Source organism: Equus asinus, chromosome 24 (genome assembly GCF_041296235.1).
Source record: "Equus asinus isolate D_3611 breed Donkey chromosome 24, EquAss-T2T_v2, whole genome shotgun sequence".
NCBI classification, from domain to species: Eukaryota; Metazoa; Chordata; class Mammalia; order Perissodactyla; family Equidae; genus Equus; species Equus asinus.
In genome coordinates, this window is record NC_091813.1 from 30,066,849 (window position 1) to 30,643,564 (window position 576,716).

The 576,716-nt window shown below is 35.8% G+C and overlaps 1 long non-coding RNA gene across 1 annotated transcript; it reads right to left on the minus strand.

Moving 5' to 3' along the window:
• Positions 1-22,861: 22,861 nt before the first annotated feature.
• On the minus strand, positions 22,862-25,093 carry LOC139041856 (uncharacterized). The gene is made up of 3 exons (XR_011497878.1): positions 25,017-25,093; positions 24,425-24,616; positions 22,862-23,958 (listed from the first exon to the last, which is right to left on the minus strand). It is a non-coding gene; the product is annotated as an uncharacterized lncRNA (long non-coding RNA).
• Positions 25,094-576,716: the final 551,623 nt, after the last annotated feature.

Genomic DNA, 576,716 nt, shown 5'->3' on the forward strand with positions numbered 1-576,716 from the left:
TTTGATCACCAGGGTTGACAACCAGGTGATCACTGAGATTAGGATATCAAGAAAGAAACTATAATGGCACTAAAAGAAACTAGAGAGAGAAGACACTGCTTTCTGATTTAAACTTACCTAGTTGGAAGAGTCTGTAGAATAATGAAGAATAAATCATCAGTAGTAGTCAAATATGATGTCTCTGTAGGGGAGAAGACTAATTCGGGACAGAGAAGGCAATTTTGAAGAATTCAGATCATAAATGGTAAAGCACTTGAAGTGAATAATATCACCCAGGGAAAACTTGTAGTGATACAAGAAATGACACAATAATAGAACCCTAGCTTTTTAAGTACAAATGGAGAAAAAGAGTCTATAAAAGAGGCTAAGATGCAACAGAAACGAATACTAGTGAAAGAACAGCAGAATATGGTATTGAGGAAGGAGAAGAGAGGGTTCAGAAAGCAAGAGTGATCAAGAGAGTCAAATGTTAAGAGAATACAAGAAGTACAAGACGTGAAAAGCATTCAGTGGTTTTAGAATCACTGCGATTCTCCTTGACAACAGCAGTTTTAGTGAAAATGTGGGAATAGAGAAGAGGTTTTGCGTTGAGTCACAAATGAGAGTTGGGAATACAGAACCTGCTCATAGAGGACTCTTTTCACATTTTTGATTATAAGGAAAAGAGTGAAAAAATGACTCATCTCATTTGTCTCAACCTGGGTATCTTCCTCTTCTATAGTATTACTGGGTGGTGGGGCCAGAAGAGGGTGCTTGTGACCCGAGTGGATTCACAGACTACTGATCTCCGACCCAAAAGTTGGGAAAACCACAGTTCCTCTCCAATCCTTAGTTCTAATAGTATCTATCTCAAAGTGTAGGGATAAAAAATACATCTATACACTAAATGCTACTCTTTAACCTTATTATAGTCATCACTATTTCATGCCTGTAAACACTGGCATGATTACAGAGAGATTAGGTACAGAGTTGATGGACTTCATTCTTGCCTTCCTAAGGGAATATAAGAGACTTTAATAATTCATTCAATAAATCTTTATGCAGCTTCTCGCATGTTCCAAGGTTGGTTGTGGGTGATTCTTGCACCATGTTATTGATGAGGTTTAGAAAGCTTGATTTCTTGCTAGAATCACGCAGATAGTAGACGACAGACCTAGGGATTAAAGATGGGGCTTTCTGATAGCAAGGCGCACTATGTGTCGCTTCTAAAAGAGGAGACAACTACTATTCTATTCCCAGTATTATATGAATAATTCAGTTTGCAACATGATAGATTATTATTGATATACTGTATTAGTTGGGCGGGGGCTCTGACATCAGGGAAGGCTGCATAGCCTTGAGTCCAAACCACTCTTGGCTTCAGTTTCTCATATTTAAAGGGGGGATAATAGCTGTAACTATTAAATGAGTTTAGTATAAAGATTAAAAGCTAATCTATGTAAAATTCTTTACAAGGCCTGTCCCAAGGTAAAAGTAGACTAGTCAGTGATAGAGTTTACAGTAACAGTAATACTGGTAATACTTATATCTCCTCATGTTCTTAATTTACCAAAGAAATAACTACCAATGCAAGGAAACTATAGCTACTCTTTTGCCAAATTTGGTTAATAAAGTCAGTACACCCATAAATTCAGCCACAGATAGAATTTGACATGTAACATTCTTTGTTAATTGAGTTAAATTACTTGAGAAAGTTGACATTTTTCTAGCAAATATTCAGAACATCATTCACCTAAACTAATTTCTTTCCTTTATCTGCAACATGTTTTTCCTCAAATCACATTTTAAAATTACTGTTTATATCTGAAGTTGAACTGGAAGGAATATATAAAATACCACTCTCTCTTTTTTTCTTTTTTTAATGTATTGACTGTATTTGTGCTCTTGAGTGACAAAGCTAGTAATTTTTTTTGTGTTTAATATTCATTTCATTTCTCATGTGTTTAATCCTCTTCAGTCAGTTCTATTAAATAGGGATTAAACTTCACTAAACACAACAACAAATATTTTAAAACTTGTTTTCATTTTCATTAAAAGTATAAGCTTCCTAGAATAACTTAGAGTTTAAGAAACAAAATGTGAATGGAATAATAAAAAATTATCTAAATTATGACATTGAAATCGTATTTATAATGATTGCTAACCACGGTCACATATACAAGTCACATGGGGAGGAAAGAAAGCTCAGATGGTTTATTAAAAGGAGGAAGTGGGGAATATATTTACACATTTCCCATATAACTGCTTTAGGTAGGGTTATTTTTCAATGTTTGCTGCAAGTTGAAGAGAAAAGACATACGATACAAAAATAAACACATTATCACTTTCTTCCATCTGGGGGCTAACCTAACACCAGTGTCACTGTTCCTTATCTGTTTACCAAGCAAACTAAAATCCCTGGCTACGTGACTGAGAAATATTTATCTAACTTTGCTGGGTTGGTTTCTTCATCTTTAAAGTTGGCATACTATCTGTCTCAAGCAGCTGCATTGATCAACTACATTAAGGTATTTGACAGTGCCTGGTACAGTGCCTGCTCCATAAAGTGAAGCCTCATCCCCACCACAATTTAATCTTTTGAAATTATTCGTCTAAAAGATTCTGAAAAAAAATTGTAATGACATTGAATCCTCTGAGATGCTGATGTCTACATGGAGATGCTATCAGTCATCCTCGTTTCTTTAAGTGACACCAATTAAACTTGAAGCTGAAGCAAAGTGACCAATTATGATCAAGGTTTGAATCTAGACCATTCAAGGTGATGTTTGCAACTTCTCATTTGATTGCTTTAAGCTCTACATTGAAAGACTGCAAATATATACTATATTTGTCACAAACCAAATCTCCTTTTGGTGTCCATTTCATAGTTGGTCACTCTTCCCAGCCACAGAGGCAAGGAGTGGATTTTCTACAAACAGTAAGCTCAGACAGTCACATGGAGACCAAGAATCCCACCCAACACGTTTGGTTTCTAAAAATAGGAAAATAAAACATTTTCAGTTTTATATTTTTATGTTCCTTATTGGTCAGAGATACTTAAAATTGAACATCAGTGAAAAATCAGCTGTGGCCTTTTCCCTCGTGAGTCCCCATGTCAGCTACTCCCTGGCTGAAAATTTTGGCCATCACTCCTCAGGGCCGATTGCCTTTTCTGGGTCTATTTTCACAGCTTTATAGATTTCATAGTGTTTCACAGAAAATTCCCCTGATGCTTCTTTTGAAGCCTGCCTAAAATTGAGATGTTTTTTTCTTTCAAATACTCTTTTTATTTTCATTGGCTATTATGCTTATTTATTTAGAAATAATGTGTCCTAAGCATATTTACTATTGGATAAAAAGACACCTCCATGCACTGCTAAAATAAACACTCCTCTATTGGTTAATTACAGAGAAACACCTGGAAGTCCTGCTGCTTCTAATTGTCACTGTCTCATGGTAGCTGATAGTCATATACAACATTAGGAAGCAGCCATCACTTTGGCTTGGACTAACCATGGAGTCCTTAAGTAAAAGCATTCGTTAGCCATCTGTCCAAGAAGAGCGATGGCCAACTCCTTCCTGGTATGAATAAAGTTCATAGTGGTACCTTCATTTATCATTCTTCAAAATTCACTGTTACAAAAGATATGGAAATATGAGCTGAGTGGATTTCATTTCAGAAATGTCTAATTTTATCAAAAAAAATTTTTTTATCAATCTGCAAGTGCAAGAGAAATAAAATTTAAATAGTGAATGAAATAAAGAACACAAACATTTTGGATATGGTTTTTTTTTTTTTTCTATTTTCCCATTGAAAAGATGCCTGTGACATTAATGACTTAAAAATATGCTTGTTAAAAATCTAAACTAGGAAATAAAATTGCTGGTCAAATATATTGGTTAAAGAATTTCAAACTGCTGTTAAAGAATAATGTACTTACCACACACAAAAAGAGGCAAATTAGACCTCCTGAGAACTTTTTGTGTTATAAGGCGATCGTATAAAAGTATAATTTAGAAATTTAAAACAAATATTTTTAACATTTTTAAAAAAATTAGTATTTTTTAAAATTTAAAATATTTTTTAAAAAATCCTACACCAAATAGTGAGCCACTTGAACTACAGCTTTATATGACCTTCAGGGTCTGAGAAAGTGTCCAATCTACTGTGTGCTATGATAAAATATTTGCTGAATTACCTAAATGGCTACTTCCTGTATGGGGAAGTATTTTTCTAAATTTCATTAAAAAATGAAAATCATAATTGACACAGTAATTACGAAGAGAATTTTTTTAAACAGATATTTATTATGAAGGTCATAGATTTTAAAAAGCTCATGTGAGTTTAAAACTAAGTAATTTATGTTTCAAAAATGAATTCTACGAAATTGAATATCCCTAAACTGTTAAATATGAGGAGCAAGATTTTGTTCTATATAAGCTAGAAACTGTCACTTTTCATTTAATCTGAGACGCCATTGAAAGTAAGATGTACTGCTATCTACCTCTTACAAATTTTCAGTTATGCTTCCAACTAAACTTGATACAACATTTTCATATCACTTACAATTTTTCTTTTATATTTATTGAAGATGTTTTGTACATTTAATAGACTTTTAAAATCACATTTTTATGAATATATAAAAATAATATAAATGTTAAATATATTGGCCTTCATGATAGTAATAAAAATATATCTGTATAAAGAAAAAATTCAGATCTTTTTCTTTTCGTGTAGGGACAAATCCAGTTCTTCCTTTCTGTGTTTCTTCCCTGTGAGTCTCCTTTACTACTCACACAAAATACTTCTCTCTGGTCACCAAATGTGTGGCGACTTTTCCCCACAGCGTCAGTTCTCTGCACCAGCTGGTGTCCTACAATGTAAGTCAATTTTGACGCTATCTACCTGGAGACAGAGTCAGTCCCACAGGTTAAGGGCTCAGTCCCCTAACACTGCCCCCTACCACACTTCAGATGACGATCACCAGCAGTAGGTCCCTATGCTACCTACAGCTTCTGTCCAATTTGGCTACAAATGGGAGGTTCCCAGGACCCCCTCCTTGAGTCTGATTAATTTGCTAGAGCAGCTTACACTTACGTTTACCAGTTTATTAAAAGATAAAGCATACATATGAGCAGCCAAATGAAGAGAGACATAGGGTGAGCCTGAGAGAGTCTCAAGCACCAGAACATCTGTCTCTATGGAGCTGGGAAGCATCGCCCTCTGGGTGTGGATGTCTTCACCAGTCTGGAAGATCTCTGAACCCCACACTATCGGGATTTTATGGAGGCTTCTTCACATAGGAATGATCAATTATTAACTCCATTTCAAGCCCCTCTCCTCTCCCTGGAGGATGGGGAGTGAGGCTGAAACTGCCAAGCTTCTTATCATGGCTTAGTACTTCTGGTGACCAGCCCCAATCCAGGAGCCCACCCGGAGTCACCTCATTAGAACAAAAGATGCTCCTAATGGTCACATCACTTAGGAATTTACAAGGGTTTTAGGAGCTCTGGGCCTGGCGCTGGGAGCAGAGAACAGTATATCTATTTTCTATTATCTCACAATATCAATTTCAGAGATTTTAAAATATGGAAAAGAAACACTTCTTAGAACAATGAAAGAGTATATGACATCTTATTTATTATTAGACCTAAAGTAGTTCAGAGTAGAGGACAAATAACTACATAGAAAAATAAATACATGAAATGACTTTTTATTTAAAGAAAATATTTCATATATAAAACCTTATCAACCCAAATAATCTGCAATTAACAAGAAGGAGGACTTGTTCTCAGTCATGTAGGTGTATGTTATCTACATGTCTAAGTGGAAGAACCCACAACTAAAATATACACCTATGAACAGGGGGGATTTGGGGAGTAAAAGCAATAAAATTTTTTTTTTAAAGAATATTTGCTAGTAACGACTGGAAAATTCATATTAGTGTACAGGCTATCTCTATGAATCTGGATGAAAAATAGTTAATAGAGAAGTTAAAAACTGTATTAATTTACTTCTCTTTACTTAATAATTTGCCTTCTATCTCTAAAGGCAGAAAAAAATATATATACATACATAAATATATATGTTTATATCTATGTGTACACAAATATATATATATATATATAAAGGAAACTGTGGCAATTAGGTTGCTTGGCAACAGACACCATGCTTTCAGGTGGACTTGAGCCTTTTGCTTCTACAAACTGTTAAAATTTAATGTTTCTTGAGAGTGAGGTTTTATGTTGGTTCTCTTTTTCCTTTTTGGCTTAACTTATTCACGTGAAACAAACTCCCTCCTTAGTTCCAAATCTTAGTTCTCTGAGAGTTAATTATCATTCACTCACTTGGAAGAAAAAGGCATGTCTAACGTTTGAGCCTCTGCGAAATCTCCACACAGTATGCCCTCATAAATTATAGCACATCATCATGAGAGACAGGGATCCTGGGTACAGAGTGTGTGTAGCACAGAAATAGATGTATTGGTTTAAAAACTCTTTGAAACTGTCAAAATTTTATCATCAAATGGAAGCCTGCAGAGTGGAGGGAGAAAATGGGGTGTCTGCGATTGGAAACTCCCATGTCGACATGTGAGATAAGGTGAATGAAACAGTCTTATGAAATAAAGATTCTAATGGAAAAGAGAAACTGGGAAGTGAAATGGATAAAAATGAAAACAGTGAGGAGGGCAAGACCTCCACAAAGGATCAGAGAAGCAGAGAAAATACATAAACATGATCTGGGAAACCCTGAAAGGAAACAGACTCTACCAGAAAAGGAGGCAGGTTTTCTTTCTTCCACCTCTTTCATGTGAGGGGTGACAGCTAATGTTATTTCTCAAGGACAGTGATAAAAAAAAAAGCAATTGCAGAGGGGAACGGCATCCTGCAGAGAGCAGGAGAGTTTTACTAACAGCCCTCCGTGTGTGAGCATTACATAAACAGAAAAAAACCAGCATCACCAGTCCTCGTGGCTTTAGACAAAGTGCAAAACTTGAAAGCCACACACAGAAAACACTGCTAAATGCGACGCCTTCTCATATGCGTAGATTTTCTACAGGCATTGTAGATCTAGATGCCTAGTTAGCCTTTTAGATACTTTCCCTTGTTTTTCAGGAAAGATATTGATAAGTCTTTGCCAGACCTCAAAAAGGAGACAATCAGGTGTTAGTAGCCAGGAGTTCAACAACATAAAGGAACTCCAGCAAATTCTTATATATATTTCTAGAGGAAGCATTTAGCTCTCTTCTGGAATGGAAGATAAAGACAATGGTGCGTCCAATATCTTTCCTGATGCCCTGATTCAAGTTGACTCATGGAAGCATGTATCGCTTAGCCTCAGAGCAGCCCAGGCTCAGCAGACAGAACTGGAAAGGAGTGGACGTGTGACAGTGACTACAAGAGGGATGAATGGATATTTGATGTCATCATGAGATTGGCTTTTCAGTGCAAAAATATATAAATGATGTGAGGCAGGATTGTTTCTCTTTTTCCCCATGTTTTGTCTTTTCCTCTCTCTATCTCTAGTTTCTTTTTTTCTTTCCCATCTTCTTTGTCTTTACTCATCATCATAGTTCCCCAGAAGATAATCATTGATAATCATTGATAATCAATAATCAAAATTTTCTTTCTAATTCTGTAATGGCTTTTAGAGTGTTCCTTTTCTTAAAATGAATTTATAAAATGGACATCTGCTGTTGGGATTTTTAGTCACTTCAGAGATTTTTTTAGGTCTCTAGTAAATCTCTTGATAGAAGTAGATTGCATTAAAGACACAGCATGTGTGTGTGTGTGTGTGTGTGATGTTACTTATAAACATTTTAAACTACAAAAGAATTTCTATGAGAAATGATTGGGTTCAAAGTATGGGCATCAGATGAAGTTCATATTAACAACACTGTGTTGAAGCATTATAGTGGTTGAGCATGTAAATAATGATGATCATTTACATGTCTGAATCAACTGTGCCTCAATTTCTAGAGAAAATTTCATCTGAGCTGATGGAATGATCAGCCACACTTTTATGTGTGTGCCTAGGGGTGGATGTTGATTCCTAGAAAACCCTCCATGAGTACAGATTTTTGAGATACAAGCTTAGTGGGGCACAATAAATATTTGTTACTACTATTGTCAAATTATTTGTTAGTCTTTCCAAGTCTTTTGAAGATGCTTCACATTATTAGAAAGCCACAGGCTGTTGACTAAACAAACTCTGCAGGCAGGAAGCTAGAAAAAGGAAGGTAGATTACCTATCCTAATCCAAAACTTAGGTGTGAAGTCTTAAGTTCAACAACTTTCTTTCCAAAAGGTTCTAGACCATTTTTCAAAATTTGATTAATTTGGTGGGAATTTTGGCTGTGCCATAAAAAGCAAACACCTCTACAGAAAACACAGATCAGAGGAAATGTTTCGATCTAGATGAAAAGAGAGTTTAACAATGCTCAATGACCCCACAAATACCTGTGTATCCTCTCCTTACAGAAAGTAGCTGGTACAGTTAAGATTTTCCAAATTTTTTGCAATGCTGTGAAAACCACAATTAGTGTTCGTTAGGATCAGAAAAGTTCCTAGAATATCATATGAAAGTTCAACATACACATACGCTCTCTGCTTTAATTTAATTACAATTGTTAGCATGCTATTAACCCTGCTAATTACAATGAACTCATAGGAACAGGGTTTGAAAGAAACTAAAATTGTGGGAAAGGAATAAAGGTAGAAATTACAATTCAAAAGATTACATTTCTCTGAATATATCATTGCTGTAATTCTAGGAAGTTTGGAAAAACCAAGTGAAATTTCAGGTTGATAAAAAATTTAGAGATTTTTTTTTGGTTGTGTTTTAGATGGGTTAATATAGATTTTCTAAAGATCTCATTCTTCCCAGAACCTCCAAGAGAAAGGTCAACGTAATTATCTCAATTTCCATCTTCAGACACTGGGTTGAAGCTGTCTATATACTTTACTTTTTCTCTGGTTAGTCCATATATTGCTCTTCTGTGCTATTCAAGAAATTAATACAGGCTGTCAATACACCTGGACCAAAACAGTAAAGGGCTGTCAAAAAGACCCCCATGTGGTCAAATTTGCTAGAAAACTCTGGGGCATGGGGTGCAAAAGGACAAGCATTTAATTTATTGACATATTAAAACCTTACTGTCAGTAACTTTGTGGCTAGCTGACAGTCTCTGGGCAGTGATTGTGGTTCCCAACGGACTGCTCATCTGACCTGTTCTTTTCGTTTCCATGGAACGCATGTGCTCTGTTACTCAGGGAATGCCCATTATGTTTTCTTGTATTCCTATTTGGCTTTCATCTACCACTCTTATCTGTGTGTAGCATGTCTACTGTTCATACATATATGCGTTCAAAAGATACCATTGGTTTTCTTTGAACTAGCGTGAATGGGAAAATTGAAAATTTAGTTAGCATTAAGCATTTGAAACTCACTCTTCTTTCAGAGCATTTTAATTCTCTGAGATCAGTTTACATTCTGTTTGTATCAAGTACAAATCATTGTAGTACCTGGTGTGATTTTATAAATATAATGGGAACTCAAGGAAAGGTTGGATTTGTTCTTTGGCTCTTATAATAGCGCTCTCAGTACACAATATCTCAATGGAGGAAAGAGGGAAGAAGAGAGGCAAATATTACTACAACGGACATAATGTTTACACTGACAGGTTAAGACTTTCTGGCTTAGTATCCCAGGAAGATGGTAGAGCCAAGACTGAAACTCATGTGTTTAAGCTCAATGCTGTTTATATGGCGTTATCCAATTTAATAGTTTCCTAGGGCTGTACTGGGTTCCTAGGTCTGCCATAACAAAGTAACACAAACTAGATGTCTTCAAACAGCAGAAATTTATTCTCTCACAATTCTGGAAGCTGGAAGTCTGAAATTACAGTATCAGCAGGGCCAGGTTCCCTCTGAAGCCTCCAGTGAACATCCTTCCTTGTCTCTTCAAGATCCTGGTAATTCTAGGAAATCCTTGGCTTGTGGCAGCATGACTCCATTCTCTGCCTCCATCTTCACCTGGAATTTTTTCTTTATGTCTTCGTATCATCTTCTTAGAAGGACATCAAATATGTTGGATTAGGGGCCCACCCTACTTCAATATGACCTTATCCTAACTAATTCCATCTTCAATAATTCTATTTCTAAAGAATAGAAATTCAACTCATTACACGTTATAAAAGATTAAAACCTACAATTATATTGCTAACATTAAGCAAATATGTATGAAAGACAGTGTAAAATTAGTGGCCCAGAGAAGCATATGTATATATTGTAACAAAGAAGTTGTCTTCTGATAAGGTTGGTTGCAATGTATGTGGCATCTACCGGACTGAATTCTTTGTTGCCTATGAACAAATGACTCAAGACATATAGGTAATGGGATTTCTGGTAGAACTTTAGGCAGAATATCATTACTCACAGGCCTAGCTTGATTCGTGTTTTTTGCTAATATATTCCCCTAACATAAATGTAAGCATCATATTTCAAAATTAGCAGGGAGACAAGATTAAATACTCGTTTGTTATGCTGTCTAGGGATACGCTTTATTTGTCCTGTCTTGGAATTCTATTGTGGACCAAGGCTTCTGTCTGGTTCCAGTCATTTTCTTGGTAGTTTCTTTCCTAAGACTTGATTCCAGTCATGTACATACTTAAATATTTGGAAATACACTGGGTAATGTTCTGTTTATGTAGCACATAGTTTATAAATTTCTACTTGCCATAAAAACTTTATCACTACAATGTTTAATGTCTGTGTTGTCAAAGAATTCAATTGCACCCACATGTTTTTTCTTTTTCATACAATACAATAAAAATCCAAACTATTAATTAAAAAATAGGGAGACTGGAGTTTTACTCTAAGAATAGCATATTCACATATGGACATATGAACATATGAATTCTGACAGAGCTGTTCAAAATTACTTAAAATGATCCATTCACTCATCAAACAGATATTTAATAAAATTTACTATGTGCCAGACACTATTCTGGATGTTTTTGATAGATCGGTGAACACAACAGAGAAGAATTCTCACCCTGGGGATTTATATTCTAGTGAAGAAAGGATGAAAGTTTATACTAATCTGTAAATATATATTTATATGTATGTGTGTATATAAGTAATTAGAGCAAAATTAATTTAAACTAAAAGAAAAATATTTCATGTTGACCATCAATATTTAAAAACTCCAAGTATAACTTGTATTTTTTTTGTTCTCAATGAAATATTAAATCAATATTTCATAAATATTTAACAATAAATAAAATTACTGCTATCAATCCAATGATTTACATTTATCTGTACCTTATCGGATATATCTATATATCTATATTTCTATATCTATCTCTGTCTCTCTATATATCTTTTTCATAGTTCCAATGACAGTGGCTATAAAATTGTGATTTTTAATTATCTTACATAAATTATTTCATAAACTGTTGCCTCATGTTTTTTTCGTAGTCACAATACTTGTCATGTTCATGGTTGCTTAAACTATCACATAACTATGACTTAATGTGTCCATTTTTTTATATTAAGTTTTTTAAAAACCACTTCTGTCATAAAACACAGTGTTAAAAGAGCCTTTTACCTAAATTATTTTAATTTCTTATTTTGAATTTTTCCCTTATGACAAGATGAGAGATTTCTCAGAATAAGCGTTGGAATAAGTTATGATTCTTACAATCATTGATAAACTGCCATTCAAAAGAGTTACTTCATAATCTCCAACATTATTATTTTCTTCTATCACAGTACCTGTCAATTAATCAGCACGTATTTCTCTCTATGTGACACTTCTGGTGACCACTTTCTTCATTAGAGGAATTGATGCATTAACATTGTCACTGGTTGAATTGAGCTTGGCCAGATGATAGTTTGTGTTTTCTGTTTCCTCTCATTACTCATGATGTTATAGTTTTATCCTTCAAAAAATATTTGTTATGATAACAGTGTTGAATAATAATGAGTATTTTCTAACTGGAACGAATTCCTTCATAGGTAGCCAAAATTAAGACATGGTTTTGCTCATTTCTATTGTGGCAAATATAAACAGAGGTCATAAAAATTAGGGGGCAGAGCTCATGATTATGGCTACAATGGGCAAAATTTAAGGTGTGGAATTAGCTGGGAACTGATGTGTATTTCTTCCCATTTCTTTCCCAATTTGATTTTAGTATCGTTTAGGATTGTTCATTAACCAATCATCAAGAGTCACTCTTGAGTGTGTAGCATCAAGGGAAGCAGAGGATTGGGAAGGAAAGACAGAATAAAAGACTTTTATCCTTCACACATTGAAAAATAGAGCATGTTTCATGAAATCATAAAATATCAGTGCCTCTTGAAAGACAAATCTGGCAATAGCTATGTAGACGTTATATTTTAGTATTCTATAAGTATAAAAAACAAATTAACCAGAGTACAAAAATCTTTTGATATTAAAAAAAAATTGATTTGGGCTGACCCAGTGGCATAGTGGTTAAATTTGTGTGCTCTGCTTCGGGGGCCCAGGGTTTGCAGGTTTGGATCCCCGGTGCAGACCTACTCACCGCTCATCAAGCCATGCTGTGGCAGCGTCCCACGTGCAAAGTGGAGGAAGATTGGCACAGATGTTGGCTCAGGGCCAATCTTTGTCACACACACACAAAATAAATATATAAAATTGATTTAAAAAAGTTAAAATTCCATGAAAGCTAGAATTCCATCCAGTTGGAAAGGCTAAATTTTTATTTGGAATGATATTCTGTGATGTACTTGATTCACATGACAAGTACAATTAAATCTAGTGCATTTGCAAGTGGAAGACACATGGAAACAAGGTGAATTTCTCGTTTTATTGTTAAACCATGAATTTCTAAGAAAATGCAAAACATTTGCTAGTAGACATTACTAAATGCTAACATGAAACAAGATTGAGTCATTTCTTGAACCATGTATTAACTAGAAATCCTAAAATAGAGATACCCATTTTATGAGTACAAAAAAAAATTACCTTTTAAATCATTATCTTTTGCTATTCTTTTTCTCCTTTATCAATGCTATTATTTACAACTGCAAAGCCTTGAAGTCTCTGAGTTTCTATTTTTCCTCCCATGCCAATGATTTGTGGTATTAGTACAGATCATTGATTCTGTACTGCTGAGCTACCCAGCTTATGGCAGACAAGGGGGCTGGGGGTGTGTCTTTAAAATGCCCTTTCCTTTCAAAATTCACGTTGTAGAAATGACACCTCTGGTTTTATAACTGTGCAACTTGCACTGTGTTGCATGAAATGTTCTCCCAAGTGGACAAGGTCACTTGCTTTTGAGACTAATTCTCATTCTTTGTGTTCAACTTGGGTTGAAAATATTATTGTGTGTATCTTTGCTGTCTGGGTCTTGCAACTATATTAGGTAATAGAATATTTTATATTTTGAAGTGAAAACTTATATATTTTCTGATGAAGTAAATATGCCGGGCATTTAGCAGTGCATGCTTCATCACTTAAGCATTGTGATGTTAATGATAATATCAGAAGTACCAAACTTGCCACAGGATAATTTATGCTGCTGTATAATTTACAATATTTTCAAGCAAGAGTTATGTAATTTAAAAACTCTGCAGACTTAAACTTTATATCTGGAAGAAGTAGGAAGTGAAAGACAGGGTCATAAATCTATTACTTTGGTCAATATAGAGATCACCATCCTATATATACAGTACTGACAAAGATAACCCCATATTATTAAATATAAATTCATAGAATCATAGGATTTTGCAAATGCAGTTTTCTCTTCATGGAAGGTTCTTTCCCCTTCCCCACTTTTCCTGGAAAGCTCCTATCCATTTTTTCAGGCCTCCTTGTTCCTTTTTTCTTTTTTTTAAAGATTAAGTTAGTTCCCCTACTGTGAGTGCCTACATCAAACACATCTTCATTGCAGGTACTTGTTCAATACAATTCCTTCCCCCTTCGCTCTGTTAGGGTACAGGTCACGTCTGTCTTGCTCATCAAGATGTCTTCCGCATCTGCTGCTGTGGTTTGAATTGGTTCTGAATATATGCTTTAGATTTAGAATGTCTGGGTTTAAATTCTAGCTCAGCCATTTAGCAACCGTGTGACCTTGGCCAAGTGACTTAGCCAGTCTGTGCCTTAGTTTCCTCATCTTTTAACTGAAGTTAAAAATAGTACCTATTCCATAGAGTAGTTGTAAAGATTAAGTTATTTAATATTTGTACGGTGCTTAGAATAGTACCTCTCTGGCACATTATAAAACTATAACAAATAGTAGCTATTAGATTACTATTATTATATGGGGCTGGCCCCATGGCCGAGTGGTTAAGTTGGCACGCTCTGCTTCTGCGGCCTAGGGTTTGGATCCTGGGCGCGGACACGGCACTGTTAGGCGATGTTGAGGCAGCGTCCCACATGCCACAGCTAGAAGGACCCACAACTAAGGTATACAACTATGTACTTGGGGGATTTTGGGAGAAAAAAAAAGCAGGAAAAAAAAGATTACTATTATCAATCTACAAATATTCATTAATCGAATGTTGAATTAATATGTAGTAAGCATTTTATATGCAAAGGACGTGATTTTATTGATATAAATAAAATATTTTAATAAACAATTGGACAAAAACTAAAGTCATCTCTTTGATAATTTCCCTTACAGTTGAAATTATTTGGCAAGCTAACTCATTAATTAGGGTGTTGGGCTCAAAATTCTGTTTTCTTCAAGGCTTCAACACTAAATTATAGCATCCAAAGTTTGATATATTTATTAACATTTCATTGTGATTATAAGGAAGCTTTGCAATGCTCACTTAAATTTTTTCCATGAAAATATACTGTTCATGCTTACTGGTATAGAACTTTGGAAACTCAAACACTCATTTCCTTCTGTGTTGGAGAAAACTCTATATTTTGGGGGGGAAATATTGATCATGCCCATGAATGTTTCTCTTATCTTCTTTTTATAGAGGTCTATAATCCAGGTTATTCTTCTAACGTACACAACGTAACTTTGCATCTACTTTCCACTTGGTCTTCAAATTGCTTGGAATTTTTCTGGAATTTGTGAGGGAGTGTAATCTCAAACTCTCTAATGTCTAATAGTTCTCAAAAGTGCAAGTGTAAGAACTAGCAATCATGGAACATACTAGAAAGATGCACAGGTAAAAATCAACTTTTGTAGATAGCCTAATTTTATTCTTGGATTAAACTGCTTCACAGGGAATTTTCATACCCGGGTGAAATAATTTTTTCTGCCTGAAACTTTAGCATTATATGATTAGTATACATGGAAAAATGCATGACAACTTTGTGAAACACAATATTGGGTCTGTTACAGAAATGTTTCAGCAGATTGTATCATATCACATAGAGATATCAGAACATAGGGAAGAAATATGTCTGTGGTTTCATTACCAAGATTACCAATGACTCTCTGAATAATTGATTTTTGCCTTATGGACATTGTGAATCATGTAAATAATTCACATATCCTTTTTAGGTTGGTTGCTATGAAGCTCAAAGGCAAATTCATAGCCCACATCTCACTGTTTCACAAGACTTTATGGCATGCATTTTGTGTACATTCCTTATTCTATTTTATCAAAATTTTTCTGTTCCTATTGTCCCTTCCAAAGATGCTCTCACTTTCCAATTATAAATATTTTTGTTTTGAGTTCAATTGTTTCTATTATCTCAGATAAACCTGGAATAAAGTGAGGTAGAAACAAACACAATTTTATATTATGGCTAAAATATGGTCAAGGACGGATTTAGAGCATTCCAGCTGATAGTGGACTAAATCACTGGACTGAATCAAATTTCCTTTTCAGTGTTGCAAGGTCATTTGTTAAACACCTCAAATATGATCACAATGTTATATAATTATCATCAAATGCATAGTTTGGTTCTGGAAAGTATTTACTGATAAAAATTCGAATTCATTTACCAAATATACAATCTCTAAATGCTCAAATGAGCGGCTATTTATACTCTATTTCTGTTACCGTATTTCACTAAATCAGGAAGAATTTGGCATATGTCTTCTTCTGCTCTCCAGGACTGAGGTCAATCATTCTCCTTGATGTAGATCCACTGATTTAATATAAGCTATTAATCACTTCCTAGAAGGGCTTATTAACCTGTTCAAATTTTTCCTAAAATAAGCTGAGTTATTACTTGCCTGGCCTGTTTCCTAACTAAAATTATTTCAAGCCCTTGGCATTTTAATTCTATTTTTAGAATGACATTTCAAGGAGTGTGTGTAATAAAACAAAAACAAACAAACAAACAAACAAAACTACTTTTAAACACTATCACTGTTTTCACCAGAAGCAGAGACCTCTAAGGGATACCCACACTTTCTGCTACTTTCTACGAAGTCTCCCTTGCTCTGCCTAGGTGAAAGTTAGCTTTCTTTGCAAGATTTCTTAGCACTTCCTTTTAGTATCTTCAGTTTTTAGCCCAAATGCTAAGTTTTAGGACATGATATGGACAATGGCTCTATTTCATTTTGTATTTTTTGTATGTACTTGGACAATGAATGAATGAATATGTCAAGGAATGAATGAATAGTGTGCCTTCCTTTCTAAAGGCCATACTAATTGGTTAGCAATATTCTATCCTTTTAAAAGTATTTCAATTTGAGGTTTGCTATAATTCTATAGGTACATATGTTAAGATCTTTTTGTATATTAAGGACTGTATTTCCTGCTTCTTAACACATAATATGAAATTTCTTGGGTAATTCATTTTGCTTCTTATTTCATATTTCCTTTCTTGTAAGTTTTAATCTTTAGTCACAATAAAAAGTAAATAATAGAAAACAAGTGAGATAATCTTAGTTTGAAACATTTTTCCAGGGTCAGCCCCAGTGGCCTAGTGGTTAAGTTCAGTGCGCTCTGCTTTGGCGGCCAAGGTTCAGTTCCCAGGCATGGACCTACACCACTCTGTTAGCAGCCATGCTGTGCTGGTGGCCCACATACTAAAAAGTAGAGGAAGATTGGTATGGATGTTAGCTCAGAGAGAATCTTCCTCAGCAAAAACATAAAGCAAATTTTCCATTTATATTTATAAAACTTCCTATATTATCACTAATATGTACACCTGTAATATATAATGATCATTCATTTAAAAATGTTTGTGAGCACTGATTGCACTATATACAGTCAGAATACAAAAGTAAATATATATGAATCCTGACCTTTTAGAGTACATAATCTACTAGGGAAAACAGTAGAATTGCCGTTAAGTAAATAATACTAATTTAATATGATAGGTAAACAGAATTATGTACAAATTGTTATGTAAGCATAAATGAGTTAGACAAATTATTTTTGTCTTCTACCAGGAAAGATAAAATACGTAATATCTGGAGAATCCTAAAAATGTTTTTGACCCAACTGAGAGACAGAAATGTGTACTGCAAGCATAAATAATATTTCAATTCACCATTAAGAATGGCCTATGGAGATACTCCATGCCATATTTCATCAGGGAAATGCAAATTAAACAACAAAGAGATACATTACATACCGATTAGAGTGGCCAAAATCCAGAACATTGATGACACCAAATGCTGGTGAGGATGTGGAGGAATAGGAACTCTCATTCACTGCTGATGGGAAAGCATAATGGTACAGCCACTTTGGAAGACATTTTGGAGGTTTCTTACAAAACCAAATTTACTCTGACCACGCAATCCAGCAATTGCCCTCCATGATATTTACCCAAAGGAGTTTAAGACCTATGTCCACACAAAGATCTATACACAGATGTTTATGGCAGCTTTATTCATAATTGTCAAAACTTAGAAGGAACCAAGATGTCCTTCAGTAGGTGAATGGATAAATAAACTGGTATATCCAGACAATGGGATATGATTCAGCACTAAAAAGAAGTGAGCTATCAAGCCATGAAAAGACATGGAGAAACCTTAAATGCATACAATCATCACTTGGTATCTACTGGTATTGGTTTCAGGACACCCGCAAATACAAAATCTGCAGGTGCTCAAGTCCCTTGCATAAAATGGCTTAGTGTTTGCCTATAACCTATGCACATCCTTCTGTACACTTTAAATCATCTGTAGATTACTTATAATACCTAATACAATGAAAATGCTACATAAGTAGTTGTTAGACTGTATTGTTTAGGGAATAATGATGAGAAAAAAAAGTCTGCGAAAGTTTAGTGCAGATGCAACCATCATAGGCCTTTTGATCCACAATTGGTTGAATTCACAGAAGCGGAACGCGTGGATACAGAGGGCTGACTGTATCACTCAGTGAAAAAAGTCAAGCTGAAAATGGAACATACTGTATGATTCCAACTGTATGACGTTCTGGAAAAGACACAACTATGGACACAGTAAAAATATCAGTGGTTGCAGGGGTTAGGGAGCAGGGAGGGGTGAGTAGGAGGATCACAGAGGATTTTTAGGGCAGTGACCCTACTCTTTATGAAACTATAATTGTTGATACATGTCATTACACATTTGTCCAAAGCCATAGAATGTGCAACACCAAGAAGGAACTCTAATGTAAACTATGGACTTTGGGTAATAATGATATACTAACGTAGGTTCATCAACAGTAAGAAAAGTGCCACTCTGGTGGGGGATTTTAATAATGGGGGAGACCACACATGTGTAGGGGCAGCAGGGGTATATGGGAACTCTTTGTCCTGGGAACTCTTTCTGCTCAATTTTTCTGTGAATCTAAAACTTCCCTAAGAAATAAAGTCTATCAAAAAAAGAGAGTGAGAATGGCCTACAGTTATTTGGCATATCAAAGAGGAAATTTATTATTATTATGTTAAACAGGGGAAAGGATGTCCATTAAATTTCTTGGCAGATGTAGACAACTAAAGGAGGGGACAATAACCCCCAAAACCCATCGCCCCATTCTCATTAATATGAGACCCCCAGCAGTGGGGAATTTTCAGACCAAGTCTTTCCTCTAACCTTTAGAATTGAGAATCACAAAAGATTACTGGCAAAATTTCTACCTTTGTGTTATGGACAAAACATATTTTACTGTATAACTTAGGCAAATGTCTTTAATCAAACAACATGTCTTTAATCAAGCATCACGCGTGAAAAGGAGTATCAGGCTGTCAGTCAGCACTAATGACACTCTATTGTTTAACTCACTTCATAAATCTCCACTATGGAGCCTTGGCGTTTGCAATGTAATTCTATATTGGAAGTCATGACAAAATTCCCTGTGCCAAACTTTGATCTGCCTCTTCATCTCCTTGCATTTCTGAGGTCAAACTTCTGAACAGGTAAGAGAGTTGAATTAAACAGTTTGATTAGACCTAAATAATTAATCTTAATTTTTCTGTTGTCATGCGGTGTTAGCTATCAAGGCAGATAAGTGAGTTTAGTTTTCAGTTGAATTCTGTGGAAATCACACATTCTGTGGAAATACATACCTGTGGATGAGATCCCTCATCCATAGACCCAACTAGGAGCTAAAGGTTTATATGAACTTGCTCTCATCTTTTCAGCCACACTAATTCCAAACTATGGAATACTGAGTAGAGACACCGAGTGTGTGCAGATAAATCTATTTTAGAATTGAATGCCATATGGGGAAGAGGAGAAGGAGGAAATTCTTCGAAGGGTGATGTAGCATTCAGTGGCATGGCTCACAGTGGTGTGAAAGGAGCACCATATGCCATATGCCGACTGTTATCCATTTCATTAATTAATGTGTAACAAGAAAGAAAAGTCCCCTCTCTTACTTAATAATATGGGGATAAAATTTGTGCAGTGCTATGTTTGCTGAGTGACCAATTTACATTTCATGAATGGAAAGAAGGATTGATCATTATGATAAACCTAAATCTTTAAATTATCATAGTCTTCCTGGTGTATCTGACTTTTCAGGTTTATTTTCAGAAATAAAAACATGAAAGCTCAAGTTTTCACCCAAACTGCCCTCTATGAACCCAATTACCAATGGCTGGAACTTGATACATTTTTACTTCTTTGTCGAGCTGTCTCAGGTTGGTGGCTTTTTTATTTTCAATGAGCTGACTTTGGACCTAAAGTCTGGCTGTAAACTGTCTGAAATTCTCATCAACTGGGCCATCTGCTCCAGCAGGCTCCACACACGTTTGCATCTCAGAGACCTCATTGTGTGCTTTGTTTCTGCTTCCATGTATCAGATACACTTACGTTCTTCGTTTGTGTTTATTGCTAACTTTCCTTGTGAGACACATTGTAAAATGCCATAGAAATATCATTAGACAATATATAAAAATCATACTGTAATAAAGTTTATTGGACTTCTTTGGAATCTAGCTAATGGATAGCATTAATTTCTTTCCTTTAGTTTTAAATTCAATTTTACTTTAGCTTCTTTAATAATACATATAATTTTATAGGCAAGTAAACTTTCAGGTAAAACCTAGTCAATCTAAAATGTCTGTTCCAATCTTAGCATTGTAAAATTGGCCCACTGACTCATATTATTCCATTAGTATAGCACATTTTGGGGTTTTAAATTTTGTTAAAACTGAGAATCATGATAGAATTTCTTTTACTGTTTTCTTTTAAAGAAGTAATTTTCTGGCGTGCTGAAGAATTTTAGAGCAAGAGAATGCTTTCTCTGTTCTGTAGTGGAAAGACTTGAACTCATGCTGGTTAATCACTTTTATTCTGTCCCCGCTTGCTGTCTTTTGCACAGATGATCTTAAATCTTTTCTTTGGACCTCTTCAAGGTTGTTCACGTGGCCTCTCGTCTGAAATCTTCCTTTCTGTTTGCCAAGTTGGGATGTTACTTTTTTTTCTGTTGAAGTTAAAATTACAGTTTTATTGACTATGAGTTGAGGAAGTTTATATTTTCCTCTCTTTTTGTCTTCTTGAGCACAACAATTGATCAGAGAAGCACAGAATGATGTTCCAGCTCTGTTTGTCCTGATTGTCCAAATGGGCAATTTCGGTAATCTTGGACTTTCGGCTCTCTGTACTATTGATTGTTTCAAAATCACTGTTGGATAGACTTGCAACATAGTTCAGTGCAGAACTATTTCTTAACCTGAATTTAACAATCTTGTTTTGAGTTTGGCAGGGGAATTGAAAGACATCACTGGCTTCCCTGAGACGGTATGGCTTACAAATGGTTAGTTTGTTCTAGAAAAGGGAGATAGCGTTTTTATGAACTTGTAATATAGCAAAGTTAAATGGGTTGAATTGGAAATGATTCTAGCACTACTACACTATATAACGCTAAGCTGCGTTACTGAAAAGAAACCAGCAGACCAAAATTGCTTATCGTTTTTTCTATTTATAAATTCTTTTGTGCAACTGATTTACTGTGGCTTTTGCTATTTATGCTCATTCAGTTTCTAAGTGTCTGGAACTTGGAACGGGGCTGACGAGTCACATTAAGCACCCTCATACTCTGGGACAGCAAAGATGGAACAGCACACTTAATTGCACTCGTTTAACCATTAAGCCTCGTTTCCAAGGGCTCTGCCAGTTGTCAGGTGCACTATATTACAGTCCCACATGGCATGTGACATCTTTGCTACTTGCTGCATCTGGTTAGAGCGCTCTAGTAAATGCTGGTATCTAAGCTAGTGAAAGAGTCCAGGTGTAGGACAATGATGCTCAAGTTAATGATGGTGAAGCATTCGAAAAATAACCCTGGAGAATGTTTGACATGTGATGAGACAGGACAACACTTTTTCATGTTCAGATGAACAATCATATTCCATGGTTGCATTAATTAATTTATTTTCAGAAATGTAGGTATTGGTCACTTTTCAAAAGATTATTTTTAATGTAATTACAAAACATAAAAGATTCTTAATTGCACACATTTTCAATGTAAACGTTTCTGGTCAGACTTAGTGAGAACTTAAGCAATTAGTGGGCTTAAATCAAGGCATTTTATTAGAAGATAAAGATTTTTCAATTCACACTTCTTCCTTCCTCTCACCAATGAGAAGATGCTTAAGTATACACACATGATCAATAAAACCTTACAGGGGTTGCTTTCAACCTTTTCTCAAATTAAAACTATAGCTACAATTTTTATGAATAAAATTAAACAAAAGTAATGTAGAGTACAGAAAATACGTCTACTTCTTCTCTCTGTATATAGTTTTATTCAGAGGAATCTCTGTCATCCCACACAGTCTAAATTATTAAAATCTGTGAAAGAAATTCATGTACGTGGTAGACTGATTAAAAGCCTGTATAATTTCTAGTGCTTTCTTTTACTACACTTTCAGGTGACTTGGGAAAACAATCAGATCAGGTGGAGAATGGGAAAAAATGAGCTTTGTATTGTTTTGAGGAAGGGGGGGTTGGTAAAGGTAGTCGGCAGCCAGCTGCTTTCCATCTTCATCAAGGAGAGAACAAGAAAAAAGGCTTAAGTTGCAATGAAAAGAATTAAAGCTAAAAATAACACAACTGCAAAAGTAGTAAAATGCAAGAACCAGCAAATGGAGGAAATCTTGTAATTTTTTTTTTCCTGAAAAGAAATTCCTCTCTCTCCCTCTCTCTTTCTCTCTCCTTTGCTTTAAAGTTCAATGTCAATAGACTCTATCAGACACCAGGCATGTTAATATAACTTGTAACCATCTTTATGATGGAATTGATGGAAACTGGGTAATTTGTAAATGATATAGAATAAGAACAATACCCTTTAGAGTGACTACTTTAGTTTGATATGCCACCTGTATCATGCGTACAGGAAATGAGTTTTAGTGAAAATTGTTTTCAACTCCCATTAAAGGGCAATGATATTTTCAAGAAGCTTTAGACCCTATAAACAAAAATATTTATTCCATGTTAATTTTTATTAAAATCTATATTTAAATTTAATCCATTTCCAAAGTGTTAGAATAGTTAAAATCAAAATGCCCTAAAATTTAAATAAGCGTTGCTCTAGTACACCCTAAACTGCAAGTGGATCTGGTTTCAGGGGCCATGTTATACATACGTGCTTTGCAATATGGAGATGGGTTTCTCACAAACACACTACTGTAAGTTTTATGGTGACCATACACTTTTTAATGTTATTGTCTTCCTAGGTTGGGTTTACTGAAGCTATAGAAGGATCTATAACCACAATATATAACAATGCTTGTTCTCTCCCTTTTGTCTCTTTATCCTCACTTCTTCCATCCTTCCCTTCCTTCCTCCTTTCAAATTGAAAAAACATTGATGATACATTTAGTCTGAGTTGTTCACTGTACTAAATGGTGAGAATACAGAGATGATAAAAGTCACTTTAACCTCCAAAAAGTCATAGACCAGTGGAGGAAACAGACAAGTAAAAAATTAGAATGCAGTAAGATATGTGCTATGAAATGCACAAGTCTAGAATGTCCTGGATTATGCAGAATGTGTTTGGAGCACAGAGTAGAGATATCGGTGAAGTAGAGAAAGTAATTTTCTGACTTGAGACTCTAGTTAGAAACTATATTACAAGAGGATTTAGAGGCAAGAAAACATCCTCTGTGGCTAGGTTAGAAGCTGCCCTAGCTGGAATCCGCAGGCTCCAGGTCCCTGGAGAAGAAAAGGGGACAGAGTAGAAGGAGGCTAGAAAGGAGGAGAAGTCTGGGAAGTGAGGTTTGTAGGTCTATTAGGGAAGATGCTCTTGGGAACTCCCCCTTTTCACTCTATAAACCTCCAGTACCGGTAATTTTTATTGCGGCGTAAAAATGGAAATATTTTCTCTTCAACCTCCTTTTTTATTTTTATATAAGCAGTTCATGTTCACTGTAAAAACAACATTTTAACAGTCAGATTAAGTCAAAAGGGGAAATAAAAGCCCAAGTTTCCACGACTCTGTAGCACATCTTAATTTAAACACAAGAAACCGTTCCATTTTTGACTTCTTGAGTCCCTGTAGATTCATCTTGATGGTTTTGACCAGAGTTTCACTTGTCCTTGGGCCACTGCTAGACAGAAAGTTGTTTCATAGCCTCCCTCTGTCCTCTTGTACCTGAGGAAAGCACACAACCCTCATGAGGCTTTCTAAGAAATTTTGCTGCTGGCAACAATGGACAAGAGAAACATTAAATGCAAAGGGAAAGTTTAAAACTGTCAAAAAATCTGACTCTGTAAAAGTGGTCTCTGCTCTTCTAACTTGCTGCAGGATTTTGGTATAGTATTCATCTAATCATGTATTTAAAATCAAAAAACAAAAAGATTTGACCAGATAATGTAAAACAGTACTTCTAAGTCCATAATTCTATTCATTGGAATATGAATAAATTAAGTAACAAATTTTACTTACTGAAAAGACAAACATCTTTTATTGAAATCTTAACCTGGCTCCTCTGAGAAGCTTTTATTACCAGGATTTAGTGCTCTTGTACTTTTCTCTAGGATGTGGCAAAACTTTGTGATATTTGTCATTCCATTTGTTGACAAGTTTATGTAGTTTCTCTAGCTGGTTGGATGAATACCTGTGTTGGTTTTTCTTGTGTCCACACTGGAGATGTACTCTGAGGAAAGTGTTCTTTGCAGAAAGAGGAAACTCATTTCTTGGTTAATCATGTAGGAACATCTTCACTCCCCAAGGCCACCAAATATGCTCTGTGATCCAGGAAAATTGGCTCCTCCCTAGCCTCTGACACCTTCCTTCTTTCACTTGGAACCTTTTTGGGGAAAAAGAAAACAAAATGAGACAATGTCCTGCGGAAGTGCTAATCATGTGTCATTAAATATGAAAAAGACCAAAGTCTGAGAGAAAAAGGAAGAGGCTTAACTTATGGCGTGGAGAAAAAGGGGAGTGTCTACGGTCACGGCAAATCAATTACAAATAACACAGAGAATGTGAGTTAAGAACTGCTGTAATCTGTAATCATACGCCATTTAGAAGTCTCATTTTCAAGAACTGTACAATGAAAATAAAATTAAACGGATACGGATAATATTTCATAGGTTTCATAAACTTCTTATTCTACTTTGAAATCATAGAAAGATAAAACTTATTTTACAGTTCGGGAATCTGAGCCTGACTCTCAGACTTGATCTCCCCATTGAGGGTAGCCTTACCTGAAAACTAGATAATGCAGGTCCACTGCTCCCAATTGGCAGAAGCTTATACTCTATTAGCAGAATCAATCATTTCTGTGAATAGAGGTCACCAAATGATTTCTCAAACAAAACATTTTTACCAATATCTGTGATATTTTACCAAATATCACTGAAAAATGACTATTTTGTCATAATTATTTCATTATAAGTAGAAGTAGGCAACAGGATTTATTAAAATGATCAGAGACTCAAATTCTGGTTTCACCATCTACTGTCTCTGAGATTACAGAAAAGTTACTCTACTTGTCCGAACTTTGGTTTCTTCTCAGTAAAATAGAAATAATAAAACATCTATGTTAAAAGGTTATTTTGAAGGTTATATTTAATGTAAATAAAATCCTTAATACAACGTCTGGCATCTAGCAATAAATATTGTATAGTATGATTTACGTATAATCCAGTATGTTGCATTATTATTTTAGATCTCCATGTTAAAATGCTAAAGTTAACTGAAGTAGGGGGTCAGCCCTGTGGCCAAGTGGTTAAACTTCTGTGTGCTCCACTTTGGTGGCCCAAGTTCGTGGGTTCAGATCTCAGGCACAGACATACTCTGCTCATCAGCCATGCTGTGGAAGCACATCACATACAAAATAGTGGAAGATTGGTACAGATGTTAGCTCAGGGCTAATCTTCAAGCAATGAAAAAAGAGAGAGAGAGAAAATGAAGATTGGCAATGGCTATTAGCTCAGGGCAAATCTTCCTCACCAAAAAAAATTAATAATAATAATAGATATTAGCCATTTCCTTCTTATCCTGAATATGGCTATGAAATTACTTATTTAAAAGTCCTTATCAAAACTGAAGGCCTGCAAAATTATAGGATTCCTCAATTTTAACCTTTGCTGTAGAGAATGATGCGAGAAGTATTGAGGGAAAGCATGTGGCATGAAATTCAGATCTCATGATATTCACAAGAGGAGAGATACGGAGGGGCTGATTCAAGGATGTTGAGTTTAGAGGGAAAAATACTAGAGATGAGATGAAATAGAGATAAAGACTTACTGATATTCTATTTGACCTAAACCTCACGATGGATGGGTGATCTCAGAGTTTCCTTAATAACTATGACAGTGGATATAAAAACACCTTCCATGAGAATAAAGAGCTAATGTAACAATTTTCATCCTCATGGAAGAGAAAAAAGTAGTGAGGTCAAAACTGATGGGAGAACAAAAGTGAACTGGAATGAGCCTTTAAAATACCATAAACACACTACTGGTTATGAAGTAAAAATTCAGTAAAATGAATCTTCTTGTATCTTATAATTATATCATGAATGTTGCTAAAAACAAAATCTCTTAGCCTTGTGAGGGCTGTGTACTTTCCTCAGGTCCAAGAGGATGGAGAGAGGCTATGAAATAACATTCTGTCTAGCAGCGGCCCAAGGACAAGTGAAACTCTGGTCAAAACCATGAAGACAAATCTATAGGGACTCAGGAAAACAAAAATGGAATGCTGCATATTCACATGGCCTCATATTCCTCTGTGTGTGAGCCAGGGGAGAGAGAGAGAGTTCTCTGCTGTCTGTTCCTCTTCTTATAAAGAAATTGTTCTATTGGATTGAGGCCCCACCCACATGACTTCATTTAACCTTATTTACTTCCTCAGAGATTCTTTCTCCAAATATAGCCACACTGGGAGTTAGGGCTTCAATGTGAACTTGGGGTAGATACAAACATTTGGTCCATAACATTAGCTTATGCGTAACTACGTTTGTTTGGTTTCCCCTGAAAGCAGAATCTGAGACAAGAGCTTAGGAGATTTCCTGGGACTGAGACAATGATTTGTGAGATGAGCTCACGAAGAAAGAGTGAGAGAGTAGGGAGGATGAAGAAGGAAAAGTCAATGGAAGAGTGCACTGGGATGCTACCTTAGGCAAGGAGCTTCTTTCTACCAAGATATCTAAGAACCTTATAGAATATTCCAGGTCTTTCACCTGAATGATGGGCAACTAGAACATTTATCCAGTCTCACCAGCTTATTGGTTGAAGGATCAACCTAGGGCAGTTAAGAATGTACTTGTGTACTGGCCAAGTAAGGTCCGTAGAAGTAGAGAAGACCTGCTCAAAGAATGAGGAAAGACGTGCACTCTGAGCTTAGGATGAGATGCTGACAGCCAGCACAAGGTAAGACGGAACGGCCACCTGTGCTGCAGCTAAAGTCAGAAGTGGGCCAAGAAATTGCGACTTAAGCACCAGAGGCATTTGTATAATATTAGTCCGTGGTTAAATACAAATAAGCAAAAAAATAAATTGGTTTGTAAAAAGCTACATATTAACTCCATTTAAGGAGTACAGTTACTAATCATATTGCCTTTCAAAACTGAAGGCACTGTTTCCCATGTGAGGTGGCAGTAGTATAGAAAAGAAAAGAATGGATGTGGGTTTCAGCTATCTATTACTGCATGCTGGCTTAAAACAACAGCTATTTTATTACCTCTCATGATTGTACAGTGAAGGACTCAGCTGGATGGTCTTCTGCCCTTCCTGGCATTCGCTAGGGCTGCAGTCTTCTGAGGCTTGATTGAGCTGTAGTCATCCAAGATGGCTCTCTCACTTGGCAGGCATTGATGTTGGCTGTTAGCTGGAAGCTCCTTTGGAGCTCTTGACCAGAGCACACATGAACATCCCCTCCCTGTAGCTTGGGCTTCTTATTGTATGACATCTGGATTTCAAGAAATATCCTAAAAGACAATATGCTGAAGCCGCCAGACTCTCACAATGCTTGCTTACACTCAGAAGTCTTTGAAGGTCACTTCCTTTGCATTGCATTGTTCAAAACAGTCACAGGACCAGCCTGGATTCAAAGAGAAAGACATAGTGCTCCTTCTCTTGGTGGGAGGAGCAGTGTGCATGTGCAAGGATGGATGCAATTATTTGCAGCCATGTTTGTGCCCTAGCTACCACAATAAGATAAGAGGGCTTTTGGCCATTTCATGACAATTAATTATTTAACAATTCTTTCTCAAAGTTCTACTGTTTGGTTAATGCTGTGCTTAGTCATCTATTCATTGTAGAACTTTTAGAGCAGGACCAAAATCCTCTCCTACACTGATTAATGACAGTGGGGGAGGATCCCAGAAGGATTTTTCAAATGTGGTATTAAAACTTACATTAGAGTCCCCTGGCATGCCTTTTAAATAATACGGACTCTTGGGCACAATACACCTAATGAGTCACGGCCTATAGGATCGTCCAGGAAACTGGCAATTTAAATAATGCACACTAGGTAACTATGATAAAAACCACTTCTAGAAAGATACATTCCTATGTCTTTGGTCTAGAACAAGAGGAGACCACTGGGGGATGACAGCTGTTGTGCACATTAAAATCTTGGATAGACATTTTAGTAGCATGCGTTGAGAAGCATGTATGAAGTTCTAGAAACTAGGCAGACAACAGTGCTTTCTTGGAAGCAAGTCCATCAGTCTAGAGGGCACTTAGGAGAAAAGAGACTATAGCAAGACCAGGTTAATCCACCTAAAGGCCACAAGGGGACAAAATGTGAAAGATTTGAATATCATACTAAGTAGTAAGCTTCATCTTGAAGGTAAAGGGTGTTTATTGCAAGTTTTTAACAGGAAGTGTCACATTCAGATGCATGATTTAGAAAAGTTGTTGTGTCTACAGTTTAGGCAATGGATCAGAGATAGGGAGATCTGGTAAGAGGGAACAGCAGTAAAGAAGGTGAGGACTGATAATGGCCTAAACTAGAGCAGTGACTCATGGGGGGAAAAGGAATTCAGCCATCAGAGTTGTTTACATGGGACTAGATCACCTTCCTTATGGCCCGATTTGCACTCCCACTAATGGTTCTACAGGGGCATCCATCTGATCTTGAAACACAGGTGAATATATGTAATACCAAACTCATCTACAATCTATAAAAACAGATTCTATGTGTTTCCAGATTTTATGGACACCTGTGTGATTAGGTACCCAGGCATCAGATCCTTTTCTTTGAGAATACTTACCTCTATTTCTTTCTACTGCATATCCAAAGGAACGTCAGCTGTCAATGTCCAGGGAAGGATGCAGAGTCCATCTTTTCAGCTGGCTTTACGGATGGGCAAAGCCACACCCCATTTGTCTCACTTTGTTTTTCCTATTCCCTTTATGGAATTTTATGAGGTATGACCGTAAAGTAATGGTTTTCTTATGTGGCTCATAAACTAACTTTGAAGGCAGTTCCAGAAGACATTCAACACAGTTTGGAGCTATGGCAGAACTGTTAAAATGGAGGAGAGCCTCATCAGATGATCACTTCGAAGAGGGCAACATTCATTAGAAGGTGTTTCTGTGGTATGTTGGTTTTAAAAACATCCTTTTCCTTCATATACGTATGGATTTCCTAAGCATTCCATGAGGATTTATTAACTAATTTATGGTCATGCATTATTTTAAAGGAAAAGTTAGAGTTACATTAAGGAGTCTGTTTCTTCCCTTTCAGCAAAAGTCAAATAGGTTTCTGTCTGGAGGGCATTTGACAACCTCTATATCCCTCATGGACACGTAGCAGGCCTGTGGCTCATTTGCACACCCAGGAGAAAAGAATGCAGAGGAAGCAACCATACTGGGCCTAGAAATGCTAAGGGCAAAAAGCAAGATTTGAGCAAATCTTGGAACAGTCTCAGAAACAGGAAATATATGCTGACTCCAAATACATATTTCCATTCTTTAAAAATGAGGCAGCCCTGATCCCTTGAAGAAGCAAGTTCTGGAAATCCGACAACTTTTATTGAATTGAGGAGGGGCTATCCACAAAGGTAGTAAATCTGTGCATAGCTCTATGCTCTTGCTTCCCCTTACCATACAAACAGACACATAACAATGGACATGCTCATTCCTCCTTCTGGTCTAAGAACCCTGAGTCGCTCTTGAAACTTTGATTCTCCCGCACAACCAAGAAAGGTTGCAAGCATTATCAACATCATTATTCTGTCACCTCCAGATGCCTTGGTTCCACTTTCATCAAGAATGTCCTTTCTCCCAGTGAATGTAGTGCCTCCCCAACCAAACTACAATAGCACAGGCAACTTTGGTACTAGAAAATGATGACAGCCAGATTCTTCTCTCCAAAAGTATTGGGCACAAAAGTAGTCAAGTTCCCACCCTTGTTATTACAAGCTCTAATATAAGCTTCTGATTTTTACCATGTGATTCTGGTCCTAACGTGCTTCCTGCTTGAGTAGGTGGGAGCACAGTGTCTGTGCATTGGAAAGGTATGCTGTTTCCTCTGGGGTCTGTGGGTAGCCACTAGAAGTAATGTGTACACCCCCTTAGGACAGTTTTATGTGCCTAAAAGCATGCAGCCATCCATATCTCTTCTCTATGCTCCTGGGAGAATTGAGCTTGGCACTAGAAGGTTATTGATAGTAATTATGATGAATTATGTATAGACAGAGATGAGTGCTGTCAAGAATCAGAATTTTTAAAAGTGAAGGCAGGTATATACTTCAATGCACATGTGTTGGGTGGGAGTAAGAAAGCACAGAAGTGTAAATTAATGAAGGATGGTCTAAGACTTGCTGTCCATGAGACTTTGGTTCAAAACATTCCTTTACTTTTTTATGATAAAATGAGACTTTTATATGATAAAATGAGATATTCTATGCTGGGGAGATGACAGGAGGTGGACATAAGCAGCTCTAATAGTCTGTTTGTAATGGAGTAATTGAAATGTTATACCACAAATAAACATTCTCATTTTTATGAGTCTGTATTTCCTAGCATACAAACTGCTTTCTTATCTACTTTGTAAGTTTAAGCTTAGATTCACAAAGAGCATAAATTATAAACATAACAGACACATATACCAATATATACTTCCTATTGCCCAATTTCCCTGACAGCCAACCCAGAGCAGAGTGACAATCAGGCACACTTTGAAATGCAAACACTACAGCAGCACAAGGCAGAAGTTGTTTTCCTCCAAGGGCTGGAAGAAGTCACATTCAAACTCAGGAAGCTTGAGAGAAGGAAGGCAGATGGTTCCAAGGCATATTCATGGGACAAAGCACACCAGTTTGAATGTTTTCAAAATGGTAATGTCACTGCTAAAAAGGGGCGTTTGGATGACACACTTTGTTAAGCAAAACTTCATTACTTGAGAAGCCAGCATAGAAATGTATTTTATGATTGGACTGCTCCTTTTCCACCTTACTTGGGGATAAGCTAAAGCTACGTAGAGAGTCCAATTTCTTGCAATGTTGCTCTCCCAGAAAACAGAGAAGCTCTGTGGCAGGTGTTTGAGAGTTTGGACTCTCATGTCAGACTGCTCGGGTTTGAGTTTGACTCTGGCACTTCTTAATCCTAAGAGAAAGGGAAGTTGTTTAACCTCTCTGTGCCTCAGTTTCCTCAATAAATTCTTCAATAGATTCCAGGGTAGTAACGGAATCTCCCTTGTAAGGTTGTTATAAGGAATAAATGACAACATATGTGAAATACTTAAAACCATGAGTAACACTTAGGAAAGTATTTACACACCTATGCACACAGACTTACACACAAACATATACATACAGATACGCACATAAACACACATACATGTGTCTGCGAGCTAGTGTGATGCTACTAGTGGAGAAGCTTCTGTATCTACAGATAGGTTTTACATATCTGACACTTGAAACATGGCCTAACAAAGGACTAGGTGTTCTTGAGGATATCTGGAAAATATAGAATACATCTGGGTTAGTACCATTCCCCTTGTTTACCCTTAGTTACTGTTATGCTGGCCCAGTGCTAAGGAGAGCCAAATTTTATCACTATCCCAGGTTGAAATTGTTCAAAGCAGCTTTGTTCCCTAGAACTTTCTAACCTTGGTATCACTCTACCTCAATAATTGGAAAGGTATAGGCTACATTTCAGATGATGGACCAAAGGATGGAACTTTGCTTCTCTGTCACTGTTATAATCTTTAAGGCATTCAGAGATAGAAATGACATTTTATCAGGCAAATATGGATCATTTTCTTGTACTTACAGATCTTTACGAAAACCAATCTCACTACTTTCTATCACACTTTATTTTAATGTTCAACAAATATTTATTTAGGACCAATTAATGTTCAATTACTGATAGATAAAGAAAGTACACAGATCAAAAACTTGCTGTCTACTCTCTCTGAAGTGTAAATATAGTAATAATATAGTGGGATGATGCCTGAAGTGTGTTACTATGTTCCTTAGAATACCAATCCCATGATGGATGAAAAATAAAAGTCTCATCTCTATATTAGTTAACATACTAGAATGTATCCAAGTTGAATATTGATTAATTGTGTACTTTTTGAACTAGAGCGATTCATAGTAATTGACTCTATAGGCTATATGATATCAATCAAAGTCTTGATGGCAAAATAAGTTGTCAGATTTCTGTTTAGAAGATGTTTTTAGTTATTCATACAAGTTAACAATTATCAATTAATTTATATTTTCATCAGTCTTCTAAAATTTGCTTTATGTGATGAATAGCAATGTATTTTTTATACTTACAGCTTTGGTTTTTCAAAAGACCACGATTACAAACATATCGTCACTCCCTTGCCATACAAAGTTCCGGATAGGAAGAAAATATTTGATCCTGAGATGTTTCTGATTTATTTAGCTTGTATATTATGCAATCTCTCATTTTGCAATTTTTAGAATATCAATTTCCTATAGGAAACCTTATTTACTTTTTGAAAAGCTACTATTTGCACTTGGTACAAAATTGAAAATATACACAAGGATAACACTAAGGTTCCTTACCTTCCTTGTCTTCCCAACTCAGTGACTCTGCAGAAGGGATCACTATTACCGGTTTCCTATTCGTCCTTTTAGAAATCATCTATGAAATTAAACACATATACACACTTCGTTATTAAGCATAGTTTGTAATATATTACATACATGGTTCTGCACCTTGCTTTTTCACTGAATGTATGTGGAAATCTGTCTACAAGTTAGAGTAAGTTAAAAGTGCCTCATTGATTTCAAAGTTTGCACAGTGTGGAGGACACACCTTAAGGTGACCTCTGATAAATTATGTCCTCCTGTGATCCACTCTGCATGAGTGTGGGCTGAACTTGCTTCTAATCAATAGAATATGCAAAAGTGATAGGATGTCACTGCCTTGATTAGGTTACATTATATGGCCAAGGTGAAGGGATGTCACTTCCATGATTACTTTCCTTATTAGATTCTGTCTTGGCAGACTAGAGAGAAAGAGCCTCCTTTCCGGCTTTGAAGAAGTAAGCTGTGATGTTGTGAGAGGCATACGGAGGGGACAAACGAGGGCAGCCCCAGGAACTGAAAGGAGTCCCCGCCAACAGATAGCAAGAAAAAAAGGGCCTCACCCATGCAGCTGCAGGACAGTCACTTCTGCCTACACCCCTAATGAGTTTGGAAGTGGATTCTTCCCCATCAAGTCTCCAGATAAGAACACAGCTTGGCTGACACTTTGATTGCAGCCTTGTGAGACCCTGAGCACAGAATCCAGCAAAGCCATGCCTGGACTCTTGACCCACGGAAACTGTGAGATAATATAAGTGTGTGGTTTTAAACCACTAGTTGTTTTAAGTTTTTTACCCAGCAATGGCTTTAATACATTTGGTGCGCTATTGTATGGATATTCCATTATTGATTGATTGATGTCTTTTTGAACCTTGAGGGTAGGCAGAAAGTGGAATTAACAAAAGTCCCTATTTTGGGGAATGCCATAATCAGTAGTTCAAGGTGTTTTCCCTTTTATACTTATTTGGTTACTTTCTTTTAGCTGTGATCTTCACCCACATTCTCCTTCCGCTAATATGCAACCAATTAAATGAATTTGATGTGCATCTATTTTTGTTAGATTGCATGCCTGCCATTTATGTACATGAATTTGAAATTTGCCTAGATGTTATTGAGATCTAACTGTTTTCTCCTAGCCAGCATTATATTTTTGTGATTGATCCATATTACTGTATTGGCATCTATTTGGTTGTTTCTAATATCTGATAGAATTCCATGGTGTGCTTATACCACATTCTGCAGTGGTGGACATCTAGAGTGCTTACCGGTTCTCATGACCACAGACCGTCTTAGAGGTGAACGTTTATACTTCTCTGTAAAAATTTCTCTAGGGTTATACCCAGGAGTAGACATGCAGGGCCACAGGATCTTTAATACTTGATTTATCTAATCTGTACAGACTGATCTTCAGACTGGGAACGGCTGCTATGCTATCCTGTATGCTCCGATCAGCAGTGCAAAGGGATTCCTGTTTTCCTAAAGCTCTGTCATAACCCAATTTGCAAATTTGTAACAATCTAGGGGGTATAAAATGGGATTCGCTGTTGTTTGCCTTTCCATTTCCTTGATTTCCAGTGAGTTTCAGCACAACTCCACATCTTTGCTAACACTTGCATTTATCCGTTTTTGAATTGCTTATCCCTAACATTTACTCAATTTCTGTTGTTTTTCTCTTAATGCACATAAATTCTATATGTATGTTGTGGCTACTGGTGCAGAAAACCAGTGATGAGTTTCTAAACTTACTGTAGTCCAGACAGAAAACTGAAGAAGAGTTGTTATAAAGTTATGAGACCGGCAATTGGTGGTGAACAACTGATATTGCTCTGTCGGTTGATTTTCTGTCAGTATACCTGTACCAAGTTGTCTTGCTTCCTATAGTTTTACAGTAAGAAGTGGTATCTTTGTCTTCTCTAAGTTTGTCTTAGCTATTGAAAGTCCTCTAATTTCCACTAGATTCAACTTAATTTTCACACACACACCCACAAAAACTCTATCAGAACTTTTTTTGGATTATGTTGAGTTTGTAGATTAACCAAGGGGAAATTGACACTGTACAAATATATGAACAAAGTGTATGTGTCTATTTATTTACAGTCACTTTAATTTCCACCAGTGATATTTTGTAGTTTTAATGAAGAAGTCTTACACAGTTTTGTTAGGTTTATTCCTAAGTATTTAATATTATTTGATATTATTTTAAATCATATTATTTCTTAAGTTTATTTTTGAGTTTTTTTGTGAATACATAGAAATACAGTATATTCTGTATTGATATAACATTCAATAACCCTGCTAAATTCACTTATTATTTCCAGTGGTTTATAGATTCTAATGGATTTTCTAAATACATAATTATGGCATCTCCAAAATTAAAATTTTCTTTCTTTTTCAATTTTTATGCGCTTTAATTTTTTATTGTTGCCTTATTGTACTGCCTAGGATTGCCAGTGCAGTCCTAAATTGTGAGTAAAAATTCTTGTAGACAATCTTGCCTATTCCTGGCTTAGAGGGGAAACATTCAATATTTCATCATTTAATATGATGTTAGCTATTGTTTTTTAATAGATATCCTATAACAGATTAAGAAAAGAAAGTTCCCTTCCACTCCAAATTTGTTGTTTTTTAAAATTAAAAAATGGGTGTTAAAGTTTATCAACTATATATTCTGCATCTTTTGAGATGAGTGTTCTTCTCTTTTTTTCTGTTGATAGTATAAATTGTATTGATTAATTTTGAATGTTAAACTAAATTTTAAATTAGTACTTTTGTGTCTGTGTTCATGTGGGATATTAGTCTATCAAATTTCTTTGTTGTTATCAGGCTTCGGTTTCAAGGTTATGATAGTTTCATAAAATTTTTTATGAATTAGTCTATTTTCTGGAAGAAGTCATTTAAGATTGGTCTAACTCATTTTCCTTCTTTAAATATTTTTAAAAATTTATCAGTGATACCACATATGTCTGAAGTTTTCTTTGTGTAAAGATTTTTAACTACAGATTTCATTTCTTTCCCAGATATAGGAGAATTCAGCATTTCCATTTCTTGTATCAAAATTGGAAATTTGTGTTTTCAAGGAATTTGGTTTTTGTGTGTGGGTTATGAAGTTTATCAGAATAAAGGTGTCTAAGACATCCTCTTATTAACTTCCTAATATCTTTCAGGATCTGTGGTCATATCCCTTGTCATACATGATGCTGCTTACTCAATACCAGATATGTGAAAATTCAAGCATTTGCTTAACAATATTTATTGAACACTTAACACGTACCCAGTGCTATTTTAGACGCTAAGAAGTCAGCACTCAGAAAATCGGACAAAAATGCTGCCCATATGGTATTTATATTCTAAAGGGCTTACATTGAAATCTAAATGTTAAATTTGCTTTATTTACATAAATCTGAGGGCTTTTGTTGCCATTTGACAATTTCTTCTTCCTCCTCAAGTATAAAATATGAATCAGATTGAGACTGAAATCCAATGTTTTTCCCTACCCCATGATTTCCAGTTTAAAACTGGATCTCTCTTCGGGGAATACTCAGATTCAGGATGTATTCATTGTGATCAGTCGCAGTCCCGCTAAAAGCCTTTTATCAGCATTTAGGTCGAGCTCTCTTGCAATCAAAGAGAATCACTTAGTCTGGAGAAGGATTTGGTCAGCCTTCTCTCTCCTTGAAGTTTATTTGGCTGGGGCAGTCCAAAGTGGTGAAAAAGGATGTGTGATAATCAGTTGACAGAACTGCCTAAATGCTGTGAAATCAGGAATAAAGGCTGCTCCTTAGTCACCAGAGCATGCTTCCTGCCTGACCCTGGCAATATCTCACGTCTTCATGATTTGCGTGTTCATGACTGAGGCAAACGCGGGCTTCTGCTGCCATGGTGCTCTTGGTGTAGGTCATTCCTCTCCCAGCTTCCTTCCCTCTGCTCCAGTCCCAAAGAAGGGCTGTCACATTTACCCTTGACTTCCACCAGCAGTTCACTCTGTGTCGTCTTTTGAGTGTTTTTAATTTGGTAACTTTCCTGTGTTGTAATTCTTCCAGTGTCTCTCTCTTTCTCTCTCTATTTCTTCTGCAGTGCATAATGTAAATTTTCCAAAACTTCTTTTTGTTGCCTACCTTAAGCTGCAGGATACTGGGTAAGGCTGCTACCTCCCCTGTCTCCAGGCCATAATCAAGCACAGCACAACACACTGTAAGACACATCTTTGTACTCTAGCCATTCAGGAATTCCAAGCAAGAAGTGTTCCCATACCCTAGAAAAACTCTCAAACTTCAAAGAACACTCTTAAGGGCCCTCGTCTTTATTGGGAGAAATATCCATCAAAGCTCTTTTCCATAAGTAGGTTATGGGAGAGAGGGAAATGTCCCTATTTCCATTTAATCTTCAAAGTCTTCTTTATCAGAAGTCTTCCTTCATATATCTTGCTTTGTATATGTGTTACAAGAAAGGCAAAATAAACAAATTCACTGTGTTTACTCAAATGCTTATGTCCTGCACCAGACTCTAGCTTAATAGAGTTTATTTGAGTGTCATTTAGTGTCTCCCTTCTTAAAAGTCAGGGTAGGGGGTAGACTACAAGAAAAAGAAAACGGAACTCTTAGTTTAAGGTCTCAAGTCATTGCTACAAGTAAATACATTATATACCACTCCATTTCAAAGAGTTAAGAGTTAATATGAGGAGATCGTGTTCAAAAAAATAAATCAAAAACAGGGTCAGGGTTCAGACTTACAGGCAGAAAGCAGTAGGAGAGTAAGGTTGTGAGCTGGGAAGTTCTGCGTGAGTTAAACGCATGCTGTTCGGTCTTCAGTGTGGGGCTAGGATGCAGGTCAACCTGCCTTGGAGTGGGAAGCGATCCTTTTAAAACATGAAAGCTATTATTTCCTCAGTGGCTGAAGAATTTCTAGAAATTTCAAGAAATGTCAGCTTGTGCCAAATTTGGATGTTGTTAAAATGAGAACTACAATACAAACACCACGTATAAAGAAGGGAGAAAAGTCAGGGTCAGAAAGAACCATGAATTGAGTGACTGGAGGGAAATATCCTGTGTGTAAAGTTCTCCTCTTTGTACTTCTAAGAAGAGCAGAAAAGTCTTATCATACACATTAAAATCATTCTAGTGCAGTTGTAAATTACAAATTTTAGAGTCTATAAAATCTGAGATGATCCAGTTATCAGGGTGTTTATTGTTAAAATATTTTTACAATATCTTTCTAGACATAGCTAGTCTTTAACTATTATGAGGACCATCCAAAATATCTCCTTGGAAGAATAACAATTGGATGCTGACGTTTTTTGCTGAGTGCTTCTATGAGAAGAGTGTGAAATATCACAGGGATCTTCTTCACATATCTATGACAGGAGATAATTTGAGATATGCCACATTTTGGGAAGCATTAATCTTTTCTTTCATATCCCAGAGGGAAAAAAACTAACGAATATTTTGCGACTAAACTCACCCAAAATGCTCTACTGTGATTTTCATGCACCCACCACTAAACCACAGAGAGTGAAGCATAAAATGCAGAATTAACTAACTCAAATTCAACAAATATTTACTGAGCAACTTTTTTCTGCAACATTCTATTCTCGGAACTCTGAATATGGAGAACAATAAGATGAAATCTGGCTACATGGGGCATACATTCTAGAATATTGTCTTTCATAGCATCATATAGTCTGGGATCATATTCTAGAATTCTGCCTAACGTAGCATCAGATAGTTCTAGAGAACAGATTTCTTAACAAAATAATGGTATATGTAAGGGCAAATACTTTTTAGAAATGTTTCTACAAAATTTATCTTCTACCATGCATAGAAAATATAAAAATCGTTGATTAAAAAAATGCTGACAATATGTAAAATAATAGGTAACCCAGAAGCCATAAATAGACACAGTAACAGATTTCATTACACAAAATTTTAAAGTTACAAAACCATATAGAAGATATATGTCAGATGGAAAATATGTACTGCAGAACTCTGCTGTAAAATGGTATAGCTGCTGTGGGAAAGCGTGACGTTTCCCCCAAAATTAAACATAGAATTACCATGTGATCCAGCAACCACGCTTTTAGTTATATACTCAAGCAGATATTTGTACATCCATGTTCATAGCAGCATCATTCACAAGAGTCAAAAAGTGAAAGTAATCAAAGTATTCATAGACAGATGAATGAATAAAGAAAATGTAGTACATACGTACAATGGAATATCACTAAGCATTAAATACAAATGAAATTCTAGTCCACGCTGCAATATGATGAACCTCGAAGACATTACACTAAGTGAAATAAGCCTGACACAAAAGGACACATATACAATTCCACTTATATGAGTTACTTAGAATTGTCAAATTCATAGATACAGAGTGTAGAGTGGTGGTTGCCTGGGGAAGGAGTGTAGGGAGTAATGGTTTAAAGGGTACAGCTTTTCCCTTCTGGAGATGGTTAGTGATGATGTTGCACAAAAATGTGAACGTACTTAATGCCACAAAACTGTACACTTAAAAATGGTTAAGATGGTATATTTTATATTGTGTATATTTTACCTCAATAAAAATAAAGTGAAGGAAAGTTGAGAAACTACAGACAGAAAGTTTTGATAAAAGGAGAAGAATGAAAAAGGCCTGGAAGTCAATGGAGAGGGAAAGGAGGTTTGTTTTGTTTTAAAATGAAAAAAATCGTGTATGTTTGGAATATCCAGAGTGCAGGGAGATATTGATAGTCAAGAGGAAGAAGCACAGCAGTAATGACGGCAGCAGAGTCTCTGTGTGTGTTGATGGGAGGAGAGTGTGAACAGGAAAACAAAACTATATTTTTTGGGGAAGCATAAATAGGTAGTAAAACTGTAGAGAAAATAAGTGAGCAAGTAATGTGAAAGTAATTGATATGAGAGTCCAGATAATGTTCCTCCATAAGTGAAAGAGGGGTGTGGTCAGAAAGGGACATACAAGGAACTTCAGGGGGATTGCTCTGTTTCTTGGTCTCAGTGATAATATGCTTTCTATAAAGTGATAGATGTATGCTTTATAATTATTTACTAAAATCTGTACTTATGTATATGTCCAACTCCATAATATCAAAAGCCAAAAATATTACAACAAATACAAAAGAGGACTAATATCCCAAATGTATGTAGAATACTTACAGATCACTAAGGAAAAGATGAACAGCCTAAGTGTTTTTTTTTAAATAAGCAAATTATATAAATAGCTAATTTATAAAAGAAGAAATACAAGAGCTCACTAAACATGCGATATGATGTTCAACCTCACTAATCATTTCAATTACTAATTAAAATTAGAAAAATTACCCTATTTTTAAGAAAATTTTAAAAGATGGATACTTTTCCAGGCTGGTGAAATGTTTGGGACAGAGATATTTTCTTTAAACAGTAAGTGGGAACTCTATTCAGATTAAAAATGAGCAAAACGTGATCAAGCAATTCTACTCACAGGAGTCTATTCTGCAGTAATTAAGCAATTATCTCACAAACGTTCAAGGCTTTTCACTGCAGAATTATTATATAGCAAAACAAACAAACAGCAACAGAAAAGAAACAACCCAAATATCCAAAATTAGGCCACTGCTTCAGTAAATTATAGTATTCATGTAAGGCAATACTATAGAAACATTTTAAAAAAATATAATACATGTTATGTACTGACTAGGAAAAATGTCCATGATATATTAAGTGGAAAACTTTTGTAAAGCTTAATCTCACTTTAGTTAAAAAAAATGTATGTACTCTTTTGTGCATGCAACATAAAGACATTGGTAGGAAGGATATATCTTAGAGACACAGTAAACTAGTATTTGTTCCTTTTAAGGAATGGAATTACAGGGATGGAAGATTAATTTTCACTTCAAATCTATCTACCTATCATCTATCATCTATCTATTCATCATCGATCATCTATCCATGTATTTAACTTTCTCTCTACCTATCTATCTACCTATATTAATTGGAGGCCTTATTGATGAATTTTACTTTCTTCTTTCTGTTGTTTAATGTGTTTCAAATATTTTAAAACAGAAGAGTACTTGAGAAGAGGCTTTGTATTTTAATAGTGCAGTCTTTCTTCTCTTTTCCTTCACTTTGATTTGAAACACTAGCACCGCATATTTTTATACATTCCTGTTTCTAGAGTAGAATTCGTATACACTATTTTCCTAATGCTTTTATATCGCTTTACTTTTCTTCTGAAATTAAACATACGAATCCAAAGTTCTTTCTCAATTCTTTTTTAAATCTAGGGTTAATTTTCATGTCCCAGATAAAGAAGGCCCCACTAAATTAGGTAGCAATGTTCTTAAGTGGCTGAGTGAAGTCCAGACCAATTTTATTACGAGAGTAAATAATCTATTTCCAAACATGTTTCTTGATTTTACTCTGGAAAATGCTAATTTTACTGGTCGTTTGGGTGCTGATGACAAATAGTTTTTTACATGAAAATCAATAATGACCAAATAAAACATTGCAATCAGAAACGACAGGTAGGGGCCGGCTTCTGTGGCCGAGTGGTTAAGTTCGCGAGCTCTGCTGTGGTGGCCCAGGGTTCGGATCCTGGGCGCGGACATGGCACCGCTTGTCAGGCCACGTTGAGGCAGCGTCCCACATGCCACAAGTAGAAGGACCTGCAACTAAGATATACAACTATATACAGGGGTGGTTCGGGGAGATAAAGCCAAAAAAAAAAAAAGGAAGATTGGCAACAGTCGTTTAAAAAAAAAAAAAAAGAAAGAAATGACAGGTAATTTATCTCTGAGAATATGTGAGGATAAAATTCTTGATGTGCTATGCCTTGAGTGCTTCCTTGAGTTATAAAAAATAATTATGTTTCAAAAATCTGATTTTTAAACCACCCGCTGATTATTTATCTGAGGATAATGCTATTAAAATTAGAACTAAATTTTCAAAATTTCCTTTAAGCTTGCCTATATCCGTGATTAAATCACCTATTCTGACGATCAACTCACTAAAACATGAAACTGATTTGATTACTAAATCAAATTATCCATTCTGATGGTTGCTCTCATCTGCTAGCTTACCTTTCAGGTTATCAGAATGTTACTTAGTAGCCTCAGATATGTAATGTGGCATGATTTCATGAATGCAGCTTAAATTATTTCTGAACTTATTTGGAAAATTGCAGTAGAACTAGCAAAATGTGGTTCAGTGAAGAATGCTGTGTGTCGTGACTTCATAATGTGTAAATTTGGCTGGGCTCAACTGCATTTACCAGGATTTCCTTTACTGTATGTTTCCAAATAGGGTGGACCATAAAAAGGATTTTTGTGAGGGTTTTAGAGAGAAGAGGGGAAGCAGCAGTCATTTTGTAGCTCACACATTTTGTCGTTAATCTGTTCACTTGCCTTCTTGGCAGTGGCTGGACCTGCACCGCTCAACCTTGCCCTCCAGCTTCTTTGACGCCTGGGCCAAGTATGTGTGCTTAGGTCTGTGATAAAGGGCCTCTGCTTCTGTAGGTCACCCGTACCATCAAGCTCAGAGATTGCAAATAGTAAAATGGTTTCAGTCTTCCCTAGTGGGCCTCAGAGCATTCTTGTAGGCTCCAGCATTTCCTGATTCTCCCCTACTTTACATCCGTCTTCTCTTTTCAACTACCTACCCTGAGACGTCAAGCTCCACCTTCAGACACCAAGACAGTACCTTTGTAGACACTGCTTGACCAGTTCCCCCAACTTTGTAAGGTCCAATCGCTCTGACAAATAACAAATCCATAGATATGGATGATAGATAGACAGGCAGACAGATAGACAAACAGATAGATAGATAAATAGATAGCTAGATAGATCCTTTAGTGGTTCTGCTTCTCTGAATGAACCCTGACTAGTATATTATGGTATAGACTTAAATACTTCAACTTTTTATTTCAATTTTTCACCAGAAAAAAAGTTATCTTAATATATTTAATAAATTATTATGAAAATTTAATTTATACTAGGGAAAAGTAATTGATATCTGTCCTTTTAGGTACTAAATGAATGCTGAGTAGCATCAAAAGTGTATTGAAGATAAGGAATATTCAAGAGCCATAATGAAAAAAACTCATGGTGTCATTTTGTTCTAGTCCAAAAATATCTTCTCGGTTGACTGGGAAGAACAGTACAGTTCAGTTTTTGCCTGCAGTTCTCACTCTTAGACTCACCGTTTTGGAGACAAGGGCATTGTATCTAGAAGCTCCATGTTAGTATTATTCAGTAGTTGCTCCTGTAACCCCACCCCATCAGTACAGATTAGTTTATCACATTAGTAGTTAATAATTTGCAATATCAGAATGCTGACACTAAGCGTTTAGAGGACATGGTATACATTTCAGTGGACCAGGAGCATGTGAGCAGCAAACCCCAGATGGTAGAGGTCAACCTGTGGGCTCCAGGACAGCAAGGACAGGCTCCTGGTGACGGCACCATTAGAGGGGTACATGGGAACAGAGATCCTGAGAGCTGGGAGTGGGGGTCACAAACAGGGAACAGTTCTCCAAATATCCAATGGTAATTTGAAAATAATTTGTTAGCAAGATTAAAATGCAAGATTCTAGAATAGGAAGAAAAATTTTAAGGTTTGAGGGGATATTAATAACTTTTCAAAACATATTTTATTCATTATACCTTTATTATGCTTATAACATTTATAGTATGCATGCATTTTATTAAACATATGCTAGTATAATATAGCTAAAATGTAACATAGAAATTTACTGTAAGTAAAATTTATAAATCAATATGCATATAATTAGTTGAAAGTGTGTTCCATAACTTTTTTTTTAACTACAGGTTTAAGATATGTTGGTTTGGAGTTTTTGACAAGCCCTCTTGTTTTTCTTTGATGATCTCAGTAGCATCCCAAAAACACTGCACCATGGTTTATATGTGGGTATGCAGTAAACATACTAATCAATAAATATATGCAAATAGCTGATTTTTATATTAGTATTATTTAGAAAGCCTCCACATTATTAAAATAGTTTACTTTCATAGTAACAGTATTAAGAAAATACTAGAAAAGACACTAGAATGTCTTCAGAAGGGCAAGGACTTTTTTTTTTTTCCTGTTTTATTCACTCATGTATCCTAAATGCCTAGAACAGTGCCTGGCATATTGTAGGGGACAGAGTCATTTTTTGAATGTTGCCGTGTCAGTCAAAGTTTGTAACATATTGCATTTTGACAACCAAACCACTTTCTTCTATTTTCTTTCCATTTTTTCTATTCAACTCCAGTTATACCTTGATAAAGCAAAAGAAAATAGCAGTGACATTGAATTTAAGACAGCTGATTTGGCACAGAGGGCAGTTTCTCCCCATCACCAAATGTTGAGAATGATAGAAAACATTTTCAGAAGCTAATCCAGAGCCAATTTCAAACATACTGCCAACTTTTGGTGGACTAAGGACTCTAAGAAGCAGTGTTGGACTGGAGAAATGTTCCAAAACAGCTGGGAAGCCTAAGAGAAAAATGGACACACAGAAGCTAAGAGTTAAAGCTTCTTGATTTTTTTTTTTTTTTTTTGGAGGAAGATTACCCCTGAGCTAACATCTGCTGCCAATCCTCCTCTTTTTGCTGAGGAAGACTGGTCCTGAGCTAACATCTGTGCCCGTCTTCCTCTACTTTATTCGTGGGATGCCAACCACAGCATGGCGTGCCAAGCGGTGCCTTGTCCGCACCCGGGATCAGAACCAGTGAACCCCCGGTGCCGAGAATCAGAACGTGCGAACCTAACCGCTGTGCCACGGGACCAGCCCCCACTTCTTGATTTTTTAATAACAACGTGGAGAGACGAAGAAAGAAAATGTACATCAAGTAATATTTGACAGAATAATAGAAAAATCTTAACCCAATCGAATACATAGATATATAATAAATTTCTAAGATAAAACTATAAAGAGAAAGCTCAGAAACTATTACTGTCAGAGAAAAATAAAGCAGGCCACCTCCAAAGAAAAAAGACTCACTGACCACAGACTTAATAGCAATGCAGGATGTAGAAAGATAAAGGAGTCACATCTTCAAAGAGCTGAATCGAGAATTCTCAACCCGGTCAAAGATCGTTCCAGAGAGAGCAAAAAAATTCAGACAGAGAAGGACCCAAGAAATTTACCTCACTAGGAACTTCTCCCAAAAAAACAAGGCAAAAAAATTAGCAATACATTTCATCCAACACATATTGACTGCAAAAATCATATTTTAAAATGAGAATATGCAATCCAATTCCATATGATTTAATGATAGATGGGAAGAAACCCAAAGAGTAGAGAGAAATAAAATCTAAATTAAATGTTCCACAATTATTAGGAAACTGTAAGCTTAAGTGTGTTGGTCATCTTTTTATGGGATGCCACTAGAATAGAAATAGAATGAATAATTTTCCCACTGGTGGAACAGAGAGAAGAAAAAAGAAACTAAGAAAATGTAAGGTCATATAATTTTTTATTTGATAGAAATAAAACCCTCTTGTTTAATTCTTTGACCAATATCTCTCCACAACTATCTGGAATTTCCTTCTCGTGGTCAGAAAAAATACAGAATCTTATCCAGAGAGAGCAGGCACTTGTACACCGTCCCCCATGATGCGGGCGACCAGAGTTGATACCCTCTGCCCTAGTCATACAGTGAAAATGTCCCACAATAGACCAATAGATGGAAGATTGGAATTTAATAAGAAAGAAGGCAAATAGTTTTAAAATACATTTATATAGTTTCTGTAGGGTCATTTTAACGTAAAACACATGCTTCCTCCAACTCCATCTCAGCTTCGCTCAAATCAGACTTTACTTGTCACACTTCATTGACCTACTCCACTGAATCCATTCCAGCCTGATTCTTTTATATATAAATGGAAACTGAAAACTAAAGACTTGAAATTCGCAATAACATATAAACGAGGTACGAAAGCAATTTTTTTAAAAGAATGAGATAAACATTTCAACATTTTTCTAATATTTTTCATAACATTAAGCTTAAATCTACAGTATAACAATCCTATTCAAGTAATACTTGCAATATTAACTTAAATTTTCATGTAAAATATTCGTAGCCTTGAGCAAAATAATGTAAGAGCTACCATTTTAAATGCCACAGGACAAGATGACTTTAGGCATTTTAAATATCGCATTAGAATCACTTATATATTTCTAAACCTGTTTCTAATTGGGCATTTTTCCAAATATATTAATTTGGCCTTTCTCAATGTCAAGAAATGAAGGAAAGATTAGTCTAAACAGGAAGACTGTGGCATAAGAGTCAGTGTTTCAAACGCAGATATAACGTTTGTTTGAGTCTGGTAATATTGTCAGAAAAGACCTTAATGAGCTATTTAAAATGGGATATGGGTAACATGAAATATTCAGAATGTTCAAACTTGATCAACAGGAAATGCTGACGTAAGCAAAATCATTTAGAATAAAGAGGGACAGGGTCCTTGTTTTACTTTTGTTATCTGTGCTGCATGTTTTTCTGTTTATTTTTTTTGTTTGTAGCAATGAGGGCCAAAATATTAGTCATAATAGTTAATTTTTTGAGGACTTACTATGGGTCATGCACTCTGCTAAGGATTTTCTTTTTATAAATTCATTTAGACCTCTCTTTTGGTCTTGATTTGTTATAAAAGGAAGCAATTCACGCTACTGCCTCCTTGCACCCACAAGCATGGTAGAGATTACACGGGCAGGGAAGTATGGATGTGGGAGTCCTCAAGTACCACTGGCGGGAATGTGGATGATGCCTCTGTACTTAGCTTAGGATTCAGCACAGCTGCTCCTGGGCACAAGTGCCCAGGAATTCTCAGATAACAGGGCCTGTAGGAGGCTGCTCATTGCAATGTCATTTGACGTACTAGGTTTGGGATGCTACACCTTGGTTCTAACACCAGAAAACTTTATCAGTATAATGTGGTGGAATTTCACTCTGGAGCACAGCAGTTGGAAGAATGGATACTAAAAACAGACAAATATTCATATGTCTTAAAAACATAATGCTAAGTGGAAAAGAATCAGAATGCATACTGAAAGCGCATGCACAAAAACACTCCAACAAACACAGAATAAAAAATAAACACATTAGAAGAGTGATCGAATTAGAAAGGTAAATGGATGGAAGAGTGGGAAAGGGAGGATAAATACTTAATTTAAACTTTCGTTTTAAAAAAGAGAGAATGAAGGAAGTTGCATGGACAAAGGAAGATAGAATGTCATACACTGAAAAATAGGATTAACTCAGTGTTTTGCACCTGCGTTCTAACGTGACAAAAATATATAAATATAAATAAAAATATCCTTCTTCAAAGTTAGTGGAACATTGTCCTTCAGGTGAGACAAAAGAATAATAATACCCAGCAGTGGCTAGGGAATGAGGTACTAGGAACTAATATTCATTGTTAGTGTAAGTTAAATTCGTGCAACCAATTTTACAGGAGATTTTTCTAGACATGCGTTCTCTTTGGTCTAGCAATTTATCTTCAAGGAGTTTTCTGGAAGCAAATGATTGGAAAAGTTGCCAAAGATATATGTGCATGACTGTTATTGAAATAGCTATAGAAAGGCTATCAATTGCTTTCATAACGTGTATCTAAAAGATTGTAAAACAAATCAGATATACGAAAGTCACATTATTGATTTACACGTTATATAAAGGGAGGCAATTCCCAGCGAGTTAAATATGTTGCAAAAATTTTATATCTCAAATTTTAGATAAGCATTTCGCATTTGTTCTTTAGAATAGACCAGAATTATGAAAACTATTGCTTAATGAGGTTAAGTAGGTTCCTTCCGCAGCATGCATAATTTCCATCTCCTTATCCATTCCATTTTTGCCTCTTCTCTGCTACTATTAAACTAAAAAGGATAAAATGCAACAAATTAATAGCTATTTTATAAATGATACACAAACCGTGGACTAAACCCTTCAAAAATGTGAAAAAATGATGGTCTCCTTTAGTGGAATTATATTTTGTTTTATTTTGACTTTATATTTTCTGTTTTTTTCCTACAAAGAATGTAAATAATCTGTATAGTATAACAGGAAATGCTAATTTTGGTTTTTTTCTGAAGATAGGCATTTTTGCAGATAAGAGTTGGGGAAAATAAGAGTTCAGGAAAGGAGTTTGCTTATAAAATGACATAGAGACACAGTTTACCAAATTCATGATTTTGCCTCTGAATTAGCCTGCAAAGTTTCTAAGTTAGTCTTTTATTTCTGCAATTTTATAGGCCCCACTATTTATTAAACATATTCTTTCCAACAGTGGCCAATGTCAGCCTTTCTTCCTGAGGGTGGAGACAAATGGACAGGTACTTTACTTCCCAGTAAAGACAAGTCAAATCAAGTCCACCGCATGTGTTCATCAGTTAATTAATCAATGTAGAAGACTTTATTGATTGAGAAAATCCAAAGTCTCTTTTCTCTTTCTTTATTTATTGTTGCTCTCTAAGTTTTAGAAGAAATGGATTTGGAGAATCATTCGATTTGTCAAGTTATAGAGATGGAGTTAAATCAGTGATAGTTGCGGGAGCAGAGGTGAGAAGTATGTATCTTGGCATAAGAAAGCATAGTGATATTTATCGATAAATATAATCGAAAATATTATTCTTTGCCTAAGCAAATCTCTTTGTTTTAGAATCAGATTTTCTTTATTTTCCTAAGATTTTACTATGAGATGTTACAAACATGGTTCTTTAAACTTTTCTGGGAACAGCCGTGTTTCCACCATGTAAATTCTGTAACTAACATTACACTACTCTTGCTTTCTTACTTATCTGTCTATTGAATGCTCTAATCTCCATCAATCAGTCTTATTTTTTAGTGCATTTCTAGGTTCCAGACATAGTTATACTTTTATCCAAAAATATGTTGATATACATATCATTAACTAAAATTTAATATATATATATTTTTTTTTTTACAATGCTTTGGGTTATTTTTCCTTTTGAGTTAAAATCCCTCGTTTTAAAAATTGATTTCCTCCAAAAATAGTCAAACTCTGAAATTTGAGGATTAAAGTGGCTAGGTTTTCACTCTAAACAATTTATGAGCTTATGTTCCTAGAGGATTATTTAAGGGCACTCCAATGGCAGATCCATTTTTGCCTCGTAATCCAAGTAGGACAATTTAGGAAAGAAGTCACCAGAAGGAACCACTTCCATTTTCCCATCAATAAATCTACAACCCTAAATACATCTGTACCTGTTTTCTCTAGTCTTCTTGTCTTAACACATCACTAGGGTTTTGCCAGATGTGAGAGTCTGTTGTGCAGGATGTGATTTATTATATTTGTGAAAAATAAGGTTATTACAAGAAATTTAAGAGAAGAGGAGAGAGTAAAACTGTTTTTATGCTCAGAAAGCCTCAGTAATCTGGGATAAAATTGTAAAACACACCAAATCCAAGACGATAATTTGTGTAACAAAAGAGATATTATTTGTTAGAGTGCATATGCTCATGTAGACGGAAGTGTGATAGACTGAGCAGCTTATGAACTTCCAAAGTACAGAATAAGTACTATCTGACAAATTCTTCAGCATCACATTTTGCTGGCCTGTTTCTGGCCCATAGGTTTTATGAGAGATTTCATAGACAAGGTCAATGAAGGTCAAGCGGATATAATGAGAGATGAGGACAGTGTAGAAGCTCTGATGGTCATTATGGGGTCTTCACATGCTATTTAGATACGGCATTTGCCAAAATTACCAGAAAAAAAAAAGTGTTTCAGCTCTGATGGAGTCTTTTTCATTCCTTACAGTATCAAATGATTTCCTGGTTGTGATTCTCAAAGTGAAGAATTCAACATAGAACTATATTGTAAGCACATTGTGTGCCAGAATGTTGCAGATTAATTTTTACCTAATTGAAAAGGATGAACATCCTTATAAGAATTAATTCCTTCTATACATAAGGAAAAATGTTACTCTAGATATGATATGATTGATAAATAAGAAAGTTCATGCTGCCATCCATAGACTTATGCTCCAGCCTATGAGAAGGAACCTAGGAAAAACATTTAAAAAAAAGAGGTAGAATTACTCCAAACTATCTCATCCAGAACAAAGGTCAAGTTACTCAACAGCAGACCAGCTACCTTGGAACTTAGGAGCAGGGTGTGATAGCTAAACCAAGCCATCTTAGCTTTCTAGGGAGATTTTTCAGATTGAAAAAATAAAATTATTGATCAAGAAAAAGAGTTAATTCTTATTTTCAAAGGCCTCTCCTTGCAAATGTGCCAGTCACCTTTTCCCCTATAATCCTCTCAGGAGTGCTATCTTCCACGTGTTCCTTCCTTCTTCCTTTTCCTATATCATCAACCTTTTCCACTCTGCTGGATTTTTCTTAACATTTAATCAACAGGTTCTTCTATATCCTATCCTAACTCTTATCAGCCTTAAGTTACACTCTCATTTTTCTATTCCCTATAAAAGCCAAATCTGACAAAAGTGTATATGTACTTTTTTCTCTATTTGTTTACTTTGCCTTAATTTTCAATGCAAATTTGTTCTTGTACCATTTCAATGAAATTGCACTTATTACAACCCCATGATTGTTGTCAAATACCAGAGATATTTTTCTGCCTTTATATTGTTCCACTTCTTAGCTGTATGTGATTTAGTTAGCTCTTCACTCCTCCACACTCTATATCTTCTTGTTTTCTATGACGTCCATGACCTTCACGCCAGAGGCAGATCGCACCAGGAGACAGAATTAGACAGAGACCAAGAGAATACACAGAGGAGGGCAAAGGCTCAGAATCAACTAGTCCACGGTCATAGTAATATATGTGATGAGGGAACTTGAAGTCGATTTAGTATGTACTATGTTTCCCTTATAGCTTTTTATATATAACCATGAGTAGAAAAAAGAAATTTTTCATTAGATTTTAAATTGTGTTTCATGTTTAATCCTCACCAATTTATTTATTCATTCATTCAATAAATTTTATTTTCAAAGCACTGCCCCATTGCACTTACTGGACAAAAGTAAAGTTAATAAATACTTTCTGTAGATAGTTATGTTTCAGAACTACAACAAAATGTTATACATTTTTCTTATCTTTAGCATTCTAATGTTATAAAATATCTGTGGCACAGTAATGCTAAAGTGCAAAAAAGTCTACTTTTTTTATCACAGAGACCATTTCTAACACATATCTGGCATATTCTAGTTGTATTAACAGCTTTTAGTATAATAATAAGTTGCTATAGCAACGTATCTTAATCCTTTAAAAATCATTTCTCCAATTTACTGCTGGTTTTGAATGCAGACATACGAATGACTATTTTTGATTCACATTGCTAAAATTAGTAGTGTATCAATCCTGAATCCAGAGTTTATTCCACAGGTATAAAATGAAACCAGCAATATTTAGCTTTATTTGCCTAATCTATTTCTTCACATTGCTTCTGTTCAAAACGGTTTTCACATTATGTATCCCAAACTCTGAAAAACTCGCCATCGGGTAGGGTCAGCATATTTAAAGAAATGATAAACCAGAAAACGATCAGCTCTCCACCACTTGGTGGTCCTACTTTTCATTGAACAGACACAGTGCTTTGTTTTCTTTTATTCTGCTATAACGTGTCTCTTGCCTATAATTTGTTAATCTGTTGAAAAATTCATTGAGAAGGGCATAGCTACAGACGAATGAATATTACTCTTTCTTAGACCTTCTTGCCAAAAATTGGAAGACATGAACTGTCTTTATTGAAAAATATTAATTGCTGTTTTATTCTGATATGAAAGCAATACTTGTCATTTCTAAGAATTTCAAAACTATAGCAACATAGAAAGAAAAAAAATCACTTCAAATTCTAGCTTCCCAAGCTTATCACAGTTAACATTTGGGTGAAGACACATATAAAATTAGGTTTACACTGTACCTGCTGTGAGGTAACCTGCTATAAAGCAAATCATAAGCATGTCTCTATATCCTTACATGTTATATTAGAGAATGACATTTAATACTTTCCTAGTATGTGATTTCAAAGATGTAGATTTCTTTTTAACCCTTTCTTTTTGTGGCTTATTCTGGTTGTTTCCAATAGCTTGCTTTTTTACATGATATCCTACCACTGTATTTACACATTCGTCTTCACTCACCTTTCTAGTTACGTAAAGAATTTCTAGGTCAAGTCAAGCAACAAGCACACTTTTTACTTTTATTATTTACATTTTAAGCAGTTTTAATTAAATGTTAAGCACATGGGATTTAGAGTCATAACTCGAATTAAAATTGGATTTGACACTTAACAGCTCAGAATCTACGAAAATTTATTTAACCAGACTATGCCTTCTCTTTATCATCTGTAAGATGGGAATAAGTACATTACTTATCTCAGAATAATTTTTAAATAATTAAATCAGTTAATGCATGAAAAGAACCTATATTAATGCCTGGCAAAGAGCAAACCCTCTAAGATATTCATTATTATTTGCTAAATGAACTGCCAGAATTAACGCACTAATTTACACTCCAATAAATAGTGCATACATATTCCTATGTCCCTCCACCATAATCAAAACCATATATTATTACTTTTAGTATTAATAGTCAAATGTCACTCACTGTTTGAGCATCTCTAACACAAGTTTTTTGTTTTGAAAGTTTTAAACAATATTTCAGTTATTTTTTGAATTAGACATTCATAGCAAAATTTGAATTATTTTCAACCTCCACCCCATAGTACATGGCAACCTAATTTGTGGCTCAGTATGGTGACATTGTTTTCATAGTAGATAATTTGAAAAAAAAATTCTTTTTCAAGTTTATTTAAAGCATAGTTGTAGCATTGAAAACTTTATCAGTGAAAGGCTTATTGATTTCATTTGGTTTATTTTTCTGATGAGCTAAAGGTCAAAGAGTTTAAGAGACTTACTTAAGTAAACATGACCAATTAAGGTAAGAATAAGACAGAACCAACTTCTATAAACTTCCAGGACCCTCCTTGTACTAAACCATAATAATTACATGGAAAAAATCAGCACATATTTGCTTATCCTTATAAGTAAGATTCCGTTGTGTCTGAAATGCTGTGTTCAAGCCAGATGTCTGTAATTTAAGAAAGATACATCAACATAAAGCTAGAAAAGTTCTAGAAATGAATATCAAAATGGTCAAGGAGATAGGCTGTACATGGAAAATTTAAGTAAAAACTCTAAGCTTAAAATGAAGGTAAAGAGGAATATGATGATTGTTGTTTTCTGATTCTTGAAAAATGTGTATGATGAAATAAATTCAATAAATCAATAGTCAACTAATATAAACACCAGAATTCTCCCTTGAGTCTTAACTATAGAATAAATAGAAAGACATACTACTTGACATAGAAAATAATAAACTCATGAAATTTAAAATACCAAAAGATTATAGATAGGCTAAAAATACAGATTCAAGACAATATTAAATACACAATGGAAAATAGATTTTTAACACGTAAAAATGTTAGGGTGGTTTTCCTAAATGTCTGATGCTTTCTGGAGGCCAAACATGGTCTCCTAAAAAGACATAACTACTTGCCATATCTCACAGTCTGAATATCTGGGTCCCCCCAAAATTCATATGTTGAAGCCTAAACCCCTAATGTGACTATATTTGGGGATAGACTCTTTAGGACATTAAGGTTAAATGAGATCATAAGGGTGGGGCCCTAATCCAAGAGGATTAGTGTCCTTTTAAGAAGGGAAAGAAGCCAGAGCTCTCCCTGTCTCTGAGCCCATGCACAGAGGAAAGGCCATGTGAGGACATAAGGAGAAGGCAGGCATCTGCAAGCCAGGAAGAGAGCTCATATCAGAAACCAAATCAACTGGAACCTTGGCCTTGCACTTACCAGCCTCCAGAACTGTGAGAAAATAAATTTCTGTTGCTTACGTCACCCAGCCTATGGTGTTTCCTTAGAGCAGCTTGTGCTGAGGAAATCACTGGCCCATGCTAGTCTGCACCCCTAGTGTTCCTGTGCTTCCCAGCTGCTGTAGATTGAATGCTTGTGTCCCTCACAAATTCATATGTTGAAATCCCAACCCCCGAGGTGATGACATTAGGAGGTGAGGCCTTTGGGAGGTGATAACTTCCTGAGGGCGGAGCCTTCGTGAATGGAATTAGTGCCCTTATGAAAGAGGTCCAAGAAAGCTCTCTTGCCCCTTCCACACCAGTAATGCATACTGAAGAAATAATTTGTAAATCTTAACTTTAACAATAATGATGACTGTCCTATCGAAACTCTGCACTGTTATTGAAAGGATGGCTACGGGGACTTTCTGGTCCATTACACTAATCACATTGTGGGCTTTCTGTAAATGATCTGGACAATTGTAGCCAGTTGTCAGCCTTAACTGCAAGTGGAGTTGGAGAACAGCAAGCTTTGGAAGAGAAGTTAGATAGAAGGATTAAATTCATAAGAGAGGAAAAAGTGAAGAATCATCCCCAAAAGAGAGTATGTATATGTATATGTGTGTGTTTGCAAATCAGTATCTATAAATTTAGCATTAGGAAGATATCTGCAAACTCTTCCGTCTCTAACATAAGTCTATGAACTTTCATAGATTGCTTTCCCACAGATACTGTTGTTTCTTCATCCAATCTCTTTTAGAACTATGAAGATAACGATACACGAACACACTTGTTAAACTAAGTCAATTGACACTCATTAATAGATTGGAGAAAAAAAGATTATTTCAGGTGACCAACTATCAAAACCTATTTATAATTGGGATCATTTGTATTTTTCGAATACTAATTTAATGTAATTATTTAACAATTTGAGGTAGGTGTGTAAAGGATAAAAATGACACTTTTAAAACTCTTTTAAGTACATGTTGGGTATTATGATTGTTAAAGTTAAATTACAGTAAGGAAATGGGAAGTGTTCTCTGTCAGCGTGCCTTCGGGGAGCAGAGGATTTTATGACTTGGTTTTTAATGACCCTCATGATTCCTGAGGGGAGTCATAATTTTTTAATCAGGCACAGCTGCCATTTAATAAAAGCCAACTTTGCTAGGCTAGGTCAGTGACAGTATGTTTAATGGCTTCCTTGATAGTTTTGTACACGTTTTCTTTAAGCTTATCCACATTTCTGGACAAAAATTTAAATTTTCTTTTTAACTAACTTAATCAAGTAGGGGAATAGAGTTCACAGGTCACAGCAAAGCTTTTAGTAATAGATACTTTTAGACTTTCAGTCCCAAAGCCAGTATGAAACTATCCTATTAACTTTGTCATTCTTACTTTTTTGAATCTTTGCATGAAAGACATTAGGGAGAAAAACAAAAGTATGAGCCAGTTTTCAATATGAAGAATTTGAAACTTTTGTTTAAAATTCAGGAAATTTTATTCAGTAATTTGGTTAAGCCGTCCAGTTATGACAATGACACTATCTGTTCCTTTTCCTCTACGTTCAACAACTGTTTAAATCTTAGGATTCTAAAACTTATCTCAAATCTCAATGTTCCTAGTTTTTCTTTGAAATGATATCATTCTCTCTCCCCTCCTTTAATTATTTTCTCAAATTTGACGAGTGTGATCTAGCATGGGGATACCTTTAGGAAGACATGTGTTAAGACTTTTAAGAAAAGATAATAAAATCTAAGGACTATTCTCATAATGTCACGGCTTGGGCAATGCTACTTTCTCACTCTCTGCTGAGCTTTCCCTCTGTGGTAACACTGCTGCTGATCACTAATGTTTCAGGTTCTGTTCTCTCCCCAGGCACATTGAAGACTTGCACTTATCTACGTCTATGAAGTTAGGCACAGACATGTTACTTGTTTGCTGTTAAAAGATGACCAGAAGAGGGTGTGTCATTTCGGGGCTGAAAGGAGTTTAATCGCTGATGCAAGGCTCTCAAACTCTCCTTTCCCCTCCTTTGACAATCACAGAGGCATACAACGAGATGGCAAAGTCCTAAGATGGTGAAGCTTCTCTCTGCCTGGATCTTGCGATACTTTGATAAGAAGAATGTCTCCTGTGAACCAGCATTTTACGTCTAGATTCCTGATATCTAGATATCAGGAAACACACTTTTATTGTTGTAAGCCACTGAGATTTGCAGTTGGTTGTTATCTGGCCTATCTTGACTGATCCACGCTCTAATTTTAATTTATTCCTAATCATCAAGCTATTTGTATGAGTTATGCTGTTTATAAAATGAAAGGTTAGAGATGGTTGTTCATAAAGTCTGTGTAAGTATATTAAATTGCATACTACATTCTTACCCACTATTCTAATCTGTTTCTATTTTAACTGTGAAAAACACAGCTATTTTCTTTGGAATAGTATGCTAAATTCGAAAAACTGACATCATGCACTAAGATTAATACTCATCAAAATGATACTTCCCGTGTCGCTCTAGATGGCAGTACCGATAAGGAATGAAGCCTGGGAACATAATCTAATTTTCCTGAACTTACTGTTGAGAGAATTATATAGCTCTAACCTTTCCACCTCTGTTCTTGTGTCCTGTTCTACCACCTGCAGTGCTATAAACAGAAGAATATTGCCGGATGGGAGCCATCTGCAAAATAACTCATCTTTTCAAAGGGTGGCTGGATTCAAGTGCTATCATGGCTTCCAATGTGCAGTATATCTTAGTTATTGCTTTTAAATAATCCTCAGTTTTCTCTTTTGCACATCAGTAAAGACTTTAAATAGCAGATGTCAAAATCACTTGGTTCTTTTGCTCATTGAATTTCCAGAAATGTTAAGTATGAAGATCTGCTTCTATAGTTCAGTTTATGGGAAATAATGTAATTCAATCCTGCTTCCTCTATAGACAGCAATGGTCCATGTATGAGAAAAATTCTGAATGCATTATTCAAAAATTAGCTTCAACACTTTTTGTTATTATACTTAGCTCCTCCAGGATAAAAAAAAAATTCATGCCACTGATGCTGGTGCCCTAATTCTTACTTTACCTGCTGTGCATGAAAAATAGACACTAGTAGGGGAGCGCAAACAGTGGTAATGGTACAGAGATTCCTTATTTCAATATTTACCTTTTGGGGGCAGGTTTGGGAATTTTCTTTTTCCTTTAATGAGAATTGAAGATAAGCTGGCTTCACTATGGTAATACAAATGCTAAAATTATCATGAACGCAATGCCATATGGTGCTTAGATAATGGTAGAAATAGGTTGTTGATCAGTAGATACATTCTCATTAGAATCTCACATTTTTAGCATAGAACAGACGAATTTTCTTTGGAGCAATTTGTTCTAAGGATGGTTTTCTTGGCTGTCATAGGAGGTTTTAGAGTTTCATGAATTGTTGCTATAGCACTATGTATGAATTGAATAAAATGTTGATTGTACTTTCCAAGGTGTGTGCTTCCTAATCTTTACAGACATTTCAGTATTTATTTAGTTTATATCAAAAATTAATGCTAACAGGAAAGGACATGACATAATTTTTAAAGACTGTGCATACACATCTTCACATTACCATTTTTTATGGAGACGGTAACCCTCAAATTCTCAGGTTATGAATGACTCTCATCCATGGGGACTGAGAAGAAGAATAATGCTTGTCAGTGCCTCACCTGGAGAGATAACACTATAACGATTTACAGGTGTATATTGACTCAGACCCTAGAAGTAAGATTGAAATGAGAAAGATAACCTCAGGCAAAATGAAACGTCTTATACATATAGCTGACTAGAGTTCCGTGCAAAAATGCAGTATAAAATAGAACTCTGTTTACCTATATTGTTTGTTTTTATTACTTAACATGTTATTGCTATATTTATTTTAAATCTTTGCTTTCTGTGTTCTACATATTCTATAAGATTAAATCTTTGTATTACTTTGTATTTTTTGTCTAAAAGTGGAATCTTTTTTCTAAAGTAAATAAACAGAACTAATTACACAATAGTCCTGATTGAACTAAACAATTCTTAATACAAATAGAACTGAAATAAAATAAAATGGCTATTCTAAGAGAATAGACAACCACCACTGTTGAAAGTTTGATATTGATGGAAAGACCCAAACCTGTAGGTTTGAATCCTGTGTTTTCTGATCAATGACTCCCAATTTAAGCTAATTCTGTTGAATATCATGCTTAAATGTGTTGGAATGTAAATACGTAATTTTATTCCATTAGATACAAACTCAAAATAGTGAAAAACAAGAGCTTAGAATCTGGTGTATCTAAGTCAAATTCTGATTATGTCATTTACAAGTTATGTAACCTTTCAGTACCTCAGTTTCTTCAACTGTCAAATGGCAATTGTAATACCTTGCCTTTATGAGATTTCCTTTCATTCTTTTGTTGGGGAAGATTAGCCCTGAGCTAACATCCACTGTCAATCCTCCTCTTTCTGCTGAGGAAGATGGACCCTGAGCTAACATCTGTGCCCAGGTTCCTCTATTTTGTACATGGGACGCCTGACACAGAGAGGCTTGATAAGCAGTGCATAAGTCCACGCCTGGGATCCAAACCCTCGGCCACAGAAGCAGAGCACGAGAACGTAACGACTACACCACCAGTCCAGCCTCAAGATTTTCTTCAGTATTACTTAAAACAAGTAAAATAGGGACTAACATATAATTAGTGCTCAACTTTTGCTCATTGTTATTTTTGTTTTATTATTATTACATTGTATCATAGGACAATGTATTATTAGGATCTTGTGTCATTAATACATTATTATTATATCATAAGACAGTTTCAGTATATGAAATCTATTGAATTTCCCCCAAATGCACATTTTACTGTTGATAACATGACAAGTCTGTCATACTGCTGCCTTTCCCTAGTCTATTCACTCTTCAATTCTCTTGGATAAGTCTCTGGGATGACTATTGCTTTCTCCTTTCTAACTCTCCAAACTCCTTTCTGCCTCTTCACTCTCATCTGATGACCTGGCTTCCTATTCCGCTGAGAGGATCAGAAGAGGGCTTCCTCATGCTCATCTACCCAATGACCACAGACCACCTGCAAGCAAATGTCCCTCTTTCACCTGTATTATCAAATTCTTGCCTTTCCACTGAAGCATTTCTATTAGCACACAAATATGTTAAAACACTATATTAAAAAAAAACCTGTTTACCCTGTACTTTCATCCGGCAATATCTCATTTATCTCTCCCTTTATATATATATATAAAAAACCCTCTAAAGAGTTGTCTTCCAATCATTGATTCTTTCTCATCACTCTACTCTCATTCTTTCTTGAACCCATGACAAAAGCAATTTTACCCCTACCACACAACTAAACCAGTTGTTGTCATTGTCAATGATAATAACAATGATGCTAAGTCCAATGTTTATTTTTGGGTCATTATTTAAATTGTCAGCAGGTTCAAAAAAAAAGCTAATAAATACTCTTTTCTTGGAACATTTCTCAATTCAGTTCTATGCCCTTCTACTTCCTCCTTTTAAGTCTTCCTTGCTCAGCTTACGAATGCTAAACACCGTAAGAGTCTCAGTCTTTCTTTTCTTCTCTACTGACTCCAGCTCCCTGGATTGTCTCATCCAGTCCCTTGGCTTAAAATTCTAATATATGCCAGTGACTCAAGTTTATTCTCTTGTCTCGAATTTCACCTGCAACTGCCTATTCAACAGCATCACTTGGATAACTACAGGCAATCTCAATCCTCTACTAGTTTTCCACTGGACTGTTTTCTAGCACCAAATATAGTTTCTATGAATACTTTAAAAAATAGCTTGCTCAGAACAGAATATTTTCTACATATATTATATTAATTTGTCAGTTAACTTTGGCATGTATGTAAAGCCCTTTTATGTCATATAAAGAGGTCATGAAGTTGTTGATTAAAAAAACTCAGGTACATAAAAAGGTTCGTGGAGGGGCTGGCCCATGGCCTAGTGGTTAAGTTTGATGTTCTTTGCTTTGCTTGCCCAGGTTTGATTCCCAGGCATGGACCTACACCACTCATCAGTGGCCATGTTTTTGCAGCAACCCACATACAAAATAGAGGAAGATTGGCACAGATGTTAGCATTGGGCCAATCTTTCTCAAGCAAAAAGAGGAAGACTGGCAACAGATGCTGCTCAGGGCAAGTTTCCCTCAGCCAAAAAAAAAAAAAAAAAAAAAAATTTCATGGGTTTTTATTTTAGCCAATTTTATACGACAAAAAGTAAAACAGATTTGGTTTATTTAATTTTAGCCAAAGTACCTGCAGAAACTTCTCAGAAACTTGCAGAGTAATTAAAATGCTTTTCAAACACTCAAAATACTTAGTTGTATGTCTCATAGCCTTCTATCATTTGTGCTCGCTTACTAGTTCAGCAACTCCACCTCAGACCTTAATCCTGCCAAGCAAAGCAAAGCAAAGTAAAACCAACCAGCCCACCCACCCACCAAACAAATGAAATATCTCTATTATGAAAAATCTCTTCACCACTAACATGAAGTTCTATTCAAATTTTTTTTTCACCTGGAAGACTCTCTTTAGCTCTTCTCTTTTTTGTAACCAATGAACAGCAGTTCTCCTGCCCTATGCAATTCTTTCCTCTTGAAACTGGGCTAGCCCTTTGACTTGATTTTGCTCAATAACATATGGCAGACATGGAGCTCATTCATAAGAACTCATACAGCTTCCATCTGGGTCTCTTGGAGCACAGACATTTAGAGTCTTCTAATTTAGCACCCAGCTACCATGTTGTAAGAAGCCCAAATCATACGGAGAAGTGACATGCAGCTACTCCAGTTAGGAGTCTAATTTGAGCCCCAGCAAATAGCCAGTAGCAACTACTAACCATGGCATCGTTTTAGGCATCTTGAGTATTCACCCTACTTGAGTCTTCATATGACATTAGTCTCACTACTGTCTCACTGTAAGTGTATGAGAGACGCTTTGCAAGAACCCACCTAAACTTAGGCAACTATGAAAATCATGAGAAATAATAAAAGTTGCTGTAAGCTGCTAAATTTTAGGGTGGTTTGTTATCTGAGGATAATTATCTGCAACATTGAGATTCTTTTGAAATGATGTCATACTAAAATTAATAAAATCTAAACAATTTAAAAATGTTCTTTATTGATTAAACTGCTTAGTTATGATTTCATGCTTTGAATATTGGCTTATCAGTAAACCTATAAACTAGTTTTTTAAAAAACTATTTTCAAAAAATTTTCTGAAAGAACCTACAAAATATAAATTCATTCAATATAAACAGAAGCCCTAAATAAAATATAAAAGCTATGTTGACTATCTGAATATCATATATTACATAAGCTGAAAAATTACTTCAATGTAGATAGATAGATAGATAGATAGATAGATATGGGTTTTTTTTTTAACTGCATTTGTCCCTAATATTGTGTCACTGATATTTTTCTGATGAAATATTGCATTCAATATATATGCCATGTTATTTTTTTAATAAAATTTTCTAGTACTTTCTTAAAGTTGCATCCTACATTTAATGCATTGAAATTGTTAACTCCTTCCATTGACTTGTCTGAGAACAAATTATGCTAAATGAAGGATATTCTCAATTCTATATTTTGAGTGAAATGTGTACATATACCAGTCCAATTATTTTAAAAATCCACTGTCTTTGCTATTTTTCTGAGTCCCTTTATTTTAGTTATTCTTATAAGATAAAACTTGTGAAAAGTTATATTTATTTATGATTCTTTTGACTATTTCACAAATTTAAATGCTGCAAAACCTTAGACCTTTTTAATTTCATTCCATATCCAAATAGAATAGAAGTTCATGCAATGTAAACAGAAGTTCTATCAAAATATTCTTCCCACAAATATACATATTTCAGAGCACAGGAATACAATTCTAAAATAAACTTTGCATACTGAGTTATCAACATTTCTTTAGTTTTTCCTGTGTTTTGTATGAATAAAATTCATCATCTTCTTGTTTGCATACTATGTTTTCAATAGCTATGATTTGCTAAGAGCTTTAAAACCTGAAGATTTGGGGCATTTCATTCGTTGAGCACTTTGATTAAAGATTTCCAATTTTTTTTTTAGCATGCAACCCAAATATTACAAAATCATTCAATACAAATGTCGGAAACTTAGTTCAATTTACGAAGCAGTTTTGATAGGCTTAAATATGTCTAAAATCAGATTAATGTTGTGCCACAAAGGAAGAATTCAGTACTATCATAATGAGGTATTATTTCTTATTCAATATCCATATCATCAGAAAAATGTTGTAGTTAGTTTATCTGAGTACATATAAAAATAATTTTTGGCAACTATGGCTTCCATTTCAGTTTCTAGAATAGAGCAGCTTGTTTGAACATACTTGTGAATTATATGTTCCCCACAACCAATTACAAGAATATTTCTGCTTTGTAGCTTTCTTAATGTAATCTTCATATCTTCACCAGACTAAAATAATTTTATTCTAAATGTTGGATTTAATCTGAATTTGTGCATTCACAACGCTATGAGATATTTCAAAGAAAATTTCCAAAGGCTTAACTTTGATTCCATAAATTGTGTGGAAAAAAAAACATACCATTATTGTGATGAGTTGATTTTCTATTTGAAGTGCCTAATGACGCTGATTATCAAACTTGCATCATGTAACTGATGAAAAATACTGCCAATGGAGCCAAGACAGATCTTCCTTCACTTTTTAAATGCAGAATAAAACTTAGAATTAAAAGTGAGAGAAGTTAATTATAAATAAATTATTTCTCCTTAATGTTACGTTTCAGAATGATATGCAACAACAACCTTCTGCAGCTGCTTGTTGTCAGTCATTTTCAAGCAGAGTCCTCTTAAAATAGCTACTCACGTTTGAAGCTCAGGCTGATGATTTTTCACTACATGAGGTCTTCTGATTTTCATCTGATCAATGATAGCACTATGGACCCATGGTAGATGGTGCATCTACCATGAGTTTGTGAAATTTATATATACCTGTTACTTTCCTGGGATACAGAAATCGAGAACATAATTTTCATGCAGTTCCAGCGTTCACTAAGATAGAATGACTTAGAAGGAGTCATCATTTTCAGTACATTGTAAAAGACATTCTTGGTCTAGAAGAAATCTCTATAGTCATTGGTGACACCTCTTCAGGGACCAGACATAACCTGTTAAGCCGGGCTGGCTCAAGCCAGGATCTATGCTCCCCTTAACTATTCAGCTCTGACAAGAATGAATTTGTGGACCTTGCTTGTGTAGAACTCATTTACAAAAAAAAGGAAAAAAAAGAGGAAGAGGAATAAAGGTATAGAAAAGATCTAAAAAGGAGAAAAATGAAAAGAGAAAAAAAAACTTCCTGAAAGAAGAAAGAACACAAATGAGAACTTAAAAATAGGAAAGAATTAGAAAAACTTAAAAATATCAGTAGAAAATTAGGAAAAAACAAAGCGCAGTTTTCATAAACTATTTAATTCATTGCTGCTAAATGATTTTATTAGAAAATAAAAATGAGTTTCCAAAAATAAAATAATTAAGTAACTGCAAGTTTACATTAAATCATAAAAGCACTCCAGCAAAAGCCTCCAGAACAGTCTATGGGCTCAATGACCTCCATTTTCTGCACATATTTCAAATATATCTAAACTGTGTTTGCCATGTTCCCCACAGATCTTGTAGACTGGTGGCATGGTGGCTTTTGTGCAACTCTCAGAAAGTAAACACAAAAAAACCATGTGGTACACCTAGTGGCCAGCAAGGGTACAGTGTCCAATACTGCTTTCACCTCCTTGTACCCAGCACCCAGCACCCAGCACCCAGCACGGGCACTTGATCTCAGCGCCCTTAGCTTATCAGCAAGTGCTCTGCATGTTGTTGTCTTGAAAAGGAAAGTGTAGCTACTCTGCATCTGGAAAGGTTAGAAAAAAAGAAGCAGATTATCATTGATTGCCTTTCATATTTATCCACATATTAGAATGAAAACCATGTCCACTGTCCATGTGTCTCATTCACCACTAGATGAAGCTAATGCAGAAGCTGGAAATAGGAAGTGGTGATCTACCCAAACCATCTCATCTTATTTTAGAGCAACATTTAGTAATACTATTCAGTAAAATGTGAAAATCTGAGACAGATCTAAATCAGGATGTCAAGGTGGCCATCAGTTGGGACTCTTCCAGGCCAAATGGGACAGATGGATGATGGTTGTGTTTCTCAGCCATACGTCAACTGCGCTCTTGAATAAATGAGTAAAATATTGCCATCACTTATAAATCCTTTACTGACTACTTCCATTTGACTTCAATTATTCATGTTTTTTCAGTTTTCCTTAAGCATTTATGTACTTAGCTCTTTAGAAATAGTTTGGCATTTACCTTGTGTATTTTCCCATCCCATATCCTTAGTTAAATCTTTTCTGTTTGTATTTGTCCTGTTACCCTCACTGGACTTTCTGTGTTCTCAAGGACTATAGCTATCTTTTGTAAATCTCTGCGCATAAATATTGTTGATTTACTAGCTACATGACTCTAATTTAATGTTCATGAAGTTAATTTACATTTAATGACTGTAACACTTAATGTTAAACATTTAATAGACTAACAATTCACTTTTTTAAAAAGATACTTTATGTCTGGTTTGGAGGTAAAGAGAAATCCAGTATTTTTTCTGGACCGTTAAAATCTAAGACTTATACCTTACATTGACAAATCTGTTAGTTAAGATGTCTCAGTTTATTCATCTGAAGTGACAGCTACCATAGATATTTTCCTAATCTTTTTTGATAGTTTTAGGTCCAGTTAGTCTGAGCTTCTTAGAATTCTCAATAGCTTCCTTTCAAACCCAAATGTCACATTAAAACAAAGGAAAACAAAGACTGCAATACTCAAGCCATCCTCCAGTTTTAATCCCCTTAGACAGAATTCTTACTCAGTTATTGGTAATTTATTTTTAATTCATTTTCTAAAATGATTAATTAGAAACTTTAACATTAAATCATTCTTTTACAAATATCACTGGGAGTAAAGTATACCCATGACTATAAAACTTTCTTGATAGCATACAATTATCAGAAAAAAATAAAAATGAACACTTATTGCCAGTATAGGCATATTTATTTCTGTATAAATCATGTACATGAAATATTGTACTAATATATTACAGGTGCAGAAGTTTAATTGTCTAAGTGACAGATATACCTCTTTTCTTTCTTGTGAACAGAACACCCATTTTACTAGGATGGTGATCTGCCCAGTCTTTGGGGATTAATCATTCTTAGTCTCAACTGATCATGACAAATCCTCTTTGCTACTACCCGTGATTTTGTCTGAAAGTGATCATGGGAATCACTCAAGGCCAATGAAACCCAAGAGGATGTTGGCTGAGATTTCCAGGGAAGATTTTCTTCTTTGAAAAAGAAGAATGTTGCTACAAAGGAGAGCCATCTTTCTGTGTTGATCTTCTTTGTGCTGTCCTTGGAGGCCATTGCTTAAGCCCATGATGCCTAAAGGTACTGCAGACATCATGGAGGTTGCAGTCAGGAGAAGAGTCAGAACGGTGGCATGGCAGAACAGAAGATTCCTGAAGAAATTACTGAGCTACTGAACCAACTGTAGCACTGCCTAACTCCAGACTGCTTGTATAATTAACATATATATTTGTTTCTTAATCCATTGTTAACTATTTCTTTGGGGCTATAGAATCCTAACTGATGTAACTATGTGCACTATAAAAGATTTTTAAAAATTTAAGATAATTAAAATTAATAATGCTTTTTCAAAGTATTTTACTTACATTTATTTATAACTGGTTTAAAAATGTTTTTGTTCTTTCTAAAATATATTTAGTGAGCATAATGGCATTGAATATCCTTTATTATTTTAGAGAATCTTGGCTTAACATTTTGTGATATAACTCTGTGATGGTGTACTTCTAAGGTCCATTTACCTGAAAGCTTGTTTTAACGGCTGTCATAGAGAAAAAAAAGATTTATTACTACGTTATGTGGATCCAAATCAAAGAATTACATTGTTGGCTATCCCTTCTAAATCCAATTACTCAATGGTTAGTTCCAACTACCTATTACACAAAGCACAAAGGTCTTTCACGAAATTTGGTTAGGAAATTGTAAACGTAATTGTTCTTGTAAACGAATTGGAAGTAATTGCATGTCCATATTTTTAATGAATGGATCCAAACCCTACCACAGTTCTTCATTTTGAACGTTTACAATAGCATACAGAATTGTCTTGAATTTCAAATATATGCATAAAAGACTTTTTATAGGTGACACACTTACATCATTTTTGGTTAAAAAATCAATTATGGAAACATTTTTAAACATCCATTTAAAAAATACTTTCTCTACTGCTTTATTCTTTTGCTTTTCATTTTCTTCCAAAAGCAGTTGCTTTCCCATTCTTTGTTAAACTATCAACTTTACCTATACACACTAGATTAAATGTTTGTTGATTCACTCATTTCTTTTTCCTTTGTGGAGAAGGTGTGGAGTGTTATTTGGTAGTTAGCATTTTATTGACTCACTTATCACACACACACAAGTTTGCAAATTTGAAACATTAGTCTTTCTAATACAAGAAAAATATTTAAGTAAGTATGACAAAAGCATTTTTTTCATAACATAACATGAGAACTTCTGCGTGATACAAGTGATTTTCTTTTTCTCACTTTGGATCTATTACAAAATGTTGCGAACAAAAAAAGACAAAGAAAAAGATACTGCATCTTAAACATCTTGGCTTTTTATGAAAAATTCACCCTGTGTAGTACTTTGACCACGTCTGTGTGCAACTTCCCCACTGACATAGTATGCCTATGAATGACGCAGTGAATAGATTTTGTGTGATGCTATTTCTGTGACTCTATGAGAAATTATTTTTTAAGTCAAAGCAATCATTCCATCAGTATTAACACAAAATTTTGTCAAAAAAAATTGAATCAAAGGAGTAGTTTTTTAAGACGATTTTTACCCATGCTGAGTCTCTCAACACTGAAACCAGAGAAGTAGCTCACAAAAAGGTAGCTATTCATTAAAATCCAAAAAAATCTCATAAATTGCTTCGTGCTAGAAATATGTGTACGTTCACCTGAACAATGTGGCGAACCTTTCACTTATAACCCACTTGTTCATCCATGTTGTAACATATATTACTACTGCTTTCCTCTCTCGTAATCTGTCTTTATATTCACTCGTTCAAATCTTTATCATGTTTATCATTGTCTTCCAAAAATACCGGTTGAACAAAGAAATGAGATTTTGTTCATTAGCATACTGTTTTCCATGTGTTACCTCCAGCATTTTGAACGGGGGCAGAAAGGGCAAAGATTTTATTCAATGTTATTTGGTGGCAGGTTCTTTTCCCTTCCTTCTCCTTCTCTTCCTTCTCCTCTGGTCCTTCTTGTCTTTCACTATTAAGTAAGGAAGAATTTACATTTATTAAGCTAGTGAAATCATGTAAAATTCTCATTTGAATCCATATGATTTTTTTTTTTTAATGTGGATTTGTTCTTTATGTTCCGGATACTTGGTTCCAGAAAGTCTTCCTAGTTGCTATGTCTTCATGATGTCACTGTCTAACCACTCAAGACACAATTCACACTTAAGGGAACTTTCACCGCCGACAATTGTAATGTAAACTCAAATTTCAAGGTGTCTTCTTGACAGTTTCCAAAATTTTGGTCAGATTTTTGCCGGAGCTGCCTGATTGTGATTATTTTACTTCAAAACCTGGTTGACAAAGAGCTCATGTTAGGATGAGGAGCTGTGTTAGCTCTGCAGTCAGCTTGTTCCTTGCTTATCCATGGGTTATTACTTTCTGTGGTTTCTTTTCCTGGAAATATTCTAAGACACTTGTCTATTTTATTAACATTAATGTAGGTGAAAGTAGATAATATAATCCATAGTTATAAGAATGCATGAATCGCAATATGTCACAAAATGCTGAAAGTAAATGAACAGATGTGGGTGCTCCTGTCATGTTCTTCACGTTACAGAATGTCCAAGCTTCCCTCAGGATAACTCACAGACCATACGGACTGACGGTCATCTGGCTTATGGCCCTGGTGAAGGCACTAATATTAATGCATATATCAAATAGTTAACAATGATGTAAGTTATAATATTTTATTCTCGCACCCAAATGTATGCTCTTGATCATCCCCTAGATGCATACACCCCAGACTTAAGTTTAATGCAGTCTTCTGGTACAATGAGCTATCAGCAGACGAGCTCAGTCATGACAAGTTTATATAAAGAAGGTCATGGGTGTCATCAGTTGAAGTTTATGAAGGGAGATCCATTCCTTTCATTCAAGCAAATACGTTTATGTTGTGTTCTGACGACACTGGACCCCTTGTATGTCAGCTGTATCCTAGCAGAAAGTAAAGGTAGCATGGTAGTAAGCATACCTGTAAGATTAACTCTCCCATTTCCTAGGAACTCTATATACATTTGATGTTTTTCTTTTTTTAACAGCTTTATTGACATATAATTCACATATCATACAATTCATCTATTTAAAGTGAATTCAATGCTTTCATTACTTAATTCATGGGATTGTGTAATCCTTACCACAATCTAACTTTAGAACATGTTTGTCCTCTTCCAAAAGTCAGGGTAACTACTAAGCTATTTTGTGTCTCTATAGATTTGCCTATTCTGGACTCTTAATATAAATTAAATTATACAGTATATAATCCTTTTGGACTTATGCTTAGAACAATATGGTTTTCAAGATTCATCCTTGTTGTAACATACATCAGAATTCCTTTCCTTTTTATTATCAAATAATATTCCATTGTATACCTATAAGACATTTTACTTATCCATTCATCAGTTGATGGACATTTGAATTATTCCACATACATCACTGCCATGTGAATCTTCATATTCTTATATGATGTTTCCTACTGTCCATAATTGATCAGTCTAAAATGAAGTTCTTATAAAATTTCTGAAAACTAGACCCTTCTCTATGATTTTTGAAATTTTGCATATACTAAATGTAGGATTATGGTGGCCACATTTCCCAGAGCATGAAGAAAGCTGCTCCACCCACAGAGAAGAGAGATAAAAGATAAAGTAAGAGCTCTGCAGGCAGCTTCCTCACTGGTTTCAGTGTTAGGGGCCTAGTGGCAGCCTGCCTCTCCCATTGTTTTGATGTTCACCTTTCCCTTGGATTCTTCCAGTCAATGTACTCCTCATTCTTCAACCAAAGGAACAATCATTAGGGGTAAATGTCTCCCAGGGAACCTGATAAAATAACCTCATAGAAAGAATACACAGTATCTCAGCGTGGAGTAGCAGGATGTTAAGTGAGCCTTACTCTGTTGCCCCAAATAGGTCACTTTGACAGAACTCAGGGAGAGGTAGCCTGAGCATACCCTAAGGGAGCAGAAAAACATTGTAACTAAGCCTCTTGAGATTTTATTAAGTATTGCAAACACATCCATATATACACACACACACCATCAACACCAACAAACAACAAAACAGCACTTCCTGTCCCTGGTACTTGCCCAGGTGGGTTATAAGATGGCAGTGTGGAGTTAGATCTAAATCAGGATGTGGAGGCCTAAGAGAGAGTGCTGTGGCTTTATTCTTCTTTTATTCACTATGCTAAACTTTCCTCCTATAAAGTCAAATGTAGAATCCCAGAAGATTTATTTGTAGAGATTAAGGGAGCCTATAATAACTGAGGTTGACATCTTATATGCTGATTGGATATCCGCCTACACAGTAGACTTGCCTATCTGCCTACTATGCTTATGTGAGCAAGGGAAGGGTGAAAAAGGCTACTAATGACAGAGAAATAACAGGGCAGAGAGAAGGGTGAAAAAGAAGCTTTGAGTTTTTGGAGACTCAAGTGAACACCACAGGAATTGGTTTAGCTTGAATCAGCTTGCTGCCATGCTGCTCAACAAGGCTGGCCACCATGCCAGAGAACTGCAACAGCAAATGTGCAGTCTGCCAAGAGCAAGAGTCGAAGAGCAGTGGAAAAGCTTAAGTCAGAGCAGATCTCCCTCTTCAGCAGCACAAGCACAGCGGGGCCCCCAGGGCCCCCAGGAGGACTCATCCAGGAACCCCCTTGAGAAGCAGTGCTGGGAGACTTGCTGCATGCTCCTGGAGGGTTCTGGGGCACCAGTCTTGGCTGCAGAAGCAGTGATGACCAAGAAACCACTATAGCAGCAAGACACTATTCCCTTCCAGCTCCTGAGTCCTCACTCCAGCCAAAGGCAGGGGAAGCCATGTGTCAGAGGGAGGGGAGGAGAAGTGAAAGGGCAGGTCCAAATCCCTCTGGCCAATACCCAGCAGGCCCTGAGGGAGGGGAGCAGACAAGGGATCCAAGGGATTGACTGGAACTGCAAGTGCATTTTCATTCTAGACCGAACCGTGTACTTCAAAGTGACCAGAAAATTTAAAAAATATATATTATCATTTCAATTTTAGATTGTTTAATTAACTGGTTACACATGCAGCATTTTCCCCAACATTCATGTACTCTGTGTGTGTGTGTGTGTGTTTATTTTTGGAGAGGAAGGGGACAACTTTCACTAAAATATGCAAGATCACAGGCAATGAGATCTAATGGAGATCAGAGGCAATCTGGTCCAAATACTCATTTATGTAAGATAATTAGAAAAGAAACTCAGGTAAGACAGCCTGCTCTGGTCACACAGCTTTCTGAAAGTCACAGGTGGCCTTTACCTTAAAGGGTCAGTACTCATGTTGTTTCATGGCATTCTTCCATTGTTATCTTTTTTTTCCTAAGCATTGTCCTTTTTCTGAGAAACCTCTCACAAAAGCATGAAATAATAACTCTTTCTGGTTTAGCATGAATCATAATCTGTCTCCCGTCCTACGCCTAGCTAGGAAAATGTCTAGGCAATCAATGACCTTTACTCTCACAACTACCAATGTTTACAGATTCTCAGTGATTAAGCCTATCTGCTCTGAATGTTACCCTTGCTCTATAAACAGGGAGTGTCATCTGGCCTGCAGTGCCTTGCCTAAGTGTCTTACACTGTAGGCCTTTGGATGATGACATATATTTCATCAGGAAGGATTTTTAACTTTTTTTAGGCATTCATTCAGGATTGGCCTTGAGATCACCTTGTGTCCTCCTGTTGCCATCCAAGAAAGTTCTTGGGTAGGGATGAGGATGGGAGTGCAAAGAACTGAGAAGGCAGTCCTAAACAGGCCACACTAGCTTTTTATTAAGACTAATAAGTGTAAAAAAGTTGATAAACAAAATATTTGTGACATTAGAATGAATATTTAAAGTTTTAATTGCTCACATAGTCTTTAGATGCTTCTTTTTTAGTAATACACAGGATATTTTTGTCATTTTAAGTACTGCCTTAAACCTACATTCTCTTATAAAAGGCCACATTTTAAAATATGGGGGCAGCATCTTTATTACTATACTGTACAATATATAATTAACTTATAAATGATTCAACTTAGGTAGCATAAAAAAGAATTATAGCACAAGTCTCTGTGTGTGTGTTAAGGATATGGTCATTGCCACTGCAGACTCCATGATACTCTAATGTGCTTAACAGCCTTCCTGCTTTACCTCTGAGATGCTATTAATTCGATTTTGTTAAAAAACAGAATTCAACTGAGTAAATTTGAACATCTAATTGGCTTTATTAAGTGATCCATGAATCAGGCAGCCTCCCACCTAGCAGTTAGAAAGGAGCTCTGCCACTCCAGCAGCCTGGGGTTTGCGGATTCAGATCCGCGGTGCAGACCTACAAACCTCTATCAAACCATGCTGTGGTGGTATCCCACACACAAAAAAGGATTGGCATAAATGCTAGCTCAAGGCCAATCTTCCTCACACACGAAAAAGAAAGATGCTCCAAGGAACTCTATCAAATGGAGGGCTTTTATGGGCAAAAGGAAATGGATCAAAGAAGCTACTATTGTGTTGGGCAAGGTCGCCTTCCCTTAGGGTAGGCGGGAGTCTGTCAGGGAGATTACCTCACTAGTGTTGACCTGGTAATTCCAGATTGACTGGTTAAAGTTCACATTAAGTCTTGGTTTGCTGACGCGGGCTTAACACAGGTGACTTCACTTTGGGCCTGTTGTTTCTTTTTTAACAATTCTAAATCAGAGGGTGTTTCATTCTTAAACAACTTTACAATTATTATTAGAAAGGCAACAAAGCAAAATAGAGCACATGCTTTAGGTGAGACGTATCTATCTTCAGTGCTCAGAACCTCCAGATTGTAAATGGTAGCCAAGGGAGGACTAGAAAAAGAGTAAAGGGGCTATAGCGGGAAGCTGGCTGAAGAAAGAGGAGGAAGTGAGGAGGAAAAGGAGAAAGAGGAATGAAGAGAGTAGGGGGTGGGAGGAGGAGGAGAGAACGTGAGAGAAGAGGTCAGAAGGAGGGGAGCAATAGAAGGGAGGAGGAAGGGAGAGGTGGAGGTTAACAGAATGGGGCGAGGGTATCAGCATGGGAGGGTCTCCTAGGAGTATGGGGGACGACTGAACAGGCTCGTTGCTCCCACAGCACAGTCTTCCCATGGAGTTCAAGATTTTAAATGAGACAGTAAAGGTGAAGCTTTTCAACAGGTTCACTCCACATAATCTTTGGATTGGAAAAATTAATACATTCCACTGTCCATCCTTTCACACTGGCAAAACATTTGAAATTTTTCACACTTCAAAATATTGCAATACACATTTTAAGACTATTTCCTCTAAATGACATGGAATGTATTTTTTTAAACAAAATGAGATCAGAACAAACAAAATGAGATTAAAGCAACTCTCTCTTCTGAGTCAAGAGTATTTCATTAATTCTTCCATTTCATTATATATTCCTTGACCACCATTTTAATTGATGCAAAATATTCCAGTGTATGGCAATGCATTGTACCTTTATTTGTGTATTCTACTGCCATAAGGGCATTTTCTAGGCGAGCACTCAGTGTTTCCCAATTGTATTGTAAAAAGAACAATACCGAAGACTCTTTATACATACGTCTGTGTGCATAATATTTGTTATTTCCTTAGCATTAATTACTTGACGTGAATCTGTCAATGAGTTTATGAATTTTAAGTCTTTTGTGACTCATTACCAAATTGTCCCTTAGAAAGTTACTGATTTACAGGACTGCTAGCACTATTTGGAAAGTCCCACAAATAGACATTTCTACATTTCTCCGTAATTAGTGAAATGATTAATTATTTTACTTACCTGAAATATATGCAATTGAAAAAAAGTGTTAAAGATTAAAGGAGACTATAATAATCTAAAGTAGATCAAAGAATAAAAAATTCTTTCTATGAATGATTTTCTTTAAATTCTTTAAATAATGTTCTAAAGGCACTGCAATTGTTTGCATAGGAGGAACTGATTATTAGCACTAAAGGAAGGCCTATAGACTTGAATATTGGCTACTGTTTGATTAAAGGCCTTGCTTTTTTTCACTTCTTCCCATCTCTATCTGCACATTATAAACAAATGACTTGTGGCGTTATATGGATGATCATCTTCTGCCAAAATTATCCAAATCAGCTCTTTGATATACTGTGTCATATATCCTGGGTATACCAGCTTCAAATTACATAATGCACATTTTAAGCTCTTTCCAGTGCAAAATAGTTCATCTCTTTGTATTTCACAAGCAACTTCCAAATTACTTTGATATACTTACAACATTATAAAGCTGAAGTTAAAATAAGTACTAAAGTATCTAAACAATTAAAACAGTCAATCCAATTGTATTTTACGGTTATAAAATGGTAACTCAAAACATAATCATTCCAATGGATCTCTGAGGGTGGCTTTTGCTTAAACAAGACACATAAAAGAAGAATCTGGACTTATATAATTGATAAAAGAAAAATTATCACTTACAAAGCAATATTTTAATTGTTACTTTTCAATCCTGAAAACTATTTGAGAGTTATAAATAAATATGCTGTTTTTAATAGTTCGACATTTGGGCATCTGGAAAACATCATGGGGTAATTTTGATTAAGGCTGTGTTTTAATATCTTCCCCAGGTTTGCTTTGCTCTTGAATACTTTTCCTGGTCCATCTCCCTTACTACTTATCAGTTTTTTTTTTCCAGTAGTTTCACAGTCAAAGTCCAAACTATCAGTTTGCCTTTAATAAATCATGTCTCAAAATAGAATTGACCCAGAAAAAGAAAATCTGGATTTTAGGATGCATATGTTTTATGAAAGGAAGAAAGGAGAGACCTAAAGAGAAGATGAGGATGGTTTTATAAGCATTCAGCCAGAGATAGAAGAACTCACTGGTCAAGTGAAAAATACCAATCTTTTCAACTGAGAGAATATTAGAAGCTGATGAAATATTTTAGATAGAATGATTTAAGGTAATTGCAGCAGCCAAATTTAATGTAAAGGAAAGGGAGATGCCAAAAATGAGAAGAAATTTCAGGTTGTTCATGATTAGGGAACAAGACACATTGAGATTCCGTGTGCTGCGTCGGACTCTGCTTCCTGCATTGTTTAGGCATGTAATTTTGTTCTTTAAAGTTTAAAATAAAATCATTTCAGTAGTATTTAACTATCATCATTCATTTGTAATCACGTCGTGTTTTGATGAATGGCGGGACTTTTTACTGCCAGTTTATGAGAACTAAATTTCAATTATATCAGAAAATAATACGTCTTCATTTGTAAGGCATTTCATGTAGAAAAAAATTAAGTTTCCCTGATCTCTATCGAGGTATATTTTTTTTCTGTTTGTACGTAGATAAGATTCTTCGAGGCACTCATGAATATTTTGGTGGCTCCCATGGGGGTCTGACATTTCAACATTTCCTGCCACGCTTGGGAAGGAAGCATTTCGAAAAAATTAAAGGCACTGATAAGCAAACCCTTCATTAATAAAACAGACTATCAAGTTTGCAGCTCCTGCACTTAAAATTTCCTTATTTTATCTAAAATTAATTTGCAGGTACCGCGTGAACCTTTTTGAAGTCTGAAAAAAGAAAGATGAAGTTAAGGGCAAGATTAAAAAATGGCTTCATCTATAGCACATCTCTGCTCTACAGATCATTTTCTCCTTTATTTAATAATTAATGCCAGCTACACCAGCATGTTTAAATCCTCAACAGATAAGAAATAATTAAGTTAACACCACTCAAAATGATATGTAACATCTCAATCAGTGAGAATTTTTAAGTGGTAACAAGGAGAATGAAATTATTGGAAGCTGCACTGAAGGATTTTTTTTTTTTTCCAGGGAAAGTCAAAGGCACATTCATACACATGCAAAAAAACACCACACTTTAGTGAACTTATTGTATCATCTGCTAAATAAGTGATGTCAAACCAGCAACCTAAGGAAGACTCAGTGGCACACAGACACTCCTCTTCTGGCTTCCACAGCTAGTTGTGTAGGAACCCCAACAAAATATACTCCACATTAGAAAAGTATGCATTTCCCTGGATGTTGACCCTCTCCCCCGCTTCCCCCTTCTCACAATACTGAATTGCTTAGCTCAAACAAAGTGCTTTAATAGCCTCCATTCTCGCCTTTAAGCTCAAGAAAATATAATAGACACAAACAGCAAAAACATCTCATCCATTCTCAATCTCTCTCTCACCCTCCCTGCCTCTTAATCTCCCTCAGTTTGCTGAAGAGCTGTGTGCTGCCCTGTACCTCTAGAAAACCACAGCCTTTGCCCAAGAATGCCATATATGCCATGGGAATCTGTGTAAGCAAACAAACGCACCGTAAAAAGGTAATCTCCTGCAGGGACACACCAACAAACACACTCCTTGCATTATTTCTTGACAACTATCTAACACTTCTTTGACCCAGAAAATTTGCACACTTGAATTTGGCTCCCCTTCATTTCACGTGTTTTGTCTGAGCAATGGGAAAAATGACATGAGACACCAAAGTCCACGAAAAGCAAAAGCAGAGAGAAATAATTTCTTCTTCCAGCTGCAATCATCATCACCCAACACTCATCATTAACATCATCATTATGCTTACATTTGAAGAAAGCTTACTGCATGTCAGGCAAATTCTTAAATCATTTAAAAAACTTATGGCTCTTTGGTTTTCCATTAACCAAGGCATGGAAATTCCACCCCGCCAGCCCAGTGGTTGAATTTGTACGATGCCATGGAGTGTGGTTACCCCCTTCTGTCCCTAGAGAAAGACCTAAAAGTACACATTAACCCAAAGTCACCGAACTGCAATATAATCATTGTCTGGAGCCGTTCAAACTATTCCCAAGCCAAATGTCCTGTCTAAACAGAGTGACCCAAGAAATACCTTGGGCGATTGCAGAGAGCAGGCTAATCGGTGAGGGGCAGCAAATCTCTCCTGTCTCAGTTTGAGGGCACCGATGAGGTGAGGCCTTTGTGATTTACTAACAGCAGAACCAGCTGACATGCTCGTGATGAGGATACGCTCAAACCTGGCCAGGTCGGTCAGAGCAGCAGGGGGAACGGGCCACTGAAGAGGAAGGAATAGTTCCCCTGCTTGCCCTCACTGCTTCATCCGGGACTCCAGCCCCGCAGCTTATGACTTAATAACCCTCTCGAAAGCAAGTCAGGCTGAGGATAGATTCTGTAAAAGAATTATTTTTCCATTTGTTCAAGTTCTTTCCCTCCCCATGACTAAATCTTTAGGGACATTTAATTTAGGTAGTTTTCCTTAGTGGTTAATAGTTTATTTTCCCAAAATAACCACTAGGGCACTCTGCTCCACAAGAAGCCTATCTACAATACCGCGTAATTTGTAGAGTCGGGTTTGTTTATCCATCCCTGCGGGATATTGACCAAGGCCTCATGAGCACCCCAGATTCACCCACCTTTGTGCTTCCCACACAATATTAAGCGTGTCCTCTCCCTTGTAGTAGAGATTCTGTCTCATTCGTCTTCTCATCCGCGGCTCCTAGCACAAAGTCTGGCATAGAGCTGGCGTTCGCCAACTATGTCTTAAAATAAACTGAATTGAGGCAATGTATCTCATTCATTTACTCATACATATAAAATATTTTTTCTTATGTAGTAATTTAGCCCATTAAATATGACATCTAAAATCAAGGATAGTTCCAGTCTTTTCCCGAATACCCTTGAGGGACTAAACAACATGAAACCGTTACCTAAGGAATGCTCAAAAACTATCCAGAATGTTGTCACTTTTTTGAAATGCTGACAGCCCTATGTATATAACAGATTTTAAAAATTAGTGGAAGTAAACTATATTTGTCAGGGTTCTGCAGAGAAACAGCACCAATAGGATTCAATAGGATTTGTGTGTGTGTGTGCGTGTGTGTGTGTGGAAACAGCGATTTTAAGGAATTGGCTCATGTGATCTGGCAACTGAAGACCCAGATAAGAACCGATGTTGCAGTTCAAGTTCAAGGACAATCTGGAGGCAAAATTCTCTCTTCCTTGGGGGACCTCAGATTGTTTTCTTTTAAGACCTTCAACTGATTTGATGAGACCCATTATGGAGTGTAATTGGTTTTACTCGGTCTGTTGATTTAAATGTTGATCTCATCTGGAAAATGCCTTTACAACCTCATCCAGACCAGCGTTTGATCAAATATCTGGCCTCACCAAGTTAACATATCCAATTAATTATCATACAAAATGCTACAATCACATGAAGATTTCTGAAAAATTTGTCTTGAATTATCCTAGTTTGATGAAGAAAAGGCTGTGTGTAGAGTTGATTAAAAAACAAGAGATAAGGATGTAACTTGCCCACCTACCCTAACTGAAGGTTTGCCAAACTGTACTAACTTTTTCTGCATCAAATGTGTGTGGAATTTAAATCTGTGAACTTAGGAAAGGTCCGAATTTGCATCCTTTAGCAAAGCATTCAAAATCTTCTCCCACTCTTCCAATTGCTGTCACTTCTTTGCATGCACCCTAGGCAGCCCCAAACTAATAATCCACAAGAAAGCTGTTAACTTTTGTGCCTCTCTAATTTTGCAAAATATTCTTGGCTTATCCTTTGAAATTTCAGTCAGAAGGGGAGTATTTGGGGGGCAGGTGAAATAGGTGAAGTGGATTAAGGGGTCCGACCTTCCAGCTACAAAATAAGTAAGTCATGGGGCTGTAATGTACAGCATAGGGAATAAAGTCAATAATATTGTGATGACTTGGTGTGGTGACAGACGGTAACTAAGCTTATCATGGCAATCATCTTGTAATGTATATAAAGATAGAATCACTATGATATTCACCTGAAACTAACAGGATATTGTATGTCAATTATACTTCAATGAAAAAGAGAAAGAAGGATTCGGCCCAAATACCACTTCTAGGAAGTCTTCCATAAATTTGCATGTGGAATAAGTAGCTGCCTACCTTCATCTATGTTTCCATAGTACACAGTATATGTCTTTATTAAAAGTCTCTTTTATTCAAATTATTTATAAATGTCTGTCTTCCACAACAGTTTGTGAGGTCTCCTATATAATTGGGCAAAGTACTGGTTCGTTGAAACTCTAATTGTGGTCCCTAGATCAGCAGCATCAACATTGCCCGGGGATTTGTCAGAAATGTAGAATCTTGGGCCCATCTATGACCTGAGAATCTATGTATATTTTTAAAAGAGTCCCAGATGACTTTCTGGTATTAAAATTGATAAGTACTATTTTAGGTGTTGGTATTAACATAACTGAGGCAAGATTTCACCAGTAAAGGAACCATGCTCTAGTAAGGAGATCATTATGATTACTAGAACAGGCCATGTTCTCTTTCAGGTTGAGCATTTGTAAGAGTTATTTTATATGCCATGGATATTCAAAACCTCGTTGGTCTTCCCACTTCTCTCTATACCTGAACTCATGTTTTCCAGGTCACACCTTAGGTGTCAATTCTATGTACAATTCAAAATAAAATATACACTAAGCCATGAAATGAGTATAAGAAAATTCAAAATATTTCTTGTGCATCTCCTCCCACTGTCTAACCAAGTGTAATTAAATTCGGTCAAAGTTTTCATTTGTGTGATGCCGTTCTTTTGTTTCATTTGTTTCCAGTGTCTGTGGCTAGTGCCCAATCACAGGCTAGGTCTGTCTATTGGAAAACCATCAGTTCCTGAAACACAGGATTGGTTGAGGTGCCAGTTTTTTGGACTGCCATGAAACTAATGAGAGCACATTGCACTGTCATATTCTATTGCTTCTCCAGTTAACCTGTGGTCAACCTGAAAGTAGGAATCACTGTCTGCTATACAACGTCTCCTCTAGGGTCTTATCCATAAGCTGGTGGCTGGTGGGTCTTCAATAAATATTTGTTGATTTTGTGAACAAGTGATGAATGTGATTAGATAAATTATAGGTATACATTTAGAAAGGGACAGATTTGAAAGGCAGAAATTACCCCAGAAATTTATATAAAACTGAATTGTCAAAGTAGGAGTTCTTCTTTGATGCAAATGTGGATTTTTTCTTCCCTCTCAATTATAAAAAGTGTATAATATTTTTGATTGTGGAAATCACAAATTTAAATTTGATCCTTTGAAATTAAATTTATCACTCTCCTCCCCATCCCAGAGACTGTCATTATCAGGAAGTAGGCATTGATCAGAAGTGAGAGCTGTTAGAAAAATAATTTGTTGCTGATGAAATCATTACCAACCAGATTCCTATTCAGTTATTTCAGGTACTCAAGTGGCCAACTAAAATCAAGCATTTAAATCCTTAATCTCATGGCTAAATCCTCTCCCCCATCTCTGTTGAGAGAAATTCTTGGCCAGGGTTAAAGAAATGCCTCCTTGAATTTGATCAAGTATTTCCATTTTAACTTTAAGAAACTTTTTACAGAGCTTGATGTTTCTCTCAGGCGCTTGCAGGGGGCTTAGTTTTAATATCATTTCTCTTAATGTGTTAGCTATTATTTTGACATAAATAGTTTAGCAGCAGGCTATATATTAAATCCTGAAGTACACTGTATTTTCAGTATTTCTGAAAATAAATAAAAGCACACAGAAGAAACATTTATGAAAAATGACACACTTTCCTAAATGTTCAGCTGAAAAAATAGAGGTTTATTAAAGAAAACAAGAGATGCTTTCTAGTGGTGCAAGATAACGCCCCAAATAAACGTGAATGAGATCAACTCCTTGAAAAGTCTCTGGATCCTGTTATGGTCGGTTTCAGGGGCTTATGGTGACAACTTTAATGATGGATTTATTATGGCTCAGGCCATATTTGGACAATGCCTTTAAAAATAAGCACCTGGGCACAGAACTTTGCTGAGAGGACATTTATAGGACAACCAGCATTGGGGAATGGATGAGGAATGGCCACAAATCTGCAGGCTTGTAGGGCATGACCAGTTTTAGTAAGCCACTTAAGTCAGATCTGTTCAGTGTCTATCTCTAGGCCCCACAGAGCTGCCCATCACCACACTCCTTAGTGCTCAGAGAAAGATATTAGAAAGGCTGCCAAATTGTCTTGATCCAATTAACTGGAATTCAAACTGGAGCAGTATTTTATGTGGTCTAAATTATTGTACACGTGGGTCTGGCTATTTTCAGCACAGAGTGATGACTTCTTGTGATTTTGCACATGCGTGGCATTATTCCATTTGCAAAGTATTGAAACATATTTGAATTAACCTTTCCTATGAGTTTAATAATTTGTAATAGTCCATATTAAAGATGAAAAAAACAGAGGCATGAATAAATTCATCTGTGATGGTTAATTTACTCCTGACTAAATCACTATTTAAGCCTAGTTGTACTCAATTATGAGAAAGATACATATGGTGGAGTCTAACGTGATAACAAGAGAAGATCATGGACCTTCTCATGGCCACCACTACCTGATATATCCCCTCATTTGTGTCAGTGACTCCCCTGTCACTAATTCTTACAGAGGTGGATGTGTCATCCTCCAGGTAGCATAGTCGGATTTGTGTGTATTTGCTTCAGTGTGAGTGGGTTTAATTTGGAAAAGTATCACACAGGTAATTCTAATACCCTCACTCCTCATCGATAGTGAGAATTACTGACTTGAAAGAATGGCATTTGTGAATTTTTGGAGGACCTGAATTTATACCTTCTAATTATTTATTCTAAAAAATTTATTACATTTTGTTTCATGTGAATAAAATGGCATTTTTCAGAACTGAATATCATGGATTTATATTTGCAGTTGAATAGAGCAATACTCAATTTTTCTTAGCACCTATTATGTGAGAATCACAAAGGTTGATTTTTCACCTGGTAGACCACAACCAGTCATTCGCAAGGTTTTATCAAATTATAATCTTATCAGGCTTTCCGTGACTCTTCATCTTGAATGAAACTCCCTCAATTTCTGAAGTCAGCTGTTCTCCAGTTTCCAGGAGATATGTAAAGTACTTTATATAGATTTTGCTATTTTTTAAGGTTCTGAAGAGACATAATTTTGCTGTAACAGACAATTAAAAGTGTTTGAAAGCTTGTCCTTTACATGCCAGTCATCATCTTGAGAAACTACATCTAAACTCACCCTTCTTAGCATGTCTTCCCCATTAGCTAAAATAGCCCCAATTATTCTGCTCATTTCTTTGTCTAGTGACCTTTAGACAAACTACAAATATTTGTGTTTATAGTTATACAGCTTTCATTATACTCCAGGCATTGTGTTAAGCCCCTTATTTAATCCTCCCAGAAGTCCCACGAAGATAGTACTAATTTTCACCACTTCACTTTTGAGAAGGCTGAGATCCAGAGATGTTAAGCAGCTTGATGATAGCTACACAAATTAGTGGGAGGTGGAGGAAGAATCTGAACCCAGCCAGAAGATTTCAGTGACCAACCTCTTAATCACTGTGGACTGCTGTCTCTCAGGAAGAGGGTCATTGCGATGCATTTTTTATTCTTTTCCCCCTGGGATTGAGATAGTCTTTCCTAGTAAAATTAATAAGTATATCTGTTTCAAATCTGCCATTCAGGTATTTTAGGCCTGCAGAAGCACATTAATATGTATTTTCTGTAAGATTTTATAATATGATTCTGATAACTTCTGAAACTTGTTAATTCTCAAGGTCACACTGTATTTTAATTCTGTCCTTCAAGGTACTAAATAACCCTTCCCAGTCTGATGTTATTAACTAAGTAAATGAGCATGTTTTGAGATGATTGATGGAATTATTAAATAGCACTCATCCTAAGACTAACCCCATTAGTCATGTTTCCCAACTTTCATATTGAACTATTTGGACTACAACTGTGAAACAAATTATATACCTGTTTAGTAGTAATAGGGTAAATACTTCAGTTTTCTCAAATCCTTTCTGAAAGTAAAGAGGGTATAAAAAAATTTTAAAATTCAAAAATGGTCTCAATCTATTTTTACTTATTGATGAGATTGTCAAGTTAAGCAGAAACCTTCCTAAAGTTCAGATAATTATTAATCACTTATTTAATTGCTGTAATTATTAATTTTCCTATTCTTCATAGTTTTTAACTTTAATGTAGGAGAGAGATTCATCTATCATTTATTTTCTCATGAAAGTATTCTCACTATTTTGTAGTAGTTGTGAACTAAGTTTATGTGCTCAAAAACAAGACAAACTCATCAAATGTCTGTTCTTTTTTTAATAAAAATAATCTACCTCTGGAATTGGACATTTTTTCCTGAAATTACTTTTGCCTAAAGTTAAAAATGGAAACGCAACACATTTTAAGTTTGTAAAATACAATTTTGAAAAATCCACAAACATATATGGTCAAGAGTATGGTATTCTTTTCATAATATACTTTAGCCTTTTGTATAGTGGTATCAAATTTTCATAGTAAAATAATGTCAGTATACTACAATCTCTTTTTTAACAAATCAGGTTTTTCTTATGTATGAAGATATTAGCAGTATTGAATTTTCTGGAGAAGTTTCAAACCCACTTAATTTTGTTGCTATTGGTATGCTGTTTTTATTTATTAGTTTTTTTTTGTTTGGTTTGATTTCCTTCTTTTTCTTTTTATAATTAGAAGCTGTTGCTACATTCTCCTCCAAAATTCACTGGATCCCACTACACTTCACAATTGTGCTGCCAAATTAAATAAATAAAAAGCTGTTTTACTCCACATTTCCTTACAACTTTTCACAGTGATTTGATGATCAGGGTTGATCTGAAAGGAAGGCTTTTTAGATCAACATGTAGTATCTTTCCCCCTACAATAAATTGGACCTGAATTTCAACTTGTTACTCATTACTGCAATTAATTTAACTTTCAGTGCATTCTGAGGCTACTGCTTTTTGTTTTCTAGATGGTACAGAACAAAGGTTGAATTGGGAACACTACACTACACCTAATTTAGAACTTAATTAACCACAAAAGTTAAAAACGAGGGCAGTCCCCAATAAGCTGACAATGAAAGTCGTGGCTGCCTTAACCCTGATAAGAAAAACTGAGAGTTTTAAATTGAGATCACTGCCAGCGTAGCCGGGGGTTTCGGCAGTGACAAACTGTAGTTACAGATTCCAACAGCCCCTGATAAAAAGCTGTTCTCATTTCCTAATGCTTTATGGGAGAGCTGCAGCTGCTTGGAATATTTTTCAAGCAGAAAGCCATCATCATGACAACACCAGAGTAAAAGAGGGCAAAAAAAATTTCTTTCTGGTAGGGAAATAAAGACATCTTAAGCTTGACTTCAAAAGCTCTCTACAGCAAACAGTAGCTGTGGAAATACCGTTTCATCTTTGCCTCTGGGATATTATTAAGCTTTTCTAGTAGCTCTAACTGCAGGAGAAGGGATTACAGAAGTTGCTGCTGTGTAGCTGCCTGCCATACAAATATCTGGAAAAGCTGGGATCAAGGATTTGTATTCGGACCAGTGATTAGCCAACTCCAAGAAACTGACCTCATAATGAACACCACTACACACCTCTTTTCACACCATACAAATAAAAACATGCAAGACATTTCCATTTCTTGCTGAAATGTCAAGACTTCTCTTTGGTTGAAGTTTACAAAACATAACCCAGCCAGTTCAAGCTACACCTACTAATGGCATGCGTAGTCCTGAAAGGCCATTCATATCACATCAGTCACGGCTGTGTCAGCATTTCCATGATGAATCCCTACTTTCAAAGACTGGAGCTCAATTGTTTACAAATCCACTAGCAGCTGCAATGACCCATGTGGTCCTCGTGTGGAAACTATACAGAGAGGGCAAGAACTCAATAAAAACTAGTTATCAAGGGGCTTTATTATTGCTGTTTATTTGATTCAGCTGCTTAATACGTTTTTTCAAAATCATTTTTCAGTGGAATGTAACTAATGTCCATTTGAAGTGGATGGATTACTTGTTCTTTTGAAAAAAGGAAAACAAACCAATTTCATTTTTTAAAATGAATGAATATATGTAGAATGCATTTAAACATGTCGTCAAAGATTTGTAACTGAGATTGAATGAAATTTGATTTCTCTGAGTAAATCATAGCCACAATGTGGCTAAGTTTCTTAGCAAAATAAAATTAATGATAGTTACTAAATAACTACTACATGTCTTTACAGTTGGCATTTTGTTCTTAAAGATTAGAATATGAAAATGAATCTAAAGTGTAAAGTGCACACAAAATATATTGTATTAGTTGTGAAAAACACAATACACTCAGCAGTTGAAATTTATCTTTTCAGGACAAAGTAATGCCAGAGCACACAATGGACTCAATGCATGTAATGCGGATTGGGTCACAAGGTATTTCAAAACATAGAATGAAATTTATTTTTAATGAACAGTAACATTAAGTGGATTTGATTTTTGTCAAAAGCTGGTATGTTTGACAACCCTTCTATAGACACAACTGATTAAAATATACTGCTGTTTTTAAGAAGCTTCTGCTAATTTTCTCTGCAACAGAGATTGTAGTCTTAATTTTCCTTTACAATTGAAATTTCAAGAAATTATTCAATAATTATTCTCTGATTCTCTGCCTTGTCTAGATTATCAGGAAAGTACACTAGTGCAGGCTCGCCATTATTATTTTCCTCAACTTTATTTTTACCTATTTCATTATTTCAATTGCAATGTATTGTACATGTATAATCACTTTCCAATGATAGAAATTTACAGTAAAGGAAGACCATACAGTAAACCTGCCTCTCCCAAATTTGCACTGAAAACTGATACTTTCAAATAAAGATATTATAAATATTTAGTCTATTATTTTATTTTCTTGTTTGAGGCTGTCCTTAAGCCATAAAACAGTGAGATCTGATTTTGCACGTCAGTATATTTTAATAAGCATTCAATAAAAAGGCAAAAACTAAAAATTTATTGAATCCACTAATCTGAAGAAAAAGTACATCTCTAACGTACACATATATGTCTATCTATTGATCTATCAATCCATCTATCCGTCTAATTTGAAAAGAATGATATGATTCTAAAATATAGATTGAAATATTGTAGCACTTTTAGATTATCATAATACTTCAGGCTTTTTATAAAAGTTTTCAAAATATAAAGTTTATTTTGAAATACAGTGTTTATTTCAAACGATCAGCTGTTTTGGAAACATCTGTTTAATAATGGCTCTTTAAAATGCTACTTAAATGAATTAAATGTTATTGTAAAATACATTCATGTACCTTAACTTAGACTTTGAATGCTACAATCAAATTATCACTTATTTTTGGTGAGGCTAAAATTCCATTAGAATTTTTAAAATAGTTTAAAGGTCTGGGGTTCCTTTTCGAGAAGTAACTATTTGATTTCCTTCTCTTGACATGAAGCTTTAAATATCAAAGTCCTTTGATGAATAATAAATACAAATATAAATGAATAAACAATCTGATGCCAGGAAAGAGGCAGATAAATATTCAAAGGAGGTGACTTTGTGTTTTGTTTCTTGATTTTATAATGTATTTTGCATTTAGCGTAGTCAACAAATAGATGAAAACAGAAAAATAAAATAAAATATTTACTATACAGATAAGCCACTCCTGTAGTTCCTATATTTCCTGATGAGTCTACAGTGCATAAATCCAGTACTCTGTGGAGCAGAATGATCATTCTGCTTTGGCATTTTATTCGTCGTGATATAGTGGGGGTGACCCAAGAATTGTGGGGATTTCCAGAGTGATTTTAAAAATCAGTCCTTACGGCAGAAGAAAAGCAGTATTTGATTCCCTGTGGCTGTTGCTGCTCAATCAAATTTATAGCCACCTTTGGGCCCAGCAGGCAGAGAAGTGCTCAGTGCTATCTGCACTCCCCTGCTCCGGAAGCCGGGCCATAAGCAGCCCAATGCCAGCCAGTCATCTCCAGGGATCATGGCACAGAGGCAAGGATTCTCTGGTTCTGAACTAAAAAACTTCAGAGAAAGGTGCTTATTTTGTATGATGTGCTAGGAAAGTTGGGATATATAATCAGAAATACAGACTCCCGTCACTGTCTCCCTGCTTGACCGGGAAGGTCATGAGTCAGGCCGATGAAATATAAAAGCCAGAGAGTTAAAGTTTTCCTCCTGCTGTGATCAGATGTTCTCAGGATTCCAGCAGGGGTAATCTTTAAAGGAAACATGGGAGTGCTTTGCAAGGCTTTGTGATCATGACCCACCAGTAGACATAGGCGCATTGGAGGGGCCAGTTCGAGCTAGCCTCTGGTCAATTTTTATCCTGCTATTCTTAGATACTCTAAAATTACAGACTTTAATCTCTAAGGTAGGACTTTAACTCCCACAACGCAGAAGTGCCAAAAATAATGCACCAATGACTATCTTAAAACAAGGTAGAAATACCATATGCATCCATGTCTTCTTTAACGTCCCAAACTCAATAACTTTATAAGATTATTTATAGTTTACAAAGGGCTTACAAACACCATGTGATTAAATTGTCAGAACAACTTTTAGAGTTGATAAGAAAACATTATAAGCCATCTCTATTTTTATTTTTTATTTATTTCTTTGAAGAAGATTAGCCCTGAGCTAACATCCACTGCCAGTCCTCCTCTTTTTGCTGAGGAATATAGGCCCTGAGCTAACATCTGTGCCTATCTTCCTCTACTTTATATATGGGATGCCTGCCACAGCATGGCTTGATAAGCGGTGCATAGGTCCCCACCTGGGATTCGAATCAGCGAACCCTGGGCTGCCAAAGCAGAACGCATGAACTTCATCACTGTGCCACCAGGCTGGCCCCTCTTTTTATTGTTCCTTTTGTTATTTCTTACTAGAAAACAAGAGCTTGCAAGGAAGGAAGAAGTGACTTTCTCTGGCAGATAAACAAGAAATAAACACAATCTTCTCCAAGCCCTGGTCTCATATCTATGGCAGACATCAGTATTCATGGTAGTAGGATTTTTACTAAATCTAGACTTTGTTCACGCGAGGTTTCTCAACACCATATTCATAGCAAATACCAAGAGCAGATCAGTTCACACAAGACAGGGAATGAACTTACTGTCTCGCTCTCATGGACCAGTGAAAAGCAAAGATCATTACATAGAATGTCTGACTCCAGCTTCACATGTTTCAGGTAATCAGATTAAAGTAAAAGCATATCATAACCATAAGCAAATGCAGTATCGAATGAGTTTTGATGCACAGCATCCCTATGCATGTTACTATTATACATATATATAAGTATATATATATATATGTCCACTCTGACAATAGAAAGATTATAGATGAGAGGTAGATAGATGATAGATAGATAGATAGATAGATAGATGCACACACAAACACACAGACCAGTAGAGAAGAAAGGAGGGATCTTTGTTCTAATAGAATGTCAACTGATAAATGTGGAAGAAACAGTCATGATAGAAAAATCACCATTTTTCCATCATCATAGCAAAAATTGCTTCTGGCAAGAATCATAAATGGATGCTAAATCTTGCCATGACAGTTTGTGAGGAAAGTATCTTGCCCCAGATTGGTTATTATTTGTAAGAGAGAAAAGTTAACAAATTAAAATTACCTGATAATTTCACTTTTGTGAATTGGCTCAGTATATATGTGTTGAATAAACTGATAGTTTCCTAGTAGACACCAAGAAGTTATTCAGACCATCCTGCTCATCCTTAGAGAAAACAATTCTTACTGACGTCTCATGGCTTCGCTATATTAGCTGTTTTGAATGATGCAAAACTCTTCCAGGTAGTAACTACCTCGAGGTTTTATTCACAGAGAAAATTTTTGTTCAAGAACGCTGAGTTAGGGGCTGACCTGATGGTGTAGTGGTTAAGTTTGTGCACTTCACTTCAGGGGCCCAGGGTTCACGGGTTTGGATCCCAGGTGCGGGCCTACACACTGCTCATTAAGCCACGCTGTGGCAGCATCCCACATACAAAATAGAGGAAGATTGCAACAGATGTTAGCTCAGGGCCAATCTTCCTCACCAAGAAAAAGAAGAACACTGAATTAATCTGTCCCCAAGTCACTAAGAACACCTTGAATAGACTATAAATAATCTATTCTATAGGAGAATCACATAATACAAACATCTATCCAGGTTCGGAAGCAAAATCCCTGTATCTGAAAAGTTGTAGAAGTATTGTCATCATCATCACAACACGTAGCAACTCTCACTGTGTGACAATAAGTTCATGCGCTATAACTCGAATAGTCCATTTTAAGAACATTTATACATAGGTTTACTCCCCCAAATTATTCCCCCTTGAATCTCTTTCCATGCATCTTCATGCATAAATATATTTTCCAAAAAAGTTATATCTATTACAAAACTAAACATACTCTTACCATATGATCCAGCAATCACGCATCTTGGTATTTATACGAAAGAGTTGAAAACTTATATTCACACAAAAACCTGCACAAAATATTTTTAGCAGTTTTATTCAAAATTGCCAAAACTTGAAAGCAAACAAGATGCTCTTCAGTAGGTGAGTGGATAAACTGTGGTACATCCAGATAATGGAGTATTATTCAGTGCTAAAATGAAATGAGCTATCAATCCATGAAAAGACATGGAGGAAGCTTAAATGAGCCTATTTGGGTGATTATGACACATCAATGAAGGTTCATTAATTGTAGCAAATGTACCACTCTGAAGGAGGATGCTGATAATGAAGGAGACCTAGCCTATGTAGGGGCAAGGACTATATGGGAACTGCTCAGCTTTGCTTTGAACCTAAAACTGCTCTAAAAGAGAAAGTCTTTTTTAAACAGTCATATCTGAATAAACGATGACGATATTTTGGGATAAATAACTTTAAAATTTATATGCAGTTACCAAATCTATTTACTTCTAAAGCAGTTATTATTCTGAAGACTGTGACTCACTCCAGGATGATTAAAATTCCACTCCAATGTCCCTTTGTTGACACAGAAAGATTGATAATTGGGAGCTAAGAAGTTATTAGAATAGAGAGCATGGGATCTGGACTGAGAAGAACCATGCAAATCCCAGTTCTCACAACTTTATGATTTTAGGAAAGTTACTCAACATCTCTGAGCCTGATTTTTCTCATCAGTAGGGATAAAAAACTGAATAGTCTTAAAATGCCAATTTCACAGGGCTCATGTTGTAAGGATCAAATTATAGAGAGAATGGATGTTCAAGTTCTTTGTAAACTATAAAGAAATGGCCAGTCATTGGTATCATTTGGATTATCATTTCAAGGATAATCACCCATACCATTCTAGAATCATTTTGTTAAATACTAGAAGAAAGTCACACAAATCCCAAATGGATAAGATAACCTCAGAAAAATATGTGATGAAAATCACAGCAGTGCAATAAATTTGTACTGCAATGAAAAACCATGGAATAAAATACAATCTTGATCTGATGAATCTTTTCCATTTTTTTATATGAAAGACGCTGATTCTTGGAATATGATGTTATATTTCCTTTTAAAATGTATCAATATTATTATAGCATATCAAAACCTCTGACAAGTTAAAGGAATTCTGACAGATCTCAAACACTGAATTACAACAGGTTTAAATTTCCCTAGAAATTTAAATGAACTGTTAGTCATACCTTAAAAAGTGGTAACGTTATATAATAAATAACTGAGTATGAATATAAAACACTTTAAATCTGGAGTTTTATATTGTCGAAAAAGGATATCAATCTACCATAAGTTTTGCAATAGGAGATCTATAAATCTATAAAAAATTTAGGGTCAACGTTTATTTGATTATAACTCAGAAGACACTTTCTGATCATACAAGCTATGTTGGGGGATGGGAGAAAAGTAAAATAGCAAAAGGTTTGCTATATATAATGAAACCCATCAAAAACAAAATTAAAAGGCAAAGAATAGAGTTATGAAATATTTTCAAGAAACGTAAACTAAACAATTGATAAGCTTAATTATAAACTTTTAACGCAAATTATAGAGCCACTGTAGCATCAATAAAGCCCCATCAAAATGATATGAACACATTTCAGAATAAAAAGAAATGCAAATGATATATAAACCCATGAAAAATATTTCAATCTTTCTATTAATCAGAAATTTTCAGATTGAAATAACCGACAGTTACTACTGTTAAATAACAAATCAGTAAAGATTTTGGAAGTCAGATTTAGTATGTGTGTACTCTAAGGCTCGTCTATATATTCTACTGGTGAGAGTGTAAATTGGTACAACCTTTCTGGAAAGCAATTTGTCAATACATACCAAGGTCTGTAAAAGGTTCATACCCTTTAGTACAGTAATTTCTCTTCTAGAACTCTATCCTAAGGAAGTAATAAAAAACCCAGACAAACATTTTAGTACAAAGATGAAAATCGTGACATATTTATAACAGTAAAAACGTGTAAGCAACCTAAATGTCTAATGTTTAGATAGTGGTTAAATATATTTCAGTATAGCAATAAGATAGAACTTGAGATGCGATTAAATGTAGATTTTTAAATGGTATATAAGGACATGGGATAGCGTTTATGATTGGCAGTCAAGTTAAAAGTAGGAATGCAATTCTCTATCAGTTCTACTTAATATATTGTATATAAATATTTGAGATTTCAAATACAGAAATTTGGAAACTGCAAAAATGTATCAAGGTGATTACAATAATTTTCTACACAAAGTAATTTTCATTACATATTTTAATTTTTCTGTATGTTCTAAATTCTTTACAATGAGCATGCATTTTTGAAAGTAAAAAAGATGTAATTGATATAAGTACATAAATTTCAATATATTTTATCACGTTTTCAAAATATTTCTCCTCAGCCCTTTCATCATTGACGTTAAAATAGAATTTCAATGTTAAGAGATGGAAAGAAAAGGACAGACCTGGTGTCCCAGCCTGCACCACTGGTTTAAGGAAATTAAATTAATTTTGTTAACGTGTTGCTTTTCTGTAGAGCTTAACACTAAGTAGGATGACACTGCTTCTCCCTCCTCTGTCTTCTTTTCAACGCCGTCGAAACCACTCGTAGAGAGAAACTTTAATCTCTTTGGCGTATTTGTCTGAGATGGCTGTGTCACAAATTATGTATTAATTTGTATTGAAGCGGTTTCATGGATTTCGACAAGCAAGCTGCTTTCAGGTTCTCAGGCAATAAATCCGCCTCAGGAGAGTGGTTTAAATTGTGTCTTTATAGATGCATCTTGAGTGTTTTTGATACCAAAACTGTAAGCATGATGATTAACTGTAGCTGGAAGCCCAGCCCCACTGAGTAACACAGTATAAGCTGTTCTGTTTCTTTTACTTTAACTGACATATCTCCTTAGTATGCCCTTCATTTCATTTTAAGGTGATAATATCAATGTAACAAAAACTATTTTGTAAATATTTAAATTTATTAAATGCAAGTCATCAAAAACATTATAAGATTATGCATATGTACTTGAAATTATTTTTACACATGTACAAGAATACGCGCTATGCGTTTTGAATATCTACTGTTTTTGCCAACAAATTGTAAGTAACTTTTCATAGGAAAAGGGAGAATTTTGTTTTTGGGGTTTTTTTTGCTAGATGGCATATTCTATGAATATTGTTTGACTATGTTGGTTTTTTCCCTTCTAATATTTGTTTTTATAGAGAGTGCAGTGGCTCCTGGTCTAGACACCAATGTTAAAACTCTTTCTGCCATTTTTCACTTGCTTTTCCCGTCTGCAAATCGAATGCTTCTAATTTCCAAGTAGCATAACAATTGTATTTTCATCAGTATATTCCTTATAAATGCATCTTACATAATAGAATATGGAACTGCAAGACATCAAATAAAAGAACTTATCCAATTTCTTCATTTTAGACTTGTGAAAACAAGAATAAAGAGGGTTTTATCAGTTTTTTTCCCCTTAGAAGTCTAGAGATTCTCCTACCTTTACTAAATATGTTTATTGCTTTTTAAATCATGTGACAATCTACAACTGTGTAGATGTTTGTTACCAACACACTTGAAATGGCTTTGAAACAGTCCTGGTGGATATTCCGTGTTTGTGGGGGTGGGGAGGTGAAGGAGGGGGTATTGTGGGACAAACAAACAAATAAACAACCACTTCAACTGAGTCCCAATTTAGGACTTCATCAAACTTGCGCCTTAGGGGTAAGGATTTAATGGGACCTGATGTGTGTGAACTGGCCCTTAGAGGTTTCCTTTGAAGGTAAATCCACACTTTCATTAACATGGTACAGCAAAGACTTCCACTTCTTTACTTTTGGCTTGTGCTGTTTAAACAGTTATGAGCAGACCATAGGAGAAAATTAGATGAGTTACAAAGGAAACGACTTACACATTTACTCAGCTATTTACCCCAATATTTCTTTCTCTTACTCTGACTAAATTGTCTCCGTGTGCAGCAGTGAAATACAATGAGAGGCCAAGTAAGAAACTTTTACAATTCACCCCTCTGATGCTTTCTTTTTTTGCGAGAGTAATCCAACATAAGAGCAAATGGATTAGTAGAACTCTCACTGTAGGACAAAACAGAATCTTTGGTACTAAACTTTCCTTGATCTGTTTTTCCACTTGAGGACTCTTGTCCAACTGCTAAATATTCATTTCCTCTTGCCATATGGAATAATAATAATAAAATAAAAACCTTTGTCCTCAAAGAAAAGATGAGATCAAAATAGAAGTAAAGAAGAGCTAAAAGGTAGTAAAAGAGAGAGCAAATGTAAATAATGTGTTTATAAATTTATGAAGAAGAGAAGGAATATTTTTGCAACAAATAAACTATTCTTCCAAATACCCAGTACACGTTGAAGACATGTATACTTGAACCTAAGTAATGTAAACAGGAAAAGTAAATTATAGATTAAATGGCAGATAGAATTATAAAATTGGTGAGGACTATAGTAATTATTTTAGTGATGAGATGATTAGGTGGTCCCTATGAAGCTTTAAATAGCATCACTGTAAAGAGGATTTTGGAGTTACCTAAAAATATTTTAATTTTAGGCAACATATTTATTTCAAACATGTTTTACAAATAAATTTTAAATTATTTAAAGCAATTTGGAAATCTCTAAATTGTTCCTATTTAGAAACAAGTGAACCATTTTCCGTAGAAATGATATTGCCAGTCCTTTTCCTCATAAGAAAATGTGCTACTGTAAAAGCATGAAGGAATTTGATCAAGAGTGGTTTCTGTGTTGCATAAACCATAATAAAATGCCTTTTTACCCAAGGGCAGAGTGGTTGGTAGTTGGGTTCTAATGCCATGTGCTGTTGAAATTACTTGATATCACTAACTATTAAAGCTATCTGAACAGAATTTTCCAGAAGTGTAATGCAATGGCTACTATTGTGCCTCCATTACTCTAGAAAGCTTAGCTTGATGACTTAATATTGGCTTCTAAACTCTATTATCCTTGTCCCTGGGTGACTCTGGAGGCTCATTTTCTATCCACAACCTTTGGGCTCGTAGCTTAGGAAAGCGCTATCTGGGCATGTCTGAGTTAGCTGACTAGAAGGACGGGCTGACACCACAGGGACACTTCTCCGAACAGGAAGTTTCCATTATCTCATGGTTGAATAAAAGTTCCCTTCTCTCTCACTGTTCCCTCCTGCCCCACCACATACATTTGTGTAGCTTTGTGAGAATGGATACTCTTTATAGGAAAGTTAGCCATGCTACATACAGAACATCTATGCCTGGCCTAAACCATAGGATGATGAGAGGTCAGGGTCTTGTGTGTACTCATGTCATTCCATGCTTGTAAGCCACCCCCAATCCGAATATACCCTACTATATGTCTATATCTACATCACGCGGCACCAACAGCATGTGTCTGTAAAGCATTGCAGAGCAATCTGAAAAACTGAAACAAGGCATAGAGCTGGAATTGAAGCATAACCACACCTGTCCAGATATAAAATCTAGAAGGCCTATATAACAGGGAAAAACTTTTCTGTTTTTGTACCCAGGGTAATAAAATCATCTTTGATGATGAAATGATTTGGAAATGCATTTAAATGCATAAAATTAAATGACTGATAAGTCTGTGTTGAATTGATTTTATCATTTGTCTTTGCTCATCCCTCTGATTTTTTTTTTCTACATCCTCTCTGAATTTACTATTTTCAACTCTTAGTGCTTACTGTTATAACTGCGCAGTTTTCTGTAGAACTCTTTGATCTTTTGGGGGGAAAATGCCATTGAAAGTTGATGAATAATTAACGAGAACTTGATAGCAATTGGTCAATTAACCAACAAGTATATGCCAAGTGGATTATACAATGATAAGCATCAAGTAAGATAAAGAAGGAAATATAAAGTATGGTGTTAGGCCTTCAAGAGTTTACACTGAAATGAAGAGATAAGTCATATATATCTCAAATGGGTAGCATACATTTAAATATTCATTTATTCAATTGATAGCAATAATAAGTATAAGACTGAAGTATATAATACAGTAGTATTAAATTGAGAATTATTTAAAACATTTTAATTATCAATATTAAAGTACATGCTTATTTGACTAATCCACAATAATGATGCTAACTATGAGTTCTGAACTATTGCCAAAATCCGTACATCTTGCACATTATTTTTTTTTTTGAATCATCTGTCATGGCTTGTGATGAAGTATGAGACAAGTCTTATGCTGGCTCCAAAATGTTAGAATGTGTTGGGTGCATTCTAGTTTTAGGAACAGCATTTTTTTTTTTAATCACAAAGCTCAGTGAATTTAATTAAATCTCAACTGCCTCAAAGCAATCCTTTTTATTGTACGAAATTGCACTTATCATTCAGATGGCAAAAACCAAATAAAACGCTACTATCTTTCAAAAAAGAAATTTACATATAGGCAATAAGTAACAAGGTCCATAACACGACCCAGAAATGCCATTGAGGCTTTCTGATGGATGTTTTAAAATCAATTCACATCAGTGTGCGGTGAATTATGTGGGAGCTTTAGAGAGTCTCTGTTATTCAAGGCCCCGAGATGACAGAAGTCATCTCCAGTGTATATATTCTCAACAACAGAAGAGCAAGACAGTGAAAGCCAAGGTGAAGAAAGCTCTGTGAGCATAGAAGTTCAAACTATACTGGCATACATTTTCCCTTCTTTCATATTTTCATTGCTTTCTCATTCCCCTTCCCCAATCCCAATATCTCTTAGTTTGATCTCAATTAGGTAATTATCTCATAAAGCAATTCACCTAATAGCTTGAATGACCAATGCTTTTAAATATTTTGTGGTTTTCAGCACATGTGTGTGTGTATGTGTGTGCATAGATGGATAAATAAGTTTCTTCATCTTCTTTCCTTCCTTCTGTTTATCTATCTGTCAAATATATATAAAGAGAATATACCTGTTGGAACATAGGCAGGCAGTAAACCTAATAACTTAGTCATTCTAAGTTTGGGGCATTCTCCCACCCATTCCATTCTGTTCCACAATAAGCATAATTTTGGAATTATTTAGCTCTTTGCTCCCTTTGTTTATTTCTACTTCATGACTTTGTAGGGCATAAGGGTTGCCTCTGGGAAAAATCAGAAGATTAACAAGGGAAACTGCAGACCTCTATACATTTGTATGGATAGAACTAAATAACTGTGGTGGACTGTTCCCATGGCACTGCTGTGACAAAGCATGTTCGGAACATAGAAATACAGATATAATAAGTTAGTAACATGTAACACATCTAGACACATCTTACCAAAGCAACAATTTCTACAGGGTGGTGCTCAATTTCACCCATTCTGGGTAACATAACCCATGTTTTTCAATACCATCAATATTTTATTAGATAATAAGTACCTGCTTATTACTACAAGTAGAAAAATGAAAAACTACTTTTAAAAATAAAACCTCTCACTAAAGAGAAAAATTGTGTGGTGTTATAGCCCCTTACAAATGTGTATATATTCAAGAGAAATATATTTGTGCATGCAACACACACTTCATATCCTTATTAGCAAATTGAAATCACAATATTTTATCATTTATATTCAGTTAATGCCTTTTTTATATATTTATTTGCACTGTTTTTCAAGGACACCAGTTTTCTGCAAGTGAAACATCCACAGTCTGTACTCCATTCGCATCAATCATGTTCGTTTTCATTGATTATCTCTTTTTCATTTTCTCAGACTCTAATGGATTTTTTAAAACATTCTCCTCCAGATTATTAATTCAATTTTCCTGAACGATTAATGCTTTTCTTTATCACCTCAATTATGGATTTTAATTCTGCTATTGCTATTTTAGTTTCCTTGCTATAGTTCAATGTCTCACCCAAGTCTTTTTTCATCTCTGCTGCTCTTTGTATTTTCATCTGTTTTCCTTTCATCATATAATATTCTCCCCATAAGACTCTTGGTTCCTGATTCTCTGAAGCTATGTGGTCTTATATTGTATTGATAAACTTTCTATGATTTTTTTCTGGTGTTTATAGTAAATAATTTATGGAAGTATATGTTTTCTTTGAAACATCAGGAAAGCATTCTCTTTTCTATCTGTGTGTGTGTGCGTTTGTGCGTGTGTATTTACAAGTGATTGCTGTCATATTTTATCTATACTTATTGCCAAAGCAGAATGCTACCACTATCAGGTATTCCCTCCCTTTAAAGTTTTGAGGTCAAGTACAATCAGAGAAAAATCCAACCTTACTTATAGGGTATGAGAAAATTTTACTGCTTTTATGATTCTTCCTTTATGATATTTCAGTCTCTATTTTATTCTATCTCCCATGACCATAACAAACCATAACTCTTGAGCAATGGCAAGACCATTACAAGAAGGCAAGGGAAAATAACCAAGGCCAGTCAATGATACCTTTCTTCCTAAACTGACTGAGTTTGATTTTGAGGGTCTCATCGTAATCTTACATTCTTCTTACTGGCTTTTGGTGTACAGAAGCACTTAGCATGGAACTAGGGTACTCCCAAATCTTGGCATACAAAGAATCACTTAGACTCACCACTATTTTAAAATTATTTTCCATAAAAGATAATATTTTGAGTTTCTTCTTCAATGAGAATTTTATTGGGAAATTGAAACAGACTATGTCAGACGCTGATAACCCAGTGTTCTTTGTCCTACGTGATCTTATCCGATTTTTTTAATTATATTATTTAGGCAGAATTCACTCAAGCTGAAGTCTATAATATCTGTACTTTATGAAGAAAAAACTATTTTGAAGAATTACTAAATGTATGTTATAGAAAAATCATTGATATGTGCCATGCGATATACATATATATTCTATGTATGTAATATAATTGGAAATATATTTGGTCCTGGCACAAAGCTTCTAGAAGCTTAGCATTTTCTGAGTGATACGAGTGTCTTTTGTCATTCATAAGGAGCCCTTTCAACCACACTTGAGTTTATGTTAATGAGGTGACTTTTGGAAAGCCCCTCGATAGATAACTTAAAGATGGGGGCTGGTTGCCAGGGAACCAATCATATTTAGAGGGCTGGAAGTTTCAACTCTATTCTCAACCTCAATCACCAATGGCCAATGATTTAACCAATCATGCCTATTGAGTGAAGTCTCCATAAAAACCCAGAAGAATGGGCTCTGGAGAGCTTCCAGGTTGGTAAGCAGGTGAAAATGCAAGGAGTGGTGCACTGGAAAGGCATGGAAGCTCCGCTCTTCCCATACCTGGCCCTAGGCATCTCTTCCCATCTGGCTGCTCTTGAGTTACATCCTTTTATAATAAACCAGTGATCTAGCAGATAAATGTTTTCCTGAATTCTGTGAGCTGTTCTAGCAAGATAATCGAACCCAAGGAGAGAGTTGTGGGAATCCTGGTTTATAACTGGTTGGTCAGAGGCACAGATAACAACCTGGACTTGTGATTGGCGTCTGAAGTGGAATACAGTGGAAGTCTTGTGGGATTGAGCCCTTAACCTATGGGATCTGATGCTATCTCTAGATACATAATGTCAGAATTGAGTTAAATGGCAGGACACTCAGCTAGTGTCACAGAAATGCCTGATGTGGGAAAAACTACCATACATGTGATGACCAGAAGTGAAGTAGTGTTGTAGTAGAGTTGTGTGTAGTGTAAACAAAAACAATAGATTCTTCCTTTATCATGCATTTATAAAAATATGCAGATATGTGCATATATACATATTCATTTCTCCCACTTTAAATACTTTAAAAGTATCCTTTATTTTCTGAGAGCTTTGTTTGTGTGAAATTATTCTCTGTCTCAATGAAGTAACTGGATGGAGAATTTAAACTCTGCGTATGTGTGTGTGTTTGTGTGTGTGTGTTTACAGGAAGAGTAAGATAGTGTTTTGGTTTGAGGTGAAACGAGGAAACATCTAGACATAGTGCAACGAGCTTAGGTATTGGGCTCACTGAGACCTGTGTTGCTCCCTCAGCACTTCCATGAATTAGATGACAGATCTTCATTTCTCTTCGCTTCTCATCCATAAAACTATCACAAAATGTTTTGGGGAAGATGAAGTGAGAAGATGTTCTGCACATATTAACTCTTCTCATGCTTCCTTTTCTTATAAATGTGAATATCATGGTGACTCGTGTGAAAAATTAAATTATTCTCTCTGACTAGAGCATCTCATAGAGCATTCCAACTGAACTCTTTCATGATGATTGTCCTACAGGGTTAGCAAACAGGCTGAATAAAAAAAGATAAAGACAAGGGCATATATTCTTTTGGGGAATATTTTACTCTATGGATGCTACGTTTAAAACTTTGGTAACATGGAATTAACAAGCCATCATTATTTTTCACCTTAACAAATGTTTATTGGCTCTGTCCTACATATTGCAAAAATACAGATATGATTTCCTCCAAAGTCTGGCTTCGTTAATACATCCACTCAACAAATATTGAACGCCTGCTGTTTTTAAAAATTTTTTCAGTCTCTGGACTCTGTATTAGAAGCAAATATGCTTCACAGTTTAGTCTTTGTTCAAAATGGATTAACAAAGAGTTAAAATAAATTTACATATGAATAAAAGAATATTGCCTTTTAGGGTAAGGTATTAAACAGAGTCATTGCAGTCAAAGAACCTCAGTTAAATTAGAACTTTGCCATATTTTTCTGATAGTACAACTCTGGATAACAACATTTGTGCAAAGGATGCATTAAAGGGGACCATGATGTGGGAGCTGGAGACTGTGGACACAAGAGCAATAAACTTAGAGATGTTCACTTCTAGTGTGACTCTAGAGGCTTCTTTTACAGTGTTATTTTGGACAGAACAATTAATCCAAGTCTCAGATGTCTAAAAGTTAGCTCAGTGATACTGTCCTTACCAACCTCACTGAAATGTTGTAAAGATTAAATTAAATAATGCCTTTGGAAGCATTTTGCAACATGCAAAAATGTGTAAAAATAATATTGTTACCTTCACAAAACAATGCATAAATTATATAAGAATATAATGTTTTTCAATCTGCTTTCTTTTAAAAAGATTTTCTTAAGTGAATATTTGCATTTAATGTCCATTTACTGCCAAAGAAAAAATGCACCAGGCACTTATTAAAAATGGCAAGGAAGACTTTATTCAAGTATTTTGCAATAGGGATCAAGATTATTGCAATAGGGGAGAGAGATTGAACTCAATTCTGCAAAAACAAAAGACAGGAGAAGTTTTTAACACTCGGGCAAATTAATGGAAAAATACTGAAGGACATTGGGTTGAGGCGGGTGGTCAATGTGATTAGGCCGTCTGTGTTTGCTAACTGATGCTCATGGAAGAAGGTAGGCATCTGCCCTCCCACTATTTTTTTGTTTAATTGTGCTAGAGGAAATGCTCAAGAAGGAGCAAGTCCCTAAACGGACACGACTCTATCAACATTTTTAATTAGATGAATTAGGCTTTACTTCTTTAATTAGAAAAAGTCATTACCAAATTTAGATATTCAAATGATTATCAAAAATGTCTGCAGTATTTCAGTAAACAGATCTCAAATTCCAGACTGTGTGTGAGTCTCACAGAATACAGTGAATTTTTACTTGTCACACAAAATCTTTATCTTCATATATTTTTAAAATAAGGTTGCCACAAAAAAGAAATATATTCTGACATAATTTTGAAAAGCCAGACGTAGACGCTTAAGTTCATATTACTCTTCCCACTGTGGGGGACTGGAATTGGCCACCCCAAGATATGTCTCTTTGGCATGAGGATTATTTTGGGCTGGTTACTTTTAAAAACTGCAGATGGGAAAGAAACTGAAAAGTAGAATTCACTTACCCTTTGTTAAGAGACATTTACATTTGTAAGGAAAATCTCCATCTGTAAAGGTGTCTCCCTGTCTGTACCAGGAAGAAGGGGAGGATGACCTTATCACTAGAAACTGTTAATCAATGTAGAAGGCAAGGACTTAAATCTGCATAATAACCTTACTCTTGTTTACTGTACTTGTCTGGTAACCTCCTGTAATTAACCCCCCTACCCCCAACATCCTCCTTTGTCTTTAGCTGAAGATGATATTTAAGGTGGTGGCTTTGGCCATTTTTGTGAGTTACTCAGGTTCCCTGAGCCTCTCCCATGTATACATGTTATAAAGCTTTGTTTAATTTTCTCCTGTTATTCTGTCTCATGTGAATTTAATTCATTCTCCAGCCAGAAGAACCCAGAGCAGGTAGAGGAAATGTCTTCCTCCCCTACACCACAAACACACACACAAGTCTTTATTTTTATTTACTACCTTTCTTTTGTTAATTTACTTTCATCAATTATAACTAAAGTCATATACAATTCATTTTGAGTCATTTCAGCCCCTCCTACATCCTTTAATATTGATGTGCATACTACTTTTCAACCCCAAGGAAGAAGTCATTTTTAAAGTAGGAAAGACTGTTGTGAACAATGTCTTCCTTGATCATAACAATTTGATGTGGACTCATTCTCTCTGCAACCTAAAGAGGAAAGGAAATTGGAATTTTTCCGTTGGCGATAGAGCATTATTGCTGCTGCTACCCTGGACACCTGTTTGCAAAGCAGCCAAGAGATTTAGGTACCCTATATCAATTCGAGTTAGGGGGCCATTGTAGGAGACTTGTTCCCTCTCAAAAGGTGATGCAATACCTACGAAATGGTCAATACTTCCTGTAGTATTAAGTGAGGTTTTCACATGACGTGTGAATGCTTTATATTGCTTCTTGTTTTTTCCAGTTATCTCAAATATGATTTAACTGAATTGGACAAACATAACACATGCTACAACTTGTATAGAAATATAGATGAGAAAAATGTAAACAAAAGTCTATGAAATTTCAGGGATTTGTTGTGGAAATCAGGATAGGTTTATATATTAACAAAGCAAAGTATGCCAAGATCGGTGATTATTTTCTATGAGACAAACAAATACAATTTTAAAACTACTTTGTGTGCAATCTGAAAACTTTGTGCCTTTCTGTCATTCATCTGAAGGGAAATCCTAAAGAAAAAAAACACCTCATTAACCTCCTTTTTAGAAAGGAATATTTTAATGCAGTGATTGGCAACAATTGTTAGCTCAGGTGCCAATCTTTAAAAGAAAAAAGAAATCAGACTGGAATTAAAAGGCACAGATACACACATTTCTAAAATATTTTTTTAAAAAAGAAAAGTTTCAAAATATCTTCAGGGGCTTGGAAATAAAACAGATATGAAAAAGAATCAATAACAACTTCTGAAAATAAAAGTTTAATGAAAACTAAAAAAAAGTAAAAATTCAAAGGATGAGTTAAACAGCTGATGAATATTAGACTCAGCTGAAAGAAGACTTAGAGAACTGAAAGATCTAGAGAAAGTTATTCAAGATACAGCTCAGAAAGACAGAAAGACAAAATTATGGATAAGAGTATCAGAAATGTAAAAGATTTAATAAGGTTTAATATAAATTGAAATGATATTTTGAATATATTAGTTTGCATAAATAAATAATATTATCAAAACTAATTTCACTTGTTTTTTTCTGTTTTTCAACTTGGCTACTAGAAAATGTGATATTGCAGATGTGGCTCCCCTTTCATTTCCTGGGAAGGCTTGGTTTAAAGCTATATTATCAAATTTATCTACTCCAGTCTTTACTGTGCATCTCACTGTGAATAATTCACTACCCTCCCCAAACCCCAGCCTCCTAGAGACTTCTTGTGAGTGAGCAATATGTTCAAATATTTATTTTTATTTGACCAATGACTACATTGTACTGAGATAGAATAGGGAGGACACCCCAAGTATTTAATCCAAAATACTGCTAAATATGCATCTCCTCAAAGAAAGGTTTTTTACAAGAATGAGGTTTTTTGAAAGCATTTGGGAGGACTAATGTCTTCCATTAACTTTTCCTGTAATCGTGGGCTAATCACTCAAATTTTCTGTGTTTTAATTTTGTGATTTGTAAGGGAAGGGCTTGTGTCTAGATCATCTTAAGTATGCTTCTAAATCTAATATTTTATCACTGATTTAAAATTATCTTCAGAAAGAGAAGAGTCTTAGCAAATTAAAAGCTAAAATGGTTTTCCCACTATATAGTTAAATCTATGAAAAAAGCTAAAAGAGATATGTAAAAACTGTTGTCTGGATGAAGAAAGAAAACAGATGAAAGTGAGAAAAGAGTTTTACGACAGAAAAATATATTACAACTCTTAAAAAAGAGAAGATAACTTCAATTTTTACATGGAGAAAAAATATATAACGAGTAAATATTGTAAATTTTTCAAGTTTATGATCATAGGAGAAAAGCACAGAGTGTATCATAGAATTTGTCCCTTGAAATATTGTAAGGGAACTATTGTAGTGCAGTTTCAAAGTTAGGAGTGGACATATTGTCAACGCTCACAAATCTTGAGAAACATAACACGCAAATGGAATAGTAAAAGACACATAATACAATAATATAGTCAGAATTCTTGGAACATATTATGTCTGTTCTCATAATTACTTATAGTTTTATACTATTATTCATCATCTATAAAATTGTTTTATGTCAGGAAAGTAGGAGGAAAGCTGTCACTATATTTTTTAGGGAAAAAGATGAATTTTCTGAAAAGACAGTCTGTATCTGTAATTTCCTATCCTTCTGCGTCTCTTACATTGACATAGAATTATTCATACTTTTAGATAAAGGGAAAATATATATACAATAATTTTCATTAGCTACTGAAGTGTTTATTAATGGTTTTAATTTTATTGTCATTTTTGATTACTGTTAAAATAATGTTTTCTCTTATTCCACTGAGACGCTTTCTTAACTTCTTTTTCATGTTTTTGCTTCACATGCCATTCATGTACCCCAGCTATAAAATGAATACATATAAGCAATGTAAAAGTTTTAATTATCTACAACATTTTTTAAAAATCTTAATTTGTAATACATCATGCCATTAAAAAAAAAAAAGAAATATTTTCAACAACCAAGGCGTATTTTATTAGATGCATGTTTGCATAGTTCATTTTACAAGAGATCTTAAAAGTTTCATAATATGCAGTATAAGGAGGTATCAAGTAGTCAAGATTATTTGTTATTCATTAAAAATAATAAAATCATTATCTTTATCAAGATTTCTATACACGCAGATAAAGCATCTACTTTTATAGGATTACATATGTCCACATTTTTCAAAAGAACACTTGTTTTCATTCTACAAAGAATTCTGAGGCAACTGTAGGTGTTCAGGGCAATAAAAATTAAGTCTTGTGAATAAAACAAGAGATGAGATTATCCATTTGCCATTATTTTATCTTCTATGTATTTTTTTCCTGTTATCTCTATCTTCCACTTATCTTCCATTTAATTTGTGATTTTCAAATATAAACATTAAAGACCCAGCACATTAAAATATTACCTACAAATCTTAAGGAGGAATCTAGCATATTTACCTACGGCAAAAAGTTTGCTGTGATGAGGTTATTTTCAACTAGGGAAACAACTATAAATCTTTTAAATTCACAATGGGACTAGCATCAAGATTAGAACTAAGATAGGATTCATTCTTTAAAATAGCATAAAAGTCACACAATTATTGATTCTCATTACTCTCTGGCGTTTCCTGGGGATGACTAGATGACTGAAGCAAATATTCTTACCTGAAATAAAATATAAGACTCATGGCGAATTTGGGAACTTAATGAGATTCCAGAAAAAAAAATTGCAATAGAAAAATAAGCAGGAAAAAAATGGATGCAGAGTCAAAGGAGAGATCGGTGTATACACTCTGATTTGAAATGAGAGCCAGAATTCTGCAATATCTGCCTTGCGGGTCTCAGCAAGACTTGGATTCTGGTGCAACTGACAATCCCAGCATTAAATCCCCATATGGTTGCATCTCTCAAGTGATGTGGTGGTACAAGAAAGTGTGTCTGTCTGGGCTATTGTGTTTGGACAGTTTGAATGGTATTGATATTCCCGGATGACCACTTTGATTCGTGCTGCATAGCTTACAAATTTCTTTGCTTTTATCTCCAAAAGAGTTACAGTATGAAATGGAGAACCACTTTTTTTTTTTAAGATGTCACTGAAACATATTTTAAGTGTAGAAACAGATATTTCCTGTTGTCCTTAAAGAAGCTTTAAAGATTCCCAAAGTTTTAATGGAAACCAAAAATTTATGTTTGCCTTCTTTGGGTTTCTGCCAAACAGAATAATAGAATTGACTTAGTTGATAGTACTATGGTTCATAATTTATTGTGAAACAAATATCATGTGACATCAATGGAACAGAAAAATGGGCAACTTTTAAGAAGCTTTAATGGGTAACAAAAAGAGTTCTGCCTTTCTATAAGCTTTTCCCCAGGCCCATTCTTCTATTTCCACCTAAATTATCTCCCTTGAACCAAACCAGAGAAAGAAAACAACTTTAATTCAGGATATTTCAAGGGATAGTCGAATGTTCTTTGTATTTTTTTTGTATACCCAAAAGCAAAGTGAGTGATACAAATTTCTCCTGTAAATCATTAAATTCCAGCCAACTCTTCTTATGTGAATTAGTCATCTTTGCTAGTTTTGCAAATGAAGAAAGATCTTTTCGAGATTGATTTTTTAAAAAAAATAACAAAAGTAAAAGAAATAACACTGTAATGTTTCTTTCTTCCATTAAATATTGACGCACTGTACAGACAACTGCAATATCGTTAATAAACATTTGTCTAGACTTAGGATCTTCTTACGTTTATACAGTGCATGATTTAAGATTTAATTTAGGCAAAGAAAGTATTTGGCCCCAAATGGAATGAGACCTCTTTTCAAATTTTCTGTCTGTTAGATCACTAATGCAACAGTTTTTATAGAAAGATGTGAAGCCACATATCTATTTTTATATTTGTGCATAGTGCTTTTCAGATTCCTCATTGAATTGGTTGGGGAATTTATCACAATGGACCTTGAATATTAGGGGAGCAGAAGCTGAAGAGTAGTTTTGAGTATAAGTTTTCTTGGCCCGCCTTATAAACAAGAATAACGGCATTGATGCTTTAGGCATCATATTAACTTAAAATGGATGTAATAACAGTTATATATTATATACAGATCAAGCACTTTAAACCTCTTTCTAATGATCAAATACTCCATATTGAATAGTAGATATTAGAGAGATTCTCCCTTAGAGACTTAGCTGTGATAATCCATATTTTGTTTCTGGAAGCAGTGTATTCTAAGGAAACAAAATAATGATGAGGATAAAGTTTAAAAATAAATTAACAGTAAAGGAAATAATTAACAGAACAAAAAAGCAACCTACAGAAAGTGAAAAAATATTTGTATATCGTATATCTGATAAAGGAATAATATTCAAAATATAGAAGGAATTCCTACAGCTAAATAGCAGTAAAGCAATTAACTCAATTTTTAAAAATAGGCAAAGGACCTGAATAGACATTTCTCAAAAGAAGACATACAAATGGTCAACAGGTATATAAAAAGATGCTCAACATCACTATTCATCAGAGAAATGCAAATCAAAACCACAATAAGATACCACCTCATGCCTGTTAGGATGACTGTTATCGAAAAAAGGTAAGTGTTAACAAGGATGTGGAGAAATTGGAGCCTTTGAACATTGTTGGAGGGAATGCAAACTGGCACAGCCACTGGAAAACAGTACGGAGATTTCTCAAGAAGTTAAAGATTGAACTCCTACATGATCCATCAATCCCACTTCTGAGTATTTAGCTAAAAGAATTGAAATTGGGATCTTGAAGAGATATTTGCACTCCCATGTTCATTGTAGCATTATTCACAATAACCAAGATGCAGAAACACCTAAACGTCCATGATCGATTAATGAATAAAGAAAATGCGATATAGATCTCAATAAAACTGGAAATAAATTCTAATGCCAAAAAAAAAGAAAGAAAATGTGATAAATACACACAACAGAATATTATTCTGACCTAGAAAAGAAGGAAATCTTGGAATATATGACAACATGGATGAACCCAGAGGACATTATCTAAGTGAAGTAAGCCAGTCACAGAGGGACAAATACTGCATGATTTCACATATATGAAGCATCTAAAATAGTCAAACTCACAGGAGCAGAAAATAGACTGGTGGTTGCCAGGGGCTGGGGGCAGGGAGAAACGGGGAGTTGCTATTCAATGTGTATAAAGTATCAGTTATGCAAGATGAGTAAGTTCTAGAGATCTGTGTTACAATATCGTGCCTATAGTTAACAATAGAATTGTACACATAAAAATTGAGTCAAAGGGTAAATCTCATGTTAAATGTTCTTAATGCAATAAAAAGTAGACTAATCTTTACTCTATTGATTGAATAATTTTATGCCATTGAGAATAATTTTATACCATACCAGAAACACCAAAAATAGTATTTTTCTCATTAATTCTTTGTGATGGCTAATGAACAATAGATACACTTTTAATGTAAAAATAAAGGTGAACTCTTCCATTAGGTCTAATAGCTTCAAAATGAAAATATGAATTTTTTCCTCTAATGTTTTCTCTTTAGAGATTAACCTATTATCGTTTCTGGAATTGAAATTCCTTACAGTTGTTTATGTACTGTGTAATATATACATATTCAAGTTTATAAGCATAGTCTTGTTTGCAGAATGAATACGAGTAAGAGGAAAAAATGAAACTGGTTGTTCTGTAATTCAAGAAGTCATCCAGAAATTATAGTTTAAAATTTTAAAAGGACTTTTGTCTAAATGTATGGCCCAGAAAGGGCATTTTCAGTATTTTTACAAAATATTTAAACAATATCTGCCATGAACCCAGCATGCCAACAACACAGTTGTCCTCATCTTCATCCTCTTTATGTTGGCAGCTTCAGAGACTATTATCAAGGGCAGCAAAAAGATTCTGTGAAAAGTTCTTAGCAAGTTAATGGATCCCTTCCTTCAAAATAAAACACAATAAACCTTGAGGGTTTAGAACACCAGTTCAGGAGAACTAAATGTGAAAAGGATTTTAAATGTAGAATGAATGAGCCACTTTTCTTGGTTTATCCTAAATTAACAGCAGCCCAGAATTGCACAATGATAAAGAAATGGTGATTATCTCCACTCACTGTTGCCCTACAGCAACTGCTTGCGTTGCCCACAATTTTGTCTTTAAGTTCAGAAGCAGGAATAAAAGAAACAAGGTCTAAATTAGGACCTAAATTCAAACTACAAATTGAGTACCTTGCAACAGATAGGAGGTTGTTTCTGTGTGGTTCCCAAACGCAGCTTCGCCTCTCTCGGTGCTAGCATTTTCTTTTCCACAAACCTCTAAAATTGGCTCTCGCCTTTGCCAGGGCTAGCTTCTCCTTATTGGTCATGGTTTCCTTGCTACTATACACTATTCTAAGAAACTGCTTCCTCCCTGGCCTGGCCTCATGTTAAATACAGCAGATGGAGCTCATTCTTTCACGTGGGGGCCAGTGTCTTCAAAATGAAGATCATCATTGAATTTTTAAACACAAAAATGTATACATGCCAGGAATCAGGCTAAACAGACTTATACACTTTGAAGTACTAAATGTGAGAATCAGGTAGGTTCCATTAGAGGAGTAAATATGTTTGCTGTGTGGTTTATGATGAGTCTGAAAGGGCTACGTTTCTCCCCTCACTAGGTTTGCAAATATACTATTCTCACATACACACAAAGAACACTTGAAATTATGCCAGGATTTCAAACAAACAAGGAAAACAGAAGGAGGAAATTACAGTACAGATCCATAATTGTGAAACCCAGGAATGTTAGCAATATTGTTAAATCCTTAACAACATCCTGTCATTCAAATTCACCTAATTTATTCTTTCCAGGATGTGGTTTATAACTGGGCTTTTCTCTATTAATTGATAAACAGCTGTACGTGCAAAAGAATGAAATGTGAAAAAGAGGTTTTATATTGCCAAATAAAATTAATGAACATGGCTCAAGCTGAGGGTGGGTCAGCGAGTTCTTCTACAAGAAGAACTCTCATTGGAGTTAATGGAAATTGTGTCCCTATCAATGGGTAAGGTTTTGTTCCGGTTAAATCTGGTTGCACCATGGGTACTGGGTGACAGTATCACATTGAAGTGCCATCCTTTTAAGCAGAGAATAAGTGTTTGTTCTTATAAATACTAAGGAATATAAAAATCTTTATTCTATTTAGGAAAAAGTTAAACCATAATGGGCCAGCTGGGTGTCTATTTTGTTCTCGCAGTCATAGATATACTGCTTGCCAGCTTGATTTTTCCCGTGTTTTAGTAAGATTGGAAAACGAGGTAATGTTTTAAGTACATGAGCATTTTGTCATGTGTCAAGTCTTAGCTGGTTTAGACCCTAAAGGAGACTCTCGCAAACTCTGAAATACTGAGTTTAGGTATACAATTTACTATTTAGAAAATATTTGTTTCTTTAACCATGGAATTTCCTTAGCAGATGAAACATGCTTTGGCTAATGTTAAGGAGTTTAATTATTTTTTCCAGAGTTATTTTGACTACCTTTGAGAGATAATTGAAGTCTGTGTGTTTTTTCTTAAGTATATGGTAACTATAACTTTAAATATTTATTTAAAAGAGACAATTACTTTCTGATAGAAACACATTAAATATATAAACCTTTTATGGCAACTGCATACCTTCTAAGTTGATATAAAAGTATTCTGTATCCATCAATACTTTATTCTATAGATCGTTTATAGAGTCATTATTGAGTGTAAAAGTCTCATGACAGTTTGGGTTCTGAACACTAATAAAAACACACCTATATTATTGAATTTTTTAAGATTACATTTGACTTTGATGTTTAAAAAAATAGAGTGGTTTAAAAAAATAGATGTTTATTTCTCATGTAAAAATTCAAGTAGGCAATCTAGGTCTGGAATGACAACTTTAGCAATATCAGTGGCACAGCTACCTTTTTTCTTATTACTCTATCATCTTCAAAGGACCTCATAGTCTAAGATAACTGCTTCAGTTCCAGCCAACACATCTGCATTCTAATCAACAAGAAAAAAAAGTCAGGAGAAATAATCATGCCTTTTATTTAAGGACACCTACCAGAATCTGTAAAGTTACATTCTGTTCTCGGAACCTAGCCATCAACTTTGCCTTGCTGCAAAGGAGACTGACAAATGTAATCTATATCTATCACTCAAAAATCAGATTCCCTATTACCATAGAAGAGGAATCTGGATTTGGAGGAGGAATATGGATTTCTGCTACAATTACTATACCCTATATTCTACTTAGGAAAAAACTCAGTTTGCATTGCCAGAATCCCCCCAACCACCATAACGGCACATTTGTAGGGAATTTGTAGCTATTACTATGACAGAATTATTATCAAAGGCAGTGGCAGTTTTCAAAATGGTTATCAGTGACTTCCTGCTGATCACAGCTCATCAGGATCTGCTGTGTGAAAAAAGTTCTGACACCTCCTTCTGTTGCTGATACATGTGCTGGAATAATTCACAACTAGCCATCTTGAAGGTGAGTTGATGAAGACACTTCCAACAACAGGAAGCCTTGTCCATATGTGAAGTAGAAAGCAAAGAGTAAAATGGAGGATGAACGAAGAGTGCAATTGCATCCTGCTGTGGGCCTCCTGGAGAGCGGGCTGAGGAGGTCTCATCTGCCATCTCAAAGCAGGCTCGTGTCTTCTTAGGCCCCCTACTCTAACGTGACAGAACCAAACTTTACCAATGTTATGCAATAAAAAAGTAAATAAATAAACATCAAAAAAACAAACAAACAAAAAAAGAAAAAGAACCAAACTTTGCTGTAACACCTTTTCTTCTCTCATTTATATGACCGCTGTTAATCCCACTCCTTGAACTTTCCATTTAAGAAACTGATTCTTGATACTTTCTTAAGCTCCTTGCTCCAGGATCCTCAATCGCTGATGTCTTCCACCTAAAAATGTACACAGGTTATGATGAGTTTTTCATTTGGAAAAGAAGGTAATATTTTGAGACATTAGTCTTTTTTGGTAATCCTTACGTCTTTTCCTTTCTCTTATCTCTGATTAAGCAAGTAGTCAGCTTGTATTTATTGCCTCGGGGAATGGATGTAGCAGGGCAGAAAGCTGAAACTCTTGTAAGACGTCCTGGCTTTACTTTCAAAAAGCATAAGCCCCAGGGAAAGGAAAGGATTTGCTAGCATAGACGAAACATCTTGTCCGAAAACACAGCGAAGAGAATTGCGGGGTATTGGAAAAAATATTTTAACCGAAAGCAGAAGGGAGAGAAGAGTTTCTCTTTCCCAACTACAAAGACACTCCCTTGAGACTGCAACAGGCCTGCCTGGGTGCCCTGCTCTCCCCAGTGCCGTAGCCCGTGCAGAAAGATTCCGGAGATGTCTGAGCCTCCCTGGAGCAGCAGGCGTGGAGCCCAGCCTTCCTTCAGCATTCCGGGAGGTGGGCCAGACCCCAGTGGGAAATGGGGGGGCTGCAGGTGCTGCCCTGTGAGAAGCGTCCTGTTCTCTGAGCACAGCCCACAAGGCGAAGGGCCCCTGGAACAGGCTGCATCAGGCAGCCTGACTCGTGGGAAGCTACTCAGGTGAATATTGTGGGCAGCTGCAGGAGACCCATGTCTAGGTGTTTTAGCATGGACAAGCATTCTAGAATCTTGACATGGGTCTGGAAAGGAGAGACTTACATAAAGACCAGGGTATAAAGGTTCTAAATAGAAGTTAATTTGTCAAAATATCTTTTTTCACATCTGTGTTAATAGTGAGTCTGTCCATTGTATTCTTTGAAATTTTGACAATGGTCAGGGGATTTGCGACCACTGTATTGACGTGGTTATCTAACAGAAGTTTTTTGTCTTTTTTACTTCTGCTGTCGTTTCTCCTAGGACCTGCAAAATCCTCCACCACATGCACATGCTTAAAAATGGGCCAGTGCTTTTTATTCGTTCCTTGGCTTCCCGTGGTATGATCACGTCTTAGAATTAAGATAACTGAGTCCATCCTATCCAATCTGTTCTTGACCTATCAATATTTTTAACATTTTTCTAGGAATTCATCATCCAGGCTCAGCTTGAATTCATTTAGTTATGTGGATTGTACTATCCTTAGTAGTCATCTAGTTAATTTTCCAATTGTCCCAATTATTTCAAAACGCCTTTCTTTGTTTTGATCAATCATCAATTACTTTCTCCCATTTGGCAACAGCTGAGCAATCGGACTATATAGCGTGGGTGTTTCTCTGACATGTGTGCCAGCATCCCAGGGTAGCTATCATTTCTCCTTCAAGTCTACCCTTCTCACTAAAGATCACAATTTACTCCAACTCAACCTCACACGGCAAGTTTGAAAATTCTCTTCTCATTGCGATCATTTCTCTCAAGAGCTCCAGTTTTCCTATGTCAGTTTTAAAATGTTGATGCCTAGGGAGGGGCCAAACACTTTTTTCCTTGCCTGAAAATGCTTAGGTCTATCAAGGCGACTGAAGAGCACTTTCGTCTTGGTGCCACCGGTCAGATTATTTCTTCACATCAAGCAAGTTTTCATATAAATTTTATGAGAGATGGAAAGGAGGTCAGGTGCTGCCTATTAGATTTCGTGAGACCACAGGAGTGAGCCCAGGGATCGCTCTTGACCCAACAGAATTCGTTCACAGGTTTCTGATGAGAAAGGATCTCTGTCCGTCTGATGCAGGAAATCATTTTCTCGTGTTTCCTCACAGACCACACAGCTGGTTAGCACAGCACGCATGTGCATTATGGCTGCTAAAACCTTTACATCACCTGGATTAATAAGCATTTCCATCCAAATACCCATGCATTATTCTGATATGTAAAATGGATGATTACTGTAGAAAATATGAAAAATACAAAAAATATGTAGAAAAATATCCCCTCATAGCCCAACTAAACATGCCAATAGAAGTCCTGCGAATTAATATAAAAAGAATTTAATATGAATTTTCTTGGAAGTTTTTCATACAGATATGCATCTATATTCACTGTTTAAAATACAGGATGATATTTTATCAAATTTTTGTATCTCCTTTTAAAATTGTTGTCATGATAGTCAACTATATGAAAATGTAATAATTCATGTATCAGTTCCTAAAGGTGAGATATTTAGATTATTTTAGTTTTTGCATTTATAGAGAGAAAAATATTCAATTTCAAAATAAAAATGGTTAATGTTTGCTTAAGTCTCTAGGAAAAAACAAACAGAAATTTCTACGAAGAATGTTTTCTTTACCTGGAGTGAAGTGAAGAATGAGGCAAAGAGAAAGTCAGTGGGCTAATTTTTTTTTTTTTTTTTACTGGCTTGTAAATGCCCATGGAGTTACTGGAAATGTTTTAGTTAATTTTGTATTGCTATTGTTTATATTATTGACAGACCTCACTGTTAATAAATAATTATGATTCTTTAAATCAACTTGAATTTTAACAGCCTGAAAATGGAAAATTTCATCTAGAAGATGCCTGGAAGAAACCAGTTTTACGCAAAATTACCTGTTTGTTCCCACTTACACACACACACACATATTTTCACCTCCTATGAGCCCCCCCAAATGCACACACTTGAGAATTCATACCATCCCCTGGGTCTCCTCATGTATGTGGTAATTTAATGGCATTCAGTGAAGGAGATCTCTAAAAAACCATGGTTTAATTCAAAGGACTTCAGATTTTTTGAAAATTAGATTGCTTCTCAGTCCCGTGGGAAGATGTTTGGAAGCAGGCCATTTATACTCTCTCCGTATAGATCCAATTCTTCATTTTCTAAATCCTTGTAAGATTTTATCAAATGTAAAACTGCAAAACATAATTTTCCAGGGTACACAGAAGAGGCTGAATTTGCAAACAGGAAACCAAAAGAAGAGAATTTAAGGCCGTCTTTTATTTCCCATAAGTGCTTATTCACATTTTTGGCAAGCAAACGATAGAAATGAAAATAATTCACATTCAGACGTGGAAGCTTGGTTTGCTTGTGTAGATTTCTCGCAACTAGGAAAACACAACTGTTGCTTTTATGTCTCAGAAGAGTAACACCAGTTCTTTATTGAGGACAGAAATACTACTCCCAAAATATTGTATTTTACAGTTTCAGGACTTGTTCATGGTTGCAAAGTGCTTTTATGTAACTCATTTGATTTTCATGAGAACGTATAGCAGTATTTGGTAAATGAAATTGGCAAACAGTCATTGGTACAAATCACAAACAGAGTGATCAACATAAACGATTTTTACTTTATACTTCTTTTTGAGCTAATAAACTAAACTATAGGATACATTTATATGAAATAGGTTAGAGGACTTTCAGATTGTATCTCCGAGCAGAACAAGCAACATCAGCTGGAAAATAGTTTCCCATCTCATAATGTATTTGTGGATTTACAGTTTTAGATGAAAACCCTTTCTTGTGGTCATCTCCAGGGTATGTACTAACAAGTACTTACTAGGAAGACATAGTTTGATATCCAGAATGAACAAATTGTAGATATTAGTAAAGTTAATCATATACATCAATAAGCTGGAACATACTAGTTTTCTTGGTCTCCTGGGAATATGCGTCTAGCTAGAGAGTATTTTCTTAGTACAAAGAGGCTCAAAAGATTTGTTAGGGCAGGGATGCCACTCTGCCTCACACATTTCCATCTAGGGTGTCCTAAATGAGTTGACTACACAGAGTCGAGAATATGGGAAGAAGTTTCCAGACATTGGGAACAACATATGTAAAGGCTGTTTATCTCTGAGGTGACAGCATATATAGACCCCAGAGGGCATTCCAGGTAATATCAATGATGGAGCCCCAAAGGGTTTTAAGTTGAAGGAGTTAGTGTCCATGAACACGGCATCTCATGTAAATTTTATGTAGAATTCTTTGGTTGCAGGATGGAGGGGAAATTGGAGTGGGAGAGGAGCGGATACAGCTGACCCTCCTACTGTCACCCATCACCTCTCATGTCAAGCATTACTCGACTCAGAGAACCATCATGTGTTTTGTTGGATGCTGTCCTAAACTTATTTATTTCTCCTGAATGTTTTTAACGTTACACTGATCAGCGTATTTATCTTACTAATTCTTTCTTCCTTGTGACCTTTTGCTTCCATCAGTGAGAGACCATTGTACACTTGGTGGCTAGAACTGTCGCTAAGTTTTTTGCATTTGTAGAATGAACATTGAAGAAAAAATAGGTTCAATATATTTCCTCAAGAATGCTGTTCAAGCAGCAGAGGTGAAACTCATATCCTGAGTCTGTAGTTCTCTACCTCTCGTATGTGACTGATATTATGAAATTAAAAAAAAAAAGCATCTAATTAATTTGGTTGAAAGAAGGGAACTACTTAAGGAGTTGTTTTGTTAGCTGCTAAAATGGATGATTAAGTGTAGTCTACAGTAGCCAGTATATTAAAAGTAGAGTTCTTTTTTTCCTCTGAAGTTCATTAATCAAGATGCAAATCATTTTAGGGTGACTTAAAAGCTTAAGAGAGTAGGAAGCACATAAAAGTTTAACTTATCTGATTTACATATGCACTATTATAAATATAATCATAAAATCAAGGAAATGAAGAAAAGAGAGGGAAATGGAAAAATGGTATGAGCAAGAGACCAATAGATAGGCACATAAAACTTAGCGAGAAACAGACATAAACAGAGAGGACCACAGAACAACTGATGGAGGTGGAGAGGGGAACGTGGCTGAGGAAAGACAGTGGTACAGAAGGAGGATAGATGTTTGTTCTGTATGGGCACACGTCCTTCTTCGATGCTGTCAGTATTTCAGATGGTCATCTCTAGTCGTGACAGCCATGTGACACCCAAGTGGCTAAAAAAGAATACTTACTCAACTTTTAAATGCCCTTTAAATAAGCATCTAGACCTTCTTCTATAAAACAGCTGCAGTTGGTCAGAGGATGGGGTTGTCGGATTGCTGTTGTTTCATAATTTTGACCTTCTAGCAGCAAACACTATCTATAGAACTGTTCAAGTTCTCTAACAATATCCAGCCTTGTTTTTTGCATCTGCTTGGTATTGAACTTATAAAGAATCGAAAGATTATACAAAATAAGAAGCAAGAAAATCATTTCTAGTGACAATGGAAATTGGATAATTTGTCTTTTGGAAGCCATTTTGAGAATCAGATGAATACAGAGACCAAAATGTCAATGCTTTATATATAACGAGCATGAGAATATATTTCAGTCCCAAGAATCTTCATTAATATAAATTGGTATATTAGATTTTTAAATTGGGATGCAAGATATAGAATTTGAGTCTGTAAATTACAATGTTCTTGGAATTAATTACAATGTTATATTTGCTGATAGATGGATTTTAAAAAAGTTATTAAAAACAAAAACGTCACAGACTTTTATATAATTGATCTATTCATTGAAAACTTTTGAATTCAAATTCCTATAATGTAATTAGATGAAAATTTTAATAATGATAATTTTCTTAGTCAGTTTCTGGAATATATTCTTAAATTTGTGTTATAAATATATGAATATAAAGTGAACTTCGACTAGAAAAAATAGTTGAAAGTCTATTTCAATGTTATTAAAATAAGAATGAAAGAAATAAGTACATTATTCAGTACTCCTATTTACACGATGATAAAAACTGTATTTGAGGAGAAATAAAACATTGCTTATAATGTCTTGGAAACCATATTATCTGTTGTTGCTATTGTTAAATTCATTTGTGTGGATAAGACGTTTTTTATTGAAGTAGATAATATGTTTGTTAAGAGTCCAAACCTCTGCATACTTACTTAGTTTTTACCTTATGCTCCTGTTTTTTCTTAATCTGCTTTAAATTCCTGTTTGTTTGTTTTAGTCTCAGGTGTAGATAATGGTTGAATTGATCATATTTTTTCATTAAAAGCTCCCTTTGTCTGGGTAAGGTCTCTTGTTTCATCCGTTTATTCAACTAACTGCATCCCCATTCTCTACGCCCATCCGGAACTCCCTAGTCCCTAGGTCACTGCCACCCTCCCTCCTGCCACCAATGTAATGTGTTTGATGAGTACACATTCTCGAAAAGTTTTTATTGTCATTTTCCTACATAAAATTTTAATTTATGCAAACGGTATTGTGCTACACTTCTTATTCTGATTCTTACTTCTTTTGCTTAGTAATATTTATTTAACATTTCTTTCTATTGCCATATGTACATATAAGCACCCAGTGGTAAACAACTAGATTGCCCAAGCTCCATCTATCACAGCAAAATCACTGTATGAAATCCTTATATATGGTCTTTCATGGAATTGTGTGTTAATTTCTCTGGGATTTATACCCAGGAGTGACTTCTTGAGTCACTATTTGATTAAGTACTGCCAGATTGCTTTAAAAAATGGCATCACTAGTTTACAGATCTGCTTACAATGCATGAGCTCCTGTATCTCCACATTCTAGCAACACTTGACATTATCTAGCTTTCTAATTTTTCTCAATCTGATGGATTTAAGATGATATTTCATTTTACTTGTATTTTTATAATTATTAATGAGTTTGTACATTTCTTTATATGTTTTTTAAATATTCAGACTTTCTTTGTTTTTAATTGCTTCTGTTCATCTTATGCTATATTTCTGTGGAGTTCCTGTCCTCCTCTTGTTACTTTGATGGTATATGTATAAGGTAACATCGTTTGTCAATTTTAGACATTGTAAATAAGTTTGTACAGAACATTGTCTTTTGTCCATTTATTTCGGCAATGGTGTAATTCATGAGCAGAAATTGTTAATTTTATAGTAGTTGCATCCATAAATACAATGCTTTATAATTTGTTTTGGAGGTTTGTTTAAAAAGAACTCCCCTATTTTCCATTGACTTCATAGTTTTACGTTTCCCATTTAGATCTTTAATCCATCTGGTGTCCAACTCACCATATGGTTTTAGGAATGAATCTACTTTTATTTCTCTTTATAAAGTGAGTCAATCTATCACACTGTCAGTTATAACTTTATAAATTTAGCGGCTCAAGTGTTTAATAGATGGGTCTTGTGATGGTTAGCTCAACTTTTTTTTAATCTTATCAGTACAGAACACCCATCTTTGTCTCATATATCTTTTTCCTGAGTTCTATCTTTCAGATATTACATTTATACCCCAGCTTTCTTTCCTTTGGTATATGTTTTTTCATCTATTTAGTCTCAAACTTTTTCCATCTTTTTGCCTAAATGTGTCTCCCGTAGGCAACATATTGTTAAATCTTGGTTTTGTCTTGTTGTTGTTGTTGTGGAATCCAATAGGAGTCTCTCTTTGTCTTTGATATGTGCTATTCTTTTTGTTTTCCTTTTATGGTAGATGTGTAACTTGGGTGTCTAATTAATTGCCGTGTGCTTTCATTTTCCCTGGGCTAAAGGCTGTCTTGTCTGATTGTGGGCACTGGAGACTAGTGAAAGCCAGACTCTATTCTCTGTCACTTCTCAGGAGTTTAACAGGAAGGAAAGAATCAACTCTAGGGCAGAGAAGTCAGGCACCGAAACTTTAGACAACGCCATTTGCTGGCATGGCACCAAGCAAACACTGGTCAGGGATTTGCCTGTAAAATTTTTAGAAGAAAGCAGCAAGGCAAGAGGCAACCCATCAGCCCTGGAGGTTTGAATGAAGAGACATGGATAAACTGCATCTTCTATCACTAGATTCTCAACCCAGTAGTGCTTTTGTGCTGCCCTAAAATGATTACAACCACCTCCTGCCCTCTAGCACTCTTGACCATTGCTTCGATTTCTATGGAGAAAGAGGAGGAAACAATTTTGCCCAGTTTATGTTGTGAGGAGGAGAAAGTAGACTTTATAACGTCTTCTCAACTGCTCTGCCACTGCCTTCTGGCCACCCCTGCCCCAGACTATGACTCATCTTCCCAGTCCAAGGCAGCTTTAGGTCTTGCCGGACGTTTCTCCAAGGCCTTATTTGATTTGTCTCAGCACATTTTGCCTCTACTGTAGTTTCTCCAGGGTTGATTTTTGGAGATGAAGCCAGCAGCACATGCAAATTTGCTGTCCTGGTTGATCTGCATGAGCATCTTGTCAGAAGGATACTTGCTTCTTACCTCTTTTCCTAACTGTACAGGTATTTTTTCCTTTCTCCCCACCACCACACGCTGATCTTTCATCCTGAGGATAGCTATGCACTCCCTTGTCAGAATGACATCCCTCATCCGCATCCTTTCCCTCTAGTTTAGCTTCTACCTCTTTGCTCCTCTTACTGCATGACCAAACTCCATCTATCTCCACCCACTGATCAGGATCACATGCTGGAACCCAGTGAACACCACACACAAAGGCTGCTCGGCAGACGGTGGGAAGAAGAGCAAGTTGAAGGAAGGAAAACGTTTCCTTCATTCAACACAGATTCCACTTCCAACAGCCATTTGAAGTCACCAAATGATTTGATGTTTTCTCTAAGGACTCTCTTAGGTGTTGGCCTGCACGAAATTAATGAGGATGTAATTTAGAACATAGTAATCTCAAGGCTTTCATTTAAAAAAATAGTTAATTATGAAAAAACTAATAAAAGTCAGAAAATTAATTAAACTTGCATCATCAGCTACCTGTGCCTTACTATGAATAACGTCTAAATTTACATGGCAAAGAATTATTAAACTTTTAAGAAAAATCACAATGTTAGCAATATATAAAATAAAAATCTTAATGGTTTGATTAAGTTACCCATTCCTTTGAAGAATTCTGTCTAAAGGGTACTTTCAAAGCACAGAAAAGGCCGTTATTGGATTTGGTTGTGAATTTAGTCAGTAATTAAGAAAATGCCGGAATGCATTTGTGTTAATCTCATCAGTCAGCAGTTATTGAAGTATTATTTTATATTGTGAAGGTTCATTGAAACTATGACATTCACTGGACGGTGGGACTCCATGAAACTTTTAAAAAGCCAGATCTCATTTTTATTTCAGATTTTCTTAAAGAAAATTGTTACAGCAATACAGTATCTTAAAGAGAAAAGTAAAATCAACAGCCATAAATAACTTTCCACATAGAGACAGTTTAAATATATTTTTTAAAACAAGGTAAGCGATCTCTAGTGAAATGGAAAACAAAACATTGCATTTTTTTTCTTCTAAGTACTATATAACATACACAAATGCTTTAACAAGAGAAGCATCTAAGCTATTTTTATTAACAGATATTGCCAATAGGCTTTCATTTTCTAATGATTATCATGAGAATTACTTAAATATTTCACTTTATGAATAAATTGCAGAGAATAAAAATCAATAAATATGAAATTTTTTTAAAAAAAATGCATGTTCCTAATGAAATTGGTTGTCTTTTTATGTTTAACTGTGTGGAAATTATCAAGACATTAAAAGCTCAAGCTAAAAGAGATTCACAAATAAAGGTAAAAAGCAATACTTCCATTTGTATATGTATTTATTTATTCATAACAATAGTAAAAATGATTGAGTATCAGATACGTGCCAGTGTAGTATAAAGACAAACTTCGGAAATAACTTTAAAACGTCAAAATGTGTTGCAAGATTATACTGCAGGATGGTTAAACTAAAGGCTATTCCCCATGTCATATTCTGTGAAGGCATTGCTGACTTTTTTCTGACTAATGTCTCTAGGATGAAAAGTGAGCGTTGAGATTATATGGAAAATCTATGAAATGCAACATTATGTTTTTTTTTTTTTAAATGGAGGCAAAATCAATACAAAAACAGTTCAAAGTGAGCTATTTATCACTTCCATTATGGACTAAGTTCCTGCCCTCCCCCGACCAATTCATAAGTTTAAGCTCCAAACCCCAGTACCTCAGAATGTGACTATATTTGGAGATCGAGCCTTTAAAAAGGTGACTAGGTTAAAAGGAGGGTTTTAGGGGGTCCTAATCCAACCTAACTCGTGTCCTTATAGGAAAAGGAGGGTTGGACACACAGAGACACCAGGGGCACGCACGCAGAGAGGAAAGACCATGTGAGGACCAGGCAAGAAGGTGGCCATCTGCAAGCCAAGGAGAGAGGCCTCAGGAGAAACCAAACCAGAAGATGTTGTAATTGGACTTCTAGCCACCCGTACAGTGAGAAAATAAATTTGTTTTGTTTAAGCCACCCAGACAGTGATATTTTCTTATAGCAGCCCCAGCAAAGTAATTCACCTTCCTGAGACTCTCAGGTTTCCATTTAGTACTTTTTGTTCATATAGAGACTCAAATATTGCAGATCGTGGCTATGTACGTGTGTTTGTGTGTTTGTCTATGTGTATATGTGGGTGTATGTTTTCCTCTGCATGTTGCATATGTTGTAGTTTTTGTTCCCACACCCTGTTGTACCATGAATCCAAATTCAACTAATCTATATTGCTTAATTCATGCCAAGCACTGTACTAATCATTTCAACAAACATTAAGCATTCACAAGATATGATATTAACATCACAATCGATTTTTAAAGACTATTTTTGTACAGCAGTCTTAGATTTACAACAAAATTGAGAGGAAGGTGAGGAAATTTCCCATATACCCTCTGCTCCATACGCGCATAGCATCCCCCATCATCAACATCACCCATCAGAGCAGTACATTAGTTACAACTGATGAACTTACGTTGACACATCATAATCACCTAAAGTCCATTAGGGTTCACTCTTGGTTTTGCACATTCTTTGTGTCTGGACAAATGAATAATGATGTTTATACATCATTATAATTTCGTTCAGAGTAGTTTCACTGCCCTAAAAATCCTCTGTGATCCGCCAATTCATCCCTCCCTCTTCCCTAACCCTTGGCAACCACCGATCTTTTCATTGGCTCCATAGTTTTGCCTTTTCCAGAATGTCATATACTCAGAATCATACAGTATGTAGCCTTTTCAGATTGGCTTCTTTCACTTAGCAATATGCACTTAAGTTTCCTCCATGTCTTTTTGTGGCTTGATAGCTCCTTTCTTTTTAGTGCTGAATAATATTCTATTGTGTCAATGTACCAGTTTACTTACCCATTCACCTACTGAAAGACATCTTGGTTGCTTTCAAGTTTTGGCATTGTGAATAGAGCTGCTCTAAACATCCGTGTACAGGTTTTTGTGTGGATGTAAGTTTTCAACCCCTTTGGGTAAATACCAAGGAATGCAATTGCTAGATTGTGTGAAAAGAGTAAGTTTAGTGTTGCAAGAAAGTACCAAACTGTCTTCCTAAGAAGCAGTACCATTTTACGTTCCACCAGCAATAAATGAGAGTTCCTGTTTCTCCACATCCTTGCCCACACTTGTTGTTGTTAGGGTTCCAGAGTTTGGCCATTCTAATGGGTGTGTAGTGGTATCTCATTGTTATTTTAAATTGTATTTCCCTGATGACTTAGACATAGAGCGTCTTTTCATATACCTACTTGCCATCTGTACCATCTTCTTTGGTAAGATGTCCATTCAGGTCTTTGGACCTTTTTTTTTTTCGAGGAAGATTAGCCCTGAGCTAACTGCTGCCAATTCTCCTCTTTTTGCTGAGGAAGACTGGCCCTGAGCTAACATCCATGCCCATCTTCCTCTATTTTATATGTGGGACACCTACTACAGCATGGCCAGCATGGCATGCTAAACGGTGCCATGTCCACACCGGGGATCTGAACCAGGGAACCCTGGGCCACCCAAGTGGAACATGTGCACTTAACTGCTGCACCACTGGGCCGGCCCCATGGACCATCTTTTAAGTGAGTTGTTTTCTTTTGGTTAAGTTTTAAGGGTTCTGTGTGTATTTTAGATAACAGTCCTTTATTAGATATGCCTTTTGCAAATATTTTCTCCTAGTCTGTGGCTTGTCCTCTCATTCTCTTTACATTGTCTTTCTTAGAGCAGAAGTTTTTTAATTTTAATGAAATCTAGTTTATCAATGATTTGTTTTATGGATCATGTCTTTGGTATTGTATCTAAAAAGTCATTGCCATACCCAAGGTCATCTAAGTTTGCTCCCATGTTATCTTCTAGGAGTTTTATAGCTTTGTGTTCTATATTTAAGTCTATGAGGCATTTTGAGTTAATATTTGTGAAGATTATAAGGATTGTGTTTACATTCACTTTTTTCACATAATGTCCAGTAGTGCTAGGATCATTTGTTGAAAAGACTATCTTTGCTCCATTGTATTGCTTTTACTCCTTTGTCAAAGATCAAGTGACTATATTTATGTAGGTTTATTTCTGAGCTCTCTATTCTGTTCCATTGATCTATTTGTCTATTCTTTCACCAAGACCACTTTATTTTGATTACTATAGCATAACAATAAGTCGTAAAGTAGGGTAATGTCACTCCTCCATCTTTGTTCTTTTCCTTTAATATTGTATTGACTATTTTGGGTTTTTTGCCTAGCCATAGAAACTTTAGCATTGTTTTGTTGGTATCCACCAAATAACTTGCTTAGAATTTTATTAAGATTGCATTGAATCCATAGATCGAGTTGAGGAAAACTGACATCTTGAAAATATTGTCTTCTTATCCATGAACATGGAATATCTCTCATTTATTTAGTTTTTCTTTGATTTCATTCATCAGAGTTTTGTAGTTTTCCTCAGTGCAGATCTTGCACTTATGTGGTTAGATTTATATTTAAGTGTTTCATTTTTGGTAGTGTTAATATAAGCGGTATTTTGTTTTTAACTTCAAATTCCATTTGCTCATTGCTGGTGTATAGGAGAGTGATTGTCTTTTGTATATTAACATTGTATCCTGCAATCTTGCTATAATTGCTTATTAGTTCCAGGAGTTGTGTCGTTGATTCTTTTGGATTTTCTACATAGATGATCATATCATATGCAAACAAAGACAGTTTTATTTCTTCCTTCTCAATCTGTACACTTATCATTTTCTTTTCTTGTCATATGGTATTAGCTAGAACTTCCAGTGCAATGTTGAAAATGCATGGTGAGAGGGAAAATCCTTGATTTATTTTTGATCTTAGTGGGAAAACTTCAAGTTTATTACAATTAAGTATGATGTTAGCCATGGAGTTTTTGTAGATATTCTTTAACAAGATGAGGAAGTCTCCCTCTATTCCTAGTTTACTGAGACTTTTTATTCTGAATAAGTGTTAGATTTTGTTGAACGTTTTTTCTGCATGTATTGATATTACATAATTTGTCTTTTTAAATCTCCAATGTAATAGATTACATTAATTGATACTTGAATGTTAAACCAGCCTTGTGTATCTGGGATAATTTGTTCTTAGGATATATAATTCTTATTCTTTTTTTTGAGGAAGATTAGCCCTGAGCTAATTGCTGCCAATCCTCCTCTTTTTGCCGAGGAAGACTGGCCCTGAGCTAACGTCTGTGCCCATCTTCCTCCACTTTATATGTGGGATGCCTACCACAGCATGGCTTGCCAAGCGTTTCCACATCCACACCCAGGATCCGAACCAGCAAACCCAGGGCCATGGAAGCGGAACATGCAAACTTAACTGCTGTACCACTGGGCCGGCCCCATAATTCTTTTTATACTTTGTTCGACTTTATTTGCTAATTTTTTTTGATGATTTTGCATCTATGTTTATGAGAGATATTAGTCTGCAGTTTTCTCATAATGTCTTTGTCTGGTTTTGGTATTAGAATAACACTGTCTTTATATATTGAGTTAGGAAATATTCCTTCTGCTTTTATCCTCTGAAAGAGATTATAGAGAATCAGTATAATGTCTTCCTTAAGTGTTTGGTAGAAGTCTCCAGTGAACCCACCTGGGCCTGGTAACTTCTCTTTTCGCTGGTTATTAATTATTGATTAAGTTTCTTTAATAGATGTAAACCTATTCATATTATCTATTTCTTCTTGTGTGAGTTTTGGCAGACTTTGTCTAAGAAACCTTAATCATATTTGAGCCAGCAAAAGAGAAATCCAAGCTTATCTCCGAGGTAACCTATCCTCAGCTAACCTTGCTAAGCTCTAAAACTTAGAAAGTTTCCTGGTTTGAATGAATAACTGAAACCATCTCACAGCAATTGAAATAGGACTTGGTGATTTCATCAAGACATATAAATATTAAAGTCACAACTGGAAATATATACTAGAAATAAAAATGTTCAAAAATGAACAGCCAATAAAATGCAAACCTGAAATATTTTCCTCCACTGATAAATTAGAACAGAACACCCAGTAAATGTGTATGAGAAATTAATATATTAGTTACCATAGCACATGAGCATTGTTGAATTATGTTTTTCTCTTTTTACTCTTTCTTCCATAATTTATTAAATTTATCATGCAATTTGGGAAAAAGTTTCTAGAGAAAGAATTGCATATGATTCGGTCTAAAATCATGTCATTTCCGGTACTTAAAAAAAGTCAAATTTCCTACTTACTGTTACAGAGAAGATGCTATCCTCATATAACTACATTATCAGATATCAGGGTCCTGTCAGAAAGGGAAATGATAAATGCCCGCATGCCTGGAAATACACAGTCTACAAGATTCAGAAGTCCATTCTGTAATGGAGAGAATAAAACTTTCAACAAGAAATTCAGAGACAAAGCTCCTTACTCATTGATCTGTCTTAGTCCAATATTAAGAAATGCTTGATTATTTAATGTCCATTTTGGAGCAAGCTAAATGCCTCTCTTGAGGGGAATGCAAAGTTTCACTAAAATGGCTAGATGCTAAGTAGGAAGGAGACTTCCAGTTAATATACTTTTCCATGTGCTTATGAAAGTCACTTTGTCAAGCCACATAGACAATCCTGTCTTCAGTAACCTAAAAGGCTCTTTCCAGGGGAATGAGAAGATTAATTATTATTCTCTGAAGTGCCTAGCTTTAGCTACTTCTACAATCAGGGTAAAAAATTAGATCATGTTGAAGGATATCTGGTCTCTTTTCTATCTTAACCTAAGATTAATGGCAACTTGGGGTTTAATCCAGTCATTTTCATGAAAATCTATTTTCTGCATAACTGGAAAAGAACATAAAGACTGTCTCATGACTAATTTGTTTATTACACGAAGGCAAATATGTTCTTTCCTCAAGAATTATTAGAACTCCAGACACAATATATTTTGATTTAAAAAATTAGCTTTCCAAATAAACAGTGATCATCCCCAATATTCTATGAAGATTATAGTCATGTTGATTTTATATAGTTAATATACTTATAAGATAAATTAGTTGTTTTTTATGGAGTTATTGAAGCTCAAGAACTAACATTTCTGTCTGTACAGGGCAGCAGACATACACTCACCAACTATAGAGTTCAGTGTGTTTGTAGAGTTCTTTTTTTTTTTTTTTTTGAGGAAGATTAGCCCTGAGCTAACTACTGCCAATTCTCCTCTTTTTGCTGAGGAAGTCTGGCCCTGAACTAACATCCATGCCCATCTTCCCCTACTTTATATGTGGGACACCTACCACAGCATGGTGTGCCAAGCGGTGCCATGTCCGCACCCAGGATCCGAACCAGCGGACCCTGGGCTGCTGAGAAGCAGAACGTGCGAACTTACCCGCTGCACCACTGGGCCGGCCCCTGTAGAGTTCTTTTTGTGTTTATCCTTACAACAGCCAGTCAAGATGTTGTCTTCCAAAGTTACTTGGGTTAGTCCTAGTCTTCCCCCCATTCTCTTCAGTGTATTTATGTTATTTATTTTGTTAATTCAGTGAGGTTCATTTGTTAGTGGTTGTATTTCACTATGAGTCATCCCTTCCCCCCGGCACCATATCCTTTTTCGCTGTAATTATTTACTTATTTGGAGACCATGTGAAATATTATTATAGTCCTGAGAGTAAGAGTGTTTACTATTTCAGAAAATATTTTTATTTTAAAGTAGAATGGAATTTTAGCCATATGTCAAATATGCTCTGAAAAAGTTCCAGAATTTTGTATGGCATGTGTTTTTGCAATAAAATAAAGTAATAAAAGCACTGGTAACATGGTTAATGATTATTCCTTCATTACACACAGCTTTGTTTTCTAAGCACTTTTATTTATGCAATTTTATAGCTAATCCAAAAAGTAAGGCAGAAGTCAGTAGGAGAGAATAATGTATGTCACCAACATTTTAAGCACACCTGGAAGGATTCATCTCTTTCTCACAATAGTAAAACTGAGGAAAAAAACAAATATTAAAAGTGGTTCAAAGCTAGGATGGAGTTAAAAGTGAAACCTGAAGAAATGCACTTGTGTTAAGATTTCAGTAGTCACCGCTGGTGTATTTTGAGTAATAAAGACCATTTTTTTCCAACATTGATGCACCATTAATATGTTTGCCTTTAACTAACTTGAAAATCTGACTAGTTTATGCAACCGGTAGCATGATTTTGGGGAAAATAAGAAACAGGTTGAAAAAACATTAATGAAACTTAAGAAAAAATTCATTTATGATGTCAATATACAACTCCAGTCCTAAGGCCTACATTTATTATGAAAATAAATATACACTTAAGTCATACTCTTGCCATTAATGTTAAGCATACAAAGACTAGTTACGCATTCTATATTTAATTAAGATATAAAGGTACGTCTTCCGTCTGCCCACAGCAGAATGAATGGATTTAGGTGCACACAAATTTACATCTGGTATTCAAATATTAGCAAGTAGATTTTTTTTAACTACAACAGGCTCATGTAATTCTTCAATGTAAACTCAGTATAGTAGTAAAATTATTAATGTTTAAAATAATTTTTAATATTTTAAGTTTCTCACATCCTTGCTAAGTTCTGAGTTATAAGACTTCTTTCTGTATCACGATGCTTTTTTTCTCCTTTGAAAGTGCCTCTCTGAATTTTTCGAGTGGAAAATATGCCTTGTATGATTTTCTTTGGTGCTTTACTCTTAGATTTAGTGTTTGTGCAAGCACCTTTAAACAATTCTAAGAACAATATTTTCTAAATCTTTTCTACCATCATATTACTTTTGGAAAAGTTGCAATGGGCCTGTCAAATGGTTAAGGACAATAACTCCTTGTTCTCCTATTCAGCTTTTATTTATTTCATGTAGTGATACAGTGTTCAGATTTGCTGGCAAACAGTGACATTATTTAAGTCCTTATAGTTTGCAAAGATTATATGAAAACTCAAGGTCCCTCAGACCTTTTCATTATGCAGATAGCCAACCAAGCAAGGAAGCACAGAAAACCAGCACAGTGCTTGCATTTTCAGGCTTCATCGAGAATAAAACTCTATCCCAACTATATCCAAAAGGCAATAGCAATGCTGATGATACAGCAGTGGCCATGGCGCCCTAGTCTCTCTCACATGCCTTCCCTCATGGCTCCACCGTGTGATCCTCAGCATTGACTGCACATTGGAATCACCTGGGAAGCTTTAAATACTACTGATGCCTGAATCCCATCCCAGACATTCCGATTTAATTGAATTAGGGTGCATCATGGCCATTGAAACTTTTTAAACTCCCCCAACGTATTCCAAAGTGCAGGAAAGTTTGACGACCGTGGTCCTAGTGACTCCATCACGTCTTTGGCTCTGGTTTTCTTTTTGCTTTTTCTTTTCTTTTTTTTTTTTTTGTGATATTGGTGGGTTTCTTTTTTCTTTTCCTTTTTATTTATTTATTTATTTATTTTGGTGAGAAAGATTGTTCTTGAGCTAATATCCTTTGCCAATCTTCCTCTTTTTGTTTTTTCTCCCCAAAGACCCAGTATGTAGTTGTATATCCTTGTTGTAAGTCACTCTAGTTCTTCTATACGGGATGCCTCCCCAGCATGCCTTGATAAGTGATGAGTAGGTCCACACCCAGGATCTGAAATGGCAAACCCCAGGCCGCTGAAGCAGAGCCCGTGAACTTAACCACTCAGCCACTGGGCCGGCCCCTGCTCTGATTTTCTTATCATTGTTCCTCACTGCATTTCACTCTCCCTCATCAGCTTGTATTTCCCTGCTACAACTTCTTTATATTCATTTCCCTTCGTCTGTTTCACAAGCAAAGCTCTCAGTGAGGAAAAATCTGATCAGATCCAAACAGCCATAGCCAAGCTTTCAAGGGACAGAACAAAAAGCACAACCATCTATGCTCAAGGAATAGTTCAGGTTGTTTTTCTCAGAAAACTGCTGTGGATACAGTAGACACTGAGTCAATAGCCTCTTCCACATGGTCAATATTTTCTTTATCATGTAAAGAGGTCTTTCCAATGATATTGACACCTAGAACAATTTTTGGATGCTTCATGTGAATTAAGGTGCATGTTTTCACAGAGGAAACTAACAGTTAAAATTTAAGAGCATTTTCTTATTTGAATTCGTTTTCAGATAGTTACAAAATAAGATATTTTTGTCACTTATGTCACATATTGATATAAGAAAGAAAATATTGCTATTTTCATAAAATTGGCTTGTTCCAGATCTTATCTTAGTAAGGATGGTACGGTTGTTGTTTTTAGTAGAATCACCATTGAGCCTCAGGGAGAATCACCGTGATTATCACAGGATTCACAGAGATCCCCTACTTATTTAGCCCAAGGCTTTTACTTTGGAAATCTATTTAACAAAAAGTATACTGCATTGGAGATAGTTCCAGAAAGCTCTATCTGGTGTTGATTCTGCATTTCTACCATGATTCAGCCAATTGAGAAAGGAATCAAAGGAAATCTGAAGCTTATCATTTTTCAGGTCAAATGGATGAACACGGGCTACATGTTAGAAAACTTTCTGCTGTTTCTTTGTGGTCCAGTCTACTGGCTCTGAGAAAGCCTACGGGCCACTTGTATCACCAGATGGTGATTATCCCTTTCTTTGTGTGTAGTATTGCAAGACATTTAAATCAGTGATATGATTGTAAAAGATAAACGACAGAAGGAAATAAACATTCAGTTTCGCTGCATTGAATCATTTCATATGACTGTTTAGAGAATGAGGAGGAGAATGTAATATAGCCCTTAAAAAAATTTTATAAACTGTAACTATGTATGTAAATATGTTAAAATTATGTTATTTTTTTTACTTCTAAGACTTTTGTGACCATAGTCATTATATTTCTAAAATAGTTTGTTGCTTTTGTGACTTGAAGATTAGTTAGTATGATTCAGGAGTAGCTATTTATTTCTGATCAGTATTACAGATTGGTCTAGAATAGAAATATTTGATTCTATTTCAGAATGTTTGTGCCGGATTTAGTCAATAGAGTTCTATGGCTACAGTATAAAGTGAATGAAAATGCGTTAGTAACACAATCTGAACAGAAAGTACAATGTCATATTATAGCTGAGCATATGAACACGTAGGACCAGATGATGTAAACCCTACTAGGGTCAGGAGGCTGCCTACATCTCAGATGAGGTAAGTGGTGAACTGTACCTCAACTCTTTACACGATTGCTTTAATCTCTAACAAGATATTAAGAAAACAGGAGATGGTAGACAACACAACATTCTAAAAAGATACTGCAAGCATTGTATATGTATATGCACATTGCATATTGAGAACTACATGTTCATTTGTTCATTCTAAACATATTGCTTGAGCATCTATTGTGTTTCACTAACTATATTCCAGGATTTGGTTTATATCAGAAACAAAACAGACGAGAACTGTGCTCTCACAGAGCCTATGTTCTAGAGGGGAAATCAAAGACTAAACACATAAAAAGTAAATAAACAAGATAATAATAGGTAGTACCAGTGCTATAAAGTAAATAAATAAAAAAAAAAAAGGCGAAGAGATATGGAGAAACCAGGCAGAGTAGTGGATGGATCTCAGAAGAAGTGATATTTGAGCCATACTCTCAAGGATAAGAAGATGACAATTATACATAGAATTATGGGAAGAACATTTCCTAAAGGAGGGATAATAAGAGCAAAGAAACAGAAGTAGGAGGCTGGCATGGCCACAGAAGGGAAGTAGATCTTTGCATTTAGAAAATGAGAAGTCAGGAAGAGAATGCATAAAGCATCCTTGGAGTTGGAGGAAGAGCCTGCAGGCTCTTATAAGTGATATTAGGTGGAATGAAACATAGTGCACCGTTGAATATTGTTAAGCAGCAGATGACTTTCTATGATTTATTGAAAAAGCTTTTTTGCTGTGTCAGTAGAAAAATATTTTACTGCTAAGTTAGTAAAAAACAAAATTAACAATTAATTAATCAGTAGGTATGGCAAGATTGCTCCTGCATCCCTTCCCTCTTCTTCCTTTGCATAACAGAATGCTGTGTTTCTCAGCCTCACTTGCCAGACGGATGGGAAATTGTGTGTGCAACTACTGGGTCACATCTTTTAGAAAGGAAATTGTGCTCCATTTCATTTCTCTTTTAATGATAGAAACATAAGGATTCGGTGACAGTGGCTAGTTTCAACCATGCGGACAAGGAAAACCTCCACTGGAATGCAAGAGAGAAGTGAATCTGCTCCCTGTATGGCCTCATGGATCAGAATTGCCTACCTAACCCAGAATTCTTGCCTACACCTAGATTGTCACAGGCAAGAGATAAAATTCTATTGTTTTTCTCAAATCACTGCTATTTTGGGGTATCTTTGTGACAATAGCTTAGTCTATAACAGTAAACTAAAATAACTGTTGTAAAAAATTAAAATAGAAATAATTACTAATAGGGTATTCTGATGAGCTTTCACTTTAATACTACCCCCAATGGTAATACAGCTTACAATTTCAGTTCTCAGTTTCTTAAGTTGTAAGATTATTATTTAATAGCATTATACCTTTAATTTAGGTAATGTCTACTCAAACTTTCAGGTAGAAACTAGGGTAAATATATTGAAGGTGGCAGACTAACTTTAGTGTATGTATTTTTGGGGCACATAATAGTGCCTTAATGTGTTAAACTGTGGTCCCCCAAATTCTGTTTCTCCAATCAACTATTTCATAACAATATTTTGCTTGAACCGTCATTCTCCAGTAGCTTCCTCTGAATGTAAAACAGCCAATCTGCTTCAGGCTTCCTAGAAACCCATTGTATCATTTTGCCTAAATAATTCCAGTTTGGTTTTATTTTTGCCACACAGAATATTGCTATAAGGCAATAAAAATATTTGGAGTCAAATGCGATCACTTAGAACAATTGGAAAACATGTAGAACATGCAGAGAGGTCAATGTGCACAATAGGACTCTGCTTAGCTACATGTATTTAAACTATGTTTGGAAAACTGTCTTATATTTTCATTTCAGTGAGAAGTAGTGTAGAGAAAGATGACATTATTACTAAAAATGAATCTATTATTAGGTGACATCTATTGTAAGCCTGGGAGAATATCATTTCAAATTCATATAACCACTTAGGGAATAAAAAATGTACAGCATTTACAGAAATTTCTGAGTTCCCATATTGATATTTACTCTTTCCCTTCCTTGGTTGGTGTGTGCTTAAATCAGATTTCAGCAAAACTATAGAAGGTCCAAATCTTCACACCTATCCAGGGCTCTGCAACACTCAGGTAAAATGCATATAGGGGAATAACTGGCAGGGAAAAGAGCCAGGAACTTGGGTGGCATTGCCTTCTATGAGGAGCAGATGGGCCCCCACCTGGGGAGTTGTAATATGCACTTAACTGAAATGAAGTCAGAGTCGCCCAGCAGAAGCCACATTTAGAATAAGCCATATTCATGATTCTATAGTCTCTATGGTTTTACTTCTGATTTTCATTCTCTTTCTTAGCTTTAACCATATCAATCTTGCATAAGATTGGATTTTCCATATTTTCGTCTCTAGAGGATTCTATAATAATTATAAACGTTCGAAAATTCTTTTGAAAATGAAAATAGCCAAAGTGTGTGAAGACATTAAACTCTGCACAACAGACACTTAGAAAGAATGCTGGTGGGGAGGTGGAATGTTCTGATTAATTGGTTTTCTGATGAACTGAATGATTATCAATCATATCCTGTTGGGAAAGGCACTGTGCCCAGCATTATTAAGCATAAAACAGGAATTCAAAGAGCATAATATTTAGTTAGGATAAATGAAACATCTTTTTTGTTTAAATTCTCACTGTCAAACATTTTCTTTCTAAAATGCATGGGAACGCTTCTTGCCTACGTAGAGAAATTGATTTTCTGAATCATTATAAAGATGTTTTCAGTGTCTCGTGGTGACCATTTTTAGGACTAATCCCTATTTATACTGTTGGAATTCAGTTCAGTAAACACCTTGAGTTATTCCAGGTCAGGCAGGAAGCCCAGCACTGGGGCTTCAGAGATGATAAGACAATCTTTATCCTCCAGGAGTTCACAGTCTGTTCAGCCACAATCAGAGCCCCGGACAGAAACTGTTAGGTAAAACTCTCTTCCACATGGGCTTGATCCCCATCATTATCTCAGCCATTCTCCAGCTTAAAATTCTTCAAGAGTACCTCTTGCCTTCCCAAGAAAAGCCATATCCTTTAGAATAATGTTCAAGACATTTCATATCTGTTCTCAAGTTGAAAAAAGAAAAAAAGTAGTCTTTGCGTGGCAACTGAGAGTTGACATGAAACACTCAAAGACGGGGAATGGGTCCAAAGAAGACATTGTTAGACATCCTCCCTAGATAAATGGGAGCTGCTCTTGGGAATGGAGGACATTTCAGACAGTCAGTTCTGCTGTCAGGCTACGTATGTGTTTCTAAAATTCATCACAATATGCAAAATCATGCAACAGAAGGCACAGATGCTCAACACTCAAAAATTTCATCAACTACACATTAGAAAAAAATAGGTAGTTAATAAAAATAGTTAGCACAGTTTTACACATAACTGCTTTAGAAATACATAAATGCTATAATAAATATGGTACTTTACCTTTAAAAAGACCCAGGGTTTGCTTGTGGAAGTGAGCAATAGAAGGGTAGTAGCTTGTAAATTATTAGGAATGGTAGAAATGGAATGGAATTTGTACCCCTGGATATAGATGGGTGTAGCTCATAGCACACATGGTGAACTGAGGTAGCTGGTAGATGTCTGAGGCATGTGTGTCTGACTGAGTTTTGTGTATCCCTATGCAGCTCGCTTCAGCTGGGAGCAGTTTTGTGAGTTCGCCTGTTGTTTCCGGAAGAGGAATTTATGCAGAAGCAAATGTGAAATTTGCATTATGGTTAAATTTTTTCCTAATATATCAATCAAATTGGAACAAATTCTGTTCTCAAAACAAGTATTATAACAGAACTGACTGTATTTTGTGATTTCAGGTATTTTTAACAGCTCTGTGAGCCACCTGCTCATGAATTGATAACATTTCTTTCACAATTAAGGATAAAAGGCTGAAGATTCTAAAGCTGGTTTAGGAGCATACTTGAAATCCTTTCATGAAAAGGGCAATAAGTCAATCAATTCAAAAGAGTCCTGATGGGCACCAGAACCTTGTAAAATAGGACTAGGAAACAGGGGGCGCTGGATTCCTGAACAGGAGATGGCACAGTGCAGTCATCAAGGGGGTGTGGGAGCATAAGAGGAACTCCAGATGAAGAGCAGAACATGTCCTGTCATCCTAATTGTGTCTGGGCTGGTTTCTGCTTATTGTCAACTAAGCAGAAATAGAAAGAGGTTGTTCTCAGAGGTATTTTTGTCGTCAACAGCCTCAAACGAATGCAGCTCTGTTTTGCAGGATTGATAAAAATTTTATTTGCGTGTTTTAACATAAACATCATTACAAAGGTGATGCCTCCCCCACCCCAAGAGGATATATTAACTGAAGTGTGCAGGACTGGGTCTGCAAAACTGCTTGAAAACAGTCCCCATGGTCACAGCCAGGAGAACGTGACCTTGGCTGTCAAGAAAGAGGGGAGATTCCAGGCTGTGTGACAATGTAGTTTAAGCTACGTACTCCTTCCACATATAGCTACAACAGCTGGCTCATTGTCATCATACATGTCCTTTAAATGCTTGTCAGAATCACATTTTTTGAAAATGTTTAAAACATGAATAGAAATAAAATTAATATTATCAGGGATGAGACTGAGTGGTACAATTCTTTTTTAAAAAAGAAAATAATACAGATCAGTGCCCTAAATCATGTAAACTAGGTTTTAATCTAGTAAGAATGAAATCATCAGCTCATGTGAAGATAAATACAGAATACACAAATATCATCAAATGAGACTATTCAAAATTTAGTTTTTTAATATATAAAGATTCTTCTTTGAAATCGTATGAGCTTAGTAATGACATCATATTTTGGAAAGCGTCATTTTAAAAAACTTTATTCATTAATTTTTTTTTAATTTAAAGGAATTGACTTCTGTATCCCAAAATATAAATTGAATATCACATCCATATGCAGTGTGATGGAAAGTAACAACACAAAATAAAATAATAAAAATAAAATGAAAATATGTTTCCTTAAAAAATTACATGCACAATATGTGCCTGACCTCTTTTTAAAAATTAGTAATGGTTACCATTTTTTTCCCCAGAAATTTACCCCAAACGGTGTTCTTTCTAATAGCTCTCTTTTTAAATTAACTGATATTTTACTAGGAATATATAATATGCATAGTTCCCATAGAAATATTTCCTAAATTATTCCAAGCCTTAATTTGTGGCTAAATATGCCACTAGGTCAAGTGGGGAGGGAATGAATATTTGCTCTCTTGTGATCTAAGAGTCATTTAAGCTTCCTGGGATCAAAATGGGATCCAGAGGTCCAAGATTTCATCAAGGAAATGTAAGTGAGTGGTTTTACTGTTACCTATCATTCAAGGAACAGAAAAAATGGTGTTTCATGCACAGGGATATTTTAAAACATTTTTTAAGCAACAAAGTGTAGCAATGATGTGAAATGACCACCAGCCTCCCATTAAAGTCATGCTGGTATTCCTAATAGTTACGGTGAAAGAGCAAAGCCTGTCCTGATTTGTTGAAAGCAGACCCCAGTTGATTTCAACAACCCCTGCCTGAGATGTTTAGGAAGAGAAAGCCAACAGGCACACACACAGATGCCATTCATTCTATATGCAAAATAATAAATTCTTTAAATTCAGCACTCTAACCATGATGGGAAGATTGCTGAGCAACAGACGCCTAGATCAAGATGACGCAAGAAGGATTCACACACCTGAGAAGTTAATGCTTAAAACAAATAAACAAAAACCTCAGTGCCTTTCAAGTACCTGCTGATGGCAGTTGTAAACTATTTCCAATTTCATTTTTGGCCATTTTTTTTTACTCTAGCATCAGGGAATTCTGAATCTCAGCAACTGTTACAGTTCAAGCTCCTTGTCGGATAGATGTGGACACTAAGAGAAAGTTTTAAATGCCTTGTTTTATGACACACAATGACTAATTGGAGAACCGGGACTGAAACCTAGAAGCAATATAACTGCCTAGTTTATTAAATATCTTAAACTCAACTTTACCAGTTTAGACGGAGCAGTTGTGATGGTTAACATTATATTAAATAGCAACAAGGAGATGTTTAAAAACCATGACCCTTACAATGGGTAGTGATCAGCCTATCAAAAGACACCAGCTCTCTTTGCATTTCTGCCTCATATACTTGCAACATCAGAAAAGGTGCAATAAAATATTAATGCTGTAAAACACTTGAGATTACACAAATAGGAAAAAAAAACCACTGAAATATGTATGTCAGATCTTATGTGGTGAGGCCAGACTCCATTCCTGGTTGCCTCCCGCTGAGAGAGGGGGCTGGGATTCATTCATGTAGAATCATCTAGCAGCTGGATCCAGTTGGATATATAACTCAGCTGCTAAATTGAAGACAGAGTTGGAATCCAGTTCCTGCTTCATTGGTCTGCTGTCTTATTGGCCTGTGCAATATTTAAATAAAGGGAGCCTGGGACTTGCCCAAAGGTAGAAGTCTCCTATGATTTACTTCTTGCAAATCAGACATTCCATTATTTCTGTAGCATTTTTACAGCAAATTGGCTGCTAAACAGTGAAGTAGGGAGCCAGGGAGACCCAGCATTATGGAAGTCTGCTAACAAATGTCACTTCTTTCAGGTGCATGACTCTACTGTGTGTTTGCACATGCTGTGTCCACAGCTTGAAATGTTCATCTCCCTACATGTCACCTACCCATTAGTACTCCCCGCCCTCACCCCCAGGAACAAATTTCTCAAACTGGCTGGCTGAAGTGTTCCATTTTTTGCAAACTCACCCTTAATTACTTTGGGCAGAAGTAATTGATCCTCCATTTGTGATACCATAGGATTTTGTTCTCAGTTCTAGTGTTGAATCTATCTTTATGTGTTGTAGTTGACCCTTCATCTAGGCCAGCTGTATGGGGTCATGTCCTCTGCATATCTGGAATTCCAGAACCTAAAATGACACTTGGCTCAAAATAGGCATTATCATAGGTATGTTAATTGAATGAATGAAATGTTTCAAGTTCAAGTAACTTTATATATAATTGTCCCTTATATATTTAGTCTTATTCCCTCCACTTTTAATCTCAAAAATAATTTTCACTCATTCAAAATTTAATTATTCTGTCAACCAACAAACAGGCACTTATTTCATGCCAGAAACTCTTCCAGGTACTGGAGTTACTAGCAATTAAAAGCAAACAAATAAACAGCAAGCATGCTCTCATGAAACTCATGAATGACATACAAACAGTCAAATAAACATGATGCATGTCAGACTGTCATAGGCACTATAAAGAATAACAGAATAAAGCAGCTTATGAGAATAGAGGAGAGGAGCATTATTTTACATAAAAAGTGAGAGAAGAACTCATTACAAAGATGACAGTTGAGCAGAAACTGAAAGTGAGAGCCATGGATAAGTGGATATATTAAGAAAGAACGTACCGGAAAGTGAAAACAGTAATTGCAAATGCCTCGAAATAGGAAGTGCTTGATGCATCAGAAGTAAAGCAAGGAAACCAGTCTTGCTGGAGCAAACTGGATTTAGAGGACCGTGGCAGCAGATGAAGTCAGAGAAGAAATGGTGGAGAGAGAATGTCATTGTAGATCAGGAGTATATGGGGAACTGTGGGAGGGTTTTTAATAAAAGAGTTATATGATTTTACTGATATTTTAGCAAAGATTCCTTTCTAGCTGCCACGTCGGGGAGTAGACCCGAGAAGAGGGGTGACAGCAGGAGGACTATTTCATGCATGTATTAGTTTGCTTGGGCTACTGCAAAAAATACCACAGTCTGGGAGCTTAACCAACACAAATTTATCTCAAAGTTATGGAGGCCGGAAATCTCACATCAAGATTTCTACAGGATTGGTTCCTTCTAAGGGTTATGAAGAAAAAACTGTTCTCTGCCTCTCGCCTAGCCTCCGGTGGTTTTTTGGCAATCTTTGGTGATCTTTGGCTTGTGGATGCATCACCATGGTGTCTACCTTTGTCTTTACATGGTCTTCTCCCTGTGTGCTCGTCTGTCTCTGTATCTGAATTTCCCCTTTTTATAAGGACTTAAGTCATATTGGATAGGGGGAAATCTAATGACGTCATCTTCCTTCAACCACATCTACAAAGACTATTTCCAAACCAAGTCACATTCCGAAGTACTGGGGTTTAGAACTTCAATATATCTTTTTTTTTTTTGAGGAAGACTGGCCCTGAGCTAACATCTGTGCCCATCTTCCTCTACTTATACATGGGATGCCTGCCACAGCGTGGCTTGGGCGCCCGGGATCTGAACCCTGGGCCGATGAAGTGGAGCGTGCGAACTTAACCGCTGCACCACCAGGACAGCCCAGGACTTCAACATATCTTTTTAGGGAAACAATTCAACTCATACCAGTACACTAGGGAAATAGTACATTCTAGACATGATAGCAGCTAAGAATAGAGCATAAACACTAGAGGTAAGAGAGAAGTGGTTAAGTATAAGGACTATTTTGAAGATAGAACCAGTAGACTTTGTTGATTAATTGAGTGTAGGGTATAAAGAATAAAGGGAAGAAAGAAAGACTTTAGGAGTTTGGGCCTGAATAATTGCTATGTTCTGAGGTTGAAAAGACTGAGTGAGAAGCAGATGTGTGGAGGGAAGTCAGAGTTTGTTTTTTGACGTTTTAACATGTTACCATTGAGGTCTAACTAGATTTCTAGGCAAAGATTTTGACAAAGCACTTGCATATACAAGTCTGACTTAGGAAAATTTGTAGTTGCAAATGACTTAATCATCTTAGTCCAACCAATACTAACCACAGATGAGGAAGTCAGTAATTTTTAAAAGATTTACTTAAAAAATAAAATAAAATGGGGGCCAGACGGGTGGCATCGTGGTTAGGTTCATGCACTGTGCTTTGACAGCTCGAGATTCATGGGTTCAGATCCCAATCACAGACATACACACCACTCATCAAGCCATGCTGTGGTGGCATCCCACATGCAAAATAGAGGAAGACTGGCACAGATGTTAGCTCAGGGCCAATCTACCTCAGCAAAATAGAGGAAGGTTGGCAATGGATGTTAGCTCAGGGCCAATCTTCCTCACTAAAAATAAAAAAAATAAAGTAAAATTCCTTGTTTCAAAGCCACTGAGCCTTATAGTGACAGCAATAGGAAAAAACAAAAAATACCAAACTCAGTTTTATTAACTCCAAATCTGACACTTTTTCTATTATAGTACCAGGCTTTCTGCAGCACTTTTTAATTCCACGTGCACTTAGTTAGCAGCAGTTGATAGCCTCATGCAACAAAAATGTAAATAATTATGGTTCTGGGCCCAGCAGTCAGGTGACAAAGACTCCAGCTTGAGTTCTTTGTTCTCCAATCTATTATCACAAAATTTAAAAACACGACAAGACGGTCAAAAATACTGAAAGCTGGAATAATTTTGGGAGTTGAACAGGTTCTTTTTCCCCTAACATATTTTTAGAACTTTAATGCAGGATCCGATGTGGAGCCTCTGCTCCCTTGAAGCACAGAAACGGAATCAGGCCCTCAACTCCTCCTGCGTTCCTCTATCACCTGGCAGCTGACTCCATCCCCGCTGAGACCGAGTATGTTTTCTCCATTTGAAGACTGGGTTGAGATCAACTTTCTATGTTGGGCCTTCTGACTAAATTTGCACTTCAAGAGGTTCTGAAAGATACCATCAGTGTGTTGATCTTCTGCTAGCTTTGAACAAAGTTTGATTTTTTTTTTTTTGATTTTGACTGAGTTAAAGTTTCCTTCACTTGTCCTCTGCTTTATTTTCATTTTGCGATAAAATATTTGTCAAAAACGACTCCGGAGAATGATGCAAAGCAATATTATTTGTACTACACACACACATTTTACATATTTGTAACACACATATAACTACAGAAATATGGAGTAATCTTTGTTGACCTCTTTAAAACTATTTGTGACTACTGTGGATGGATATTTTGTCGTGGCTGCTGTGGCACTTTTTTATTCATCATTGTAGGGGTTGATTAGCTGCAACCTATAAAAAATAACAGAGTAACTTGAGAAAACTGAAAAATGTTATATCCATCAGGAACTTCATGCTCTTAAGGAATTGCTGTTATGAAATCACTAGAAGGTTGCTGGGGGTATTGGTGATTTCATTCTTTGACCATAGCCAAGAGAGCATGGAGCAGCCTCAACAAATTTCAGAAGGAGAAGGGACAGGATGGGTCTGCCATGCACTGATATATTGTAAATATGCATACGCATTTAATGTTCAGGGAGTCAAAACTCAATCCAAAGCATCTCTTAAATGTACCAAATTTCATCCCCTTTAATACTTTGAATTAACAAATTCCACCAGTAACCAGAAGAGGGAAAGAAGAGCAGAGAGAGCTGTAGAGTCCCTTTAGTCAGAGTATTCGACTCATTTCGTTTTAAATCCTGCTAACAATATTTTAAAGATCAATCACCCCCCCAAAACACAAGAAAGGCTGCATTCTGGACAAATGCTAAGTATTGTTAGATACTAAATTCCAGTCTGATAAGAAAGGATATTTTGTCCTTCACACTAAAATGTAGCAAAATGAATTTCATTAGAAGGCAACCTGGGCTGTTTACTTGTGAATGTATTCTCTTCTAGATATTTTCTATATAAAAAAAAAAATATGTCATCTCCATTGTGCATATGCACCCATTACTATGGCTAGAAAAGAAACGGTGGAGATAAACACACTTGCAATTTTTATATTGCTCCGATAAATTCCATCAGCCTGGAATGAAAGTCACATCTGTTGTGTTTAAGGGATAAAAGGTAGCGTTATAGATTACAGTACCCTGAAGGCACTTGTGGCAGGTGCAGTAATTTAAGTCGTCCTAAAGTCTCGCTAAGGCAGCCACAGTATGAGGCCAGGTGGGTAAAAACACCCAGCAAAGTAGTTTCAAATCACTTTGCTTTTCTAACAGTCTTGAAAAACAGAAGAGATTTTCGTATCTCTCAGGTGGCTTGGATATGACTCCGGTAGAGAGCAGAGATGGAATTCTCAAATTCCTTCCAGCCCTGCCCTTTGATACCACGATTCAGAAAGAAAATCAGGCTAACGTAAAGGAGTGGAGATACACATATTCATCAGCTGTAGTGTCCAGCAGAGGGCACTGGAAAGGCAGGTCTGCGATATGGGATCAGACTCCTACCTCAAACGATGACAGGTAGATCTTTTAGAAAAGGAAGCATAGAAAAAAATCTTTTTCTAAGCACAAATTGATCTGCAAGGTTTGACATTTATTCTTTAAATGCAATATGAAATTGGCATTGTGGTTGTTTTCAAATTTTAACTTTTTAAATTAAGATTGCTTGTCATAATGTGTTCCCTCAGTAGTCAGTAAAGGGAACCAAATTCCTATAGCAACATGATTGCAATATTCACTTTACATTGGTTCCCACTGAGTGAGGAGCAGCGATTAAATGATTTCTGGCTTTCAATATTTTCTTATAAATTTAAACACAAACACTGAAACCAAATTTTGCAGCTTTTATTTTCTAAGACTGATAATATTTATTGAATATCATCAAATTCAGAGCAGCATTCAAACACCCTCCTAGAGCCTTGTTTATGTTTCAAGAGAACATGGCTTCTAGACCATAAACAAATACCCCCAAAATAAATATTGACAAATGGCCCTTTAGGACAACTTTTCTATTTTGTCCTCTAACTTTATAAACTTTATGAAGACACGTGGAGAAAAAATATGGTAAAATACTTGAGAAAATGTCCCGAATGCAACTGAATTGCAAAACATTACAAAAGAAATACAAAAGGTAGCCGTACTAATAGGAGGGTATTTTAGATATTAATGGTGGATATATGTCATCCAAAAAAGGGCAAATTCCATGATATTTCATGCTGCCTTAAAATCTTTCCTGGGACAAAGCTTACAAGCAAATGACAACTGACATTGACCTGGCACTGCACTTTCCCTTTCAATGAATAAGAGTATTGCACATATCATGCCACATCCTCCTTACAGCCACTTGGACTTACATCAAACACCCTCAAGGCTTCCTCCTCACCAAAAGCAAGCATATGTGAATGATATTAATAAATAGAGCTTGCTGGAAATTCTGAATTTCAACGTTCCTACAGTTTTGCATTAAAAACCACGCAGGCGCTGGTGGACATTTGCATTTTTTTTAATTTGGTAGAATTTGCAACATCTGCTCCTCCTTAGAAAGGTAGGAATCAAAGACCAGGGAGACTTTTTGGCTTCTCCACACATCTCATTGGAGGAGGGGCTCAATCTCTTCATTTTTTTATTTTAATTTCATGCAATTCCATATTCTTGTGGAAAGCACACAGTCATAGAGCTGCATCTGTTGACCAGTTACAGCTGTGCCCCAAATGGTGCTTGCTAGGAGTCCGTCCTCTCCCCGTGGGGGTGGTGCTTCTCCGAAGGAAAACAGAACCATCAGAGCTGTACCTTCTCTCCCTCTCACTCGTCTGTGAAATGATTGGTCATTATCGCAGTGGTCACTTCGTTCCTCTAAGTCTTCTTTGGAAGCTGCCAAGATGTAGTCAGATGCAAACCCCATGATACAGAAGCATTTAAACACTGGAGACAGACAGCACGGCAGCAGCGACTGAGCATTTTTATCTCCAGCCCTAGATAGCAAGGCAGCAGAACAGAGCAGTTTAACTCGGGGGGAAGGCAATGAAAAGTGTGGCAGCACACGCTGTAACAGGCTGACAGACAACATTTGGCTTGTATCAGGACACGGACTCAAAAGCAATGGAAAGACAGAAAATAAGCTTCTAATTTCCTTCCTAGAAATTAGGTCCAGCTTCTGACTACTGTTCTGCGTTGGTTGGGGTTTTGAATACATAAAAGCAGACAGGCTGTAATTCATATCTGGTAGTAGGTTTTCTTTGTCTTTCTTTCTTTTTTTTTCTTCCTTTTTTAACTTCTTTAGTGTGTCTCTTTCAGTCCAACTGGAAAAAATCATTTCTATTTTTCAAATGACCAGTTTCATGACTCATATACCCCTTCCTCCATTCCTTCACATATTCATTCCTTCAAAAGTACCTACTGTGCACTAGATGCTCTTTAGTTGCTAGGATATGTCAGTGAGCAAAACAGACAGAGCTTCCTGCCATCCTGGAGCTTTCATAGCAGAGCATGGTGACAGAAAATAAAAATGCTGAAAATACATGATGGACTAGATAGCATGCAGGCGTTGGAGCAAAGTAAACCAGAAAATGGAGTAGGTAATGCCAACCTGGGTTTGGGGGTGGATTGCACTTTTAAATAAAGTGATAAAGGAAGATAAACTTGTATCAGGTGAGGGAACCAGGCCCTGTGGCTGTGTGTGTGTGTGTGGCTGTGTGTGTATGTGTGTGTGCAAGCACATAGAATAGAGGGGGAGTGTGTTCCAGACAGAGGGAAGGGCAATGTCATAGATGCCTAGCGGAAAATATTTACCATGTTACTTGATTACTTCTAACCAACAACAGCCTGTATCCACTCTGCTCTCCATTTCTCTTCCTTTCTTTGACACATTTCTTCATTTGGCACATTTATTGAATATCTATTACGTACTCTGTGCCAGTCAGTGAAATAATAAAAATGGATAAAATGCCATCCCTGAGAGGATTCATGCTCTAGAGGAGTATCTAGGTCAATATCTTCATCAGTTCATTCTTGCTTAAAGCCTTCCTGTAATTTGCGTCCTAGATTATCCTGAGGTGGTCATAGAGCTCCTTCCTGTTACCTGGCACTCCTAAAACTCTCTGACCTGGGAAAGGCCTTCTGGTCACTTACATACTTCCCTACGTTTAATTACCTGGAAGCCCCCTGCTGTGAGATGGCGGCTGGGTCACTCCAAGCTCATTTGAACATGTATGGAATGTCCAAAACTCCCTGTGCAGGGCTCTCACTCCAGCCGTGGCCAAATTTGCTGAGCCAGGGTCATTTCCTGTCCCTGACCGGCTGCCCCCATGCTGTATACCTTCTGCTAAGGCTCTCCTTACACCTTGAAGGCTGGTCTCTCCTGGTCCCTCCTCCCCTCTCTCCACCCTGGCATTCCCTCCAAGAACTCAAATCCCTCTCATTCCACTAAGCAGTGTGTAGCTATTTCTTTCTTTTTTGTTAAAGATTGGCACCTGAGCTAATATCTGTTGCCAATCTTTTTTTTTTTTTCCCCTTCTTCTCTCCAAAGTCCCCCAGTACATAGATGTATGTACCAGTTGCAGGTCCTTCTAGTTGTGCTTGTTCAGCTGTTTCTGATTGCTATTCCTACACTCATGGACCTGTTTTGCATGTCCAAGAAGTATATAGGGTCTCAGCTAAAATAAAACAACTTGAATGATTTTAGCAGCATAGAGATTTCCTCTGTAAGTCTCCCCTGAAGGGAAATTGTCATTTCAAATAAAATATTTTTTCTTTATAATAAAAAATAACATTCTTTCAGAGGTTGCTTTATGACATCAGTAAACATCCTTTTCCCCGTGTATTTGTATTTCTGATCTACTCCCAGTGAGTTCCCAGCTGTTAACGATGTGAGCAAGCCCTTCCAGTCAGCCTTCCTTGCAGCGTTGGGCACCCCCGGCCGTTCTGGTGCTGCAGGCTTTTCCCACTCTGCCCAGATCATCACTGCTCACCTGCCTCAGGTGTGATCCACCTTGTGTCCTCTGAAAGGAGCAGCTTTGCCTACTGCTGAGCCTCACAGATCAGGGGATGGAGTAGCAGCCTCAGGTATGGCTTCCTTCCCATGGGCTTCACTTTCTTGGGCTCAACGGCCAACCAGAGCACCACCTCGACCTTTGCCAAGCGATCTTCTCCACCTGAAACCAAAGGTGTGTCCCCCGTCCATGTCCTACAACACACAGGCTTTCAACTGTCGGTTCACAATTGACTGATGAAGTACTCCACCATTTCGACACTGTGACTTCAAGTTAGAAATCCAGCTCTAGAGAAAAGAATCAGAGCTTGAGAACCTTAAGCAGATCTTAGTACTTAACTAAGATCAAAGTGCAATAGATCAGAATGTAAAAATAGAAGGAGGAGGAGGGGAAGCAAGTTTTCCTACTTCTTATTGGTCTGGATCCAGTGGAGACTAAAAACTACCCCCTGCTTAAATTCAGGATTTCTTGATCCAGGGGTATTGGGCCAGGGCCCAGGGTAGTGGGGACCCCTCTGTGAATACACTGGAGAGAGGGAAGAGATTTTCTCACTGGCATTCTCCCAGCATCAGTTATGGACAATAGTCACAAGTCAGATATTTGCACAATAGTGGTTTTTTTTGTATTAACTCAACTCAGTCAACTTTATGAGGCCCAGTGCAGGCAGAAAGATATAATTTGCACTTCCATAGAAAAGTTTCAGATAAATGTTCTCAAAAGTTTCAGATAAATGTTCTTTTCTTTTAAAGATTGCCACCTGAGCTAACAACTGTGGCCAATCTTTTTTTTTTTCTTTCTTCCGCTTTATCTCTCCTAATCCCCCCTGGTACATAGTTGTATATCTGAGTTGCAGGTCCTTCTAGTTGTGGCATGTGGGACGCTACCTCAACGTGGCCTGATGAGCGGTGCCATGTCTGCGCCCAGGATCTGAACCAGCGAAACCCTGGGCCGCCACAGCGGAGCACACGAACTTAACCATTCGGCCACGGGGCCGGCTCCTCAGATAAATCTTCTTTCAAATCAAGTGTATATGTCTCCTGAGTAGAATTCACTATTGAACTCTCGCTTGCTATCCAGTCACATCTCGCTCTCTAAGCTTCCCCAGTCTCCACCTCTCACCACCACCATCACTGCTGCCTCCACCAGTCAACTCCCTTCTCGTTGTTTCCACAGGGTCACAGATGGGCTCAGAGGGAGGACAGGGAAGAGGTGTCACTTTCCATGTCTGGTCTAGTTCCCAAGGGCTCATCACTGCTATTCTCTCACTTGAACTTGTGCCTCAGGGACAACGGCAAAAAGAAAGTGGGACATGAACAAGAGAGGGCATGAGGGGAGGAGAAAGTGCTCAGGTTCTAACAAGGCTGCTGATGCCTAAGGGAATCTGGGTGGTTATCAGCTCTACACCTTGGCTATTTCTGTTTTCTGCCCTGGGAGTCAAAGGTCTTTTCTTCTTCTTCCTTGCCCTCCAAGAATGATTTATTTATACATGAGGGTAGCATTTTCCTTTCTCTTCCTACACTGGCATGCCATTCTTTTTTCTTCATGTCATGAGGGCATGGGGACACTTCACTGAGCTCTCAGCCTTGAGATTATTTCCAGAATGTCCCCCAAACCTCACATCCTGTTCCCTTTGGGATCCTTCTTACTTCATACAAATGTCCAATATTGAGCAGAATGTTTTCTGATGTCCCAGAGCTGGGATCTGGGGTCCAAAACTTAGGTTACTGAAAAAATTAAGAGACTTCAAATAGAGAACAGCAAGTGGTAGCTAGACAACTCCCTTCAGAGTTCATCAAAAACTGAAAAAATAGACTTGCTCCCTGCAAACATCACTCGAGTTGTTTACCTCCAAATCAGACTATATAATCTATCAGCAAACAACCAGAGCTCAGAGGGGAGGAAGGAACCCACAGAATCTGAAACTGCCAGTCTGGTGAAGAATGCTGTGACTTTCCCATTAGCTTGCTGAAGAAGGAAGGACAAGGCATGCTTCTCCCCACCCTGAACCATTGAGAGGTCCTTTAAGAGAATCACTGATACAGATGGAAAGGACTGGAAAAAGGGGAAACTGGTATTTCTGTCTCTGGTTTAATATTTACTTAAGCAATCGAGAAATTAACCTTCCCCGTCCTTTAAGTAAGAGAATGAAGCATTGAAGAAAGGTGGCAGGGGGAGACGATGGCAGTGGACCAGTGTATACTCCCTCTATTTGGTATGACAAGGTTGAGTTTACTTGAAGTCAAGTGTGCAGGACTGATCCATCTAGCCAAGATCCCTCTCAAATAGGATAGGCACTAAGCGTGGTGACACAACTACAATGGGCTGTGGGGTTTAGCACTGAGGTGGAAGCTGAAGAAGGATTCTGAGAACAGCTCAGTGTACATCTTCTGAATCACACTCCTGGTAGGCGTTTTATGGCAGTGAGGACCAATATTAGTGATGGCAGTAGCAGAACAGAGATGCCCACATTTTTTCTCCATTTGGCAATAGAAATCAGGCAGACTTCTTCTTTTTTTAAAAAAAACAAAAGCCTTAATCTTGTAAATTTCTTGCATAATTTGCAAGAGAAGGAAAAACCCTAACAGGGTGATGATGAACTCCTTAATAATTTGACTAATGGAGAAATAACCAGTCTAATTACCTTTAGAGAAATAAAGGAGTATGATACGACTTATACCCCAAAATATGTGAAACACTTTGTATGTAACTTTTGAGTATGTTTTCCAAAATAGATGACTTCTGATTAATTATGTTGGAGGCAAAGCCCAGCCAGGATCACTTTTTGTGTGCCTTTGTCCCTCTGTCCAGCAGGGACCATGAGCTGATAGCTTCATGGGCTGTATTTAGCCTATAGATATTTGTTTTGATTTTGGTGTGGCAAGCTAATAGGGAGGTTTTATAAAATTAAATCAATATTTAATAATACTGAGATTACATATTAAATGAATATTTGGAAGAGAAGAGTATCTTTCTATCCTGAACCCTCACTATCAGCAATCAGCAGGGCATTCACTTCAAATCAAACCTGGACTGTTGAGCTTGCAGACCACACCCTACAGGACCAAGTGAGGTTTAGGGAGGAAGGGAGATTTCAGAAGACAGTCTTGTATCACATACATCTTCCCACATGTTACCTGTATTATAAAAAGATGGTGTCCAGAAGGAATGTGTGAGTAGAGAAAACCCCTAGAACTACTATATGCTTCATAAGGGATGAAGAGGATAGGAGAGAAATATTGAGAACCTGTTCTATTCTGCTGTAAAGCAAGGTGTGTGGGGGGGTTACTCATCAGAAGTAATGGGCCAGGAGGAAACTGAAGCATGAAGGTTGGCTCCTAGGGTCCTAATAAGGAGACTTCAAAAAGATGTCATGCATCCAGCCAGGTTAGAAGCATTTTTCAGAGCTATCAAGTCAGTATATTCAGCCCACTCAAATTTTTCCCTCTGTCTGGTGTCCCAGCTCCACAGCATAGCTGTCACACCAAGGCTAATTATTGGAAGGGGAAGGGGCATTATCTAGTCAGTGAGAGGAAAGAAATCCACAGTCCCACTGACAGGGCAAGTTGCACCCTGGCTCCCTTGGGTAACTGGAAGACTCTGAATTAATTTTTACACTGGCATATTAATAAACATGATGATTAGATTCTCGGCAACATTAATAAAATATTCAACTTGAGGACAATGTGGGTTTAACAGTTTTTTGGAAACAATGTGTTGACCTAACACTTCTTTGTAGATTGTTTCTACGGGAAAATGTGCTCTGGTTTTGGAACAATTTACCAAGCTGCAGATTCTCTAGTGGGTTTTAAGAAAGTAGCAAAATAGTACCCATATTTCAGTAGATAATCTTACGAGCTTAAAGGGAATTGAATATCTTACTGATATTTATAATTGAAGATAGTTTGACTTTTTCTAGATATTTTAAGTGCATATACAGATATAAAAATTAAGACAAATGAAAAATATATTCTTATTTTATTATCGCATTACTTGTTATGAATCATTCATTTAATTAGTCTCAGAGTGTGGGTTGGTGAATGATATAAAGGACACAATGACATTATCTTTGTGTTCCAGTCCAGATAATATCACAGAATTTAAAGCAATTTAAGATTATTTTGCCTCTCTGAAAAGAAAGATATTCAGTGGTTTTGTTCTTAGAAATAGATTGAGCTCACACTTCATTCTTTCATAAAAGATCAGAGTTTTCTAGGAGATATATGATAATCCTAGATAGGCAGACAGCTGACATTAAGAAGAGATATGGAGAAATCCCTTCTGCAAAGATATCATTTTGTGTTTTAAATACCCTCAAAAATACATAATAGATCTGAAACTTTACTTCTTATAGTTTCTCACTAGAAAAACAAACAGAATGGAAATTAGCATGAGGTCATTGATCAAAATCTATTTCAAAGTCCTATATATTTCATAGCATGAGTTTAGTATCTAAGAAGAAATAACCCACTAAAGTGTAGGAGAAACACTATCAGATTCTGTCTCTCAGTATGGCATTAAAACAGTTACCTGGTTAGAATGGTCAATTACACAAATAAAGTAATGGCTTAAACAATGTGCTGAATATCTTCCCCCATTGCCACTATTCAACTGTTAATGATATAAGCATAAATGTTATTACAATATTGTCAGGACTAGAGTCAATTTTATCTGCATTTCAAGATAGACTCACATTCACAGAATTTTCCAAGTATCTCTTTGTGTTCCATCGACTTCCCTAAACCTACAGAAGAGTTTTTGCTGCAGGGAGATTCATGAAACTAATATGCTTTATTTAATACTTGGAATCCCAGACTAGAGGAGTTGAATTTCAGAGATGGACAATATGGTAGCATATATAGGAGCTATATGCTTTGCTGGCTAAGAACGAGACTGAAGGACTAGTTTAATGCCTTTGGAGCAGGACTGCAGGGATGGTACAAGTGGGTCAGAGTTCTCCTCAGAAGAGAGCTGGGCCTTGAAGTTCAGAGTATCAGGTGAGAAGAAGGGGCTGTGAAGAGAGACCTCACTCTCCCTGGAAGATGTGGTACGTACTCATGGGAGTATTGCAATGTAACAGGCTCCAGATTTTCTGATCATCCTACAAATTGCTATAAAGAGACGTGCATATTGTTTTGATCTATTTCAAGGAAGATAATGGTGGCACATCTGAACAGAAGTCTATTGTTAGATTGTCTGTATATCCCACTTTCAGACAAAGTAAGAACTCGGCCCCCTGTTAGAAGAGCTGAGAATGCGTATGTTTGAAACCAAAGAAAAGGAAGAGACAAAAGTATAAATAAGCTTCCTCAGTTTAAATGCAAATTAAATGTAAAATTTTTCTCCTGTGGGAAGAAAATTAGATGTCACTTACTACTTGTACCCTGATCTTTGAAAACAGGGTCACCATGACAACTGATAGCAAATAACAAGGTTCAGACAATAATGCAGGTTATTAGCAGGTATATTTGGAAATTGGGGACATTGTAAAGACTGTTATAGAGTTGTATTCTTCTCCACAAAAGGTAGGTTGCTCAAAATTTTCATAAGTCCTGTGTATATGGGCTAGAAATATCCCTCAAATTATGCTGTATTCTGTGGGTCCTCTGGCTTTAGAGCCAGGACTTGATCCAGGGATCTGACATACATCATGAGAAACTATAACACGATTACTGTAGAATCTCCGTGTTAGTTCCAAAATTGTGAAGGAGCTGAGATTACCCCACTTGTAAGCTAGCAAGTTAGTTTGGTTTTTTATATACGTGTATTGCCAAGAAGACAAAATCCTAAGCCAGAGACACAGACAGTTTGTTACTCACAGAAAAGCAGTCAGCAGAGCAGCATCTTAGCATTGAATCTCCAAGCCCCAAATTCCAGAGGGCAACGCTAGGAGGGCAAGATGTTTACTTCCACATACAGTGGGTTTGCATCAGAGTGGAGGACCCCTCAAATTTGAAGACTTCAAGCTTTCGTGGCTTTCGGTACATCTGCTTACCCTCATCCCCAGAGAGAGAATGATTACTCTTTACCCTGGAAAGTAAGCAAATGTCTCCAACACGGGGAAGGAGACTGAAGTTGACATGTAAAATTAACCATCGCACTCCACTATCCTGAAATGTCTCTGGGTATCTCTGTCTTTAGGGAGACACTTTCTATAGGTCCCAAAATATGTTTGCTGTTCAAACATACCCATTGTTCAGAAGGCCTCCAGTGTGCGGGAGCACAAGACATCGTGAATCAGTTTCCTTACACTCTGTTGAGAAAGTTAGGGTCGGGTGGTTACACAAACCGTCACATATCTGATCAAATGAGGAAGGTTAGCTGATAAGGTGTCATTCTCACAGAGGGAGTTCTTTATAACTTACTTCTTCAAGTAACTGTAATAGATTCTTTACAGTCAAGGCTGTCAAACTTCTGTCTACAGCAAGCTAAGTAGAAACAGTTTACTCACAAACTAAAGCTGTTTTGTACTCTTATCTCAGTGGACAGCTGCCTTAGTTGAATTGCTTTTTATTCTCATGGTCCCTTTCTGTATGCAAGCAAACTGCTTTTGTTTTTTGAACTCATGAGCTACTATTTTCGAGATATAATTTACATACCGTGAAACAAACGGATCTTAAGTGTATAGTTCCATGAGTTTTGACAAATGCATACAGCTATATGCAGTGAGTCATAGAACATTTCCATTACCACAGGAAATTCCCTCCTGTCCTTCTCCAGTCAAACAGATCCTGCTCCCACCAGAGGCAATGAACAGTCTGTGATTAGCAACTTCCCTGCTTCCTCACTCTCATCTCTGAAGGTTACCTTCACCTCCCTGAGTACATCATTCTCAAATGAAAACTCTTTTTTCTCCCTCACTCCGCATATCTCAGAGCCTGGAGCATGATAAATGTCCCATTTCATTAGTGGGTTTACCATTTGGTCGAACAAAGGACTCGTCCTTGGTTCTTCTCATTTTCTTTCCATTCCACATCTAATTTACCATTATGTCCACTTTGGACCTAAACACCAACTCATTTCTCACCTGAATTTATTCAGCAATATCCTAAGAGGTCTTCCTGCTGCTTCTCTTGTCTTTAGAGTCCACACTTTCATCAACACAAATAAGATCATGCCCTTCCCCAGCAGAAGAATCATTTATTGTTTACCGTTACAATCAGAATGCAAACCAAATTCTTTCTTTTGCTTTCTAAGACTGTACATATTCTGAGTCCCGTTCACTTTTCTGATTTAGTTCCCTTCAGTCCCTGATCTGTGTACTACTTGCTACTCGCACTAAACTTTCTGTGACAACTTCTTTCTTCTCTATGTATGTAGAAACAACACCCTCTGATGTCAGTTTTAAACATTTGCAAATTGGTTTGAGTTGACAGCTCATACATTTGAAGTAAGACACGATCTGTAAGATCAACACCACCACCTTACTTGCCCACATCACACTTAGAAAAGGCCCTGGAGCTTGAATGAAAAAGAGACCAAATGAGGGAAAGGAGGAGTGAAGAGTGGTAAGAAATTTCATCTCCACCAGGAGATTCTGTCGGGGGAGGGCTCCGGGGACTGCCCTGTGTTTCCTTGGAAATTCTGCTCTGAGTGAGAGAAGAAATGAACGTGTATTTCACTTTCGTTGTTTGACTTCCAGGAGTTGGCAGCTAGGCGCTTCTAAACTTGCAGGGGAGCAGGGTGGCCAGACCACCCTCTCTAGATGGTCGTCGATGCCAGAGAGCTAAACAGGAAAACGAAAGTGAATCTGCCAGAGCTGTAAATGATATTTTCTGTGCCAAGAAAATAGATGACACGGGCTCCAGCAGAAAATAGATAACAGCAACAGCATAGGGTCTAGATGCAGACAAGTCCAAGAAGGAGGATGTGGTCTCTCCCCCGCCAGTGCTCAGCTCTGTGTGCGTAAGTTCCCCACCACATGATAGCCAACCAAGCTGGGAGACAGGAAAAAGCTTGGAGATGGCCCTTTGAAATGGGGCTGAGCTATGCCCTTTGAATTTAATTGACAAGTAGGTGATTTAGGTTTTATTTACTTTAAAATGTCTACATTAATTTGCCTGTGATTTGCCAGTCTGAGTGCTAACAGTTGAAATTAAAGCAATTCTAACAAAAAAAGTTATATGCCACAAACATGCAGGTCAGTGGCTGGTAAAATATTAAGCTTGTAAAACTCAACTGTTTCTGCTATTGTTAATGCCCAACTTTAATTAAACGCAAACTAGATGCCAAGAATTTGCAAAGTTCTTGCTATACATTATTTAATTCAGTCCTCAGAAAAATGTGATGAGAGAAATCCAATTATCATGAACTTCATTTTACAGCTGATGTAACTGAAGCATAGATAATATGAATAAATTTCCCAATTTCATATAGCTGGAAAGTTATGGAAATAAGATTAAAACTCTAGCTGCCTTCTTAACTATTATATACTATTCCTCCAGCACAAATCAATCTTTTTTATATATGTATTTATATATATATATATATTTGAATAGAGGTTTAAAAAATAGTCTCTCCAAATAATTTTTCTCTAACTGCACTTATACCTCCTTTCTAATTCATAACTTTATTTACTTCATTTTTTCTTTTTCTTGATTAGATTATCTATGTGCTTATTTTGCTGTGTTTTCAAACAACCAGTTTTGGGATTTGCTAATCTATTTTTCAATTTATCATTCTTTGCTTCTGTCTTTACTAATAATTTCCTTATGTTTGCTTTTAATTATTTTCTAAGTTTTTCAAGTGATTTAATGCTTAGAAATCAGTGCTTCATGATAAGAATATATTCCTGCGTATAGCTTTAAAATACTCTATAGGTTTTGGTATAGTAAAAACGTATTAAAATATTTGTTAGGATCATTTTATAAATAGCTTGTAAATGCAATTTTTATTTCTTCTTTGGTTCTAGAATTATTTTGATGTTTGTTTTAAAATTTCTTATCAGTTTTGGTTTTATAATAAATTTTTGCAAACAAATAAGTTTCATGTGGTATATTATTAAGAATCTATATATTCTTATTTATTCTGATTCACATAATTTTTCAGGGCTTGATAGTAGTATGTTAAATTCTATATCTAATTTAAGTGCATCAATCTTCCAGAGGCATAAGAATTTTCTATGTATAAAAAGTAATTTTGGGGGGTCGGCCCAGTGGTGTAGAGGTTAAGTTCACGCACTCCTCTTCAGCAATGGGGTTCTTGGTTCAGTTCCTGGGTGTGGACCTACACACCACTCATGAAGCCGTGCTGTCTTACATAAACAGTAGCAGGATGTTAGCACAGATGTTAGCTCAGGGCCAATCTTCCTCACCAAAAAAAAAGGAATTTTGGCATCCTTGAAATATGACCTATTTAATTCATATTTTTCTGATTGGCAGAGGTGCCAGCTATTTACGATTTATTGATATTTTACCTGCTGATAAAATTTCTTGGCCTCATAGACCATCAATGCAGTGAGGCTGTAGAATTCCACAAAACACAGATTATGTGATTGGAATATGAAAGATGGATGAAAGAGATTGGAAGTAAAGGGAATTCCCTGGCCAACATCTCAACCACAACCAGGGAAAAATAGACTAGAACAATTTTAGGGCAGAAGACAGCTGCAACCAGCGCAGGTCCAATGAGAGCCACTTGGTCTCACCTCCGGAGGAAAGTGGCAAACAAGTCTTGTCCCCACCAGGCCTCTGAGGAAGCTTCTGGTTGTTGGAGTTTCTGAGCTAACGATTTCAGTAAGCCTGACTGCAGGATGCAGCTGGGTTCTGGATAGCAGAAGAAAGCAACAAAAAGGTGAGCCCAGTAGCCTATGGAAGCCAGAAATTTAGAAGTATGAGAAAAGGGAAGAAGTTTCATATTAGAAAAAAATAGAAACCCAACCATGAAAATTCAAGCATGTGCTTCCCAGGTTCTATTATATTTTGAGTGAGTAGTATTGATTAGAAAAGCAGATCAGAGAAGAAATCAGACAGGCACTAAAATATAGGGAAAATGGAATAATTTAAGTTGAAAATTCAGAAGAAATTGTATCAGTCAGTAAGACCTTATGAAAAATAAAAGAGAATGAACATGGAGGAACTGCAAAATCAATGTGGTCTTGTGAAGCAATAGCACATGGCAGCTGAGCCAAGAAACATCCCTCTAGCATGGCCTGCAGAGAGGACCGCTTCCTCCTTCTGATTCTATCTGTATGTGAAATCTATAGGAAAATAAAGGAACAGGAATCAGGGACAGAATGGTCTGATTTGCTTCTACTTTGGACAGATGCTTCGAAGAGATTAATACAGCAAATAGTGAGGTCAAGAGAAAATAAGATGAATTAATAATAGAAGTGCTACCTTGAGCCTGTGTGCTTAAGACAATGTATGCACATGGCACATTTGTCTTGTCTTTCCCTCTGACTTTTGTTAGCACTAGAGAGGATAATAATCTGGTAGTTGCATCCACAGTTTTTCTCTCCTGTTCGCTTCATTGACATCACCTACCGGAACATTCTTTTGACTATGATATGACTGACTCTTATTATTTGGCTTTGAATTGGAGCAATTTGAATTGTGATTTCTCTACTCCCTGGGCAGGTATAGGAAGAATGGACTTGCTCAGATTGAGTAGTGAAATTGAAACGAGTAGCCAACAGTATAAACAACACAGACCTTTAAATTAATTATTGAACATGCATTTCACAATGAATAAGTCATTTCCAGTACATGATGTTTCAGATCTCTCTGTGAGACAGTCTGAAGATGGGAGGAAGATTAGGAAAATCAACTTTGTGCCCATTGGCTTACACGTAGCCATAATACATAACCTTGTGCACAAATTAAGGAAAATGTGTAATTGAAGATACGCATTCCAGCCCAGTGATGAGAGGAATTCATCACTGTTTTCACAACTGGCATTTATTGAGCTAGGGTAGCCACTGTTCTATACGCTTTCTGTTTTAACTCATGCAATCCTTACAATAACCTGATACTGTGTGTCGCTCTTATTGTGTTCATTTTCAGGTGAGGGTTTTGAGGCCAAAAAGTTAAATAACTTGCCTCAGATCACAGTTAACAAGTGACATAGCCAGATTTAAACTTAGAAAGTCTGGCTCCCGAGTCCAAGGTCTGAATCACTATGCTGATGCCAGAGGTACCGTTAACAGTCAAAATTGATGGGACGTGAGGGATCTATAGCAGAGTGCCTGAGCCTATAGTTGGAGTTCTCATATCATAAGGGACATTGTCCTAAACAGAGAGAGGCCTCCTCGGCTCAGTTCCTCCACTGCTTTGGGCTTGCAAAGTTGGAAGATTTTCCTCAGGAACATATTCTATCCTTTCTAGAGTTAGCACTAACTTGCCTCGCCTGCCGTAATTACTACTTATTCTGATGTCTGAAACACTTTGCCTGACTCTTTTACCCAAGCACTAATTTAGTTCAATCTTACGAATGCGGAAGTATAAACAATTGAATTTTTTTAAATACCATGGTGAAAGATATTTTTGCATTTCATACCTATTAGTTTTAAAATATAGCAATGATAAATTTCATGTATTTTTATTTGTATTCTTGGCACACTGTCACATCTATTATCTCACCTTATTCTCATCACCGTCCTGAGATGAGGCAGGTCAGAGATAGCTAATCTTATTTTGGTGATGAGTAAATAGGCTGGAAAATAAAATATTAGGAAGACCTGACAGGTGTTTTCAGCTATGTCAAGGGTTGTCGTAGAGAAGAAGGATTAGATAATTTTGTACAGATCCAGAGGGCAGACCTGGGACTAGTGAGGGGAAGTTGTAAGGAAGCAAATTCCACTCCATAAATATAATAGTTGGAGCAATTTCAGATATAGAATGGGCTGCCTCGGTGGGTAGTGTATTTCTTGTAACTAGACACTTTCCAGCAGAAAGCCAACTATGTCTTGGGAGATGGGAAAGTCAGGTATGACAGACATTATGTGAGGTGCTCCCAAATGTATATCTATGATCCAAGAATTGGGAGCATAAATAAATTTACTGACATTTTTCTAATCATCAGATATAGTGACTAGATATTAATCGATGCTCTCTGTCACAGCTCAGTGCTAATTCCATAGGTAATCTGTAATCTTTGAAACCCGAGTCTCTTTCTGATAATAATAAAAACTTAGGCTTATGTCCAAGATGCTGATATTGTCCTCTTCACCAAGAAATAACTGAATCACATAACATAGACTTTTTCTTCATTTTTATCCCTAGCAAGCCAGAAGAGTTAGTTGAGCTTTCCTTTCTGTAGATTGTATTATAAAAACAATGACTCTCTTATGCTAGAAAGTTCTATACATAGAAGATTATCAGTTGAATGTGCCTTTTCAAAGTGCACAGAATGTCCCAGTCCCTCCTTCACCTCCTCCCTTTTTTGCTTGTCTTTCTCTCTTATTGGCTGACAAGCTATTCACATAGAATGCACTGCTTCTCAAAATATAAGACTAAAGGTGGGTTGGTTCACAGTATGGATTTATTATTGAAAATCTGACATTGGCCACGTCGATGGTAAAACTAACTGGTGTCATGATGACACAAAAGAAGGGAACTTTACGTAGCTGCCCTAGGCCAGAGTGCGTAAGTGCCCTGTAATCACAATCAAGAGTTGGGATTTAATCACAGTGATGATGTGCGAGACCTGTTCTATGGCCTTAAAGATCCCTGGGATTTACTTCAGTTATTAAAGCAAAATAAATGTTATAAACCATAAAGGTTATGTTTACAATAGGAATGTGAAAGAAGACGGCATGCATATGCAAGGCCAGCAACTCCTGTGAGAGTCTACAGGAACGAATGAACAAATGGCCATCAGTGCTAGAATCCTGTATAGAGACGTTACCTCACACAGCACTAAGGATGCTGAAAGCAGAGTTAGGAAAAAACCAAATTACTATTAATTCCACAGCAGTTTCACAGGGAGGTCACACATTCGGTTCTTTCATGAATTCGTACAAGCGAATACAATATGATTGTTCTCTCCTAAAATGGGAGTCTCTTGGGCCTCTATTTCCTAGTTTAGGTATCCTTTACTTTAATTCCCATTGACTGGAATGTAGAAAAATTTCCTTGCAAAAGCGTACTCCAAAATTCACAAAGGCATCTGGTGCATCAAACAAAAATTCAAAGAAACACACACAACCTTACCTTCACAGGGATTGTAAATATCCATTTCCACAGATTCTACATAGACCTCTAAAAGTTCGCATTTCTACTGAAAAGAGATCAAGTTAATTTTTCCCAGATATTCACTCTGGAACACAACATAAAAAAATCTTCCATGCTTTCTTATGAAACATGAAAAAAAGCCTGAACTCTGCTAGATTATTATTCTAATCTAATCATTTTTCAAGCTAATTAGAATTTCTCATTAAATTTAGTATTTTGTTTACAGTATAAATTTTTTTCTCTGCAGCTCTAAGTACCAGGTTAGGTTCCATAAGTGATTCTATACATGATCCCTACTTACTAGAAGTGTACAAGAGTATATTACTCACCAAAGATTATACTAGCAAAAGGATGACATTTATTACACTTTAGAAATTATTTAAAAATGAATTTGTGATTAAGGGGTTTTAACCGCTTGATTTTTAACTTAAAATGGCAAATTATCCTTTGATTTCTAAGACAGACATTTAAAATCCCGTTTAGATAAGCCCTTGCATTCTACACTGATTACCCTTCCCCATCCACATTCTGCTTAAGCTGGGCAGGTGAATGCTTACTGGGGAAGGTACAGCTGAAGTTCAGCTCTGGAGATATTGACCTTTTTCTTTGACTTTAGGAGGTGACGTTATTCAATGTTTACAATTTAATTTTAAGTTGTTGTAGAAGCGTATTACGCAGAAGAAAATTATGATTACTATTAGTTGCCCTTTGTGTGATGTCTAGGTAAAGTATGCTACTATAACTTTTTTAGTTCATTTATCAATATCTGGTATATTGTCACATGAGAGACCTTGAGAAAGATGTTTTCTCACTACAAAATTGGAATGCAAGTAGGCATATTATAAGTGTAGTAAAAAAAATAAAAGAAAGAGGGAAAATAGTCTTTTTTCACTGCTAATGTCACACCAATACCCATAGTATGGTCATCATCATCATCACCATTAAGAAGTACTTATTAAGTATCCATTTGCTTTAATTCAATCTGCTATAATCGCTGAATCCCATGGATTCCATCTGATGTAATTGCTGGTGGACCCCTTCCCAATTAGATGAGACACACAGTTCCTGCAAGGCAGCTGTAGGAAATAAACAAACGAAATATAAAGCTGTAGTGTATTAGTTTCTTCTTTAACATTACAGCTAAATATTTTCCTGCTCTTTCTCTCCAGGACACTAGAAAGACATGAGATTCTGTTATTTCCTCAGCGATCTCAATACTAACTTGATGAAATCATATTTTTGCTTTCTCAATTAAGAATTGGCTACTTACCTAAAATAGATACGCAAAAAATGGCCTTATTTTTCAGTAGTAGGAGACCACAATTTATTCTCCTTAGCAATGAATTGGCAAAATAATTTTAAAAATTATGCATCATAATATTAAGCATTATGTATACAATATGCTTAGCTCAGTGCCTGGCAGAGAGTAGGCAGTCCAAAAATGGTAACCATTACATCACATTTGATTTCAAATGAAATAACCTTGTCCTTAAGTACATTAAGAGCTTCCAGATAGATTCCCATATTTTCCAATCTAGGCCTTCTTGGAATTCTCTTAACTTTATGTTGTTATTAACGATGCTTTAAAAATATATTTCACAGTTATCCTTGCAAATCTTCTCTTTTGGTGATGGTCTCTGACAAATTATTTATTTTAAAATCCAATATGAAAATTTAATATTTTCTTGACATACATTTATATTCATTTGATTATATCAATTATTTTATATTTTTTATACTGTGAATGGTGATTTAAAATTATAATTTTGACATTAGACTATTTATTATAGCTGCTGTATGTTCTCAGATCACAAAATGCACACTCAGCCTAATAATGCATTCAACTACTTGGAGGATTAAAAGGCAACATGATTTTCTTTCTATCCAAATATTTTAGTGTCATTAGTAAAACAAATTCATTTTTGCTGTCTGACAGTATAATCCTAAAAACGTATCCTATGGAAAATACCCATGACATGTAAAGCTCCAACAGAAGATATTCATATGTCTCCAACACTTCTTACTTTTGGTAACAAAATTGGCCCTGAGCTAACATCTGTTGCAGATTTTCCTGTTTTTGCTTGAGGAAGATTGCCCCTGAGCTAACATCTCTGCCAGTCTCCTTCTATTTTGTATGTGAGATGCTGCCACAGCATGGTTTGATGAGCAGTGCATAGGTCTGCACTCAGGATCCAAACTTGTGAAACCTGGGCTGCCAAAATGGAGTGCATGAACTTAACCACTATGCCACCAGCCTGGCTCCATCCCCAACACTTTATAAAAATATGAAAAAATTATCCTTACCCTAAACAACCCTCCTCACAAACCCTATTGGTTTTATACAGATTATTCTTTACATAACAGCCAGAGTGATCCTTTCCATCCAATAATCTCTCTTATTAGAATTAAATCCCAAGTCCTTTTCATGGCTCATGATACTTTACATCATCCAGGTGGCTCCCAGTTGCCACTTCAAATTCATCTTCCACCACTCAGTCCCCTCTTCATCCCTCTCCAGCTGTTCTGGCATCCTTGAACTTAGGTGAACCTGAGGAGTAGGCTTCCATTTCCAAGCATTATCATCTGGTGTATACTGTCCCCTGTCCACTCTTCCCATATCTATGTGGCTCTTTCTCTCTCTTCATTCAAGGATAAGGAGGTAGCCTTAGAGCAGAGGCCAGCCTACTTAATACAACAGCTACTATTACTCTCTACCATTAACTCTTCATCATGCACTTACCACTGATGACACACACACACACACACATATGCATCCTTATGGATCAACTTGCTCATTGCCTGTCTTCCTTCTTGAAATGCAAGCTCTAGGAGGGCATGGGATTTGTTTTGTTCATTTCCATCTGTAGCTCTGAAAAAGGCTGCTTATCCTAGTATATGGTAGGTATTCAATACAATTTTGTGGAGGGAAAGAAGGAAATGAGGAAGGAAGGAAGGAATGAACAAACAAGAGAAAGAATTTGCTAGAAGCACTCCATGATGAGATTTCACATGTTCTCCAATCTGTCTCCTATGTTTGCCGGATGAAACATATTCAACAATGAAGGCTCACCTCATAAGAAACCACCATAACCCATAATTTCATATACCCTCACTCTTTTACTCTATGCTGTACTGATCATTTAATCAGTTCTCTCTTCTTTGAATTGATAACCCTTTATCTCAAGTCTGTTCTCATACGGCACAGTCACGTTACTTTTTTTTAAAATCCCAACTCCATTCTTAATTGTTGTGATTCAGCAGGTCTAATTTCTATGCATATTTTATACAGTCTTTTAGTTAGTAGTATTTGTATAACACTTCAAATTAATATTTAAATTTCACGTGTGTTATTTCAGTTGAACTTCATAATAACCATTGTACTAGGGAGTATCTTTATTTCACAAATGACAAAAATAAAATGCATTGAAAATAAAATTTATGTTATACAGGAAATGGGCTAGAGATTGCTATTGAAAATGTTTCATTGAATACATACCATGTGCTGGGCACTTCCTTCCACACTGGGAGTATACCATAGACTAAGCCAGTCATTGATCTCAAGAGAGTTGTATACTAATAATAGGAAGCGAGATCATAAACATGTTTAAAACAACTCTCAAAATTAAAGGCTCCCAATCTCCATGTCAGTACATCATGACCCATCCTGCTCTCACAGCTGGTTGAATCTGAGACAGAGCTTTCCATGAGCTGACAAGCTAGGTTCTCTCACCTAAATATTTGTAAGTGGAACTCAGAGAATCATTTATGATACAATGAGGCACTTCTGTGCAGAGAGAAGCAGATATGAGAGCCTATTTAATCTAAGAGGGATGGAAAGAGTAGCTGCCTATGAAACCTGCTGTATTTCCTGCCATTGCCTGTTGATTTCTGTGTGAATACTATAATTTGACATTAAAAGAAAAAATATCTTGGGGCCAGCCTGGTGGCGCAGCGGTGAAGTTCACACTTTCTGCTTTGGTGGCCCAGGATTCGCCCATTTGGATCCTGGGTGCAGACCTATGCACCACTTGTCAAGCAAGCCATGATGTGGCAGGCGTCCCACATATAAACTAGAGGAAGATGGGCATGGATGTTAGCTCACGGCCAGTATTCCTCAGCAAAAAGAGGAGAATTGGCAGCAAATGTTAGCTCAGGGCTAATCTTCCTGGAAAAAAAAGAAAAAGTAGCTTTACTTACGCTAGAAAGAGAAGGATTCTGTCCCTTACAATAAAATAATCCTTAGCCGAGGAGTATATAACCCCACTAGACATAACCATAATTAAAAAATTTTTAATTAAAATTTCATAATCTGCATTTGTCATTTAAACATATAAAGAGCCAGCCCTGATATTCTAGTCACTGAAATTTAACGACGTTAAATTTCGACAGTCTCACCACTTCAGCGGCCTGGGTCCGTTTCCCCATCAGGGAACCACACTATCCACCTATCAGTTGCCACGCTGTGGTGGAGGTTCACACAGAAGAACTGGAAAGACTTACAACTAGGATATACAACCATGCACTGGGGGTTTTGGAGAGAAAACAAAAAGAGGAATATTGGCAACAGATGTTAGTTCAAGGCAAATCTTTCCCTGCCAAATATATATATATATATATATACATACACACACACACACATATATATATAAATATAAGGTCTTACTGTGACAATAATAATCTGTATCATTTTGACATTCAAATACTGCTTCAGTCTATGGAAATATCGTAATGTATTTAAACTATAATGTTGGATATATTTTTATTTATTTAGTTAGTTATTTTCAGATGTACATCATAATATATTTCAAATTCTGTGTACATTACATCATGTTCACCACCTGAAAACTAATTATAGTCCATCACCTCACATGTGAGCCTAATCACCCCTTTTGCCCTCCCCCCCCCCCATTCCCCTACGGTAACCACCAAGCCAATCTCCAATGCTATGTATTTGTTTGTCATTGTTTTTATCTTCTACTTATGAGTGAGATCATATGGAATTTGACTTTCTCTCTCTGACTTATTTCACTCAGCATAATACCCTCAAGGTCCGTCCATGTTGTCACAAGTGGCCGGATTTCATCATTTCTTATGGCTGAGTAGTAGTCCATCATGTATAAATACCACATCTTCTTTATCTGTTTGTCCTTGATGGGCGCATAGGTTGCTTCCATGTCTTGGCTATAGTGTATAATGCTACAATGAACATGGGGTGCAAGTATCTTTATGCCTTTATGTTTTCAAATTCTTTGGTTAAATACCCAGCAGTGGAATAGCTGGATCATATGGTAGATCTATCCTTAATTTTCTGAGGATACTCCAAACTACTTTCCATAGTGGCTGCACCAGTTTGCACTCCCACCAGCAGTGAACAAGTGTTCCCTTCTCTCCACATCCTCTCCAACATTTATTGTTTCCTGCCTTGTTTATTATAGCCATTCTGACCAGAGCAAGGTGATACCTCATTGTAGTTTTGATTTGCATTTCCCTGATAGCTAATGATGTTGAGCATCCTTTCATATGCCTGTTGGCCATCCATATATCTTCTTTGGAGAAATCTCTGTTCAGATCTTTTGCCCATTTTCTAATTGGATTGATGGTTTTTTTTTGTTGTTGAGCTGTATGAGTTCTTTGTATATTTTGGATATTAACCCCCTATCTGATATATGGTTTGCAAATATCTTCTCCCAATTGTTAGGTTGTCTTTTCGTTTTGTTGATGGTTTCCTTTGCTGTGCAGAAGCTTTTTAGTTTGATGTAGTCCCATTTGTTCATGTTTTCTTTTGTTTCCCTTGCCCGGTCAGACATGGGACTTGAAAATATGCTGCTCAGACCCATGTCAAAGAGCACACTCCCTATGTTTTCTTCCAGAATTTTCATGGTTTCAGATCTTACATTCAAGTCTTTAATCCATTTTGAGTTGATTTTTGTGCATGGTGTAAGGGAATGGTCTACTTTCATTCTTTTGCATGTGGAAAGCTATCCCTCTAAGAACAGGAACCAGACAAGGATGCCCACTGTCATCACTCTTATTTAACACAGTATTGGAAGTCCTAGCCAGAGCAATCAGGCAAGAAAAAGAAATAAAATGGGTCCACATTGGAAAAGAAGAAGTGAAACTGTCACTCTTTGCAGATGACATGATTTTATATCTAGAAAACCCTAAAGATTCCACTAAAAAACTTTTTAAAACAATAAAAGGTTACAGTCAAGTTGCAGGATACAAAATCAACGTACAAAAATCGGTTGCGTTTCTATACACTAACAACGAAGTAGCAGAGAGAAATTAAGAGTATAATCCCATTTTCAATTGCAACAAAAGGAATAAAATACCTAGGAATAAACTTAACCAAAGAGGTGAAAGATCTGTACACTGAAAACTATAAAACATTGTTGAAAGAAATCGAAGAAGACACAAAGAAGTGGAAAGATATTCTATGCTCTTGGATTGGAAGAATTAACATCGTTAAAATGTCCATACTTCCTAAAGCAATCCATAGATTCAGCACAATCCTTATCAAAGTTCCAACAACATTTTTCACAGAAATAGAACAAAGAATCCTAGAATTTATGTTGAACAATAAAAGACCCCGAATAGCCAAAGGATCCCTGAGAAAAAAGAACAAAGCTGGAGGTATCACACTCCCTGATTTCAAAATATACTGCAAAGCCATAGTAACCAAAACAGCATGGTATTGGCACAAAAACAGACACACAGATCAATGGAACAGAATTGAGAGCCCAGAAGTAAATCCACACGTTTATGGACAGCTAATATTCGACAAGGGGGCCAAGAGCATTCAATGGAGAAAGGAGAGTCTCTTCAGTAAACAGTGTTGGGAAAACTGGACAGCCACATGCAAAGGGATATCTTTTTTCTCTTAAAAATAATTTTAGAATTTCTGCTGCTTCTGCTGAAGATGAAGAAATTAACAATATAATATCATTCCCACCTTAGCAACAAGGACAGCTGGATAATTTATAAAAAGCAAAGTTTTTTTTCTTTTTTAAACTCATTAGACAGGTAAGAACACATAGACGTCAAAACAATTACAGAATAGAAAATGACAAGCTCCTCCTGGGAGAAAAGAGATCTATAGTGCTTTCATTTCCGATGGAGAAGCAGGAGGGTAGGAAGCAACCATTGGCAGGAGTAAGAAGAAACTGGCTAACCTTCTTAAATGAGTTTTATAGGCCAAGCATTGGCTGGTAAAATGATTCAGAAAACAGAGGAGCCACAGCCACCAAGAGATTCTGCATCCACCCACTAATGCTTCCCAGAGACCATCACTGAATATTCAGATGACGTATTTAGAGCAGAGTGTAATAGTTGAAAGAGAAAACCTCAGAGGTACATATATGCAAGGCCTGTTGAAGGCAGAAGACAGGAGAAATGAGAGAAACTCTTTTTAGCCACCTCAAGATTCCCTCTTGTTGCCTGTTACCCATTAAGAGAGGGATACGGGACGTAAGATAAACTCTCCATAGATGCTCTGGACCTTTCCTGTACACATGACCAAAACTTTGTAAGGCTGGTTGCAGGAAGGCAGGCTAGAGAGATAACTCCTCTGTGACAGAGAACTAGGGACAAAGCTGAGAGCAAAGAGAAATCCCCAGCAAACCAGCCAACCAACCAAACAAACCAGGAGGTTGGCTGTAAATCAAAAATGAGATCCCAAACAGTTTGGTAAGTGGACAGCTAGAGTATAAAGGGCGAAGAGATTGCAGACTCTCCCTGGCACTCTGATAGCAAGCAGCACAAGGGAAGGGCTTGATCATGTACTCAAATCTTTGAAGTCAGTGGTGAACTGAATCTACCAAAGTAACAACAGAATCACCTCACCTACAGATTAGATTGACTCCATGGCTTGCAGTTTACAGCTGAAAGATTAAGTTTCTGGGCAAAACATAATTTAGTCACTTCTCTTTTCCATACAACGTCGAGCATACAATCAAAATAAAGAAATATGAGAAGCAAGAAAATGTGATCAATTTCAAGAATGAAATCAGTCAATAGAAGCAGAACTAGTGATGGCCTAAATATTCAATTGACAGTCAGGGACTTTAAATCAAGTGTGATGATTATGTTAAAGAGTCTAGAGGAAAGGTAGAAAATGTATTTGAACATATGGGAAATTTCAGCAGGAAAATGGAGATTGTAAAAAGAACCAAACAGAAATGCTAGAAGAAAAAATAGGATATCAATTTGAAGACAGGTCAATAGAAATTATCCAAATAAATACTGAAAAAAAAGAAAAAGAAATGAGCCAGCCTGGTGTCACGGTGGTTAAGTTCACACATTCCGATTCTCGGGTGCTTGAGGTTCGCCGGTTCGGATCCCTGGCAGGGACATGGCACCACTTGGCAAAAGCCATGCTGTGGTAGGCATCACATGTATAAAGTAGAGGAAGATGGACATAGATACTAGCTCAGGGCCAGTCTTCCTCAGCAAAAACAGGAGGATTGGCAGTAGTTAGCTCAGGGATAATCTTCCTCAAAACAAACAAACAAAAAACAAAAAAAATGAAAAAGAAAGAAAGCAGATGGAAAATGATGGAAAACAGCTTCTGAGATCCACACCATATCAAGTGGTCTACCATATATAAATTTAAGTCTTAGTAGAGAAAAGAGAAAATGCAGAAAAAGAAATATGTGAATAGGTAATGAATAACAAAAAGTAAAACAAAATAAAATAATTCTTAAAAGCAGCTGGGCGTGCAGGTGAGGAAGGCACATTACATGCAGGAGCACAACATGAAGAGATAAGTTTAAAGCAAAAGCTGGAAAATATATAGTATGTAAATACTAAGCATAGGAAAACTTCTGGGGCTGTATTAATAGCAGAAAATGTAGAATTCAAGACAAAGAATAGGGGCTGGTCCTGTGGCTCAGTGGTTAAGTTCACACACTCCGCTTCAACAGCCCAGGGTTTCACCAGTTCAGATCCTGGGCATGGACATGGCACTGCTCATCAAGCCATGCTGAGGTGGCATCCCATATAGCCAACCACTCCCAACTAGAATATACAGCTAGGTACTGGGGGGCTTTGGAGAGAAGGAGAAAAAAAAGATTGGCAACAGATGTTAGCTCAGCTGCCAATCTGAAAACAATGACAAAGAATATTACCAAAAAATACTTATTTCATAAGGATAAAAGGGTCAATTCACAAAGAAGCCATAAAAACTTAAAATTTTATGTGATTTATAATAAAGCATCAAAACATATGAAGCAAAAATTGACAAGCCTAAAGGAAGAAATTGACAAAGCCACAATCATATTTGGAGCCTTAAATACCACTTTTTAAATAATTGATAGAAAAATTAGATTTAAAAAATCAGTAAAAATATAAATTATTTAAACAACAGTTATCAACCAACTATACATAAATAACGTCTATAAGATACTACAACCAACACCCCCAGAATACACATGCTTCTCAACTGTACATGGACATTCAGCAGGATAGATCATATTCAGTGACATAAAGCATTTATCACTACATTTCAGGGAGCTTAGTTATACAAAGTACGTTCTCTGACTAAAACTGAATTAAATTCAAAAACAATAATAGTGATACATCTAATATTATGAACACTTGGAAATTAAACAACATGCTAACTAGAAATATGTCTAAAAAGAAATCAGTCTACAAGAGAACGTAAAATTGAATAACTATATTAGAAGGAAAAGAAGGCACATAATCAAGTAATTATGCTTCTACTAACAAATTTTAGAAAAAATAAGAGCAAATTTAATAGAAAATAAGTAGAAGGGAGAAAATAAGTAGAAATCAATGTAGAAAATTAATAAATAGCATGTAGACAAATAATAAAGACAATGAAAAGGAAGGTGGTTCTTGGAAAAGAATTAATGAAATTTATAACCATTAGCATCAGTGATTAAAGATAAAAGTGAGAAAAATGAAAGTCTAATAACAGGAATGAAAGAATGGTATCACCACAGTTCATATACATTTAAACATAAGACCAAGAGCATGGGAATATTATGAGCAATGTATGCCAATGAATTTGACAGTTTTGATCAAATTTACAAATTCCTCGGAAACACAAGTTTCTAAAATTGACAAAAGAATACATGGAAAGTCTAAATTGCCTTATATCTGTCAAATAAATTGATTTCTAATTACTAACCTCTTTAAAAAGAAAACACCAGTGCCAGAAGGCTTCACTGGTGAATTATATCAAACATTTAAAAAGTAATAACTTAAAAAACTGACACAAAATCTTTCAGAAAATGGAGGAAGAGGAATCATGTCCCAGCTCATTTTATGAGGAAGTGTAGGCCTCATAACTAACATCAAAAGCAGACAAGGATGTTATAACAAAATAAAATTAAGTATACATAGATATAAAAATTCCTAACAGAAAATTAGTGAATCAAATCAAGAAATAGACAAATTAATGTCATGAACAAGTGGAATTTCTCCCAGTATGGTAAGTTTGGTTTAGCATTCAAAAAGCAGTTAACATCGTTCATGCCATTAAGAAAGTAAAGGAGAAAAATTTTATGATCTCAATAGATGCAGAAAAAGCATTTGAGAAAATTCAACACACATTTATGATTACAAAAACCTCTGTCTGATAAGGGGTATCTATGAAGCAATACTTAACACCATGCTTGAATGGTAAAAGACAGAATTCATTCCCTTTAAGAGTGGGAACAAGGTAAAGATGTTCACTCTCATTATTTTTCTTTGACCTTGTACTGGAGGCCCTCGCTGTTTCTAGAAGGCTAGAAAAAAATTAAAAGACAGGAAGATGAGCAAGGAAGAAGAAAATCTCTTTATTCAACTTTACGTGATTGTTTAAGCAGAACAACTTAAGGCATCTATGGGAAAATGTTAGAACTAGTAAGTAAACTTAACAATCAATCAATCAATCAAATTCTAGAACTTCCATATACCAGTGGCAAATAATTTGAAATGAAACCTTATTTAAAAACACTTATAATAGCATCCAAACATATAAAATATTGAGAGCTAAATACAAGACATAACATACGAAACCTCTACTCTAAAAACTATTAGGAAAGTTTCTGAGAGGTATTAAAGACGTACACAAATGGAGAGATACGTCATTTTTAGTTTAAAAGAGGTATCATTCTTACGGTGTCAGTGACATGTAGATTTAATGCAACCCCAAAGAAAATTCCAGTAGATGTTTTTATAAAAATTGACACATTCTTTCTAAAATTTATTTGGAAATGCAAAGAACCTAGAATAGACTAAACAATCTTAAAAATAAGAAACAAGTTGGAGGACTTAAAAGGCCTAGTTTAAAAAGTTATCATAAATCTACTGTAATGAAGGTAGTGTATTGTTGATAAAAGGATGGATAAGTATGTCTTTGGAACATGATAGAGATTCTAGAAATAGACTGACGTATATTCAAGCAAATAATTTTTGAGAAAGATGCTAAATCAATTTGAGGAAAAGAAAAAAATCTTTTCAAAAAATTGTCCTGAAGTATCTGCTAGCTATATGGAAAAAAATTTTGATCTCCACCTCACACACATGTAAGTATTAAGTTTATAATGATTATAGACCTAGACTTTACAGCTAAAAGTATAAATTTAAAAAAATCAAAGATTATCTTCACAAACTTGGAGTAGTCACCTCGTAAGCAAAATACAGAAAGGACTAAAAATGATAATTTAAAATACATCAAAACAAAAACATCCAGGCATTAAAAGACTGTTAAGTAAGTAAATATAAAAAGTATCAAATGGAAAAGGTATTCACAATACCTATATGTGACTAAACTACGTAATGTGTATCAAGAAATCCTACAACTCAATAGCAAATTACAAATACCACTCCCTTCCCCAAAATATTTGACAAAAGACTTGAGGAAACCTATCACGCAGAAGGCCAATAAACACACACGCAAATGTATTCGTCTTCATCAGCCATCAGGGAAATGCAAATTAAAACTGCAATGAGGTTTCACTACTTACCTACTAAAATAGCTCAGTTTAAAGAGAATGGAAACACCAAATGTTGGTGACAGTGCGAAACAGCTAGAACACTCATAAATTGCTAATGGATCAGAAAATGGTACAACCTTACCCTCTACCCCAGCAATTCCATTCATAGATATTTACCGTGAGAAATGAAAACATATACTCCCAATATGACGTGCAGACGACTCTGCGGAGCAGCTTTATTCATAAGAGCCACAAACTGGAAGCATCTTAAAAGTCCATTAACAGGAACGTAAAAAAACAATTTGTGGTATATTCATACAAAAGAATACTACTAACTACTGATACACACAACAACGGGGTGAATCTCACAAACGTTATTTTGAGGTAAAGGAAGGGGCCAGGCACAAAAATGTGCATGCTATATGATCCCATTTACACGAATCTAGAGCAGGCAAAACTAACCTATGGTGATCAAAATCAGAATAGTCATGTGGGAGTAGGCCTGACATTGACTAAGGGACAAAAAGTATTGGTTATGTGGTTATACACATTTGTCAAAATCTGTTATACTGAGCATTTAAATTCCTTACGTTGTACTGTATTCAAATTATGTCTTTATTTAAAATTATTATAAAAATGAATTTATAGGGGCTGGCCTGCTGGCACAGCAAAGTTTGCATGTTCTGCTTCGGCGACCCGGGGTTCACCAGTTCGGATCCCAGGTGCGGACATGGCACCACCTGGCAAGCCATGCTGTGGTAGGCGTCCCACATGTAAAGTAGAAGAAGATGGGCATGGATGTTAGTTCAGGGCCAGTCTTCCTCAGCAAAAAGAGGAGGAATGGTCGCAGATGTTAGCTCAGGGCTAATCTTCTTCTTCTTCAAAAAAATGCATTTATATATATATACATATGTATACATAAAAGACTTGAACTGACATTTCACAAAGGAAAACATATTAATGGCTAATAAGCGAATGAAAAAAGTGCTCAGAGTTATTAGCCATCAGGGAAACACAAATTAAAACCACAATATGCTACCACTATGCATCTACTAAAATAGATAAGTGTGCCAATATTTATACAGAGAGAGATACATCTGGCATAGATATGTGCACACACACACACACTCACACACACATTTGCTAATTATTTGTAGACATCCTCAATTATCTCCTTAGAAAAAAAATCTTTAAAAAATTGCTGGGTCAAAGGTACATATTCAGATTCAAGTTTGAGTGACAAATTATTCTCCATAAGGTTGGTATCAATATATACGCCCACTAGAAGTAAACAGAGATCTCATTTTTCCTCATCCTTGTAGTATTTTCCTCTTATAGGTACTTTTTTAAAAGACCTTTGCCAATTTGATATTTGATAGGACAAAAGGTGCATCTTGTCTATTTTTAATTTAATTTATGGGTGACTTATGAGTCAGACAATATACTCACCCAGATCTGGTAAATATCTATCCAAATATTATATTGTAGTTTATAGAATTAAATTGCCCACATGCAGCTGTTTACTTCAAGCCATTCACTCTTCCATCCTTCTCCACACTGGCCTGAAACCTAGCATATCTCAATGTCATATATATATATATAATCCCATGTATTACTTCTCCATATGGACAAAAAATAATGCTTTCTGCTGCCCCACCCAATCGGTAAAACTGTCTGAACTTTATAAGAAGGCAAAGTCTAACCACTTCATTAACTTTAAATAATTCAACAAGTAAAATGCCTACATTTTTTTCCATATTGCACTCTAAATTGAAACTATGCCTATTAGCAAGAAGAATTTGTGTTATGTGCTCTACTAATCAGAGTCCCAAACAGTATCATTATTTCCCTCGATATTATTTTTTGCCTCACGGGATTAAGTGAATTAGTACATTTTCAACACTCAATTATCTTTATTGTGCAAAAATATTATGCAGCTAATGAAAACATTTAACTGGTTTTGTTCTATAATCAAATCATCATGTTCTGCATTACATTTTTCAGCGCATTTTGCATAATGAGGGTTAGAATCAACTAGGGAGCACACACTCTGATGCCATTCTAGAAAATGTTTGATTATGTGTTGTGCTAAAGTGTTTTACCCTGACCCAATAGGCCAGTTTCCAGATTCATTTAATCTTAGCATCTACCAAAATGCTTCCAGCAAGGATGCCATGGAATATCAAAAGTAGGGGCATTCCTGCCTTGTGCATATGAATGTTTCTTGACAAGAAAAAAAGACTGACAGGCCTCCATTCCATAATTTCCGGTGAAGTGCTTTCAGATGTTAACAATTATGTCTCCACAACTTTGATTTGAACTGATGACCTTGGTGTTGATGTTTCTGTAACCCAATTAATTACAAATTACTGATTCCTTGAGTTTTAATCTGCCCTTTAAATATGCAGGATAATAGCTCCAGGTAGTAAAATTAAAAGTGTTTCTTACTGATTTCAATGAGAATAGCTTACTCTGGAGATTGCTTCCTGTTGTAGGATTTGTAACCAATCAATCTAAAAGAAAAGCTTTTCATGGAGATGATTAAGGAGTTTCAGTTGCTTGTTTACTAAGCAACTTACAGAAGAATTAGCAGCTTTTAATCATTAAAGTGTTATGCTACTAACATCCTACTCAGAGTGACAGACCAAGTCCCTACCTTGTCCTTTCCCCTTGACAGTGACTTTCCAGGCCTAGTATGACCTTAACTCTCATACCCTTGACCTCACTTCCCAGAGTCTCTGCCCCAGCCACACTGACCGCCTTGCTGTTCTTGGAATGAAGGCGAACTTGTCCCACTTGCAGCCTTTGTTCATGTTCTTCCCTTTCTTTGAAATGCTCTTCCCTTAGAAATTCTCATACTCAGTCCTTCATTTCCCTCGGGTCACTGCTCACACACCACCTAAAATAAAATAAAATTATATAAAATCACATCACTTCCCACTCGCTATGCCTTTTTCTGCTGTATTTTTCTTCATAGAAGTAATCATCATATTTTATCACACGATGTATTAATATATATTTTTTATTTTCTTTCTCCTACTAAAATGAAGTTCCAAGAGGGGAGGGGAGAGTTTTTTTGTTCGCTGATGTATTCTCAATCCTAAAATAACATACTTGCATATAATAGGAAGTAAACAAATATGCTTTAAGTGAATTAATGAAAAATTACTCAGTCATAATGAAGTACCCAAAGGTTTCGTATATTTCTCACTCCTTTCTGTCTCTAATTCTCTCTTTTTATCTCCAGATGCAGGGCCACATGAGTAATAGAAGTACGTAATGCAATAAATTACAGAAAGTTCTACTTGTTAATACTTCTGATGCTTTTCACTCTAAACCTTGAGTTTGGAAACTAGAGGATGCATAGCAGACAGGTCTTGACTATGTTACCTCTGCACAAACTTTTCTCTCAGCTCTACTAAATAAAGCACAAGACCTCAAGCAAAATAAGTTCTTCCTTGTGTCTGGCTCTAACGGTACTTTCTCTAACCTTGTAGCACGTAATCATATTATTCTGGAATCATTTGTTTTGTGCACTGAACTCTTTCACCATTTCATGAACTCATCGAGGGAAAGATCTGTGATTTATCCATCTCTATGACTCTAGAACCCAGCCTGAACATATGGAAACAATGAACAAATTACTGTGTGTTTCCATTTTATTGGTTTTACTGTCCTATGCAAATTGCCCAAACCTTTCATTAAATGGGCTAACACAAATTCCTAAATCATAGTTAATGTGATATCTAATAAGGGAGTCTACTGAATTTCCTAAATAATTCTTTCCCTTTGGTTATTCTCTATGTTGAGAATCAAACTAACTTGAGAACTAATTACTGCCTCAGTCCTGCAAATCTCTCCATTCCCACAACTTCTTTTTTCTTAATCAATTTTCCCCCAGGAACATACTTGGGAAGGAAAAAGAAAGAAGGAATTCTCAAGTATGATCTATGAATCTCCACTCAAGAGAAAGAAGTGCTTTCTTCCGTCTTACCCTTCCAACCCCAAATAGCATTCAGAACGAAGCAGTAGTGCCAATCAGAGACTGGATGGACCAAGCGTTTGTGATCTCAAGCTGCTTTCTTTTTATTAACCTTGCTGCTGCTACAGAAGATGCTGCTGTCAGAGCCTATCCCTCCATCAAAAATTGATTCTGCTTTTACTTGCCTCATAATGAGAACCAAACTCTCCTTTCCTGCCAAACAAAGGAAACATGGAGAAGCTTTTTCTCCACCACCAAAGTCAGCTTTCGCTCCACATCCTCCCCACTCTCCCACCACATGCATTTGCTTTGGTCTCACCACTCATCACTGGTCTCCCACTCAGATACACATGCGAACTAATAGTGGGTTTGTAAAGGCCAACTGGTGGTTTATTTTCTCTTTTTCTGTCGAGAAGAATGGGAAAACAGTCCTTTGTAATTTTTGTTCTATTAAGACACCCACTCAAGACTGTCCAACAACAGTCTTTGGGTTTCCCATGTGGTAGCCAAGAGTTAGCAGCTCTCACCACCTTGTGTTAGGAAACATCTGTTGTGCCATCCATAGAGGCAGACTGAGAAAAACTATTTCGGTCTTCTTCATGTTGATCATTTTATTGCTACGGCTCTCTTGAGTGCCTTAGTTTGGGGATTGGGAAATCCACCAAAGTACCCATCTTAATCTCAGCTATTTTGTCTTCCAGTCTCTCCCCTTAGATAGGGAGATAAGGGGACACTTTTGCCTTTCAAAACATTTTATCCCCTAGAGTGGATCTTGGCGTTTCAGTCTTCCAAAAGTAGCTGAGTCACCTTCATGGTCAAGCGGGCAGGCAGCAGAACATCGTGGCTAAGAGTGAGCCCAGGCTCTGTCAGAAAGAATGAGTTTGAATCGTGGTTCTGTCATTCTCATACTGTATAGCAGGGAAGTTGTTACTTAATCTTTCCAATTTTTAAATTTTCTTCAGTAAATTGGGAAAAACAACTCACCTATTTCAAAAAGTATGCCTTGTTCATAATGAGGTCTCAATACATTTTGTTATGGTTATTAACAAAATTTCTATCATTATATTATTATATCAAGATTAATTAAGATTACCTTCAATCATTTCTTGCTTGGAATAGTGATAAAGGAGAGGAAAATCAATCCGATCTCCTGGTAGCAATGTGTTTTGTTTTATTTGGATTTTAAAATTTTGATCTCATGAGCACACTGATAGTCTGATAAACTGCCAATGCTCCCCATATGTATATGCCACAAAACTGAATATAAATTAAATGTGATTGTACATCTCTTGACACTCTTCCATTGACCCTATTTACTCTAGATAAACTACTCCTATTTGATACTCATAAGAAACTTGAAGTACGAAATTAAGCCAGATCATTAGACATTAGGCTTTAGAATATTTTCAGTATATTTTAAAAGTCTCAACAAATCCATATTACATAATGAGGTTGAACTCTGGGATTAGAGAAATAATTTTTATTATATTTGATGAATTTTATTGGATGTTCTAGTTAAAAATGGTAAGCTCATAAGCTTCCTTAAACAGTACTTATTAAGATAAGGGCCAGAGTCTATGTTAAATATTTGCTCTCATTTTTTCTTTATGTAGTTATTTATTTTTTTCATTCAAAAAATATTTTTGGGGAACCCACTAAGTGCCTGCTGCTTTTTTGGAAAGAATCATTTTAATCCCAGAAGAGGTTTACACACATGCGCACACACAAACACACACACATATACAGGATGTATATATAAAATAGGATGTATACACACACATATGCCAGTGGTTTGGTTCCACTCAAGTCGCTTGAGAACCATGAAGAACCAATGTTTCAATTTGAGTACAAAGGTAGGAAAAAGCCAATGTCCCAGTTTGAGGGCCATTAGGAAGGAAGAATTCTCTCTCATGGGGGGGAGGGGTCAGCCTTTTTGTTCTATTCAGGTCTTCATCTGATTGGATGAGGCCTCCTCACATTATGGACAGTAATCTGCTTTACTCAGTCTACAAATTTAACTGTTAATGTCATCCAAAGACACCTTCACAGGCACACATCGAATAATCTTTCACCAAATATCTAAGCAATATCTGTGGCCCAGCCAAGTTGACACATTAAATTAGCCATCACAAAAAATATATATAGAGAGATTTATTTTAATAAATTAACTCACGCAATTGTGGAGGCTTGATAAGTCCAAAATCCAATGGAGTAAGCCAGCAGGCTGCAGACCCAGGCAAGAGTTGCTGTTCAAGTTTAAAATCAGTCTGTTTTTGTTTTCAGTACTCCTTTTTTGCTTAAGGGAGGTCATTCTTTGTTCTATTAAGGTCTGCAACTGATTGGATGAGGCCCATCCACATTATGGAGTGTAATCTGCTTTACTCAAAGTCTACCTATTTAAATGTTAATCTCATCCAAAAACAGTCTTACAGAAACATTCAGAATAATGTTTGACCAAGTCTTTTTGGGGCACCATAGCCCAGCCAAGTGGACACAATTATCCATCACAAATATCTTTATTAGTTGGGACATTCCTGACTGCAAGAGATAGATATACAATTCAAACTAATATAAGAAGGGTGTGTGTGTGTGTGTGTGTGTGTGTGTGAAACCCACAGATAGTGTGGCCTAAGAATTTCAGAGCTAAATGATGTCTTTAGCTCTCTCTGTGCTATCTTTCTTTCTGAGCATTGGTTCAACATCTCCTACTGTCCATGGCTTCCTCTGAGAGTTAAGGAAGAAGAGCATGGCTGCAGATACATACGTGCTTATATTATCCTGAAGTTTAGTAATCCTATATTAGGAAGAGTTTATGTATAGTTGCTACTAGAGTCATTCAAACACTTTGCTTATTTCTGGGAAATTTTCCCACATTGTGAGACCCACTTCTCTGAAACAAAACTCACTTTCCCAGTTTCCTTTGGAGCTAAGTTCTATCAATTATGTATATCCCTACAAAAAACTTTGCTTCAGAAGAGAACCATGTGAAGAAACAGGTCCTAGACAGAATCTGTTTCTGGTTGTAGTTGGAGCTATAGATTCTGGCTTTCTGGGCACAGTATGGTAGATTCTGGTATCCATTAGTGTCACAGACACTTAGCGATTATTTACTGAGTGCCAACTCTTTTCCAAGTCTGTGGTGGGGAAATGAAAATGGAGCTTCTGTGAGGTTCTGTGAGGCCTCCACTAGAGTAGTCCTGTGGCATGGTTTGGGCATTGTTCTTGGCTGTAGGTCGTCCAAATTCAACTCTGCATCCCTAAGAGAGATACTTTAAAAGATTTATTTTCCTCTTAAGGAAAGTATGCTGTTTCTATTAGAGCTCTAAATGATGTAGAGAGCTTTTCTATTTTATTATCTAGCTATTAGATTTTGATTAGACTGGCACAGGTTATATGCACACCCGGAGCCAAAATGGGTGGTCAGGATAATGAGTTTATGATTGGCTAGATTTTGGTCACTCCCTTGCCTCTGTGGTCATGAAGGCTGAGTATTGTGATTGGCAGCTACACAAGAATTACATATAGGGAAGGAGAGGAAATTCTACAAATGAGAGAGGGATGTTGTTTCTAGAAGAAGGAGGAAAGAATGCTGGGCAACAACAAACACTCAACGTAGTGCCTGATGAGAAAAGTGGCTAATTATCCATTTAGACTTGCCCCTACCTTAACAATCAAGTGGGAATTTTGGGGGAAACATGCAGCACTATCTGACTTGGTGCTTGGGTATCTTAGAGCTTGGGTGTTGACTGACTAAGCTTTTCAAGTACTGTGCTACAGAAGTACAATGGTAAATAAAGTACACATTGCAGATCTCAAGGCCTCATGTGAGGATACAAATAATTAAATGAATAACTACAGGATAGAGTGATAAGTGCTACGTTAACGAAAGGATAGACTCCTCTGAAAAAACATAGACGAGGCACACAATACCATTTTTCTTCTTCCGGTCACATTGGTTTATAACATTATATAAAATTCGGGTGTACAACATTATATTTCAACTTCTGTATAGACTACATCATGTTCATCACCAAAGTCTAGTTGCCATCCATCAATACTATCAATTTTGAAGTCTAATAAAAACTTTCTTTTTAAAGGAAATGACATTGCTCTGAATTTGGAGTCAGGCAAGAACTGGGTTCAAATTCCTTTTCAAACACTAACCAGGTATACTTAGGCAAGTTATTTATTCACTGTAAGCCTCCATTTCATTACATGTAAGTTGGGTGAAATAATAGGTCCTCTCATAGTTGCCATGACTAAATGAGATAAAACATGTAGAGTCCACAGCCTGGTCATGGTAGGCACTCAGTAAACATTTTTCTCAATTACTTTTCTGTAATCTTTCTGGGTGAAAATGTTGGTCTGCTTGCACTTAAGTGAAAGAGATGTACATGGACCTTTGCAAAGATAATATGTGATCTTCCAGGAACTAAATGCGTAAGCTAAAGAGAAGACTGAAGAAGTACAAAACCAAGTGAAAGATCTGGACTTGAACCTAAAACCCACAAGAAATAATAGAATAACTTTAAGGAGGTAAATTACTTGATCAGGTTTGTTTAGATACATCGCTTTGGCTCCCTGTGGTCACTGAACCAGAGGAAGACATAGTTATGCTGACCTACAAACTTGGATAAGAGATGATTTACCGGTCAGCTGGATTAGGGTAGTGGTAGGGGCCAAGAGAGCTGACAAACATGAGAGATATCTGGGATGCTAAATTGCAGTTTAGTGATTTTACTGGATGTGGGAGAGTATTCACATGAAGGAATAGTTAAGGTCTTCTGGCTTGAGAAGCTAATTGGATTGTGGAGGTAATCAATAATGTAGAAAAACTGGGAGGGCACTGTAGGGGCAAAAGAGGAATATAAACAAAGTAAAGTGTTGAATATATGGAGCCTAAGGTGCCTATATGCTCAGTAGGCTTTGGATGATTCTGATGTTCTGGTGACACAGCTCAGTGGGGCACACAGGTGGGGGTCATCAGTACTTGGATGGTGATGGGTGAGAATTCATGACATCCTTCTGGGGAGAATTTGAAGAATGAAGAGAAAACAGTGCCTGGGATAGAATCCTAAGAAGCAACAACATTTAGACGATGGGATAAGACGGACTCTGAAAATGCCACTAAAGGGGATAAAAAATGAAAGGAGAAAGATAACCAGCAGAGTATGCTGTGATGGAAGCCAAGCCAGAGAGTAATCAACAATGTCTACTTTTGCTGAGAAATTCCGAAAGTTATGTATTTAAAGTGAGTTGAGAGACTGATTTCTTGGAGAAAGGAATATCAGTATATTGAAGAGTAGCCTGGAGAGTGAGTGAGAAGGACAAATGTGGAAACAGGAAATATAGCGCCTTTTTTTTTTCAAAAGTTTCATTTGTGATTTGGAAGGATAGAGTAGAAGCTTTGTTTTGTTTTTCTAACATAGGAGATATTTAAGTATAATTAAGAGCTGATTTGAGATCTAGTAGATATGGCCATGTTGAAAGTGCAGGAGATTGAGGGAACCAAGCGCATAGAAAGATTCCATAAAAAAGTCAAGGTGATGAGAATTGGAGAACAACTGCACTGATTAACTTTAAGAATACTGCAGCCCTTCCTCCTGTAACTGAAGAAAAAGAGGAAAGGATATATTGGAGGTAGGAAATCATTACCAATATGTAAGAGACGCTGGGGCATTTTGGAAGCCATAAAAACTATTGGTTCAGAACTATATGTGCTTTGTGCATTCAGATTTCTATGATTTAAATGTGAGTCAAGGGTAAAGTAATTTTTTAAAAAAGAAATTGCATTTTATTGACAACTTTTTGATAACACCTCTATTTTCATTATGTGAAATATTAGATTTTTTATATTCCCCAAATCAATTATATCTTTGCTGCCACTGCTACTTTGAAATGATTTTTAACTTGAGCCTTGAGGCATTCCAAGATAATGTAAACCACCACCAGGTTTCAAAAATTTTACTGTAGCACAGATGACAGTTGGCTTTTTTATGTGTATGTTGTAGGGGTTGTGAAGTGATGGAAGGAAGAGATCATTCATGTATCAGTGCAATAATTTCAGATAATCAACCCTGAATATTAGCTGAACACGACAATGAGAAAGGACAATAACTTTCTGTTAAGCTTGAAAATGAAGTCAGAAAAGATTATCACTGTTTAAATTTAACTTTATACCTAATTGTCTTAAGTTTATTATGATAATATTGGCATCAGTGTTATGTTAATATTACATGAAAGAAACTAAATTTTTGGCCACAGGCTATTAGGGAAAAAAGGAGTTGATTTTAACATTGAAGTGTATAGTACGTTACTCTAAATGAGAACAGAAACCTAGATTTGAATTGAAATGACATTGACATGAATATACCCCTATCAACTTGGGGTTATGTCTGCACTCCCATACTCTTTTACAATTTGCAAAGGGGCTGTTATTGCAAATGTTATTTTTTCCAATAAAGAGACAGCTCATTAGATCTCATTACTAGTCAGCAGCTGTCGCAGAATATAGATTTCCAACTTGGAGCAATACATCTTTTCACAAATGCTTTCACTGGAAATGTGGAAAAGATCTATTTCATCGTTAACCTACAGCGACATTGTACATGGCTGCGCTCACACCTTTGGCTTTTCTGCAGAGCATTTCATAGTTTAGTAACTTTAAGTTGAATAATTCAAGTTTTTTCTAAATGTAATGGTTGATGCTCATAAATTATAAGGGGATGGTGCAAGTTATTTTTTTCCACCCCAACTAGTAATATGTTATCCTGAAATCTAGATAAAGTTAATCAGTCAAAAAATATGTTTTCAGTATATTCTTTGTGGAGGATAGAATAAATGAAATATAATCTGATTTTCCCTGTGCTCAAAGTGCTTACACTCTACTTGGGGAAATGAAATACAGACAGTAAAATTGTGCATAGTATTGAGTTAAATAATGATTGAAAGCAAGTATTCAAGAAAGATTATAAAATAATACACAATTCTTTGCTACATGTCTTGTATAAGGAATAAATTCTTAGAAAAGAAATAAATCCATGTGGACATAAAATGTCTGATAAGTCTTCCCAGGGGTGAAAAGATAGCTTCAGTTTTGAATATTTTGAGAGGTGGAGAGAGAGAGAGAGAAAGAGAACATGTGCCCAGGAGGAGGCTGGTAAAATGGTAAAATGGGAAGGGCATTCAGGTCAGAAGATCAATGCCATAAGCAAATAAGGAGATATTTTAAAGAGTGTGTTTGATAGCACACACACACCTATGGTTAGACTGTAGAAAAAGATTCTATTCACATGAGAATTAAGGATTGTAGCTGGAAAGCTAATGTGAGGTCAGGCCACAGGTTACTTCAAATGTCAGGGCCAGAGTGTGGGATCTTTACCTGTGAAGAATGGAAACCCTAGCTCACTCAAAGGAAGCACTGATTTCTGAGAAGAGTGGGCTGCAAAATGAAAATTTCTGCAGTGGCTGAGGGAAAGGAAAAAGTTCAGTTTTGAAAATAGAAGACAATGGATATGAGAAAGTGGCCATCATTTATTTCAATGGCTAAGGGATAAGACATTCTATACACTCCATAAAGCAAGAATATGACATGAATTTAATTAAAATAATTCCAAAGTACTTTCCAATATTAATAGGAATTTCATATCTATAAAATATCAAGGGTTGCAACCAATACTCTTAATCACTCTCCTCTAAGCTTCAAACCATTATATTTACTATACAATTTTGTGTATACACATCCAATATGTTCTGCATTTGCCTTTTTTTAACTTCATACGTTAAAGGCATATCCAATTGTAGATTAAGCAATGACCTATAATTTTCTTCATTCATTCCAAATAGTTATTTAATATTTTTTCAGATGACTGTGCTACATTTCATTTCTCCTCTTACTACTACTTGATATTTTCATTCACTAAAAATTAACTTCTGGAATGAAAATCTACTTTTCCTCAAAGAATTAAGCATTATCAGGGTAGCTTTTTAAGAAAATATGCACAAAAAAGCTAAAACTCATTCCACAAAGGCTCAGATTGATTGACTATCCTATCACATTTCAGGAGAAAAAAAATAACTATAAAGTAGTTGGGGTTAGATGGAAAAGCATCCCTCCAGTCTTTGTTCATTACTCACAAGGCTCTACTTTTGAAATACAGGCTCTAAAAAGGAGAAAAAAGAACAACAGTCCTTGCTTCACCCACTACATGTGCTTTATCTAGAGTCCCCCAAGGTCAGCTGCCAACGTTTTCATAGTAATAATCATTTATATACTTAATGACCCCATAATTCTAAAATAAATCCATTTAGAGACAGTAAAACCCATAAAACAATACAGAGAATATGTGTGTAATGGGGTGGGTGTTGGGAGCAAAGGTAGAGAAGGTGGATGTAGAGTAGTGTGGGGGAGCAGAATTTGCTACCCCAAAGTGTGTCTCTTCGGTTTGATTATTTTTAAGAACAAAAGACTCATGAAGAAATTTTGACCTTTCCCATAACTTCCTACAAGAATTTAAGATAGAAAGCTCATTTCAGAAAGGAGCTATCACCATCGATAAGTATAGTATCATATGAGCTACTTGTGGTAGACAGGGAGGAACCTAGCAAGGCCCAGTTGATCAAAGTCCTCTCCATCTATCATTGTCTTTACAAGGCATGGTCAACATTTGTCAACCAAACGTTTGCTTTTCCATCTCCACGTGAATCGTCTTCCTCCCCTTTGAAGTCCCAAATCACTACCCCCAACATCCTCTTTTTATCGTTAGCTGAAAATGGTATTTAAGGTGGTGGCTTCAGCCATTTTGCAGAGTTACTCAGTTTTCCTGGGTTTCTCCCACGTATACATGTTAAATTTGTTTGATTTTCTCCTTTTATTCTGTCTCTCGTCAATTTAATTCTTAGACCAGCCAGGAGAACCTAAAAGGGTAGAGCAAAATTTCTTCCTCCCCTACAGTGCTGTATAGTGGGTTTAAATATATATACTGCAGATTTATCATCACAACGGATGACCATTTGTGTTATGTGTTTTCTCTTTGATTCCTCTCACTTTTTCTGGCTCCTTATGTGTAGTTCATTTGCTCTTTTGTTCTCCAGTAATTGGAAGAAATGTATTGTTCTACTAACTGTTACTTTTAATATAAACTTTTAAAAATTATCCTAATTATCTAGCCAATCTCTATTGACTTCTCACATGATATATATAAAATTTACCTTTTTATAATTGACGTGAGATATATTTTAGATCCTAAGTAACATAATTATATTAATTTTGCTGTTACATTTCCTCTGTTAAAATTTGTCAAGGTGCCAGCCCAGTGGCGTGGTGGTTAAGTTCACGTGCTCTGCTTCAGCGGCCCAGGGTTTGCAGGTGTGGATCCCAGCACAGTCATGTACCCAGCACCGCTTGTCAAGCTACACTGTGGCTACATAAAGTAGAGGAAGATTGGCTCAGATGCTAGCTCAACAACAATATTCCTCAAGTCAAAGGGGAAGGTTAGCTCGGGGACAATCTTCCTCACAAAAAGAAAAATGTATTGATAAATCCATTGAATTATATAGTCCTATTACGTAAAATAAATCTTTTCTTAACCTGATTATAGTGTTCACTATTAGCCCTTTTATACTGCCATTTACTTTTCATTTTTTATTTTGATTTATTTCTCAGTCTACTATAGCACACTTCCAAGTATAGAAAGCAAACATTAATGATGTTTTTTCTAAACCCTTACTGTTTTGAAAGTATATATTTATTGCTATCACATCCAAACTATGCTTTCTCATAAACTTTTTGGGTCATTTTTTCTTCATGTCCCTATGTTTTTATCTATTTTTTCTGAAATTTGTTAATTCAGTAGAATCCCTTTATCCAGTATGAAATTGTTTCCTTGTGGCATCCTGCTTTTTCCACAGAAATGTTTCTAGAATATATTTCATTTTTTAAAAATATTCTTAATTCACCAAAATAAGTCTTGGTGTTGATCTTCTCTCTTATTAAAAATGTCTGATTCTTTACTCTGTGATCTGTCATATATTTCTTTACTTCATATAGTACATTTTTCTTTTCTATATTGGCTGTATCTTCTTTTCTTCTGTTTCTTTCCTCTACTTCAGGAGCCATGGAATTTAATCTCTCAGTGGTCTCATTCAGAGCTCCCTTTTCTCTTATTGGTTTTACTATTGCCACTGATGTGCATTTACATGTTAAGAAACTGTATCAAGTTTATCTTCTATATTACAGATCTATTTCATGTACATTGGAAATATATGCAACACTGCTTCTATGTGCAATTTTTTATTTATATTATGTTATAATAAATTTTAGTATTGGTTTACTTACAATTTTTCCTCATGTTAGTTAATTCTCCTTTTATTTGGGCTTTGGTCTTTTTATCACGTTTTTAAATTCTTTTTTTCCACATAGTCTATGGTTTATTGCATTTCACTGAAAGCAAAGTAGGTTCTTTAAAAAATGCATTCAGGGGTAAAGAATTTTTAAAAATAAGCATATATTTACTCAAGAATAAGTTCTGCTCTTTACATAGAAAATATTTTTAGAGTTCCCACACTAAATCTTTTTCTTCTTTCCAGTTTACTAATCTTTTCATGTTTGCATAAATAGAGTTCTCTTTGACCTGGTATTTATCCCAAAACAGTGTGGAGATCATTTTGGGGTTCTTTGTCATCTGGAATATTGTTAGAATTTTACTCTTCCATGTTAACCATGAGAACCTGTGATACAGTTTACATGTCCTGTGATTTAATGCAGCCAGAATCTCCTGCACTCAGGTTACACAGTATTTAGCTGCTTCTCAGTAAGGGCAGCTATTTTCCAGCACTCATTGGTTTTCTTTAATCTGGTCACATCCGCTACACATCTAGAAAAAAAGTCCTCCACTTCTTAGCACGTGAATATCACTCTTTCTCAGTTTCCGATACTGAAATAAGATCAGACATGGGGAAATTGGACAAAGAGGCTCAAGCTGTCATCTGACCTAGGCATCCTTTCCATTTTGTTTAATCCAACTTTACTTCTAAACTTTTTCAATTTCAGTGAAATACTTTTCCAATATGACAAACATTCATCTGTGAGAAGTATATCACAAAGACTGGCGCTGTTAATAATAAGCATTTTACAGAGGATAGTAATGTTTATTATGCCTTCTACCACTGGATCAATTTCAGAATAAAACAATTCAAAATACAAACTTTAGGGGGCCAGCCCAGTGGCATAGCAGCTAAGTTCGTACTCTCTGCTTTGGAGGCCAGGGGTTCCCTTGTTTGGATCCCAGGTGTGAACCCATGCACCGCTCATCAAGCCATGCTGTGGTAGGCATCCCACATATAAAGTAGAGGAAGATGGTCACAGATGTTAGCTCAGGGCCAGTCTTTCTCAGCAAAAAGAGGAGGATTGACAGCAGGTGTTAGCTCAGGGCCAATCTTCCTCAAAAAATAAATAAATAAATAAAATAAACTTTAGTCAACCTAATCATTATCATAACTTTTTACATAATTATGAAAAAAAGTACAGCAGTAGTCTTTCCATTTGAGGAATATTGGGGAAAATTTTCCAGAAAATTGTGTGGATTTAGATTATAGAGCTCCAGATCTAATTTATTCGAATAGGCTCAGATTCATTACAATAAACTGTTTTTAATGTCTGCTTGGTGATTCCTTTATTAATGTAGGTTAAGCAAATATATTTATAGGATAAGCAATTATCTACATATTCTGAGGACATCAGCATGACGTATTTTGTAAATCTTGGGGAATCACTAGTACCTCATTCCACCCAATGGAGTTGGGGGTTCTTAATGTATTTCAATGTATCTTTCATTTGATCTGGTTTCACTCCTGAGAAGTTTAAAAACAAAACTGTGTTGATTTCCCTTTGTTATAATTTTGCAAAGTAATGTAGATTCCTAGGGATATATTTTGTCTATATGGAGGGTATCATTCAACATATGAAAATCATTATATTCACTGAAATAAAGTATGGTAAACAATAAAACACAGAAGAATATCGAAATATTAATATCAATATTTAAAGTCTCTATAAGTCTAGAAAATTATTTAAGGACTCGTGACTGAAACCAGCCTTTTGAAAGTTTCTGTCACATTCACAAGGAAAAGAGGTCAACGTGTTTGTCAGTTGGATTTCTCCTTGCTCTGAGAAAGATCTGTTAGCCTAGTTAGTGACATAATTGTTTTCTATCAGTATCTTCCATAAATGAATGAGATAAGTCAGATAACTATAAGTGAATTTGTTATAATAATTCTCTTTGAGTTGAAGCCCACCGTTTCTGAAATGCTGTTTTAGCTTACTAAACCATCCACATCAGTATAATTATAAGCAGGTATAGCAGCATGGTATAGAACAAACTGCACTTTTGATATCTGTTACTTGAAACAAAGCTAGTCATTTATTTTCATTTGAAGGACTTTGCTGAGTTTTGGCCAATGAATAATGTATATTTTATTCCTAAGGCAAAGTTATTCACCTCTGGGAAATCGCATAAATGCCAACCCCTTCTTATTCACAGCCTGATTGGAAATTATTTAATGACTTTTTACTACTGTTTAGCCAAACTGAGAAAATTGTGTCTAATCTGTTATTCCCTGTTGTTTTTAGGTATTTTGTATAATAGAAAAACACTACTAATAAGATAAACATCATGTTTAAGTATTCATGATTTCCACTATCAGTTTCATGCCAAGCTACAAAACCAGTTTGAGGAAGATGCCCACAGTCTTGTTTTTTCTTTCCTTTCCTTTCCTTTCCTTTGCGATTCTCAAAAATTAGGGCATTTTAGTGTTTAGGACATGGGCATTTTTGTCAGTCAGAGTTAAGAAGACAAATCATAGAGCCAAATATAAATCTCCAAATTATGTCTATATCCATATTCAGAAGTACTTGCAACTGTACTGTCCATTTGATGCGACGTTTCTTTTCACTTGTTAAATCATTGTAACATAGAATTTAGTAAGGCCATAAGTTCTAAAAAAGCATGTTCCAAGTTGTAGCAAGTATATAACTGATCAGTTGATGGACTCCAGTGTGCTCCAGCATTTATATTTACAGTTTAACTACTGATTTCCTAAATAAGTCCTTACAGCTCTCATTTTCAATCAGTTTTTTGCCCCAGGACATTTGAGAAATAGGCTTGAAAGGAAGGTCTATAGACCCTCCAGATGCTGTTTAGACCACATTTATCCGAACCACATTTGAGGAGTTGATAACCCTAATTCTCTTTAGCTCTTATTTTTTTCCAAACGTCTCCCTGGTCCAGTTTTATTCATTATTACACACAGTGTGCAGACTGTTAATAACAATCAATTAAGAGTCCCATGGCCTTTTATGGTCCACATCCTAATCAAGAGCGGCCAAAATAATGCTGGCCATGAGCTCTGCCAAATAGACCATTAACCACTGATAATTTGTTTCAGTTAAAACCTCTACTTACAATAAATGACCGGCTCCAACACGACACAGTAATAACATGTTATCTAGGTGCCTTGGTACCTGTACTCACACAGACTAATTCTTTTGCTTCAAGTATTTCAGTTCTTATATAGATATGGCTAAATTTCAAGGTTAAATAACAAGAAATCATATAATAAACAATAACCAAATTATTCAATGTAGGAAATCCTTGGCAGTGTAAGTATATTTTAAGAGATTTATAGGGGAAAACTAGTAAAAGCCAAAAATAGTCATTTTATCATTTAATATAAAGGAATACTATCACAAGAAAATTTCTCCTGCTAGATACATCCTTGAGAGAGCCTCTCTCATATAAACTAAATACAAGCACAGAAAGAAACGCAAGAAATCATGTTGCCAGATAAAAAGAAGAGCCTTGGGAGTCAAAACTGTGCATAAATGAGGGCCAGCCAGTGTTGTAGTGGTTAAATTCGCGCACTCCACTTTGGCGGCCATGCTGTGGCGGCATCCCACATAAAAGAGAGGAAGATTGCCACAGATGTTAGCTCAGCAAGAGTCTTCCCCAAGCAAAAAAAAAATAGACGAAGATTGGCAACAATGTTAGCTCAAGGCCAATCTTCCTTACAAAACAAAAGAAAACTATGCAGGCATGAGCTAGGTAGGATCTCAAAACTACTATGAGCTTTTTTTTCTAAATGAAATATGGCTTCAATGCATTCCCATAGTACTTGATCATGTTTTAACAGGCCTATCTCTCTTACTAGACTCTGGACTTCTGGAGGGCAGGGACTCCAAAATATGTCTTACAGCATTCATTGTTTAGAGGCACGTGGTATGCAACTTACAGCCTCAAGAGCAGACTCTACCATGTTTCTTGCATTCTATTTCTACAAGTACAATATGGGAAGAACCAGCGAAGTACGTCCATGTTCTATTCCTTGGGGCTCACTTTCTGTGATATTTGACTTGTTTCCCTAAATCATTTTCCTTGAGAAAATTTGGATTTTATCCCTCTTAAGATTAAAAGCCATTTAACAATTATGGCTGGTATAATTACAAATAAATACTCTGAATTGGAATCTTAAATTTCATTTGCAAATATAAAATTACCTATTTCTTATAGGCAACATGAAGCCTTTCTGAGATCTTCACTTGTGCAGTATTTACCTTAAAAGATCTACTAAACATTTCACTGTGAATGTCTCATGGTTACTTCAATCTCAACATCTTAATTTCATCATTTTTCCAATCAATATAATTTCATATACATACATCTATCAGTAGCATTATTATGCTTAGACATCCAAGGCCCACATCCCGAGCTTTCCCTCCCTCCACATCCAGGCGCCTGGCAAACTCCCCCTCCGCCTGCAGTCTCTCTACAGGTCACTCATATTTAAAGAGCAGATCAAATTACATCTACCTTGTGACATTTTTTCCATCATCACAATCTACTTGGCTTTATTTTCTATTGTAATTTCTTAGAATTCTAAAAATTTTGCAAAAAATAACTTAGAAGTCATTCTAGATTTCCCTCCAGAAAGATATATGGCAAAAAAAAAATAGGTGATAAAAAATTCTTTTGAGTTTGCATCAATAGTTAAGTTAAAGAATAAAAGATGTTCTACACTGTAAAAATATATCTTGAATTTAACAATTAGGGGATTTTTTTTTAATATAGGAAGAATTGGCTATAATATATCCATCTCTTCTATCTTTGTACTTCCCAGAAAGTAGTACACTTTCATGGATTTTAGAGAATTGGCACTGTTATCAGTGGTGCTTGATTTGATTTTCTGAAACAATCTCCATTGAGGAAATTTAGATATCTCTCTCTTTCAAAATTCAAAAGTTTTTAAAAAGATAGCCTGTATGATTACAAATGAGTAATTTAGAATTTGGTGTTCACATTTGATTTATATTTGTTAAAAAATATGCTTTCAAATTTCATTAGTGACAACTTTAAAAAATCTCAAGTAATTGTTATCATTTTATGACCATAGGCCATTTATATTACTCCTTCTTCCTGCATAGAATAATTAAATAATTCTTAGTCATTTCAAGAGTAAGTGGGAAAAATCTGAGATTAAAAATCGAAGATACAGAAATAAGAATACTTTAAGTCTAAAGCTGGAAAATAATTATTAAGAACATCCATTTATCATATATGATGAAACAAGAACTCTTATTTGAAAACTAAACTAGTTTAGGATATCATTAAAATCCTTAAAAATGTTTTTGTCATGTCATGGGCCTCCCAGAGCCATCCAACTTGTATACTAATTATTTTTTCTTGGCTACATGCTGTTTTAATTACATTCATTATTTCTGTCATTCTGCAAAATCTTATGCATGGAAGTGCCGGTGGCCTGGTGCATAACCATTGCTTTTTCCTGCTGTGCTAATGGCTTAAGTCCAAGCTGAGGTGCAAATGAAATGAGTTTAGAAGCCTAAATTTGGCCCCCAGTTAATTTGCTGCACAAACCTGCTACCTATTTTTTTTTTTTTTTGTCATAAGCTTGCTCAATTACAAATCTATGCTCATAAAGAACCCAAAAGTTAGGCTGAAATTTGTAAACTTTAATCCTTAGTGATTATCAATGATGTTGTCAGCAGGAAGCTCAAGGAGAGGTTTCTGGGAAAAAAAAAAAAAAGGAGAGGAATTAAAATGTATCGTGATTCTTATTAGAAACTAAATACATTTTAGCAAGGAGAAATAACAGACTGGGAGGAAAAAGTTCAGTAAAATTAAGGAAAGAAAAATCGTGTCTGAAGCACAGCTTGTCACATGAAGAATTTTCAGTAATATTTGGTTAAAAGTATTCATCCTAACACTTTTCTGCTTTCTTTAATTTTAGGCAAAAAGAAAGATAAATATTTCTCTGTCTCTGTGATAGAAAACATCTCAATAAAAATTAATAAATGAAATCACAAGTAAGTATTTTAAATGAATGGTTTTTAAAAGTGTTCATCCATATATTTTGCACTATTTTTAGACTCTGTGTAGGAATTCATAGTGTACATCTCTATATATCTATTAAATTGTAAAACATTAGCTCTTTTAGGAATCGGACAATAATTGAAATATACAGAAGTTCTTCCCCATATCACATAATTAAAAACAAGCCCCCAAATTCCTTTTATTGTGTCTCTAAAACATTTTTATTCAATCCATGATATCTAAGAGCTTTTCGGTTTTTGTTTCATTTGCTTTGCAAATAAAGACTTTGGTGAACAATGTTTATTTTCATGGAAGAAAGATGCAAATTATTACCTCTGCTCTCTAGACATTAACTTTCAAAAATGCAAGACAGATAACCACACATACATAAATCATAGAAGAGTCTTGCTTTTATGTTATGGTTATTTTATTTTTTGTTTGTTGCTATTTATAGCAAACAACAATTTCATGTATAAAAACAACAAAATAAAACAAAATTGGAAACATTTTTCAGAACAGGAGAACAAATTCTAAGAAACCGTTTTAAATAAATTTTCATATTTTGATCAGCCTAATGAAGCAGCCAACAAGGTTAAAAAAGAAAAGGTAAATAAAAATCAAATTTAACAAAGAAAATCTCAGAGAAGATTTCAGAATCCTATTGTTAGAATTACAAAAGAGTATATTCTTTTTAAAACTTCAGGTGATTGTCTGTGTCTTGGTAAAGTTGCCCATTGCACCCACCTTCTGGGTCTTCCGTTTACATGACTAGAATGACTATCACATTTCAGGCAGGCAGCTGACAGACAGGCTTGACCCTTAGAGTAAAAACTAAAATCATTTCTCTAGGTATGGTTAATCAAATATCAAAGAATGATTTCCATATCTCCATGCTTATTCAATAAAGGTTGAACTCTTCATGAAAGCAATTGAAAATAATAAAGAGCATCTTACTTAAATTCTACAGAATTTGGTTTTACACTGTATATACATACCTACATACGATTGGGTTTCCATTTCATTATCTTTAATTGCTGTCATTTATTGCTTAACTTAACCCTGATTTTCTCCCAGGCTATGATGGATTTAACTCACCCTAATTTTTATTAAGGGAGGCTCTATCATGAATCCAGTATGCTTCAGTGTATCCAACGAACTTGGTCTTAGAAGTCCTTGCTCTAGGCTTCAGTTCAACCTTTGATCTTGATCTGAAAAAGAGACCATTACCTGTTTACAATCTCTTTGGCAAAGAGCACATTTGTTCTTTGAATTCTCTCCTTTTCTCTACTTCTCTTGTCTCACTACATAGAAAAAGAAAAAAATAGAAACAAAATCCAGATGGTAGTGTGGCACTGCTGTTGTTTGAAAATCTGCTGCTTGTCTTCTGCCAATCAATGTTTCCCAAGAATTGATCTTTTAAGTTTGTTTGAGCTTTCTGTTTTAGGAGCATTTCATCAGATTTCTCTCTTTCGTCTTCTTTCTTTCTCTATCTATAGAGAATGACTTAACGGCTTTCTCTACCTAAGGTCTATCCCTCTAAATGTCACAGCTTCCTAGAGTTTCTAGTTTGGCCTCTGACACAGAGTATTTTCTACTATAAAGATTTACAGTTAGGAAAATCTCAATTTAAACTAGAGTATAACTTTATAAAATCCATATTCACTGGGTATTAAACATTTTTAGATCAGAAATAAGAAATGGTTTCCTTTTATTCTCAAATCGATATTTTTTTCCTTTTGATAGCAAACTGATCCATGAATGCAATTAGCCATGCAAAAAAATCTGCTTTTAAAAGCCTCTATACACACGTTTTTCTGTTTGAGTTCCTCAGAATAGATTATCATGCTTTATTACAACACTTTTACTTCCCTTGTACTTTCAAGTCTGTCATCTAATTTTATCCACAGCACTCCTGATAGGTAGGTAGAGAAAGGTCACTTAATCCCCATTTTATAAATGAAGAAAGGACAGTACAGAGAAGCTGAATGACTTGCCCAAGGCCATGTACATCTCTGCAGTAATTCTGTCCCAGGCCCCAGTGCAGACAATGGTTAATATAATGCCCCAGCAGGGGGATGGGCAGTTAAAACTGATGAGTAAAAATAAGTTAAACCTAAATATTTCATAGAAAATCAACCCTGAGAGTATCATAATTTAATAAAGCTGGCTAAAGAAAAGTGCCTCTTTAAATACTGTCCGTCATTTGCAAATAAATGACTTCAGAAGAAACAACAAAAAACTGTTGTGATCATAGGTATAGAAACAGCATGAAAAGATGACTAACAATGCATGAATAATATTTGAAAATCTCAGTCATGTAAAACTGCATAATTGTCCTCTGACTATATATTAATAAAGCAATGTAAGATTTCTTTTAGGATTTAAGTTTAACAAATTGGAATCCATTTTCAACTCCCAGTAAATCAAACATTTGAAATAGATTAGGCTTTTAGTATTGTTGACGAAAATAATCCATAACCAATCTATAAATGAAAATTTGGGTGAGTTTATTCTGAACTGAAATCTTAGGATTATAACCCCAGAAAGTCTTTCCACGAAGGAACAGAGCACTCCAAAGAAGTGGGGATACACAGGGTGGTTATATACCCACAAAGAGGGTGTTTCACATATGATTGAAATGTCCCTCCCACAATAGTCACAAGATTGCCCTGTCGGCACAGCACTTGATGGACACAGCAGGTAGTGGGTCTGCTATCTTGGTGGGCATAGCAGGAGGCAAGTCTATTGTGTCAAGCTGGGTGGTCACAGGTGAGCGCAGAAATCAGTTTCTAGCCCAAGGAAAGATACTTAATCCTTTATCTCAAGAGCCTTTTGCTCTTGCCATAGGGAATCTCTAAAGCAGATATACAATGCATGCTCAACAGCCTCGGTCAGGCCCTTTTGGAAAGACAAGGTCAGGCCGAATTAGGTGTACACCAATTGGCTTCCTCATATATTAGGCTTTTAGTATTTTGCCTGTATTTCACTGCAAAGATAGAACACAAAACAACAACCATCTCTATTTTTATTATCCCATCTGTACGCTTTATTTCAAAGACAAATCCAATGACAATTTTGTTGCAGGTAAGAGATATTAGATGCCAATTTTTTGTGTGCATCAAGATGCTGGGAAGAAATAGCTCCAATGCTGGGTGAGGGGGATATATGGAAATGACTCACCAATAGCTGGTTTCACAAAATAAAATGGAGTAAACAAAGGTTCAATAAACATGGGAAAAAATCAATAGTTCCATTATATTTAAAAATGGAGTGTTTTAAAATTTTGGTTTAACTTGACAAAGCATGAAGCATGAATGAAATTGCTTTATGCTTTTTAATATGGAAAAACAGACAATATGTGGTAAAGGAAGAATAAAGCTCTCCACTATTTTTATGACGTCAGAATGCTCCTCCCTGTTCCTCTTGCCCTCTTTCAACACTTTAAGGGAACTTTACAAGTAACAAAATTAAAAAGGGTTTAGGTGGGAGAAAAATCTTGAGACTCATAAAAGCTACCACTAACTCCTGAACACTGAATTTATTAATACCACTAAGTTAAATAAGAATCCTAGAAGCCTTAAATTATCCATTCAGCAAAAATTTTCGTGTCCTAAACCATTAAATGTTAATGCCACCCTTCCAAAATTGAATATGTAGCCTACTCTCATGGAGCTTAAAATCTTTTTCGATTGACAGAATGAAAAAATAATCATGTAGATAATTAAATATTAAAAATTGTGGTAAGGCTATGAAGAAAAGGTTCAAGTGCTAGAAATCCATAAGACACAAAACTAATCTTGACTGAAGAGACAGGAGTTATAGCAGGCAAAGCGGAAAAGGATGGGGAAAGGCAAAGTGATCAAAAAACCTTTCCAGGGGCTGGCTGGTGGAGTAGGGGTTAAGTTCCCACACTCTGCTTTGGCAGCCTGGGGTTCGCAGGTTTGGATCCGGGGCGCAGACCTAGCACCATGCCTCAAGCCACGCTGTGGCGGCATCCCACATACAAAATAGAGGAAGATTGGCCCAGCTGTTAGCTCAACGACAAACTTCCTCAAGCAAAATGGGAAGATTCACAACAGAGCTTAGCTCAAGGCCAAATTTCCTCACCTAAAAAACCCAAAGAACAAAAAATCACAAACCTTTCCAGTAAAGGGAAAGCATATACACAGGTCCCGCGTTTATAAGGAGCTTGGGTTTGGAACATCGGGAGAATCCTAGGAGTTGAGTTAGGAAAGGGTTACAAGCAGTTTGAGTGGCAGTCAGATTTCATTTCAGATCACTCTGACATCCTTGTTAACGATGAGGGTACAAGCATAATCGGGAGACTAGCGAGGTGCCCCCTGCAGTAGTCTACATGAGAGATGATGGCCTTTTGAACTAAGGGAGGAGGCAGTTGAGACAGATGGAAAGAAACTGATTTGAAATCAATATTGTACATCTTTTCACAAAACTGGCCTCATGAGAAAAAGGAAATTTTTCTGCCTAGAATAGATGCAAAATAACTAAAAGAAAAAAATGTGGAGATTTTAGTTCAACAAAATTAGTAAAAGGTGAGATATGCATGTCACAAATTTTGAAGTACTTAACTTTAGCTATTCTGAGTATTGGATGAATTTTAAAAAAATATCATAGGCGGCCTACTCCAAATTTTCATTCATGAGCACTCTTCACGCCTATATTCATTTCTCTACTAATTTTTTTCTGGAATGAAAGCAAAAATTGATGCTGGAACAGAATAAGACACTGCAGTTACAGCTCCTTTGAAAAAATAATATTGATCACCAAGATCTGGGGCACTTTATCTTACACACAAAGCCTAAAGGTTTAAGAACTTTGCACTACTTTTTTCTAGCATTGATGGTGCCCTCTCCATGTGTAAAGTGCCAGGCATCTTTCCTCAATTTTAGGACTTTCTCCAAAGTAGGGGGCAACCTCTCTTTTTACCCCTTTTCTCCCTCTCCCAACGCATCAGGGCTTTGTGTACAGTCATTACACATCGGCGACCAGCCACACCATGTCCTGTGAGTGGAGTTGTGGTGAAGACTGAACAGAGAACCTGCCCAATAAAGTAGGCTTTTTGCATGGCAGTTCCACCGAGCCCCGGGAAGAACTGTGTAGAAATGAAGTTCTCCTATTGGGATTGTCCACATAAGAGCTCCACTCCAGCTCCCTGAGGCTGATGGATGACAGAGCTGGTAATATGCAAATCGACATCAACCAACCATTCAGATTAGTAACTGAGAAAAATAATAGTTCGCATTTATTGAGTACTTTGTCCCTGGCACTGTTTGAAGTGCCTTGTCTGTATTCTTCCTCATGGCAATGCTAAGAGAGAGTTACCATTATTATTCCTATTTGATAGATGGAGAAACTGAGGCAGAGAACAGTTAAGTAAACTTCTACAGTCATGTAGGTAATAAATGGTGGAGCAAGACTTGAAATCCAGTGGTCTGGTCTGGGCCCACACTCTCCATCAGCATCAGGAAATGCCTCTCTGAGGAAGGTTCCATGGGGATCCCAGCAAAAGTAAAGAAACACAATGTGTGTAGGGGAATAGACTAGAGTAGATTTTAAAAAGTATTTGGTAGTGGAGTGGGAGAGGAATGAATGAAAACGAGAACTCAAGGAAATAAGAATCTGTTATTTGTCAGGGTTCTCCAGAGAAATAGAACCAATGGGATATATATAGATATGTATATATAAGAGGAGATCTATTATAGGAATTGACTCACATGCTTATGGAGGCCGAGAAATCCCATGATCTGCCTTCTGCAGGCTGGAGACCAGGAAAGCCAGTGGTATAATTCAGTCTGAATCTGAAGGCCTAAGAACAAGGGGACCCCGAGGCTGAAGTCCTGAGAACCGTGGCACTGCTGGTGTAATTAAGCCCCTGAGTCAGAAGTCCTGAGAACCAATAACTCTGATGTCTCAAAGTCCAAGGGAAGAAGATGGACATCCTAGCCCCAAAAGAGAGAGAATTTGCCTTTCTGAGGCTCAGCATTTTTACTCTATTCAGGCCCACAGCAGATTGGATGGTTCCCACCGGCATTGGCGAGGGTGGATCTCTTTACTCCACCTACTGATTTAAATGCTAACTTCTTCCAGAAACACCCTCACAGACACACCCAGAGATAATGTTTTACCAGCTATCTGGGCATTCCTTAGCAAGTTGACACATAAAATTAAGGATCACAGTTCAAGAATAAAAACACAAAGATCTTATTAAGAGCTAAAATTTAAGCTGACAGAGATAAAGAAAATGTGTATGAAAAGAAATAAGAGTTTAAAATCTTAAAAACCATACAAAGCAGCACATCAGATCAGTAGAGGAAGCCTTTGAAAGGCTCTTTCAGAATATAGAAGAGGGAAAATAGGTGATAATGTTTAAAGATAAGATGAAAGCTTTGGAAAGGAGATAATTGAGATTTGATATTCTAATAATTTTTATTACAGTGAGGTAACAGAACAAATGATATAGCATAGAAACAACATGCAGAGACACAATAGAAGAAAGGTTTGCTGAACTCAAGAAGCATCTAAATATGTAGATCACAAGGACTCATCACACATGAGGCAAATTTAGTGTAAATAAAGATATATATATGTACAATATGACATATAGACACATGTCAAAAGTTTTAAAATTTTAGGAAGTAGAAGATCTCATAAGCACTCAGGCAGAAAGAAAAGGAACAGATTATTGAACTAAGAAGAAAAATCAAATAGTAAAAATGAGTTTAAATGTTCGTGTTCTGTACAGCCATTTTTCAAAGAACAACCTTAGAAACCAAAATGATTGAGCCTTTATCCAAAGGACATGTCATTAGAGAAATGTGCCTGGCTTTATCCAAAGAATTTTGGGGATAGACAGTGTATGACATCTCATAAATCTGAGCAGAAGAAATATATTCTTTAAGTCTGTGTGAGAAGATTTTTTGAGCCAACATTCTAGTTAGATTATCTTCTTATTTATGTGATGTGCAATTCAGGCCAAATTCTGACATTCAACACTTACAGAAAGTTCCCATGGGAGATAAGAAGATACTTTCTATTTGTAACTGGAGCAGAATTTAGCAGAACTGCTTTGTGAGTAAGTTTGTAAATACTGCATACAAAGAGAGGAAGTAAAGGGATGTACTCACAAAACATGGAGTTGCCTATTTTTAACTGTAGATCACACAAATTTTCTTCCCATTCTATGAAAGTCAATAGCACCTAATAAAATTCCATACTTTTAAAAATGTTTACAAATGCTTAATACATAAAGACTCACTGAAAGAAAACACTATTTAAGCAAATGTGGGATGAGCCAACGTATGTTTAAATCTATGAAGAAAACAGGAAAAGGCAACAAGGAAAGGAATGCACATTCTGCTCCATTTTCTTGGGCTGTGAATTTGATTCCGTTGTTGACTTTCCTGTTTTTCTCATCCCAAGCTCATGTGGGCATTCTTTAAGCTTCTGTGGTTGCTCCTCTTCTGCTCTTCATAAATTCTCTTTTGTGCATATCTTTATGGCTTCCACCATTAACATTATAGACACACACCACACGTCAGCTCTCTTAGATCTATCTAAATAGTCATTGGGGATCTCCATTTGATCCTTTTACCATCAAAATAATCCTCATTGACACAATTTAATTCACTTTTTTTTTTCTCGTTTTTTTTAGAAAGATTAGCCCTGAGCTAACATCTGCTGCCAATCCTGGTCTTTTTGCTAAGGAAGACTGGCCCTGAGCTAACATCCGTGACCATCTTCCTCTACTTTATATGTGGGATGCCTGCCACAGTATGGCTTGCCAAGCGGTGACATGTTCATACCTGGGATCCAAACCAGCCCACCCTGGGCCACTGAAGCAGAACGTGCAAACTTAACCGCTGTGCCACCAGGTCTGGTGAGGAAGATTGACCCTGAGCTAACATCTGTGCTGGTCTTCCTCTATTTTATGTGGGATGCTGCCACAGTGTGGCTTGACAAATTGTGCTATGGCCTCGTCCAGGATCCAAGCCCACGAACCCCAGGCTTCCAAAGCACAGCACACAAACTTAACCACTATGCTACCAGGCCAGCCCCAAGTTCACTTTTTCCCCCTATTTCCCTCTGCCCATAATCAACTCCCTACCACACATATGCCATTAGAAATATATTTATTTCAATGCTTTAAAATGATTATACCACTTAAAAAAAAGAACACATTTTCTTATACTTCTTTCCTAGGAGAAACTAGGTTAAACAAAGCAATGACTTAACTTGATTTTTGTTTTGATTTTTTATTCTTCTGTCTCTTCCCATCACCACCATTTTGTGTTAATCCACCAAGAGTTCCATTTTTATATAAAAAGAGTATTATGCTTTAAGTCTCTAGGCATTCCAGTGGATCTCAAAAGGATGGACTCACGCTCTAAAGCACCTGCACTTGAAGCTCAGTAGAATCTATCCTTTGGCCCCAGGTCCAAATTCCCCATCCGACCTTCATCTGTTGGCCTTGTCTTGCTTCTTCCATCCCAATCCTCCCACTACTCCTTAGCAAGTAGTCTCCTCTTTTTCCCCTAAGTCCTTGTGACATTTTCATGTTAGAAGAGTTCTATGAGATGATAAAGGCAAGATGCTTAGCAATGGGCTTGTCACATGGGAAGCATTTAATTAAGTCTAGCTTTATTTTTCCTTAGAGTTAGTGCTAAAAGGACTTCAGATATGTTAGGCCTGTTTCCCCACTAATTTCTTGCCTGAGGTCATGTCTTATATTTTACCACACAGTACCTTACTAAGCACATAATAGAAATTTATTTATTTTCAATTTCTTATCTATGTAAAGGAATCTAATTAGTTAGATTTAAATGTGATTAATTTTTTGATCCTCTGGAGTCTGAAATTTAAAGACCAACAGGAGCTGACTTCCAATTTCCCAAAGAAATAAAATTAAGTCTTTGTTGTACATATACACATTTGAACACACATACATATGTACATATAGACATATATACATGCATACACATTATAAGATATACGTTACATATATCAATATTTAGTTCTACAATCCCACTTAAGATTTTTCCTTTTTCAATTCCCTTTTTATCACTATTTTTTTCCTTTTGAAAACAATGAATCCATCTCACCCAAAAACTCAATACATATTTCACTAAAATACAGTAAAAAATGGGATTTATCTTCCCTAGAGATTATAAATCTTGTTCACGTCTACACTAGAATGTTTTGATTTATAACTGAATGCAAAGGAATAGATTATAAATACGCAGTAAATAATGAGGAAGAATCTAAGAAAATATGACGAAACTTTAAACCCTTAAAAGACTAATGACCGTCCAAAGCATTTCAGAGTAGATAAATGTAATCAAACAATTACACTGATGGACCTTTAAAGCACAGCTCTTTGTGGACCATAAACACTGAGAATGAAAGAAACACATAGCAAAAATATTGCATCAATAATGAATGATGAGAACCAAAAGACACTGGAGGAGTGCATTCACAGTATCATTAGCATGCAAGTCAGGTTTCTAAACTAAGAAATGGAATAAAATAAGAACCATAGGCAAAGTCTTTGTGAGGGCTACAAAATATAAATGATTTTTCTATGTTTATTTCATTTGGGGTATGTAAGTAATTTTATTTTTCTGACTGAAGTTAAGAAATAAGGCCATCAGCAAGTTACAAGCAATATATATGTGTACAGTATTTTATCAAACTACTGTTATCACTTTCTATGTTTTGTATTGGTATCACATTCCCCATTATTAGATAAAATAGCAGAAAAATAAACAGATTTTATACATGTATAGATTTCAGTTTAAAAAAATGGTTTTATGTAATAATGGCTAGCTATGACTAAGGAAAAACAGTAATCAGATGACCAGTTAGTGACATGTTGCATCTTCCATAACTGGTTTGATTCTGAGGCAGCCTAGTAGAGTGTAAGAAAAATGTAAGTGGGTTCAGAGGAGAATTATCTCCTAACTTAATCTTTACTCCTTACTGCCTGATCTTCTGAAAGCCACTTTCTGTCTTTGGGACAAAGATTCTTCATCCATAAAATGAATCTATTAGAATGGGTGATATTAAGATTCTCTTTCTTCACAGGATGCCTTATTTTGATGTAGATAGTATGTGATAGTTTTTAATGATTATGAATTTCAAAAAGTTGGGAGGCTGACCCAGGGGCATAGGGGTTAAGTTCATGTGCTCTCCTTCAGCGGCCCAGGGTTCATGGGTTTGGATCCTGGGCGTGGACCTACACACTGCTCATCAAGCCATGCTGTGGAGACGTCCTACATACAAAATAGATGAACATTGGCACAGATGTTAGCTCAAGGACAATCTTCCTCAAGCAAAAACAAAAAAGACCAAAACAACTTGGGAGCTTAAGGCAGACCTACAGAGCCTTTATGGGATTTTTGGGGGCACATGATTTTTAAAAAAAGAAATGCATGAAAACACTTTAAAATCAGAACATTTTACATTAAAGAAATGCAGATTTCATAGTTCCTTTAAATAACTAGGTCTGGAAATGCTGAATACCTAGTCCATCACGCCAGCTCTCAGCTTTAGGTGATGGAAGAGAGACTTTTCCTATAAAATGGAGGCAATAATACCTACCTGGCAAGGTCACTGTCTAAAACAAAATAAGCATGTAAGTGACCTAGAAGAGTATCTAGCACATATGGGTTCAACAAGTAACAATTTCTTCTCATTATTATTATTATCATTTTCATGAATTAATAACAAGAAACTATAAAAACATTTGGAGTTCAAGTCTTCCATTTCTTTACAACTACTATAATTTTGGTTATAGAAGCAATCATGTTTCCAGAACACCAATGTGATTTGCTGCAGATTTATGTGTTATTATGATTAATCAATAATATTGAAGTAGAAACCCAATCATTAGAATTAGATTGATATCTGAACAAGCAGGATATACATCCTAACCTTTACATCAGCATTAGAGGCAAATGTGATACTATGATGTGTTCTATGAAAGAAGACTTCTCAGCTAAAGAAGGCAGGATATGATCTCTTAGGCAATTGTTCCACTGGGCAGTCTGTCCCAATGCCCCGAGGATGCTTTTCTGGTTTCTGATGCATAGTATTTTTCACATGGTCCAATTTAAAAACAGGAGGAGGAATCCTCTAGGATTTAAATATAGGCGAATAATTTTCAGCTACTCCATCCTCCAAAAGATCACAAACCAAGAAACACTTTCTATACTTCATAAAGTGAACATGTGAAATGGTAAAGGGTAATGGGTCCAAAGAACTTTCGAGGAGTTTCTGATGCCTGAGGACTTTCTTTTTGGATCACAGGTCTTTCCTGGCTCTTGCTCTTCTGTGTCTAATTTGCATTGTGTAGTAAAGGTTCTGTGCACCTCACCCTGGCTCCTCATCCTTCTTCATCTGAGTGCAGATGCATTTTGGAATGCTTCTCTTCTGCAATGCCCTTCTTTGCCTTGGACCCCCTCCATTGCACCAAATTATGATAAGTTGAAGGAATTTAGGTGCTCCTGTTACACTGGCCAAATGAATAGCTTAAAGGAAACCACACGCCACTAATTGCCATATGCTGTGTTTTAGTTCACTAAGTTATGGCCTAACAGTTCATACCACGAAACCTCCTGAGTCTCAATTGCCTGAGGTTGTTTGGCACGAACAAAAAAGGAAAGAAAAGCTTAAAATACTCCCTGAAAAACTCACAACACAACATTTTTCTAATAACCCAGACCCTTACACTTAGTCACACCATTAAGTATTTATTTTCATCTATTCTAGCATTTAATTGTCAGTTGCTTCTTTTTATTCTTTTTTTTCCCATTTGGTTTTCTGAAGACACGGTAATTTATTAGAAAATAATGGCATAAATAAAACAACTTCTCACACTTGGAGCATTGTGAGAAACAGAGGCACACGCTATGTTGATCAGACCTTCCAAAGTCCTTTATAACTAAGAAAAGGGCCACATGGTGTTCCATTAGCCTACGAAGATTTTCTTTTCTACATATTAATGATACCAGACAAAAGATTCTTTAAAAGAATCTGTTTTTAAAATTCAAATCAGCTATTATGAAAAGCTTCTATTTATGATATCCCCTACAGTGTAAATTCCACAAGAGCAGAGACTTCATATGCTTATTTCCCACTATATTTCTTACAGTGCCTTAGTATATTATTGAAAATTATTGAATGACTAGATGAATACATGAGGCTTTCTGGCTCTCATGTTCCATAATGTTTTAAATTACGATCACAGAAGACCGATTCTGTTCTGTTTTTCTAGTCACCAGTCACTGTGGTAGTGAGCAAAGATACTAGTCTGGTAACCTCCGGTAAATTAACTCCCAGAGAGAAATTTAATGACTTATAATAGTTTCCTGTGGATATTGTAACAAACTGGGTGTCTTACAATGGAAATTGATTCTCTCACAGTTCTAGAGGCCGGAGGTCTGAAATCAAAGTGTCAATAGGGCTGTGCTCCCTCTCTCTAAAAGAGCTCTCGGCAGACTTCTTGCGTGCCTCTTCCAGCTCCTGGAGGAGCCAGGTGTTTCTTGGCTTGTGGTTGCTTGACTCCAATCTCTGCCTCCATCTTCACATGGTCTTCTCCTTTTCTCCCTCTATGTCTCTTCTCTGTGTGTCTCTTATAAGGACATTTATCGTTAGATTTAAGTTTCACTTGGATAATCCAGGATCATCTCATCTTGAGCTCTTTAATTACTTCTACAAAGACCCTCCTTCCGTCACTTTCATAGGTTCCATGGGTCAGGATGTGGACATACATAGGGGCCACCATTCAACACATTACTCTACCCTAATATCGAGAATAGTAAAGCTCTGCTCCAGCTGAACAGACTTGCAACAGCACTCTGATGGAGTTCTAGGACTTCTCTGAAATCATCTCAGTGCTAACCCAGGGATGGAGAGAGAAGGAAGAGCCCAATAACTGAGTTTGGGAATCCCCCCTCTGTCTTCATGTCCACATCAAACGCATCTCATCTGTCTCAGCATTTCATACTTTGGGCTTCCTTTTCAATCTTGTTTGGAAGGTTCTAATCTACAAACATTTTGAAAACTGATTAGGAATAATAACTTTATGGAGAAAGAATCAATATTCCTCCTTTATTTGTGCCAAACTATGCCCATGGCAAGTGACTTGCCAATTCAGAAATATGCAGGGTCTTCTCATAGTTGGGGAACAATTTTTTTTTCCTTGAAGTAAAACACGTAAGGATGTTTAAGTACAATGACATACCCTAAAGTTGATTAAGATCCCTAGAGATTTGTAGATTTGTACTTATAGGGAGACTGGAAATATTTTTTTCAGCTCCATTTCCCTTAGATCTACACAGGTACAAAAGACTTATGAAAAAATATACAATGATTGAGGTCTTAGCGTCCATTTTTAAAGGGTTATGGGGGAGCTAGGATTTCTAAATTGCTCTTCAGAATCCTTCGTCACCTTTCCCTGGCACCAAAGGTATCAGTTTCCCATATGGAACATGCTCGCTCACTAATGATGCCCAAGGCAGCCAAGAAAGTTATCATCATCAGATAAGAATCTTTTCAAGCTGCTTTGGAATATTATAAAGTGACCATTTATTAGGCCACAGAAAAATTGCCAAGTCAAAATCCAACACAGAGACCTAATAGAGACCATATTTTCTGATAAAAATGCAATGAAATAAAATGAATAACAGAAATAGAAAACAAAAAAACACACAATTTGAGATAAAAAAGTGTCTATCACTTAAATTATGCTTAGATTAAAAAGGATATCGAAACCAACTTTTAACATGTATAAGACCTATATTAAAAATATTATAATTCAAAACTTTCTTGTTTTAGAGAAGCCCTTTCAAAGTAAGGACTAAAATCAGAAGCTTAAGAAGAAAAATAAATTTGGTTACACAGAAACCAAAATTTTTTACGTGGAAATATGAAAATAAATACATAGATATGTAAAGTCAAAGAACAAACAACAGACTAGGGAAAAACAATATAACAGACAAACGGTTGGTTCCTTATTATGTAAAGATCTTTTGTAAGTACTATGAAAGACCAACACACAAATTAAACAATGAGGAAATAATATGACCAAGCATTTCACAAGCAAGGAAATAGAGGGGCCGGCCTGGTGGCGCAGCGGTTAAGTTCGCACATTCCGCTTCTCAGTGGCCCAGTTGGGATCCTGGATTCTGAGGCAGCGCTTGTCACACCATGCTGTGGTAGGCGTCCCACGTATAGAGTAGAGGAGGATGGGCACAGATGTTAGCTCAGGGCCAGGCTTCCTCAGCAAAAAACGAGGAGGACTGGCAGTAGTTAGCTCAGGGTTAATCTTCCTCAAAAAAAAAAAAAATAGAAATGGCTTATGAACATATGAAAATAAGCCTAATTTTAATCATAATTTTAAAATACAAATTGAAATCACAGTGACTAGTAAATTTTACTTGTCTGATTGAACCAAGATTACCATGCCGAATGAGACACTGTTCATACAGAATATGAGTATTCCCTAGGTGGCAATGAAAAACAATTCAAAGCCTTTGGAAAGTAATTTGGAAATGTCTAAAACATGCAAACTTTTGATCTAACAATCCAAGTTATTGGCATTTATCTTGAAAATGTGCATATGCAAATATATATATTTGTACATCAATGTATGCAGAAGTATCTTTCTCTGTGGCATCAGTGAGACTAGGTTTGGGGGCAGGAGGGAGCCTGACGCATTTTTGCTCTCAGTTTGAATGTTTTTTACCAACTGCATGCCTTATTGTCATGATATAAATAAATAAGCAATTAAATGAATAAGCAAATAGACAAGTTAAGTCAGAAAAAGATGAATAAACAGTAACTGCATTTTTGTGTGTGTGGGAAGCAAAGTAAGAACATAGATCCAGTGATTTCGGGGAAAAGGCAATGTAAACTCAGATTTGGCAGGGCGCTGGGAACTAGTCTCACCAACTGGAGTAGCTTAATGGAAAAGATGGAATTTCATAAGCTATTTAAATAATATGAGAGAGATTTGAAGATTCTTCCCCCTACCACAACACACACATACACACAAACACTCACACTCATGGCGTCTCAAACACAGAAAATACATTTAATCCAAATTAAAGTATAAACGTCTATAAACATTATATTGTTTTGTGAGAGTTATAAAAGCTGTCACTCAAATAAAAGAAGAGTGTGCTTGAATTATTCAAGATCCTCTCCTTTCCTCTGCCCCACGTCCAACACACAAAACAAGAATGACTGAACTTGACTAATACTGGCCATATAGGATTTTCCATGCTAAACAAGTCTATGACAAATGGCATGTCTTTCAAGGTAGATAAATCGAGACCCAGTGTTAGCAGGCACTAAAAACATCAGCCCATCTTTATCTTTGATGGTTCCTATATTCAGCAGGAAAAGGTTCTTTTTCAGTCGAATGCATTTAAATGATAAATGAACAGCTGTGAACTGAATCCTAGAAGAAAAGAGAAAAACAAGCAAAAAAATCACTTGATTTGTTGATGTGACATATCAAAGATTTTTGTGAACTTCAGAGCAATATATGCCATATGCTTTATAAGCTATAACTGTGGAGACCATGTTCTTAGTAAATAAAAATGAAAAATAGAATAAAATAATGGAAATAAGATGGCTTCTAAATAGTGAAGTTTCTAGTCAGAGTAACTCAGAGTTGAAAGGTATGTTAAAGATTTTCTAATTTCATGATAGCTGAACTTCTGTCTTGAAAATCCTAAGAGTTGACTGTCTAGTATGCTTGAATGCCTGCTGATGGTCTACAATCTGGGCCCTACATGTAACACAATAGGACCACAGGTAGCTCGTGTTTTATAGACTGCATGTGTTCCTAGATCCCATATAGAAATTCTGAAAACATTAATAAGGGTACACGAGAAGTAACGTAAATTTGAGGGATTAGAGTCTGTCATTTACTTGTTAATTGATTTTCCTATTTACTCAGCCCACATCAATATATTAATTTACACATTTATATATTATAATAGCTTATTATAGTTTCAGCAAATAGAATCCCTGTTGTTAATGATAACAAATCTACTGTGTCATTTGTACAAGTATGCCTGGAGCCCACATGGAATTGAAAAAAGGGAAGATGGATGTAGATTTAATAAAACAGAGAGAACACTGAAGATGACTGCTGGGAGTGGACAAGGGAAAGGGAGAAAAAGAAAGAGAGAAAAACAGGGAAATAATCAGATAATTTTATCAACTACTAATTTTGGAGTTGAAGGAGCGGCTTCCTCAACATCACTTTTTAATCTCTTTGGTTTCACTTTGCTTATTTATAAAATGAGGAAAATCACAATTTTTGTTGTTTTTGCTAAAAATTAAATTACATATTCCCCCAAATATGTTGTGAGTGCCTTACATATATGGAACACTTGATAATAAATTAATTCCTATCATCATCATCATCACCACCGTCATCATTGCCACTGCTGAGAATCCGTGAACCTTCCCCTCACTTAAAAATAAAATATCCTGAGAAGCTGAAAGGTTAGTCTATTCAGTCCAGCTGTGCCCAACTTGTCTTGAAATTCTCAACATGGAATGACTATCTACTTTAAACTAGTGGATTAATTTTAAAAACTCAAAGGAAAAAGAAAACTGAAATTCCATTTTTTTCTTATTCGGCCCTAAATCCTCCTAGTCCCCAACCAAATCTCCTAGAAATAAAGTCTGCTTTTCTACTTATTTCCTTCTTCCTTTTCATTGATTCTGATGAAACTGAATGTACTGTTGGTTCTTTTTTCAAGAATCAATGCCCAGCACTTCATAAGTTTGTGAAAAAATATTAACTGATGAGGAAGAGTACCTTTTAAATTTTTCAATAAAAATGCAAAAGGAAAAAGTGGATCCTTTCTACAGGCCAGTTGATTTGACCTTGCTTGTTTCACAGGAAGGGTATGAGGCCCATACCCTTCACCTATTTTTTTCACAAGACTCCCAGGAGACAAGCAGCAATTACTGAAATCATGTGCTGATGCATATCGTGCATTAAAAGAAAAAATTTCAAAGACCTGTCCTGACTTTTTCAGCCCCCTCCTTCAAGATATTTAAACATAAGCTCTTACTTTTCTGACAAAAGTTCAAAGTCCGCTTTAAAATGACAACATAGGAGAGCTGGCCAAGCGTGTGGAGCATTTTGAGTCCTCTTCTTCCAGGTAACCTCTGGTGACCTCTGCCTGAGGTCCTGGCTCAGAGTCCCAGACAGGGTTTTCAATAGCAGAATGAGTCAGTGTGGCTTTCCTGCTCCCCACCTTACATGTCAAGGACAATTAGACAAGAAGTAAAATGTATACTCATGTGGAGAGCCCCTTGGATGGGGTGCCCCACCTACGTGCACTCAGACCTGTGTCTCTTCCATTGGAAGCGTGTTCCAGGGAGCCTCAGGAGGGGAAAGTTCTGCTGGTATGTTTTCCAGAGGAATATTCTGGCAGTTTTCTCTGAATTCTCTCTTTTAAAAGCTCTTGCAATGGGGCTGGCCCAGTGGCATGGTGGTTGGGTTTGCATGCTCCGCTTCAGCGGCTGGGGTTTGCAGATTTGGAACCTGGGTGCAGATCTAAGATCTAGCATCAATTGTCAAGCCACACTGTGGTGGCATCCCACATAAAATAGAGGAAGACTGGCACAGATGTTAGCTCAGGGCCAATCTCTTCACACAAAAAACACTCTTTCAAGATTTTGAGTTACATAACAGAGAAAATGCAATTTGATAATAATGATCTTCAACACCCACTAATTCAGATTTTTATCTTTGCGTATCTACCCAGGCTCAAGGGTAGGCTTCATGGTTTCATTGTTCAAGCTTGGAATCTCTTGACAGAGAAACAAAGCAACTGATATGTTGAAACATTGAGTAAATTCAGCCTTTCATTTTTCCATTGAATTATCCCATCTCTCTCTGCCTCTCTTCATTTTCTGGGTGCTGATCTTTGACCTGATGTTTGAGGCTAGGAAATGATGAAGGAAGAGGAGTATTCTTGGCTGTTTGACCCAACTAAAAACCAGAATGGGCTTCTTTATGCGACTTATGTGAATTAGAGTTTTGACATTTTAACCACAGACGGAATCTTTTTCCAGATTTTCTGGAAATGATCTGAAACAACTTAAAATTTCCTGGAAACACAAAAGCACGAAGCAAAATTATTTACTTTCAAATGTTCCTTGTTTATTTTTGGGGGTAATTATGGACCACATTGCTTCTTCAGAATTATGTACTGCAGAGAAAAACTCTACATATTTGGATGTACAGTGAATGACAACTGAAACTGAATCTCATCAATTCATACCTTGTTCAGAAAAAAATAAGAATTTACTAAAAATGAAGAGCAAAAAGGGAAAAAATGTCAGAGAGCAGCACATAGCTAGACGTTTCAAATACTCATGCTTTTCAGTGCTTGTAAATGAAAACACTGTGACAAGTATTGTGTGTTCATTCTTCTCTGAATGCTAAGTTTATTATACTTCATTCTAATATCATTGGACTCTTGCATGGTTAAAGCCATATCTCCATATGCTGCAAATTATTGGGTGGAAAGAATGTCTTGGGACCTGAAAGGCTAGAAGCTAGTGCTTAGAAAAGCATGACAGAGAACTTCTGACTCTCCCTGGGCCTTGCTTTTTAATATAGAAAGGGAAAAAGACAGAGACAGAGAGACAGGGACAACAGAGACAGAGGAAAGAGAAAGAGACACAGAATTTCTCCTGGACCCTCTACTCAGGATTATGGTTCATGGTATAACAATGTCATTCACTCTCCTATAAATGCAGAATCTCGTGTCCTAGGTCCTAATGATTCAGAATCTGTATATAGCAAAACACACAAGCAATTCACATACACATTAAAATTTGAGGAGCATCTCAAGACAACAAGTCAGTTGTATTTTATTAGGAAATTAAGTAGTTGTGTGTACTCTATGGATCAATTTTTTTTTTTTTAATTCTTGAGGCTTTAAAAAAAATCCAATTTAAATTTCACAGCATCATCTCAAAACTTCAGACAACAAAATAAAAAGCTCTTGTCCAGAAAAAGCAGCTTCCTAAGGTCATGGTGGTGAAGCCGCAGTAACTATGGGGACAGTTCAAGACTCCAGCTGATCTCTGAGAACGAAAGATGAGGCTCTGAAGTTTCACTGTTCCTCTTCACATGGAGATTTTGTTTAATACGGAGGCAAAACATATTAAAGTTTGATTTTATTAAAGATTACCTTATAGGTGATCTTTAATGGCCAGGCATGTTCAGGCTTTGAGTAATCAAAACACACATAAAATCAAGACAGATTCCAGATGCCAATTTATTTGTTCTTTTAAAATGAGAAATAAAGCCATCATCTTCATGTAAGCAAGGTCAGTCTAGCTGAATATGAAGCCAATTTATAATTCTGAAAAAGGGTTGTAAATACCAGATCCCACCAAAAAGGAAAGCAGATAACATTGCAACTAGGTAGCTGAAGGAAAGTCCTTTTATTTCCATGGCTTTTGACAATGAGGCCAGAGACACTTAAGACAGTTTTTGAAAAACCCCTCCGTCTCCTTTGGGCCCTTGCATCTCCAGAGGATAGTCCTGTAGGCACATCCACTTTTGTATCTTTTTTTCTCATTTACCACAGGACTGTGCTGTCCTTGCTGATACGTTACTTTACTTCCTCTGTAGATATGTTAATATAATTTTCTAGGCCACAGGTTTATTCCAATAAATATAACTTAAATTTGCTTAGATCAGTGTTTCTTAAAATAAAGGCCTAGGTATCTGCATCAAAATCACTAGAGATATTAAATAATTCAGTTTCCTGGCCACACTCAGAGCCAAGAAAGCAGAACCAACTGGGGTGGTGCGTGGGAATATGCATTTTAAAAACTCCTCTAATGATATTTATTTATCGACTAACTTTTTTAATCATTGTGTAGGTCTCTACTCTGATTGCTGAATTAGAAAAAAATCTGTACCTATCACTTTAAAAGTTGTCATTTGATCCTGGTGTTTTTAGGGTAGGCCAACTTTTCCAACTGAAATTGATAGTTTAGTTTTAACTCTCAGAGGAACAATTTATTTGAGGTTCGTAGAAAATTCTTCATTCTGAGGTCCTCAAATAGTAATAAAAAGTGTATGATCATTTTACATCATCAGAAAATTTCAAACCTGTGTCTACTTCCACTTTTTAAAAAAATTTATGTATTACACATATATGATGAAATGTAATCCATCTATACATTAATTTACCAACTGTTTTAAGTAACTACGGAATGTTAGATGATTCAGATGCAATTTTTAAAGATTTTTACTAAAGTTTATATATTCAGTTATTTTGTGTTCCTTTTTGTGGATTTCATTAACCAAATCTTTTTTGAGGATGTGTCATATATCGAAACTACTGTGTGCCTGAAAAATTCACTGATGACTAAAACAGGGTGCTGGCAATAAGAATTTAATGCATGATCCAATTGTTATTTATAGCATATTCAAATGGAAAGAAATTTCTCCAAAACACAACTTTGTAAGAACTTTGCTTTCACCTAATTCTAGTCAACAAATCTTGCACATAATAAGGGAGGTTTAAGTTGGAGCTGGTTTCAATTTCTATATTCAGCAATATCTGAAGGACTGTTTCTAAAATGTGTAAAAATTGTTTTAAAATTTCTTAGAAATGACAGGCCAGCGACCTATAAAGAGAAGTACATTCAGTTTACTGTGCACATTAAGAACAATAAGCAATAAATTATAAACACATGATTCGAATACTAACAGATGACTCTTCAACACAGAGAAACTAGCGATAACCCTTGACCAGGGTAACCAAGGGTAAGTTCTACTGCTCTCTGGGTCCTGATCTCTGTTTCCTCTTTTCCAACCCAAGAAATCCCTGCTGAATGATTGCTTTTTGCAAATGGGTAGGGTGAGGCTGGGAGAGGGCTGTAGGACCAAGCTGTGGTATGAAGATGCGTATCCTGCTTGGGATGCTGGTGAAAATGGACTTCCACTTTGAGGAGAACTTGTATGCCAACGTATATACTAATCAATCCTGCTGATACGTTCTCTCCACTCTCCCCCCAGCTTCTGTCTGGAAGGCATGTAGGATAAGCTCAGGTTAATTACATCAGGTCTCATATTCCCTGGGCAACCCAATGTTCTACAGCATACACACAACAGAAATCCAATTACAATTTAGCATTCCATTTGATTTACTTATTTTTAAATTCCAGCAGATGTTAAATAGGTTCAATAAACTCGACAATAATTTAAATTCTCTATATTATATTTAAAATAGTTCTGGGGAACTAAGTAAAATGTCAATTTCCCCCTGATTTGTTACTACATTGCATATTGTTTTCTATGAGACTATTAATTTTCCTGCCTCACAGCCGCTGTCCTCATCTGTCCGCATTTATGTCCCGTAATTCCTTCAGATGCTGCTCCGAATGCGCTGAAGTTCCCTCCGACATGCCCAAAGGCATCAAGAGAGCCAGATCCTGACAGGAAGCCAGGAAGATGGACCAGCCATCCATTTGTTAATGTGTCACACTCGAATTACACATGGCTGGCTGCAAAATTAAATTGCTCTTTCAGGATATCAGCGGAGACATAGATACAGCATTATAGCTCTGTGTTCCTATTGTTTTCGGATCAGAAAATGCTTTACTTGTGTACCCTTGCTAAATTGTGTTCACCGAAAGTGCAGATTGAAAAGGGTATTGATTGCAGCTTTCCCCAGGCCTGGAGTGGTTCTGTGATTTCACAATTGAACGTTTAGAAGGAAAAAGTGTGTGTTTCCAGACTTGGCACCTGGAAAATTCCGGAAACCTTTAAAGACAAGGACTGATAATGAGATGATGTGGTTAAACTTCCTGATAGTGATCTGTGCAGCTGTGTCCATTCTCCCCTTCCCAATCTAAAGTGCTATGTTCAGCCTTAATAATTCTTCCATATGTAATACTCAGGCCTGAAAATACAGTTGCACATAATAACGGCGGCTCTACCTACGGTGTGATCAAGAGGTGGAAAGCTGCAGCCTAACAGCCAGCACATGTCATTGGCAGCAGATGAGCACTGAAGACTTCAGTGATTCAAACTTTCCCTACATGAGATATTTACAGAAGAAGTTGCCATCACTGGCAAGGGATTTCAATTCTGCTTACACCAAGGTCAAAAACAAATTATTTAGGGGTTGGCCTGGTGGCGTAATGGCTAAGTTTGCTTGGTCCACTTGGTGACCCAGGGATTGCTGCTTCAGATCCCAGGAGTGGACCTCCACACCACTCATTAAGCCATGCTGTGGCAGTGTCCCACATACTAAATGGAGGAAGACTGGCACAGATGTTAGCTTAGTGACAATCTTCCTCAAGCAAAAAGAGGAAGATTGGCAACAGAGGTTAGTTAGCTCAAGGTCAATCTTCTTCACAAAAGAAAAAAGAATGTGGCAATAAATAGAGACCACCCAAATGAGAATAGAGGGGAGCTGTTTATTCAGAGCTTGCAATACCAAGGGAGTCAGTCACCATGACTTGTGTTTGGCAGAGAAATCAAGTCAAGCAAGGGAGTGGAAAAGAGTTAAAATGAGAGAGGGTAAAAAAAGGCTTCAGGTGTGCTCTGGTTGGAGGACCCCGGCATGGGGAAGCTGGAGGCAGGCTAACTAGAAGAGGGGCATCCCATAGGATGAACTAGTAGAGTATTTGGCTTTCTCTGGTTGGTCCCGAATTGGAACCAGGGGCAAAGAGTAGGGAAGCTAGCAGTCACTGAGCAACTCCTGGGCCTTCTGGGCCAATTGCTGCAGAGGCTGTAGCTTGGCTTCCTGAACTAGTTCCTGCAGAGGTTATGGGTCAGAGTTCTACTGTGACATATGATATCTGACCATTGTCCATTTCTATATTCAGTCTCTCAATAGTACCTTTTAGAATAGCCATCCGGGAATTAAATTCAAGCAGGCCAGTTACAGCTGTGATAGCAGCATTTTTAACTCCTCTGGTTGGAAGATGGTGGATAAACATAACATCAGATACTTCCTTTTAAGGTTTAGGATCACTCACCTGAGAGGCTCATGATATCAACATATTGAAGCTAAGCAAGGTGTTTGTGGTCTCTTTGACTTCCACTAAAGAGGCAGGCAGTCAAAACAGCTCTGAAAATAAATGAAATGAAGTTGAATCGTGAGAAAGTGCACTCACATGCTTCAGTGACTTTAGGGGCAAGAGGATGCTCTGCTTTTGTAGTAGGTCATGAAGGACGATCTATTGTAGGAAGGACTAGCAGAGTTGAGGGGAGGAAGGGATCAGTGTGAACAAGCACAGCCAAGGAGGGCTTCATAGGGAATGTGTGGGTGAAGCGAGGCTGTCCAAGGTGAGACCTGGACCGGGCGAGAGCAGGTGGGGAGACAGTTTATGTAGTGTGGATAAAATTCGTAAAGTCATATACTTAGAGATGAGATGGTAAATTGGATTATAGCTGTCTCTATGGCAGAGTGATGGCAGAAAGCGAAATGAAAGAAAGGTATGGAAGATATTGTAAAGACTATGAAACGCAGTACTATTGACAGAAAGAAAAAGGAAAGGAAATGAAGTCGGTTTAGGAAAATGTTGTATTCAAATTTGAATGTGGTTTTTGGAGATGACGGAAGCAGAATATTCAAAAGGAATTATAAGTAGGCAGCTGATGTCTCCTACTGCATTTTAAAATGGGATATCATGGCAAGTATATATTTGAAACATCCCCAGGGAAGTGATATTTTGAAGCTGTAAATACATTCCTTTAAGGGAAAGATTATATAGGAAAAAAAGTACGAACCTCTTGAAACTTGAGTAATGACCACACAAGATGAAAGGAGAAATAAGAATTAGCGAGGGTTCAGACAGGTAGGACCAGAAACTCACATATCATAGTACCAAAGAAAGTCTAGAAAGATGGTGGGGGTCGGCGTCATGTCACCTGATATGAAGTAACCAGGAAGAAGAAACCCCACGGAAGACGCTGGATAAAATGTCCTGACATGATAGTTGGAAATGTTCTTTCATCAGCTGATAAACTAAAAATACGAGATTTTAAACACACAATGAATGTTAAGAGGATCACTGTAAAGTTTACAGCTTTGGTTTATGTGAAAATTGAGCACACAGAAAAGGAGGGCTAGCTGTGTCTGTTTAGAAGCCTGCAAGCTAAATTATTTATACATAATTAAAATGAACAAATCAACTGGAGAAGTTACAACTCACACATCCCTAATAAATAAATAGCTGGTTATGAGGGAATAGAGGAAAATATATGATAAATACAAATGATTTCAAACCAGTAGCAATTGACTTCAATTTTTTTTAATGCATAATTACTGGTATCAGAGGCAGTTTGTGTAAATTTTACTGAAACACTCTGAGTTGGGAAGATTTATGAAATGTATAAGCACAGAATAATTAGATTATATACTGTTGAGAGAACTGGTGACAATTTTTCTAAGAATGTATCTTCTTCATACACCTTTTAAAAAGGGACTCTTCTAAGCATTGAAACTCTAGCAATCATTTTGTTAGAGCCAAGTTGTTTGGTTTTTATTGTATTTCTCCCACCAAAATCCACATAATAAGAGATTAAGAAGGAGTTTAAAACAAGTGCTTCTTCCAACCCATTCTTGGTCTCTCAGAGTCGTCGTCATTATTTTTTTCATTGGTAAGTATGTAGATGTCACTCATAGACTATGATCGCTACATGAGAAGGGCTACACTCCAGTTCTGTTGGCAGATAGGAAAATTGGTAGACAAGAAGCAAGAGGTATCAAATTTCAAATAAGCACACTTACCACCTGCTATTACACTGTTAGAAATTAACTGGCAAAATGGTTCATGCGAATTGTTTATGCAAAGTGGAATACTGAAAGCATCTTAAGCATCTAATAATAAAATCATAGTCAAATAAATAATGGCATATCTATAATATGCAGTAGTTTTCAGTGATTTCAAAAAGTGAGCCATTTCGAAAACAAAAGTATGCTCCGTTGTAAAAATGAAATAGAATCTCAGGAGTCCTCGCAGGCCCCTGTGGAACTCCTGAGATGCCGCGAGATCAGACTTCCTGTGAGAAGAGTGGTCTGGTCAGCAGCCGCGCGTCGGCTGCGTTCTGCCATCCCCTGAGTTGTCTGTGATGCTCAGAGCGTGCCAGCACATCCTCTCACTGATACCAGCTGAAGACAAGTATGTAGACTATGATGCTATTTCAGTAAATATTATTATATGTATGCATAGCAAATTGAAAAAAGGTCTTGGAAAGATACATATCAAACTCTTAATGGTGGTTTCCTCAGCAATTAATTAAGAAGGATGGTTGGGGAAAGATTCGAGGAAGTTTTGCCCATTCATTTACACAAATTTGTATTAATTTAATTACATTCCTATAATTTCTATTTTTATTATTGTCTTATTTCTTCCTTTCTTTTGTTTGCAGTTCTTTTTTTGAGGTAAATTTTTATATATATTAAAACACAGAAACCTTAAGTGTTCAATTATATGAGTTTTCACGAACACATATGTCCAGGTAGTCCACACCCTTGTCAAGATAAGGAAATTTTCCCTCCCCTCCCTACCCTTTCTCAAACAATTTTCACCTGTCTGAGGCAACCACTGTTTTGATTATTTACACTAAAATTTAGTTTGAGAGATGCCTATAAATGGAATCCTACAGTAAGTACTAATTTGTGTTCCATTTCTTGAGCTCCACATAATGTCTATGAGATTCTTCCGTCTTGTTGCATCCATCAGCAGTTTATTCCTGTTCATGGCTGCGTAGTGTACCATCCTATGAATGAACCCGAATTTATCAATCCACTCTCATGCTGATAGGTATTCAGGTTGTTTCCAGTTTTGGACTACTGAATAAAGCTGTTTTGAATAGTCTTACATAAGCCATTTTGGGACATATATTTTTATTTCTTCTAGGCAAATACTTTGGGCATATTTCTCATTGGGAATATAAATTTTTCCCTTAGTGGAACTGCTGAGTGGTACAGTAGGTGTATATTTAAATTAGAAATAACTGATAAGCAGCTCTCCAAAGTAGTTTTAAGATTTTACACTCCAAACTACAATGTTTTAGAGCGTTGTAGTTCATATATTTGTGAACATTTGGTCTCATCAATTTTTTCTCGTTAGCCATTCCAGTGGTCTTAATTTGTATTTTCCACATGCTTGGTGATACTCTGTGCCTTTTCATGTGCTTATGGGCTGTCTGTAAGTCTTTCTGGTGAAGTGTTTGTTGTTTGTTTCTTTCGGTTTTAAGAATTATTTATATATTTTGGATAAAAGTCCTTTCTTACATATTTGTTTGCAAATATTTTCTCACAGTATGTGGCTTACCCATTTGTATTTCTTAGCAGTATCTTTTGACAGAAAAAGGTTTGTTTTTCATTAAATTTGTTTTCACTTTTTCCTTTTAAATTTATTGCTTTCTGTGAACTAAGAAATATTTGCGTATTACCAGGTCACAAAGATATTTCCACCATGTTTTCTTCTAGAAGCTTTACAGTTTTAGCTTTTACGTTACAGCATTATTCATCTTGAGTTAATTTTTCTGCATGGTGTGAGCTAAATGTCAAAGTTTTTTTATATTGATATCCAGCATCATTTGTAGAAAATATTCTCCGTCTCTCTTTGAATAGGGGAATTGACACTCTATTTCTTGATATATTTGCTTATCATTATGTTAATCTCATTGTCTTTATAATAAAGTTTAGAGTAAGCCTCAACTTTAGGTACTATTTATCTTCCAACTAACTATTTGTTTGTTTTTCAAGATTGTTTTTGGCTATTAGAGGATCTTTGAAATTCCATTTATGCTTTAGAAATAGCTTGTAAATTTCTATTTAAGAATATAATGAGATTATGAATGGGATTGCATCGACTCTATAGCAATTGAATCCAAGTAAAATTTGGAGAAGTCCATTTAAGAATATTGAGTCTTCTAATCCATGAATTTGACTATCTTTCAATTTATCTAATCATTGATTTATCTTATCAGTTTTATTGTTTTTAGTTTAGGGATACAAGACAACTTTGGTTAAAATTATTCTTAAATATTTTATGGTTTTTAGCACTGTTATGTATAAAAAGTTTTTTCCTGAATTTCACTTTCATTTGTTTGCTTATAGTATATGGAAATATAGTTGACTTTTGTTTACTGATTTTATATTCATTTCTTTCACATACCCATCTGTTAACGTTCCAAGCATGTGCCCAGCATACTGTACCTCTTGGATTTTGAGATGGTTGAGAGAATATCAATGCTGTGCTATTCCAGTCCAGGTGAAACCTGCCCAATTTTAATAATTGTGATTAATTACACTGCAATTTTTTAGGTACATCTATAAATATATATATAAAACATATAATACACAACACATATATAAATATATACATACATTCATGTGTATATACATTCATATCGATATATACATTTACGTACATATAATATAGTTATATATACGGTTAAGTATATATATGTATACATGTTCATATACATATAGATACACACATGTATAACAACCATTCAAGTAATCAATAATTGTGATTAAGGCTTACTGGGTAGCTCTCTGGGAAAGCTTAACTTCTCTGTGTTTCACTTACTTGTATGCAAATAAAAATAATTAATCTGTACTGAGAAGGTTACTAAGGTGAATAAAGATTATTAAATTTGTTAGGGAGAATTTGAGCTAAATTTTTATGTATCTACCAGTTGATATCTAAGCATAATTTCTTACTATCTCCCCCAAAGTGTGGCATTATTTGCTGCTTGTTTTGTCTAAGATAGTGCAGTGGAAAGTATATTGAAAACCTTGGGCCTGACCTTTATTAAGATTTATTTTTAGAGGCGGGAAAGATTAGAATTGCATATTGTTTTGGCCTGGAATAGAGCTTTGGTGTTTTATATTGTTATTATTTTATGTAAATACCTTTGATGGTAGGGAATCTTACAAGGTTTTGATATGATTAGCTCTAAGGTTGTTTTCAGAATGAAAGAGAAATGTAAAGTCAAAGGCTAAAATCCTGGTTATAAGGTTTTTCTGCTTTTGTTTTCAAACGTTTTTTCTTTTATTAAGAGGATTTGTGCTTGCCCAAATACTCTTGATGTCTAAGTCTGTCAATTGCCTTTCCTCAGATTCTAAGACCATGTAATTATAAATGGGAAAAGTGCTTATCGGAATAGCTTTCTGATCATCAGTTTGTTTACTGTCTGGGTAGCCATTCGAACACTGTAATGAATACTGTATTTCCTACTCTACTTCTTCTTTCTTTCATGCTGTGATGATCCCAAAAGAAAGCAAAACTGTGCTGATGTAATTACAGGTTCAGGGTAATATCTAGAGGAGTTTAATGCAGTTTCTTATGCTTCTAAGGCTATAAGCCTCTCAATTAATCACAGTTGGACTTATCCAACTGGTTATTTTAATTTCTTCTTATGCATTGGAGATTTTTTTTCTCCTTTGTTAGTCTTAGAAATCGAAAATATGCTCGGTGGACGTCTTACTTCTTAACTCAAAGGTATATCCCATTCTTCCCCTGGTGTAAAATTTCAGTCTACTTTTGTGAAACATAAGGTAGCACTTTCAATATGCAGCTAGGCAATCAATACTGAAGCATGGACCTGGATCTTTGTGAACTTTACAAGTCACGACTCAATTTTTAGAAATGTAATGTCATCATTAATATTAAACACTTTGGAACCAAAATAACGTTATCTCTGTGTCATTTCTTACCCATTGAACATAGAACGGTTATGAGTTGGTAGTACGTGCAGACTGGGGAAGTGACAATGTAATGTCACACCATGCCCTTCCACCCTTTAATGGGGTTGGCTTTTCTGGGTCTGTTCTGTTTTGGTTTGGGTACTTTTCCTGTATATCCCATCTGGAATGTTTGTAACTAAGTATGGATTTAATTATTGTTTATGCATAGACCTAGTCTATTTTCCCTGGTAGTTAGAACCCCCCATCCCTGCCAATACAGTGTTATTGTTTTTGCTTTCAACATTCAACTATTGTTCTTTAAGATTAAAAATGAGAAAATGTCTTTTTCATTCTTGGAAATATTAGCCATTTATACGGCTTTTTGTTTTGGAGGGAAGATCTAAATTTCTGTCTGGTATCATGTTATTTCTGCCTGAAGAATTTCCTTTAAGTGTCTTATAGTGCGGGTCTGGTGGCAATAGATTCTCTCAGCTATTGATTTTCAGAAAGAGTCTTTATTTTGCTTTTAATCTTAGAAAGGCATTGTGCTGGCTATAGTATTCTTTGGTGGAAAGTTTTGTTTTGTTTTTTACAATACTTCAACACATTGCTATAATTTTTTTGTCTTCAAAGTTTCTGACAAGAAGTTGGCTATAATTTTTTTTGTTCCCCTGTATGTCGTGTCTTTTTTCTCTGGTTGTTTTAAAGATATTTCTTGATTATCATTTGGTTTGGGCAATTTGATTATGATGTGCCTTGGTGTCTTTATTTGGAATTTGCTTGAGCTTTCGTTGTGTTGGTGTATAGTTTCCGTCACGTTTGGGAAAGTTTGGGCCATTATTTCTCCAAAGATTTTCTTCTCTCCCTCTCTTTCCTTTCTCTCTGAACTGCAGAATATTGAACAGTTTGATATTGTTCCACAGATCGCTGATGTCCTGTTTATTTATTTCAGCCTTTTATTTACTCTGTCGGTTTTATTTTAGATGGCTTAAATTAGTATAATTTCAAGTTCACTGATCTTTTCTTCTGCAGTTAATCTAATTTGCTCTTATGCCATCACTCTCTTTTTCATTTCAGACACTATTTTTTTCATGGACATTCTGTTTCGGTAATATATCTTTTTCATGTTCTTCTCTTTCTTCTTGAATATATGGAGCATATTTATAATAGCTGTCTTAAGGTCATCTCTCTCGTTTTGGGGTCTCTTTGTATTGATTGAATTTTATTCTGGTTATAGGTCATATTTTCCTGCTTCTTGATAATTTTTTATGTATTCTAGACATTGTGAGTTTTACATGTTGTTTTCTGGATTTTGTTGGATTCTTTTTACCTAGTGTTGAACTTTGTCTGGCATGCAGTTTAGTTACTTGAAATTTGATCTTCGTTGTTTGATCTTTCAGTGCTTAGTGTTAAGTTTCTTTAAGGAGAGACTCGAGCATCCTTTACCCTGGCTAATTTAACCTGAGTCCTAAAGTTGCTGTCCTTCTAGGGACTCTTTCTAGTGCTCTGTACACCACAAGGTCTTCTCACTTTGCTAGTGAGAGCTTAAATTGTCCCCAGTGCAGTTGAACTACTGGGTTTTTGGGCTCCTGCTTTCTAGGTTCTTTGTCTAGCCTCAGGTATCTTCCTCTCATACCGGCAATGATTATTACCTAGCCAGAGACTTGAGAGAACTCTTCTTCAGATCTCCAGAACTCTCTCCCATTCTGTAGCTCTCCCCTCAGTGATACTCTGCCTTCCAAATTCTAGTTGCCTTGGCTTCGCTGACTTTCAATTTCTGTTTCCTCAACTCAGCAGAGCTGTCTCTGTCTGGATACCCCCTCTGCATTGTGACGACTGCCTCCAGACAGTAAACTGACCAATTGTGGGGCTCACCTCCTTTGTTTCCCTTTTCTCCAGGAGACAAACCCCTGGTGCTTTCTGTTATTCAGTGCCTGAAACATCCTTTCATCTATTTTGTCTAATTTCCTAAATGTTTAAGAAGAGACGGGAAAACTGCTCCATCATTTCTGAAGCAGACATTCTCCGAGAATTACATTTGAAAGTATGTGATTGAGGCCAAAGCAGAGCTCTTATGAAAATTACATCTATGCTACTTCCACGAACTTCCCTTAAAGCCGGTAGCTTGCTCAGCTGCTTTGTAACTTTTCACCTGCGATTTTTCAGATGTTTCAGTAAGCCCAATGTAGTTGTACTTGGAGACAAGACTTTTACCTCGAGATTGTGCTGCCCCAAACCTGCCAACACTTTGTCCATTCTAAATGTTGGCACTTAGCTGGTTTTTTTACCTGAAAAGTACTTAAATAAGACTATTTTAAGGGAAACAGATCAAACAGTGCCAAACATTTTAAAACTTTTTTCTCTCCTTAAATTTTCCTCTGAAAACTAAATCAGAGCAGGAGCGTGGGAACTTTGTAATCTACACACCGTTTTGACTGTTCTACTGGCTTTCCTGCATTTCTGCGGATACTGCTAGATTTCATGCTAGATCCCCATAACCAAGGCCTCTGTGAGCTTGATGCTTTGCTTTTGTGTCAGAAAAGGAGCTGTGGCTGCGAAGATGGCCAGGAGTGCAGACGATGCCTTAGTGCCAAGAAAAAGATGTCCCCTTCCTCCTCGCTGATGCTGTCCTGCTCCAGGGAGCACAGCTAAGAGAGGGTGGCCCCGGTGCCTCGCCCAGGTCCTTGGTGTAACTGGATGTGGAAGCCTCACCCTCAGCTTTCAGCTTTCAGCTTTGTAGATTTAGAAAATTTGCTGAGGGACATTTCTTAAGGTGATATCTTCAAAAAAAATTCGAACACTTAAAAAAATTATAAAACACTAAAAATAAATCATAAAACATCATAAACGTATGTTTTGGTACTCCATGGTTTCCCAATGCAGAAGGCCGGTTGTTGGGTTCCTTGGAGGAGATAGGTTGAAAGCTGTCTACCCACAGCCTGCAGAAAACTGGGTCTGGGCCTGGGCCTGCAATAAATGTTCTGAAATTTTTGGTGTCTCAGGAAACAGAGTGTGAACTGTTGGCCACAGAGAACCTCTAAAACAATGAGTAGCACCTAAATATGCATAACACTTTGTTGTCAATAAATAAAATAACGATAGAATTATTGTATAGTGGCTGAGGACGCGGGCCTTTCTGAACACCCTGATTAATAGCCCAGCTCTCCTGCTGGTTTTATATTGCTTCCCATCTCTCAGTCTTGTTTATGATGCCTTCCGGATAGGATTGTTAGGGGAAGTACAGGAGGTAATCGGTTCATGTTGTGCTTAGTACAGTGCCAGTCACTACGAGTTCAATAAATGGTAGCCTTGTGAATAGAAATCACCATCATCATCATTGTCATTGTCATCATAGGCATCATAAATGCTAGATAGATGAATTCAACACTGTTGAACGTTTAATATATCCATCACCATGCTAGGCACTGGATTAAGCTCTTCAAGTTAGGATCTAAATCTAAAACATGAAGTTTAATATTTACAAATATATTAACATACACGTACGGGTCAGCAAAACTGTTTTTTAACGAAATGGTGAAATAATGTCATAGTAAACTATTCTTAATAAAAATAACTTGTTTGAAAATTTCAGTAAGGGCTGTCATATGTCAGTGGAAATTCTTTAGCTGAAATTAGTTTTGAGGCTTTTGTCTTTGAGTATAATCTTAAATAAACAGACATTAGTTAAAGTCCTTAGGGACAGAGTTTGGAGCTCTGGGAAGGGAGGAACATGCCCTGTCAGTCCTTCCTGAATGATATGTGGGGAGAAGAACCCCCATGAAGGTGACATATCTGTTGAGAAGGGCTATCAGGCTTGTGCCTTGAGTTCCTCTCGCTGCGCCCAGAGAAACAAGTGATCTCGTGATTGATAAAGCTCATTTTGGAGTTAGGTTTTTCTCTTAAGTGTTTGATAGTTCAGTTACTCCTTCCCTAGGAATGGAGGAACACAGTCTTCTGCCAAACTCTTTTCCCCGATTCTCTACCGACAGCTTTTCCTGGGGCTCTTATCCTATTAATAGTTATCACATCACTTGAGTTCACACTTTTGTTGCTTTTCTCTTTCCACGAAACATAGCCTGAGGAAGAGTGGAACTAGGAGGAACTTTATTCATTTGTGACAAAATTTTTAACAACATGCAAATCATTACAAAAATCTAATTAGATACCAAGATTGATTATACTTTTAGTTCTGCCTCTAATTGATTACAGATCTTAATCAAGGCCTTGCCTCATGTTGAAAATATAATTCATTGTCTCCGTACCTGAGAATCCTCTGAAACCATCCCTGTTTTCTGTTCTGCAAAGTGATCTGGAGAATCTTCCATAGATGGGTGTAACTTTTCTATATGCGTACGCCTCTCTGGGACCTATGCATGGGGATGTTGTGTTGTTGTTGAATCAGAGGAAAGGAGGGTCATATGAGTACCCACTTCCTTCCTTTAGTCTCCTTCTTTCTTTTTATTTCTGTCTCTTGGAGCCCATGCATGACCCATTTCCCCCCTCTCAGTTACTCTCAAATACCATCCTGTGAGCCCCCTATTTTATCCTTACCATTATTGGTCAAAGCTGCTGATGGTTAAAAATGATGAGAAGGTCTTTTCAGACAAGCTCCCTCCAACATTGCACCTGCCCTAGTCGGCAATCTGAGGATTCTCTCTATACTTATGCACTAAATCCAAATATCTTCCCATTCTGAGTTTTCCTGCAGCAAAACTACGTGAAATATGCTGAGCTGTAGTCTTGTATTTTGCGTCCTTACTCTTTGCTCCTGAAATTAGTCTAGAACTTCAAGTTGTCCGTATTTTCTATATGTTCTACACTGATAAATGCATTACTTTTATAATTTTAAAAGGTGATAATATTGTTATTGTTAAATTTGGAGACAACACGATGATTTGAAAATATCAGAGTATGGATATTAGGAATACTAGTTCGAGTAAAAAACCACCTACATTTTAACATAAGCAATAATTATTTTAATGGATAGCAAAGTAAGCCTGAAACCATTTTGGAGAGAGGAGAAGAGGAAAAGCCCTCAAATTATGGGAGCAAATGCTCTAAATATTTTCAAAAGTTCTCAATCCTCATTGTTAAAGGAGTATTGTTACTAGTTTTCTGAAAACAACTATGACACCCTTGGGGGAAAACAGAATTTGTGAAAGGAATTACATATCTATGTAATCGCAATCTTTTAAATCATTCCATATTATTTTGAGGTTGGCTAGCATTCACAGAGTTAAGAGAAAACAACCACAGAAGCAAGCATACCAAGAAACTATTTGGTCAATATACTAGAAATCAGACACCCTCTTGTTGCTAGGAGGAAGAAAATGTCACAATTAAAGAAAATTCACCACGTAAAATCATGTATAGTATAAATTCTCCACAGATAATGAAGGTTACTTTTCACAAACTGAAGCTATAGTCATGGCAGCCTCAAGACTCAAGCTAAATGTAAGCACAAAAACAGTATACTTGTTGTAAATACAGCAATCAAGCAGTAGCAGCACGAATTATGCATAAGAACCACTTCAATCAAGTGAGGCAGAAGGTGAAAAATCACCAACCCTGATCATCTTTAGACCTAGGAGACAGAAAGTTAAAAGAAGACAGAAACAAAAGTGGCAGGATCATTCTGAAAAATCAATTATTAATGGTGAGGCAAATAACCTTATGTAAATATTTATCTAATGGATAGATTTCCTAGGGGTTAGGTCATCATCATTAGTCTTAGTATTACCGTAGTCTACTCGCTGCTCAGGCAGGAGAGTAGCCATGTAAATTTTTGACATAAATAGGAATATTGTGGTGGTGGTAGAGATGCCATATTTAATTTCTACTAATATGTATCCAGATACCCTAGGTGGAGGGGAAAAGGGAGGGAATAAAGAGAGTTGGAGAAATGTAAAGAAAATGGTTATAGACATGGGCTGCTTTTAGAAAGACCCAAGTTCTTTGTTGTAGTATTCCTATAAATAGAGGATACCCCCTGGAACAGCAGATCTTCTAACCACCACTCTTGCTGTTTGATGAGTGCTTTTCTAAGGCTCAGCTGTTTGGTTTCTCTTGTCCCTCAGATTCACTTTCAGCTGTCACTGAGAACCACTGAAAGATTCAGGGACAGAAGTTTTGGGTGGGGAAGAACATCTGTGTTCAGGAACAGACTCATTGCTTGTAAATCCTGCCTCTAGCAAATATCGTTGAAGATCCCAGGGTTGGAACCATGACGCTGATACTGAGCTCTCAATTTGGGCATGAGAAGCAAGGGTAGAGGGAGAAGAGCGTTGGGAGCAAAGACACCTGATTCCCATCATTTATGTAATTGGACTTTTTCTGCCAAGTTGATCTCACATGTTATTTTTTTCTATGCCTTCTGTACGTTCTCAAACAAATATCTTTTAATTCTCCTAGGTTTCTACCCATCCCATTTTCTTCCAAAAACATTACGTTCAATAAACAGTAATTAAATTAATGAGGACGAAGGAATTCCAGACATCATAATATTTATGAGATAAAACATCCCAGGATGATCTAACTGCTGATGAGGTGTTTGGGAATGTCCCTTTTAGTAATCACTTAAGTGTTCCTGTTGTCTTCAAACTTCACATTCTCTTTACCGATTTGGTGAGAACAACATTGTTTTTTCCTGTACCATGCAAAATTAAAGTAGCTATATTTCTAATTAGCCATTGAAGAAGAGAAAAGTACCAAATCAGGAAGAAAATTAGAGTTTATGAGGCCTAATTAAGCATTTTTTTTAAATTAGGGAACTCAAATCTTAATAAAGTACTCTAAGAAAAAATAGGCAAAACAACATAACAGCAAGAATCGTTCAGCCAATACTTACTGTTATATTCCAAGAATGTTCTGGATGCTGGGAGAAAAGAAAAAAAGTCATTATCCTCATGGAGCGTGTAGTCAAGTGGGGAGACAGACTTGTAAAATTTCATGATGGGGAAAGCTCCCAAAAGAATGGGGAGGAGATGAGGCATATGGAATTCCAGTAGGGAGTCGGGGAGAGCTTGAAAGAGGAGTGGACAGTGGAAGGAGGGAAAGCATTCCAGGCAAACGAAATAATGTTAAAAATATTTATAATGGAATTGAAGTCACTGTTTAGTTCTTAAATATCATCCCTTTCTCTATTTTGATTTCTTTTCTTTCTTACTAGACACTAAGATTATTACTCTCTTATATTCTGGCATAAAGGGATATTTAGATAGCTTCCGCAAATTACAATGGAGTCCCTATTAAAATGTCATTAAATTTTATTACCTGGAAGTGGAGGGTAAGGAAGAGAACAGAGAATGGGGACAAAATGATGAAGAAGCATAATTCATACAGTTTTCTCCTGGCAAATTCATCAGTGGTTAAGACTCAACTGCCCGGTAGCTTCAGCTTCTTAGCTTTAGCACTTTTCACTTTCTGCCCCTCCAAGTCCAGCAAAAACCTAGGTGCTTCAAAGTGTAATTTGTTTGTTTGTCTGCCAGGTAAGTTTCTTATCTCAAGATTCCTCCTCTTCTAAGCCAAGTCCACATCCACCTGTTTCTTGGTTCCAGTGCTCTACTAACTTATCCCATATGCCTGAGCCACTCAGGTATGCTATATATCCCCATTCTGTATATATCTCTACATATAGAGCTGTATATATCTCTTCGTATAGATCCCTGCTCTGAGCTCCAGCTATTCTTTTGTCTGTCTTTCAGGAAGACCTTTGGCTGTCAGTAACTCTGTTCTCTAGCTCGCCTCTCTGGAAAGATAGGTGAAAGGGAGAGAGAAAAAGTGGGATACATTTTAAGTGGTAGAGTGTGGGTAATACTGATGCCTTTCCTCTTGATCACATGACTACTCCTCCTATAATATTTGGATAGAATATAAGCAGGTAATATATAGATTGCATATGTGATGTGCATGTTTGTTTTTATTTGCAGAGTGTGAAATAGACAGAACATAAGAATAACAAGCAAATTTAAAAAAAACTTTGGATTGTAATGTGTTCCCTGATTCACAAAGTAATGCCTTTTGTTTCCTCTTGATACTAAACCGTGCTAAGTTAGATGTCATAGGAACTATATCAGCAATGGTCCTTTTCTAAGTTAATGATAAAATTGGAGAAAGCCAGCATGGTGACTTTATCAGAGATGGTGAGCCAAATATGATAAAAAGATAGAACCAAAACACATTTACAAAACTGTAAACAGTTTACAATAATTTCCATTAGTAGTTCATTCAAAGTGTGTTCATGAATATGTAGCTTCTTGCAGTTTGGTTAAACGCTAAAGGCCGAGTAACAGCAAAGCATGGGATAACTAGAAGGAAAATGTTCCAGTGTTTCAAATTGATAAATTTTGAATCAAATTATTTTGGTCTTCACTAAAGTTTGTAGTTTAAAGGCATAGTATTTTATCAAAGATTTATTTTATAGAAAGCAAACGACAAATTTAATAGAAGCCTATCTAGATTGCCAAAACCAAAAAACTCTCTCTGAACTTAAAGAGACCAAAGACACATTTTCAATGAATAGATTCAAGGTTTTATTTTTTGCTTGCTTAGCATGATTGATAGCAGATATGTGACCAATAAAATCTGAAATCCTGAAGTTGCTTCTCAATTTTTTTTTAAGTGGCTACATACTATTCCTCTGTACCTATGCACCCAAAGCATTTAACCAATCCTTTACCCATGGAAGTCGGCTTTTTCTCAACATTAGCTATTATGAACAAATCCAACATGAACAGTTTTATGCATACACATTTGCTTTCATGTGTGAATTTTTTAAGATGGCTTCTTAAAAGTGTAATTACTGGATCCAATGATGTGTGCATTTTACATTTTTATAAATTTTACCAAGCTCAGTAATGAGTATTTCCACCCATTTTAACCAGTAGTGCCCCTGCAACTGCTGCTTTGCTGAGGTGATATTAAGGAAAGGAGTTGAATGGAGAAGGGAAGAATAAACAGGAAAATAAGAAAGTAAACAGAAATAGAAGAACAGGACAGAAAACTGTCGTGGTAGTGGGAGGATTAGGGTAAGAGATGCATATTGTGCCACAAATTTAGATGCCAAATTCATAACTCAAGCCTCCGTACTTTTCATGAGTTTCAGACGCACTATCTGCACATGTAATGTACGCAATTTATGTGAATGTCTCATTGACAGTGAAAGTGGAATAACCAAAGCAAAGTGAAAATCATCAACTTCCTCTTTCAGTTGCTTATTTTGTCCTAACAAGTGGCACCACCGTCTACCTCAAACCTCAGGACAGAAACCAGGGTTTTTTCCTTGATTCTTCCCTCGCCTTCTCCCTTCACATCACAGTCCATCACTCTCTTCCATCATTCTTTTACCTAAATATTTCTAGAATTTGTTCAATTTTTCCCATCCTGGCTATCACCACCCTTGATAAGGTAGTTAAATTTTTCACCTGGATCTCAGCTATAGTTTGTTTGTTTTTTGAATGCTTGTAGGTTCTTATTCTATTTGTCCCTTTGCTGGTTTGGCAGTTTTACACTTAATATTAATCATTCCACAGTTAAACTTCGTATCTTATCATGTGTACTTAACAAACTCTCAAATTTATTAGATATTAATTTTACCCTTTGAAAGATGCAAAGGCCTTAGAAAACTTAAATACTGTTCAATCTCCTCCTGACATATATACTGGTGTAGTATTTTAAATTCATTTTAACCTCGTAAATTTGACATTATTATTATTTTATGTGGATAATATTTGTTTTATTTAAAGCAAATTGTATAGGTTATATATTTACCATGTTTATTATTTTCTGTTTCCCCTTACTAGAATGCAAGTTCCGAAAATGCAAATTTTGTGGTTTTCTTTCCTTTAGAACTCTTTCTGCTACATAGCAGATATTCAACATGTATTTTGAGGAAAGAAATGCATTTATCTATGTGTCTACCTGTTCCTTGGCTCATTATTCTTTTCTGCTTTCAGACATTTGGGATAATAGTTTTTCATAATACATGCCTCATAAGTTTGCCATGGCGAGGATTGGTTGATGATAAAATCTTCTGTGCTTTTTAATCTAAAAATAAATTAACTTATTTTTGCCCTAGTTCTGGAAGTTATAAGTCAAATTTGACAGTCTTTTATTTTCCCCTATTAGCATTTAGAAGAGATTTTTTTCCACTGTCCTCTGGCTTCCATTGATGACGTTAAGACATATGTTGTTGATCGAACTATCCTTCTCGGTAGGAGAAGCTTTCCATCTGTCTGCATGGACTGAGTCTAGTTGTGCATTGATATGTCTCTCTCCCCTCTCTCCTTCTCTCTCTCCTTATTTGTCTCATAAAATTCTGCTTCTTATCTGCTGTTCTTTTTTATATCAGGATTCATATTTTTATCATTTCTGGAAAATCTTAAGACATTATCCTTGAAATATAAACATAATCTCTGCTCTGTTCTCTTTGTTTTCTCCTTCTGAGACTCCGCTTAGACATATACTACCTCTTCTCATTCTCTTTCATGTGTCCTCCTGAGTTCTCATTTTCTTGCCTCTCTTTGCTATATTCTGATTGGATTCTTTAAATTTATCTTCTTTTTTGCTTTTTTTCTATAGCTATGTGTAACTTTCTGTTTTACTCAATATTTTCCATTTTTCAAATTACATTTTTCTTAATATGTACTCAATCATTTTTTAAAATCTCTTATTGCTTGCTTGTTTTTGTGATTCTATCCTTTTTTCCTTAAATATTTCATTCATAAATATTTGATATTTTATATTTGATAATTCCAATATTTTATATCCTTGTGAGTCAAATCTGTGTTTATTTTCTGCTGATTCGTATTCATATGGCTTAGTTATTTGTGTTTTATCTAATATTAGATTTGTTTTTAATCTATGGAAATCAAGAGGACCCAGCTGAGAATACTTTATTCTAGAGAGATTGTCTACCTGGATGAAAGGGGGTGATGTGGACAAGGGACCATCCTAGTTCCCTTTTAGTTCCAGATCTCAGGCTTAAAACAGAAGGCTGAGGTTCAGATTCTTCATCTTGTAACCATGGGCCTATTAGAGCCTATGTGAACAGACTCCATCTCCTATCAACAGAGTGATTAAGAAATTGTCTTTCAGAAAATTTGCCAAGTCACATAGGTAGAGCATGTACAGAAGAAGAAATCTTCACCTGAAATGACCATGGAACCAAGGATTCTCCTCTCTATGGAACCAAAGGACTAGGACTTGACTGGAACTTAAAAGTCAGACTCTTACCAGAAGCGAGGGGTCCATCATTCAAGAAGATCTGGTGTTAAAATTCCTTCCCCATTTTACCGTAAGTGTTTAGAACCTTACTATAAATGCTTGAAGCCCACCAATCAAAACCTGTTCCACCAGCATTTCTTCATGCCACCCTGTTGTCCCTATCCTCTTAAATTTGGCCCCAAATACTGCATTGGAGAGACAGATCTGAGGGCACACACCCCCTATCTCCCTTCAGATAAGTGTCGCAGAATAAAGCTGATTTATTTTCTCAAAAGCTGATGCCATAATTAATTGGCTTTATTAATGCACATTGGGCAAGAAAACCCCAATTTTGTGCAGTAGCAATCTTGTCAATGGTCAAAATTGGTCTGGTATTGTCACCCGCCCTCCGTGCATCCTTTCCTTTCTTGTTTTCTTACAGCTCTCAGATCTATGATCCACATACTGTTGATTTTCAGATAAAATTAAAAGCAAAAATTCTTAACATGTTTACCCTGTCCTCAGTAATTTGGTTCCCTCTCTACTCCAACATACATAGACTCCTTCAAGTTTTTAACTGTGTCATGTTGATTCCCAATTGTAGGCGCATATTGTTCTCTGTACTTTAATTTGCCTGGATACTTTGGTCTCTGTGAAGCATATTTAAATGTGCAGTCCATGCCTTCATTCAGTATGTAAAATATTCAGTGGACAACATAGTTACTGTGATATAAAAAATCTTTAAATATCTGTTTGTTTTTAAATTGTTTCTCATTTAATTTCTTTGCTTCATGTAAAATTCTCAAGTGAAAAATAATTTAGCCATATTGACCTATAATAAGTATATATGCAGATAGATAACATGCATTAAATATAGGTATATAATCTACCTATGTTCACATACATACACACGTACTCACACGCACAATGAACACTTGGACATGGCATAATACAATTTTGGGGGGGCATCTTTGCAGTGATGTGAATTACTGTTTCAGTTTTTGTTGTCAGTATCAATTGTTAAATTGGTTGAAGTGATTGATCAGCATGTATGAAAGGAAATTGACATTCTTAATGTGTCTCTGACTCTGAGATCTGTGGGAAGTTAACAAAAGGAAATTGAAGCAGTAAAACCTATTTAAAGATGTAAACACACCCACTGGGTCTCTGTTTTCATGGACAACAATTGATGTCCCCTTAGGCTAAACCTCCTAAAAGCTTTCATCATAATAGTGATATACCTACAATGGACATTGAGCTTGCCTGGTGAATCTAAGGGGAAAGAAGAGCTCTTCATTACCGAGGGTACATGTGACAGTTCTTTGTTCTCTGGCAGCTGGTGGATTTGCTCCTCACTTTGCAACAGGACAGTAGAACTCCCAGGAAGTGGTGCTGTTTTTATTTTCTAATCTCATTTTCTCTGTCCTTAGCTGCCTTATTTCCACCTGACATTCAAACAATAACAAACACTAAGTCACCACCAATGCAGCAGAAAAGGAAAAGAAAGGCTAATGTTACCCTAAAGCACTATTGCAAACACAAAGAAAGCCTAATTCCGTGTCATGGGTATAACCTGGAACGACACAATGGTGTGAATTACCTTCTTGAGTTTTTGACAGTAGAGAACAAAAAGTGGCTAATGAAGTCACGAGAGGCTTTGAGAGTTCAACTTATGCAACCTTTAGTGTTTTGACAGTGTCAGGACAGGTCAGTCCTGTTGTTTCACTCACAAGATGGAACACACTTGTGACCTCAGGGAAAAATTAGACATTTGAAAAATTGTAGACTCAAATGAGCTTTCACACTCTTATCATAACTTTCCTATCTGATTATAATTTGGTTTTTCTTTAATTTTAAAAGTGTCATATTTTAGTACAGTCAATAATTAGTGTTACTTTATTTTATTTTCTTAGTATAACAGTTTATCCATCTTTCATCTAAATATGATAAAATGAATTTCTTGACTGAAAGAGAAAATTAAAACTGAGTTTGCAAGATACCATATAAATTTTCTACATCTGTGTCGTTGTCCTTTGAACTCAGAGCACAGACCTTGATGCAATAACTGTTACTGAAACTGAAGTTGGTTCCCTCCTGGTGAGTTAAATCAGACTCTACATCAGAAGTAGTTGTCTCACAAAGTAAAGTGTATTTGCAGCAAATAGGAGACCATGAGGAATCATTTCCAAAGTCATGGCGTTCTCGAACAAAGGGAAGCAGAGACATTTGTTTCAGATCGGGAATGAATATTCAAAAGGGAGAGGGGGGTATTTGCTTGTACAAGCTCAGCTGGAAAACATGCTTCCACGTACACTGCAGGTTATGGTAATAAGGCCTAAGCTCCTTCTGGAGAGATCTTAGCATTAAAAATAAGGCAAAGGTCATAGGCATAGCTCATGGTGAGGCTTGGTCTGTTTCAGGGAGGTTGGTGATTACATCTCCTCAACATAACAAAAGGGAAAAGAACAATTTGGATAAACAGTTAAAATATCCAAACCCATCCTTGAGTTCCTTGGGGTAACTATTCAGTGACAATACCAATAATAGTCCATGTAGGTTCACAAATTTTTTGACTCTTCTAAAATAAGACCCAGATCAGTTTCTGTTCCCAGTGCTAACTTTGAAAGATAGAAGATGCTTTAGTCACTTACATTTAGTGACATTTAGAGGGAAACAGAAAGCTATCTTCCCTAAAATATGTTCCTCATCATTTTATCGTTGTCTGAAATACAACAGGGAATTAGCACAATATAAAATTTTAAGATAATATTTCTATGAGATTTAGAATCTTAAAATTTATTTCACGAACTGTATTTCGAAACTGATAAAGTAAGCAGGACATGTGTTATCGCAATCATTTTTATCAGAGAGGCAAGTAAATTTTGCAGGTAACCGTGGCTAGTAAGGGAAAAGCTGGACTCAAATACTAGGCCATCTGATTCCAGAAGGTCTTTGTATTATACTAAAAATTATGGAGCTTTAAGTTTCAGTCATTGCTCTGTGTTAAAATGCAAATAAATCTGAAAAGAATAAACCTATTTAAATCCATTAACAGCATAAATGATCTAAACATATTCTTTCAATTAAGAATAAAGAAAGGAAGAAATGAAGAAAGGAATATATGGCAAATAATAATCATAGAGCATCTAGAATGGAGAGGAGGCTGTGGACCAGAGCACTGGTAAACCCATCAGGACTTTTGGTTGCAAGCAACTGAAAGTTAATGCAAACCAGCTTTCGGTTATAGGGAAGCTCCTAGAATATACAGAAAATGGGCAATAGCAAATATCTAAAAAGGCGGGAAACCAGGACAGTTCTGCAACCACAGCAACTGAAACTAGAGAATCAACACTTAGGATTCTCTATCCCTAGTTGATTTCTGCTTCTTTTTTCAGATTAGTTTCATTCTCTCTTCTGTGGGTAAAATTTTTTACATGTTGGGTATATGGCCACCTGTATTTGTAATTTGCATTCTCAGGGTTTCCTTACTAGAAGAAAAACATAACGTACCTACCGATTCTGGTTCAAAAACTCTTGGCAAATTCACTGACTCAATTAGGTCTCCTGCTCACTCCTTGGTCTAATCATAACATTTAGTGGTAACGTAAAACATTTGGCTCGGTTTGGCTCAAGGGCTACCTTTCGAGCACATGATTTGAAAATAAAGTAACTCAGTCGTTTGTTCCACCTAACTAGCATGGGTGGTAGAGGTAGCGTGGGAGCTGTTTGTGAGTTGAGGCAGCTACTCTAGCGCAACTGGATGAGCTGGACAAGGAGGGCAAACCTTAACGTGTGATGTACATCATCTTAGACATTTAAGAGTTAGTAAATGGGCCCCTTGGGGAATCTATGGGATTACAGAGAAACAGAGGTAGTGGAAGAGAACGGTGGGAAAAAATTGAAGATAAATTCACTACTTATAAAATCATTTCAAGTGTCATACTGACTTTAAGGAATTAGCTCAAAAGCAGAACAAAACAGAGTAGGTTTAGAGAAAAGGGGCTTGAGAAAGTTAGGGCACTGTGGGAGTTTCTGTGTGGAAAAAGGGTTTTTCAAATTCTATAGATCTTTACAAGTAGGGATTAAGACCAAGAGAGTCAGATGAGAAAAAGCAAAACAAATGAATACAGCAGGACTAAATATAGGAAGGAACCAGAATCTAGAAGCAGGTCAGGTTGGTGAAATCTTGCCCTGAGATGGAGAGTGCTCTCCCATCAGAGTGTGGTGGTGGTGAGTGGTGAGACCTTTGCTTTTGGATTCAGAGAGCCCTGGTTTTACACATTGGTTTGGATGTGAAGTAGTGGGAACTCTCATGCATTCTTGGTAGAAGTATATATGTCGCCAACTACTTTAGAAAATAGCTTGCATCATCTGACAAAGACAAAGCTATGCAAACTCTATGACCTAGGACTTATACTCTGGATATATACTCTGGGGAAACTTATGCAAATATTCATCAAGATATATATGCAAAAATGTTCAGAGTGGCATTTTTCATGATAGCTAAAAGGCAGAAACAACTCACATATCTATAAATAAATACATAAATTATAAGATACTGAGTCATTTCCAAAAATGAAAATAACTAAATTATAACTACATGCAATAACCTGGATGAATCTTATAAACAAAATGTTGAGCACAAGAAGCCAGACACAAGAGAATACAAGTGATCTGATTTAATTCATAAACATTTCTAGAGCAAGCAAAGCTAAACTATGTTATTTAAGGATATGTACATAAATAGTAACAATTGAAAAACTAACAAAGAAATTAACTCAAAATAAGGATTGGGGTTATGGCTGTGATCAGGAAGGGTAGACTAGGGTTTCGTTGATGCTGGTAATATAATTTTTCTTTATTATTAGTGAATAATTTGGCTCACATTTATCTTGTTTATGAAAAAGAACTCAAGGTGATGTTTTTTATGATTTTAAATTAGAAGGCCTCCAACATTAAGGTGCTTTTATAATCCACATTCATACCTATGTTGTATATTATCTATTTTCCCCTCTATATCCACTCTCTACCTTTGTCCATCCTGGGATGCTAATTTTTTTTTTCTCTGAGTGAGGAAGATTCACTCTGAGCTAACATCTGTTTCCAATCTTCCTTTTTTCTCTTTTGCTTCAGGAAGAGTAGCCCTAAGCTAACACTTGTTCCAATCTTCCTCTATTTTATATGTGGGTTGCCACCACAGCATGGCTTGACAAGTGGTTTGGGTCTGTGCCCAAGAACTGAACCCGTGAACCTGGGCTCCTGAAGCAGAGCATGCCAGACTTAACCACTATGCCACAGGGCCAGCCCTGAGGCTGACCTTTTTGAATCAAAACAATCTTTCTTGTCCCCTAGCTTCCTGCGTATTTGACAAATGAGAAATTCCAGTAGGAATGAGAGCAGTGTCACAAAACTTTTCCTGCTGTCTTTTTATGACCACAAGTTCTTAATATGTAGTTCTCTCCTACAACTATGCCCACTTTTCTTTACTGGTTAACTGCTGTTCCCTTCCCTTGCCAATGGAAGTGGTAATGCCACCCTCTGTTTCTAGCTCTAGAATATTGCATTGTCCCTTAATGGATTTCCTTAATCTTACTCATACCATTCTAAATAGACCCTTCATTGAACTCTACTCAAATGCTATATTTGAGTGTGGTAATCAGTTTCCTGGCAGTTTTCTGACTGAAGTAACAATACCCTTTTTCTTTTTCTTGGTTGAATCAAAAGGAAAAAATGTTTTTAATCACTTTAGCTGAAATCCCAAATTCCGATAACACATTGTTAATGCTTTATGATTTAGCACTCGAATAGTTCCTTTATTGATTTTTATGTTATTCATAAGATCACACAGACCTTGAGAGCAGGCCCATCTCATGGTTCTTGCACAGAGCCTTCGGCAGAGTGCTAAATGGTACATGGTAGAGGAGGTCAGCATGTGCTCACTGACCAATTAGTCTAGTATGTTTGATCTGATATGGTTTGACTTGGCAATTGAGGCATGTGTTTCTTACAAATAAAAATGCTTCCCCCAAGTCTATCACTTAATAGGTGATTTTTAAAATTTTCCTTTATGATCCTCTCATTTGTATTATTTTACATTGAAGTTTATGTCTTGTAACAGAACAATGCTACTAGGCATCTTTTACATGCCATTATATGGAGAAAATTGTTATTTTTACTTATGCTGTAGGAAATGACAGGAACATAACTATAACTTAAACATCCATTGTAAAAAGAAAGTGATATTCCCATTCTTTTATTAGGATATAATAAGTCGATGTTTAGTCACATAAGCCCACATAGTATCAAATAACTGTAACTGAGTAGAAATAGGTTTTATTTCTACTATGTTGAGTATTGAATAAAATTGTGTGTTGGGACTTTTAAATTAACTTTTAAAGTTACTTTCATAAGGCAGAATTGCTGCCAATCGAATCCCCGAGGCAATGTTATTTAGCAGTTCTTTGTGTTTTAGTTTTGTATTTCTAGGAATGCCACACTACTGTTAGGATTTACCAGATACACCTCTCATTTGTTGCACTAGAACTTTGTTTCCATCCATGTTCAGGCAGACTAACAGGGACAAAGAAAAGCAGTCTTCCAGCCAGTGACTCTACCTGTCCCATGTAAATATTGTTATGGTTTGTGTGATAATGCATGTATTTGATTTTGTTCCTATATTTCAATCAGGTTATAAATTGATGGGTGGCAACATCTATGAATTTAGTTTTTTTTAACTCTCTTTTAAATAGTCACAGAATTTGTGGTTTGGGAAAGCTAATATTGATTTGTGATTTCTACTGTGGCTGTCACCTCCTTTCTACCTCCTTCTGTCTCTACTGTAATATGATACAATTCTTTGACGATTCTGCATACAAAACTTTACATTTGTACAACTGATTATAGAGAAAATAAAGGATTTTGAAGTGTTCATGTGCATTTGAGTGTGAATTAAAAAATAATGAATAAGCAATTTGAGGGAAAAACCTGAAAAGATAGGAATTTGCCATAGTCTATCTTCTGAAATATGAACACTATTTAAAAACTATTAACATTTCATTAGTATTTAGTCAGAATTCTCATGCATTGATTAAATTTTTAAATTCGAATTTCTTTTTGAAAACAGTCAATTTCCTCTCCATCCCCCCCCCAAAAAAATCATAGTAAAGAAAGAAACGTTACATTCCTCCAGTCAAAGTACATTAGAATTCTCTCAGCAGGAAATGGCCCAGAGGGAATCATGGAACACCACAGGGACTGCGTGCATTTCCTGTTAGTGGTCAGATGTTGAACTTATAAGTTGTCCTGTGTGTCCTGGAATCTGGGCCAGAGTGAAAGATTTGAGAACAAAGCAGAACATTGCCAAGTCATGCAGCTTTTAAATCTGTCAAAATCTGGCATTCTCTTTTACAACCCTTTCGATGTGAAGGCACAGGTTATCACAATAGGATGCTAATAGTATTCTGAAGTAGCTAATAATGAATACTTCCAATGAATGTTTAAGAGAAAAATGGGCAAAATCAAACTTCTGAAGTAAGAAGAAATGCTAACATACTTAACCAAAAGCCATGAAGCTGTGTTTCTTTTGCACACTAGCTCTTTTTTTCATTAATTGTTTTTAGGCAGCACACTTTTCAATGGCTTTTTGCTGTAAAAGATTTATAGGAGGCAATATATTTGTCATATGTTTCATGAACACGTTGTATAGAATAATGAAGAATGGGAAGTAATAAGTAAATTATTTCCGTTGAAGAACAGCTATATTAGTACAAAGATTTGTCTCCTTGCTGGTTGGCCATACCTGGCAAGATTGCGAAGGGCAAATTTATTAGGTTGAAAATTAAAATCAACTTCATTCACTTTAAAAAGAATATTAAATATTTCTATTCTTATAAATTAGTATCATACACTTCTCCACTTTTCTCAGTATTTCAACAAAACAACTTTATAAGCATGTTTGTGTGTGAATTAATATTCATGTTTCAGGATTTATATGTAGTAGTTATTTATTGCTATCTAGCAATCTCCAAATTATTTGTTTAGCTAGTGATTTTGCCATTCAGCCAACAATTTAGACTGGCCTCATCTGGGAGATTTTTCTGGTCTTATCTGGAATTCTTCATGCATCTGGTGCCATCTGCTAGGTTCGTTAGGTAGCTATGCTTCTGGAGGTTAGCTGGCTGTTGGCTAGGATACCTTGTTTCTCATCTACAAGGTCTCTCATCATCCAGCAGGCCAAACTAGGCTTCCCTTTGTGGTGGCTGGGCCACTTTCCAAAAGGATAAGCAAAAACATGTCACCATTCTTGAGGAATAGGCTCAGAACTGGCACATTGTCACTTCCACCACATGCTACAGAGATTTACGAGGTTGGGACATATATTTACCTCTTAATGAGAAAAGCTACAAAATTGCTTTGCAAGCGCATAGTTAGTGGGAGTGGGATAAGTGAGGCCAATTTGCAGTCAAACAACTCCACTCTATAATGACATAGTTAAGGCCTTTAAAAATAATTCTTTATTTGTATGGCAAATAGGAGAATGCCGGAATCCCCTCTTTTTTGGATACGCAACTAGACTAAATATCTCAGCCTTTCTTGAAGTTAGGTATGATCATGTGATTGAGATCTAGCCAATGAAATCTGAGAGAAAATGATGTGTGCCATGTTTAGGCCTGGGCCATATAAATCCCCCACATGGGATTATATATTTTATTTTCCATCTACAGGTGAATGAAATGCCTCTGAATGCTAGCTGAAAAAAGTATAGAACTAGGGACCCTAAAGAATTGCAAAAAAGTCTAGTTACCAATCAGGAAGCATGACAGCGCTTTAGGTGAATGAGAAATAAACTTCTATGTGTTAATCCACTGAAACTTGGGAGTAGATCTGATACGGCAGTTAACATTACTTCCCCTAACTAATGTAATTTTGTTATTGCTAAATGTTGATAACCAGGATTCATTCTTTATCAGCCTCAGTTTTAAATGACTCTGTTAATATAGCGTGGATTATTTATTTAAAGAATTAATATTTGAGGGGCTGGCCCCATGGCCTACTGGTTAAGTTTGGCACAGTCTACTTCAGCAGCCAGGGTTCGGCTCCTGGGCATGGACCTACACCACTCATCAGCAGCCATGCAGTGATGGAACCCACATACAAAACAGAGGAAGGTTGGCACAGATGTTAGCTCAGGGTGAGTCTTCCTCAAGAAAAAAGAGGAAGATTGGCAATGGATGTTAGCTCCGAGTGAGTCTTCCTCAGCAAAAAAAAAAAAAAAAGAATTAGTATTTGAAAGAATAGCTGCATTTGCAAACCTACAAAGACAATTAGCAATACAGGTTACCAGTCAAGACATTTACTTCCATATGCTAAGACTGATGGGAGATTTCACTTCTCATTGTAATGTTGATTTGATTTATTTTGCCTTAAAATTAAATAATTGCTTTCTTTTCTGCTGTGTTTTCCGGTTATTTACTGGTCATAAATCAAATATTAATGTGCTCTAAATTATTGGTACTCATCTTTTTTCTTGCATTCAATCATATTAGAGGAGGAACAGCCCCAAAGGAATGCCTGCTCCACATGTTTCTGCTTCCCACAGGGAAAAAATTCTCAACAGACTAGTGGAAGCCGTTGATGAACTGCCAATTAAGCACTACACAGTTTTACTAAACACCAAAATTAAAGTATTAATTCATTTCCCTTAAAAAGCACAGACATAACCATTTTTATTTATTTACTTATTTAGATGTTTTTATTGAGGTAACATTGGTTTAGAACATTATATATGTTTCAGGTGTATATCATTATATTTCAGTTTCTGTGTAGACTACATCGTGTTCACCACTCAAAGACTAATTGGCATCTGTCACCGTACACATGTGATCTTTTACTCATTTTGCGCCCCCCCCTCCCCTCTGGTAGCCACTAGTCTGTTCTCAGTATCTCTGTGTTTGTTTGCTGTTGATGTTGTTGTTGTTTATCTTTCACATGAGTGAAATCATATGGTATCTGAACTTCTGTCTGTTTCACTTAGCATAATACCCTCAAGGTCCATCCTGTTGTCTCAAATGGAAAGATTTCATCTTCTTTTTATGGCTGAGTAGTATTCCAGTAGTATATATATATACCACATCTTCTTTATCCATTCATTCATTGATGGGCACTTAGGTTGTTTCCAAGTCTTGGCTATTGTGAATAATGCTGCAGCGAACATAAGGGTGCAAATATCCTTTTGAATTAGTGTTTTCATGTCCCTGGATAAGTACCTAGAAGTGGACTAGCTGGATCACATGCTAATTATATTTTTAATTTTTTGAGGAGTCTCCATACTGTTTTCCGTAGTGTCTGTTTACATTCCCACCAGCAATGCATGAGGATTCCCTTTTCTCCACATCCTCTACAACACTATTATTTCTAGTTTTTTAATAATGGCTATTGTGAATACAGGCATGAGGTGATATCTCATTGTGTTTTGATTTGCATTTCCCTAATAATTAGTGATGTTGAACATCTTTTCATGTGCCTGTTGGCAATCTGTATATCTTCTTCAGAAAAATGTCTGTTCAGATCTTTTGCCCATTTTTTAATTGTTTTTTTGTTGTTGTTGTTGAGTTGTTTGAGTTCCTTATATATATTTGGATATTAACCCCTTATCAGATACATGATTTGCAAATTTCTTCTTCCAGTTGTTAGGTTGTCTTTCATTTTGTTGATGTTTCCTTTGCTGCGCAGAAACTTTTTAGTTTGGTATAGTTCTATTTGTTCATTTTTTCTTTTGTTTCCCTTGCCTGGGGAGACATGATGTTCAAAAAGATACTACTAAGACTGATGTCGAAGAGCATACTGCCTGTTTTCTTTCAGGAGTTTTGTGGTTTCAGGTCATATATTCAATGCATGTGTAAGATGTGTATGGTGTAAGATAATGGCCTATTTTCAATCGTTTACATTTTTATATATTTTAAATATCATTTTTAAAATATTTATACTGTTTAGTTTGCAGGTCCCTGAGAGAACCTAGAGACACTATCAGTCATCCCTGATATTAAGAATTTTCTCTCTCAGTCATAACCTAGATATAGAAAACAATAAAAATAATGAAGTCAACAATGACACCTTGGGAACTTTGCAGATTATAAAGGAATTCAGAGGTTACTTAATTTTCTCTGTCCCTGTTAACACTTAATCTATGTGCTGGAGGTTGACTTAGGGAAAATCTTCCTTTTTATGTTGTATTTGTAAGTGAACTTAATGATCAAATAGTTTTATTTGATATTCCCAAACTTAAAGTGTTAACAGAGTTAACTTCTCTTGAAGATTGAGTAGGAAATCTTCCATTAAAATAAAAAGATCTGGTTATCTTTCACATATCTTGCCTGTAGTGCCATATTTTATTAGACATTAAATAAAGACTAGACATCAAGTCTATTGTTTATGCAAAAGTCAATCAATTGATCCATGGAGCACTTTTACAGTTATCTTGCATGTTCCCTTGCGTAGAAAGCACGATGTCTGCAGGCTATTTCTAATAGATGACGAATGGACTTCATTAAAAATGAATTCGATAAATACATCCTTATGTCATTTGAATTTTCTTACATTCTTTGGATACAACTATCATGATTTAGGGACTATCTTTCAGAATTTCACCATACTATATCTAAATTTTATGTCATAACTTTTGGACCTTGATTTCACCCCATATTCTGACAAAAGGTAATGCATAAGTTTTTGTGACGATGAACTTTCTGAGTTTTCCTTGGTATTCTGAACTTGAAACAAATGGTTTCTTCTCTCTTCCTTAATTGTTAACCATGATTTTTGTTAAAAAATAAGCTTTTTGTTTTGGACACATTCTAGATTCACAAAAAATTCCGAAGATAATACAGAGTTTCCCATATATCCCACACTCAGATTCTCCTATTATTAACATCTTCCTGAACATAGTACACGTGTCACCATGCAAATTAATGAACCGGTACATTATTACTAACTAAAATCCATACTGAATTTGTATTTTCATAGTTTTCACTTAATGTCTTTTTTCCTGTTCCGCGTCCTATCCAGGATTCCATATTATAGTCAGTCGTTATGTCTCCATAGACTCTTTTCCTCTATGACAATTTCTTAAATTTTCCTTGTTTTTGATACCCTTGACATAAAAAAAGTACTGATTAAGTATTTTGTAGGCTCTTCCTCAACTGGGACTTATCTGATATTTTTCTCATGACTATTCTGTGGTTGTGGGTTTTTGGGGGAGGAAGGCCACAGAGGTAAAGTGACATTCTCATCATATCCTGTCCCGAGTACATGCTATCAGTGTAACTTATCATTGATGATGTTGACCTTGATCAGCTGGCTGTGGTGGTGTTTGCTGGGCTTCTGCAATGTACTGTTACTCTTTCTCCCCCTTTCCATAGTGTAATCTGGAAGTAAGGCAATATGTACAGTCTCTTAAACATGTTTCATAATTAATTTTTAAAGTATGGATCCATCTATTTGAAAATTAGTTTAAGCTGCAGAATGCTGATATTTCCTGTCCTAATTTAGTTTAGGTTTTTGTTTTCTAGGATTACTTCTATTTCTGAATACCTGTTATAGAGTCATAGTGACAGGTTGCATCTACATTACCAGGAGAATGCATAAGATGTAAATCATCTTTGTACTTCACAATACTCAGCTGTTAAGTGACCCAGAAGAATGTGTTCTGTTGAACTTTAGCTCTGGCCCAGGGTGTGCCACAGAATCAGTGGCTGGGTCACATTTGTTGATTGTTCAGTAGGTGAAGTGGTATGGTGGTCAGGGTCTTAAATAAGACATAGCAACAAAGAAGGTACAAAAAAACCTCCATCTAATTTTTATGATGTATTATATGGATAAAATATAAGGAAGTTTTGAAAGTTTCTCCAAGTTTAGTGACTTAGTGAACTCTAAAAATAACCTGCTCACAGGCAGAGGACAATGGGATGAGAACAGAAGGACAGGAGAGAGCACAGCAGGGAGATTCTAAACATCTCATTGACCTTAAAGTGCTTACCACAGACAGCAGACTGTCCTTCAGTTCTCCTCCTTTTACTCTGTGGATGTGTGAGAGTGTGTGTTTGAGTGTTGTTTGTACCTTTAAAGAAAGACATTTTGTTAGACTGGAGGTTCAAGAGCAGTGTGTGAGTTCTGGGGGAGGATATAGAACTGAGAAGCGCAAGCCCGAGGCCTCTGGTTTTCCGAAGACTAGAAATATGGCAAGTTACCACTCAGGGCTTCAGTCACAAGGAAACAACTCAACTTTTTTATAAGCCCCATTTCCTCATCTTGCAGCCATTAATAATAAAAAGTGGGTACAAGGCAATGAGACTAATTCTCAGACTTTTGCAGGAAGCTTTGGAGAAGAGGCGATGTCTTTTTGTTGGGGTTGATAAAGCACTAGGCTATTCGGCTAGAACTGCTGCTTGGCATCATTGTCATCATTTGGAGACAGCTTTCTCAAAACAACAACAATGCAGAGGAAAATGAAGTAGAAATATGGAGAGGGACATAACTCTGATTATACCATTTGAGCACCTGGTTCGAGCTGTGTCAGTTTTGTGAGGCAGTAAATTCTCTATTTGCTAAAATCAGTTTGACATGGATTTCTCTCAGTTATGTCTGAAAAGATCCTGTTGAGTATGCCCCAGAAAGAATAAGAATCATGGTTGACCAGCTTTATTCTCAATATAAAGAGGAAATTTCCGACAATCTGTGCTGTTTCAGTCATGGCACAAACCACCCCATAGAGTTGTGTGTTTTTTTAATTGGAAGGAAAGTTACAGATGAAAGGGATAAACACCTTTATTTTAAGAGTAAAGAAACTGACATGCAGATTTCTTTATGTCATTTCCATATGCCTAATTAGCATAGATTAAGAAATGAGCTCAATAGACATTAAGTATTTATGAACATCCAATGACCATTGTTCATGATAGTACAGATATAAAGGATTCCAAAAAGGCTGATTGGGACCTATATAATTACAAGAATATGTAAGTCATATCAAAAGAGACAAAATAAAGTGAGTAGTTAAAGTAAGTATCCAGAAAATCTAAAAGGATAATGCCAGCCATGAAGAAGGAGAGTGGTCATGACAAGGTCTTTTATTGTTGTTAACCATAATTGAGAATTAAATATAATGATTTTGTTCAGCCATCAATTTTTTTACTTAGGTCTACACAAAATTACTTTTTTCTTTTTTTTTGGTGAGGAAGATTGGCCCTGAGGTAACATTTATTGCCAATCTTCCTCTTTTTGCTTGAGGAAGACTGTTGCTGAGCTAACATCCGTGCCAATCTTCCTCTATTTTATGTGGGACACCGCCACAGTGTGGCCTGACAGGTTATGCTAGGTCCCTGCCAGGGATCCGAACCTGTGAACCCTGGGCTGCCGAAGTGGAACATGTGAACTTAACCATTATGCCACTGGGCCAGCCCCAAAATTGCTTTTATGTTATTTCTCTTAGTCATTGAAAATCAGCTCTAGGGATTATTCTTAAGAAAATTTTCTGAATATTCTTAAGAAAATTATCATGGTTAATACAATATATAGTATAATGCACGTTTAGCTATTTAGTAGTTTTCTTGAGTTTATCCTCTGTGTTGAAACAAATTTTCCAGTATATAAGGTTTTCATTTATTGTAATTTTAGGTAGAAATTTAGGAACTATTAATTATTTCAACCTACTCGTGTGATGTGTACTGCATAAAATCAGCACTAGGTTAGCTTGAATTGTGCTGGGCATGTGAACGTTAGTCACTTATTACTGGGCTAAAATATGGGGGAGTTTGAAGCTTTTGCCCATTTGTGCCCCAGAGAACAGTTTTCCAGCACACATTATTTTATTACTATTGTCTTGTACTTTTCCTTTTATGCTGTTCTGACTTGGTTGTAGTTTTCTTTAAAATTTGAAACAAGTTCATCTTTTGACAAGTACACTTTTTTTCTTTTCAGACACTGATCGTTTCAGATACCCTAATTCAACTGTCACTAAATAATCTTCATTCTCTTGGAGGAAAGAATTCTTCAAAGCCCAGTGTAGACAATTTCTCCAATCACTAAAATATGATATCCTGTAAGTACAAGTACGCTAATCTACAAAACAACCAAATGAATTTCCTATTTGGAAACATAAGAAACATAAATTCAATGAAACAAGAAAAATAAGGCTTCATACCTTAGGGCACAAATTTAATTTATTTTAGATTTACCCCGCAGTGCTGTAATTCTACTGATGAAAGGTGTAGCCCAACTTTGAAGATGTCATTTTAGCAGATCAAGTGGAGAAAAGAAAAGAAGAAAAGCCAAATGAAAAAGAGAGAGGGTAAAAAATGTGGGTAATTCTATGTAGTCAGCTATTTCTTCATGTATAACAATAGTTCTCAGACTTCAGAGTCACTTGAAGACATTATTCAGTATTCCGATGCATGGATTGTGAACATTCTGGTTGAGCGAGTTTTTGTCAGCCTAGGAATCTGTGTTTTTGACAAACTCCTCAGGGAATTCTGATAGGTATGATTCAAATGTTACATCAAGCAAAACAAATGTATGTAGTTCATATATTAACTCCAGTTAAGTTGTGTAAATTATATAAAGCAGTATTTTAGCTTCCAAAAGAAGTAAAGGGCATTCAGGAAATAACTACCCAACTGAATGTGAATTCTATATGTTTGATTTGCCAAAAATTCCTCAATGGGAATACGAGAAAACAATCAAAACAAATGAATGAGAGAGACAGAAAGAGGCTCTTGCTTGAAAAACAGAATGAAACACCTTTTTCTCATCTTAGTGACTTCTGTCTAGGGCTAAATCCCTTATAAATTGTGGTTGTACTGTAATTGATTTCATTCTTAACAAAACATGAAATCCTCTTGGGGAAAAACAAAGGAAGGTGAGATTAGCTAAGGAAACAGAAAAAATTCTATTTCAATGATTAAAATTTATGCCTCAGGAATTAAGCAGGCTTGATGCTTTCCTGGATTTACAGCGTTTCATTTGTTACTGCCATTAGCTTTAAACTGCTTTGGGAAAATTTAACAACAGAGCTATAGCATGGCTTACAGCCATCATGAGCTTCAAAGATTCAAGAGCATGGGAAACGCTTCCTAGCAAACTCTGCTTTAATAGGATTACATGGATAACGTCTTTGAATATTTATTCCCTCTACAAATCAGGTAGTATGCATTTTAATGACATATTTAAAATGTTGTCACCTTACGGTTTGAGACAATGACACCTAGAAACTTGAACATTTTTGAAAATAAATAAATCACAAGCCTCAAAAACTTTCTTGAAAACAGGAAGCTAATTCCAGCATGCATAATGTCATCTTCATTGAACAAATTGAGAAGCAGAATTTATGAAATAATAGTATTGCACATCAGTTCAGCAGTGAACTTGGAAAAATGAGATTAAACACAATCATACGAGCATAAAGCTAAAGTGGTACCCCTAATCTTTCACAGTATTTGCTGTGAAACGTTTTGCACTTCTGAAAGGACAATTCTGTTACACAGTTGGATTGGTATCTCTCTCAGTTCTCATGCATAAAAAATAAACTGCCAATACATAATTAATGCAAATAATGAAACTGGAAACAAAATCTGAGGACTTGTTCAGATTAATGCCAATTGCTTGAATTGTACATGTTCTTATAATTTAGATTGAATTTTGACTGGATTTCCTTCATATCTTCCTTTTTAAACATTTTTAATCTAAAAAATTATGAGATGATTCGAACTTAGGCATTCTGCTTGTGCGTATAATTTTAAAGTCAGAAAACTTGCTTGAAGTTTCTACAGTCAGCCTGGAGGTGACTTGAATAAAGTCGTTAACTAATGAACAAAGTCATTGTTAATATTAATCTGCATATGCTCATCACTCTTCTGAAGGACATTTATTCAACTTTGAGTTTCAAAGCTAATTGAAAGTCATGGTTGGTTGACAAATATTAGAAATAAGGCTAATATTGTCATAGCATTTATTCCTATTTCATTAATTTTGTAATGAAGAAATATATGAATGCTTTCTCTCTGTAAATAGTGCATTTCTCATTACATGACTGAACTACAATATTTATGGAAAATTGGCCACTATTTGAATAGCATCCCTTTTTCCTTATAATTAAAATCCTGCTTATAATTAGAATTAGAAGAATTATTATTTGGGAGTTATAATGTAAGAAAGAGTTATTAGAACTAAATAGAATAAGATATTTTTAAAAACAAAACAATAGTTAATAATGTGTATTTGTTTATGCTTTTTCCTATTACTAAGTTATACTTCTAAAAGAGATATCCATTCATTTATTTAACCAATGCTTAAATTCCTATTTGTAATGGCCAGCTTTGCTGCTGAACAAACAAGCCACATGCTCATTGTTTTACAATAACAGACATTTAGTCCTTGCCTCTCTAGGTCTTGGTGACTACGTGTTTTTTGTGGCTGCAGGCTTGGCTCTGCTCAACACATCTTCCATTTTAAGACCAAGGCTAAAACTACACTTTTTAGGACATGCCCATTCTTTTGGCAGTGGGAATGCGCAAGAGACTCCGACTAACCCTACAATCACTTTTAAAGTTTCTGCTCGCCTGTAGTGTTTGTCAAATCCACTTAGATTCCTTTGATCAAAACAGGTCACTAATTAAGCCCAATATCAATGGGATGGAAAGTGTATCCAAAGGGTGAGGGGGACAAAGGTGTGTGAATGAATATTTACAAACACTAATACCTCTGCCACGCCACTCTTCACATGGCCATTGTGCTCAAGAAAGTTTCCTTGCTGAATAGGTGGTTTGCAATTAAAGCAGATACGTATTATTCAAAGAGGCCTCCCTTTAGTTTCAGTCTATCATACTATTTGAATTCTGGACGTGTTTATTTAAGAACAATGTTAAATTTTTTTTCTCTCTGGGATTTCATTTAAGCTATATGTTCTATCGAATTCCCCATTGCAAACACTTTGTGCTGCTGATCCAGATTGTATTTTCATAAATTATTTTAATTCAATACATGGGAGACAATTCAAATTTAGAATCCTAACCAGAGAAAATCAAAGCTGATTTATGGTAGTCTCCTCTTATCTGTGGGGGATACATTTCAAGACCCCTAGTGGATGCCTCAAACCGCAGATAGTATTGAACACTATATATGCTATCTTTTTTCCTATACACACATACCTATGATAAAGTTTCATGTGTAAATTATGCACAGCAAGAGATTAACAAAACTAATAAAATAGAATAATTATAACAATATACTCTAATTATAACTAAAAAAGTTATGTGAATGTAGTCTGTCTCTCAAAATATCTTATTGTAGTGTACTCACCTTTCTTCCTGTAATGATACAAAATGATAAAATGCCCACATGGTGAAATGAATTGAGGTGAATGACATAGGCCTGTGACGTAGCCTTCGGCTAGTATTGGCCTTCTGACAATATATCAGAAGAAGGATCATCTGCTGCTGGACCATCATAGACGGTGGTAACTGAAACCACAAAAAGCAAAACCCGGAGTAAGGGGGGACTACTGTAGAAGAATGAAGACTTATATCTTGTCACAACATTAGGGCAAGGCCGAGAGACATTAGATCACTGCTAATTCTAATTGAGTCTCTTTCTTGCTGCCTCCAGGCTAAATACCACTTTATATCTCATCCGGATCAACCAGTTTGATCAGTACCTTGTACCTTCTTAGGGATAGTAATGGTTAAACTAATTAATTGGTCTGTGTGTTGGCATCTAAGTGGAGCTATAAAATAATAACTCTGTGTCCAGGGTCATTTGTTTTAAGGTATATGATGGCTTTATGTGCCATAAACCATTCCTTACTCTTTAGAGATTACTCTGCTGTTTTTCACCTGGAAATGAGAAACAAGGATTCCACAAGAGCTTCTGTCTCTGATCTGGGCCCAAATCAATCTAATAGTATCCAGTTGCATCTGATATGGCCTGCTCTGGTCTTCCTTGATGAGTTAGCACCTCTGCTGCTTATTTTATTTATTCCATTCAAATGATCAAGATCCTAGCCATGTTTCTTGTTTTATTTATTTCAATTAAATTAACAAACTTGTAGGTATAATTGGAAGAAATAGCATCCATAAAGTCTGATGAACATCAATTTAATAAAAGGAATATTTCCACTGTCGTGTCTGCCTCACAAGCCTCAACGAATAACTGGTCTCTATTTTGGCTTCTGTAAAGGCCTTGATGTGGTGACTCACCCATTGGGGTAGGGGTTCTCCCTCTGCTCTTTTTACAGAGGTGGCAGGGCTGGCTCTCAGGTACCAGGACAAAGTGCTGGGAAGGGGGTTTGCACCAAGTTCTACAGGTGTGAGCTTTATTGATGCCAAGTAGACTTGCCAGAGTCTTGCAGATTACCAGAAACATCAGAGATATCCAATTATATTAGCTGTTAATTGGTCATCCCTTCACATTGACTTCATGATTTTTTAAAAATATACATCTTGCTGCCTTATATATAGTAAACAAAAATATCTTGGCATATCTTCTCTCTCTTTTCATACAAGTATTTTCATACTTAGACATATTTTGTTTTTCACGACTTAAAATTGGTTACCAGGTTCTATGGATACAATTTTATCCCATGACATTGATTTTTTTAATTTAGTGGGAATAAATGGCTATGTTCAGGAAAATATTGCCAAATGTATCATACTATTTTTGCTTTGTTTAATGATGTTTTCATGAAAAGTTAAAATGATTTTATAAAAATGTTTAATACTTGGGCAAAAATATTAAACATTAATTAATACAAGGAAAACATAAATGCCTCATTAGACTTCTTAGAAAAAGGAATTACATTAAATGCATTTCTTATATCAAACTTTCAAAGAAAAGCCAATTCAAACCATAAAATGACTAATTTTGCTTCTCTAATGATAAAGTATATAGTTCTTAGTGCTTATGATGATACTAAAAAACATGCATTACTGGTGTGATGAATAATTTTAATATCATCTTTCCTAAAATCAATTTAGTTTACGTATATAAAGTTTGAAAATATTTCTGCCTTTTGTCCAAATAAATCTACTTTGAGAATTGTATTCCAAAGGAAGTATTTATATACATCAACTTGACTATAGAAGGAATGTTAACAAAGAAAGATATAAAATTATGAATTCATAAATATATGGAAGTTGCTCCATGAAACTAGAGGTCATATCATTATTTGTGTATTTAAAATTAAACTCATCCAATTGACTAGAACAAAAGCCTGATATCAGCATTTTTTCAGAGTTTACTCTCCTTGCCTTGCATTGGATCAATAATAAGCCTGGGGAATTTTGGATCCTGGAAAAAAAGATGATGTTGCATCTGCCTTCAACTACCTTCATTTCCGTTACCTTCATTCCTTGCAAGCTCAAGTCCACAAGGGGTAAACATTGATTTCTGTATTTTAGAATCTAGTTTGACCAGCTCCTGACCTAGACTAGCAAGTTTTTTTCAGTTGCAGGGACTCAAATACCTCTGTTCCAAGTTCAAACTTAGGAATCCTCAGGAAGGGTCTTTAGGTAGGAGTTTCTGTGGCTGGTTGTTACCAGCACCCCTGAAACCAAGCCCAAGGCACTGATCTTGCCAACAAAGAGCTCTGTAAAATCAGACTGAGGTCTACTCTGTCTCTATCCTGTTCCATTTCTGTCCTGGGAATCCAAAGGCCAAGAGATTGTGCTGCTTCCCGTTCAACCAGTAAAGCTCCTTGGGGAGCCGTATTGGATAACCTGGTCTATGTACCCAGGCCTAGATCCTGGAACCCTATTCTGTTCCTCAGGAGGAATGTGAAGACTCACCCTTAAAAGCCCTGTGATTGGACTCCCTTTTATTCATTCTATCCCACCTAGTCACCACCCTCTAAAAATGTTGGAAATATTTCTTCTAAGGTATACTAGTTTTCTATTGCCGAGTAACAAATTACCACAAATTTAGCAGCTTATCTCAGCACGTGTTTATTATCTCACAGTTTCTGTTGACACAATGTAGTTGAGTTTTCTGCCCAGAGTCCTACAGATTGAAATCAAGATTGAGTTTTCATCTGAAGCTGGTGTCATCTTTCAAGATCATTCAAGTTGTTGGCAGAATCAGTTCCTCATGATTGTAGAACTGAGGTCTTTTCATTTGTGTTTTTTCCTGGTTGTTGCCTGGGGAATCTCTCTCGGCTCTAGAGGGCAGGGGAATCTCTCTCGGCTCTAGAGGGTGCCAGCAAGTCAGGTAGGTGGCTCCCTCCAAGACAGTTCACCACGTGCCTGTCTGCTTTCCTCCAGGCCAGCAGGAGGGCTTCTCTATGACACCACCGTCTTTTAAAATGCTTATCTAATTAGGTTAGGTCCTCCAGGATAGTCTCACTTTGGATTAACTCAAACTGGGCTTGATATCCCAGCATTTTCATTGATGCTTACCAAAATTAAGGGAAGGAGGTTAACCGGGGCATGTACCTCAGGGAGGAGAAATCTCGGAGGCCATATTAGAATTCTGGCTACTGGAGTCTGCCCTCTGCCTAAATCAATTATTTCATTAGAGTTTGCATTTTTTTTTCCATTAGCACAGAAATGTTTACTATATCACTTTATAGAAGGTTATATACACTAAAATATTAACAGAGATCATCCCTGGGTGATGAGATTTGAGAGGAAGTTTTACCAATCTTCATTATATATTTCTATTTTATGTACTTCATTTTTGAGCTTTTATCAACAATGTGCTGGTAAATATTTCATGACTTGCTCTCCAAAAATGGGCAGGACTAGGTTTTACACATATTCCATTTGAAAGACAATACTTTTACGTGATTGATTAGATAGACACTTGAGGCAGTTTAAATACATAGTAATTAACAGTCTGATCATAGGAGTCTTCTGAGAACTCAACTCTCTTGTGATAGTCCGCACACTTAAGAGAAAGTACAAGCCCTTTGTGGGTCAAAGCAGTTTCCCTTTTTTATCAATATAATAAGTAGATATATTATTTTAAAACATTAAACATTCTCACTCATATTAAAGGTAAATTAAAAATTGCCATAGTATTATAGCATCTCAAAAGGGAAAATCTGAAGGCAAATTAAGTTTAAAATATATAGAATTGGAGATAATTTTACAAGCACATAAAGCCAACAATCAGTATAATAATGAGTTTAATGCTTAGATATAAAAATCATAAACTAGATGGTACAATTGTTCAGCGTTTGTTTTAAAGTGTTATTATTTTCACTCTCTTTTCTTTGTCTTACTTTCTAGGAAATAGGTTTTAAAAACGTGGAAGGAAATAACAGTAAAGGGCCAATTGCAATTTCGTTAATTCACTAAATGAGTTATATCAATCTTGTGCTAATGTGTCAGATTTACTTTAGTAAAAGTAGTGTTCCGTTGATGGGAAAGCAGATAAAGAATCAAACAGTAGGTCTCCACTCCTAAGCAGAGACATCATCAAATCCCTGAAGTAGGTGCTTAGCTATTTGTAATCATTTGTAAATTAAAGAGAGAGAAATTTCAGGAAATGATAAGATCAAATATTTCTCCCTGAAGGGTAAAGGAGTTTACAAACTGTGCCTGGCACACCCAGTATTGCTTCCAGGAATGGAAGGATAATCAGTCATTGTATTCAAAGCACTCGAGACTCCAAAACTTGGTAAGATCGATAAACAGGAAGTAAGTTGGGAAAAAGTGGATAAGCAAATGTCCAAAAGTGAATAATGAGAATATTGTCAGGAAGGACCAAAAAGGAAACTACTCAACGGATCTGAGAACAGAGAAAGAGATGGCATTTCAAATAAATGTTGGTTTATTCAAACCCTTTATAATTCCATTGAGGGAAACGATATGATTGAATCAGTTAATATTTACTGAAATCATATATAGATTTCCAAAGTTTTAAAATTGGACTTGAGGTGGTTCTTCCAATAAAGTCTTTATTACATAATTGAAGTTATTTGTGCTGTGGTATATCTTTGGTCACTTGAAATTGGGAGGAAACTTTTTGTCAGTACCGCAGGCTGACAGCCATTCAGGCAACTCTGCAACAAAAAATGCTCAAAGTCTCGTCTACTATGAAGATTATTTAGTGGCATTCATTCAAGGTCATCTCGGAGTTTTGAATCTTGAATGCCCTCTCCAATTGCCTAATTTTATAAATTGAAATCACTTTAGCGCTTCGCTATTACAAATGCCCCCCTTTGTCACAGGAAAATGGCATACACATTTGAGCGTCTTAGCTCGTTGGTCCAGCATCAGTTGAGTTTCATTGCTGCTTCTTTTAGATCATTTATTATCTGCTTTCTTAGGTCCAACTTGCATTTCAGTGAATGGCCCTCAGCCATGTCCTCTAAGGCTGAGCTGTTATGTTGTACCAGGATAGGTATCTTGCCCCTGAAAGCCAGCACCTAATGTTGTGCTTTCTTCTGAAACTCCTGAATGCCGTGCTCTGGACGCTTTCTGTGAATTATACTAAATATTTATTATAGGAGCTTTCTGTGCCTATTGCCCATCTAACTGCACCTTTCATATTATTCATTTTTGAACCATCCTTTATCTTGCCTCTGCAGGCTTGTCTCGCCTTCATGTGCCATTTATTCTTGGTCTGGCATAATATAGCCCCAACCAAGCATGGGATACATCATGAGTTACTACTATATCACGATTGCTGTATCCATTTCCCCCCACAAATTCTACAAACAAATTTTGGATTCAAGATAGTAATAGTGGTTGGGGTATGTTCACATTTGCTCTTCACAGCAAATTAAAATGAGTAGATTTATTAGGGAATATTCTGACCAAGCTCCTTTGAATACAGGCACGTGTTTCAGAGGCAAAAGTTGATATAAAGGTTTGAAATAGTCTCAGGATGGCAGGTGAAAGATAGGAATCTTATGGCATGGAAAACCATTATACCATAAGTATTCTCCTTGAATACCAACAATATAATCCCAATAGTTCTAACAGTGAACAAAATCCTGAAGTTGGCAGAGTTATATTTGGCTTGTTCCTACTGCTTTCTCACAAGCTCTCAGCCCTCAAGATACCTGCTGCTCATGAAATACCTATGTCTCAATCCTTTATTTTAAGGCTCTTAAATGCAGATACTAGAATCCCAGTTAAATAACATTCTTCCACGGAGTCGTGAGGGGCACTGGAGTGAAGGGTGGAGAAATATTCAAACCTAAGAGATTGGCTGGCATCCTGTATTTCTGCTTTCATTCAGCGTACCGATCCTATTCAGTGTATTCCTGACTAATGGTTTGTGAGAGCAGGATCTGTGTCTATTTTGTTTACTATTTTATCACCAGTTCCTTGCATGGTGTATGACCTACAGTCTGATATACAAAGGAATGTCAAGTCCAAGAAGTCCTTTAGCCCTAGCCCAAGAAATTTTGAGAATTCTTTATGCCATTAGTAATGAAAATAAAAAAATCCCCATGAAGGTAAAGCTTGAAATTTTGGGGAAAAAATCTTTATCAAAAACTTCAACAGCAGCTAGAAGTGAGGGGATACATAAAATACGGTATTTGATAAAGTAAGTATTTGCTTCATTGTTAGATAAAATATTTTATCTCAGAGTCACAAACATAAAGAGAGTCTAGAAAAATCCCCATGTAGTTAGAAAACAGCTAGAGAATTAGAAGATTACTGAACTCTGCAGGATAACAAATGATAACCCTGAGGATATAACTAAATGTGAATAAACAGTACCTCAGACAACCTTTATGGTGGCACACCAGAGAAAAGGAAGCTATGATTACATTCAATGTATTTTTATGGAACGAACGCATAGGAATGTGTGATATGGGTAATTAAAGCCAGTGAATGTTCATATGCCACTGTTTAGCAACTCTCAAATTGATAGAGCAAAAGTAGTGGGCAAATAAGTTAGGGTCTTTTATGGCAACAGAGAAAAAGAAATTAGAAGGAGATTATGCTTTGAGAACATAAAGTTATATTATTGATGCCCACTACGAAGTTTATGGGCTGAAGAGATAATATCATCAGATGGATTTTAAACTGTTTGACTCAAGAGACAAATAGACCTTTAATTGTTTGTTGTGCTTGGTACTGCCTATGGCTCTGGAAAAGAGAGATCAATAAAACAAGCAAACAACCAGGGAAAGAATCAGTGGGGTTGTTAAGGAATCTAAGTAGAAAGTTAGTGACAGATAAAGTTGATAATGCTGTATAAAAGCTAAGAAAAAATTTCAGCTTCCACATCTACTAAATTCACACATGTGAAGGTCTTGAAAATAATGTGGTATATCTTGTGTGCAGCATACGCCATCTCTTTTCAAAGACAAGTGAATATAAAATGTGTGGTAGTAAAAATGTCTCATCTATGATTACTAAAAATCTTGGAGGAAAGAATATGAGAGCAATGGCTGGTTCACTATCATCAACATCCTTGAAAGAATAATGAGCTCAAGATCTCTTCTCCAACTGGCTTCAGTTCTGTAACTAAAACATTGTTCCTGTTACAGCTGGCAGCTGATGCAAGCTGCTTATTGCTGAATTTTCCCATAAGGAAATTGGTGCCTCATGCCCTGATGGATTCCCAGGAATCATGCATGCCAAGAACATTTGATTCTATGGAGGGAAGGGAATGAAAAATGAATTGTAAAATATTTTACTCATGGTGAACACAGCCGAATGACTCACAAAATACCTTTAACTGTTGATCCAAACCACCCAGGGAGCCAGGGACCAAGTAAAGATATGACCATTCTCAGAAGCACAGTTGGAAATATTAAGAAGTAATCTTCCTATCTAATTTCAAGAGAATTTCAGCTATCTTGGCCTTATAGTCTACAACTCTGCCCTTTGACCTCTTGGCTCTTGAGTCACCTAGGCCACCTTACTATTCCCCAAATACTCTCAAGCCAGTATGTGCACACCAGCTGTGCCACCTGCCTAAAATAATTTTCTCAAGATCTCTCTGATTTGGATTCCCTTGTTCCTCAGATTTCAGTTCAGCGAGGCCTTTCCTGATTGCCATATGTAAAATACCACTTCCATTATACTTTTGAATATCTAATAGACTACGTAACTACATACTGTTTCTTTATTGTCTATTTTCTGGGAGGGCAAAGAGTATTTTTGTTGTTTTGTTGTTTGTTTTTCTGTTTTGTTCTCAGCACCAAGGACAGTACCTAGTATATAACATGCTAAATGCTTGTTCAATGAATAAATAAGTGAAAAAAATCTGTCATCTACTCAGCATAAGAATTAAAGTATTCACCCTCTTCATCTCTTCTTTTTGTTCAGTTTGATACTAATATTTAAATTAAAAATTAATATACTAATCAATTACAAGGGAATTAATGAAATAATTCATTAAATACAAAAGAAAAAACATATAAAGAATAATGAATCAAATACCATTTTGCCTTCTACTCAAATAGGTGTTACAATGTCATCTCTATATTTAAAGTAACTTGTGTCCCTCTCCTGAATTACATTCCCCTCTCTGTTCCCCAAAATATCTGCAATTCTGACTTCTGTGATTATCATTCCTTTACTTTCCTTCATAGTTTAACATATATGGATGAGTTGCTAAACAATATATTATAGTTTTTGATTTTTCCTTGTTTATATAAGTGGAATCATCTGATATGCATTTTCTGCAACTTGCCTTATTTTACTCAACATGCTTTTAAGATTTGTCCATCTCTCCATTCACGGATTCCTCATATATTTTTTGAGCGTCTTCTATGTGCCACATACCATTCCACACAATGAACAAAGCAGACAAAGATTTTATCATCAAGGGTATAATATTCTAGCAAAAGAACACAAATAGTAAGTAATAGTAAGTAATAAACATGAATAAGTTACATATGTTGCATACTTAAGGTAGAATATGTCGAAAAACAAAAAATGAGAGCAGAGTGTGAGGAATCAGCAGGACTATGCAGGCAATGGGAGGCAGGGGGGGAGTTTGTTGTATTAAATAGGGTGGCCGGGGGAGGCCTCATTGAGCAGATGACTTTGAGCAAAGATTTAAAGAAAGTAAGGAGAATAAAAATATGGATTTATAGGGAAGAAAATTCCATGCCATAGAAACAACTTAAGCAAAGAACTTAAGACAATAGCATGACTGGCGTGTTTGAGGAAAGCAAGGAAGTGAGTATGGCTGGAGTGAAGTGAACAAGAAGGAGGTGAGGAGTTGAAGTCAGAGATTTATTGAGGACCCAGAACCCAGAGAGTTTTGTAAGCCACTGTAAGGACTTCAGCTTTTTCTGTGAGTGAAATGGAGAACTACCGCAGCATTTTGAGCAGAGGAGTGACAGGATCTGCCTTATATTTTAAAAGTATTTCTCTGTTGCTGCAATGAAAATCAATGGTAGGGGACAAAGATGAAGGTAAGAGAGCAGTTTGGAAGCTATCACAGTAATAAAAGCCTGAGAGAATTTCTTGACCAATTGGATGTGTGTGTGAACGAGAGAGAGAAAAACCAAGAATGGTTCCATGATTTTTGCCCCAAGTAACTGCGATTTCCATCCACTGAGGTGGTCATACTCATCACAGTCCCATTTAACTTTGGCCTATGGAGAAGGCTGATGCGTCATACAGAATGATAGCGGACTATCATAATCTCAATCAAGAGGTATCTCCAGTTGCATTTGTTCCTTAATGGAGATAGTGAATATAGACCCTGACACCTGGAAAATTAGCTATCAAGCTGATTGATGCATTTTTTTTTTCTCATTACCAATAAACAAAGAGCATCAGAAGTCACTTACTTGCAACTGGCAGAGTATAACGGCAGGGTTTTGCCACAAGGCTTCATCAATTCCTGGGCTCGGCTCCATAATTTAGCTCAGTGGGACCTTAATGATCTTGTTTCCTCTAGGAAATCATGTTGGTCTATTAAATTGATTGTCCATGCTGATAGAACATATTGATTGATAAGTAGCAGGTATCCTAGATACATTGAAAGATACATGCATACTAGACAATGAAAAATTAAATGAAGGACTTGTAGGTGCTTGCCACTGAAATAAATTTTCTGGCTGCTCAGTTGTCCAGAGGATGTTGGAATGCCCCTTCCAAAGTGTCAGATAAGTTGCATCTTGGATACCCCAACTCTACGAGAAAGGCAGAATGCTTGCTGGACCACTTTGGATTTGTAGATGACATACACCAAAACTCAGTGTTGCTTGATTGATATACACAGTTGGAAATGCTACTCCTACTTATTTACGTAGTAATCTGTAACACTGAGAGCTTTGAGTGAGACTCAGAGCAGTATAGGCCCTCCAGGTGGCCTGGGTTGTAGAGCAAAGAGTGTTGCCACTTGCACTTATGATCCATTGAAATCAAGTGTTCATTGTGCCTGTTGTCAGATTGCAGTGCTCCCTGGAGACAGTGTCAAGTGCTGATGGGGAATTGCAGTGCAGAACAATGGCATTTGGGAGGAAAACTCATGCCCTCTGCGTAAAAATCCTCATCTGCTCATATTGAACTGGATAGCATCTCATCTACCAAGCCATCAAGTTGGGCATGCCCAGGACTATGTGGATGAATCATACAAAAGAAGCATAGGGAATAAAAATATTTGTTTCCAATATGAATGCTTAGTGTGCATTAGGAGACACTCCATGATCAGGTGTAAAAAATAAAGACTTATTTTGTCAATATCATTCTTTTTCACTATCAACTTCAGTGCTTGCTGATTGGACTTACTAAGGAAGAGGCCAAAAGAGATGATTTTCAAAAATTTTTCAACAAGTAACCCCCTCTCACCTCATATTTGATCTGGCTACAGCTGCTGCTGAATGCCTCATCTTTCAGAGGCAGAGAACAATGTTTAGCCACCTGGTGATAAGTCAATTATATTAAACCTCTTCTGTCTTGGAGGAGACAGACAGAATTTGTGCTTAGTGGAGTAAATACTTAAACTGGATATGGATGTGGTTTCTCTGCTTACTTCTGCCAGAAACAACTCTTGAGGAATTAGAAAGCTTTATTTATTATTGCCACATTCTACACAATATTTCTTCTAAGGAACTCAGCATATAGCAAGAGAAGAAAGGCAGTGAGTTGATGCCGTTCAAAAATCTTTCCCTATTATGTACTGTGTCACTCAAAAGCAACTGACCAAAGAGAATGGTGAAATGGGATATTAAAAACTCAGTTATGGCTCACAATAGCTTGTGAGGTTAGGCTAATGTACAAGAGAATGCAGCTCCACTATGTGATGTTTTTTCTTCCACAGCCAAAATAAAAGGATCTGGGAAACAAATGGTGAAATAGGGAGTGGCACATTTGACTATTCCACCTAATGACGCACCAAGGCTGCTGAATAAGTTTCTTCAGGGTGTATGATGCTTTTTTTGAATCCTTCTGAGAAAATCTTTTTTCTCTCCTTTAAACTGATAGGGTGTAGTATTTAAATTTTACACACTTATAAGAATAAACCAAGCATTCACTTCTATGATAAACCTTAATGTCACAATTGTGCTAATATAATTTCTAGGATTCTGCTATTTTCATAAATTGTATCTCTATACCTAAGTGAGATTGGCCAAAATTTTTTGCTTTTTTTGTACTGCCTCGTTAGTTATTAAGGTGACACTACTCTCATATAATCAGGTGGGGAATGGTCCTTCATTTCCCATTCTCTGGAAGAATGAGGTTAAAGTTAAAATTACTACTTCTTGAATACCAAATACCATAAAGTCATATGAAACTATTTTATTTGCTTGGGATATTTTTAAATTGCCTACTAAATATCATTAATAATTATATTATTTAAGTTTTCTATGACTTCCTGATCAGTCTAGGAATTTCTCCTTTATGTTAAAATTTCTCAGATTTCTTGGCATACAGTTGCTTTTAATAATCTTTAACCTTTTTAATCTCTGCTGCATAAATAGGTATATCCCCTTTTCATTGCTAATGATGCTTACTCATGCCTTGTTATGTTTTGTTCCATCTGCCAAATGTGTCCCAGACTTCCCCATTGTAAGATATTCACATACACAAACACACATCCATTGATTCAACCTACCTTTCAAACTAAAACCTTACTTCTTGCCTTTTGCAAACACCTTTAAAATTTAGGGTACAGTAGGGAGCAAGTTTCATTATTTCATTATTCCTTCGTTCTTTATCAGTTATGTAATACTATGTTTAAAAGAACCGCTCGAAACTTACGGGGCTATACCAACAATTGTACTTTAGATTCTGTGGGTTAGCTGGGAGGTTCCTTTTGTTGATTTCTCCTGGCCCACCTATGTGACTACATTTAACAAGAGGATTGGCTAAGCTGGATAGTCCAAGATTTTCTCACGTGCCTGGCAATTGGCTAGGACACCTTGCTTCTCCTCCATGTGGCTTTTCCTCCTCTACTAGGCTAAACCTGCTTTCTTCGTTGGGGTGTCCCCTACCCTATTTTTCTCCTCAGCTCTTGGCTCTTCCCTCTGGGTTTTTAGCTCAGGACCTTTGGCTCATGGGCTGTCCTAAGTGATTTTCTTTCTTTCTTTTTTTCCTTTCCTGTCCTGTCCTGTGTTTTCCTTCCCTTCCATTTCCCTTCCCTTCTCTTTGCTTTCCTCCTTTCTTCCTCTCTTTCTGTCTCCTCTTTCCGTCTCTCTCTCTCTTAATAAGAAATGGCCCCTGATTGTGGCTCTGTAATTTTCCCAAAGACCTCTGTTCATTTTAATTGGTCACTGTCCCTTTTAATTCAAGCTAGTAGTGTTTGTTGATAACTTCCTCTTAAAGCTTTGTAGTTTCCTATGACTCTGATTGAAGTTTCCCCCATGATCTAAAAGATAAAGCCACAATTCTTTTTGAGACGGACTTCTATTTGAGGAGTAAGTGAAACTTCTAAGGAATAATATCCTTATGATTTTCAGAAGAACTTTTTCTTTTTCCCCAACTGAGAGCGTCTACTGGAAGCATCTTTCTTTTCTGAGATCCTAACACACTGAATTTTATGTCTAATGTGAGGCCAATTTTTATTTCAAAATAATTTTTGAGGTGAGAAGAAGACGACAAACAGGTTTGTTTTCCAACCCATAATATAGACTGGGTCTTCTATAATTCCTCGAGATTTTTCTTGCTCCATGAACTTCAGTTCTTCTCTATCTTCTCGTACCTTATCATACGAAGCTATAAGAAGCCAATTGACAGCTTCGACATTCTGTCTGGAAATTTCCTGGGCCAGATTGACAAATTCATTAGGTATATTTTATCTTCCAAGTTTTTCAGGTGATGTTATCGCCCATTGTTTCTCCCATACATAATCATGGGTCACTCTTTCTCAAGCCTTCAACAGAAATTTCTTCATTGTTCTCCCAGAATTCACTAACACTCCCTTTGCTGTCTTTTTAGTTTCTTCCTACTGCCTGGTCCCCAAATTAATGCTGCATGTTTTAGATTTTTGTTATGGGAGCAACGCACTTTTAGGGACCAATTTCTGCATCATTTATTTATTGTTGCATAGCAAACCACCTCCAAATTTAGTGGCTTAAAACAACAGTTGCCTATTAATTCTCAGGATTCCATGGGTCATCTGGGTGCTTCCTCAGCTGGTTTCTACAGGGTTCAGTCAAGTGGCTGCATACATCTGTATCTTTGCCTGGGTTAGCTTATTCACATGTCTGGAAATCAGTGCTGAGTTTTTGCTGGGGTTCTTCAGTTCTGCTCCAAGTAGCTAACAGGCTAGACTAGCATCCTTTAATGGTGTCTCAGGACAGTGTTTTCAAGAGGGTGAGGGCGAAAGATTCAAGATCACTTGAGGGCTAGCTTCTAGAACTTGAGCAGCATTACCTCTGCCACATTCTATTGGTTAAAGCAAATCATAAGGTCAGCACAAATGTATGATTGTGGCAAAATTGACTCTATCTCTGGATGGGAGGAGCAGCAAAACTTAATGCAAAGGAGGATACACACTGGGAAATAATTTGTGCTTGTTAAGAGGAAAAGTTTTGGAACTAATTGGCCAAGTTTGAATCCAAATTCTACTATTCTTGGCTCTGTATTCTTGGATTGACTGCTTAATTTCTTTCTGGCTCAGGTTTGTTATCTCTAACGTGGGACTAATAATTATACCCACTTCGTATGGTTATTGTTGAGGATTAAATGTGTAAGAGTGTGTAAAGTGTGTACAATAGGGCCTACTCTATGGTAATATATTTATATCGATATAAATGCTAGCTCTTAATCTTTCATTTGCTGCTTGCACTTCATTATCTCCCATTCACTCTTCACTCTTCTGTAGTATGATTGCTGCTCCTACCACTCTAGTGACTGATTCTATAAAGATCATTGGTGGTCTCCAAATGTATTAGATTATTGCATCATATGTCGTTATTAATACTCCTTTCCTTTGGAACCACATTAGTGATTTTCCTGATGATCTTTTAACAGGACCCTTCATGTTCTACTTTTGTTCTTCCTGCCTCTTTATTTTAGTTCTTCACCACCGGTCCTCCTCCTTTCTCAGTTCTCTTTCCCTGGGCAATCTCATCCAATCCCATTGTTTCAATTATCAATACATATTAATAGCATTCAAATATGCATCTTTATTTCTCAATGTTACTTCAATTTCCAACTGCCTACTTGGTATCTCAACCAATATGAACCATAAGTTCTTCAAGTTCAAATTATCTACCACAAAGCTTCACTACCAAGCTTCTGCATTCTATATTGCAGTCATGGGAACCTGCATTATCAATAAATCTTACCACCCAAACTTGGACCATCTTGTATGCTTATTCCTGTCACTTATTCTATGTAGTTACCTTACTCCACATCCAAAACTCAGTGTTGAAAACACATCTCTATTGGACAGTTATAACAGACACTATCATTGGTCTTCCTGTCCGCATCAGTAACTCCTTCTCCCCTCTGTTGCCTCAGTGACATTTGTACACACAGATCTGTCGATACCTCTACTCCAAAAATTTTGATTACAACTTACTGATTATACAATTAGGATTAAAATCCTTCTGGGGCATTCCATCTCCTTCGTGGTCTGTTCTCACTCTCTGTATCTCAACACTCTGTTTCTACTCCCACTTCTTCCCCTGCATGGGTATACGCATAATTCATTCTCAGTACTTCTAATCATTTCATAACCCGAAGTTTCTTTTTTTGTCTGCTCTTTATTCTGCTTGCAATGTGTTTCTCTGTCTCCTTCACTTCTTCTTTTTTTGAGTGTGTGCAGATTAAATATCACTCACTAGAGTTTAAACTCCATGCGAGTAGAAGAATTTGTTTTATGCTTTTTTGTTGTACATGACACCTAGCAATGTGTCTATTTTGTAGCATACTTAATACTTGATACTTAAATACTTAAATGGGTGAAAAACTGGGTAAAGCTTTCCCTCATCCTCACTTGTCATTTGTTTCTTCTTTATTCTCAAAGCGCTTTCTGCTTCTTTCATAGTTTTTATTATAATGGGCCTGAATTAGGGTTAATAGTGTATATTCTCTCTTCCGCTCCAGCCTCTGATTGTGTCTGTGGGCAGCGGCTGTGCTTACTCATCCTGACATCTGCAGCGTTTAGGACGCAGCACCACACACGCAATATTGAATGAATGACTTCTCACCACCTGTCCTGTGATTCATCCATCATTTCTTTAGTCATCGAGTTATAGGCCACCACATATAGCCAGTCACAATCCTCATGGTGACCTTCCCTTTGAACCATTGATAATAATAAATGAGAAAGCATTGAATAAATATATAAAAATACTATTTAATGATAGAATCTCACAGGACGCATCTTTCAGCATGTGTTAGAATCATTAACAAAAACTTATTTAGTAAAAAAGTCAATATCAAAATCAAAAAGCATATAATGATAAAAATGTGTGGTATAGTAGCTTCTTTTAAGTGAAAATACCAAAAATATCTAGGAATATCCAAGTAGTAGTATTTCCAAGATATGGGAAAAATAATTATAAAACTAAAATCAAAATAATATATTTAGCATTACAAGCTAAAGATGATCTTATAAGCATTAATTAGATGTAATTTAAAAATATTTAGAGTTGAAATTACATACTTAGAATAGTATGTGCAATTCCATTTAGATTTCCCCTGATGTAGAAATCAATAAAAAATTTAAAACATATGTATAACGAAAGAAATTTAGGCAGAATGGTTTTGTTTTAATCTCACAGAAAATGTGTTCTAATAGTGTTCTCATTGGGAATACAATAACTGTATTTATATAATCACGAAAAGAAAGAAATGGGTTGATGGTCATAAAACTCCCCTGATAGTCGGGCATTGTTAATTTAAAAGTAGGAAGGCAGGGATTAAAGTTAATGAGGGGGTGAGCCTCTGTGCAATGTAGTTAAACTGTTTAACACAAAAGCTGGTAGAAATATGGAAAGAGGGTTCCAGAGGGAGCAATAGAAGAAAAAGCTGTAAATCAGTCTGTGAAAAAGAAAAGAGAAAAACAGTACCCTTTTAGGGGAAATGAGAATCACATAGTTCCATCACTTGATAGATTAAAGTAATCAAAGGGATGGGAAATGCCAAATTCAGTCATTTGATAAATTGGAGGAATCACAATAAAGACATAAAAGGTAAATTTGTATTTCTCATGAGGACAATCAAAGCGGATTATGAGGTACTCCCATGGTTGTTAAATGTTCTGTTTTCCCTGGGTGCCTGAGAATGTGTCTTTTCTGATCATAGAAGGAGCGAAGTTACTTCTAGACCTTTCTTTTCATACTGCCTAGAAGCCAAAAGTATACTTTCTGGGAGAGAATAGGCATTTTCAGAGTTAGTACTTACTACAGCAGAAATAAAATTTTCGCTATCCGCACAGAGTCAATTAAGAGGAAGTTGGACAAGACCCACAGGTAGCAGAAGTGAGATAATCTGCAAAAGATTTCTTTCACTTCATTCCTTCTTTTGTCTATTTATTCATTTATTTAATAACCATCACATGTCTACTTTGAAATTACTTTGGCCTGTTATAATCTAGCAGTTAAATGTTAAAATTGACTGTGGTTGGAGTTGGAATAACCAATGATTTTCAAGATTCATTACTTGAGCTTTCCATAATTTTTTAAAACTAGTAATATGTTGAAATTCTCCTTTTATACAACATATAAGATGTATTTACGTGGCATCAAAATTTGTTTTCCGGTCAATTCTAATTACATTTTATTTTAAACTAGCTAGTCTTGTATTAATAAGCGTACATAGAATGGGCAGGCGGCAGGTAAACAGTAACATTATGGATTCCTGTAGCCAGGGAAATGCTGGCAATTAGAACTTAGTTGAAAGCTCGCAGAGTCATTGACTTTGCACTGTAGTAAGATTTTTTATGAGGTTATACTCAATCTGAAAGCACTTCTTTTCTTACCACAAGATGGGATAGACTATAAAACTGCTTTCATCACAGGGCAGACTAGAGAGCGTGAAGATAAACAAAGACAGTTACGGCGCAGCACAGTTCACGTGGGGACCAGTCTCTCTCAGGTAAGAAGAGCAGTCCAATTGTGTGCATTTTCTGATCGTGGGAAAGCAAAACTTTCCTCCAGAGCTCCTTCCGTTATACAAGGCACATGCACTGAATAATATAAACCTCTTTAGAATACAGTAAATGTAAATTGTATTTCACGTGTCAACATCGTGCAATTGCAGAGAGAGAGAGACAGAATTCTTTGCACCTGTTAGGGAAAGCTTGATAAGTAGAGGCAATAATTCTGCTGCGGATTTTCTTGAATGAAAGAAAATAATCAGATTACAATGAATATGGGAAGAAAGTTAAAACAGGAAGGAAATAGAAATACTCATATCCACTACGTGTGAGTAAATGCTTCACCAATACTTATCTGGAAGGCTTAAAAATTGACCTATATACTGTATTATCTATGTAATTATGATTAATGTTTAATCATTTCTGTGTTGTCTTCTTCCTTACTATTGAATCCACAAATCTCATTCAATCCTTTATTTTAAAAATATAAATCTTTGAATAAAATAGCTATATTGATTCAGATTGATATCTTCACCAAGGTAATCTGAACTGTTAGCTGTAATCTAGATTTTATTGCCCACTTTTGTCAATCTAGGTGAACAGCACGTATGGAAACTGATTCCTTCCTAAGGCTTTTATCTATCAGCATATGCTTTACTTTATTTAGTTTCAAACTTAAGTTTCTTATCTCAGATAAAAGTGGGAGGGGTAAGTTTTCTTATTCTATATGCTGTGGTATATCCATAAAAACTAACACACAGCATATATGCTGTTATTCTTGACATGGATCCTCCTTGTAACCATTGAATTGATTGTGTGTGTTTGTGTTTACATGGCTAATATGGAGGACTGGTTTCATATTATAGATCTGAGCAATGCCACAGTTTTTAAAATATTTGTAATAGTAAGAATAACATACCTAATGTAAAATAGTTAAAAATATATAAATATACACAGTAAGAATTAGAAGTTCCAAGTGAAACCTTATATTTCCACTTCCTTGCTCAGAAGTAACCACTAAGGATATATCCATGTATGCCATTCAAGCTTTTTATTACCCATTAAAAGTATATTTATATTCATTTTACAGGTGAAGAAACCAAGCCAAAAGAGGGTAAGTAACTGGTCCAAAGTCATACAATTGTTAAATGGAGGAACTGGGAATTATACACGGGCAGTGTTATGGAATCACTGTTTTAACCAACTATCCCATACTTCCTGGCTCACTTAAATTTAAAATAAAAAATATATTTTAACATGAGGATATTATACTATCCTTAATGTTCTGCGATATGAATATTTATGCCTAATATATTTGCAAATACATAAAATAACCTATTTCTTGTTGTTTTCCAATATTTGCATGGTATTTCAAAGTAAGCACTTACTCTAATTTCACAACACAAAATTAATAGGCATATAGGCTGCTAAATTTTTGACTGCTACTTAAAAATATAATGAATATCTTTATACATACATCTTTGTGTCCATGGGTTGTGAGTATTTCTGTAGGAGAAATTTTTAGAAGGAGAATTGCCATGTCAAAGTATGTGTTACATTTTCATTGACTTCCTTAAGTGCTTAGTGTATCAGAGCATATCTTCCCAATTTTTCACCAACACAAGATATTATCAGTCATTTCGAACATTTTGCAAAGGTAATGTGTAAAAAGCAGGACTGAGTTCTTTCTTTGGTTGTTTCCTGATAATATTGAAAGTTGACCATCCACTCATGCACATGTTAATCATTTGAGTTTCTCCTTTTTAAATTACTTGTAGGTGTGTTTTTCCAACTTCATATGAGTTCAATTAATATTTTCTTATTGTTTGGAGGGACTCTATATTTTGTATACTAACCTTCATCCCTTGTATGTTCACAAGATGGACACTATTAATACTTTTTCCACTTAGTCTGTCTTTATCTTTGTTTATGATATTTAGGTTTATTTATGATGTTCTTATATGGTTAAGTTTGCCAGTCATTCCTTTATGTTTGAGATATGTATCCCTGTCTATGTGGACACATATATATATATAAAGGAAAACCTTTATGGAGGTGGTCACATCGTAATTGGGTTTATAGACATTAATAGAATTTATCCACAGCAAGTGGTGTTGGAGAGGGGGATTCTGGATAGAACTCACCACATGACCAAAGGAACAGTGGTGAGAAGTCACATAGTGTGCTTATGGAAAATATTAACCATTTGGTGTGCTGGAGCTTCAAATGTGAGGTAGGCAGTAGCAGCAAATGGGACTGACACAGGTAGGTAGGTGCTAGATAATGGAGAAATTGGGCGCCATAATAAGCAACTTGGGAATGTACCTTATAGCAAGGAGGAGCCACACATGAGGATGGGAAGCAGTCATATTTGCATTTTATTAGAAGATTCTGACGGTAGTAGGAAAGATAGATTTGACAAATTCAAGGTAAGGTGGTGACCGAAGGTGCTGTAGTAATACCAGGTGATGCTCACCTAAACCTAGGGTGCTGGTAACTGAGAAGAATAAAGGAGATGCTCTGCACCTAGCATTAAAAGGTGCTAAATTTAAAAAGAAGAAAAAATCAAATGAACAGCCTTTTTTAAAAAACTTTTTTTAGGCTACTTAAAATTTTAATTCCTAAAGGTCTTTAGGTCATAGTCTTTTTTTGTTTTTTTTTTAGTGGGGAAGGTTGGTCCTGAGCTAACATCTGTTGCCAATCTTCCTCTTTTTTTTTTCCTCCCCCCAAACCCCCAGTACATAGTTGTATATTCTAGCTGTGGGTTCTTCTAGTTCTTGTATGTGGGACGCCACCTCAGCATGGCTTAATGATCAGTGCTAGGTCTGCCCCCAGGGTCTGAACCAGCGAATCCTGGGCCACTGAAGTTGAGAGTGTGAACTTAACCACTCAGCCATGAGGCTAGTCCCTCCTGTTCGTTTTGATGGTGATGTATTCAGGCCTATTAAAGAAAAATTCTCCATGTTCAACATTGTGGCACAGAAAACTCAGTTCACCATTGTAATATTTCCTATTGACAGTGTTTGGAAAACTTATGCTACCTCTATGTGTAATATTTTGCATCATTTCATACATAATGCTTATATGTGATTTATAAATAAAAGCATATACATTTCTTGATTAATTTTTTCTTTACTCAATCAATAATGTAAGAGGAAGGAGTATTTTCTGAATCTCTACTATGTATCTCTACTACTTATTTTCTGTATTATCTTTAATGTAAAGACAACACTATGTGAACATGTAACTATTTGACACATAGAAAACTAAGTCGCAGGAAAGAGACTAAATTTCTCACGGAAAACAGTAGGTCCTAGACATTAATCTAGATCTTCACTTTTAAAATATATTCTTTGACCTAATTAGTGATACCTTTTACCTAGACTTTAAAGGCTTACCTTGACAGCTCTAAATAATAATGCATAGTACTGGAAATAGCAGTCAGAAAATTTTGAATTGCATAAACTTCATATTTTTAGGTTCCCAAATCCTAAAAATAAGAGAAATTTGCTTTTGAAGAGATATTTCTACTTTTTCTAGCATTTTGGTCTTTTAAGCATTTAAATAATTTTAGCATTGTTTCAAATTTGTCCAGATAGAAAGTAAATTAAGTCAAATTCTCATCATTTATCTCCAAGGCAAAAACAAAAAAAACAAAAATTTCGAATTAAATTAAAAAAATTGAGTAGTATCATAGCTTATATCAAAGTATTTGAGTTGAAAATTAATTATATATATGCATAAAGAGCATAAATAATGACTTTTCTAATTTATCTTTAATTTTTGTATGATTATTCATGTCCTCTGAAACATATTCATAAAACAAATACAAGCAGATTACTAAGTGGTCGTTTTTACTGGCGCGTTTAGTAAGTTAATTCTTTTAGAGGAAAATATCAACATAGGCTTAATATGTCTTGGGTCCAAAATGTTAAGACTCATATTTAAAATTAATTTCTTGACTTGCAGCAGTAACAAACTCGATCTAAGTGCTTCACGTCATTGCTGCATTTTCCATTGCGGGGTCTTTGCTGTGTTTCCTAGTCTCTGTCAGATGGCAGTTTGATTGGTGGAGCATCAGTTTGCTCCTTGTCATGAGGTTTCTCTACTTTAATCAGTCTTCAAATTAAATGGATTTTATTGCACCTGGAAGTAAATAACAGCATGCTGCAGTTTTGTCTTAAAATAGATGAGACCTAAGCTATGAACCAGAGGCATGTTTTAGAGCTCGACATCTGTTTTGATTAGTGAAATCTATCTGAATTTCTGAATTTGCATGAAATATGCATGTGTGTGTATATATATATCTACATCATATATATCTGCCATAATTAAGCAAACATTTTTTTAAATTAATTTTTAGCTCTGTTTGAATGATATTAATAGATCATTGCTATATCTTGTAGGGGTTTATTTTTACTTACATGAAACATTTTTCCACATTCATGGGACTGGAATGATATTGCATTTTGTATTTAAGGGATCAAAACAATTTATACACTATATAACCTTTCAGATTCTCTCTTTAATGCCTATTTTTTCCTTGAAGTATTTTTGGATTAATCACTAATAAAGATCTTACAAGAATATGAATTGGGGGCTGGCCCGGTGGCACAGCGGTTAAGTTCTCATGCTCCCCTTCTCTGTGGCCTGGGGTTCACGGGTTCGGATCCCAGGTGTGGACATGGCACCGCTTGGCAAAAAAGCCATGCTGTGGTAGGCAACCCATGTATCAAGTAGAGGAACATGGGCATGGATGTTAGCTCAGGGCCAGTCTTCCTCAGCAAAAAGAGGAGGATTGGCAGTGGTTAGCTCAGGGCTAATCTTCCTCAAAAAAAAAAAAAAGAATATGAATTGGTGACGGAGAAGTTAAAAGTAAAATTAATTTTGACTCATAGCCATTTGTCTGTTAAATGTGCTACCAGTCCCTTTAATTTGTTGATTTTCTTCTGACTCACTTATTTTACATGTTTTAAATTCTTACGTCATGGCCTTTGGTAAGTGCTTAATAATGTAAATAACGATGTGAATATAAAGTGCAGCAAGGTAAAGTAATCATGTACTTTAGTTGGTCAAGTGACAGTGAAAATCACATTAGACCCATCCCTTTCATACTCACTTCTTTTCATGACACAGAATGTATTATAGAAGAAAACAGAGGGGAAGGGCTGATTGATGCCATCTCCCTTACTGTTTGTCTCCCAAATGGGTCGTTGATTTGTTTGTTGAAAACAACTTGAACATTCTTAGCACTTCAGCTGAAAAAGGATCGGAATATTCACTGAAACCTAGTCCTTGCAGTCAGCAAGCAGAATTGTTGATGACCTTGGCAAAGCAACTTCAGTGCCTTGGAAGAAATGGTTACCAGATTGCACGTAGGCAAGGGGAGGTTTGGGAAATAAGGAAGGAGAGAAAGCAAGAGGATAGTAATACTTAAAAGCGGCCTCGAAAGGATAGCAAGACACTTAAGTTTTATGTTTAGCTAGAAGGAAACATAGTCAAGAGAGAACTATTTTTTAATCTGAAAATAAATTGACCACATTTATAAGCAGAAGATAAGAAACCGTTGGTGACAAAAGTATTCTGGATAATGTAGAGAAAGGATTATTGACTGGAGCAAAGTCCCTCAGTCTGTAAACTGGAGTGGGAGGCAGTGCACAGGGAGATGAATTAGACTCAACATGAGGAGGGTGATCCCTCTTTCTGTTTTAGAACAAGAATTTCTAAGTCATTTGTTTCCATGTCTCTGAATCTGGAGACAAGAACAGTTGAGAAAGTGGAAAGTCAAGACAGATGAGAATTTCTTAAAATAAATATTATTTATTCTTTAAGGGGAGATTAATTATGTCATAACTGAACTATGCAACCAGAACTCAAAGAGTAAAATCTCCAAATATTTTATGGTTTAAGTTTATGATCTCTTTCACACTCTCGGTGAACACTTTATATTTTCTTTTGACTCAGCCCAAATGTTATCGAATCAGAATGGGAAAATGAGTTATTCACTGACATATGAAATGGAAGAAATTTCTCTTACTTTTTTTCAAAAACGTGTGTTATAAAATTTTATTTCTCAATGCCGCCTTCTTTTTCTTTGAATTTAATTAAAATTTCCTTGAGATGAATGACCCTTTTTCTTTTAGAAATCATTTTTGCTCTCAGCTCACAAGAAAAACAGTCCACTCTCTCCCAGACCCATTATGGTTTCCATTGGTAATAGAATCTCAGCATATGTGGTCCATATATTTGTTCATCTCTAATTTATTTAAGTTTGTTTCATAATTTCAGATATTATTTGGAGTGTTTAAGCATGTGTAGTCTGATTACTTGCTTGAAGAAACTTAGTAAAAATCAGCATTTTAGAACTGACTTAGTGCCTGTTTTGTGAAATGACAGAGTGATAGCTCAGACCAGTTCCTTTGTAATTATTTTGGAGGCAACAAGATTATAAGAAAATTCATAAGAGAATTTTTCTAGGGCAAATTTTATTTTACCCCTTTGCATTTACTTACTAAAACTTTCTGTCTGATTAGAATGATTTCATGATGAGAATAAATAATAAGACGTTCAAAATAAACTCTTTGTGCAGTCAAATTAGAGTTTGTTTTTGACACTGTGTAAATGTGTACTTACTTCTCCTACCCTTGGGACAGACAGACAAGAGGATGGCACGAAGGCTGTGACGACACAGGGAGGTAGGATCTGGTCCTTCAGTCACTTCATCAGAAATCAAGTGATCTAGATGGTTTAACTTAAACACAACGCGTTTGGATTGTTTGAACTTTTAAATAAAATAAACTTAACAAGACAAACTATTTTTTCATCTTAAAGACATTCTGAACAAAATGCTGGTGGGAATGATTATCTACTTGGATTTTACAATTAAAATTCAAATGATTTTTGCAGTTAGAGCAAAGTGTGTGTTCTTTTTAACATTAAGTGTAAATGGAGTAACTATGAGAATAATGATCAAACTGAAAATTAAAAGAGAATAGTATAGTGGTGAATACCAATATTAGCATATTCCTCCATAAAGTGGAGAGGCCCAAATCAAATTATGGATAGGTAGTTTCCTTCAATTAAAGTTAATTTCGAATTAATGGAAAGCAAATGCTTGCAAAACAATAACAACATCATCACCACCACACCAGCAATAGCAGCAGCACAAGCAACAAACCAGATCAGCCTCTGGTTTGCGGGAGTGTTGATTAGCATGCCGCAGACTTCAAATCCAAGCTCTTCCATCTGGGAGACCTTATGCATAGTGCAATCTTTTCGAGCCACTTTTGAAAAAGTAGGATAATGGACTTTATAACTTGAGCTTTTGTGAAAGACTAATTGAAAATATATGTTAAATTATTTACGTTAAAAGTATCTAGAACATGGCAAGCATCCCAATACCCGGGTATACTTTTTCTCTCTTCTACTCTTCTCTAAACGTCTTTGTGTTGATGCTCCCTAGTCACCCTATCTGCCAAGAGATGAAAATCTTGTTTGAGGAAGTATGACCATCCTGCTGGGCTTTCAGCAAAGAGAGAAACCCATCACCAAATCTAGGTGTAGGACCTCTGGGAAGTATGAACCAGGAATATAATGAGTTTTAGCTTAGGCCTTACTTCCATGTATTACTTACTGATTAAAAAATAATTTAAAAAATAGATTTTAGTTGTCCCCATAAATTGAGTCCCGAAAGTTTTTGTAAGGCTTCGTATTGAGAACTCAGCTGAATGTTAACCTTTCTAGTGCATCCAATCTGTGATTGTAACTCCAACCTTGATACATTATGAATCATAACTTTCCTTTTCCTTTTATTCAGGGCAACTGTCACCAGCTGAATATATCGTATTCATTCATTTATTTATTATTTTAGTGTCTGTCTTCCTTATCTAGAGTGAGATGCAGTGATATTACTGTCTTTTAATAGATTTAAAAATTCTAATATGTGTTGACTAATAGTGATTGAAGAAATGAGTAGGTGACAAACTGTTAACAATGAGTTTTCAGGGGCAGATCATCAATGCTAATATTTATTGTGCACTTATTATGTACCAAGAACTGTTTTAGTATTTTAGGCATATTAACTTATTTGTTCCTCACAATTATACTCATGAGGTAGATATTATTATCATCCAATTTTACTGATGATTAAGCAAATGTAAAGAGAGAATAGGTAACTTGCCAAATGCTCCACAACTAGTAAATGTGGAGAAAAGTTGGAACCCAGCTGGCTTTGAGGCCTGTAGGTTTGTGTTGTGCTGTGATAATTTCATTTCTCCTCACACAGGAATGTTCTCTACGTTGGTCTAAATATCTGCCTATAAGATGGTGTTAATCTAAAATTGCTGTATATTTTAATATATAAACAAGAACATATTATTCCCAGGAATTTTCACAATTAAAAACATGGGAAAATCATCTCTCAGTAGGAAAACTTGCTGAAGATAATATTTGATAAAGCAAGTTATGGGTTACTTTACCACAATTTCTTCAAATCTAATAGATTCTAAAATCTCTGAGGTCAGTTCCTATTGTTATAACACCAAGATGGGATAAGATATCATTCATTGAAAGTGTTAGAATATTACTGGAAAGAGACAGATTTTGAGGACAAATATGGATTTTAATTTCAGCCCTGACATTTATAAGCCTTATTAGATTTACATGAGTCACTTAATCTTTTTGAGTATCTCTGAGACTCATTTTCCAGATCTTTAAAATGGTTATAATGATGCTTGACTTGTGAAGATCAAATGAGAAACATGCAAAATGCCTAGAGCATAATGGAAGCTCAATAAAAGTTAGATGCTGTGGCTTCCCTGAGATTCTGTACATTAGGAAGGAGTAAATGAGTTAAAACCCTTCAAGATATACAGCTTATCACATATATATTTTCTGAATTTTTTAGTATACTCATTCAATTATTGCATTGAATAATAAATCAGACACAAAAATATGTACTGGGAAATTGTGTTGGCAGTATGGAACAAAACAGACATGGCCTTTGTCCTTATAGAGGTTACATTTTGGGAGGGAGGAAAGACATTTAACTAATCACAAAAATAAATATATCATTACAAGTCATGATGCAATTTGAACAAAAAAACTAGTTAAATTAGCAAAGAATGAGCTGAGGAAATAGAATATTACTCTTGAGGTATAGCCTGAGGTTAGTGATTCAATTAATTTAAAGAAGACTGGTATGTCAGAGTGAGAAAAGCCCAGGAAGGTGGCCATATTTGGGCTGGAGACCCAGACTGAGGCCAAGGCATACAGGTCTGGCCTCTCATATAGGTCTGGCCTCTAAGGTCCATGTTAAGGATTTGAACTCTGAAAGGAAATAGGAATCCAGTGAAGTCTTACAAGCAGGGTAGTACAAAACTTCATTTATCGTTTTAAGATATCATTTCATCTACTCTGTGGTGATTGGATTGGAAAGGCCAAGAATAGGAGAGAGATGACTGGTTGGAGGATATGGCAATATTCCAATCCAATGTAAGAGGTTATTGTGGCTCGGACTAAGGTGACAGGAGTCGTGAGGAAGCAATGGGTACCTATTAGAATTATCCTTTGGAGACAGTCTCTAGCGGTTGTTAACAGATTAGTTGTGTAGGTGAGGGAAAGGGAAGTGTTGAGAATGCCCATTCTTAACCTCCTGCATAAATTACTGGGTAGGTGGAGAAGCTATTTATTGGAAGAGAGGTGACTAAAGGAAGAGCATAAGTAAAGAAAGGAAAAAAATATTGAGCATGTTAATTTTGAGATGTTTAAGACTAATCCAAATGATGTCAAATACTATTTGTTTTGTAAGCCTGAAAGTTAGAAGGAATGGTTTGAGCTGGAGATAAAATTTTGGAAAATATTAACTTATCTATAGAAAGTTGGTAAAGATATGAAAGTGAAGAGATCATCAAGAACAAATTGATTGTTGATTGTAGATTGAAAAGTGAAATAGGCACAGACTTGAGCCTTGTCTTTGGTTTCTTCCAGAAACTGACTCTGAGGCAAGGATTTAGGTGCAAGCAGTTTACCTGGGAAGAGCTGGAAACACTGGCAGACGAGTAGGGAAATGACACAGGGAAGAGAAAGCAGCCGATACAAGATGCATTCTTTAAGCCAGCTACCACTCTAGAGCTTAATCCCGTTGTGCAGCTCTTGGAAATGAAGTAAACTGCACACTTCAGAATTAACCTATGGAAGGGGCACAGGAACTGGGATATTTTTACACCAAAACCCATCTGTCATGGAAAATGGCTACTCCCAGAAAGTGTTAATTGCCTGGCATTCTCAGTCTGTTCCAGGTGAGTAAAGGACCTTCTTCATTTTAGCGAAGTTGGATTAGCAACAAAGATATAATTTCTGATCAAAACAAGAGCAGTTTTGGCTCGTGATGGCAGATGGATGTTAGGAAAATTGGCGTTGCCAGAAAAAATACTTGTAATATTTTGAACATATTTATACTGAAAATTATTTGTTTATCTGAATATAAATTTAACTAGTCAGACTTCTGTTTTGTTTTATTTGCTAAATCTTGCAACCCTAGTTGAAGTGAGCTGAAGTGTGAATGGGAAATGAAAAATTAGTGACACATGAGGAGTGGATATTGACCGTATGTGGAAACAGAGATAGAAGGGGAAGAGACTCAGAGCGTTTGTGTTATGGCAGGTCATCCTGCAGCATATATACGTGCTGAGGGGGAAGATGCAGTAGAGAGTGAGAAGTAGAAGAAAGAGAGCAGGGATCATAACAGATTGAGGTAGTGTACAGGAAAAACACAGTATTTGCCTTCCTATGTAGAGAAAAACCCGGTTCCTTACTACTACATCTTTCTTTCCTGTGTCTCTCCTCTACTGTTCACATAGAACACTTTCCTTCTGACACTTCTGGTCAACAAAATGTGTGGAGATTTTTCTCCACAACAAGCAATTCTCTGTGACACCAGCTGGATGACGTACAATTTAACCCAATTCTGATACTGTCTACCTGGAGATAGTGTCAGATCGCACAGGTGAAGGTGAAAGGCTCAGTCCCACAAGACTCTCCCCAGCACCCACCCCCCAAAACGCAATTCAAACGCCCATCACAAGCCCAGGTTATCACCTACTTTGACCAACTGGCAGAAGATAGAGGTTCCATGACCCCCTCCTTGGGTTTGATTCATTTGCTAGAGCAACTCACAGAACTCAAAGAAATGCTTACTTAACATTTATCATTGTATTAAAGGATACGATAAAGGATTCAGATGAACAGCCAGACGAAAGGATACATAGGGTGAGGTCTGCAAGGGTCTCAAGCACAGGAGCTTCTGTCCACACGGTGCTGGGATGCATACGCTCCCCGTGTGGATGTGTTCACCAACCTGGAAGCTCTCCGAACCCTGTACTATTAGGACTTTATGGAGGCTTCCTCGTGCAGGCATCATCAATTATTAACTCTGTTCCTAGCCCCTCCCCCTCTCTGGAGAATGAGGGATGGGACTGAAAATTCCAAGCTTTTAATCTTGGCTTGGTCTTTCTGGTGACCAGTCCCCATCCAGGAGACTTGAGCCCACCCAGAGTCACCTCAATAGAACAAATCATCCTAGTACTCTTATCACTTAGAAATTTATAAGGGTTTTAGGAGCTCTGTGTCAGGAATGGGGTCAAAGACCAAATATTAGAACAAGAGATGCTCCTAGTGCTCTGATCACTTAGGAAATTACAAGGGTTTTAGGAGCTCTGTGAGAGGAACTGTGGGCAGAGACCAGCATATGTTTTCTTTTATCTCACAGGTAGGAAAGGCTAGAGGGTGTTTGATTGAGGGGATGAAGATGGATTGACTTGACTGTAAGTCAGACACCTGCATGGTAACATGAGGCACGAGAGAGGGGATAAAACTCTTAAAGAAATGAGGAAAACTATCAGGGATTTTGATAAATAAGGAGTCAGATTTTCAGAAGACATAGTGGAAGTGTGTTGGAGACAGGGCAGGAGGAATGTGTGGGGTGGAGGAGGATGCAGGGCAGTGAGCAGGTGTCTGGTCATCAGAAGGGCTTACGCTGGGAGGGGAGAAGTATAAACAGGAAAGAGAGAGGGTGCATTCAGACTGGAGGGAGACTGCAGCCCTAGTATAGCAAATACATTTACGAATAGAATAAGATCTTCTCAAATAATTATAATTAACAGCTTTTTTATAAGGTTCTCAAATGTGTATACACACACATACTTATATACTTAGGATAGATCATTTAGTCATAATTAAAATACTTGAGGTTTTTCTGAGGTTAATCATGTTTTTATTCAAATTTAGCATTATTTAAGGGATTGGTAAATGAAATCTTTCTAAAATACCTCAAAAATAAACTAATGTCTTTTAAAAGTTTTTAGGCTATTGAATATTTTAGCAAGTTTATTTCTATGTACTCTTCTAATGCATGTAGGAGAATTAACTATTGACTTTGAAATACATGGCAATAGTTAACAGACGGTAAATTAGTGGATATAGTTATATAATGACCAGTTGAGTAAATCTCTTTGGACATAAAAGATAACAGATTCTACTTACTACCTTGAAACTACTGAGGTATAACCACAGTTCTGTGTTTTGGGGTATGATTAATGAGCTCTGTCTTCGGTTGTATTAAGAATTGAGTGAAAGTTTAACTACCAAACAACACATACATCACTCCAACAAGAAGCTGCGCTATATACAATTCCCTTGGAGATAGTAGAGAATCTTAAGAAAAATAAGCTACTGAAAAGTCAATAGTTGGATGTCTTCTAGGTAAGGCAGTCAACTAACTGTGTAATGAATCACTGCGAATTGAAAACCAGAAGCAAATTATAGATTTTTGAGTTTTAGGCATAAAAATAACGTATTAACCAGATAGTGTGCTCTAATCTGAATACATAAATGAAAAAAATGACAGCTCAGTAAGAATCCACCTGAAGTTATTCAGGATTTGTGTTTATAAATATATTTTTTTCACATATTCATAAGTTAAATTTTTTAAAAAATTAAGAATTAGAAAATAGAGAAAAGGAAATGTATCAACACATATTCATTTTATATATTTTTGTATTTTGAAATATCCACTGCACATTAAGATGTGTGGTCTTTTAATGATGTATTTTTAGCCCTAATAGACTACTAATAAAAAAAGTAAGAAATTAATCTAGACAAATATCAACAAAGTACACTTATCCTAATGTTAGTAAGAATATTTTTTTCTTCAGTAAACAGAGAAGTTCTGTTTTGAATGATTGATTTTTACTGATTCTGCCACCAGATGTAACAGCAATAAAACAGATTCAACTGTAATTTTAGTGAATTAGCTCTCTGAAACCTTTCTAACTCACAAAATATATAGTTATATCAGTTTTTTTTAAAAAAAAATCTCTATTGTATGTATACACCATAAAGTTGTCAGGAGTCTCAAAGTGTTATTGATACAGCCTCTCATGATGCTTTCTCAGGAAGGTGGCACCTAAATTTGTCTTTTAATACTATTTTGCCTTCACATGATTTCAATCCTCAAAAGCAAATAGAAACTAGAAATAACAAAGGTAATCAAAACACCATATATATGACAAATCAATTAATTATATGGCATTTAAGCAAAGGTAAGTCATTGATTCACTAAACGCACACAATCAAACACTAACCCAATTATGGATTCAACAGTGAAGGCTTGCCTTTGTTTCCAGTGATGACCATTGTGCTTCATTCTCCAACTAAAGGGAAATTCACATGCCAGCTCAACCCTACTTGAGACAGGAGTGTGCAAGCATAAATTAAAGATTGGAACACTCACCATCACGCATTTGCTTTTCTAACTAATGACTACCTATTAATGATTATTTCTTTAAAGTAACTACATGATTTTATAACTACATAATTTTTTTTTTCATTTTAACTGTCATGATAATGTCAGTTTAAGCAATCCAGAGAATTAGAATACTGATACATTTCATAATAATTGGCAGTAAACTGCCTATTTACTTAACTTGCTTCTATAATTTAATTTATAATGGTTTTTTTGCTCTACCCTATATTGTTTTCTGGTTTCTGTTTAACTTATAGAATAAATTATGATTTTTTGTGCGTGAGGAAGGTTCACGTTGAGCTAACATCTGTGCCAATCTTCCTGTGCTTTGTATGTGGGATGCCTCCACAGCATGCCTGAGTGGTGTAGGTCTGCACCTGGGATCTGAATCGCGAATCTCTGGCCACCAAAGTGGAGCATGTGGAATTTTAACTACTCGGACATGGGGCCAGCACCCAAATTATGATATTTTAATGTGCTTACTTTAAAAACTTTTATTTAAATGAAGATTAGATTTTGTATGAAGAATAAACATATTGAAATGACCTTGCTTCATGTTATTTACAATCAACCCAATGCAAAACCTGTTATATGTATGTATGGGAAAAGTCAGATTGTTGACAACATGGAGGCTATAGAGGAATTAAATGAACGAGGAGAAAGGTTTTGCTTTAACAATATCAAAGAGATATTTAGTTTAGCTGTGAAAACCTGAGATCAGGATACTTTTGTAGTTTAGAGGAGTCCCAGTCTTGCTGGAGAGCTTTCAGTCCTGCTGTGTGGATGCCATGATATGTACTCAGCCCTCAATGCACATGACCATGTGCATAAATTAAAAAAACAGCTCTTTCTTGGCAGTTTGTGCTCACCGTAAGTGCTTTCCTTCGCTCAGCTTCTTTCTCACCACCAAGTCCATTCCTGTGCATATAATCTGGGAACTGTCCTCATTCAAAATCTCCTCACATCAGTCATATTTTTATCATCTTTATTCTTACTTAAGACGTAATCCAGAAGGTGGTTAATTTCAAACTTTTAGACTCCCACTCAGCAAATATTTTATAACATGCATTTTAGACTCTAGTGCCATGAATAAATCTAAAACTTTCAGGCATGTAACAAAGATTCTAAACATAATATCCGCAATCCAGTCTTGTGTACATATGTTTCAATAGGATGAAAGATGCCACAGAGATCAAACAGTTCTGTCCAAGGAATGTTCTGGTTAGAGCAAGCACAAAGCACTCAGCATGCTAAAGAAACAAATGTCCCACAATGAAGTGGGCATACAGGAGGTTTTCTGGACTATCTGACAGTTGTTCTGTTTGATAGAGAGGAGAGATTTTGGTGCTGGGATTCTGACAAAGACTTCCAGAAACTTCATCATAAGGTAAATCATCTGGGCTGACTCAGTTGGTCTCAAACTGGTGACCTGCAGGCCATTGGTAGCCCAAATCCAGGGTTGGTTTGTTTCAATGTTGGCCAGCACAATGCTGTCAATCTGAATTCGTTTCCAGCATTCAAAAAATCAGCTTTCTCATAACCATCAGAATTCTTATCTTCACTTGAGAAACCAAAAGCACAGCAACACTAAGACCATTTTCTTAATTAAAAATGTCAACTGGAGTTGCATAGAGCTGATTGTTTAGAAGAAATTCTTCTTCTCCTGCTCGGCACAGCCTCTGTCACTCCCTGGGGTTTCCACTACACTGAAGCTGTCAGTCACCAGTGCTAAAGCCTGGCCTACCTCATTCATTTACATTACACCTGGCTGCCACCGGCAACCAGTTTGACCCCTTCCCAGAGTTAAGTCAGTCTACTATGATTGTCTGCAGTTACTAGGGCTGTGTTAAGCATTTTATTTCAAGGTCCCTTTCATCCTTCCAGACCAGAAAATTCTTATTTGTTTGTTTGCTTTGTCCTCAGGGAGTTGTATATGCCATTGGTTACCGTTTTCTCCTCTGGGACCATTTCTCATCCAAATATTTTTATGCGTATCTTAATGTGTTTCATATAATAAAGGACAAGTGACACAAAGAGAGGTTTAAGCTGTGTTTTAAGGAAATAATAAGCTGAAAAATTTACAAGTTCTGATGCCATGGGTAGAGATGAACATACTGTCCAAGATGCTGAGCACTAGGACCATGTCTGAGTGTGCCCATGATATCTGATCTTTATTATTGTCAAGATCTTATTTTGGGGGCATATCTCACAAACAGTGTTTTGGGAAGCATACATAATATTAACTACCTCTGCTCCCCACATTTTACTATTCCTCGTATAAATGTCCTCTTTATCTGCCTTAAAAAATTGAAGTAAAAAAAACCACACAGAATGAAACAGTGAACATTAATTACTAAATATCCAGAAATAACAAATACTAACATTTAGTCAGTTTTTCTTTATATTGAAGAATCATTTGTTCACTCTCCAAGCTCATTTCCCTTCATCTCTCTGAAAAGTCACCACTATCATGAATTTGCTATGTAACTTTCCACTGTTCATTTTCATATTTTTATTACAGAAAACTGCATCATACTGTTGATTTATGGCTTTGAATGAATATAAATTCTATTATATCATTTACATAATTAATCCAAATAGTTTTTCTTCACTCATGATAGTTAAAAATGTATCCATATTAATACATATAGATTCAGTTCATGTATTTATATTTTGTATAATAATCCATTAAATATACATTATATATACACACAAACATCTATAAATATACATACATACATACACACACATATATGTATATGCTGATAGACTTTTAATTTTTCCCAAATATTGGCCATAGCCTTCTCCCTGGAAAATATTTTCCCATTTCTTTATTTCCAATGATTCTGGGGCATTTTGTTTAATGGATAAGTTTATAAACAGCATAGAAATTGAGTTATATTTTTATTTTAATCAGATAAACTTTTTCTTAATAGGTTATTTGAATATCTTCATTTGTTTTGATTTATTTCTAACATTAATTTCTTTTTTCTACTTAGCATGTCTGTTTTTCTTTGTCCTCTTTTTCTCCTTTCCTGCCTTCTGTTTGATTGTCCAAGTATTCTTTCATTTTTTTCCCATCTATCAGCTTAGATGTTCTAATCTTTTTCAGTTACCATTAATTATTTTTAAGGTTCATACCTAACAGTGAGGTAATCGATACCTTTATTCTCTCAAATGCTGTAAGTATCTTAGAATGCTCTGAGCTCTCTAACTCCATCATCAATATTATCGTTTTTCAGAAAATTTGTATATTTAATTGTCCAAACTAGTATTTGTATATTCAACATTTATTTAGGTTTATATGTTAATCTTTTACATTAATATTTTATATTAACATTTATATTTGATTCCTGGATTAATTTCTTCATTTACCATTACCTCTCATGTACAAAGACAGAATTTAACATTAAAGAATTTCCTGAAAGAACTATCAAAGGAACTACTACTATTGATAAAAATTAATACGAGGAAATAAGGAGTTGCAAGAAGGGGTGGTAAGCAAAGAAATTGGTTAAGGTGGGTACACTTTTAATTTAAAATTTTCTTACTAATATTTCACATTTTATTTTGTTGGGTCAGAGTGGATGTGTCCTGAGCCTTTCCCGGTTTTTGGAATTTATTAGGGTTTGTGGCTCCTCTGCCAGATATTTTCTGTTCATCTTTCCTGATTCATTCTTAACCCCCTCCCTCTGCTTTCTGTCACAGATGTCTGACCCAAATGGAATTGCATCAATGGATTTCTCAGTTTTCTAGCTTCTAGTTGTTTTTGACCGTTTGCAAGCCATAGCAGGGGAATGCAGGAAAGAAGAAGAACAAAGACAGGCTGCTTGTTACTCAATAACCCTCTGGGTTTATAACATCTCCCTTCTGCTGTCCTTTTGTGCCTGCTGCCTCTGGGCCTGGGTTACCATGGCATTCCTTGTGGTTTCCTGGACGCTTCTCTCACCTTTGTGAATAGTCACTTTATAAATAGTCACTCTTTAAATTATTATAATTTGAGTATGGTTTTTATTCCTGTTGGGATAAATATCTTGTAATCCTTTTGCAAATTTTTTTGGGTGTTTGGATAGAAAAGAAGTATATTTGTGATAGAGCACAAACATCAAAGATGCATAAAGTTCAGCCTTACTAAATTCTTCAAATCTTCTGTATCTTTATTTTTATCCACTTAATCTATTATGCTCAAAGGCCAGTAGTCTTATGTTTATATCTCCCTATACATTTATGTATTTGTGCATTTCTCTTTGAATTTCCAGCTATTTTAAAGCTAGGCATTATTACCATATATTTAAGTATACAGAGAGTCTTGATTCATAAATCCTTACTAGAATATTACTGTTTAACTTTTACTCACCTTACTATTTCACTTTATTTCTCATGGGCATGAAATTTCCTTAGGTATTAATATTTATATTTTTTTCTTATTTTCCTATTTTGATTCACATATATTTTCCCAAACTCATGTCTTGACTTTTGGTATCTTGTTTGTTTAAATTTGTCTTTTGTAAATAATACACCATCTGATATCCTTTGCTTCTCTTGGCAATGATAATAACAACAAACACTTATGTAAGGTTTCTACATTCTGGCACCGTTGTAAGAGATTTTCTTATTTAAACTAATTGAATGATCCCCGTGATGCTATGGGTGGGTATATTATAATCCCCCTTTTATAGATGAAGGAACTAAAGCCCTGAGTTTTAAAAAACATCAAACCCTAGCAAGCGTTGGACCAGGCTTGTGCTCTCGGATTGTTGGCCTCCATAGTCTATGTTCTCAGCCACTATACTATACCACTGCTCGTAATGGCAAATTTAAACCATTCGATGGCATATCTGATATGTGTGGACTCATGTCAGTTATATTGTCTTAGCTTTTCCTGTAGTGAATAAAGACAAAAAAAGATGCAATATTTCACTTCCTGCTATTTAAGATGAGAAATTTGGTGTGTTCTCTCTCTCTCTCATATTGATTGTTAATTTAATGTGAATTTACAGTATCTGAGAGTAATTTTTTTAATAATACAATATTAAAGATAATATTTAAATATCATCTCTTTCAAGAATTCTTTTTTTGCTTTTGTTTGCCTCAGTTTTTTCTAGGGTCACATATATTACCTATTCCAAAAGATCTATATTTATATTTTTTTGATGCTCATCTCCCATATATTCTTTGTTTTTAATAGGACTTTTCAGTGTTAAGTTCTTATTTCATCTTTCTTATAGCTTGGTTATGTGTGCATATAAACACATATATCTCTACCTATAGTCTATATTCATACCTATATCTACATTTATGTCTAACACAATTGGAAAATATATTCATATAGATATACATATAGGAATGTATTCTTATTCCTTACAGATAAATAATAAGTTCCCATTGGTCTTTACATATAAAGTATATAATTTATGAGAATGATCATAGAATTCTTGGCTTATAATCACGTTTTCTCAAAACTCTGTGTTTATCGAAACTAAAATGTTTTCTTTCAGCATCCACTGTTGAAAACGGAAAGTCTAAAACAAGTCAAGGTTTTTATTTGTATCTATTTTCATTTTGAAAATTGTATGCAAGTAAGATTTTACTGTAATTTTTCAAGTACATTAGAATCATGAGTTTTATTATCTTAATTATCTTAGAAAAACTGATTGTTTTTTCGTTCCTTTTTCATTTCAGGAATGCTTTTGCATACATCTACTCAATTTATTCTGGATTGTTTTTCAATGATCATATTTTAAAAGCTTATTCTTGTATTTCTAATTTTCTTGTAATCTTAATTATTGTTTATTGATAGCCCTCAAAAAGGTTGTGTGTATGTATATCTGTATAATCTGTGCGTGAGTGGGCATGTATGTGACTTGTACCCATATGTTTGTAAGTGAACTGTGACCCTTGATCCAAACCTTACCTCCTTTGCCTCTTAACAACAGGTTCAATGAAACCGATACTATAAATGCACGTTATACGAACATAGCAGATTGCATATTCTGAGAGTTTTGACTGGTTAAGTCAACACATGTTTATTCAGAATGAATGAATAATAGATTGTAAAACTTGTGTATATATGGACAGCAATCTCTACAATAGCCATTAATAAACTACCTGGCTAGACAAAGAATCAGTGTCATCTTAAGTTTACCTTGTCTCTCTCCTTCCTCTCTTCTTAGATCCCAGGCAATGGCTAGTCCTCAGAGATATTATCTAGAATAATAAAATTACAGGTTTTTTAAGACTTGATCTATGGCTGTTGGTTCAGAGCTGAGCTCATCTTTCCTTCCTACCCTCTATATTATGTACAACATGTATGTTTGAAGTAAACATTCTCATGAAGCTCTTAAAATTTTTTTTCTAAATTAAGGCTTATGTACATTGATCCCTTATTCTCATTTTGTTCTATAAATGTGCTGTTTCTGAATATTAGAAGGGAAAGTCTAGAACATGTTCTGCCATTGCTATATTTAAGTGCAACCATTGTCTGCTATTAGGGAAGGACTTTTTTTCTGATACACAGCTGTGAAATCTTGAATTTTGCCCCAACTTTTGACATTACTTTTTCAGCTCCTGAAGTATCACACAGAAGTTATGAATGTAGAAGATGGCTGTGATAGATCAAGATATAGGAAACTACTAACATGGCATGATTAATTGTCTTGAATACATACACTTAGAATTCAATTTATACCAAGTTGCAAATGAAAGTCTGTAATAAATGCAGATCGTGGGGAAAATGCTGATTGAGCTGGGTAAGTAGCTTTTGTGCTTTTAATCTTGTTTACCATGTCATGCTAAATATATTGGAGCCATAAAAATGATTGGGTATGACATTATATAAGAGAGACTTAATCAAATACTAAACATTTAACTTAATTAATCTTATAATTTTCATATATATAAATTAATGCCTGAGACTAAATATAATCAAGTATATAAAATTTAGAGATATTTTTGTTGAAAAAATAATCTCTTGCTACTCATGAAAAGTGTTATTATTTGACTAAGAATGCATCTTAAAAAGTAGATTGCTGTTCAATGTATGTTCTGCCCAACAGCGTCTGCTGTAAATTTTTGTAGCCTTTGCAGCTGGTATACGCAAAGATGAACCCTATTCTTTTAAAGTATTCTTGAAATTTTTCCTAATTTTAATCCCTTGTACTTATCCCTTAGACCTAAACTCATATTTTAGTTATCTCATTTATTCTTATCAGAGCCTTGTTCCTACAAATGCTTTACCATCCATCCAGTTGCTATAAGTACATTCTAAAATCCTTGATCAAGCCACACTGCCTCCAGGAAGCTAGCCACCATTATTCACTGTCTTCTTCTCCAGAAGAACAATATCACTCATCCATTTTACTCAATTTAGCATAAATAACAGATTGTGGTGTGCAACAGTAATATATATAGTTATTTAATAAAACCTTGATTGATCATCTGTTATTTTTAGGCAAGATGTTGGGTGTTTGTGCAAAAGAGTGATTGTAATGATAAATCCAAGAACCCAATCTAATACAGAGAGAAACAATTGATCATACAGTTTCTTAGAGGCAATTGATTTGAGTTCTAAATGAGATGGAGATTATTGCAGAGGGACACTGAGCAACTGAGCAAGAAGAATGGAAGTGGATAGTCATAATTTTTGTTTGGCACAAATTTTGGTTATACTGATATCAAGGATGGGACCACAGGGGTTAGAGCTTGATATGGAGTGGCAGTAATATTAAGGTCAGAGTGCAAGATGGGTCACCAATGAAGATATCGAATTTTTTAAGCACCCTACTTGATGGCCCAGAGGATAGTAGCTGTTCTTATCCTTTCTGGTTTCCACTTTTCTCTGGTTTGTAAAGCCTCTGCTGTACTCTTTCTGTAGGTTATCTATGTTAGAATTTGGTTATCTCCTTTGTTTAAATCCAAACACTATGAAAACTGTGAATGTCTGAGTTTTTTTTTTCTTTTGCAAACAAGCCTCCCCTAATAGATGTTTGCAGAAGATTTTTTCCTTCCATTATTTTCTAGAAACTACACCATCTTGTGTTAAAACCATAATGGATGTGTCTGTTTTCTTGGTCTTGCAACTGTCCTTTCAGCCTGATGAACTTCTTTCCTGTTGTCCTTGTACCATATTAATTCTGAAATGTGCATTCCACTCTGACAGGAAGAATTTCTGATTTAGTTAAATTTTAAAAATGCGTTTTCTCCATTGTATTAAATCATGGTACAGTCTATGTTGATCCTTTAATATCCCTTTGGCAGTAGTAGTTCAGAGATTTTCCATTTAATTGCTTCATCCCTTCTATCATGAGGATTAGACTTGTTCTAGTGAAGGGTTTCACTATTTCCTCCAAGCAAAACCAAAACGGCACTGAATTATTTTGGTGCAATGAGATCTCATCATTCCTAAATTTTTAAATTATTTTTTGGTATCTCTGCCTTCTGTAACATTGATGCTTTTTGTGGCCTCAATTTTGGACAACTATCAAGATACATTATATTTGATAAAACTAAGATAGTCAAAGATGTAAGAAACCAAATTAAGAAAACTTCTGAATTAAAAGGAAAATGATAGCTGTATTCCTGGTAAAGAAATTGAATATAAAGAAAATACAGCTCACAAAATCATCCTTCTGAAAAACAAATCTGATTAGGTTACTTCACTGATCAAAGAAAAAGTACAATTATTCAATTATTCCACATCACATATAGCAGTTGACTATATATGTATTTTTTAGTCATATACCCATAATATTGAGCAAGTAAAAGAATATTGAGCAAGCACTTCTAATAAATGTATATGTATTTATAATTAAATTATAATCATATATTATTCTACAAATATATTCTATACAATAATGTGCATATATAGTTGGAATTTTTGAAGAATAAGAAAAATAAATACAAATGAAAGTCTCCTATTTTCCACCATATTCTAGTGGTTCATCTTGCATAACCCCCTAGTATGCATCCAGTCTCCTCTGATAACCATGAACCTAGAACAGAGGTCAGCAAACTATGGTCTATAGGTACAATCAAATGTACCATTTGTTTTTGTAAATAAAGTTTTATTGAAACACAGTCATGCCCGTTTGTTTACATATTGTCTATGGCTGCTTTTACACTACACCTGTGAGTACTTGTAACAGAGAATATATGGCCCACAAAGCCATGACCTATCTTCTAGATAGACATTCTATCTTCTGTTTTGTCAGCTTTACCACTCATGTTCCAAATAACTGCGTTGTAGCCTTAGAGTATTCCTCATTGTTTTTATACTATATCATATGTTTTCATACAACTACAGTTTTGAGCATGTTTTTCCCTTTGCCTAGAATGCTTTCATAGAGGTCTTCTGTTTAGTTCTTCATAACATTTCTTATTTTAAAAAATGCCTCTTCAGGGCCTGCCTGGTGACGTAGTGGGTAAGTTCTCGCACTCTGCTTCAGCCGCCCAGGGTTCATGGGTTCAGATCCGGGGCATGGACCTAGCACTGCTCATCAAGCCATGCTGTGGCAGCATTCCACATAAAATAGAGGAACATTGGCAACAGATGTTAGCTCAGGGTCGGTCAATCTTCCTCACACACACAAAGAAAATGCCTCTTCCCTGTGACTTTTGTGGGGCTATCATTTTCCAAGAACAAACTTTTGTATATCTGTGGCTATAAGACCCAAGCTAGGCAAATGTAACTCTGTCTCAGGGATTTGAATCTTGAGTAGAAACTCAGGGAGAAAACACAACTGGAGTAGTTATTCAATGGCAGTGTCCTAATGGAACCGTTCACAAAATCCCACTACTGAGATGCCTGAAAATGTCTTTATTTACGTCATTCACGTGATCTGGTCTTTTAGGTCTTCCCTTGATTTTGCAAAATATGTAATATCAGTCTAACACATTTATGTTTTGCTTAAGCTAACCCTGATCTAACGTTATTTGTAAGTGTGATCAAGTCTATCAGGATCCCACTTGCCCGTTACAAATTACCCAAATTTTTTAAATAACCAAGTTATTAATAACCAAAAAGAATATTTAGCACATACAGCTTATCATATAATTAAATTATTTCTATAAAAATCAGGACCACTTGTAAGTTACAGAAGATTCTAAAGAATTCTTTTCTCTGTGACTGATTTCATTACTTTTTAGAACAGGGTATTGGAATGGTCAATAAAAGTATAGCTGTGAATGCCACTTCCTGTGCCTAAGATATGAGAGACCACTGCTATTGAGTGATGAGAGGAAAACCTAATACAGATTATTAAAAGAAAATCGAGCAAACGAAAGTTTCTATAATCTTTATTTTTTTATTTTATTTTTTTTTGAGGAAGATTAGCCCTGATGTTAACAACTGCCACCATTCCTCCTCTCCTTGCTGAGGAAGACTGGCCCTGAGCTAACATCCATGCCCATCTTCCTGTACTTTATATGTGGGATGCCTACCACAGCACGGCTTTTGCTAATCCGTGCCATGTCCGCACCCGGGATCCAACCGACGTGCCCCAGACCGCCAAACAGAATGTGCGAACTTAACCACTGTGCCACCAGGCCAGCCCTCTATAATCTTTAAAAAGCTTGTGTAAACAAAATAGCATGGGGCAGAGGTCCGCAAACTTTTTCTGTAAAAGGACAGATAGTAAATATTTTCAGCTTTGCAGGCCACACAGTCTCTGTCGCAACTATTCAACTCTGGTGTCGTAGCACAAAAGCAGCCACAGACAGTACATAAATGAACAAGCATGGCTGTGTTCCGATAAAACTTTATTTACAAAAACAGGCAGTATGCCGTAGTTAGCTGACACCTTGTATAGACTGAAGTTTATGCACATCTATAGGCTTCTATATCTGAGGTGTCAACTGCATCACGATTTTAATACGATTATCGCTCATTTGATCGATTCACTGAACACGTATTTCTGAGCCCCCATTCTGCATCAGAAAATGTATCCAAACTTGGAGCTTCCTTTAAACAGTTCTAGAGGCAAAAAAAGGCCATCTTGAAGCATTATCCAATTTAAAGTGATTCCTCAGATGGGTCATTGGAGAAATGGATTTAGATCCCAAATGTATATAACTGATGACCTGATGGCAATAGAAATCTGTGTTCTGATTTCTCTTCTGCAAGTCTGAATGTACACGTCCTGGAATTTATGTTCAGATCCCTTCCAACGACTAAGCCCAAGGCCGCCTTCTCCTTTACTCTCTCAGATGTTTACTTGGCTTGTGTTGTGGTTTGTTTGTTGGCTTTTTATACCTTAACAGAAACATAGACATATACTCTTATTTAAACTTAATAAAACTTCTGTGTGGTATCATCTTGAAATGCATTATTGTTAACTGTGTCATATTTTCATAAGTTGACATTCCTTTTTGAGCCAAGAAAAAAACTAGTTGCAATTGAGTCTTAAAATTTTATTAAACCTTTGGATTTTGCTGGTACACTTTGAGAACCCATCTCCCATTACCGTTGCTTTTATGCTCTAATCTTGCCAAATTCTGAATGTAAACAGAAGCAGAGAAAGTTATATTTAAGGGTCAAAATGAGGGAAGGAGTCATTGCTTTCATCTCCATTTCTAGAACTCCTTATCAATAATGACAATAAACAAAGAGGTTCCAGGCTTTAGATAGTGAAAAACAGAAGCTTCCACTTTTCACATGTTGATAAAGCTTTCTGTTGTTTTAAAGATAATTTTGCAGTTGTGTTTGAGTACATATCATTGATGTTTTCCATTGTCATCATTATCTTCCTGACAAAAAGTCCCAGGTCTCTGCTTATTCCTGTGTTGTGTCTTATAGATTTGCTGTCCTTAAACAGTATTTATATGTATAGATTACAAATTCTCAATTTATCATATTGTCTTGTTGGGGCTATAGCTTTAATATTTTAAGGATAATCCTTGTTTCCAGCTGTTTTTGAGAGTAGTTATGCACGTAAGCTACTGGATTCAAGCCTATCATCTAAATATTTATCTTCTTCATTGGGCATAGAGATCAAGGTCAAAGCTAAAAAAAAGAAAATCCTGTATCTCCTCTTGTGAGGAAGGCAATTACTTGCCCTCCAGAATTTCTTGTCAGGTGTAAATAAGAACGGGATCAGCTCAAGAAAAATGGTAAATTCACAGTAATGGCTCTTCTTCATTCTATAAATAACCCCACTTATGCTTTGTGTTCCTGGTTTTCTTTTCATTATTTTTATTTTATATATTTTTTTAAAAACTTTGATACAAAAGCAGTCGCTATTCAAATAATAAAATTTTAGTATATTTGTAACATTCCTTTCTTCACAAACTCTAAAACAAAAATTCCCTGTAAGTCAAAAAAGGAAAAACAAAGCTACTGCGTTATACCTGACAATAAATTACACAATTACAGTTTATTGTGCTGAAAAGTAAAGCAAATGCTAAATTCATTTAAAATAACATACGTAGCCATATTCTGTGTCGTTTCTTACAGGGGCATAAAATGTAGTTATTATTGATACCACATGAATCAGTAATTAGAACTTGTTTATAGAAAACCCCCAGAATGGTTATAACCATGCTCGTATAATACGGCAAACAGCCTTCTAATTGCATAGCTTACATTCAGGTTAATTGTAGTACAGACCTTGGCTTAGCTGCTGTACTGTGAAGTTGACACCTACAGTAAACGTTGCATGGTTCAAGATTAAGTGTTACTTAATACTCACCAAAGATTCAGAATGACTCAATCCAGGTTAATTAAACGTTTCTTTGGTGTATTAAGCTTCATTGTCACCAGGAAGATTTTTTCTTTCTTCTCATCTTAATGTTATTATTAATGTTGTTTTAATCCAAAACATTGGACATTTAGGGAAAAATTATAGAAATATTTCCCAAGAGATATGTGTGTTTCTTAAAAAGAAAAAAATCAGCAAAATATTGGAAATAAAGATCTGATTGTTCAGACGGTGTGTATATAGACCATTGCAATTGTTTTGATCTAGAAACTGTAAGGGACTATTATGCGGTTATAACAGGAAGGCCGTAGGAGACTTTCCTCCATGTGGAGTAAGGGATGACTTTACGAAGAGACAAGTAATGCCTTTATAGTAGAAATGAAGCATTTGACTGCATTTGCTTTTTTTGTTTATTTATTTGTGTTTCAACATGCTTTATCTTGGGGATTTTAAAACTGGAAAGAAAATTAGACCCATTCATTCCACAGAAGAAGAAATGGTGTCCCAGGCAGCTTCAGCTGCACGTAGGAGTTAAGAACAACCATCTAATGGGGGGAGGATCCAGAGAGTACCTGTTTGACTTTACTCCAGGCTGTGGGCTTTATCATTATTTTAACAAGAGTTTGTCTACGTAAGATGGAGAAGTTGTCGCTATTTATTGCAGAAATGTGTGTGTGTTTATGTCAGTGTGTATATGTGCGTGCCACAGAGTTGGCACAGTAGAAGCTTACTCAGCTAGCCTGGAAGCACAACTCCTCTCATTCAGTCATTAATGAAATGTTCATACAAAGGAATATATGTAATACAGATATAAGTTTTAAAGCACAATACTAGAAAGAATACTACTTCCCCAAACTTCATTGTGTGAAACACAAAAATCCTATTTGAGGATGTCCCTTGAGACTGTTTTCATTTCCATTTCCATTCAAATGATTCATAATTCAATAGCTTTATGATTCCATGTAGAGCACAGGGTGTCACAGCTCACTTCCTGTAATAGGTGCATGTGGATCAAAGCAAATATGAAAGGAAAGGTGTCTGAAAGAAGGAAAATTCTGATGATGTGCCCCCTGTGAAACAACATGTAGGTAAATTAACAAGTCAAATAGGAGAAAAATAATCATTGTCTCTTTGACGTAAGGAAAATGTTTAAATTTGAAAGTAGCACAATGACTAATTTCCATAATAACATGGTTTTTGATTCTATATTATTTCATACATCCCTAGTGGAACTCCCTGTAAAGCCTCCAGATTAAATATGAGACCTTATTTAGTTTCTTTGACCTTCTAAGAAAAATCTTCTGTAAGTTTTAATGGACTGATGCTTTAAACATTTTTTAGTCTTTTACTATAATAGTCAACATTTTCATAATGGTAATTTCATACATATTTCATATATGTATACCTATATGTACACACAGCCTTTCTTAATCTTTACAATGGATAGCGACAGCTTCCTTTATCTTTACTGACCAGGACTAAATCTTTTCTGTGGAATTAACCAAGAAGAACCCTTAGTGAAATCTGTCTCTTTGTGGCTGTACAGGGGCTATTGGGCTTTCTTACAATGTCCCAGTTGACAAAATTATAGAGCAAAGGCAGACTGCATAAAACCCCCACAAAGCTACCTTAGGTATGAACAAGCGCAGTACACTGAACACACCAGAGTTTAGTAGTTAAGCCCAACCCCATAAGAACTGTATAAACCTTAGGTGCGCTTTATCCTTCACGGAAAATGCATTAAAAGAAATTTCGCACACTAATTCTCTTGATATTCCTCTAAGTTGCCAAATTTATTCTCTTCCCTAAGTAACAAATAAATTGATTATAGACTTCCTGTATAAAACCTGAGTTTTCCTATTAATGTAAAGCTGAGAGAGAATGAATAAAATGACCTCTTCAATTATTCATACCTTATTAGTTTATTAATATTACTAGAGTGTTAGGGTGCTATTGATGGCTGTCTGGTTAGAGCTAGATGGGTAGGCCACTGGTTGTTTTAAAACTAGATATTAACAATATGATTGTGTTTGTTTACAACTCTGTCTCTTAGATGTGGTTGACCAGCTATCTTTGGTAAAAGAGCTTGTTTTTTTTTTTTTTTATTTTTTCCTTTTTCTCCCCAAAGCCCCCCGGTACATAGTTGTGTATTCTTCGTTGTGGGTTCTTCTAGTTGTGGCATGTGGGACGCTGCCTCAGTGTGGTCTGATGAGCAGTGCCATGTCCGCGCCCAGGATTCGAACCAACGAAACACTGGGCCACCTGCAGCGGAGCGCGTGAACTTAACCACTCGGCCACGGGGCCAGCCCCTAAAAGAGCTTGTTTTTGTGTTGTTGCTGTGTTGCAAGGAGGAAGAGTTTGCTGTGCTTGTTTTCTAAGATTCCACTGAAGCAGGAATCACATGGAAGACTGGCTCTGTAGCTGAGTGGATAACTGCATTATTGGTCCCAACTGTTTATTATGCCTTCTATCCATGGCCTTATGCATGTGTGTTTGCATGTATGTGCATTGTGGCTGGGACATACTTCCTCGCCCGTGACTTTTGGTTTGTCCATATGGAGTGACAGAAATGACCATATGCCAGTTCTGAGTCAAGACTTCAAAGATCTTTTATGTTTCCATTTGCACATTTGTTTCTCTGCCATTGCCAGAAAACAAACAAAGGGAGGGAAAAAAGGCTGGGTTAATTTGCTAGTCTTGGGAAGAAGAGGACTTAGTAAGCAGAGCCAGTGCCCCAGCTCAGCCTAGCCTGGATTAGCTGACACCCCTCCCCACCCCCATGCCAATTGCTAGTTACAGGAGCAAGCCCACTCAAGGTCACCAGCACAGCCAGGGTGAGTCCAGCCCAAGTGAGCCAACCTTCAGCGAAAGTGTAGTTTTATGACAACAAAGTATTACCTACTTAATACTTTATGTTTGTGTTTTGGGGCAGTTTGTTACATAGCAGTTTTGTAGCATAGCAAAATGATAATCTGAATAACATAAATTGTCTATTCTATCCATCTATAAATGCATTTATTTATTGATCTACCAATTTTCTATCTATATATAATGTAAGACTCATTAATAAAGAATATTTGTTTTGTTGTTATTGTATCATCAATGCTTACACATTGTGTTGGAGACACTCAAGTAAGCAGAATAAATTAAACGTTAATCTTTATGTTACACATAGACATTAAGTTTTGTTCTTATTATCTTTAAACTAAATCAGGCCATACGGCCTTGAATTGGTCTGTGACACATGTCCAGTGTCTGGGAAAGCAGGAACATCAGTCACAAGGGAGGACAAATGGAAAATTATTGGGAACTGAGACCAGACCTTGAGGCCCACCTGAGGCCAGATGTCTGAAGAAACCACATTCCAACAATAGTTACATGCATGCCTGCATGTCATCCCCCCATATAACTGTCCTGTGATCTTTGTTCTGGAAAGATGGGCTTTGAGGACGCTAGTCTGCCATCTTCTGACTTCGCTTGCAAAAATGAATAAATCTTTTCTATTCCACTGGCTTGCCTCTGGACTTATTGGTTGGTCTCACAGCAAGCAGAATGAGTCTGCTGCTTGGGAACAATTTCTGGTGACTCTGCCAGGACTCACCTTCTGCTTGTGGCTAGCGGATCTCAGGGAGTGCTTTGGGAAAGTCCCAGCAGCTGCCTGGGAACTTTTCTTCCAGGGGACAGTCCCTCCACATCCCCTGTGAGCTCTGGCTGCCTTCATCGCTTCTTTGATGGGATAGAAATGGAAAATGGGAAGAGCATATCCACATCTAAAGCAGAGTAAGTTACCTTGGCCAGCCTGCCATGAATCCTATCTCTTGCAGGGGACATCCCAGAGGGATATCCCTGTCTGAGATTGGGCACCAACTAACAAGAAACATAGCTGTAGGACTACGGGGAATCTGTTGGGTGCACCTGTCTGTTCTGATTGGGATCCCATCTGAGTGTCTGTTCTGCTTGAGATCCCATCTGATTGTTCTGTTTGGATCCCATCTGTGTCTGAGAGTCTGTGTCTTTATAATTCTGAGATGTGGGAACTCCATATGTTCCCAAGAAAAGCCCTCTTGGCTGCCTCTTAGCTAAATGGGCTGACTTCAGCTATGAACCCATGTCCAAGAAGATGGTTTTCTTTTCTAACACCACATGGCCACAATATTCTTCAGACTCTAGAGAGGAAGTGGCCAAAATGAGGCCATTTCAGTTTACCTAAACTGGTATAGTTGTATATACAAGTGGAAAAATGCAGCTATAAAACAATTAAACAACCGATAGGAGGCATACTTTAACTTTTGAGGCTCCTAAACAAGATCAAGAATCCTCTACGGCCTCTTTAAGAAAAATAAGTAATAAAAACTGCTGTGCCGGAGACCACGCTAGGGAGAGGAAACCAGATCTGCTGCTCCTCCTTCCTCTCTTGCTCAGCTCCCCTACTTCAACTTCCCCAAAATTCCAGATCTAAAACTGAACAAGGGGAAATAAGTAAACTTTTGAGATATTTTAAAATTGTAATGGCCATTTGGGGAAAGCTTGGTTTCAGACAAGTCTGCCTTAAAATAAATAGGATTCAAAACCTCTCGCAATGGAATACATTCTTTGATTAATATACAGAAACTTCTAGAAGATAAAATGGCTTTAAAACCAGCAATAAAAAAGGATCCTTACAGTAAAAAGTAAAAAATATTTAGCAAAAGTCTTTAGTCATCAGAACAGGTCACAATTTGGACCCAGCAATTCTTTTGAATTTTATGCCTGACACATGGCTAAAATTTTAAAGGTCTCTGTTTCTGATTGCTTACAGGTCTATGTATGTGTGTCCAGATGATATAATTTCTAAAGAGAGCTCTATTTAATTGACTTAAAATAAGCACTCATATAAATTATGTCTAAATGTAATAAAACACTAGCCCAGATGTCTTTCAAGTTATCATGATACAAAATGATCTTTGGTAAATAAAAACTTGTTTAAGTTTGTTGGTTTTATTAAAACAGACATGTCCTCAGAGTTATAGGCATGGGATATGATATAAACATGCAGTCTTTATAAGTCAAATAAACTCATATCATCTACATTACAAATCTTTTTGGCAAGAATAATAACTTAGAATAATAGCTGATTTTGTCTGATACCTTATAAAGTTTTTATAGACAATCTAAATAAGTGTTAGAAACAGGTAAACTAAATAAATGTGAAAAAGGGCTAAAGGTTTTGGGAAAACTTTTTAACAATAATTATGCGTTCTGATCTATGTACTTGAAGCAAGATGATGGCTGACTGATTTAGTGTCACATAAAGTTTTTATGAGTTATCTAAACATGATTGTTAAAAATAAATGGTTTGGATATAAGTGAAATAAGAGTATATGGGTAAAATTTTAACAGTAATTATATTTTATGGCCTGTGTATTTAAAATAGCTTCCAAAATCTTTTTGGTAACTTAAAACTTTAGAGTTTTGCTAAATTAAGTTAAATGATAAAAATTTGCTGAGTATCTAGGTCATTTCCACATAAGATAAAATATTAAAAATTTATTACTAATCACACATTTGTCTGCCTTTGGTTTCTTGTCTCAGAGAAACGGAAAGATGATTAGATTTATTGATAAATATGTTTTGTGCATGCTCAGAAATTTTCTATGAGAAAGCATATATTTCTAGAAAGCCTGGATACAAGAAAAGTAAAATGTATGTTTCCAGTAAAAAAGGTATAAACAATACAGATTTTGTGTGTCTGTGTGTTAAAAGTAAATAAATTTGTCCTAAAGTACTGGAAAAGAATAAAGAAAAAAAAAACATAGGACATATTCTAAATGTAAAATGTAAGCGAAAGAAGTTTTGTGGAAGTAAAACCCTGAGGAGTTTTATACATGGTCGAGTAGGCTGAGATTAAAATAAATTCAATTAAATGAATAAGTTTCAATATCAAAAGTAAACTGGTGTAAAATCAGAATTTGGCTTTCTCTCTTAAAAAGATAATTTTCTTGAACTTTTGGTCTCTTGATAAAGAAGCTATAAAGGTTTATTCCTAACCTTTGAGTAAGTTTACTTAAAAGACAGAAAATCTATGTTTTGTTAAAATAAATTCCTATGTTCAAAAAGACTGAGGTCTCTCTATTAGGGTTTTTTTTTTTTATTGTTTTAACTCTCTGTTTGCCTTTGACTTCTTCTGTTGTCACCTTGATTGAACTAAGCATTGTTTCCTAGTTGACTGTTTTAAAACTTTTTGGTGAACTTCACCCAAAATTAAAGTCTTTCTTTTAACTTAAAGGAGGAAAATGTGAGAATTTCTAATCAACCCGGGGACTTCTCACAGAATGTGTTCACTCTCTCTACAAAGAGAAAGATATTAAATTAACTAACCTTATTTAATATGTTAAATTACATGGGAAACATTATGAAATAAATTATGATAAACTTTCCTGGGTTACACTATATAGATAAATGTTATCAACATAAATGTTTTAAAAGTTATATAACATTCTTAAAATTCTGATCTGTCCTGCTTGTCACTCACAATTCTAGTTATTATCTCAAAGTGTTGTATGTAACAGAAATATCCAGTGTCTTTGTCAGTTGGCATTTTTAAATGTTTTATCATTTACAAACAAATGTTGTTTTACTCTGATATTTTTGCAGATGTGTTTCATCTTCAGAGAGATTCATGAAAAGGACTCTGACACTTGCTCTAGAATGCAAGTTTCTGATAAACTTTCAGATGATAAAACTGAGCTGGGTAAAAAATTACAGACCTGTACCAGAAAAACTGATGACTTCATGAAACTGCTAACAAAAGACTAAGAACTGATTACACAGGACTAAAGAACTGATGAGGATGATTATAATTTTTATGAGTTTTCATTTGAAATATTGCTGACTTTTTAAAATGTTTTGTTTTTCCAGATTTAAGGAAACTCTTTTTCTTTTAAGGAACTATTCCTTATATCAATTTGTAAGCAGAATTGAAACATTTATCTTTTTCTTCCTATCTTTTCCCTCCAGAATTTAGAAACTCTTGATGAATGAATATTGTTATACTCCTGACAATATAGTTATTTGCATAAGTTCAATAAGAATCTGTTCTCCTTATAACAGCACACAATTGGAAACATTGTTTATATTACCAAAGCTTTGACTGAAATGTCATATTTGAGAGAAACATGCATAGACTCAGATATGACCAGATACTTTTGAGGAACAAAGATTGGACTTTATGGAATAAAGCCATTTGAAAATATTGGTCTAGTATTGTTTACAGGATCCCAGCAATATTACCAGGTGAGTAAAGAAGGTCACTTTCCTGGCAAGTTCAGGAGACCTGGGATATTTTGGGAAACTTCAAGGGAAGAGAAGAATTCACCCAGATCTGTAGGTATTGCAGGTGGAGTCTGATGACAAGTCCTTGGTCTGGTTTTCCTGGCCTCAAAAGGCCTTTAAAATTCAATCTGAGATTACTTATAAAAAGTTCCAGTAAAGCAGATTTGTTTGTTTGTTTGTTTGTTCATATATTTATTTATTTTTAAAGATTGGCACCTGAGCTAATAAATGTTTCCAATCATCTTTTTTTTTTTCTCCTTCCCAATGCCCCCAGTACATAGTTGTATATTCTAGTTGTGAGTGCCTCTGGCTGTGCCATGTGGGATGCCACCTCAGCATGGCCCAATGAGTGGTCCCATGTCCGCACCTAGGATCCAAACCAGTGCAAGCCCAAGCCATGGAAGTGGAGCTCACAGATCCATCCACTCAGCCACAGGTCTGGCCTCCCAGCAAAGCAGATTTAAAAGAACCTATATGATCACTTGCTAATCTTACTGTCCTTATGTAAATAATTGGGCCAAGTTTATTAAAACTAGACATAGTTTATAAACCAATGGGTCTTAATTTGGCTATCTTTGATAAAAATGAGGATAATTTTGGAGAGAAAAATTATGTTTCAATAAAAACCTATAATACACATTTGTGGATATTAAATTCTAGTTCTTTTAATTGTCTTTTAAGGTTTTTACCCTACCTGTAAACTGGACTGGATCCTGAATTCTTCTAGTCTCCTGAAACATCTCCCCACAAATCTCCAAACAAATGTTTTTCAAATTTTTTCCATCATTTTCATTTGAAATTATTGAGACCTGAACCCACACTTGTTCTGAAGCTCTGCAAAGTGAAGCTAGACAGCTTGATGTGAACTTAACAGAGATCACTATGACAACATGCCTATTGCTGTGTAAGCCACTCAAAAGATACCTGAACACCCAATGACATCATCAGAGCTTCCTGGTTTCGGGGTTCAAGGATGATCTGGTGGGCAAAAATTACTGATAATTCAAATTATTGTAAGTTTTGTTAGTATTTGATGTGTTGTTATTCTTGTTACAACTTATGCATAAATTTGCAAAATAGTTTACTGCAACACCTTGAAAAACCCCTACTGTAGTATTCCTCCAGATACAGTTTCAGGCCAGTCCCATTACTGAGCTTCAAGGCGTACAATTTCATTCCTCCTCTTGTCCCTACAATGACCCCATTCAGCAGGAAGTAGCCAGATGGAAAATGATGAGCCTCTTCTCATTACCAGTATATGATTATGCTGGGCTACAACTGACAGTGGGGAATTATTGGAGCCACTCAAGTAAGCAGAATAAATTAAATGATAATCTTTATGTTACACATAGACATTAAGTTTTGTTCTTATTATCTTTAAGCTAAATCAGGGAATAGGTCCTTGAATTCGTCTCTGACACATGTCCAGTCTCTGGGAAAGCAGGAACATCAGTCACAGGGGAGGACAAATGGAAGATTATCGGGAACTGAGATCAGATCTTAAGGCCCACTTGGAGGCCAGATGTCTGAATAAACCACATTCCGACAATAGTTACATGCATGCCTGTATGTCCTCCCCCTATGTAACTGGCCTGTAGTCTTTGTTCTGGAAAGATGGGCTTTGAGGAGGCTAGTCTGCCATCTTCTGTCTTTGCTTGCAAAAATGAATAAACATTTTGTAGTCCACCTACTTGCCTCTGGACTTTTTGGCTGTTTCACAGCAAGAAGAACATGCCCATTGCTCAGTAACAGTTGCATATAACATGTATGAAATAAATATATATTTTGATAGGAATGTGGCAGCATAAAAATCATTTTCCAGTTATGGAGAAGCAAAAGAAAAGCATAATCCCAAAACTAACAAATAAATTGAAGTTTTCCAAAAGCAGCTGAAATTAGGCAGAATCGAACTGTAAAGAAGTAAAGAGGAAATTTGGATGGAGATTTCAGTAGTGGGAGTATATTTTTGTTGGTGCTTTCTGAGATGTCTTAAAATGGGAAAAAGCACTAGAAGAAAAATACACTTTCTGAAAGTGAAAGGAACACCCCAACGTGCAAAATGCACCCTTGTTTGCAATAGCAGGTTGGAGCACTGCAGTGAGAGAGTTTGGCATCAGAAGCCAACAGAGTCAGTTTGGTTTAAAAAAGAAAGAAGAATTATAGTGGCAAGGCACTGGCAATTGGAAATCTGTCATGTACGCCCTAGGGAAAAGGTTGTGAAAAGTAATTAGCCTCTGTATGTTGAATCCCATTATATTGACTATATCCTATCAGTTTAAACCTATAAAGATGGAAATTTCCTATGGTTCAACCTAATACACAGCCCTGTCTTCTTCCTCCACTCAAGAAAACTCATTCAGTATGATAATTAATAAAACGGAATTGACACAGAGTAGAAAGATACCAAGAGGAGAAACATGTAAAATAGAGCAGAAAAAATTTATGAACAAATTAAGAATAATGACCCTGTGTTGGATATTTGCTATTTGCAATTCCTGATACATACTTCTCTCTTCTCTAATGTGCTGGGTGCTCATGGAATCTGATCTTTGTGAACACCCTCAGCATTTCTCTTTTGCTCCTTCAGATTGAGTTTGCTCAGTGGGATTGGTGGGAGTACTGGCAGGAGATCTATGGGCAGGAGATCTATGGGCAGGAGACGATTCAGGTCAGGACATTTATTCCCCAGCTTTCTTCCAGCTGGGACACAGGTGTGCTGTGTTCTCCCACTGAAGGTTACAGCTCTTGATAGTAACCATCTCTTATAGCTACTGCTGTTTCCTCCGAGTTGCAGTAATTGTTTTCTCCCTTCAGGCCTAGGTGTGATAATATGTTTTCCACAGTTGCCAGCCTTAGGTGCCTCACCATCTTTATTAATTTGCTGTAATAATTTTTTTTTTTATTAAACTCTCATTTGTGTTGTCTAATTTGAGTAGATCATCTGTTTCTTAATGGGCTTTTGATTACTACAACCACAAAGCAGAAAAGTGAGAACTCAGGAAAGACAGCATAAGGTAATGACGTAAGAGCTGGTAGAAATCCTGAAAACAGTATAGAAAAACAGGGATAAAATGGAAAAGGCATAAGAAATAATTGACACTGCAGAATACCCAATAAAGGAAATAGTATGAATGACAAAACTAATAAAAATTAACTTAAAATAAAGAAAGAGTTAAGCTCGAAAATAGAAAATGATAGACTTAGAAGACTTATCGAGGAAAAGCCTGTTGGCTTACATCTTCATTCCCCCCTGAGTCCCTGAAAAAAGAACAGAAGCTATAACAAATACTTAAAATGATACTTCAAGAAAACTTTTCTGAAATCAAATCAATCTTAATTTTACGTGCTGAAAGGATACACTGTCGAATAAAGAAAATTGATCCAGAATTGTCAATATCAAGATATACCCTAAATGTCAAAGATAAGGAAAGAATTCTTTGGGAATTAAGGCCAAAAGGTCATGTCTATTTTGAAGAAAAATGGAATAAGCCTGGCCTCAGAATTCTTCAAAACTTGTATACCAGAAGATATAGGAGCAAAGTTATAAGACGCTCAAGAGAAGTGCGACTATGGATTTCATATATGGGAACAATACTTTTCAACCGTAAAGCCTTCACATACAGAAAGCTTGGAAATATTTTTTTCCAACAGCTCTTCTTAAACTGCAGTCATGTGCTGTATTATGTTTCAGCCAATGACAGACCACATATATGATGGTGATCCCATAAGATTAGTACCATATATCCTAGATATGTAGTAGGCTCTACCATCTAGGTTTATGTAAGCACACTCTGATGTTCCCACGATGATGAAATTGCCTAATGATGCATTCCTCAGAACATATCCCCATCAGTAAGCGATGCATCACCATACAAAAACTTTAAGTAACTGCGGGAAATTTCAGGCAAACATGTAAAAGATGAGGTTGTGAGCATTAAATATATGAAACTATGGAATAAGGTCTAAGATATACTTCAGGTACAGAGTGACAGAAAAAATGTAAAAGTGATATGCCTCACAATGCAGAAATGGTTAAATTAAAAGAAAAATGTGAGATGAAAAAGAAGATAGGAAGTAGAGTAAGTTCACCAATTACCTTATCCAAAGTAGCTGGAAATTAAATGATATCATTGAAAGCGTCATTGGCAGTGCAAAGATAAAAAATAAAAATAGTACTGTTGACTAAAACCAGATGTAGGTAAGAGAGAGGAGAGAAAGCAGTAGAGAAAATATGGTGATATTACAGTTTTTCATGATATGGAATTAATAAAAACTAATGGTTTTAAATTAAGATATTATCATAAAGATGACCACTACAACCAAAATACAAACCTCCCTAAATATCAGAAAATCTACATATTAAAAAAACTAAAGCAAACGCAAAGCTTAAAAATCAACAAAATTAAAAAATAAATAAGCATAACAACATAAAATAATATGAAAACATAATTGAAAATGAAAATAAGTATGAATGGATTAAAATCATCTGGAAAAATAATTTCATATTAGTTTACAAAGAAAAATTCCATGTAAAAAACATACTTAAAAACTATACAAAAAAATATACTTTAAAAGGATAAGCGAAAATACCCAAGGAAATGAATAAATGGATTTCTGGGACTTTATCAGAGAAAGTAAAAATGGGTAAAATTGAGCAAAATAGTATGACACAATAAAGTCTTCAGAAAATAAAAGAAGAAATAGAATCACAAAAATAGTTATTTTATTCTTTTGCTTAGGAGCTCAAGTAGAAAATAACAACATAGAACAAAATAACTTAATGCAGTGCTAATTGATTTATATATGCATATAAATCGATATATATATAGATTGATGTGTTTGTGTGTATATATGTATATATAAGTATACTTGTATCTTGTATAAATATAAAACGATGTACATAATAAATATGATAAATAAATATATATAAAAATCAATATTTTAATTTCAATTTAAAATTGAAATTTTAAATTGATATTATAATTCCTAAAATTATAGAAAATTGATGGTATAATTTCTTTTCAGAGTACATTAATAAAAATTCGTCATATATTAAACCAAAGATAAAGCTTCACTATCTATCAAGGAAAAGAGGGGCTGGCCCTGTGGGTGAGTGCTTAAGTTCATGCGCTCCACTTCAGCGTCTCAGGGTTTCTCCAGTTTGGATCCTGGGCACGGACATGGCACTGCTTGTCAGGCCATGCTGAGGTGCCGTCCCACATAGCACAACCAGAGGCACTCACAACTAGAATATACAACTATGTGCTGGGGGGCTTTGGGGAGATGAAAAAAAAAAAAAAGATTGGCAACAGTTGTTAGCTCAGGTGCCAATCTTTAAAAAAAAAATGAAAAGAAATAGCACAGAAACCATATCGTGACCACAGGTCAATGAAAACGAAAATAGTATAACCAGAAAAAAATTTCATACTAACTACAAATTTTAATACTATGTGTATCTATATATATATATATTTTTTTTTTTGGTGAGTAAGATTGTCCCTGAGCTAACATCTGTGCCAATCTTCCTCCATTTTGTTTTTTTTTGGTATGTGGGACACAGCCACAGCATTACCTGATGAGCAGTGTGTAGGTCTGTGCCCAAGATACAAACCTGCAAACCCCAGGCTGCTGAAGTGGAGTGTTCAAACTTAACCACTACACCACCGGGCTGGCCCCTTTAATACTGTAGTTTTAAATAAGTCCTGGTTCATGCAGTAAACGTAAAACAACATCACAGAACATCTAGAAAATAATATAATGAATATGAAGACATTATATCTAAGAATTTATGAGATTTATCTAAAGTAATGCTTGGAGTAAAATAAACAGCCTTCAATACCTAGAGCAATACACAAAATACAGAAAATAATGACAAATGATTTAATACTGACTCAAACATTTAGAAATTTTAAAATAAAGAACAAAATTAAAATTTCAAAAATTATTGATACAATTTAAGGAGTGTGACAACAGAAAAGGCCTCAAATTATCTGCTTTAGTTTTTCTGTTGTCATACTCCTTAAATTGTATCAATAATTTTTAAAATTTTAATTAATTTTTTTCTTTATCTTAATAATGTTTTGACATTCATTATATTATTTCCTAGATGTTCTATGATGTTGTTTTACATATATTCCATGAACCAGGATGAAGTTTGAAGGAGATTACTCTGGTAAATCTGAATACTATGTATGGATGAGGTGCAGAGGACGCAAATAGGGCTTTGTACCAAGAATGTAAGGCAGAAAATCCAGGCTTAAGATTATTCTAGTAGAAATGGAGATGAATAACTTTTCTCACATGGATTCCAATGTTACCAATTTAAAAGTGTTCACATAACGTTCTTAAGTGAAATGAAGCTGCTTTCATTTCAAAGAGCCAAAGGCAATATGCTTAGATTTGCAACAATCGCAGTAACAAAACCTTTTTCCAGTGGAGCCATAATCTAAAGAATGACTTGTATATTCTTTCTATAATGGATGCTGCCCCTTTAAGTAGCAGAAAACAGCTTTAGAAGATAATAGTTGTTATTACGAGTGTCAATCTATCCGAGATCTGCTATTCTGTATTTTGTTGCTTATAGCTATAAATAGTACTTAGCATAAAAATTCTATTTATCTCAAGCTAGAGTGTCAAATCCTTGATGGACAGGAAAAGGATGGTATCTGAGAGAGACAGAAATAAAGATAAAGATAGAGGTAGAGAAAGAGAGATTGATTGAGAGATAGAGATTAAGAAAATGGAAGAATTTAATGCCCAAACAGAAAATTATGGTGTAGACCCCTTAAATCAATCCAAAAGTATCTATCTTAACTTCTTAAAAAATCAATTAACTGGCAACTTCCTTTTATTGTTTCATTAAAAACAGATGTCAAACCAGAGGCAGAGAATACACTGGATCACAGCATATGATATCACATCTTTGAAATTTTATTTCTATTGTTTATCACTAATGCCTTTGATTACATGTAGCTGACTGTGTAGGATTAGGTGCCATTTTAATTGATCTGAAACTACCACCTCTGACTTACATGTTTGTCTTTATTAATCTCTCATTAAATTGTTGAGTAGACAATGGTTAAAAGACTCAAAAGCCTTTGGATTTGTCTTTCGTTGAGTAGTTTATAATTTGTTTTGACCCCAAACATGCAGATAATTTCCTTGTGTTGGTAAAGCCATCTGTTAAATGGGTCTCTCCATGTTTACAAAGTAATATTTTAGGATGTCCCATCAACAATAAAGTATCATGCCATAAAGTCTCATGCTGAATGTTTCAGAAATGCAAAATTGCCATAAAGGCAAAGTCAGCTTATTTTCCTTAGAGATGAGTCCCTGTTCCATCTCAGTAAAATCTGTGCCTAATCATTGGTTGGTCATCCAGTGATGAAAACAAGTTTGCTCTCTGGGTTTCTGCTTTAATTTCCATACATTATCTGGAATGAGATTTTATTTTAAGAACTCAGTATCAACATAGTATTGCTCTGCAAGATAATATTCAGGAAATAAAGAACATTAAATTTGAGCACCATCTCCAATAAAGAGATATTTATGCCACTGGGAAGTAGAAAAAACAAAATACTCCTCAGATAATAAAAATATAAATGGCAAAGAAATGTCAGGTTGATCAGAAGTTGATAAAGGAAGAATATTTGGTGAATTAAAGAGAATGTTTATGGCTGAAACAAAAGGGAGCTAAGAAATATTACATAATTAACAACCAAAATAAAGGAGATTCTGGAGGATGTGGAAGAGCTATTCTATAGAAAAAACAAGAATGGGTTTTGAAGGAAAAATAACCTAGTGCAAACTTTTGTGCCACTCTATGCTTTATATTATTTGGGCAAATTTAGTAATCTGAATTTCTTTCCCTGACTGGAAAATGTAGTAAAATGACATCAGAGACTCTTTTAAGAGTTAAACATAATAATAAGCATAAGCAAAGTGCTAAGCACAGAGTCTGGAACATTCTGGCAGCTTACTAAGGGTTTATTCTCTACCCATAGAAGAAAAATAAGCAAATAACATAGAGATTAAAGCAAATGAAAGGGCTTTCAAGTTATGGCATATGTTTTTTAAAAAGCTCTAGTAGAGGAATTACAAGGCTTGGATTCTAATCTCAAATATGGTACCTGTCTGCTGGTTGGCCCAGGCAAATTTAAACCATCTTCAATTTTCATAACTCTAGAAAGAAAATGTTGGCTAACTAAACACTAAGATACTTTCCATTTCTAAGATGGATGATAGGGTCACTATTGGTATGTGTATTGACTTCATTTAAATTGATGATTAGAAAATTTCCTAATGTTTGCAAAAATTTTAATAACTTAGAAAATATTATTAATTTGGTTAAAAGTAATGAATTCGGTAATTTAGTATCCCTTTGCAATTGAACTAGCTTTGATATAATAGTTACGGAAATTCAAAACACTATTCAATTAATCAGATACTATACAAAATAAGAATAAAATCAGTCAAATTGATGGACTGGTGGAACACTGAGAATCATTAATTAAAACAAAAATAAAAGTTAAATAATATTGGATACTGGTTCTAGTTTGCATAAAGATTACTGTATCTCATATATACCTTATATCATATATTATATATAAAAGATATATATCATATCTTATATATCAAACATCTTATATATTATATATACAGTTATATATTATAACTGGGAATTTTGACTTTGTTCATTAAGACAGTTCAGACAACTAGTTTGACAACGTTCTTTATAATTACTAATACTTTAGAATGATCACCACTTTTGAGGGGATTACAGAAAGATCCATACTCTGGGAGACTGAAGATTTGGATTCTAGTTGCAATTTTTTTCAACAATCTGTGTATGATTTATTTTCTCTGGTCTTTGTTTCCCGATCTATACGTGAAAAATTTTAACTTTTCCAATTCTAAAACTCTGATTTTTGCTATAAGCAAGTCTTAAAGCCAATTTTTAAAATCAATTTGAATTAGTATTTTCAGAGAGCTTTACAGTTTCTACCTACCTTCCGCTAAATCAGTCTGTTTAGCACTATTGTTTATACTAGTTTAACGAAGTGGCCCAGTCATTTAGGAGACATAGTATTAAGCAAAATTTTCCTTTACAGTGTGCTTCTTTTTCCGTGTGACCAGGAGTCAGTGCCCATGGTAGGAGTATGTGTCAAAGATATAGTGCAGAGATAAATGTTTCAACTCTCCTTGACCCTGAAGCAAAATAAACGAGAGTAATAAAGTTCACCCCTTTGAGTTTTGCCTTGTTATCAAATATTCCCCAAATCATGAAGCCAATAAAAGTGAAATAGTCTGTCAGGGGAAAAACAAGAACAAAAATACTTCCTGGTTTTTCCCTTCAGGCACTTTTTAAAAACATCAGTTCTAGATGTATGAATGAAATTACTTCTAAAAAATTAGAAAATTTTATCAGCTCAGAAATACGTGACTATCTTTAGCAGAAAGTTAGACCTCTCTCCCAAGAAAAATAGTATTGGGCCATTTCATGTTTTTCCCCCATCACTATAAACTGGGAAAAAATTTTGACCTAGTTTCTCATGCTTCAGTTTCTTTTATTTATTTATTTATTTTTTCTTCTCCTCAAAGCCCCCCAGTACGTAGTTGTATATTCTAGTTGTAGGTCCCCTTGGTTGTGCTATGTGGGACGCTGCCTCATCTGCCACATCTGCGCTGTGGATCTGAACCAGTGAAACCCCGGGCCGCCAAAGTGGAGCCCCTAGACTAAACCACTTGGCCATGGGACTGAGCCCTAGTTTCTTTTAATTCAATTAGGTCCACATATGAAAAAAAATAAAAGATGAAGTAGCTCTCTGGGAGACTCAATACTTCCCCTCACCAAGTGGGAGAAGATCATTGCTGAAGTCCTCATCACACTGTGTAGTGTATTGTAAGTGATCAAGAAGTTAATGGTTGATGGATAAATGAAGAGTGAATGCCGTAACCCAGGACCTGCTCCGGTGCTAAACTGCTATCATGGACTTGGAGGCTGATTGTCTCCCTCTGCTGTCCTCTTTTCCTTTCACAATATACTCTACATCTGATAGCAGTTTTGGTGACTATTTACTGAGATTTTAATTCCCTTGAGCTCTCTCTTCCATTTGCACTTGTCTCATGTTCATTGGACCTGCTTCCAGGCTGCCTAGTGTGGTTGAAAAAATTTATGAACTCATGCAAATTTCCACCACATTCATTTGCTCTTCATCTTCATTTAGAAGCTCCCTAACATCTCTCATTTACTCCTGCTCATATTTTCCTATCATCTTTCCAAACCTTTTCTATTCTATTTTCTTTTCCTTTTTTTTTTTTTTTTTTTTTGAGGAAGATTAGCCCTGAGCTAACTACTGCCAGTCCTCCTCTTTTTGCTGAGGAAGCCTGGCCCTGAGCTGACATCGTGCCCATCTTCCTCTGCTTTTTATATGTGGGACGCCTACCACAGCATGGCGTGCCAAGCAGTGCCATGTCCGCACCCGGGATCCGAAGGGGCGAACCCCGGGCTGCTGAGAAGCGGAACGTGCAAACTTAACCACTGCGCCACCGGGCCGGCCCTAAACCTTTTCTATTTTCATCCTCATAAAGAAAAAAACAGAGTATCTTCAATTTCCCTTCCCACGTCATATTTTCTCCCAGTCTTTATTAATCTGCATCTGCCACAACTCCTTATCAGAGTAAAAAGTGATCTACATACACCATCGCTTATTCCCAAATCTCCTTCAGCATTTTGCTTTATGACCGAGGCTCCCTATTCTTCTCTTGAGTCCCTCTCTCCTCCTGTTCCATCGCCTCAGCCTTTTACTGATCACCCATTCCATTTGTTGAGTATTTCCCTTCAAATGGATCTTCCATTAGCTTCCCTTGGTTTTTCCTCGATTGTTAACTGTCTTTTCTTCTTATATATCTCTGCTGTCTCTTTAGCTTTCAATGTCCTAAATGTAGATCTCCTCAAACACATAACTTAAGACATATTTTATCTTCCTTTTAAAATCTCTCCCTTAAAACACTTCTACAAAAATCATAGCTTTATTTATCTTTGCTTTGTGGATGATTTTCTTGAAAATTTATATATTTAGCTCTTGTTTCTACTCTGAGCCCTACTGCCATATTGTCACATGCTACCTCATTAACTATAAATTTACACCATTTTCCTCTAACTTCTCTTTTTATAAATGCTGCCTTCATACCAGTCCCCTCCCTCCACCATACATACGCTTGTCACCCTAATCAAAAGATCACAGCTATCATTCCATCCCTCTTTCTTTTGGCCCCTACATCCAATGAATTACCGAACCTGTCAATTCTATCATACTACTACTTTCTGAAGGCCATAGAGTGACTGAGAGAAGAAAAAGAGCAGGAAGAATTATGTAAATTAATTTACACTTCCTCCTTGTCCAGTAACTGCATTCCATTCCTCCCCTAAGCATGAATGGGGATGATTACTTATGCTCCTTTCCTCCTTAAATCAAGAGCCAGAAGCCTCTTCCCAAGTGACTTAGACATTTGACACTGCTATTTCACCTTTAAATTCACACTTTTCATTTATTTCCTGAAGGTGTTTATTCTTTAGTCAAGTAGAAAATATATCCTTTAACTCTCTTCTTAGAAACGTCCTGAGACAATTTTTATTGACTTCTGTAGTTTTTTTTTTTTCTCCTTGATTACATCAAACTCTAAACCCCACCATTTCCTGAGTTCCTCTTAAATTGAATATAATAGGTAGAATTACAATTGATTGCAGTAAGCTCACCTGTAAGGAAATAACCACTTATGAATCTGGATCCTTGTTTTGAATCCAGCTTTCTAAAATTTCGAGATTTTACTATACAGTTTAGGTTGAGTTATCCAACCATGTACTTCAAATGATGATAAGTGTTATCAAAATAAAAATCTTGCTTCAAAGCAATGCAGGAAGTTAATACAATTGAAAAATTTCCAACATATTCACTTGTTGTGTTGTTATGTGAGAGCGTCTTATAGCTAAACTTCCCAGTGATGATTAGTAGAGTATCCATCTTCATTTAAATTCATCTTGAAATTCTATTTTAGTATCAAAGTGCTCCAACACTGAATGCTCCTGGAATGCTTTCTTTTAAAGATTCACCATTGATCCTATCCTACAATTTACTTCCTGCCACAAAGTGGAAATTATATTTAATTGAGCTGAATGAGAGAATTGCACAACAAAGAGCTCTGCTTTATTCGATTCCCAGATATTTCTATGATGGGATGACTAATAAAACATAATTGTTGGTGGATGATACATATTAATTTGCCATGTAGTTTTACTTATAAAAGCATATTTTATCTTTGTTCTAATCAAAAACGTTTTCCAGGCACCTAACTTCACCGAGCAGTTTTAAACTAATGGTGGAGATGTTAGCTACAGGGGAAGAATTCATAGAGTTTAAGACTATAAAGTGGCATTAAATACATGAGATGAAAAGTTCCTCCCAGGTAGGTGTAATTATTTTGCCTTTTTGTCTTGTTTGGGATGCTAAGAGCAATAATACAAAATGTGTTCTTACAAAAATTGATTTTTTATTTTATCCCTTCTTTCATTCATTCAGTTAAAAAACAGTCCCCGTGGGCGTGCAGTGTGCTGGGCTCTAAGCTATTTCCTGGGAATGCAAAGATTTTATACCTAATGGTATTCCTAATATTTATAGCTTATTTTGTGTTTAAAATCATCCCGGACCTGTGCAAGGATAACCAAATTTGCATTATGTTACATGCTATGACTTGACCATTCTCAATTCTGTATCTGATTTTTGTGATAAAGCTTCCATTTCTTTTCACATGATTTATATCTACCATATCTGTTGCTACCACAGTCATTGATCCTCTTTATTGCAGTCTCTACAAAAGAATTTTCTTCTCAGCACACTGGGTGAGAATTCAAATAGTTTGTACTAGATGCTTTACCTGATCACAAGTCCTGCTAAGTAAGAGCTACAAAATTGGTAGATCTCAGAACCACCTCCTACAGTTATATGGTGCAAGCCTCTATCAAATATGTTCTTGTTTCGAGTACTTCTGACTGGTCAGCATAATGCAGCAGGCTTTGTGAATGAATTGCTCAGTGCCAAAGCAGTAATCCTGCAGCGTAGTTCCATGGGCATCCAGCATATCTTAGAAAAGAATCTCTTTCTCTAGACTCAGTAGAATTCACAACACTTATCTGATCTACACCTCAGAAAAACCAACTGAATATTCAAAAATCTCATTCACTTAACATTTTTGCCTCTTTAGAAGGATATACGAACTCTGAGCTTTAAGCAGTCAATTGTTTTTATGTTTAGGATTTACCATCTAGACTAGATAAAATCTAGCAGGCCTCTTTTTTGTGCCTGCCAATGTCATTACAATTATGTACAATGCAAATGCATTCATAAAGTGGCCCACTTTTATTTATTTTATTGAACAATGAATGTGCAATTAGTTCTCTATAGCAAAGTATACTCAGATTTCCAATACTCCTTGCGTATGTATATACGAATTCTGCCTTTCCCTGATTTAAAAATTATGTCAAAATTTCTATGTAGACACATAGAGTTTTTATTTTATTTTTTGCGTACATTAATCACTTAATTCTGACCTAGTTGACATACTTCTCTCCGTAGTCAAAAGCAGAAAGATTTGCCTACAGCATTTTCCATAACTCTTGCTACATTATATATAGAGAGAAGAATGATTAAGGTAGGAGTTTAATTTTTTAACTCTGATGCCAAGCAGTTATGACTCTTTCTAGGTTTCCTCCTTATTTCTCTGAAATTCATATCTGTCAAACTCGACATTTGATCATTAATTTCTTGAGGCTATTTAATACTGACATACGTGCTAACTGACTATTCTTAGTTCTTCAGAGTTTGGTTTTATCCATTCCATCAAGTATTTTAAGAAGCTTGAAATGCTCCCAGGATTGCTCATCTAAAGGGATTTAAAGAGAGACAATACCAGTAGGATTTTATTATATACCTTCTGAAAGGAAAATTAATTTTGCCTCAGGTCTCAAATGCAAATGAGAACCCTATCATATAAAGAGGGCTTGTCTGAATAACCTAATTGAATTAAGGTATGAGAAATAGTCAGATATTTCATGCCAAAAGATGTACTTTTGTTTAAGCGATTTAACATCTAAACTTTCCCCAATTCACTAGTCTAACAATTTTTCACTTTCTGTTTGTACATCTATGATATATTTCCTATAACGTCCTAATGACAATGATAAAATGACCCCATACTACCTCAAGATTTGACAGTAGGGTACATAGATTTAAAAGAAGAACGGCAAGGGGTGACTTGGAGTCAGGAGACGAGATCAATCACAGATAATTGGAAATCATGTTGCGTTGTTGTCACTCTTATAATAATTCTTCCAAAGAGCCTATTTTGTGGGATAACTTACTCTTCCCACTTAATAATTTGATTCTATTATACTATAAATAAAGTATCAAAATCTTCCTGAAAGTAATGGCTGGCAGAAAACTTGGACTATGGATGATGCATATTTTCTTCCCATCATTTTTATGCATAAATAGCCAACATCTGGCCAACATCAAAATATGTGGGTTCTGGCAGCTGTATTAACTTTATACACCAAATGCAGTCAGAACTTTTTCTGAGCAGGTTCGCTATACACGATCTAGGACACATGTTTGATATTATCTGGGAAAACAAAAACAATGAGTCAATGGCTTGAGCCCTGCTTGACACTGAAAAGAAGTTTGGCTCCAGAAACTGTTTCTGAGAAGAACATTTGACTCTGAGCATAGCAGCTAAAGATTCCATTATTAATGTAAGTAAATGAGAGGGAAGAGCGAAGCCTTGCTGATCGCCATGGTAAAAAATTAAACAGCCGTGGGACTGTCGATCAGAGCTGACTTTAGTAACTGGCTGGGAATGCAGACGTTTGATCCAGCATACGCGATTACCAGAGTTCACACTGACCAGTGCCCTCCCCTATAAGGTATTTGCTCTCTAGGGAATTACCGATTTCCAATGACACTTCTGAAACTTCATGACGTTCTGGAAAGGGTTTTTGGAGTAAATGCTACCTGGATTTTAGAGTAAGCTTAAGGCAGTTTCATTTTTAAAAAGCACACATTTCCCCTTCTTTAGCCAATATACAGATTTAAATAATTTAGAAGACTTCTGCGGATACTAGACTGCATATGCACCTACATGTTAATGCTTTAGGTGCCAGGATAAACAGGACTCATCTTCCTGAGCATCAATTTTACTTAATGGTGATAGCATATTAGATTGAGCTCCAGAACAATTTCCCGCTGGTGATTGGAAATCACATTTATCAGCTAAAAAACTTTAGATAAATGAATAAAATTGTATTTTTAGATTCTTTTTGATTATTTTGAGATAATATTTTAGCCATAATTTATAAAAGGAAGAGTTCGCAAAATGAAGATGTGGATCATTTTTGCAAATTCCTGTGTAGATTAATCCCAAAGATATGTTGCCGCTAAGTGTCAGTGAATTGCAGCATGGACCAAGTGACACGTGGATGTTGCCTTAACATTGATTTTGTTATTCATATGTATACATATGAGCACAGACATAGATATAAACATACACACAGACACATATACACAAATTAATCATTCCTATCACTTCAGAGTGAGGGATTTCCTCCTAAATGTCATGTTTATTACACCAGTAGAATCCCACCTGCTTGCTAGTGGATCAATTTGTTAAACTAAATCCACTCCTCTACTCGTCTCCAAAAGTAAAAAGAAAAAGTTAAAAGGAGTAAAAATAGGATGAACATTATACATTTCTATTTTCTGCTTTCTAAAATTATGTACTTTTAACAGTTCACTATAGTAAAAATGGCATATCACAAATAAAGTAATTTGAAAGATTATTTTTTCATGATTTTCAGTGAAATAACTTATTCTACATAAGGAGAATGAACTCTGGCCTATACAACTCAGAATGAAAGAAATTAATGGACAATAAAAATCTGATGATTCAAACCCATTATTGGGTTGATTGAATACAAATGAAGTTTGAGTTATCATTTTACACCCATTATATTGGAAAAAAATTTGAAGTCTGATAATAACAAATGTTTGAAAGTATGTGTATCCACAGGATCTCTTCATTTGGGGCTGAGGCAAACACACACAATCGCACATAATTTTAGAAAAATGAGGGAATTATGAGAATAGCATTTGGTGAGGTGACAAATGGTAAGACAGGCAGAGGAGATTTGCAAGATTTTACTGTTTTTGTTTAATGGTAGTTTCATGAGTGTTTGTTCTATTATTAAAAACAAACAAAACCACGTAGTTAAATTTAAAAAGAACATTCATGAAAGAATAATGTCTGTCATTAATCAAAGACTATATTTTAGTTAATTCTATGTATCTGAAGTAAAATAAATATATAAATAAATCAAGCTGTAGCTGTGAAAAACACTTTGCCACATTCATTAGCAACAGCTTATAAATATATCATATGTTTTGTACCTAAATTTTAGTTGGTTTGGCCTTACTTTCTTTATAACTTCAATTACAAGGGAGCACCGGATGAGAGAATTTGGAGTAAAATTTAGGAGGATCATTCTAGTCTCTACCTTGACAAATTGATTATCTTGCACTTCATTCCTCTAGGCTTTTGTTTCTTCATTTGGAAAGGTAACTGATTTACTTATTTATGTATTTATTAAAGAAATATTTGTTAAGTACTTTTTATGTGCTAGATATCATTTTAAGTGGTAGAGATGTAGGGGTGAATAAAATATACATCAAATTCCTACATTCATGAAATTTAAAATCTAGTGGAAGAAAAAGTCATTCCTCAAATCAAATAGCCAATTAAATGTGGCATTGCCACTGTGATCAGTGCTGCGAGGAGAAACGTATGGCGCCGGTGTTTATGGGGCTGTGGTTAATCACAGCACATTAGAGTAATTTGATGTCATCAGAAAGATAAGGAAAGGCTTTCTAGGAAGTGATGCTCAAACTGAGATCTCAAGGATGATTACAGGCATTGCCTAGGGAAGGAGAGAGAGAAGATGACTTCATGCAAACGAACTACATAGGCGTGATGGACGGAAGGGGCATGGCCTATCCCAAGGGATGAAGCAAGCCAACGTGACTCTAATAGAGAGGGTGAGAGGGAATGTGGTACTAAAAGAGGCTGAAGAGCAACAAAAGTAACAGACTACAAAGAACTTATAAACTAGGTTAGAATATTTTGTCTTAATTCCAAGAGCAGTGGAATTCCATTCATGGTTATAAACAGGAAGGTAAAGGGCTCCTATGTATGCTTTACCAAGACTCTCTGGCCAAGCTGTGGAGACTAGAGTGGATTTGGTCAGGAATGGATGTGGATAATATGATAGAACATTTTTAAAAGTCCTACCAAGCAGAAAAGATGATATTTTGAACTAGAATACCGGTGACAAAAATAAACATAAATTGATGAATTAGGTAAACATATAGAAAGCAATATCTAGGACTCAGTGCTGAATTAGATATGAAGGAAAAGGAATAATGCAGCATCAAAGATAACATGTCCATAAATTGGTACAACTATTTTGAAAAGGAGTTTGGCATTATCTTGTAATTGTGGTGCCACTCAGTGAGATAAGGCAAAGCAGGAGAGGATCTGATTTGGGAGGATGGAAACACGTATATTGTTTCATCATGGACAGGTTCGGTCTGATGCGCTGAGATTCTCCAGTCATTTTTGGAGAATTTTGTCTTCTAATTTCCTCTCAGGTTGTGTGTTCCTCTTGATTGTGATGATATTATACCCCGTTTAGGTGGAGTCCTGCCAAGTCATAGAATGCATTCAATACAGGTTTAATAAGCTTCTTATGTCACCAATCATGTTCTCCAGACCTAACTACCAAGTTGTATGCACATTTTCTAACAGGATCAGTGCCAACTTATCATCATTGACTTTAGATTAAATAATTATTAATAGACTTCCATGTACATATGCATTGCAATTACTTATTGATGATTTGTCTGTGGGCTCACATGACCACTGTATCTTCTGATACAAAGAAGTCTAATAGGGACTGAACACAATGGGCCTAGCCAGGGCCTACTGTAGATGCCATTGTGACATCCATGAGAAAGTCTCAATCAGTAGTTGGGAGAAGTCAGGAGATAGAAATTTTTAGTCATTTGAGCAATGAAAGCAATAGGCATGAAGTTTATTTTATAATGAGTACAAAATGACAAGAGAGCCAAGAAGTGTAGTTAGTAAAAAACAAGTAGACTCTAAAAGAGAAAAATTAAATTATAACCCAAATTTAAATAAATATATATAGGTCCATACTGGTATAAATAAGTGATTTAATAAATAAATAGAAGGACAATAGACAAATGTTAGTGGTGGAAGAATTCCAAATAGTTTATTTGGATACTCCACCCTCTAGAAGGTGGAAGATAATTCCCCACTTTTTATCTTTACAGGAGAGAAAACTAACTCTACATCAGTCAGGTAAGTAAGGGTAGCATCACCAATGATAAGTCATGTTAATAGTACGTCCCCTTCATAGGATGTGATGAGAATGTCAATTTACCTCTGTGGTCGTCCTCCCCAAAAATCAAGAACCCTAGTCTAATCATGAGAAAAACATCAGACAAATATCAATTTGGGGACTTTCTACAAAATACCTTACCAGTAATCCTCAAAAAATTCAACAACAAAAACAAGGAAAGGAACTAAAGTATTCCATCCTCCCTCTCTTTCTCAACCAGCTTCCTTAGCTTAATTACACATGCTAAAAAATGCTACTGCCATCTAGCTTCCAAGTCTGCATAACCTTGTAGCTCCTGAATCCACAGATAACTGGGATCTTCCCTCTGTATCTCTAAGTTCAGATCCCCAGAACAGATAATTTACTTGACCAGGTTATCTTTGGTACTAATTTTTAGATGTTGTAAATTATTGTTTCATCTGTAAATAGGCTCCTTCTTCAGTTACTCACCCTAGCTCCATTTGGCTGTGACCCATGGAGATGGGCAAACATTTTTTGAGAAGGGGTATGCATAGAGTGAGTACCCCAAAATATTTCTACTGAAGCTGTGGTTAAAAGAACACCACACCTTAGAATGGTGGGTAGGCAGTGTAATAGCCACCAAAGATGTCCTCGTCCTAATACCCAGAACCTGTGAATAATTTGTTAAATGGCAAAGGAGTACTAAGCTTGCAGATACAATTAAGGTAGCTAATTAGCTGACCTTAAAATAGAGAGACATCCTGGATTATCCAGGTGGGCCCAATGTAATCAGTCACAAGAGCCCTTAACAGTGAAGGAGGGAGGCAGAAAAGTCAATTTTAGATAGAGTGATGTGACGTGAGAAAGACTCAACCGGCCATTGTTGGCTTTGAAGAAGGAAGGGTCCTAGGAGCCAATGAATGCTAGCAGCCTCTAAAAGCTGGAAAATGCAAGAAAGGTATTCTCTAGATCCTTCAGAAGGGAACACAGCTCTGCCAACACATTGATTTTACCCCAGTGATACCCGTGTTTGGACATCTGTCCTACAGATTGTAAGAACGTAAATTTTTATTTTAAGACACTAAGTTTCTGGTAATTTATTACAGCAACATAGGAAATAAGTGCAGTTGGCCTGCAGTGACATATATATCCTAACTTACACCTCAAGAGTACTCGAGAGTCAGTATATTTGTGGGAATTGTGCGTATACCTGTATAGACTGCACTTCATTTGCTGATTTGTTTCTCGTAAATAAGTGAAGATTATTCATAAATACAAGATAAACGATCAGGAGAATTAATAATATAAAAGTAACCGTCAACATAAGAATCAGAGTCTACCCCTCCACCTAATAAAATATACATGAAAGCTCCCCATGAAATATTTCGTTCTGAGGGATGCTGTCTGAATACTAAGGCAATGAGATCCATGCTTATGTATCTTGCCAAGTCTGTTGTCAGACATGGTCTAATTGTATTTGCCATAGTCAAATGCTTATGACTTTAGCACAGTAGGCAATGATATATAAAGAAGCTGAAGAAAGATACAGGAATATTATCACTAATGTGTGCAGGTTCAATGAATATATTACAGTCAATAATAAAAAATATTTTAAAGCTAAATGATACTTGAAAACTATTTGCTTCACTAAAGCCTCAACATTTTCTAAAGAAATCCAAGTGTTCTCACTGTTAAAAAAAAAAAAAAAACAAACTTCCAAATACTTTCTTTTCCCCATAATGGTGTAAAAGAAAGGAATGAGTGGATGATGGTGGAATTTTGCTGTGCTCAGAACAAAAAAAGTTTTCTCAATATGAAGTTGTTTCATTTTTACGACTGCGTAATAACTAGAATTTCCCAACAGAGAAAAGTTCTACTTGTTTCTTTCTCTAGCTCATCTGTGCTTTCCAGCCTCACAGAGGTTTTTGTGGGCATCAGACTTACTGAATTTCATCCCATTAATCGCTGTATCTTACATATCACATAACAAAAGGGTATTCTTAACCAACAGCCAAAGTTAGAGAATTTAGGTAATTTTGGGTCAGTGGCCAATATCAATCGGGACTTGCGTGAGTAGCATTCTGTCCCAATTGCAGCTCTCTGTGTCAAAGCTAGACTTTTCCCACATCATTTTAATATGACTTGGATGTGACAAATGCGCATGCTCTTGTGCCCAGACTTTGTCTTGGAAAGAAGAACATAGTCTTCTGCAGAGTGGAGGAAAAGCGTATTGGTTGCTAATACTAACTAGGGCTGCAAGAGCAGAAACAAAATATTGTAGCCAATTTTTAAAAATAGACATATGCACTTCCAAGCATTTGGCAAGCATTTCTGGTCTCTGTCTCTAGAAATAGTCCATCAGGAACAACATCATGGAAAGGGTGACACAGGCCACCTACCTCTGGATGATCATTGGCAGGAAGCAGAATTGTTCTCAAGGGGTCAGCGTCAGCATCTGTAGTTCTCAGAACCAGAAGCAAGCAGAGACCTCACATGGACAGGGCCCATCAGCTTTTTATAACAAATTTTACTGGCACAGGATTCCTTGGAAAACCAAAAAGGACTTCTGCTCTCTTTGTAGATAAGCTATCCTTCTTACTGATTTTTAATTTAATATCTAGCTTCAGGTAATTAGATTAATATTTAAAGATTTAAAAAGTCAATCAAGTTAATGAAAGGGAATTAAATATTTGAAAGAAATACAGTATAATTTTAAGATATAATTTTAAAATGCCAAGTATCTGCCTTAATGAATAAATAATATCATATATCACAAAGCAATTTACATCTTGGGATACTCGGTTTAAAGCTGAGAGCCAAGAAACTTGCTTTGGAAGAAAACAATTTCCCTGGCCCAGCCATTTTGCAGGGGCGAGAGAAGAAGGTCCATCTTGGTTGGGATTTCTTGGTGTTTTCTGTCGTGTACCACTCGGCACCCCCGAGACATGGCATGAGCAACATTCACAGAATACGTTGACGGGTCTGACTGTCATTATACCCCTGCCTGGCTTCTAAAGCCATCATCCAGCACAGCCTTGGCATAGAGAAAAGGGAAAGAAACTGGATTCTTTTACAATCTCCTATTTTGATCTGCCCAATTTGTTCTCTCCTCAGTTTGAAAATTTCAATTAAGAGCTATTGAATTCATCTTAACAAATATTCCATTATTGCTGTCTGTCTCCTCTAAGGAAGAAAAATGAGTTATGTACTACAGTACGAGTCTATATCTGGTGCAAGTTTAAGAGAATTTTGGTTAAACGTTTTCTTTCTATTTTGTTAGAAAAATAAAATCATCATGCAAGCAATTGACAGTTAATTCAAAAATATTTTTTGAGGGCAAGTAGAGTATACCATACCTAGTCACTTGTTTCAGTTTTTTTCAACAGAACATAAAGACAATGCCACAAATCTCCTATAACAAATCTCAAATAATAAAGTGTTTACTCATCATAATGTATGGCTGAGTACTGACCACCTCTTGGATGCTTTCTCTATCAACATCTCAAACACAGACCTTGTTGGGTTGTTTGTTTTTTTGTTTTTGTTTTTTTGCTGAGGAAGATTGTCCCTGAGCTAACATCTGTGCCAATCTTCCTCTATTTTGTATGTGGGATGCTGCCACAACAGGGCTTGATGAGTGGTGTGTAGGTCTAAGCCCGGGATCCAAACCTGAGAACCCGGGACCACTGAAGCGGAGCACGCAAACTTAACCACTATGCCACTAGGGCAGCCCCCAGACCTTGTGTTTAAGGTACAACTCATCATATTCTTCTCCCAACTTGTCCTTACTCTATATTCCCCATCTTAGTTAATCACCATTCGTCTACTCACCCAAGCTAAAACTTGGATCATTTCCTCCCTTTCCCTAATTTCTGCACACCAAATTGCTCAATGCATCTTATCAAATCAATTTTTGAAATGACTCAGAATCCTACCCCTTCTCTCCACTCTTACAGCCCCTGGATTAATTGATGTCTTCATCATTTCTAGCCTGGACTACCATAGTAAACTTTCCTTACTGAGGTTTTCACCATTCTCAGCCATGCAAAAACTAGAGTTATCTTTCTAAATGCAGATTTGATCATGTCACACCTATGATGAAAACTATTCAATGATTCCTCATTATCTGTAAGAGAAAGTTCCATTTTGAGGCCAAAAGTGCATTCCCAGCCTTCACCCTTTTCATTCTCCATATCCATATTTCCATATACTCGCATGCTAAATTATTTCCTGTACCTTAAAAATCCCATTCATTTCAGGATCCTCAGATTGTGCATTTAGCTATCCTTGATCTCACCTCTCTTATTCATTATCCATCTGAAAAAATTAAATGTCCAAGCCAGGTAAAAGTAGAGTTATCATACATTTGGGTTGTCCTTCGTGAGTTCTGGTTTATGTCCAGTATGTCATTGTATTAATAATTAATAATTGTTAATAGCACTCACTTTCACTCTCAATCATGGTTGCCTGGATGGTGAATTAGATGATTCCCTGAGCCAAAAGTCACCTTCTTTCTACAACTTTCCTTGAGTTATCTATGAGCAAGTAGTTCTTCTTAGAACACTGTAAATATTTCTACATGGTATATATCACATAGTGGTTTAATAAATTATGTATCTAAATATCCTGAAAAGCTGTGCATTCTATAATAGTAGGAGTAACAGCTAACCTTTAATGTGTGCTTAGTATGTTAGACACAATTCCAAGCAACTTATGAGTAAAATTTCATTTATGGCTTTACAACAATCCTAAAAGGAAGGTGCTCTGATCATCCCCATTTTGCAGATGAAGAAAATGAAGCAAAGCAAGTTTAAGTAGGCTGGTCAAGGTCACATACCTGATAAGGAGTAAGAGATAGTGCTGTCCAGTAAACCAAGGCAACAGCTTCGAGTCCACACTCTCATGACGTGCAATACACGCACTTACTCATCTTAGGTCCCTATCACCTTAGATCAAGTATCTAAGAGATGGATGATAAATGCCTTTGTTAGTCAATGATTTTTAAGGAATAGAGAGATGTCATTTCAAATGTCCTAGCGAAGTAAATTCATACAGTCTTAGATGGCTGGTTTTGTCAAAATATATTCCCTTCCTCTTTTTTTATTTTACAAAATTCTTATAATTTTGGTATGTTAACTCTCTTCTCTCTCCTGCTCCAAGAGCAAGAATAATAAATGGCTACCACTGAAATTATTTTAGTTATAGAAATGCTAAATAATTATATACTTTTTGAAAGTTTGTTGCAACTAGTTACAAGCTAGTTTTCTACTCTTTCCAAATTTAGAGCTCTTTGTTAGTTTTTATTTTCACTTATTTATTTGCTTGTTTTAATAACAGTAGATTAGAGGTCAGTATGGTAGTGGAAAATCTTGAAATAAGAATAGATGAAGAAAATAAAATTTCCAAATTGTTTGTTTGCTGGGAAGTGAAGGGATTGCTGAAACTTTGACGTCATTAGTGGAAAGTAAGAGACTATAATTCCCCAAGTGAGTATTCGACTTTGTGTGTGGGAGAGAACCTGCCTCTACAGTTGGCAAATTCTTGAAGAGTTAAGCAGAAAAACATGGCAATTCCTTATTTTTCCATACAAGTAGATTTGCATATTAAGCTTAAAGGGAGACAGAAAAAGTACTTATGAACATCTGAAATTAAATGTAGTTGTTGATAATAGAAGAGATTTAAGAAACTAAGCAGAATTGTATGCATTTAAGAAGAATCTGTATAAAACATACAAATCTACAATCCTCCCTCTGAACCTGGAGTCTGATTCCCTAATGAATTGTGTGTATAAACACACACCCATACAAATACACATATACACACACATATCTGCATAAAGTTTTCTTTGGATCACACCACAGGAAAAAGAAATTGATATACCGTGAGTAACAGGCAAGTCCGTCTTTAAGCAGACAGGGCCTCAGATCAATTAAACAAAATGAGCTTTATGAGAAAACATTAAGAGGACTCCTTCCTGGATTATTTTTCTAAAAGAAAACTTCTCTTCTAATTGATGCCTTGAAGCTTGTTGCTGCAAACTGAAGTTTATGTCAAATATTTGGCAGTGCTTCAAGGAAAATGATTCGGTTCACCTTGATTCTCTAACCGAGATGTTTAGGGGCGCCTTGCTTCTGTTTTATCTGGAAGTGTTGTGGTGACATTGTCTACATGGGACGTTTCAACTTGGGTTCTCACTTCTCTTCTTGCTGAGTGCTAAATTGTTTTTAGTTTATCTGGCAATCTGTTATTTTTTTCCTCCCCCCACAGGGTTCAGTATTTGTCCTTGAAGAGTTGTCAACGGCGAAATGCAAAGAAAATTGTATATCCAATTAAAGTGAGGCAAAACACAACTGTCAAATAAAAGCCATTAACCCCCTGAGGACCATAAGTTTTGATCTATCTGACAAGTCTCTTCTCAGTTCCTTCAACTCCAGTCATTCCCAATTCCCTTCCTTTCTTTTAAAGATACTGCTTATGGGACAGTTTTACAGTCTATAACATGTGATGTCAATAAAAGTTTGTCAAATCATAATCCAAGTGTAAGGAGCATATTTACTAGACGTGTTTTCAGAATGAATATTTACTTAGAAGAAAAACAGTAAATCCTCGTAGTTTACACTTTGGTTTTATTTACATTCATTTTTTCATTCACTTCACACCTATACTTAGTTCCTTCTATTTTCCTGGACTGTGGTATCCACTGGACAGACAGCATTGAATAAGACAGGAAAGGTTAACTGCCCTTATGAGTTTACGTTCTAGCGAGACAGACAAGCAACTAATAAAAGGTGATTTAACTCCAGCTGTTATAAGTGACATGAAAGAACAGGGCAGGGTTCTGTGAGAACTTGCCATCTTGAGAGAGCAGGCTTTGGCCCACTCCAAAGGAAAGAGGAAAGGACTGAGCAACTGAGCGGAGACGTGAGGCAGTTGACTTCCCTGCAGGGGGTACACGCTGTGTGAGGCTATGAGTAGGAAGCAAGAACATTGATGATGATGATGTGGAGGAAGAGTAGGAGACCGAGGAGGAAGATAGCTAATATTTATTGAAGGCTTCCTATTTATCAGTTATTGTTTACAGCTATGTGTTATAGAAAATAGTGATGCCAATTGGTCTTAAAAAGTAACTAAATTACCTCTTGTGATATGTGGTCCAAAAGTAGGGAGCTCCACATCCATTAAGATCATCAAGAATCTAGGCTTTCGTGTCTCTCTGCTCATCCCTCTCAGTATGTGACCTTTGCCTTCAGGCTAGCTCCTGTCATGGTTGCAAAATGGCAGCAGAAGTTCCAGGCATTATAACCAGACATGACAATATTCAGAAGATGACATTTTCTCTGCCTCATCTCTCTTTTTAGGAGAAGGAAATACTTTCTCAGATGCCTCAAGCTGCTCTTATGTTTTATTAGGCAGCATTGGGACATGGTGTTCATTCCTAAGTGAATCATTGAGAAGGAGGATGGAATTGATAAGTTATGTGAAGAGATTAGGATGGAAAATAGCAAGTCAATCCCCATGACCACTTCAGATATCCTGAAGTATCTTCATGCCGCTTCAGTGTACATACTGGAAACTCTAGATAAGTGTATTCTTAAAGGAAGCTTACTGGTCAAAGTCAAAGTATATTTGCAATTTTAAAATAAATTTCTCACAATCATTTCATAACAATTATTATTAATACATCTGTTACTTAAATTAGTAAACAGAAGATTTGAGAAAATTATAGGAGTTCACGTATTTTTTGTTGAAGTTTATTCATGCAAAGATTCTAACTCTGAAGAAAAAGGGAACAGATGCTGTTGGAAATGATACGTCCTATCTTCCTTGCCATTCACTTGACAACGAACAATATATCATATTGTCTTTACCAAGATGAGAAATTAATCATAGAAGTTGAAAAAAGGAGAAAGTTTAAAATATTACCGGGGAAATCTTTGTACTGATTATACTCGACTACCTTTTTGTTATATTGATGATGGTATAATTATAACAATAGGTACTGTTCATTGAGAGATTAATATCTGGTGGTTGTTACACACGTAGTATTTTAGTTCTCATACCACAGGTGTGGTTTATTTTTATTTCCATAATTTTGGGGTTCAGAAATTTACGTACAACGAATCAGTGGGAGAGGCTGGCAGTATTCACACTTATCTGTTCCACTCTAAAGGCATTTCCCTTTTACACAGATATTCTGCCTGCCATTATGTCTTGAGCCTGGAAATTCCCCGAAGAATCAGAATATGGCCTAACAATCAACGGGCTTTTGGAAATCCCATTAAGAATTTGCACCTATTATTCATCGGTCAATAAAACTTTGTTTACATTTCTGCCTGTCATGAATAGCACCCTAATTAACGTAGATTTGCTATCATTACACTTTACTGGCAATTTCACTTCTAAAAGCTTGCTACTTTTCTTTAATTTTCAAAAGATTAGCTTTCTAAAGGTTGAACAGGATGTGGAAATATAACGTATTCTCCACAAGTTTTCATGCTTCATGCTTTGGCCTACGAAGGGCAAACTTTCCCTACACGGAAGTTAAAAGATACTTGACTTTGACCAGAGCGCTCTTGTCTTCCTATTTTATTTTGATATTTTTTCCACACATTTTTAGAGGCTTACTCAGCAATGTCCTTTTGTACGAGATATCTTTCATTTTACTCTTTCGAATAGAAATAATATTACTATTCTAAGAGTAACTTTGAGTGAGCTAAACAAATTCTAATAAGACTCCTTTCTAGCTTGTTTTCTTTTGGCTTAGGTCATTGTTTTTCCTGTTATGCACCTACTCTGCAGTGGGTTTATTGAAAATGTGTCTGTGCTGGCTGGGTCCTGCCACTCTTTCCACAGGTAGGTAAGAGTATTGTAAGATACAGAGAAGAGAGAGAGACTGAACAGATACTTCTAAAGATAGATTCAATATATAGTAAATTGTGGGCTGTACTTCCCTTGCCCAGGGCAGGATGACTACTGACACTGAATTTATATTTCAGAGAAGCCCCATTGATAGCTTCTCATTCTCATAATGCCTGATAGCTAGGATGATGTAGCAAATAAAATAAGACACCAGTTAAATTTGAATTTCACATCCACAATGAGTACTTTTTTGAATGAGTACGTCCCATACAATAGTTGAGACTTGCAAAAATAACCAGCTAATGCCAATGCAATAGAGGCCCTTACGATGAGCCACCTAAGAGCCAGGGCTGTGAACTTTCCATCCACACAACTTACCAGAGTCCTGGCATGTAGTACGACTCAAACGTTGGGTGGTGTTACTGCTAGAAGTAAGCACAGTGACAGGGAAGAAAATGAGGAGGGGAAAAACGTATTTGCTCGATAAATGTCAGCTAAACTAAATAAAATGTCTCAGATTATGATGTCAGGGCTTGAGGATAGTATTCCTTATTTTCACTACCAGGCAGCAGCAACCAACGAAACATGTGAGCACTTAAAAGTTCTGGGCTATGATACTGCATAAGAAGTTGTCAGTGCTGTCAAATGCCTGAGCAATCTCCTAATGTTGGCAGAAAAGGGCTAATAAAATTAGCAAGGATTGTTCAAAAAGTGGATTCTTTTTTTATGCCACCTAAAACATTTCCTATTACATAATACCTTAGCACTTTTAAGGAATGTCATAAAAGCTATTAGTTAATAGCGAAAATATAATTCACTTGGCTAAGAGTCTGACTAACTAGCAGGCACTAACTTAAGCAGAATATCTAGTTTAAGTTTAACAAAACCTTTTTTCTTCTTTTTTAGTTTTCTTTGCAAATTTTAGAGAAATATATACTGACAATATCATTAAATGTTGTGACAGGTTTTTTTTTTTCCATATGGAATTGAGAATCTGGGCTGACTATTTCAGGCATTTTGCTTATGTGATGTGTTTTAATTTCTATCTTTTAAGATGTAGAACCAGAATCAAACTGACTCATGATGTTTCCTTGTCATTCACAGCTCTTCCACTATCCCTGTTACAACATGTGACATTTCATAGACAGCTCATAAGTCTATACAAAAACATACCCTACATATATCTGGAATAGCAGAGACAGCTGCAGGTTATGGCTGACTAAAACTCATGCATTCTTTTTCTAACCATCTGTGATGTTTGTCTAAACTAATCACCACATGCCATTTGAACTCTGAACCTTGCAAATTGTCAGAGCTTATAAAATAAACAGATGACCGATGATATCTGAATATTTGTGGGGGAAAAATATTCACAATTTATGAGTCCTAAACATTTTCTGAGTAGTTATACTTTTTATAGGCAGCATTTGCCTTTAATTAAGGAAAAATAGTTTAAAATATTCCCCTAAACTTTAATTTGTGGTATTTTAATATACTACTACTAATAAGCGATAAGAATATAGTGTTATAATATACAAAATACCAATTTATGGAGAATCAGTTTGAATTATGGAGGGATCAGTTATAGGATATGTTAAACAACAGGACGTGGTCAGAGAACTCTGAATCTAGAACCCTGACTCTGTCACTGTTTCTCTGGGCCTCAGTGCCCTCATCTGTACAATGGGAGAACTGATCTACTAAATATCGCTTGACATTTCCATCATCTTATGATCCTAAAAGCCATATTGTTGTTTTTAAGTAACATAATAACATGAACTAGGTCTGAAATTATGTAATTTGTATTAATTAATTAGAAAGATTTATTTAATATTTTAATTATTTTTAGTGTTATGCTTTTTCAAAAGAACGTGCTTCTAAAGTTTTGAAAACTATAGGAGTAGCTGGTGTCCATGAAATCCGACTTTGTTATTCATTTGCTACTAAAACATTTTAAATGAAGAGCACAAATATTCAGGCTTGGGGTACCTCTGGTGCAAAGATCTTCAAACTTGCCACTAATGTTATAGCCCAGTAGATCTGAATATCTCTAACTAAGTGTGGAGAATATATTATAAATGATCCTGCTGAAGAGTTAGGCACAATTTCACTCAGAAAGGAATCGCTTTACAGATAGCAACAGGTAAAGGGTAAAACCAACTATTCTAACCCTAGAATTCCATTGAATTATACACTAATGGAGAAATAACATTTCTAAGTTCCTTTCTTTATTACCTAACTTGGGATAATCTGAAAAAAATTAATGTAATGAAAAAGAAATAAAAATATGATATGAAATAAGAATTAAGGAGCATAGAAAATATATAAAACCCAGTATACAACTAGTTAATGTATAGTCTGGGCTCTGTCTGATTCTTGGCACGTAGTGGGATTGCACACCTCATGATCTGAAGTTACTTTCATCATATAGCTTGCTTTGCGTACGGAAATGTGAGTAGAAATGGCATATGTCACTTCAGGGCAGAAGACGTGAGTATATATCTTGCCGTGTTTCCTTTTTCCTCTACCACACACAACGATAATATCCAGAGATAATGTCTCCTCATCAGCCTAGGATCTGGGGTAAGGCCAGAGTGAAGCAGAGCTCGCACCATCTATACTAGTCAGACCTGCATGTATAAGATATAAAATTTTGCTGTTTTAGGTAAGTGAAGTCAACATAACAATCTATGCACTCATGCAGATAAATCCAACTTTCGCTAAATACAAGAAATAATGTCAAATAGATTGACAACCAAAGAGTAAAAAATATACAGAAAATAATAATGATAATATTCCCTTAATTATAAGCCCAGACTTATGGTTATAATAATAGCAGACAACACAGAGTTAAGGGAAATGCATTATTTTAAAGATTTCATTTTTTCCTTTTTCTCCCAAAGCCCCCTGGTACATAGTTGCATATTCTTCATTGTGGATCCTTCTAGTTGTGGCATGTGGGACGCTGCCTCAGCGTGGTTTGATGAGCAGTGCCATGTCCGCGCCCAGGATTCGAACCAACGAAACACTGGGCCGCCTGCAGTGGAGCATGCAAACTTAATCACTCAGCCACGGGGCCAGCCCCAGGAAATGCAGTATTTTAGATAAAGACAATCAATTAAAAAGAGAATATTTGATTCACCAGGGATATACAAGTGTAAATTTGTATTCACTTTATAATATAGTCTCAAAAAATATAAAATAGATACTAACAAGAAAGAATTAGCAAATCTTTTATTATACTGGAAATTGTTAAAATAAATTCCTTAGTACTTCATAGATCAAACGGACAATAAATAAAAGATAGAAGGTTTGAGCAATAAAATCATCAAGATTCATCTAATGAACATAAATAGAATGAAAAATAATACCTCCTCAAGCCCTTAGCACATTATAAAATTTGATCATACACTCATTCATAAACAAAATCCTAATAAATTTTTAAAAACTGATATTATATGTAAGATATTCTTGAAGCTAAAGGCAGTAAAGTCGGGAAAAAATGAGAAAGATAACTTGTAAAAATGCATAAACATGTATATTTAAATGCACTTTAAATCATTCATTGGTCAAAGAAAAAATTTAACACAAATTTAAAAATAAAACTTAGAACAGAATGCTAATGAAAATATGCCATCTTACACTTCCTGGGTGATACCTAAAGGAGAAATGTGAGGGCCGTTAATCCTTATAAATACTTATATTAGAAAGGAATAAATGTTTCTTGGTGAACCAAATTCCAACTGAAGGACATGGAAAAGAATAAGAATTTAAAGAAATATAGAAGGAACAAATATAATATCAGAAATTAATGAAATGGAAAACAGAGACACCAGTCAGAGAATCAACAAAGTTGTCTCTTTGATAAGACAGTTAAAAATATTTTTTTAAGAATGAGTGATATAAATACAGATATAACATATACCCTATATCTACTTAGAGAATGCCACAAAGAGTTTAATACATTCGAAATTTTAAAGGAAGCTTAAAGTCCCTTCAAGTTTGGCCTAGCACTAATCTGTACAAGTGTGAGAGGAAACTACACCCAAATCCTGGAAATTATAAACTGGAAATGAATAGTCAGAAAACTGGTGTTCACACAGATCCTGGAAGAGTTTGTGTTCCCAACAGCTGGAGGGAAAAAAAAACATAGAATATACATAGCATTAGGTAGAATTCACAGAAATGTAACATTATAGAGTTGGAATAAGTTAGCCTTTGACAAAACACCGCTTTGGACCTACCCTGAATAACTTAACTGCATGGCAGACAAAAACCCCAAAGTACGATTTATAGGAATACAATATAATGCAGCAATGTGACCCATAATCAGGGCAAAAGTCAACAGATAGAAACAGACCCTGATGATGGAACTAGCAGATGACAATGAAAAAAAGGCCATATTACACTCTGTATATTCAAGAAGGTAGGAAAAACAGGACCATAAAAAGGAGAGAAATGGAAGACGTAAACAGATTCAAAAGTAAAAATGTAACCTCTGAATTAAAAATTAACCGATGGAGAGTAGCCCCAGATTAGACATTGAAGAAGAAAACATTGGTGAACTTAACTACATAGTGATGGAAACTATACAAAGTGAGGCACAGAGAGAAAACCACACACACACATGACATCAAAGTATAATGGCAATTCTTTTAAGAAATGTGTAAATGAAGTCCCAGAAAGAGAAGGAAAGGAGTAGTTTAAAGAAATAAGGATTTAACTGCTCTAAAATTGATAAAAATAATAAACCCTCAGGTACAAAAAGCTTAATCAATCCTCAACAGAACACAAAAATATCCCAAAGAACATCAAAATCATGTTACTGAAATCTGGTGATTAAAAAGACAATTCTGGGGCCAGCCCCAGTGGTCTAGTGTTAAGTTTGGCATGCTGTGCTTTGGTGGACCACGGTCAGTACCCAGGAGCAGACCTACCCCACTAGTCTGTCAGTGGCCATGCTGTGGCAGCTGCTCACATACAAATAAAAGAGGAAGATCGGCAACAGATGGTAGCTTAGGCAAATCTTCCTCAGCAAAAAAAAAAAAAAAAAAAAAAAGAATTCTAAAAGCTGCCAGAAAAAAAAGACATTATTTATAGGCAAAATAATTTAAGATTTACAGTAGACTTTTCATCAGAAACTGCACAAATCAGAATATTGAGCAATATCGTTAAAGTGATGAAAAAAACTATCAATTTAGAATTTTTACCCAGTAAAAACATAGCAATATTTAAGAAACAGATTTTCTCAAACAAAAGCTGTGAAAATTTACTTTCAGTAGATTGCACTATAAGATATGATAAAGAAATTTCTCCAGGCAGAAGGAAAATTATAGCAGATGGAAATTTAAGTCTAAATAAAATATGTAGGAAAAATACAAAAAAAAAATTTACATTGTACTTCTTTTAAAAGATATTGACTGTTTTAAGCAGAAATAAAATTTATGACAACAAAACAGAAGGCAGAAGAAGATAATGAAAGGAGAATGTCATAAAATCTTTATATACGAATTGGCTTGATATTATTTGAAGATAAACTGTCAGGAAATAAATGTATATATTGTAAATTCCAAAACAATCATTAAAAAAATTAAACACAAAAATATCGATAATGTCAGCAGTGTAGATAAAATTAAATCATAGCAATCTCAATCCAACAGAAAGCAAGAAAAGACTGAAAATGGAACACATCGGTGAGTACATTAAATGAGTAGAAAATAAGATTAATAAATATGTTGAATTTGAAAGGTCTAAACACCTCACTTAAAAGGCAGAATTGTTTGATAGATTAAAAGAGATTCAGCTCTTTGCTACCTACAAGAAGCCCATTAAAACATAAAGATACAGATATGTTTAAAGTGAAAAGAACAAAGTGTGCAACGCAAATATTAATCAAAAGCAAGCTAGAGTGGTTATATTAATATGAGACAAAATGACGTGAAAATGAGGAATATTACCATTTTATAATGATAAATAGATCAAGTCATCGAGAAGACATAGTTCGAAATGTGTATGCTACTGATAATGAGCTTGAAAATACATGAAGCAAAGTGAATAGAAATGAAAGGAGAAATAGATAACTCCACATTCCTCTATCAGCAACTGATAGAACAAATTTTTGAAAAGAATATAGGAGACGTGAACAATACTCTCAACCAACCAGACCTAATTAATATTCATAGAACACCACAATCAACAACAGCAGAGACACATTCAATAATACGCATAATAGTTACCAAGATAGATTACATTCTAGGCCATAAAACAAGTGTTAATAAATTGAAAAATACTCAAATCATATAAGTATGTGTTCTGACAAAGTGGAATTAAATTAGAAGTCAACAAAAAAAGATCTCAAAAGAAAAATCCCTTAATATTTGGAAGTTAAACAACATACTTCTAAACAACCTATGGGTCAAATAAGAAATCACGTAGGAAATTAGAAAATATCTTGAACTGGGTTAAAATGAAAGAAAAACATATTAACATTTGCAGAATACACTTAAGCATTTCTAATATGCTTGTATTAGAAAAGAGAAAGATTTCCTGCCGATCATTTAAGCATCTACCTTGATAAATAAGAAAAATAAATATACCCAAAATAAATAGGAAAGAAGTAAAATTTAGAAGACAAGGACATTGCATATAATAAAATCACAGAGAAAATTAACAAAACCAAAGCTAATTCTCTGAAGAATTCATTAAAATTGATAAAGTTCTAACCAGACCGATTAGGAAAAAGAGTCACATTTCCAATTATGAACCATTTTGTGCTAATGTCTTCTACGAGTTATATGAAATGAGGAAATTGTTTCAAAGTCAGAAATCACCAAAGCTCATTCAAGAAGAAACAGATAACCTAAACAACCTTATATTTATTAAAGTAATTCAATTTGTAGGTTAAAATTTCCCCACAAAACAACAACAAAAATTCCAGGTCCAAATAGCTTTGCTGACGAATTCTACTAAACATTTAGGTAAAAACTAACACCAATTTTATAAACATGTTTCTAGAAATAGAAGATGAGGGAACACAACAATTCATTTTATGAAGCCAGTCTTTCCCCGACAGCATTACAAGATATTATAAGTGAAGACTGCAAACCAATGTCCCTCATGAACACAGTCACAAAAATACTTAACAAAATTTTAGCAAATAAAAACCATCAATATATAGAAAAGATAATGCATCATGACCAAGTGGAGTTTATCCCAGGAATGTAAGGTGTTGCATTCAAAAATTAAGCAAGGGGACTTTTGGTTTCTTGTTCTACAAGTAAAGAGTTTAGAAGTCACCACACCGTTCTAACAACAAGTACTAAGCTGAACAGAATGAAAAACCACAACTCATCTAGGATCCATTAGAGAGGTGGGCACACAGGGAAAACCAAGATTCGAGAGACCAACAGACAAATACAGTTTATGAGAGCAGAGACTCCCTGTGGATACCACATCGGGAACCAGCGCTGGGATAAGAAAACCTGAACTATAATGAATCAACTGCTGGAGGCTCCAGGTGGACAGCACTGAGAGTGAAAACTCCAGGGGGCCAGGTATAGAAGGGCCCTCACAATATTGTGAGTTTTACCTCCAGGAGATCTTAGCAAATATTGGAGAAAAATCCCTTCAGGCCTCCAGCAGGGAGAAGGGAAAAGGAAGCATTTTGAAATATATCACTGCGTCCTGTTCTTAACAAGACCTGCCCTCAGGAGAAACTAGTTAACCAGAGACTACCCTGCTGGGGTATTAGCGGGGCCTGACTGATCTGCTGGGGTATCAGCTGAGCCTAACTAATTCTACTGATGCTGATTTTGTGCCATCAGTACCCTTGGGTAGGCTTCTTTAGTCCAGGTTTGAGCTCAATTCCACCTGATAAAAGAGTGCACAGGTGTTCTAACCTAGCTGCACGCTCACTGGAAAACTAGCCAAGTGAGGAGCCTTACAACATGATGTGATCCAGCTGGGGAGAGTGGATTTGGATGCAGGGAGAGAAAGCCTGCAAGGCAACCACCTCAATAGAAAAGAGATTTTATGAGAAATTACAGTGTGGGACAGGTGAGAAAAATGGTCCATCTGTGGGATACTTGGTACAGGATGAGATTTAGTTGATAAGAATGACATTAAATTACTAGAACCAGTACGAAGCACTGCATATTAAGCAAGTCGTTGCTTTCGCAGGATGTAGAATAAGGATGCAGATTGTTAAAAAGTAGAAATTAGGTCCAGCAAATCAGCACTGAGTACAAGTCTGTCCTTAGTGGAAACTTTAAACCATGGGATTCCTTTGAATGTCCGTTTGTGGAGGCATTGTCTTTCATCTCCAACATAAAATGCTTAGCAAACATTAAAAATATTATTAAATAGGGGCTGGCCCAGTGGCATAATGGTTAAGTTCGCATGCTCCATTTAGATGGCCTGGGGTTTGAGGATTCAGATCCTGGGCATGGGCCTAGTGCCACTCGTCAGGCCATGTTGTGACAGCAGCCCACATAAAACAGAGGAAGATTGTCACAGATGTTAGCTCAGGGCCAATCTTACACACACACACACACAAATAATAATAGTAATAATAATAAGAAGAAGAAGATTACATAAACATGAAAAACAAGGCTTACTTCAGAGAATGTGGCAATCACTACTGTGGTGGTTTTAAAAGATAGCCCCAATGTTCTTTAACAAGTCTCCCATTATGTCTATGTCTCTCCTTTAATTCTAGGCTCTGTCACTGCTTAGTCAGAGAATATAATGCAAGTGATACTGGGCCAGTTTCTGTGTCCAGTCCTTATGAAACTGATAGCTTCTGCTTCCTGTCTCTCGGATATTTGCTCTTTAAACTCAGTCCTCAAGCAGTGAAGACACCCAAGCTGCCAGCCCCATGAAGCAGCTCAATAAGGAGCATCAAACTGTCAATCATGAGACTGAGTCATTTCACAAGGAGCTCTTCTAGCCCAGGTGAACTGCTCTAGCTGACGTCATGTTGAGCAGAGATCAGCTGACTCCACCAAGCCCTGCCAAAATTATACATTTGTAAGCAAGATAAATGATTGGTCTCATGTAACAGCCCTGACAGGTTGAGGGAAGCAGTCACAAAGCTCTGGATAACTGGAACAGTGATATGCCTGGTGGCTCTGGAGTTCTGTACAGACTTCAGATACCTGTGGAAATTTTCACTTTATGCTAGAAGTTCCAACCAAGACAGATACAGTAGCAAAGTCTTTGTTAAAATCAGCAGCCTGCTGTTATCCCATTTAGCAAACAAATTGATGAAGGACCTTACTGTGCAGAGGAAAAAGTGAAGGCAAGACATTTGAGTAACTTGTTTCAAATGACAAAGTTAATGGCAGAACCAAACCTGGTCCTATTGGTCATGATTATTTATATAGTTGTCATGCCCCACCCCCAAAAGTTTGTCTTCCTTAGAATCCCAAAGGACCTCATGAAGAATCTTTAGGCCCTCTTTGAACCATCTGAAGTTGTATTAAAAGTGCTGTATTTATTGCCGTCATCTTATTTTTCAGAAGTTTCATCAGTTTCTCAAAGGAGTCTGGAAACCCCCAGACTTTGTTATTGTCATTTCTGCTCAGTTATCATAGAAAACTTCTTTCTTTTATTAATGGGTTAAAACAGTAGTCGTAAATTAATGGAAGAATCAACTGATGTCTGCATCTTAGTCTACATGTTGCAGACTGATGTTCGGATTTACGAGACATGTTACATCCCCATTACTTCATTCACGAAATTATTAACATAGATGCTTCTGTGTGCCAGGCACTCAGAGATGAATGAGGTCTGGTTTCAAGCTGAGTCGTCTGATCTGGCATTTTCTCTTCTCTTCTCATGCCTTCTGATCTAAAGCTTATAGTTTGGTAAACATGATCTTAACAGTTGAATACCTGCCTCTCTAATTGTTTCTTTTTCATTTTTTTTTTTTCCACCTTACCCTGAATTCTAAGCAAGGCAGCACTGCATTAAAAGCCTTTGTTGATAATTTCTCTTTAAAATTCTACTACTTCTCTCACCAGGCCTTTCCTGGTTTGTTCATCTCTTAGGTGACAGCAGTTTTGACAAAGCCCCCAGCTGTACTGACTCCCTGAGCTACAAGAAAAATCACTAGTATCTTTCTTTCAATTTCAAATAAAGGTTCTTTGCTATCCTCTTTTCTTCCAGATCAGAAAAACAAGAATTAAATCTTAAGAGGACATTACTCAATTGAGACTATTTTTATTTACACCTACCTCCCCGAGGTTTGATATTCTAGGACAAAGAAAAGGAAGTTAATTTTTACTTTATAGATTTTGGAAGAGAAATGAAAACATCCACTCTTTTTGTCAGCTTAGTATGCCAACTAAATGCATCTTCACTTGCTTCTTTTCATTTTTAGCAAAGGTTAGTACACAGCAATTGAATAATCCTCACCAAAGAGTACATCAGAACCTATTTTGTGAAAGAAAATATAGGCATTGTCACAGGACACTTGCGCATTTCATGAGCCTATAATTTCATTTGCTTCATGAGAGTCCATAAAAATGTTGAAAGCCCATGTTGAGTTCCTTTGGTCATTTATGTAAAGAAATTCCACTAGGAAATTAGTGCCCATAATATAACTTGTAGTCTGTAGAGAAATTGGAAGATTCTTTTACGCAAACAAAGGCTCTCCCTTGGAGGAAGAGACCTTCCATGGGTGGAGTAGTGGACACATACACTTTGGGCTGACGAGAACACCACTGTGCTTCTCTTGATTTCATCAGGTGTTGGCAGGCTGACCATAAACTTTATTATCTCAACCAGGATATGTTAAGAGTGAAAGAAAAAGCCTTTAATAATCATAGGATAATAGATGTAAACAGGGCACAAGTAATAGCATGTGGCTGGAGCTTACTCTTTCCCTGAAAATTTTGTCAAACTCTAAGCAAGGAGAGCCCTTTTCTCTCAAGATTCAGAGCTGTAAGGCTGTGAACTTGAAGTTGTCTTAGACTTTGTCACTCACCATGTGTGGAATTTAATCTGAGCAATTAAACTGTAAAATAAATAAAAGGAACACAAAAAAATGAAAAGAAAGAATTCTGATGTGTCTTTGGTTTCTGATTCTTATCGCTAAGAGAACCATCTTCCTCTCCCTGGTTGGTTATGCAAGCTAGTAAACTCCATCAATGCTTACACTTATTCAAGTTGGGCTTGTTACATGCAACCAGAAATAAACTAATACACATTCACGGATTTTAAGGATATTCATTAATATGGGAACTTTCTCTAGGACAAGAAAAAGCATAAAATTTTAGTTTTGGGGACATTAATCATCTTTATCCCGTCTTTTCCTTAGCTTTGGCCATTTTGGAATTCACTCTCTCTTTGATTTGCCTGTTTGGATAATACGAGCCTGGTTCTTCCTCATAGAAACGATTACTGTGCTAGAAAAACAAGGCTGTAGGCCTGTCTATACCATATTAAAAACTAATCCTCATAGTTTCATGTGAGCCAACTTCACCAAGAAACTTAATTAGCTTTCATGGCAAACACTGTTTAGTAATAGCAGAGGATTTCGCCTAGAGTAGTTTTCTGCATATCTATCAATAAAAAGCCAACCAACACATACTGCTTATAAAAATTCCTGAATATCCTTGGTTTCTCTCAGTTACAAGCCTGTTTCTTCAACTTTCCCTTCAATCTTGTCTGCTCCCCCATATCCTTCCAGTAAATTTCTTTTACATTAGGCAAAAGAAGTCACTACTCATTACTCACAACCAAGAAAAAAAAGAAAAAACACAACAAAAATATTTTACATGGGAAATAAATGGAATTAGAAAGTAAATTGCCGCTGGAAAACCCTCAGAGAACTGTAGGATACTGGGAACTGGTCGTCTGGTCAATTGCCTCCTATTTCACAATGAGATTCTAGATGCCCATCTCATGCAGTGGTGAAACTCCTAATCAATTATTTTCTAATGTAACTAGAACCACAATCCTATTGGGCTCAAGACTCTGTGGGATCATGGGAGCACCGGAATAAGAAATGAAGGGCTGAAGAATTACAGGACTGCAGAGGCTGCTTCTGAGGTCTTAGGTAATTTAAAGAATGACAAGGTTCAATTCCTGTCTTCTTGTTTTGAGGCACAGAATGAAGCTAAGAGAGTTCTCTGACTGTGAAAGAATCTCTATTTCTTTATCTCCTCGGCTGAGCGAGTAAAACCAAAGTCCAGAATTTTCCTTCTGCAGGTTTCTGAATTATAAGTTCAACTGAATTCACAATCTTGGCATAAGTCTTATGTAAAGTAGGACATTGGCCAAAAAAATGGGACCAAAACAATGGGGTTATTTGAGACAAATTAAAAGACACAGAGAACTTCCAAACCCTCTAGTACATCTCCAACTAATAATCCCAGAGAAGGCATCACCTTCTCCCTCTTCTTCAGAAGCTATCAGCTGTTTCTCCCTTGCTTAAAGATGTCAATACCCCCCTACCTGAGAGATCACACTTGCATCAGGGAACCGACAATGCAATGGCCCTCTTGCCTCACTCCTCATTATCACTAAATCCTATTACTGAACTAGGAATTGGCCTCATGGGAAAACCTTTTGAGAGGCTTTTTGAAACTTTTTATGTGCAGAACCTAATCATAGAACTGAACTGTGAATTGACTTTTCAAGTGCTGAGTTATTAATAGGACTCAATTTACCAACCATTCCGAATGCTTTTACTAGCCTCTGCAACGGATGGTTCCTAATGATTTCATGGATTTAAGGGTGCAAACCTGAACCTAACAGTGGGTAAGAATGTTTGAGTGGCAGAAATTATCTGGTGAAAGGCAGAGGAAGAATTCAACACCACCAAGAATTTGAAATGCTGGACAAAATTTTCTGTGTGAACCGTCAGCCCAACTCCCGAATATGTTTCACAGGAGAATCCAGAAAATACCCGTGTTAGTTTCCTGGGGTTTTCGTAATAAAGTACCACAAACTGAGCAGCTGAAACAACAGGAATTTTTGTCTCATGGTTCTAGAGGCTAAAAGTTCGAGATCAAGGTATCAGCAGGGTTCTTTCCTTCTGATCCTGGTGAAGAAGCTATTCCATGCCTCTCTCCTAGCTTCCGGATTTTTGCTGGCAACCTATGGCATTCCTTGGCTTGTAGATGTCTTCATCATTACATGGTGTTCTCCCTGTATGCCTGCTATCCCTGTGTCAATATTTCCCTTTTTCCAAAGAACACCAGTCACATTGGATTAGGGCCCACTCTGATGACCTCATTGTAACTTATCATCTGCAAAGACTCTTTTTCCAAATAAATTCACATTTACAGGTACTGGGGATTAGGACTTCCACTTCTTTTATGGGAATGCAATTTAACTCACAATGACAACAAAAGACTTGAAAGATATTTTGTCGAGTGAAGTACCAGTATGTTTTTAGACCACATTGCTGGTTGTCTTTGCCTGGTTATTTATGTATTAGCATACATAAAGTTGAATACACAAGGATGAAAGAGAATATTCAGTTTTATATCGGGGCAAGATTTGAGTGGGATGCTCTGTCAACGTCCACTTCTACAAACTGTCTTCAGTTAGCTAGGGCTGAGTTTTGTTTCTTTTAAAAAAAGGATGCAAATTGATGCATAGAGATTTTCTCCCTAAAACTAGCAATCAATTGATATTTCTGGATATGAGAGAGGAAATGAACTTTGATAGGAAAATATATGGTGGAAAATCCAAAAGGGAATAGTGACTGGGAACACAGGTGTAAAAGACATACTAGAAAAAGATGGCCACTGGCAGTGCAGGGGGGTGGGGGTATTCCTAACATAGAAATACTTAGCATATTGGAGAAGTGATTTGAATTGAAATTAATATAGTTTAAAAAACTAATGAAGGAATGCTACATGTTTTTCTTCTACTACTCCACTAACATAGAGATTTGTCTTCTATGTACATAGTAGACAATCAGGCTGGATTTGTTCAATGAATAGATGAATCAATTTCTTGAGTAGAATATACAATAGTAAATCTATTATTGCCTGGGAGAGTGAAACAGAGTATAAATACCTAAAGGAGCATATTTAGAGAACTATGAAGGGAGTAGTTACCAGCAAACAACAGTCATGTAAATTGTTGATGGCCTGGATGAAAACCCAGCTGGGAATGTGGGAGTCTGGATGCCATAGTGATTATCAATATTATCCAGACAAGGGGATTTCTCAATTTTCTAAACACAAACAAAATCAATTATAAAATAAACATATTTTACAAAAAATAAAAAATAATTGAATTTTTTCATGGTGATGAACAATGATTTATAAAAACACCAAAGTCCTTCTTATGGCTTGGTGTTTGGTACTATCACACCATTGATCAAGTGAAACAGAACACCATGAATAGCAAGATCTGAAGCAGATGTGTGATGTTTGCCATAAAATCCTAATGCAGAAATATTTAGGTAGAATATTCTATTCCATCCTCTGTATTTCAATATTATAATGTCAATCAGTTCAAGCAATAAAACAAATCCAAACAAAACAAATTAAAACAAAGTTAATCTGTCAATCTTAGTACAATGTCTAAGAATTTGGGTTTGACAGTTATTGCCATTACCTTTATGTATTCTTTTATACTTTTGCTTTATGAGTGACAGTTTTACCTGTAAAATATAGATAATATTCGTAGACATCAGAACTTCTGTTCTTTATTGATTCCAGCCCCGAATGACATTATGAAATCCTCCCTTCAGAGAGCTTCTTGGATATATCTAGCGACTTTGCTTTTATTCTCTGTGTCTATAAAATTGAACTCTATAGCAAAGTTACCAAGATTTTGACTTTGTTTAAGGCACTAAATTCCACAGGCAGGATTAATGATGTGCCTAATGCGCTCCAGCTGAAATCTAGACTAACAAACAATGAGGACCAAGCACTGCAGGACTTCAACAAGTTGCAAAAGTTAACATAATGTCTATTCTTGAAAAGTTCCAGCTACCACCACATTAGCTGAATGAGTAACCTAAGACCTGACCAGTTAGCTCTGCTGACCCATCCCCAGCCCGAGAGACAAGGGCCGCTGGAACTGCCTCACACGGACCGAGCAGCTGGGCAAGTCCTAGTTGTGAGAGACGTGGCCAACTGGGCAGCCAAAGGGGATATTTTTGAAATAATTTGCTCTAGCCGCTCTGTTACAGACAATGATAAAGTTTGTCAGACTTAATGTACCTCTAGTTTAAATGTTTAAATTTCATTTTTTTCCCAACATTCTGAAAAATGTAGAAAGTACAAGTACTGAGTAGTTTCTTCATTAAGGGCATGTTTTGGATTATTTTCTCCTGTTTTTAGGCAAAAATAAATATACCTTTTTCTATAAAAAAGCAGAAAACTGAAAGAAAATAGTTCGAAGCACTAGTGATCTCATGTTTGTCTACCAGCCTACACACACACAGTGTTCTAGGAAAAGACAAACAAAAAAACAAGACCACAAACGCAGACCTTCTGTTTATTTTGAACCTCTATGACACAGTAAATATACGTACTGCACTTCTTCAGTGTCAATATAAAACATCCCCTTCCTCTCTTTTTGCAGAATAAATGGGGGATAATCACAAACAAAAGCACTAGACTAGACGCATATAGAGAGAATTTTAAGTGTTGCTATTGGTATAAGATGTAGAGTTATCTAGTATTTTAACAAACCCACAAATACGTCAAGAGAATTTTTTTCCAATAGTACTTAGAAATCATATATGTAGTATTTATCCAGTAGTATATCCTTAAAGCATGTTCGTTGTCATTTTGATTTTCTTTTTTTTATCTCAGCAATGCAACCTTACATGATTTGTTTGCCATACAAGAGGTTATTTGGTACATGAGTCGGGGGGACTGTGGTATCATTTTCGCATGCTCTCTCTCTTTCTTTTTCCTTTATTGTTTTTGAAAGCTGCCTCATATATGATAGTTTTCTATAGGCAATTGGATATGTTATTTTTAGCTTCATAAAATGCTATGCTTAGCCAGCTCGGTCACTACTTGTTACTACAACTCACATACCACATTCTCTTCAAATGATTGTTTTTTTGAAAAATAAAATTTCAGATTAGTAAAATTTTGATAAATCAAAGTGTATGTACTTAGCAGAGTTCTTAAAAATGTATACTTAGTGCTCAGTGACTATTGAAAATTTTAATAATATCTTGGGCCTCAGATCTGTAGTCCTCAGTCCTTTCATGTTTGCATCTAAATGAAATGATGTACAGCTGCTAGTTATACCTAAGAAATAGTTATAAATGCTAAAGATAGAGTTTAATACAATAATATTTAGGTAAGTATTAATAATCTGAATAAACTTCAAGATGGAAAGGGAAGATTTAAGAACGAAAGCTTTATTTTCATGATCGAAAAACTATTCTTTATCTTTAATTTGAAAGATTGTAATATCCATTTTGCATACATGCCTTGATTTGTTATTCCCAATTCATTTATTCAACATGTATGCAATAAGCATCTTTTATATGAGCAACTATAACGTCACTGGGAAGGATTTAAGAGTCATGCCAAAGAGTGCTTAAAAATGCATTTCACACTTATTTTGATACAGCAAGTGAGTACACTCATCTTCTGGAATCCATTTTCAGCATTTGGGATGTTGCATTGTAGTATTATTTTAAAATATGCGATGGATAGCCTAGAATACAAAATAGTTGATTTTACTAGTAAAAAGTGTAGATAACCATCAGGAAGGTGGGGAAAAATATACTGACACAAATCTTATTCCTAAACAGGGTGATGTTCTGTTTAGAAATAGTCATCTAAAACTTTAATATGTATGTCAGATACTTTTTATATTTAGGATAAAATTCTCTGTTTATGGCAGTGTCTATAAATGAGTGGGTTCCATTGAAGATCCTGATAATTGGTGACAGTTAAATAATACATATGTGTGTAGAATTAACATTTTTGAAATAAAAAAGTAAAAATAATCCAGAATTTTGGGGGCTCAATATTTTTTATCAGGAGTTATACATGTAGTGAGAAAGAAACAAAATAATTAAAGATAGCAATCTTATCACATATATTGTATATAAGAAAAGCTGTAAAGTTAAAACAGTTTAAAAAGGAGAAACGATCAGAAACATTGATCTTTGAAAGACCAAGAAAACAAAAAATAAATAAGAACATAGAAGATAAGAAAAACATAACTAGACAGATTGCTTAAAAAGGTGTTGAACTTTATGCATTAAGTGAATATATTCACGGGATAGTCAAATTATTAATCACATATTAGGTGACAAAGAAAATATCTTTAATTCTCAAAAAGAATAATTCTACTGACTACTTCTTTTTAATTAGAATCCAGTAAGACTGAAACTGGATATCAATATTCTCAGTAAAATTACCCACCTTAAACCACTTAACCATTTAAACATACATACGTATATATATGCCACATACGTATATACACATACATGCTTATATAAACAATTCCTAAATAATCAAAATGCCTTTTAACAGTGAGACTGATACGTTGTTGTGCTATAACTACAACTGCACTTAGAGGAGTTTTTATTATTAAAAATAGAACTGTTAAAGAAAATTTATTTCATATACAACTTGAGAACTTAGAGAACACAAAAATAAACCTAAGAATAACTAGATAAATTAATCTAAAACATACAAATGGAAAAGTTATTAGAAAAAATTAGAAAAGTATATTAGTAAGGAAACCTTTAGTCACAAGTAAAGAAAACTCACTCAATTGACTTGGTCAATGCGAAAAGATATTATCTTACGGAATGTGAATTTCAAATATAGGGCTGCTCCATTATAGTCTAGTCAGGGCTCCAGCGATGGTCTTCATTCCTGCCTTCTCTGTATGTTGGATTTCATCAAAGGCCAGCTCTACTCATCTGTGCAACAAGGCTATAATGTTCCTAAGGGTCCCGTCCAGACACAGGGACATCTAAATGTGTATTCTTTGTGTCTCTTTTGAAGCATAAGAAAACTGATCTCAGCAACTTCCCCATATAGTTCCATTCATATCTCTTGGCCATAATTATAGCCCCTGCGTTTGCCTGAACTCACCAATGGAAAGAGGAAGGAAACAAAAATGGCTGGCTTAGATCAATCAGAATTGAAGTCTCTGGGCCTGGTCAGAAGTACCTCCCCTGAAACACATAGCTATTCAGAGGCCAGATCTCTAAACCACATAGAGAATGTGTCTGCCAAAAGAACAAAATGATGACTGTAACTTCTTTTTACTTATTTGAAAAAATCCAAAGTACACACATTTGTAAGCATCCATCAAGTTTAATCAGGTAAAAGAGTCAAATGCACAGTATGGAGGAATACGTAATACGGAAGAGATAAAACATTAGAATGACACATAACTTGAACAAACCGGATGAAATAGATGATTTGAAAAATACTACTGCTAACTAACACAAGAAGAAGGGGAGTATTGCAACATGCAAAAAAACTGTCCAAAAGTATTTCTAAAACTATGCTCGACTATTGCAAGCAAATGCTTAATCTGTTTCAGAATTAAGGAAAAGATTGAGAGCATCCTGATTACTTTTCAAAATTAGCATATCTTGTATCAAAAAACATTACATAGATTTTTAAAAAGTGGAAAATTGCAGACCAATCTCACTTATGACTATGGATGAACCTAATCTACTAGGATTAGGTTCAGGTGAAGCAGAAGAAAATGCAAAATTACAACCACTTAAGATAGAAGTTTATTTCTCATACAAATGACGTCCAAATATAGGCAGGATGGGACTTGTATGCCAGCTGCAGAAAAATCAGGGACCCAGGAAGGCTTCTTTTTCAGATCCTAGTCTATAATGGCTGCTGGAGCTCCAACCATAATGTAAAATTTCCAAGCTGAAAAAAGAGAAAGGAGGAAGACCAAAGTGTACATATCCTAAGTGAGATTCTTTTAAGAAGACTTCCCAGAAGTGACACATGACACTTACATCTGTTTGTAATGGACACGCAGAACTGTGTTACACAGCCGTGTCTAGATTCAAGAAAGCCTGAGCAGCATAGTCATTTAGCAGAGCATATTGCTGCTCAGAGAAACCAAGGCTTTGTAACAAAGAGCGTTTGGGAGTTTTTGCCACATGTGCAAAACTGCTTAATAGGAAACTAACAAATCTAATCCACAGATGTATTCGGGGAAAATTAAAACATGATCAAGTTGACTTTATCCCCCAATGCAAAAAGAGTTTAATATTCTGAAGTCTATTTGTAGCATTCATCACATCACTAAATCAAAGGAGAAAGATTATCTCAGTAGTTTGCAAAAAATTATTTGGCAAAATTAAACATCAATTCCTGAAGAAAAAAAGTTTTAATTAAAACAAATATTGAACGCAATAAATAAAAGCCCTAAAAGTAAATAACCAATGCTACACTTAAAGGAAAAAATTTTAAAGTCATTTAAAATGTCAGAAACAATTCACAGATGTCTAATTTCACTAATATTATTTATCACTCTTATTATTGTCCTTTTTATTTAATACTTTCTCAATCTTTTCTTATCCTCACAAAAAGGGAATATATAGGAGCCTGTGTGGTTAGGGAAAAAGTCTTTCATGAGATTCTTGTTTATTCCCACTGAAACTCCGTAAAGGAATTTCCCCTCCTATTTAGAATAACTGCTCAAGATAATTTTTGAAAAAGAGGGGGGAGGAGGACCACAATTATCATTACTGTCATGAAAAGATTGTTTTCCTCTGCAAGATTCAAAAGACAAAACTGAAAAAGGAAATAAAAGCTAGAACCAATTATTGGTGTTGTATAAAGTGGAGTGTTACCAAAAATTACAGAAAACATCAAATTTTTCTTAAATCCACAATGAGAATAAACTGAAAAACAATTCAATGCAAAATAACAATAGAAAATATAAAAGATCTAAGAGCAAACCTAACTAAAACTGTCTGGGACTTTTATGGAGTAGACTGTAAATTTCAATGAGCGACATCAAAGAAGGCTTGAATATAAGGGAAAGGAGAGCATTTTCTTGGCTGGGAAGGATTGCTTAATTCATTCACTTAACAATTATTTATTGACCACCTATTATTTACCTGATACCATTCTAAGGCCTGGGGATATAGTACATAACATTTGCTATGGTCTGAATGTTTTTGTCCCTCCAAAATTTGTATGTTGAAAACCTGATGCCCAAGGTGATATCATTAGGAGGTGGGGACTCCGGGAAATGATTAGTTCATGAGGTGGCGCCCTCATGCATGAGATTATTGCTCTCATAGAGGAGGCCCCAGAGAGCTAGCTGGTCCCTTCCACTCTATGAAGATATGACAAGAAGTCTGAAACCCAGAAGACGGCCCTCACCCAACCGTGCTGGCACTCTGATCTCAGACTTCCAGCCTAAAGAACTGAGAGAAATAGATTTTTGTTGTTTATAAGCTACTGAGAATAAATTTCTGTTGTTATAAGCCAGAACAGACTAAGACAATATTTCACATTATTATGTCCTCTTGGAAGCATAATATTAAGGGGCAATAATTAAAATTTTCAAATAATAACATAATAAAACTCTGTTAAAAAATACCTAGCAGGCAACTTGAATTTGAAAGGTTAGCAAAATTCTTCCTGTAGAGACATTCCAGCTGAGACCTGAATGACCAGGAAGCAGATATGTTAATATCTGGCTTAAGAACATTCCAGCAGAAGAAGTATCGAGCACAAAAATCCTCAGGGCAAAATAAATTGAGTTCAAAGAAAGAAAGATAACTTTGTCTTATAGGTACATATAGGGGCCAGCCCCATGGCATAGTGGTTAAGTTCAAACAATTTGGCAGCCTGAGTTCATGGGTTCAGATCCTGGGCATGGACCTACACTATTCATCAGCCACTCTGTGGTGGCAACACACATGTAAAGCAGAGGAAGATTGGCACAGATGTTAGATCAGGGCTAATCTTCCTCAAGCAAAAAATGAGGAAAATTGGCAACAGATGTTGGCTCAGGGCTAATCTTCCACAGCCAAGGAAAAAAAAAGAAAAGGAAAGTGTTATAGGAATGTACAACAGGGAAAGTTTTACGAAATTGTGAAAATTCAAAAGCAAGAAAACAAAAAACATTATCAAGAGAATAAGCAATTGACAGAATCAGATTTTGATATGAAATATATATCAAGGTTATCAGACAGAGACTTTAAAATAACTATGATTAATAGCTAAAAGATCCAGTAGGAAATGTGGAAAATATTTATGAACAAATGTGGAAATTTAGCAGAAAGAAGCATTAAGAATGAAATAGAAAATCCAGAAACAAACAAAAATTAGCAACACAGTATTAGAGATGAGTACTTCCTTCAATTGGCTCATCAGTAGACTCAACACGACTGAGGAGCAATCAATTGCATCGAAAATCTCAGCAGGATTTAATATAGACATCAATAAGTTAATTCTAAAATTATATGGCATGTATAAGAAAATAGAACAGCCAAAAAATTTTGAGAAAATAGGAACAAAGTTAGAGATCTTAAAGTACCTGATATGAAGACTTAGTATAAAGTTATCATAACCAAAACAGTGCGTGTTCATAAAACAATAGCCATATCAATCAATGGAACATAATATAGAGCCTAGGAATAGACACACATGTGGTTGATGCATTTTTGACAAAGTGCAACATTACTTCAATGACGGAGGATAGTCTTGTTAACAAACAGAGCTGGAACATCTGTATACAAAACCATATTTGCACATCTATATATGGAAATAAAATTTAGTCCATACCTCACACTGTATAGAAAATTAACTCAAATGCATGATAGAACTTCTCCACAAATAATAGGAGAAATGTAATGTATTAGACAAAGATTTCTCAGCTAGAATACCATTCACATGAATCATAAAAGAAAAAATGTCTGAATTGGACTTCATCAAAATTAACTTCTACTCCTCAAAAGACACTGTAAAGAAAATGAAAGGACAATTCAGTGTCTGAGAAGAGATATGTGCAAATCATATATCTTATAAATGACTTTTATCCAGAGTACATAAAGAACACTTACCACTCAACAATAAGAAAAATAAATCACAGTTTAAAAGAGAGGAGGGATGAAAAATACTTCACCAAGAAACAAGATATGAATGGCAAATAAATACATGAATAGATGCTCAACATCATTAGTTTTCAGTAAATGCAAATTAAAGCCACAGTGAAATTCCATCACACACCCATTAGAATGACTACAATTCGAAAGAAAACTCAACAATACCAAGTGTTTGTGATGACCTGCAACAACTGGATTAGTCATATATTACAGATCCATTCGTACAGCCACATTGAAAAACAGCATGGTAGCTTCTTACATGAAATTACATACACTTTGCATACATGTACCATATGATATAAAAACAGTCCTAGATGTTTAACCAAAAGAAGTGAAATTTATGTTCACACAAAGACCTATGCAATAGTCTTTATAGCAGCTTTATTTGTTATAGTCAAAAACTGGGAAGAACCCAAATATCCATCATCTGGTGAATGGATAAACAAATTATGGTACATTCATACGGTGGAATACTCAGTATTGGATAAATCTAAAAACATTATGCTACAAATAGAAGCCCAGGCACAAAATGCTAAAGTAGGATTCCATTTGTCTGACATTCTTAAACAGACAAAGCTATAGGGGTGAAAACCAGATCAATAGTTTTCGGGGGCAGGGGGTCAGGGAAAGAGAGTGACAATAAAGGGGCACAAAGGAAATTTTGAGAATGATGGGATTCTATATCTTCATTGCAGTGATGGTTATACAACTGTATATGTTCATCAACACTTATGGAACTGCACCCAAAATATGAATTTTACCATACGTATATATACCTCACATACTTGACCCAAAAAAGAACCTCGAAAAACAACAAGCAATATTCTGCTTATTCTAAATTGACACATGTCCTCTGGGCAAATGTGGCCCCGAGCCATGCTCACCTCTGGATGTCCACATTCTTCATTTTGGTCCACTATGTTCTCTCTATCTTGTTTGTGCTTTTTGAAAGTTGTGCATATTTTGTCCCCTTTTTTAGTCATCTGTAACTACCATTGTTGGAGGCTGAAGTCAGAATATGTTTGTTCTACATTCTGACAATAAACTAAAAAACTATTTTAGGCACATCCAAAGCAATGCCATTAGCCAAACCAAATTATTTAGAAAGAGACTGCATAAAAGACCTGGGAATTTTCTATAGATGTGAGGTTTTCCTCAATGATATTTTTGGCTTGTTGTATATGATTAAAATGAAACCATCTCATTGCTTTCTCAGGAGTCTGATGGGATCTACCTGCTAATGTGCCCGGAATGTCATGAAGACTTCAGAAATAGGTGCACCTGCAAATCAATTAGCTGTGGCAGAGTCATTATCAGAAGCACGATTCCATGTACAACAAAGAATGCGTCTGTACTTTGATCTGTTGATTTTGCTACTTGATTAGAATGTTTTATGATATTTTTGCTATAAATGCCAAGAATATGAAAAAGAAGTGTTACAAGATAACACTTATTTCCCTAATCATCTCTATTTGTGTTATATTTTCTCCCTTATGTGTATAATTGCTATCTTCTGTATGTTCATAAATGCAACAAAATATTTATTGAAGTCTTGTTTATGTCATACAGTGTGGTGGGCACTAGAAATAAAAAGATTTTATAAAAAGGAAAAGGTTCCTCCCCTCATGGAGCTTAACATATCCAGTGAGGAAACTTCCAGGCACGCAAATAATTCTAAAACAGCGGTAAAAGTTATGTGATGGAGAAGAGAACAATATACTGGGAGAGCTTTGCTCAAAATGCTGAAATAAAATAGAGGTGTTTTGTGAGGCGTTCACTAGGAAGACCTTTTTCCTGGCCTAGAATTATCCTTCCCGGTCATTCCCTGAAGGACTTACGTAGGAGAGACCCATGCCTCCCAGAGATCATTGGGGACAACACAAAAGGAAGGTGCAGGACAGCGGGTTCCCTCCTTCCCATTCCACAAAAGTGTCATTAAATGACTCCACCAAACCCAATGTTTACATGCTATGCTTAAAAATATTTTCTAATATTAGCACTCAGCATCCACGGCAAATCACCATTTTGGCTGTGGTCTGAACAGAGAGATTGCAAATGACAGCTTGCAGTCAAGCTAGAAACAGTGTAAAATAAAAAAGTCCTTACTAGCCTTTGTTTATTTACTTTTTGTGTGTGGGCATAAATACTGACTCAGGCCAGTGGTGTGCTGGAGCCGCTCACACTAGCTTGTGAAAGCTGATCGTACATTTCTCACCCTGGCTCTGTCTTCAGTAACGTCATGCTGGCAGCACAGGAGAGGGGACATTCTAGAAAGAGAAAAGTTGATAAAAGTTGAAACATCATTAGGAATGTTTAACACACCGAAATTTCTTTAGCAATATACATTCTACTTAAAGGCAGACTTCCCATTATGAAAATGTGTCCTAAATGAACTTAAAAATGCTAACATAGTTCTTCCAAATTACACCATTTTCCTGGAAAGCCTTCAAATACCACTTGTAGAGGCCATATGTAAGAAAAACTGGCAGATTCTCCTGCGGCATGCAAAGCACTTTGAACTCTGCAATAAGGTGAGTTAGCTCTATGAAAATAAACAAAATTTGCAAGTCAATTTAAAAAATATCTCTGTAGATATCTCTTTATATTTTTATATGTATATGTATATAGACATAGATATATAGAATTTATATATAGTAAATTTTAAGAGATCATTATTTTGGAACAACTGCCAGTAGAAAAGGGCACATATAGATTCTCTAAGGCAGCAATCTGCAAACCAGGGGCTCTTGGGCCAAACCTGGCCTGTGGCCTGTTTCTGTTCAGCTCCCAAGCAAGAATTTTTAAAATATTTTCAAAGGATTGTAAAAAAAAAATGAAAAGAAAAGAAAACAAGGAGGAATATGTGACAGAGATCATATGTGACTTGTAAAGCCTAAAATATTTACTATCTGGCCCTTTGTAGAAAAAGTTTGTCACTTCCTGCTTTAGGGCAAGGAAAGTGAAAGGCAGGCAAATAACTAGGAAAGACAGGTTTTTCGAGTAATATAGACGACCGCAGGATCTAATTGAGCCATTGCAGAATTGTTTTGTAAAAAGATAAATTTGCTTACTCAAAACTAGCCCTTTGCTGAGAGGAGTTTTACTGAATCTATTAGCTTCAGGTCATTTACTAGGGCTTTGCTGTCCTCATAATATATGGAAGGAGAACAATCAATTTGACTTGTACCAATCAATTCAAAGGAAATCTTACTTGTTAACCTAAACAGACTTAAAAATAGAGGCTGTTATGTATTTGCAAAATGCACCTTCTAGAAATTCATAAAATGTTAATTTCTCAAAGCTGTTTTGTAAGTCCTTCCTACAAAGAAAAAGCAAGCCAACGAAAGCAGTCAGGGTTTAAGTTCCATTTGACCGTCTACTGGTTGTGTGACTGTGGGCAACGAAGTAGACAGTGTCTGTCCTGTTCTTTTCCTCATCAATATAAAGTGGAATAAAATAAAGTCTATAGTGTTGGGCTATAATCAGAATTAAATATTATGGTAATAAAACACAGCGATAGATTAAGTACTAAGTAACTATTGGCTATTATTGCAAATGAAAGCATCTCTAAACCAGGCTTTCAATTGTAGTTATTGATACGTTGGAGTCTCTCTCAATCGATTGAGCGCTCTAGCTAGCTAGCTATGTGTATTTTCCTGAATCAGGAATATTTTTCTTCCTCTATATGCAAATTAATTTTTTTAGGACTCAGAATGTGGTTATTTTTGATTTTCAGTGAAATAATACACATAACTTTTAGAACTAGCATTGAAATTGATGTTATCCATTTTAGGAATCTACCCTCAAAGCAACTGCTGCTTTTGAAGAGTTAAGAAGTGACCAACCCTTTTGGCTTTCATCCCATAATGTCAGACATTGTGAAATTCACCACCACTCAAGGTATTTTGTTTTCCCTCTCTATGATGTCTGCATATTCATGGTTTCCTTTTGTGATATGGCTAAATGCTTAAATTGTTTGACTTAAACTGTCTCTAAAGCCTCTGACAATGCATGAAAACCAGAAACTTATCATACTTTCAGAGCTTTCCAAATAGCTTAATGTCTAAGAGAATTAGATTGGAAAAATAAGTCAGTCTGAAGAAGTCTACTTATCTCAGATACTGTACCCCAGGATGACTCATTCAGGAGAGAATTTAATAAGTCCCATGTACCAAAGACAATGTCACCTTGAAACAAATGACCATAATTGAAGCCTAGGGACAACTTCATAAAGAAGCATGCCCTTGCTTGGCCTGATTCCGCAACTGAAGGGAAACTATAGTACAAGGCCCTTTTTGCCAAGTAGAGTAAACATCATCAGTCTGGAAGAAAGGGGTCAGAGATTCCTGCATTTCTATGGAGTTTTGACCATTTGAAATGAGAAATCTGTCAGTTGAGTTGAGTATGTTCTGTTGAGGATATTCTGAATTTCAAACTCTATTAGATTTCCAGGGGAGCACAGAAATAAGTAGTTTTAAGTTCAACAGTGCAAGGCAGTGCCACGTGGCTTGGATTCTGTTAACATAAGAGTGATCTGGTTAGATGGAATGCTCCCCGGGATGAAATTTTAGTTTTCCCTTTTGGAGTTGAAAATAAAAATAATGCCATTTCTGCCTCACTGAGGTGCTCTTTTGCAGGCTTTTCTGATGAAGTTACAATAAACCCATATGGATGAAATAAACAAGTTTCCCATTCAGATCCCCTGTGTATAATCCACATCAACCTAATGTTTCCAATTGACTTAAAATAAAATTCAGATGCTTGAAATCTATAACCATGGGAAGAAGGGAAATGGGAAAAGCTTGCAGAAGGCATAGAAGACACAGGAAAGCATATAAAATTGCATACTGCCTTTTCACACTTTATGACAACTTGTGGTCAAATAATATCTTAATTCTGTGCATTGAAATCTGGTGGTTAAAGCAGTATGACTTAGACTGCATGTATTCTTGGGGGACAATAAACAAGATTTGATTAAACATCTAGCCTTGGTTTTCCCAGAAACAAAAGAGATCCAAAGATAGTATCATAAGAAATAGAGTTTGAGAACAGGAAGGGACTAAGAGATGATCTGTCCAACTCCAGCCTATGACAATAAAGTCAAGATGGAGAGCCCTAGGTGATTCTGGTTTGCCCAAAATTTATTTATTTTTTTGTGATTAACTCACTGTCCTTTTTTCTTTTTGGTGAGAAAGATTGTCGCTGAGATAGCATCTGTGCCGATCTTCCTCTATTTGATGTGTGAATCTGCCACAGTGTGGCTTGATGAGCAGTGATAGGTCTGTGCCAGGGATCTGAACCCATGAACCCTGGATGGCCAAAGCCAAGTGCAGGAACTTAACCACTATGCCACCAGGCCATCACCCCCAAATTTATTTTTAAGATCTTGTGTCTTTCAAAAATCTATAATGTTTTTTAAATGTTAACAAAAATGTAGGTATTTGCATTTGGATTCAAAAGAACTTATTTTGTAATTTTAGCTTAACTTAAGAATATGATGCATAAACTTTGAATTGCTTTGCATTTATTTAATAAATACAGTCTTTTGTAGAACTTGGTAGAATGAGTTGATTTTGATGACCCTATACCTAGTTATTTTTATCAGCTTCTAGACTAGGTGGATAGGGCTACATTTTTGGGGGGATGGGGACTGAGTGTGCAACTTCCAAAAATATAAAACTATTGTTACATAAAATAAGTTATTACCTTTGTTTGTTATTCTGTTGCATCTTTAAAATCCAACTTTGTAGGAAAAACTAATTCTCTCTTTAAAGAAGTACATTGAAAACATATACTTAGAACATTAGCTTATTTTTATTAAACAAGTGCTTTTGGAAAGTATTTGTCAACTATGTGGCAAAAATGTCACAAATGATTGATAAGCTGGATTCGATTAAAATTAAAAACAAAAAGACAATGACAAGAGAATGAGAAGACTAAGCCACAGACTGGGAGAAAATATTTGCTGATAAAATATTATTATACAAAATATACAAAGAACTATTACAACTCAACAAGAAGAAAACAATCAACCCAATTAAAAAATGGGCACAAAACCGTAACAGACCCCTAACCAAAAAATATATACCTATGGCAAATAAGCATATGAAAATATGTTTTACATCATATGTCATCAGGGAAACACAAATTAAACCATTGAGATAACACAACACGCCCATTAGAATGGCTAAAATCCAAAACGCTGACAACACCAAATGCAGATGAGAATTTGGAGCAACAAGAACTGTCATTCATTGCTGGTGGGAATGCAAAATAGTATAGATATTTTGGAAGACAGTTTAGCAATTACTTACAAAAGTAAACATATTCTAATGATATAATCCAGCAATTGTGCCCCCTTGATATTGACCCAAAGGAGTTGAAAACTTATACCCACACAAAACTGCACACAGATGTTTATAGCAGCTTTATGCACAATTGCCAAAATTTGGAAGCAACCAAGATGTCCTTCAGTAGGTAAATGGATAAATAAATTGTGATAGATCCAGATAGTGGAATATTATTCAACACTAAAAATAAACAAGCTATCAAGCCATGAAAAGACATGGAGGAAACTTAAATGCATGTTACTAAGTGAAAGAGGCCAATCTGAAAAAGGTATATATTGAATGATTCCAACTATATGACACTCTAGAAAAGGCAAAACTATGGAGACAGTAAAAAGATCAGTGGTTGCCAGGGTTGGGGCTGGGGATGGATGACTAAGCAGAGGACAGAGGATCTTTAGGGCATGAAAATACTTTGTATGATACCATAATGATGGATACATGTCATTATATATTTGTCCAAACCCATAGGATATACAATACCAAGAAATAACCCTAAAGTAAATTATAGACTTTGGGTAATTATGATGTGATAATATAGATTCATCAATTGTAACTAATGTACCACTCTGGTGAGAGAAGGTGATAATGAGGGAGGCCATACATGTGTAGAGGTAGGAGGTATATGGGAAATCTCTGTACCTTTCATTCAGTTTTGCTGTGAACCTAAAACTGCTTTCAAAAGGTAGAGTCTTAATTAAAAAAATCTCATCTAAATTTTCTAGATTTTTCTTTTCCCATAATGTTTTTGTTTCAGATAATGAATTGTCAGAATCTCTTCAAAACTGTTGAAAAAAACTATTATTTTTATTGCTAGCAATTGAAAGTCTAGAATCACAAAAATGATTTCTGAATTTCATTTCATACCATTAGTTATCCACAAGGTGAAATGAGAGATTATGTGCCTGGATATTAACAAGCAGTACCTGCTTTAACAGTTAGGCCACTATCTCTTTCTGACAAATTCATAAGTCGTTTAAATGAACATTTAGAGATCAAGTTTACAGATCTAGTGTAATAAGGATAGTTCAGCATTCAGAGAAGTTTGAGATGAAGTGAAATAGGAATCACAGGACTTTTCTGTTTTGCATAAACTTTTATGATATTTCCCTACTTCATATAGGGGAGAATATGTATTCTATTCTCTGAATGGATATATCAGCACATGGGGGGCAGAGGGACTGGTTAATATTTACTGTAGGAACCTAAGACTTTAGAACCATCAAGTCAAGAATTTGTATAGTATTCTATTTGAGCAAGTTATGGTAATTGTGATGGTTTCATTTTTCTTGCTCTCAAAGTTTTCAAAAACCATCGAGATCCTCTTAGCACAACATTCAAGGTGATCTTCTTTGTTTAACATTGAATACTGCCTGCCAATGTTTGTGTCAGCATTGCTGATATAGCCCAAAAGTGGAAACAACCAAAATGTCCAACTGATTAATGGATAAACAAAATGTGATATATCCATACAATGTAATATTATTTGGTCATAAAAAAGAATAAAGTACTGATCCATACTACAGCATGATGAAACTTGAAAACATTATACTATGTGAAAGGAACCAGTCACAAACAGACTCTTTTTTTTTACTGAAGAAGATTCTGAGCTAACATCTGTGCCAATCTTCCTCTATTTTGTATGTAGGTCACCACCACAGCATGGCTGACAAGTGGTGTAGGTCTTCGCCTGGGATCCAAAACTGTGAACCCAGGCCACTGAAGTGGAACGTACCAAACTTAACCACTAGGCCATGGGGCTGGCCCCCACAAACGACCTCTTTTGTGTCTGATTCTTTTTATATGAAATGCTCAGAGTAGATTAGATTTTGCCTGGGATCGGGGTGGGATGGGGAATGACTGACTGCCAATGGGTGTGAAGTTTCCTTTTGGGGTGATGAATATGTCCTAGAATTAGATAGTGGTTATAGTTATACAACTCTGAATACACTAAAATCCATTGAATTATACACTTTAAATGGTGGAATTGTATGACATGTGAAATACACCTCAATGAAGCTGTTTAAAAAAATGCAGCCTGACAATTTTAAAAGATAAAAAACAATTTGATTTGATGTAAAGTTTTGATGTTTAATTGCTAATAAGCAATAGGATAAAAACCAAGCTTAGCAAACGATATCTCTGCCAAATTTTCAAATATCTGTTGAAAATAAAAATTGAGGTCAATTATCTAAAGTTTTTAGTATTCTTGATAAACATTATTTGGAAAATTTAATCGTTTTTTTCATTGTCACAGAATCTTCAGAGAAATACAATTCAAGAACTATATGTTGAGTCCCTAAATATGCTAGGTGCAGTGACATTTTTCAATTTCAATGAATTTGATTTGCTGAACTTGATCTAGTAGATATGAATATTGATATTTATAATAGTTTTTTTTTTTAATTTTAGATACTTGTTAAAACTAGTTCAGTAACCTTGTAAATACGAATTGCCCACTCTTCCATGAAAGCAGCTGACTAGGTCTGGTCTTAAATGTAAAGTAGGTCAGTGTTATTGAGATTAATTGCTGCGGATCCCGGAGAGGGACAGAATGTAGTAAAGAACCCTTCTTCGCCCTTGTCAGGAAAATGTAACATTATCTATATCCTATACAAAATCTCATTTTTGACAAAACTTTTAATCTCTCCTCTCCATAATGGACGACTACAAACAGGTAGGAAAATTGATGAGTAAAAATTGTCCAGTGAAAATGAGCAGAAACATTAAAAAGTAGAACAAAGAACTTCTTACATCGTAACTCTATTTTACATAGTAAATTTACATCATTAGAGTATAAGAAAGACAGGATGGCATTTATCATTTGTAGTAGACTAAATAAAGGCCCCCAAAGATATTAGGTCCTAATCCCTGTAAAGATGATCTTATTTGGAAAAGGTGTCTTTGCAGCTGTGATTAAGTTAAGAATCTTGAGATGGGGAAATTACCCTGGATTGTCTGAGTGGGTCCTAAATGCTATCACAAGTGTCCTTTTAAGGAGGAGGCAGAAGGAGTTTTGACATAGATGGAAGAGGAGCCGGCAATGTGGTCAAGGAGGCAGAGATTCAAGTGATGCAGCCAAAAATCAAAGAACGCCAGCAGCCACCAGAAGCTGCATGAAGGAAGGAATGGATCCTTCACTGGCGCCCCCAAAGAGAATGTAATCCTGCCAAGACCTTGATTTTGGGCTTCTGGCCTCTAGAACGCTGCAAGAATAAATTTACCTTAAGTCACCGAGTTTGTGTTCATTTTTTACAGCAGCCACAGGAAACCAATGCACCATTCATGACTAATCATTCCTGGAATGATAGATGCTTTAGATCCCTTCTTGCTTGGAGACAGTAATTCAAATAGATGATTTTGAGAAATCCCTTAGAATCATGGGCTCAGGATTAAAAGAAATCCCCAGTGCCACATAGTGCCAAATCCTTACTCACTCTGAATTTGCCTTTGTCCTGGGCCTTCGACTTGAATACCTCCAGCAACAAAGAACTCACACTCCTCAGTCCATATACTTCACCTTTGGACTGCTCCAAAAAAACAAAAGAAAGCAATTTTTTTTTGTTTTATCTGAGCTGAAATATTCTTTTAGTTTTTCATTCATTCGTTAATCTTTAAAAGAAATATTTAGCATGGTTAGCTCTTTTCCCAATTTGTGGCCCTTCAAAAAATTAAAAACAGCTCCCCAAATATTCCTTTTTTAGAATGAATCTTTGCAGTTGATCATCAATTTATCATTTAACATGAACCTTTAATCTGGTCATTCTTAAAGTGGCTTTCCTAGACCTGCAATATCAGCACCTCCTGGAAATGCATTAGAAAAGTAAATTCTCAGGCCCCACCTCAGACTTACTGAATCAGAAACAGGAGGGCGGGGCCCAGCCACCTGTTTGAACAAGACCTCCAGTTGCTTCTGATACTCGCTAAAGTTTGAGAGCCATTGCTTTTACCTATCCTACAATACAACTGAGAGTCCTGAAGTAATCAGAATTATTATTATTTTTTTAGGTAAAATCAGATAATGTTCAAGGTCTGATGTCACATTTTTTGAGATTAACTCTAAAAGAAATGTAAAAGCCTTAAAATGGCATCACCAAAATCCTCAGTGTTACTCATTTCCGTTAAACTTCAATTGACTTTCACTGTGTGGTTTTAGAATATGTTTAAACGCATGTAATTCTCTGTCCAGGAAAACACCGCTGTCTGTTTACAACAGTAATGATCAAGTCAATTAACAACATGGAAAGGGGTACTTTTAAACTTGTAGTGTGGGTAGCAGGTGTGCCAATAATATCACATTGATATTAACTTAGACACTTAGTGGGTTAATGAACTGACAGCTGTGAAATTTGTAGTGATAATCTGATCATACTCAAGTCAGACAAGGAACGCGTTACATAGAAGAAAAGTCAGCTCATCCAGCTCATTCAGAGACAACATGGTTTCATCTTGAGTGTGTGTGTAAAATACAATCGTATTCCATTGTTGAATTCTATCAACAAGTATTCATTGAATTCCAACTCTGTTCTGGACTTGTAGACACCAGGATTAAAGCAGAAAATAATATGGACAAAAATCCCTGCCCTCACAAATCTTGTGTTCTTGTGGAAAGAATATATATACTTATATTTGTTAAGCACATACTTTCGTGTCAGACGTGTTCTACACATCTCACAACCTAGGAGCGGAGGGTCACTATTACCTCCTTCAACAATCAACTAACAGGTGCAAAAAGATGAACTAATTTCCCTGGCTTGTAATTAGCGAAGCTGGGAATAAAACCCACCAGGAGTATGGAGATCATCATCATAGCCACGGTACTTTATTGCTTTATAATTCAGAGTTAAAAAAATAATCTTGGTTGCATAAAAGGAAATATGATGATGCCAGAATTGTGAACAATTGAAAAGGAAAGTATCAATAAAATTAGTCATTAAATAATGACGCCTCAGGTTAAAAAACCTTTATCTCATTTTCCATAGCAACCATCCAGTGTGGATCACTTGCAGATAGAAAAATCTTGAAATAATGACCCACCCAGTCAAGTTCCTAAACCCTCTGACCCAAAGTTTGGCAGACTCTGTCTTTCAAGTAACCATAGAAAACACAAGAAGAAAGGATTCTCTACAAACACTTGCTGGTTGAGCGACGCCAAAAATAAGACACTTAGTGGGTTGACTAACTGACAGCTATGAAATTTGTAACGATAATCTGATCATACTCAAGTCAGAAGAGGAAAAATCAGCTTATCCAGCTCAGTCAGAGACAACACAGTTTCATTTTCTGTGGTTTCATTGTGTGTGTAAGAAGTTAGCAGATATTCCTTTGATTTAAATCTTTGTATTTTGTATATTAAAATTTGGACTTTCTCATTAGAAAAATTCTAGTATGTTCACAATACATTTTTGTTTTGTTTTGCTTCATTGTTAAGAAGGGATTTAGTAAGAAAGCTATGTGGATAGCTTTTCTGGGAGAAGAACTTCACACTTAGAAGGAGAATGATCTAAGCGATTGAGTCATAAAAGTAGATTGATTATTATTGATTATTCCAGAGCAAAGTGCCTAGATGATTCTCGAACGCAATTTGATTGAGCAAACCCTCAATTTTAGCAACATGCCATGTTTAAGATAATGATTAATGGCTAATGATTCTCAAGGGAAATGTGGGAGGTTAAGAGGCAGAGATAAAGGAGAAACTAAAGTTTGAAAAAGCCCACACTTAATCCTGCCTACGCTCCCGGGGACCCCTGATGCTGAGGCCAATTCTTTCCTACATCCTGAGTTGACTCAACGATGTCAGTGTTGAGTCTCCAAGTTAAAGAAGATACTTTGTCCTGCTGAGATGACAAGGTTGATCTAGAGAGAGAGCAAGAAAAACTGAAAAAGAGACAGTGAGAACTTCCCAGAAGCACGTGAGGTTGATTTAGAGAGGCGGATGGAAAAGGGTAAGTTCTCAAATATTAAATGAAAGATTCAGTTTGATGGGAAAAAAAAATGGTAACATTGAGCTCCTGACTCCACCCTTCAGCAGTTGTTTCTGGTCTCTAGATAACACCAAGATCACACAGAGGCCACAAACTCAAGCCATATGTATCTGTGAACGTCCTTGTTTATTTTGGGCCACCAAATTGCTAACATTGGTATCTCGAGCCCAGTCTTTCAAATCAAATATGGACTAAAGTTCAACTTCGCTCATTTCATTTTAAACATTTCATTCATCCTGCCTTGGTAGCATCCCTAATATCACCACTCTATGCAACAACCCCCCTTTTCTACTTCTTATAGAACTTACCTCTTTGACACAGTACATCACAGCAGAGCAGCTTATCTCTTAAGCACAGTGTCATACAGACATGTCTCCTCATTCATTCTCTGCTCTTGACCTTATCACTCTTTTCTCACTGTGTCGTATACCAGCCCAGCACATCTTATCTTCCCTGACAACCACCATGCTTTCTGTTCACTGGGGCTCCTTCGTTCACATCATCCTTAGACTAGCCTTCCTCACAGCCTCATACTTCAGTTTTGCTTTCTCACTGTGCTTTCCTAGCACAGTGCCTTAAAACTATCAGACACACAATAAATATTTATTGAATAAATGAGCATGTGAACAAACTCACTTACCTATGCCTACTGGGGAAAACTGGAGAGCATTTAGAGACAAAGAAAGCAAATGTGGGTGAGGAGCCTTGTTACTCTAGCCCCTCAGACAGGGAACGCTAAGCAACCTGATCTGACGCTGTTATTTATTGCTCCATGTGAATCCATTTTAGCTCCTTCTGGCAGTTTTCTGTAGGTCATGAGAAGAAATGCCAGGAGAGCATTGAGCCTCTAAGGGGAAAGGAAGCCAAAGGCAGTCTTTCCCTATTTCCCATTGTTAGGAGAGCCTGACTTGTTTGTAGTTAAAGTTCTTTGGTTCTTAGCATCCACGGGGGAAGGAGAGACTACTTCTAGACAAAAGACCAAAAGACTTCAGCAAGCCTGAATGCCCCTAAATGCCAAAAAAAGAAAAAGAAAAAAAAAGCTGAGGTACAGAATAGTTCCTTAAAATCTATACTTTGGTACCAGTTTGCAGATACTTAATATATTTATATAGGACTTAATCCCCCTCCCAGAGAGTGACACATAGTCTATCAGTTGTAACTGCTCTGGAGTGGGCACTGGTCAACTAGGTTCAATGGCTCAGACAGGAATAGACCTTTCTTTTAAAACACATGGTTCATTTTCAAAGCATTTTTAGGTTGCAATACAAACATAGGTAACAAGACACTTAAAATAAAGTTGTTTCTTGAGCAAATCTCAAGTTATAATTAATTTATATTCTCATTTTGGATACAATGTAAAAACAATTAATAAAAGAAAATATCTGTCTCAAATCACCGGACATCTTTTTAGGGATTCTCAAATTTGACAATATTGATATATTGAGCTGGATAATTCTTTGCTGTGGGCAGCTGCCTTGTGTATTGTAGGATATTTAGCAGGATCCCTGGCCTCTACCTAGATCCCAGTAACATCTCTCCAGTTGTGAGAATGAAAAATGTCTTAAGTCATTGCCAAATTCCCCTGATTGAGAACCACTGGACTATGAATAATAAGCTAGAGGAAATATGGGCTGTCATACAGGCCTAAGAAGCCGAATGGAGATAAGGAACACCAGACCCTGTATGTGTCTGTCTAGGTCTAGAAGGAGGTCAATTTTCCATGACTCAGAAACATCCTCCATTTTATTTCTTCCACATATTCATCTAGAAATGTGAGATTAAAGAGCTAATAACACTGCCAGACAGAGAAAACCTCACCTTACGATAGAATTTTTCGACCAGAGAACACATTAAAAATGACAAATTGAATTGAATAAATAAAGGGAAAAAATTTTAACAAGCCTTCATTTATTGTTGAGTGTCATACTTTATTACTTCTCTCAAATTTCTGCTTGGATTAGAGTACATGGCATTGATTTGATGGTTCAGCTTGAGTTTGACCATAAATTGTTCTACAATACTTTTAAAATTACCTTCCATCAAAAGAAAAATTTAAAGGATATTTATTTACAAATTTAGCATTTAGCCAGAAGAGAATGAGGCAGTTATAAATTTTTGTTTTGTAAATTCTTTCAGTAATATTAAATAAGAACTTTGGAAGGGATGTAGAGAAATACATAAATAAGTATAAATACGTGAATTGAATAGAATTACACCAGGTAATGGACAAAAAATCTAGAAATGTGTAAAAAAGCATTCAAAAATACTTGATGAAGCATTACTTGGAAAAAAGTACACAGAAAGCATTAGGTACTTAAAATGTTATTGTATGACTGATATGGTGAGGGCATTCTTGCTCTTAATTGCCATGATCTAGGCTGATATCATTGCCGGTTTTCAATGTTTTCTCTGGAGAGTCTAGTCTTTATTGTGAAGATGATCTGAGTTACGTAGCCAAAAGAGGTGCATACAAGGAGAGGTGAGGCATGTGACTGAAGATTGTATGGAAGGATGATGCTTTATGCCAATGGCCTGAGCCACTCTGCTCCATTTTGCATGTCTTCACTCTTCATGAAGTACTATGCAGTGTTTCAAATGGAGTAGGAAGAGAGTGGGAGGAGGAAAAGCCTTGCCATTTTAGTACCCAAGGCTCTCTAGAAATTCTCAACACTGTTCACCTCTGGCTCTCTTCCACCTCCCGCTTATTTTGCTTTGATGGTTTAACTTCAGACACTCAAGATATCTTGAAAACAATTATAAATGATTAATTGAAATGATGGTATTTGTAAAGGGTATATTGTACAACAATCAAGGAGTTAATGACTATTCAGCTACTTCCTATTGGCTTGTACCCTATGTACTATACTTTGCAAAATTTTTTGGAGATGCAGGACAATAACTGATCACAGAAAGCAAAATTATCTTCCCTTTATACTAGAATGAAGATATGTGCTCACAGATTTATATAAATTCCTTAATGTCTATTTCACCATATTCTGACTTGCATTACCCAAGATAAATCCCATTATCTTCAACAAAACGGGCATGCAAGTGTTTAAGGGCAGAATGTGTTTCTAAGTGAATAAACTGTGAGCAACTGTAAGAATGTTATGCTTTTATTTTATTGAGGTTTTCTGGTTAGCATAAACTATAAAGAGTAGCTCAGATGGTTTGCATGTGGCATTGGAGCCCCAGATAAGCTTATTGGAGTCGGTACACTCTGCTCATATTTGTTATTCAAGTAAATGGACCCTGAAAAATGTAAGATGAGTAATAAAAGTAATAGAGCATTCATCAGTTAGAGCTACCTACACTATTGCTAAACGTACAAACATTTAACTTTTAACGTGACATTTGTTCATTGTGCTATTTTAAAAAAGAATTATTGTTTTGAAGACATTTTATTATTGTCAGTTATCACTAAAATAATTCTGTTTCAGCATTTTACCTTTGTACTATTCATATCTGCGGTCTATAGAAAAGTCCCAAGTCACCCCAGGATCTAGGAATTTAGAAAAACCAGATGCTTGTTGGGTAATGCTAACACGTTCCAGAAACTTCCATTTGCCCTACCAGTCATTGTTATGATCATGATGTCTCCTCTAGATATACTCATTATATTGGCAAGAGTGACGTAAGGAATCAGGAGCCACAGAAAAGAGCTATTTGAAAGTAAAACCCACAATTCCTTTATAACAACTTCTATCCCGGTTCCAGGAAAACCCATGATTTTTACTTGTGTAGACAAATGACACTAATTTATAACCGGTGTTCATTTAATTTTGATTTTACTTAATAGAATTTAATAAATGTTTTATTCAAAGGAAGCAAAAACACGTGAGAATGTAGTAGAGAGAAGGAGCAACAGCCTATCAAAGGAGAGTTCCCAGCTGCATCAGATGTCTACACTTGTCTCTAGTCTAGGGCTGTACTTCTCAGAATTTAGTGTGACTAAGAATAAACCAAGAAGTTCATTGAAAGTGTAGATTCCTGATCCCACCAAAAGAGAGTTTAATTCAGAGCCTAGGATGCCACGTTTTAAAACAGATGCCTCAGGACATTCCAGTGCAAATAATCACAGATGTTGATAAACATTAGTCAATTGACTATTTAGAATGTCAACAAGGCTTCCCATGGGTCCGTGCTAATTTTATATGAGAGCATCAAAAATGTCTGCTGGACTAGACAAATGCCTGATCAGAACACAGGGGGTGTTTCTTTCACATCTTAGAATAGTCCTGGATTATTTTACATCTCTGTGTGTCCGTGTGTGTGTACAAGAAGCCTGTAAACACTTTTTCTATAACTGTGAGGATGTTGATATGTTTTATCAGATCAAAAGTGTTGACATCATCGTGTTGAATTAAAGGAATGTTATTTATGCCAGGGGCATGTGTGTTTTTTTGGTATCTTTTTTAATAGGTTCTTATAATTTCTGTAGTCAAATATTGGGGATTTGAAGCTGGGGTTAGTGTGAGGCATTTTTCCAAAATAAGGGATTCTTGGTTAAGATATGCCAGGCTAAGAGCAAAAATAATTTAGATACTCACTTTTGATTTTTAATGTAAGGAATAGACAGAAATTAAAAATTTATACAATGAACCATGTGCCCTAAAATTTAACTTTCCTTCATTCCCCACTAAAACGTCTTTCCCTAGTTCCTGCTTACTGCAAACCGTCACTCTACCACTTTTCTTCCCTCAAATACCAGCATTCATACAGATCATTCTTCTTCTTTTTTTAATATTTATCTAATTTAATCAAGAAAAATATACCAATAATTTCATACAATAAGCCATTGCTATCATTAAAATAGTGACTGGCAAAAGACAAGAATCAAATTATCTCATTACCAATGTAAGAATGAATTTTTAAGAAAATAAGTATCATGAACAGATAAATTAAAAAAATATTTTACTATGGCTATAAGATATTTTTCCAAACATAGCTATATTTGTTAGCCATTTTATTTTACCTATTTATTTATTATTATTAATTTTTTTTAATTTTTTTCCCAATGTATATCATATTTCAGATTCTGTGAACATTACATCATGTTCACCACCCGAACACTAATTATAGTGCATCCCCTCACATGTGACCCTAATCACCCCTTTTGCCCTCCCCCCTCCCCCCTTCCCCAGTGGTAACCACCAGTCCAATCTCCAATGCTATGTGTTTTTTTGTTTTGTCGTTTTTATCTTCTACTTATGAGTGAGATCATATGGAATTTGACTTTCTCCCTCTGACTTATTTCACTCAGCATAATACCCTTAAGGTCCATCCATGTTGTCACAAATGGCTGCATTTCGTCATTTCTTATGGCTGAGTAGTAGTCCATCGTGTATAAATACCACATCTTTATCCATTCGTCCCTTGACGGGCACCTAGGTTGCTTCCAAGTCATGGCTATGTGTATAATGCCGCAATGAACATAGGGGTGCAAGTATCTTTATGCCTTTGTGTTTTCAAGTTCTTTGGATAAATACCCAGCAGTGGAATAGATGGATCATATGGTAGATCTATCCTTAATTTTCTGAGAATACTCCAAACTGCTTTTCATAGTGGCTGCACCAGTTTGCACTGCCACCAGCAGTGGACAAGGGTTCCCTTCTCTCCACACCCTCTCCAACATTTGTTGTTTCCTGTCTTGTTAATTATAGCCATTCTGACTGGAGTGAAGTGATACCTCATTGTAGTTTTGATTTGCAGATCATTCTTCTTAACTCTACTTTCTCACCTCCTTCATTGAATAAAACATGTTTTCCAGATCTATAGTTTTCTTGAAGCTCTTCTGGCAATGAAAAAAGAATATATCAGATTGGATCAGATCCAATAATTCCTTTTTAGCATTTGTACCATTTGATCTTTCTTCATTATTTATAACTTTTCATAATCCACTCCTATTTGTAAACCTCTGCTCCATTTTCTTTCTTTCTTTTTTTTTTTTTTTTTTTGAGGAAGATTAGCCCTGAGCTAACTACTGCCAGTCCTCCTCTTTTTAGGGAAGCCTGGCCCTGAGCTAACATCGTGCCCATCTGCCTCTACTTTCTATGTGGGACTCCTACCACAGCATGGCATGCCACGCGGTGCCATGTCCGCACCCAGGATCCAAACTGGCAAACCCCGGGCCACCAAGAAGCAGAACATGTGAGCTTAACCTCTGCACCACCGGGCCAGGCCCTCTGCTCCATTTTCATTCGAATACCATCTCTTCTAGTTATCTTGTGCTGAGATTACATTTTTCTTGTATCTCTTCTAAACCCTCTTTCTTTGGCCTCTTCTACACACTCTTCATGATCCACCCGGGTAATCAAAATGATTCTCTTGGCTCTACCTCCCATTATATGCCATACTTCTGAATCTAAGGTCCAGATCCAGCCTCTCTCCTGAAATCCAGGTCTATATTCGTAAAACTACATTCCTCCACTTCGATGTCACACTGTCCTTCAGGATCTTGGCAAGAAGCAGCAGAAACACTGAAATGTGATGATTGCGTGGTAATGAAAATTGATGATGTGTGAGCAAAGTTACTGAAAGAAAGACATTTTAGGACACTGAGGGATGAGCAGGAGCTGGAGGCTGTACCATCACTCCTGAGGAGGCAGAGAGGAAATGGCGTTACAGAAGGTCCGCCAGAGCCAGAGCCCTGGGTGAGAAGCTGATGAGCCAGGGAGGAAGAGGGACAGAAATTTACGGAGATAGTCAATATTGTTGTGAGTGACATAATAATTGTTATCTCTCTGCAAAAAAATGTTTTGCAGACCCAGCCCTGTTCTGATACTAAGGAAAATAATCTGAACCAATTACATTTCTTTCTGCCAGAAAAATTGAAACTGTGCAGAGTAAGAAATATTAAACTCTGAATTTATCTCAAGGCAATTTATCTGGCACTTGATATTTGGCTTTCTAAAGATAATGGCAGATGAACTATGATAATCGTTTTTCTATAAAGAACGCCTGTTACCTTTAAATAGATAACATCAGTGCTCTCATCAAACTTTCTTAGTCAAAAAATATTTTCTCTAAAGAAAGCTTCATATTGGATGGTATGAAAATATTCTTTAAACATTTAAATAAACATGTAAAATTTTATACAATAAGAAAATGGCTCTGAATATTATAAAATTGCTAAATTTCTGTATAAATCTAAATGGAAGGATGTTTCTAGTGTTTGATACTGTAAATTCAATTAAAAACACTTTAATACTTTGGTTAAGCTCTTTAAAGATAGTTTTAAGGTGTACGAGACCAAATATCTGGTAACTTGCCTTCTCTTTACTTTCAGCCAATCAAGAAAATGTAGACAAAATTTTGTGCCTGTACTCAATTTGAATATTAATGACATGGCAGTTTGTGTTTAAAATAAATCAAACCAATGTCTCTTTTTTGCACTTAATATATATATTGCACAGATCCTTAGTAAATAAACTTTTGTTATGTAATTTCATTCGGTAAACACCCACAAAAATGTCTTTTATTATTATTATCCTGCATGCTTTGTCCCTATTTACAGAATCGTTCATTTTTCAGTATTTATGCAGTTTTAAAAACATAGCATAGGATTCACTTACAGAATCCTTGATTGAGAGGATAATTTTTCCTCAGACTTTTACCACCTTTAGAAGAGAAAAGGAAACCTTCATTCCTCTACTTTTGCATAAAAAATAAATAAAAATGGGACCTTCTTTCATAAAAAAGTAAATTATAAAAGATATGTTTTATTCAAAGTTATTCAGAATCATAACAGGGAACAAAGAGATAATGAGTGTCCAAATAAATTCTTTTGTACAGCTGTTTTTTCTCCCTTTGGGATTAACTCTCTTTGAGATTATTCAGCCTGGAGAATGTGGTAAGAGCACTTAGAATATCTTAATCAATAAACCCAATGCAGAATTCTGCAGCTGCCTGCAGAACGAGCATCATCATTACCTCTCTGCTTAGTTGGTGGATTTAGTTGGTGTTGGCTCTGCTTCCAGAGGCTGGGGGATTGCATGTTTCTCATTAAAATCCAACTATGAAGAATTAAAAGTCAAACATGGGATACAATTTATACTACAATGTTTAGTCAGGAGAACTTTTACTCATAACACTATACGGTGTGTAATACCCATGGATTAACCAAATGGGTGGCCCACGGCACAGGAGAAAAAACATATTCATCTGAGTCTCATAGAATTTTTTAATCTCATGTGTTTTTACAGATGGAGAATGTAATCACAAAGAATTTAACTAACTTGTCCATATTGTCACACAGTTGTTTAGTGGAACGAGGAGTGGAAGGCAGGTCTGGCTGATCCATGTAGAAATAACTAAGAAGAACACGTCATTTCCAATTTGTCTCCCAATTTGCCAGTGTTTTCCTCACATACGTGTGAGGCCAAATGTATGTTGAATGATGTCAGAACCTCCAAAGACACCATCTTGTCTTTTTTGGTGACAGAAACCTGTTGATTACAGTTCCCCACACTGCTCAGCTTCTGAGCATGTTTTCCTTTATGAGACTGAAATATCTGGGTGCAAGTAATCGCCAAGTCTCAGAGTCACTGATGACAATATGATGAGGTACCTTTTGATTTATGCAGTGTTTTATGGTTCACAAAACAGTTTCATTTATCTGAGTTCAGTCATTCTCAACATCTCCACAAGATGACCCATCGTAATGTCAAATAAATGTACATATAACAGCAGTATGTTACTATCAGTTCATTTTAAAAAAATAAATTACAAATGAATTATAAACAATTTTGCCTAAATTACTACTTAATGAATCACAATGATGTAAATTTTCTTAAACTTCAAGAAATTATGATATGTTGATATGTTATTCCTTTGATCTACAGAGAATGCCTTATTTATTTACAGATTCATAGATCCTCCATAATATATCTGAGTCCACCTGGAATTCACCAGCAGTAGTTTAGGAACCTCCACCTAAGATTTTGGAACTTGCTGAGTTGTTGAGATTAGGATGGTGTTACCTTCACTTTATAGTTTCGTAATGGATATGTAATTAATATATATTTCAATGCACAACTATTGAGAGTTTAAGTCAATGAATTTTGACAACTGTGTAGACTTCTGTAACCAACACCCAGAACAAGACATAGAGCATTTCCATCTGCAGAGGATGTCCTTACTCTAACCTCACCTCCCACCCCACCTCCCACCAAGAGACAACCTAAGATCAGACTTTTATCATTAGACATTAGTATTGCCTGTTCTAAAACTTCAAAGAAATGGATGATACAATATATACTCTTTTTTTCTGGTTCCTTTTACTCAGCATAATGTTTTTGAGATTTGTCCATGTTGTTGGACGTATCAGTATTTTATACTTTTTTGTTTCTGAGTAACATACCACCATATATTTGTACCACAATTTGTTTATTCAGTTTTCATTGCATGGACATTTTAGATTGTTGCCAGTTCTAAGCTTCTTAGGTACTATGGAAATTCAAGTACAAATCTGTTTATGGACACATGTTTTCGTTCCTCTTGAGTAAATACCAGAATTGGAAGTGTTTGGTTGTAGATACGCTTTACTTTATAAGAAATTGTCAAAAAACTTTCTAAAGTGTTTATACTACTTTACACTTACACCAGCAATGGAGTAGAGTTCCACTTACTCAAAATTCTTGTCAGCATTTGGATGTGCCTGCTGTTTTCAGTTTAGCCATTTCAGTAGATGAGAAATGGTATCTCCTTTTTGTTTTAGTTTTATATCCTTGATGACTAATGACGTTGAGCATCTTTTCATGTCCTTGGCCACTTGCATGTCTTTTGTGATACGCATATTCTGGTCTTTAGCCCCCTTTTTAATGTGGTTGTGTACCTTTGTTATTACTAGTTTGCTGAGTTCAACTAAGTCCTTACTGACTTTCTGTCCATGAGGTCCGTCCATTTCTGATAGAGGGGTGTTGAAATCTCAAACTCTGATAGTGAATTCATCTGTTTCTCTTTGCAACTCTATTAGTTTTGCCTCACGTGGTTTGATGCTGTTGTTATGCTCATACACGTTAAGGATTGTGTTTTCTTGGAGAATTGACCCCTTTATCTTTATGTAATGCTCTTCTTTATCCCTGATAACTTTCTTTGCCTTGAATCCTGCTCTGTCTGAAATTAATATAGCTACTCCTGCTTTCTTTTCATTATGGTACTGTGGTATATTTTTCTTCATCCATTTATTTGTAATTTATATGTGTCTTCATATTAAAGTGGATTTCTTGCTTTTTGATCTACTCTGACAATGTGTTTTTTTTTTTTTTAAAGATTTTATGTTTTCCTTTTTCTCCCTAAAGCCTCCCAGTACATAGTTGTATATTCTTCATTGTGGGTCCTTCTAGTTGTGGCATGTGGGACGCTGCCTCAGCATGGCTTGACGAGCAGTGCCATGTCCGCGCCCAGGATTCGAACCAATGAAACACTGGGCCGCCTGCAGCGGAGCACGCAAACCCAACCACTCGGCCACGGGGCCAGCCCCGACAATGTGTTTTTTAATTGATGAATTTAGACCATTGGTGTTCAAAGCGATTATTGATACAGTTGGATTAATATCTACTATATTTGTTACTATTTTCTATTTGTTATCGTTTTTCTTTGTCTCTAATTTTGTCTTCCACTCTTTTTCTGCCTTTTGTGGTTTTAATTGATCATTTTGTATGATTCCAATTTCTCTCCTTTCTTAGCATAGTGGATACTTTCCTTATTGCTTTTTTCAGTAGTTGCCCTAGAGTTTGCAACATATTTTTACAGTCAATCCATGTCCACCTTCAAATAACCCTATTCCACTTCATGGGTAGTGTGAGTACCTCACAGTTTTGTTTGGCATTTATCCTGCTTGATGTTTCTGAGCTTTCAGGATCTGTGGTTGGTGTGTGACAATAATTTGGGAGAAATTCTCAGTCATTGTTGTAACAGACACTTGTTCTTTTCTTTTTTCTCCTTCCGGTATTCCCATCATGCATATGTTACCCCTTTTGTAGTCCCCAAATCCTTGGCTATTCTATTCTGGGTTGGGTTTTCTTTTCGGTCTGTACTTTTTACTTTTTGATTTTTGAGAGTCTATTGTTATATTCTCTAACTCAGAATTCTTTCCTCAGTCACGTTCAGTCTGCTAGTAAGCCCATCAAAGGCATTCTTCATTTCTGTTACAGTGTTTTTGATCTCTAGCATTTCTTTTGTTTTTTTTCTTAGGATTTTCATCTCTCTGCTTACGCCACCCATCTGATCTTGCATGCTGTCTACTTCATCCATTAGAGTCCGTATCATCTTAATCATATGATTAATGTTGTTTTAAATTCCTGATAATTCCAACATCCCTGCCATGTCTGCTTCTGCTGCTTGCTCTGTCTCTTCAGATTGTGTTTTTTGCTTTTTAACATGCCTTGCAGTTGTTTTTCGATAGCCAGACGTGATGTACTGGGTAAAAGAAACTGTTGTGAATAGGCCTTTAGTAACACAGCAGTGATTTGTGGGGGCAGGGAAGTGCCCTGTGATCAGGTCTCAGTCTTTTAGTGAGCTTGTGCCTCTGGACTATCAACCTCACAGTGTTTCTCAGTTTTTTTCCCCCCTGTAGTGGGACAAGATGGTTAGAATGGCTGGAGTTGGGTATTTCCCTTCATCCAAGTCAGTTAGGTTCTGAAAATACCCAAGCAGGTTAGGCTCTGGTTAACTAGTTTCCCCTGAGGGCAGGTCCTGTTAAGAATTATTATTGATTTGTAAAAGTTATTTTTATATTCTGGATAAGCTTCTTTTTTTGATATATGTACCAAGTATTTTCTCCTAATCATTGACTTGACTATTCACTTCACAACAGTGTCTTTTGATGAGCATACATTTCCAACTTTAATAAAGTCAAGTCTTTAAATTTGGATACATTTGACTGCTTTAGAGTCATGAAGGTATTCTCTTATATTTTCTTTTAGAAGCTTTATTAATCTGGCTTCTAAATTTAAATCTATGAATTACCTTGATCTTTTGTGTATGGAGCAAGGTAGGCTAATGAGGGAGATGAGGCTTATTTTTTTCTAAAACTACAGATATCTAGTTGTCCATCAAAACTTTTATTTTCCCATTAGTACCCTGGGAGAAAATCAAATTACCACTTAAGTGTGGGTCGATTTCTGGATTTCTGTCCTGCTCCGCTGATCTGTTTGTCTGTCCTTACATCAATACAACACTAATTGATTACGTAAGCTTTATAGCAAGTCTGAAAATAAGATAGTATAACTCACTTATTTTTGTTCTTTTTAAGATTGCATTTGTGATTTTACACACTTCATATTCCATGCAAATTTCAATATCAGTTTGTCAACTTCACAAGGCCTGCTAAAAATTTGATAAAGATTATCTTGAATCTCTTGATTAATTTGCGGTGATATGTTAACAATACTCTCTTCCAATCCTTGAATGTAATGTATCTGTACACTTATTTGTGTCTTTTATATTTATCTCAGCAATATTTTGTAGTTTACAATATAGAGTTATTGCACATCTTTGTTAGATTTATTCCTAAGTATTTGAGGTTTTTCTTTTTAGTTATGAATTAAATATTTTTACTGAGCATAAGAAAAATTGTATGGAATTGGGGCACTCTTGGAAAATAGCAGCATATTTGTGGAATGTGGTTTGTGCATGCCAGAAGCTCCCTTCGCCCCAGGATTCCTCCCTGCTGGATCATTTTGCTAGGGCTGCGGTAACAAAATGCAACAGATGCAGGGGTGGTGGAAGGGGGACTTACACAACACCACGTATTTTCTCACAGTTCCGGGGGCTGGAAGTCCAAGATCAAGGTGTTAGCTGGGTTGGTTTCTCCTGAGGCCTTTCTCCTTCATTTTCAGATGATTGCCTTCTTGCTGTGTCCTCATGTGATCTTTCCTCTGTGCACACACCTCTGGTGTCTCTTCCTCTTCTTGTAAGGACATCAGTCATGGTGGATTAGGATCCCACCCTAATGGCCTCATTTTAACATAATCGCCACCTTTAACCACCGTATCTTCAAATATGTTACATTCTGAGGTATTGGGGTTGGGACTTCAACATATGAATTTTGAGGGAACAAAATTCAGCCCATAATAACCCCCTCTCCCCAAGTTCCCACCACTGATCCCTCTTAATGGTCCTTTCCATTTTTCTGTTGCTAATATTTTATTAAAGGTTTTTACATTCGTGATCTTTAGGGATGATAGACTACATTTTCTGTTGGTACAATGTTGTTGTCAGTTTTTAGTATCAGGATTGTACTGGCCTCCTAAAAATGGTTGAGAAGTTTACCCTCCTCTTTTACATTCTGATAGAGTTTGTAAAGATTCGGTAAGTTTTCTGCCTGAAAAGTTTCAAATAATTCACTGGGAGACCATCTGGATCTGGAGATTTCTTCATGGGGATATTTATGATTACAAATTAAATATCTTACTAGATATGTGGTTATTTAAATTTTCTATTTCATCTTGTGTCATTCTTGCTAAGCTGATTTTTCAAGGAATTTATCCATTTCATATAAATTATCAAATTTATTCACACAAAGTTGCTCATAGTATCCTATTATAATTTTTGGAATTTTTGTAGGATAGGTCTATGTCCCTTTTCATTACTGATGTTGGTGATTTGAGTCATCTCTCTTTTTTTTTATTATTTTGAAAAGTCTTGCTAAAGGTTTACTAATTTAAAGTATTTTTTTAAAGATTTTGGTTTTCTTGATTTTCTCTATTGTTTCACTTTCTGTATTTCTTTGATTTGTGCTCTCATTTTATTTTTTTCTTTTAGTTTAAATTCAGTTTACTCTTATGTTTCTATCTTCTTAAAGTAAAAATACATAATGATTTTTAAAAATTTATTATTTTTTAATGTAGGGTTTTAAAGCCATAGGTCACTCTCTAAGCATGTATTGAACTACATTCCACAAGTTTTGATATGTTGTGCTTTTATTATCATTGACTCCAAATAATAATTTTATTTTCCCTCTGATTCTTTCTTTGACCAACAAGTTATATCAGATGCGTTGATTCATTTCTAGATATTTCCTAAACTTCTGGATCTATTACTTTATTAACTTATAATTTAATACTATTAATCAAACAAAATACTCTCACCTAATTTAAATCGAAAATATGCATTGAGACTTGTTTTATGGCCCAAAATATGTTCACATAAAAGGGATCTTTTTCTATAATTGTCATATGTATTGTTTTATTAATGTAAATAAGTTCAAATAAGTTGGCCATGCTAATCAAATTTTCTATATCTTTAGTGTGTTTTGTATTTTCCTATTTGTTCTATCAACCAGTAAGAGAGTGGTATGAAAATCTCCAGCTACGGTTATTGGGGTCTAACATACCCTCTTTTGTGTACTTTGAAGCTCTGTCATTAGATGCATATGCATTTAAGATGATCTTTTATGAATGGAATTTTTTTCAGCCAAAATTTATTATATGTATCAATATGATCAAAGTCTGAGGTTAGTGGCGTCCATACAGTGAAAAAGAGTAACAGGTGTCTTTCCATCCTGCCTAAAATTCACATCTTCTCTTTCACTAAAAACATCTAGGAAAAGTCATAACCAAGTATGAAAATCACTTTTGATATTCTCAGACTCCCTGGCAGGTGTGTCCTCTATTAAAAAGACATAAAGAAAAATTAGCCACCCAGAATCACACGTTAGGGAACTCAAGAGCCAAATAAAGTAATTCTTTGAATTGGGTTATAAAAACAATGAACAGCCAGGTCAGATATTTCTCTGTTGTCTTCCATTGTGTTGGCTCTGCTACATCCAAATCAATGAAGGGAGATTCATCTCATTAGTGTTACAGGGTTTCCTTGACTAATTTCTTGGTGACTTTGGAAGCAGCATTTCAGAGGGAAGCTTTGCAGAGTCCTTGAGTGGAAAGGCAGCAGGGGTAGGTTTTGTGGAGGACCATCGAGAGCAGCAGGGAGGTGAGGTCTCACAGAATGAGGACAAGCATCCAAATCAAGTCACATAAAGTGAAGCTATGTATTAAAGCATTGAAATAAACTGAAATAACTGGAGATTTTTATTATTCCCCAACAAGTTATGAGCTTCGTATTGGCCATAACCTGAATTATCACTAATAAGGAGACAGCTATTATTTTTATTTTGAAATAAAATATTCATCTCTTCAAAAAGCTCTAACTCTGCCAGTGAGCTAGATCTGAGCTTTCCTTCTCATAGAGAAGTCTATCTTCTAATGTATTTTCAACTCCATTTGGAATTAAAAGTAGATAATTTTTCACTGAGTATACTTGCAGTTGAGGAACAGAAATACCTCTAGTTTTACTCTCAATGACTATCTCTTTCCAAGTTTAGAGAAAGTTGTAGAGACTTCTGGCAAAATTTTCATGCCAGAAGAAATCTTTTGGAAAAAAAAAATACATGACTTTATTCCTTGTGAAACAATGCCTTTTATCAGGGCTTCTTCAATGGAGCCAAATGTGTTCTAAAACGTATTTATAGATAATATTTAGTGAACAGGATTAGAATGAGAAAAAAACTATTTTAAAACATCTTCTACAGTTAAATGGTCATATATTTGTCTCTGTAAGAATTGGTACCTTTTAATCAAATATCTAATTTCTCTGGAATAAAACATAAACCCCAAATAAAGATAGCTCACAAATATGAATTTATTTTACTTATACTATTGGTCATATGTGTAAAAATACCTGTTTTACTAAGAAGAAATATCATGAGAAACTAGAATCAAATTTAATTTTACTATTGAGCTCTCTTTATTCAAGATAATTATTTATTTTGCATGCTTCAGGATATTAGAGTTAAGATGATGGTTCTTGACTACTGATAATATCCACTCGATGTCAGCACCTGTGAAGAAGTCAAGATAGTTTTAGAAATGAAGAGGTTATAAAGTCCTTCCTTTTTAAGAACTGTTAATTTGTATTTTTAAATATCCTTTTAGGATCACTAATTACCAGGATGCTCAAAAGACATTGCTACCTGTTTTAGAAGAGCAACTTAAAATCAGCATTATTTCCTTAGGTAGTTATTAGTTTTTTAAAAATATTAATTATTGGCGAGCACTGTAAGTTTTTCTAAATGCTGAAGGAAGCCTAGAGAACACACAGTATCTGTTCTAATTAGAAATATTTCTAAGTCAAAGAAGCTAAATGATAATTTAAAAGATGATGCACACATCTAAAAAAGTTTGCAAGTGCTCGTGGTTCTTTAACAATATTCATTGTTACGAGGCTATGATAAATAGATTATAAAATGAATTAAATATAACTAAAGTAAAATACATAAATTAATTAAGAAAAAATAGTGGTATGCTTTTTGCAAATTACAATTAGTGGCCTTAAATTTGGAAGAATGTGTGTGGTTTACACCTGTAAGAAATCAGGCAGTAATTGAATAATACTACAAACTGATGCTAAAATCTATTCCAGTAGTAGGAAATTTTTTCAATGTGCTAACGGTAACTCTCCTTTTACTTCCCAACAATTTCATTTCCAGTTGCTTTTTTCCTGCATAAGATAAGTTCCACTCTATGATGCAGGATTCTTGGTCACCCCATTCCTTCTGGTGAATCTGATTCAATCTCAAGGGACAATTATAAATTTCACCTTTACATGAAGTATTCCTTAAGTTCCCCATCTCTTATCAAACTCTATTTTTTCCAGAATCTACAGCATTAACATTTATATATATATATAGCATAAATTTTCCGCCAGTCAATGTTAGATGTAAATACGTAATACTTTACAACTCAGTTTGCTCTCTTCTTGAAGACAAATACCATCTCAGATTTCAGTAGCCTCCACACTTCCTAGTACAATGTTGCAATAGCCTTAGTTTGACTAGCAGCAACATTACTGTTGTAGTAACTTTGACAATATTTTCAATATCAGTAGTTGCAAATATTCATTTTTTAAGTGAGAATTTGTATTCCTGTGACTTACGGATTCTGAAAAAAATGCAGAATAAATCTTATCCCTCTTCTAAAGAGCAATACCTACAATCTATAAAGATAGCTATCAAGTCATTTCTAGGCTTCCTATTTTCTCAGGGAAACAACTTCATTTCCTTAGATTTTCCCTCTGCTGGTTATTAGACTATCATTCTACTCCAGATACATTTTACTTTTTTCAGTTCTCTCATAAAAACGTCTGGGAGAACTGACCATATGTGCTAAATGTGGTTGCCAAGAACTGTAAAGGATGAGGTTTCATCCTAATTACAAACTAACAAGTTTGCCTGCCGTGGTTTCATAGATGCTAACAGAAGACATGAGATCCCTGCATCAGAGACAATGGACTTTATTATTCACTGCATAGCAGACAGAATGAAATTTTTGTTTTCATCAATCCTCCTTGCTCTCAACATAGCTGATAGGGAGAAGCCCATGTGCATGCTGAGCAGGCAGTGGATGTATATTGCAACTGAGGAACATCAAATCTAGGAAACTCCAATCTTTATGTTGGGCTGCAAGCAAACTTTACTCCAGAGGGAAACGCTATCTTTGTTATACTGGACTGAGAACAAACTTACTCTGTGCTCTGGAGAAAGACAGTATTTCTATCTACCATAGCTGTTTGCTATGCAAACATCTTGAAGAGAGTCCAGACCCAAAGCTGTCAGTTACTCTACTCTCAAAACATACGGACATGTGAATTTTTTCAACAGTGGGCTCATTAATTTAGAGTGCAATGAAATTGCAGATACCTTTTAAAATGGGAATTAAGTGATGAAAATTCACAGACAGGAGCTATGCTCCTACACATTTGTATAGTATAGTACTCAATTCTGATTCTTCATTTACCCCTTCTTGCTCTTCTGTATACATGGCAGTGCCACATGGCACATGAATACAGTAGTATTTTGTCTAAGCTTTGGTCACCAAAACAGAAGTTCGATAATAGTGCAATTGTATATAGACCCAATAGGATGATTTCCCATTAGATCCATTTAGTCACACAATCATGTTACACAAGTTCAATTTTCCAAGAATTTCTGTCTGAGCTGGAGTAGAAGTGAATAGGGCTTGAATTCTAGCATGTATCACATCAGTCAAGAGTTCACCAAACATTTAAATAACCCTGTAGCATTGAGGAAAATGGTGTGTGCTATCTGACCAGGAAGACCTCATGGTACCACAGTAAGACATTTGATTCATCACCTGAGAAGAATTTTATTTTTCTAATTTTTTCTAATGATTGCATGTCATTTATTTATTTATTTTTCTTTGCATTATCTTGGCACCTTCATAATCCTGGCAGCACAGAGAATATTGTTAACACTTAAAAATAATAAGAACGAATTGTATGTATAATGATTTCCATTTAAGCTCTTACATCAGCATCTAGTTTAATAGAAACCTCTAGGAATGGAAAACACATGCCTCTAGGGTGTTAAGTAGCCTGTTCCAAAGCAGGGATATTTCTAGTTTTGAATATTTAGAGCAATGTTTTAAGTCTCAAAAACTTTCACAATATGCTTTGACTTGATTGCCTTGTCAAATGTCTCCGATCTTGTGAAAATATTCCCTGATATTTAATTAACCGAAACCTTCTTCTCTTCAGATGTAACCTCAATTGTAATTAGAAATGCATGTGTCAACATTTCTAATTAGTGGTGGTAATTAATATTTATTGAGGGTGCACAGGGCAGGTGGTGATGTTCTAGACCCTTGAGTAGCATACGCAGAATTTCAGGGAAAAAAAACATTACGGCTGTGTATACACAGCAAAGCACACTCACAGGGTTTGAAACGAAAGGATGAGGAGGCAGTTTAGTGATTGTTATGTCACTCAAACATGTCATAATTGACAATGGAGAAGCAAGCCAGGACAAAAATGGTTTGCCCAATGTTATTTTTCCCCCTCAAATCTGTACTTCACTTCTTGCGATTTGATTATCTAAAGTCTGGAACTAATTAAGATTTATAACAAACTCATTGAGGCAGCTGTTTGGAAAGGAAAATGATGATTTTGGAAAAGCAACAAATACAAATAAGATTATTTGCTTAAAAAATCAGCAAACATTATGGACATAGAAAATGCCAAATTTAGTAAGCTATAATGGCAAATTATAGGTTCAATATCATATGTTTACACTGAATTTTAATTTCCTATGATTGTTATCTAACATTTCACCCTGGAGATGTTTATAACATAAAGTACTTAGAGGTTTCTTGCATGAAGAAGTACTCTGATGCTGTGTAGTTTTATTAAAAATTTGAATGGAAAACAGAACAAAACAGAGCCAAGAGCAATGATTATTAATAGAAACCACAGAATTAATATTCAAAACAAAATTAGACTATAATATAGCATGAAATCGAACAAGATAAGTCTAATGGAACGAAGTACAATATTGTATTTATATCCAAAGACCAAATACACAGTATTGTATATCAAGACAAGTTTAAGCTTAATTATTTAAGTATATATTTTAAAAGCATAAAAGTACTGAAAGTATAAAAAATTATTTTTTGTAATTTGTAAATAGAAGGGATAGAAATAGAAGAGATAATTTTTAAATGGCATGAAATCAGTAGAGCTGAAGAAAATATGACAGTCTTGACCATTTTAAAATAATACATATTATACATGTATTTATATATAAATACTATATATATTTAATAAAAAATTGTCTAAGACTAGTGGTGAGCAAAAACATCTACAAAGTATATGAAAGATCATGGGTTATTCTTAAAATACAAGTGCTACTATTAATTTTAAAAAATAGTAACACTGAAATGGGAAAGAATTGAACAAATGTGGCGCTTAATGCATGAATCACAAAAGAAAAAATGCAAGTGGACAATAAGCATACAAAATCGCACTTAAGAGTCACTTAAAATTGAAGAAACACAAAATCCAGATCAAAATAACAATGAGGGTTTTTTTTTAACCTATTAGATTAATACAGGTTGAATTGTTTGAAATATTGTCATCAAGTCTTGAAAACCTGACATGCTCATACTCTGTTGGAAGAAAGGTGAAAATTGCTACCATCTTTCTGGATGGACATTTGACTCTATGTATCAATTCTACTTCTGGAAGTTTGTCTGAGGAAATAATAAGCAACTGGCCAAAGATGAATTGACAAAGACTGGAGTAGTGTTTCTAGTAGAAAAAAACTGAAACAACCAAACTAGTTAGTCAATAGCGAATTTGATTAATATTGAAGTATCCATTCACTGAATGATATGCAACCACATTAAATGTTGAGAAAACAATGCATTGGTAAGCAAATGACATCAATGATATAGTAAGTCTGAAAAGTAGATTACAGAAGAATATATAAATATGATCCAAGTGGTGTTTTTCAAAGTGTGTTAATGGAATATTACTTCCACAGAAAGAGTTATTTGATCTGTATAATCAAATTGTTTGGGAAATGATACATATTTTATTCATTTTTTTTGAGATTTTCAAGGCACATCAGTGTATCACAGACTGAAAAATCTGTCCACAAAATAATTTTTAGTCCAAATTACTTGCTAAAATTATTTCATGATTTTTTGTTTGCATAATTCCTTGGAACATCACCAGTCTAGTAGTCTGTGTATCACTTTGGAATATGTTGCTGTGCATGCATGGGAATAAAAATTTGTCAAGAGAGATACCAAATTAACAATGGCTATCTTGGAGAGTGGGATGTTTAGAAATTTTAATATGCTATGTTATACATTTTTCACATTATACCATACTTGATATCACTGTAACTTGAGTAGTGAGAAAAATAAAAGTTTCACCGAGAATGAGAGAATGAAAGTGAGAACAAATACAAACTTCTGGTTTGACTAGTACCTTTAACATAGCCTTTTAGACTTCCCACTTGAATAGCTAATAGACTTTTAAAAACATTATCAATTCACAGAACAGCTGAAGCTACATCTTACAGACAAATTATAATCAGAATCTTTGGGGAATTCGCCCTAACCATAAAGTCAGTGAACTTGAACTGAGAAAATATATGTGTTTCCTTTTATGAAACATAACATTGCTGTCAGCCGCAAAAAAGGTATATCTTTTGTTTCTTTCCCATCAGATACTTTCTGTCCCACAGTCCCAGCATTGCTACCAAATCAAACTCTGCCATGTCCCGTAGCATGCTTTTGGAGTATCCAGAGCAGAGGCCCCATATTGCCCCCATCTCCCACATTTTTCATGAATTGGACACTGCAAATTCCTGGAAACAAAGGTTGAGAATGAAGTTGGCCAGTGGCGCTTGCAGTATAAGGCATTGTTTCCACAAGTAAAATGTGGAGGCCCAAGAGGATACCAGGCATTGTATGAATTGAAGATTATCATGAATGCCGTTAGTCCAGATTATCCAAGAACTAGATAGTGGGGATAGTAAAAAACACCAAGTCTGTTTAGCAGAAGCAAACTGAGCTGGTTGCTATATAAATCTACCACTACTCCTTCCTCCCACTAGTGGTTAACTAAAGTGAGACACTGAGTAGGGTAAAAGGCTAGCCATACTCTTTTAATTTACGAAACATGGGGCCTATGAATGGGAAAACAAACAAACACCGGGCCTTTGAAAAGGGAAAGGAGAATGTCATGCTTGTGTTCTCCTATTTATTCTTTAGGGTGGTGTAGGAACAAGAAAAAAAATGGAAAATATTTGGCATCACAAGGTAAAGAAAGCCAACCATAACAAGGAAAGAAGGATGAGGTGAACACGTCAAAATGTCTGTCCCAACTATGGGAAGATAAATTGAAATGAATGAAAATGAAGCTGGTTACAATAATGCAGAATTTCCAGGAAGCTCAAATTGTGAGAATTAGAGACTACATTGGATGTGGTAAAGGACACAAATAACACAGCATATGTTCATTCATTAAACATGTATGTCCCGATTCTAATACATGCAAGGCCCTGTTCTGAATGCTGAGGACACATGGGTCAACAAGATGAAGTCTGCCTAAATCAGTGATGCTGAGGATATGAAGATATTCTAAACTGCAGATGAAAATCACAGAAGGGAAAACTCACGGGAAAATGCTATTTGTTGGGCAAGAAAGGGAGAACCAAATTCAGAATGATAGCACTCTAAATGGGGAGTGGGTGAGTCTCTAGTACCTAGAAACCGTCATTTACCCCAGAAACAATTAAGGTACAGTTTCTCTGGATTAAACAAATAACACTAACAAGTTTACAGTTCCACCAGAAAAAAATGACAAAAAAATACATTCTTGAAAAAGAAATAAAGGATAAAATAATGTGATATAAATATCGTATATTGACTTACTGAAAATGTTTCCTCAAACTTGGAATATATCAAGGATGCACTCTCTTATCACTATGTCTCATAAAATCTAATCAATGCCATAAGATATGGAATAGAAATAAGAGGTATAGCAATTGAAGGGAGCTTACAAAATATTATTATTTATACATTTATATATAGTTTTATTTTATCTCTAGGAAAAGGAGAATAAACTGGAAAACAATTGATAGGAACACTAATTAAAGTGGTTAGTTACAAAATAAATATACACTATCAAGAGTTTTTTTACAAGCCAGTAATAATCTGTAATAAAGTTTTTGGTAAAGAGGTTATATCTGCAATATTATTATCAATATTTATAGTAAATTCAGTCCCTTTGATTTATTAATATTTGTTATAAATATCTAACGCTAGTGAAAAGGTTGAATCAATTCACAAGAAATATTGTTGAACCACAAATACCTGTTTTTAAAAGACAGTAACACAACACAGCATCACAACATTAAGGAAAAAACATATATTACACTACATTTTTTGTTTTGTTATATAAATGTATAAAACGTGTTTTCATGGAAAAAATTGTAAACTTTGCTGCCTTGAGTGGTGAAGTTATAGGCCATTTTTATATTTCTTAACATTAATCCTGTTCTATTTTGGAATAAAATGTGCTATTTTTGAAGATAGAACCTATAACTTTAAGGATGAAGAAATGTGACTTGGGGCAAAGTGGCTAACAGTAGCCAACAATCAGCCAATAGCTAATGGTCTGTTGTGGCCTTTTGAAAACTAAAGTAATTTTAGCACACATTAATAGGGAAATAATTGTGGTGATCATAAAAAATTCTAATTCCAGTAACTTTGCTCTGGTTGCGGTACTGTGGAGTGCAATAGTCCAGAAATCACAGGATAAGAGTGATTTTGAGAAATGAATGAATGCTCCCTGAAAACCTAGATGGACAACAAGTATATAGAAACCATGTTCTTGAAGGAATAACTGATTAGACTGTATACACTGTTTTACCCCAAAAAAGAGAAATCTCAAGAAATGTCAATGGAACTAGTTGGAAAAATTTAAAATATAAAAACATGAGAGACAGGGGAATTAATTCAGTTTTGCCCATATTTTTTCTTTTTTTGGCATCTACCTTTATTTTGCCTGAATTTGGTTATATATTCTTGTTGGACTTAGCTAAAACAATGATTAAGATAATAGTAGCAGGATTTAAAACCAAATTTTGGAACCATAAAATTAGAAAGACAGAGATATCAACAATCTACATTCTAGCCCAATTCTCCCTAAAACATAGGGAAAACTGAAGTAGAAAGATTCTCTTCTTCTTGATCTATAACATGGTTATGTGTCTGGATGTAATTATTTAATTTATTATATGCTAAATAATTCCCAGCTTAGGCATAAATCCCTTCAAGTTTAATTTGGCTGTTTGGGTATCCTTAAACAAATTGAAATCTCCCATCTAAATGTCACACTAGGAAGCGATATCAATTCTAGGTTATTTGTGTTAGGATACGACGGTTTTATGAGATTTTAGCTTAATAACACATATGCCCTTATGTATATATTCAGCTCCCTATCCCTGTTTCCACATCTTTCTTATGTATCTTCATATCTGTTCTTCTTCTTGTAGGGCATTAGACGTAGATCAAAATCTTTTCTTTTAAGAATTATGCAATAAAAGCTAATCTGCCTTAGGTTTTCCTCAGTCTGTAGCCATGCAGGGATTAAACTTGTTAAAATTTTATAAGCCTTTTATTCTTAAAATATATAACTTGTTCAGTGGACCACTCACTAAGTATCAAATTACTTTCCAACCCTATAAAGAATGTATAAATTAAGAGCATATAAATTCCTTTCCAATAAAAGATAACTATGGTCTATGACAAAAAGACAATAAACTTACCATTTACTTAAAATCCATATGTGCAAATTGCATTAATCATGAATTATAACTTTACGTTTGATTCCACTTTATTAATCCTACATTTTAGGAAATTTTTATAAAATCTACAACAGCGAGAAATTATTTTCCCCAAATTACCAATATTTTGAATTAACATAAAAAAGAAATATCCCTTATTAAGCAAACCAAAAAACAATCCATTTGAGTTATATTTTTCTTTGGGGATTTGGGAAAATTGGCTTAGATAATTCACTCCACGGAGTCTGTGACAATAACATGATAGAACATATCATTAAATTCTGTCAACAGGAGACAGAAATGGAATGAGCCATTCAAAATTAGAGGGTTCTGATTTGGGAAGTGGAGGGAGGCAGGAGAATATCCAAAATATTTAGCATTCACTGACCTATCAGACTGGATGATGGTCAAATCATAACGGACACAAACTCTAAACCACCGGTACACCCAAACCAGTGCAACTGGTAGAATATCAGACCTTCTTCTAGGCAATATTTTCATGTCTTTATTAACAAAACTGTCCCCACGGCAACAGATAATACAGCAAAATCAATTTATTTGAAGATCATGGAGTGCTAAATCAGAGTATGAAATAGAGGATGGGAGCACAAAGGAGAATTAAGCAGCTGCTGACTAGGTATGAATGCCCAATGGCTACAGCTTGGTCAAGAGTTCAACGTCGCAATGCCTTGTAATGTTGATATTGTTTAATTTCTACCATTGTTTTCCTTTCTTTTTTTTCTGTCTTGTCTTTGTTTGGTCTGCATTTTCAATAAAACATTATGCTAGAATCATTTTTTATTTATTTTGCTCTCCATTGTTTCTACAAAGATAATAAACCCTCATTAGCCCAGAAGAAAAAAATTTCAACTTAGCCATTGTTAAATCTAAAATAAATCATTCCATAAACCTCATATGTGGATGGATTTCTTAGGAGGTATTGTATTACATCTGTGGAAAGAAATAAGCTAAATGAAAATGAACAAATTACTTTTTCAAGTTTAGGTTAGAATATCATTAGTGAATGAGAGCAAATGTATGCAATCTCTTAGCCAACTATAAACAAGTTGCAATGAGTGGTTGTCTTGGCAGCAAAGGGATAAAATAAATGTGCATTTGTTTGCTGTCATATTTTCATTGATTAAAAAAGAATATAAATCAAAAATTTGAATTGTTATTTTTCCACCATCACTGTTCCTATAACACAGTTAGAAAAATGCACTGTTCCATCACTGTTCCTATAACGTAGTTAGAAATAAGTAGACCCCAGACAAAACCAACCTTGCTTTGTCGTGTCTTCTATAATCTTGATACTCAAAATATTGTCTGTAGATGAGTTCATCAGAAACGCAGAATCCCAGGCCCCAGAGATCTATCGAATAGAATCTGAATTTTAACACATTCTACGAGTGATTCATATGCACATTAAATTAAGAACTCAATTTAGAAAAAACGTTCAAAAAAACACTAATCAAATTTTCACAGGCAAGTCTAAAACAGCTAAATAGTGCCACTTTTCACTTGAATGCATATTCACTTGAATGTAGTGCCACTACACTGAAATTTATTTTGCAGAATAAACTAGTATTCCTCAGGTAGTAAGGAGACATTTAGCTGTGAATACATCCACCCTTAACGTTTCGGTGCCCACAAATGGATGTCCCTGCCCAGGGTCCTTTCCTTTCTTTTCCTCCACATGGCTCTGTTCTGCTCCAAGAGGGTTCTTTACACATGCTTATGGACTCCTCAATCTGAAAGTCTAAGATCCATGCACCCACTCCTATAAATAAATACCCAGTGGCCACTATCAGATCTGTGGGTGCACACTCCAGTGGCAGTGGCAAGATGCAGACCTGGAGGATGCCTCCGGTTGCTCTTTCTAGACTTGGAGCATGGTTCCAGACAGGGTGAGACCTTAGAGAACAGTCTTGGCTTCAAAAATCTGGAGCAAAGCACAGTTAAAGGAGGATCAGAGCAAGACCTTGGAAGATATGGGCCCAGTCAGGGACTGCAATTTTGTTGCTCTGTGGGCAGAAATCCTTGTGAAGATCATATAACATTTTGGACCAATATCTTAGGAATTATTTAAACATCTTTCTCTATCTAAAAGTGATTTGAAAAAAACACTTTTCCAAATACATTCAAATTAGTGTAATAATTTTATAGAGTCCTGCATATATCATTTCTCTAAGAGAAAAAAAGAAAATTCTCTTTAATGTAGCGTAGTAAGAGTGTTCAAGCTACACTTTAAATTTGGATAGAAGTCAGAAACCTCCCTCCCTTGTTAGTTTAAGTAACTTATAAAAAACTCCTAAATTCAAGATTCGTTCAATGTAAGTTTCCTTTTCCAAAAACACCCTGGTCTATAATGTATTTCACGTTTATATCTTCAGCTACCCCTCGTACCTTACCATGGTAGACATGAATACAGTTTTAACGTAAAGTTTGTAATTAAACACTGGAATATAAGAATCAGAGAAGAGATCAGTAGGGAAAATAAATCATGTTTCATAAAAGAATAATAACAGGACACCAAAACCCTCTTCTCTCTTAAACAGGCTGTTTTAATTCTGAGCTCAACATTCATCATTTCTTTCCTAGACCTTTAGGAAAAAAACACACATATCTAGATCTGAATATTAACATTCAGTAAATATTTAAATTGGTGCTGAAGAGAGGGTGTTATGCAAGCCCAATAGACTGTGCTCACTCATTCATAACTTCTTTCAGCTCTCTGCTTTGCGTCTTATGTCTAAACACTGATTTCGATAACTCTTAATATATTTACAATAAATGAAAAACCTGGTTAAATAATGTTCTTTTTCTACAGGGCTGAAATTAATTTCAGTTTGCCACAAGGAATGTGAGGGTGTTGTAGACTCTTTTGGAAAAGCATGTAAAGCATAATGCTAATCAAAATTTTAACCGAATCAAAACACAAAACAATTACTTTTATAATGTAGTCAATCCCTAATTGAAATTCAACATTGTCAAAAAATTAAAAGTTTTAAATGCCATAATTGCTCAAATAACCTTTTGTGCATTGGATGTTAAATATTTGACTCCATTAAAAAATATTTAGCTGCTTAGTGTTAAATCTCTTAGACACACTCTCAGCAAATAGGTTCATAAACCGAAGAAGACAGTGTTGCAAATATTGTGCCAGAAAGTAAAAACTATCAAAAGTTTTGCAGGCAACATCATCCACCCACTTCAGAAAATCAATAACTCAAATATTTTGCTAATGTTTGAAATTCTCCATACCTGTCCCCTTTAAGAATTGGGTTCTTGTTACAAGCCTCTCCATATACTGAAAACTTTTAATCTAAAGAATATTTGCCACTGAGTCAGTTTAACTGTGCCCTTCTGCCTGTCTGACTTATGGTCTAAATGTATGCACCATGCTGCCTCTGGAACTAGGTCATGGCCTTGAGTCCTCAAGGGTCAAGTTCATGGCTGACAGTAGTTCCTTGCAAGTGTGTTAGCCATATCAGTATAGGATTGTAAGAGGTTATTTTCACAGTATTATGTTACACATTCATTCTGAGCATGTTATTTTTAATAAACTATTTATTTTAGAACAGTTTCAGATTTACAGATAAATTACAAAGTTATTACAAAGAATTTCCATATACTTTACATCCAATTTCCTCTATTTCTTACATTAGTACAGTCCATTTATTTTAATTAACGAACCAATATTGATACACTGTTAAATAAAGTCAATACTTTGTTCAGATTTCCTTGGTTTTTACCTTTTTCCTGTTCCACGATTTCGTCTATGATACCACATTATATTGTGTAGTCATGTCTCCTTGAGAAGTAGGCTCCTCTTGGCTGTGAGCTTTTCTTGCTTTTCTTTGATGCCCTTCGCTATTTTGAGAAGTAGTGGTCAAGTACTTCGTAGAATGTCTCAACTGGGATTTGTATTGTGGTTTTCTCATGATTAGGTTGGGATTATGTGTTTTGTGAGAGGAAGACTACAGAAGTAAAGTGCTATTTTCATCACATTATATCAAGGGTACATACTATCAACATGACTTATCACTGTTTATGTTTACCTTGATCATCTGTTTGAGATAGTGTTTGTCAAATTTCTCTACTATAAAGTTACTCTTTTTTCCCCTTTTGCATACTGCACCCTTTGGAAAAAAGTCACTATGCACAGCACACATTTAAGAAACAGAGATTTATGCTTCGCCTCCTTGAGGGCAGAGTACATATATAAATTATTTGGAATTCTTCTGCACAGGAAATTTGTGTCTTCTCCACTATTATTCAATCATTTATTTATATCAGTATGGACTCATGGATATTTAATTTAAACTTTGGCTTATAATCCAATACTGCTTTACTTTACTGTTCAGATTATTCTAGCTGTAGCCTTTGGGAGCTCTTTCAGTTGAATCCTGTGTCACTTTCATTTACCCTCCATCAATGTGTTACCTGTTTGTTTGTTTGTTTGAGCACTTCCTTACTTTTTGGCAATACACAATGCTCCAGGCCTATCCAGTATATTTTCTGCCTCATCTTAGTATCAGCTATTTCCACAAAGGAGCTCTGATTCCTTTGATTGGAGAATGGTAGTACAAACCAAAAATCCAGGACCTAGGTGTGCTCGTTGCTACTGGGGTATAAATTGTTGCCTCTAGGCCCACTAAGCTGACAGAGCAGAGAAATATGTGTGTGTGTTTGCTTACCCATGTATACACACACATCTATAAATATTTCTTTATGTAACCATTCATATCTGTATTAAACTAAACACCAGTTCATAATGATGTCTCCAACCCTAATCCATTACCACATGGATCATATTAGCCTCATTCTTTTGCTTATCTGTAAACTCTTACTCCAACAGTGGGAGAAACCTTGCTCCCACCATCTGCCATGCATTTACTTAATTGTTCAGTTCCAGTATGTACGACTAGCAGTATCAGAATTTCTAACCTCTACTCTTGTGGGAAAAAACTCTACTGTTTCCCAAAACTAGAGTACACTGTTTATACACAGCTCCTTTTGCCTTTTACCCTACAACTTCGGTTCTCTGATGAGTCCAAGAAAAGTCATTGATTTTTAGTCTGTTCAGTTTTTTCTTGTTTTAAGGAAGAGAATGACAACTTCCGAGATCTTTACATATTGGAGCTGAAAAGGCCATGGTATTTTTTTATACTGATATTTATTTAACTTCATACCATACCAAATGTTACAAAGAGCAAAAGATTTCAAATGAAATTCTCACTCTTGGAGTATGTGCACTTAACTGGCATTAGCACTAAAGTAAAGAGGATGAATGCAATTTTAGGCACACACAAGTTGCTAGCAGAATTTTTGAGTAGTCTGCAGCAAGCCTAGAAATCATTCATTTTAACTTGTGTCTAAAAAGTAGACCAAAATTTTGGAACATATTGATTCAATTATTCATTAATCAATTATTCATTATGTATTAAATGCTTAGTTACTGCCCAAAACTATTGAACCGAGATGCAGAGTTTTCCTGTGAACTCATTCCTTCTTTAGTTTTCCCATATGGAAAGAGGTTACTTGAAGAGATGCTCCTGTTTGCTGATCAGTGGGCATAGTTTTCATAGAAGCATAACCCTTATAAATTGTGTATGTATTTTTTTATGACATGATAGTCCAGGGCTAAAGGTAAAAAAGGTAAGACTTCCTCAAAGGAGGAACGATAAACTTTATTTCAGGCAATTCATGTTTAAATCATCCAAAGTAATTAGCCATAGAAAATATAAAGGGCAAAATATGCTTTGGGTAAAACCACACTGTACAATATGGAAATTATTTATGAAGATATGACTTTTAGAATATTTATTACGTAACAAGTGTTCTCAATATGCATGCATATGTGTTTAATCGAATTAAATCCTGTTCTCAAACTTAAAGACAATTTAGAATGATTTTAAATGTGGACCATGTTTATGTTATGCCAATATTTGTGGTTCATAAGCAAGAGTAGACACTTTCCAGCATCATAATGTTGATAAATGGGTGGCTACTGAGTCCTGATCAGCAAAGCAAAATGCATACGATCTAAAATATCCCTTAGCACAATCCATCATGACCAGTTTCAAAATTTCACCCATGTTACTAAAGTCTAAACTCCATACTCTGTTCCTTGTATTGTAAGAGTCTTAAAGAATGAAAACAGTCTGAACTTGAGGAATAATTCAGTTAAATTGATTCTGCCATGGTCAGGTACACAAACCAATGAATGTGGAACACTCCAAAAAGGCTTGGAGGAAATGTGATGACCTATTTTCTCATGCCGATGTGGTCTTAGTTATTCATCCTCCTTCACTTTTACTCAGTCTGTAAACACTGGCCCTTCAATTTCTTGTGATGAGAAGACCAGGTATTTTATTATCATTGCAAAAATATTTGAGGTAAAATGTAATATAATTGAATATTTTAAAAATATTTAGTGAAATTAAATGTATTTTGAAAGATTATGAAAGGTCTAGGTACGTTCAAAGGTTATACTTTGGTGATGGAATGCACTGCTTCAAAGTGAAAGTAATAGGCTTTTCATTTGTGGAGGTATTAGAGGTTTCATTCTTTTCAAACATAGTTCTATTTAATTTAGAAAAGTGGGAAACAGAGAGAGTTGGAGATACAGGTGAAAGTGTTCTCATAATGCAACAAGAAATTTGGTCTTTAGTACAGTTTGTGAAAAAGTTGAGAGATTTTGTCCTTTTTTTTTTTAACTTCAGGGAATTTAGCTTTAAGTTAAAAGCCTTTTTCACCGGTGAAATTGATTTTTTTCTTAATCTAGGGGAAACGGAATATGTGTAGGCCAGCAGAGGAGGTCAAGGGGTAAACAGTTTGATGCCGCACATCTTGAGCTCAGTCCTGGCCCTGTGATCTGCAGCGCGTCTGTCCTCCCAACAGGGAGAATCCAGCGGTGGCTGAGGCTTCAAGTGCTTGAGAAAAACTTCAAACAAATGTCTGAGAGAGTCCCTAGAACATTTAGACTTTTCTATCACAGTCTTTGCTGTTCAATTATTTCTCTTTTTAACAGGCCCGAAGCTCCTGCAATTTCCTTTAAGGGAGCTCGCTCTTTACGGAGCGAGTGGTCTTTAATTAAGCTCTGTAGGTGATCAAGTCCCACTTTTGCATTTAAGACGACACCAAATGCCAAGTGGAGAAATCTTCCCTTTCGTTTATTTTATTCTTGTTCAAAGATTAAAATGAGTACCATGTTCTCTAAGCCCTAACAGCCCTTCCTAGGTAAAAGTTAATAGTTCAAACTGATTGCTTTGAGATTCCATTCACATGGTCTAGGAATGGAGCCCTTCCCCACAGTTTCCATATTGAGAAAGGAATTATGGGCACCATCTCTAGGATTTAGGATTTTAAAATAGGCTGAAGATTGTCCTCTTGATTTTTCTCCAATACGTTGCAATCCTAACACTGTGTTATCATTCTGGAGGCACCTCAAATTAGGGAAAAATTCTGAAATTGAGGAGACAGTGTTGATTAGAAATGTTATTACATTTTGTTAAAATACTCACGTTTATCATTTAGAAAATGTATATTTTTTCCACTATTATTGCTATTTTACGCTTTACTTCATCAAAGTTAACATTTGCCAGAAAAACAACAACAGAGTTCTGCTCTTTACCATCTGACTACGAACAAACAAACAAACAAACAACAAAACAGATTAAGCAATACATAACTCTTCTGGGTGACATCCATCTTCTGGATTTTCTAAAACAGTAGGTTTTCAGGAAAAAATTTCCAGTTTTCATCCAGATGTTTTGCAGTCTCTTGCCCACAGCTGGAGGTAAGTTAGAAGCATTATCTACTAGCATTTACTACCCAAGAAGATCACTGAAACTTGGAGCAGGAAACTGCCATGAACACTTTAATAGACAAGCTCCTTGAAGTAAAATGAAGTATATAATTAAAAGAGACTCAGCAGGCAATACGCATCTTGAGTTTGTCTTTGTAAATTATAAGTCAACATAGGTTCATCCAGATTTTTTCATTCTTGCTTTTGTTTTGTTCTCTCAAGACTATGAATTAACATAATATTGGTTAAAACTATGCCTGAAGAGTATCTTGTTTTCTTCTTCAAACTATTATTTTTCCCAGTATATTCTTTTTTAGCTCATCTCCTGTCACATTTTTAATAATGATTTTTCTTCTTCATTAAACAATATTTGCATATTCCATCACTTATTCTTCTATAGTTTTACAGACTTGAAGTTCATTTTCTAGAAACCACATAATGCAGAGGTGCTACATAGAAATGCAAATCGCCAACATGTTTGTTTGCATCCATTGTGCCTCCACGTAGCCTGGGCATCAGTTGGCTCACAGTCTCATTGATGCTTCCCTATCACTAAGTGAAGGAGTTATAACACAATTCTCCTTACCCCCTCTACTATTTTAGAATTTCAGGGTCTAGAAGTGCAGATGGAAAATGAATGTAAAAGGATTCCATAAAGTATAAATATTCATTATTGTTCCCAATCTGCTGCTTATTTTTCAGATCCTGCTGGGTCCTGCCAGAAAAACAGAGGGTGTTCAGTGAGGGAGCACACTTAATGGAAAATTCGTTGCATTTTTCCTAATGCTCAAATTGGCAGTCTGTGTGGCATATGCTGAACACATAGAAAGTCTTGTACATGCATAGGGCAGTTCCACACAATCTGGGAAATGCCCATGAACTTGATTTTCATATGTATTTAATATCTGATAGAAGAGAACAAAGGGAATACATCTTTCTATAAATAATTAGATCCAGTATGATTAATAATGTGTGCATGGCACATATTTATATGTACACACACATACATATGTATTTATGTATTGTATGAATATATTCCATTTGTTCAACAAGGCTTATTTATTTAGAATCTAAAAATAAGGTGAAGCAAATCTTAAAAACTAAACAACATTTGAAAGATTTCTATTCAACACATAATAGATTTTAAACAGACTAAGTATGTTTGATCAACCTCCTCATAATGCAGCTTTGACTATTGTTCTGTATTAATAATAATAACTACCAGAAACATTTTACTTTTCTTTTAATAATTGGCCTCAGTTATGCTAAACTATAAGTTCAAACTACCTTACAAAACCAAAGGATGAGTCATTTTGTGCGTTTGGATCCCAGGCGTGGACCTACACACCGCTCATCAAGCCATGCTGCAGAGGATCCCACATATAAAAAATAGAGGAAGATGAGCACAGATATTAGCTCAGGGGCAATCTTCCTCACCAAAATAAAGAAAGAAAAGTAAGACTTCTTTCTGGGAAAATTAGTGTTATTACTATAGAGTCAAAGAAATAAAATAATGTTACCAAGACTATGAGTTCAGCTTCATTAAATAACATTACTAGTTGCATAAGACTTCAGCTCTTTCATTACGTTTCAAAAATACATCTCACATACTATGTTATTCCACTTACTGAAAGATAGAAATGAGAAAGATAAATGCTCCTTCATTCTGAATGCCTCATTTTTTGATGGTGTTGATTAGAGAGTAATCAAGTGTGTATGAAATTCTCATTTCAGAGTTTCTTCTTGAATTTCATCTTAGGTAAAAATCTGTAAAACGTGTAAAAAGTTTCAGGAGGATAACACAGAATAAATACGTTAAATACAAAAGAAAATGTGACATTTAAAAGAAAAAGCAAACAAATAAATATCAAAATAAAGGGAAACTAATAGGTTCTTTTTCAATATGAGATATCTGGTGATAACTTATGGTGAAAGCAGTGGTTATCAGCAGAGGGAAGTTTTCCTCCCAGGGAACATGCGGCAATGTCTGGAGACACATTTAGTTGTGGAAACTGGAGCAGGAAGAGTGCTGTTGGCATTTGGTGGGTAGAAGGCTAGGAAGCAGCTAAATATTCTGCAAATATTCTACATTGTAGAGCATAGCAAGGAATTCTTCGGACCAAAATAACAATAGTACATGGAGATTAGGAAAGCTTAGCTTAAAGTAATGGAGAAAACTATGGAGATGAAATTTTACATTGAAATTGCGGTGGAGATTTTGATATTGTTAAACAGAAGAGGGTTATATATCTGAGTTAGACCATGGAATCTGAATTTTGATAGATATGATAATTGCAAATTCTTAAATGTGGGATCAAATACTTAAAATAGATATTAAGAAAAAAACTTCTTTAATGCATATGTGTCAGTTGGATTATAGCAGGAGAAATCAGAGCAAAGAAGGTAAAAATGACATTGGTGCAAAATCTAGTGCAGAGTGATGGATAAACTCTGGGTTACAGCATTTGAAAAAAATAAATATGAGATTCAAGGAAAGAAAGGAATTAGTAGGCTTACCAACTGAAAATAAGGAGATACTAAATTAATACGAAATTTTGAATTTATTGTTGTTTTCTTGAATGATGGTCTGGGCCAGTCATCACCCCCAAGCATGTTGGTAACAGTGTCAAATTGCAGTAAAAAATAATAGTGTTTTGGAATCTCCAAACCTTTCAACTGGAGAATCAGGACTCACTAAGTCAGAAAAGGATCCACAGGGAATATGAGAAGATCACATGAAAATAGAAGGTAACAAGCCTCATCAAGGAAGAGATCAATAGAATCCAGTGCAACACAAGCTCAAGATAGATGGGAAGTGAATAACACATGGGTCACCTTAGGGGTGGATTTAGGTAGAGCCTGAAGCTTACACAATTTGAAGGGCAAGACTTTAAGATGAAAAATTGGAATTTCAAATACAAATTAGGTACAGGGTTGAAAGGAGACCTTGTCGGCGGGAGCCCTGCAGCTTATCTTTCATTGACTTTTCAATAAATCTGCCTCTACTTTTGAGATAAAAATAGCAGTGTAATATCAGGAGGAAAAGTGCAATTCCAGGGTGAAGGTAGGAGGAATCAACTGAGCAGATGTTTGCAGTGAGCACTCATTCCTAATGAAAAGTCAGGGCCCATGGTTTGAGGAAGAAAAGATTATGTTAAATCTTGGACATATTCTGTTTCAACAAATGTGAAATGTGGGGTTATTCTTGAATTTTGAACATGGGAGTTAAGAGAGAAATAGGCAGTTGCTGGAAAGGGTTGCAAGATAAAGGAAATGAAGGTCTTTTCTGAAAAAAGTCAGAATTTTAAACTTCATTACCAATCATGCATCTCAGGATGAGACAGCTGATCTGGAAGGTCTTTCTGAATGATGAGAGAAGTGTTTGTGGCACAATAGACTTAGTAGTTCAAGGGGAGTCCCGCTGCCAGAGGAGGTATCGCAGCTACCAGAATCAAACTGAAAAGAGGGCAGCTGAAAATATGGAAAGGAAGAGAGATACGGTACAGCAGCACAGACAAAATAATGTCACAATTTTACTCATATATAATCCAGACAGAAAATGAGAAGTAATGATGTACAGTTACTATTTTATATTAACTGATAAAGAGACTCATTAATTAATCACACAGTATTTATTATGCTGCCTTGTCCATGTTGTATAATGTTCTTATCAGTAGAAGTATTTCAAAGAAGACATAGACTTTGCTCTCAGGGAAAGTAGAGTATAAAAAAATAGATCTAGACATAAACAAGGAACCAAACATGATATATGAAAGTTTTAGATGAGAGACCATTTGCATAAGCTTGAAATGGAGAAGACTCTTAAGATCAAAAATCTGATAACCATAAAGGGGACTATGACATATTTACATAAAATACTTTTTAAATTAAGAGAAAAAGGAGTGCATAAAATGAACAGATTATTTATAGGAAAAGCTATCAAAATGGACAATAAACGTGTAAAAAAAGAACTATACAAGTATAGAACAGTATTTCTCATGAACACAGATGTAAAAATCTTCATCAAAATATTAGCAAATCAAATCCAATAATGTATAAAAAAGAATAGAATCATGAGCAAGTGGGATTTATCATAGATATGCAAGGCTTACTCAATATTTGAATACCAGTTAATGTAATCCATCACATCAATAGGCTGAAAAAGAAAAATCACATGGCCATCAGTAACTGCAGAAAAAGCACTTGACAAAATCCAGCACCAATTCATGATGATACAAATTCTCAGTGAATTATGAATCGAGGAGAGCTTCCTAAACTTGATAAAGAATATTTACAAAAACCTACGGCTAACATCATGCTTAATGATGAGAAACTCAAAGTTTTTCCACTAAGATCAAGTAGAATAAGATACCTCCTCACCACTACTTTGCAACATCATACTGGAAGTTCTAGCTAATGCAATAATACAAGAAAATGAAATAAAAGGTGTATAGATTGGTAAAGAATAAATAAAATTGTCTTTGTTAATAGATGACATGATAATCTACGTAGAAAATTTGAAAAGACTCCATATTGTCAAGATCTGTTGTTCCCAATTTGATCTATAGAATTAATGCAATCCCAGTCAAAATCCCAGCATGTTATTGTGCGGATATCAACAAACTGAGTCTACAGTTTATATGGAAAAGCAAAGTCCAAAAATAGCTGGCACAATATTGAAGGACAACAAAGTTGGAAAAGTGAAACTACCTGACTTCAAGAATTACTGTAAAGTGACAGTAATCAAGATAGTGTGATACTATGAAAGAACAAATAGATCAATGGAACAGAATAGAGAGCCCAGAAATAGACCTCCATGAATATAGTCAACTGATGTTTGACAAAGGAGCAAAGGCAATATAATGGAGCAAAGGTTTTCTTTTAAACAAATTGTGTTGTAACTACTGGATATCCATGTGCAAAAAAATGAATGTATGCACAGACTTTATAGCCTCCACAGATATTAACTCAAAATGTATCATAGGCCTAAATGTAAAATGCAAAATTATAAAACTCCTAGACTATAACATAGGAGAAAAGCTAGATGACCTTGGGTATGGAGATGACTTTTTAGACATAACACCAAAGGCATGAACCATGGAGGAAATAATTGATCAACTGAACTTGTTTCGTATTAAAAGATTCTGCTTTGGGAAAGACAATGTCAAGGGAATGAGAAGACAAGTCACATTACTGAGAGAACATATTTGCAAAAGACATATCTGAAAAGGTAATGTTATCCAAGATATGCAAATAACATTTAAAAGTCAACAAGAAGAAAACAACCACCTGATTAAAAATGGGCAAAAGACCTGAATAGACAGCTTAACCAAAGAAGATATACAGATAGCAAATAAGCACATGAAAAGATGCTCCACATCATACATCATAAGGGAAATACAACTTAAAACAATAATGAGATCCCACTGCACCCCTGTTATAATGGCCAAAATCAGGAACAGTGACAATATCAAAGCAGGCAAACATGTAGAGTAACAGGAATTCTCCTTCACTGCTGGTGGGAATGCAGCATGGGACAGCCTCTTTGGAGGACAATTTGGTACTTTCTTACCAAACTAAACATTCTGTTACCGTGGGATTCAACAATCAGGCTTCTTGGTATTTACTCAAAGGAGTTGAAAACTTAACCTCCACACAGAAAACTGCACACAGATGTTTATAGCAGCTTTATTCATAGGTACCAAAATTTGGAAGCTACCAAGGCATCCTTCAGTAGGTGAATAGATAAATAAACTGTGCTCCATTCAGACAATGGAATATTATTCAGTGCTAAAAATAAATATCTATGAAGCCATGAAGAGACATGAATGAACCTTAAACGCGTAATACTAAGTGAAAGAAACCAATCTGAGAAGGCTGCATACTGTATGACTCCAACTATATGACATTCTGGAAAAGGCAAAACTATAGAGACAGTAAAAAGATCAGTGGTTGCCAGGGGTGGGGGGGGGCGGATAAGTAGGGGATCACAGAGGACGTTTTGGGTATTGAAACTATTCCGTATGATATTACAATGGTGGATACATGTCACTATTCATTTGTCCAAACCCATAGAATGTACAACAGCAAAAGCGAACCCTAATGTAAACCGTGAACTCTGGGTGATAACGATCTGTCAATGCAGCTTGATCAATTGTAACAAATGTGCTACTCTGGTGAGGGAGGTTGACAACAGAGGAGGTTATGCATATGTGGGGGTAGGTGTTATATGGTAAATTTCTGTAGTTTCCAATCAATTTTACTGCAAATCTAAAACTTCCGTAAAAAATAAATTATTTTTAAAAAAGAACTGTATTTGTAATCAGAGAAATAACTATTACAATCACGAAATACAGTGTTTTCTTCCTCTTAAATTAGAAAAAGATAAATAAAGGACTGAAATCTTCCAGTGATAGCAGAAATATGATGGCAGACATGGGGAAATATGGTTTCTCTTTTACACTCTTGTTAGGATTTAATTTACCGTAATATTTCGGGAATAAACTCTGGCAATATACGTTAAAATAAAAAGTGAACCCGTCCCTTAACTCAACGTTTCTACTTGTAGAAATTCAGTCAAAATATATAAGAGAAGGAGTAAGTAAATACATATGCACAAGGATATTTAATGTGGCAGTAAACTAGAAACAACCTGAATTTCTAACAATAGTAGGATGATTGAATTGATATTGGTACACCCAAGCTTTGAAATAAAAAGCAAATTAACTAAAAAGGAAGTCCACACAATATTACAAAGCGAGAAAAAAAATACGACCTATTGTATATACACAATATGTATATATAATATCATCCCACTTTTTTTTAAGCTCTAAATATGCATGCATTTTTCTGAATTAAAGGAAATCTAAGCATAAAAAAGCTAACTGCTACCAATGATTAATTCAGGGAGCACAATACAGACTGGGAGGAGGAAATTTTGGCTTCTGATTAGGCTTTTCTTTAATACTTGAGTTTTAACCCAGAACATATATTTCATTTAGTAATTCAAGTTAGTTGAGAACACTAAGTTTATGAGGTAAGTGCTATAAAGGGGATATCTGGGGTATTGTCGATATAAATACAGATGATCTTAAACATTCTTGGGAGCATGTGAGCTGGATGCTGAATCGGAAGAATGAGTAGGAGGAGGAGTGAAGAAAATGGAAACGACTGGGGTAGAGTGAGGAAGGGAGATTTTGAGTGTTGAGGCAAAAGGAACAACAGGTTGCAACACCTGGCTTTTTCAAGAAGTTAAATAGAGTTCAGAATGGATGGCACAAGGGTGGGAGCAGTACAAATGAGATCAGGAAATGAGAAGACACAGTAAGCATCTTCTTGGTTTCAAATGAGAACTGGGTTAGAAGTTGTTAAAGGAATCAGATCCAGAGTGGTTTTTGAGTTTTATTGACTCTGCTGTGTTAGATATTTTTAAAAATCTCTTTAGGCTTCAATTTTCTCATCTATAAAATGAGTATTATAACACCTACCTTGTTATTTTGAAGACTAAATTATGTTTGTATAGTGAGTACCATATGCCTTTATGTATTAGACACTTCATAGGTAGCAGCAATTATTATAATCCCCTTTCTTCCTGGGTATTCAGCTGAGAGTAGAATTGCTTTGATTCTTGGGTATTTATCACATATTTTGGTTTCCCCACTTCATGAAGCAACATTTAATGGGATGGTTGTGTTTAGCAATCACCAGTACCCAAAAAACTGTGTATTCTGTATCAATGTCAACTAATTGAACAAGGCAGAAACAAACCAACCAGAAGCAATGCCTGTGATTGCTGAAATGTTCTAAGGAGTCATTTCTTTCCGAATTCTTGTAATAGTTCAATAAAAGCAGCCAAATGAACAATGCAAAAAATGTCACTAAATTTAAACCAAGAGCTTTCTGCAAATCAGGGTTTGCAGAATCTTTCTATTGATTATGGTCTAATTGTTGTACAAACATTGTTCTCCTTAACTACATCCTATACAGAACCGATAACATTTTCACAGATAGACTATACATTTTAGAAACTAAGAAAAATAAGGTAGAAAAATCCATCATTTTGATTGAGGGAAAATTGCAGAGGATAATATAAGTGCTTCTATTTTTTGAGTTGCATATACAGAAACGCACTAGTATCTTGGAGAACAGACCTGAACAATGTGAATGAAGTCCTCCCCTGCAATGAGTTTGAATAGCCAAGGCAGAATGAACACAATGTTTGTGCTTGAAACAGGTCAAATAACATAAGGCCCAAAATTGTTCATTAAATTTAGAGAGAGAGTCATTGATGATCTAGAGAAGATATGCTGAAAAATTGCGAAAGCCATAATGGAATGATGTGTAAACAGGGAGATTGCTGTTCAGATTCTTCATCACGGAGAGTGCAGTCAGCAGACAGCCTCTGGCTGTCAGTCCTTTTTAGTGGGCGTCAGCTTCAGAAAGCCTCCTCGACCCAGGCTGCGCCCTTCCAGGGACAGCCCACACTGGGTTGCTCAGCAACGCACAGGTCAATTTCAGCCCATATGGAAATGTTCCTAGGGCAATAGTTCTTCCAAGTCTCTTCTTGGCTTGGCTGAGATGTTGACCAACCAGCATCCAATTCAGTTTTTCCCTCTGCCCAATCCTGTGTCTCCGCCTTCCTTAAACAGGTGTGGATCCCTAATTAATATCTTGCATCTCAAACCCCATCTCAGCATCTGCTCTGGAGATTCCAAACTGTGACCAATGATTTGGGGAATTGAGAAATCTATTTCACTTAAAAGTTTATCTGGAATGGGGAGGAGAAAGGAGGTAGTAGCAACAGGAGGGAATAGGGCTAAGGAAGAGGTTTTATTTTTTTACTGTCTTGGAATGATAGAGAGTGGGAAGGACTTGAGAGAGTACATGTTGATGGAAAAGATTCAGGACATGGAAGCGGTACTTTGTAATGTCCCAAGAGTTCAAACTACACTGCAATAATTTGACTCTATAAGAAAAAAATATTGTTGCCCCAAACCAGAGGTAATTTGCAAATATAAATGAGCTTTCCTGTTTTGAAGTGGGGACAGATTTTGGAGAAAAAAGAACAGCGTTTATTTGATGAATTGGAATTAATAGTGACATCAATGGATTTCTTTATACCCCTTAAGCCAAGTTTTATATGTTCTGTGATTTATTCAGAGATAGTCATAAAGTTCCCACAAAATTCTATGAAGATGCTGGAAAATGCAGCCATCAGTTCCACAAACAAAAAGAGACATTTCACTTTACTTTCCAGGAACTCTTTTGGTGAACGTTTACTTTTCTATTTTATCCAGAAAGAAAAATTAAATTCAAAAAGCAAATTATCAGAATTAATGTTATTTATGACTTTTTGAACATTCTTTTTTAGAAAAGAGAATTTACTTCATAAAGTAACATTCATGAGTGATGACATAACTAGAAATAGTCCTAGCACAATATGGCATTACTAATTGCTGTTTGTCCCTCGATAACATCTTGATAAGAAAATTGATATCTTCAGACAATCTAAAATGATTCATTCTTGACCTAGAAGTTAAAATGGACTCCTTTTGACAAAAGGTGAAATAGGTGATACAGTGCTTTTCTCCAATCATAGGAAAATAAATACACAATAACAAATATATGTGAAGCTAATAAAGAAGTGAGCACAAAAACGATATATAACATAAGTGATGAGAAATTAGCAATTTAGGAACAAAGTTCTTATTCACAGTACTATTAGGAAAGTTGATAGTGCTTAGCTATCAAGTAAGATGATAGAAAACTTTGCTATGATGTAAGTATCATGTTTCTTTCTGTTTTTTATTTTATTTTTAATGATGCCAAAGAAAATGCCTAGAAATGGAAAGACTGGAGATTTTATACTTATTTCTTGAAATTGAAGGCATTATCTCATAATAAAATCATTAGTGAATGTAATTTACTAACAATATCTCTGTTCTAATGGTCTAATTGGTTATTTTAACTGAAGCTGGAATTAGAAACACTAGTTCTACTTTAGACTGGAAAATACACACTCTCGTGCATGAATGGCATAACCAGCTGTTTCACTCTGGTATCCACAGATCCTTACCTTTGCCCTTATAGCAGGCTGGAGCATCTTGTCATTTCTGACAGAGCACGTGATTGCTAACAGAGGCAGACTCAGACTATCATTCAGAATTCTGCAAAAAAATCTACTTTGAGACTGTATGCACACAATACGTCCCTGTTGCATGAAAACATAGAAGCCATTAAAAAGCTAAACACCTTTTATAAATTCACAAATCTGGAAATATTGAAGATAAGTTGACATTTCTTAGACACCTGATTGCAACTGACAATTATCTGAAATAGCATATGAAAATGGTAAAAAAAATTACAAGTCACAAGTAATTTATATAGCCCTTGCAATCCATCAAGTTTTTTTCTCATTCTTTGTTTTTTTTTTTTTTTTTGAGGAAGATTAACCCTGGGCTAACATCTGCTGCCAATTCCCCTTTTTTTTTTTGCTGAGGAAGACTGACCCTGAGCTAACATCTGTGCCCATCTTCCTCTAATTTATATGTGGGACGCCTGCCACAGCCTGGCTTCACAAGAGGTGTGTATGTCCACACCTGGGATCCAAACCGGTAAACCCTGGGCACCAAAGTGGCACTTGCAAACTTAACCGCTGTGCCACTCGGCTGGCCCCCTGTCAAGTTTTTATTTATATGGCATGATGACAGTAAAATAATCTACACCGTAGTCATGTTAAGGTGCTTTGTTATATTCATTGTTAGTAATAAACCCAAATTCCTTATTTACCAATGTATAGACAAGGATTCTTTCATCAGTGCACATTTAGTAGTGGCAGATAGAATATCAAATAGTCTAGAACTAGTAACATTCTAAACAGCTAGCTAAGCAATCTCATTCTCTTCATAGCAAAGCTTTTGACAAACCTGTGGCAAACAAATCCATATATCATGTGTGAGTACATATACCATACACACGCATATATGTAAATATACAAATTCACTTTTATGTCTATCTGCATATGGAGAGTGTCTGTCTTTTTCCTATTATATGTGGCCACGCTGCCGTCTTTCCATTGTGTATTTCAGAAAGAGTTTTCCCAGTTTTATGAAAGCAGATGCTATTTACATATTCTGCCTGTGTTTGCAATTCAGCCTCAGAGTGCACATGAGCCACAAAATTTACCATGGTCATGATATTTTCTTTTCTACTTAAATGTCCACTTTTTCACAATTGATTAGATTGGTTGTGGAATCTATCTAAAGAATACCTTAAGGTGTCAGCAACACCTTTACTTTTTAAATTGGAGTTTAGATTTGGTATTTTTGATTTTATACAACCAAGGACCAAACACTTTCCTCACTTTATTTAAAAAGAGTTACCTTTTTATAAAGATTAGTAGGGTAAATTTTGGCTCCTTCTTTCAGATTGCTGAAACTGACAAAATATTTAAAATTTTGCATGTGTGCAATTTAAACACATTCAGATTTCTTAGATTAGATCATGAATATTCCTAGACTTTGAGTTCCTTGACATTCCCCCTTCTTTTCATTTACCTACTTTGATATGTGGCTACACTACATTCTTTTTCATTTTTTTTCCCCATTTCCTTTTATATTCTTTTAAACAGTGGTAAACAAAACCACTATATCCCTGGGGCTAACACATTGATCTGGCATAATATGTCTTCCATAAATATTTGTTGATTAAATAGTTATATTGTCAATCTATAATCTTAAATATCCTGCCTACTTATTATCAACATCTTAGGTAAATTTCATGATTGATTTCAAGATATTTAATTGGGCTCATTTTCTGGCCATAATTCTCCACCCTCCCATTCCTAGATTGTACTTCCCATTTCAAAAATCTCAATCTTGCTTGCGAATACGTGAAAAGTGTAAAAAGGCAGCAGGAAGGGAGAAGATTCATAAACGTGTTTTATGAACTCAGGATTTTTTAAGCCAGAGACCTGAAGATTCTCGGTAATCTTACCAATTCTGTTTACATGAGTCAATGATTTCATGTGATGTGGGACTGCATCTAATCTATGTAAATTTAAAGAGCAAAATTAAACCAAACCTAATGGATAGGAAGGGAGGGACAAATATTCTGCTTGTCATATAAAAGACACTTCTAATAATTAGATCTTTTTAAAATGAAACATAGTTAACATCATAATATGTTTTCTGTCATAAGTTGATAGGAATATTTTATAAAAATATAAAATATTAACTGTGGATTGAACCAGAAGACAGCCTCAGAAAGACTCTTGCAAAATTGTAAGTACTTCTGAACTTAATCATGTTTCTTTACCTCTCCCCTCAAAACAATAACTACCATATCTGCCCTTCAAAACCTTCCTACTCCTCGCCTTTAACAGTATTGATTCTTTCAGCTCTTCTTTAAACATATGCTGTTATCCAATCCTTTCCAAACTCTTAGAAAAAGGTAGCAGTCAGCACTGATTTTACCTGGTAGATCAGTTAATTTTTAGTTTCTCTTGCCATTTAATTTAAGAAGTTCTCAAAGTTAATCATCATCAGCTATCTCAGCAGGAATTCACTAACTAGCAGCCTTAAACCACAAGACAAGCACAGTACTCTATTAACTACCTCCTGCTTGCCTGCCCCGACTACTCTTTACTAACTGTCTGCACTTGTTTGTTATTCACACTCTGGTTAACAGTTTTTTTAATTGAATTTGTGTGGACACGAACTTTACTATCCCTGGGCCTGACCACTCCCTATTTGTAACGTGTGACCTATTTCACTAATTTATACTACTTCTTTGTTCCCTGTAGGTAATCTGAATTACAGGAACATACTTAGACAGGAACCAGAGAACCAAGTAGGAATGTGTTTTCCTTTCTTTCCATTTTTACCTTTTAGTTTTTGTTAGAGTTATTTTTAAGTTGTTGTGGCTATGGGGATATTGTTGATACTTTATTGGAGATTTGATTTGTACAAAGTAGTGGAAAGAAAGAAACTTGGGACTCAGTATATTTTATTTCCAGTCTTATATTTTACTATGTGAAATTGAATCAACAAAATTTCATAGAAGCTCAATTTTCACATTGTATGAAACAGGATACAATTGTATTTTCCCTATTTTTTCCCTCTGAATTAACACTGAATTTATACTAGACAACATTGAAATAGTGCTATTTGATAATTAGTTACCATTATTATTAACTGTAGCTATGCTAACAGATCATAAATGCTGCTTTCTTACTGCAATCTCTGATCCAAGGTATTTATATTATTGTTTATTTTATGTGGACCTGATCAAACCTTTTTATAAACCTCTTCCACAATAAAAACCAACCACAGTTCCAAGAATCAGAAGCTATCCCTATGACCATTTGAACGATAGAGAAAAAATGCTAGTCCCCTCTCCATACCTGAGGAATTCACTGTAGGAAGAGAAGGAAGTTTGGGTCAACATTTGTAAAAATATTTGGCATATTGTAAATAATATTGAAGTGATAACCAAATATTAATAGCATAGAGAATTGAACTGAACTGACTAGTGAATGAGAAACTAACCATGAACTATTTCAAGTAAAGGCTACTAATTTTATTTAGAAAGAACTTACAAAAATGAAATATTGACAGTATTTCAGTACTGTAATAGAATGAGTATGTCAGTACTCTAATAGAATGATTATACCCCTATATTTCTTTTTGCAAGGCTATAAATTCCTAAAAATATATTAAATTTAATTTATAAAATAAGGATATCATAAAAAGCCTTACAGAGTGATTTTCATGATTTTTGTTACCATCCAGACAGTTAAAATAGGGGACTATTATGTACAAAATGGTTCTTAGAAATATTCCTCTCCAAACAGCTAATGAAAGCCTAATTTTTCCGGGATATAGAAGAGAAAACATATGGAAGAGTCTTATTGATCTTCATGAAATAAACTGTCAAAGGCAAGGGGCAAGGAGGTTTACCACTTATTTTAACAAGTAGTCAAGATATTTATAAACCTTTAATTTTGCCTTCATGTGTATTCCTAATTCATATAATATGTGATGTGGGCTTTATGTAGAACTCATTTGAAAGAAAGTAGAGCAGAAATCCTCAGTAATAAATAATGTTTTATCAATGCATAAAAAAAGAACGATTAAATTAAAGATGGATTCAATCATACTGCAAGGTCTTTTTTTATACGGAAATAATGAGCTAAACAGTGAGAGTCAGGCCTATATGACAGAGGGTAAGAAATGTGTGCTGAAGCTATGATTACATATCAGAGCATCAATTTTAACTTGCATGCTTTTTTGAGGGGATGTTGAGTATTATTGATATATCTGCATTCCTCGCTAAGCCCTGCCATTTTTTGGCACAGTCTCTGTTAACATTATTAATCTTTATTTTTTAAGGATGATTTTATAGCTATAGAAAGAGAGTTTTATAAGATGCTTTGGAGTCAGAGAATTCACATAAATCCTTGAGTGTTTAAAGAATGGACACAATACTTATTTTATAGAATTGTTTAAAGTTTTCTTCTTTTTGAGGAAGATTAGCCCTGAGCTAGCTAACATCTGTGCCCATCTTCCTCTACTTTATACGTGGGATGCCTACTAAAGCATGGCATGCCAAGTGGTGCCATGTCTGCACCTAGGATCCGAACTGACGAACCCCGGGCCACCAAGAAGCGGAATGTGCAAACTTAACTGCTGTACTAGCCGGCTGGCCCTTAAGGGTTTAAGAATGTTTGTTCCATTATAACAGAAAAGTTTGTATGACAATAAACCTCCTATCAATAAAAGCCAGATAAAACACAGACCCTTCAATCTAAACAATCTAGATTAAATATAAAATGTTACAAAATTTTTGAAGTCACTACCACTAGAAATGTGTTGACACAGCCAGGACTTGAGGGACTAAGCTCTACAAAGAAGAAGACTTACTGAGATGAACCCAGATTTCTATATGTTGTTTTCCTTTTCAGTGTTTATCAGTTATTGCTTCTGGGCAAGAGACTAAGAAGCCAGGCACACGGTAAGTGTTAGCAGGCAGAGAAGCCAGCCAGCAGACTTTCTGGATGTCTTTGGGAATAGCAAGATTAAAAATAGAGTTCAGGACAGCCTAGAGAGCCAGGAGATGAGAGCCAAATTCTTACGTGGAATTGCCCTTGAAGAAACTGAGGCTTTTTAAGTTCCATAGAGTAGTAGTAGTTTGAAAGCAGAGAAGAATTTTCTGTAGTCCTACCAAGTTACAAATACAAAAATTGGAGTTCAAAACCTGTAAAGGAAGTAAATAAGATCCTAGTAAACCAGTGTGTCCTCAGTTGGAAACCTTAGACAGCTACATTTTAGGAATAGGGATAATTTGATGGCAACTCACTATTATATAGACTGTAATCCAGCCTTCAGATGTTTAAGTGTGAAACTGAATTGATGCTAACTGTCCCCTGGGGACTGCCACAAGTTAGGCTAGGTATGCCTCTTCTGTAGGGAGATAACACTATCCACAACCTCAACAATTTTTATTACAATATTTAGGGTGTTCAATAAAAAACTGCCAGGTACAGCAACAAATGGGATGAAGAAAAAAAAAGCAGAAAATTGAAACAGACCTTTAGATGATCCAGCTATTAGAGCCATCAGATGAGGAAACTAAAATAACTATAATTTATAGAATCAGGAAAAACTGATAACAAAAAGAGAATTTTACCAGAAAACTTGAATTTATAAAATAATCAAATGGAAGTTCTAGGAGTAAAAAATACAATAACGGACATTAGAAGTATGTGAGTTTAAAAGCAAATTGAATACAGCACAGAGAAGATTTTTATATTGGATGAAAATATACTGATAAAAGCACAGAAAGAAAAAAAGGATAAAAAATTGAGACAGGGAGAGAGAGAAAACAGTGAAATGTATACTATGTGCAATTACAGACTCTCAAAGTAAGGAAAGAAAGAATCGAGCAGAATCAAAACTTGAAGAGAATGGCTGAAAATTTTCCCAAACTGCTGAAATATCAAGCCACAGATTTGAGAAACCCAAATGAAACCTAACATGAAAACACAAATAGGTACACTGAAAAAACAAACAAAGAGAAAATGATAAAAACTTGAAGAGGAAAAAAAGATACGTCACTCCAAAGGAACTATATAATATTTCAAGCTGACTGTTCAATAGAAACAATGGAAGCTAGAAAAGAGTGGAATGGCAGCTTTAAAATATTGAAAGAAAAAAAGCCATCACTGCAGAATTCAAAACTCAACTCAAACATGTTCAACAGTGATGGTGAAATGAAAACATTTCCAAATCACCAAAAACATAGAACTGACCACCAGTAAACCTGAATTAAAATAAATATTAAAAAGAGCTCAGCAGGGAGAAGGAACATGATCCAAGGGGGAAAAAGGCATTGGAAGAAGACATCAAAAACACAAAATTAGAAAATATGTGGGTAAATACATATTAATACTGATTATATGAAATAATACAATAATATCTTGTGTGAAATTAAAATGCATGACAACAATAATATGAAAGGCAAGAGGTGGTAAATAATGCTTACATGTTCTCAAAGGTCCTGGCACTGCCTGGGTAGTAGCAGGTAGTAATTTATAATACAAATTATTCATATTATATTCTAATAAATCAAAGATTCGTCTTATAATATCTAAGGCAACTGCTAAAACATAATAAAAGCAGATATAACTAAAAGCAAATGGAGGAGAAAAATAAATAATAATAAACATATTTATTAATACAAAGGAAGCCAAGAAAAGGGAATAGAAGAAGCATGAAAGAGGTAGAAAAAATAGGAAACAAATATTTAGATGGTGGATATGAATCTTCCCTGGTGGTCTAGTGATTAAGATTTGGTGCTCTCATCACTGCAGCTCAGGTTCATTTCCTGGTCAGGGAACCACACTGCTCATCTGTCCATTGTTACACTGTGGCAGGTGTGTGTTGCTGTGATGCTGAAAGCTCTGCCGCTGGTATTTCTAAAACTAGCAGAGTTACCCTTGGTGGACAGGTTTCAGTGGAGCTTCTAGACGAAGACAGACTAGGAAGAAGGACGTTATCATCCACTTGCAAAAAAATTGGCCATGAAAACTCTATGAATAGTAGAGGAGCATTGTCTGATATAGCACAAGAAGGTGAAAGGATGGCAAAAAAAGACCCAGCAGGGTTCCACTCTGTTGTACACAGGGTAACTAGGAGATGGAATCAACTCAATAGCATTAACAACAACAAAGATATGAATCTACATATATAGGTAATTCCATTAAATATAAATGAACTAAATATACAAAGAATTGTCTAAGACTGTTATATGGGAAATACAAACCAACCAAAAATCTATACATTGCTTATAAGAAACACACTTTGAGTATAAGGCCACAGAAAGATTGAAAGTAAAAGATGGAAAATGACTTTCCATGCATATAATTAGCAAAGAAAAGCTAGCATACATGTCCTAAATCTGATAACATGCATCTAAGGTAATAAGCATGGCTAAAGATAATAACCACAAAAAGATCAATCCATTATGAAAGTCCACCAATTATAAAAGGGATAACTAACAATACAGATGCAATTTACATAGAGCAAAATTATCAAAAATGAAGACATATGGATAAATCCACAATCAGAATGGGAGATTTCAACAGGCTTCCCCAAGCAACTAATAAAATAAACATTAAGTGATCAGTAGCTAAGACTTACTGGCCTGTCTGATATACAGAACATTCCACCTAACAACAACAAAATAATTATTCCTTTCCAACATACATGGAACACTTGCCAAAATTAAAAATATTCTGAGACATAAAACAAGTCTCAAAAAATTACAAAGGATTTTCTCTCAACAACAAACCTACTTACATATTTAATTCTTATTCTTTGAATGTGTTAGAGCTGCCTCATACTTCACTTATCGTCCTTTATCTTAAGCACCCTTATTACCCGTTCTTCCAAAGTTTTGGAGACATGAGAATAGCAATTATGCATACTAGTGTATGTGTAATAATCCACAAAATGGCACTATAGTTGTGCCACTAAAATTATAAATTCACTCTAGGATTTAATTGTGTATTTTTCAGACTTAAACAAGAAAACTTCTCTCCAGGTATAAAGCCTATATGTGAAAGATATTTTATCACCCAGAATCAGTCATGGGTTATTTATACAGGGTATGTCCAAAATGGCTAATAAAAATGAAGATTCTAAATATTTATTATTAGAAGCCCAATAAAAGTATTAGAAGTCTCTGTGAATATGGAGTAGGACACAATGATTAACTGCAACATATTGGATAAATAATTTTCTCATACTATACTTTAAGTTGCTGAATATTCAGATAAAGTAAAATAGAGAAACATATTCTCTGCAAAAGCAAAATGTTATTTTTACAATTGCGTTTTCTTCTAGCACCACACTATACTTTATTATTAACAGCAAAAGCTGTTTTCTTTTTAAATATAAAATCTGCAGATTTTTTGCCACAAATTGAAAAAGTACATTGTCAATTGTTTACTTTTCTTTATTAAGTAAACCATTTCTTTGCAAATACAGCCCTAAATAGCTAATTAGATTTCCTAATAGCACTAGAAACCATCATGGGGATAATGTACAAGAATTGTTCCATCAGCAAAATTAGAGAGAAACCACCTAACGCTTTTTTTTTGTTTTGCTTTACAATGTAAACTTCAATGGATTTTTTTTCATATTTTTTAATATGGCAAATCATTGCTCTCTCTAGAGCTTACATTAATGGGCAGAGGACCAAATTACAAGAGTAGGCTAATTTGCACCCAAGCATTTCATATTAATGAAACAGATTTTTCAGATATCAAGGAATATATACTCTTCCCAAGTTATTCTTTCTCAATTCCTAGTATAATGGGAACTTCTACTGACTGAATTGTTTCTTCAAAACACCTCACCAGATATAAGAATGAACATTCCCATGGGAGAAACGGTGCCAGCATCTGCTGTGAATATTTGTAGCGAGGTTCTCGCTGATAGAGAGTAAAAGGAAGAAAGAAAGTATTGTAAATACGAGATAGGAAGAGAAATTACGAAGCTTACTTGAAGGAGGTCTTTGCAATATTTCCATATAAAAGTGAAGAAAACGTCATCATGTGCAAATGGCTTCATTTTATTTAAAAGCAGAAACATGTTTTCACCTATGGTTGACAAATCATATAAACCATGTGGCATATCTCTGTTTTCTTCATTATCAGCCACCAGAATGGCTTTGTTCATGTACACAAACTGCTTAATGAGAAGCAGGCAAGGGTGGGTGGGGTGTGGAAGAAAAGAGAAGGAAAAGATGGATGAGCCTGCTTGTGAATTCCCTGCAACTGTACACAGACAGAATCTTCTCTCTACAGTCGATTAAGACAAAATGTTTCTCTTAAGGTATGGATACTCACTTATTTTCCTAAATAAATTAAAAGTGTATAAACTAGAAAGATCCTATCAATGTTTGGCTCAATTCTTAATTGAACTACAAAATAAGCCTGTTTCTCCCTGGTATTGGTGAATGTTTTTGTTCAAGGGCAGTGTAAAATTATGCATTATAGTTTTGCTTATGAACACTTTTTAATTCCTAATAATTGTAAGCCTACTGGATGGGGCAATGGATTAAGCATCAAGAGACATGGTTTGAGAATCTCTTATGGCAGTCTTTTTCCCATAGAAAGGATGGTGATTAATGCGAGAGTAGTCAGACAATGTATACAATTGCTCAAAGTGTGCAGTATTAATATAAATTGTGAATTTATCAACAGCCTCAAAGATCTAGTGTAAAACTCCTGTAAGATAAATTGCAACTTCTTTTGTTTATAACTGGAACAAACTTGAGTTTGTTAATTCGTTTTATTTAATTTAGTGCTGAGTTGTTAAAATGCTAAACTGGTGTAAGTTTCATCAATCGCTGAACACAGGCGCACGCACACATCCCCTTGCATCCTTTAAGTTCAAGAATTGGTACTGCATATAGTCAGTACAATAGCTTCTTGTCTCTCATTATAAATTTTGTCTCCTCTCTTTTTCTCAGGGACCAAATGGAATTTCTCCCTAATTATGATAAAACAGGACATGTTTTAAGTGGATTTCCCCAAATAGATAATAACCCTAAGTAAGTTTCTATTGCTAATCTTTTTGTTACCATCAACTAGAAAATGGTGTGTGGGGAGAAGAATGTTTCCTTCCAGAATTAATGACCCTAAGAATATAACCTCGGAACACTTCCTTGCCTTCTTCATTCACCATCTCACTTTCGACCCACAGATAATGCAGTCCCACAGGTAATGCAGGTGGTAACTCGCTGTGATTCCAAGAAACTGGAGTTCTGAGAGGCACAAACCAGATAAGGACGAAGTACCTTACTAAGTTTGGCTTAGATTTAAAGTGCTTAGTGACTCTATCTTTGTGTACTTTTCTAGCATGCAAGTCTTACTCTTAAGACACAATTTCTCTTGTCTTTATATGATGTAAACCAATCCAAATGAAAGCTTTATGGCCTTTACATAATCCCTTCGACTGAATCCATATCTTAATCAGACATTCTGAAGTCTATTTCTCTCACATCCTCTATTCATATCCATTTTTTTGCCCCTATTTCTGAAAATGTTTGCTACTAGAGACCTCTCCAAGCCAAATCGCTTCATCCTATCATCCCTTCAACTGCACTATTTTTTTTAATTTTATTTTTTAATTTTTTAAAAGATTTTACTTTTTTCCTTTTTTTCCCCCAAACCCCCCCGGTACATAGTTGTATATTTTAGTTGTGGGTTCTTCTAGCTGTGGCACGTGGGATGCTGCCTCAACGTGGTTTGATGAGCAGTGCCATGTCCGCGCCCAGGATTTGAACCGATGAAACACTGGGCCGCCTGGAGCGGAGCGCGCAAACTTAACCATTCTGCCACGGGGCCAGCCCCTCAACTGCACTTTTAACCTGTGGTTTCCTCATCTCTGAATTTCAGATTGCCCCTCAAAGACAAGTCGAGTTGTAAAGTCAACTGGACTAATCCATACAGCCTTGACATGCTAAGCTGCTTATATAGGTGTGCCATAGTCATCATAATCTCCAGAAAGTAGGGCTCACTGCATTCGGGCAAACAAAAGCCTTATAATAAGATCAAATAACTCATTTGAAGCAGAAATATAGCCAATGAGTATAAAAGACAGCTTCAATTACCTGGAAAGAATAGGAAAAGATCTGCCCTTCCTCCTTGAAAATGGATTGATACTCATTTCACATCTTTCCTTCAATTGTAGAAAGAATTGCACCACAGTAAGGAAACAAAGGTAGGACATAGTCAAAATTACTGTGCTACCTGAACAAGGGATGATAGAAAGCCTTTATGTCATGGAATATAACTAGTAAAATGGGCCAATCAATACTCAGGGAGCCAGAAAGCTCAATGATATCATGTTCTGAGAAAGAAAACTAAGTGAAAAAATTTGATAAATGGCAATATTTACTGACAAAGTCCACCCGCCTGGTTACCAAATATTCCGTTAACCTCATTACCACATGATAAATTACTCACATATTCCCCAAGAGACACATCCAAAGTGCTCCTGTTCAGTCATAGGATCAAGGTCCAAGTTCAGATACTCTGGGTGGTGCATGTGGTCTCTGTATCAGACTCAAATGTGGCTCATTTTTTTTTTAAGATTTCATTTGTTTCCTTTTTCTCCCCAAAGCCCCCCAGTACATAGTTGTATATTCTTCATTGTGGGTCCTTCTAGTTGTGGCATGAGGGATGCTGCCGCAGCGTGGTTTGATGATCAGTGCCATGTCCGCGCCCGGGAGTCGAACCAACGAAACACTGGGCTGCCTGCAGCGGAGTGCACGAACTTAACCACTCAGCCACAGGGCCAGCCCCTCAAATGTGGCTCATTTTAATTTGGAAATCTATGAACTAGTAGGATTAGTTTTAGCTTGGAAATATATGAAGTAGAAATCCAATGTGTAATGGTGAAACAGCGTGAGGATAACTAGAATATTTTTTTCTATTTAAAAGGAGAAGAATGAGAAACACACAAGTCACTGTTCCACAGCAATTCTGAAATCCAGCTGCTCAGATGAAGTAAGTGAGCTATCCCACAGGGGGGATTTGGCTCCATTTGTTCTTGAGGAGGGCATCCCCTCCATTGCTTTCCTTGACTTTCAGTTCTACCCTCTCAAAGGCCTTTTCTTGATCATTAACTTCCCTGGCTCCATCTGAAGTGGGCATTGGAGAATGAGTTCCCCTGGAAGGGCTGAGCACCTTTCTCAGCTGCTTCCAGTAAATCAATCTCTTTCCTGAGCTAGTTTTCCAACTGAAAAGATTTAGTGGCTGCTACATTAATTCATTCAGAGGTTTACTAATTGGCATGACAGCAATACTCTTTATTTGATCTCTGCATAAGGTGAGTTCCGATAAGCTTTTGTTACTCAATGGCCATTTCCATCGCATTTTTACCGGGTTGGTATGAGAAGTAATTGCTTTAAAAAACTACAAAGTTATGAATTTCTGAATGCTGAATTTCTTTCCTCCTTGCAAACCAGGTGATCCTTTTCATGACCTCTCAGAATTCTTACAGCACTTTGTCAATGCCAGCAACATTAACCAACACATACTACTATCTTTTTGTTTTCCCATCTCTTCTCCTATAATGCGACATATTTGTGTGTGTGTTTGTACAATGTATACTCATATTTATCATTAGATGAATTACCTGCCTTGCAAGTTATTACAGGCGGCAGTTTTACCAAATATTTTGCTACTGGATAGTACTATAACATGAATTTCCATCATTCAGCCATTCTATATTGGTTTCTCTATCACCTACAGCCTGACTTATAAGCCAATGACACACATTTCAGGTTTTTGTATAGTAGCACTTCATTCTAGGAACTAGTCTCTATATAGATCAGCATAGGCTAGTTTATATTGCTTTTTATATTATTATTTGTATATTGTTTATAATAAACAACCCCTAAAATTCTGTGTTTGAAAAGAATAAACACTCTTTTCTTGCTTATGCTCCATGTCTTTCCCAGGTCAGTAAGAGTAACTACTCTACACAGTCTTACAGGTATCCAGACTAATGGAACAGTAACCATGTCCTACCTTCCCAGCCTCTGTGTTGGAGGGAATTACAACTTTAGAGAACTTGTACAAGCAATTGAATGCTCCAGTCTGGAAGTGATACTAGAAACTCATTGGCTTGAACTGGTTACATGGCCTCCCTCAGCTACAAGAGGGCTAGAAAGTCCAAGTTTACCAGATGCCCAGGGAATATTTACCAAAGAGCATAGTTTCCTAGAGTTTAAACAACATTGAACTCTGTTTATTTAGCTACTCACTTCTTTTTTACAGATTGCTTTAACAAATAAATTCCTTCATTAGTCTAAGAATTGTTACTTTCCTAATTCGTATTTAATCTTATAATCCCATATTTTTAATTGGAAGTGGGGTAAACACCATCTCCTATCTTATTTCAACCCAAATCCAGTGTAACAGAGCCCCAAATTTAACAGCAAATATGTCACTGTATGTAGATTAAGAGGTACTTAGACTCAAAGACTGTACTTAGATTTTACACTGAGTTCTAGACAATTGTTTTTGGTCAAATAAGTTAGTAAAGAAATCATTGATAAATAGACACAATATAGATGACTTCTAAAATTTTGTAGAAAGAAACATGTGATATTTAGTAATTTTGAGAAATTCGTTACCTAAACATGTATGCCTAGTCTGTTGCACACTTTACTTCCTTCTTTCTTAGTTGCTGCTTTTAGGGAGTTTCCTTCTGATTGAGAATAGAAGAGGAGAATAGCAACAGTTTTTGTTCTAAAATGAGTTGCCTTAACAAGAGTAGTTCACAGTAATGCTTTCTTTGATTCAATTAAACATATTGGAGCAATCACACAAGGCATCTTAGACATGCCTATTAAATACAGCATTTTCCCACAGAATAAATTTATCCCGGTTATAACACTGAGAGGAGGGGGAACACACATGTGGTGTTTAAAATATCAGACACTCTTTCCTTTAGAGTTGAAAAAGGCAGTATTTTCTAGTGGAACACAATTTATTTTCAGTGAGGTACTTTGGAAATTTCTGGATCTCATCTCAACTTTCAATGAAAATGAAGAGAATGATAAGCTTGAAGTGAAAAACACACAAAGTTAAAACTGAACATGAAATCTGGAGACAGGAAGAGCTCGTCTAGCTATTGACTAGTTGTGTGACCCAGGGAAATGAATCTCTCTGAGCTTCAGTTTCTTTCACTGTAAATTAAGGATAATACCTACCTCTACCTCAAACAGTTTATACGGAGCTTTAATTGAGACAACATGCAAAAAACTGGGTAGAGTGCATACAACCTATTATGCACGCAAATGTTATTCCATCCTCTTCCTCTTCATGCTTTCACCTATAGCTACTAGGTAATAATGGACGATTCCTTCCATTCATCAATATTATATAAGATAGTATAAAGCATTGGGAGGGCAGCAGAACCTACTTGCATTATAAGTTATTGCCTTATGTAATCACTGTGATAGCTGTTTAAATTTTCACTGTTTAAATTTTATTTAGCAAATTCCAATAGTATTCAGGACGATGAAGTTTAGTCATACAGTTTGATTTAGACTACAATACAATGCCCAAAAATGTTACAAACATACTTAAAAATGGTTATAAATAGGTATGTACTTATATCAAGTGTGCTTTTACACAAACATATAAAGAATCTACATGTGTGTGGATAGGCACACGCACATGCACACACACACACAGATGGGTATGCAGCAGCATAATCTAGTAGTGTATTAAAAGTAGTAACTCGAGTAAAGTGGCTGGGCTTGAATGTCTGCTGTTTAGTAGTTGTGTGACCTCAGAGAAATTATTTAGCCTGCCTATTCTTCAGGGTGTTTATTGGTACAATAGGAAAAACAATAGTATCTACATTACATGGTGTTAGGAAGAGTTAAGATAGAATGAGATAATATTTGTAAAGTGCTTAGAACAATATATAGCACATATTACGTTAAATGAAAAAACACCCTTTAAAAATAAGGCGGTAATACTAGATAACCTGTTCTTTAACCCTTTCACTTAATAAATCACAATGTGGAAATATCATTACTTTTTTCCACAACATTATTTTGATGATTTAATGATAGTCCATTGGACTAGAGTGTATTAGCAATATTTCCTAGTTGGATATATATGCTTTTAAAAATTTATCATTAAAATAATGGAATCCTTGTAGCTCAATTTTTGCATATATTTGTCATAGTTTTCTTAAGATAAATTTCCAGAATTTCTGGAATTCACACACACTCACACAGATATAATGACCCATCACAGGAGAAAAGATGGGAAACTAATTTAGTAGTATCTGTTGCTTAATGTTGATGGCATTGACAAAGTTCTGTGAGAATGACAGAGATCATAAAAAGGATCACTTGGTTTGAAAGCAGGAAAGAAAGAAAACAGCATTCGGGAATTCATAATTTAGTAATTTTTTTAAGCTGTTATTTCTCATACCAACCAGTAAAAATTTAAAATTTTTGATATATATTGCCAAATTTCCCTCTCTAAAGATAGTAACAATTTATACTCCCATCAACCACTTGAGAATATTTTTGCTCAGAAACTATGCACACTAGATTTAGACTTCAAGTACTGAGCATATTCTGGGCTGTGTTAAATAAAACAAAAATTTAAAAAATAAAAGCTTGGAGATTATGTTCCATGTAACATATAGAGAAAACTACTGAAAGACAAGACACTGAAATTTTGAGTCATTATTTTTGACGGTGTGATGAAAAGAAATATCTAGTATCTTCTTTTCCTCTGTTTTCTACTTTTTAAAGTTGTGCCATTTTGTAAATAAGATTTGTTATGAAAGTGTAGACACAGATCTTTTGTGTATTTTCTGTAGTGCAAGAATCCAGTGATGCATGCAATTAGCATTTGATGGTCTTGTCTACACTCTCAATCTACCATTTTGATGCATCTTTGATGATTAGTCCCTAAATATCTAAAGCTGCCTCACTGAGAGCATCTTTCAAACGTCTTAATTATCATATTTTATGCATTTTTTAATTATACTGCTTAATTTGTTTTTTTTCTGAGATTTTTGTTTAGGGTTCTTTTATTTTGTATTTTTGTCCTTTGTTTCATTGTAAATTTGTTTTAAAATGCATAATTCTTGAATACCTCTTCAAATTAGTTAGATTGACAAGCCTCTTGCTGTTCTGGAAGTAGGTGACGTGAATTGTATTGGCTAAGAAGAACTTTCCTATTATTAATAAATTCAGGGCAGCGTGCCATGTACTGAGCTGACTTCCTTGTTGATTTCATCCTTCTGCAGCCAATTCTGAAGTCTCTAGTCACTTTGCTGCCCCTATGCCTTCTAATATCTGAGTAATTTTCTGTTGAAAAAGGATAAGAACTCCAGAAAACACTTCTCACCTCAGCACATTTTCCTGGCCTGTAGTAGGCACAGAGTAGCCTGGACTTCCTCACATGGCAGCAGGATTCCAAGTAAAGGCAGAAGCTGCAGGGCTTTCTGACATCTAAGCTCAGAATTTACACAGCATCACTTCTGACACTCTATCAGTCAAGCAAGCCACAAGGCCAGCTCATACTCAAGGGGTGAGGAAACAGACTCTACCTATTAATGGGAGATCCTACAAAGTATTGTGGCCAGTTTTGCAATCTGAAATCTACTGTATTCCCCCTTCAATGTTCTATACTTAGCTATTTTTGTTTATATAATAAAAACCATTTTTGAGGTCTTGTCATACCAGGATTTTTTTTTTTTTTTTGGTGAGGAAGATGGGCCCTGAGCTAACGTCTGTTGCCAATCTTTCACTTTTTCCTTCAGGAAGATTGTCCTGAGCTAACATCTGTGCCAATCTTCCTCTATTTTTTTTGTATATGGGACACTGCCACAGCACGGTTGGATGAGTGGTATGTAGGTCTGTGCCCAGGATCCAAATCCACGAATCCCAGGTCACCAAAGTGGAGTGCATGAACGTAATCACTATGCCACTGGGCTGGCCCCAGGAATTCTGTTTTTTTAATCTACCTCCCTCCATCCTTACTCTGTCTTCATTAATGTACGTAATCTACAAGTCTGAAAATTTTTTAAATTACTTGATTTCCTTTTCATAGCAAGAATTTATATGGCCTCTAAGCAGCAATTCATTTTTCATTAGTAGTTAGGGATTTTATTTACTTATCTAAGTATCTAAAAGACCTTATAATAATTAGTGAAAACAAATAGATTGTAAATTTCCTCTTTAAAAAGGCACTTCTCAAGAAGCTGAAGCCTTCAGATAAAATCCTGTGCTAAGGAACTTTCTGAGACGATAAATCTGAGAAGCTCTCTCTCTTGAGTTTGGATACCCATGAGAAATGACTGGGAGTAACAGTTGATGATTTTATGCAGGTTTGTTCCATTGTTTCTTGGAAAGTAATTACTGTCAGAATTCTAAGGCTGGTTTGACTCCAATTATTTTGAATGTAATATTGTAATGGTGATAAAATCTCACTATATAGCTAAATGTCTACACCCATATCTATTTCTTGTAGTTGCTGCTGTTGTAGCAACTGAATTACAGAAGTGACATGTCAATGTCTACAAGCCAATGTAGAATTATCTATCATGAGACGAGGTTTTGTTTTCCAATACTATGCCATGTCTTAGTGTGCATTTCTGCTAATTCACATGCAGTAGTGATGCTCATGTGTTTAACTGGTTTTAGGAATAAGAACATGTTAATAACTTCATTCTCTGTTGCAGCCTTTAATGCTTTAGAATTTTTAGCTTCTGACCTGTAGTTTAGAGATGCCAGACTTGGCCTGGTGGTTCCATGACAAGTCACATTAATATATATTGCTACAAAAAGTTTTTCTCTCCCTATATTGGTTTTTACAGGTATTATAATCTTTTTTGTTTCAGCGTTTCTGCTCATGTTGCCTCGTTCCTGTACATAAACACAGCTGTCTCAGATTTCTTTGAGTTGTGGGTATCTCTCTCTCTCTCTGTGTTTACTCAGGATTCTGGCTTCACTCCAGTACCTGACCACTGACTTAGGAAACGTGTTTATAACATCTTCTCATCTAGACCCTTTCTGTTATTGATCATATTGCCCAAATATGAAGGAATTGGACCATTCCTGAACACACAACATGTACTGCTTCTGTGTTAGGCAATTGGATGTGTTCTCTAAGCTATGGTGTCATCAGGAATGCTATTTTGGAAAAAAAATCCACCACGCATCAGTTTTCTTTTGCATTGCGATGTCACTTGACAACTCTATTATTCTCCTCTGGTTTAGCTTTGGTGAAATTAAATGTCAGCAGAAAAATATTTCGTTGGTTTTTATTTCCCAAAGTACATATTAAGTTTGTTTTTAAGAAACTGCAGCATGATATTGTTTCAATTCATCCATAAAACAAATGATCTCAAACATTCCATAAGATAAAGTGAAAAGCAATATCTGTTTGTTTTTCCCAAGCATCATAGAATATTTTACAACACAAGCATAAGAATGATGTTCTGTATTCATGGTATGGTGAAAACCCTTCTGAGATAATTAACATTTATGGATTTAATTTCTTAGGAGGTATGACTTGTGTATCTCAATGAATGTACATGTTTCTAGCTGTGATTAACAAAGAAAACTTGCAGGTAAAACGCTGTAAGGTAACAAATGCTCATTATGAGTGAACGACATAATATCCTGAAGGATCATTTTGGCTCCAACTCCATCACTTGACATGAATTATCAAAATACAGAAGAGCTTAATTATCAATATTAGTATATTTGGGATTTCCACTTAAGTGGTTCTGCTGGCCAAAAGTTTGTTTTAGTTATCATGACTGTCACATTTGTGAAACCACCTTCTTAGATATTTCAGGTAAATAATTTAATTTCTGTACGTTGTCCTGTATCCATATATGATATTAACATTGGGTAAAATTTTATGAGGCAGCATGGGTAATCAAAAACTAATATACGGTGTAGCATCAGTCAGATCTGGTTGGAATTGCATATCCACTATTTCTGCTTTTAATATCTTGGGCTGTCTAAGCCCAAGTGTTTTGTTCTGTGAAATGGGGTTATTAATATCTAAAATAATAGGAATGTTGGGAAATGTTAGTGGATTTATGTATGTAAAATGACTTAGAAGCCTCTTAGGCATATTACTTTCCATTTTGTCTTTCCTTATCTTCAGCTGTCATACATTTTTATAGTGTCATAGTATTGCAACACACTGGTATAGTGATTTGATTTCATACTGTGCAAAGGTGAGGTATGTAGAAATTTTCCTGTGTTTTCCCCCTACAATGCATAATTAGATTAAAAATATTAAAGGAATTTTAGCAAAAATCTTGTCAAAGAGAAACCAAGTAAATCATGTAGAAATTAACAGAAACCTCATTAAATTGGAGTCAAGGGCCAAAAGGGGGACCTCTCAGGACTACTTGGATAGCAGAGCTGAACAGGAAGAAGAAAGGCTTCTTTTTCTTGACTGGCAGGAAGCTCAGCCAATAAGAGACTGTGACATTCAGCCAATGAAGAGCCACTACACATGGAACTGTCAGTTAATCCAGTGGAATCTTTGTTGACAATAATCTTCCCAACTTCCTCTTCCCTTCTATAAAGAGTTTTTCTTCCCTTGCTTCTCAGGCACTTGTACATGGCTCACCATCGTTGCAGACCCCAAACTGAAATTCTTTGCTAATCCTGAATACACCCATGTTTGCTGGAGAAATAATGGCTTGTCTATTTGTTTAAGGTCAACAATCATATTGAATTTACATGCAGAAAGCTAGGTTGTGTGTAAAAATAATATTTATTTTTTAACAGAAAAGTGAACTTGGAATTAGATAATATTAGAAAATGTTTTTAAATGAATGTAATTTTTTTGTGCACCAAATTTTTTAATAAAAGTCTTTTTTTAATTTTTTAATTTAATTATTCATTTATTTATTTTTGTGGAAGATTAGCCCTGAGCTAACTACTGCCAATCCTCCTCTTTTTTGCTGAGGAAGACCGGCCCTGAGCTAACATCCGTGCTCATCTTCCTCTACTTTATATGTGGGATGCCTACCACAGCATGGCTTGCCAAGCAGTGCCACATCTGCACCCGGGATCCGAACAGGTGAACCCCAGGCCGCCGAAGCAGAACATGCACACTTAACCGCTGCACCACCGGGCCGGCCCCTGTGCACCAAATTTTATTAAATATTCACATTATGCTAGGCACTAATCTGGGTATTGCTGTGTAAACTGAAAAGGAGAGGACCCAGGCCAAAGACATATTTGAGTATATATATTTGTCAATATATATAGGGGAGTTCTATGTAACAATACGACCAAAAAATATAATTCCTTTTTTCTAAGTATATATAATATGGAAAAATAAACTGGTGACTTGGGCATTTTGTGTTTGATAGGTAGCATAGCTGGAGGCCAGTTTGACTCTCTAGCCCTTTAAGTGTTTTCTCTGTGGTTACTTATGCAAGGAAGCTGGCTTAAAACATTCCGTAGTTCTGATTTGCCAAGAAATACCATCCATATTCATTAACTGGCATTTAAGAATTTTCTTCACGTTGCCTCAGCTTTCTATTCTAGATTCTTCTCTAAGGACTTTCCTATGTATATGACTCCTCGAAATAATTTGAGTTTCGTGTAGGCAGTACCTGCCCTGCAGTTTCCTACATCTATGATTGTATTCATGCTTACCTCTTTCTAGATTATCCTACTCCATATTATTTTTTAACATGACCAACTCCTCCCCTTTATGAGACAAAGCCCAAATTTTTGTGTGTGTGTGAAGCCTCTGAACCCCTTAGTTAATACAAAAGTAACTAACATCATTTTGTACCTAGTAAATAATTGGATCTTTAAATAAACTCAGTTAATCCTTAAAGCAGTACTGTAGAACACAGCTTTTCCTCATTTTATTGATTAAAAGCACTAAATCTCAGAGATTTAAGAAAAATTGACTTAAGTAATAGAGGTACAGAGTGGTAAAACTCGATGGTGACTAAATTTTATATGACGCAGTTTTCTTTGTTTTGTCTCTCTTATTTTCTATTTTTACAGGAAATCCCCCCTAACTTAATGCCTCTCGGCACTTATCAAGATTCCAGTCTACCATTTATAATGCCTATTTTATCACCCCACTAAGATGTAAATTTTTCAAAGGGAGCAATTGTTTATTACTCATCCAATAGGAGCTAAATAAAATACATTGAAAGAATAAAGAAACCTAAAAATGATCACAGATTTTGAGACAGCCTCAGGCAAAAAGAATTAATGGGCCACATTCTTGTCAGATTTCTGCAAGCCCTAGAAAACAACCAATAATGAAAAATTGCTGACGTATTAAAAAAAACAAAGAAATATTCTAAAAATAGAATCATGAAATGTAGTTTAACAATGTGTCAGCATCATTTCAACAAATAAGTCTGTAAGTACACACCTTCGTGTTAAATATCTCAGAGAGTAACAACAGAAAAAGGTCAGCTAACTGGAAAGCTGAAAAGACAGGCAGAGCAGAGAGAGGAAAAGCTGTTTGATTCCACAGACATTAACGCAAGCTACGTTTTTGTTGTTGTTATTGTTTGATTTAGAGAAGTCTGGAGAGCTGCAAGTGTTCCCTGTGTTTTTATTGCTTAATTTGTTATTGGCCCTAACCTTCTACAAGATATAAGGGTGATTCTCTGTTGCTATTGCCTGGAGCTGATGTGTAACCTTTGAGAAGTACCCTGTGAGCAGATCTCACGTCTTTGACTTTCTTCTCTGTTGTTTTTGGCGAAATGTTTCCCCTGTTTCTCCACTGGCTCCGACTTTAATCTTTGTATGTGCTCACTTTAATTATTTTGATGATTTCCATTAAAGGCCTGAGAATCTTTCTAAGGCCTCGTTGGAAGAAAATAAGAGATTTAAGCAGAATAAACGTAGACTTTGAAGAAAGAATCCACTACTACTATTTTCAGAATTCTTTATTTCATGTTGCAGATGTCAAAAAAAACTCAAGTATGTTATATAAGTTGGATACATAAGTTATAAGTTTGTTTCAAGCTTATATATCACTGGTTAACTAAACCTTGTTTGAGACCAGAAATCGTTCTCCGTCTTACCCCCGGTATAATTTGAGTAACCATACCAGACTATAACTGGGCAGAGGGAGCTGATTGTGAGAGACTGGATATACTCCAATTCATGTTTCAGGTTAAAAAATCCAAAATGTTATTGTTTGTTTGTTTCCATAAAGAATCAGAAAAAATTAGGTGAGAAGAATCTAAACACTATGGATAACTATGTCGGTTTTTCTAAATAGCTATCATATATGTATATATATTTTACATAGAGTAAGTTAAAGTTGCTTTCCTGAATTCTCTTTTCCAGGCTTCTGGCCTTTGTGGGACTTGAATTCTTAAGGAGTTCTCAATTCACATGTCAAGAATTATCTGCAGATAAATAAACATTTAGTTAAATAAATGCATAGCTCATCTTTTTCATATATATATATAGATGCTATTGTTTAATAAAAAGGAATAAATTTAAAGTTACCTAATTCAGAGTCATCTTTTGTCTTTTCATAATTTCTAAATCAACAAATACAAAGAATACAACTACTGTCATGTGGAGACTGCACTAGTTTTTGAGGACAAACTTCAAAGGGTTCCTCTTATTCAAAATGACTAGCAAGTACAGATAGAAGGAAATATGTATTTACTTAACTATATACCCTCTTCTGCAGGTATTTGTGGCTTTGTAACTCAGTATCAAGAATCAGCACCCTTGCTAGTACATATGCTTAGTTCAAAATATCTTCTGTCCTTCTGTCTTGTTTGCATGTAGGCCTCACTTGGAATTCCTGTCTACCGTTTGCTGGCACTCTTTCAGAAGCTTTCTGTGCTGACTGCTACAAAACGTTCTATTAGTCAGGATATATTTTTAAGGAGTCAACATAAGATTCTAAGCATGCTTAGAGAGATTATTTGTCAAACAATTTTTTAATGTCTTTAAGTATGAAGAGTTAAAATATAAACTTCTGTTTTAAGCAAAGATGAAGTAAAGGGGATCAGATTGACCCTCTCCTGTCAAACAACCAAATGTTGGAAAGGAATGTATGAAACAATGGTTTTAAACCAATGGCCATCAGGTGACAATGGACAGTGATCCATTGAAAATAGAAGAGGTGAGCCCCAGGACTAGGGCAGCCGATTTCCTTGAGAGAGTGGTTAGGCTTTAGCATAGATGAGCAGAAGCTAGTCAGAGCCCTACAGACTGAATTAAGGAGGTGCAGCTGAGAATCTGAGGAGCCTGAACTGGGTGGAGTATAGAGGACAGAGTATGGAGGAGAGAACTTCAGAGCGAGAGAAGACCGAAGATCTGTTTATGTAACCCACAAGCATTCGTCAAGTACTGATTACCCCATGAATGTGAGGAAACTATCTGAAGCTGGAAAAAGAACCACCCAAAAGGCTTAGAGGGAACAGTACCTAGTGTATACAGAGTCGAGAATAGTGCCTGGCCCACCAGCCAGACTGAAAAATTCTCTTAATTCACAGGGCATTGAGTAGAGTCCTAAGAGGGGTCTTGTTTCAGTAGAGGGCAAACACTAGCCTCAACACTGCTCTGGTTCATGTAACAAATCTCAAAAGTGAGATATGAAAGAATCAAATGGTTTCCAAGTAAGTTAACTGTGACATAAAACATAGCTCATGAATAATCATAGGAAAATAAAAATATCCTCACCCAGCAAGGCAGAATTCACAATGTCTGGCTTCCAGTCAAAAAAAGGCAGACATGCGAAGAAGCAGGCAAATATAATCTATAATGAGGGAATAAGTCAATCACTTGATACAAACCCAGAACTGACATAAATGTTAAAATTAGCAGACAAGGACATTAAAAGAGTTATCATAAATGTTTTAATATGTATTAAATGTATGCATGTATTTCATATTTTCAAAAAGAGACATGAAAGATATAAAATAAGATGCAAATTAAACTTTTAGAGATGTAAAGTACAACGTCTGAATGAAAAAAAATACACTGGGTTGTATCACCAGATTAGATATTTTAGAAAAAAAGATTAGTGAACTTGAAATAAAGATACAGAAAAAATATGGTTTTTAATGAACAAAGCATTAGTGATTTGAGGAAAACTTTAAGCAGCCAAATACACATCTATAAGAGTTCCCTAAAGAGAGGAGGGTAGGTGGGATAGAAAAGAATGTTTAAAAAGATAATGATCTCAAATTTTTTAAATTTGATGAAAAATGTAAAACCAGAAATACAAGAAGCACAATGAACCCCAAGCACCAGAAACAAAGAAAACTACGCCAAGGAATATTGTAGTCAAATTGCTCAAAACCAGGGATAAAGAGAAAATGCTTCAGGCAGCCAGAGCTAAAAAAGCATGATTTGCACAGAAGAACAAACATACAGATGACATGAGATTTCTCTTTGGAAACAATGAAAGGGAGAAGACAGTGGAGCAAACTCTTAAAGTGCTGAAAAAAATACTGTGAATTCAGAATTCTCTACTCTGCAAAAATATCTTTCAAAAAGAAAGGTGAAATGAAGATTTTTTTCAAATCTACAAAAGTTGGAAGAGTTCGTCATAAGCAGACCTGTGCTTAAAAAATATAAAAAGTAGCCCTTCAAGCAGAAGAAAAAGCATACCAGATGGAAATATGGATCTACACAAAGGAATTCGCGAAGATCACCGGGAACTGAGGCTATGTGGAAATTTATGTAAGATTTTTTTCTTATTATTTAAATATATTTAAAATATAATTGTTTAAATAGAAATAATAATGTAGTAAGGGGTTTATAGAATATGTATTAGTAAATTGTATGAAAACAGTATCACAAGGTTATGAGGGGATTAAAAGGAAGTATACTACTGTGAGATTCTTATGTTATATGTGGGGTTGTCTCTCTCTCCCTCTCTCTCTCTCTCTCTTTCTCTTTACATATATATATATTTCTTGAAGGTAGACTGTGATAAGATAAATATATAACATAAATCCTAAAGCAAGCATTTTTTTACAAAAAAGACATAAGAGAAGCCAACAAGGAAATAAAATGGATTTGTAAAAATATTTAATTAATCCAAAATAATGCCAAAATCCCTCATAGGAAACTTACACAATTGTGTTTATTGTGATAGCAATTTTCCAGGCATGGAACCATGAAGTACACTAACTTGCCAGAGATCACCCAGCTAACAAGTGTTAGTGCCAGCATCAGCTTCCGAGCTCAGGCTCTCAGCCACTACATTGATAGAAGATGTGCTTCAGGCTAGGATGGTATACATCTTCCTCCTAGAGAAATATAATCACCCCTGAGCACCTCTGTCACACACCAACTCTGAATTCAGGATTAATAGTCAAAAGAGACTTATGCCTCTGTCAAGAAAATTTGTGAAAGACTCTGAAATGGTCAAAAAATGATTATTAGGTCTACTGGCTGGGGGACCCTTTAGGGTTCACTCCACCGTTCACTGTCTTTGAACTATTTTACCATTTTATATTTTCATAGAAGTCTGATAATAATGCAAGTGACTCTTGTCTATAGAAACACAGAATGCATTGCGGCTGGTGGAATGCAAGTGGCTGTTGTCCTGTGGGTGCTGATGTGGTTTTCATCTACTCATAAATTTCAGTTCTCATATGTGTCTGGAACTTGGACTTTCCTTTGAACCTGCTGTAACACCTTCTGGTTCTCTTTTTAATTAATTAGTTAAATAAAGTCTTTGAAAATAAAGTCGTATGTTCATTTTGAATTTTTATGAGTTATGATTTTACCTTTTTAAAAATATCACACATTAGCACTAACTACTAGATAACAAAATTGAAGTAGACAAGAGAGTCGACTTTCCAATGAGATGTCAAGAAGGAAGTATGAAGGACATCATCTTCCCCAAAGGATACTGGCTGCTTTTAAACAAAGCTATTTGCCTCAGTTGATGATTATGGCAATTAAGCTTTTTTTAAAATGATGCAGCATCCAGTGACTAAGGCTTTCAGGTTACAACATTGACAAAACTCTGCTTCATTCATAATCAGATGCCTGGTTTGCTGAGCTCTTATTGGCCGCCGTCTTAACACCAGCTCCTTCCCCATCACACACATAAACCTTGACCTCTACAAGTAGTTAAGGCCTGTATAGACCCCGTCTTGTGACTGCACAACCTCACAAGAGTTCTAGTTCAACCTGAATGACCCTCTTCTGGAACTAACTGCCCATAACACAGCCCCTGGCAGAAGAGGCACTGACTTTGTATAAAAATGGCAGTGAGATCCAAGCGCCCATCACAGACATACTTAATGTTCCTATGTGATTGGCATCACACTGGGCATTGTTTATGTATGTATTTCTCAAAACTTACCAGGTGCTAATGTTTAAATAGCCACAGTTTGGGAGAAATGAATAGGTAAGCCAAAGACTTATCTTTGCATTTCATAAGGCTTTTCCCCTTGTAAAGTGAGTCACTGAAATTCCTTCAAATGAGAAGTCCTCCAGGGGGTTAATAGTGTTTGAAATAAATTATTTGATGATGAGTTAAGAAATTTTAAGCTCATGTGTATAAAGGTAGTATTTAACTGAGGGTCAATAAAAATGAAAAGAAATCATTTGGGAAATTATAATGTAAATTAACGGAAAAAATTATTCAATTTGAAAAGTTATCCCCAAAAAAAATGGAAGGAGGGAAGGGAGGGAGGGAAAAAGAGTTTCGATATGAACTACAACATACGTGAGCGTTTTACAACATAAGAAGTTGAAAGATCCTAAACCTTAGAAAAAGCCCTGTTTATGGGCTTGTGTCCTATCCCCAAGTATGTTGCAGATTTCAAAGACTTTTCTTGGCTCCCTTGTAAACTTAAACTCATGTTAAACCCAATGTGTCTAAGAAAACACCCTCTATGTTCCAAACAAATGACTCACAAATAAATGTTTAAAGCACATTCACTACTAAGTTGATAAATGCCTTTATTACTTTTCTTGGAGTGAAAGTTTTTTGGTGAGGAAGATTGTCCCTGAACTGACATCTGTGCCCATCTTCCTCTATGTTGTATGTGGGACACTGGCACAGCATGGCTTGATGAGTGGTGTGTAGGTCTCACTGGGGATATGAACATATGAACCCTGGGCCGCCAAAGTGGAGCGCACAAACTTAACCATTATGCCACTGGGCCAGCCCCATCTTCTTTCATCTTAATGATGTCAAACAGGCTTCTTACTTTTCATTCTACAAATCAAAATTTAACAACTTTTTACATGATCTCCTTTTCAAATATTATTCTACTATTCTTTTATAAATATAGATATTTCCAGGTTTTTTGCTGTCTGATTTTGACAACACGAGAATATGGTAGCAACAGTTCTTGTAGTTTTAAACGACAATGATTTATTGTGAGAAATTAAGGCAAATCCTAACAAGTCATTGTAGCCAGGTTCAGTTATAAGTAGGCCTTGTGTATGGAGGTGCAGGACCCAGAAGACATCCTGAAGTCATTTGTTCTCTAAGCTCAATATCTCATGCAGATTTAATTTGGAAACTTTGCTATGGTGAATATTTGAACCAATAGTCAGTAACCACAGACATCAAGAGCAGCAGTTGGTCGGCAGGTAGATGATTCGAGGGAGGTGGTATCATAGAAGACCACAGACAGCTGAGGCGGGCCTAGGGAGCAGGTTGCATGCTGATGCTAATTGTATTTTACATATTGACACTAATTATATTTTAGCCACCAGCTGCTAGCTGCCTTTTTTTTCCTCTCCTCATAGATCCTGAAGGTCTGTGGGCAATTGCACCAATTTGCCTTTCCAGGAGGACAACCCTGCATACAATTAAAGTCCAAAGTAATCAAGAAAATGAACAGTTTCTAACTGAAAATGGGTATGTATCCTATGTAAAATCTATAAACTAAACCAACCTTTGACATTTTTAACTGAAATTGTATAAAGAGCTGACCAAAGACTGACTTAAAGCTTTCTCCTTCTAACGCAAAGCAAGTTGAAAAGTGACTGATACTGTCAATGGGTGTCTGAATGTTTTGTTCCATGCGATTAAAAATCAGAACTTATTTGACTGGCTGTTTGTACATTATGTAAACACAATGGAAGGGGACAGAATTCCAATCACTCCCCTCTGGAATGTTTTACGGGAAGTGTTTCTTCTTATGATAATGTATTTTCCCATTAGGAAACATTACCTACACCTCCTCTCAGAGTTGTTCTCTCTTAAGCTATATTTTCCTCATTTTATGCTGCCAAAAACAGTCTTTTAAATGCTTTGGTGGACCATGAATTCTGAATAATGGGTCCTGAGTACCTTTAGAATTTCCACTTGGTATTTTAAATTAATTACATTGACAGCAAAATAACTTTAAAGACTACTTTATAATTTTCAGCATAAAATAAAATCATTATGGTTTGATTTCTCTTTCTGCTTCATTCTCTTCCCATTGGCAGCATGACTGAAGTTCGAAGTAAAATACAAGTGTGAAGAAATGAAACGGCTCTTTTTGGTTCTTATGTACTGAAATGTCATCATTAGAATGAGTCTAGTGACAACACTGCTACTTATAAGCATCTGTAGAAGTTCTTTCCTCCTAAATCTCTTCACTCTGCAAATATGAATATCATACATCATTTATTCCCTAGCATTTAGCATTTAACAAAATTGCCAGGTACATTGTAAGTGCTCAATAAATGATCCTTGAATAAACAAATGGCGCTGCAAATGAATACTTTTGAAGGTCTTCGCATACATTCTGACCCGTGAGCTGTGGTCTTGGGGAAATCTTAAGAACATGAGGATAGCTCATGTAGCAATTAGTTGAGTCTTGGCTAAATTCTTGGTTTTGATGTACCTAGTTTGGGGAGGTATTGGTGACACCGGCTGCGTTGCTCCTTCATATAAAGACTCTCTCATCTTCAGATGTCTACCCTCTGACAAATGTGAAACATAAAAAACGTCAATAATTCCCTCAGAAACTTCACCTTGATTCAGACTACATAAGTTATCTAAATACTTAAAAAGTTTCCAGAGCCCAAAGAAATCTTGGGGGGACCTGACGGGGGCAGACTTTGGTTCAGGGTTGCTTTAGACATACTATAAGAACAAAGGCTATCAGAATGCGGACGACCAGGGCATGTCTGAGAAACAAAATCAAAATGTTCCTGATTATCTGGATGGTCATTTCAGCAATGGTCTCTATGAGAAGCCTACTGCTAAGGAAGCATAGCCTCTCTTGAGACCTATGTTCATGTATTCCCAGTTAACGACGGTAAATATCTCTGAAATTCTGAATCAGCACAAGGAGAAGTAAGTCTCACTGATGATCAGGAAGAAGTTATCAACATCTGTGAGTGCCTGGGAGAAGGTCAACAGTGAAAAACATCTCTTATTCTCAAATTTCCCTTCCACTATTATCCCAGGACACCTAAATTCATATTGTTAAGTTGTCACTTCATAAAAAGTGCCAGATATCCAGCTATCTTTTCTAAAGCGCAAACATGTTACAAGATGCCTATCTCATTCACAGTTGCAAAAGTAACACAGATTTTACTATTTCAGTAGCTATAGGTTACCACTCATTAGTGAGTTGGGAAATCAATTTATTGAGACCCACCCAGGATTTTCAATGGAATGAAATTCTAGTTAATAGCAAATATCATATTTGATTATGCACAAGAAAGTTAAGTACTAATTCAGGAGAATGTTCTTTCAGTTCTGTGTGTGTGGGAGTGTGTGCTGAATCACAAGGTAAATATATATTTCTTACTGTAGGTGATGGTTAGACGTTTAAGTGCTTCTCCATCAGAATGTTCAAAGCATGGGCTGCCACAGTGCATCACTGTGCTCACTGACGGGGCTGTGGTAAGTATTGGTGTCTGAAGTAAGGGAGAAGATGCTAAAGAAAAACTCAAGGAACTCACCAAACACAATGTTACTCTGTGCTTCTTCCCTGGAGCTGTTCTATTAAGGAAATGTAGGAGAAGTGAAAACCAGTAAGAAAAGAGAATGAGATGGAATTGTAAGATGGTTGGAAGTTAACTGATAAAGTAATCTAGTGCAAGCACCCTATTTAATAGATGAGGAAGATGAGTTTGAGGGACTATAACTTGAACAGTTAGAACATTGCCTGATTTTTAAGTCCAGTTGACATCCCTTCAACTAAAACATAAAAGTTTTCCCCAGAAAAAAGTAAGTGGGGGACGGGGGAGTGGAGTAAAGAAGAATAGATGAGACTGGAGTATGGCAAAGGAAGAGATCATCAAAGGAGAGTGGAAGATGAAGACTTCCCACCTCGAGGTCCGAGTTATCTCATATACATCGCGAGGTGTTAGGACTGGTAGATTTCTGAAGTGCCTGAATCTCAGTTTACCTTTAACTTCTATGAATGGAAAGTCTTCCTTAATATTTCACGCAATAATCTTTTGGCCTTTAATTTACACTTACTGTGTTCCTCTTGTTATGCCTGGTAATTGATAAATCTAGGGGAAAGAGGAAGTTGATGGGCTCCTCAAGAATACTTATTAAAAGCATATGACATCAAAATAGAATTAAAAAGTCTGGGAAGCATGGGCATTATACTTTGCTACTCAAAGACACAGACTTTATGTTCATACGTAAGTGGAGGAGAATCAACTAATCAAAGAGAAATCAAGTATTCTTTTCTTAGTAGACCAGGCCACTTTGGCAATTAAAGTGCTCAGACAGGCAACCAACTGCAGATCTATATCTCTAAGACTTTTTGTCTCTAGTTCTTGAGGCCTGAACCAGTGCCTCATTTAAGCTTTTCCTTTTACCCTACAGGCACAAGCCAGCTGGACAATGCACACGTAAGGATCTCACCGAAGTCAATCGGAGCTTTGACTGCCTGAGGGCTGCAGCATCGGGCCCCAAGTCATCTATTATAAATATTTTTGACACATCAGATTCATACACGTTCAACTCCAGCTGAAAAGGTAAAAAGATACAGACTCTTACCAGTTATTTCATGCCTTGAAGGAAAACAACTCTGCTTAAATGATATTCTTTCCTCGCCTCAGATCCACTTGGGGGTTATGATGGTCACCAAGGACTCTATCTACAAACTGGAAAGAGATGAGGTACTTCTCAGTAAAAAGAAGTTAGTTTTCTGTTTAGGCAGGCTATGGTGTAGCAGGCAAATTCCCACCCTTTACCATTTATTACTCATCTTATAAGAATATTTCAGGTAATGAGTAGAGACATATATTCTGTATATATAGACTTGGATATATTTTTGTTACTACAACTATAAAAGCTTTCTGCATTTCTTGATGGTTTACAGTAAAAGAACAGCAAATAAAAGAACAAAAGTGGGGCCACCCCAGTGGTGTAGTGCTTACGTTTGCATGCTCTGCTTCAATGGAACCACTTTGGTGGCCCAGGGTTCGTGGGTACAGCTCCCAGGCACAGACCTAAACATTGCTCATCAAGCCATGCTGTAGTGGTATCCCACATACAAAGTAGAGGAAGATTGGCACAGATGTTAGCTCAGGGACAATCTTCCTCAAGTAAAAAGAGGAGGATTGGCAATCAATGTCACCTTAGGGCCAATCTTCCTCACCAAAAAACTACAGAAAATACAAAATCTGAAACTACATAAGAGTTCCTCTTGGTTTTTCACATGGGCTTTTCATTGCCTGTAACTCTCCTTCCTCTTAAATTTCTCTTGAAGTGAGCTGATGCACAAATGATGTTTCAAAACTATGTAATTTCTTATTTAAGCTCTTGATAGAGGGGACATTATTTTATGGTTTTGTCTATTTTGTATTACGATTTATGGCATAAAACATCAGGAATAGTTTGGAGATGAAAAAAATGCCTACATATTGATTTCAGTGGTAAGACTAACTGTAACTCCTAAATTAATATGAATTAATGGGTTGTACATATTTGAATTTCCTTTAGTGACAACTTTTCTTTTAGGTAATTGAATTCTTTATAAATTGCTTTTCATATATTTCTATTTCTTCATTGATTATCATTGCCCTGTTTGTGTAATTCTGAATGACAAGAATATCGTGGTACCATGTTATTTAAATAAGTAGATATGAGTACTTGCCTTTTAAATATCTGAAAATATTTTCACTGGATTGATAGAAAGACACATAGTGAGGATTTAGTGAAGTGAGCAAATTTCACTCTTTACCGTTTACCACACTCCTTCTAAGAATATTTCACTTGTTGAGTATAATTGTGTGTATGCATATTTTACATATATTATGTGCACATATATTGCACCATTTAGAGAATATATATATAATATACACATTACTGTGTGTGGGTATATATATACATGGCATAATATATATATAGTACCATATATATATATATATGTAGTCTCCAAAATGTAATAAATAGTAAAATTTTTGAAATTCATATTGTATTGGATGAAGTACAATTAGATTCAACAACAAAATGTTCTCACTGTTAACATTTTCTGCAATTGAACTACACAGTCCTGTGAATGGCAGAAAACCAGAAATAATTCTGTTGCTACTTATAGTTAATGAGTCATGACAAATCTAAACAACCAAATCATTCAGTAGCATCAAATTTGACCATTCAAGGCTCTGTCTACCCAAAGTCCAATTATTTGAGCAATTAGGTAAAAATGTGGCCAAACTAAATGCCTTGTAGTATGTAAACAGACCATTGGAATGAATAATTACATTTTTTAATTGAATTGGCTTATTTGTGGCAGGTTGACATAACTTAGGTTGTCAAACATCTTGTTATTTTCTCCATATGATTTTAAGCAATGTCAAATTAAATAAATTAATTAAAAATTTTATTTAGTTAAATGAGTTTTTAAACTGAATATCCAGAGGAAATTTGTATTATATATATGTAACTTGATACCAGAGCTTGTGTGTGTGTCTATATATATAGAGAGAGAGACACACATACAATATAATTATATACAATATAATTATGATGATAAAACTATAGTTAATAGACTTATTTTTTGCCAGGCTCTGTTCGAACCCATTGGATATATTATGTAATTTAATTTTCATAATAACCCTAAGAAATTGCTTCCATTACAATCTCCATTTTACATATGAGAAAACTGAGTCAAAATAAGGTAACAGCTATTTCTGGAGACTATATTTCAACAGGATATAAGCTGAGGTTGTCTGACTCCACAGCCCATGGTAACTAACTGTGTGCAACTGTCCACATACAAGCAAATGTACAAAAGCAACCAGTGTATTTAATCAATATACTGAAGGAAGATAAAACTCAAATTTGTTGTTGCACAAAATTGATCTGTCAATTCAATGAGAATAGTCAATCTTGTAGTTGTGTTTATACACAGCCAAAAATCTATTCCTTTTAACTCAACAGAATGACTCACCTTTGACTTTTCCTTTGTGTTCACCCTATAAGACATTACAAAGAAACTGGCAAATCCCAAACAGCTCATTGTGGTGCAAAAGGAATCAAGAAAAGTCTATAGATTTTCCTAACTCCACAGAACCCTCTCAAATCATTTGGGTATAACAGATATGATGAAACACAGCAATCAACTATTCTGACAACTTTACTTCAACTTTAACCATAAAACTCACAAAAATTCCAAAAAAGATCTACGTAGTATCAGTATTCATCTCACATTTTATTTAAAATAATAAGCTTTTTATAACAAATATGAATTGATAGCAATCTCCATGTTCCAGCTAAATATTCTCATGCTATCTTGCAACTGTCCCAGTGGTGTAGCTGAGAGAACCTTTGATATCACGTGAAAAAAAAAAGAAACATTTTGCATTTACCAAGGAGATTCAGTTCACTGTTTGCAATGGACACAGGCATACAGCACTAATTTCGATTTCTTTCTACATCTTCTCATGGGAGAAGACCTACCACAACCTAATACTTAAGACTGTGTGTATACAATAAGATCATCAATTTAAACCAATATGACAGTTACAGAAAATAATACTGATTTTTGACATTTACATTCTTATCTCATAACTCCAAGCATTTCCAAGCTTTAATATATTTCACTAAAATTGTTGATGTCATTTTCACCTATATATTTAGATGTACTCAAAATTAAGCTAAATATTTGATTAACTTTATAAGGTCATACTATTGGTGGAAGGAATCAATGCTAAAATTGTCTTCTCCATGATGTGACTGAGTGTTCTATTCCAGCCAAAGTTAAAAAAGATGAAGAGAAATAAGAGAGGCTGAATTTAATCTTTGTGGAAGTGTTCCTATCGTTGTATGAAAGGAATTATGAAAAGACAGATTGAACAGTTCTAACTATGTAACGTACATCTAGAAAGATACAGACCACTTGATCAACTCAGTGAACAAGTTCTATAGACAGGTTCTTTGCTGCATTCACTTGAGAATGTTGACCAACCGCATGCTAATGAGTAGGGTCTGACTGGAAAAGGCCAGAGCAGCCTAAGAGAAGGCTTAATCCAGGGATTTAGGAAAGGTGCATTAACAATAAATAATCAAAGAAGCAATAACCAACAATTCCTGGGAATGATGAAGTGTATTTTAGTTTCAATTATGGTAAATGAGGAATCAGGATAATGTGGTGGGTCTGAAAACAAATAGGCCCCTGAGCCAGTTAATTAAAATTTTGGGGATCCATTTTTCTTATTTAAAAATGAGGGGATTAATATTTGCAGGATTGTGATGTAGAATAAATGGCAATCTTAGTATATGTCATGTAATATGTCTGAATATAGTGAAACAAATAGTAATTAATTATTCATCTATCTTCAAATACCACGATAAAGATGAGAAATCATTTGAAAATAAGAAGCACCGTGGTACTCTTTTATATGAGAAATCGCCTGTTTCAGGTAAATATATATGTCAGTGGCTGATAAAGAGGTTGTTTTCCTTGGCTAAGAATTTATTAATTCATTAATTTATGAAATATAGATTTCTTCAGGCACTATGCTATGTACTGGGGATACATTACCAAATCAAATCAACACCTGGGTTTGCAGTACAATGGAGACAGTTTCAATATAGCCTTCAGGGACTAAGATAAAATAAGTATATGAGCACAAATAAGGGAAATGGCACCCGCCCTCAGCAGGACCAGGCTACAATTACAATCGTTGACCCAATCCAAGTCGGCCTGGTTTTTTATTCCAGACACGTTACTCTAAATTTTTTTGACAGAAGATCATACATGGGTCTCCATATGTATTTTCCTGTCTCAGCTATATTGACTTTTTTCTAACCTCCTGCCTGAAAAACATTTGTAAATTTAATGAACAGCCAAAATAAATCAAATAAGTCTCTTCTTATTCACACAATGAGATCTAAGTTTCTAACATCTTTTCCAACTCTCACGTTTAACTTGTGAATAAATTTCACCCAGAGAAGATTGTGACTTGACCAAGGGCTCACAGTTAAAAGTGACAGAACTTAAAGTAAAAACCAGATTCCTCCATTCCTAGTCCATATAATCCTCTTTCCAAGACACCATGCTGTATACGTCTCATAGGGTTCAAACCACCCAACATTCCAGTATTTCACCTTTTCCTATTTCTTCCAAATTTTATTACACTTGTATAATTTTCATGTTTTTCTTGATGTATCCATTTTGTGATTATTTCATTATTTTACCTTACGCTTGTCTCCTTACCAGCCTTTTTCACCATTATGCAGGAATCAAAAATACAAATAACTGTGTTTAGGAGAAAGGTAATTCACATGCTTCATGCCTATCTATACAATACACACAAAAAAGATCAAGTGAACAGATATGTGGATGTTCTCATCCTCAGAGATGAAATGATTCCCGGATGCAAAGAGAGTTGACCCACCTCTAATTCTGCTCCAGGAGTCACGACAGCAGCACATCTGGTTAACAGCACCCCAGACTGTCTCCAGCATTGCTAATCTTGTGTGCCCGCATGAGGCTTTGTTCTGGACAGTCTCCTCTCTCTGTCTCTCTTCTCGAGAGACACACACAGCAGGGACATTTTCTCTTCTATCCTTCCCCTGTCTTTCTGTTCTCTCTTTTATACTCTTCTTTCTCTTCACCCTTTTCCCTTCCTTCTATTCTTTCTTCTCTAACCTGTACAGTGACTCAAACAAGGAACTTTTTCTAGTTCGTATCAAAAGCCTCCTGATCTGAGTGGAAAACCTGGAAAAAGCATTCTACTCAATATGCTTGTTTATATACTATTGCTGGAGCTTAAGGAGAAAGAATCAAGCTTAATAGAGAGACATTTAGGTCAAAGAAATACCCAAGCCAGATTTGTCCCATTACCTCTGGGTTGTACTTAAAAATCTCTCTCACCCACACACATGAAATTAATGCAACTTCTCACTTCTGACTAATTAAAAATTAGACTACTTTTGTGGAAATTGAAAATTTGTCAGCTATCACTTGTTTTCCAGATACGCTATCTAGCCCCTGGGCTACTTACCTCAATGTAAGAAAATAGAAAACCTATTGTGAAAGAGCCTATGCCACTCACCATAAAAGATTAAATTATAAAATATAATAATATAATATAAATATTAGTGTAATCTATGAATATACGACTGATTTAAAGAAACAGGCATGCACTGAACTCTAATAAATTCTGTAAATGTACACTGAAGCCCTGGCACCCTGTTTTGTTAGGACTTTGATCCACAACCATCCCTTCTGATTTCTGTGCCCTTAAGCTACCTTCCCCCTTGGTCCATTCTCCTCAACGTAGAAATATACATAATGAACAGGCAAATGCTCTCATACATTTCAGTCAGTTATTCTCCTTTTTCCACCTCTTCTAATTAACTAACTAATATCTTCAGTATATAGTCTACTGTAACTGACTTTCTTTCCCTCTCAGTCCATTTGCTGGTAGCCTCTACTCCCACCAGGCAACTAAGTCTCTTCTCCCAAGCATCATGTGGGATGTCCTAACCAACATGTTAATGTTCTAATTTTGGTCTTTATCAGCATTGAACTCATAGAAAAATTTAACAAGGTTGACTATTTACACTCTCATATATCTATTACAACATGCTTGAGTTTTCAAGATTCAAGCTCATGTTCTAGATTCAAGCTCATTTGTAGAATAAAGTTAAACTCAATTACCATAACTACCATAGTTTTATCACACTCCAAACAAGAAGTATATTTTTTCCTAGGAACATTTATGTATATGGGATTATAATTTTTATATATTTTATATCCCATTTGCACTTACATTATATTATTAGATTCCCCCATGTCATAGATTCTGTAAAAATATCATTTTAATGACTATGCCATGATATTAATTTAATATCTGATATTTAATGAATTATAATGATATTATTTTATCATATAGATTAATCTTGATTTGCATAATCACTCCCCTGTTTTGGGAAATTCTGTTTGTTCTCACCATAACAAGTTGTTTTATGAGGAAATCTTAATACATAATATTTAATAAAATCTCTAGTTACTTGTTCCTGGAAGTGGACTCACCATGTGAAAGCATATGAATACTTTATGGTATTCAAATAGATGTTATATTCCCTTTTGGAAAAGTTTAATTAACGTATATTCTCCCCAGCAGTACAAGAAAAGTTTCTTCTTTCCATATATAGACATTCCTGCCAGGTTAAAAAAATGTAAGTAAATACCATGTGCTATATCTTGAGCTCTCTTTCTTTCATCTAATCAGATAGCACTCTGCTACTTCTGCTCTTCTCATCCTACCAATCTTTCTTAATACAATGGGCCTATTATCACCTGTTGTTTCACCTGGGTCCTCTTCCATTCATGTTTTATTCTACATCCATGAATTATCTCACCCTCACTCAACACCTTAATAACCACCCTCCTGTGGCATACCTTCTTATCTCGTTCTGAGACCAGACCTATATCTACAACCAGCTCTTGCTCATCGACACCTTCTAGAAAATTTCTCCACCACCCTTAGACTGCATTTTCCTGTGGCACCCACACCCTATCCAAATCAGCCTAAATCTTAGCCTTGCTGGGCTCTTCTAAGTTTGTAGTTCCTTCCCTGTTCATTCTTCCTCAGCCTGGAGATAGTAAATGCTTTGTGCCCTTGCAATTCTTGTATCTTATGTAATACTTTTGAAGGTATGACCTTTTTAATTAAGAATTTTTATGTTCAATTATCCCCATTCAAATTACTGGCGAGGTTTCAGTCTCTTGCCTGGATTCTGACTGATTCACCAGCTTTCTAAAGATTGATGTTAACATGGTATATCTTTTGTTCATCCTTTCACTTTCAACCAATTTCTAAATATAAGGGTCTTCTACTCTCTCCTCACCTATGTAAGATTCGCCCTTCTCTTAAATTAATTTAAACTTTGTGTTCACACTCAGGATTTTTATACAATGTGATTTTTATTTTATCTCATGTTTTCTTGTTGTTAAGATGGAAGAAATGATCTCTGCTACCTTCTGCGTATTAACTAGAAAAGAATCTTCTCTCCCATACCTTAATTGGCCAACATGCTACCTTAAAATCTCTGTTAAAAAACAGCTCCTGGTTATTATAATCATAATTTAAAACTTTATCATCTCTCAGCTTGATATCAAAGTAACTGTCTAATTGGTTTCTTTCTCACTCTACCTAACTCAGTCCACTACATTGCTGCCAAAGTTATGTTCCTAGGAGCAAATGTGATGATGCCACTCTTCTGTTTGACAACCTCTGATGGCTTCTCTTACTGAGAGGATAAAATCCACAGACAGCCTTTCCCAAGGTGAGCCAAACAACTCTCTCCTGTTTTACTGCTTCCCACTAAGTGGCCCCACATGCCCCAAATACACAATGCGTTCCTGTAAGAACATGAAGTTCTTTGCAATCTTGATACTCTTTCCTTCAACAAAATTCTACTCAACTTATAAAAAATGTTTTTAAGTTGTTTAAATTTCATGTTCTCTGTGAAGCCTTCCTTTGTCCCCTTAACTGTAGCTAACTTCTCCCTTACTGTCTCACCACCATTGTTCAGATTTCTGCTATAGCACTTTAGTCTAATTCAGTGGTTCTCCAACTTTCCCTTGCATCGGAATAACCTGGAAGCCTTGTTAAACTACAGTGTGCTTGGTTCCACCCTAGAGATCTCTGGTGGTGCCAGAGAATTTGCATTTTTAACAAATTTCCAGGTGATGCTTCTACTGCTGGTCCTGGGACCACATTTTCAAAAACACTGGTCTGATGAGTTTAGGAGACTATTTCAATAGTTCAGGTAAAAGATAATGGCCTCTTCAATTAAACAATTTGTTAAAGAATTGGAAAAGGTTACACTGATTTTCCACCCAAACAATTTTACTTATTTTTATTAAAATGTAACTCAAAAATATTGAGTAGAACAATTGAGGTTGCGGATAAGGGCACATTAAAAGGAGAATAACAAACCAAAAAAAGTTTCACTTTTCCAGCTATATGCCCCTGAAATATCTCCCAATATCTAATCCTCAAAGTCTGTAACAACAGAAAAATACACAATCGCAGAAGGGAATTTTAGCAAACTAAAGTTTCTTTTCAGTAATTAAGCTGCTTCTCTGTGCGAGAAACCAAGGGTATTTTACAAATCGTTTCATCATTACGACTATGTAAAACCTCGCATATAGTTATTGAGATAATTATATTGGTTGTCAGGAATAAAAATGCTTTTCAGATAAAGCCAATTATGGATAGATTTCAGGGTCTGTCACATTTCAGTTGCCTAGTGTATTTCTTTGAAAACCTCAGCTTATTAGAAAAGAATGGCCCTTGCCATATGTGCAGCATTAAGAACATCTGGAAACACCATCAAAGCAAGAAATTTTTTGCTTTCCACTGGCATGAAGAAGCCATTGGAAATTTCACAGATGTTTGAATCTCAGGATCCCTGGATAGTAGGCAATTGAAGCAGACTTCTGGCATTGACCAAGTGATTTCTCCTAGGACCTGCACTGCTACTCCAGGGAGAAAATTGAGAAGTTGCTCCTAATGCGAATAAGTTTCTTCCTAAATAAAGTTATGAGTGAATAATTTAATTTGTCGTTGAATGTCATTGTAATGTATATGAGGCTAAAATCCTTAACACACCCACAGTGGTTACAATTAGAGTCACGTGAACGACGGAATATTAGCAAAACTCAAGCATTTCTTGGATTTAGTGCACTTTGTCATTTATCTTGATGATTTGGGGCATTTCTCTATTTTCCAGGGAGTCTATCTCCAATTTGTCATTCTATCTAAGTCAAAATTACCCACTCTATATTCATCCCAAATTTAGCAAATCCATTTTAAACTCAATTAAATAATTATAGGTTCACATCTAGAATTTGAGGATTTTGTGCACAACTCCTATAATTATCAAGCAATGGTTCTAAACCCTTGGTGAAGACGTATTATATTAGAATCATTTAGACAGTTTTTACCTATTTTGATTTTGTTCAAAATACATATGACTAGGTCCCCTTCTCTGACTTCACTGATAAGCCCTCGGCTCTGTTTGGAGAAGTGAGAAATGGAGGGAAGATGGGAGTAGCTACGTGCCTTTAGAAATAGCTCCTCAGGTGGTTCTCTTAGCATCATTTAGTTAGAATCACCTGCTATAAAGCCTCAGTACTCGAAGTGTGGTCCATAGACCAGCAGAATCTGCATCAACTGGAAACGTTAAAATGCAGATTCTCAGGCCTTGAAGCCTAATCTACATTTTAAGAAGAAGCTCACATGATTTGTTTGTGTATTAAAGTACTACTGTAAAAAAAAAAAAAAGACTTTCGTATGAAGCTAATTGGATCTCCTCTTACTTCTTTCCGGGCACTGGAAAGTTGAAGCCCTAGAGTTAACTGAAGACGAGAGGAATATCCGCGAGGATCATTATAATTTGTGATACAAGGGTTATACTTTCCATTGCACAGAGAGCCACTCTTCTAAGTTTAGTATTAGTGGGTTATTATTAATACAAAGTATAGTCTTAGTGGGGCTGCAAGTTTTACCTCACTGCAACTCAGACAAATGCAACTCCTTTATTTCTGACCTACTTTACAGCACAACCACCATCTGTCAGGTTGCGGGAGTGAAAAAATAACTAAATGTCCAATATGAGTTAGAGCATTCTTTAGTAAGTTAAAGTCCATTAAGGGACTTTCACTTTCTCTTGGCTAAAAATGCTCAGTCCTTTATACAGCTTGCCCCCTTCTTATGCTTTTCTCTTTAAGATGCTGCCATCCTTATTACGCACCTTTGTGGATGTCAGGAGGTGGTGGGGATCTTGACTGCGATTCTTCTGCCTCCACAAGTCTCCAAAATGATGTCTTTTATCTCCTGGAGCTGCTTGCCCAGCTGGCTCTCATGGTTGAACTTAAAAGGTGAGTGTAACTCAATTTCTTCTCAATTTTCTCAGAGTCCGATAGCTTTCTTGACTGCCTCAGATTCACCTCAGCTCTCCCTGGTTATAGTTTCCTGAATATGCCAATTATCTCCAAAGAATATTCTGTGGAGAGGTTTTTTTTTAACACAGAGTTTAATCAAGCAAAAACTTTCAATGATATTATGCATTGAAAAAAATTGGAATCTATGCAATTCATCTTACAAAGCTAGCAAAACCCTGATGTTAAAATTTGACATTTATAGCTTAAAACATAACAGTCTCACCACTGGGTATTTAATTTTTAAAATTTTTGTGTAAAATATTAGTAAAAAACATTAAATTTTACATTAGAACTATTACTCACTGTGACCAAGTCGGGTGTATCCCAAGAAAGCAAAGATGATTAATATTAGCAAAATTACTAATATGGGAAGTCAATTCCAATACAAATTACCTGATTAAAAAGTGGGCAAGGCTTTGAATATTTGGAATATTTCTCCAAAGAAGATACATAAATGGCCAACAAATGCATGAAAAGATGCTCAACCTCATTAGCCATCAGGGAAATACAAATCAAAACCACAATGAGATAACGTTTCACATCTACTATATGGTTATAATTATATAGTCAGATAATAATAACAAATGTTGGCCTATATGTGAAGAAATCAGTAACCTCATACAATTTTAATGGGAATGCAAAATAGTGTGACCCCTTTGGAAACCAGTGTGACAGTTCCTCGAAAGCTTAGACATAGAGTTACCATATAACACAGCAATTCCACTCTTAGGTATTTATTCAAGAGAAATGAAAATGTATTCACACAAAAACTTGTACATGAATATTCATAACATCATGTTCATATTAGCCAAAAAGTGGTAACAACCCAAATGATCAAGAACTGATGAATGAGTGAATAAAATTGTGTGTGTATATATATATATATGACAGAATATTATTCATTAATAAAAATGAATGAAGTATGATACATAGTACAATATGGAGGAACCTTGAAAACATTATGTTAAGCTAAAGAAACCAGTCACAAAACACCATATGTTATATGATTCCATTTATATGAAATGCCCAGAATGGGATTAATCTATAGAGACAGGAAGTAGATTAGCAGTTACCTAGAGCTGGCAGGGGTGAGAGGAGGGGAGGTTACTGACCATTAAGGGGATGGGTTTCTTTTTGGGAGTAATAAAAATATTCTACAAATGGGCTCCATGGCATAGGGGTTAAGTTTGGCACACTCCTCTTTGGCAGCCCAGGTTCTCATGTTCAGATCCCAGGCACAGACCTACACCCCTCATCAGCCATGCTGCAGCAGTTATCCACATAAAAAATTGAGGAAGATTAGCACATATGTTAGCTCAGGGCTAATCTTCCTCAGGAAAAAAAAAATTCTAAAATCGATTATGGTGATGTCTACACAACTCTTTAAATATACTAAAAACCATCAAAACGTATACTTTAAATAGGTGAATTATATAATATGTACATTACACCTCCATAAGGTATCAAAAAAAAAAAAGAAATCGAGGAGTAATGCCATCAAGATGGCAAAACACGTGGTTTCTGACTTCAGTCCCCCTCACAAGAAGACCAATTAGCAACCATCGATAGACAAGTCACCGCTCGCATATCTGGGAACCTAGGGGTGGGACTGAAGCACTTCTTTGTACTACACAGAAGGACTGCATTTAGGAGTGTAGGCGGGGCCAATTCACTTTGACGCATTGCCCCACTCTCAAGCAGGCACAGCGTGGAAACAAGAGGGTCCCCCTGGCCCTATAGGCAATAGAGAGCCCAAGGTAGACATCCAGCTTCCCCAGCATTATGGGATGCTTACTAGGAGGCCCATTTGGGTCTCTACTCACAGTGATCACTGGGGATATCTAGGGGACTGGACCACTGGGGATCAACAGAGATGGAGAAAGGGAGGGTGGCTTACAGCAACCAACGTTCAGATCTTGGCAGACGGTATTCCTGCGGGTGGCGGTGCCCAAGCAAAGATCACAGTCAGTATCTCAGTTCATTTGCAGAGCCCAGCAGGTGGCCCCTCCCAGCTGGGAGCTCAGTTGGTATTTCTGCCTGGTTTGGGTCCCCAGCCAACCAGCCATGAAGCCAATTCTACAGCCCTGCCCAGGCAGAAAGCAAGTTTGCAGCCCCATCTAAGTACTGAGGATAGCCTCCAGTCCCATCAGGCTAGTAAGCCTGACCTGAGACCAGCCGGAGCCACAAAACACATTCAGTGCAGGCCCACGGGAACAAGGCAGTACTTCTATTTTTAATTTCTTGAGGAACCTCCATACTGTTTTCCATAATGTCTGTAACAGTTTACATTCCCACCAACAGTGTACCAGGCTTTCCTTTACTCCACATCCTCATCAGCATTTATCTCCTGTCTTTTTGATAATAGACATCCTAATAGGTGTGAGGTGATATCTCATTGTGGTTTGGATTTGCATTTACCTGATGATTAGGGATATTGAACATCTTTTTATATACCTGGTGGCTATTTGTATGTCTTCTTTGGAAAATGTCTATTCAGGACCTTGCCTATTTTTTAATTGAGTTATTTGATTTTTTGCTATAGAGTTTATGAGTTTCTTATACATTTTGGATATTAACCCTTTACTGGATATGTGGTTTGCAAATATTTTTTCCTATTGTGTAGATTCCCTTTTTTCTTTGTTGATGGTTTCCTTTGCTGTGCAGAAGCTTTTTACCTTGACGTAGTCCCACTTGTTTGTTTATTTTTGCTTTTTTTCGCCTTTGCTTTCAAGTCAAATCCAGAAAAATCATTGCCAAGACCAATGTCAAGGAGCTTATTCCCTATATTTTCTTCTAAGAGTTTTACAGTCTCAGGTTTTACATTCAAGTCTTTAATCCATTTTGAGTTGATTTTTACTTATGGTGTAAGATGAAAGTTCTAAATTCCTTCTTTCACACATGGCTATCTAGTTTTCCCAGCACCATTTATTGGAGAGACTATCCTTTCCCCATTGTATATTCTTGGTAACTTTGTCAAAAATTAATTGACCATATATGTGTGGGTTTATTTCTGAGTTCTCTATTCTGTTACTAATCGTGAACATTAATTGTGCCGTGGACACCAATGAATGCTATAATATTGTTCGTATCTAAAATAATCTATATCAGTTTATTTTTAACAATTAAACATAAGGAGAGAATGGTAGAACATCAATTAACATAAGTTGTTTCAATAGAGGCAAGTTTTTAAAAAAACTTTCACTGAATCAATAATAATCAGACAATTTACCTATACTACTTTTTGCAATTTCCAAGAAGAAAAGATAATATTTTTGGTAGCTAAAATCCATCATTAGCTTGGATCATAAGCCTGTTTCTTTGAAAAAGTGGCAATTATATAATTATTCCATAAACACATTTTAAATCTTTGAGAGAATATCTTAAATGAATGACTGTTAATTGTGGAATTGTCTGGCTCACAGCTAATGATTTAATATTTGGTGATTATAGTTATCACAATTCAGAACAGATTTTCTCCATTGGGTCTAAGATGTTGTCTGATTTCAAAAACTGAAGAACTGATGGATGCATTTCAATTTTTTTTCTTTCTTTCATTTTCCTCCTTTTCTTTAATATCTGATTTATTCATCTAAGCTGATATTATGGATAAGGTGCATATACATGTATGAAATAATATGATTTCTTTCTAGCTAACACTAAGAATTCCAACTCTAACCCTGTTTTCTTTTTTATATGTGAGAAACCACATATTATGAAGTGCTGTAGGATCTTGTGCCTGTGTTCTCTTATGATAGCAGCTTTGTGGTCCCTCCTGGGTGTATTTTGTTACAAGGATTTTTTTAATTTCCCTTTTTATGGCCAGAAGCATAATGAGCTTTATAATTGAGTATATTACGCAGGAGATCTTAAATAATGCCTTTCAAGATTATAAATTCCAGTTTTACCAGTATGTTAAAATTCTGTATGTTACAAAGGAATAAATGCCACATTTTTTACAACTGCAACATCAAAGCTCACATTCAAGTAGGTTGCATTTTATAATAATGTTAAGCATTATCTAGTAGTTTCCCTTAGCCTTTTTATCCCTTCATATCTAGATTTCAACCTAGAAATAATCCCTTTCTCATTTATTACTGAACTCCCAGCTCAATGCAACAGTAATTATCAGCATGAATTATTTTGTAAATGTAGAACTTTTGTGAGATGTATAACTTTTAATTTTAAAAATTATTATGTATTTGTTTGCTGTTTACTTATTTTTGATGGAAGTGTTGCAGGCAAGATATTTTTGCTATTGACTAAAATTATTAAAAGATAAGGGAAATAAGGATTAAAAATTAACTGTATTAAAAATCCATTGAAATTTTTAAGTGGACACAACAAACATCATGGGAAAAGTAGGGAGAATGATACTTGGGTAGGTAAGGTGAGATTGTGGTGGAAGAAGTCCCCTCTGTACGATTGTCCTCACTGATAGATATGAAGGTAAATAGGTAAACTGTGGCATAGAATCACAGTGACGCCTTTTGACTTGCTTGTGTTCAAGTTTTGTTGAGTATATACTTACATTCTGCTTACTTGCACATAACACATAAAACTAAGTTCTACTAATGTGAACTTTGTTAGCACACCAACTAATTGTGATAAATCTCTTTTTAGACGATTAGTAGTTGATGTAAATCATGTATAGTTCATGATAGTATAGTTCCTGTATAGTATCGTGTGTAGTTCATGATAGGTCATGCATACCTCAAATGGCCAGTAATATTTCTATAATTGGATCACATGTCCAACTTTTGAGTGCTTTCCTGTACCAGATACTGTGCTAAGTTCTTATAGTTTATGTAGGGCTATTAGCCATGAGAAAAGGATAGAAACAAGTTGATAAATATATCATTAAGAAATTAGAGAGCCAGCCCTAATGGCCTAGTGGTTAAAACTCAATGTGCTCCACTTTGGCAGCCTGGGTTCGGCTCCTGGGCATGGAACCACACTGCTTGTCTGGCAGTAGCCATGCTGTGGTGGTGGCTCACTTAGAAGATCTAGAAGGACTTACAACTAGAATATACAACTGAGTACTGGAGCTTTGGGGAAGGGGAAAAAAAAGAGAGAGTGAGGAAGATTCGCAACAGAAGTTAACTCAGGATGAATCTTTCCCAGCAAAGCAGAAAATACTTAAAAAAACGAAATTAGATTACTTGTGCAACCTTTTATATAATTAGTCAACTTGCTGCTAGCCAACTTAGAGTTATTTAGGAAAACAGGAAAAAGAACTTAGATAAACAAAATTCAAAGAAAATTCCATAATTAATTTAAACTACGATTCATTCATAGACTTTTAAAACTTTTTCCAACAAATAAAAACTAGCATTTAGTTGATTTCTTTTTATAATGTTGGGCCTCATTTTATGGACTTGAAGCCAGACCTTTGTTTCAGTCTTGACAATAGCACTTCTGAGCTGGAAGACTTTGACCTTCATCCTTAGGGTACTTGGTTTCTTAATCTATAGAGTTAACGGTATCTGTCTACCTAATTTGCAGAACTTTCATGGGGATTAAATATAGTAACAAAAAGAAACCCATTTCTTGAATTGTAAAATGTCATACAAACGTAATTTATGCTATCAACTGTGGAAATGTAATGAAATATTATATGATGGCAGGTGAAAAGGCAAGATCTAAGTATTCTTTGAATAACTACTAACTAGATAGCAAAATTATCTGCAACTTTCCTTGTAAATTGAATTACTAAAAGTAAAGTCTTAATTTTTAGGTTTTAGATAACATGCTTTCATTTTGTGCTGGAGTACATTCAACTATTAAATTAGTAGAACTTTTGCCCTCTTTCTAGACTCCTATTATGCTGGTTCATGAAGACATATTCAATCACCCAACACCTCCTTAGTTTGTGTCTATAATAATCTATGCGTGCATATTAATTTTAAGATGACTGAATAAAAGATCTGTGAAACACAAGAAGCAAATGTTTACTATTGCAGAATTTTAGTTAATTCTCCAAAATAATAATTGAAATGATGAAAGATGTACTTTCTTTTATGTTGCAAACAAATAGCATGCTTTCACATTTTGAAAAACTGGCTTTTATTTTAGGAAGAAAACTCATATTACATACTTATCACTGTCATCTCCCCATTGAGCTCCCATTAATATTAAAGGGAGTTCAGTTCAATACATTAACATCTCAGCGAGAATCTGTCTCATTATAATTATCACTGACCTTGTCAATTTTAAATTTTAGCTTGGGTCGAAATTAAATCTAAGCTATTAAGAACAAAGTAAAAGTAAAGTGAAAGGCAGAGCATTCCTAACTAAGCTAAATTAATGTATTAGCTATAGAACCTGAGTATAAACATTGACTATATTTGTGTATGGATGCATATATACATGCACTTATAATGTTGAAATGTATGCCACTTTCAATGGTCTTATATTTAAATTTCTCTCAATCTTATATACCATAATACTCACAGAGCTTTTAAAAATGAGAAATACAAAGGATATTCCTAGAGATTCTGATGCAGTGGGTATGGGCGAACCTCATGCCTGTGTGTTTTAAATGTATCTCAGATAAGTCTGATATACCCCCCCAGGGTTGAGAACCTCTCTTCTGTCGTAGACAATTTGAGTACATCTGCTTTCATATATGAATTTAAACCCTAAATCCAGTTGCAGCTCCAATAAGCCTCTCTAATTGCAGTTAGAACTGTCATTTTGGCAAGACTTTGGGGACACATATTTTCCATCACCACACAAATCTTGCGTTGACCTCAATGACATTTAATAAAGCTACAATTTTCAACCATTGCTCCTAGACCAGATAAATAAATAACTTCTTACAGAAAAGCTGCTGCAAAGCTACTATTGAGATAGACAATTTAACTGAATTCCAGGTTTTAGAAACAAGTAGAATTCAGTAATAAATATTTTTCTTCATTTCCCCTACATGATAAATATTTACTAATTTCATTTGTAAACCTATGTATAATCATTTGTTTTGGCTTTAGGGAGCTTTATGCGGGAGTGAAAGAGTGGGGAAAGGAGGAGCAGGGAAGGAGGAGAGAGAGGAGGAGAACAAAGAGGTGCAATTTGGTCAAGGGCATTGCTTTCTGTCTGTTGATTTCCTGATTGTTTTCAATCTGAACCTTGCCAAGAACTCCATGTGTAAGGCAGATCAACAGGGAGTGTGTGCTTGAGGGCCCTGGGGGTGGGGTGGACTGGGCCTGGAGTGCAGAGAACCACACACTAGATATCTTGTTCACATTGAAGAACTCTCTGGACCTACAGAAAAATAATTTGAAAAAGACCCTTATCTTCTGAATAAAGGGACGCATTCTAAAATCTTGGCTTCTCTATTTAATAATAATGTAATTTAAGTCAATTTTCTTAAAAATTTTCTGTTTCTTTTTTATAAAAGTGATATTTTAACACCCCATTCCAGCATTTTTGTGAGTAGACCTAGTATATTCAAGGTTCCTAGCATATGATAGATTTTTAATAAATAGAAGCTATTATTATTACTATCCTTCATAGGATAAGACATATACTAAATATCTTTTAGTACATGTTGTCTATAAATAAATAGTTTTAGCATTAGTATCTGAGCATAATGTCATGTATTTTGTCCAGTCAAACATTATTTTTTGAGGATGATTAGTCCTGAGCTAACTTCCACTGCCAATCCTTCTCTTTTTGCTAAGGAAGATTGGCCATGAGCTAACCTCTATACCCATCTTCCTCTATTTTATATGTGGGATGCCTGCCACAGCATGGCTTGACCAGCAGTGCATAGGTCTGCGCCTGGGATCCGAACCTGTGAACCCCGGGCCACTGAGGCAGTGCCTAACTTAACCCCTATGCTACCAGCCTCACCCCTAGTCAAACATTATTTTGTACTTAGCTGTTCTTAACAATCCGTGCACAGGAGGGTATTTTTATAGACAACACTTCAAAAGTATAGAGTTGCTCTTCACCAATCAGAAAGTCAGCTAAGTCTCACCCGTCTGGAAGAGTTGACTCTTTTCCTGAAAGTTCCAGTAGACAAGGTTTTTACTGTGGGTGCGTCTATAGTTACTTGCATTTGTATGCCTAGGTATATTTTCTTATTAACATATAATGTAAAAGCAATAACAGAAAGGAAAGTTCATTTTTCAGAACTATTGCTTAATTTTCCTGAGGACTATCAGTTAAAGTAGGTGTTGATATTTGCTGTGGGGTTTCAACGTAATGTTTATTGTTCCCTTCTGATTGTAAAGACATTAGCATCTAGAAAATAGGGAAAAGTATAGAAAAGGAAAAATTATCTCAATCCTTAAAGTTAATTCCTAGAGGTAAACCTCTGGGAGAAAAAGGTATGATCTTTTTAACACCTTTAATAGATGATGGCAATTTGCTTTTTGGAAAGATTATGCTGATCGATACCCTTATAATCAGTTTATGGAAGTGAATGTCTACTCCCAATTTGACTGAAAAAATAATTTGTTTTAATTTTCAAATATCAGAGAACATTTATTCAGCTGTGCGTAAGCCTTTTAAATTTATTTTTCTTCTCATTGTTCATTCATGTCCTTTGACCATGAATGTTAGCATTTTCTTTATAATGCATAGATCACATTACAATAGGATTATCTGTCCCTTTGTCATCTTTGGTACAACTATTCTACATTATTCTATTTCAATTTAACTACTCTATTTTCCAGAAACAGAAAATGTTTATAGTTAATGCTCCTAAACAAATAGTAAGGGAGGAAATATTTCCTTACTGTCTCAATGTGCATGTCCCTCTTCCATGATTGCATGTGTGTCATGATTATATGTAGCATTGTGCTTAGTTCCTTTCCCGCATTTGAGGGGCAGTATTATTTTTCAGGAATAAAAGAGGAGACACATTCCTCATTTTGTATATGATTTCTTTTGTTCCTCAGATTCCCAATTTCTAGATTAGTTAAATATTCTCTTGTAATTTCTAAGTATATTTTATGGTTTTCCTAGTTGACATTTATCTATCATTCTTTGAATCATATTAGGGACTATTTTGAAGTTCTGAAAATTGGTCATTCAATTTTCCATACACCATTTCTGAATAATACATTTTCAGAATATTCATTTCTGAATAATACATGCCCTATAGTTTACTAAAGATAATGATGATAGATAGATAGAAAAAGGAAAGAAATTAAAGAAAGAAAGAAAGAAAGGAATGAAAATAAATAGATAGGACTGGTGGTACTGACTATTTCTTCCTTTACTAAAAGAAAGGAGACTAAAGTGCACAGGGAGCATGGGGCTAAAATATAATGCAGTGTTTACTAGTATGGCAATTTCAGTATTCATCTTTTGTACCTAAAGAGTAAAAGAGCCCTCTTCTTATTCAAACAGACCTAATTAGAAACAGGAAAATGGATACTATTCTGTATTAATATAAATTAATGTGTTTATGGAAGGGACTGTTATTTGCCAAATTCTAAGTAAGATAATCTGGGGTTTGTTTTGCCCAGGGCAGTAACAGTTTACATATGTTGTTTTATTCTCATAAATGATCTGCTTTGGGTAACAAGTCTATGGTCATGCAATTACAATGCACTTAGAACCACTAAAAAACAAACAGGCAAACTAAACAACATTGGTTAAGACCCAGTGAAAGCTAGACCTAAATGGGAGAACCCATACACACATTGACCCAAGAGACTTGAAACTAAATGACCTCCTTCTCACCCTTTGCTCTTGAGAATTTTGAATGTCAACAGGCATCACAGATTGTCCTGGTAAAGTCCGTTGGGTGCTATCCAGACAGATTGAATCAAATCTTGGAAATATACTAAGGTAGAACAGAGGAAATAAAGGAAGTGAGAACTTCATTTGCACTGGATTTCTTTCAGAGATAAAATTTGCAAGCAGCAATAGAAGAAGTGAGATGTATTGGAGGAGCATTAAGTTCAACAATGAGTTTAAGCCCACCAAGATAATCCTTATTCCACTTAAGTGTTTTTCTTTTGAACTCTGAAAAATTTCTATGTGGTGTACATCTTTAATTGTTCTTCATATTTATGAAAATTATGAAAATCACAGTTAATATTTAAAATAAATTTGTGTACAAGGGACAGCAATTGGGGTCTGAAGGAGTGGGAACATTTGTCAAGGCAAATCTATTCTGCAGCCAGCAGTATATGAGCCACAGGCCAGACTGACAAGGAATTTATGTTGTAACTTTAGAAGTTATCTTAAGAGGTGATAAAGTACATTTATAGTTCAAATGCCACCTTTGAATTATTATAAATACAAAAACAACCACAAAAAATTGAGCATTGGGGTGGAATAATAGGGACTAGATATACCTTCCCATTTGAAACAATGGAAAAAACAGGGACATCACTATAGGAGTCACCGAACATGAGGCAACAAAAGAGAGCGATTCTTAACACAGAAGAAACAAATAAGGTCAGCCCTATGACTGCCTTAGCTTACAGCCTTAAGAGCCTGTTTCCAGCCTGTGGCATGGGAAGGGAGAAATCAAGCAAAACCCAGTGGATTCTCTGAGTGAGGAGACAGAAGTTAAAGTCCAGGGAGACTAAGGAGGCTAAGAGTTTGTAGAATAGAGTACAAGAGAGGAAACAGTTGTACAGAGGACTCTTCAGATCTTCAAAGGATTCCCCTGGAGTATTCAACTGAGTACTGATCAGAACTCTTATGAGGAAACTATTCAGGGCCAGGCAAAGAACCATAAAAGGATTAGAAGAGACAGTGCTTAGAACTCACACAGAACCAGGAAATGTGCCTGTTCTCATGAGCCAGAGGGCGAAAGACTAAGATTCACAGGGCACTGACACAGAAGTGTCTTGCTTCAGTAGTGGAAAATAATCACCCCTCAACTGAGCACCCCTCTGACCTTTCATAGCAAAACTTAAAATCAGGACCCCAAGGATAAACTATATCCTTATTGAATATAAAAAATACCAAGCATTCAATAAATTAAAATTTACAATGTCAGTGATACAATCAAAACTTGACAGACATGAAAAGAAGGAAGAAATGTACCCTATAATGGGAAGATTAACCAATTAATCAACACTAATGAAAAGCTGATACTGATGTTACAAGTAGCAGACAAAGGCAGTAAAACAGTCATTATAACTGTTCTGTGTATTCCAAATTTAAACAGACAATTGGGTGATAAGAAGAGCCCCAAATTGAACATTTAAAGATACAAACTATAATGTGTCAGATGAAAAATACACTAGATAGAGTTAATAGCCAATTAGATATTACAGAAGAAAAGCATAATGAACTTGAAGACATAAAGGAAACTATCTAAAAATGAAACACAAAGAGAAAGGAGATTAACTATTTTAAGAAAGAAGAAACCATCAACAATTTATGGCACAATTCATAATCTAGTATATGTGTAATTGTGATAACTGAAGGAGAAGAAAGAGGGAACAGAAAAAATATTTGAAGAAGTAAGGGCATGAAAATATTCAAGTTTAATGAAAACTATAAACACATGTCTAAGAAATTCAGCTAACACCAAGCCTAAAGAAAAGTACGCAAAATACCACAAAGTCATATCACAAATTCCTTAACGAAAGTTATAAGAAAAAAAATCTTAGAAGCAGCCAGAGGTTTAAGGACATGTTATGTAAGGGCAACAAAAAAAGTGTTGACAGATTTCTTATACAAGCTTATGTAACTAAGAAAAAAAAAGCAGAATCACATTTAAAGTACCAAAAGAAAAAATAGTATTTCCCTAGAATTCTATGCCCATTAAAAGTATATTTCAAAAATGAAGGTGAAATAAGGACCTTTTCAGACATAAAAAAGTGAAAGAATTCATCACCAATAGACTTATGCCTTTAAATATGTTAGAGGCAATCCTTCAGGCAGAAACATAAATTATAACAGATGGAAATATGGATCTATACAAATGAATGTCAAGTACCTGTGAGGATTTTTCTCTTATTGTTTATATATCTTTGAAAGTTAATTTATAGTTAAACAAAAGTAACAACATAGTGTGGAGTTTATAGCATGTAAAAGTAAAAGGTTTAACAACACTCTTGGGGGCAAAATGGAAGTATATTATTATAAGGTCCTTATAGTATAGGTGAAGTGGTATGTAATATTCTTTGAAGGTAGACTGTGTTAAGTTAAATATGTATGTTATAAATCCGATTGCAACTAATAAAATAACAAAATAGTTCAGCTACTAAGCCAAAAAAGAAGAGATAAAATTGATTTATTAAAAAATTCAATAAATTTAAAAAGAAGTCAGAGAAAAAGGAAAAGGGAACAAGAACCAGACAGGACAAATGATAAACTTATAGAAAGATGATAAATTTAAATCTGTATAAGTAATCACATTAAGTATAAATAGTCTAGATGCCCCAATTAAAAGGCAGAGATTGTCCAATTGTATTAAAAAAGCAAGCCCAGACCATATGCTGACCACAAGAAGCACATTTCAAATATGAAGATACAAAAGGTTAATTGTAAAAGTATGCAAAACTTTTACCATGGTAGACTTATTAAAAGCTGGAATAGTTATGTTAATCTCAGACACGAGATATGACACTTTTAGAATAAATAATATTACCAGAGATAAAGAAAATCCGTTCATAATGATAAAGGGGTCAATTCATCAGGAGAATATAAAAATTGTAAACATTTGTGTTCTTAATATCAGAGCTTCAGAATATACAAAGCAAAGACTGGTAGAACTGCAGAGAGAAATGGAAAAATCCACAATTAATTTAGATATTTCATTACCCTACCTCTCAATAATTGAAGCAACAAGTAGAGAGAATATCAAATAAAGAAGATTTAGCACAACAGTCAAGCAAATTGCCCTAATTGACATTCATAGAGCACTCAACCTAAAACAGAAAATAAAATACATTTTCAAATGCACATGAAATATTTATCAAGATAGATCTTATTCTTGGCCATGAAACAAGTCTCAATAAATGTAAAAGGATCTAATTCATGTAAAATATACTCTGGCCACAAAAGAATTAAATTAAAAATCAATCAGAGAAAATATCTGTAATAATCCATCGGTTGAAGAAGAAATCAAGAGGGTAATTAAAAGTATTTTGAAATTAATGAAATAAAAACCCAATGTAGCAGTTATTTCTGGGATGCCATGAAAGCAACACATAGGGGACAATTTATAACACTAAAAGTCATTCTTTGAAAAGAAGAAAGGACTCTTATCAATAACCTTAGCTTCCATCTTAAGAATGTGTACAAAGAGAAGAGAAAATTAAGCCTAAAGAAGAAAAGAAGTAATAAAGATCAGAAGGAAATCAATGTTATAGAAAACTGAAAAAGAATAGAAAAAATTAATGAAATCGAAAGCTTTTCTTTAAGACTAACAAAATTGACAAATTTTTTAATCAATTTTCTGGTCAGGAAGAAAAAAAGAAGACACAAATTATAGTAACATGAAAGACAGAAGAGACTTATCACAGATTCTACAGATCTTAAAAGGAATAAGGAAACATTATGAAAAACTTCATCTAATAAATTTGAAAAGTTAAGTGAGAATAAATAGATGGACTTCACAATTAAAACAAATACTTGAAAGACACATAGTACCAAAGTTCACTCAAGAAGAAATAAATAATCCAAATAGCACAATATCCATTAAAGAATTTTAATTTTACAGATTAAAAACTTCCCACAAACGTTTAGCACAAATGGCTCCACTGGTGAGTTCTACTAAAGGGTTAAGAAAGAAATAATGGCAATTTTACCAAACTGTTTCAGAAAATTGAAAACGTGAGAGTATTTGACAAGTCATTCTATGGGGCTAAAAAGAATATTATAAGAAAAGTAAACTAACTATAAGTCCATTATTCCTCATGATCATAGATGTGAAAATTCTAAGCAAAAGTAAATCAAAATCAAAATTACATAAAAACTTGTTTATACAAGGAAAGCAAGACTGATATAACAGTAAAAAACTCATTGAATGTAATTCACCATATTAGCAAACTGCTAAATAAAAACCATATGATCATCTCAGTAGATGCAGAAAAGCGTTTGACAAAATCTAACATGCGTTACTGATCAAAATTCTCAGCAAACCAGAAATCAAAGAGAACCTTCTCAGCCCAATATAATTTGTCTACCAAAAACCTCCAGCTAACATTAATGATGAAAGTCTGAATGATTTCCCTTTCAGATCAGAGAAAAAGCAAGGTGTCTGCTCTCACCACTTCCAATCATCATTGTATTGGAGTTTCTGATTGGCACAATCAGGCAAGAAAACAAATAAAGGGCATCCACATTGGAAAGGAAGAATTAAATCTGGCTTTATTTGCAGACGACATGAATGTGTTTTTAGAAAATTTGACAGGAAATAAGTGATGGAGAGGATGTGGAGAGAAGGGAACCCTCGTACACTGCTGGTGGGAGTGCAAACTGGTGCAGCCACTATAGAAAGCAGTATGGAGTATCCTCAGAAAATTAAGAACAGATCTACCATATGATCCAGCTATTCCATGGCTGGGTTTTTATCCAAAGAACTTGAAAACACAAATGCATAAAGATACATGCACCCCTATGTTCATTGCAGCATTATTCACAATAGCCAAGACTTGGAAGCAACCTAGGTGCCCACCAAGGGACGAATGGATAAAGAAGATGTGGTATATGTACACAATGGAATACTACTCAGCCATAAGAGATGATGAAATCCGGCCATTTGTGACAACATGGATGGACCTTGAGGGTATTATGCTAAGTGAAATAAGTCAGAGGGAGAAAGTCAAATACCATATGATCTCACTCATGAATAGAAGATAAAAACAACAACAAACCAACACATAGCAACAGAGATTGGATTGGTGGTTACCACAGGGGAAGGGGGGAGGGGGAAGGGCAAAAGGGGAGATTAAGCTCACATGGGTGGTGATGGATTATAATTAGCTTTTGGGTAGTGAACATGATGTAATCTACACAGAATTAGAAATCTATTACGATGTACATAAGAAAGGTATATACGTTATAAGCCAATGTTACTGCAATAAAAAAAAAGAAAAAGACATTCACCAGTCACAGACTGATATTCTGAAGTATTATTAAAGGATGCAGTTTGAACAAAAGAAGAATGGATTAAGGAGGAAATAGTAATAATAAAATTTTTTTGAAAATTCAAATAACCAAGAAAATCTGAGAAAATCTGCAAACAGGTGGAATGAATACATGACTTTAGCAAGGTTAAAGAATTCAAATTTTCAGTATCTTCAGAGGATATGAGTTGCTAAATGATAAAACTGACAATGGATGTGAAATACCTGTATGCTGAAATCTACAAATGGCTGCTGAGCAAAATTATAGAAGCCCTGAATAAATGGGGATATACTTGTTCACAGGTTAGAAGCCTCAGTATTGTTAAGATGTCAATTCTCTCCTAACTGATCTATAGATTTAACAAAATTTCAATCAAAATTCCAGCACAAAGTTTTTTTTGTGAAAATTAACAAACTGATTTGAAAATTCAAATGGAAATACAAGGGACCTAGAATAAGCAAAAGAATTTGAAAAAGAACAAAGCTAGTGGAGTAATACAACAATTTTAAGACATTATAAACTGCAGTAATCAAGACAGTGTGGTATTAATGGTCAAATAGATGAATGGAACAGAATAAAGACTCCAGAAATACAGCTCTACATCTGTCTTTTCAACAAATGGTGCTGGAACATTTGGCTATTCAATGCAAAAGTATGAACTTAAATTGATACCTCATCCCATATACAGACAACAACCCCAAATGGATAATTGACCTTAATGTAAAATCTAAAACTGTAACATTTCTAGGGGACTGTAGAAAAGAACCTTCGTGATCTTGGGTCCGGCAGAGTTTTTTTTTTTATACAACACCAAAATAACAATCCAGAAAATAAAATAATTGACTGGACTTTATCAAAATTAAATACTTCTGCTCTTCAAAAGACACAACAGAATAAAAAGGCATACTACATCCAGAATTGGAGAAAATATTTGTAAAGTATTTATATGATAAAGAACTTGTATCCAGAATATACTACTAACTCTCCAAACTAAATAATAAGAATTCAAACAACCCAATAATAAACTTGCAAAATATTTGAACTAAAAATTCACCAGAGAAGATAAATGAATGATAAATAAGCACATAACAAGATGCTCAAGATCATTAGTCATTATATAAATCACATTAAATTAAAATCACAGTGATATACCACGGTGACTAAAATAAAAAAGACAGACCATACCAAGTCTTGAGGAAGATGTGAAAGCACTGGAACTCTCATTCGCTATGAGTGAGAGTGTAAAGTGATACAGCCACCTTGTAAAACAGTTTGGCAGTTGTCTAAAAAGTTAAATATACATGTACCATAGGATCCAACCCTTCTACTCTTAGGTATTTATCCAAGAGATCAAAAATCACGTCCATACAGGGGCTGGCCCAGTGGCCGAGTGGTTAAGTTCGCGCTCCCCGCTGCAGGAGGCCCAGTGTTTCCTTGGTTCGAATCCTGGGTGTGGACATGGCACTGCTCATCAAACCACGCTGAGGCAGCATCCCACATGCCACAACTAGAAGGACCCACAACGAAGAATATACGGCTATGTACCGGGGGACTTTGGGGAGAAAAAGGAAAAAAATTAAAAAAAAAAAATCACATCCATACAAAGACTCGTACGTGAATGTTCATAGTAGCTTTATTTGTAATAGCCAAAAACTGGAAGCAATCCAAATTCCTTCAACAAGTTAAGGTATACACAAATTGTGGTATATCCACATAATGGAATACTTTTCAGCAACATAACGGAAGGAACTGTTGATACACACCATGAATCTCAAAATAATTATGCAGAGTTAAAGTAGATAGACAAAAATGAGAACATGACATATTTATTTAATTTATGTAAAATTTAGGAAGTGCAAATTAATCTATGGTGACAGACACAGATCAGTGCTTTCTTGGAGAAAGAGGGGTAGTATGGGATGAGATAGGAGAAAGGGCTTATAAAGAGACAAAAGAAAACTTGGGGGGTAATGGATATATTCATTATCTTGATTGTGATGATGTTTCATATACATATATGTGTGTATGTATATGTCAAAACTTATCTGAGAATAGGTTTTAAATATGTGTAGTTTATACCTAGGTAAAGCCATCAAAAATACTTTAAGGGACCGGCCTGGTGCCACAGCGGTTAAATTCGCACGTTCCTCTTTGGCAGCCCAGGGTTCACCGGTTTGGATCCCGGGTGTGGACATGGCACCGCTTGGCAAGCCATGCTGTGGCAGGCATCCCACATATAAAGTAGAGGAAGATGGGCACGGATGTTAGCTCAGGGCCAGTCTTCCTCAGGAAAAAGAGGATTGGCAGCAGATGTTAGCTCAGGGCTAATCTTCCTCAAAAAAACTTTAGCATTTCGATATTTACATTTTCAACAATTTTTGAAGCTTTCTCCGACACTGTTAATTTCTGAAGTCTCTGCGTTAAGTGGTGATTGGCATAGATTCTGACACTAAATTGTTCTGGGACTTTCATCAGTTAACATAACTACTTTAAGGATATATTTCTTCATTGGTGAAGAGAGACATCCGGATTGGATGATCTCTACTATAATTTCCATCTGTGGAATTCTACAGATCAATAATTATGCTTTTGGGTATCATGTGATCAAATAGTCACATTTAGTGTTGAGAGTGTCTAATGGTGTCACGTGGGAGGGATAAAGGTATTTTACAAGAGAAAGATCTATTTTTCTTAGAGTCTAAGGAGTGAAAACTCTTTCTGTCAAAAGGATAAGAAAATGTATCAGGGTCAGCACTGTACGTGTAAAAACAGTCAAAAAGTAATAAGAACCCTAAATAAGGAAGATGACACAGCAATGAAAATCAAAAGATGAATCAAAAAAAAAAAAAGGTACACACAAAAGAGGATTTAGACTTGATTACTGGAAATTAATCCTTTTGCTCTACTGTGCTAATGTGGAAACTATAGACTTACGTTGGAACCCATCCTCCTCTACTTTATGTGTGGGATGCCTGCCACAGCGTGGCCTGACATGCAGTGCATAGGTCCACACCCGGAATCTGAACCGGTGAACCACGAGCCGCCAAAGCAGAAAGTGAGAACTTAACCACTGCACCACTGGGCCAGCCCCAATAGTGCCTATTTCTTAAGTTTATTTTGAGAATTAAATGTGTTAATGCTTAATGAAGAGCTTTTACAGTGCCTGATCCATAACAAGCGTTATATAAATGTATTTTTATTATTATTCTGATAAGAATACTCCATTTTCCCATTTAGATATAACTTCCCCCTCTACCCGTAGTCCTTGTGCAGTATGGACAATGTTCTATGCCCTCCTTCAGGCATGTAACTCAGGCTTAATAAATGAGAACATCCCATTCCTATAGCCAAAGTGATTTGCTTAGGGATAGAAACAGGACCCACTCAGAGTCACTGATTTAATGAGACTTTTGCAATCTTGGGATAAAGAGATTAGCTCTTTCAAATTGTATATCATCTAAGAGTACTTAAGGTCTGGAGTTGCTACAGCCATTTATTAGTAAGGGGCTTGACAATGGGAGCAAAACTGAGGTAACAGGACTGAGAATTAGGGAAATCAGTTCTTACTGACATTATTTGAGCCCAGCATCATGCTCCTCATGAATCTAGTCAAGCACTAAAATGGTCCAAGTTCATAAGCCAATAAGTTTCTCTCTCTCTGTCTTTCTCTCATCCATCTCTCTATCATCTATTCTTCACTTAAAAGTTGAGTTTTCCACACTTGACGACAAAGACCCTAACTGGTTCACATGCATTCAGAAATAGGGTGCAAATATACCATTCTAACCTGGATTCGGATTATCAGGAATCAGTTGGAAGACAAACCAAGTCTCTAGTCTGGGCTGAAAACTGAAAATCCATTTTATCCTGTAGAAAAACAGTTAAACAAATGCCTCCAGTTTTTGGAGAATCAGACCTCGGCCAAGTCAAGGCTCCAGCATTAGGTGATTTGGTACGACACATTCAAGATGTCAGAACATGTTGAGTACCTATAACCATCTTCAGTAACATTACATGAGAAAAAATTGGCCTAGACTGAAACTCTCCCATCTCAAGTCAGAGAGGAAAGGAATACAACTCAAGTAAGATAACACTCTGTCTGTTTTGTAATTTGAGATGGTTGCAAATCCATTAATTTGTGTTGGAAGAGAACAACTCTATCCTAAATTAAAATTCTTGTTAGCAGAGGCTGGGAGATGGGATCCATAGCAGGAAATAGGATCAGGTCCTGGAAGAAGCCTCATCTACGAGCCAGGATGTGGGCAACTACAACTCACATATCAGATTTGGCCCTCACCCTGTTTGTGTACTTCCTACAGCTGCTAATGGCTTTTACATTTTTAAAGAGTAAACTAAAACTAAGAAGAATAAGGAATAGAGATATTTTATGGCCAGAAAAGACTAAAATATTTATTATCTATCTGGCCCTTTACTTGAAAATTGTGCCAATCGCAGCAAACCTCTCTCAAGAACCTCTTGTTTGGATCCCTCTGCCAGATAAAGGGAACGATTGCTCTTGTTGACAAGATGAAATTGGAATGCACCCATATGGAAAGGGATAGATTTGTAGTTCCTTCCCACTCCAGTGTATTTTTTCCCTGAACTTTCCTAAAGCAGAGGCTATGATTGACAGCATGTAAATGAGGGCTTTGGGCTGAGCAGAGCACTGAGGCCAGGGCTGCCTTCTGGGAGCTAAATATTTCTAAGAAGATTTTCATATTTAAAGGCTTAATGGAGTCTTTGACTTTCCTTAATGCCCTCTGATGTTCAAAATATGGGAATTAATTGAAATCATACTACTTTTTAAAGAGAGAGTGTAAGAAAAACATGTTTGGACAATAATGGTGTAATGAAATATTTGACTGCTCAAATAGATGTTAAAGTGAAATGGACCTCTAAAGGAACATAGGTCCCAAAAAAAGATATTCTGCTGAACGCTCATCTCCAATGTGGCCAGGGAACATGATAGACTTGCTAGATTCTCTCAAAAAGTATACCCAGGGTTCGCAATACTAGCTGGTCAAAAAACTGAGTCCACTGCCAGGAGAATGTTCTGTCTCACTTCTGTCCAGCATGTTGGGATATGTGCTGTAGCCTGGTGTCTTCCATGTTGTTTTCTATGCCCTCCTGTTTCAAAGGGAGTTGATTTTATCACATTTAGTTCTTTCTACAATGTATATTGCATGTGTTGGAGTGACTGCAAAGACTACATGGCATGTTGAAGTCTCTGTCATTTGGAGTTGTACACAGGAATGGAATGAAACTCCAGTGTCTAGATTAGGGAGTTAACAAATGCTTTTTAGAGATGTAAACATTTTCAGGTGCATTTATGGGAAGTGTGTGTATTCTGTAGATACATACATATGAGTGTATGTGTGTGTGTGTATGAGAGACAATAAAAATATTGGACTCCATAAGTAATTTCTGTTTGTGTCACACACACACCATCCAATCTTCTCTTTCTTGTTACTTTTGTGGGCTTCTCTCTGAGGGTCAATTCCATCCCTATTCGTATCCCATTAGTTCCTGATGGAGTTGATTTTATCCCTAGTTACTCAGACCTAAACAGAGTATTTCATATGTTGATTTGATAAGGATAGGCGTATTACTCATGTGCTTCTTTACCAATGAAATTAAATAAGACTCTTGCTGGAGATTCTGGAAAAGAAACCCTCACTGTCTCTTCAGTAAATTGCCACCTAAAAGAACAATAGCAATAGCAGCTACAGAATTCGTCTTGTGATAGCCTGGGACCTAAGAAGTGTACTCAAACTAAGTGGAAGAGAGAGAGGGAGGGGGAGTGAGAGAGAGGGAGAGAGAAGAGAGACTAGTTCCCGGTCATGTCAATTAAGCCCTGGATCAAGTCAGCTGAAACCAAACTATGTTGGGTTCTTCAGTCACTCAAGCCAATAAATCTATTTCGATCTTAAAAGCCAATTTCAGCTGCTGTTTTATCATATGCAGCATATTCACTCCCTGATGAATACAGTGAAGATTTTTCTGGTCAGTGTATATAAAAGTAAATAAGTACATAAAGAAATGCAAAAATGCATAAATAAATAAAACCAATTGGTCAGCATCTTTCTGTTCTAGAATCCAACCTAATTTGTACTACACATTAGTTAGGATACTCAACATCCTATTATTCCATTTTTCTAAACTCTGTGAGTTATTTTCAATTTTCCGACTGACCTGCTTACAATCAGGTACAGTCATTATTAGAATGAGTTATCCACAGTGAGTACCAAGGAGCTCTTACATCCAAAAGGATGTTTGAAGCCTGTTCTAAAGCCAAGAAATCTAAAGAAGCTTTCCCAATTTTTGTCAAATCATCTTCAAAAGACATGTTCAGAACAGTCAATAATAACCTAGAATTGTCCCACTGAATAATTGTTTACAACTATCATGCAATTAGAGCCTTGTAAAAATAATCAAACAAACAAACAATTCCTGTGATTATCTGCCCTTGCAGAAACACCCGAAGACTTGACAGGTCTTGATTGACCAAGTCAATGGACTCTGAGTACTTTTCTTACTAAAATAGTCCCTGGAGAACCTGTGGAGAAATGATGGAACCCGGTAGGATAGCCCTGAGGAAATTTTCTGTGCTTTAGCCACGTTTATGTTGAGATTTCTGTAATGATTTTATCATACGGGACAGCATTTCAAATCACCATTTGTGTGACTCTTCATCAGCCAGGGTAAATATAGGATTAATTATGCCTGATATTTCGCTTTGTCCACCACTGTCAGTCAAGGGCCTCCTCTCTAGCCCTTTGTTCTATACCATCTACAGTTTTACTTACCCAATAGCTATTCTTCTATTCTATACATACTTAGATATTAAAGGGAAATTTTGCTCAAAAAAGATGGTCACCAGGGCATGAAAATTTGATTCCTCTTTGCTCTTAAGAAGTTTAAAGTTAGCCGTGTGACCAAGCTCTAGCCAAATTAAGTAAGGGGGCAGGAGGACTAGTTGGTGAAGCAGCCAGTGGTCTGGCCATACCCACCCCAATCGTCTCGTCGGTGTGTTCTGGAGTGTCAGTTGGCTGGCAGCAGTGGGGGAGGCTCCTACCGACATGTCTTCCCTCTGGAAGGGTGCTCTTATCAAGGTACCGGCTGAGGCCAGGAAGGGCCAGGAGAGGCCCCAGGCCAGGAGGCGCTGCTTCCAGTGTATTATGAGGTCCTGGTGCTCCCACCTCCCTAGGTGGCCAGGGCTGTTGCTCTTCCTTCCCCTCTAACAGTGTCTGTGGAGGTTCTTCAGGGGACTGAGGCTTATAACCAGGCCACTGGGGTAAGAGCTTGACTCGTCACATGCAGTTGTAACCAATTACTCAACCTCTTCATACTTTTCTGCAACGTGAGAGTAATGCCTACTTTATAGGGTTGCAGTGACTATTGAATGTGATAATACAAGAGGGATGCTTAGCATAGCACTGGTACAGAGAGCACAAAGATGTTATTAGGGAACCCTCCTTCCCCACTAGACTGAGTTCCACTGAGGCAGAGCCTTTCCTCTGTTTTGTCCACTAATGTATTAGTATGCTATTGGAGGAGGTCACCAAGAGGATGTGACCTCCTGTTGATCCCGAGCTGGACTGGAGCAATAGAAACCTGCTTCAAGGAAGTAGCCTTGAGAGAGTAAGCTGTTGTTGAGACCATCTGGACCTATACGGTATACATGACTGAACCAAGTTGAGGCCTCTATAAAAACTTTTAAGATTCTGTTAGGCAAGCACAGAGGTCTACTCATCTTGCAGCTGCCCAGGCCACCCAAGACAACCCCATATGTAAGTTCCTGTGCTTATTGGGACTGCCCCCTGTCACCTGGGAGTGCTCTGCCTCTTTCTCCAGCCTCTCCCTGCCCTCTGGGTGCACGGGATGGGGTGTGTTTTAAATTTCACCAGAGGCTCCAAACCTCAACCTCAAGAAATATTGAATGAATAAATTGCAGGACATCTCTGATAACAGCAAATTCTGGAACATGAGCTAATTTGACTTTTTAAGAAATAGTGCACTAGAACTTATTGGTTACGCCATCTTTCAGTAGAAACATCATGGCAGTAACCATTGGGATTGCAGCAAAGACAATTTTGGCCCTAGTTTCCCTGAGGCTGCTTTTTTCAACCCTAATCTGTCTCTGCAAAGGGACCTGGGAGTCTTACCCCGCCTGCTCCCTAGCAAAAGTTTGAGAAAAAATGCTGGAGACAAAGAAAAGTGAGGGGAATTCTGCTAGATTTCCTTTTCTGTTTTAAAGAGTATATAATAATAAGGATAAACTACAATCCCATTTCCCGCTTTTGCTCATCATTGCACGTGGAGAAAACGGTTTCCTTTGTTCCCTTTCTTTCTTTTTTTTAATCAGAATTATTGCAATATCATTCACATACCATACAACTCACTCATTGGAAGTGTACCATTCAATGTTTTTTAGTATATTCACAGAGTTGTACAACCATCACCAGGATCATTTTTAGAACATTTCATCACCCTAAAAAGCTTTGTACCCATTAGCAGTCACTCCCCATACCCATGAACCCCTAGGGACTCCCAAGTCCTAGGCAACCATTAATCTACTTTTTGTTTCTATAGATTTGCCTAATCTAGATATTTCATATAAATAGAATCATGCAATATGTGGTCTTTCGTACTGTATTCTTTCATTTAGCACAATTTTTTTCAAGGTTCTTTCATGTACCATATAGTGATGGCTCATTTCTTTTTTTATTGACAAATAGTATTCCGTTGTATGGGCACCACGTTTATATATTCATTCATCAGTTGATACATATTTGAGTTGTTTCCACTTTGGGCTGTTATGAATAATATTTCTGTGAACAATTGAGTGTGAGAGTTTTTGAGTGGATATATATTTTCATTTCTCTTGGGTGTAGACCCGGCTGTGGAATTGCTAGGTTTTATGTTAACTCTTTGTTTAACCTTTTACAGAACTGCCAGACTGTTTTCCAAAGCAGCTGCACCATTTTACATACTTTCCCTCACACCCAGCAATTTCTTCACATCCTTACCAAAGCTTTTCATTACCTATTGATCACAGCCATCGTAGTGGGTTTGAAGTGACATCTCATTGTGCTTTTGATTTGCATTTACCTAATGAATAATGATGTTGGGTATCTTTTCATCTACTCCATATCATTTTTGAATTGGGCTATTCATCTTTTTATTACTGAGTTGTAAGAGTTGTAAATATACAAGTTCCTTACGAGATATATGATTTGCAAATATTTCCTCCTATTCTGTGGATTGCCTTTTCACTTTCTTGATGGTGTTGTTTGTAGCACAGAAGGTTTTAATTTTAATAAAGTCCAATTTCTCTACTTTTTTCTTTTGTTGCTTATGCTTTTAGTGTTGTATCTAAGAAGATTTTGCCTAAATTAAGGTCACAAATTTACCCTTATATTTTATTCTAAAAGTTGTATAATTTACTTCTTATATTTAGGACTGTTATTTATTTTGAGTTAATTTTTGTGTATGGTTTAAAGAAGGGTTCATTCTTTTGTATATAAATATCCCTTCATTCAAGCACCATTTGTTGAAAAGATTATTCTCTCCCCTTGAATTGTCTTGGCACCATTGCTGGAAATCAATTGACTATAAATGTGATGGTTTATTTCTGGGTTCTCAGTTCTGTCCCTTTGATCTATATTTCTATCCTTAGGCCAGTACCACACAATCTGATTACTGCAGTTTTTTTCTCCATTTTTAAATGGAGAAGTGTGAGTCGTTCAACTTTGTTCTTCTTTTGCAAGAGTGGTTTGTCTATTTGCATTTCCGCATGAATTTCAGGAACAGCTTGTCAGTTTGGGCAAGAATTTAAGCTGAAAATTTTATGGGGATTGGGCTGCACCTGTAAATCAGTTTGGGGTGTACTGCCATCTTAAGAATATTTTCTTCCGATTCATGAACTAGGAATTTATTTCCAGTTATTTAGGTTTTCTTTAATTTCTTTGCCCTTTTTTTCAGCTTTATTGAGGTATAATTGACATAATAATTGTATATATTTAAGATGTACAACTTGAGGTTTTGATATGCATATGCATTGAGGAATGATCACACACAATCAAGCTAACTAACATATCCATCACCTCACATAGTTACAATTTGTTTTCCTTCCTCTTTTTTATTTTCTGTGGTGAGAACATTTAAGATCTACCCACACAGCAAATTTCAAGTATTTCAAATATTCCTATCACAGAGCTTCAAAACACCTTGGAATATTCTGAGTGATAGGAGTGCCTCTGTTATGCTAAGGAGCTGACTCCTGGTGGGCTCTCTGGATAGCTCAGAATATGGACTGTTCACCAGAAAGTCCAAACACATGATTAAAAGGGTGGAACTTTGACCCTGCTCAACTTTTGGGGAAGAGTGGGAGGCTGGAGATTGGATTCAACTGCATAGTCAATGATTTAATAAATCACGCCTTCATAATGAAATCCCAATAAAAATGCTGGACACTGAGGTACAGTCAAGCTTCATGGTTGTTGAACACATTCATGTGCTGAGAGGGTTGATGCACCCAGATTCTACCAGGAGAATGACTTTGGCTATTCCTGAGTTATATCCTTTATAATAAAAAATTAATTATAAATATAACACTTTTAGTGAATTTTGTGAGTTGGTGTTGATCTAGTGAAATTTTGAAACTGAGGGATTCCTGAGGTGGTTAGTCAGAAGTGCAAGTAGCCCCCAAGTCTTGCAGCTGATGTCTGAAGTGATAGCGGTATTGTGAAGGATTGAGTCCCTTAACTTGTGATTTGTTGTGACGCTAACTCTAGGTGGTTATAGAGTTGTATCATAGTTCACCCTAGTGGAGTGGAAAGGGAGAATTTTGAAGTTGTAGCTGCCTAAGCAGAAGTGTGAGTGCGTTGAAGACACCCAAAACATGTGAGATGTGTCTGTAGTGGGAGCAGTCTTCTTAAAGTCTTTGCTCTTAACTTGTATCATCTGATCTAACTCCAGGTAGTTCATGTCAGAATTGAAGTGAATTGTAGGACACCAACTGGGTCCAGAGAATTGATGTCAGAGCATAGTGTGATGTTAACTGTTTTTTTTTGTGGATATCATTTATCAGATTGAGAAAGGTCCCTTTTATTCCTAGTTTGTTGAGCATTTTATGATGAAAGGATGCTGGATTTTGTCAAATGTTTTTTTTTTTTTGCATCTATTGAGATGGTCATGTGGCTTTTGCTCTTTATTCTATTGAAATGTTATGGTACAATGCTGAGATAAATTCCACGTGGTTATGGTGTATAATCTTTTCTATATGTTACTGCTTTCAGTATGCTAGTATTTTGTGTATACATTTATAAGACATACCAGTCTATAGCTTTCTTGTGATATCATTGTTTGGTTTATGTATCAGATTAATACTAGCCTCATAGAATAATTTGGAAAGTGTTCTATGTTTTGGAAGAGTTTTTGAAGAATTAGTAATAATTCTTCTTTAAATTTTGATTGAATCCATTATTGAGGCCAGCTGGCTCCATGCTTTATTTTGCAGGAGATTTTTAAATCACTGATTGGACTGGGTTGAATAGCATGCTCTCAGAATTCGTGGCCACCTACTCAGAATCTGATGCTATTTGAAAATAAAGTCTTTGCAGACGTAATTAATTAAATTAAGATGAGTCTATACAGGATTGACATGGACCCTAAATCCAATATAACTGGGATTCTTATAAGAAAAGGAGAGAACACACAGAAAGACAGACATACACAGAGAAGGCTATGTGACGTAGCTACAAGCCAAGGAACAAAAAAGATTCCCAATAGCCACCATAAGCTAGAACAAAGCAAGGAAAGTTTCTCCCCTAGAGCCTTCAGAGGGAGCATGGACCTGTGACATCTTTATTTCAGACTTCTGGCCTCCCAAACTGTGAAAGAATAAATATATGTTGTTTTTAGCCACTTAGTTTGTGGTAATCTGTCACAGATGCCCTAGAAAATTAATACCTTAATTAAATTTTTTACGTTCTTTAGATCTATTCAAATTTTCTATTTTGGGGCTCAGTTTCAGTAGATTGCGTCTTTCTAGGAATTTGTACATTCCATCTGTTACCTGATTTCTTGTCATACAATTGTTCGTGGTGTTTCTTTATGCTCCTTTTTATTTTTCTAGTAGTAGTAGTAATCCCTCCTCTTTAATTCCAGATTTTGGCAATTTGAGCCTTGTTATTATTGTTTTCTCTCCGTTAGGCTAGCTAGAAGTTTGTCAATTTTATTGATTTTTGTCAAAGAACCAACTTTTGTTTTCATTTATAATCTTTCTTGTTTTTCTATTTGCTATTTCATTGATATTGGCTCTAATATTTATTATTTCCTTTCTCTTTATTGATTTAGGATTGGTTTGCTCCTTTTCATAGTGACTTCAGGTGGAACATTAGTTGATTTGAAATATTTCTGTAAATTAAAAATATTTTAACATAGCCTTTATAGGTATAAATTTCCTTGTAAGCACTGCTTTAGCTGTGTCCCAGAAATTTGGTATATTGTCCTTTCAATTTCATTTATTTCAAAATATTTTCTAATTTCTTTTTTGATTTCTTCTTTGACTCATTGGTTATTTATGAATATGTTCTTTAATTTCCACATATTTGTAAGTTTCCAAAATTCTTCTGAGTTATTGTATTCTAATTTCATTCCGTTGTGGTTACAGAACATAGTTTGTATGATTTCAATACTTTTAAATTTATCATGGCTTATTTAACGACCTATATTAAACTCAGCAAGGCATTGTTGTGATTATTACTGTATTTAATTTTATGTATAGGCATACCTTGTTTTATTGTGCTTTGCTTTATTGCATTTCGCAGCTGTTGCATTTTTTACAAGACCCTCCTCCAGCAAAAAGATTATGACTTGCTAAAGTCTCAGATGATGGTTAGCAGTTTTTAGCAATAAAATATTTCTGAATTAGGGTATGTACATGGGTTTTTTAGACATAATGTTATTGTACACTTAATAGACTACAGTACAGTGTAAACATAATTTTATCTGCACTGGGAAACCAAAAAATTCGTGTGACTCACTTTATTGTGATATTTACTTTCTTGCAGTGGTCTGGAGCTGAACTCATAATATCCCAGAGGTATGCCTATATTTCAAAGAAGCTGAGAGAAGAAAGGAGAGCAAGCATGTGCTCAGAGAGTTTGCTGTATTAGCCTTCTTATTTAATATTTCTAGATCTTTTTGTTTCATCCTGTAGATTTGAGTTACCATCTGGTGTCATTTCCTTTCTTCTGTATAACTCTGTTTCTACCCATCTCTTTTATGCTGTTACAGTCAATATATTTCATTTTTCTGTGATTTAGATCCAACAATACAAGTGTGTACATAATGTTTTATACAATTATTTTTAAATCACTTAAAAAAAGAGAATGTAATTATACTCTCCTTTATAATTACCTACAAAATTACCTTTATCAGCACTCTTCTTTATGTGGGTTCAAATTATTCTCTTACGTCACTTGCTTTCATTCTGAAGAACTTCCTTTATTATAGCTTGTAAGGAGGGTTTGCTCTCAACAAAGCTTTTCAGTTTTGCTCCTCTTGGAATGTCTTTATTTCATTACTGAAAGATAGTTTCCTAGATATAAGATTCTTCATTAATAGGTGTTTTTTTCCTTTAGCACTTTAAATATGTCCTCTCACTTCCTTCCGGCTTTTATTGTTTCCAATGAGAAGCCAGTTATTTATCCTATTGGAGAGATCCCTTGTACATAATGGGTCCTTTTGTTCTTGTAGCTTTCAAGATTTTTTCTTCCTCTTTGTCTTTTAACATTTTGACTGTTTAAGTGTCTGAGTTGGATCATTTTCTATTTATCCTAGATGGAATTTGTTCTTCTTCATGGATGTGTAGATTAACGTCTTTCATGATATTTGGAAAGTTTTTGGGCATTATTTTTTCCAATACTTTTTCTGCTCCTTTTTCTCTTTTCTCTTTCTGATACTCCAATACATGTATGTTAGTGAGCTTAATTATGCACTGTATTTCTATGAGGTTATGTTCTTTACTCATTCTTTTTTCTCTTTTCTTCACATTGCATATTCATCTATCTTTCTTCCATCTTACTGATTCTTTTCTCTGCCAACCAAACTCTACTGCTGAGGTCCTCTAGTGAATTTTTCATTTCTGTTATTGTACTTTTCAACTATAGAATTTCCATTTCGTTTTTTAAATACTTTTCTTCTTCATCAACATTCTCTATTTAATGAGCCATTGTCATCATATCTCCCTTTACTTCCTTGAACATATTTTAATAGTTCCTTGAGCATACTTAAAATATGTTCTTAACATCTTTGTCTGACAAGTCTGACATCTGGGCTTTCTCAAAGGCAGTTTCTGTTGCTTGCCTTTTTTCTTGGGTATGAGTCACATTTAAACTAATCATTTAAGATAATATATTGTTACAACACTGTATACCCCCACAGCGTTTGATGTTATTGTTTATTTATTTGTTGAATGAATTAGCTAGACTATTTTAATGAAGTCTATTTCCCCTGCAGTGTGTAGCCTCTGATGTCACGCCTTAGAGTATCACCATGCACACAGTCATTCTGACCATCCTCTTGCTTCCTGGCTTGCTAGTGATTTTAGCTGGTCTATTTTTGACTCACTTTCTCTTATCTCTGTATTAAAATTCAAGCTGATTTGCCTCCATTAGCATCATATCCAGCTGTTAGTCTCCGCTAACTGCTAGCTTATTCTTCCATTATTTTTAACATTTCCTTGGAACACAAATTGTTCTACAATTTGATCTCATTAAATTTGAGCTCCCTTGCAGGAGTAGTCTAGGTTTTTTTCAACATTAGGGAAGCTCTTAGCTATCTCTTTGCCTGGTTCTCTCTGTGAAAATTCTAGCTTGTTTAATGTTTCATTTGTTGCTATCATGGAGCAACCGACATCATCTTAATCTCTTAACCAAAATCTCTATTTTTTTCAGCAGTGCCCTTCAGCTTTAACCTCTCCATGATCTGTTCCAATTAAAGTCAGTCCTTAGGGAACACTACAGAGTTGTCTGTTCTTACAAAGTGCCTCTCCCCCTAGACAAAAACTCTGGGCCTTGCTCTGGAGCTAGGAGCAGAGAGAGCAGCTCACTTCTCTCAGAATGACCCATGTTGTATCAGTGCAGTACGTGTGGGGATGAAAGACCCTTGTCTTCTTGGCTTGCCTTTCTCAGTGTACAACCTCAGCCCATGATTGAGTTGGGATAAGGGCACTCAGGGACCAGTATTCTTGGACTACTGCATATAGAATTGTATTGAGGATCAAATGCCACAAACTTTCACTGTTCTTACTGAGATTTAGTAGATTTTCTTAATAAATGTTTATCCATATGCTATCTGCCCTTAGGACAATTTCTGGAGACTTAAATGGTTGGATTTATACATATACATACATATATATATATATAAAATAACATATAACTTTATATATATATATATAATTTCCACCAGTTATAATTGTTTTATTGGGAAGAGGGTCTGCAGAGCTCCTCATGTCACCATTCTGAAGGGTATAGTCCCTGGACATGTTTTAAACGATAGCAGCCTGCTTGATTCCAAGCAAGGTTTCTGCTTAAAAGTGAAACACTGTCCATGGACTACAGAGGCCACGAGAAAAGATGGAAAGTATCTGGGATCTTGAGGTCAAAATTGAGCTGCCGCCCAACTTTGGAACTGTCCTCCTCCTGGCTTATTGCAATATGAGTTAATTAAACATTCTCATTATTTAAGCCACTTTTAGCTTGTCATTCTGTTTCTTATAGCCAAAAGCATTCTAACTGAAGAAGAGTTTTTGATGCTTCAAAGATGGAGAACGAGAGAGAGCAAATCAGAAATTACCATGTAATAAAATAGACTTAGGAGGATCAAGAAAGAAGGCATAAGGACTATGGAATGAATCATATCAAAGCATCTCCATACTTATCAATCATTTAAGGATACTTCCTAAATAATTCTGCTTATGGATTAGGAGCAATCTTGATTTCTTCCAAAAAGTAGAATATACTACAAGTTTTAGCCTGCCTGCAAGCTGATTCCACTTGCCTAACTTTGACATCTCTTAACTACAGGTTCCAGATCTTAATTCTTAGTTCTTGTAGCATTTCTCATACACATTAAAGTCTATTAAGATCCTCCACACGATCTGGACTCCATAAAAATAAAAAATAATAATTACAACAAAAAGAACAAACTCTTTCTTTTATGGAGCACTGATGAAAAGAAAAATAAAATAGAGAAAATACATGCAAATGAATTCTACCTTATATAAAGTACATATAAAATATCCTCTTGCTCCAAAGGAAGAAAATATAAAAGAATTTATTATTCTGAATTCTTTTTTCAGCTTCTAAGAGATTGAGAGTATTTCTACTTGCTTCTTTAATGTATGTTGATCTTTTTCCAATTAAGGAAGGATAAAAATTGTCTATTATTCTATTTATGAGAGATGTACAACATCTGTGTTTGATATAATTCTCATTTAATTTTTGTAAATGGATTCCGAGGTTGCCCCATCAGTGCATATTTGCAAATATTAAAAATACATATAAAATAAATAATAAATAATGCACACCATTTTTTACTGCTTTCTTCCTCTGTCTCATTTGTTTCTCAAATCCATGTCCTATAGGCTCCCAAGAAGTCCTTCTGAAAGGCAGAAGTTACATAAGCACAATATAGAAAGCACATTCAGAAAATATTTTGTGGTCCTTTAAATGAGTGCATCTGATTATAAAATTTATTTATTCACATAAATGTTAAAATATTCCAATGCAAGCTTTATTGATGTTTAGATAAAATTGATTCATGAAAGTGAAAATTGGAAATAGTTATTCATAAAAAGGATAAACACAAACAGAAAAGCAATTCATGCGAACCTGAAAATAAGTGAATTATATCTTCCGATTTGTTAAAATCCTAATAATAACTTAAAAAATAATGAGCTAACATTTATTGACTATTAACTGTATGCTTGTTGACTTTCTTAATTATTGTACAAATACAAAGAATTTATATATTTACATGTTAAAATCAATTATTATAAAATTTTAAGAAGAAACCATTTACCAATAAATCGGGAAAACAAGCATTTTGGATGGATATAACCACCGAGTTCAAAATAATTGTTTAAATTCCGCAGACTTAACATGAGTCTTGTCAGCTAAATCTACCTGATTTTATTTGAGGAACAATTCAAACAGTTGTCAGTCAAAATATATGAGCTTGATCCTTCATTTTGGTGGGAAAAAAAGGAGATTTAGGAATCAATCAAATCCATAAAAATAGTTATGCAAAATTTAATGTAAAATAAACATGTGTATTTTTAAATTAAAGGATAGTATTAGTATGCCATTAATTTCTTAATAGATGCCAAGTATTTTTAGACTTCCTATCTATTTATATTGCTCTATTTCCTATACCATGGTTGTCAGCCTTCTTTAAGATGCCCTTTGACACGTTTTATTTTTTGTAAATATTTTTACAAATATTTTGCTACTATACACTATAAAATTATTGGTAATAGAATATAGTTAAATGTAGTGTCCATCACTGCTAAAGTATAAGAATTGCATGAAAATGAATTACATATTCTGTTAGTAAAGTTTAAGATCAACCTTCTACTTCTCAGTGTGTGTGTATATACATATATATGCTATATTGCTATCATACGTGTTTATACATATGTACTTATATGTATATACCCAATATATGTGACATATGGTGTGTGTGTATATATATATATATGATATCTTGTCATATATATATATGACAATAAGTATTTGGAGATAATAGATAAGGAAGTGATAATCTCTCACTAAAGTGTCTTGAGAAGTTTTCTTTTAAGTTTTAAAACCTCATGCCAATTATAATTTCTTTCATTTTATATTACTAGGTGTTTTTATTGAATTTTAGCCTTCTGCTAATTTCCCATGAACTATTTTGTCTCTCTTCCTTTATTCTGCTAACATTACCTCCTTTTTGAAGGAACAGTCACCAGGTTTGAAGTTGCCTTACATCTCATCTGTCTATATTCCAACATCCATATTTTCACTGCCTTTTGTTTTCTTTTGAACAGTCTCATGAGCAAATTTATCTCTATTATTTTCTTTGATTAAGTCTCCTTTGTTCTTTACCTGTTGCACAATTAAATTTCTTCTCATACCATCAGTTTTGTCTCCTAAATTGACCTTTACACTCTGCTTAAAAATATCTTCAAGTTTTTTCATTCTAAATGTAACATAAATGTCCCCAAAGTCACCAACTCATCAGCCATATTCCTTTTTAATGCCCAATCATAAAAGCCTGAACCTCCTTATCATTGTTCTACGGAAAGTTTGGTGAATTATCAGAGTCTCCTCTAATAATGTTTCTAGAAGTCCCTGGGAATGTTAACATGTTCCACAGATCTGTCCTGGCTCACACTTGCACTCTTAGCCCACTGTCTGGTGTAGACTTCTGTTCTGCTTGTCCTCCTCTACAACATGTCACCTCCACCACCCTGAATTTGGATTCTCTCGGACTACAGTTGCTCTCTCCTATATTCCATTGGATCAAATGTAGGCATTGATTCTTTTCTCATTTTACATAATGAAAGCAAAACCTAGGCTACACAAGGCAGTTAACAAAACCTACCTGAAATCGAAATGATTTAAAACATTTAATGACACTACCCATGCATTTACAATTACCTCCTGGAAGTGCAGCTCTTCTATTCTAGAAGTCCAAGCCCTTTTTAGGGCTCCATTAATAGGTGCCTCCATGTCCAGCTCCAGACTTGTTTCACTCTAGTCAAGGTCAGTTCCCTACTCGCTCTTGTCCTATGACCATCTTTCAAACTCATGAAGCTGCTAAAGGAAACGACTTGTCTACCTAAAAATGGAAGTGATTTTCATCATGCTGCTTCTACTCAGAACCTCGTTCCCATCTAGAAGCAGGGAACTGCCAGGTCCAGGAAGTAGGCCCAAAGCCTTATTACTTGTGTCTCTCAAGATATCCCTCTTCATACAAATGACAGTGTCTGCTGCTTCCAGAGGAAACTCTGCCCACTCTCCTCAGGTGTCACTTTGGATCAATCAATCAAAACAATAAATGGAATAAAGTCAACATATCATTGTCCTCCCCAAATATCTGGCTGATTCAGTCTTGAATAACACCACACAAAGGACATCAAAGACTATTATGCTTCCATTCTGTTTAATGGCTTCTCCTCCCCTTAAAGAGAAAGTTTGGTTGCATGTTAGGAACACGGGTGTTGTGAAAAATTATTTGAAGACATCATTCATACAGTTATTAAAAAAATATTTATAGAATACTTACTCTTTGTAAGAACTTTTACTAGTTGTTGAAATGTAACAGTCAATTTAATCAAAGATAACCACTTCTTGCAGAGCTCATATTCTGACGCTAGGAGGCAGACAATTTATATATATATATATATGCATAAACTGTTGAGTTGTTAGAAGGTATTAAGTAATATGAGGAAGAAGAGGAAGGGAGTGGAGCAGAGCAAGGAGTATAAGGAGTGCTTGAAAAGGATACAATTTTAAATAGGATGGTCAGACTGGGCTTCATTTCAGAAAGTGACTTTTGAAGAAGGATTTGGAAAAGCTGAGGGAGTTAGCATAGTGGGTATCTGGGGACAGAGCATTTCAAGAAATAGATATAAGCAATGCGAAGACCCTATGGTGAGAGCATGCCTGATATGTCTGAAAAATTGATTTAACTGTAACAATGAACAAGGGGGAGTGCATAAGGTAATGAATTAAGAGATGTAATGGGAGCTGCACTATGTGGGGCTTATAAGCCATTTTAAGGACTTTAATTTCTATTATGAGTGAAATAGGAAGGCAAATTTTGAGAAGAGGAGTGGCATAATCTTATATACATTTTTCTTGAATGATTCTGATTGTTCTTTGCGATTAGACTCTAGCAGAGGAAGGGTAGAGGCATCCAGCGGATCTAGGAAGCCACCACAGTAATCGAATACAGAAATGACAAATTCAGGCCAGAGTAGGAACAGTGGATGAATACTTCCAAGGCTGAGGCATATTTCATGTGAGTTGTGAGAGAAAGAAGAATCTAAGATCAGCCAGGTTTGTATGTGATCAACTGGAACGCATGATTGTCATCAATGGAGGTGGGAAAGTTGGGGATGATGCAGTTTAAAGGAGTTTAGTTTTGAACATGAAAAGTGTGAAATACTTGTTAGACCCCAAGGTAGGAAGCCCAGGCAGTTGGATAAATTAATCTGAAGCTTGGAAGATAGATCTGGAGATACAGATCTGAGCATTTAATCTCATGAGACTGGACGAGACTATCGAGGAATGAAAAAGAGAGACGTCTGGAATCTTTGATCATTAAAGGTTTGAGAGAAATGGGAACCAGAAAAGGAGACTGAGGAGTGACCAGGCACATAGGAATAAAACCAGAAGAAAGAATGGTATCCTAAAGTTAAGAGAAGAAAGTTTATTGGGGAGTAGGAAATAATAAACTGTGCCAGTGCTGGTGAGAGAGCAGCTAATTTGTGTAATGACAAATTACCATTGGGTTTAGCTACATAGAGGTCTCTGTTAGCCTTGACAAGAGCAGTTTTGATGGAGTAGGAGAAATATGTTAGGAAAAACTGAGAGGAGATGAGTTCGATGCAACAAGTATAAATACCATTTTGTAGTAGTTTGGCTACAATGTGAAGCAAAAAACCAAACACACATATACACTTCCTAAAAACAAAAATAATTTTTAGAGACTGTGAAGTTTATAGATGTATGTAAAAAATAAACATTTTACTACAGGAAACACACTTTTTAGGGTAGCAAGTTGTCCTTAATGAAAAAAATCTTTTTTTCACATTATTATATAAAGCAGTTTATCTCCTTGAAGCTACAGCCCCAAATTCCTTCCATTCCAAAAGAATATCATTGCATCACATTTTTATAAATAAAGGCCTATTGGGTGGTGTGGGTGATTATGGAGTACTAAGTTTAGTTTGTATTAAAGGTAAATTCGAACCTGATTTGTAGGGCAGTAAAACTACTCGCATTTTAAAAATATAGATTTCTTAAACAGGCTATTCTGATAAAAATTGAGAGTTTTTTTTTTTTGCCAGGATCCTATCATTACATGGAAAATTTTCTTAGTATCTGTGTCATCTGCTGGTCAGCAAGTCTATCTTTTTTATCCCATGGTGCCTAATCTCTAGGAATACTATCAGTTCTTAGGCAGTGGAGTCCCACAGGTTCAAGGCTTACATTGTTAGGGTTTGGTGGGGAAACAGCTAAAGCAGCAAAGTCAGACAGGAGAACAGAACCAAGAGCTGAGCTAGAGGCCAAGTCCACAAAGGAAGGAGGATAATTCATGAATTCTACAAACTAAAGGGACTAGGAGCTGATATCAAAACTAGCATGAACATTAGGACTCCAAGACAAAGTTTATGGAAAGCACATCAGGTGATTGACTCTCATGGGAAGAGAAAGTGAAGGAAGCTGATGCAAGAAATTGTCTCCAGCTTATGTTACATGTCAGAAAAGACATTTTGTAGGTAGATTGCACTAGAATTCATTTCAGATCTTTCATTCAAAAACTAATTGCTTGTCATATTGCAAACTTTGTGCTCATGATTAGATATGATTGTGGAAAAGGTAGACCTAATTATTCAATAAACATTTATTGGGTACCTACTATGTGCTAGAGATGAAGGACTAATAAATTATAGCCTCTGACTTTGAGGAGCTTATACTCCACTTGAGAAGACAGAAGTGTGAACAGCTCATTTCAATACAAAAATAAGCAGGCACACAAATGAAAACAAAACAGAACAAAAGAAAAGTCTAACAACAACCACACTTTTTAAGCACCTAGAGAAACCATTGGCACGTGTAAACATTTCATTTCAAGACTGCCACAAGATAAAAAGGCTAAATTGACCGGTACAAATATGTTCTTTGATGGGGCATTTTACGTAAAAGGAAATGGTTAGCTCATCATCATTAGAATGGATATGAAACAGGAAAGTCCGAAGACCCTTAGAAAGCCTCATTGTGGTTTTCCGTGCAATTGGTCAGATGGGGACCTAACATCTAAACATCGGGCTGCCCAAAGAATCTCACTGGCCATCAAAATAAAGGACCCCAAATAACTGCTTCCTGAGACAGGCAGGCACACAGAAAACTGCTGCAGCAATTATACAATTAGCTAAAGATAATTGCAAAAACAGACATAAATACATACACGAGCAAAACCCTGCCGGCAAAACACAAAATAACTTCCTACAGCCAAAACATTTCTGAATATAATTACGCCACCATTTCAGCCTTTCTAAGCACTCGGTCATTTCTCAGTAACAACATAATCCATGCCATGGGATTCTTCCAAACAACCATGGAATTTCTCAAACATAAAACACTGGCCAGCTACAATTAGTCATGTGATTCCTCAAAGATCCAAGAATCCTTCAGACATAAACCACTGACAAGAAACCTGCTGTCCAGCACCTGGTTCCCCTGACGGAGACCCCCCCCCGCCCCCCCACCCCCAATATTAAATCACTTCCGTAGACTCTTGCTCTGAAGAGTGGCTATATCCTGACCAAAACAATATATCCAAATTCTTAATCTGGATTGGTCTCAAATTTAAGGGGACAAACATCTTTAAAATGGCCACACAACTTTGATTAACGAGGGCTCTGAAAATGAGCCAAGTTTGCTGAGCGTCAGCAAAGTCTCATTGGTTGATTTCCGTGTCAGAAAAATTGGAGAGACTCAAATAATCTCAAGGACAAGTTTGTTGTGACTTTTTTTTATCCAGGCATAACCCTGGCTTTACTTAAATGGGTCCTCATGAACCAAGTGAATATTTATGGGATGTTCAAAAGTACTTAAAAATTTTTTGGACATATTAATTATTTGCACACGTCAGAGTTTATTTCCAGCTTGCTGCCAGAGGAGAGCCCTACGCGGGCCTATTTCACAGTTCCTTCCCGGAAAGGAGATTTTATAAGAAAAGGGGACAGTTAGGTTGGAGAAAAGAAAAAAAATAGGTAAAAGATCACTGTCAGTTGAGAATCAGCTGGATGGGTGAGTTGCTAACTTCTTATTAGGTCACAGTATCGTTTAGCTCCGTCAAAAAATCATATACTTTATCAAAAATGCTAATCTCTTCCAAGAAAGAGGTTTGCAAAGTAGATTCTGTTAAAAAGTCATATGAGAAATGCAACTTCAGATAATTTTTCGTTCGTGGTACTAAGTAGACAAGTCTTCATTTATTGCCTATTTGTTGAATCTATCCTGTGTGTCAGGTACTGTGCTAGGAAACGGGGATGCAAAAGGAAGCCAGACAGAAGAAAACTGATGGGAGTGCAAGTTGGGGGGAAAGTGTCACATAAAGCATTTCAGACGGTGACATTGAAGCTAAATCCTAGTGGAACAAACCTTGTGAAAATTCAAGGAGGGACAATCCAGTCAGTGGGAAAGCATGACAAAAGCCCCCTGAGATGGAAAAGAATGTGGTGGGATCTGGGAACAGAAGAAGGCCGGTCTGCCTGGAGGACAGAGTTTACTTAGTCTGGATGTACAAATTGCCAGGGGCCAGGTGACCCGTGCTGCCAGCCTGACCAAGAGATTGACTTTTGCGAAAAGTAATAGAAAGCCATGGAAAGCAGCAGAGTTTTGAGCAAGAGCATGGAATACTCTGATTTTATTTTTTCAGTTTATTGATCACGAAACTATTTTTTCTTTGATCTCTTCCTCAATCATACTCAGTAACTCTTTCTTTTCTGTCCTTTGAAAAAAACCAAACCAAACCAAACAAAAACTCTTGAGCAAAGTACTCTCTTTCGGATACTAAAAGCCTAAGTCGTTTTAAATCTTTGTCTCAAACTTGTTTTAACTCGCATCTCCCCCCCATGACTTGAGGGTGGGCTGGAGCTGCCTCTCTGAATGCACAGAGTGAGTTGGAGTTTGGGGAGTTGGTTCTGTGATTCAGAGACAACTTCAGCCCTTTCTTTTCAGTCTAGTTTACTTCATTCATCAGTAGCTTTTGCTGCTTCATTGGCCAATACTGACTGGCCCTCAATGCCTTCTCCAAGGCAGGACATCAAATGCTGGCTTTTTCAGAGGTACTGTTGTGAATTATTCACAGAGCTCAGCAGAGCCTGTCCAAGGCAGAGCTGAGACACGTGAGGAATCCACTTCCTGCTGGTTCCTCTTTCAACCTACCCCTCAGACTCCCAAACTCCCATTCTCACGAGTAGTCCCTAGAGTCTCTTAAGCTGGAGGAGCATCTTTTGCGGGACACCAGCCAACTTGTGTCTACGATGCTGGGAACATACTCCTCCCTTTTTCCATACCAGAGAAAAGTCACTGCACTTCCTGTTAGGCCAAGACTCTTGACTTAAAAGACTTGGTCAAGGGAGGCTGGTGGAAGAATTGATTTTGGTAGGGCCAGGTTTGGCAGCACTTCATAAGCCCCTGGCTAAATAGACTCAATTGGTGGGCACTCTTTTTGGATTTTAGTGCCTGTTTGTTGTTTGGTTGGTTGTTAGTTTGTGGCCTCTGGCTGTGGCCAATGTGCTTTTCCTAAGGCAACAGTAAATGTCCCTGTAAACATCTCTGTCACTGTTGAAAGTTCATTTTCTTTGCTGTGTTAAGAATGCTTTGAAGAGCATAAGAGTAGGAGTTCAGAGTGGCCAATAAAGAAATCTAGCAGAAGACATAGCAACCTTGACCTGGAGAGCAATAGCCATTCAGTTAATAACTATTAATCAGCACCTATTTTATGTCAGGTCTTTTTTTGAAGAACTTAAAATTTGAAAACTAACAGCACATATAGAAGGCTTGCTCTCCAAGAGTTTGCACTTTTAGTAGGAAGAAATGGAAATAAAATAAAATGTCAACAATAATAATATCATTTCTCATAAGGATAACTACTATGAAGACTATAAAATGTGACAGCAGATTAGAAAGAAGCGGATAGATTTGAGATCTACCATGAAGACCTAATTTTTGGATTTGGTGGTACATTGGCTTGAATGGTAATGGTCAAAAATGACTTCTAGATTTGGGACGTGATCATGCTTATGGTGTGGATACTCAGGCCATTTACTGAGAAGGAGAAGACAACAGTGAACAATAACCTTTAAGGGAAATTAAGAGTTCAGTTTGGAATGTATTAAGTGTGGAATCTGTGAGACATCCAAATGAAGATGTCAATGAGGAATTAAGAATAAAAATTCTATAACTCAGGAGAGAATCCTCTTCCTACAGATGTCATCTAATGCTTTGGAAATAGATGTGATCACACAAAGCCAGACTGGAAAGGAAGAAAAGAATTTTAATGTTAATGGGACAGCGCAGAGTTCTCATGGAGGTCCATCAATAAGACACCGTGGATAGAGAGATGTATCTTTCCCTCTTCCTTAAAGATTGTGTTTGACTTTTTTTCTTTCTTCAAGTTTACTTTGGGTGCCATTTCCTTCAGAAAACTTTTTCTTAATACTTACCTTGGGAAAGCAGGATGAAGAGAACAGTACTGGTTGGATTCTCAAAGTTGAGCTAGGGAAAAGAAAGTGATAGGGCTAGCCTGCAGCTCTGGAGCTTTAAGCAGAGTAGAAACTTAAATGATCTAGTGGTGAGGCTAGCTTCGCAACCACAGAGATGAATTAAACTTCAAATGTGTTGGGCTAGGAAGAGATACAAAAATATTAAGTTAATGCTGAACAGATTTACAAGCCAGGACAAACAAAACCAAAAGCAGTATAAGAGGGCCAAGAAGAAGTGGAGCTGAAAAGATGTCCTGAGACCCAGACATAAAGCTGTCTTTTTTCCATTGTAGGGAGCCATGATGCATGATATGTGTAGGGAGATTGATGTTAAGAGGATTGAGCCAGTTTAGACAAACAGAAAAAGAGCATGATCAAAGACATGGGGGTTGAAACTAGATGGCATTTGCAGTCCCTTTATCTCATACACATTTTCCTAGTTGGCTTGTTTCTGGACGTATCTCCTCTATTTATACACTTATCATCCTTGCACCTATTTACACCTGTAAATCAAATTTGCATTTCGCTCTCTTGCATGAAGAACTAAGAGCCTAACAAGAGATGGGAGTAAAAAGAAACAGTAAGGTGTAGGTGGCATCAGATGAGGTGCCTGAACCCAGGGAATACAACTGTACACAAGATGTGCAACACAAGGAGGATTCCAAGGACCCCCTAGATTTCAAGAAAATATTGCAGGAATGCCTTTGACAGTGAGAAGGTGGAAGGGGAAGGGGTCACACTTGAAAGTGAAGAAAAAGTGCAAAACTGTTAGTTGCTTTGGGACCAAAAAGGAAACACTCCAAAATCCGACCAAAATTTCAGAAATCTTCTATTTAAAAATGTCTCTTGAGGAGAGTAATATTTATGCAGAACACTCTCATTTTTTACGGCTTCAGAAATGCATGGCTGGGTACAGTTAAGCTGTGCCTAATCAGACACTGTCTAAGGCTGAAAAGAGAGCAAATGTGCCCTGATATGATGGACGGCTTGTTGAGCGTCTGTTCCATTGTTCTGGATGAATGAATTGGATCACTTATTTTCATTCCATCACCAAATACTTAGAGTGCATCTCTATACCAGCACTATGGGACCAGTGGTTGGTCAGTTAAGCAAACAAGCTGGCTAAAGCAGGAGATTTTTGAAAGGAAAGATGATGCAGTCTTCAAGCATTTTTTAGCTTTTATCCACATCTAATTCAACACCACTTTGTTTTGGTTTGTTGTGTTTATTTTGCTGACTCAGTTTTGAGTTTTCTCCAAATCATTCAAGTTAACTGTAATAGTCTCTCTTTTCATACTTGTATTAGTTTATTTATTTCAGAGTTTATTTAATTTTAATTTATTTCATAGTTTATTTAATTCTTTATTAGTTATTTGTTTATCTAATTACAATAGCAAGCACATCTGGAATAAGCAGTGTCTCTTTTAGACTACAACTTAACGGCTAAGAGTAATGTGCAGCCATACTAACAAGCTACCTTCTAACTGCGTTGTTGGCATTGGTTAGTATGTTTTAAATTAGGAAATGAGAGCATTAATTAATCTGGCAGTTTGTTTAAATGGAATTCGGTTAAGAGAAATTCTACTGTATTACATATTCTAGAGTGTGTTCTCTTACATAGCAACAAATGTAAATAACGTAATTGCAGCTCCTAAATGTCCTCTTTCCTTATTCCAAACACACATTAACCCCAGCACTACAGTCCCTGAGGGGCCAAGAGGGTCATGCAACACCCTGAGAGAATTAAAAAAAAAAAAGAAGGTAATTGGAGAGACTGAAAAATCTGCTAGAACACAAAAAGTGGTTTGGGGGAGTGCAGATGGCAAAGTATATTCAAGAAGAGTAGGAAGAAATGGAGTTGCCAATTTCCTGATCTACCCATTTCCATAATTTCTAAATTTGATCTGCTTTATCTTGTATCTCTTCCTAGTATTGAACTTCAAGATTCTCAGGACTAGAACCTTGACGAATAAATCAATTATTCTTATATATTTTCCGGGGCCCTAGATTCTTGGAACTATAGCCATACTCATGGGAGCAATATTCTTCTTGGTACCAGTTTTTTTTTTTCATTCAATCTACATTTATTCTCTGCCTCCTATATCTTAGACAGTATGATAATCACAATAAAATGGGGCCAAGAATAAAAATATAAGAAAAAATGGAGTCTTGAAGAAAGACAGCTGCTTCTCCCTTCTTACCCCAACCCAAGTAGAAGAATGGTCATAGGTGGCATCTCAGACACTTGCTTCCCTATGAGCCTGCCCAGACTCCCCGTGTAGTATTTACTGATTGCTTATATACTTGAGCTGTCTGGATTTGGAAGTTGATAACTTGCTCTGTAAAAATGTGCCAACATGGGTATAAAAAAAAAGCCATGTTTTAAAGTATAGTTAAAAAATGCTTTGGCAAATCATCAATGAAAGAGATCAATATTAGCCTTCAATATAAACATGATCTTAATCACTTTCTTTTGGATTTTCTGCTCTTGTCTATTATAGTCTGAATTCTCAAGGTAGGTTTTAGCCTCCTCTGCACTTACAGGTCTAGCCTCAGAACTCTTTATGTATATGTGTGTGCATTTATTCATATATTTTTACCCTGACTAGTCCAAAAGACCTTACAAAATATGTCTGATTCAGAACAATAATGAATTGTTAAGGGAATCAAAGTGAAGGAGAAATAAAGACTAGGAAAAACACTATAAGTCAGCACATAAAAATAGGAATTACGTGTTCCTTTAGAGTTGTTAAAAGTGGTTTTGAAATTCACCTTTAACCATCCCTGTATTAAAATCAATGAAGAACACACAATCAACTTCAAGATTGATAGCCTCTATAAAACATAACAAAAATACATAAGCAATTTTGGTGAAGTCCACCAACCCTCCTTGAAAAGGAAAAGTGAGAAAGACTCTCTAAGAAATGTTTCTCAAAGCCAACTATATTGGGAAGGACTCAAAGGCTACAAAATTAAAGGGTACTGTCAGACCCACCCCAGTTCCAAGGGAAAGATGGGTGGAGGGAAAGGCATGAACTCGCAGTGAGCACATTTAGAGATTAGTGATATTCACATTTTTTAAAGCAATGAAACAAAGGTTGAAACTTTTCTGAATTCATGTGTCTATTAAGTTAGCGAAACATAAACTACCTGACTTCAAAGTCCATGTTTTTCTCAATATAAGATGTTTCCTCTTCATGGAAGGAGGTAAGTAAAAAAGGCAAAGACATCAACTTTTCAAAGTTCTCTTTTCTAATGAATTATTTACTACTCTTCTTTTTCTAATATGATGGAGCTCTCTTTCCTCTAATGCTTTCACTAAGATGTTTCTTTTGCTTAAGGAATTGGTTTTGTAATTAAAAATTAAAATAAACAGAAAGACATGAAAATCATTATGTTAAAGACTATTTTCTCAATCGAAATTTACTGCCCTTTTGGATGTTCTTCCATGTTTTAATGCTCTGAATTTCAAACCAAAGTTCACTCTTTGGTAGCTGGGATTTATAAACTGCCAAATACTTCTAAGGGGAAAAAATGCATTTCAGAGCCTAGGGGGAAAAGGGACTCGCTTTGCTTTCTTGACATCAAACAGGCCTTGTAAAACAACACATTGATCAGTTAAATACAAATGAACTTGAATCATATGGATATAATTCTCCTAAATTGAATTTCCTTTAAAATAGAGATGGAATTAAACATTAAAAAGAGAGGTTCACAAAGTCAAGCTTTTTTCCTTTGACATCTGTCCACATAGCCTTAAACTCTAAAAGAATAAATCTTAGCATTATTAAATATGTGACATGCTGTCCTATTTAATACATAACTGATATATTATTGTTCATTATATTGACTATGAGAGGGTTTTATTTGAAAAATATCTCAAAGTAGTTATAATTTCCTTCCTCATTTTGTCAGACGATTTAATTTGGGGTTTTCTTGTGTTTCAAAAATGAGCAAACGGTTGTGAGTCTGGGGAGGGTGGGTAAGGATCACTCTCTCAGGTTTTTGGGTCCCAAAATGTTGGTGAAAACAAAGACTGCAGGCTTGGTGCACATCACCAAAGCACGGAGGGAGGCTATTTGGCTATCAGGAGAAGGAGGGTTGAGGCTGTCAGCTGGGAGGCAGCTAAGTCACAACAATCTCAGTGGAGACCACCATGCCAAAAGGAGCTGCTTGGAATCGACCCAACCCCCTCAAGAGTGATGCTTACCCATCTAGATAGACAGTGATAATAAACAAAAAAGGCCAGGCGGCTTCACAATCATTCATGTGGTATCTTTTAAATGAGTCAGTTAAAGTTAGGACTAATTAAAAGAAAAAGAATAGCCTACTTGGCCAAGGGCAGTGACAAAAGGAAACGTCTTCAGAGAGGTACAGGCAAAAAGGAAGAAGATGTGGTTTAGAGAAGAATAAATGCTTCCTCTCTTTCTCTTTTACAAGTCTAGCCTATCCTCGAGGTTGAAATTGAAGTTTTAAAATGGACTTAATGGGATTTGATCATTATTGGAGTTCACTATATAGCAAGATATGCAGAGATACTGAAAAGAAAATGGCTCTTTGCTTAGCCTTCAACAGCATGATACCAGTACACTTAACTCTAAGAAAAGATGTCTCATGATATCCTTCTGCAACATAGTCGGACCTGAAACATTAGACCTGAAAAATACATTCCTTTTTGTTTATTTAACATTGTTTTGACTATCTACCATATGCTTGGTGCTAAGCATATGAGATGAAACACAGATAGTCCTTAAGGAATACAAACGCTAATGGAGGTGAGTGACATAGAAACAAATGCATCAGAGGTCAAAAGTGTATTATCTCAACAATTGTTACCAGAATTGATCTTGGAAAGAAAAGCTGTTTGGTACAGCACCTAGATAAGGAGCTTGGGATAAAAAGTGAGACAATAATGAATTAGGGGTTAGCAGCAATATTTTAGGCAGGAATACATCCATTCAAGCAGTGTGGGAGTCTAGAGAGCAGTGAGTGGGCGGATAGCAGGAAAAAGGCAAAGTTAAGAAAGACTTAAAAAGATCCAAAAATGAATTAGAAGTGGAGATATGATTTTAGGAGGCCAGCATTATCTTGATACCAAAGCCAGATAAGGACACTACAAGAAAACTACAGACTAACATCCCTGATGACTATAGATGCAAAAATTCTCAACAAAATGTTAGCAAACCAAATTCAACAGCACATTAAAAAGCCATACACCATGATCAAGTGGAATTTATCCCTGGGATGCCAAGATGAATCAATATGTCCAAATCAATAAATGGGATACATCACATTAATAAAATGAAAAATAAAAATCATATGATTATCTCAATAGATGAAGAAAAGACGTTTGACAAAATACAACATTCTTTCGTGATAAAGATGCTCGACAAATTGAGTATAGAAAAAACATACCTCAATACAATAAAGGCCATATATGACAAGCCCACAGCCAACATCAGGCTCAATGGTGAAAGACTGAAAGCTTTTCCTCTAAGATCAGGAACAAGGCAAGGATGCCCACTCTCATCACTCCTATTCAAGTTTTAGTACATTCAGTAGCAAGCAAGCAAAACAAAGAAATACAAGGAATCCAAATTGGGAAGGAAGAAGGAAAACTGTCCTTGTTTGCAGGTGGCATGATGTTAATATAGAAAATCCTAAAGACTCCATCAAGAGACTGTAGAGCTAATCAACAAATTCAGTAAAGTTGCAGGATACAAAATCCACACACAGAAACCAGTTGCATTTCTATACACTAACAACAAAACATCTGAAAAAGAAACAAAGAAAACAATCTCATTCACATTAGCATAAAGAACAATGAAATACCAAGGAATGAATTTAACCAAGAAAGTGAAAGATCTGTACACTGAAAACTACAAGACATTGATGAAAGAAATTGAAGACACAAACAAATGCAGAGAGAACCTGTGTTCATGAATCAGGGAAGAATGAATATTGTTAAAATGTCCATACTACCCAAAGATATCTATAGATTCAATGGAATCACTATCAAAATTCCAATGGCATTTTTCACAGAAATAGAAAAGCAATCCTAAAATTTGTACAGAGCCACAAAAGATTTTGAATAGCCAAAACAATCCTGAGGAAGAAGAACAAAGCTAGAGACATCACACTTCCTGATTTGAGACTATGCTACAAAGCCATAGTAATCAAAACAGAATGTTACTGGCATGAAAATAGACACATAGACCAGTGGAACAGAATTGAGAGCCCAGAAATAAATAGTCACATATACAGTCAACTAATATTTGACAAGGCAGCCAAGAATACTAGTGAGGAAAAAAGTGTCTCTAAAAAATTGTGTTGAGGGGGCTGGCCCCATGACCGAGTGGTTAAGTTCACGCTCTCTGCTTCGGCAGCCCAGGGTTTCGCCAGTTCGAATCCTGTGCACGGACATGGCACCACTCATCAGGCCATGCTGAGGTGGCATCCCACATGCCACAACTAGAAGGACCCACAACTAAAAATGCACAATTATGTACCAGGCGGCTTTGGGGAGAAAAAGGAAAAATAAAATCTTAAAAAAAAAAATAAATAAAAAATGATGTTGAGAAAACCGGGTAAAGACATGCCAAAAAAATGAAATTTGACCCCCCCATCTTACAACACCCACGAAAGTTAACTTTAAATGGTTTAAAGACTTAAACATAAGACCTGAAACTATGAAACTCCTAGAAGAAAGCATTGAGAAAAATCTCTTTGACATTGATGCTGTCAGTGATTTTTTGGATATGACACCAAAAACACACACAACAAAAGCAAAATAAAATGTGAGACTACAACAAACTGAAATTCTTCTGCACAGCAATAGAATCCATCAGCAACATGAAAAACCAACCTATTGAATGGGAGAAAACATTTGTAAATCATATATCTGATAATGAATTAATATCCAAAATATATAAAGAACTCATGCAACTCAATAGCAAAAAAAAATCTGATTAAAAATTGGCAGAGGAACTGAATAAACATTTTTTCAAAAAAGACATAAAAAGTGCAGCAGATACGTGAAAGATGCTCTTCATCACTAATTATCAAGGAATTGCAAATCAAAACCACAATGAGATATCACCTCAAATCTATTAGAGTAGCTATCATCAAAAAGTCAAGAGATGACAAGTGTTAGAGAAGATGTGGAGAAAAGGGAATCCTTGTGCACTGTTATGGGAATGTAAATTGGTACAGCCATTATGGAAAACAGTATAGAGGTTCCTCAAAAAAATTAAAAATAGAATTACCATATGTTCCAGCAGTCCCACTTCTGGGTGTATATCCAAAGGAAATGAAAGGATCTCAAAGAGATCTCTGCATTCACATATTCATTATAGCATTATTCACAAGAGCCAAGACATGGAAACAACATAAATGTCTGTCAATGGAGGAATGGTGTGGTACAAATATATACAATGAAATATTCTTCAATCATGAGAAAGAAGGAAATCCTGTCATTTGCAACAACTTGGATGAACTTTGAAGGCATTATGATAAGTGAAGTAAGACAGACAGAGAAAGACACTTTATGATATCAATTATACATGGAATTGAAAAAAGCCAAACATACCAACAAGACGGTGATGGTTACCAGGGCCAAGGGGAAATGGGGAAATGTTGGCCACAGCGTACAAACTTTCAGTTATAAGATGAATAATTTCTGGAGCTCTAATGTACAGCATGGTGATTACAGCTAATAATATTGTATTGTATAATTGAAAGTTGCTAAGCGAGTAGTTATTAAATGTTCTCACCACAAAACGGAAATGGCAATTATGTGACATTATGGAGGTGCTAGCTAAAGCTATGATGGTATTGATTTTGCAAATATGTGTATCCAATCAACAGGTTGTACTCCTTAAACTTACACAATGTCGTGTCCATTATACTGAAGAAAACTCAGGGAAAAAGTAGGTACTGTTACTATCCCCATTTCTGAGTTGACAAAACTGAGCAAATAAAAAAATAGATCCAAGATGTGAATCTAGGTTTAAATCACAAAACCATTGTTCTTTCCAGCCTTATGCTCTGTAGCACCCACGGTGACTAAGAGTGTGATCTAGTTCTTAGTGGCAGGTTGTGTTGATCCTCCCAATTCTTCACTGCTTCCTGTATATACGCCCTGTGCCATGTCATTTTATAAGGCTCTCTTACTGTGGGCAAAGAGTAACCCCTGTATCTCAACTCTGGTCTTAGCCATGTGGCTTGCTTTGGCCAATGGGATATTAATAGGCATAATGCAAGCAGGGCCTTGAAAGTGTTTGCATGATTGCGTTTATCCTCTTGCACTTCTGCCAGCACCATGAGAAAGACTCACTGGTCCAGGGAGAGGATGACAAACATGTGAAACAAATCTACCCAGCCTGGATCAGCTGAGCCCAGCAAGTTGAAGACACATGAGTGAATGGAACCGAGACCAGCAGAACCGTTCAGTGGTGCCCTGCCTAGTTCAGCCACCTCAGCCCATCTACAGATCCATGAAAATAAATGTTATTTTTTTAATGTGGAGATAAGGAAAAAAGAATGACCTATGATATTTTTCTTATTTGATTGAATGGAAACTCGGCTATTAATCAGAATATAAAAATTTTAGCGGGAAATTTCCAACTCATTTCTGATATATTTAAAGTGCCTGTGGGACATTATCTAATATTTTCCAGATATTTCTCAATGGAAACATAATATCTAAGCCCATCTATGCTTTCCTCACTCTAAGGACATGCAGTTCCCTAAACCTCATGAAGAAAACAAAAACTTAGTTTCTCAAAGTTAGTATAGTAAAAATCCTATTCCCAAGCAAAAGATCTCCCTATCTTCCCCAATCGCATCATTGCCGATTAGTCTTAGTTGAATGGAATACTTCCACCCTTCAAACCAATTATCCCTTCTATTAATGATCTCATTTTCTCTCAAATACTCCAAAATCATTGAGCAGCTATTCCCTTCTCTCTTTCTTTCTATATGTATTCAAATTGCTTCCTGACTATTGATTCATTTAAATACATAATAAATATGCTCAAAATATGCTTAAGCTTTGATAAATATACAGATATACGTATATATGTATACATATACGTACACAAACACACATGTGCAAACACACATGCACATATCATTTAAAGCTTTCCTTACATAACCAGTAGGAGTCAAGGATGATGGAAGTAGAGCAATCAGAATGAGTTCAGGTTTAAAGGCTGAATAACAGAAGACATGACCCAGTGAGAGGAAGTTGGTTTAAATACTAGCAAAGAGAATAATGCAAAGTCCACAGATCATTAGGGCCATGACATGCAGGCTTTGGGTGCCAAGCTAAGGCATTGAATTTATTTTATATGCAGTAGAAAGTCTCTATAGAAAGAAATTCTTGATATTTACATTTGCAACCCAAATTAAAGAAACTATCATTTAACTAATTTCACTTATAAGATTAATTTATGCTTACCTATAGTTTATTCAGCCATTCAGTCACTCAGTCAACCAATGTTTATTGAACATATATCTTTTTTCAGAATTCATCCTGGAAGAGGGAGTTATACAGAAAAAAGTAAATGTACATGCGAACATCAATATTTTCCCAAGGAATTACTTCTTTAGTACTCAAGCTTTCTATGATATTCTCCTATGCATATTTTTAAAGTTATTTTTCTTAACATTAATTTTAGTTCCTGCTGCTAGTTCCTTAATTGAATTTAAAATCAGTGTAATTTATTCACTTGAGTGCTCATCACAAAGATTATAGACTTAAGTTGAAATAAAGACTAATGAATTAGATCATAACATGCCTAATTTCTCGCTTTCTTTTCTCGTCACTCTTCATATTCCCTAACACACACTCATATGCCCATCGATTTTTGTCAGATATTGCTCATATTTGGGTCAATCATCAGAGATTTGTGATGAAAGCTTTCAGCCATGTTTTGGCAGGGAAAGAGCAAAGGACATTGCCTGTATAAGAAATAGCAGGTTCAAGTTAACAGAAAGTAAATGCATTAATCCACCTGGCTAAAGGGTTTAGTTAGCATTTAAATTTTAAAAAATGGATATGGAAAAAATCATTTTCATCAGGTTGAGGATAGAAGCCAGAGAAAGAACACAGATGTTTATGGAAATCTGGGCATGAAGAGAGAGTTTATTGAGCATTGAACCAGAAATAGCATAGCATGGTCACCACACAATATAGACATGAAATGGTTAGACAGATACACAAAGGTCTTCATGATATCCTATGAGGATAAAATATCTGATTTGTTCTTGGACCCCAAACAGGAATTTAGTCTTCCCAATAAAATGTTAGTCCTCTGCTTCTTTTGCTAAGACATGGTAGAAAACAAAAAGATGGTTAATGTTTCAACAAATAACTCTCACTGCCCACTGGTCCATGGTTGGTCCATCGAGACTATCCCTACATTGTGGCTTTTAGCCCAAATATGACCTGCAATCCTCCAAGAATGTCTAATGAGACTCTGTGTATCTATTCCTAACTCTCAGGGATGAAGAAAGAGAGATCAGTTAAGAAACTGCCACAGTCATCCAGGTGAAAAGATGATCAAGCTTAAACTAAGGTTGTTCATGGGAATAACTGGGAAAAGATAGACTTGAAAATTACATAGAAGATTGATTTTAAAATCCAAGTTGTAAACACTCATTACTAACATTTTTGAGCAGATGTCTCAATTAGAACTCGATCAGAGAAGTAAAACCACCATGAGTGATACGAGGGGTTTATTATTGGAATTAATCTGTATAAGATCCTGGGAGCTGGCTAGGCAAGTTATGGAAGGCTGTTGCTCTTGCATCTGGATGCGAAATGGGGAAGAGTGTGGACAAACTAGAACCCACAAGGATGAACAGGAATTCAAGAGGATGAATTGAAGCTTGTATCCATCTGCCCCAGCTTCCAAGCCTTCATCTCAGATGATGCAGCCGGACTATATTAAAGCTGGTGCATTCATTACAGAACTCCACCTGTAGCTGTTCAAGGATCCAGTCAGACTGAAGCGTGTGATTTGGTTAAAGATCCTGCAGACCTGGCTGCTGCCTGCCAGCAGAGCAAGTCAGCAAAGCCACCGCAACATGGTGAACTGCAATAATGCCTGACTTGACGAAGACCTTCTGAATTTAAATACCTTGGCTACTCCATTTCCACTGTCCAAATCCTGAGCAAATGTCTCTTGCATCCAATTTTAATCAAGATCCATTCAGGAAAAAGAATTCTGGGATTGTTCAAGACCCTTGTTGCTGGTTAAGCAGTCTATGCAAGTCTGTTTCCCCGGCATCTGGATCCTGCTTAGCTAAAGTGATGCCGTACAAGGCACACAGCAGATACTGTGCATGTTGTGTGTACTTGTGTTTCCATTACATTAAGTAAATGTAACCTAAATAAAAACCAATATAAATAGAAATCTATTCCCAAATCCCAATCGACTGTTTTGATGAGGTCTTATTAAAATGACTTAGAAGTCATTTATTTATATATTTAAACTTTGTGATTTAGGGAGGCAGTACAATCACTAAAATAAAGAATCTAGGAAGTAGTTTGAAGAGGAATTTGATGAGATGGGTCATGAACTGTTGACTTTGAGGTGAAGACAAGATGTTCAATTGGAGTAGTTCAATACCATATTAAATATACGAATGTGGAACATAAGGGGGCAGCGTCAACTGGGAGATAGTTTAAAATAAGCGTAGAGGTGACGGTCATTATAGCCATGAAGGTTGATTAGAATACAAAAAGTCAAGATATTAGAACACATTATAATAAGGAAGCTTAGGGCTCAGTTTAAAACAAAGGTGTCCAGTATTTTTATGTTCTTTTTGAAAGTAAGTTTAAACAAATAGAGGGTTATTGTTAAAACATACTATGTTTTATTTTAAATCTCAATACTTAAAAACTCAAGAGATTTCATGAATTTGAGATTTTCTAATAAATTTGATATGCATGTACTTCTGAAATAAAAGTAAACATTTTATATCAAGTTCTAAGCAGCAACACTACTTCTGCTTCAGAAATATTTTTATAGAAAACATTGAGTTTTTAAAATGTGATCATTTCTTATATAGGAAATTATTTTCAAATGCAATTATGTTCTTCCCGTTCTCGTCAACTTTTGTCTTAATGTTTTATTGTTACTTTTGATATTATATTTCCATTTAAAGTCGGTCTTTTATTTCTTTCTGCCTAATGCAAACTTTGTATTTTTTTTGGAAAGATCAGTTTTTATTGTCAAAGAGTTAATTTTTTTGGTTTGGGAAGGTCAATATTTGTTTTGGCTTGCCTTGTTTATATAGATATATAATTTAATCAACTCAAATATATGGTCTTCATTTTTCATTTGGAATGTTAGCAGGATTTTAAAGAACTGCTACAGGAAAAACATTTAGCTCTCAATACATGCTGAGAATAACAATTAATAGAAATTTCAACATATACATTGTATATACAGCTGTCTGGATTATGACTGTAGTAAATCCCTATGGAAACCAGATTTATTGACTTTGATAATTGATATTTATACATATATTTTTTTTTACTGAATTTTCTTTAAAGCTAATTTTAAAAGTAAGAAATTGGATTTTATTTTGCATGTAAACCACGATACCTTGCTGATGGGCTCATACAATCAATTTTAATATAACCAAGAACATATGGGAATTTTCAAGGTTATAGAACAATTAGGTCACATGAAAATGAGAGAGTCATGCTGATAATATTTTGGGTGGAATAAAATGATAAAAACTACTATTTCCCTCTCTATATAAATTTTGAGCTGACCTTCACTATACCAACAGCTTTGATGAAGAAATACATAATAAGTTCCAAGAGAAGCTATTCAAGACTAAAAAGCCTTAATGCTGACCCCAAATAATGTTTTTACTTCCAGTTTGAAAACAGAGATGGAAGGCTCTCAGTGGTTGACTTTCATAGGCGAAGGTGGTGGTGACAATTATTACCATTATTCAGCACTTTGGAACTGTAGTTATTACAGGATTGCATTTTATACCTTGCATTCAGTTGTTAGGTGTGAGCATATTAAAAAATAACAATATTCAAAGGCTAGGTTATTTCGGGGCTGAATAAACTCCTTGAGCATAAAGGTCACCACAGAAAATATTTTTCTTTCTCCATATTTACATTTGAACTAATTGAAACCCTGAAATTATATAATGGCTTTGGAATTTTAGGGCGAATATTAGTGGCCAAATCTGCAATTTCTTAGAAACATTGGAAACATTTTTTCAGCTTTGTAAATTTCTGTTTACTAAGAGGAACAGAAAAATACTACTCTTCCACACATTAATTGTCATATTTCAATTTTTGCAGGAGATGTCTCTAAAATAAAGAAAGGCATTTTTTCACAAATGATACTGCGATAATTATTTTATTTAGGATGCAGAATCTAAACTGTGTTCTTTCTCATAAATAATATAATCATTAATAGCTTAACTAGATAAAATGATATTTCTCTAATATTTTTCTATTGGCTCAGTTAGAAAAATACCACTCTTCAGAAATGATTCAATAACAGCTACACTATGATTATAGTTGCATGCTGATTCATTTAACTTTTTTTGTAAATGCTTACTGATAAAATTATCTATTAAAAAGAGCTTTGTGAACGTACTATGATGGTTATAGAATAGAGAAAATTGACTGATTCTTAGATTTAAAATATATTAATGAATTCACAAGCTTTCACGCGCATTTGTGAGTATTTCCAATTTGCAGGATCATTGATGACTGATTATTTCATTAACTGCACTTTTGAGGTCCGTCCTTGCAGTTTTCTCTGCAGCATAAAAATGCAAATATTGGTAATTACATTTAAAAATCTATATTTTTTCAATTATTATTGTAGCAGAATTTAAGGAAAATTCTTTTAAAAAATACTCTCTTTCAAATGAGAACACGATAAGGCTGCACATTTTGGTGTACATAAAGAACACTTCCGGAGGAGAATACCAGACACTGTCAGGGAGTTAAATGCAAGTTGATCATTGTTGTAGGAGTGGAAGGAGGGAAGAAGGAATTTAAAGTTTATTGAAGTGTATTGAGGTTCTTCTTTCTGCCAGGCTGCTCAGCACCATGCTGTATATCAAAATATGTTATGTATATAGGTATGTATACATCCATACATATGGACACTTAAATCCTTTCTCTTCCTTCATAACAAACCTATAAATTGTATCTTCATCTTGTTTTATGGACAAGGAACAGAAGTTCAGAGAACTGAGTAAACTGGGCCCAGAGAGCACAGCTGGATGGTTCTCTTTGTCACCAGTTGGCTTTTTGTGATATCACGTGCCTGGAGGTCCTGCTACGCAGCAAAGTGAAATAGTATGAGTTTCCTGTGAAAACAGCTTCTGTGTGTATAACCTAAATGTTTATGTAATATAACCCACTCAACCTATTGATTTGCGTAATTCCAAAAGGAGTAAAGATTAAAAAAAAATTTAAGGGGCTGGCTCAGTGGTGCAGCAGTTAAGTTCACGTGCTCTGCTTCGGGAGCCCAGGGTTCACTGATCCCGGGTGCGGATCTAGGCACTGCTGATCAACCCATGCTGTGTCAGGAGTACCACATACAAAATAGAGGAAGATGGGCATGGATGTTAGTTCAGGGCCAATCTTCCTCAGAAAAAAGAGGAGAATTGGTGGCAGACATTAGGTCAGGGCTAATCTCATCCCCACCTCCTGCCCAAAAAATCAAGGAAAACAGTTGTTCAAAAATTGAGTTCTCTCATGACTGCAGATTTAGGATCCTATTTGTTCATTTAAAGGATATGATCCCTCTATTATGCCTCCAGGTCTCAAAGAGCCTACATTTAGAATCTATTTCTACAAAGACAATTGTGGGCAAACAGGAAATCTAGAATACAGTACAAATTATTTCTTCACTGTTTTTACAAATCATGGTTTGTTGTGTTTTCCTTTTGGTGAAGAAGACTGGCCCTGTGCTAACATCTGGTGCAATCTTCCTCTTTGTGCTTGAGGAAGATTGTCCCTGAGCTAACATCTATGCCAATCTTCCTCTATTTTGTATATGGGACACCACCACAGCAAGGCTTGATGAGTGCTCCACGCCTGGCACCCAAACATACAAACCCCAGGCCACCAAATCAGAGAAGGTAAACTTAGCCACTATCCCACTGGGCCTGCCACTACAAATCACCTTTTAATGCATATAGACCCAGAATAACTTCTGGAACTTCTTTCTTTTATTTAGTCTCCCACTTCCCTGCTCTCCCTTTGAGTGTTTTTTTCTTTTTCTCCTCTTCCCTTCTGTCAGAGACCTGTTTCCACCCTGAAAAAGGTCTTCTAGAAACTGAGCATTATCAGGCTCTACCCAGCTGAGCTGAATCTCCCGAGCCATGTCACTCAAGAGATGGCTTGGGTCTGTTGGAGTCTTCAGAGGCAACATCCATCATATTCCTGTTAGGAGGAGAATAACTTTTGCAAAATCTAAGGGGATTAGTGTGATAACCTGTTGAAGCTCTGCTGCAGGAGATCAGTACCCATGAGAGCAATTTGTAAGTTGTAAGAAACTTTAAAACATATACCTTATTTTTGTGAATATCTAAAAATCTAATATAAATAGTTAACATCAGGAGAGCATCCTTCTGACTAGGTGCAGATAGGTGAATTCAGGAGTACCCTTGCACCTGTTTACAATCACATTGGTGTCAAAGACAACTACATGTTTCAAGTCCATACTGAAGATGCAGGGGTGGGGTTTAAGATTTGCTGCTGCCGGTATTGTTGGTGGTGATTTGTTCTTATTTCAATCTCCCAAAAGGTATGTTGCTCAAGTTTGAAATTATTTCAGTCCAATGATTGCAATGGTTTTTAGGAAGCTTGGAAATATTAAATGGGCATTTAGTATAAGGCTTTTATTTATTCTAAAATACAATTTTTCTTTGCCTAGAAGCTAAAATAACTATGGAACTCGAATTGTAGAAATAACTTTGACAAAATGTTTGTAATTCTTTCATATGATTTATCCTACAAGGCAAAACCATCCATTTCTAGGATAGTACCCTGGGAACAGAATATATTTTCCCAGATTTTTTTTCATTGCTTTAAGGGAAATTTGCCTTGAAAATGTATTTAGTCCTAGCTTTAAGCTCTTTTAGAGTAATCATATTAATAATAATAATAGTGCCCACAATTCCCTACCTTTAATTCTCCCGTGATGTCTGTACTGATGTTAGCGACATGTGACAAGTGGTGAAGCGAGTCTCAGACACTCTCTTGGTCGAGGTCACCCAGTTAGCCCAGGACTGGGGCAGGATGTGAATCAAGCTGTCTGACCCAGGAACTCATTGTCTTAACCCCTCAGTTTTTCAGGCATTGTAGAAAATTCTTTACATGCATCATGCTTCTGATGCCCTCCAACCAATGGACAACCAATTTCCCACAATTCCATCTGTCTTCTCAAGTTTTCTAAACTTTGAAAGTTGGGAAATAGTCCTCTTATGATGATACTTTGAGTTCCCTTTTAGTTATTTCTTCGATCCTTTTAGAGTATCTTTTTAGTGGTTTCAGCCAAAAAGAAAATGATTTCCTTTAAAAAAAAGTTGAAGTATAGTATTATCCTGCTGTCAGAGTCCTGTTGCCAAGGGGACATTGTGTTCTGATTTAATACCTTGGTCAATGGCAGCTTTATCTATAAAAGGCTGTAGATCCAGAGAAAGCTTTTAATCTTAAGTTAAGATTTAGGATAAATTACAAAGAAGCATTCTAGTTGAGTCTAGATAAAACCAAGATGAATTTGTGCTTTGGTTAATAACAGTTAAAACGGAAAAAAAAAAAAGTTGTCTAGGTTGGTATATAGTCTTCCAATATGGCTTTGTGGTTTTACATGTGAAAAGTTATGTTGAGCTGTTGAAGCAAAGAAATATTGGCATAGAAACACAGGCTGACCTCCCTGTCAAGGAAAAATGTGTGTTTTGGGAAGCAGGCGTGTGAGGAACATGGGATTTTACTCTTCCATCAAGGGCCTGCTCCTTAAAGAGTCAAGGGACGCCAAAAGCCTGCAGGGATCAAGATGCCCCTTGTACACGGATATGATCATTAAAGTCACATTTGCAGGTATAGGAACCACATCATTCCTGTCTTCTCATCTATCGCTTCAAATTGCATTATGTAGCACACAAAACAATCGCATTGTAAGAAAAGAAACTAACCGTGAGAGCTAATCAACAATGAAGCAAACATTCCCCTTTCTTCTTCTCCTCTCACCCTATAGTCCTCTCCTGACCATAAAAAACACTCAGTTTTGCTGAAGCATGAATATACTTATGTTTTAAAGTTTCTATACAGCATTCCACTAGACAGATATACTATCATTTAGTTGACTATAACTAAGAGACATTTTCAGTTATTTCTGTTTATTTAATTTTTTTAATTTATTTATTTTTGCTGCTAAGATAATGCTACATTGAACATCGTTTGTAAGGATCTCTTTGCACATGGGTAAGGATTTCTTCAAAATATGCTATTAGAACTACATTATCTAGGCCAAATATACATATTTCAAAAAGCTTGACAGATATATCACCAACTTACTTTCTTTCTTCTGTTTTCCCAATTTACACTACAGTTGTATCCACACTAGTCAGCATCCATCTTTTAAATAATGTCAACCTAATGGAAAAAAATGATTATTTCCTTTTTTTTTTTTTTGAGGAAGATTAGCCCTGAGCTAACTACTGCCAGACCTCCTCTTTTTTTGCTGAGGAAGCCTGGCCCTGAGCTAACATCCGTGCCCATCTTCCTCTACTTTATACATGGAACGCCTACCACAGCATGGGATGCCAAGCGGTGCCATGTCTGCACCTGGGATCCGAATCGGTGAATCCCGGGCGGCCCAGAAGTGGAACACGAGAACTTAAGCGCTGTGCCACCAGGCCGGCACCGATTATTTCTTAATTGTAATTTGAAATTTACTAGTTAGTAAAGAGATAGAAATTATTTTCATCTTTTTGTTGGCCATATATATCTATTTTACTCAGAAATGACTAATTTTTCTATTCACTGTTTTTTCTGTTTATATGTAAGAGTAAATATGTTGATTAAATATATTGATATTAACACTTTTTTTGTCTTAAACCATTATTGTCTCTTTACCCACTTTTTTTACTGCTATTTGTCAGTCATATCTTTCTTAACACTATTGCTGCTGTCTTGGAGATTGGGAATTTCTAGAGGTCAGAAACTGTGTCTTTTTAAATTGCTTGACACAGTACCAAGCACAAATAGATACTTGGGTTGTGTGTGTGTGAAATTGATGATGAATCCCTAAGCTATATATATATTAATAGGACAAATATAATTTACATCAAGTAAGATGTATGACTATCTTTATGTGAATAGAGTGGAATTAAACACGACTGAATGGTGTGTGGGGTCTACAGAGTGCGTTCTGTGGACTACAGCACTCTCGCTGGGTCAATCGGTCATGTTCCTTTCTGTTATACATAGGTAGATCCACGAGTTAATCAGCTCACTTGTGACATATATTTATAACCCATGATTAAACTCATAATAGACTGCCCAGAACAGAGCACAAGGTCGAGGAGAGAGTTGGAAATACTAAATGAAAGTGGGGATTTATGGCTCTCCAACTTGGGCAATTCTGTTCATGAAGACTAGTCTCCTCAATTAGTGGTTCAAATAGTTCATTTCTCATTGAATTATTTAAATAGTTGCAATTATGTAAATTCAACCATATTGTTAAGCTTCTTTGCAAAAGAAAAAATGTTTCATTTATAAATTTGAGGAGACATTTCTCAAATTTTAGCATGTTTTAAGTCATAAAACTACACGGGACATGCTAGCTTTTTAGATGGATTTTAAGGTAATTATATCTAGATGTCTTTAACATTTTAAAAGAATTTGAAGGATAGTAGAGGAGACTGTAGAGGTCAATACCCTGTGAAATACTTACAAAGATGTTGACCACCATAAAGGGTGTAGAACAACTGACAAAATATTTTTTCATTTAGAAAATAAGTAAGTCTTCTAAGATATCAAGCATATAGAAGAAATACTTATGTTGGCTAACCGTGTTCATTTCTATGTGACTATTGCAGAAACATATAAAAAGAGAAATTGTAAAAAATATGCCGAAGTCACAAGACTGTTTCTATGGCTACATCTAGGACCTGAATGCAGATTATTTCACCCCATCACTTGTGCAGCATCAGGAAGATCTGCTTCAACTTAGAAAGACTGCTTCTCTCAGATATGTTTGATTAGACTATGTGGAAAAGAAAGCATTTCCTTAGCTGGCTTTTGCTGGTGTATATATAGCCTAGGGTCATATGGAGTAATTATTTCAGAAAGGAATCAAAGGACCATGAGTCAAAAATCTCAATTTGTAATGTTATGAACTTATGTCAAGCAAAATGGACTATAATATAGTGGGAAAATTTATTGATAAATGATATTGATAACAATGTTCTACAGAGGGCAAATATTCAAGGAAAGTCAATCACGAAAGAAAGAATGATTTTTACATTTCAGGGATCAGGGAAACAATTTGAAAGTAAGTTAATGCATATATTCCAAGGCTTTTCAATCTGACACTATTGACATTTGGGGCCAGATAATTCTTTGCTGTCTCTGTTATGAGAAGGCTGTCCTGTGCACTGTAGGATGTTTAGCAGCATCCCTGGACTCTACCCACGGGATGCCAGGAGCAGCCCCACTGCTGCAACCACCAAATATGTCTCCAGACATTGTCAAATGTCCTTGGGGCAAGGGGCCAGGTCACGTGGTTGAGAATCATTCATATATTCCATTAGAGTAACTGTTGTAGAGGAAACTTCTTTATAGAAAGGGTTTATCTGTAGGTATGGCTGTTTTGCTGTACTAGTCAGTGTGCTTAAAAATGATCTACTTGATTGCATGTGTAGAAATAATTTGAGACTGTTTTCTGCTTGGATAGAACTTTTATGATCAGTGTACTAGATTGACTGAATCATATTGAGTAATTACTCCTTAAAATTGAATCCTATGAAATTATTGTTTTAATTTTAAGTATGCTTTTCCTTTTGGAACAATACATGTGAAAGAAGTCAAACTTGAGTTTGCAACTTGTACTTTTAAAAAGTTTGCTTGTCCCTCTTGAAGAAATAGATATTTTTGACAACTGTAATAACTGAACATTTCTAGAACAATGCTAACACAGGGGGTTAACAGCTTGCACTTGTACAAAATACTTGAAGTCAGTCAGAAAGCCATTATTATGACCTTGTGCTGACCACATTCTATGAAGTGTTACATGATCAGGGACAGGGAAGTTGGTTAATGGAAGTTATATAGTAGCTAGATGTATCCTTGTCACACTTCATCTAAACTGATACATTGCAATGGTCCACACTGCTCAGACCTGGCAATTACTGTCCAATTCCAATCTATTCCACACTGCCACTATAATGAAAAATAATTAGGAGCCTGAAAATGAGTTTTCACATGAAATGGTTTCAGCGCTTGGACACAATCGCCTTTGGCAGATGGCTTTGGGTTTGCTTTAATATAATAAAGACAGTTAATCATCTCTAAAGAGTGCCCTGAATGAATAAACTTTTAACACTACTTTCTACAATGAAACTCTTATATTGATCAAATGTTTAATGCCGAAGGGTGGGGGTTGCTTTGGTCGAATTGTTTGGAATGAGCACACAAATCACTGGAAAATAAATGCATTAGTAAGTAAGAAAATTGGTTAGAATTGATTATCTATTATTGATGGAGAAAAATTAAAAGCTGAACACTAAAATCAACTACTCTTCCTGAAGACTGTTGCTATAATAGATACAGATATTTTTAGATGTCTTCATGAACACCCTGATTTTGGTAAGACTGAAATAAATCACTTTATTACAAAAACAATGTATGTATGATGGAGCAAAGATAGTCTTTTCAACAAATGGAGTTAGAATAATTGGACATCCATGCACAAAAATAATGAATCTAGACACAGACTTTACATCATTCACAAAAATTAACTCAAAGTAAATCATAGACATAAATGTAAAATGCAAAACTATCAGATTCCCAGAAGATAAAATAGGAGAAAATGTTGGGTGTGGTGATATCTTTTAGATACCCCAAAGACATGACTCATGAAAGAAGGAATTGATGAGATGAACTTAAGTTAAATTAAAAACTTCTGCTCTGAGAAAGGCACTATCAAGAGACTTCAAAGACAAGCTACAGACTGGAAGAAAATGTTTGCAAAAGACACATCTGACAAAGGGCTCATCCAAAATATACTAAGAACTCTTCAAATTCAACAATAAGGAAACAAACAACCCATCACCAAAGAAGATACACAGATGGGAAGCAAGCATATGAAAAGATGCTCCACTTTATCTGTCATTAAGGAATTGAAAATTAAAACAACAAGATACCATAACACACCTAGTTAGAATGGACAAAATTCAGAACACTGACAACACCAAATGCTAATGAAAATGTGGAGCAATAGGAATTCTTATACATTACTCGTGGGAATGCAATATGGTACAGCCACTTTGGAAGATAGTTTGACAGTTTCTTGTAAAACTAAATACACTCTTATTATATGATCCAGCAATCGTGCCCCTTGGTTTTTACCCAAAGGAGTTGAAAACTTATGTCCACACAAAAACCTACACACAGATGTTTATAGCAGCTTTATTCATAATTGCCAAAACTTAGGAGCAGCCAAGATGTCCTTCAGTAATTGAATGGATAAATAAACTGTTGTACATCCAGATAATTGAATATTATTCAGTGTTTAAAAAAAGAAAACTATCAAGGCATAAGAAGACATAGAAGGACCTTAAATGCATGTTACTAAGTGGAAGGAGTCAACGTGAAAGGCTACCTTCCATACAAATCCAACTGTAAGACCTTCTGAAAAAGGTAAAACTATAGAGACAGTAAAAAGATCTGATTGCCAGAGATGGGGGTGGGCCTGGAAGATAAACAGGCAGAACACAGAAGATTTGGGGGGGCAGTGAAAATACTCTATATGATAATATAAGAATAAATGTATGTCATTATATATTTGTCCAAGTTCATAAAATGTACAACACCAGGAGTGAACACTAAAGTAAACTATGGACTTTGGGTGATTATGACGTGTCAACGTACGTTCATCGTTGCTAACAGACGTATCATTCTGGTGAGTGATGTCTATAATGAGGAGGCTGTGCATGTGTGGGGACAGGGAGTATATAGGAAATCTCTGTACCTTCCTCTCAATTTCATTGTAAACCTAAAACGACTCTAAAAGATAAAGTCTTTTAAAAAAAGTACGTATGTTTGTATCCACCTACCTACCTAAATATATATGTGTGTATAGATATATATACATATTATACATAATGTATATAATGGTAAAAGGTGGGGCCGGCCCCACAGCCGAGTGGGTAAGTTCACGTGCTCCACTTCGGTAGCCCAGGGTTTCACCAGTTCGGATCCTGGGCATGGACATGGCACTGCTCATCAGGCCATGCTGAGACGGCGTCCCACATAGCACAACCAGAAGGACCTACAACTAGACTATACAACTATGTAATGGGGGGGGGCCTTTGGGAGGAAGAAGAGGAAGATTGGCAACAGATGTTAACTCAGGTGCCAATCTTTAAAACAAAGAGAAAAATAAAATGAATATATTTTTCAAGAAGGGAAAGAAATGCCTCTGTTAGAAAGAAAACTCAAATTTTAACAACAAGCTGTAAATCATTTATCAGTTTTTTCTGAGAACAAGTGATGGGTGAACTTAAATTCACATTTCTCACTTGGAAAAAATATCTCACTGAAAAAATTTAAAAAATCAATGCTTCAGAATTAAATTGATTTATTAATTGTGTCCTTAATCAATGTTGAATTTCATTGTGAAGAGCCTATATTTAGAAATGAACTGAGCTATGTTCTGAAAGTACATAAATAAGATTTGTCATTGTCAGTGACTTAGTGGTTTTATTTTCTTAGGTTTTATTAGAAACTCTATTTTGCAAACTGATAGCATTTAAGGGTACGCAGCTAGTGGTAATTTTTCTTCTTTAAATGATTTGATTTTGTAAAACAGCATTGATATCCTAACAGTTTCCAAAACTAAATAATAGTTTGGGAATTTATATTCAGCAGCACTACTGTTAGTACAACATGTGACTAAATTTTCTCTTCACCTTACAGATATACTTAGATCAAATCTCTTTGTTGTGTTTTCGGTTATGTAAATACGTTGCATCATAATCATTGTTTCAAGTTTGGATTTGTTTTACTTTAACTGGCTTTCACTGAAGAGTACTTAGTATTTTCTGAAACATCAATAGTTTAAAGCAAATCACAATGTAAGTCTAAAGTGAAATTATTGTTTTCATCTCTAGTTACAACACGTTATCAGAATCAATTTTTCTAAATATTGAAACGTGTCTAGTACGTCTATAAATAGCATTACAAAGCTAGATACGCCATTCTTTATTTACTACTGGCTGTTATGTTTTATATTCTAGTTAGATACTTGACTGCTAGTTTTCTGCTGTCCCAATTTTCCATGAAACAACATCTTTTGCCGTTCTGAGTACAAGATTTTTTTGTTTGCTGGTTTCAGTCTCAATGTGCATACATCCACAACCCGTGTTTCATTTCTGCATTTCAGCTACTATGACCCGGTATTTTCATTAATAATTAAGATACCAATTTGAGAAATATCATTGGTTATATTTAAGCAACATTTTTCATGGTTTTCTTTGAAATTCAGCATGAGATTAAACCTGATTAAGATCAATGAATATTATATTGATAATCTTTCACTTTTGTAGAAAGAATACAAGGGAAAATATTTTGAAATTTTTGTCACTTTTTGATAATTAAAGCAACATGGCATGAGTCACTTCTATTTACCATGGGCAAAGTGAGTTCAGCCTGACCTGGTGATCTAGTGGTTAAGGTTCAGTGATCTCACAATTGCAGACCTGGGTTTGTTTCCCATGAGGGAATTACACCACCCATCTGCTGGTTGTCATACTCTTGTGGCTGTGTGTTGAGCATTGTCTCTTACAGCACCAGAAGATGAGAGGCTAGTGCAAAAATCCTGGGCATAGTTCAGCCCTGTTGCACACAGGGTCACTAGGAGCCAGAATGGACTCCATGGCACTAACAACAAAAGTGGTTCATGGTTCAGGTTGCCCTTGTCCATGGTCCTTAACAAGTCACATTAGGCTATGCTGTCCTGATTCTCTGTGGCTCTGTTGAGCTAATCAGAAAAGGTTACCTTTTTGGAGAATAATCACAGTAGTGCTTCCTTCACTTGGCAACTGAACTTACCCATTCCTGAGAGACTGCAATCTGAAGTCAAGACTCATCCTCACTTGGAGGAGAAGACCAATAAAGCTTGATGCTATAATCAGCAGTGTTCACCGACTCCTCTTTGAACCAGAATCTCTGAGGGAATATCTGATTTTCTCTTCTTATATAGCTCAGATTGTTGTCTCACAGTTTTCTAGCATTTGAATATTTGAGTGGACAACTTAATGGAATTAGCGAACGACACGTATGAGAAATAGCATAAGCTTTAAAATCAGGTAGATATACATGCAAATCTAGGATGCACTATTTAGCAGCTGTGTGACCATAAACAAGTTGCAGAAAAAAATGACAACACCTCATTGGGTTCCCTGAAGTGGCATATGTTATCTGTGCATAGCAGGTGAAAGAGGATCTGTGGCATAGTAAATCTAAACAAATTCTAGCTGTTATTGTTACTAATATGGAAATTTTTCTGTAATTTGAAAACACCCTCTCTTTGTGCCCCTCCATGTACTTCTTGGAATTTGATAGAGAAAACGAAGCACATCTAATGATTTGTGCATTAGTTTATAAAAAAATTACATGAGAGTGTTATTTTTTTTTCTCTCCTTATGCACTAACATGCAGGGTTCGACTGACTATGTCTACATGGAAAAGATGAAGTGGAAGGTTGAAACCTTGGGAAGTTTTTGCTAGAAAACATCCTAGAAGAAAAGAAGAATTACTAAATTTGCCCTTTTTAGAATAAACTGATCTAACAAAATTAATATCACACATTATATAAATGTGATTGTTGACTACAATTAATTTAAAACATAAATATTGAAATATATTATGAATAGAACCTAAAAAATACAAAGAAAGTGATTGCTTACATTTTAGTGTTCACTTTTTGAAGAAGTTTATTTTTAACCTTTTTCTTAGTTGAAAAAACTTGTGGAATTTAGGTTTAGAGTTTGTCAACTCAGAAATAATGGCTCTTTGTTCTTTAAAAGTAAACTCTAGATGGGGCTGGCCCTGTGGCCAAGTGGTTAAGTTTGCGTGCTCTGCTGCAAGCATCCCAGTGTTTCATTGGTTCGAATCCTGGGCGCGGACATGGCACTGTTCATCAGACCACGCTGAGGCAGCGTCCCACATGCCACAACTAGAAGGACCCACAACGAAGAATGCACAACTATGTACCGGGGGGCTTTGGGGAGAAAAAGGAAAAAAATAAAATCTTTAAAAAAAAAAAAGTAAACTCTAGATAAGGTCAAAGGAAATTTGTCTGATTTATATCAGTTCTGTTTTTCTGTTTTACTGAATATACATGTAATCTACAAAAAGGGGAAAATTTAAAAAGTCAGCTTATAAACAAATAAGTTAAAGGATTGTTCTTTTTCACGTGTGAAGAAAATTGGCTGTGAGGTAACAGATGTCTGTTACCAATCTTCCTCCTTTTCTTGAGGAAGATTGTCACTGAGCTAACATCTGTGCCAAGCTTCCTCTATTGTGTATGTGAGACACTGCCACAGCATGGCTTAGTGAGCAGTGCACAGGTCCATGCCCAGGACCCAAATCCATGAACCCTGAGCTGCTGAAGCAGAGAGTGCAAACTTAACCACCACACCACCGAGCTGGCCCTAGGATTCCTCTTTTTTAACAAAGATTTTGTTATTAGGTAATTTAAATATTAAATCTCCAACTGCACTCAAATATAATGCCATTACGTATTAATTACTGGAAATTTTTATACAATTCATAAAATTTGTGTATTTTATACATTTATACATTGAAATATAATGTATTTCAACAATGAATTTACATCTAAGACTATAATTCATTTAAATTATGTCAACAAAGTTAAGAATGGGCAAATTCATCTCTATGCTACCTGTAAATTTTTTAATTGTTTTTAATTTGAGTGATTTTGCGGTCTGAAGTATCAGGTTAAAGTTTTTTCCACTTTCTCTGCACCCAACATCTAATATATTTAATTTCTACTCATGCTTTAAGTAGCTTGCATAGGCAACTGACTGACAAGGAGAATTATTACATTGGAGCCTTAAATAAGGTCTATTCTTTTAAGATTTCTGTCATGGCTGTTATATATGTATTTATATATATTTCTTTAGGGAGCTCCTTCTGTCTTTTAACAATGTCTTTATTCTAATTTATAACAAAAAAGCTGTGAAATTTGTATCATTTGTTTATCAAAATATCTATCCACTTTGAACATTATTAAGCTACCCTAAATTCATTAAAGAACTCTCGAAAGCTAATCCCTATAGTAGTCCAACATGGAGCTCTTTTTATCTTGCTATCTTGCCATTTATCATTATCTTATGTTTATACTTGTTCAGCCAACTCACTATCCATGTGACAGTGCTCAGATGCATGTCAATTTGAACTCATTCTGCAAGTCAACAACCATGAGATGTGGTGTTGAATGTTTTTCTTTACTTCAGCCAGAAAATCTGTATTTCAGTTCCCCAAACTAACTAAATTTATCCAGTAAAAGATGCTTTTCACAAGTTAAAAACAATAAAGCTATGACAAAATATAAGATTGTGTCCTCAGAATAAACCTTTCTTTCTTAGATGCATTAATGAGGATTTCACGTTGTGTAATCAAAATGTTCAAAAATTTTAAGAATGACAAATATGTTTTTATCTTTCTAGACTTTCTTCTGAATTTTAGCAAAGACCAGATAATAATTAAAATGAAAACATTAAAACATGAATTTGCTGCAGGATGAAGAAACCTGAAAGTTTGAAACAATGTAATATGTCTAATAATTAGCCTTCAACATTGTTGACAGATATTTATGTGAAGGGAGCTGAGGAAAATAGGATTGGGCAGGTTGGAGAGTCCATTTGGAGAATGGCCATGCCTTATATCCTAAAGCACTTCAACTATAACCTTTAGGAAATACATTATAGAATGAGGAGAGATGATCAGCTTTATAATCTAGAAAGTTAATTATGTCAGCAGGACAGAGGATAGATTTAAGGGGGGCAGAATCAAAGCAGATATACTAAATGAGTTGCTGTTTTAATAGTCCAGGCAAGGGATGATGAAGGCAAACCAAAATAAATACAAGGTGGACAACATATTTAAGACCAAACAAATAAACTAAAAATAACAAAAAGAAAATATAGGCAACTTATATCTGGAATTAAAAGTTTCTAAGTACACACATATTTAAAGAAATCTTCAAGTGAAGATAGATACATTTGGCAAAACAGGTATACACGTATTCATATGAAAATATTTAAACCAAGCTAATATCAAAATTAATATTAGTTTCTCAAAATTGAGAGTCTTCCATAAAAGTAAAAAAATTTAAATTTTTAATTGTGTAAAGACAACATGAAAATTAATAAGAAATATTACCAAGAACTTATTAAGAAAAACTAGTAAGATCATTATGAGTAATTCCCCCCAAAAGAACACAAATTGATAATACACATAAAGTTTATCCACACTATTGGTCAAAGATATGCAAATTAAATTCAAAACAGCACACTGCTTCTAAAACTCAGAGTAAAAGTTTCTGTCACCAGGTTGCTTGAGGTAAGTCTAACTGATAAGCTTTTCTGATTCTCATCAATTTATCAATCTTCATAGACTTTAAAGTGCATACCCTCTTTTTGTCATTTTTTTCAACAAATATTTATTAAATGCCTGTTATGTTCTAGAGACTGCACTGTGCATTCCCCAAACTAACTAAAGGATAGTGATATAGTGATACACAGAGTCTTCACGACTTCCACTATTAGGAAGTGTATGATCCTGCCTAGATGAGTTATTTAATAGAGAAAATTTTATTTCTAGATAACAAAAATCCTATTAATTTATTTGCATGCACTTCTAAGTCTATTGCTTCTTGAGAAATTCTTACTCACATATCTGGGTCAATATTTTACTTCAGGAGCAGACAAAATTAAGCCATAGCATCCACTCATCTGACAATTCCCATGTTTTCCAAAACCTTGTGTAGATAGCCCTAAGGGCATCATAAAATATTAAGAGAGCTCGGTGAACCTTCTGAGGACTTCAACGCCTTGGCCATGAACTGGTTCTGAGTGTTAGCTCAGTTCTAACCTGTGTCTCTTGATGTTTATAAAAGGACCGGGGATTAAATACTAGCGTAAGAGTCAAGACTAGTAGGAATGGTCACATGACACTGTCACAGGAATATTTTTGGATTCTCTCATTTTTTTCAACCCAACTTTGATGTTAAAACTTTAATCAAAAAGGGAACAACAAACTGCTGTGTTCTGGGACTAGTCAGGGCATGCGGGGACACGATGGAGAACTTGAGAGACAAAATGCCTCCTGTCAGCAACCTAAGGGCTGTTTCATACTGCCCTTGATGAACTTCCTTGATGGGGCTTTCCTTCTTGACTTTAAAAATAAAAAGTCCTTGTTTGTGCTGGGGACATGGCTTTATTATGAGGCACGAGGAGAATCCTCAAATCCTTTCTAACTAGAGTCTAACCTAAACCATCAAAGAGCTACAGGTTTTTTCTATCAAGGGGAAGGGGAGGTCCCTTATTGAATTGCTTTTACCGAATTGAACTCCGCCATGTTGGATTCAGACCAACTACTCTTAATCCAAAATTATGTTTAGTGGAAGCTATTCCACTGATCCAATCATTCACTTTCCTAACAGAACAGTCTTATAGCATTTAGCAAAAGCTACATTGATTAAATGAAAAATAGTATGGGTGCTAAGTTGAAATTTTTCTACAGCTATAGTTAACATAATTTCATAAATTTCCAGACTATAATTATTATGGATTTTCTAATGACATACAAATTTAAGTCTTTTTCTTCCCTATTCTTGTGTGTTAATGTAAATCTAGAATAGATTTTCTAGAAGGTTCATTCTTACATATATGTATTAACTGGTTCTGCCTCTTTGTACAGGTGGGGTGGTTGCCCTATCAAGCACGTTGGATGTTTCGCTTTTGCAAAGAGAGCTTTATCCCCGGTCTCCATTTAGCTCTTTTAAAAAGTAGTTTAATATATTTAATAGTGAACTAACAGGAGCAACCCAGAAGACAGACCACATTAAAAGCATGTACTTGCATATATGACAACTCAGGAAAGCATAGTGAATGGATGGAATCCACTATATAACAAAAATGCTACAGATGTCCTTTAATTGCCCCTAATACGAAATGTACGTGTTTTGAAAAAATCCAAATGCTGGCATTGTGCAGAAAAATTTAACAGGTTTATTTATAATTTTTATAAATTTGAACCGCTGACACTCGTTCACTGAAACTTTTGACTTGCATTAGTGTTTTACATCACTATATTTATATTAAATTTTCACACACAAAGAAAAATGGAAAAACTGCCAATATTTGATTTCTGTCCCCTATTTTTCCACTTGCAATCATATACTTAGGTACTCGACCCCATGGGAAAAAAATACGTAACCTTAGGAACATCCAGTAACAGCAAGAAAAGAATTTTTTTTTATAATGAAATGTTTCCCATCATGGTGGATTCTTAAGCCATTCTTCATGTATTTGGCATGCTAGCTAGATGTCTTTTGGCATATGGTAGTCTGCCCTCATCTGTGGTTTCACTTTCTGTGGTTTCAGTTACTCACGGACAACCACTGTCCAAAAATATTAAATGTGAAACTTCAGAAATAAACCATGAATAAATTTTAAATTGCATGTTGTTCCAAGTAGTGTGAGGAAATCTCAAGCCCTCCCACCCAGTCCCAGGTGGGATGTGGGTCATCCTTTTGTCCAGTGTATCCACACTGTAGACAATACCCCCCCATCGGTCACATAGTACCCACCTCAATTATCAGATCGACTGTTGAGGTATCGCAGTGCTTGTGTTCAAGTAGCCCATATTTTACTTAATAATGGCCCCAGAGAGCAAGTGTAGAGATGCTGGCAATCTGGGTATGACAAAAAGAAGTCATAAAGTACTTCATTTAAGTGAAAAGGTAAAAGTTCTTGACAACAACAGAAATCCTTTGCTGAGGTTGCTAAGGTCTGCAGTAACTTTGCGTGTGTGTGAGGAAGATTGGCCCTGAGCTAACATCTGCTGCAAATCTTCCTCTTTTTGCTTTTGCTTGAGGAAGATTGTCACTGAGCTAGCATTTGTTTTAATCTTCCTCCATTTTACATGGGACACTGCTACAGCACGGCTTGACGAGCAGTGCTAGGTCTGCGCCCGGGATCTGAACCTGCAAACCCTGGACCACCGAAGCAGAGCACATGAACCTAACCACTATGCCACGGGGCCAGCCCCCATCTACAGTAACTTTTATCACAGTATTGTTCTGTTTTATTATTAGTTATTGTTGTTAATCTCTTACTTTGACTAATGTATAAATAAATTTTATCACAGGTATTAATGTATAAGAAAAAACATACAATATATAAGGTTTGGTACTATCCACGGTTTCAGGCATCCAGTGGGGGTATGGGAAAATATGCCCCGTGGATAAAGGGGGACTACTGTAATTGTTACACATTTGGCATGAATAGCACACAAGTTGGTGTCTTCAAAAAGGCCAACCAGATAGGCCCACTATCTTGGGGCCTCAAAGCCCCAACAGCTGCACTCCAGAAGCACAGATCTGTGTTGAAGTCTTTGAGCAACGTCTTGCACCAGATACGGGAAAGGAAGTTTGCCGATCAGAAGTTCAGCGGACTTCTGACAACATCTAGTTTCACGGAGTGCCACAGAACCAGACCTGCAGGGATGAGGTTTCCTCGCTCCTGCAGTAGGGGGCGCACTTTTGCGAGCAGCTTTTGTAACTAGTCCTTTACCACCAGCCAATTTGCCAAAAGTATGCTGTGTATAGAGACTTCCTTCGTTACTCCCCTTCTCCTTCCACTGGAGCTCTGTGAGCTAGAAGTGGCACTGGCATTAGAGCTGCTGCGCTGCTAAGACAATTTTCTATTTAGCGTTTAATCAATAGTACAGACTATCTGCATTCCCTGTCGTTACGATCAGAATTCTCTGCTGTTCGATCCCGGTGGAAAGTCTAGTTGATGGAGAACTGTTTGAGGACATGCTCTAGTCTAGCATGTCTCTTTGGATTGTAACAAACCCAGGCATAGCTGAAGACTTACTTCTCCCTGTACATATCCTCGTGGAATTAATTTTACTACATTGATGGAAGTTCTAAGACACAAATGCTGCAATTCACTATTTTCTTTTCTTTAGAAATATTTTTCTGAGATGTTAGGCACTAGATTCCAGTGCCCTGCGTTTGAAGATTAGAATGTTGATTGCACTCAGGACCCACTATTTGAAAAAAGTTATGCATTTTCTGAGCAATTGTTTTCTTTACCTTAATCTTATGAAAACCATGAATATTTACTCTGTGGTTGTGATGTTTCCTTTGCAAGGGGTCATAGAATCAAACTTCCCACTTAATGCTGATAATTTTACAGAAACACACTACTGTGCTAATTATATCCCTGGTCACATTCATTGTGTTCTGCCCTGTCATTCTATTTCTAGGATGCTATCCTAAAGAAAGTATAAAACATTCAGACAAGTTTCCATGAAAATTGTTCCTTATAAAGTGACTTATAAGCAAAAACTAAAACAGGCCTTATATATAGAAGAAAGTCATGGTTTAAAAGATTGTAGTGTGAAGTACTGGCAGACCATAGTGCCAGCACACTCCTCTTGGAAGGGTGCTGGTAGGTGGCCTAACGTACCTCAGCCACGACGGGATACAAGCACTAGACTGCTGCTTGATGAGTGGCTCCCAGACAAGGGGTCCCAGGCCAGCGCTGCCAAGGCTGAGCCCCCTGGCCTGGTACTGAGCATTAGCATGGTGGGGATGCTGGTGCACCTGGCGTGCAGCTGCTACGTAGCTTCATGCTGCTGCTGCTGTGTAGACACTCGGCTACATGGGCCTGAGTTTCAGCTGGGTGCTGCTGGTGCTCAGGCTGTTTGTATGGTGCCATGCCACATGCTTGCACTGCTGGACGACAAGGAGCATGCTGTGCACCCCACCCAAGTAGGGGTTTGTGCTGCCCTGACCCCTGTCCCTATCCCACCTACCTGCCCCAGTCAGGTGTTTCCAGCACCCTGCCCAAGTCAGGGGTCTTTACTCCTCCAACCCCCACCTTCACCTTGCCTGGCTCAAGTGTTTGCACTGCCAACAGTGTCTCCAGCCCACTTCGCTTACCTTTCCAGATCAGGGCTCCATGAAACTGTCATCCCCACCCTGGCCCACTCACCCATGTTGAGGTGTCCTAACAACAGGCTCCCCTGGCCCACCTGCCTGGGTGGATTGCAGCATTGGGGTCCTGATCACTGTCAGAGCTCCCCACCCAGATCACAGTTTCTCAGCAGTCAAAGGGCCCCTCAGGGCAAAATCAGCTTCTGTTAAGAACTGCTAATGGAGCTGTTCAAAGAAATGGGCTCTTGGTGACATCAGCAACATGGAGGAGTGAGCTGTTCCCTTTATCTCGCCCCCTTTGAACTATAACTAAATGGACATTCGTTGATCAACAGAGGATACCCACACAGCACAACAGAATGCCTGAGACACCTGTGCAGCTATACATCTAAAGGTGGATGGACTACCCCCGGGGAGGTGATGGAGACAAGTGAGCACTCTCCAGACCCTTGGCAGCTCTGCACATGCATGCAACTGTTCTCCAGGCTGGAGCATCCATAGCAATGCTACAGACCTGAGGGTGGGAGGGCACATTGGTGTGACTGCAGGCAGAGGTGATGGCAGCCCTGAGCCCCCATGTGATCACTTTGCCTTCCAGTAGGAGAGCCCACAGTGCTGCTGCAGTCCCCAGGGAGTTCCCAGGCTCAGACCCAATGGCGATGCCCCACCCACCAAGCACAACCACGGGTGTGACCTAGGAGGAGATGGCGGCAGATCTGAACACCCAGGCAAACAAGTTTCCAGCTGATGCAGATGCCCATAGTACTGCTGTGGCCCCAAAGGGTGAAGCACATCTCAGCGGGACTGTGGGAGTGGCAGAAGCAGCCCTGAGCCCCTGCATGATCGCTTTCCCATCTGATGGGAGAGCCTGCAGTGCTGCCATGGACGCCAGAGAGTGACGCAGGCTTGGATCTAAGGGGGAGACCCCACCCTCTAAGCACAACAGCTGGTGTAACCTAGAAGGACATGGCAGTGGATCTCTGTGCCCAGGTGAATGAGTCCCTAGCTGCTGCAAACTCGCATAGTACCACTGCAGCCCTGAAAAGAGGAGTGTATCTCAGTAGGACTGTGGAAGCAGCTGGTGTCAGCTCCAAGCCCCTGTGTGGTCACTTTTCCATTTGATGGGAAAGCCCACAGAACTGCTGCAGTCCCAAGGAGTGGCCCAGGCTCAGACAGGAACAGATGACAGGAATCATGGAAGGCTCAGAATACACAGCCCCTGCCCCCACCCCCACAGTGGCAGCAGATCGAATCTGTGACCACATACTATCATTGTGTGAAGGCACAAATCCACCCCACAAAATAGTATGAAGAGGTATATTATACTGCAGACTAAAAGGAAAAAGACAAACACCAAGAAATCAATCCTGAAGGTACAAAAATTTACAATCTAAATGTCAGAGAATTCAAAACATCTATCATAGAAAACTCAAGTTACAAGAGAACTCAGGAAGACAATTCAATGAAATCAGGAATAAAATGAATGAACAAAGGTAAGTCTTCACAAAAGAGATTGAAACTATAAAGAAAAACCAAACAGAAATGGTGGACATGAAAAACACAGTCAATGAGATACAGAGGTATTTGGAGTCCTTTAATAACAGAGTTGATATTATGTAGGACAGAATTACCAATTTAGAGCCTAGAAATATAGAAATTCTTTAGATGGAGGAGGAGAGAGAACTAAGACTAAAAGGAAATGGAGAAAATCTCTGAGAAATATCTGATTCAGGAAATGCAACATAAGGATTATAGGTATTCTAGAGGGAGAAAGGAACAGAAAGCTTATTCAAAGAAATAATAGCTAAGGACTTCCCAAACCTGGAGAAAGAGATGGAATTACAAGTAAAAGAAAGCTAATATAACTCTTAATTACATCAAAATAAAATGGCATATATTAGTAAAACTGGCAAAAGTCAATGACAAAGAAAAAATATTAAGGCAGCAAGGCAGAAGAAAATAGCCAACAAAGGAATCCGTCTCAGGCTTTCAGTGGATTTCTCAGCAGAAACCTTACAGGATAGGAGAGAGTAGAATGATATATTCACAATACCAAAAGAGAAACTTTCAGACAAGAATACTCTATCCAGGGAAAATATCTTTCAGATATGATAGAGAATAAAAATTTTCCCAGATAAGCAAAAGCTGAGGGAGCTCATCACTATAATGCTTCCCCCAAATAAGAAATGATCAAGAAGGCCCTCATACCTGAAAAAAAAAAAAGAAAAGGTATACCATACCTTGAGCAAGAAGATAAATAGACATACAAATTAGAAAATTGCAGCTCTCTATCAGAAAATATTAGCAAACATTTAATTATAACATTAAAGATAAAGGGAAGGAAAACATCAAGAATAAAGATGATCATTTCATTTTAACCACAGAATAAGTTGTGACAATAATAAGTTAGAAGGGCAAGGGGAAAGGCATGGAACCTACTTAGACTAAGGAAATAAGAGGCTATCAGAAAATGGACTCGCTCATCTATGAGATTTTGTACACAAACCTCATGGTAACCACTAAACAAAAAATCAGAACAGAAACACAAAAGATAAATAAAGAGAAAACTGAGAAAACCATCATAGAGAGTCACCAAACTGAATTGGCAGTCCTAAATACACAGGACAGGAAACAAGGGAAATACAGAACAACTAGAAAACAAGTGGTAAAATGGCAGCATAAAACCCTCATATATCAATAATCACTCTAAATGTACATGGATTGAATTTTCCAATCAAAAGACACAGAGTGGTGGGAAGGACTAAAAAACAAGGTCCAACAATATGCTGCCTCCAGGAAACATATCTCAGCTCCAAAGACAAACACAGGCTCAGAGTGAAGGGCTGGAAGATGATGCTCCAAGCTAATGGAAGACAAAAGAAAGCAAGTGTTGCCGTACTTATATCAGACAAAATAGACTTCAAGATAAAAAAGGCAATGAGAGACAAATAAGGGCTGTACATAATGATAAAAGGGACACTCCACCAAGAGAACATAACACTTATAAATATATTTGCACCTAACACACGAGGATCAAAGTATGTAAAACAACAATTAATTGACATAAAAGGAGATATTAACTGCAACACAATAATAGCAGGGAACCTTAACACCCCACTTACATCAATGGACAGATCATCTAGGTAGAAAGTCAATAAGGAAACAGTGGAACTAAATGCAATACTATACCAGATGGACTTAATAGATATATATAGAACATTACATTCAAAATCAGTAGAATATACATTCTTCTCAAGTGCACATGGAACATTCTCAAAGATAGACTATGTCTTGGGAAACAAGGCAAGCTTCAATAAATTTAAGAAGGTTGAAATCATATAAAGTATCTTTTCCAACCATAATGCTGTGAAACTAGAAATCAACTGTAAGGAAAATGCTGGGAAAGTGACAAACATGTGGAAACAAAAAACATACTACTGAACAACCAATGGATCATTGAAGAAATTAAAGGAGGAATCAAAAGCTATCTGGAGGCAAATGAAAATGAAAATGCACCACACCAACTCATATGGGATGCAGCAAAAGCAGTCCTAAGAGGGAAATTCATAGCAATACAGTTCCACATTAATAAATAAGAAAAATCTCAAATAAGCAATCTTAAACTGCACCTAACAAAACTAGAAAAATAATAACAAATAAAGCCCAAAGTCAGCAGAAGAAGAGATATAATAAAAATTAGAGCAGAAATAAATACATTGAAACCAATAAAATGGTAGAAAGGATCAATGAAACTAAGCTGGTTCTTTGAGAAGATAAACAAGATTGACAAGCCCTTAGCCAGATGCACTAAGAAAAAAAGGAAGTATCAAATAAGTAAAATTAGAAATGAAAGAGGAGAAATTGCAATGCATATCACAGAAATAAAAGGATTATATGAGAATACCATGAAAAAGTATATGCCAACAAATTGGACAATCCAGAAGAAATGGACAAATTCTTAGACCCATATACTCTCCCCAAACTGAACCAAGAAGAAATAGAGAATCTGAATAGACCAATCACAAGTAAAGATATTGAAACAGTAACCAAAAACCTCCCCCAAAATAAAAGTCCAGGACCTGTTGTCTTCTCAGGAGAATTCTACCAAACATTCAAAGAAGATTTAGTACCTATCTTTCTCAAACTATTCCACAAAATTGAAGACAGAACACTTCCTAATGCATTTTATGAGGCCACCATTGCCGTTATTCCAAAGCCAGAGGAGGACAACACAAAGAAGGAAAATTACAGGCCAGTATCACTGATGAACATAGATGCAAAAATCCTCAAAAAAATATTGGCAAACTGAATACAGCAATACATTAAAAGGATCATAGAAATAGGGCAAAGAATCCTGAAATTCATATGGGGTGACAAAAGACTCTGAATAGGTAAAGCAATCCTGAGAAATAAGAACAAAGCTGGAGGCATCACAATCCCTGACTTCAAAGTATGCTATGAAGCTGTAGTAATCAAAACAGCATGGTACTGGTACCACAACAGATGCATAGATCAATGGAACAGCATTGAAAGCCCAGAAATAAAGCCACACATGTATGGACAGCTAATCTTTGGCAAAGGAACCAAAAACATACAATGGAGAAAGGAAAGTCGCTTCAATAAACGGTGTTGGGAAAACTGGACAGCCACATGCAAAAGAATGAAAGTAGACCATTATCTTTCACCATACACAAAAATTAGCTCAAAATGGATTAAAGACTTGAGGGAAAGATGGGAAACCATAAAACTCTTACAATAAAATATAGACAGTGCACTCTTTGACATAGGTCTTAGAAGGATCATTTCAAATACCATGTCTACTGAGGTAAGGGAAATAAAAGAAAAATTAAACAAATAGGACTTCATCAGACTAAAGAGCTTCTACAAGGGAAAGGAAATCAAGAACAAAATGAAAATACAAACCACCCACTGGGAGAAAATATTTGAACTCATGTATCTGATAAGGTGTTAATATCCAAAATATATAAAGAACTCATACAACTCAACAACAAAAAATCAAACAACCTGATCAAAAAATGGGCAGAGGATCTGAAAAGACATTTTTGCAAAGAAGATACACAGATGGTCAATGGGCACATGAAAAGATGTTCAACATTGCTATTCATCAGGGAAATGCAAATCAAAATGACAATGAGTTATTACCTTATGCCTGTCAGAATTGCTATAATTACCAAGGTAAACAGCAACAAATGTTGGAGAGGACATGGAGTAAAGGACACCCTCATACACTGCTGGTGAGAATGCAAACTTTTGTAGCCACTATGGAAAACAGTATGGAGATTTCTCAAAAAATTATAAATAGAAATACCATACGACCCAGCTATCCCACTAACTGCTGGGTATTTATCCAAAACTTAAAATCAACAATTCAAAGAGACTTATGCACCCCTATGTTCACTGCAGCATTATCCTTAATAACCAAGATGTGGAAGCACCCCAAGTGCCCATTGACTGAAGAATGGATAAAGAAGACATGGTACAGACATATATATATATGTGGTATATATATGTACACACACACAATGAAATACTACTTAGCCATAAAAAAGGCAAAATCATCCCATTCGTAACAACATGGATGGACCTTGAGGGTATTGTGTTAAGCAAAATAAGCCAGATAGAGCAAGGTAAACACCCTATGCTTTCACTCATATGTGGAAGATAAACATATACATGGACAAAGAGAATAGATTAGTGGTTACCAGAGGGGAAGGGGGTTGGGGACAGGCATAAGGAGTAAAGGGGCACATTTATATGGTGACTGATAAATAATAATGTACAACTGAAATTTCACAATTTCATAAACTATTATGACCTCAATAAAAAAATTATGTTATATCTCCAAGGTAGGATATTACCCAGCTATTAAATGATGTTTAACAATAATTTTAATCATATGGAAAATATTATGCCAAAAACGTAGGATTCAGAACTGTGTTATACAGGATCTAAAACATCCAAAATCTAATGTGTATAAATAACAAACAATATGAATTTCTCAGTGTTGGTATAGATTTTTATTTTTATCCCTATAAATTTCTGCATGGTCTAAGTTTTTATAATGAATATGTAATAATTTAAAAAGTGTATAGTTTATTTTTTTCACAAAAAAGAATGGAAGGCAGTACTCAGTACAGTGAAAACTGAAAGAAATATATGAAACTGCACTTTCCATGAAGAAAAATAGAAAATTACTGATAGGCTATGGTGGGAGCAGACAAGTGTTGGGCGGAGGTACAGGGAAGTACCAGAAACTGGGAGTTCTAATAAGTATACAAATTAGGAAAAAAACTAGATAACTGAAAGAATAAAAATTTCCTTTCATACTTGGCAGTTTGATCTGACATTGGGACAACCATGTTAATATAAGATTTGAAACTTGTGAGCTTTTTGAAATATTTGGTGGCTATTTGGGCAAATTTTAAAGATTCCAGTCTTTAGTATTAGGAGCGAATCTCTGAGTTGCAAAATTGGATGTGATATTAGTATGGGAAATTTTTTTTACACCACTCTACAGCCATGCACTGCGTAACAACATTTCAGTCAATGACAGACTGCATATACGACGGTGGTCCCATAAGATTACTGTCGCACAGTCTAGGTGTATAGTAGCCTTTACCATCCAGGTTTGTGTAAGTACACTCTATGATGCTCACACGATGACAAAATTGCCTAAGGACACGTTTCTCAGACAGTATCCCCGTCATTAAGAGATGCACGACTGCATCAGGAGCAGATTATAGTAAAAGAGTTTAGATCTAAAAAATCTAATAATTTAAAATATTAGCACTACACTTGTGTACACTCATGTCCTTGGACCTGGGCTCCTAGCAAATAGCTCAGGGTTTAGATGGTTTCCCTAAGAACATTCGTTGGGAATTAATGCCATCCCCAGGACTAGTTTTGCTCTCTTTTCCTGGGTCCGCAGCAAGAAGGGTCTCCTCTTGCTGTCTCTTCTCAGTTGAGCCACGCTTTCACTTTAGAAAATTACCTACTAGAATTAGCATCAGATCCTCACTTCGTTGTTCAGGATCACACCTATTACCAAAGAAAGGAAAGTTTTCGGGGACTTAGAAATATTTCTTTCTCAAGAAAATAAAAGTCAGTGGCTCCTGACTTAGAAAATAATGAAGCAGTTTACCTGGGAAGTTTCAGCTTACCTTTCTTTTTCCCTGATGAGTCATATATACATGATTTATATATCAAAAATCATCTATATACGATTTATGATTTATATAAAGTTAAACTATGCCTTAATAGTGTATAAGTTAACCCAAGATTGTCAAGGTTATTTAGGAAAAACAAAAGGTGAGTATTAACTCTTTTCAGTGGGTACTTGAATGAAGATGGAAAAATAACTGTTTTTCTTTCAATTAGTGTGTCGCATTTTATAGGACATAATAACACGCAGTGGAGTCAGGTTTCTTTGCTTGTCACTTCTCATATAGAACCCTAACATAACACCACCCAGCAAGCAATGCTGTGTTTGTACAGGCAGCAATATGATATTTTTCCTGAAGTTTAAAAGGCAACATAATTTCACATTTTGTACGTTCAATTTCAATTCAAAAATATGGTTTGAGTGGGAAAAGGTTGAATACAAGATCTTGATTATTTTTTGCCACTGGGCCAAGCTTGGAAACCATCTCAAATGGACATTTATTTTCACCTGCAGCCCCCAAGCATAATTGAATTGCTTGCTAAGGATGTCATGCAGCCCTCAATAAGGGGGCAAATTGAACAATTGACTTCATAATTTACCAGGTGCGCACAACTTCTCTGTGAATATAGTTAATTTATAAATAACTGCTACAAGTCAGACATTAGGTCAGGGTTTTATGTAGATGAGTGTTATACACAAGAAAAAGCAATGTCCTTTTACAAATTATTCCATTCTGATGACGGAGACATATTGAAGAATTGTTATCGTAATTTTAGAAAAAACTTTAAAATATTATTATTAGATCCTCTTTATTTATAAATGCCTTCTATTTTCTTCACTCTTTAATTAAGAATAGCTATGAAAAGATTCTTATTTTATAGTTCACTTTTAAATGTATACAAAGATTTTTGTAAAAAGCTCTCCATATACCTTAAATAGATTGTCTTGTTTTACTATCCAATAACAGATAGTAACCTCTAAATAAGCATACTTGAATAATGCTGTATGTAATCCATAGTAATCAGTAATTGTTTTATGATAGTAAAGTGGGAGTATGTTTTTCAAGAGAGAAAGGAATAAATAAGTGAAAAATCACATACATTTCCTTACACTTTCATGGAACAACCGTTGCCTGATTTCAGTTGGTGTGTGAAAACTATGCTTTCTATCCTGCCCATTTGCCACATTGGAAATAGCTCACAGTATTTCAAGACAAAATTGGTTGACAATTCACATATTTTAATGTCTACTTCCAAATTGATGCAAGAAAAGAACAGTGTGTATGGCTCAGGATTCACCTTGACAGCATTGTACAGCTATATATCTTTAGACAAATAAATGCCATGATGGAGGGGGTTTTTTGTGTGAACCCGAGTCGTGTGAAGCAGGGCTAGGTTTTCATTGTGTCAGTTCTTTTATCCTGGATCTTTATCTGTCATCTTAACAAGTATACTAGTTCTTATTTTAAAGCCTGTTATTTGGTTTATTATAATTTTTACAGTGGACCTACCATTCCCATTGTTGGAAAATATACACATTCTCTATTTGAAAATAATTTTACAAAGTTTGCACGGTTAAAAATAAAATTGTTACCAACTTGAAGGGCTCCTGGAACAATGTTGCACAGAGTAAACAGAAGGACAGAGGTTGCTGCAGAACAGAAGTGTTGCCCCTAATGATTCGGTTCTTATGGCAACAGGCTCTCGTGTTCTGAATTGTCAAACACAACTTAGAGTCATGTATATCAGAAGGAGCTCTGGTGTTTGGAAACTATTCCTAAGATATTTGGAGTTCTTAACAAACATTCTACAAAATCATGGTAACTTTGGGTAAGTAAACAGGAAGCGAGGGAAAAGTAGGTCGGCTTTTCGAATTAGTTAACGAGAGCTGACTCTGCTTAATGAGGTGGTGACCGTGGAACCACATGAATTGCTCTAGGACGCTTGGTATAAGAAATGTATTTTGCTTTGTTTTTCAAAATCAAATTAAATCTGGCTCTACGTTTCCACTTGGGAGAGTTAGTGGGAAGTCTGCTATCAATTCTGATTGCTCCCCTCTTCCCACCCATCCTGTCCCGCCTGCTGCCAGCCCACCGTGGTCATCCATCATGGCCCGTGTGGCTTCCATTCCTCCCTCTCCTAAACAGAGCAGCGGTCCTTCATCACTCCCCAGGCACGAAGGCTCCAGAAAGTGATGCTCACACACCACCCTGAGCAATCATCTCTTCTGATGTCCCGCCTTCTCCCGAGTCAGTGTGCCAGTGGGATGCTGGCCTCTACCACCTGCCAGATCCCTTAAATCCAGGCTGAAGGCCACTCTATAGAAGGCCAGGGATTTACCCGCTCAAAACAAGGAGCCCTGATTCTCCTTCCTGTCGGCTGGAGAGAACATCACTTTTTGCTGAGTCTGTAGGAGCAAAAAAAGACAGGGTTACAAGTGATTCGCCACCAGCTCCTTATGGTATAACAGGGGAGCACCTGTACCTCTTTCACCTTCTCTGAGCTCCTCCCATTTCCCCAGCGGAGCTGGGACTGTTTAGGAGGAAAAATACTCCCCTTTTTCCTTTAGTTCCTGCAAGGTTTCCTCACTGTTTCTGCATCTATTGTTGCTGCTGATTCCTTCAGTCTCTATGAATTCTATACACTGCTTCCCAACTCATATAGGGTTTAGATTCAACTCTATGCTTCTTTGTCTTAGTATTATTTTAAAAAGAACAAAAGTAACTATGCTGAACTTCAAGCTGGCTTCTTCCTCCTCTTTACTTTCAAGCCCTTGAAGCAAGCGTTATATCAAACAGTTCAGTCTTGAATTCCTACTAATTTTTTTCACTACTACTTTGCCCAAGTTTAGGTTACAATATGGGAAAGAAAGAGCAGTAATTGAATAAGCAACCAGAGGTAAAGATCATGGGAGATAGTTAAGTAGAGCTCAGACTTATGATGGAGACTGGGTTGGAAAAGTTTTTGTTCATTTTCAACAAGATACACCATTTAAAAACAGATTTCTCTGCATTGCAACTGAAAATGAATATAATTGAATAAGAGCTTTAATCATTTATTGTTAAGAGTTATGGTTAAGATAAGCTTCTGTAAGGCACATGCATTTCCTCTCAAAATGGTGTACCTGCACTGAGGATCAAACCTGAGAATGACGTACCTTTACTTTACTTCTCAAGAACACATTAAAATTCAGGCTTGTACATGTAAGTGGAAATGAATGAGTGTAATATCTTCATCAAATATGTTATTAGGATGAATTGCTAGCAGATTCTTTATAAATTTTAAACTCAGATACAGCAATAAAATAAAATTTTTCTTTCTTGGTCTAAACCTAATGCTGAATAAACTTCACTTGAAGAAGAAGAAACCCATTTTAGTATGAAGTCAAAGAACTAAAATCCCACAGGACTTAGGTAGAAATTTATGAAATGCGATCTGATTGCTCTCAAATGTTGCCTTAATGTAAGTAACAGCTCACCTAAGATCAAGTCCATTTTTTCTCCACATTTACCTTTAAATCTTAAATCAAAACAATCTTTGAATTTTTAAGATTTGGCTATGGTAACACCAAATAAAATATATGCATTACTTCAATTCAATGGCTTGGACACAGCTCTGTTTGAAAAGCAAATGACTCAATTTTCTCTTACGACTCTCCTGCCTCTGATGTAATTAGAAAAGAAGCATTCCAGGTGGTCTGCAAAGAAGCCTGAAGTAGCATGGCATTCTTGAATTTAGGGAGATTATTAATGGTGTGTATGTGAATTGAGTCACAGAGATTTCAAATATTGGTAATAAATGAGAGCTTCTTACGAAGGTCTGAGTGTGAATTGATGATGCTTTAATGAATAAAGAAAATATTGCCTCTCTTCCTCCAGACTAAGGTTTGTTTAGTTTTGTCTATACCTAATACCCAAGTTAAAAAATTTTCTTTCAACTAAGACTCAGGTATGAACTAAATTGATTTATAGCCAGATCAGAAGCCAAGAGATTAGTGCCAAAATTCTGGTGAGATAATAAAATACTGAACTTGGACAGAATCCAGAGTGCTCAAATATGAGTTGAAAGGAAACTGCTGCTGAGCTAATGTGGACCACAAAGGCTGGTCTCTGGTCCACTAGTAGCTAAATGATGATTCAGACCTATTTTTTGCTTGATTTCGCTCAAATTTTCTATCAGCTTGTTCAAGCGGCACCTCCTCCCCAAATTGAGGGTAAACAAATAACCCCCCATACCTGGTGTCTCCTTGTTCCTTATGAAGGATGTCTTGAGTTCAGTTGTCAGTCCACAGCTGTGAGGAGCAGAGAACTACCACACTTACTGCCACTGAGCTAGAGAAGGCAGCCCCGGGGCTCAGGATGGGCTTTATTTCCACAGAAGGAAATTCTCACTCCCCTAAAACTATGCATGTCCAGCTTCTATTTCTATTGCTTCATTCATCATGCAAGAAGTGTGACTATGGGTCCCCACTTCTATTTCTTATAATAAAATAATTCAAAGATTTCCATCTTTAAGAGATACTCTCTTCACAAGAGGAGTAGCTGGACCTTAGAGTGCCAGCTCTCGTCTCATGAGGTTTGACTTCTTTTGACACATTTTGGTGACCAATTCCATCCCACCATCGTCAGCACGTCTGACCCAAGAGTGGAATTGTGACTTTCCTTTTAATTTCCTATTTCTTTGCTTAAATAAATCTGGAATATTTAAAGCTTTGTTATATAGAAAAGGGAACAAATTAAAAAGAGAATATGAAGTTCAATAATGCGCATTACAAAATACTGGTCACTGTTATCACTTTGGGGGCTAGTTCTAGGCACTGTCTCGTCCATCTTAGCCTGTTCCATGTGGCAATGGTCATCTTTTCCCACTGCCAAGAGTTCCTTCAAGCACGGGTAAAACTGATCAAAATCCAAACTTCGAAAGGGAAGCCGAGATAAATTTGATTTCATTTGAAAAAAATCCCTTAATCCCTCTGTGCTTCAATTGCCCCCCCAGTAAAATGGCATGGAATTAAGCAAACATGCTTCAGAAAGAAATAAACATTTCATGACTAAATGAAGGTTTTGGATGGTATAAGCAGATTCTGTCTAACATCAGGGTCTTGCCAGATTCATCAGTGAAAATAATGCTAGTAATTATTTTAATGCACACTTGAATTCAAAACAAATATGCTTAATTTGAAAATTCTAAATTTAATTTTAAAGATTAAACAAATATAAACTCAGAAATTCATAGACATCTTTTGAATAGACTCTTTCTGCCTGTCAGCTGGACATTCACAGGCAAAAGTGTCCAGTGACAACCGGCAGCTTGTGCACCCAATAGTTGGTCGAGTGAAAATCACTTATGTGGGAAAAAGCTTCCCCAGCTCAACTTTGGGGAAAAATACTTAACCATTTTATACCTAGAAGATAGAAGGTAAGATGGCTGCAAGGTGGTCATTCAGTCAGTCTAAGACTGTCAGTGTGTAGAGACTGTCGTGTTGGCTGGTCAGAATGTTGGACATAAATTTGAATCTCTGGTCATAGATGAAGCCCTGCTTCTCTGGCTGGGAGACTCCATTTGGGGTAGAGCCGGGAGTGGGCACCATGGGCTTTCTGACTTCTGCTAGGAGTTAGGCTTCCATCATCCCAGCCATGTCCCTCTGGCCCATTTACTTGAGCACTATATTGATATATTCCTACCCCCTGCGAGTATAAATTGACTCCATCTCCCTATGTCTGCTCCCTTCTCTCCATCCCAAATATTCCACAAAAGTCAGGGCCTGCTGCAAGGGCTGACTTGTCTGGGCATCTCTATGGTCCATCTACCTTCCTGTCCCTCCGAGATTCTACTCAGAAAGCATTGGGCTGGGCAAGAAAATCAGTTCTGAGCAAATGAATGATGTATGTGGATTTTGTCCCCATTTTGCCTTTTAACGGCTCTGATACCTAAAGCATCATTTGATCTCTCTGAACTCAGATTTCATTATCTGTAAATCAGAAAGAATAATAGTCACTACCTAATAGTGTTGTGGAGATTAAAAGATGTATGGATATAAAAGGCTTAGTATTGTGTCTAGCGGAGAGTACTCTGAATAAATTGTCATTAACATCTTCTTTTAGCAGACTAAAAAGCTCTACCTCAGTTGCTGTCTATGTTGTACTCACTCGTGATCTTCTTCGGTCCAATGATCCAGGTACATAGTGTTTTTGTTTTGCGCTATACGTTGGGAAACAACGACCAGAGTCATTATCTAACTTCAGGATAGTTACACTGGGGGAATGTGTTTAAAAATATCGTTAATTTTTGGACATTCCTTTCTATAGATGAAACATGCTTTCTTCTATTTTCCTTTCACTAGAGGGAAACATAAGCTAGAGTCAGAGCCAGTTCTGGCATTTTTTTAAATGCATAAACATGTGTTTACTATTGTGGGGAACAGCTGAAATTTGACTATCGTTGACTAATTCTAATTATGTTGGGTTTATGTCCTTCCAGAGCAGTCACAAAGAATTTACTTATTGGCCTTTTATATAATTTTGAAAATTGGCCTCAGAATTATGTGTGGAAATTTTCTCCTTCCTTTTAATTTCATTATTGTTTAGAAAAACAATCGTATCATTTCAAAATGGTTATTGAGTCTGTAATCTACCAAATTCATGAGGATGGTATTATAATGTCTTAGGATATGTCAAAATTCAGAAGTAAGTGAACTGCTTTGAATCATCATTTCATAGCTATTTTAGTGCATATGTAATGGTCTACTAATGTTTCTGATGCTATAAATATGTAATGTGACAAATTTTATTTCAACACTTAAAGAAAGGAAAATTAAAGAACTTTGTAAATCGGAATGAGTCACTGGAGACCACTAAGTACGGAATGTATGCACGCATCATTGTAGGACATGTTTTTCCCCTCTAACATCTCACTTTTTTTTCCACCTTTGGACTCTTCTATTCCTTCATCTTATTTATTCTTTTCTTTTTTAAATCCTTATAGCTCAGTAATTTGGGGAAAAAAGGTAAATTGCTATTTTAATAGGGATTTGAGAATAATGTAAAGATAAGTGTATACAATATTATTTTAGTGCTCTTATGTTCATTTTCTGATAGAGAAATAAAATTCCTTATAAAGAATTCATTGTGAGGCCGACCCAGTGATGTGGTGGTTTCATTCACACACCCCGTTTTGGCGGCCCAGGGTTCACAGGTTCGAATCCTGGGCATGGACCTACACGCCACTCATCAAGCCATGCTGTATGCGTCCCTCATGCAAAGTAGAGGAAGATTGGCACAGATGTTAGCTCAGCAACAATCTTCCTCAAGCAAAAAGAGGAAGAGTGGCTACAGATGTTAGCTCAGAGCCAATCTTCTGCAGCAAAAAAAAAAAAAAAAAAAGCATTGTGTTTATCTGGCTACTGATGAACTGCTGCTGGGCTCCTGGCAAGGAAAGCACAAAATTAAAAATGAAGAGAGAATGACAGGGTATATACTACATTTTAGGGTACCCAGAGTCAATTATGAGGGGATAAAAGATGAGGCTGCTGTGCTACTCGTGAAAGTAAACTCTTGGGTAGCTTTCAAATTAATATGCCAGCCCAGATTTTTTTAGCATAATGAGAACATCTTTCATGTGTCAGAACAGGTTCTGATTATAACTAAATAAGTGAAAGCAGAGATATGTTGATAAGGTGACCTTTATCATAAAGTTTAAGATTAATTGTCTAAAGTACTTTCAGAGCCGGCAAAAGCTGAATAGGAATAAGGCATGTGAGTCACAGGGCTACCTGACCATATAACACAGATCGTTTATGTTTGAATGAGAACAGCGATTTCAAATACAAATAAAACGAAAGTCCACTTAAATGAGATGCTTATGTCATCACTTAACTCCTTTTCCCCCTACCAAAAATAATCAAGACGACTCTTTGGCTGAGCCAGTCCTTATGCTCACAAATACTTTTGCCCCACAAGAATTTAGAGCATTTGGAAACACAGTCGTGAAAATGGCTTACAGCTATCTCAAAGAAGCATTCTTTCTTCTTTTCCTCACAGCCTGATTTTGATGAAATCTCCCTTTTAAACAGTATGCTGCTTTATTTTGCAAATGCCATGTCAACATGAAATTAGAATGATTCATTTGTATATTTTGGTCGGATTTGGGTGTTGCATTCAGCTTTTGGTGACATTTTTAGAGTATCGTATTTTCAAAGTAGCCTATGTCCTGGAGACATTGTACTTATTCGCCTTTCAAAGAGCAGGAAATGGTCCTAGAAAGCAGCTCTAAAAATTATATATTGAAAACTCCCTATCTGCCTGTTATTGGATTGCTTTTGTGGATGACCCAGTGAACCGTTCGGCATGGGCCTCATCTCAGAAGTTTTTGGAGAACTCTTCTACAGGTCTTGTTTTTCCTGTTATGCCTTCTACCTACTAAACTTTTTTCCCCCAACATTTGTCTTACCATTTCTCTCGCCTTCCAAATGTTTTCATTTTTAAGACCAAATTCCAGTCATACATCTCTAAGACCTACTCCAGTCCTACATATGTATTTCTCTTAATTATTCATAGGAATTTATCCATACCCCCTCTTAGAGCACCTATTACTCTCTTACGAAGCATTTGAGTGCCTTACGGAACTATAAGCTCTCACTGGAGTCTGATGCTCAGGAGCAGGTAATGTTCTGCTCCTTGCATACGCTAGGCACCCTGTAAATACATGTTCTGAAGATGGTGCCTGAATATAGCATTATCCTAATATATAATAATAAATTAATAACAAAAACTAATTGCATGCCTGCATGTACTTATACAATCAGTTACAACACTAGCAATTTCATGTTGATGACAGAATCAGCTGGGTAGTTTTTTAATTTAGTCTTTGAAACTAAGTTTACTAATTGTCATTATTTGGTCATTTTATTCATAGTAATATGAATAGTTTGTTTAAAGATCAAGTTTGCTCAAGAAGGGCAAACATAATCAATATTCAAATCCAGTCTTGCCAAGTCTACTACGTATCAGAAAGACGGTGCAAAACAACCTATGACAAATTAAATGGTCATCAAGTAGTTCTCAGTTTTGGTCTTATGTTTAGCACGCAGTTTGGCACGATCCAAATTTTCCAAAGGCGTAAATAGACATAGAAAAAGTAAAATGGAAAACATGCATGTGAAGTATTATTTTTCTAATTAACCCGAGTACACCATCATACTTACTGAAAATTATGGATCTCTCGTGAAAGATAATGCACTTTTTTTTAATGATTGGCACCTGAGTTAAAATCTGTTGCCAATCTTTTTTTTTTTCCTTCTTTTCCTCAAAGTCCCCCCAGTACGTAGTTGTATATTCTAGTTGCATGTCCTTCTGGTTGTGCTATGTGGGACACCGCCTCAGCATGGCCTGATGAGCAGTGCCATGACCGTGCCCAGGATCTGAACCTGTGAAACCCTGGGCCAGCGAAGCAGAGTGTGCAAACTTAACCACACGGCCACGGTGCCAGCCCTCCACTTTAAAAGTGTGGAAATTGAAATGGAATATTGAGATTGCTGCTTTGGATATAGTGTCTCATTGCTACAGCAATAGTTGAATCATCTATAGTCACAGGATAGAATTTTATTTCTACAGACAGACACATGGCTACTTTTTTAATCCGTTCTCCATTCCTTCCAAGTATGTGAAGACCATACCAGAACCGTAATAAGAGAATGCTAATGGAAGAACATCACGCAAGAACACAGGCTATTCGTCTCTAGAGGATTCTCATGGTTATCGAAGGCATAGAGTGGTATAAATTCTGTGACACACAGAAGCTAAAATGCCACTGAGAATGTTTCATGTTACCAATAGAAAATAGGAAAATGGAAACCAGCATCCATACTTCCTCTCTATCATCTGTACTCAATAAATACTGAGTCAAATTCTTGTTTTATGTTTTCCTTATGACAAATACACTTAAGTAATTAGATGTTTCCGTTTTATGGAACTGGGAATTTTACTCATATTGAAATTCACAATCATGGCTTTTCATATGGAAATTTCTATTCCTCAAGTATACCAGGATAAAAGTCTAGCTTTTATTACTTCAAACTTTGTAAAGGGAGACCAGATCTTACTGTTACATGATGTATAATGCATCGTTTACAGGCATTTCAGATTATAAGGAAAAGTTATTTACCACAAATATTATGATGGTTCCTTTGAATACAAGCACATTGTTTTAAAATTGAATCATAATGGATCTAAATATTTATAAAGGATATCTTAAGTAGTATCTTGGGTGCCTACAGGATATATTGCCTTTAAATACATATTCAGGGAATAATTTTCATACTCTATGGGTTTGCTGACTTCTTACTAATCTTCTTCTTAATTTATCTCCTGACAGATGAGCCAACTTTAGGCTCAGCCTCCTTTATCCTGGATAGTGCATTTGCCACACTGTCTCAAAACTCTTGTTAATTATTTTTTTATATTATGCTATTGAAATAAGTACTCGTTAAGTAATAAATGGAAAACAATGGCAAGACTACCTTTTCAATTGTTTCTTAGCTTTATATTTTCACATGGTACATTGAATCATAGACATGCTTAAAATCATATCACAGAATTATTGGGATGGGAGGGCATTTAAAAGTCATCTACCCCAGTGAGTTATAACTTTATTGTACCAATAGAACTTTTTTCAAATAACATCGTCTCTGGAACCCCAAAATACAAAACAGATGGAAAGTGTAGCAGCACTGGTTTAAGACGAATAAGTAAGCTTTGCCTCACCCCTTGCTGCAGAACTCTGAAGCTTCCCAGAGCACAGTGTAGTGACCATTGATCTGGCTAATTTGCCCAATCTGCTCAGAACCTTTTCTAAAACATTCTTTGACAGATAGTCATACTGTCTCTTTGTACTACTGTCAGGGACAGGAGCCATGATACCTTACAAGAGAAGCCATTTCTTTTTTTGGTAATGTATCAATCATTACAAAATAAAAAGTGATCCCCTATGTTAAACCTCTAAGTAACACTTCTTCATTATCTTATTATTGTTCTCTTTGGTGATTATTTTATATAATAACCCTTCAGATATTTGAAAACTGTATAGTCCTATAACCCATATCACTCTGGGCAGAAATAAACTTAGCTAAAAGTGTTCACATTTCCCTTCTAGAGGAGTGAAGTACATTCTGGCCTCTGCTTTGATCTCCCTGGGTGATGCTTGTTCAGGAGATAGAGTGGCTCTGTCCTTTGGTTGTACCCATGAGCAAAAAGGAACCATATAGCGAAATTTAGATGAAGTTTGGGTTCTGATTAAAGCAGCCCCAGGAAGATATAAAGAGTCTAATATTTTCAAGTCCTTGGGATCAGACAGATATCAAAAACCAGAATCAAAGCAACAGGAACTGAAATGGTAAATGGAGAAGCAAATGAAAATAGCTTCAGAGGTAGAAAATAGATTCAAGGTTAAAACCTTATATAGAAGGGGAAGAACATTTTATGGAGCACTTTATCCCATATACAGGGAATACACTAATTAAGTATAATAGCATGCCTGTGTGTTCCACCTACTCTGAGAACCACCAATCTAAATGTAAGAATCTAATGGAATCTTCCAGGTCTATATAGCTATCAGTAGCCATACCTGTCATCCATTTGTTTGGGGCAGTAACTCTGAAGTTGGAGTTCACAGCTCAGTATTTTTCCATTGTTTTTTCAATCGGCAATAGTGACATTACTGCAAGTAGAGCCCTTCCCATCTGTAGTCTCCTGGCCCTCACAATTTATGAGTTTTCCATCAGTTTAGTGGGATCAAATTTTGTTCTATTTACTTTCCATTATACCATCATTTTTTTCTCAGGAAGTGGGGTTGGAGGGTACCCCAAATCAGGAAAAATGCAAAAACTGGTTAGATTTTCAATGTTTAAGAATGAGTAAACAGAAAAAAATCGACAGCAGAAAATCCAGGAACAATGTAAGGCCTCTGAAAGACACTGGGACACAGGAATACAAAGCAAAGAGGAGAGTGTGGAAAAGCATCATTATCATCAATGTCACCAGCAGTATCACAAGAGCTAATGTGTGGAGCACCTACTGTCTGCCTGGCTTGGCACCAACTTTCTGACTTATGATACCTAATTTATTTATCAGTACTCTATTTATTTTACATATGAGTAAATAAGAACAGAGTGATTAAGTGAGAAGTCCAGTATTACACAGCTAGTAAATGATAAAACCAGGATTTGAAAATAAACAGTATGACTTCTGGAACTCAAACATTTTTTAAAACAGCTTTATTCAGATATAATTGATATACAAAGAACTGCACTTATTTTTTGTGTACAGTTTCCTTAGTTTGGATGTATGAAAATACTCATGATACCACCACTGCAATCAAGGTAAGAGACATATCCAACACCTCCCAGAATTTCCTGTGTCCCTTATTTTTCATATGTGTAGTAAGAACACTTAACATAAGATTTACCTTCTTAAATTTTGAAGTGCACAATACCATATTGTTAACTACAGGCGTTATGATATTGGGAAAACTAGATATCCATATGCAAAAAAACAAACTTGGACCTCTATTTTACACCATACAGAAAATCAACTCAAAATTGACTAAAGACTTAAACGTAAGATCTGAAACTGTAAAACTCCTAGAAGAAAACTTAAGGGAAAAGCTTCTTGACATTGGTCTTGGAAATGACTTCATGGATCTGATACCAAAAGTATAGGCAATAAAAGCAAAAATAGACCAAGAGGAACTATATCAAACTAAAAAGCTTCTACACAGCAAAGGAAACTATCAAGAGAGTGAAAAGGCAACCGGTGGAACAGGAGAAAATATTTGCAAACCATATATCTCATAAGGGGTAAATTTCCAAAATATATAAGGAACTCCCACAACTCAATAGCAAAAAACCAACAACAAACAAACAAACAACCAGATCTCAAAGTGGGCAAAAGGCTGAAACAGACATTTCTCCAAAGACGACATCAAACAGCATATAAGTATATAAAAAGACGCTTAGCATCATTAATTATCGGGGAAATACAAATCAAAACAACCATGAAATATCACCTCACCTGTTAAGATGACCCTTATTAAAAAAACAAAAGATAACAACTACTGGCGAGGTTGTGGAGAAATTGGAACCCTGTACACTGTTAGTGGGAATGTCAAATGGTGCAGCAGTTATGGAAAACAGTAGGAAGATTCTTCAAAAAATTAAAAATAGAACTATTATATGATCCAACAATACTCCTTCTGAATATATATCCAAAATAATTGAAATCAGGATTTCAAAGAGATATCTGCACTCCCATGTTCATTGCAGTGCTACTCACAATAGCCAAGCTATGGAAACAATCCAAGTGTCCATCAATAATTGAATGCATTAATAAAAGGAGGACATACATACCAGGGAATAATATTCAGAGTTAAAAAAAAGGGGGAACCTCCCATTTTCAACAACATGGCTGAACCCAGATGACATCATGCTAAGTGAAATAAGCCAGTCACAGTAAGATAAATGCTGTATGATCCCACTTATAAGAGGTATATAAAATAGTCAAACTCATAGAAGCAGAGAATACAATAGTGATTGCCAGAGACTAGAGAGTGAGGGAAATGGAGAGTTGTTATTCAATGGGTATAAAGTTTCTGGAGTCAAACTTTTAACTATGATATTTAACTCTGAAAAATGAGTAAATATATAAAACAGAAGAAAATAGTATACAACTTACATTTTCTTGTCTCAGAAGAAGTAAAAGAAATTGAAATCTAAAATATGGAATGAAGGATTTGATAAAACAACAGAGAACAGAGAAGCCGGAGAGGAAATAGGCAGGAAAAATGAAGGAGAAAATATAAGTACAGGACATAAAACGAATCGCAATTACTGAATTGCTAACGCCATTATGGATTGTTAAATCAGAACTGGCATGCATAAACTTAAACACATGGTGAGGAGAGCTGGGAGGATGTCCCGGGTTGTAAGAGAGGGGAAAAGGTTTGAAAAAAAATCAGAGATGAAGAGGAAAGAAAACAGACATCAATCAAAATTAGTATAATTGCTATACTTGATAGGAACAAACAGAACAGAAGTGATAATCAAGGATATTACGGGAGGAATCTGTCCCGAAATGAAAGGAAATTGAATGATCAGATACAAATTCTTCACTATATAGCGTCAAATGAATTCAATGAGATAGGAATTTAGTCACACCAGACTGAAATATTTTAATCAAGTCACCCAACAAAGTAGAAAAATCAGATTGACTTTCCTTCATTTGAATGAAAAGTTTTGAGATCCAAGAGTTATACAACAAGCATTCATTGTCATTCATGTAGGAAAGCAAAGAAAGATAATAGCACTGTACAAGAGCTGAAAAAGTAAGCTTAACCATGCAGGTTTCCTGAAACAACAGTATTTTTTAGTCAGAGAATTAAAAAAGACATCAGGAGCAGGTGAGTTACAGTACACAGGATCAGCAATAACTGATTGAAGGATTGAATTGATTGTGAGGATTGAAATAATTTAACATGGGATTGAAGCTAGTTTATTATTATGAATATAGATAAAAACAGAACATTTGTGAAAAATAATTGTATTCATTGAATAAATATACTAATACAATGAGAATTAATTGGGAGCATACTCTTCCAGATTTTGGCTACAAATATCTGGAATTCAGAAAATCTTGTAAATCCAAAGTACAGCTATATTCTTCGATTTGCTAGGTGGAAATAAGTAGATAGTATTTATGTTTTGAGGTTGAAACTAAGAAAATAATCGATGTAAGTATGATCTGTTTTTAAAATTTGTTAAGAAAGTCAATAGTTGAATTAAATAAGTAAGGATGTGTGTCTCCCCAAGTCACAAGAAAAAGAAAATGAGAAAAGGAAAGAATGAGAACGAATGCCGTGTAAGAAAAGATGAAAACAAAAAAAGGAAAATACAATGAGGCATACAAAGTCAGAATATGCAAATGAAAATAAAATTCTATAAACTATATCCAAGTTAAAAAACATAGACTCAGATTTGGCTAAAAGTTACATTGAAAAGAAAAACAAACTAGAGGGTTAACAGTAGAAAGCTGATTGATAAACAAAGCAAATATTTTGTTTTAAAATATTAATGCCCAATATTGGCAAGAGTATTACAAATCGAATATTGCCATATAATCTTTGTGAATCAATCAACTTTTTCTTGTCTATTCTGTGGTTACAACACAATTTCTGAGGCTTACAAAATTTATATTATATGTGAACTATGGTTCTGCTCTTCTCCACTAGGCTTCTTCATTCCGGGATACAGGATGAAGTAGCAGATATTTTCTGAGACATGTTCGCGTGCAGGAGGGAGAGACCGAGGAGCCATGCAATGGCTCTCAAAGCTTTTGCTCAACTCTTGTCACATTTCATTGGCCAAAACAAGTTACACATATAAGTCTAAAGCCAATGGATTGAAAATATATACTTCCCACTGGAAGAGGCACAGCACATGAAAAAGGAAGTATCAACCAAAATCTAATTATCCGTTGGTAAACACTGAAATCATGTAATACGCAAACACACAGACACACACAGTTCTATTAGTGGAGATCATTGCGCGTTTCACTACGTAACACATGGCAATGGGAGGGAGTATAGAATCCTCTTACCTGAGAGACTCAGCAATTTTGGACAATAATGAAATCTCCCACACTCGTAAGGATATAAAGACAAACGTCACAGAAGGTCAGTTATTAATATGGATCAAAGTCCTTCCAATGGCTTGATCTCTTTACCTAGTAATTCTTTTCCTGGAAATTTATCCTAAGAAAGATAAAAATTGCAAAGACATTTCATGTATGAAAGTTCAGCATAATGAGGGGTACACTAAAATATTATTCACAGTAACAGGGCCTTGCTTAAATAAATTATATCACCCCGTGACCACATAACCTTTAAATTTACTTAACAATGTAAAATCTTTATATTACCATATGTGAGGAAAACCTAGAGTGTGCCATGATGTGTGTGTTTGAATATCACCATGATTTCAGTGTTTACCAGTGGACAGTTGAATTTTGAGTGATTCTTCTTTTCTCACGTGTGATCTTCCTATTGGAAAATTGTTTGCTTTGCAACTTAGAATTAACAAATTAGGGGCCTGTGTAGTCATTCAATAAATACTTGAATAAATAAAGGCATGAATGAGTGAATAAAAGGGCAATGACATTGTGTTGTATTTAAGAATCATTTGAGATTCATATTTAAAATGGAAAAAATTCTGCTCACCACAGAATATCATGAAAGAGAATGTGATTCCGATGTCGATAGTCAAGGGGCTACACTGGGATATACTAGCCTATAGCTTCAGACAGGGTAATATAACAGTAGTCATTGAGCCCAGGCAGTCTGATTCCGGAAGAGTCAGTGTTAACACTACCTTACAATTTACTCATATTCTTTTAAGGTTCTTTTAAGAGAAGATCCCCAAATCCCTGGATCTTGGTATTATTTAATAACTCTATAAATACATCTGTGGTAGCTTCTTTTGTTAGTACGTGGAATCAATTCCAACTCCTAGTGATCACATGGACAACAGAGCAGAACCCTGCCTGGTCTTTTTGCGCCATCCTCTTGCCTTCCAGTGCTGTATCAGACAGTGCTGCCATTCATAGGATTTTCATGGCCAATTTTTTTCAGAAATGGGTAGCCAGGTTCCTCATCCTAGTCTGGAAACTCCAACAAAACCTTTCCACCCTGGGTGACCCTGCTGCTATTTCAAATCCCAGTGGCATAGCTTTCAGCGTCACAGCAATGCACAGCCACCACAGTATGACAACTGACAGACGGGTGGTGTGGTTCCTTGACTAAGAAACAAACAGGGGCCACAGCAATGAGAGTACCGAATCTTAACCACTAGACCAACAGGGCTGGCTTCTCACAAGACAGCTTCTTACAAGTGAATAATCTCATTAATTAAATAAATGTTTTTTCCTAATTTTGTACTTCAAAGGTATTTTTAGAATTTTAAATTTATGAGTACCTTGCTGTCAGACATGTGTATATGGACCACACACTTATTCATTGATTTTTCTCACACTCTATTTGTGACTACTGCTTTAATTTGAAGACCTTCTTCCACCATGCTTATAAATCAAAATATTAATGGAAAGATCAAAGGGAATAAACAAATATCCTTGAACTTTACCTCCAGATTCCTGTTCCTTTTTTCTCTTGTAGCTTCTGTGTCTGTCTCTCAGGGTTAATACACAATGGAAGAATTGGGAATGAGTTCACTGAGTCTTTATCATAGGGAAACTTACGCTTGGTTTAACAAAAACCATTATGTCTGGGAAGCTTGGCTGGCTATAGAACAAACCTGTATGTCTCCTTTTTTAATTTAGTTATGCCAGGGGATGTTGAAATATCTTCATTGTGGCATCCAGCAATTTTATTTCCCACAAGCTTTACCTATACAGCAGAAATATAAAAGCGATGAGTTATAAGATATACAAATATATTATTAGATATAAAACCAACTAGACATGTAGTTTGGGTTCATACAGATGAAAGCACTAGTTAATTGACTATATCATTCATTTTCATCCAATGGTTTTGGCATTGAAAAGTCACGGCCTCGGCTGTTCCAAAGCAACATATGCTTTTGTACGTTATGAGTGAACTTTTGTCTTTCAAATTAGGAGCAACAACAACAAAGACAAAACATTTCTTTCTGGTCTGCTCCATATGGGTAACTGATAGGATCACAGCTAGAGTTGAGCATCCTAGAATATGTAATTTCTTTTTGTAAAAAATTATTTTCATCTTGGGGAAAAGTGGTATTTGGCAATGTATCAATTCCTCTGCTTTTGTTCATCATTTGTTTGAAGACAAGTAATTATATTTACGACAAATTAAGCGTCAGAATTTTTCTTTTGGTTTCTAGTAGTGTATTTTATATTCACTTACCAGTGATATCATTAAATGTGGTTTTCATTACTGTCATCAGAAAATCAACATTCATTTAAAAAATTTAGATATAGTATGCCCCTAGTTTTGGCTTATTAATGAAAACTAATAATTATTATATAAAAAAGTATATAAAAATGCTTCAAAAACAAGTTACTAAACACACATGAATATTGATTTTATGGCGAATTTTAAATGAGTAAACCTTTAATGACTGTGGAGTAAATTTTAATTGACTATTTTAAATGTGGCAAAATTATTTCACTGTTATTGATGAAATAGCATCAAATTGAACCTAACACGTTCCAAATAATAGATATCATCTATGAGAGTTTTATGATCCTTGAAAAATTCAAGTGTTTCTCAGGCACAGCTTGTGCCCAAAACATGTGATTCAAGATGCCTAACTTTTAATATTTGTACTTTATTAGTAAGTTTCTACTGATTTTTCATTGTCACTTTCACATAAATGGATTAAAAATTCCTAAATTTTAAGTAACAAGTTTAAATTCAACTCTAAGAGTTGAGGGTTAAGTCAATCAAATTTTTTTTCTTAAACTTTTACCAAGATTGAAAAAAAAAGTTAGACTTACATTTTTCACTATTTGACTTACGAAGACCCAATTCTGTTTACCACAAATTATAGGCATTTAAAAGAAAAAAGACATAATTTTTCCATATTCAGTTATTCTTTAGGGAATCCATTGTGAAACGTTATCACATGGTTTCTTTACTACATCTCTGTTTTCTTAAGAGACAGATGGGTAAAATGATAGCACCTCCCTTTATTTAAAAATATTGATTTGTTTGATTAATGTTGATTTTTGTTGGATTTGGTTATTTTTAAATGGTAGGCTCTGGAATTTGATTATGAAGTAAAATCTTGGCTATTTGATTAAACTACATACTATTTTAAGTGGAAAAGAAATTTCTTTTTTAAAAAAATTAAACTTTATTTTTCAGGGCAGTTTTAGATTCATAGCAAAATTGAGGAGGAAGTACAGAGTTCCCGTATACTCACGACTCCTACACACAAATAACCTTCCCTATTATCAATACCTCAGACCACAGTGGTACATTTGTTATGATCAATGAAACTACATTAACACATCATTATCACCCAATGTCCATAGTTGATATTAGGGTTCAGGCTTGGTGTTGTACATTCTGAGTTTTCACAAATGTGTAATGATATGTATCCAGCATTGTAGTATCTTAAGGAATACTTTGATTGCTCTAAAAATCCTCCATGCTCTGCCTGTTCATCCCTCCCTTCTCTCTATCCCCTGACAACTACTAGTCTTTTTGTGGTCTCCATAGTTTTGCCTCTTTCAGAATGTAGTATATTGGAATCATACAGTGTGTAGCCATTTCAGACTGGCTTCTTTCACTTGTAATATACATTTAAGTTTCCTCCAAGTCTTTTCATGGCTTGATAGCTCATTTTGTTTTAGCACTGAATAATATTACATTAAATGGATGTACCAGTTTATTTATCCACTCACCTACTGAAGGACATCTTGGTTGCTTCCAACTATTGGTAATTATGAATAAAGCTGCTATAAATATCTGTGGGCAGGTTTTTGTGTGGACATGTTTTTATCTACTTTGGGTAGATTCCAAGGAGTGTGATTGCTGGATCATATGGTAAGAATATATTTAGATTTGTAAGAAACTGCCAAATTGTCTTCTAAAGTGGCTGTATCATTTTGCATTCCCATCAGGAATGAACAAGATTTCCTGTTCCTCCACATCCTTGCCAACATTTGGTGTTGTCTGTGTTCCAATTTTAGCCATTCTTATAGATGAGTAGTGGTATCTCGTTGCTTTAATTTGCATTTCTTTGATGACATATTATGTAGAACATATTTTCATATGCTTATTTGCCATCTGTCTATCTTCTTTAGTGAGGTGTCTGTTAAGGTCTTAGGCCCACTTTTTAATTGAGTTGTTTGTTTTCTTATTGTTGAGTTTTAAGAGTTTATTGTATATTTTGGATAACAGCTCTTTATCGACTTGCCTTTTGCAAATATTTTCCGCCAGTCTATGGCTTGTATTCTTATTCTCTTGACATTATCTTTCACAGAGCAGACGTTTTTAATGTTAATGAAGTCCAGCTTATCAATTCTTTCTTTCATGGATTGTGACTTTGGTGTTGTGCCTAAAATGTCACCTCCAAACCAAAGGTCAACTAGATTTCCTCGTTCTTCTGACATTAGGTCTATGATCCATTTGAGTTAATTTTGTGAAGTATGTAATGTTTGTGTCTAGATTCATTTTTCATGTATGTATTTGTCCAGTAGTTCCAGCACCATTTGTTGAAAAGACTATCTTTACTCCATTGTATTGCTTTACTTCCTGCTCAAAGATCAGTTGACTGTATTTATGTGGATCTATTTCTGGGCCCTTTATTCTGTTCCATTGATCTGTTTATCTGTTCTTTCACCAATATCACACTGTCTTGATTACTGCAGCTTTATAGTAAGTCTTGAAATTGGATAGTATCAGTCCTCTGACTTTGTTCTTGGCCTTCAGTATCGTGTTGGCTATTCTGGATCTTTTGCCTCTCCATATAAACTTTAGAATCAGTTTGTCAATATCTACAAAATAACTAGTTAAGATTTTGATTAGCATTGCATTGAATCTACAGCTTAAGTTGGAAAAAAACTGATATCTTGACAATATTGTCTTCCTATTCACGAACATGGAATATTTTTCCATTTATTTGGTTCCTTAATTTCACTCATCAGAGTTTTGTAATTTTCTTCATCTAGATCTTGGACATATTTTATTAAATTTATACATAAGTATTTCATTTAGGGCAGTGGTAATGTAAGTGGCATTGTGTTTTAAGTTTAAAACTGTATTTGTTTATTGCCAGTATGTAGAAATGCAATTGACTGTTGTACATTAAACGTGTATCCTGAAAACTTGCTATAACCACTTGTTAGTTCCAAAAGCTTTTTGTCAATTCTTTTGGATTTTCTACATAGATGATTATGTTATCTGCAAAGAAAGAAAGGTTTATTTCTTCCTTCATAATTTGTATACCTTTTGTTTCCTTTTCTTGTCTTACTGCATTAGTCAATACTTGCAGTACAATGTTGAAAAGCAGCAGTGAGAGGAAACATCTTTAAGTTATTCCTGATCTTAGAGGGAAAGCTCTGAGTGTCCCACCACTAAGTATAATGTTAGCATTAGGTTTTTTATACATATTCTTCAGCAAGTTCAAGAAGTTCCCCTCTATTCCTAATTTATTGAGAATTTTAAGATGAACAGATATATTATGTCAAAAGTTTTTTGTGAATCTATTGATATGATTATGTCATTTTTCTTCTTTAGCCTGTTGATGCATTAATTGGCTTTTGAATGTTGAGTCAGCCTTGCATACCTAGGATAAATCTCTGTTGGTCATAGTGTGTACTCATTTTTATACATTTATACATTGTTGGATTTGCTTTGATAATACTTTGTTGAGAATTTTTGCCTCTATGTCCTTAAAAAATACTTTATGGTTTTCTTGTAATATCCTTTTTGGTTTTGGTATTAGGGTAATGCTGGCCTTATAGAATGAGTTAGTAAGTATTCTCTCTGCTTCTATCTGCTGGAAGAGATTGTAGAGAATTGATATAGTTTCTTCCTTAAATGTTTGGTAGAATTCACTAATCAACCCATCTGGGCCTGGTGTTTTCTGTTTGGAAGGTTATTAATTGTTGACTCAATTTCTTAAAAGATATAGGCCTATTCAGATTGTCTATGTTTTCTTGTGTGAGTTCTGGTAGATGGTATCTTTCAAGGAATTATTTGGGTTCATCTATTATCAAATTTGTGGGCATAGAGTTGATCATAGTATTCTATTATTATTATTATTATTATCATTATTATTATCATTTTTGGTGAGGAAGATTGGCCCTGAGGTAGCATCTGTTGCCAATCCTCCTCTTTTTGCTTGAAGATTGCCCCTGAGCTAACATCTATGCCAATCTTCTTCTGCTTTTTGACGCCACCACAGCATGGACTTGATAAGCAGTATATAGGCCCACACCTGGGATCTGAACCTAGGAAACCTGGGTCACCATAGCAGAGTGCAAGAACTTAACCACTATGACACTGGGCCGGCCCCTATTATCTTTTTAATGTCCATGGGACTGGTAGTGACATCTACTCTCATTTCTAAAATTAGTAGTTGGTATCCTCTCTTTTTATTTCTCAGTTATCCTGGGTAAAGGCTTATCATTTATAACGATCTTTTCAAGGAATCAGTTTTTAGTTTCACTGGTTTTCTTTTGATTTCCCATTTTCAATTTCACTGATTTCTGCTTTAATTTAATTTAATTCTACAACTTTTGATGAACTGTATTTTCGTTTTTATTTAGTTCAAAATATTTTTATATTTCTCTCATGATTTCTTCTTTGACCTATGTATTATTTAGAGGCATATTGTTTAATCTCCATGTATTTTCAAATTTTCCAGTTATCTTTCTGTTATTGATTTCTGGTTTAATTTTGTTGTGGTCTGAGGGCAGACATTGTATGGTTTCTATTCTTTTAAATTTGTTAACGTGTACGTTACGGCCCAGATGTGGTCTATCTTGTCAAATGTTCCGTGTGAATTTGAGAAGAATGTGTATTCTGTTGTTAGATGAAGTAGTAGATAGATGTAAATTATATCCAATTGACTAGTGGTGCTGTTGAGTTCAACTATGTGCTTACTTGACTTTATGCCTGCAGGATCTGTCTATTTCTGAGAGAGGGATGCTGAAGTCTCCAACTATGATACCAATTCGTCCACTTCTTACAGCTTTATCAGTTTTATTTCATTTAGTTTGACACTTGTTTTCAGGAACATACACGTTAAGGATTGTCATGTCTTCCTGGAGAAGTGACCTTCTTATCATTATGAAATGCCTTTCTTTATCCTTGATAACTCTCATTGTTTTGAAGTCTGCTCTGTCTGGAATTAACATAGCTACTCCTGCTTTATTTTCATTAGTGTTACCACAGTATATTTTTCTCCATCCATTTACCTTTAATCTATACATGTCTTTATATTTAAAGTGGGTTTCTTTTGTCTGTGTGTGTGAAGAAGATTAGCCCTGAGCCAGCATCTGTGCCAGTCTTCCTCCATTTTGTACATGGGATGCCTCCACAGCATGGCTGATGAGTGGAGTAGGTCTGCACCCAGAATCCAAACCTACAAACCTGGGCTGCTGAAGCAGAGTGCAAAGAAGTGTAACCATTCAGCGGTGGGATCAGCCCCTAAAGTGGGCCTCTTTTTGACTATACATGGTTGGGTCTAGTTTTTTCATCCACTCTGACAATTTCTGTCTTTTAATTGGTGTATTTAAATTGTTGACGTTCAAAGTGATTATTGATATAGTTGGATTAATATCAACCATATTTCTTACTCTTTTCTATTTATTGCCCTTCATCTTTGTTCCTGTTTTTGTCTTCTACTCTTTTTCTGACATTTTTGGCTTTAAATGAGCTTTTTATATGCTTCTATTTTTTTCTCTTTTCTTAGCAAATCAATTATGTTTCTGTTTTTATTTTTTTCAGGAGTCGCCCTAGAGTTTGCAACATACATTTACAACTAATCCAAGTCCACTTTCAAATAACACTATACCATTTCATGGGTTGTGCGAGCACCTTATAAAAACAAAATAACTCTAATTCCTCTCTGCCATTCTTTGTATCATTACTGTCGTTTATTTCACTTATACATAAGTATATATAAGGATATGTATATATATGTGAAAATAAGCATACAGAATTGAACACATTGTTGGCATTATTATTTTTGAGCAGTTATCTGTAGATACATTAAGAATAAGAGAAGTAAAAATTCCTATTTTATCTTCACTTATTTCTTCTCTGATGCTCCTGCATTTTTTATGTAGATCTGAGTTTCTGACCTCTGTCGTTTTCCTTCTCTCTGAAGAACTTTTACATTTCTTGAAAGTCAGATCTAATGGCAAGAAATTCTCTCAACATTTGTGTGTCTTAGAAAGTCTTTATTTCTCCTTCTGTTTTGAAGGATAATTTCACAGGCTCCAGAATTCTAGGCTAATAGTTAATAGTGTTTCTCTTAATATTTTAAATGTTTCACTCCACTCTTTTCTTGCTTATGTGATTCTTGAGGAAAAGTTGAGTGTAACTGTATTTTTGCTCCTCTACAGGTTTCCTCTGGCTTATTTCAAGATTTTTTATTTATATTTGATTTTCTGAAGTTTGAATATGATATGCCTAGGTATAGTTTTTCTCAATATTTATCCTGCTTGGTGTTCTCTGACCTCCTTGGGCCTGTAGTTTATTGTCATTAGTTTGGGGAAATTTTCAGTCATTATTGCTTCAAATATTGCCTCTGTTCCTTTCTCCCTTTCTCTCCTGGTATTTCCATTACACAGATGTCACACCTTTTGGAATTGTCCCACAGTCCTTGGATATTCCCTGTTTTTGTGGTTTTTTTTTTTTTTTGGCTTTTTTCTCTTTGCTTTTCCATTTTAGAAGTTTCTATTGAGAAATCTTGCAGCTGGAGATTCTTTTTTCAGACATGCCTCATCTAGTAATGAGCCCATCAAAGGTACTCTTCATTTCTGTTACAGTGGTTTTGGTTTTGATCTTTAGCGGTTTTTTTCATTCTTTCTTAGAATTTCCATCTCTCTGCTTATATTGCCCACCTGTTCTTACATGCTGTCTACTTTATACATTTGAGCCCTTGGCATATTAATCATAGTTTCAAATTCCTGGTCTGGTAATTCCAATATCCCTGCCATATCTGGGTCTTGCTTTGCTCTGACTCTTCAAACTTCTTTTTGCCTTTTAGTATTTTACCTTTGTAGGTTTTTTCTTGATAGCCAGATCTGATGTACCCAGTGAAAGGAACCTGGCACTGGTTCCTGTAAGGGTTTCTGCTCATGGCTTTCTGCTCAGCTGTGATTTTCTGTACTGTGCTGTATGTCGCTCCAATCGAAGGGCACGGTTTGCCCTGTGACCTCACTTGTCTGATGGATCTAAGAAGAGCTGTTGATTTTTCAGTCTGTTCAGTTTTTCACTTTTTGTTTTTACTTTTTGTAGTGATGATTTTTAGGCTTCTCACCTGCTGGACTGGAAAGAAGACGTTCATATTTGTTTTTTAAAAAAGGAAATTTTAAGACAACATTTCATGGTCTGGTTTAGAAAGTGACACCTAGATAAGATGCATGTGTAGACAATGGAGTCGGAGTTGATTATGATCATCTCACATCGCGCTTACTAAAAAATACTTTTAGTTTTGGTTCTATAGCTTAGTTAAAATGCTAACAATCAGGGCTTTCTGAATAATTACATTCCTAGAATTAAAAACAAACCAATAAAACACACGGAAAAGTAAGTTCTTTATATATATTTATTTTAAGGCATTTGAAAACACATGGAAAATGCTTTGAAAATTTTCCTTTAGTCGTAAAAATAAAGTAGTTAATAGTAGCATGAAAAATACACATTTGTTATGATGACCTCACATCCCTATATATTATTTGCTATTTCACTTATTTCAGTGCAATTTGTGGGAAGTAATTTTTAAGTTAATTTAAATTAATATTTACATACTTCTGTGAAAGAAATAAAATGCTATATAAATCGTAATTGCTGAAATTCAGTGTTCTCCATATTTATAACACTATATTAAGGCAAACTTTAAAAAGAAAGAAATCATTTTTTTAAAGAACCTTGAAAAATACTAGGAATGAAATAGTAATCAATTCGTTAATAGTAATAACCAGTGTTTTTTAAGAAGAAGTGGACAAGTATGATGCCATAAGTCTATATAATTTGTGTTAAAGATACTAGAACTGAAATAACAGAGTTCATTCAGAAATGATTTTAAAAAGTTTTAAAATCACCTTTCCTGTCCTTTAAATTGTTTACATAATTTTGTAGGGAAGTAATTATTCCTTCATAGACAGTGCCAATTAAGGACCTAAGTTTCCCTGATATTTTGTGTTATCAACAGATGATTCACATTTCCAAACATTCTATTGGCATTAGCATTACATTAACAATCAAAATCCCTGAAATTGATACTTAATGCTTATTACATACTTGTACAAATGTTCATTAGAATGCTCTTAGATTCTCAAGTAACTACAATATAAGTAATTTAACAATTAAAATCCTGGTAATGAAATCATAAGCTAATTTTATAGTTTAATGAAGTTGTTGATCTTTGAAAAACAGCAATGTGTTTGGAATTATGAGATATTATGTCATAATATTTTCTTTGAGGCAAACAGATCAGATCTACCTTTCAGTACTCACCTGAGCCATTCTCCTGGAAACACATTCATGCCTGTGCTTCCTCCACCACTCTGGAATTCAACAACTAATCAGGGCGACTGTGGATGACTCAGTTTTAGAAATAAACACAATTCTCCAAGCAAAGAGTCAATTTGACTAAAGTATTATAACATATTTCATTGTTTTTTTGTTTTCTTTTTTTTTTGCTGAGGAAAATTCACCCTGAGCTAACATCTGTGCCAATCTTCCTCTATCTTGTATGTGGGTCACCACCACAGTATGACAGCCAACAAGTGGTGTAGGTCCACACCCAGGAACTAAACCTGGGTTGTGGAGGCAGAGCACACTGAACTTACCCACTAGGCTATGGGGCTGGCCCCTAAAGTAACTTAATTTCTTCATAATTTCTTCATAATTTCTTCATTTTATGAAATTCAAATTCAACCCAAAAGCTGGTTGAAAAAACAGGACTAACTATGAGAGTTATATATGATCCTAGGGACTATTGTGCTCTTCAAGACCATGGGACACAACTTTCAAAAGTAATTCTACTAAGAAAGGAGAAAGAACCAACTCTTACACATGTTAGCATATAGGTTACCATTTAGATTAAAAGTATGAGTTATATATGTATAACAGTTGGCTTCTTTATTATTATTAATACATTTGTCTACATATAGTTTCCGCTAGTTCTATTCTGTACTCTAAGAATAATGGTCATGGATGTCAAAATAAAATAGAAAGTTAAGGAACTCACTCAACCTTAATAGCACACCCACACAGTGAATCTGTCTACAGCAACCAGCTACTGGTAGTGGTCAGACCCTTTTCTATGCTGATGTCTTACCTTGGTCCTAGCTAAAATGGTGTGGGGGCAGTGACCAGGACTGCAGGATTAACTGCTATAAGTAATATGCTGAGTACTCGGTATTTTCCCTAGAACATTGGCTTCATGTAGAAGAGAAGCAATACATCAAAAAAGAAGATATGAGAACTTATGCAACTATTAATTAAAACAAAAAGAGAAACTTAGCAGGAAAGTAGAAACGTATTTTGAACTTCCAAACAAATGAACAAGGTCATATCGAAGTTATATACTAACAGATGTACAAATATTTGTATACGTATGTATACCTATATATGTGAGAATATACCTGTATCTATATAGATAGATACATATGTACATATTTTTATGTAATTATATACACTAAACATATAATTTGATTATAATTTAAGTCATTTTATCATTTCACTATATTGCTTGTCTTTTGGATAAAAAGTATGAGAATGAGAAGGCATAAATTTCAAAACAAATATTTGTAGAAAGAGTTTTTGGTTTATGATCTAAAATGTTTTTTATTAAAAATCAGCTAGCATTTTAATGACTAACAATACTTCCTATGATAATCAATTCCATTAACACATAAAATCCATTGTGGAATAAAAGAGCACGCCACCTACAACCCTAGGTGTGGGTGTTCTCTGCGTACTTTAAATCTCTTCAATAAACAAATATTGCTCAAGTAATTTTGAAAGAGATACACCACACACAACCAAATTTACAAATAATGAGGGCGGAACAATCTCTGTCAAAGGTTAATTTATTCCTTATTAGGTCAGGCATTATTATTATTATTTTATTTTTTTTGAATTCTAAGGCAGAATTGTACTTTATTTTTGTTCCAATTCAACAGGGTAAGCGATTATGTGGCACTGGAAGCACAATATTACCCACAATCTCATCAACTGTATTTGTAGCAGTCTTTAAGCCTTAAGTAAACAAATCTAAACACACATTACCTTTAAAAAAATGAAATTAAGCATAAATTGCTGTCGATACTAGAGTTTGAAGACAAAAGCAAAAATATATCTCACTAATTCAGCTCCACAAGAGCAAAATATTTATGAGCACAATATCAGAATAAATGTAGTAGGGAAATGTGCAAAATGTATTGAAAACAATAATTTATTAATGTATCAGTTATTCACACTTGAGTAACTTTTTGTTCCATCTATTACAGTGTAGCTTGTAGCAGGTGAACACTCCTGCAATGGAGGAGTTATACACACACACACACACACACACACACGCATTATATACTTTGTGCTCTTCATTTTCCACAGCTTTTTTTCTGAGGGCATTTTCCAAATTACAGATCAAGAAAATAAAGCCCAAGTATAAGAAGCAGTCTCAGTAGAGAGAGGACAGTGTTTAGGGCTAACAAAGGGGTTAAAACTTAGACAAATACCCCAAAAAGGAAGGACCAGTCAAGGAGTGGCCCACAAGTCTGCATATAATTTTTCTAAAATCACTGGTGAGACCCTAAATTGTCTTCGTGGGGCATGACTCCAAGGACCCAGTAGAAACCTTTCTAAGATTAGTAAGCTGAGCAGTGATTCCAGCAGCTGTGCATACTGAGCTGAGATTCTGGAATTTGAACTCCAACAAGATGGAACGACTTTGGTAAATGCCTCAGGCTCTCAGTTCAAACCTCAGAGAGCTAAGCATTAGAAAGAAAGGCTACTCCTTAGGACTAAGAACCAGAATCTTGAGTAAGGAGCAGGCCTTAGGAGTGAGGGCAAAACTGAAATAGACCCGCTTTAAGAAAGCCTAAAGCCAAGCTTCAACAAGATGGAGTTGTTCCACCAGTATTCTATCTGCCAGCCAAAAGAAAAATTAACCCTTATCAGGGAGCTCTTCAGTTTCTTTTCTACAGTCCAATGTTTAATAAAAATTTGAGAGACATGCTAAAAATTAGAAATTTATGACCACAACCTAAAATGCAATAAAACTGACATTGGAAATAGATAGTGGAGTTGACAGACAGACATTAAGACATGACTAACATGTTTGAGAAAATGGAGGGAAAAAATCAAGTAGATAAAAAGATAGAAAATTTCAATGGCAAATCTAACGTAAAAAAGAATCAAATGGACATTATCAAAACCAAAGTACAGAGAGAAAAGGGAATAGAAATAACAAAAGAAATATGTGAAACACAGTTAATACTCCTAAAATAATAAAACTCAAGTCCCATGGAAAGAAGAGGAATCAGAAAAAGCAATATTTGAAGAGATAATAGCTCCAAATTTCTCTACCTCGATGAAACACATCAACCCACTGGTTTAAGAAAAGCTGTGAACTCCAAGCAGGTAATACACAAAGATAACTATATCTTGCCACATCATATTAAAATTCTGGGAAAAAAAATAAGGCAATGAACATATGGCATACGATAAAGAAAACTTACTACTTTCAAAGGAAGAAGAGTAAATGATCATTGACCTTTTAATGAAAACTATAAAAACCAAAAGACAAGAAACAGCATCTTTAGAATCTTTGAAGGAAAAGAGTGCCCTTCTTCTCATCTACAATTCTATACCTAGTCAATACCCTTCAAAAATGAAAGATGGGGCTGGCCCCGTGGCGTAGTGGTTGGGTTTGGCATGCTCTGCTTTGGCAGCCAGGGTTTGCTGGTTCAGATCCTGGGTGTGGACCTACACCACTCATCAGCCATGCTGTGGCAGCAATACACGTACAAAATAGAGGAAGATTCACACGGATGTTAGCTTAGAGCAAATCTTCCTCACACACACAAAAAAGAAGGAACTATAAGGATATTCCCAGACACACAAAATCTGCAATGATTCATTACCAGCACACATGCAATACAACAAATACGAGAGCTAGTTCTTCAAGTTGAAGGAAAATGATATTAAATACAAACAAAGAGTCACTGGAAAGAATTAAAAGCACTGAGAAGGTAATGAAAAAGTAGAATAAATGCATATTGATGTTTAAAACAACAATAATGTCCCAAAGAGCTTATAACGTATATGAAGTAAAATATATAACAGATGAAGACAAAAGCACAAAGGTGGGAAAGGGTAAAACATACTGAAATTCTTCTTGAGGTGCTTGTGTTTTGTGGAAATAGTTAAAGAACTCATTTAAGGTAGACTGTAATAAGTGAAGGATGCATATTGTAATCTCTAGGGTAACCATTAAAAGAATAATAAAAATGATACCTAAAAGGCTGATAGGAGAGAAAAATGGAATAATTATTCATACTTGATAGTTTTTCAATTTAAATAGATGAACAATGGAAATACTTCATTGGTTTAATTGAGTAATGTATAAAATAGAGTTTGTTCTTTTCTCTAATAAAAAGAACATTAAACTTCAGTAAAATTTTATACTAAAATTTTAACTGGAGCTATTTAAGCCTTTTAAAAGAATTCATTTAAAATACTTTTTTCAATTAGAGCAAAGAGTTCACCTAATAGTTTAAAATACTTTTATAATTAAATAGTACTTTAAATGTCCATATTAAATTTTATCTATATGCCTGAAAAAAATCTCAAATACAACTGAAAGATCTAGCATTCTTTTTGTTTATATCCCTCTGTCAGTAAAAGTGAACTACAATGTCTTTAAGAGCTATTGGCTCTCATTTTTTGGTGGACTGAAGGTGTACATGGAAAAATAGAAGGGAGATGACAAGTTAACGATGTTCATCAGGATAGGGGGAAGCAAAGATGAACTTACTAACTATAAAATGGTCAATCTAACCTCAATACTTAGTAGTAATATGCAACCATCATCAAACAAGTTTACAATAACTGAGAAAACCATAAAATATTAAGAAATAGTACGATTCTGGGAAAAGTAAAATCAAGATTAATTGCAAGGTTGATTTCAGTGAACTCTGCTCAGTAATTTTACACTTCCCAACTTCTTATCTGAACACCAAAGTTTACCAATTTTTATAGTTTAAAAATTGCCCAAAATACATTCTGTGGTTTCACTCAAAGCTAATGCTGAAAAAGAAATCTTACTTTTGAGGTCTAAATATGAAACAGGACTTGGGATTTCAACTCCAAACAATTCTAACTTTCTTAAATATATTTTTTAAAAGATTCTACAAGTAGGCTTTCTGATATCAAAGGCAGTATAATCTTTCAATTCTGAACAGAGTAGAAAATTACAACTAATTGATCAAGCAGGAAAAAGTCCATTTAAAAGTAGTCGAATGAATTTCTTTTGGGATAGGGATGGATAGGGAAAAAAGCAAAGAGTATTAACTTCATATCAAGACAATGAATACTAATAATTTATAAGTTCCAAAAAGCAGGTTGTAAGATGTTCAAATGCTCATTTACTATTTAGGGAAGTTGGACATGCAATGTATAGTTGGGATAAACTACAGGGAGAAGTTTAATGTGCATGCCAGGAATGTCACTGAGCCCATTTTATAATCCTCACAACAGTATATGGTAGATAGTTTTACTATCCAATTTTCTAACTGGGAAATTTGAGCCTTAGAGAGATTTAACTATGTGTCTCAGTTTCCATAGCAACTGAGAGCACTTCTGGGAATCCAATCCAGGCCTTCTTAAGGTCTTTCTATAGGCAACTATTGCGACATCATGGGCAACCTTCACCTGGCAGAAGTCATCTCATATTTTTCCAAATATTCTATTAAACAAGAAAAACTTCTCAGTCACATGGAATAAGTGAAATGAGAAGAAACATTACTAAAGAGTTGTACCCTTGCAGCAGCAAAAATATCACCTACCTTCTTGCCTCCACCAGTTATGTTTCATGAGTGTGAGCATTCAGTCTTTCTTATTCAACATCAATTGGCTCATTTCCTTATTAGATTATTGAGTGGTGACTGTTGTTTAGCTTCTTTGCTCAGGCTTTGGCACTGGCCGTGGAGGGCAGAAACTGCAAAGATGAAGGCTGGTCTATTGTCTTCCTTATTGTATTGCATGCCTTCTGTTTTCCACCATTAATTTTGCAGAACAATTTTTTTTTCTAGTCATAAACATTTTGGTATACTTATTTTGATTTTCAGAGGATAGTGTTTGGATTTATCCGAAGCAATGCCTTTCCCTCATCAGGACACAATAGACTCTCAGAATGAAAGGCATCCATTTTCTGTTTGATTGTGCTTCCATCCTCTGAAGTTCTTCTGATAAACCTTCAAGCTGGGTTTCTTGTAGAAGCTCCACATTATTTCGCAGAGCCCATTTTCCCCTTATGCAGTGTAATTTATAAGCTAAGTCTAGTTTGATTTCTTTTCAGGATAATAAATGTTTTGAGAAAAGCGGGGTAATTCTAGGATAGTGTATAATTCTGCATAAATATTCTGTCATGGACCTCTGTGTCATTTGCTATGGTCATATTTGGCATTCTTCATCTCAGGGCCAAGAAAATGAGATTGCTATTAGTATAAATAGAAATATAACTGTGATTCACAATTACATCGTATATAGAGTCATTCTTTCTACATTTTACATAATTTATTTGCTTTAATTCACTTCCTGATACTGTCACCTTCCTAGTTTACATTTATTCACATTGGCAATGTAGCAGATGCTGGAACAGGAGATGCCAATTTCCCTGGCCCCTTACCCAGAATCACATTATAAATATTGGGAGGCACCATCAGCCAAAATGTGATCAAACCTTTGGGTTTAGTAAACTATAACAGCAAACTCATCAAGGCACTTTTTTTAAGTCAAGTATGAAATAAAATGTTTGATTAACTTGTAACTGGATAGTAATAAATTTATTATTAGGTAATTTCTAAGGAGTATAATAAAGGAAAAGTCTTTAAAAATATGCATTTTAGATTGCTGGGAAATGATGACATAGAAGGATGCTGAACTCACATCCTCCCATGGACACAACAAATTTAGAGCTACCCTTGAAACAATTACCCCTGATAGACAACCGGAAACTTGATAAAAATAACCCCCACAACAAGGGACAGTGCTCACTGAGGTGCAAGAGGAAGAAATTCCTTTTTGGAGAGGAAAAAGCCACATTCTGCCTGCAGTGCTTCACAGCTGGGAGCAATCCTAAGGAATGAAGCTTTCCCTGGAGGAGTGGGGGATCTGAGCAGGAGAGCTTTGCCACAATAAGCAGCTTTTGGACTCGGCACAACTAAGATGAGTGTCATAATATCTGGCTTTGCTGGCTATTAACAACAATGGGGAGTGTCCCTAGAAAAACTATCAAACATAAGAGAAAGAAAAGCCTGCACTTAAATGGCCCACACAAATTCACCATTTCAAAAAGTAGCCTAAAATCACCAGAAGGAAAGCTGCACACTCCTTTGGTGAAAAGAGACTCACTTGATAGGCTTTGTGTGCATCTCAGCAAGGAAGGAGATGGCTGGGACCCCTCTCCAGCAACTAAGAAATGAGTGGCAGCCATTATTGTGACCTAGTACAAGTGTACTGATGCACATGGTGGCAGATGCCATTGGAGTTCTTCCTCTGGCATGTTAGCCCAGGGGTCTGCCCCACCCACTAAAGCACTGATATGATCCAACTCAGACAGGGCAGGCAGCCTGCCCTAGTGACTGGCCCCGCCCAATAGCAAGTCTTCTTGCAACTTATGAGCCCACATAGGTGGGGTATGTGGGACCTCTGCAGAAAGGGTCAGGAGGTCTGCCTCTGCAGGGCAGGGTGTATGTGAGGGGCAGGACAGTTTTGTCAGAGTGGGTGGGGTCTCTACAGTGGGGCAAGTGGGCTTGCTTCAGTGGGTCCAAGTGTATGCATGGGGCAGAACTGTGTCGACAGGGTATTTGGACCTGCGGGTGTTGGGGAATGTCAGCTGCAGCAGACTTGTGCTTCTCAAATAGCCACATAGGGGATCAGGCCCACCTTCCAAAGCCTGAAACAATTGTGCACTCCTGTGCCTGGTGCTGGCCCCATTCAACTGCAATCCTGAAAGAGTTGATGACAGCCTTGCAGGCCAGAGGCCTACAGCAATTGCAAGCCCCTGAGCCTGGCAACCAGCCATACTGGGGCCCTACTCACTTAACAGAAAAAACCGCAACAGGAATGTGGTATTAGACCTTACAGCCACCTGTGCTAGGGCTTCTGATGCCAGATAAAGTGACTGAAGGAGCTGTAGCAGCTGTACACAGCTGAGCTTTACAACCAGCCAGCCAGAGGAACAGCCTACCCTCTCCATGCACCTGTGGTAAAAGCAACCCCACCACAGCAGAAGGACACACGTGGCACACACATGGGATACTCATGGAACATTTGGAACTGATGATGAGAGGGAAACACACTGCTGGGCCTCATGGCATCTCTTACATCAGGCCACTTCTCCAAGATCAAGAGATGTAGATGATCTATGTAACATGTAGATATAAGCACACAGAAAGAGACAAAATTAGGAGACAATGGAATATGTTCCAAATAAGGGAACAGGACGAATCCTCAGAAAAAGAACTAAACAAAATAAAGAGATAAACAATCTACCTGATAAAGAGTACAAACTAATGGTCATAAGGATGTTCACTTATCTTGGGAGAAAAATGGATGAAATCAGTGAGAACTTCAACAAAGTATTGGCTTTCTTTAGTATTATGCTTGGGTTCCTTTTTCTTAATTTTTTGTATATTTATCATAGGTTTCTGGTTTGTAATTACCATGAGGTTCATATAAAATAACCCACATATATAGCAATCTATATTAAGTTGATGGTCTCTTGAGTTTGACCTCTTGCTAAAAGCTCTATTCTTCTTCTCCCCTCCTCCCACATTTTATGTTTTTTGATATCATATTTAACCTCTTTTTTTGTGTGTGTGTATCCATTACCCTCTTATCATGGCAACAAGTAATGGATAAAGAAGATGTGATATATATATACAATGGAATACTAAGCCATAAAAAATGATGAAATCTTGCCATTTGTGACAACATGGGTGGACCTTGAGGGTATTATGCTAAGTGAAATAAGTCAGAGGGAGAAAATCAAATACCATAAGATTTCACTCATAAATAGAAAATAAAAACAATCACAACAACAAACAAACACATAAATACACTGATTAGATTGATGGTTACAGGAAGAGGGGAGGGAGGGAGGTAAAAGAGGTAACTGGGCACATGTGCAGGTCATGAATGGCAACTAGTTTCTGCATTGTTACCATGATGTAATCTACACAGAAACTGAAATATAATGATGTACATCTGAAATTTATATAATGTTATAAACTAATGTTATGTCAATAAAAAAAGAATATGTATTTATTTATTTATTGAAAACAACACTGACTTGAATGTTAATGCCACATAAAATTTCATATAATGAAATTTCTACTTTCTCACATAGAAATATGTGTTAAAATTAATTTATTAAATAATATTTATTCATAAATTATATTTCTATTTTAAAATGTTTAAATTTTTAAATTATGTATATTTCAAATAACATTTATTTAATTTATTAAATAAAATATATATTAAAAATAATAAACACATAGCCATATCAAAAACACTACATGAGAACAAAGAGACCTTCCTAAAGGAAGGAAGCAGAAGAAAAGCTCTGATTGTAAGCCAAGATTAGTGACGTAAGCCTGAAAGTAGAAATTACCTAGGAAACGGTCAGGAGAATCACTTCTTAGACGATAAGCACAAAATCAAGCATATTTAAGGGGACCAGGCCAATGGTACAGTGGTTAAGTTCACGCACTCTGCTTTAGTGACCCAAGTTTGCTGTTTCAGATCCTGGGTGCGGACCTACACATGGCTCATCAAGCCATGCTGTGGCAGTGTCCCACATAGAAGAACTAGAAGGACTTACAACTAGGATATACAACTATGTGCTGGGACTTTGGGGAGGGAAAAAAAGAGGAAGATTGGCAACAGATGTTAACTCAGAGAGAATCTTCCTCACCACAAAAACCAAAAAACAAAACAGAAACCCATTCCCATTCCATTAAAATATTTTTAAAAATATGTTTTAGAAAACAAAATTACATAAAAGAAAGATCTTAAAATTAACAAAAGGAAAAATTGACCTACCATTAAAAATCTTACTAGAAAATAATAAACAGACATGAAAATAATCATTATAAATATTATTAAAGAGATAAAAGAGGGCACACATTAATGAAACAAGAACAAATAATTATGAAAATAAATCTATTAGAGAGTTTTAGAAAGAGTCTATTGAATAAACCCTCAAATATAAGGCATGAAAAGCAAAATAGATGCTCTTGAAGAACTTGATATAAGTTGAAACCTGAACTGAGGAACTTTTATGAGAAGGTTGCACAAATAAAGAAAAGTGAAAGGCAGATGCCAATCCATCTAGGACGGAATAGAGAAGATGGAGATGTAGGAAAAAATACAGAAAAAAACAAAATTTAAAGAAATAATCAACTAGGACTTTCTAGAACATACCACTCAGATCAGATATTTAGAAAATTCTAGGTATGAACTTATAACAAGAGACACACTTTAAAATAAAGGGATGAAAAAATATCAGTCAAATTCTACCAAAAGAAAATTGATGTGATAATACTAATATTAGAAAAAAACTTTTTAAAAAACCATTAAAAGCAATAAGAAAGATATCATATATTGATCAAAGGAATAATTCAAAAGAATATAAAGCAATTAGTTAGTCTATGCACCATCAACATGGCTAAAACTTATAAGAAAAAGGTTGATAGTAATACAAGAAGAAATTGGCAAATTCACATTCGTAGTGGAAGGTTTTACACACTTCTTTCAGAAACCCAGTGAATTAATGGAACTATTCCTAAAATTATGATATAGAAGAGTTGAACAAGGAAACAATAGTAGTATAGAATTCTGCACTCAACTAAGAGAGAGTACATGCTGTTTTCAAGTACTTTTAGAGCATAGAAAAAAATTGATCATATTTTTGCCTTATTGGACATCTCAACAAATAAACATCTCAAACAAACAAACAAAAACAATAACTACTAACAGGCCAAATTCTCTGACCATAATGGAAGATACTTGGAAATTGACACCAAAAATTTAGCCAAGAAACAAAACGAATCACACTTTCCTCATTTGATAATTTCGAAGAAGAAATCACAATACATATTTTTTAATAGTTATAACAGAAAAATAAAGACAAAAATTGCACTAAATATGAAAAGCCTGTGCATTCTAACTCAAACAACCCACAGAGGGAAATATATAGTCTTCCTTCACTTCCTCAACATCTCCATCAAATCTAGGCTATTATCTGTCTACATCTCAAGGAGCTAGCATAAAATTGTGTTAGGGCCACTTCCATGTGCCCTTGCCTAGATGTAAAAGGCTCGGTAATGGGCAAGCACAGTTTGGATAGACTGTATGTATTTAAACAATACTGTGTTTCCAAAGAGACTGTCAATTGTGCATGTGTCTATGTGCCATGAAGCCTCTCTCCATCAGCCCTGTTGGAGCTTCGGAGAAGAGAAACTGTGGCCACCATATCGCTCTGTAATAGTTTCCAAAGACTGCTGTAGCAAATGACCATAAACTGAGTAGCTTAAAACAACAGAAATTCATTCTCTTATCATCCCTGGATGCCAGAAGTCTGAAATCAAGATATCAGCAGGGCTGCATTCCCTCTGAAAACCTAGGGGAGATTCTCCTATGCCCTTCCTGCTTCTGGTGTCCTAGATGTCCCCTGGCTTATGGCTGCACCACTCCAATCTGCCTCCATCTTCACAGGGTCTGCTCTTCTCTTTGTGTGTCTCTCCTCCGTGTCTCTTATAAGGACACTTATCATTAAATTTAGGGCCCACCTGGATAGTCCAGGATGTTCTCATCTCAAGATCCTTAATCACATCTGCAAAGACCGTTTTTCCAAATAAGGTCATATTCATAGGTTCCAGGGTTAGGACGTGGGCATATCTTTTTGAAAGCCACCATTCAGCCCTCTACACAACCCTATCTGACTCTCATTATCAACACCCTCCCTTTATTCTTTCTTTTTTGAGCTCCATCCACACTCATATTTGATGTTAAAAAAAAACTGAATAAACTTCAGCAAAGAATGGTAAATTGGGAAAATATGTCACTCCTCACACCCAGCCGACTGCCCTAACTGAGTGTCAGTCTGGTTCACAGTCACAAAGTGAACAGGCCCTCAATTACTGTACAATCTCTGGTCCATTGGATTCAGAAATACCATCTCCTGCTTTCCTGCAAAAGAACCAAAGTGGTTAAGTTGAGCCCATGAACCGTGAACCAGATGAGATTCACCATTTAGTCAAGTCATTAGAACGCGCTGCATAATAAATTTTCACGGGGTTACCCAAGTAGAATTTTCAGGGAAAACTTGCAAATTAACTGCAGCCCAATTCTCATTTTCAGAAGAAAAATATTTCTAGTCATTTCTCTCAGTATTGCCCATCACTCATGTAAAAATCAAGGAGGATTAGCTAAGAGTGTTATTCCATTCCTCTAAGATGTCCTTGAAAACACAACGTTTATATCCCTTTTTGGCATAGTCACTTACTTCCTGTTTTCTTTCCTTTTGGCAACCACTTTTCCCTTTCTTTGCTTTTCCCCAGGTGAAATCCTTTTCTCGCATGGTGAGATTTAAGTTTTGTGAGGCATAAGGCAATAGGACCATCCTTTTGCTGAAAACCCTCAGGATGGCCACTGTGAGGCACCCCAGCTTGCACAGTAGGGTGCTGTAAGATTTAAAGGTATACAAAGAGTGTGTTGTGTTGCAATAACCCCTTCTGCCAGGATCTACACATTCAACCCAGACTCTGATACCACAGGATTTGATAAAACTAAATAAACATTCTGAGAAATGGGAAAGTCAGAGAACTATGTTATAGCATCAACCCATCCCCTGTTTCCCACCCCAAGAAACTCTCCAAGAAGACCCCCTCCTACTTCCTTTCATGCTCACACATTCACCAGATTGTGTAAGCCAACCCCTCATTTCTTCTGCACCTTTCTTTTTCACATTAAATGTTTGAGTTTCTATAAAATCACCTCTCTGAGAGTGATAAATACTGTAATATTCACAAGCAATGTTGCCTCTTCTTAGCCCATCCCTGTATAGCAGTCACTGTGCAGTGGGCATCTTGATCCAAGTCAGTAGAGGTGAGTGTTCTGAAATGAAATACCACACGTTGTTCCATGCAATCTTTTAGTAATATTCAACATCTATCTATTTATTTTTGTACATTTCTGGCCATTTAAAATTTGAAATTTTTGTAGCAATAGAGATATCACATTGAAATTACACTGACAAACTTATTTATTCTGGAAATATCTTTATTGCCCCTTTTCAGTTCAGAAATGTAAAACAATTTCACAAGGACATTCAGGAGGACAGAGCATATCAAGACACTCCTTGCCTTGGAAAAAGCACAGGATTAACTATGTGCAGTGGAGTTATACCCATAGTTAAAATAAGACAGATTCCTTTTATTCTGCAACTATTTGTATGTGCACATTTGTCTAGGGTGCCTTTCTAAGAGTGTGGTTGAGACCTGTTCCCTTTGAGGTGCAGTACTGTAGAACATTTCTAAGGGAAGACAGCAAAATAGGACAAGTCTCTCCTACTCCCCAAAGAAGCTTCCCATGAGACTGAGAGAAATCTGTCCTGACGCTCCTGATGCAATTCTAGTGTCTGGGCTTTACGGACGAGAGCTTCATAAAGACTCTGGATCACTTCGGAGCTTTTCTCAAGGAAGCCATCCTCTATGAGCCTTAGGGTAAATGACTGTGTGTATGCGTGGTGTGTATGGCAGGGGAGCCCATGTCCACCTTGTTGTGTGACATGACTCTGTGTCACATGCAGAAGAGAGATAATCTTTCCCCCAGTGAACCCAGAGAAACAGCTCTCTCCATTTTTCCAGATAGGCTTTCTTCTAAGAGCACAACACTTTTCTTTTCCTTATGTATGCCTGTGTGTACTATGAAGCTAAAGAATTGTATATTCCACACTTTGTGTGTTATAATTAATAGACATGCAAAAGGAGAGGAGACTTGTCTGCAGAGGGTGCATGCTAGAAAGTTACTCAAGAAAAAATTGAATATATGGGATGAAAGCGCATTATGGAGGACCTCGAAAAGGGAAGAAAACGGTTCAGATTGAGGACTCAGGCAACTGAAGGCAGCAGAGATTGTTAAAGTGTATAAGATATGATTAAGGGATGTTTAGGGAAAATTCATTTCGTGGTGATATTAAGGTTCCATAGGAGGATAAGTTACTTAATTTCTGTACACCTTAGTGCCCTCGTCTATAAAATATGGTGAATAATAATACCTCTGATTTCATAAAGTTTTGGTGAAAATTAAGTAAATTAATAAATTTAGAGCGCATGTATGTAAAGTCCTCAATAAGGTGACCATCAATATCTGCAAACCCCGTCTCCACCATCGTCACCATCAACATCACCATCATTTTATTCTCTTTCCAGAAAAGCACATGCAAAAGAAAAAATGCCTTAAAAAGAAAGAGATGGCCCAGGTTTATGGTTCTTAAAAAGTTTCACAGATGTTGATGCCAATTCCTGTGTCCAGTCAGGAGCAGAAGTGTTGCACAGGACATCAGTGATGCAAGCTCTAATTTTGTTTGAAGAGGGTGAACTTTCACCTAGACCCACATGGAAATATAAGCACTGAAATACAATCTGAAGTTAAATTATTTTTTATTATTATTATAAATCACGTGATCCATACTCCATTCTCTGACCATGTCCTGCTATAGAAACTTTATTTTTTCCTTTAAATGCAGAGCTTTTTGAAAATATAATCTGTCATCATTTATTAATATATCATTTTAATACCTATTTCCTCCTATGCTTTTTGCATTCAGATCACACACTTTATCCCTTAAATGAAAATACAAAAGAAAACACTTGAGAATTAGTCTTAAAAGAAGTTATGAGTGGATATGGAATTTTAGTTGGGTAAAATCAAAATAATATTCAGATACTCAGTGGAACACCTCATGAGTATGTCTGTATGTGTGTATTTGTATATCATACTCTTGTTTTCTTAAATGATAATACAAATGTTATTTGCCATTCAAACGTTAAAACATTCTTTAATAAAAAATTTATTCAATATTATTATTATTTTTTTTAAGATTGGCACCTGAGCTATCATCTGTTGCCAATCTCCTTTTTTTTCTTCTTCTTCTCACCACAGCCCCCCAGTACATAGTTGTGTATTCCAGTTATGGATCCTCCTAGTTCTGCTAAGCGGGACGCCGCCTCAGCATGGCTTGATGAGCTGTACCTTGTCCACGCCCAGGATCCGAATCTGCAAAACTCTAGGCCACTGAAGTGGAGCGCTCGAACTTAACCACTCGGCCACCGGGCTGGACCTCTCAGTATTACTTTTCTTTATAGCAGGAGTTTAGGAGCTTTTTTTTTTTTTCTCTTCTCCTAGATATCCATTTACTTGTAGTAATAAAATGACTTTCTTTCAATTGTATCCGAATTCTTTACACAAAATAAGTTAATAAATTTCTTTTATAACTACTTAATATAAATTAATAGAAATTCAAATATATTAGCACATTTCCAGATTCTTTTTTTTATTAACTTCACAGCATAAATATAACAGAATAATGCATTTTCAGGAGCAGAGAAATTAGCCCTATCAACCAATACTATTCTTCAGTCAAGCTCAACAGACCTTATTCCCTAGATTTGGCTGTGTATCCTCAGGCATATTATGAACCACATGAGCAGTTGATTGAATGGGAAGAGAAAAAATCTCCATTAAGAAAAAAATTGAGATTTTGGATTTGACTGCCTGTCCATTAGTGACATAAAGTGCTGACAAGCAGAACAAACAGTGAGCAATGTAATGTCAAGGCCTCTAGTGAAATGAAGTTTCATAACTTCACTAGGGTTGATGGATGGGTGATAATGACATTTCCAAGTGTAGGAATATACTCTATTAGGAACATCAGAGAATTTTTCTGCACAGAGTAGTTGTTACAGCTTGGTTGCTCAGGGAAGATGACTCTATAGAGTAAGACAACAGTCATGTGCTTATAAATGTTTAATCAGGTTAATATTCTGTTGCTCCTTACCATGCCAGAGAACGTCACTTATTTGGAGTGTAATAGTTGAGAATAGATTCTCTTAGACAGTGAAAAGGCGGTAGAGAATTCCACAACATCAAATACTCAAATATCTGACATTAACAATGTCGTAAATCTGACATGAACAATTTATCAATTTACAGGTAAACTTTGCAAAAATGCATTACAGAGAGTGTTATCTGAATAGCAAATAACCCTTTAGGTCTTTGCAAAATGCAACCTACCGTATTCTTTATAGATTAAATCACAAATACAGCTATCATCTTTCAACCAGTTAACTGCAAAGGAAGTGTATGTCACTAATTTATGACTTATCCTCAAAAGAACTGGTTGCAGTAACGTAAAGAATAAAATTGGACGATTTTTGTAGCTACATATTCACATTTATACCATCTAGTTTTCAAGAATAAACTGTGGAATCTTGTTCTTTAGAAAAAGGAAGTCTTGCTGGCATCAAAACTCTCTTCACAGTATACAGAATCACAATTTTTCAAAAGCTATTTCCAAAATGCATAGAAGGCCTATGTTTGAAGGTTACTTGGCTATTTAGAACTTCCTGAAATTATGATTTTCAGGAACCAGAAGGCACTTCAACCACATCTGAATGATAAGACTCATTTGATAGGAAATTTTCTTTACAGTTATAAATTTTAAAAGTTAAAGGATGCTTTTCCTCTCAAACTTTTAGCAAATGCTATTATGCAAATTACCATGTATTACAGAAACTAAATTAGTCAGTAAAGTTTTATTGCCACAAAATAGCATTTTATAATTTATGAGCTCTTAGTTTTTAAATGATTTATTTAACTTTGAAATTAAAATAATATTGTTTTAGATGTTTTCCTAAAGTGAGATTGTTCAACCACTCCACTTAATTTATTCTTAAGCTAAAGAAAGAATAAGGATCATTCAGGAACTTTAAGTTTTTTTTCTTTCCATCTCTTTTTCTTCCTTTGTGCCTTCCTTCCTCCATCTCTCTCTCCCTCCCTTCCTTCTTTCTTTCTTTTATCTTTCATTCTCCCTTCCTATCATAGGTACAAGGTTCATCAGATAATGACCCTGACGACCTCACTACATTTGTAATGGGGGGGAAAAACTCAATGGTATTTTTGAGGTTTACTTGCATTATTCTATTTTGTATTTATGAAAGGCTGCTTCATATTGGAGCTTTATATTAAAGTTTTGGATCTTCTGCAATTTAAATTTATATTATATATTGATCCAACGATTCTATCTAACTCTGACATCCACTTTTCTATATTACTGAACGTGCCCCCGATGCAACATTTCTCAGCATGAGCTAGATTCTCAGGAGGAATTCAGGGCTGGAATTGCCTGGAGGAATTCAGGCAAAGCGTTCATTGAGAGGGAAATGGAGCAAAAACAGCTCCATTACCTAAATAAATTAATTGCTTAAGACATAGGAAGAAAAAGAGGGGCGGGCGGGGGAAATTTTGTTGACTACCCACTATTTCACTCTATCTTGAAGAGTAGGTTTAGGCTGCCAGTGTCTGAGAGCTCCCATCCCAGATGTCCTTGTTATTCCCTCCACCCAGAGAGGTTAGCGTTAATGGCTCTCAGGTGCACAGCTGGTTGCTCCCTGCTCAGGCAACCACATATTTTACAACACTTATTGCTGAAACTTCAAACTCTATTTCCTTAGCAGGATCCCTGGACTAACTTCTTAGTGGAAGCTGGAGAGGCACTTCTATAGAAATAGCAATTTGGATCTAGAGTTATTTTTTTGATATGACCTGAAAATCACAAGGTTTACCTTGGGGAAATCGATCTTCTAAAAATCTGCTGTTATTGACCACACGTCTGCTCATGTCTCTTACACTATCAGCTGCTTTTGTAAGTCAACTATGAAATGCCTGCAAACGCTTTGAGCTACGCAGAGCAGGTACAGGTGACATTGCAGGGAACTGCATGGTCCTTGTGAAAATCTCGCCCTTGTGAAAGCTAGGTGCAAAATATAATGTTCCAGAACTGTTTTATATATGCCTATATACATATGTACATAATACTTCAATATTCCTCCTTCAAACATTTAGTTCATTATGAGAATAAATTATCTAGATAATCATTTTTTCCTGTATGTAAACATGATACATGAAGATGAGAGATGTAGATAAAATTCTATATTTATTAAAATACACTCTCCTATCAGTCTAAACTCTAAGGTGCATTTAAAGAAAGAAAATTCAAACTTGCCCTACAAGAAAATGGAAAGTAACAGCACACATAGTTAAAAAGTCCAGGGGAGGATGCTGGCTTCAGGCTCAGCAGGCTCAAGGTGCTCATATGATCTCTCTCTCTCTCTCTCACTCCCTTTGTTTTTGGAATTTCTCCCAAAACTCATAGAGTTCTATTTATTCAATGTTCTAGAGTCAGTTGTAATTGTCTATTATTACAGATGCTAAGATTTTCACGTTTTCTCATGTGAAACATTCCTATAGTTGAAAAGTATAAAGTATGTGAAATCTACTCAGAGAACTCTGATAGCATCATTGTATCTGCACCCAGCTCCAATCTGCCATCCTCTTTCATCACCATCCATTTCCTTTAGGTTTTTAAATTTATTTGCATAAAACTGAATGAAGTTGACTTTTGTGATTTTTTTAGTTGTTCTATTTCAAACATCATCATCTCCTTCTATTTCTCCCATTTTGTATTAATTCTCATTTTTACTGATTTGTTTAACTAGTAGGTTGTCTTATTTTGATGACTTTTTTCAAAGAATAAACTTTTTAATTTACGCATTAGTTTTGTTGTTTTAACATTTTCAACCACCTTGATCTCAGATTTTAAATCTTGACTTCTGTTCATTTTGTTTTTTCTAATGTTTTAAGTTGTATGTTTAATCCGTTTATTTTCCATCTTTGAACTTTATTAATATAATCACTTAAACCTATACATTTTCCTATGAGCATTGCTCTAGCAGTCCCATGAAATTTTATGTATAAATAAGGAGTACATGATGATTATTTTCTAGAAATTTTGTAAATTTAGTTTGTATTTCCCCTTGATCCAAGAAAAATATTTAATAGACATTAGTATTTTATTTTGTTATTAATTCCTAGTTTTTATTACACTACTATCAGATTGTGGTTTGTATGATTTCTATCTTATAGACCTTATTGAAGTTTTCTTTGTGCTACGATATAGACATATGTACTTAGGAAATTTAATAGGATTGATTTTCACAAATATTCCATGATCACTTGAAAGAAGGTATATTAGGGAAGCACTCTTGCTCCCAAATAGTAGTAGTATATATATATTCATAAAAACCTTCCTTACCGATTATGCTATTTACATCTTCTGTATGCTCACTTGCTTTTATATACTTATTTTATCTTAGATTGAGAGGTGTATTTCAAAGTCCTGTCTTCTTTAGTTTCTATTTTTCCTTACATCTTCCCTGATTTCAATATTATTAAGATGGCCACTATGCTTTTTGGTGCATACATTTTTCATCATATCTTCATTGTGAAATGCAGTCTTTTTGGTGTTAATATAAAGACTCCTTGATCTTATTGATTGCTCTTTGTGCTGACTTCTGCCCCATCGGACATCAGGATGACAAGCCATGGTTTCACTTTGTTTCCTTGTCAGGTTAGTTACCTGGGCTCATCATCTCCTCATGTCTAGGCTTTTGAAATCACTTTTTGGTGTATTTATTGTATAAAACATACAGCTGGCTTACACTTTTTGATACAATCTGAAGTCTTTCTTCTCTTAAATGGGTTAAGCCAATTATATTCATTTACATAATGCATATGCTTGATCTTAACTTTTGTTTTTTTCATGTAAAATATTTACTGTGCATCTTTCAATATGTGGTTTGTTTTCTGGGCATTTTTTTTTATAAATGTGTTTGGTTTTGTTTGAATTTCTTCCCGTGTTTAGAAAGGTTTATATTTTCATTCAAGTGTCACCTTTATACTAATGTCTTTACATAGTGCTTGTGGATCTCTTCTCCTTACTTAGGCTTCTATTTGTTTTCTCAGCTTTAAAGTATTTCCTTTAATCTCCATCTACTATCTCAGAGACAATCAAATACAGGTATACCTCGGAGATACTGCAAGTTTGGTCCCAGACCACAGCAACAAAGCAAATATCATAATAAAGTGAGTCACACCAATTTTTTGGTTTCCCAGTGCACTTAAAAGCTATGTTTATACTATACTGTAGTTACCAAGTGTGCACTAAAAATAACAATGTACATATCTTAGTTAAAAAATACTTTATTGCTAAAAACCGCTAACCATCATCTGAGCCTTAAGTGAGTCAGAATCTTTTTGCTGGTGGAGGATCTCCCCTTGATGTTGATGGTGATGACTGATCAGGGTGGTGGTTGCTGAAGGTTGGGATGGCTGTGGAAATTTCTTAAAATAAGACAACAATGAAGTTCACTATATCACTTGACTCTCCCTTTCACAAACAATTTCTCTATAGCACATGATGCTATTGGATAGCATTTTACCCACAATAGTGGGTAAATCCTCTCAAACTCTGTCACTTCTTTATCAACTAAGTTTACATAACATTCTAAACTCTTTGTTGTCATCTCAACAATCTACATGGCATCTTCACCAGGAATAGATTCCATCTCAAGAAATCACTTTCTTTGCTCATCCATATGAAGCAACTCCTCATCCAATACAGTTTTATCCTGAGCTTGCAGCAATTCAGTCACATCTTCAGGCTCCACTTCTAATTCTAGTTCTCTTGCTATTTCCACCACATCTGCAGTTACTTCCTCCACCGAAGTCTTGAACCCCTCTAAGTCATCTGTGAGGGTTGGAATCAGCTTCTTCCAAACTCCTGTTAATGTTGATATTTTGAGCCCTTCCCATGACTCATGAATGCTGTGAATGGCATATAGAATGGTGCATCTTTTCCAGAAGGTTTTCAGTTTACTTTGCCCAGATCCATCAGAGGAATCATTACCTATGGCAGCTATAGCCTTGCAAAGTGTATTTCTCAATTAATAAGGCTTGAAAGTTGAAATTACTCCTTAATCCATGGGCTATGGAATGGATGTTGTGTTAGCAGGCAGGAAAATAGCATTAATCTCATTGTACATCTCCATCAGAGCTCTTAGGTGACCAGATGCATTATCAATGAACAATAATATTTTGAAAGAAATCTTTTTTCTGAGCAGTAGGTCTCAACAGTGGGCTGAAAATATACAGTAAACCATGTTGTAAATAGACGTGCTGTCATCCAGGTGTTGTTGTTCCATTTACAGAGCACAGGCAGAGTAGATTTAGCATAATTCTTAAGGGCCCGAGGATTTTCAGAATGATAAATGAGCACTGGCTTCAGCTTAAAGTCACCAGCTACGTTAGCCCTTAACAAGAGAGTCAGCCTGTCCTTTGAAGCTTTGAAGCCAGGCATTGACTTCTTCTCTCTAGCTATGAAAGGTCTAGATGGCATCTTCTTCCAATATAAGGCTGTCTTGTCTACATTGAAAATCTATTGTTTATAGCAGCCACCTTCATTAATGATCTTAGCTGGATCTTCTGGATAACTTGCTGCAGCGTCTACGTCAGCACTTGCTGCTTCATCTTGCACTTTTATCATATGAAGATGACTTCTCTCCTTAAACCTCATGAATCAACTTCTGCTAGCTCCAACCTTTTTTTCTGCAGCTTCTTCACCTCTCTCAGCCTTCACAGAAGTGAAGAGTTACGGCCTTGCTCTGGGTTAGGCTTTGGCTTAAGGGAGTGTGTAGCTGGTCTGATCTTCTATTGAGGCCACTAAAGCTTTCTCCATGTCACCAATAGGGCTGTTCTGCTTCCTTATCATTTGTGTGTTCACTGAGTCATATTTTTAATTTCCTGCAAGAACTTTTCCTTTGCATCCCCAACTTGGCCACCTGTCTGGTGCAAGAGGCCTAGATTTAGGGCTGTCTCAGCTTTTGACATGCCTTCCTCACTAAGTTTAATCATTTCTAGCTTTTGATTTAAAGTGAGAGACATGAGACTCTTCCTTTCACTTGAACACTTTGAGGCCATTGTAGGGTTATTAACTGGCGTAATTTCAATATTGATGTGTCTCAGGGAATTGGGAGGCCCAAGAGGAAGGTGAGAGATGGGAACAGCTAGTCAGTGGAACAGTCAGAACACACACATTTATCAATTGATCTCGCCATCTTATATGGGCACATTTTGCTGTGCCCCAAAACAATTACAATAGTAACATCAAAGGTCACTGATCACAGATCACCCTGACAAATATAATAATGAAAAAGTTTGAAATACTGCGGGAATTACCAAAATGTGACACAGAGACACGAAGTGAACAAATGCTGCTGGGAAAATGGTGCCCGTAGACTTGCTGGAAGCAGGGCTGCCACAAACCCTCAATTTGTAAAAAGCACAGTATCTGTGAAGTGCAATGAAATGAGATGCGCCTGGATGGCTAATTCTGCTTCCTCTTTCTTTTCTTCCTCCTCCCACTATTCTAGTTGCAATATTTCTATTTTGTTGGACCATACAACAAATAACATATTTCTCCACATCCTTACATCCACATTTGCTTTAGTCGTAGATTCTCAGTTAAACATTGTTGCCACCAACTCTTTTGTTGAAGTCGTCTCCACCATATCTTGGTTGTACAAAATTCATCTTCTATGGTTCTGCTAGCCCTGCATATTTTGACATTGTGTTTTAAGTTTGTGTGTGTGTGTGCTTGGGAAGATGGGAGGACGTGTTTTATTTTTATTACTTTACCTCCCAGTAGCCACTGCTCTGTTCCATTGGGTCTCAAATCTATCCCTTAGTTTCCCATTAAGGATTGAACCTTTCCTTTGGGAGTAAGTCTAAATGAATACTATAAATGTTCCACCATCACTCAAATTCTTCTTCAAGGCCCTGTATTCTGGGCAGTGCGTAAGGAGGAAGACTATTTTAACAGATCATCTTTTCATTCTAAGTTTCAGGCTGCTCTAACCTATAAAACTCCCAACTTTAATATGAAAGTAATCTGTTACAAAGACTTCCTTTTACCATAAAGGGTTTGACAAAGGTTTTAATTACTACAGGAAGAAAACGGAAAGCACTAAAACTGCAGTCATTTAAACTCAAAATTATTTAAATATGGTTATTTTACAGAATAAAATTTGATACTTTCGCCAATAATTCATTTCCAAAGTACTCTCAGTGTTTCTGGAACCATCTGTTTACCACAGGGAAGAAAAGTCCACATCTTCTTGTGTTTAAATGCATAGTACACTGATTTAAAATGTGTGTCACAAAGAGGACACTGTAACATCCCAATTTATATTTACAGATGCTTATACCCAAGTGTTTCTTAAATAAGTGTGAAAGGGGAAAAGCCAAAACTTAATGAAAACAACCTCAGTGCCTCTTTAGACATGAGTCAGAGTGATTTCAGTTCTTTAAGTTTTTGCTTAATTTTCTATGATGTTCATTATTGCTTTTAGGCACTTAAAAATTCTCATATCTACTAGGACATCTTCATATATAAAAGGAAACAGCAGGGGCCGGCCTGGTGGTATAGTGGTGAAGTTTGCTCACTCTGCTTTCGCAGCCCAGGGTGCATGGGTTGGAATCCTAGGTGCGGTCCTACATATCGCTCATCAAGCCATGCTGTGGCAGCATCCCACATGCAAAGCGGAGGAAGATTGGCACAGATGTTAGCTCAGCAACAATCTTCTTCAAGCAAAAAGAAGAAGATGGGCAACAGTTGTTAGCTCAGGGCCAATCTTCATCACAAAAAAAAAACAAAGGAAAAGAAATAGCAAAAATATTCCTGAAATCAATAACATTTGGTGAAATGCATTGTGATTCCTTTGAAATAAAGAAAACTTGCTTTTGTCAATGTAGGCAGCTAGAAACCACGGTTTCCCTTTTACAATTTTCACTTCATCTGTAACATGGATATTAAAGAGATATATATGTGTAGAAAATGTACTTTCCTTTTGTTTAGAAGCATGAAGTGAGGAGAAAACAATCTCCTATGTTGTCCTAGTGCTGGACATCAATTTGTCTCAGATTACTTTGGAATTGGAAAAAGTAAATGAATAAAAGCATGCATTATGCAGGAAGTACAAAGCTGTCTACATATATATGTATGTATTAGTAAACAATGAGATATACAAGTATCACTAGAGGAAAAACATTTTCAGGAGAAAGACTTTTATATTATCTTTGAAAAATAGTAATGTAAGCCAAATTAATTACGTAAAATTTTTCTTTAGTATACTTCTTCCTAAAATTGTAATTATTGTTTGGAAAATAGAGTATTGTTTTTATAACTAACATATTATACCAATGGACCAAAAAATAAGATTACTTCAATTGTATCAAATGACAATGACTGTTACTTGAAACAAGTCACACTCATTTCATATGAAGGGTTGATTTGCCAGGGTCAGAAAACCATACAATCAAAATATTTACAAAGACCTTTTCAATGTCATCTTCTCCCTTGCTCTCCCCACCTAATCCTAATAAATGAAATAAGCAAAATATAAATACAGTTAAAGGTGATTAAATATGCAGAAGTCTAATTTTTAACTTTATAAAAGTGATTGTCAGGAGTTTGAATGCTGATAATCAAATTATCGACCCAGGATAGAAGAGGTCATGTCATTTGTGGAGGAGGAAAAATAACTTTCCCTCTATGCTTCTTTCTTAGCTGACACCCCTGTAATAAAAGACATATTAACAGGAGAAAAATAAAGAGAAGCTTATTAGCATCTATACCTTATATATACATGGGAGATAGGGAAAAATGAGGAACTTCCTGAGGTGGCTTAGAATTCCAGATTAAAAATGATCTTAATAGAGAAAAGGGTCTGGGGATGTAGGCTTCTTAGGATAGAGTGAATGATTTTTAGGAACGACAAAGGGGCCCTTAGAACAGACTGGAGGTAGGAAAGGGTGTGAGGAAGTTTGTCGGGGTGTGGTGTTGACCTCTAGTCTCCTCTCCTGTGATGAGTCAGTCCTCCCTGGTTGGTGAAACTCCCTGGGAGGGGGTTGATGACACTTGAATTCCTTGTGGAGGATCTGTCCTTAAGTAGATACGGAGAATTCAGAGAAAACCTCTCCCTGCGTTTACTGTTTTTCAAGTATCTACAGCTCAAAATCATCAACATAGCGAAGTGGCATATTTTCAGGTGGCACATTCTGCCACCCTTCAGACTCTAAGAACATGTTCCATGTAGGAGCGTGATCCATAAACCAAAACACTCGACCCTGATTCCGGAACAGCCCCTGCCATGCTGCATGACCATAGGCTAGCCACTAACCCTCCATGTCTCAGTTTCTTCATCTTTGCTTTTATGATAATAATAAGTCCCCTGAATATTCTGCATGTCATGGTAAAATTCAAATGGAATGGTAGTTCTGAAAGCAATTTGAAAATTCAAAAACCCTACACAGATGCTCGATCATGTTTGCAGAGTCTGGTTTTCCTTTGCAATAGGAACTAATGGATAACACTATCCAGCCCCAAGGCCTCTTTCTGTATTTTGTTCTCTCAGCTTTTATATACAAAGCGATGCTTGGAATATTGTTCACATAACGTTAATGATAATTATCTCTGGGTGGTGGGATTGTGGATGTTTTTGTTTTTTCCCTTGTTTTTTCCTGTATAGTTGCGTAGTTTTATATGAGCCATAAGTTATTTTTACAAATAAATATCTTTCTTAGGCAAAACAACACAATTAAAACACAAATGGAAAACTTCCAACACATTGTTATATCTATGACAAATTGTAATCACCATAAAACACTCCTATTGATAAAGAAATGAAAAACAACAGGATAGGTAAATTGGAGTATATGAAGAAGCCGTTTGGTTTAAAACCAATTCAGCTTGACCTTGTTTTTCCAAAAGGACCTGATGTGGCCTGCTGAGCATACATTGTACATCTGCTTTAAATACTTACTATGTCCCAAAGACAAAAATGATGCCCTTAAAGATAGAGATGTAACTTCCCCTCATATTGGCATTTCTTTAAGGATAAGCATCTCTTTCTGGGAACTAAGGATTAATTACTCACCTGGCTGTGCTCACTTTGTGACCATTGACCTGTTGACCACTCATCTGCTGTGTCAGCTAAGCATCTCGTGACAATTGTAGAAGGGACATTCCTATCATACATGATATATGCTCTTTGTTCCAAGATGATGTACAACCACTCTGTGCACCTCACTTCTTTGGTGCCCTTCCTTCCTTTAGGAAGGAAGGCCCCAGGCTAGTCTGCAGATCTGGCTCATAATAAACTCACCCCAATTTTGATTTGT